Below are 576716 nucleotides of genomic sequence, written 5' to 3'. Positions count from 1 at the left end.
TCAGGTCATATGGGAAACCCCTGGGACCACTTATTCCTCCAAAGCAGGCTATATGTTATAGAGATGGCATGTTTAGACTTGTTTTGAAGGAAATCTCAAGTTGAATAATAATATGGATATTTGGAGTCTGTAAACACTATAGATGCAGATATATGAATATGTATTACAAAATCTACCTGGGACGTGGTCATGAGTGTAGACACCTCCCAGCAACCAACCCCTAAACAGGATGACCAGATGATTGGTTACTGGTCGCTGTCAACACCCCCTTTCATTTGACAGAAAAGAGGAGATGCCAAGACAATGGGCAGTTCTCCTTTTACCATCCAAGAAGAAACATCTGCCAAGTCGAGAACCGAGTACCTAGCTCATCGATCGAACTCTGATCAACCCTCGGACATTAATTGCAAGTATTCTTTCTTCCCAATTCTACCTTATTGCTTTGTGGCTGTATATTGTCTTTATCTTTTGAAACATCTTTTTTCTGTAAATATTTTATTTGCATCAACTTTGACCTTTTCATAATAAACCCTTATGTTGAAAAGTGTTAACCTTGTCTCTAAAGCTCTTAATGCAAGCTATAAACGAACCTGCCTCTTGAAGGGCGCTACTGTTGTAGAGTAAGACTCTGAGCAGACCTGTCTGTGGTGGCAGTGTGTGTGGCAGATGCTTATTCTAAAATTATAATTGGTATTGCTAAAATTACGAGTCTCCCCCGGCTCGGTCTTTTAAACGGGGGTGGTGGCAGTTAAAGGGTTAATTGTGTAATTAGCCCAGTGACAATCACTCTCGTTGCTCGCACCTAGATCGTGATCCTGCAAGCTGGAAAATCTTTGTGCTGGGCGCAGCTGAGAGTGGCATTGTTACGTAAGTGACAGCGTGGTGTAAGGTTGGCCGGTCCTTTGTCGCAAGTTAGCGAGGAGGGCGGGGATCTGACACCCGCGTTCGTCACAGGGGGACCTTCCTCCCAAAAGCCTGGTCCTGACTAGACAGTAGGTCTAGTTGGTAGTGCCTTGTAAAAGGTGGCAAAGCTTGACTATCTGCTTCGGGGTGGCAGCAGCCTTTTCCACCGAGAGCGCTCTTGGAGTGTGCCTTAATATCCCCAGGAGGTTCTTTATCTAGTATTCTATACCCCTCTGTAATAGCCAACTTAATCCATTTAGCTAAAGTGACTTTAGAGGCCTTTTGACCCTTACGATTACTGGACAACAGGACAAAAAATGAATCCGCTCTCCTTAACACTTTGGTTGCTTCTAAATACCCTAGAATACACCATCTCACATTCAGCAAGTGGAATTGCCTCGCTGTCGTTTGAGGCATTTTGACAGAACGTAGGTAGAACAACGTCCTGGGATTTATGACATTTAGATGCCACTTTTGGCAGGAACTAAGGATCCGTCCTTAGGATGACCATCATCCAAGATCTGGAGGAAAGGCTTTCTGAAGGAAAGAGCTTGCATTTTACTCACCCTACGGGCTGTAGTGATCGCAACTAGGAGCACTGTCTTAAGCGTGATCAGTCTTAAGAGGCCTCCGAGATTTGAACGACACCCCCAGAAAGGCCCCGAGGACTACCGATAGGTCCCAGGTTGGGAGTTTGTGACCTGGACTGGTCTGTCTTGCAACTGCTTTACAGAACCTTGCGATAAGCAGATCTTCCTGTAAGCATTTTTCTAGGTAGAAATTCAAGGCAGCGACCTGTACTTTAATTGTACTTAGCGAGAACCCTCGATCTAACCCTTCTTGAAGAAACTCTAGGATGCTAGTTGTGTTCTTGCTTTCCTACCCTCTACTATCTAACCAGGCATTAAATTTTTTCCAGATTTTGCCATAGATGATATCTCTGGTGACTGGTTTTCGACTCTAAAGCAAAGTTCGTATAACCCTCTGACAGCCTGAGGAGCATGGGACTTTCTTCCTCAGCCACACTGCTAGCTTTAGTGTGTTGGTTTGTGGATGCAGTAGAGGTGCCTGCGTAAGAAGGTCCTGCCTGAGGGGTAGCCTCAGAGGGGGCTATTCTGCTAACTTTAGAAGTGTTGTAAACCACGGTCTCTTAGGCCAGAATGGTGCTACCAAGATTAAACGTGTCCCCTCTACTAGAAATTTTGCTAAAACCCTCGGAATGAGGTGGAGGGGTGGAAATGCGTAAGCCAGGCTGAAGATCCAGGGGTTCTGCAGAGCGTCCACCGCCAGGGGTTGATCTCCTGGGCATTGCGGGGAAAAAAAAAAAAAAAAAAACCCTTGAACTTTTGCATTTTTCCTGGTCGCGAACAGATCCACTTCTGGTTTCCCTCAGTAAGCCATTATGTAGTCGAATGATTCTGGATGCAGAGACCACTCTTGATTCAAAACTTGTTGTCGACTCAAGAAGTGTGCAGCATCGTACTGCTCTCTCTCATCAGATGTACTGCAGAGATGGATTTGAGGTTGTTTTCTGCCCACTGAAAGGTGTGGTCTGGAACTGAGGCAGCCATGGAGGGGTGAGTGGGGGGGGGGGGGGGGGGGGGGGGGGAGCGTCACTGCGGAGAGGCTGAGTGTGGGCGGACCTGGGTGGGGATTGTTTGCCGCCCCCCCGCGAAAAAGGTTTAGTACCAGCCATGACAAGGTCTTACTATGTTTTTGTTTTACTTTTTACATTTTTTTTAGTTAAATCTCTTTGGTGAGATAGAGGCATAAAACAGACCCCCATATCATTTTTTTTGAGACAGAGAAAGGGACTTAAGATAGTCCCTTTCACTGTAGCACTTTACTTGAATGAATAAGGAATCTGTATAGAGATTTCAAATACGTTCATAAAATGACAGTCTGATACATAGTAACACTCACAGTTACTGTATATCAGCTGTCAGTGTAAATTGTGAAAATAATGGGGAGGTAAAAAAAAAATATTGAAGGGGGGCAGGAGGCGGAGCCTAGCGGAGCAGACATGCATTGTTAGAGCTCCACACCGCTGAGGAGAGAAGAGAAGGACAAAGCGGAGCCTGCAGGCTCAAAAAGGTATCCATTTGAACCTTTTTGCCCCTGGGAACAAACTGTGAAAGTTTGGGCAGGAAATATGGTACTGGGAGGAAACCGTGGCAGAAATAAAAATCACCTCACAAAGAGCTCACAGGCACTCACTGCAGCTGAAGCAGCTCCAGTCACCTCACAAGATACAGCATCAGGGCGCTCTCACAGACAGAAAATGTCACAGCAAGACTCTCCATTTGAGTCAGATACAGAACAAATCCTCTCACAAACTTCTCCACAAGCCTCCTCAGTATCCCCAGTAATATTATTACAATTTGAAAAGATGCTTCATAAGGCTTTAAAACAAACCTCAGACCAAATAACAAAAAGCCTAACCAAAGAAATAAGAGAGCTGGGAAACCGCACCGCAGCCTTAGAAATAAAAATGGATGAAATTGAAATTACAACCCAAGAAAATATAACAGAATTGGAACAATTAAAAAAAGAGAATTTAATACTTCAAACTAAGCTCGAAGATTACGAAAATAGAGCCAGACGTTCAAACTTGCGCATAAGGGGAATACCTGAAACTGTGACAGACCTGCAATCTACTATTACTGCTCTATTACAAGAACTAAAGCCAGATATCCCTATTGAACGTTTAGAACTGGACAGAGTACACAGAGCCCTCACAGCCAAAAAGAAAGATGGACCCCCACGTGATATAATCACAAAATTTCATTATTACAGAACGAAAGAACAAATACTAATTGCTGCAAGAGAAAAAAAAGGAACTTAATTTTCAAGGACACAATTATCAAATTTTTGCTGACCTATCCCAACTTACTATTACTAAAAGACGATCCATGAAACCCCAACTAATGGAAGTGCAACGCCACAACATTATGTATCAATGGGGCTTCCCCTTTTCAGTCAGATTTAACTACTAAGGTACAATTTACAGAAGCAGATCAGCAGATGAACTACAACAAACCCTTTTAAAATTAAATCTGACAGAACCCACAAGCAGCAACACTCCCACACGCAGAAGAATGGCATCATCTTCACCTTCAGGCAGCACCCAGAAAATTTCAGAACAAAATGGGAATCATCATTCTCACAAAAGAGGCCGTTATGCCACATCATCCATGGACCAAGAAGATTCAATGGACTGACATCCTAATTCCTAATATCTCTTCATTTATTATACTAAGAGATGGTTCTCTATAAGAACCTGTATTTATAACTGAATGTGACTGCATTCTGATAGTCACACACTGTGTGGGATCATGTTACATTCCAGTTATATTTCCTATTACTTCTAAATCATATAGCCTTAGAATATATAAGTGAAATAAGGAAATTCTTGTTCAGTTATAGATTATCAGGTAATAACAATAGATTTATTACTTTTTAGGACACATATGTTCAATAATCCAGAAGTAATGGAAGCTTTTTCTTTCTTTTCTTAAAACAAATATATTATTACCTAACTAGTTCCTAGAATTATGTTTATTCTAATCTGAAGCAATACAACCTCAATTTTATGAGTTAACATATCTAAACAGTTACATATGAATAAAATATGTAATTGTTTACTCTAAAAGGGTTAAAATCCCAAAATAATTCAAACTATCTTCATCAATACCAAAGTTATTAACAGTACCTTTCTAACTGAATTATTTAGCCTAGGGCAAGACTAACCATATACAACCACCCTGGAATAAATAATTTCAACAAAAACTATATTCTGCACTCCAATTAATGAAACATCATTTTGATGTCTTTTGACATAGCACTTCTCTCCTGTAAGCGGAAGATCCGTGTACCCCCATTAGCCCTCCTCATTCTCCCAACCATATTATGTGGGAGTGTGACGAAGGCACTTATTCCCCTGAGAGAGATATTTATTCTCTTTCACGGGTAAATTGTGATTACTTGCAAAAAATAATTTATACAATGTATCATCTAATCTCATATGTTTTTTGTTTACTCTTTACTCCAGAATTCACTGGTTTCTTTTCTATCTATTCATCTCTTCAGTCCACACAGGTTGATCTGCGCAGTCAGCTCTGCATAACAAAAAGTAAGTCAAAACTATTTGATCTATTGCCATGGCACCACTGAATATACTTTCCCTGAATGTTCAGAGAATAAATGTCCCTCAAAAAAGGACCAAAGCCTTCCGTACTTTCCATAACAAGAAGGCTCACATAGTATGCCTCCAAGAAACACACTTCACCAAAGATTCTACTCCAAAATATATTTCTCCTTTTTATCAACAAATTTACACGGCTTCTGCCTGTAAAAAGCAAAGGGGAACTCTAACTGCATTTCACCGATCCACACCATTCACCTTATCAGAAATTAAAGACCCAGAAGGTAGATACCTGATACTCATGGGTTATATAATGGATACAGCAATCACGGTGATTTCCTACTACGCTCCTAACAAACAACCTACACCATTCCTCTCACATATATTACAAGTGATTAATACACACAAAATAGGAACAGTGATAATGTGTGGGGATTCGAACCAGGTCCTCCTCCCATTTCTAGATAAATCACCTTTTACACCATCCAAAATAACCTCTAGATTACCTTTTTCTCAACTTCTTTCCAAATACAATCTGGTAGATTCGTGGAGAGAAAGTAACCCAATGAAAAAGAAATTCACTTATTTCTCGCACCCTCATCAAACCTTCACCAGAATAGATCATATTTTTCTAACAATAGGAATGATACCAGAAATTATTGCATCAGATATAATTCCGATTCCGTGGTCTGACCATAATGCAGTATACACTACTATAGCCTCAGCCATACCAAAAGCGCATGACCCAACGTGGTACTTACCGGACATAATGCTCAAACACCCACTACATCAGATGGCCATTGAACAAGCTTTAAAAGGAATACATATCAATTAATAATACAACAGACATCTCCCCAATAACACTGTGGGAAGCTCATAAGCCTGTCTTGCGTGGTACAATACAAAGACAAATGGCACTATTTAAAACGGGTAGTACTAAGTATAAAATTGATGCGCTTTAAATAAATAGTGCACAATATGCTGCTACGACTAAGCTAAAATCCAGGAATAAAAAATGCATACATGTGAATAAAATAGATAAATAATTATGGTGCTAATACATGTGTTAAAATAGCCAAAATAAATCTTCAAATTGGTGATGTGACGGTGAATATAAATAAACTAGAAAAGGTACAATTTCTGGGGAAATTGTGAAAGTGTTCTTGCCTCTACAACTGGAGTGGGCGGAGTAACTGGGTGGGGTGGAGTGGCTTGAGTAACTGTGAAAAGTGTTAAAAAGCTTAATATTGTAAAAAGTATAAATAGTAGTAAAAAAGTTCCATCATTCGCTGAAAGAGCTGAACATTTTTTTCAAAAGTAATTTTTTTTTTCAAAAATGAATTTTTTTTAATCAAAAATGATTTTTTTTTCTTCAAAAATGATTTTTTTTTTCAAAAGTAATTTTTTTTTTCAAAAGTAATTTTTTTTTTCAAAGGTAATTTTTTTTTTTCAAAAATATTTTTTTTTTCGAAATTATTTTTTTTAAAGTAATTTTTTTTTCAAAAATATTTTTTTTTTCAAATATATTTTTTTTTCAAAAATAATTTTTTTTTTAAAAGTAATTTTTTTTTCCAAAAATATTAATTTTTTTTTTTCAAAAATATTTTTTTTTTTTTCAAAAATGATTTTTTTTTTTTTTCAAAAATGATTTTTTTTTTTTTTCAAAAATGATTTTTTTACTTTTTTCAAAAATATTTTTTTTTTTACATGGGGCGGTCATAATGTTTTGGCTGATCATGGGGTTGTCAGCTTTTGTCACCTCCCACTCTAGTTTTGAACATTTAGCCATTCATTCCTATGGGACCAATTTCGCCGCAAAAACGTCATTTCGTGGACCATTCGGCGAAACATTCCACAAAGTAATAACACACCAATCGGGAACAATCCGCTCATTTCGGTATATTACTTGTCTCTGTAGTGTAAAAACTGTGGGAGGAGTCTACAAGCATTATCAAGTCTAGCAGATGAAGTCACATGCATTTGGGGTGTCTCAGCATCTTGTGTTTACAACCACTGTTTCCTAGCAACGCTCATGCCCTGTTTATGCTTCCCAAATACTGCTTCATCAAAACTGCCCCATCAGAATTACCCCATCAAAACTGCCCCATCATATTCCTCTATTATAAATCAGTGCATGGTGTGTCTGTCCCCTCCCCCGGGCTCTGTAATCAGCTGAGATGCTCCAGCCACCTCCCCCCTGTGTATAACAGAAGCTTTGGTAACCATGGCAACAAAACAAACACTAACAGTACACTCTGATTAATGGCTAAAATTTCCTGAAATGACCTCTAAACAAATGGCCGTATTTTAAAAACTATACATCCTACAGCGAAGATCTTTATATTGTGAGAATCACAAGACCCAGACCTAGATTTTGATGTATAGTATGTCTCTGAAATATTAAAAATGAAGGCACAGTCGCAGTTTAGAAATTGCCCTTCAAATTTGGAGGGGGCTAGAGTGTAGTTTCAATGAATGTCAATGGACGGCGTGAGTTGCAAACAAATGGTCATATTGTGAAAACTATCAGGACTATGGCTTAGCCGTGGACATGTTTAGTGGCAGCAGGGATAGCTGAACGTTTTGATATAAGATTTGTGTAGGTGGGCTTGAAAATGAGGGAGTGGCGGCAGTTTAGAAATCATGTTCTGATTTTCCAGCTTTTGTCATCTCCCACTCTAGTTTCCCCATTCATTCCTATGGGACCAATTTAGCCGCAAAAACGACGATATTTTGTGAACCATTCGGCGAAACGTTCCACAAAGTAATAGCACACCATTCGGGAACAATCCGCACGTTTCGGTATATTACTTGTCTATGTAGTGTAAAAACTGTGGAGGAGTTAGGGTGGTAAATTTGGCTATAATAATAAGAATAATATATATGTGAGATAACAGTAAGTGGTCTTGCTATGCAAGAACACTTAATAATGACACTCAGATTACAATGTCCAGATAGAGATAAATAGTGGGGGAAAGTAAAAATAATTAAACAGTTCCTTCCCTTAATCCAGATTGATTGACTCACTGGGTTAGATCGTTTGTATCAGGATATTTAGTTTTTCTCGGATCCCACTTTAGCCATAATACTGCTGATGATTCGGCTCTCAGGATAAAGGTTTTATGCAAAGCAAGCAAAGAAAAAATAGATCATTGTGCAGTGAACTTACTAGATAGTGCACAAGCAAAACAGGGACAAGAGATACACTCAAACACTCCCGGTCTATTAGAAGCATTCAACTATGCAGATTGCAGTCAGCCGCTGTGGACGAAGTTTCCCATAGAGAAACAGCTGCTGTTAACCTTCAGGTGTATTGCAGCACTGAACGTCCTAAGCTCCTCCCACACGTTACATCACTGACACGTGACTTTTTCAAGGATCCTTGAATTCCTGGATTTTAGCTTAGTCGTAGCAGCATATTGTGCACTATTTATTTAAAGCGCATCAATTTTATACTTAGTACTATTTGTTTGGTTATCTGATCACCCTATATTGATAGTGCTATAATAAAATCAGTAAATTAAAGCTGCTAACTATATTGGTTTATATATATTTTTTAGCACAATTTATTTATATCACACATATCTATCCACATCAGCGCTTGGTTTTTATTCATTTTTTTTAGCACTATTTAACCGCTTGACATCCGGAGGACGTCATAGGACGTCCTCGACTTTCGGGGCTTATATCTGAATGATGTCTGAGGCTACAGAGATCATTCAGATACCGGCATTTTCAGCCGGCGATTCCGTACACCATAAGAACGATCATAGCGGCTGTTCTACCGACTCACCTCAGCGATCGGTGAGTCGGATAGCGGATCCGCCGGCGCCGGATGTTCACCATAGAGATTTCCGGCGGACCAGATGGTCGCCGGAGTCTCTATGATCGTTCGGAGGCCGGGCGCGATGTTATGACGTCACGCCCGGCCTCTGCATTAAAAAAAACGGCGCCGCTTCAGCTGTGAAGCGGCGATCGTTTTATTTTTTTTTTTTTTATTTTAGGCTTCCCAGCCTAGAGGTGAGATGTGGGGTCTTATTGACCCCATATCTCACTGTAAAGAGGACTGATCGTGTCATAATCCTATTACAAGGGATGTTTACATTCCTTGTAATAGGAATAAAAGTGATCAAAAAAAAAAAAATTTTTAAAGTGTAAAAATAAAAATTTTTAAGTAAAATTAACAATAAAAAAAAAAAAAAAAAAAATTTTAAAGCGCCCCTGTCCCCGTGAGCTCGCACGCAGAAGCGAACGCATACGTAAGTCCCGCCCACATATGAAAACGGTGTTCAAACCACACATGTGAGGTATCGCCGCGAACGTTAGAGCGAGAGCAATAATTTTGGCCCTAGACCTCCTCTGTAACTCAAAACATGTAACCAGTAAAAAATGTTAAAGCGTCGCCTATGGGGATTTTTAAGTACCAAAGTTTGGCGCCATTCCACGAGCGTGTGCAATTTTGAAGCGTGACATGTTAGGTATCTATTTACTCGGCGTAACTTCATCTTTCACACAATGCAAAAAAATTTGGCTAACTTTGCTGTTTTGATTTTTTTTAAAGCATGAAACTGTTTTTTTTTTTTAAAAAAACGCGTTTGAAAAATTGCTGCGCAAATACCGTGCAAGATAAAAAGTTGCAATGACTGCCATTGTATTCTCTAGGGTCTCTGCTAAAAAAACATATATAATGTTTGGGGGTTCTATCTAATTTTATAGCAAAGAAATGATGATTTTTGACATGTATGAGCAAAGTGTCAGAAATGGCCTGGATGTGAAGTGGTTAAACGGGAACGCAAAAATCTAGCAAAAAAACTAGAACTCAATTTTAATGCAGCCTACATATCATTTCAAGATAATCCATCTCAGAGTACAAAATCTCATCTGGAAAAATCTAGATTGGAATACGATCTATTTCTCACTGAGTCAGTTGATAAATCCCTCAAACGCTCCAAACACAATTTCTACATGAATACAAACAAACCAGGTACATATTTGGCTCGGGCATTAAATTCAACTAACAAATCTTTCAAACCAATACGTTTGAAATTATCAAAAAATGTTTACACTTGTAATCCAGTTAAAATAGTCCATAAAATTTCACTCACATCTCGCAACTTTATACAAGACAAACAATGGATTTAATCCTACAGAGGCTGAATCCTTCTTCTCAAAAATAACCTTACCTGAGTTATCTCAGAATCAAAAAAGCAGTTTGGATGAGCCTATAACTATAGATGAAGTTGCTAACGCCATAAAAGACCTAAAACTTAATAAAAGACCAGGCCCAGACGGCTACTCGGCTTTATACTATAAAACATTCTCAGAAATACTCTCTCCCATTCTCACTGAAACTTTTAACAAACTTCTAGTTGGACATTCTTTTCGGCAAGAAACACTAATGGCAATTGTTTGTATGATCCCAAAACCCCTTTCTGATGATACTTCCTGTGTGAATTATCGGCCTATCTCTGTTAAACCTCGATATTAAATTATTAGCAAAAATAATAGCAAAACGCCTCAATAGCATTATAGGAAAATTAATACATAGAGATCAAGTAGGCTTCATGCCAAATAGACAGGCAGGCGATAATATACGCAGGGCAGTGTTATTGGCACATATTGCTAAAAAACTGAAAATCCCTTTATGTTTTCTATCTCTCGATATTAAGAGGGCATTTGACACAGTATCCTGGCAATATATGCAATATTCATTACAAAAATGGGGTTTTGGACCCCACTTTTTAACATGGATCAAAGCATTATATAATAAAACCAAAGCCTATATAAAATATGCTGGATACAAATCTGAAGCCTTTAATATCGAAAGAGGTACCCGACAGGGTTGCCCATTATCTCCCTTATTATTTGCGCTTATACTCGAACCCATGGCCCAATACATCAGAACAAACCAAACTATAACTGGCATTGAAGTAGGAGGTATTACACACAAATTATGTATATTTGCAGATGATATATTACTTTTTCTATCATCACCACATGTCTCTGGTCCTAACTTAATACCAGCTCTTGATGGATTTGCAGCCCTATCCGGCCTTATGATTAATCCTAAGAAATGCCTAGTGCTTAATATTTCACTCACAAACATGGAATTGATCCCGGCTAGGGCTGCACTCCCATTCACATGGGCAGAAAAATCAATCCCATATCTTGGAATTCATTTAACAGCATCTCATTCTGACTTATTCTCAACCAATTATCCTCCTGTATTAAGACAGATCACAAATCTAATAAAACAATGGTCGCAACTTCCTTTATCCTGGATAGGGAAGATTAATGCAATCAAAATGACTATTCTACCCAAATTGCTTTATCTATTCAGAGTCCTCCCTATTCCAATTCCTTCCTATTTTTTGAGAATAGTACAAAAAAGAGCAACTTCGTTTATATGGGGCTCTTCTAAACCACGTATACCTATACACACACTACATCTTCCCAAAAATAAAGGAGGCCTGGGATACCCCAATTTTACTAACTACTACAGAGCAGCACATTTGGCCAGTCTGTCCAAATACCATGCAAAACAGGAAATCCCATTATGGGTATTTATAGAGGCTTCAGAAAATGACCCTCTATTAATATCAAATTTATTATGGCTTGATCCTAAAGACCGCTTTAAAATTCATAATCCCATAACTAAACACTTCTTATCTCTCTGGGATAAACTAAAAACCAAATATCAGTTACAATCTCCACACAATCCTCTCCTTTCTTTTATCAGAAATCCGGCCTTTTATCCGGCATGGATCTACCCAAATTCTTTTAAAGCTTGGACAACATCAGGCATTCAGACACTAAATGACTTCATAGCATCTAAATCATTCCTTTCATTCCCATCGCTTAGAGAAAAATATGATCTACCAAACTCTGAGATATTTAGATATCTCCAAATCAAAAATTTCTATACACCATTCCTAAAGGGGGATACACCATTATCCCAATTATCCATTTTTGAATCAATCTGTACAAAAGATCCATTTGCTAAAGGTACAATTTCATCACTTTATAATCAATTATATGGAGTAGTAAATCTTAATAGACCCTCTTACGTTCAGAAGTGGGAGGAGGACCTGGGACGAACTTTAGAAGACACGGACTGGTCTAACATATGGCTCACATCTAAGTCATCTTCACCCAACATCTTAGCACTGGAGACAAATTATAAAGTCCTAACTCACTGGTACCTTGTACCCGCTAGAGTGGCAAAATATTCACCTAATACCTCAGCTCTTTGTTTTCGAGGATGCCCAGAAATAGGCACTTATTTACACATATGGTGGACGTGCCCAGTAATCCAAACCTTCTGGAAGGAAGTCTTCGTGATTGCATCTAAAATATTTAAAAAAATAATACAACCAGATCCATATTTAACTTTACTTAATCTAAAACCGGAATGGTTAACACTCTCTCAATTCAAACTTATGATCCAACTAATAACGGCTGCAAAACAAACAGTGGCCAAGGCATGGAAATCTCCTACATTGGTACTAGCAGAAACAATTCACAGAATGAATAATACAATGTCCCATGCTAAGATGGTAGCCATCGATCAAAATCAAATTCCAAAATTTGAAAAACTTTGGCATCCTTGGATAAAACAACAGTTCCTGTCAAACTTCAATGACTCTGTCCTGTTGCCATGGTGTTGTGGAAAATGTTATATTAATGTGTTGTCATAAATCTCCCAGTGTGTCTGATCAACCACAGCCCGTTCTAAAGAGCTGACTGGAGCAGTCCGACGCTGGCTGTGACCTGTTAGGTAGTGGAAAACTTCCTGGTGTTTGGAGAGAAGTGTTTGCGGAGAAAGGACATGTCCGCCAGCAAAGGGCCCCTGTGCAATGCACAGAACGATCGTCTGGTGGGAATGCGTTCACTCTGCAAAGACATTATCGGTTTAGAGGTGTTTTGCTCTTGTCACCCCTGGTATGCCTGATCAACATGTTTGGGGTGCCATGACGTATACCTGCAGATAATCTCCCATGCACAAGGAACTTTAGTCATCGTCATTTAGTATATTGTATCATGTCCTGTAGTCATTGTTCATTGGTTGTTTTGTATTCTGTTGTTAAATCCTTATATGGTCACTTACATCCTGTGAGGCTGAGGTCACACCCTGTGAAGGAAACGATTGGCTGTTGGGGCCAGGGCTTCCTGTTTGTGATTGCTTTTGTGGTCTTTTGAATAAAGGAGGCAGACAGAGCTGTAAAGGCCAGTCTTGCTGAGATGAGAATGTAAGAACCATGTGTTTTGTCTTGTTGGATGGCTGGGGCACACACCAGAGGATGGATACGATCAAAAGGTGAGATGCATTGCATTTATTTCATTAGACGAAATTGCTATTATGTTTAGAAACAGGAGATTTGGCTGTGTGCTTTGCGTATAACCAAATTTCGCTAACAATGGTAACAGATTAAATGACTTACAGAGACACCCATTCTAAGGCTTCAAAGAGAACTAAAAAGAATAATAAACTGACGAGCGGGACAACCTTGTGGACCATACCTCTACCTTTCAACCCTTTTTCTTCTTTCTCTTTCCTTTTCTCCACCTTACGATTAGAGCTCATTATCAGAATTTATTTGACCTATATACACTCTACTTGTAAACAATATGTATAGTAGGTATAAATCATTTAAATACCTACAAAAGTAACTAAGGAAATGATATATATCTTTAATTTAGGTTTACGTGAACCCAATGTTTAATATTTGAAATTTCATGATATTTACCTATATAAACCCTACTGTAAAACAATGAGCTTACTTTATAGATCCTTGTAAACTTACTTTATGTATCTTTATAACATTGTATACTCAATAAACTTCTTTTGACAAGGAAAAAAATATTGAGGTATGATGTCCTATTTCAATTTTTTTTCACCAATTTTTACCTCCATTATTTTCACAATTTTTCAATTCAGTAGTGCACATCATCATTTCCATACACTTTTTCTAGTCACCATCCTGACAGGCCATGCTGGACGTTTTTGTTTGCCTGATTTTGCTCTGCTGGCCCATAATTGGATCCTTTACCCACAGCTCCCAGGTGAGACATCTCCGATGCCCGCCGGTGCGACTTTGGCACGCAGCACCCTGCATCTGAGTGTATGGATCCCTCAGTTTGATTCCCACAACTCAATCTATTTGACATATTTCCATGCTCTTTACTATGTTATTTCTTGTTACTATTTTACATTGTCTATGCATCAACCCCTGAAGAGTTAGGCTGAACTCACGAAACATGTTGGATCACCATAGATGCTATGGCACACCTACTATGGATTATTTTACGATTGTAACGATGTAATGGATACGTACATTTGGGCCAACTGTTTGGCATTTTGACATTTTTCCCAGTCTTATTGCTGGCATATTCAATAAATCTATGCTATGTTTTTATTACTGACTATGTGGCACTTCATCTAAAGTCCCAATGGGCAAAACTATTAATCTGCTATAAATTTATGGTCATTGAAGGGACCATGAGCTTATAGAAGAGGGGGAAATGAGGTCCGTACACCGTATGAACTTGGCCACATGCAGGCACTTTTGCACCTGGCAGTGAAAGGGCTAAAGTGCCTCCGATTAACCCCAAATAAAGTTCAGCTGTTCCAGTAAGTCTTTCCTGACATTTTCTTAGTCCCATCCTACAGCAAAAGCCATGGTCCGCAGAGAGCTTTCAAAGCATCAGACAGATCTCATTGTTAAAAGGTATCAGTCAGGAGAAGGGTACAAAAGAATTTCCTAGGCATTAGCTATACCATGGAACACAGTGAAGACTGTAATCAAGTGGAGAAAATATGGCACAACAGTGACATTAGCAAGAACTGGACGTTCCTCCAAAATTGATTAAGAGACGAGAAGAAAACTGGTCAGGGAGGCTGCCAAGAGGCCTACAGAAACATTAACCACTTTAAGACCAGCCGCCATCATACTGCAGCAGGTTGGCTCTACTGGGCGAATCGCCGTAGGTGTACATCAACCACTTTAAGAACGATAGGGGGGCGCGTGACGCCGGAGCCGATGCGCGTGGCCGGTGGATGCGATCACTCCACAGAGAGCCAGAACGGGGATCTGTCAACGTAAACAGACAGATTCCCGTACTGACAGGGGAGGAGAGACAGATCTGCTGTTCCTAGTGATTAGGAACAGTGAACTCTCCTATAGTCAGTCCCATCCCCCCAAAGTTAGAAACACCTCCCAGGGTACACATTTAAGCCCTTGATCGCCCCCTAGTGTTAACCCCTTCCCTGCCAATGACATTTACACGGTAATCAGTGCATTTTAGCACTGATCGCTGTATAACTGTCAATGATTTCAAAAAGGTTTCATCTGTCCGCCACAATGTTGCAGTCCCGCTAAAAACCGCAGATCGCCGCCATTACTAGTAAAAGAAAAAATAATAATGCCATAAATCTATCCCCCATTTTGCAGACGCTATAACTTTTGTGCAAATCAATACAAGCTTATTGTGATTTTTTTTTACCAAAAATATGTAGAAGAATACATATTGGCCTAAACTGATGAAGAAATTTGCTCTTTAAAAAAAAATTTGGGGATATTATTGCGAAAAGTAAAAAACACTGTCGCTCTTTATGTTTATGGCGCAAAAAATAAAAACCGCAGGAGATGATCAAATACCACCAAAAGTAAGCTCTATTTGTGGGTAAAAAAAAAGACAAAATTTTGTTTGAGTACAACGTCGCACGATCGCGCAATTGTCAGTTAAAGCGACGCAGTGCCGTATCACAAAAAATGGCTTAGTCATTAACCACTTCAGCCCCAGAAGATTTTACCCCCTTCCTGACCAGAGCACTTTTTGCGATTCGGCACTGCGTCACTTTAACTGACAATTGCACAGCCGTGCGACAATGTACCCAAACAAAATTAGGGTCCTTTTTTCCCCACAAATAGAGCTTTCTTTTGGTGGTATTTGATCACCTCTGCGGTTTTTATTTTTTGTGCTATAAAAATAAAAAAAAGACAATTTTGAAAAAAAGCGCAGCATTTGCCAGAGGTGGTCGGCTTTAGTTCGCGGGCGATGAGAGGTCCATTGTTGGCCACCCCCTCCCGATCGTTCCCAGCGAATGAAAATCCTTCCTCTCCCTCTGTCATCCCTCCTCGAGCCGGTCTTTTCGTTCCGGCGCCGAGGAGAGAAGACATCAAGTAAGTGCACCAACACTACACGTTCAGTAGAACACACTAAGCACACTTTTCACCCCCCTTCACCCCCCTGTACCCCCTGTCACACTGACACCAATAGCAGTTTTTTTTTTTTTTGCATTGGTGTCACAGTTTGTGACAGTTATAAGTGTTAGGGCAGTTAGGTTAGCCCCCTTTAGGTCTGGGGTACCCCCCTTTAGGTCTAGGGTACCCCCCTAACCCCCCCTAATAAAGGTTAACCCCTTGATCACCCCCCCCCCTCGTCGCCAGTGTCGCTAAGCGATTGTTTTTCTGAACGCTGTATTAGTGACACAGGTGACGCTAGTTAGGGAGGTAAGTATATAAGTTCGCTGTCAGTGTTTTATAGCGACAGGGACCCCCATATACTACCTACTAAAGGTTTTAACCCCATGATTGCCCCCTAGTTAACCCTTTCACCAGCGATCACCGTATAAGTGTTACGGGTGACGCTGGTTAGTTCGTTTGTTTTTTTAATAGTTTATTATAGTTTATTATAGTTTTAGGGCACCCGCCGTTTATTACCTCATAAAGGTTTAACCCCCTAATTGCCCGGCGGTGATATAAGTTACGTTTTTAGGGTCAGATAAGGTCTGCGTCGCCCCAGGCAGCGTCAGGTTAGCGCCAGTACCGCTAACACCCACGCACGCAGCATACACCTCCCTTAGTGCTATAGTATCAGATTGGAACGATATCTGATCCAATCAGATCTATACTAGCATCCCCAGCAGTTTAGGGTTCCCAAAAACTCAGTGTTAGCGGGATCAGCCCAGATACCTGCTAGCACCTGCGTTTTGCTCCTCGGCCCAGCCCACCCAAGTGCAGTATCGATCGATAACTGTCACTTACAAAACACTAAGCACACATAACTGCAGCATTCGCAGAGTCAAGCCTGATCCCTGCGATCGCTAACAGTTTTTTGGTAGCGTTTTGAAACAGTCGCTAACAGTCAGGAGCTTTTTTGCCTGGGAGTCTCACTAGTGTACCCCTAAATTTAGAGCCCAAAATGGCAAATCGAAGGTACACTAGTGAAGAGGCCTACACGTTTCTGAGCATGACAGATAGTGAAGAGGAAGTCACTCATCTGTCAGATTCAGGCTCAGAATACGATCCTGTAGAGGACAGCGGCTCCATGACAGATAGCTCTGACGACAGAGTTGTGGTCCCTGCTAAGGTCAGGCGTACCAGACCCCGAACTTCTTCTGTCCTTGAAGTGCAAGAACCGCAGGGCTCTCGTATGGAGCAGAGAAGTACTAGTGCCGCTATTCCTTCTGGTGAACTGGCAAGCACCAGCAACCTAGTACACCCTGGTCGTACATCCAGCACTGCAGTAACACTTGGTGACGTGGCGAGTCCCATAAGTGCAGTTCAAGCTGGCGAGGTGGCAAGCACAAGTAGTGTCCCGCTGCCACCAAGAAGACGAACACAGGCCCGTCGTGCCCATAGTGCCCTTCCTGCTGCATTTGCCAATCCGAATTGGGTACCCACCACTTCTGCAGCACCCGTACTTCCCCCATTCACTGGCCAACCCGGCATTCAGGTGGAAACAGTTGACTTTACGCCACTGGATTTTTATTCGCTGTTTTTCACCAAAGATCTCTTTAGATCTATTGTGGACCAAAGCAATTTGTACGCTGGTCAACACATCTCCACTATTCCCCAGTCCTCCCTTGCCAGAGATTGGAAACCAATTGCGGTTTCCGAATTTAAGCTCTTTCTGGGCCTTTCCCTCAACATGGGCATAAATAAAAAGAGTGAGTTGCGGTCATATTGGTCCACTGACCCAATTTACTATATGCCCGTGTTCTCTGCCTCCATGGCCAGGGCACGATACGAGCAGATTTTGCGGTTCATGCACTTCAACGACAATGAACTCTCTCGTCCTCGTGGAGACCCTGGATACGATCGGCTCTACAAAATTCGGCCCCTCGTAAACCACTTCAACCAACGTTTTGCAGACTTGTTTACTTCCCATCAAGTTGTCTGCGTTGAGGAGTCCCTGATTAAATTTTCTGGCCGCTTGTCATTCAAACAGTACCTTCCCAGCAAGCGTGCCAGATACGGGGTCAAGATGTATAAGCTCTGTGACAGGGCCACAGGTTATACATGTAGTTTTATGGTTTACGAGGGCAAAGATAGTCACGTAGAGCCGACAAACTGCCCTGACTACATAGGAAGCGCTGGCAAGATAGTGTGGGACTTGGTGTCACCCTTATTCGGAAAGGGGTACCACTTGTACGTGGACAATTATTACACGAGCGTGCCACTTTTTAGCCACCTTTTTGATCATCAGATTGGAGCATGTGGCACCGTGCGACCTAATCGCCAGGTCTTTCCCCAGCGGCTTGTAGATTCCCATCTTAGGCTGGGAGAGAGAGCCTGCTTGAAGTGTAATAACTTGCTCGCTATGAAGTGGAGGGACAATAAGAATGTTTTCATTCTTACCTCCCTTCATGCAGACACGACGGTCCAAATTCCTACAGCGACTGGTGTTGTGGAGAAACCCTTCTGTGTCCACGAATATAACCTTAATATGGGAAGGGTGGACCTCAACGACCAGTTGTTGGCGCCGTACCTAGTTGCCCGTAAGGCCAGGCGCTGGTACAAAAAAGTGTCTGTTTATTTCAATTGGCTTTGCTGAATGCTTATGTGCTATACAGAGCTTCAGGACGGACTGGATCCTTCCTTAAATTCCAGGAAGAGATCGTCAGAGCCCTTCTGTTTCCAGACGGTGCTCCACCTCACCATCCCCAACCAAATGCAGTAAGCCGGCTGCATGAGAGGCATTTTCAATATGTCCTCCCGAGTACCCCTACCCAACGAGCCCCCCAAAAAAGATGTAGTGTCTGCAGCAAGCGCGGATTTAGGCGTGACACCCGGTATTATTATCCCTTCTGTCCTGACAATCCTGGTCTTTGCATTGGTGAATATTTTGAACGCTACCATACACTAGTTGAGTATTAGCGTAGGGTACAGCACTGCACAGACTAGGGCACACTTTCACAGGGTCTCCCAAGATGTCATCGCATTTTGAGAGACCCAACCCTGGTACCAGTTAAAAAAGTTAAAGTTACAAAAAAAAAAAAGTGTAACAAAAAAAAAAAGTAGAAAAAAAAAAAAAATATACAAAATAAAAAAAACAAAAATAGTTGTTGTTTTATTGTTCTCTCTCTATTGTTCTGCATTCTATACTGCAATGTTTTATTGTTATGTTTTTATCATGTTTGCTTTATAGGTATGCAATTTTTTTATACTTTGTTTTTTTATTGTTAACCACTTTTTTGTTTTCAGGTACGCCATTCAGCTGCAGAGCGGATTTATCTTGACAGCAACAGCGTTTGCTCCCACGATACATAAAGCTGTGACTCCAGCGCTGTCGGAGGTGATTTCACCACCAGTTACATACTTCAGCATATATGCCGAAGCGTGGGGGCAGCAGTGGGTGGAGGAGCGATGTGCTCCTGCCTTTTGCGGGAGGATGCCCCCATGCTTCGGCATATATATATATATACGGTGCATGTGCCCATCATTAGAAGTGGGTGGATGAAGGGAGGTATTCTAATGGTGGGCATACCCACCGATCAATATCTATTTTTCGTTCAGCCCACAGGCTGCATGAAAAAAAAAAAGTTTACAATATATGCCCAACAAGGACCAGCAACGTACTGGTATGTTGCTGGACTTTGAGTGGTTATACCAGAATGATGCCTGCAGGTTTAGGTATCATCTTGGTATCATTCTTTTCAGCCAGCGGTTGGCTTTCATGTAAAAGCAATCCTAGCGGCTAATTAGCCTCTAGACTGCTTTTACAAGCAGTGGGAGGGAATGCCCCCCCCCTCCCCCACCATCTTCCATGTTTTTCTCCGGCTCTCCTGTCCCAACAGGGAACCTGAGAATGCAGCCGGTGATTCGGCCAGCTGACCATAGAGCTGATCAGAGACAAGAATGGCTCCAAACATCTCTATGGCCTAAGAAACCGGAAGCTACGAGCATTTCATGACTTAGATTTTGCCGGATGTAAACAGCGCCATTGGGAAATTGAAAAAGCATTTTATCACACCGATCTTGGTGTGGTCAGATGCTTTGAGGGCAGAGGAGAGATCTAATTTTTTAAAAAAAAAAAAAAAAAAAAGAAGGAGTACCTGTCACTACCTATTGCTATCGTAGGGGATATTTATATTCCCTGAGACAATAAAAATGATTAAAAAAAAATAAAAAATGAAAGGAACAGTTTAAAAATAAGATAAAAAAAAAAAAAAAAAAAAAAAAAAAGCACCCCTGTCCCCCCCCCGCTCTCGCGCAAAGGCGAACGCAAGCATTGATCTGGTGTCAAACCTAAACAGCAATTGCACCATGCATGTGAGGTATCACCGCGAAGGTCAGATCGAGGGCAGTAATTTTAGCAGTAGACCTCCTCTGTAAATCTAAAGTGGTAACCTGTAAAGGCTTTTAAAAATGTATTTATTTTGTTGCCACTGCATGTTTGTGCGCAATTTTAAAGCATGTCATGTTTGGTATCCATGTACTCGGCCTAAGATCATCTTTTTTATTTCATCAAACATTTGGGCAATATAGTGATTTAGTGCTTTGAAATTTAAAAAGTGTGTTTTTTTTCCCCAAAAAATGCGTTTGAAAAATCGCTGCGCAAATACTGTGAAAAAAAAAAAAAAATGAAACACCCACCATTTTAATCTGTAGGGCATTTGCTTTAAAAAAATATATAATGTTTGGGGGTTCAAAGTAATTTTCTTGCAAAAAAAATAATTTTTTCATGTAAACAAAAAGTGTCAGAAAGGGCTTTGTCTCCAAGTGGTTAGAAGAGTGGGTGATGTGTGGCATAAGCTTCTAAATGTTGTGCATAAAATTCCAGGACAGTTCAAACCCCCCCCCCCCCCAAATGACCCCATTTTGGAAAGTAGACACCCCAAGCTATATGCTGAGAGGCATGCTGAGTCCATGGAATATTTTATATTGTTGTCACTATGTCATATATAAGTTGTCACTAAATGATATATTGCTCAAACATGCCATGGAAATATGTGAAATTACACCCCAAAATAAATTCTGTTGCTCCTCCTGAGTACGGGGATACCACATGTGTGAGATTTTTTGGGAGCCTAGACGCGTACGGGACCCCGAAAACCAATCACCGCCTTCAGGCTTTCTAAGGGCGTAAATTTTTTATTTCACTCTTCACTGCCTATCACAGTTTCGGAGGCCATGGAATGCCCAGATGGCACAAACAACCCCCCCCCCCAAATGACCCCACTTTGGAAAATAGACACCCAAAGCTATTTGCTGAGAGGTATAGTGAGTATTTTGCAGACCTCACTTTTTGTCACAAACTTTTGAAAATTGAAAAAAGAAAAATAAATAAATACATTTTTCTTGTCTTTCTTCATTTTCAAAAACAAATGAGAGCTGCAAAATACTCACCATGCCTCTCAGCAAATAGCTTGGGGTGTCTACTTTCCAAAATGGGGTCATTTGGGGGGGTTTTGTGCCACCTGGGCATTCCTTGGCCTCCGAAACTGATAGGCAGTGAAGAGTGAAATAAAAAATTTACACCCTTAGAAAGCCTGAACGCGGTGATTGGTTTTCGGGGCCCCGCACGCGGCTAGGCTCCCAAAAAGTCCCACACATGTGGTATCCCCATACTCAGGAGAAGCAGCTAAATGTATTTTGGGGTGCAATTCCACATATGCCCATGGCCTGTGTGAGCAATATATCATTTAGTGACAACTTTGTGCAAAAAAAAAAAAAAAAAAAAGTGTTACATTCCCGCAACTTGTGTGAAAATATAAAATATTCCATGGACTCACCATGCCTCTCAGCAAATAGCTTGGGGTGTCTACTTTCCAAAATGGGGTCATTTGGGGGGGTTTGTGCCATCTGGGCATTTTATGGCCTTCAAAACTGTGATAGTTAGTGAGGAGTGAAATCAAAAACCCTAGTTAGACTTACCGGTAACGGTATTTCTACGAGTCTTTCAGGACAGCACCTGGAGAGAGCGCAGCTCCACCCACTTTCCCAGGAAACACTGCAGTCAGTTTCTTTAAAGACCGGACACTTCCACCATGGCCCTCAGTTGTTCATAGAGTACCTCCAGCCATGCTGAAATTAGATAAGCAGAACACAGCAATAACACATCTTACAACCTCAAAACTTAGGGCGGGTCATCGGCGCTGTCCTGAAAGACTCGTAGAAATACCGTTACCGGTAAGTCTAACTAGGGTTTTCTCCCTTCGACTTTCAGGACAGCACCTGGAGATGATAAAAGAGTACTTACTCTAGGGTGGGACCACCGCCTGCAGGACCTTCCTGCCAAACGACTGCTCCGCTGCTGATAGCAAGTCCAACCTGTAGTGGCGGGTGAAGGTGGAGAAACTTGTCCACGTGGCCGCTTTACAGATCCGACCCGGGGAAGCCCCTGCCCTCTCTGCCCAGGACGTTGCTACTGCCCTTGTTGAATGGGCTACTACCCCCTTAGGGGGCTCTGCTCCTGAAGCTTTATAAGCTTCGCTGATGGCCATTCTGAGCCATCTACCTATGGTGCTTTTGGATGCTCTATACCCCTTCCGTGGACCAGAGAAGAGAACAAAGAGCGAATCTGATCTTCTAAAATCCTTCGTTATCTCTATATAGTGTAATAAACACCTTCTCACGTCCAGGGAATGGAAAGACCTCTCCTTAGCACTGGACGGGTTAGGACAAAAGGCAGGGAGAATTATCTCTTGTTCCCTATGAAATGCTGATGCCACCTTTGGCAAGAAACCCGGGTCAGTTTTTAGCACTACCCGGTCTGGAAAAATATAACAAAAGGGTTCTCTTATGGAAAGAGCTTGTAACTCGCTTACTCTCCTAGCTGAAGTTACTGCTACTAACAGGACTATTTTTAACGACCATAGCCTGATTGATGCTTCCTCTGGAGGTTCAAAAGGCCCTTTGATTAGACCCCGCAGAACCACAGACAGGTCCCATCTAGGAAAAAACTTAAAAGGTATTGGCCTAGCTCTGGCCAATGCCTTGAAAAACCTAACAATAAGCGGCTCCCTTGATAATTGCCTCTCAAGGAAAACCGATAATGCAGCTACCTGCACTTTTAGGGTGCTAGCTGCCAACCCCATCTCCATTCCCTCATGGAGAAACTCTAGCACTGGAGCAATTTCCTGTGGCGAAAGTATCCTAGTCGCACACCAGCTATTAAATCGCTTCCACGTTTTGAAGTAGATGGCCCTGGTAACCTCCTTACGACTATTCAGCAGGGTAGAGACCAGTTTATCTGAAAGGCCCTTATTTTTTAACATCTGCTCCTCAGTAACCAACCTGTCAACCTGAGATGCTGGGTATTTGGGTGATGAAGGGGGCCCTGCGTTAGGAGGTCCTTCCGAAGCGGAAGCTCCCAATAAGGTTCCACCGCCATCCCCTGTATTGTTGCGAACCAAGCCCGTTTGGGCCAGAAAGGAGCCACCAGAATCATAGTCGTGTTCTCTTTCTGTAGCTTTCTTAAGACCAAAGGGATCATCTGAAAGGGGGGAAAGGCGTAGCACAACTGGAATTTCCATGGCTGCGCTAATGCATCCAATCCCTCTGCCTGATCCTGCCTGTTCAGTGAGAAGAAGGCCTCTACTTTTGCATTCTTTTGGGATGCGAAAAGATCTATTTGGGGCATTCCCCATCTTTCTGTTAGTTGTTGGAAAGTCTCTACATTCAGACTCCATTCTGCTTCCAGTATTCTTTCTCTGCTCAGAAAGTCTGCTAGAAGGTTTAAATCTCCCTTCAGATGTATCGCTGTTATGGAGTTTAGCCTGCTTTCTGCCCAGGCTAGAATCTGGAGTGCCAAGGATAGCAGAGCCCTGCTCCTTGTTCCTCCCTGCCTTGATATATAAGCCACCGCTGTGGCATTGTCCGATAGGACCTGAACATGATGGCCCCGGACTGTTCTTTCGAAGGCCCATAGACCCAAGAGAATAGCCCTCAGCTCTCTCCAATTGGAGGACTTTCTGGCTTCCCAGTCTGTCCAACTCCCCTGAGCCATCTGCTCGTCCAGGTGGGCGCCCCAACCCCAGGAACTTGCGTCTGTTGTTAATCTTTTCTGCAAAGGAAAACTCCAGAGCAGACCCCTGTTCAGGTTTGAGTGATTTCTCCACCACCAAAGCTTCCTCTGAACCCGCGCAGGTATCCTTATTAATTTTTCTAGGGACTCTCCATAGGACCAACTCGTTAAAATTGTCTGCTGGAGCTCCCTTGCATGTAGACGTGCCCACTGCACCGCTGGAATAGTCGCAGTGAGTAGCCCTAAGACCGACATAGCTGCTCTTATGGAGATTGGCATATTTGTCTGCGTCTTCTTCACTGCCCCCTGAAGCTTCTCCCTCTTCCCTTCGGGGAGAAAAATTTTCTCCTGGATGGAATCTATCATGTAGCCCAAGAATAGTATGGTCTGAGATGGAATCAAGTTTGATTTCTCCTCGTTGATTATCCATCCTAGACCCACCAGGTGTCTCATTGTCTTTTCCAGATCTCTCACTAACAGGTCCCTTGTTTTGGCAAAAATTAGTAGATCGTCTAGATAGGGCAGGACTGATACCCCCTCTACTCTGAGTGGGGCCAAGGCCTCCGCCAGGATTTTTGTAAAAATCCTCGGAGAGGATGACAGCCCGAAAGGGAGAGCTCTGAACTGGAGATGAAGGGTAGATTCCCCCAGTTTTATCGCAAACCTTAGGTGTTTCTGAGATGTTGATGCTACTGGTACATGTAAGTATGCATCTCTCAGGTCTATGGAAGCCATAAAACATCCCGGGGTCAGGAGATTCTTCACTGAGAATATTGTGTCCATCCTGAACTTCTTGTACCTGATAGTCTTGTTTAGAATCTTCAGGTTCAGGATGAGCCTGAATTTTCCCGACGGTTTCTTCACAAGAAATATGTGTGAATAGCACCCCTGTTCTAATTCCCCAGGGGGCACATTCACTATCACCTTTTGTAGCATCAAGTCCTTCAGGATAGCTGTCATTGCTAGTGACTTTTCTGAGTCCCGGGGAGCCTGGGTTATGTAAAAACGCACAGAAGGAGGTTGAGAAAATTCCAGCCTGTAACCCTCCAAGATGGTCTTGAGAATAAACTTTGCTGCTTGTTATAGTCTTCCACTGTAAAAAGAAGGTCTGTAACCTTGCTCCCACAGTTGGGTGACCGTCACTGGGTTTTTGGGCTTGTGGTTGGGGGGCGAAAAAGTACTCCTGACTTACCCCTCCCTCTTTGAGACTTCCAAGGCCTTTTGTAGCCTGCCTCTTTGGTATCTGGGGTTTTCCGAAAAGCACGAAAATTTTTGTTGCCTTGCGGAAGTACCTTCTTCTTTATAGGGAAAGCCTTCTTTTTGTCAGCTGTTCTGTCAAGAATAGCTTCCAGCCCAGGACCAAACATTAGATCACCTTCAAAGGGTAAACCGCATAATTTTGTCTTTGAAGCAGTATCCCCTGTCCATGTCTTGACCCATAACGCCCTGCGAGCTGAGTTTATCAGAGTTGTGGATCTGGCTGACATCCTGATTGACTCCGCTGAGGCATCTGCTATATACCCTACCGCCTTTGATAACACCGGGAGCGTATCTAGCAGATCCTTACGAGGCGTCCCTGCCTCAATGTGGATTTTCAGCTGCTCCAGCCAGTGTTCCAGATTTCTGGCTACCACCGTTGAGGCCATGGCAGGCTTCAAATTTGCTAAAGAAGAATCCCATGCCTTCCTTAATAGGGAGTCTGCCTTTTTGTCCATGGTATCTTTAAGGATACCCATGTCCTCAAAGGCCAGGTCAGTATTCCTAGATACCTGGGAAAAAGCTGCGTCCAGTCTTGGCTTTTTATGCGAGCATCCTCATCAAACGGAAACCTTCGCTTGAGGGATTTAGAAAAGAAGGGGGCTCTCTCTGGATCCTTCCACTCCCTCTTAATGGTCTCTGATAGGAATTTATGTACAGGAAAAACCCTGTGTTTTTCCTCCCCGAGGCCTTGGAACATCTTATCGTGTAGGGATAGCTGAGCCTTATCCTCTGTGATGTTAAGGGTAGTATGAATTGTTCTTAGTAGATCATCTACCTCCTCAAGGGATAACTTGTACCTAGAAGAAGGAGAAGAAGCTTCATTTACTTCTTCTGCTTCCTCATCCGAATTTAGTAAAATGTTACTTTCCTCCTCCTCTGAGTCGCTGCCCCCTCTGGATGCTGAAACAGAGGATTGAGAATGTGGCACCACACTGCTATGCGCCGTTGGACGCCTATCTAGGTAGGACCTGAAGGACTCAAAGGTGTCTGCCAGTTCCTTCCTGAAAGAGCTTAGCAATTCGCTTTGCTGAGCTGCAGGACTAGCAGGAGCTGTCTCCTCCTTAACTATGTCCGTAATGCAAGATTTGCATAATATTTTGGGCCAGGAATCCCTCAGTAACCCCTTACAAGAGGGACACTTCCTTTTAACAATAGGGGAGACATGCTTGGTCTTTTCTTTAGCCTTCTGCAATATCCCAAGGGAAAAAAGACAATTGCTGAACCATATTTCACAAACAGCTTACATGCTGTATAAAAAGGAACACAGAAAAAAACACCACCAAGGAAGTTAACCCTTTAACACCTATGATCTGTTCCACAGCCGGTGAATCACCCCACAGATCCACCTTAAAACATAATTAATCACTTATCCCTCCTTTAGTACTCAGGACCAAGTGATCTGCAGGCTCCCCCTTTTTTTTTTTTTTTTTTTTTTTTTTTAGGGAAGGGATAATATATAAACATTATAAATGCCCATAGAGTAAAGACAGAGACCAGTATCCCTGCTTACCTGAGCCTGGCTGATTGTTGTGGCTCCTGCTCCTGCCACCGCCGTCTGATCGTCCTCCATTATTGACAGGACACACAGCGGCGTTTGTGCTCTTTTATTTGATTTTCCCGGGCCGCTCACCGCTGTGAGGGCCGGAAATGAAATCAGCCGTGGAGACCGCCCCCCCCTCCTGCGTTCCAGCGGCCGGAACCGGAAGCCGCGTCGCTCGAGGCCCCGCCCCTGGTCGGAAATGACGCGCTTGCCATCCGAACCCGGAAGGCGTGCGGCCCGTGGAACAGACGCTGCTCTACTCCACAGCCCTGCCACCGGTCTGTAGGAGCGGGACCCTCGCAGCCTGGCTCTCGCCGAGCATGAAGAGGCACCGGAGAATCCCCCACACGTCAGGGAGGATGCTGGGCTGTCTTAGGAAAAGAAGAAAAACGATCCGGTATGCCCAAACTTTCACCACCTGGAGAAAGCGCAGCACACCCCTGGTTCCCTGCAGCGCTTCCACCATGGCGGAGGAAACACTACAACTGAGGGCCATGGTGGAAGTGTCCGGTCTTTAAAGAAACTGACTGCAGTGTTTCCTGGGAAAGTGGGTGGAGCTGCGCTCTCTCCAGGTGCTGTCCTGAAAGACGAAGGGAGAAAATTACGCCCTTAGAAATCCTGAAGGCGGTGATTGGTTTTCGGGGCCCCATACGTGGCTAGGCTCCCAAAAAGTTTTTTTTGTCATTATTCAATCACTTGGGACAAAAAAAAAATATTCAATGGGCTCAACATGCCTCTCAGCAATTTCCTTGGGGTGTCTACTTTCCAAAATGGGGTCATTTGGGGGGGTTTTGTACTGCCCTGCCATTTTAGCACCTCAAGAAATGACATAGGCAGTCATAAACTAAAAGCTGTGTAAATTCCAGAAAATGTACCCTAGTTTGTAGACGCTATAACTTTTGCGCAAACGAATAAATATTGACTTTTTTTTTTACCAAAGACATGTGGCCGAATACATTTTGACCTAAATGTATGACTAAAATTGAGTTTATTGGATTTTTTTTTATAACAAAAAGTAGAAAATATCATTTTTTTTCAAAATTTTCGGTCTTTTTCCGTTTATAGCGCAAAAAATAAAAATGGCAGAGGTGATCAAATACCATCAAAAGAAAGCTCTATTTGTGGGAAGAAAAGGACGCAAATTTCGTACAGCATTGCATGACCATGCAATTAGCAGTTAAAGCGACGCAGTGCCAAATTGTAAAAAGTGCTCTGGTCAGGAAGGGGGTAAATCCTTCCGGGGCTGAAGTGGTTAAAAAAAAAAAAATTTTTTTTCTTCCTCAGCTTAGGCCGATATGTATTATTCTACATATTAGATAAAAAAAAAAAAAAAATACCAATAAGCGTATATCGATTGGTTTGCGCAAAAGTTATAGCGTCTACAAAATAGAGGATAGTTTTACGGCATTTTTATTTATTTATTTATTTTTTTTATTAGTAATGGCAGAGATCTGCGATTTTTATCGTGACTGCGACATTATGGCGGACACTTGACACTATTTTGGGACCATTGTCATTTATACAGCGATCAGTGCTATAAAAATGCACTGATTACTATGTAAATGACACTGGAGGGAAGGGGTTAAACACTAGGGGGCGATCAAGGGGTTAAGTGTGTCCTAGGGAGTGATTCTAACTGTGGGGGGGGGGGGGCTACCACTGACATGACAGCGATCACTGCTCCCGATGACAGGGAGCAGTAGATCCCTGTCATGTCACTAGGCAGAACGGAAAAATGCCTTGTTTACATTAGGTATCTCCCCCGTTCTGCGGCTCCATGACACGATCACAGGCCACCGGCGGACATAGAGTCCGCGGGACCCGCGGGCATGGTCACGCTGTACGCGGTGCACGCCCGCCCGCTAGCCTCGCCAATTAAAGGGGACGTACAGGTACGCCTATTTGCCCACCGCTGCCATTGTGCCGACCTATATCGGCGTGCAGCGGTCGGCAAGTGGTCAAGGAGGCAAATCCCATAGATCCTTAAGTGGTTAAAGGAGCTGCAGGAATATTTGGCAAGTACTGGCTTTGTGGTACATGTGACAACTATCACCCATATTCCTGGGCTATGAGGTATAGTGGAAAGACCGAAGCCTTTTCTTATGAAGAAAAAACATCCAAGCTAGGCAAAATTTTGCAAAAAAGCACATATGAAGTCTCCCAAAAGCATGTGGGAAAATGTGTTATGGTCTGAAACCAAAGTTGAACTTTCTGGCAATAATTCCAAAAGATATGTTTGGCACAAAAAACACTGCACATCACCAAAATAACACCATACCCAAAGTGAAGCATGGTGGTGGCAGCATCATGCTTTGGGGCTGTTTTTCTTCAGTTGGAACAGGGGCCTTAGTCAAGGTAGAGGGAATTATGAATAATTCCAAATACCAGACAGTATTGGCACAAAACCTTCAGGCTTCTGCTAGAAAGCTGAACATGAAGAGGAACTTCATCTTTCAGCATGACAACGACCCAAAGCATACATCAAAATCAACAAAGGAATGGCATCACCAGAAGATTAATGTTTTGGAATGGCCCAGCCAGAGCCCAGACCTGAATCCAATAGAAAATCTGTGGGGTGATCTGAAGAAGGCTGTGCACAAGAGATGCCCTAGCAATCTGACAGATGTGGAGTGTTTTTGCAAAGAAGAATGGGCACACTGCCAAGTCAAGATGTGCCATGCTGACAGACTCATACCCAAAAAGACGGAGTGCAGTAATAAAATCAAAAAGGTGCTTCAACAAAGTATTGGTTTAACCACTTACCCACCGGCCCATAGCCGAATGACGGCTACAGGGCGGTTCGATAACTCTGGGAGGGCGTACTATGACATCCTCCCAGAATGGCACGCACCCGAGAACATCCGTGACGCATTAGGGTTCACGGTAAATGGCCGCCGATAGTGGCCGTTTACCACGTGATCGCTCTGTCAAATGAGGGAGCAATCAATTGTAAACAAACCGGTGTCACGTCCGGTTCCTCTCTCTCCCCTCCTCGTACCTATTGGTACAGTGCGAGGGGAGAGATCGGTGGCAGCAGTGCTGTGGGCTGGATGTGTAGTACCCACAGCGCTGATATGAGCCCATTCCAGCCATCCATACCCAACCAGCCATGCTCAGCATACTCACCCATCCATACCCAGCATACACATCCATCCTCATCCATACCCAGCATACTCATCCATCCATACCCATCCATACTCAGCACACTCATCCATCCATGCTCAGCCATCCACACTCAGCATAGTCATCCATCCATCCCCATCCATCATTAGCCATACCCATCCATACTCAGCCTCAACTATTATAGCGCAAAAAATAAACAAACCCAGCGGTGATTAAATACCATCAAAAGAAAGCTCTATTTGTGTGAAAAAAAAGGACAAAAAAATTCATATAGGTACAGTGTTGCATGACTGAGTACTTGTCATTCAAAATGTGAGAACACTGAAAGCTGAAAATTGGTCTGGTTAGGAAGGGGGTTTAAGTACCCAGTGGGTAAGTGTGCGCACACATATGCAACCATATTATTTTATTTTTACTTCCACCTAAAAAAGATTTCAGTTTGTTGTTCAACTCAGTTGTACAGTTTATAGATCACATAAAAAAAAAAAAAAAAAGTGGAAAAAGTTCTGAAATTATTTATCCAACACTTTCGTTTCTTTCAGTATGGTTCCTCTATCCACTCCCTTTGTTTTCCCTTTTCATGCAGTGTTTCTATGGGCTCACCTATGATTCTCATTTCACACACAGGATTGCCTCCGGTCTCGTGGATGCCTGTAGGGCGCCCCTGCCTAGATGTCCGCCGCGGCTCCGGGTTGGGGGCACTTTCAGATGGTATTTGTTGCCGGACACTACATCACCTCTATATGAATTACAAGTTAAAGGGGTTGTAAAGGTAAAAATTTTTTCACCTTAATGCATTCTATGCATTAAGGTGAAAAAACTTTTGACAGTACCGCCGCCCCCAGGCCCCCCGTTTTACTTACCTGACGCCTCGAATCTTCGCTCCTTGTCCTCGTCAGCTTCATTGCAGCTCAGCCTGGTTGCTGATTGGCTGCAGTGGATGGATTGAAAGCAGCGCAGCCATTGGCTCGCGCTGCTGTCAATCACATCCGATGACGCGGCGCGCCGGGGGGCGGGGCCGAGTGATACAGCGAGCGGCTATAGCCGCCGGCTGTATCACGGGAGCGCGCCCGCAAGCACTCACCACCGTGCGAGGGAGCTCGCATGAAGGTGGTAAATGCTTGCGGGGAGGAGCTGAAACAGCCGCCGAGGGACCCCAGAAGACCAGGTTCGGGGCCACTCTGTGCAGAACGAGCTGCACAGTGAAGGTAAGTATAACATGTTTGTTATTTTTAAAAAAAAAAAAAAAAAAATAACTTTACAACCCCTTTAATATCCTTATTTATAGATCCATCATGTTGCTTGCTCCTGACGAGTGGCGCTCCAGCCACAAAACGCGTAGAGCTGCCTGTTCAATTTTCATCTATACTTACCTACATTTTAAAGTCCATCGTTAATAACCATTCCAGGATCAATGAGGCTTTAGGCTCTGCAAGTTTTATCAATTTTTACGATTCCATTACAAAATTGCTTTTGGTGAACTTTCAATTTATTGCCTGTCATATCGTTTGATATTCAAGTATTATATTACCATCTTCTCAAACTATGTGTTTCTAATTGATATTATTAACTGTATTATATGACATGCATTTAACCAATAAATTTCAACAATGTTCATCTATTTAGTCTTTCGCTAACCACGCGCTTCACTCAAAGTCCTACTCCCTGCTCTGCCCTTTTTTGATCAACCACAGGGATTAAAATATATGACTTTACCGGGTCATCATTTCAAGTCCCAAGGGATGGAATACATGGCCTTACCATGTGTTCATTTAAAGTCCCTTAATATTTCCATTTGTAAACTAAACTCTTTTGGGACCAGTGACATTTATACAGCGATCAGTGCTATAAAAATGCACCGATTACTGTATAAATGACACTGGCAGGGAAGGGGTTAACACCAGGGGTGATCAAAGGGTTAAATGTGTCCTAGGGAGGTGTTTTCTCACTGTAGGGGGAGTTGACTGACTGTGAATACAGAGAGATCGCTGTTCCAATCACTAGGAACAGACGATCACACTGTACTTCCCTGACAGATGGGGATCTGCTTTGTTTACATTGGCAGATCCCCATTCTGCCTCTCTGTGGAGCTATGGCAGGCAGACATGGTGGCCGACAGCCACGCGCATCGGCGTAGGTGTGCTTGCTGTATATTACACAAAACGCCATACCGGTACGGTGATTCACGCAACAGGGCCGCCCTGCCACAGTACATTTTCGGCGGATGGTCGTTAAGTGGTTAATACAGAAAACTGAAACTGGGTATTTGACCTACTAAATGCTCTGGCAAGTTTGTCAACATTTTCGGTAGCGAAGGGGCCAAGTACCCCCTTGTTGGGTTCGCAGCAAGTTCTAACCTGAGCCCCATTGAAGTCCATGGGAGCCGAACAAGACAAATCAAAAATGCCATAAAATGGGTATGGAGCTTCGGGTACTGCACTAGGGGGCATTAAAAAAATAAAAATAAAAAACATTTTTGCATTAATACAATCGTTTTTTCAGGAGCAGGGATTTTAATGACGCTAAGTGCAACAATAAAAATGAAAATCTCCTTTAAATATAGTGCCTGTGGGGTGCCCTTAGTCTGTCTGTAAAGTGGCGCATCTGTAGCATGCATAGAACATGCTGCAGCAAAAAAGACATTTCTAAAATAAAAAAATAAAAAAACCTGAGTCAAATCACATTTAAATTGACTCGCGGTTGCAATTGCAGGCACCCGGCTATTAAAAAAAAAAAAAAAAAAAAAAAGTGTGGGGTCCGGCCTTGCAATGCTGTACAGTACGCAGGGCGTTCAGCCCAACACTAATTTTCTAATGGCCAAAAAAATTGGATTTTTGGTTTACCTGTGAAATCTACATCACAGGACACAGAGGAATTAATAGTCATCGCTACATGAGTTGTGCTGCCACCTGCAGGGCAGAGATGACAGTTGCTCTTAAAAATCTATGATTTAAAATTGAGTTGATTTAAATCAAGTCTTTTTACTAGCGATTTAAATCAAATCCACCCTGGCTGAGCCTGTGAAAAAGGGAGAAGTAAAAAACCTGTGAGCCAACCACAGCCCCTCCATGGGAGTACCTTCACCATACACCCATGCCCTGACACCAGCCAGAGCTCTCCTTGGATACGCAAAGCTAGCCGGGATCCAAAATAGTATTTGTAGGGAGGGAGAACCCTGAGCATGTGTGCGCTCATCTCCCCTGGTGGCAAAATTTAGCTCTGTTCACATAGGGGAAGTGAGAGCGAGTACCTGCCAGAAATATGTACCCACTTCGAAAAAAAAAAAGGGCAAAAGTAATGGAGGGTTGGGGGGGGGGGGGGGTTGTGGCAGAAGTGGAACTTAACTATTTATGTGAAGTTGCACTTTAACCAACTCAATACTGGGCACTTTCACCCCCTTTCTGTCCAGACCAACTTTCAGCATTCCGTGCTGTTACACTTTGGATGACAACTGCTCAGTCATGCAACACTGTGCCCATATGAAATTTTTATTAGAGGCGCACTGAATGGAAATTGTGGTACCAACATTTTTATATATATTCATATTCAACTTTATTATTTTCATGAATTTAGGTGAATATTAATTTATTGTCTGCCATTATCTGCACCTTTAGCACAAGAAAAGCTCAAGAAAAATGCAGCCCTCTAAATTCTATATATGTCTTTACACTATGTATGTACGTCTTTACACTGGTCCACGCTGGTTGCACTTCCATTGTGTTGCTAAAAATCCTGCTTGCTGCATTTTTGGTCAGAGAAAAAAAAAAAAAAAAAAAAAAAAAACACAACACACACCTCACCTTCGAGTTGAAATGCATTGAAAACGCAGCAAGAACGCACCCGTGTTGTTCTTGATGCAGTTTTTAAAGATGGCCAGTGCTGCAAAACAAAACCTTGTATGCTAAATACTTCCTGCAAACCCGCCCATCAGTTGGCCGACTAAGGATGAGCTCCAGCATGTTCGCACACTGCACGTGCAGAGCCCGCCAGGAAGTCGGCAATGCGCTGCGCTAATCTCAGGCAGTGAGACATTTCCCGATCTCTGCAGCCGCACATCAGGAAAATGTCTCACTGCCTGTGATTAGTGCAGCGCTGTGCCGACTTCCTGACGGGCTCTGCACGTGGAGTGTGCGAACACGCCGGAGCTCATCCTTAGTAACTCGCCCCGCAATAGCATACAAAGTTTTGTTTTGCAGCACTAGCCATCTTTAAAAATTTCGCTCCCAACTGCCCATCATTTATAAATCCGCCCTTCACCGACATGAACTCGCCACGGGAGCGCGGGGCACAATCTGACAGAAAAATTTCTTCTGTCGGCTATTGTGCGCAGGCGCCGTCTCAACAGCTGATCACAAACTCAGCTGTTGTGCTTTTGTCGTTCGTCCCGAGCACTTCTCAACAGAACACCGGCTCTCTTCATGCTGTGACAGCACATCCACGTGTACCTGCCTCCAGGTGTACCTTATGGTTGCCACCTCATCCCTTTAAACCCGAACACATTAATTACACAGGTTGTGTGGATGATTAAGGTGGTAATTAAACTCACTTGGTGCCTTATCTGCATTTAAAGTGGAGTTCCACCCACTTTTACAACTCTTCAGCATCCCTCACTAAACTGTGCACTGTAAACAAATTGGATATTTTTTTATTTTTTTTCTCAGCACCTACTGTATATCTGCTGTATTCATTTTTCACTGCCTCCTCCCAGCCCATCGCATCATTTCCTGTTTGCAATGCCTTCTGGGAAGGGGCGGCAACTTCCTCTGAAACTGCCGTTGCTATGGAAACCTGACCTGAAACCTATTACACTGCTTGTGCTGCACTGAGCATGTGCGAGATCTGCAAGGATGAGATCCAGGAAGAAATACAGTCTGGCTTCAAATGCCCACGGCCTGCTGTAAGTTTATAAAATAACAAACTACTGCTATAAACTAAGAAAACAGACCTTAGTTTACAGACTAACTTTACTAGAATACATTAAGCTTGTGCATTATAGGGGTATTTTTATTTAAAAAGTATAATTTCGGCCGGAACACCACTTTAATTAGCCTCAGAACCTGTGTAATTCAAAGTTGTTCAGGTTAAAAGGGTTAAGGTGGCAACTCTTGTGTACCCGCCTCCATGTGTACCCCCCTCCATGTGTACCTTCCCACCAAACTATCACTGTATGCATCTACCAAGTAGAGAACACCTAAGTGTACCCCTCTCTCCATGCGTATCCCCCCCTGAACTATCACTGTATGCATTTATCAAATAGAGAAGACCTAAGTGTACCCACCTCCATGTGTACCCCCCCTCTCCATGTGTACCTCCCCACCAATCACTGTATGCATTTACCAAGTAGAGAACACCTAAGTGTACCCCCCTCTCCATGCATATCCCCCCTTCTATATGCGTACCCCCCCCTGAACTATCACTGTATGCATTTACCAAGTAGAGAACACCTAAGTGTACCCCCCTCTCCATGCGTATCCCCCCTTCTATATGCGTACCCCCCCCTGAACTATCACTGTATGCATTTATCAAATAGAGAAGACCTAAGTGTACCCGCCTCCATGTGTACCCCCCTCTCCATGTGTACCCCCCCCTGAACTATCACTGTATGCATTTATCAAATAGAGAAGACCTAAGTGTACCCGCCTCCATGTGTACCCCCCTCTCCATGCGTATCCCCCCCTCTCCATGCGTATCCCCCCCCCACTGAACTATCACTGTATGCATTTATCAAATAGAGAAGACCTAAGTGTACCCCCCCTCTCCATGTGTACCCCCCCCCCCCCAATGATCACTGTATGCATTTATTAAATAGAGAAGACGTAAGTGTACCCACCCCTCCATGTGTACCTCCCCACCAAACTATCACTGTATTCATTTACCAAGTACAGAACACCTAAGTGTACCCCCCTGCATGTGTACCCCCTTCTCCATGCGTACCCCCCCCTGAACTATCACTGTATGCATTTATCAAATAGAGAAGACCTAAGTGTACCCGCCTCCATGTGTACCCCCCTCTCCATGCGTACCCCCCCCGAACTATCACTGTATGCATTTATCAAATAGAGAAGACCTAAGTGTACCCCCCCTCTCCATGTGTACCCCCCCCCCAATGATCACTGTATGCATTTATTAAATAAAGAAGACGTAAGTGTACCCACCCCTCCATGTGTACCTCCCCACCAAACTATCACTGTATTCATTTACCAAGTACAGAACACCTAAGTGTACCCCCCTGCATGTGTACCCCCCTCTCCATGCGTACCCCCCCCTCAACTATCACTGTATGCATTTATCAAATAGAGAAGACCTAAGTGTACCCACCTCCATGTGTACCCCCCCTCTCCATGTGTACCCCCCCCACGGAACTATCACTGTATGCATTTATCAAATAGAGAAGACCTAAGTGTACCCGCCTCCATGTGTACCCCCCTCTCCATGCGTATCCCCCCCCCACTGAACTATCACTGTATGCATTTATCAAATAGAGAAGACCTAAGTGTACCCGCCTCCACGTGTACCCCCCTCTCCATGCGTATCCCCCCCCCCACTGAACTATCACTGTATGCATTTATCAAATAGAGAAGACCTAAGTGTACCCCCCCCAATGATCACTGTATGCATTTATCAAATAGAGAAGACGGAAGTGTACCCACCCCTCCATGTGTACCTCCCCAAACTATCACTGTATTCATTTACCAAGTACAGAACACCTAAGTGTACCCCCCTGCATGTGTACCCCCCTCTCCATGCGTACCCCCCCCCCCCCTCAACTATCACTGTATGCATTTATCAAATAGAGAAGACCTAAGTGTACCCACCTCCATGTGTACCCCCCTCTCCATGCGTATCCCCCCCCCCACTGAACTATCACTGTATGCATTTATCAAATAGAGAAGACCTAAGTGTACCCCCCCTCTCCATGTGTACCCCCCCCACTGATCACTGTATGCATTTATCAAATAGAGAAGACGTAAGTGTACCCACCTCCATGTGTACCTCCCCACCAAACTATCACTGTATTAATTTACCAAGTACAGAACACCTAAGTGTACCCCCCTGCATGTGTACCCCCCTCTCCATGCGTACCCCCCCTCAACTATCACTGTATGCATTTATCAAATAGAGAAGACCTAAGTGTACCCACCTCCATGTGTACCCCCCCTCTCCATGTGTACCCCCCCACGGAACTATCACTGTATGCATTTATCAAATAGAGAAGACCTAAGTGTACCCGCCTCCACGTGTACCCCCCTCTCCATGCGTATCCCCCCCTCTCCATGCGTATCCCCCCCCCACTGAACTATCACTGTATGCATTTATCAAATAGAGAAGACAGAAGTGTACCCACCCCTCCATGTGTACCTCCCCACCAAACTATCACTGTATTCATTTACCAAGTACAGAACACCTAAGTGTACCCCCCTGCATGTGTACCCCCCTCTCCATGCGTATCCCCCCCTGAACTATCACTGTATGCATTTATCAAATAGAGAAGACCTAAGTGTACCCCCCCCAATGATCACTGTATGCATTTATCAAATAGAGAAGACGGAAGTGTACCCACCCCTCCATGTGTACCTCCCCAAACTATCACTGTATTCATTTACCAAGTACAGAACACCTAAGTGTACCCCCCTGCATGTGTACCCCCCTCTCCATGCGTACCCCCCCCCCCTCAACTATCACTGTATGCATTTATCAAATAGAGAAGACCTAAGTGTACCCACCTCCATGTGTACCCCCCTCTCCATGCGTATCCCCCCCCCCACTGAACTATCACTGTATGCATTTATCAAATAGAGAAGACCTAAGTGTACCCCCCTCTCCATGTGTACCCCCCCCACTGATCACTGTATGCATTTATCAAATAGAGAAGACGTAAGTGTACCCACCTCCATGTGTACCTCCCCACCAAACTATCACTGTATTAATTTACCAAGTACAGAACACCTAAGTGTACCCCCCTGCATGTGTACCCCCCTCTCCATGCGTACCCCCCCTCAACTATCACTGTATGCATTTATCAAATAGAGAAGACCTAAGTGTACCCACCTCCATGTGTACCCCCCCTCTCCATGTGTACCCCCCCACGGAACTATCACTGTATGCATTTATCAAATAGAGAAGACCTAAGTGTACCCGCCTCCACGTGTACCCCCCTCTCCATGCGTATCCCCCCCTCTCCATGCGTATCCCCCCCCCACTGAACTATCACTGTATGCATTTATCAAATAGAGAAGACAGAAGTGTACCCACCCCTCCATGTGTACCTCCCCACCAAACTATCACTGTATTCATTTACCAAGTACAGAACACCTAAGTGTACCCCCCTGCATGTGTACCCCCCTCTCCATGCGTATCCCCCCCTGAACTATCACTGTATGCATTTATCAAATAGAGAAGACCTAAGTGTACCCCCCCCAATGATCACTGTATGCATTTATCAAATAGAGAAGACGGAAGTGTACCCACCCCTCCATGTGTACCTCCCCAAACTATCACTGTATTCATTTACCAAGTACAGAACACCTAAGTGTACCCCCCTGCATGTGTACCCCCCTCTCCATGCGTACCCCCCCTCAACTATCACTGTATGCATTTATCAAATAGAGAAGACCTAAGTGTACCCACCTCCATGTGTACCCCCCCTCTCCATGTGTACCCCCCCACGGAACTATCACTGTATGCATTTATCAAATAGAGAAGACCTAAGTGTACCCGCCTCCACGTGTACCCCCCTCTCCATGCGTATCCCCCCCTCTCCATGCGTATCCCCCCCCCACTGAACTATCACTGTATGCATTTATCAAATAGAGAAGACAGAAGTGTACCCACCCCTCCATGTGTACCTCCCCACCAAACTATCACTGTATTCATTTACCAAGTACAGAACACCTAAGTGTACCCCCCTGCATGTGTACCCCCCTCTCCATGCGTATCCCCCCCTGAACTATCACTGTATGCATTTATCAAATAGAGAAGACCTAAGTGTACCCCCCTCCATGTGTACCCCCCCACCGAACTATCACTGTATGCATTTACCAAGTAGAGAACACCCCAGCCACGTGCCAAAATTAGTTCTGACAAAGAACAGGCTCTCACTATACACAGTCTTCTATGCGGTCTTGCGTTTCACTAAATATACCTCTTTCCGCTCTCTATGATCCCCAATATACCAGTCATCGTCACTGTCGCTGCTCTCTCCACCCCCAGGAACCGCATGGATCAGACCAGCCGCCATCTTCTCAACTCCTCTCAGTCTGTAAAGTCCTCACAACTCCCGTCTCTAACATGTGACACGCCAGGAAGCCGCGCTGACGTCACGGCCTCAGAGGAGCCTGGTCACCTGAAAGAAGGTTGCTCTGCTGGAATTTGCCGTTAGGGGGTGCTGTGCGCTCCCCTTTTACGCGGGTGAAACACACAACAGTCTCCATCAAGAGCCAAGGAACGCAATCAGGCTTCTAGAAGCGTCTGCGATTGTAGTTGTGATCATAAAAGTGTAAAACAAGAGTGTTTTTCAAAGGCTTTGGTTATCTATCATATTATGACTGTTAAAAAAATTGGAAAAAAGTAATGCATGCATCAACAATGATAAAATAAAAAATGTGTATTTATTAACCACTTGCCCCCCGGAAGATTTACCCAACCCCCCTTCCCCCCCATGACCAGGCCATTTTTTGCGATACGGTACTGCGTTACATAAACTGACAATTGCACAGTCATGCAAAGCTGTGTCCACATACATTTATGTCATTTTTTCCCCCACAAATAGAGCTTTCTTTTGGTGGTATTTGATCACCTCTGTGTTTTTTTTATTTTTTGTGCTATAAACAAAAAACAGACAATTTTGAAAGAAAAATTTATATATATTTTACTTTCTGCTATAAAACATATCCAATAAAATATGTAAAATAATAAAATGTCTTCATTAATTTTGGCCAATATGTATTCTGCTAAATGTTTTTGGTAAAACAAATCCCAATAAGCTTATATTGATTGGTTTACACGGACGTTATAGCGTCTACAAACTATGGGATAGATTTATGGAATTTTTTTTTATATACTAGTAATGGTGGTAATCAGCGACTTATAGCGGGACTGCGACATTGCAGCAGACAATTGGAAACTAACTGACACTTTTGACACTTTGCGGGAACCAGTGTCGCTGTTCTAATGACACTGACTGGGAAGGGGTTAAACATCTAGGGTGATCAAAGGGTTAGCTGTGTGCCTAGCCACTGTTTTGGTGTACACTGTGTGCTGCTTTCATTAGGGAAAGAGATGGATTTTATTTCCTGTGATTATTGAGTGCGTTACCCCCCCCCCCCCCACGTAGGCAGAAGCACAGAATCGCTTATATATACGTGATCCTGCACAGAAGGGCCATCATACTGTTGCAGTAAATCTGCTATAAGGCAGTCCTAACTGGTTAAATCCCAACAAAAATTTATCGGACAAATGATCATCTTTTTTTTTTTTTTTTTTTTGCATGCTAGTCTCTTATCGAAAATAAAGAGTTTACTAAAGTTGCGAAAGTTCTCGTACGACAGAATAAAAATTTGGAGGTTATGTAACGTGTTGTGGTGTATTTGTATTGTATTTTCGAACGACAACTGTACTGATTAAACGAAAATCGTACCATCGGGTATCGTACGAGAACATTTTTTGTGCTTGTCTCATCAGATAATTTTGCATGAACTGTCATTATTGGCTGATGATCTCGAAAGCTGTGTATTATAGATCAGACTATTGTACGATCGATTTGAAAGCGGTACAATTTTCTGATCATGTGTACTGGCCACAACCCATCCTACGCTGTTCTATTCACCTTACCCAGTGAAGCCAGTCATATTCAAGTGCCCATCCAGGTCCCTCCCCAGTACGGATGAGCAAACGTTTCGGCCCAAGCATAAGTTCCATAAACACTTTGGTTGTTCGGATGTTCTGCTAACACCGAACAATATGCGGTGTTCAGGGCAACTCCCCATGTTGAGGGCATGTGGCCTGGTTCGGTTCAGGAGGGGGGAGCGCTCTCTTGTCCCCCCCTCTTTTCCTGCGGCCTGCCAGGTTATTTGCTCAGATAAGGGTCTGGTGGTGTCCGAGTGGCGGCGGGGCCACCCGTTTACGTAACCCCCTCTGACGCCCCAGAAAAGTCATGGGGAAGTCCCCGTGTGTTAGAGGGGGCAGGGTCACCCAGGTACGTCACCGTGTGGCCCCGCCCTCAGTTATATAAGAACTGTCACCTGCGAGGACGCGTCAGACGGTGGGTGCCTCCCATGGAGGCGGATTGGTGGCGGCCTGCGGGTTTTTGTTTTGTTTTTTTCGGTCCGTTGGCGGATCGAGAGAGAAAAATGAATGGATTTCATGGGACATTTTTATTTTTTTATTTTTTAATAAAGGACTTGTCCCAAAGTGTGTCTTGTGTTTTTTTTTTTTAACATTTTTACACTTTTTTTGTGAAATTGTAGGGGTACAATGTACCTGTTACCATTTCAAACAGGGGGGGCCGTGATCTGGGGGTCCCCTTGTTAAAGGGGGCTTCCAGATTCCGATAAACCCCCCACCCACAGACCCCCACAACCACCAGGCAAGGGTTGTGGGGATGAGGCCCTTGTCGCCATCAACATGGGGACAAGGTGCTTTGGGGGGCTACCCCAAAGCACCCTCCCCATGTTGAGGGCATGTGGCCTGGTACGTTCGGGGGGGCGCTCTCTCATCACTCCCTCTTTTCCTGTGGCCTGCCAGGTTGGGTGCTCAGATAAGGGTCTGGTATGGATTTTTGGGGGGACCCCCACGCCATCTTTTTTTAATTTTGGCGCGGGGTTCCCCTTAAAATCCATACCAGACCTGAAGGGTCTGGTATGGATTTTGAGGGGGACCCCTACGCCATTTTTTAAAAATAAATTGGTGCATGGTTTCCCTTAATATCCATACCAGACCTGAATGGCCTGGTATGGAATTTGGGGGGACCCCCACGCGATTTTTTTTTTTAATTTTGGTTTGGGTTCCCCTTAATATTCATACCAGACCCAAAGGGAATGGTAATGGACTGGGGGGATCCCATGCCGTTTTTTTCAATGACTTGATCTGTATTGCTGGGACCCGACAATTCATTATAGCCGCGAGTACTTTTAAATGACTTTTTTTCCTTTAGAAATGTCATTTTGTGCAGGGACTGTTCTAAACACGGAAAAATACAAGCATACTATAGACATCCGCCAGGTACGAAATTGAAAGGAATATTTCACTTTTATTGTTTCACTTTAAGCATTATTAAAATCACTGCTCCCAAAAAAAACAGCCGTTTTTAAAACTTTTTTTTTGCATTGATACATGTCCCCTGGGGCAGGACCCGGGTCTCCAAATGCTTTTTATGACAATAACTTGCATATTAACCCTCAAAATTAGCATTTTGAGTTTTCACGTTCGTGTCCATAGACTTTAACGGTGTTCGAACAAATTTTTTGCCTGTTCGCATGTTCTGCTGACAACCGAACCGTGGGGTGTTCCGGTCATCCCTACTCCCCAGCACAGTTAGGGGAGGGGGGGGTGTTCATTTTATTTCAGAATTGAGCTTTTGCATTTAGGATTGCAGGGCATTGTACACACTGCATACTCTTTACAGTTGCAATGCACTGCATGCCTGAATGCAAAAATTTAATAAATGCACATTTATTTTTTACATCGTTGCTGTATTTATTACATTTTTTCCAAAGGTGAACTTTCCCTTAGGCCCCTTTCACACTTATACGACTTCAAAGTCGCGCGATTTCGCGGCCACGATTTTACCGCGATTTGCCGCAATTTGAGAGCAGTACTACTTTGTACGACTTTGCCACATTTTTGGCATTAACAAATGAAAACATACAGTGGTTGGTATGAATCATAAGGGGGAACTCCACGCCAAGTTTTAAATAAAAAAAACTGGCGTGGGTTCCCCACCAGGGGCATTCCAGGCCCTTAGGTCTGGTATGGATTGTAAGGGGAGCCCCCTACGCCGAAAAATCGGAGTGGGGTCTCCCCAAAATCCATACCAGACCCTTATCCGAGCACGCAGCCCGGCCGGTCAGGAATGGGGGTGGGGACGAGCAAGCGCCCCCCCCCCCCCGGACCGTACCAGGCCGCATGCCCTCAACATGGGGGGTGGGTGCTTTGGGGCATGGGGGGGCGCCCTGCGGCCCCCCCACCCCAAAGCACCTTGTCCCCATGTTGATGAGGACAAGGGCCTCTTCCCGACAACCCTGGCCGTTGGTTGTCGGGGTCTGCGGGCGGGGGGCTTATCGGAATCCGGGAGCCCCCTTTAATAAGGGGGCCCCCAGATCCCGGCCCCCCACCCTATGTGAATGAGTATGGGGTACATGGTACCCCTACCCATTCACCTAGGCAAAAAAGTGTCAATAAAAAACAGTACACAGATTTTTAAAGTAATTTACTAGGCAGCTCTGGGGTCTTCTTCCGACTTCGGGGGTCCTCTTCCGACTTCGGGGGTCCTCTTCCGACTTCGGGGGTCTCTCCGGCGTCTTCTCCCCGTGTCCTGATCTTCTGCCGGCTCCTCCGCTATCTTCTGCAGCTCAATTGCTAGCGGTGGCCCGGACTTCTTTTCTTCCACAGATGTTGACACGACGCTCTCTCCAGCTGCAATGGTCTCTGAACGCTCCGCAATGGACTTATATAGGCCACCCCCTTATGCCTTCACAGTCCCTGGGCATGCTAATAAATTACTTTAAAAGGAGGGGGGGGGCGCTCGCTCGTCCCCACCCCCATTCCTGACCGGCCGGGCTGCGTGCTCGGATAAGGGTCTGGTATGGATTTTGGGGAGACCCCACGCCGATTTTTTGGCGTAGGGGGTTCCCCTTACAATCCATACTAGACCTAAGGGCCTGGTATGCCCCTGGGGGGGAACCCAGGCCAGTTTTTTTATTTAAAACTTGGCATGGAGTTCCCCCTTATGATTCATATTAACCACTGTATGTTTTCATTTGTTAATGCCAAAAATGTGGCAAAGTCGTACAAAGTAGTACTGCTCCCAAATCGCAGTAAAATCGCGGCCGCAAAATCGCGGTGAAATCGCGGTAAAATCGCGCGAGTTTGAAGTCGTATAAGTGTGAAAGGGGCCTAAAGCTGACCTCCAGCCTTATTGTCACTTTAATGGGCCAAGCTGGCCCAGACAAACTTTTTTCTACAATAACGAATGTGCTCACTGGGCGCACTGTACAAACTGTATGTATAGAATAAAAAGTGCAGCACTAGTGTCATGTGTTAATAATCAAAATGTAAACACCATAATGTGTCAGCAATAAAGTGCATAAAGTGCTAATGAAAACACATAATACCAGAAAACAGGTATGTAAAAAATAGCTCAATAGTATAATAAATACGCATGTGTAGGTGCTTGAAATGCAAATTAGAAATGTGCTAATACAATGCTGATAGTCTCAATGATGAATAACAAAAAGTCCACCAACATTCATGTTGGAATAGACCTCAACCCACTGGACAAATGTGAGTGAGAAGTACAGTCTGTGCAATGACGGTGGTGATGAACAACCATCTGTAGAACGAAGGAAGAGAAGAAACACCGGGGACTGTGTATAGCACCCTGGAGTTTAGGCAGGGAGCTCCTCACAAGTTTACTTGCCAGGAGTAGTTATCCTGGTTGATTGATAGAGATCTATTGATTTCTCCCTAAGTTTGGCATTGTTGCACTTTTCTCTTCTACCACAAGGTGGCCGGGTACTTGGTGGTACTAGATATAAGAAAGGCAACCCAAGGTCAGGTTATGGGTATGTGGGGTATCTCAGCCAATGGGCAGGGGTTTTCTTTAATCCCTTGGTCTTCTGGGAGAACCTATATAGTCGGGTGGAGTCAGGTGATCTATGTTCTCTGCCACCTGGACGGCTGTCTGGGTGGACGTGTGTCGTATTGCCCGGGCTGCTAGGCCAGAGATGGGGCCTATCCTGGGCACATCTGGCTGCTAGGCTGTCTGAGGGCCTATCCAGAAGCAAGAGAGCAGTGCAGAGTTGGGACTGCGGCATGCAGTGCAACCAAAATTGACGGTTCTGCTGGCCGGAGAACCTATCCTGGTCGGAGATAGAGGGGAAGCTGTTGCCAGTAAGGGACTATCTGCCTTATTACCAGGGACTACAGTGAGTAACTGAAGCAAGTACCGGAACAGTATTCTCACCAGAAGGGGACGGTGAAGAATCGGGAAACTTCAGTGGGAATAAAGCCAGGGACCCAGCCAGTTGAGGTGATGCTTGCAGAGCAGCCTTTTGTGTCAAGCTAGGGACCAAGCAGCCAACGTGGGTGAAGCTTGAGAGGTATCTAGAGTGCCAAGCTAGGGACCCAGCAGAGAAGTGGAGGTGATGCTTGAGAAAGATACTGTACCACCATGAAGATTGGAAGAGCTTAAGGGATTCAGTGGCAGTGAATTAGAGGGTCTAGTGAGAGACCGGGAGCTCAGTGTTTGGAAGAACTACAAGGAGAGGTTGTAGTGAAGCTGAAAGAACTGTTATGCTTTGTGTTAGGAACTGTTAAAGACTGTTGCCATAGAAAACAGCATTCCTGCAGGTGCAGATGTGGCTTCTTGCTGGAGGCCTTTCCCTGCACAGCTGTCCTCCTATTGAAGTCTCGGAGTCTGCTAATTGAGTTTACAACTATCTAAGGGTGTCCTGGCCCTAACCCTCTTTCCCCCAAAAATACAAAAAATGCTGTTAAGAGAAATAAAACCTCTTTTACATCAAAGAAGTGTCTGGCGCCCAATGACTTTCACCATCTTTGCACCCACTATGCCTCACAACCCACTACATACAGAAGGATGTCAGCCATCTCTGGCCCTGGGGGTTCTCATTAGACCGATAGAGGCCTAGGACCTTGCTACATGTGCATCCACCACCCGGGGGAAGGATAGGTACTCTTACCGGAAATCGTGGACCCACACATCAGCAGCAGTCGGTCAAACAAGCTTAGTAATGGATACAGGACTTCAGACCTCGATCACCGGAGCAGCAATTGATGTCCACGGAACTCACGTCCAATAGATGGTTGATAGATGGAATCATAAAAAAGAAGAAAACTTCCACATAGTATAGATCAAAAAACGTATGGATCTATTTAAAAGGAAAGTACTGACCTCATGATGATGTGTACAGATAAAAATCACTGTGATTATCAAGGGATACCCAAAAACAGGTGCAATGTGTAGAGCTGGCTGACAATAAGCCGACGTGTTTGGCCCTACAGGACTTCACTGCTCATACCCCAGTTGAAGTTCTGTAGGATGAAACACACATTTGTGCAGTGGGTTTAGGTCTATTCCAACATGAATGTTGGTGGACTTTTTGTTATTCATCATTGAGATTATCAGCCTTGTATTAGCACATTTCTCATTTGCATATTAAGCACCTACATATGAATATTTATTATACTATTAAGCTACTTTTTACATACCTGTTTTCTTGTATTATGTGTTTTCACACTTTATTACCGGTATGCGTTTTAGCACTTTATGCACTTTATTGATGATACATTATAGTGTTTACATTTTGATTATTAACACATGACACTAGCGCTGCACTTTTTATTCTATATCTTACACAATTTGTCACATTGTAGTGCTAGCAGATCTTTGATTTGGTAGTGCAGTAATTCACACATTTCTGTTCATAAACTGTATGTAACTGCAGCTTTATTTTTCACAAAAACACAGAACTCTGTGTATCTTGAACACGATCTGGCTGTTTCTTCTCCCTGCAAAGTAGGGAGAAAAACAGACAGATAGTAAAGTAAAAGCAGCACACATTACACATTGTTAGGCACATAGTTAACTCTTTGATTGTCCCTAGATGTTAACCCCTTCTTAGCCAGTGTCCTTAGTACAGTGACAGTGTACAGTATTACATACCTCCCAACCGTCCCAGATTCGCTGGGACTGTCCCGGGATTTGATACAAGTCCCGGCGAATGAAGGGTTTATCCCAGAGTGGAGCCCAGTGCTGGAACATGTGGCTTGCCTGTGAGCATGAACTAGCGCACAAGCATAGCTGTGTAAATATTACAGGTAGCCGGCTGTGAGAGATGCCCTACTGACTCCCTGTCCTCTCTCCTGCTGACATCTGTACCCTGCCCTACTGACCCCCTGTCCTCCGTCCTGCTGACCCCTGTACAATGCCCTATTGACCCCCTGTCTTCCATCCTGCTGACTCCTTTGCACTGCCCTACTGACCCCCTATCCTCTGTCCTGCTGATCGTCCAGCCAGCATGTTATCCTGCTGGACATTATATGACGCCCAGTCAGGATGACAGAACCACTTCCCGGCTGTCATTCTGCATACGGCAGGCAGGAAGTGGTTAAATGTCATTTGCATACAGTGTTGCATGACAGCGCAATTGCCAGTTAAAGTAGCGAAGTGCTGAATAGTAAAAAATGGCCTGGTTATAAAGAGGGTAAAACCTCAACTGGTTAAAGTGGAAGTTCAGCCAAAACCCAACGCTAAACCTACTCTCAGCCACATTCTAAACCTAATCTATCTAGCCCTGTAAAGAAAAAATCGCTATACTTATCTTTCTGAAGCTGCTCTGGTCCGGTCTCCCGCGTTGGCTGCTGTGTACAATAACAACAATGGCTGTGAAATGCCTGGAGAGTGACGTCACCCATAGTGTTATGGGACTTCCATTGTTGGCTGCCTCTCCTGCACACTCCCACACACTGAAGCTGCCACTGACAGCTCAGCATGGGACTGGACCGGAGCGGCTGCATAATAGATAAGTATAGCAATCTCTTCTTTACATTGCTAGATAGAATAGGTTTAAAATGTGGGTTTAACGTTAGATAGGGTTTGAGCAGTCGGATGTAAACGGACCGCCTGCCCTTTTACACCAGACTGCCATCCGATCCAATAGATGGAAGGGGAATGAACACCTATCCATCTGTTTTTAGCAGATTGGATTGAATGTCAGTGGGTGTAAATGGACAGAAGTCAGTTTACACCCACCACTCCATAGAGGTGAATACTGACAGGCGGACCTGATCGTTCCATTCATGTGAAAGGGGCCTAATATATCATGAGTAGTAAATACAGTAATTTTTAGCAGGGATTCCCTGAGACCAGAAAGTCATTTAACCACTTCAAGACCGCCCACCGCATATATACTGCGGCAGGGCAGCTCTATTGTGCGAAACAACGTACCCGTACGTTGTTTCGCGCACTAGCTATTGTGGGTGTGCGCACTCCATGGAGGGGGAGCAAATTCACGGGTCCGGCGGACTCAATGTCTGCCAGCCACCCGTGATCACCCCACAGAGAGGCAGAACGGGGTAAACAAGGCAGATCTCCGTTCTGACAGGGAAGTATACAGAGATCTTCTGTTCCTAGTAATCAGGAATAGTGATCTCTGTGCTCTTCATGTTAATCCATCCCCCATGCATTTAGAAAACACTTGCAGGGAACACACATAACCCTTTGATCGCCCCTGATGTTAACCCCTTCCCTGCTGGTGTCATTTATAACGTGATCAGTACATTTTTTTAGCACTGATCACTGTGTTGGTGTCACTGGTCCCCAAAAAGTGTCACTTAGGGTCAGATTTGTCCACCACAATGTCGCAGTCCCGCTAAAAATCACTGATCGCCACCATTACTAGTAAAAACAATAAAAAAAAATTAAAAGTCTATAAATTTATCCCATGGTCTGTAGACGCTATAACTTTTGCGCAAACCAAGCAATATACGCTTATTGGGATTTTTTTTTACCAAAAATATGTAGAAGAATACATATTGGCCTAAATTGATGAAGAAATTTTTTTTTACAATTTTGTTTGGATATGTATTATAACAGAAAGTAAAAAACATTGTTTTTTTTATTTTCAAAATTGTCTTTTTTTGTTTATAGCGCAAAAAATAAAAACTGCAGAGGTGATCAAATACCACTAAAAGAAAACTCTATCTGTAGGAAAAAAGTACATAAATTTTGTTTATGAAAAATATATAAATATAGCGCTCGCAAACACAAAAAATGAATGTGAAAAAATTATAAATGATAAAACAAAACAAAGTTCAAAGCAAGTGACTTAGGCTCGGTTCACACTAGGATGACTTGTCAGGCGACCTAGGTCGCCTGACAAGTAGCGTCCCGTTCAGTACAATGGAACCGTTCTAATCGGAGCGACGCAAGTAGCTCTGACTTAGAAAAAGGTTCCTGTACGACTTTGGGGGCGACTTGGGGCGACTTGCATAGACTTCTATACAGAAGTCGTTTTGCAATTCGCCCGGGCAGTCGTGTGCAGGTTGCCTCGGTGAGGCGACCTGCAAGTCGTGCCGCCTCTGGTGTGAACCGAGGCTAAAGGTGCTCCAATCCAAAGTGAAGGGAAGAAAGGTACTTCAGAAAATTCAGGTGCACAACACCCCCTCATGTATCCCCACTCACCAAATCGACACGACCCCCAGCTTTTCAGTCTGGTGGGTCACTTAAGGCTTGGTATGGATGTTTTTGAGATGGTAAATAGGAAGTCAGGTCATCAGATCCAGGATTCCGTGGTGAAGAGTTTCAGCCAGACAAATAACGTACCCAGAAGTAAAAAAATGGAACTAATAGTGAAGTATCATCAAAGAAGGTTTATTTAAACAAAAGATGGGTACTTACAAAAAATAAGATCAAAACAAGCATAGAGCATGGAGCTGTTCCTGTGAAACCACCGTTCCTAGCGTGTATTCCAAACGTGCGTTCCAAACGACCAGATGTGACGTCAGTGATACCGGAAATAGTGCAACGCTTCGCCCTCCCACAGGGCATCATCAAGGGTCCTGTTTACTCATTGTACTGTATCAAGGAAGGAGCAGCATTGTCACCCTAAACTGCTCTCCTGATTTGGACTACAAATACCTCATCTTCTGCTCATCTCCATTACATATGGGAGAGGAGGTTTGTTGCTCACAGAAGATAGTTTGGAAGGCTTGCAGGCAGGTGCAGGTTTTCCAGTAGGTGGAACTGTGCCATTTTTACAGATTGAGTGGAGTCCCTTAATAGACTTGTTTAGTTTAAGCTGTCTGATTGGGTGCTGCAATTCTGCTGACCTTTGGCAGCCATTTGGTGTGACATTCTATAAATGGTACCCACATCATCTGGCCATGCTTGGAGAGAGTGGTAGGTCAGGGACTGACACCCCTGCTTGGTAGGGAAAGTAAATAACACAGGGAAAGGTTCCTGCTGAGTAGGACTAGAACAAGGACAACACCTGCCTTTAGAAAACATTCTGATATCCAGATAATGAAAGTAGAGCTCTTCCTAGCAGCACTGTTTTGCCATCCCTGCCTGAATCATCAAGAACTGTGTGTGTGTCTCTCCCTCCTTGATTGGGTACATTAGGCCCTACCTGCAATCTGTTAACATTGTTTAGATTGACGTATCAGGTCAGTTTATAGGTACAAAGATACTGACATGTATTAGGTCTTATTTGAACACAAGAAAACAAAAGCAGACACTATACCTCAAGACTGGTAACCTGCAATATATTACTTTTTGTTCTTGGGTTTAAGTAACTTTTAAATAATTCCATGGTACATAGGATCAGCCATTTGGCAATTCACCCCAGAACTTTTGACTGCGTTTTAAATTATATCTGCGACTACATGCTCTTGTAATAACCTTTATTTATGTTTGCTTTATCTATATCTTGAAGTTACATTTTATATAGGATTATATTTTTTCTCAAAATTACAGATTTATGCTTTGGCCTAAAAAGCTTATGAATTCATACTTGAAGCATACTTGAAACAGTACTGATGTGCAAATTTTACACATGTTTTAGATTAATCTAATGTGTGTCAGATGACCAAAAAAAAAAAGTTTCTTAACTAAACAGGAGATAGGAATATGCGTAGGTTTCACTGATGTCCTGTCCACACCTAATAAATACATGTGTAGATCAGCTGAGTATTCCAAATGACCATATGATGAAAACATGCACAGTTTCTGTTTTATCCTTGCTATGATCTTCCCCTAATAGAAAAGGGCTCATCGCTGATGACAATAGTTTGATGTACTGTATATTGTCCATACATTGTATAGTATATTGTAACCACTGTAGAAAATAAGTTACTAGCATGGTGTTAAACACAATTTAAAAAATATTACAATAAAATCTTTTGAAATACAAAAAAAGATTGATTCAAGGAATGTAAAACTAATATTGCTTTTGTGTTAACTTAATGGGGCATATTTATAAAGCAGTGAATATGATACACCAATCCTTCATTGCAGGTGAATCTTCCTGGCACATGAGTTATATTGAACTATTGCATTAGGGTATGCACCCCAAAGCTCAAACACACATGCCTTTCTCTGCAGTCTCAGCTGCACTGGACAGTAAATGAATGGAAAGCACTCTGTGCTGAGCGGCTTATTGTTGCACACCTATGGTTAGAGTGTTTGATTCCCCTGCAGTGAATGTTTGGTAAATGAGTTAAGCTGTTTCTTGATATAGAGCGGTCCTTTACCCAGCAGGGTACCGACGTGCTTACAAACCCATACACAGGCCAATTTATAGACAGGATCTGATTAACCTACCAGCATGTCTTTGGAGTGTGGGAGGAAACCAGAGTACCCGGAGGAAACCCACACAGGCACAGGGAGAACATGCGACCCTATTTGAACCAGCGATCCTATTGCTGCTAGGTGAGAGTGCTAACCACTACAGCACTGTGCTGCCCACATTCCACATTTTACATTTACTGCTTTATAAATATACCCATATTTCTTAGGGAATGTCCAGTGTATAATTTTTCAATATATATTAATTCAAATATATAGTAACTAATTATATAAAGAGTGCACTAATAAGTCCTTAAGTCCCAACTCCAGGAATCCACTCTTGCAGTGCTCCCTGCTTCCCCTCCCCTTCACTACAAGGATTAAATACTTGGTATGTCTAGGGGTGCGACAATAAGGAGTAAACACTTCCCTTATTCTGCCCTCCAGCAGGCTTCCTTCAGTATTGTGACCGATCATTGCATTCACCTCTGTAAGTTGTGACCAGCTGGGGTCCATTCAAACGCACAACACAGGGTTAATAGACCTCCACCCACAAACTGGATCTTCAGGGAGAGGAGAAGAGAGTGTGAGCTGTCTGCAACAGGGGTGTAATGTAAATAACTGTTCCTGTACTGTAACCCCTAGCCACAATCAGTAAGTACCCCCTTGGCCTCAGAACCTCTCATTGCCCCTTTAGTAGAAATTACGTCTTGTAGGCAGTTTGTATAAGTGAACTCAAAAGGAATTTAAGCCTTTCAGTGCAGGGCGACCCCACTGAAGGGTGGACTTTTCCAAATACCTGGAGTTGGGCTTTAACCATTTGACCTCTGAAAGATTTACCCCCTTCATGACAAGGCCATTTTTTGCAATGCGGCATTGCGTTTACTTTATCTGACAATGGTGTGGTCATGCAACGCTGTACCCAAATAAAAGTTATGTCATTTTTTTCCCACAAAGTTATACTGCAAAATTCCTTAATGTGCAAGATGTTTTAGGTTTCCTTGCATGAACTGCCCATTTCCAAACCCTGCACAATATGGGATTCGATTCAAGATTTGACTAGGCTCTCCATGACTTGATTTCAAATCTTTTTCTGTTGTGTTTTTCTGGTCACTGTTGTGTTAACAGATCCATTTCTTGTTCTTCAACTTTTGGACAAGTTGCCTCACATTCCAATCAATCATAGTTTGATATAGGGCAGAATTCATAGTTGACTTTATGACTGGAATGTGCCCATGTTCCTAAAGTAGCAAAGCAATCCAAAACCATAGTATTTCCATCAACAAGCTTCACAACTGATATGAGGTTCTTCTCTTCAAATGCTCTCTTGGGTTTAAGCCAAATACATCTACTGTTACTCTGGCCAAAATACTTTATCTTTAATTCATAAGCCCACAACATCCTCCTCCCAAGTCCATCTCTATCTTTGGTTCAACACTCCATAGCACATTGTTCCAGAAAGCCTGGTGTTTGATTTTTATATTCAATGGCAAATTGTAGTTTGCTCTAAAGTTCTTTTTGAACAGCAAAGGCTTTTCCTGGCACACTTCCCATACTGGTTACATTGCTGCTTTCTCTTTCTGATTGAAGATGCATGCACTTTAACATCAGCTGTTGCAGGGTTTACCTGCAGATCTGAAGACATTTGGGGGTTTTAGAAGACTTCTTTAAGCATTGAACTGTCAGCTCTAATCTTAACTGGGAGAGAGTAGAACAGTTGATGAGGGGGCAGGGTGGATATTGGTCATGGCTAGAAGGAAGGTGGGCAGATTGAAAGCTGACTGTGGCAAGTAGAGGAGGATGCATAGATGATTGTATTTGTGGCTAAGAAGAGAGACAAAGTTAGAGGTGATCCTGATGGGTTGGGGTAGTAGCTATTTGTGTGGGAGAGAGGCAAAGGAGGGGGGGGGACTAATTGTATCAGGAATGCAGATGGGGAGAGGCATATGAAGGTGAAAGCAAGGGAGTGAGTAAAACAAAAAGTTGATGTTAATGGGGGGGGGGGGGGGGGGGAGTGATCGCTGATGGTACCCAGAGGGAGTAAGTGGGAGCTGATTAAAGCTGGGGGAAGCACAGTGGGAGGTGATGATTAGGGATGGGCAAACGGTTCGGCCCAAGCACCATCGCTCCCCCGAACTGACCACAATGCATTGCAAGCCCTGATTGGCTGAAGCAGTGAAAGCTTCAGCCAATCAGGACACAGAGCACTGTCAGAGACATGATTGGACGCTGTCATCATGACTTTATCCAATCATGGCTCATTCCCGCCCCATGATTGGATAAAAGTATTCTTTCAATGGCAGCCATTTTCAGTGTGATTTCGGCATGGAGAGAGATAGAACAGGGCTCTGTTCAGTGCTATTAGTTAGTTAGTGTGCTATATAAGGATGAGCCGAACACCCCCCGGTTCAGTTTGCAGCAGAACACGAGAACAGGCAAAAAATTCTTCGAACACGCGAACACTGTTAACAGCTATGGGACACGAACATGAAAAATCGAAAGTGCTAATTTTAAGGGTTAATATGCTTCGTATTGTCATAAAAACTGTTTGGGGACCTGGGTCCTGAGGGGACATGTATCAATGCAAAAAAAGTTTTAAAAACGGCCATTTTTCGGGAGCAGTGATTTTAACAATGCTTAAAGTAAAACAATAAAAGTGAAATATTCCTTTAAATTTCGTACCTGGGGGGTGTCTATAGTATGCCTGTAAAGTGTCACATTTTTCCCGTGTTTAGAACAGTCCCTGCACAAAATGAAATTTCTTAAGGAAAAAAAGTCATTTAAAACTACTCGTGGCTGTAATGAATTGTTGGGTCTCGGCAATACAGATAAAATTCATTGAAAAAAACAGCATGGGGGTCCCCCCAAAAATCCATACCAGGCCCTTTGAGTCTGGTATGAATATTAAGGGGAACCCCGAACCAAAATTAAAAAAAAAATTGCGTGGGGGTCCCCCCAAATTCCATACCAGGCCCTTCAGGTCTGGTATGGATATTAAGGGGAACCCTGTGCCAATTTAAAAAAAAAAATGGCATGGGGTCCCCCTCAAAATCCATACCAAACCTGAAATTTTAAGGGGAATCCTGTGCCAAAATTAAAAGAAAATGGCGTGGGGGTCCCCCCAAAAATCCATACCAGACCCTTATCTGAGCACGCAACCTGGCGGGCAGCAGGAAAAGAGGGGGGGATGAGAGAGTGGTCCCCCCTCCTAAACCATACCAGGCCACATGCCCTCAACATGGGGAGGGTGCTTTGGGGTAGCCCCCCAAAGCACCCTGTCTCCATGTTGATGGGGACAAGGGCCTCTTCCCCACAACCCTTGCCCAGTGGTTGTGGGGGTCTGCGGGTGGGAGGCTTATCGGAATCTGGAAGCCCCCTTTAACAAGGGGACCCCCAGATCCCACCTCCCTGTTTGAAATGGTAACTTTTTTTTAAAAGGTATAAAATTGGGTATATTGGATTGTACGATATTTTTTATTTTACTTATTTATTGTTTTTAAGGTTGAACTGGATGGACTTGTGTCTTTTTTCAACCTGACTAACTATGTAACTTTGACTGTTCTAAACACGGGAAAAATGCTGCACTTTACAGGCATACTATAGACACCCCCCAGGTACGAAATTTAAAGGAATATTTCACTTTTATTGTTTCACTTTAAGCATTATTAAAATCACTGCTCCCGAAAAATGTCAGTTTTTAAAACTTTTTTTTGCATTGATACATGTCCCCTGGGTCAGGACCCAGGTCCCCAAACACTTTTTTTTTAAATTAATTATTTATAACAGGGACAAGGCCCACATGAGCCGACATGGTACACAGTAGTACAAAAGGCAATATATTATTACATTAACAAATCAAGGTATATAATAACATTTCCAACTGGACAACATTTCTGACAACAGAACAAGTCACGGTAGGCACAGGCATAGTATCTTATCTTTGAGGCGTCTCATGTGTCCCTGGTGGTTGCCTAGATGCCTCTACTTTAATAAGTGTGTGGTGTTAACAGAAAAACCTCTTTCATAAGTGAGAGTGTTGATGTGCCAGTTTAGGTAATGGCTTTTAGGTGTCGGGGTCCATGCGCCCTATCCCTGCATTGTCTTTTCCTTTTTATCAAAGAAAAAAAAAACACATGTGGGGATAGAGAGAGCTAGAAAGGATAGTATGATGAAAACTAAAGGGATAGAAAAGAAGAAATGGTCAGGAGTGGAGAGGGAGGAGGGGGGGCAGTCCTAAGATGCGTACATGGTATTCTGTGTTAGTATTGACTGAGAGTGAGAGGAGGCATGCTGGGGGTGCACCTTCATATAGCCGTGGTGGGATCTCTCAGTGCTTGACCCTCAGCCGAGAATATGAAGGTGTTCCACATCTGCCTTCACAAATTTTAGTGAATGTTTCTTGCCTATTTTGCGCTGTGAGGATAAGATCCTCCATGTGTTTTATTTCCTCCACTTTTGTAATCCATGAGGCTATTGTCGGTGGGAGTGTGGCTTTCCAGTGGATTGGGATACAGGCTTTCACTGCATCTAACAGGTGTCTAATTACCGATTTTTTTGTATATTTTCTCCGGGATGTTAGACGCGTGCAGGAGAAAGAATGCCATCTGGTCATCTGGTATACTGTGTTCTGTGAATTTCTGAGTAACTTCTCGCCATACTCGCCAAAAGTGGTTCAGGCTTGGGCATGACCAGTAAATGTGCACCAATGTTCCCTTGTCTGCCCGGCACCGCCAACAAAGATCAGACGTTGCCGGGAAGAACTTGTGGAGTAGTGCTGGGGTCTTGTACCATCTCGATAGGAGCTTTTAATTTGTCTCCTGGGTTTTAGCGCAGATGGAGGATTTGTGAGTAAATCTAAGGATGCGCTGCCTTTAGTCGTATTGAAGTGGTAATTTAGCTCCAGTTCCCATTTAGTTAATCCCGGGGGGCGGAAAGCCTGCCCGCGATGTATTTAGGAGATTGTAGGCTAGAAATAGCGTATGCGTTATGGTTCCTGAGGTGTTGTAGAGTTCCTCTAGTGTTGTGAGGGGTTGATCGTTGGTGACGGGGGGTTTCAGGGAGTGAAGGAAGTGTCCTAGTTGACGGGACCTCAAGAAGTCCAGGCGAAATGGACCCGCAGGATCAGAGAGTCCTGCGATTGTGTGCCAGCATCCTCCAGTACTAAAATGGGAGGCCTGGTGTAGGCCCATGTCGTTCAGACCCCGAAAGATCGCATCCCATATACCCGGTGTAAAACCGGGGTTCCCCAGTATGGGGTATAAAGGTGAGTTGGGGAAGATATGGATGCCTGAGAGATGAGTCGGGCCCAGACTCGTGTTGTATTTCCAATCAGTGGGTGGCATTTTGTTTCTATTGGTAGGGTCTTGTAACACCAGGGGGCCCTGTTGAGGGGGACTGTGCTTTGGCTTTGCTCCATTTGTGTCCAGAGCTTAGTTTCTTGGTGTCGGCACCAGTCCATCAATCTCCCCAAATGTACTGCCTGGTGATAAGCGCGAATGTCCGACACCGCAAGACCACCATGATGTTTGGGTGGGATTAGGAGTTTATGTGAGAGTCGGGGTCTCTTTTTGGCCCATATGAATTCTGTAAACATGGATTGTATCTGTTTAAAGTAGGATGTAGGGATATAAATAGGTAGCGCTTGCATGAGGTAGAGGAATTTTGGGAGGATCGTCATTTTCAGAATGTTACATCGTCCTATCCAGGAATGTAGGTCCGTGTTCCATCGGTTTAGTAGTGTTTTGATTGTTTTCAGTACGGGTGGAAAGTTAAGATCATAAAGCCACGAGAATGTATGTGGGATATGTGTGCCCAAATACCTTAAGGCGGTTGTCGTCCACTTCAATTTAAAGCTGGATTGTAGGTGTGTGAGCTGTGGTTGCGTTATCCCCACACCCATCGCTTCCGATTTGGCAGAATTGATTTTTAGATTGGAAAGTGCCCCATGCGTTGCGAATTCCCGAAGCAGGTTTGGGAGGGAGACAGAGGGAGTAGTGAGCGAGAACATAAGGTCATCCGCATACACGGACACCTTATGTTGGGTGTGGTTTAGTGTTATGCCTGAAATGTTAGGGTTCAGTCGCACGTGGCACAAGAATGGTTCTAGGGACAGGGCAAAGAGTAGGGGAGATAGCGGCCACCCCTGTCGCGTTCCATTAGTGATTGGGAAAGATTCCGAGATCACCCCATTAGCTCTTACTCTAGCCACTGAGATCCATCTCAACATGTTGCAGCCCAGACCCACGTGTCGTAAAGTAGGGACCATGAAGACCCAGTTGACCCGATCAAACGCTTTTTCAGCGTCAGTGCCTATAAAGACGCTGGGTGTTTTGGTGTGGGTGGCCGAGTAGAGCAAGTTCAGGACTTTGGTGTTGTCTCTTGCTTCCCTTGTGGGAATAAAGCCCACTTGGTCCAAATGTATCAGGTGGGGTAGATGGGATTGTAGTCTGGTGGTTATAATTTTGGTAAATAGTTTCAAGTCCGTATTAAGCAGGGATATAGGTCGGTAGCTCCCACAACAGGTCAGGTCTTTACCGTCTTTAGGGATGACGGATATCTGGGCCTGCACTGTGGCGGCATATAGTGTTCCTCCCTCAGAAAGGCCGTTAAGTAATTTAGTTAGGTGGTCGCCTAGTGCTGGAAGTAGTGTCTTGTAGTATTGAATCGTGAGGCTGTCCGGTCCGGGGGCTTTTCCTGGTTTGGTACTTCCTATTGCAAGCTGTATCTCAGGTAATGTGATGGGGTCTTCTAACAGTTCACGTGTCTCAGTAGCTAAGGTGGACATGCAGGACGAGGTTATGTAGTCTGTCATACGGTCTAAGTGTGGGGGTGTCGTGGTTAAGTTGTAGAGTGTCTCATAAAAGGATTTGAATTCCTGTGTTATCTGCTGGGGTAGAGCTACTTTTTGACCCGTCTGGGAATGTATGTATGGTATGTAGGACGCCAGTTTCTGGGAGTGTAATGATTGTGCCAAAAGTCTACCACATTTATTAACCGATTCGTAAACCTTTTTGCATGAGATTTGGAGTGCTGCCTTAGCTTTAAAGTTGAGTAGGTCTGTGACCTGCGTGCGTATTGTGTTGAGCTCGTTTCTTAGTGGACCGGTCGGAGTTTGTTTGTGTCTAATTTCTAGTGTCTGCAGCTTACCAAGGAGTAGGGTTAGTTGGGCAGTCCTTTGTTTTTTAAGTCTTGTGCCGTGTTTTATGAGTACCCCACGTATTACCGCCTTGTGGGCCTCCCATACTAGGCCCGTGTTGCTGTCGGTGTCACTGTTAGTTTGGAAGTAGTTGGTTATTTCTTTTGTCACGTCAACCAGTACCTCGGGGTCCTGTAGAAGGCTCTCATTGAGTCTCCACGGTTTTCTTTGACCTCTATGGAAGTCAGTCAGGGCATATTTCAGTGTGACCGGAGCATGGTCTGACCATGTGATGGACCCCAGAGAAGCATCTTTGACAGACTGGAGTTGGTTGTGGGGGATTAAAAAGTAGTCTATCTGCAAGTCCGAATTGTGGGGGCATGAATAGAAAGAGTAGTCTCGCTCGCCGGGGTGAAAAAGACGCCAGGCGTCGATTAGCTGTGACGCATGGAGGGCCGTGTGTATGGCCTTACATGTGCCTTGAGTGGTGGAAGAGCTTCCCCTGGAGGTATCCTCTGCCGGGAGCAGGGGGATGTTGAGGTCACCGCCAGCTATAAGCTGACCCTCAGAAAACTTCCGGAGGATAGTTAAATGTTTTTTAATGAAAGTGTCCTGTTGGCTGTTTGGGGCATAGAAGTTTGCGATGGCCACCCTTACTTCCCCGAACAGGCCTTTGAGAAATAGAAATCTACCCATCGGGTCCGTTAACACTTCAACTAAAGACCACGGTAGGTTCGCCGAGATCAAAATAGAGACTCCTCTAGATTTAGTTTCCGAATAGGTAGAATGGTATACTGTCGGGTAGAAGCTATTTTTGAGGATTGGGAACTTGTTTTCCCGGAAGTGTGTCTCTTATAGTAAGACAATGTCCGCACGTAAGCATCTCATATCATTGAGCAGCATCCGCCTCTTTTCAGGGACATTGAGTCCCTTCACGTTTAGTGTAACAATGGTAATCTCATCCATGTTCGAGGGGGGGAGGAGCAGGACGTAGGGGAGACAACAGGGAGAGAAGGGAAAGAGTTTTAGAGTCAGTGAAGGAGAGGAGAGAGAAGAGATCAAGAAAGGAGAGTAGACCCCTGAAGTGTGACCAATCCTGCAGGGGTGTAAGATGCGTCCGCTGAGGGGGTGTGTCCGCATCGGGCATTAACCAGCTTAGCTGGGTATCTAAGGTGTCAGCAAAATAATTGCTACTACGCTCCCCAGTGTCACCTGGGTTCACTAAATATGATGAGAATGTTGAAGGATCATTACGATCTAGAAAACAAAAAACTTGATGCCGAAATACAGAGTATACAAAATAAACTCCATCCATTCCGGGAGACGGACATTTTCGTCTCATTGGAAGAGGAAATAAAAACATATGTGGACGAATATAATAAATCACTTACACAAAACAAAGATAAAAAATTTGCAAAAGACTCAGTAGCTTTCAAAATGGGAAGGGCTTACAAATGGAACACACTAAACAAAGGAAACTTCAATCGATTCAGGCAAACCAATGATGGGAACGCCTCTGACACCTCAACATCTTCATCTGTTCGCTCTCAAACCAATTACATACATCGGGGCTTTCAGCCCCATACTCTTAATATGGGACCAATCGCCCCTGCCCCCCCACAAGAACATTTATAGATGAATCATATCCAGGCATCCAAAAGGAAAACACCCCCTATGTCTGATGGGGAGGGCATTGCCTCTACCCCCTCAGACATGTGAGGTAGACCACACTATAGTGGGGCAGCTTCAGGAGCCACCCCCAAGCAACCTAGACATCAAATTTTCGGGCACCGGCCTCCAAAGAAAAAGTCCCCATGACTCCCAAGCCACCACCTCATGCAGCACAAAGCCATCTAGATCAATTCATCACTCGCCCCACATAACATGATCCAATACATTTGATGTAATTAATCTTACCTCACAAACCTTTACTGACACGGAATTGGAAATTCTAGGTCTTAGGCTTAATTTTTGTCCTACGCGGGACGTTAATCATTTTGAGGTTGTGAAAGATATTAACTTGTTTGCCAGGAAGTTACATTTCAAAACTTTTTGGCATAACCAGACCAAAAAAATTGAAACAAACCCTGAGACTAAATGGTCCCGCATGGATTATATAATGTTGAAAATCTTAACACAATTAGAAAGGGAGGGCGGTGTTTGTGACGATCCCGCAATTATGCACTGCATGTTAACTGATACAGAGGACTGTGCACCCCCAGGGTTCACACCACCCGCATATAAAAGTAAATCACTTAAGTTTCCGACCTTTTCCAATCCTAACCTCAAACTTTTCTTGGATAGTATTACTCAAGATATTGAAAAAATGAATACCATTCCAACAAAATCCAACTTAACGCACACTCAAAGAGCAGCTTTAAATCAAATTAAAAAAAGAGAGGACATAGTAATTAAACCATCTGACAAGGGGGGCAATGTGGTCATTCAAACCACATAGGGTTACATGGCCATGTGTTACAAGATCCTGGAGAACTCCTCTTGGTATCGTCGGGTTTCTCCATCCAGAATCCAGGACTACCAAAGGGAGTTCTTCAGGATCATAGATGGAGCCTTTTCAAAAAATCTCATTTCCAAAAATACACGAGATTTCTTAAAAGTTCAACATCCCATAACTCCCACTTTTTATGCGTAACCCAAAACTTACCTCCAGGCAGGCCCATCATTTCAGGAATAGGATGCCTTACCCATCAAGCCAGCTCCCTAATAGATGATTACCAAGGCCCCCATGTAGAAAGCTTACCCACGTATCTAAAAGACACTATTCATGTCCTAACGGCCCTGGAAGGCTTATTTGTACCTGCTGACACCATTCTTGTATCCATCGATGTAGAGGCCCTCTACTCCAGCATTCCTCACGACAAAGGTATTGCAGTTATTTCAACCTTTCTAAATGAAAGAGACCTTGATACCATCCCCTACAATGCATTCATATAATAGAAATGCTGCACTTCATTTTGACCCATAATGCCTTCACATTTGACGGCTCCCACTACCTCCAGGTACAAGGTGTGGCGATGGGAACTAAATGTGTCCCATCCTACGCCAACCTGTACCTGGGGGGGTGGGAGCATGAGGTTTTCTCCTCGGATGCTTCCTTGATATACCTGCGCCCCACCTTAGTGTGGCGGAAGGTGAGGCGGCACAACCCCAAGGAGGCCGACATCAAGAAAGAGTAGAGAGCAGCCACCCTATTCCACCACATTCTTCTCCTGGCCCACTCCCTAAAGCTCAGCTGTCTGGGCCTTTTTCAGCACATCTGCAGCAGATCGCCCTGTTGCTATCTGCAAACTGTGTATCAGGCACATCAAACGTGGCAAAAACACCAACCATATGCATATCATTGCAATTTTTTACAGCAAGACCAATTCCTCTATAGGGTTACGGTGGGAAGGCGCCCCCGACACCCAAAGAGTAATTTTTCTGCACCTGTTTAACAGGTGCATATCATTGCAATTTTTTACAGCAAGGCCAATTTTTGCTTTCATCAAGAGTACCTCTATAGGGTTACGGTGGGAAGGCGCCACCGACACCCAAAGACCAATTTTTACGCACCCATTACTTCTATACAAAGTCAAAGTTACACCAGAATGTATCCAAAAAATCTCTAATCTTGTTCCCAGTGAACTACATTGTGGCCTCATCATACACACTGGCTCCCGAGCTGTTGCTGATCAAAATAAAGGCAGCTTGCAGGGAAAATTTAATTTTTTGGGGTTTTATAAATGCAATTATTGCTGCAGCAGATTCTAGACATGGTACAGATCTGACACTTTACAGGTAGATTAAGGGGACCCCCCAGGCACTATATTGGAAGGAATTTTTCTTTTTTAGGCTTTCACTTCAAAAATAAAAAAAATCACTGCTCATTTAAAAATTACATTTTCGCAAACTTTTTTTTTATTTATACATGTCCCCCAGGGCAGGACCCGGACCCCTATAACGGATGTATGCTCAATTACTTGCATATAAGCCTTCAAAATGGGCACTTTTGCAATTTTTGACGTTCGGGTCCCATTGACTTTAATGGGGTTCATATTCGGGTCCGAACTTTCGCAGTGTTCCGAAGTTCTGGTGCGAACCAAACAGGGGTCCGTTCAGCCCACCCCTGGTAATGATAACCATCAGAAGTAAAGTGGGAGCTGTCTGTAGTCGGGGGGGGGGGGGGGGAGTATAGTGAGAACAGATAGTTGTAGTTGGAGAAGATACACTTGCAATGACAGAAAATAGCTCTGCCAATGCAGTCCTCAGGCTACCTAGTTTCAATGCTTTTGAATCAAAAATCATGCTGTAAATGAGTGTCAGAATTCCTCATCTCTGTATTGTTCTAGAACAGCAACTCCAAAAGTATTAGTCTAAAAATCTTCATGAGAGAAGGAGGAATAACATTCTCAAAAGGAGAGGTTCACAATGACAGACTACATAATTCTGTTGGGACAGAACCTGTCATCGCTTCCTTCCAGAGTAGGAACATCAGTTTATACAGTGCCTCTTAATATGAACTTACAGTGCACAGGTTAAAAGAAACCTAGTCTAAGGGAAAGACGAAATCCGATGTTACAGATCTGCATTACAAAATACAAAGTGCTGGCCTTTGTTGGCTGTCTCTGCAATACTTTCTGAGTCTGTGCCCACTAACAATTATGCAGTCTATGAAGTCAGAACTCAGGACCTTAGATCAGTAAGGCAGCAAGGCAACTGGCACTTTCAGAAGTCAGCAATGGCAACCAATCCAATTTCTCTATATATACACATGAAAAATGGTTAACCCAAGCCATGTAATAGGTAAGAGTCCTATGCCACCTAGGATACACAAACAGGTAGATTGTCACTTAATGGATACTGTAAAATCAGTATTGTATTGGAGCAAATATAAAAGCAACAAAGGAATGCTAGAGGTTTTGGACTAAGATAGTTAAGTCTAGCTTGAGAAAGGACTGTTTTAGTTTCAAAACATGTAGCATTACTGTTTTTTGCTTGCTTGCTTATATACTTGCTGTTAAGAAAATACTGACACTGTCCATAAAGATTGCCAATCAACCCATTTGTGTATTTTCACTTCTCTCTTTACAGTCTCCCTTTAATGTTGATATTTCTTCTATTTGCAATTAATTCAGCTTTATTGATAATTCCTTTTCTACTTTGTCAAGCTTGATTATTTCTTTAGATAGTCAACCCAATGCAATGAATATTAGTAAGATAAATATAAAATGATTTGCGTGCATATAAAGAGAGTTAATTGTGCTAAAAGCATGTTGAAAGGGTGTGTTAAAAGCAATATGCTATGTTCTGGCACACGTGTGCTAGTAAGGTTGTGTATGGAAAAACAGTGTCCTTTTAAAAAGTGTTTTTCCATGTGGGATTATAGTTTTGGCTTGTATACACAATATAGTTGTACATTAAGGTGTGTTCTAACAGTAATAATGATGGTGGTCTGAGATTAGCATAAGCAATTTGTTGCTGTCATTTTCCATGATCTAAATCTGTGAGGTTTTAATACATCTGTATTTGTTATAACAATATTGCTTGTAGCTTGTCTAAGGGAAATGAATAATAAGCATCACAAAACAATCTAGCTGTGCCATTATTTTTATTAAATACATTTTTTTTGTTCTTGCCTGCGCATACTATCTTGTTTACTGCTTTAGTGTGACTTAATGTACTGATGTACTGTACATACCTGTACATATAAGAGTTTGATAACCTTTTGAGTTTTTTTCTTTTTTTGGTAAACTTCCTAAGGCCCTTTTCACATGGGCGTTCAGTTTGCTTCATCTGTTTAGTCACGTTTTCTTTGTTAGCAAATCAGATGAAAAACAGATCCGGAATATTGTGTACATCCGTGTTTACATATGTTTTATAAAATTTCAAAATTTTTGAATGATTAGAATTTAAGTTGAAAATTGATTAACAAATCCGAATTATATTTGAAAAATAGCTGGTTGCTAAGGAGCGGGTCAGCAAGCTACATCCTTAACAACCTGAATATAAACAAAACAATTGCTGGCAATTAAAAATTCTAAACAAAACAGCCATACCAGGCCATTCAGGTGTGGTATGGATTTTAAGGGGAACCCCATGCCAAAACATTTTTAAAAATGGTGCGGGGTCCCCCCAAAATCCATACCAGACCCTTAGTATGCAAGCAGCTTGGCAGGCCAAGAAAGGGGACGGGACAAGTGAGTGCCCCCCCTTCCTGAACCATACCAGGCTACATGCCCTCAACATGGGGGCTGCTTTGTCCCCATGTTGATAAGGACAAGGACCTCTTCCCCATAACCCTGGCCCAGTGACTGTGGGGGTGCAGGGGGTGACTTCCATTTAGGTCCACTTCTGTTTTTTCATGGAAAAAAAATAGGACTTTCTTCCGTTTCAAAAAACAGATGTTAACAAAGGCGAATGTCAGTGGATTATCATCCATTAACATCCACTTGCCCATAAAAATACATTGATATCCATTTTTCATCCGTCAATAGACAGAGGAAAATAGCGGACATATGAAAGGCCCGTGTGAAAGGGGCAAAAAATGTAAAATATCATGAAATGTATCAAGAATGGTTTATATTAAAAAATATGTCATCTATAAATGTTATGCAGTATTATTTCCTTGTAATATTTTTTTTCTCAGTATAAGTTAAATTACAGCAGTCAGGGGTAACAATGAATCTGAATTTGTTGCCCCCACATACAAAAGAGGTTATTATATGTCTGGAGCAGTTACAAAGTTGCAGTACCTGGGGCTCCATTGGTGGCAGGTTGCTACTTGGTTACATAGCAGCTCCAATGTTACAGTCTTTGGAATTGCCCAACTGGTTACAGCTGACAGATAGGCCAGACGCTACCGAAGGAGAGAAACAGCAAAAACTGAGAACAGACCAATGGAGTCTGATTTGTCAAGCATAACTAAAACAGTGATGCTGAGCACTGGAAATGGAGCAAAAAAGGCTAAATACAGCTGGAATATCACTGGGCTTAACTGGAGCAGCAATATGACCAGGCATAACTATAACAACAAGGTTCAATAAAGAAACATGGCTAGATGTAACAGTAAGAACAAGGCTAGTTGCTGACGTGACTTTGCAAGGAGCAGCTGAACAAAGGAATCAAAAGACTGGGAATGGTATCAGGGATCGGCAAGATAGCAAAACCATTTAGCTCAGCCACAGACATATTACCCAGTCTAAGCAGTATTAAATTCAATCCAAAAATGTAATATATGGCAGGTTACCAATTCTTTAGATGTGATAGCCTCATTGGTTTTCTGCTTTAGACTTTTTCGCATCTGGTTTCACCTAGTAATCTGGTCAGTAACATGCCTCCTGTATTAGAGTGCCACCACTCCGCATGAAGGAGCACAGCAGCATCTGGAGGGATGAAGCCATGTGCATTGGTGGCGTAACGCGTAGAAGTTAAGCCTAGTGGCAGAAGTTTTTACTGGATTACCTTGGATGCTGGACTTTATTACTGTATGTGCTTGTTTTTTACCTAATAAATGTGAGTGCATTTTATGAAGTGGCTTCTGTGTGGTGTGTTGAGCCTAATAACCCAGGTACTGCACTACTGGAAGCTGTTTTTGTTTGTTGGCTATGACCTATGTGTGAGCTGTGTGGAGCCATCATGTTTCAACCAAGAGATAGTCAGCAGCACAGAGGACACTTGCATTAAATGTGAGTACCGTCCCCTTGTGCTCATTTAAAAAAAATAAATAACTTAAAGCGGAGTTCCACCCAAAAGTGGAACTTCCACTCAATTGTTTCCTCCCCCCTCCAGTGACACAATTCACACCTTTTGGGGGGAGAGGGGGGACAGGATACCTGTCTTTGACAGGTATCCTGTTCCCACTTCCGGGAGCCACAGCCACGGATATTGTTGTCACCGCTCGGCTGACTGCTCGGCTCCCTCCCCCTCCCCTGTTACCGGGCCAGTAGGAGAGAGGAGTGGAGCATGGCGCATGCGCAGAAGGGTTCCTGGTGTGAAGCCGTAAGGCTACACTGCCGGGTTCCCTTACCCGCAATGGTGGCGGCATGCACCCGACAGCTGATGGAAACATCAGCTGCGGTGCCGACAGCGCTGGTCTCCAGGACAGTTAAGTGTCTTATTATTAAAAGCCAGCAGCTGCAGTATGTGTAGCTGCTGGCTTTTAATTTTTGCAGCAGTGGGCGGACCTCTGCTTTAACTTAGGCTTTAAGATGGTGCCAAAAAACTCATGTAATTAGAAACATCAGGGTTTATGAATCCACTTTACTTTTTGGCTTTTGATCCTTTGGTCTTTGTCAAGATCTAGGCCTATTATGGCGATATCATTTTCCTTCTCCTTCCTTTATTTTTTTTTGTAATTCAGAATACTTCTTTATTGAAAAAACTCCATAAAACATTAATAAAAACATACTAAGCATCTTACTGTATATCTTCCATACAATTGTAAAAAAGTAAGGGTACAGCATTTGCAATCAGATGAAGAAATATTGCATGACATCTGGAAGTTCAATAAACAGCATGAGGATCTCACCTGTATAGGTTTGCTATTGTGTAGCAGAAAATCATAGTCAGAAGACTACAGATTAAGCATTGATGGAGTCTGGACCTTATTTCAAATTGTGAAGAAAGAGAGGGCAGTGTGAAGGCTGTTTCTGAGGGGAGTAACCTATAATTTCAGAAGGGGAAGAGTGAGGCTTAGAGGTGAAGGAGTCTGTGAGCAAAAGGGTCTAATGAGCACAGACTGGGGATGTCAAAGCATTTACCCCACATCTTTTCAAATGTAGTTTTGGAGACCCAGTATGCAATAATATACCATTTACAGTAAGTCTTGTGGTCTTGCTTATATTTTGCAGTGGTGGTCAACTGGAAAATTATAGAGGGCCTCACGTGCGGCCCCCAACACTTATTTATTTTTATTTTTATTTATTTATTTCAGGTACTTATATAGCGCTGTCAATTTTACGCAGCGCTTTACATATATATATATTATACATTCACATCAGTCCCTATACCCTCAAGGAGCTTACAATCTAAGGTCCCTAACTCACATTCATACCTATACTAGGGCCAATTTAGACAGGATCCAATTAACCTACCAGCATGTCTTTGGAGTGTGGGAGGAAACCGGAGTACCCGGAGGAAACCCACGCAGACACAGGGAGAACATGCAAACTCCAGGCAGGTAGTGTCGTGGTCGGGATTCAAACCAGCAACCCTTCTTACTGCTAGGCGAGAGTGCTACCCACTGCACCACTGTGCCGCCCACACTTCCAATAGCAGCACATTTTCACACCTCAACGTCCAAAAATGTCAGTCCTGGTGCATTTTTTTGAGTATCACAATGCACACTGAAGAAGTTGAAGTGTAATACCCCAAGCATTAGTGTCAGTACTATGAACATTAACACACATTGGCGGTCAGTGGCAGTGAAGGTTAACCCATATCCATTTTCTGTATTGGTGGTCAGTGGAAGTGCAATGTAACCCCACCCACCCTGCATTGATGGTCAGAAAACCGCTCACATTACTGGTCATGGCAGTGAAAGTGTTAACCCCCTCTCCCCCTCCTGCACTGTTGGTTATGGCAGTGAGCGTGTTAATTTTCGGAAGGGGGGCAGCAGATAACCAACTCAGTAGAGTTATCTTCCTTGCTTGGAACAGGGCTCCCGATTCTGTAAACTCATCTGTGGGCAATCTGTAAGGGCTAGGATACAGACTTTTGGGACTAATAGAATGGTCAATTGGAATACAGAATCTAATACTGTAGTCACAGATTGCTAATATTTATTCAACGCCAAAGCATATAAATATGTTCTCCATTATCTCCCTTACATCTGCTACAGGGGTGTTCATCAAGTTTACCCACAGAAAATTGCTTTAGGCTGGGGTCACACTGCAGCACGCTCTGGCTCGCCATTCACCGTTTCAGGTCCGATTTGAGCCCACATTTTGGGCTGAATTCGGACCTGAAACAGACCAAAAGATGCACAAGACTCCTGTGCAATTCGTACCGGAGATGTGTGAACTCTCTCCATAGAGAGCTGGTCGCAATCTCCTGCTATGTGAATTGGATGCAGGGAAACCCACATCCAATTCACAATAGTGTGAACAGAGCCTTAAAGGTGTATAGTGAGTTTTTAGTAGGTTTTTATTCGAGGCAACTTCTAAATCACAGTTAGCAAGCTTTGGATAGCCACTTCTAGAATACCTTCCCACAGTTATTCTTCAATGTGTCCAACATCTTTCTTTATCCACAACTTTGCATTGGCAAACTTTTATGTATTCTAAAAGTAACATCCTGTAGTAGTTTGATATAAAACTTGTTTGGCGTCAGTGGTATAGTGCTTTACATTGTTGATAGGAGTAGGTGTAGATATCATCCATCTTCATTAATTTGGGCTTGCTTATTTTAGTTAATTATAATAGAATTGCATATGCTGTGGTAGGTTACATTATTGTTGTAGCACTGAAAAGAGCTTAAAGGAACCATTTTCAGATATTTGATTTGATGTGAGCCCATGGGCTTGCCATCTTCCTACATATTGTAATGAGTTCTGGGTATGTAGGGTTAGTCCAAATGAGCGAGTATTGGGTAAATCATGCTAATTTATCAGCAGTTTGGTTTGCCCCAGATTTAATGCATGAGCACATACATGGGAAATATTTGATTAGGCCTACTGAATCTCTCTGGGCTTCAAGTCCAGAACTGTGGTCCGGTGAATTTGCATAAATTAAAAGAACAGAAACAGTAGAGTCTACCTCACTGGTGTCTGTTAGGGTAGTATACACAAGACCCCACACCAGGTGGTATAGGGCATACATAGGTTATTGGCTGGGTATGGTCTCCATCCAGAAGAAGCAATACAGATAAGGGTCCATTCAGACCAGGTGCACTGGCATGTGTTAATAAACATATGTCAGCGTATATAAATTGTAAAAGCAATGTACTTTAATAGGAGCAGTTCACACAGTGGTGTGCTGCCCTATGCTGAAAAAAAAAAAAGTAGAGCAAGCACTTTTTTAGCACAATATGATGCAATGCATGGAAGCATACAGCAGCACACATAAACACAAGAGTGAAAGCAGTTTTCTTTGCAAATAAAGCTTAGAAAAGTTAAAAAAGACAGTGTTGCAGCTCATTTTAATATGCGATGCAGCATACAAATGCATTTCAATGCAGGTACGTTTCTGTGCATGCAAAATTAAGGTGTGAATGGGCACTGACCACTAATCAGAATGCCAAAATAAATGCCAAATTCTCTAATTACTTACATCACTTCTGATAGAAAGGGTGTGGTATCATCCAAAAGGTGATATAAATATAGTTGGGTGCTTAGCTTTCCCACAAGGAGGCAACCACAGAGACACTGTGCTGCAGCTGCCCTATATGCTCACTCAGTAGTCAGTACTCCAGAACTCATGTTGACAATGCTGTTTTGCCTCTATCCACTAGAGGGGGCCAGTGGGACATGAAGGCCTAGAAAGACTTCGATGCAGATCGTGTTGGCCTATGGGAGCTGTAGTTCACTGAAAGGACTCTGTTGTGGAAGCGAATAAGATGACAGACTACAATTCCCAGGGGAGGCCTGTAAGGGGAGGAGGTGAAGAACCGTTTTTCCCAGGCTGAGGAAAAGGACTTCCACTTTTCTGCGGGGGGGGGGGGGGACCAGAGTGACACACATCTTCATTGTTGTGTGTAGCTAACAGAGGCGCCTTATCCTTCAGCTGCAAACCAGCTAGAGGCCAAAGTCACATAGAGGAGATTCGTTTTGAGGGCAAAGCCTAAGCGCTACATGAATATTATCATATCGGAAAACAATTATATTTGCATTGTCTCTAAATATGGCAGCCAGTGGCTCTATGGCTAGGGCAAATAACAGTAGTGAAATGGAATGCTCTTTTGGGGTGCCCGTACCTACAGTAAAGGTTGTTGACAACCAACTCACCTCACAGATGACAGCTACAGGAGAATGGAGAGGGATTCAAACTTCTGTCAGGTTTTTATTGCTGCCTCTGCCCCTGTTAGAGAGATTCACCCTCTCTCTATGTATCCTGCTTACTGTTACTGAAAGTGAGTTTAGAAGAAAATTCCACATTTTGTGCTGACTAGAGATGTAACATTTCCGGAAATTTTGAAGCCATGAGTAAAAAAATGTTTTCCCTGTTTTTATCTGTAAACAACTGAAATTATCAGAAATTTTTTTAATAAATTCAGTTTTACAAACTAAAATTTTGTTACACTGGGAACATGAAATGCAGTGTATATAAAAATGTTATGCTTGAAATAAAAGTACAGCTTATTCAGTAAATAAACTGAACTTGCGTCTTAAAATGTATTTTTGTATTATAAAAAGGACTGTACAGTACACACTATATTACCAAAAGTATTGTGATGCCTTCCTTTACACGCACATGAGCTTTAATGGCATCTCAGTCTTATGCCCCGTACACACAGTCGGATTTTCCGATGGAAAATGTCCGATCGGAGTGTGTTGTCGGAAATTCCGACCGTGTGTGGGCTCCATCGGACATTTTCCATCGGATTTTCCGACACACAAAGTTGGAGAGCAGGAGATAAAATTTTCTGACAACAAAATCCGTTGTCGGAAATTCCTATCGTGTGTACACAAATCCATCGCACAAAGTGCCACGCATGCTCAGAATAAATAAAGAGATGAAAGCTATTGGCCACTGCCCCGTTTATAGTCCCGACGTACATGTTTTACGTCACCGCGTTTAAAACGATCGGATTTTCCGACAACTTTGTGTGACCGTGTGTATGCAAGACAAGTTTGAGCCAACATCCGTCGGAAAAAATCCTAGGATTTTGTTGTCGGAATGTCCGATCAATGTCCGACCGTGTGTACGGGGCATTAGTCTGTGGGGTTCAATATTGAGTTGGCCCGCCCTCTGTAGCTATAACAGCTTCAACTCTTCTGGGAAGGTGGTCCACAAGGTTGCTGTAAGTCCTTTAGGCTCCTTTCACACTGAGGCGCTTTGCAGGCGCTAAAGTGCTAAAAATAGCACCTGCAAAGCGCCCCAAAAGAGCTGCTCAATGCACTCCAGTGTGAAAGCCCCGAGGGCTTTCACACTGGATTGGTGCGCTTTCAGGGCAGTCATAAAAGTCCTGCAAGCCGCATCTTTGGAGCGCATTAGGAGCGGTGTATTTACCGCTCCTAAAGCGCCATTTCCCATTGAAAATAATGGGGCGGCGCTGCAAACCCTGTATACAAAAAAGGCTGCACTGCCACTAGTGAGTGAGTGAGTGCAAAAGTAAATCACTTAGATAACTGCAGCTAGTGCACCCATATGTAATGAATAAACAGTGAAGAAAAAATTGAAATTAAAATTAAGATATTGAAAAAAATTCCAACATGAATCCCATAAAATAAACATAAAAAACTGAGCATGAGATGTCAGATTCAAAACTGGATGGAGTAAGTAAAGTCCATAAAAAAAGTTCCTTGATGGAAAAGTCTTTCAAAAGAGGAATACACCAGTCATCCAAACGATGTGAGACATGCAATAATGTCACCCTGAGGAGCGTGATGACAGGAAAGTTCCTCCACCTCAAAACCAACTGCCCCTTACCAGATCGAGTGATCTCTTGTTAGGGAGATCGTGTAAGCATGTGGCTGTGTCCCCCAGCCACAGGGTCTCTGCTGAGAACGAATCTCAAAGGGTCACCTCTCAGGGGGTCCTCTAGAAGGTGCATGAACGCTCAGTCCCCATGGATATCTGGTCTGTGTATCAGCAAGGCTGATAAATAAAAAAAAAAGAAAAAGAAGAAAATCTATAAATGAAGTGTGTATTTTTGTGAGTGTTGCAACACTTCCTTACTTGAAGATGCTGCTGGTGAAGAAATACTTTGTGAGGATCCAGAAGCAGCAGAAAGAGTGTTTCCAGAATGATGCCCCGTACACACGGTCGGAAAATGTCCGATCGGAGCGTGTTGTCGGAAATTCCGACCGTGTGTGGGCTCCATCGGACATTTTCCATCGGATTTTCCGACACACAAAGTTGGAGAGCAGGAGATAAAATTTTCCGACAACAAAATCCGTTGTCGGAAATTCCTATCGTGTGTACACAAATCCGACGGACAAAGTGCCACGCATGCTCAGAATAAATAAAGAGATGAAAGCTATTGGCCACTGCCCCGTTTATAGTCCCGACGTACGTGTTTTACGTCACCGCGTATAGAACGATGGGATTTTCCGACAACTTTGTGTGACCGTGTGTATGCAAGACAAGTTTGAGCCAACATCCGTCGGAAAAAATCCTAGGATTTTGTTGTCGGAATGTCCGAACAAAGTCCGACCGTGTGTACGGGGCATTAGATCTCTGGAGAGAAAAGCTACTTGCACTTTCATTATGATCCTCATCATTTTATTTCATAAAGTATTTTTTTTAATGTTTTTAGGGCACCTCTGTCATGCAAGGATGTGTTTTGTCATCCTTGTAGCATTTAGGAAAAAATATTTCTTCTTGCAATATTTGCAAATTGCAGCTTTGTTCTCAGCAGAAATTGCAACGTGGAAATGTTTCAATATGCTAGAAATTGGTCTCACCATTTTACTGAGAGGAGGAAAAGAAAAAACTACCATATATACTTGAGTATAAGTTGAGATTTTCAGCCCTTTTTTAGGCTTAAAAGTGCCCCCCTCGACTTATACTCGAGTCACCGCCGTCTGCCTACATGATCAGCGTGTCATGCAGACAGACGGCGGCCAGCGTGTGATAATACCATTCGGCGGCCATTCCACTGTTCAAAAGCCGTGCCTCCTCCACGTCTGCGATAGGCAGAACACTCCATTTCCCAGCAGTCAGTGTACAGCCTATCACGGACACTGTCTCATCCTCGTCCGTGGTATGAGGATGAGAGAATGTCCGTGATAGGCTGACTGCTGACTGCTGGGAAATGGAGTGTTCTGCCTATCACAGAGGAGGCGCGGCTTTTGAACAGTGGGATGGTCACCGAATGGTATTATCATACGCTGATTGGTGGATGCAGAGCGGCACACGGAGGATGCAGATCACCACACAGAGGCGTGCACAGGACACAGGTAGGCTGCACAGAACACAGGGACACATGCACAGGACACAGGGACACATGCACAGGACACAGGTAGGCTGCACAGGACACAGGGACACATGCACAGGACACAGGGACACATGCACAGGACACAGGTAGGCTTCACAGGACACAGGGACACATGCGCAGGACACAGGTAGGCTGCACAGGACACAGGGACACATGCACAGGACACAGGGACACATGCACAGGACACAGGGACACATGCACAGGACACAGGGACACATGCACAGGACACAGATAGGCTGCACAGGACACAGGAAGGCATGCAGCTGCAGATGGGCATTGTTGACCCTCTTTTCCACTTACAGTAGCTGCTGCATTTCTCACACTTGGCTTATACTCGGCTCAATAAGTTTTTCTTGTTTTTTTTGTGGTAAATTAGGGACCTCGGCTTATATTGGAGTATATACGGTATTTACTGACTAGCCTATAGGTAAACATTATGCTGTGATGGTGGAGAACATGAATAGAAATCATTTAAAGGTTAAAAATAATAAACTCATTTCTCAGACAAATTTACCCTTTGACTTGTCAATTAAGGCCTGAGAGGACAGAATCTATCATCTACTTTATCCCAACAATCACCTAACTGCAACTGTAGGAGGTACAAGATGGACCCCACAAGCAAACTAAAGTGAAGCCTTTCCCCTTCAGTGCTCCCTAGTGGCCGAAAAGCATATTTCTCTTGTTTGAAAACTGAGAAGTAGTTTTATGTGAATTGTATTCCAGAATTCACTTGTCTTTAGCTGACAGAACTTGCAATAATTTAAGACTGTACATAAAGTGTCAGAAATCTTTCATTTTTTTTTAATTTTTCAAGAAAAAAAGGTTTTGAAAAAAATGGGAAAAAAGTATTTTTTCCTAATTTTTCATTTTTTTTCCACTTCCCATCTTCCCATCCCTTCACTTCTCATCTGTAGAGCTGACACCAGCACAGGAATAGAGGGAAAATCTTCCAACGGGGACACAAGTTCTGGTGACCCAGGATTCCCTCACTTTGGAGGGATGGGAAGTGAAGGGATATATCCTCAGTGGGACACAGATGGCAAAACAAAAAACTGACAGCTATAACACTCCCTTACTCTATTCAAAATGAAAAAAAATAAGTTTTGCTTTTAGTTCTACTTTAGTTCATGCAATTATTGTTGCCCAAAAGCCAACATTTTCAAGCATGGCCAAGAAGTATTGCCCATCCCCAAATCACCTTGTCTCCTTGATTGTTGATGGGGACAAGGGTCTCTTCCCCACAACCCTGGGCTGTGGTCGTGGCGGGCTGTGGGTGGGGGGGGGGGTGGGGGGTAAAAAGTGAATAAAGAAAGCACACAAGCTTTTGACAATTCCTTTATTAAAAAATAAAAACAATGTCCCCGATGTGGATCCACCTTATGCCGCACTGCTGAACTCGAAAAAGAAAAAAAAAACCTCCAGCCTCGTCGAATGGTCCCTGAGGACTGCCTGCCCCTCCACCTGACATTTCTTCAATAGCTAAGGGGCAGAGTCACCCAATGATGTCAGTGTGTGACCCCGCCCCTTGTGACGTCACCGACTGGGGCATGCTGGATTGATGACGTCACTAGGGGGCAGGGTCACCAGATGCAATGTACGATGTACCCCATACTCATTCAAATAGGGGGGCCGGGATCTGGGGGCCCCCTTGTTAAAGGGGGCTTCCAGATTCCAATAAGCCTCCTGCCTGAAGACCCCTACAACCACCGCCCAGGGTTGTCGTGAAGAGGCCCTTGTCCCCATCAACATGGGGACAAGGTGCTTTGGGGCGTGGTGGCAGAACCAATTTTTTTTCATTGATTCACTTAAAGTGGGAACCCTACTCTGCAGGCAGGGGGCATAATGGAATCTTGAAGCCCCCTTAACATTCCCCGCTTCTTAACAATCAGCTTATATTGCGCCCCTAGATCCCGGCCCCCCCTATGTGAATGAGTATAGGGTACATTGCACCCCTACTCATTCACCAAAAAAAGTTTCAAAAATAAAGAAACGTAAACAGTAGACGGTTTTTGACAAGCTCTTTATTAAAAAAATTAATAAATAAACAATGTCCCCCTATGTAGATCCATCGTCAATCACGACGGCCAGACCCGAAAGAAAAAAAAACACCTGCGATGAAGGCTGACCACCTAATGGCTACTCTGCCGGGTGACGGCTCTTAAATAGATAGGGACGGGGGCCACTTGGTGATGTCACTTGGAGACCCCACCCCCTTGTGACTTCATCGGCCCAGCATTCCCCGGGCTGTGATGTCACAATGGGACGGGGTGATCCGCTGGCGTCATCAGGTTACTAGCTACTTAAAAAATGTCAGACAAAGTAGCGACGGCAAACCCCCAAACCCCCCCAAAAAACTCTGGCCTCGTCGAACGCTCCCCATGGACTGCCGGTCCATGGGGAGCGTTCGACGAGGCCAGAGTTTCTTTTTCCCTTTTTTTTTCCTTCAGGGGACATTGTTTTTTGTTTTTTAATTGTCAAAAACTTGTGTACATCAACATGGGGACAAGTTGATTTGGGGTGGGGGGGGGGGACATGTGGAGTTCACTCGCCTCCCACTTTCCTGGCCTGCTGGGATGTATGCTCGGATAAGGGTCTGGTATGGATTTTGGGGGGACTCCACGTCGTCTTTTAAAAAAATTTTGGCTTAGTGAAAAGCTCACATTGGATATTCAGAAGTTTGAACAAGATATAATGTCAGTTAAAAGAGAAAAATATTTACAGGACATTACAGTGGTGTGGTATGTGACAGACATAGTTGGGGTGGAAGACACAAGCAAGTTAATAGCAAAAAATAGATCAGGAAGTGGAAGACGAGTAAACTTTTGTTCACCCGAGCAATCAGACGATCAGCTTAACACCACTACAGAATCCGGTTCTACTGGTACCTCCAGACCTTCTGCAAGCTTCTTCTATACAGATAATAGAAGTACAACTACAAAAAAACAAAATAACCAAAAAAGAAATAATACAAGAAAAAACATACAAATCAAGAAACACAGAAGATAACGATGAAGTAGATCAAGAAGACCGAACGCCCAAACGTTATCCACCGAGGGAGAGAAACAGAGAGGATCGATTCCAGATGATGTTATCAACATCTCAGGCGTTGAACTTACATTACAAGAGCTGGCTCTTCTGTTCAAGAGTCTTTCTTTTTCATCTACCAGACATTTCAATTTCTTTAACACAATATTGCATATGAATAAATTTGTCAGAAATATTCTCCTCAGAAAGCATTTTGGGGAGGACGTGCTTGACGATAAAGAAGAACAGACAGTAGAGGAGAATCAGCCCTCTATTATGTGTCATTGTGATGGAGGAGGAGCTAACTACCCTGGCGAAACAGGAGAATGGGCAACACCTGCCCCATAAAAATAATTTAACATCTGGGGAAATGCAGGCTATTAGTTTGCATGTTGTCCCTGTGCCTGTGTGAGTTTCCTCTGGGTACTCCGGTTTCCTCCTACCCTCCAAAGACATGCTGGCAGGTTAATTGACTCCTGTCTAAAAAATTGGCCCTATTATTGTATGTAAGAATGTGAGTTAGGGACCTTAGACTGTAAGCTCATTGATGGCAGGGACTGATGTAAATGTACAATATATGTGTAAAGCCTGCATCACACCCTGCCAGTTGCAGCTGCCTAATATAGAGCCAAGGGAAGCGTCCACAAGCTCCTTCTCCCCCTCGGTTCTGACGTGTCACATAACACACAGGAGGAAGAACCTGGGAAAGGGGAGCTCTCCCAAGGTCTGTAAAGTGGGGGGGGGGGATTTACTTTGGGGGCGGACTGACCCGGGGGGAGGGGAATAACTGCTAAGATTGGTGTTGGGTGTAATAGGCTTAGTGCTGAGTGAGAGGATTTGTGCTGGGGAGGTCGAATTTTTGCTGGGAAGTAGGATTTGAGTGGGAGAGGATTTGTGCTAGAAAGTTACTCCTGACCCCTGCACTGTGCACATTACACTAACCTGACCCAAGCATTTGTGCATTATGTACTCCTGACCCCTGCATTCTGTTTGTTAGGTATTCCTGACCCCTGCACTGTATGTGTTATGTATTCCTAAACCTGGCACTGACCAGAACACTGTGTGTTAAGCTGGCCATACACTGATCGAACTTTAGCTATTTCAGCAGGGATGGGCTGAATGTTGATTGGTGTGTGGCTGTCCTTGTCAGACAGAAGTCAATCAATTGATCAACTTCTTTTGAAGGGACATTTGGAAAATTTAAATTGATGTCTAATGCCGCTGTCATGTAGGGGGGAGTTTTCTCTATCCAGCTCATTTGTGTGGATGGAAAAATCTGTTCTTTTTTTAGCCAGGGTGCTGAACAAAATAATGAACTAAGCATGTATGGCCAGTTTAACAGACTCCCGGACTATATACACTATACTTTATTTTCTTAACAGTTGCTGGTTGCTAAGCAGTCCCTGACTATTTTCATGAAGTTCTTCCTTAATTGCTTCCCGTCTGGCCATAAGAGTGGATGTATCCATACGTCCTCCCCCACTGCCCACTCATGCACCCTCTCTAGAGTGTACAGCAGCGGGATCGGTGACCCAATCACCGTTCATTGTACCAGGCCGCTGTGCATGGCCCTGTTACCATGTGACCGCTGTGACCAATAACAGCGAGCACATGAACAATAGTAAACAATTATGTCATTGTTTACTACTGTGTGAGCTCTGTGATTGGTTACAGCAATCACATGGTACCAGGGCCAAACACAACTGCCATGTACCATTAGATAGCTGTGACCAATCACAGCATCACACTAGTTTTTACGTACCGTGTGGTAAAGTCTGACTTTGTAGAAGGAGACCTCTCTTACAGCCCTGGCTCAGGAGCCACTGGAGTGGGAACAGTAGACTCGAGAGCGCAGTGAGGTAGGAGTGCCTGTTTGTGGTGTAGGCACGGATGGATGATGAGCCACCAGACTGGTCCAGATGCTGATGCCAGCGGAAGCAGGTGCAGGTCAGCAACCTGAAAGCTGGCAGGTACAGACTGGAGCAGACTGAGACAAGCCGGGTCAAACACAGGCAATCAAATAAAACTGATCAGTAGGCTGGAGCAGAGTGAGAGAAGCCGGGTCAATTTTTCTATCAGATAGGTAGGGCTGAGGCTGAAGCAGAGTCAGATGAACAGGCAGAGGTCGGCAACAGGGTGTCAGCAAGGAAGTCCTTATAGCAGGGTCAAGGCGAGGCATGGTCAGCGTTGGAGAAATCGGGTAAGTCAAACAGAGCCGGGTCAATGCAGGTGGTCAGAAGGCAGGTACAGGTTTACAGGAATCATTAGCTGCAGATCAAACAGCACTGCACTTGTGCAGCTGCTGTCCTTTTAAAGGCCCATTGGCGCCAAACAACATCTAATGCGCACGCACACGCATCCGGCGGGTGCCCCCACGCACACACGCACACAGACGCTTCTGGCACGCGCCATGCACCTCCGTCTTGTCACAGCAGATCCCACACACTAGTACACAAGGTTTCATGAATGAAACATTTTCACAGGCTTTTACCAATTGCTTATTAGAGTGATGATCACTCTAATAAGCAATTACAGTGTAAAACAAAAAAACGGTCACCCCCCCATAGTAGTACAGTGTTACTATGGTAACACTGCACTGAAAAATATATATGTATATTTATTGTACTAAAAAGCTATCATTTTTTTTTTTACATACTCTCACTAGTCATATTGTCCCCAATCGTCGCCACACCAGTTACAGTGTCCCTAATCGCCACACCAGTTACAGTGTACCTGTCCACCACCACCCCAGTCCCAGTGTCCATGATCACCGCCACACAAGTTACAGTGTCCCTGATCACTGCCACACCAGTCCCAGTGTCCCTGATCACCACCACACCAGTCATATTGTCCCCTAATCACTGCCACATCATTTAGTGTTATTGATCACTGACACTCGAGTTACAGTGTCCCTGATCATTATTAGATATATAGAATATAGTGATAGAAATGTCTTATTAATTGACAACTTGTCAGAAACCATGAATCAGACTGAGATAGAAGTACAGTAAAATCACACTTGTTTATTAATAATAAAAAAAGGTAAACAGAGAAAATGTAGTCAAAACATAGCCAGAGTTCAGGAACCGGAACGAGGAACCGGACAAGCCAAAACGTCAGGGAGCCAGAGATGAGCGTAGTAGAACCGCAAGCGGGATCTGGAGCTAGAAGGAATGTCAGCCAAGCAAGTCTTTAACAGGAACACAGGAGAGCATCTCTAGAGATGTGACCAAGGCAAAGGCAGAGATCATCTGGACTGGATGGCTTAAGTAGGCAGGACTGATGAGCAGGATATCATCAACAGGTGAGCCACTGTGGAAAGATAGGAGCTGGCAATTAGCTGACAGCTGAGCAGCCAGCTTTGAGAAGGAAGGGCTGAGCCCAGCCCTGACACAACTTTTGTGTAATAAACACATTTTCATTCACATTGCATTTTTCAAAAACTTGTGGTAAAATAATTACATTTTCAAAAGACCCACTATGCCAGGGGTTTTCCACTTAAGGGCCAGATTCAATGTATGTGAATGCTTGGAGGACCACATTCACCTGCTAATAAATGAAGATAATATCCTAACATAGTATTACACAATCCTAACATAGTATTAATAACAGTACAGGTTTACCTCACTTTACTAATACAAAGCTTTACATTACACAGCCCCCTGAACATTACACAGCCCCGCACCTCTCGTTCCCTTTACATTACACAGCCCCCTCACCTCTGGCCTCCTTTACATTACACAGCCCCCGCACCTCTAGCCCCCTTTACATTACACAGCTCCCAGCTCTGGACCCCTGCACATTACACAGCCCCCCCAGAGCTCTGGACCCCTGCATGTTACACAGCCCCCCCCCAGCTCTGGACCCCTGCATGTTACACAGCCCCCCAGCTCTGGACCCCTGCATGTTACACAGCCCCCCCAGCTCTGGACCCCTGCATGTTACACAGCTCCCAGCTCTGGACCCTTGCATGTTACACAGACCCCCCAGCTCTGAACCCCTGCATGTTACACAGCTCCCAGCTCTGGACCCCTGCATGTTACACAGCCCCCCCAGCTCTGGACCCCTGCATGTTACACAGCCCCAGCTACCTTACTTATGCAGAGGGGGAGGCACAGCAGCGCTGAACAGAGAACAGGAACTGCTGGAGTTAATTTTCATATTAACAAGCTAATAATTGGTTCCTAGGACCACCTAGCAACCAATTACCTGCTGATTGACTTAGAAAGTTAACTCTGGCAGTTCCATCCCGGTCCTCTATTCAGTGCTGCTCCTCTGACACTCTCTCTCTCCCCTGCTGTATAGGAGACGGTGTTTTCTGTCTCCTGCTTCACTCCACTGTGAGCAGCGGAGACAATCCGGCGGTCGCTTCTGGGTGTCACCCGGGTACTGGTACGGTCCGCACCTATCTGAGCTCCTCCATGCCTCTTATCAGTTTGGTTGCTTTTCTCTGCACTTTCTCCAGTTCCCCGATATCCTTTCTGTCAACTGGTGCCCAAAACTTAACTGCATAGTCCAGATGAGGTCTTATGTTTTGTTGTTGTCGTTGTTGTCTTGTTTTCAGAGTTTTAATGGTAGATATGTAAACACCATCACAAAGTGAAGAAAGAGGCTTTGCTACAGTTGTTTCTTTTTTTATAAATTGTATGATTTTGTATCACTTTTAACTCCTGGGACACTGTTGAGTCTTTTGGGGATTTATGTACACATTTATTATTGCTATTAATTTAGAAAATATTTAATTTAGAAAATATATCATTTTAACCACATGCGCAGGTCAGTGTACTGGGATGACTGCACTCACACACCCAAGAGGGAGTAAAGTCAACCCATTCCAGCAAATTAAAACAGCCAAAGACCGGCACCTGGAAGAACACAGGGGAAGGAGACAGCGAGGGACCTCATGGGCGTTGGAACTAAGGTAAAGCCCTGGACATGCAGGTCCGAAAGCCGACATCATCGGCCGGTTCAATAAAAACTGACCAACATTTGGGCCGTGTGTATGGCTTCTGTCGGACGAGCATGCTGGAAAACCAGCAGCTGACCAGCTCCCGATCACCACTCTCAGCCAATGGCACTGATCAGAGTGTTCCGCGGGGGGGCGGGGCATCCCTCTGTCAAAACACAACAGCTTAGCAGGGGAGATCGCAATACTGACTGGAGCTGACAGGTTTTTTTTCGTGCACCCACTGGGTTGACTGGGAAAAAAATAATAGTGTGTACCAGGCTTTAGTAAGTGTGCCTTTAGTTCCTCTTTAAATGGTTTGCCTCAACCCTATAACTGCCACTTTTGCTGGAAAGCTGGTCTGTTAATAGTGGCTGACAACAGACTTACTGGTAGGGTCGCAGGGTGGAAATAAAGGAAAGCCTAAAAAAATAAAAAATAAATGCACCCACCATATCTAAGAATTGGTAAGCTGCAATATACAGCATTTTTGTTTTGGGTTTAATGCTGCTTAAATTTAATTTGCTTTTAATATAAATATGAATCTCCAGATATGGGAATACTCAAAATAATTGGAGGGGGTTGTTGCTCATAGCAACTAGAAAGATTACAACTATAATTTTTGCTAGATCCAGTTGAAAATCTGGGAGAAACTGATTTCATTGTTCACACTTGTTTTTCAGTTCACCTGCTGATATGAAAAAAGTGTATTTGAAATTATTTAATAAATATTCACAATTGGCTGGGATTGTTTTTCCATGCAAGTTATTCCTTCGGTGAAGTATTTAATGATTGTATCTTCGAAAATGTGTTTTTTGTTTTTTTTCTTTCTACGTAGCTTGTGACGTGTTTTCAAGCATATCAGAAGACATATTTTCCCACTTTTTTAATTTTGTTTTTGCTATGAAACTTATTTCCAGCTGCTAGATGTGTAAAAACAGTGCTTTGATAGCTAATATATTTGCAGTATGAGCCAAAATGTATTCAACCAGTTATAAGTCACCGATAAACTTTAGTAGCATTTAAGTAAAGTAAGATAGAAAGCTACCAGTAATACATTTATATAAAAAAAAAAAGATTGCATATTTTCAGTTCTTACATGGTGTAAGTTATTAATGCAATGTTTACCTGAGGTGTGTCCATGTTGCAAGGAAGAATAAACTGCAGTACAACACACTGTAAAATCAGACAGATACTTACCTTAGAGGCAGGCTCTGTTGCAGTTACATCTCTAACACATCTGGAAGTGTTGGATGCCTAGAGGCCTAGTCTCCCCTTTTTGCGCTGTAGTTCCATCTGGCCCCTGTGTCACTAAGCTGTCCACTAGTGATGTGGGGGCAGGCAGATGGAACCATAATGGAAGGTGGGGGGATTTGCAGCATGGTGGGTGTAGAATTCCAGGCTAAACCTACTGCAACTAGTCTTAAAAATGCTCCCTCCCTATCCTAAAACCTATGCTAACTAACCTGTGTAAAAAAAGATGTATATACTTACCTATTTTCATCCCACTCTGGTTCGGTCACGTGATCCCCTGTGCCAGCCAGTCGCAGCTGCAGGGGAGAGGAGAGAGCACTCAGACAACAGCTGGAATGCCTGGGAGTGGAGAAATCACCCATAGGCTCCCATGGTCCATCCATTGTTGGCATTCCCTCCTTTCCCTTGTAGGTGCAGCTGACACAGGGAGGCCAGATCACGTGACTGGACCGGAGCAGGCTGAAAATAAGTAAGTATATACACCTTACTTTTTAGGAGGGGGGAGGAATAATTTTTAGTATTAGTTATGTTTAGCCTGGAATTCCACTTTAAAGTGGTTGTAACCCCTTACATACAGTTGTGCTCATAAGTTTACATACCCTGGCAGAATTTTTATGATTTCTTAGCCATTTTTCAGAGAATATGAATGATAACACAAAAACTTTTCCTTCACTCATGGTTAGTATTTGGTTGAAGCCATTTATTATCAATCAACTGTGTTTACTCTTTTTAAATCATAATAGCAACAGAAACTACCCAAATGACCCTGATCAAAAGTTTACATACCCCAGTTCTTAATACCGTGTATTGCCCCCTTTAACATCAATGACAGCTTGAAATCTTTTGTAGTATTTGTGGATGAGACTCTTTATCTTCTCAGATGGTAAAGCTGCCCATTCCTCTTGGCAAAAAGCCTCCAGTTCCTGTAAATTCTTGGGCTGTCTTGCATGAACTGCACGTTTGAGATCTCCCCAGAGTGGCTAAATGATATTGAGGTCAGGAAACTGAGGTGGCCACTCCAGAACCTTTATTTTATTCTGCTGTAGCCAATGACAGGTCGACTTGGCCTTGTGTTTTGGATCATTATCATGTTGAAATGTCCAAGTACATCCCATGCGCAAATTTCCTGTGCCTTGGTAGCTCACACATCCCCAAAACATCAGCGATCCACCTCCGTGTTTCACAGTAGGAATGGTGTACCTTTCATCATAGGCCTTGTTGACTCCTCTCCAAATGTAGCATTTATGGTTGTGGCCAAAAAGCTCAATTTTGGTCTCATCACTCCAAATGAATTTGTGCCAGAAGGCTTGAGGCTTGCCTCTGTGCTGTTTGGCATATTGTAAGTGGGATACTTTGTGGCATTTGTGTAGTAATGGCTTTCTTCTGGCGACTCAACCATGCAGCCCATGTTTCTTCAAGTGTCTCCTTATTGTGCATCTTAAAACAGCCACACCACATGTTTTCAGAGAGTACTGTATTTCACCTTAAGTTATTTGTGGGGTTTTTTTTGCATCCCGAAAAATTTTCCTGGCAGTTGTGGCTGAGTTGTGCTGATTGGCATACTCAATTCCTTAGATATCTTTTTATATCCCTTTCCTGTTTTATACAGTTCAACTACCCTTTCCCGCAGATCCTTTGACAATTCTTTTGCTTTCCCCATGACTCAGAATCCAGAAACATCAGTGCGGTACTGGATGAAAGATGCAAGGGACTGTCAAGAGTCCAGAAACTCAATGACCTTTTATACACACACACTGATTATAAGCAAACAGATCACAGGTGAGGATAGTTACCTTTAATAGCCATTCAAACCCCTTTATGTCAACCTATGTGCATGTTATCAGGCGAAAATCACCAGGGTATGTAAACTTTTAATCAGGGTAATTTGGGTAGTTTCTGTTGCCATTATGATTTAAAAAGAGTAAACACAGTTGATTGATAATAAATGACTTCAGACAAACACTAACCATGAGTGAAAATTTTTTTTGTGTTATCATTCATGTTCTCTGAAAAATGGCCAAGAAATCATAAATTCTGCCAGGGTATGTAAACTTATGAGCAAGCACGACTGTATAACCATTGAAGTGACAAATCCTCCTATATACAGTTGCAATAAAAAGTATGTGAACCCTTTTGGAATGATATGGATTTCTGCACAAACTGGTCATAAAATGTGATCTGATCTAAGTCACAACAATAGACAATCACAGTCTGCTTAAACTAATAACACACAAATAATTAAATGTTACCATGTTTTTATTGAACACACTTGTAAACATTCACAGTGCAAGTGGAAAAATTATGTGAACCCTTGAATTTAATAACTGGTTGAACCTCCTTTGGCAGCAATAACTTCAACCAAACGTTCCCTGTAATTGCAGATCAGACATGCACAATGGTTAGGAGTAAATCTTGACCATTCCTCTTTACAGAACTGTTTCAGTTCAGAAATATTCTTGGGATGTCTGGTGTGAATCGCTTTCTTGAGGTCATGCCACAGCAATCGAGTTGAGGTCAGGGCTATGACTGGGCCACTCCAGAAGGCGTATTTTCTTCTGTGTAAGCCATTCTGTTGTTGGTTTACTTCAACGCTTTCGGTCGTTGTCCTGTTGCAACACCCATCTTCTGTTGAGCTTCACCTGGTGGACAGGTGGCCTTAAGTTCTCCTGCAAAATGTCTTGATAAACTTGGGAATTAATTTTTCCTTCAATGATAGCAATCCGTCCAGGCCCTGATGCAGCAAAGCAGCCCCAAACCATGATGCCCCCACCACCATACTTCACAGTTGGGTGAGGTTTTGATGTTGGTGTGCTGTGCCTCTTTTTCTCCACACAGTGTTGTGTGTTTCTTCCAAACAACTCAACTTTGGTTTCATCTGTCCACAGAATATTTTGCTAGTACTGCTGTGGAACATCCAGGTGCTCTTGTGCAAACTGTAAACGTGCAGCAATGTTTTTTTTTGGACAGCAGTGGCTTCCTCTGTGGTATCCTCCCATTAATCCATTCTTGTTTAGTGTTTTACGTATTGTAGATTCGCTAACAGGGATGTTAGCATATACCAGAGACTTTTGTAAGTCTTTAGCTGACACTCTAGGATTCTTCTTCACCTCATTGAGCAGTCTGCGCTGTGCTCTTGCAGTCATCTTTACAGGACGCCCACTCCTAGGGAGAGTAGCAGCAGTGCTGAACTTTCTCCATTTATAGGCAATTTGTCTTACCATGGACTGATGAACAGCAAGGCTTTTGGAGATACTTTTATAACCCTTTCCAGCTTTATGCAAGTCAACAATTCTTAATCGTAGGTTTTCTGAGAGCTCTTTTGTGTGAGGCATCATTCATATTAGGCAATGTTTCAAGCAAAGCAAACCCAGAACAGGTGTGTGTTTTTTATAGGGCAAGGCAGCTGTAACCAACACCTCCAATCTCATCTCATTGATTGGACTCCAGTTGGCTGACACCTCACTCCAATTAGCTCTTGGAGATCTCATTAGTCTAGGGGTTCACATACTTTTCCCACCTGCACTGTGAATGTTTACATGGTGTGTTCAATAAAAAAATGGTAACATTTAATTCTTTGTGTGTTATTAGTTTAAGCAGACTGTGATTGTCTATTGTTGTGACTTAGATGAAGATCAGATCACATTTTATGACCAATTTGTGCAGAAATCCATATCATTCCAAAAGGGTTCACATACTTTCTATTGCAACTGTAAGTTGTACCTGTTTATTTGCAGCCCCCTCTTCTCTAAAGCCTTTGAAAACACACAGTTTACACAGCCTCTCTCAGCTATAGAAAGCAGGGGGTGGGGATCTGATGTCATGCACACTGCAGAGCTAGAGCATAAAATTGTAGTGTAATCTGAGAGTTAAGTGGAGGGAATGGATACCCCCCCTCTTTACATACTGCCATAGAAAAAGCATACAAAGCTGAGGCTATGAGTCACCTGATGTGTGCAGGAGGGGCGTGGGCCATCTCCCCCAAGGCTGTTTTTTTCAACTTGGAGCTTTTTCGGTGACTCGTGCAGATAGCAGAGGGATCAGAGACCAGAAAGGAACCAGATTCAGTGGTCTGGATTCAGGCTAGTAACCCTCTAGTAGTGGGATGTGCTTTGTTGATTTTTCTTGTCTGAGGTTTAGAACCATTTTAACCACTTCAGCCCCGGAGGATTTTACCCCCTTCCTGACCAGAGCACTTTTTTGTGATTTGGCACTGTGTTGATTTAACTGACAATTGCGCAGTCATGCGGCGTTGTACCAAAACTAAATTGACATCCTTTTTTTACCACAAATAGAGCTTTCTTTTGGTGGTATTTGATCGCCTCTGCAGTTTTTATTTTTTGCGCTATAAACAAAAAAAGAGCAACAATTTTGAAAAAAACGCAATATTTTTTACTTTTTGCCATAATAAATATCCCCCAAAAATATATAAAAAAAATTTTTTTTTTCCTCAGTTTAGGCCGACATGTATTCTTCTACATATTTTTGGTAAAAAAAAATCGCAATAAGCGTATATTGATTGGTTTGCACAAAATTTATAGTGTCTACAAAATAGGGGATAGTTTTAAGCATTTTTATTTTTTATTTTTTTTATTAGTAATGGCGGCGATCTGTGATTTTTTTTTTTCGGGACTGCAACATTATGGCTGACACATCGGACATTTTTGACACTATTTTGGGACCACTGTCATTTATACAACAATCGATGCTATAAAAATGCATTGATTACTGTGCAAATGACACTGGTAGTGAATGGGTTAACCACTACGGGGGAGTGAAGGGGTTAAGTGTATCCTAGGGAGAGAGAGCTGTGATCACTGTCCTGTTACTAGGCAGAATGAGGAAATGCTTTGCTTACAAAGGCATCTCCCCGTTCTTCCTCTCTGTGACACGATCGCGGGCACCCGGCGGACATCGAGTCCGCGGGACCCGTGGTCACAAAGAGAGCGGCACACGCCCGCGACACCGCTTCTTAAAGGGAACGTACCTGTATGCCCTTTTGCCTACCAGCGCCATTCTGCCGACGTACATCGGCGTGCGCTGTTCGGAAAGTGGTTTGTAGTGTACATAGATTTGCAAAACAATGGGATAAAGGAATATTAATGAACTTTGTTTTATCTCATGGTTACCGTGAAATTGTGTGAATGCATCAATGCACTGCCTGTTATCTCAGCTTACAGAGCTTGGATTTATTGAATAAGTTTACCAAAAATGTAAATATTGCAGAACATACAACCTCATGCTACATAACTAAGCTCCATTTCCTGCTGAATAAACTAAATTATTAATGTATCTTAAATAGAAAACTATCTTTTTTTTTAACAAGAAAAATGTTTATTCAAATCTTTACATTACAAGCGATTAACATTCACAATCAGTATTATTTACATTACAGTGTGGATTACTACAGAAAACAGTTTGTTGATATCCAAAGGAGAGAGGAGAGCGAGACCCCGACATTACAGTGGGTGTGATAGTGGTTCAATAGGTATGCATTTCAACATGTTACAGAAGGAGGTCCTGGGGGGAGGAGGGGTATGGTAGGGAGCGGGGGGGGGGGGGTGCGTAGGGACCTCACATGAATGGATAGGCCACATATTGTACATGAGTATTAGCAGGCAAGAAAACAAACCAACAATTTATTATTGCGGTACAACTTCAACTTCAAGGCCCAGATCATCATCTACTATCTCCGAGCCCCAGGTATCTATCCATCCTGACCATATTTTATCGAATTTGCTGGGGCAGTTCCTATTAATATAGGTAATTCTATACAGTGGCAGAACAGAATTTAGAACAGAGTGCCAGGAGGACATTGTGGGAGGTGCAGCATCTTTCCAGTGGAGAAATATCTCCTTACGCGCATAGGAGGTGGCATAGCTTAAGAACAACCTAGTGTGTCTGCCCCGAACATTGGTATCAAAGATATTGAGCAGCATCAACTTTGGGTCAGATCCCAGGGTCAGAGAGGTTATCCGGTTAAGACCATCCAGAATCCCCGACCAATAAGCATCAAGGCGTGGGCAGGACCTGACCATGTGGAAGAGGGATGCAGCCTGCAGGTCACATCTGGGACAGGGTACCAGAGTCCCAGGATTCATAAGTGCCAGTCTTCTTGGGGTGAAGTAGACCCTGTGGAGGAACTTGTCCTGCATAAAGCGGTCTCTGGCTGAGCCTGAGATCATATTGGTTACAAAGGTGAATGAATGAATGAATGAATGATTTATAAAGCGCTGCAAATGCGAACTGAATCGCCTCAAGGCGCTGGATGCATTCTCTGATGTCAGCTTCTCAGAAAAGGAAGGTCTTTAGTTTTTTTCTGAAGGCCTGGTGGTTTTCTTCCATGCGGATGTTGGTAGGAAGAGCGTTCCATAGTCGAGGTCCTTGGACTGCGAATCTTCGTTCTCCCTTTGATTTGTAGCGATATTTGGGAATGGTAAGGAGGTTTTGGTTAGCTGATCGAAGACTGCAATTCGGTGTGTAGTGTTTTATTTTCTCGCGGAGATATGGTGGGGCGTTTCCTTGTACGCATTTGTGGGTGAGGCAGAGGGTCTTGAATGTGATCCGTTTCTTCACGGTTAGCCAGTGTAGGCTCTTTAGGGAGGGGGAGATGGATTCCCAGGGTTTTTTTCCTGTTAACAGTCTTGCCGCCGTGTTTTGGATGAGTTGTAAGCACGCAAGCTGATATTGGGGTAGTCCTACGTAGAGCGAATTTGCGTAGTCGAGTCGGGAATTGATTATTGTTCCCACAACTGCCGCTTTGTCCTCTTCTGGGATGAAGGGGATGAGTCTACGTAGTTGGCGGAGGAGATGGTGGGATCCGCTCACCACTGATCCTATTTGCGCATCCATTGTCATTCCTGAGTCAAAAATGACTCAGAGACTCTTGGCTTTGGTGCTTGGGGAGATGGTCTGTCCAAGGATGGTGGGAGGTGTCCATGTAGTCTTTATTTTGGAATTTTTGTTAGCTTGTAGGAGAAGAAGTTCTGTTTTTGATCCGTTGAGTTTGAGGGAGCTAGTGGTCATCCAGTCGTCTATTAAGGAGAGGCATTTCTGTAATTGCTGATGAAGGTCTTTTTGTCCGTTGATACGAAGGTAGAGTTGGGTGTCGTCAGCGTATGAATGGAAGCAAAGATCGGTTTTCCTGATGATATTGAGAAGTGGGCGGATGTATATGTTGAATAGTACTGGTGACAAGGGTGATCCTTGAGGGACTCCGCAGGAGACTGCCCGGGTTTCCGAGGTGAATGTTCCTAGTTTTACTGTCTGGGAGCGATTCTCTAAGAAGGATGTAAACCATTTTAGAGCAGAACTTGTAGCTCCTGCTACTTCAGCGAGGCGGACAAGTAAAGTATTGTGGTTCACTGTGTCGAATGCTGCGCTGAGGTCTAACAGTACCAGGAGACTCTGTTCTCCGTCGTCTGCTGCTTCAAGGGCGTCGTCCCATATTTTGAGAAGTGCTGTTTCTGTGCCATGGCCTGGGCGGAAGCCTGATTGCAGAGGGTCCAGGAGGAGGTGTGTGTCCAGGTGGCGTTGTAGCTGTTGTACTACCGCTTTCTCCATAATCTTGGAGATGGCGTTGAGGCTAGTTATTGGTCTGCGGCAGTTAGGGTCCTTAGGGTCGAGATTGGCTTTCTTTAGCAGAGGTTTGACGATGCCTTGCTTGAGGGAGGTTGGCACAGTCCCTTCTTTTAATGATTGATTTATGAGCTGTGTTAGGATAGGGGCCAAGATGTCGGAACATTCTTTAAGCAGTTTAGTGGGGATGATGTCGTTCGGTGATGTGCTGTCTCGAAGGCTTCTGATGATGTTTTTGGTTGTGTCTATGGTGATTGGGGACAAAGGTGGATATACAGGCGCCCCAGTCCTCCTCAGTCAGGTCAGGAATGTCTACCCTCCATTTGTCTAAGATTTTTTCAAATTTTTTGGTGGGAGTTATGGATAGTCAGAAGTATAGGGAGGATAAGGGTTTGTCTATTGTCTTGGCAATAAGTAATCCCTCTACAGAGTCTGAATCTAGGGTGACAGAAGGTGGGAACTGCTTCCGATATGCATGGCAAAGTTAATAGCATAGGAACAGCATCCACCCCAGGCAACAGATACGCCTCCCTGAGGTCGGGGAACGAATGTAATTTACCGCCGGAGACAATATGTTTGAGGTTCACTATCCCTTTCCCTGCCTAGACCTGTGGGTCGGGAACTTTGCTCATATGCAGGAGATTTGGGTTACCACATAGGGGAATGTGGGGGAAAAACGTCTCGGGGGGGGGGGGGGCTAAAGCGAGTCCTAGCCCTGTGCCACACCAAAATTGTTGTGTGCATCAGGTCTGTAATACCGGGATGAGGTCTCGGACACCTGAGGAGCAGGTTACTGATGGAAGAGTATGACCCCATTATGGCCGCTTCCAGGGTTACCGCTGGGTTATCTTTGGGTTGAGAAGAACACCACCTGACTGTTACCAGGACCGCCGCCCAGAAGTAAGCCTGGAAGTCGGGGAGGGAGACACCGCCCTGAGTGATAGGGAGCTGCAGAGTGGAGATGGCCAAACGTGGGGGCCTTCCATTCCATACAAAGGAGGATCTAATACTGTACCTTTTAGTTTGGCAAATAATTAGGCTGGGGGTATTAGGGAGTAGTTACGGAAGAAGTAGAGGAATTTAGGCAGGTATACCATCTTAACAAGGTTCACTCTACCCACTGGCGAAAGAGGGAGTGACCTCCAGGCAACGCATTTCTGTAAAAAGGTCTTAAGCAGCAGCATGACGTTTTGCTCGAAGTATGAGGACAAAGGAGTTTTAATCATCACCCCCAGATATTTAAACTCGGATGTCCAGTTCAAGGAGGTACACGTTGGTGGGTGTTGGCCCGACGCGTGCAGCGCGAAGACGAGTGACTTCCCCCAGTTGACCCTGATGCCCGAGAATGAGCTGAACACATCAATGATGTGAAGGGCTAGTGGGAGGGAAGAAATGTCTTTCAGAAATAGAAGGGTATCGTCTGCGTATAAGGATATTTTGTCCATGACCGCCCTCACCCAAATTCCCTCAACCGAGGGGGCGGATCTAATACCGGCCGCCAGAGGTTCCATGGGTAGTGCAAATAGGCTGGGGGAGATCGGGCAATCCTGTCTAGTACCCCTGGTCAGGGGAAAGGAGATGACAGTGAGTTATTAGTGTGTATACGGGCCGTGGGGTTGTGACAGATCAATTGAACCCATCTAATGAACCGAGGACCAAATCCAAACTTACGCAAGACAGCCCAGAGGTAGCGTCACTCCACTGAGGCCTTCCCGGCATCTAGGGAGGCCACTACCTCAGGACTGTCCCGTCTGCCCAGGAGAGATGTGTGAGGAGGCATCAGATGTTGATATCAGTTCCCCTACCTGGCATAAATCTGGATTGATCTGCATGCACCAGCACGGTGATTACTGTGTTCAGTCATCCAGCTAAGACCTTAGCCAACAGTTTGGCATCCACATTTAGGAGAGATATTGGCCGGTACGAAGAACACTGCTCCGGGGTTTTACCAGGCTTGAGAAGGACCACAATGATTGCCTCAGCCATGGTTGGGGGGAGACACTCCTCCTCCATGGCTGTTTGTAGCATGAGCCTGAAGGTGGGGAGCAACTCCTCCCCACATGTTTAAAAAGTTCAGCAAAGATGCCATCCGGACCCGGCGTTTTACCATTTTGCCACTGCCCGTTGAAGCTCCTCCAGCGTAATAGGGCCATCTAGTGCATCTCTGAAGGTAGATGTCAAGCAAGGCAGCTCTATCTCCTCCAGGTATGCTGTTAGCTCCTCATCTGTGGTTACCATTCCGGAGCTGTACAGCTCTTGATAGAACGATGCAAATCGGGCATTAATGGAAGTAGGGTCAGTTAGCAGCGACCCATCAGAGTCACATATAGCGGATATAGTCATAGGTGAGGAGCTCTCCGTAGCCAGGCACGCCAGCATACTACCAGTTTTTCCCCATGTTCAAATATGCGTAGGGATTGATGTAGAAACTTGGTTTTAGTGGCAGATGTTCGGAGCAGAAGGACATCCCTCAGTGCTGCCTGAAAATCAGATTATACCCTGGAAGCCCTTGATGCGGAATATTCCACCTCAAGTGGAGCTACCCTTTCTTCGGCCTTCAGTATGTCCTCCCTCAGATCTCTGCGGATCCTACGGATATGAGACTGCAGGCTGCCTCTGCAGAAGGCTTTGAATGCATCCCAGGATGTGGTCAAAGATACAGAGTGGTCACGGTCCTGCCAGTAGTGAAACGCCTCAGATCTATATGGCTCAGAGACCCTTGAGTCTGACAACCAAAACCTGGACATTGGCCACAAACTGTCCCCCCATGTGGTGGACACGCTCAACTTTAAGGCAAGAGGAGCATGGTCCGATATGCCGCGGGGCAGAATGGAGATGTCCCGAACCCTAGAAAGGACAGACCCCCCCAGCATAGGCAGGGTCTATGCGCGAGAAGGTTTTATGTGCAGTGGAGTGGCATGTGTAGGCTCGTTGATGGGGATAGCGCCATCTCCACATGTCAGTCAAGTTAAAGGCTTCTCCAGGCGAGCAGCTCCGAGGGTGAGCCCGCCCCGGCAGATAGTCTGTCCATCCCAGGGTCCAGGACCATGTTGAAATCTCCAAGAATCACCACATTATCTGTAGCGTATGCAGCTTGGAGATCAATTGGTTGAGTAATCTCATGGAGGGCGGGGGGGGGGGTAGATACAGTCCCACCACCACCAACTCTAATCTGTCCACCATAGCATGCAAAATAACATACCGGCCATCCGGGTCCAGCTCCAGCGCCATCAGTCTAAATGTGAGGGATTTGTGAATTAGGATGCTGACTCCTCGGGAGTAATTGGTATATGTGAAATGGTAGTGGTGTCTCTTAAGACTCAAGAGTTTACTGCTTACTAAGTGAGTCTCTTGTAGAATACAAATCTGGGGATGGTATGTATTGAGAAAATGGAAGACCAGTGACCTTCACAGAGGAATTCAGGCCCCTGGTGTTCCACGATACTATGTTGCAGCCATAGGCATCTGGTATTGTGAATTTAAGCTGGAGCATCCACACTGGGCCCAGGAGCAGACCCCAGACCTCCTCACATGACAGGGTATGCAACCCCAGGTATCCCGGGTTATAGATGAATACATCACTTGTAAAAATACAATAATAGAAAAAATTGTAACAAAACAGTCCCAACCAAACATGCCACCCCGCCAGCCCCAGCCCCAACCTTGGGGAGGTTTAGGGTCTCAACTCAAAACAGAGGCAAACACGCCTTCAAGGGGGAACGTGTGTCCACAGTCCAGCGATCAGATGGTGCACATTTAGTCCTCTGTTTGGGACCGGATCAAATATGTGCAGTCTCCCAGCAGTCGCTAGGGGTACAAACTTGAACAGTATCATTGCATGGGCTGCCAAACTTGATAGCCTTGGCCATGGGGGGGAAGGGAAGGGAGGAGGATGAAAAGGTATTTAGTTTGACCTCCAAACAGGGTTCCCAACTAGGCCATAGAGATGTTAGAAAATAACATCTCCCATCCCCTGGGAGCCATGGGATCAGTTGTGTGCTGGCGTGCGGGATCTTTTAGGCTCAATGAACAGATCGAGGGTCAGTGCACAAAAAGGCAGGTTAATAAGGCAGTGATTCTCCATCTTCTACCCGCAGTCTGGCCGGGAATAGCAGGATATATTTAATATGCTTGGAGCGGCGTCTGGCTCTCACCGCATCGTAGGATTTCCGTTGCCTCTGAGTTTCCAGCGCATAATCTGGAAAGATCAGGAGTTTGGCATTTTCAAAACGCAATTCGCCTTGTGATCTCGCTTCCTTCATCACCAGGTCACATAAGTGGAGCAGCTTAACCACTTGACGACCGCCTCACGCTGATGTACGTCAGCAGAATGGCATGGGCAGGCAAAATCACGTACCTGGTACGTGATTGCCTTCCCGCGGGCGGGGGGGTCCAATCGGACCCCCCCCCGGTGCCTGAGGCGGTCGCGTTGGTCTGGCAGCAATCAGAGATGAGGGGGAGGCCATCCGATCGTGGCCCCCCCTCGCGATCGCTCCCAGCCAATGAGAATCCTCCCCTGCCTGTGTGTAGTACACACAGGCAGAGGATGTGATGTCATCTCTCCTCGGCTCGGCAGTTTCCGTTCCGGCGCCGAGGAGAGAAGACTGTAATGTAAGTGCACAAACACACACAGTAGAACATGCCAGGCACACTTTACACCCCCGATCCCCCCCCGATCGCCCCCCGATCACCCCCCAATCACACACCCCCCCCCCCGTCACACTGACACCAAGCAGTTTTTTTTTTTCTGATTACTGCATGGTGTCAGTTTGTGACAGTTACTGTGTTAGGGCAGTTAGTATTAGCCCCCTTTAGGTCTAGGGTACCCCCCTAACACCCCCTAATAAAGTTTTAACCCCTTGATCACCCCCTATCGCCAGTGTCACTAAGCAATCATTTTTCTGATCGCTGTATTAGTGTCGCTGGTGACGCTATTTAGGGACGTAAATATTTAGGTTCGCCATCAGCGTTTTATAGCGACAGGGACCCCCATATACTACCTAATAAATGTTTTAACCCCTTGATTGCCCCCTAGTTAACCCTTTCACCACTGATCACCGTATAACCGTTACGGGTGACGCTGGTTAGTTTGTTTATTTTTTATAGTGTCAGAGCACCCGCCGTTTATTACCGAATAAAGGTTTAGCCCCCTGATCGCCCGGCGGTGATATGCGTCGCCCCAGGCAGCGTCAGATTAGCGCCAGTACCGCTAACACCCACGCACGCAGCATACGCCTCCCTTAGTGGTATAGTATCTGAACGCATCAATATCTGATCCGATCAGATCTATACTAGCGTCCCCAGCAGTTTAGGGTTCCCAAAAACGCAGTGTTAGCGGGATCAGCCCAGATACCTGCTAGCACCTGCGTTTTGCCCCTCCGCCCAGCCCAGCCCAGCCAAGTGCAGTATCAATCGATCACTGTCACTTACAAAACACTAAACACATAACTGCAGCGTTCGCAGAGTCAGGCCTGATCCCTGCGATCGCTAACAGTTTTTTTGGTAGCATTTTGGTGAACTGGCAAGCGCCAGCGGCCTAGTACACCCCGGTCGTAGTCAAACCAGCACTGCAGTAACACTTGGTGACGTGGCGAGTCCCATAAGTGCAGTTCAAGCTGGTGAGGTGGCAAGCACAAGTAGTGTCCCGCTGCCACCAAGAAGAAGACAAACACAGGCCCGTCATGCCCATAGTGCCCTTCCTGCTGCATTCGCAAATCCTAATTGGGAACCCACCACTTCTGCAGCACCCGTACTTCCCCCATTCACATCCCCAACCAAATGCAGTCGGCTGCATGAGAGGCATTTTCTTTATGTCCTCCCGAGTACCCCTACCCAACGAACCCCCCCCCAAAAAGATGTTGTGTCTGCAGTAAGCGCAGATATAGGCGTGACACCCGCTATTATTCTCCCTCCTGTCCTGACAATCCTGGTCTTTGCATTGGTGAATGTTTTGAACGCTACCATACACTAGTTGAGTATTAGCGTAGGGTACAGCATTGCACAGACTAGGCACACTTTCACAGGGTCTCCCAAGATGCTATCGCATTTTGAGAGACCCCGAGCCTGGAACCGGTTACCGTTATAAAAGTTACAGTTACAAATACAGTGTAAAAAAAAAAAAAAAAAAAAACACAAAAAAAAAATATAAAATAAAAAAAAATAGTTGTCGTTTTATTGTTCTCTCTCTCTCTCTCTCTCTCTCTCTCTATTCTCTCTCTATTGTTCTGCTCTTTTTTACTGTATTCTATTCTGCAATGTTTTATCATGTTTGCTTTTCAGGTATGCAATTTTTTATACTTTACTGTTTACTGTGTTTTATTGTTAACCATTTTTTTGTCTTCAGGTACGCCATTCACGACTTTGAGTGGTTATACCAGAATGATGCCTGCAGGTTTAGGCATCATCTTGGTATCATTCTTTTCAGCCAGCGGTCGGCTTTCATGTAAAAGCAATCCTAGCGGCTAATTAGCCTCTAGACTGCTTTTACTCTGCCAGACTGCAGACTAGCCTCTAGACTGCTTTACGTGTTTTTCTCTGGCTCTCCTGTCTCAACAGGGAACCTGAGAATGCAGCCAGTGATTCAGCCAGCTGACCATAGAGCTGATCAGAGACCAGAGTGGCTCCAAACATCTCTATGGCCTAAGAAACCGGAAGCTACGAGCATTTTATGACTTAGATTTCGCTGGATGTAAACAGCGCCATTGGGAAATTGGGAAAGCATTTTATCACACTGATCTTGGTGTGGTCAGATGCTTTGAGGGCAGAGGAGAGATCTAGGGTCTAATAGACCCCAATTTTTTCAAAAAAGAGTACCTGTCACTACCTATTGCTATCATAGGGGATATTTACATTCCCTGAGATAACAATAAAAATGATTTTTTTTTAAAAATGAAAGGAACAGTTTAAAAATAAGATAAAAAAGCAAAAAAATAATCAAGAAAAAAAAAAAAAAAAAGCACCCCTGTCCCCCCCTGCTCTCGCGCTAAGGCGAATGCAAGCGTCGGTCTGGCGTCAAATGTAAACAGCAATTGCACCATGCATGTGAGGTATCACCGCGAAGGTCAGATCGAGGGCAGTAAGTTTAGCAGTAGACCTCCTCTGTAAATCTAAAGTGGTAACCTGTAAAGGCTTTTAAAGGCTTTTAAAAATGTATTTATTTTGTTGCCACTGCACGTTTGTGCGCAATTTTAAAGCATGTCATGTTCGGTATCCATGTACTCGGCCTAAGATCATCTTTTTTATTTCATCAAACATTTGGGCAATATAGTGTGTTTTAGTGCATTAAAATTTAAAAAAGTGTGTTTTTTCCCCAAAAAATGCATTTGAAAAATCGCTGCGCAAATACTGTGTGAAAAAAAAAAAATGAAACACCCACCATTTTAATCTGTAGGGCATTTGCTTTAAAAAAATATATAATGTTTGGGGGTTCAAAGTAATTTTCTTGCAAAAAAAAAATTTTTTTTCATGTAAACAAAAAGTGTCAGAAGGGGCTTTGTCTTCAAGTGGTTAGAAGAGTGGGTGATGTGTGACATAAGCTTCTAAATGCTGTGCATAAAATGCCAGGACAGTTCAACCCCCCCCCAAATGACCCCATTTTGGAAAGTAGACACCCCAAGCTATTTGCTGAGAGGCATGTCGAGTCCATGGAATATTTTATATTGTGACACAAGTTGTGGGAAAGAGACAATTTTTTTTTTTTTTTGCACAAAGTTGTCACTAAATGATATATTGCTCAAACATGCCATGGGAATATGTGAAATTACACCCCAAAATGCATTCTGTTGCTTCTCCTGAGTACGGGGATACCACATGTGTGAGACTTTTTGGGAACCTAGCCGCATACGGGACCCCAAAAACCAAGCACTGCCTTTAGGCTTTCTAAGTGCGTAAATTTTTAATTTCACTCCTCACTGCCTATCACAGTTTCGGAGGCCATGGAATGCCCAGGTGGCACAAACCCCCCCCCCCAAATGACCCCATTTTGGAAAGTAGACACTCCAAGCTATTTGCTGAGAGGTATAGTGAGTATTTTGCAGACCCCACTTTTTGTCACAAAGTTTTGAAAATTGAAAAAAGAAAAAAAAAAATTTTTTTCTTGCCTTTCTTCATTTTCAAAAACAAATGAGAGCTGCAAAATACTCACCATGCCTCTCAGCAAATAGCTTGGGGTGTCTACTTTCCAAAATGGGGTCATTTGGGGGGGTTTTGTGCCATCTGGGCAGAAAAGGAAAAGACACTGGAGAGAAGGAAAGGAATTGCTGCTCACCCCTTAGGTATTGAAACAAAAAAGGGAGAGAAGGTTTTCCCCACAACGGGGTTTTTAGGCAGCACAGTAATGGATGTAGTCAGTATTGTATGAAAAAATATAACAATTTTATTAGAAGCTATACCATAAAAGTTAAAAACGATGAGCTCCAGTGGGGAGTACTTAAAAACTAAATGGCTGAACATACATTGGCAGACATATATTCATAACAAAATTCCTATCATGAACATAAGACCTGACGCGTTTCAACCCTTAATAGTTGGGGTCTTCTTCGGAGGTTCGGTCTGCTAGAGAGAACATATAAATAGCATTGGTATATCCATACATAACTTTCATTATATAACAGTAACTACATTCATGATGTAATGCACCAATACAGTATAGTTACCAAATAGTGTATGTCCAACAGGAGAAAGAAACTTCCCACATGGAGATCCCTTAAAAAAAATATGCTGTGTTTCTCTCCCAACCCAAGGGAGAGCTCCGGATGCCTCCACCGCCACCTCAACCCAGACCGGGGTAGTGAGAGGCAAAGTGACTTGCGAGAGGCCACACACTTGGGCACCGCCCACCAAAGCAAACAACCGGCCGACGAGCGCAACAACCACCTAGGATGAGAAATTGATGAGACAGACTAAGTATACACCCAAGAAATAATAATCAGATTTTTTGTGGACAGAAGCAACCACCAAGGGACCAGAGTCACCCATCTGTAGTATCTATAGTACATGTGGTTCAGGCCAAACCAAAAGGAGTTTCCAACCATATTTATATGGTATGTCTTTGGAGGCTAATAGGATAAATAGTATATAACTATGAAAATATTGGCAAAATACTCTTTTTAAATGAAAAAAGGTGGGGTAGTGAAGGGTGTGGGAAAAAAAGGAAAAGATGTGAAAATGGTAGGAGCATGAAATCATCATGCAAAGAAAAAGTGAAGTATATAGGGAGGGTGTGTGCAGTGAAGTGTGAGCAAGGAGGTGATGGGGGGGGGTGGGGTGGGGGGGGGAGAAACAATTAGTGATGAGGTGCACACATATTTATTACCTCAATAAGGGCTAGCCATTGTATGTAACTGCATCAAAGTGCCCCATGAAGACTAGACTGACACCTGTTTGCCAACCCGGGATTGGTCACAGGTCATGTGGGACTCAGAAGGTTAGTATCCAAACCTAAGTCCACTAGTCTAGAAACAAAACAAAAGGAAAGAATGTTTTTGTATCTATGGAAAAGTACAAGCACACTATGATCATGAGTAGTCAGACAATAAAAAAAAAAAAAAATCAATAGCAGATAACAGGGTCAACAGGCCCTGATTGCATGGGGTAAAACAATGATGCAGAAGCATAAGGCTGGAAGGGTGTACTTACTGGGTAGTGACCACAGATAGTGGCAAGGAGTGATAGCAGACAACGGAAGGTGTGTATGATCCTCCAGGTAGGGAAGGGATTGTGAGTCTATTGCCAATAACATTTATATATCCTTGATTGATTAGGGGTGTGCATAGCCTGTCCCACCCCATCCCAGGTGTGTCCAGTCAGCCAGCAGCTGCGTGGGGGGCAGCATGGCCGCCATTCAGGCAGCCGTGTGTGGCCTCCCCGGCGTCCAGGAAGAGCGTCAGCCCCGAAGTCTCGTCATTCTCGTCGAAATCTCGCGATACTCATGACGTCACGTCGCACGCGCGGGGCCCCGCGCATGCGCAGTGGCGAAGAGTATCCGAGAATGTTCAGGGACGCCGCCGGCAAGGAGGAATGGATCCCCAGTGCGGCGCTCGGTGGCCACCCGAGCGCCAAACGGGGAATGAAGGGGGGGGGGAGGAGCCGTCTAATCGTGTCGGCCCATTTCCCCCCCCCCTCCTTGCCGGGAAGGCACATCACCAATCACCCCCGCACTAGGAGCGATGGCGGAGAGAGCACCAGCGCCCCCCCTGGCTGGAGGGAAACAGACACACATTCAATATACAGAGAACATTGTATTTTAAACTTATCATTGTTGGATTCATATTGCTGTTAATACATTGCATACAAATAAGAAGAGCGTCAGTAAAAAAGGAGAAATTCAATCATATGCAATTGGTAACCTCATAGCATCAAATTGAAAGGTAGAAAATCAATAAGTCAAAAGAACAAAACAATATGAAATAAAAATAAAGTATACAAAAAATATATAGAATATATCAAAAAATCAAATCAAAAATATAATAACACCAGAGGCAAAAGAGAGGAGGGGGGGGGGGTGGAGGGGGGAGGGGGGGGGGAGGGAGGGAAGAAGAAAAGGGAAGGAGGGCAAGACTGGATCCTAGCAATGAGATACTGATTATTGGACTGCTTTAGGTCATATTCCACTCTCAAACAGTCCAGAGAAAGGGAATATACCTATTGTGTTTTACCGGAGACAAAGCCCTTTAGGAATGGAGCAAAAGAGATAGCATCGTTTAGTCCTGGGAAAGAGGTGGAATTTAGTTTAAATATCCACCTCTGTTCATGCTGCAATAGGATTTTGTTCCAGTCGCCGCCTCGCGTCGGTATATGAACTCGATCGAGTGCGGCGAAAGATACTTTAGGCATTCTGTAATTGTGGGTTTCCATCACATGTCGCCCAAGTGGCAAGTACGGATTACTGATTTGCATGTGATAGATATGTTTGGATATGCGTCGATGGAACTCTTGTTTGGTCTTACCGACGTAGTGTGCCCCACATTCGCAAGACATGAGGTACACTACGCCCCGCGTTTGACAGTTGGTGAAGTGTGATGGTTTAAAAATTGTTCCATTTGGAACATCTGGGCATTCCATGGCCTCCGAAACTGTGATAGGCAGTGAAGAGTGAAATCAAAAATGTACACCCCTAGAAATCCTGAAGGCGGTGATTGGTTTTCGGGGCCCCGTACGCGGCTAGGCTCCCAAAAAGTCCCACAAATGTGGTATCCCCATACTCAGGAGAAGCAGCTAAACGTATTTTGGGGTGCAATTCCACATATGCCCATGGCCTGTGTGAGCAATATATCATTTAGTGACAACTTTGTGCAAAAAAAAAAAAAAATTGTCACTTTCCCGCAACTTGTGTCAAAATATAAAATATTCCATGGACTCAACATGCCTCAAAGCAAATAGCTTGGGGTGTCTACTTTCCAAAATGGGGTCATTTGGGGGGGGGTTTGTGCCATCTGGGCATTTTATGGCCTTCAAAACTGTGATAGGTAGTGAGGAGTAAAATCAAAAATTTACGCCCTTAGAAATCCTGAAGGCGGTGATTGGTTTTCGAGGCCCTGTACGCGGCTAGGCTCCCAAAAAGTCCCACACATGTGGTATCCCCATACTCAGGAGAAGCATCTGAATATATTTTGGGGTGCAATTCCACATAGGCCCATGGCCTGTGTGAGCAATATATCATTTAGTGACAACTTTTTGTAATTTTTTTTTTGTCATTATTCAATCACATGGGACAAAAAAAATTAATATTCAATGGGCTCAACATGCCTCTCAGCAATTTCCTTGGGGTGTCTACTTTCCAAAATGGGGTCATTTGGGGGGGTTTGGTACCGCCCTGCCATTTTAGCACCTCAAGAAATGACATAGGCAGTCATAAACTAAAAGCTGTGTAAATTCCAGAAAATGTACCCTAGTTTGTAGACGCTATAACTTTTGCGCAAACCAATAAATATACGCTTATTGACATTTTTTTTACTAAAGACATGTGGCCGAATACATTTTGGCCTAAATGTATGACTAAAATTGAATTTATTGGATTTTTTTTATAACAAAAAGTAGAAAATATAATTTTTTTTCCAAATTTTCGGTCTTTTTCCATTTATAGCGCAAAAAATAAAAACGGCAGAGGTGATCAAATACCATCAAAAGAAAGCTCTATTTGTGGGAAGAAAAGGACGCAAATTTCGTTTGGGTACAGCATTGCATGACCGCGCAATTAGCAGTTAAAGCGACGCAGTGCCAAATTGGAAAAAGTCCTCTGGTCCTTATGCAGCATAATGGTCCGGGGCTGAAGTGGTTAAAGATGAAAGTGTGGGGCGGTGCTCCCTGGGGCCCTCTGGTGGAGGGTATGCAGTGGGCCCTCTCCACAGTAAAAATTGGAGAAAAACGTGCTGAGGGGAGCAGTTGTAGTAAGTGTTCAGCAAAGGTAGTGGGGTCTGCACCCTCAGCCCCTTCAGGAAGGCCCAAGATGCGCAAATTATTCCTTCCATTGCGATTTTCTGCATCTTCAGCCCGGGCCTCCAGTGCCTTAACTTTAGTCTTTAGGGTATGCAGGTTAGCCCCATGGTCACGTACCGTGTCTTCGGTCTGGGAGACCCTCTGTTCCACCTCAGTCATTTGGCCACGGAAGGTATCAAAGTCCTTTCTGATGAATTCCACATTGGCCTGTATATGATCCACCTTGTCAGTCAAGGTAGTTATGCATGACCGCTTTAAAATCGGTCGCCGTAGAAGGCAGACATTCGGGGTCCTCGGCCTGGTTCTCCATTCGGGCAGGAGTTTTAGGCGAGGCTGCAGCCTTGCCTGCAATGTCAGGCGCTGCGGCCTTTTTTCGGGATTTTGCCTGGGATTTTCGCCTGTGCATGCCCCGGAGAGGCTACTGAGGCTGGGGGAACACAGGAGCGCCGTTTGGTGTGGGTCTGCACCCGATAATTGTAGGATTCAGCGCCGGTCCTTGGGAGCTCAGACACTACACGTCTGCTCCCAGCACCATTCTGGACACACCCCCCAAAAAACTATCTTTAGATAGATTTTTACTCCAAAAGCATTTTATTAAAATAAATTGGATGAAAATCCCAAAAATCTGATTTAAATAAAAAAAATCAGATTTTTTTTTTGATTTTTTTAAAAAAATAATTGATTTTTATCCACCCTGGGTTATTCACAAATAGTGTGTTTTTGTGCTTTTTCGAAACTAATGCACAAAATAGACAAAAATGAATGGTAGAAAAAAATTGATAATGGATGAGTTTGTTATTAAAAATGAATGAGTGTTCCTAAGAGCTATGAGGCAAAAACACAAATAAAAAATCATTAGCAATCTTTATCATATAGTCAGGCTCAGGCCAAATACACATGCCACTAGCATTCTCACCCTCAGAGGAAGTCGGAAGGGCAAAATGTCAGGGTGTGACTATGCGGCGACAGGAATTAACATCAGAGCGCTGGCCGTAAGTGACTTTAAGCCCGATCCTGGTAGTGTGGTGAGATGCGGCTAGTGGCATGTGTATGCGGCCAGAGACTATATAATAAAGATTGCTAATGATTTTTAACTTATTTGTGAGTACCATTTTAAGGGGTTTGTTGTATAATAACGTTTTTTACAACTGGATTATGCTATGAGGATCGTTTGCTCTTTTAAGTTTGAGTTCCAATCCAATAAAGACTGTCCGAGTGAGGAGCGCGAACGAGAGGCTATATCTACACTGTGGTTGGATTAACAGGTGTTTTGTGCCGATCTGTCAAAGGAGAGACAATAATATGTGGGGAGTGCGGTGACGAGATATCTGGTTTATGGACTTGTTTGGAGCACATGATTATCACTGGAGGTGGTGGTGTAGTGTCTAAATGTTATATGAAGTGCTAGAGCGCTGCTAGAGTGTTAGTTTGATAGCGAGGTTCTCTGAAACTTTGACCTGCCCTTGCTCAGCCCCACTTACCACAGCTCCCAAGGCTGGGGCCTTTATGGACAGAAGCACCTCTTGGCCTGAGTTTGGGAAAGGTTATGCACTTTAAACCGATTAAACCTTACTTTATTGCAGTGTTTTTTAACTCAAGTACCCAGTTAATGTTGACAGGATTTCCTTCACCATGAATAGGTCTTGCTTGGTAAATACAACAGTTGTTTCTCTAAACAATACCTGTTGGGAGTACTAGAGGGCAGGAGTTTAGACAGTAAACACTGCTGATATGTTTTACAGAAGAAGGATGTCAGGAATATGTAGATGCTCTTGTTCATTTTGGGTTGATAAGCTGGCACGGAGCCCAGAAATGATCAGAGCTGCAACAGTGAATTGGGGGGTCTCCCCTGGCTATGCAGTGTAGGAGAAGATTGTGTGGCTCACAAGACCGGATAAACAGAATTACAAATATTTTCTTGGATAATTTGGCTTAGAAATTAAAGCAGATCTAACCCTAATTTTATTATATATAATTAGCTAAAGTACTGTTTATCATAAACTATAGCCATATCCTTTTTCTTATAAAATACTGTCCATGGAGTGATTATTTGCATGCAGTCTTTCTGTGTCCAAGGGTGTTCATCTGTCCCTAACGGCAGATAATTGATCCAAGTGTGATTACATGCGGTCATAGGCTGCCTGTCAACATGTCAAGTAAATTGTACAGGCTTTCCAGTGGCAACTGAATGCATACACCTGTGGTTCCAGTTTTACAAACTCTGAAAGCTGTTAGTGAAAAATGATAACCTTCAGATTTTTTGTCTAAATTACTTATTTACAGTTTTGCATACCTTAGATTCGCACTGTTTCACAAAAAGGCACAATTAAAAATGTACAAATATTTCTGATTTATTAACTCAATACAGTTTTAGCTTTTATATTTAGCAGTAATTACATTTTCTAAGTTTTGCTGTATTTGTGTCTGTTAATAATGAATTTAGTGTACTTTTAGTGAAAATATTGTTTTGATAAACATTTGCACAAGTATCATTGAGCCTAAAAAATCCTTATCCCTGCACTCTATATATGTCAACAGTTGCTGGTTTTAATTAAGTTCTTCTTTAAGGTAGGCTCAGTCAGGTGATATTTTTTTATGTGCAGTAAAGCATATGTAAATAAAAGTTTTTGATTTTCAAAAATGATCTTAGAAGGAGCAGCCTAGAGACATGCTGTACTACACCCAAAAGCTGTCTGACTCCAATGGCCCTCCTGTCCCTGATGCCCTGGCTTTAGGTACTTCTCCTGAGCCTGTTAACCAGGAGGACACCAGCATACTGGATGACACTGTGCCCCTTGAGTCACCGTCTGATCCTTTCCCTGACCTGTTTGACATGCCTACAGAAGATAGTCCTCAGCCCACGCTCAGTGAAATATTACATGCAGTTTACAAATGTACAGATTTGGTGGACGACCTTAATGAGCACTTTGGGGGGCTAAAGGAAGCTGTGTCCCTCCTTCGCCAAGACCTTCAAAAGATCAGGGAGAGGACTACCACTATGGGCTGGGTCAGCACCCTGGAGGACCAGATGCCCCCTTTGGCCAGGGATGTAAGAATGGCCAGGGATGTAAGAATGGCTGCACAACAAGTAATCCAATCCAATAACAAAATAGATGACATGGAAAATCGCCTAAGGCGTAACAACATCTGAATAGTGGGGGTCCTCGAAAAAGGTGGAGGGCCAGGACCCCACCACATTCGTTGAGGGTTGGTTACAGGAGGTGTTTGGCAAGGAGGCCTTACTCCCTTGTATGTAGTGGAACGGCCCACAGGACACCTCCTCTGCCTCTCTCGCAAGGCAATTATCCTAGATCAATGCTTGCTAGGCTTCTGAACTACAAGGATCGAGAAATTGTGCTGCAACTAGCCAGGGAGAAAGGCACCATACAACACAATGGCACTAAAGTATCCTTCTTTCCTGACTTTTCCGTGGAGGTGCAGCACAGAAGATCAAAATTTGCTGATGTTAAAAAACTACTCCATGGGCTCCAGCTAACATATGCTATGCTATTCCTGGCCAAATTAAGGGTCATGGGGAGAGGCCAATCTCATTTCTTTGAAAATGCATCTGATGCGGCCCTATGGCTAGACGAGAACGAACAGGATCTACGTGCCTGTTGATTTTCTACTGCCTTCTGACATGATTCGACTGGCTAATGTTTAAGTGCCCTGTGTGCATACGACATCCTTCTGGAAACCAAGTTCCACGATCAATTAGAGGGATCAACCCTGACAAGTTGACCGAGGTCGGGTTCTTTGAATCTCCCTATATGGGAATGTTTATTCTAGTTAGTTTTGCTGCGTGGTTACGCAAAACTGTTAAACTCCGGATAAGTGTACTATTCCAGTGTTCTTCTCTACCACATGGCATACCCTGCTTGCTACAGTTTCCTTTTGGTGCATATGGATGCTGCTACATCTTTTGTTTTATACCCCTCTGAGACTTGTTCTTTTTACCATGTGCTCTCTTGCCATGATACCTTCAACTTTTTATTATGTCTTCTACACCTTTAATCTCCTGGAATGTTTGAGGAGTTAATGATCCGTTGAAACGAACTATGAATTCCTCATATCTGTGCAAGTTCCACCCTGCCATCATAGGCCTTCAGGAGACCCACCTCACAAGGGATGCTGTGACTTGCCTGCAATATCCCTGGGTTGGTAAGGCGTATCACTCCACTCACTCTGCCTACTCTCGCGGGGTGTGTTTTGATGCATAAGGCTCTAGCTTATCAAGAATTGTGGACTCATCTGGTCGATTTGTCTTTTTATACTGCAAACTGTTCAGTTTAACCATGTTTTTAGCATATGTATATATTCTTCACCCATTCTCACGGCTACTAAACCTGATGTACCCGTCTTAATTATAGGTGACTTTAACTGTTATCTAGATCCTGGGTTTGATAGGAACCCCCATGTGTCCCCCCCAGCAGGAGGCAGAAGCTGAGGTGGGCTGGACGGATGTATGGCGTCTCCGTAATCCAGACATGAAACAATTTTCATGTTTCTCCAAAACTCATGGTTCCCTATAGCGTATAGATCTCTGTGTGCGTACTCCACACATAGTCAGCTATGCCTCCAAAGTGGTATATTTTCCCCGGGGGGGGTATCTAATCACTCCCCACTAGCTTTATGGATGATTGCCCAGCCTCCCCCCTGCCACCTCCCTACCTAAATCTCCCTGGAAACTTAACGCCTTTTGGCTTCAGTTATTCACCTCCCAGGAACGTATCGGAACGTATCTTCACTCAAATTGATAGTTTTTTTCATTCCCATCACCAGTATGACAATACCTTGCAAAAGAGGGAGACCTTTAAGGTTTACCTTAGAGGTATTTTCAAAGCGGAAATGTTTGTTACTGATCCATCTGACTCTGCGAGGGAGGCATGGATGTTGGCCCAGGACTCCCTGGACCGCCTGCGATCCTCCACTGGAAAGCATAAATGCTTCTTTACAAAATTGGCATTCTTTGAGTAGGGGGAAAAGTCAGGCCGTCTACTAACCAAAATTGCTAGATCCCAGCAGCAATCTCCCATTGTAGGGGCTATTTGCTCCTCTAGCGGACATGTGGTCAACAATACAGAGCAAATTATCTCTGAGCTGGCATCCTTTGAATCTCATCCTTCTATATATATATTTTGAATATATCCCTACCATCTCTGTCTTGTATAGATAGGCATAATTTAGAAGCCCCGCTAACCTTGGAGGAAATGCAGATGACGGCCTGTTCTTTCCCTACCTGTAAAGCTCCTGGGGATGATGGCATCCCAATAGAGGTGTATACTCAATATGGTGAGATGATTTTACCTAGCCTGTTGGAAGTATTTAATGCCTCATTTGCAGCAGGTCATCTCCCTGCCTCAATGTCTAAAGCTAATGTGGTCTTGTTACTTAAACCTGGAAAGGACCAGGCATGATCCTGGCATTTGCAGACCAATTTCCCTTCTTCAGAGTGATGTTAAGATCCTGGCTAAGGTTCTGGTGCTCTGGGTCAATAGGGTAATTACCTCCACTTTTCATTCTGATCAAGCCGGCTTCATGCCAAAAAAATCCACAGCCACTGATCTTATGCCGCGGACACACGAGCGGACTTTTTGACCAGACTGGTCCGACGGACAGTTTGACCGTGTGTGGGCTTCATCGGACCTGCAGCTGACTTTTTCGGTCCAAAATCAGACAGACATTAGATTTGGAACATGTTTTAAATCTTTACGTCGGAACTCCACCGGACCCAGTTCCTATTGAAAAGTCCGCTCGTCTTTATGCTAGTCCGACGGACGAAAACCGACGCTAGGGCAGCTATTGGCTACTGGCTATCAACTTCCTTATTTTAGTCCAGTCGTACGTCATCACGTACGAATCCGTCGGACTTTGGTGTGATCGTGTGTAGCCAAGTCTGTTCGTTGGGAAAGTCTGTTAGAAGTCCACCAAAAATCCGTTGGATAGTCCGTCGGACCAGTCCGGTCGAAAAGTCCGCTTGTGTGTATGCGGCATTAGACTGCTTTTTCTCACTATGCAGATACTGGCAGATAATGGGGGGTCAAAGGGCTCTTTTACCCCTTGACCCTAATAAGGTGTTTGACATTGTTAGCTGGCGGTATCTGTGATATTGTCCCAATTTGGATTTGGTGCCCGATTCATAGCCTGGGTTAGATTGTTGTATGGTTCTCCTCGGGCGCCATAAGGATGTCTGGTAGGATGTCACACGCTTTTGGAATGGGCAGGGGAACTAGGCAGGGCTGTCCCCTGTCTCCTCTGCTCTTTGCTATCGCAATTGAGCCTTTAGCAGCCCTGCTACGTGAGTGTCCACAGATAAATGGTTTTAAATATGGTGATCTACATGAAAGTATTATGTTATACGCTGATGACATGTTGCTTTTCCTGGGAGACACCTCTGCTTCCCTATCTAGAGTCATGTCCATAATTTCAGATTTTGGGCATTACTCTGGCATCACTAAAACTGGACTAAGTCTGCATTGATGGTGCAGGATGAGGAGCCTGGGTTAACACTGCCTGCATCATGTCCTATTCCAGTGGTCTCTTCTTTTCAATACTTGGGCATTCAGATTTCTCCCAGGCTCACCGACTACTGCCAACTCAATGTTTACCCACTTCAGGGATAAGATTTATATCTTCAGGGATAAGATTTATATCTGGAATAAGCTTAAAATGTCACTAGCGAGGAAAACTAATCTAATTAAAATAATTCTGATGCCACAATTGTTATATTTTCTTCATAATTCTCCCGTGGTGATTCCTTTAAAAATATTCAGAGTGGTAAACTCCCTTTTCCGATTACTGCTGTGGAGCATTGGCCCTCCCAGGGTTAAGCTGGAACAATTGTAATATCCTAAATATGGAGGAGGCTTGGCAATACCCAACCCCTGGCTATACTACATAGCTGCTTAATTACAGCATTTTGTTGGCTCTATGTCCCCTAGTCCAGATGGTTTGTCTACCTGCCTCATGCATATTGGCACTAGAGGGGACTCCGTTCCAGAGGGATTGGAGGCTCAGCTGTTTCAGAAATCTAACAAACAGATGCCCACCCTTTGCACTTGATCAAAAAAATATGGAACAAGGGCAGGCAACTGCAACAGGTGATGGGATTTACTGCATATAGCCCAATATGGGGTAATCTAGCATATGTAGAGCTTGCTAAGTTATAACAGGGGCCTCGGTGGTGCGCCTTTGGGGTGACTCACTTGTCCCATGTATTTCCCATGTACCATGCTTTACCCCTATTTGCAGTTACAACATACAGTCCGAGCACAAGGTGACACAGGGGAGTGTATTCAATCACCTACTCCTATTTTCCATCTGCTCCACTCTACTACGGAGACTATGTGAATTATCTCCCAGTGCTACCATATGCTACTGCTGGAATATTTGAAAGCTTATCCCACCACAGTGATGGGAAAAGGGAAAAGGACCTGGGGTCCTTGACAGGGGATCAGTGAGAGGAAGCTATCCAATCTATCCCTACTTGCTCTTTAAATGTTTCTCAAAAAGTGTCTCAGCTCTATATTCTACTTAGAGTAAATTACACCCCTGTAAAGCTCCATAGGATGGGCAGGTTGGCAGATCCATTGTGTGGTAAGTGCAGGCAGGTTCCTGGGGATCTTATCCATCGCCTCTGGCGTTGCCTGAAGCGCCATCATTATTGGAGTGGGGTTCTTTTGACACTCAATCTAGTTTTTCAGACAACTGTACCTCTAGACCTGATCTGCTGTGTTCTAGGCATCCTTGAGGGGGTAATTCTGGAGGAGATGGTTAGAATTGCTTTTTCCCATGCCTTATTCCAGGCCAGAAAGGTTATTCTTTTGGGATGGAAATCGTCCATGCCAACCACTGTTGCCTCAGGGATAACCCATAACGGAAATACTCTCATTATGCAGCGCTACATTTATCAGCATAGGGGGGGCTCGGGCAAGTTTGAGAGGCTTTAGGCCCCTTGGCGCAACACGCCCGGATTAAGCCCTAGGGAATTTGTAATGACGAGAATTCTACAATGCCCTACATAATAATTTTCATCCAGTATTATGCCGTCTGTAATATGTGTGTGGGAATGAACATCAGTATCTTGGCCCTTTAGGAAATGGATATGTTTTGATGTACTAAAATGTTTTATGCGGCAAGCATACCTCTCTACTTTTTTAAAATGTATGTACACTGGAAGTTGTTTTGCTTTCAATAAAACCTTTTCTGATTTAAAAAAAAAAAAAAAAAGATCTTATGTCCCATGGTTGCAGGAAGGAAAATTTCCCTGTCCATGGCCAGCTTTAGAAATATCTTATCAACTGAAAAATGAAAAAATAATCTTCATTTTATTTCCTGCATTTTTCAAAAACGTGTGCCAAAAAATGCCATTTTCGAAAGATTAATTATGCCGTTCAGAAAATAACTTGGAGCGTTTGTTTTTGAAAATGGGGTCATTTTGTGGATGTTTCCACTGTCCTAGTGTTCCAGGGCCTCCAAAAATGTGATAGGTAGTCAGGAAATTATATGTGTATATGTGTAATTTGTGCACAATTTATGCTCCTTGAAAGCTCAAAGGTGCTCCTTGGATTTTAGGCCCCTCTATGCATCTAGGTTGTGAAAAAGTCCCAGACATGTGATATTCCCATACTTGGGAGGCATAGTAGAATGTGTTTTGTGGTGTGTTTATAAGTATGTATATGCTGTGTGTGAGACATAACTTGTTAGAATCATAACTTTGTGAAAAAAAAACACATTTTATTTCAATTCTTAATTTTTCAAAAAATTGTGACAAAACAATAAAAAAACCCAGTGGTGATTAAATATGACCAAACAGAAGCACTATCTCAAAAAATGATAAAAATTGAATATGGGTACAGTGTTGCATGACTGAGTAATCTTTTTTCGAAGTGTGACAGCAGTGAAAGCTAAAAATTGACCTGGGCAGGAAAAGGGGGAAAGTGCCCGATACTGAAGTGGTTAATAGTATTTATCGGCGTATAACACGCACCCCAATTTAAGAGGGATGTTTCAGGAAAAAAAAGGTTTTTTTTTAAATAAACCACTTTGAAGCAAAATAATGGTCAGTGAGCATCAATGCAGCCTGATCTGTGCCCATCTGCAGCTTCAGTGCAGCCTGATCTGTGCCCATCTGCAGCTTCAGTGCAGACTGATCTGTGCCCATCTGCAGCCTGATCTGTGCCCATCTGCAGCTTCAGTGCAGCCTGATCTGTGCCCATCTGCAGCCTGATCTGTGCCCATCTGCAGCCTTGCTCCTCACTGCAGCCTAATCAGTGCCCATCTGCAGCCTTGCTCCTCACTGCAGTCAAATCAGTGCCCATCTGCAGCCTTATCAGTGCCCATCTGCAGCCTTGCTCCTCACTGCAGCCTGATCAGTGCCCATCTGCAGCCTAATCAGTGCCCATCTGCAGCCTAATCAGTGCCCATCTGCAGCATTGCTCCTCACTGCAGTCTGATCAGTGCCCATCTGCAGCCTTGCTCCTCACTGCAGCCTGATTAGTGCCCATCTGCAGCATTGCTCCTCACTGCAGCCTGATCAGTGCCCATCTGCAGCCTTGCCGAAATAGACAGAGCCGGATCTCCTGTGTACTCGGCTCGGCGTCACGCCCAGTCCTGCCCCTTGGCCCGGATCCTATGATGGACATAACGCCAGTCCAATGCCGGGACCTCAATGCTAGGAGCCATCCAGGGGGCGGGACTGAGCATGACTGCGAGCCGAGCCGAGTACACAGGAGATCCAGCTCTGTCTATTTCGGTGGCGCTCGTCTCCTCCTTCCCCACGGTGGCAGCCTAAATCAGCGTATAACACGCACACATGATTTCCCCCCATTTTAAGGGGAAAAAAGTGTGTGTTATACGCCAATAAATACAGTAATTTCTGTTCGTTTATAATAGGAGTTTTTTCGTCATATTTCAGGTTGTAAGTAAAAATGCACTCTGTCAGAACATTTTCCTGGTTTTTACAGTAAAAAATAGTTGTGGGGGATCGGCGACCCTGTCGGGAAGGTGCCAAGCACAAGCTAAAAAGGCTGCACAGGTAATTCAATTGGTTGTAAAGGTAAAAGGTTTTTTGTATTCTCTGCATTAGGGTTAAAAAAAAAAAACTTTTAATAGTAGCTCCCCTGCAAGCCCTCTAAATATTTACCTAATTCTGATCTCAATTCCATGCTGTGCATGTCTGCAGCAGCTCTTCTCCCCTCTCCTCGATCTCATGGGCTTGGCAGACATTGGCTCCTGTTGCTGTCAGTCAAAACCTGTGTGCAGAGAGCAGGGGGTGGGGCCAAGCTGGGCAGTGTGTCTGAATAGATGCAAACAGCCAACTCTGCATCCAGAATGCACAAGTGCCCCATATGAATTGGCACAGAGCAGGGAAGTATAACATGCTTATTATTTTCATTTAAAAAATGAAAGCTTTACAATTACTTTAACCCCACAACCGTGGGCATCTTTACTTTATTATGCCAACAGGCACTACCTAAAGCCACTGAAAGCTACAGAAAACCAAAGTTTTGTTTCTCTCTGGCAGAAGGGTCCAAGTTATGATCTTGCACACAGGCCCATTGCTTTCCTAAAATGCCCTTGCTAAACGGTGTGACATTGTGACAACACAGTAACTAAAAGTTAGGAGACAGTAATGGCTTAAACAAGGACCCACATGGCTGGACCACTAGGTATTCTTTAAATCAAAGCAGCAGATTTAAAAAAACAAGACCCCAGCGTAACTCCACTTAGAACTGTTATGCTGTGTACACACGACCGGTTTTGCCGTCGGAATAAACTCTGAAGATTTTTCCGACAGAATTCCATTCAAGCGGTCTTGCCTACACACGGTCAACCCAAAGTCCGACCGTCCAGAACGCGGTGACGTACAGCAGGTACGACGGGACTAGAAAAAGGAAGTTCAATAGCCAATAGCTTTCGTCTCGTACTTGCTTCAGAGCAAGCGTCGTTTTTGGTCTGTCGGAACAGCATACAGACGAGCGGTTTTCCCGATAGAAATTGGTTCCGTTGGAAATATTTAGAACATGTTCTATTTCTAGGTCTGTCAGAATTTCGAAAAAAAAGGCCGATGAGGCATACACACGATCGGAATAGACGATGAAAAGCTTCCGTCTGACTTTTTCTGTCGGACATTCCGCTCATGTGTATGCGGCTTTACCCAATCTGAAAATTTTCCAATAAAAAAACACACAACAGGAAATGAGGGGATATTCTTCCAACGTAAGGGAAATTCCCTCTCAGACAGCTGTCATTGTCTGTTGGCAAATTTTGGATCTACCCTCAATTTTATTCTCACTGACACTGGTGATCAAGACAACTGAAATGAAAGGAAAGAATTTCACTGACACAGACAGCAATAAGAACCTGAAAGTGGTTTTAACTCCTCACCACTGTATCCAAATCTTAAAAAGCCTTTCTTTGAGTTATACGTAGTTTAAAATATATATATATATATTATTTTGGGTTACATAGTTACAAAGGTGGTAAGGTTGAATAAAGACACTGGTCCATGTGTTTATGTCGCTATTACTTTCCATAACCCTGTACATTGTGTTTGCTGAGAATACACATCTAAAAATGTTTGTAATTTACCTACACTCTCTGCTGACACCAGCAACTGTAAAAGGGAGTTCCACATCTTTACCGCTCTTATGCCCTGTACACACGGTCGGACATTGATCGGACATTCCGACAACAAAATCCATGGATTTTTTCCGACGGATGTTGGCCCAAACTTGTCTTGCATACACGCGGTCACACAAAGTTGTCAGAAAATCGTACGTACGTCGGGACTATAAACGGGGCAGTAGCCAATAGCTTTAATTTCTTAATTTGTTCTGAGCATGCGTGGCACTTTGTGCGTCGGATTTGTGTACACACGATCGGATTTTGTTGTCGTAAAATTTTATAGCAAGCTCTCAAACTTCGTGTGTCGGAAATTCCTATGGAAAATGTGTGATGGAGCCTACACACGGTCGGAAATTCCGACAACAAGGTCCTGTCACACATTTTCCATCGGAAAATCGTATCGTGTGCACAGGGCATAACAGTAAAGAACCTCTTATGCACTTTGGGATTGAACCACTTCTCATCCAACTTCAGTACATTTTGTGCTGCATGTCTTCTTTAGAGACCTTAGATGAAATAGTTTTCTCCCAATTATGCAGTCCCCATTTAACCACTTGCCGACTGCTCTATAGCAGATATACTCCTACAGGCCGGCCGCTGTGCGCAGGATCACGTATATATATATGTGATCCTGCACGTCCAGGTGGCAGGCGTGTGTATAATCACAGCAGGAGCCAATCAGCGGGTACCAAGGACTCGAAATCCGCCGGCACCCGCTGATCATTCAGTACAGAGACGGAACGCAAGTCTGCCTATGTCGGTACCAATCACTCATTGTGTCCAATCATAACTAATGCATAGTAAGCTGTGTTTACTATGCTTGAGTTTGTAAATGAACAGGAAGCCACTCAGCACAGAGCACTTCCCATTAATTTACTGTCCAGTGCAGCTAAGGCTGCAGAGGAAGGGACTCTCTGTCCTAATCCCCTTTCTTTGTCCCAAATGTGAGACACCAGGGGTTTGTTTAGACCCCTGATATTTCACCAAAACCCCCTAACAGAACCGTTAAAAAATGTTAAATAAAAAATAAAATTCCCCCCAAAATATGTAAATGTGCAAAAAAATATAATTCTAAAAAATAATTTAAGAAAAATTAAGGGCTCGTTTACATGTTCTTTGCTCTCTGAAAAGCAGTCAGCATTTGGATCGCTCTTCAGAGAACATTTGACAGACAGTCAGGAAGCATTTGCTTGTGGTTGCAGCACTTGCAGAGCAGGGCTATTTACTTGAATGGGTGTTGCTCAACAAGGTTATTGTTTCTGCCATGGCTACAAAGTATAGAATAGCAGCTGTGGCATTTTAGCCCAAAATATAATTTGATATTTCGGAGGGGGGGGCTTTTGCTGTCAGGTTGGCTGTACTGTGATTTGTAACAGCAGACCTGTGCATAATAATATTATATTACAATCCTGTCTGAGAATCAGCAAAATAGCATTTTAGGTCTTTTTCATTTCATTTTTTTTTTTCTATATGTACCAGATTCAACCTCTAATGTATATATCCCTTCTGTCTGTTATTCTCAGAGTGGGGCAGATATTTTGTTCCCTAACCATATAGCTGGATATTTATATTTACCACTGCATATAGATATTTAGGAATACATTTTTTTAAAACCTTACATATTAAAGGATAAGTTCCCCTTTTTGGAACGTTACATGTTCCACCCATATTTAGGGTAGAACACGTAACATGTTCCAGTAGCTCCCCCCACCCTCCCAATGTCATGTCAGGGAGCGGTGATCTTCTCCCGGTGCCCTCTGTCACTATTTGAAAATAGCGCTCCTGTGAGGGGCTCCGCCCACACAGCTGTGTCATTCAGTCATAGTTTCCTGTGAATGACTTGAACCAAAGTCCGACCGTCCAGAATGCTGTGACATACAACATGTACAACGGGACTAGAAAAAGGAAGTTCAATAGCCAGTAGCCAATAGCTTCCGTCTCATACTTGCTTCAGAGCATGCGTCGTTTTTGGTCCGTCGGAACAGCATACAGACGATCGGTTTTCCTGATAGGAATTGGTTCCGTCGGAAATATTTAGAACATGTTCTATTTCTAGGTCAGTCAGAATTTTCGAATAAAAAAGGCCGATGAGGCATACACACGATCGGAATAGACGATGAAAAGCTTCCGTCTGGCTTTTTCTGGCGGACATTCCGCTCGTGTGTATGCGGCATATCTCTGCTTGTGCCAAAATTGTGGCGCATAACTGAAGCTATGTTGGTGTATATTTTAGAACTGTTTAAAAATAAGAAGATTGGTACAAGTGCTTCATTATTTTGGTGCACATATCAGACATTTATAGAAACTGTTGAAAAACACTTTAACGTTATTTGGTGTGGCTGGTGCAATACCACATCAAACTTGTTTTAAGCCATTATAAATTTGGGTCATGGAAAATGCACCAATATTTACACCACAAAACTGTTTTATTTCTTTTTTGTTAATTCCCTGTACTCTATATTAATTTAATGCTGTTATTAAATATTGTAAGGAAATGATTCTTGCATTTAAAGTATATTAACATGAAAATAATACCAAATGTTATATATAAAATATTTTTATCCATTGACATAACTGCTAATGTATATATCTGTAATAGGTGGAAGATATAGCACCAGTGAAGTACACCAGGTGGCAGTATTGAAAGAGAGTCTTGGAAGAAATTAAACTTCACTGAAAGAAAATCTCGTCAGTAAAGTACGAGAGCTGCCATTCAATTCACACACCCCTTTGAAAGTTTTCTAGCAGTTGTTTTGACCCCGTGACCTCAATCGTTTCTAAGTTATCGACCCAGAACAAATATGCAGATCAGAAATTCTGACTTTGTCAGCTTCATGCTTGTTCCGTGGCAGTGACTAAGGGCCTGTTTACACCACCTTTTTGTACATAGGATGAATTGTGTTTATTAATTATATATCATGTGGATGTGCATTGGATAGACTGGATATCTATGCAAACAGGGGTACAGGGGTCTTAGAGATGTTAGATGTCTTAGATGTTTTTAGAGGACTACATTCGCATGGGGATACCTCTTTTATTTTGGAGATTAGGGCTATAGGGATTGATATGGTAGGCTATTTGCCATTCTTTCTCCCACTTGTGTCACCTTTTGCCCTTTTCAAGACCTGTTGTGAACTGTCCCCTACTCTATGGTCTCTTCGTGGAGCAATGCTCTGGGCATTGAGGGGTACTTGAGGGATGAATGGCTGCTTTACAGGTCTGTTCCCCCTTAAGATATCCACTATAGCGGTTCACATATGCGTGACCTGTTAAAGCGCATGACATCATTGTGTTATGCTATAAAGCTTGCTCGGAGCCAACAGGAGGACACTTAAGAGTGAGGGTGCACTTCCACTGTGTTTTCTTGGGGTTCCAGAGGGGCAGTTTTTCAGCAGTTTGCAGTATAAAATTCAGAGTATAATTCTATATTGGATCACATAAGTATATTGACAAATAGGAGTTATAATGTCATACAGTATATATTTGGATATTGCAGAAATCTTGTGGGGAATCCTTGTGAATCCTGTTATGTGTTTGATCTTTTTTTTGAGCCCCTTTGAGAGTCTTAAATTGAAGGACTATATACAAGAGATGGTTTTTAATTATTAATGAGTATTGTGACCGTTTTAATTGCATCATACAGATTACTTTCATGTGGTAGATATTCTATCTTACTACATTATTTGTTATACCATGAGTGAGCCATTTTTTCAACTTGGTCCATGTAGTTCTCCACTCATGCTCTCGTGCATCCCTGTCCCCCTTGTTAGACTGTTTTTTTACTTTTTGGATTTTGAGTGTATATGTATGACATGTAAGTTATTTCTCTCTCTTTTTTTTTTTTTTCACAATAAAGTTTATTGTGTGAATATAGACGGTTACAGAATAAATTATATTTTGCAGATGTAACATATGAGGTTATAAGTAACTTTTGAACATTAAAAAAAACAACATAGATATACATAACGTAAGCTAAGCATCAGACATGAGATATTGTTCATATTCAATCTTTTCATTTCTAACGTGCAATCTTAGAGGCAAGATTATTAGTAGCATACGGTTAGTTAATCTGTTAGTCTATTAATCTTTGGCATAATCTCTTAGATTGTAAGCTCTAAGGAGCAGGGCCCTCTGATTCCTACTGTATCAAAGTGTATTGTATTTGTACTGTCTACCCTCAAGTTGTAAAGCGCTACGCAAACTGTTGGCGCTATATAAATCCTGTATAATATAATAATAATAATAATCTAAGTGATATGGGTGTAAACCTAAAATAAATCAGTTAAATTTGGGATGTTAAAATATTTTGAAAAAAAGGGAAGAAAGTATCATAAAGAAAGTTGTAAAATTGATTTATTGTAAATATTTTTTTCTATTCATTAACGGAGCCTTTAATTATATATGTCTGTTGGGCTGAATTAATCATTTGTTTCAGGTTTCAGATAAGGTGAAGATGTACCATGGTCTCCGTAGTTTGTGGAGTTGTGTTGTAGCTTCTTTTTTAACGGTGGCTGTTTCTTCCATTTCGTATATGGAATTTACCTCTAGTAACCAATCTTTTATTGAGGGTGTGGTTCTAGTTTTCCAATGTAGGAGGTATTAGTATTTTTGCTGCGTTTAGTAGGTGTCTTGACAGGGACTTTTTGTATTTTCTGTATGAAAGGTCATTAATATGTAATAAGCAGCATGCTGAGTTAAGGTTAAGTTGGGTGTCAGTGATATGGACTATCCATTTCCTAATTTTTGTCCAATAGTCTTGGATTGAAGGGCAGGACCACCAAATATGAAGAAAGGTACCTCTGTTCTTGTTGCATCTCCAGCAAACATCTGACTCTTGAGGGGACCAATTTTTCATTTTTTTACTGGAGTGATGTTCCATTGGACATGTAAGTTTATACTTATGTGTTCTGTTATTGAAAGACTACTGTATATGCAATATAATGTATATTATATTGTAATAAAATATATATTCTCATTAGGACTTGCAACTCCGTATCTCCTAATATAGAGGATCTGTTCTGCAAAATGTGTGTAGAGTTGTAATATCGCATTCTTGAAATTGTAAATTGTAATATAACTATTTGTGTCACTGGATTCTTCATAATAAAATATTTTTATAGTTGTTAATCTGATCAGTGGGATACTAGGAGTTTATTGTATTGCGCTACACCTTTGAAGTAGTGAAGTAGTTCATGTTTTATGATGTAATATCTAGATTTAAATTTTTTTTTTACAGTTATTGGCGATTGGCACCGTAAAATTCCCTACATGTTATGTGTTTTACGAGCCTTGTTTATATAGACCATTACATCAGGGCTGCTTGATCCAGAGACACAAGAGCGGTTCTCCTTTTTTTGTCTGTGTTCTCATTATTTAATGGTTGGTAAAAGTAAAGGATATCGTACTGTCGTTATGCAGTTTTAGGCTGAGCAATCTACGGCAGATTATTTTTAGGACTTCTATTGTTTATGTAGCTCAAGCAATGTTTCAAACCATGCATTCTTTTATTTACCAATCAATATTTCTTTTTACTAGATCGATACAAAAGAATGGTAAGGCAATGGGGGTTATTTATGAAAGGCAAATCCACTTTGCACTGCAAGTGCACTTGGAAGTGCAGTCGCTTTAAATCTAAGGGGTAGATCTGAAATGAGTGGAAGCTCTGCTGATTTTATCATCCAATCATGTGCAAGCTAAAATGCTGTTTTTTATTTTCCTTGCATGTCCTCCTCGGATCTGCAGCAACTTTACTTCCAAGTGCACTTGCAGTGCAAAGTGGAGTTTCCTTTAGTAAATAACCCCCAATATCCATTAATCCAGCGATCTATTTAATGAAAATTAACGAACAGGCCAAACTAGTAGGTAAATACATAGAAAAATACACAAATGCCAGTTTTGGTGTATAAACAGTTATGTACAGTATGGCAATAAAATTATATGATTATTTCAGATATCTGTTTTTATTCTGTTTGACTTTCAAAGGCATTCTATATCCTTTTATTTGCAAGCCTTTTCCACTCTCTTCGTTATTGTTGCTCCACAGTATCCTGCTCCTTAGGTCTTGCAAGACTATGGGGTTTATTTACTAAAGGCAACTCCACTTTGCACTACAGGTGCACTGCAAATGCACTTGGAAGTGCAGTCGCTGTAGATCTGAGGGGGGCATGCGAGAAAAAGAAAAAACAGCGTTTTTGCTTGCTCACGATTGGATGATAAAATCAGCAGAGCTTCCCCTCATTTTAGATGTTTTGTCTTGACTGATTACACACATGATACTATATATATATATATATATATATATATATATATATATATATATATATATATATATATATATATATTAGCTCACAAAAGTGAGTACACCCCTCACATTTTTGTAAATATTTTATTATATCTTTTTATGTGACAACACTGAAGAAATGACACTTTGCTACAATGTAAAGTAGTTAGTGTACAGCTTGTATAACAGTGTAAATTTGCTGTCCCCTCAAAATAACTCAACACACAGCCATTAATGTCTAGACCGCTGGCATCTAAAGTGATAAGTGAGTACACCCCTAAGTGAAAATTTCCAAATTGGGCCCAATTAGCCATTATCCATCCCCGTTGTCATGTGACTTGTTAGTGTTACAAGGTCTCAGATGTGAATGGAGAGCAGGTGTGTTAAATTTAGTGTTATTGCTCTCACTCTCTCATACCGGTCACTGGAAGTTCAACATGATACCTCATGGCAAAGAACTCTCTCAGGATCTGAAATAAAGAATTGTTGCGCTAAATAAAAATGGCCTAGGATATAAGAAGATTGGCAAGACACTGAAACTGAGCTGCAACACGGTGGCCAAGACCATACAGCGGTTTAAGGGGCCAGGTTCCACTCAGAACAGCCCTCCCCATGGTTGACCAAAGAAGTAGAGTGCACGTGCTCAGCGTCATATCTAGAGGTTGTCTTTGGGAAATAGACGTATGAGTGCTGCCAGTATTTCTGCAGAGATTGAAGGGGTGGGGGGTCAGCCTCTCAGTGCTCAGACCATACGCCGCACACTGCATCAAATTGGTCTGCATGGCTGTCATCCCAGAAGGAAGCCTCTTCTAATATGATGCACAAGAAAGCCAGCAAACAGTTTGCATTAGACAAGCAGACCACAGGACATGGATTACTGTAACCATGTTCTGTGGTCTGATGAGACCAAGATAAACTTATTTGGTTCAGATGGTCTCAAGCGTGTGTGGCGGCAACCAGGTGAGGAGTACAAAGACAAGTGTGTCTTGCCTACAGTCAAGCATGGTGGTGGGAGTGTCATGGTCTGGAGTTGCATGAGTGCTGCTGGTACTGGAGAGCTACAGTTCATTGAGGGAACCATGAATGTCAACATGTACTGTGACATACTGAAGCAGAGCATGATCCCCTCCCTTCGGAGACTGGGCCGCAGGGCAGTATTCCAAAATAATAATGACCCCAAACACACCTCCAAGACGACCACTGTCTTGCTAAAGAAGCTGAGGGAAAAGGTAATGGACTGGCCAAGCATGTCTCCAGACCTAAACCCTAATGCGCATCTCTGGGGCATCCTCAAACCAAGGGTAGAGGAGTGCAAGGTCTCTAACATCCACCAGCTCAGTGATGTCGTCATGAAGGAGTGGAAGAGGACTCCAATGGCAACATGTGAAGCTCTGGTGAACTCCATGCCCAAGAGGGTTAAGGCAGTGCTGGAAAAAAATGGTGGCTACACAAAATATTGACACTTTGGGTCCAATTTGGACATTTTCACTTAGGGGTGTACTCACTTTTGTTGCCAGGGGTTTAGACATTAATGGCTGTGTGTTGAGTTATTTTGAGGGGACAGCAAATTTACACTGTTATACATGCTGAACACTCACTACTTTACATTGTAGCTAAGTATAATTTCTTCAGTGTTGTCACATGAAAAGATATAATAAAATATTTACAAAAATGTGAGGAATGTACTCACTTTTGTGAGATACTGTGTATATATATATATATATATATATATATATATATATATATATATATAATGTGAAAATTGATTTAATTATTGATCTATGATGTGCACTGAAGGATTTATTATCAGCACTGATGTATTTATTGGATTATGTATAGATATAAGGATTGATTTTATTATTTTTGGCTCTGCTATTTATTTACTGGGATTGGCATATATTGATTCCTTTGCTAGCTGCCATACCTCCCCACTGAGTGCAGACTTTTTGTGTTTGGATTTGTTTCGTACCTGAGAGGAGACTGAAATTACAAGGTCGGCCTCTCTTGTATCTCCAGCCCAGGCCCCACTGGAAGTGAAACAGGGGGCGCTGAGGGACCGGAGGAACACGAGTGCCTGCAGATATAGATCCAGGGATTTGCAGCAGGAGATGTGGTTCCAAGGGAACAGGAGAACCATCAGGTCTGGAACAGTAGATGTGCACTGTAGTCCAGCCGAGGTTAAAGTGATTGTAAAGTCTCAGTTTTTTTTCTATTAAAATAACAAACATGTCATACTTACCTCCTCTGCGTAATGGTTTTGCACAGCGCAGCCCCGATCCTCCTCTTCGATGGGTCCCTGGCTGGAGCCCCTGGTCCCTCCCTCCTGTCAAGTGCCGAGCCGAGCTGCAGCTTCCTGTATCCATTCAGACATGGAGCTTCAGTTTAACCCCACCCCCTCTCTCTCCTGATTGTCTAACTAAATTTGATTGACAGCAGCAGGAGCAAATGGCACCGCTGCTGTGTCTCAGCCAATCAGGAGAGAGAGTCCCGGAAGGCCGAGGCACTCGTGGACATCGCTGGATAGGGAGGGGGCTCAGGTAAGTATTAGGGGAGCTGGGAGGGGGCTGCTGCATACAGAAGGCTTGTTATCTTAATGTATAGAATGCATTAAATCTTGTGACTTTACAACCACAAAGAAGCACTCCACTTGCGCTGGAGAGCTGGACATGTGGCTGGTCAGAGCTCTCAGCAGACTTGCAGCAGGAACACTCAGCAGGGTGCAGAATTGCAACAGCAGACAGCCAGGCAGACACTCAAATGCGTCTGGAAGCCAGTATCAGAGTGAGAAGCGTGGTCACAGGATTAGCCAGGGTCATCAACAGGTGGGCAGCGAGGTACCAAATCAAGAGCAGAGCTGAAGTCAGGAACAAGCCGGGTCAGGAACAAGTGACAAGACAAAGCAGGATCTGGGATCAGGTCAGGAGTAAGCCGGGTCAGCAACAAAGGGAACACACTGGAAGGACAGAGGGAACAGCTGAAGACCAGTCAGCACTTAAGCACAGGCAAGAGCATTCTTAAATAGTTCATCTGGTGCCAACATGCACTGTGTGCGCGCCTGTGCGTGCCATTCTGCTGAGATTTATGCATGCATGTCCATTTCTATTAACCAGACATCTCACAGGAGTTCCCTGACAGGTTTATATTTTTTATTAGTGTTAGATACAGTGGGGAACAATTGTACAACTGTCAGGTTTTCCCTGCAATCTGTGGCTCCATTAGATAGCTTTTCTCTTGCTTCCTGTCCTGCTGACAAACTTTTACCAGTCAGGTGAGGGGAACTCTAGTTCAGCCCTTGCTGCTAACGTCCATTGCTGGTAGAGTCGTTTCCAGGTGAATCCCAAATGGGTGACTCAACAGGGAGGCCACGTGCCCCCATGGGACTACGTGGTGCAGCAGTCCCTCTTCTTCATTCCCATATCGGCCCCCTCTCAAATTGCGTCCTCCCCTTGTATTTATGGGCCCACAAACATGGACAGGACCCTGAAAACCTGAGAGGAGAATAACCTTAATCCCTCCCTAACCTAGGGCAGCCTGCACACTCATTACAGGTCGTATACATCGGTACAATTTGATGGAAAAGCCCAGATTAAAAACAGACTTAACAGTATTCACGTATACCCTGTAAGCAGTTGACGTCACTTGAAGGCTTATCAGGTATTTGTGGGACTTTGCATGGGGACTAAGAGAGACCTGTAAGTGCAGATGCACTTATAATTAAGTGCCGCAGCACACTATTTATTTTATTATTAGGTCATGTTCTACATTGGTTGAAAATCTTGGTTTCATAAACACTTGTGCAAATATTGCACAACATAAATTTGCTGACATTTTTGTTTTATTCAAATGGACCTCTGTTTTCAGAAAATCTATAGTTTTGGGGGGGCTCTAAAAAAATTCTTGCCAATATTGCGCTTTTTAACATGTTTGTGAAAATGGAAAACATTTGTCAGTGAAAGAGTAATATTACACACATACTGTAATTTCCTACTAACCAGGGTATTCCAAAAAAGAAACTGGTCTGAAAAGCATACTTTCATAGGGTAAACCTTATATGAGATGTTAATGTTCATAAACGTATAAGGGTACAGTCCCCCTATACTTCTCAATACAATTGTGCATTTACAGCATCCTGCTTTTCAAAATGTGTCATAATACTTTAAATGGTATTTGTAACCAAAAAGAGAAAAAAAATAGCTAGTTGTAGTAAATGTTCAACAAAGGTTTTAAGGCCATAAATAAAAATCAAACTATAAAGCTGTGTCTATGTTTTCCATCTAAACACCAAATCTAGTACCACCATAAGGAATGCAACCACACACCGTGTGTATCTGGCATCTTCAATAAAACTTTATTGTTCCAGATGGTCAAAACAAGACCCCACCTTGGCGTCATCATATTTATAAGAACAATAGGGAGATAAGTACAGCGCTGCGCTAAAATCAAAAGAAACACTAAAATAGCAGCTAACACACCTATAGACTCAAGGTAGGGGATAACAGCAAAAATAAAAGTGTAGCGCTGTATATTATACAGACATATTAATCAAAAAAATCCATAAGTGCATACAGACAGTAAGTAGAACCTTATCACACCTTGTATGACCAAAAATGTGGGGTGCATAGTAAAGTAACACTGTGTTAATCAGCAAAACAGTTAGGGTGAAACATTAAATAATAAATCTTAATTGGCAATTATAAGCAATAACTTAAATGTGAAAAACCGTAAAGGTTCGGCAAATCAGCCACCTAATTTATACAAAGAAAAAAAGTCCACAATATAATTTTGTAGAAAAATTGTGAAAGAAAAAAACCACCACCAAAAGTCTATGGGGTTTGCACGCTGAAGATGGTGGAAATATAACTCCCAGGTTCACACGTAGATAAAATTCATCAAATCTGGCAGGTAGGTAGACAATGAAGGAATCACAGGTGAACAGAGGGTCTAGATTGGTGTCAGGGCCATCACCAGAAACATCAAGAGGCTTACCAGAACTTAATGACTTGAAAAGAAATACGTCTTACAAGTCAAAAAGGCTTATTGACCAACCGGTCTGGATAGTAAATCTTGTCAGGTATCCTCAGCATACAGTAGGAAGGGGGGTATCAGCACAGCTTCCACATCCATATACAATCCGACATAGGCCAAACGGATATTCATATGCCATGCGAGGAGTAAAAAAACTCACATAGCGTGATAACGTTTAAACACTGGTTTATTAAAATAAATTAAAATTAAACTCACATATCAGAAGATCAAAGACAGCTCAAACATCATATAGCGGTAATCGTGAGGGGTCCACATGTTTCAGCTAAGGAGCCGTCATCTGGGGTCCTTAGCTGATTAATATGTCTGTATGATATATAGCGCTACACTTTTATTTTTGCTGTCATCATATTTATATACATTTTTTTTTCAGATTACCTACATTTTCTAGAAATACATAAAAATACCTGTTGCTCCTACCAGAAACCCAATGTCCGTGCATTCAGTGACCTGTGCACTGAACTGAAATCTCAGAAAATGCTATCAGACTTCAGAGCTCTCTTTTTTTTATACTACAAAACACAACATCCTATTTTATGGAGAGGGGTAGGTGTTTGAAGACCCAAATTAGGAGATATCAAGGTCACAAAACTGCTGCTCCATAGATAAAGTACAATGAGTAGGCGTTGTCACCCTAGGATAGAAAAGGTGTTGCTGTCAGGATCAGCAAGTAAAACAACGGAAACGCATCAACTGTGAGGATGGGGCAAAGCATTGCTCTGACCTTCTGGAACAATAGAGTTTTTTTGAAGATACAGGGTACATGGACAGTGGCTGCATTCCTTATGGTAGTGTTACATTCTGGGAGCAGAAAGGAGCTCCAATGTTAAGCCTGCACCGTTTGTATAAGACATGATCCAGTTGAGACCTGGGAACAATATTATTTTCTCAACTACAGAGAACCAAATCTAGTGCCTATAGTCAAAAATTGGTTTGAATACTTGAAACCAAGATTGCTATCTGTGTATCCTAGGAGAAGGACCATGGCTATGAACACATCAACATTTTTCTTTGGTACCTTGTCATTTACAGTTATATCCCTGTATAACATATTTTTGATAAAATATAAGGACTGTATTTAAACCACAGGCAAATAAACTCTCTTGGAAGATGATCATACCCAGCTGTTCTACCCCTATCACATCTTGATTGCAGCAACATAGTGGCATAGTGACAGTGATCGTTTTTAAGACTTAGCTTTTTGTACTGATATAACAGTATTTATAGGCTTTGGGGAAATATTTCGGTCCTGTTTTCTATACCAAAGCCTGACATTTTGAACTCCAATGACCTAGTCTTGCCTTAGGCACTGCTTTCTTTTGTGAAACAGCAAGATAGTTTATATAATAACTTGACCCTGTCACTTTTTGACCCATTAGTTATGTTTGTAATATCAATATCATTAGCCCAACTCAAATTGGCGTTTTTCCTGTTTTAAGCATGTATACGGTCCATCTAAAACTGTTGTTTATTGCTTTTTTTGTCTAATATGCATTTTATAACAACAGTCACAGCAGTGGATGCTAGCTCTGTCCTATTTCTGTAATGTTCTGTGCTTTCATAAACTGACATTTATCCCATGATCCAAGTTACTTTATAAGCCACAAATACAAATAAATGGTTTACTGCACTTAAAACATCATTATTGCACTACATGGCTTTTTTAAATATGGTCCCAATAAATTTATATTGGCTTACTTGGTATGATGCGATGTAAGAAAAAAAATCATTATTCCAACTATAAGGCGTTGTTCAGATATGGTGAAGATCCTAATGGCTTATAACAGATCTCCATGTAGATAATTGTCTTTAGCACCACCAGCCAGGTAATGTAGGGGAGCATGGCTTTTGGCCTGTTAATTTTTTTTTTTTTATTGCTCTTGTTTCCACTGAATAATGTAATGTATGCCGGTGAAATGAGCATGTATATTAATGTCACAAGCTGTAAAGAAAAAACTGTTGAACTGTTTCCACCTGTTACTTCCACCAATGTTATTGGCTAACTTAAAGTGATATTAAAGCTTGTTTTTTAAATAGCAAACATGTCATATTCACCTACTCTGTGCAGTGGTTTTGCACAGAGCAGCCCGGCTCCTCCTCTTCTTGGGTCCCCCACTGGTAGACCTGGCTTCTCCTTCTGTGGGGGCACCCACGCAGGCTTGCTCCCGTGCTGCTGCTCTGAGTGCCTATTCACACACAGAGCCGCGGCTGGGCCCCGTCCCCTCTCTCTCCTCATTGGCTGGCTTGCTGTGATTGACAGCAGCAGGAGCCAATGGCTCAGACTGCTGCCTCGGCTAATGAGGAGTGAGAGTCCCCAGAGCCAAGGCTCTCATGCAGATCACTGGACTGCGATGGGGCTCAGGTAAGTACTAGGGGGGCTGGGGGCTGCTGCACAGAGAAGGTTTTTTACCTTCATGTATAGAATGCATGAAGGTAAAAAACCTTGAGCCTTTAGAACCACTTTAAAACATATTTGAAACCAAAATTTTGTTATATGTGTAGCAGCCTCTAGTGTGCTACTAGTGTAGGTAAAACATAGTCTGGCTCAGGGCTAAGTCTGAGTCATGAAATTGGGTCAGGGTTTACTTGAGTATGGCTGGATGACTCATGCAGGCAGGTCTCTGGCGCCTCCCCTTGGTTCTGAAAAGTTGGAGAACATTCTGGAAGCTGGAGGGCAGCGGCTAGGAGGTTGATCTGCATACTCAGGGGAGCTTTGCAATCCCCAGGCAGTGGGCCTGGAAGAGGGTTAAGCCAGCCCTTAAGTATGGATGAGTCATGCTGACAAGAATAGTTGGGTGGAAGATGGAGATGGAGTGCTGAGGGAACTGTTGGTGGCCCTTGAGGCAAACCCCCTAGTCTGGGTTTTTCCTCAGGCTGGAGCTCAGGTTGTACTCTGAGGATACTGCCAATGGAAGCAGCTTGGAAGGACTCTTCCTTGAAAAGCAGCGGGAGCAAGATGGACAGTGTGAGTACTAAAGCTTTCTTAACCTTGCTTTGGGAGATCTTGGGAGCAGTCGGGTAGACTGGTGAAGAGTCAGTCGGGTAAACCGGTGAAGAAGCAGCCAGGTGTGCTGGCATTTCCTGCAGTTGGTAGAGCTGGGGCCAGTGTCTATAAGGGAGTTGGAGGTACTCCAGGATGCAGTTTGCAACACTTTGTGCTACTTCCTAAAGAGACTGAGAGTTCCTAGTCCTTAAGTGGCTCTGGCATCTTTTCACTTAAAGACTGTCAGGCAGTCGGGAGTGGAACCAATCAGAGTTGTGCAGAGAGAAGAAAAGGAATCAATCAGAGTTGTATATAGGAAGGAAGTTATCCCTGATTTTTCTCATTGTTATCAGGTTGGGCATCCCATAATTCCTATTCTCCATCCAAATTATTACCCCTAATAAAACATAAAAACAAAGCTCAAAGACTGCTCCTTGTGTCTGGATGAAAGCTGAAAATGCTTCCTGCCTGACTGTGTAGGAGTGAGAATAGGTAATAGTAAAAGTGTCACTAAACCCACATCATAAAAACTATTAATAAATGCCGTATGAGGCTCGATTCACACCTATGCATGTTGCTTTTGAGCGTTTTTGGAGGTTTTTTTTTCATGCTTGCCACGTTTTTGAGCCGCGTTTTTGCCGCGTTTTTGCGGCGTTTTTGCCGCGTTTTTGCCGCGATTTGCGTTTTGCGTTTTTTTTTTTTTTTTTTTTTTTCATTTTTTTTTACAGTCTTAAAAAAAAATTACAAAAAAAAAAAAATAAAAAAACGGCAAAAACGCACCAAAAACGCACCAAAAACGCATCAAAAACGCTGCAAAAACGCTGCACTTGCGTTTTTGATGCTTGTCCATTGAAAACCATTACATGCAAAACGCTGCTTTTTGCATGAAAAAAAGTCCCCGACCCTTTCCAAAAACGCAGAGATACAAAAAAGCATTGATGTGAACATGTTCCATAGGAACCCATGTTAAAAAATTCCCGTGCATTTCTGCAAAATGCAAAATGCATCAAAAAACGCGCTAGTGTGAATGGGGCCTTAGGCTCCATTCACACCTATGCATGTTGCTTTTGAGCGTTTTTGGAGGTTTTTTTTTCATGCTTGCCACGTTTTTGAGCCGCGTTTTTGCGGCGTTTTTGCGGCGTTTTTGCCGCGATTTGCGTTTTGCGTTTTTTTTTTTTTTTTTTTCATTTTTTTTTACAGTCTTACAAAAAAATTACAAAAAAAAAAAAAAAAAAAAAAACGGCAAAAACGCACCAAAAACGCACCAAAAACGCATCAAAAACGCTGCAAAAACGCTGCACTTGCGTTTTTGATGCTTGTCCATTGAAAACCATTACATGCAAAACGCTGCTTTTTGCATGAAAAAAAGTCCCCGACCCTTTCCAAAAACGCAGAGATACAAAAAAGCATTGATGTGAACATGTTCCATAGGAACCCATGTTAAAAAATTCCCGTGCATTTCTGCAAAATGCAAAATGTATCAAAAAACGCGCTAGTGTGAATGGGGCCTTACATGCTGTTCATACTCACATTCACTATGGGATTTGTTTTCTGTATTCTGCAATAAAACCTGATTGATCCTGCTGTCTCTATCCCCAACTTCTGTTCATGTCCCCAATACAGTTAGGAACTTGCAGAGCAGTGCTGGCAGCTCTACACATGCTCAATTTTCAGAGTGTTTCTATGCTAAGCATTTCCTCCCTATCACATCTGAGCAGCCCATGTGACTATAGAGTCACACAAGTGGGCGTATACAGTGGTAAATGACAGCCCACTCCCTCCCTCCCCCTTCAAGCCCACTAACCGGCTTAACACAATGTCAGTGGGATATTACATCTTGATTGATGAAGGCTTTACCTCCCTGTTATTCTAAGTCACAGGCTGGAGGGGCGTGACACAAAATAATAAATATTTTTCACATATATATGTATATTTGTATGATGCCTTCAAATAGTTTATTGATATTATTTTATTTATTTTTACTCGGTATCCCAAAGGCTGTTTTTTTTTTTTGTTTTTTGTTTTTTTATGAACATGTGACCAGCAGCAGAGGAGCTATTTCTGCCACTGTTTCCCTACAGACAGGCTGGGAAAGAAATGGGTCATTTAACAGTTGTAAATCAATTGGGAAAAAGGTACTTAGATGTTTTTTTTTAAATTCAAATAATTACAGTGCCATCATCCATATACAGAAATAGAAGGGACAATGTCAATTAAACATTGTGTGATTAGTATCACTTTAAAAGATACATGCTTCCTAAAATAAAGTGCACTTATCCTTTATCCCTATTTGTCTTGAACTAAATGATCCCACCACTCACCCTCCACAGATGTATACATATCACGATCTGATGCTCACTGTTGCCAGGGATTATTGGCATCCAGTGCTACAAGGCCTCTTTCTCCTGGCCACTCCTCCACAGTACAGTACCATAGACTTCTATAGGGCTTGTCTCCCCTGGTCTCCTTGCCAGGAGATGGAGGTAGATGAGCCTCATAGAATCTGTGGGGGTGAGGGTTGGTTAGATTAGGTCAGGGCAAAGGGGCATAAAGAATAAGTGCACTTTGTTTAGAAGTGCACTTATTCTTTAAAATCATTGTCAGTTTTTTTCCTATATGTGCCCTAATACATAAATGCCTAGTCTACCTCCTAAACCAAAGTAATGGCTGCTGAGCCTGACAATGCTTATTGATTAATAATTAGGCATGGGATGGGGGTGTTGACTTGCTTTCCATCTACTTTTCAAAGGGTGCTAGGTTTTGTGTTGTAACTTTTATGTTGTCAACGCACATACTCAGCCGCACAGAGAATGCAGCGTTGTTCCCCTACCATCTGCTGCTGTTCGTGTGCAACCACCATCTTGGTCCTCTTCAGCCGGCTACTTCTTCGGGGTGTAGGCAGCCAGCGCCAAAGATCCACTAGACCCGAACTCTGACCCACCTCCTGGATCGCCCCCCCCCCCCCCCCCCCCCCCCATAGAGACTTTGTGTGCCAGCCTCCTAGGCTTCAGGACCATGTACACATCATTCTCATCTGGGCTGGAATGGGGGCGAGGTGTGGGGCTACAAATTTACAAAAACAATAGAAAGAAAAGAAAATTCCTGTTATTCTGCTTTTGGAAGTTGAGCTCTGCTTTAATTCTTCAGCCAGACGCTATGGTTTATGGAACAAAACTACCCTGTTACTCTGGAATAGAATGGAAACCCCTCAGGGTTACCCAAAGTTTCCAATTCAAGAACAAACTGGCTTTGTAATAGTTTTTTTTTTAATTAGCAAGCCATTTTATGATTTTATCTTATGATTATATTAGATGTAATTGTCTCTTATCTAGGAGTAAAGGTTAGGATGGGATGCCTGAAAGCCTTTCTTCCTTACAGTGGAAGGCACAACGTGTTACAGATTTGGTCACACTTGCTGATGCTGGCTGCCCCAAACTTTCAGTAGCTGGAGTGACTGCTGTAGTGGCATCTTCTATGTTAGCTGATTGATACCTGAGTGGGTATGCTTCGACAGTGGCAGTGGCTCATGCAGGGGCCAACTGACAGTGTAGAAGTTCTGAGACAATTATTATAAATCTTAAAATGCACACTCACACTGTGATCTGCTAGAGTAGACTAGAAGTTCTAACTGTTTATTATTGAAGTGCTACTCTCGTAGGAGCCACTGGAATACTGTCCATGTCTTCCCCAGCCAGACACATAGCAAACTCACACATTTCTCCAATGACCGGTCTAGGGGTGTAGTTTTGGTTGTTTTTATTTTTGGAGAACTTGGATATGGTTGACGAATTGAGTGGGATACTCCAAAACAAGAACTATAAGGACTTTAGATTTGAGGTGGTAGTAGTTAACTGCAAAGTTCTTTTTTAGAGCCACAAGAGCAGAGTCCCTTTTTCAGAAGATTAGATGGACTAAGCTCTTCAGAACACCAGCTGGTGTTCCCTTTAAACTGACCCACAGCTGGCTCTTTAGCACAAGATGGGTGGCAGCAGCCCAAAAGATTTTACGATCTCCCAGAACCATCTGTACTCACACAAGGCCAAGGATAGCTGGTTGCCTCCTTCCAACTTCCAAGCGACATCTTTTTCCAGTGATACCAGACCAGAAATCCAGCAGACCTGGGACCTGGGACCATCATCCAGGCCCTTAGGTCACCCACCTGAGGCCTCATAGACTGCAGGCGCATGACAGCATTGCCCTGGAGGGCAGCAAGCCCTCCAGGCTGGACTAGACCTCTCCAGGAAAAGTCCCAGAGCCCAGTGTGCTCACAGAATATATATAGGTATATAGTTACCCAGCATTAATATTCATACAACCATCTGCATAACGCCACACCTCTGACCCAGAAACTTCTCAAGCTCTCTGGAAGCAGATGGAACTATCAGGCTGGCAGCAGCTGAGAACACTGAGCAAACCTAACTATTCAAATGCAGCAACACTGAATACAGTGAGCAGCTAAATTTATCTATCAAAAACACAGCTCCACCAAACACAAAATCTATCTATCTAACCCTAGCACCTATCTAAGAGGGTGCTACATTATGATTGTAATTAACACCATAGATGTGCAACATAAAACATTTCCATGTCTGAAATCCACATTTTTTACTAAAGTGTATGTACAGTCAAAACATTTTTTAGTTTTTGATTGACCAGAGAAGGGTTAAATCGGAACTCCAGGAATCGCAGTAAAAAAAAAACAAAAAAACACTGCAGTTCTGCCCGCATCCTCCATCCCTTCCCCTGACAGTACGGGGATTAAATGCTCCTTAAAGCAGTATTAAAGGGATTGTAAACCCTCATGGTTTTTCACCTTAATGCATTCTATGTTGTACTGCAAATCTAGCAGTCAGAGGGTTAAGACAAACTATTTACCACTGACAGGGTACTTACAATGGTCAGCTTTTATTTAAATAAAACCTTTATACTATACTATACTTGCTCTCTATGGCGATTTGTGATCACACACTGATGTCACCAAGTACAATATAGGATTATTATCCCTGCAATGAACATGAGGATGGTGAAGTCTCGCCCACAACCCCAAGCATCGCGGACAAGAGCTGTAAGTATTACACCTTATTCCTCTACCTTAGCCACTTCAGCCTCAGGAGAATTTACCCCCTTCCCGACCAGGCCATTTTTTGCGATACGTCACTGCGTCGCTTTAACTGACAATTGCGCAGTCGTGCGACACTGTACCCAAACAAAATTTACGTCCTTTTTTTCCCACAAATAGAGCTTTCTTTTGGTGGTATTTGATCACCTCTGTGGTTTTTGTTTTTTGCGCTATAAACAAAAGAAGAGCAACAATTTTGAAAAAAAAACACAATATCTTTTACTTTTTGCTATAATAAATATCCCAAATTTAAAAAAAATAAGAATACATTTTCCTCAGTTTAGGCCGATATGTATTCTTCTACATATTTTTGGGAAAAAAATGGCAATAAGCGTATATAGATTGGTTTGCGCAAAAGTTATAGCGTCTACAAAATAGGGGATAGATTTGTGGCATTTTTATTATTTTTTTTTTTATTAGTAATGGCGGCACTTAGCGATTTGTATCGGGACTGCGATATTGTGGCGAGCAAATCGGACACTCTTGACACATTTTTGGGACCAGTGACATTTCTACAGTGCAATAAAAATGCACTGATTACTGTATAAATGTCACTGGCAGAGAAGGAGTTAATGCTAGGGGGTGATCAAGGGTTTAACTGTGTTCCCTAGGTGTGGGGGGGATGGGACAGACTAGGGGAGGAGACTGAACGGTGTTCCTACTTAGTAGAAACACACAGTCTGTCTCCTCTACCCTGACAGATCTGGGATTTATGTGTTTACACACAAAGATCCCAGTTCTTTCTCTGTCAAGAGCGATCGCGGGTGCCTGGCGGGCACTCGCATCGACTTCGGGGACACTCTGCGTGCCTCCTACAGCGTCTTTAAGAGCCAACGTACAGCTATGACGGCTCGCCCACGGAAGCCATCCTGCCGCAGTATAACTGCGGTGGCTAGTCGGGAACTGGTTAAAGTGGATGTGAACCCTATTCATGAAATTTGAGCTGGGCACGTATATCTGCAGTGTTTTGTTATCTCTCTTCAAAGCACTAAGTCAAGTGGCCTTTTCCTGCTTTGTTCTTCTGTTATCAGCATGATAACTTCTGACAAGTTCTCCATCAACTGTAATAAAACCAGGCTAAATTTTGTGTCAGGGAAGGTGTTATAAATAGATTAGCAGAGAGCTGGTCTATTCACAGCACAGCTCTGCATTGTTTCTTCCTTTTTCTGCATATGTGGAGAAGGGGTGTGTGCCTTTCCTCCAATCAGCTGTCTCACAGTGTGTGGCAAGAATCCCCTCCCACAGGTGAATCAGGAAGAGAAAATCTCCTAACACAATGTGCACTTTCTAAACAGTATATAAAGCTGAAGACAGCAGACATACATGTAAAACTTATGTAGAGAGATTTGTTTCATCTCTGTGTATCATCTGAGGCTATTCACTTCACTGGGTATATGAGAGGGTTTACATCCACTTTAAAGCGGGGTTCCACCCAAATTTTGAACATTATCTCTATGCATTCTCTTCCTTGCCTAGATTCTGACATACTGTGTAAAAAAATTTAAATTGCCCTAATTACCTTTTTTTTTCGAATCTTATTAGCACTTCCTGGTTTTCCTCCCATGGGAGTAGGCGTGTTTCTAGCCTCTCCCAGACCTCCCACAGTCCCCTGGGAGCTAGTCTCAGGCTTCCCAGCATGCATTGTGCAACAGCGTCATCACAACATCTCGGTGAATGCTGGGAGCACAGCATTCACCGCATCCAGGAAATACATGCTTGTGGGCTTCAAATGCCCACAATGAAGATGGAAACCGCCTTCAGTGAATTTTATAAGTTATTCTTTACAACGATATCGGACACAGGCGGACTTATTACACAGAACATGTGAGTAGATAATCATGAGAAGAAAAGTTTGTGAATGAACTCCAAAAAAAAAAAAAATGATAGATAGGTGGACCCCCGCTTTAAGGATACATTCACAGCTAAGTGTCACATTTTCAAGCGTTTTTGAGCATTTTTTTCAGCTAAAAGTTGTGGAGTGTTGAAAAAAGGGCATAGAGCTGCTGTTTGAGAAAACGCAGAAAATGCACAAAATTACCGTTTAAAATAAAAAGCTTGAAAAAAGATCATGTCGTGCTTTTCAGGCATTTCCATTGAAGTCTATGGGGACAAAAATGCTCAATTTTGGCTGAAAAGAAGCTCATGTACTTTTTGAGCCACAATGCATTTTGCTACAAGTGACAGGTCGCTCAGATGTGAACAAGGGCTACTGAAAACAATATGAGCATTTTTAAGTGTGAACACCTGAGCGATTTTCTGCTTGGAGCTTGGAGCTCTAAAACGCTCATAAAGCCAAATCCCATTCATTTCAATGGCCCCTGTACACCTGTCACTCAGAAAAGTACCTGAGTTTCTTTTTGGCACATTACACGCATCAATAGAAATGCCTGAAAATGTGTGACTTGAGCATTTTAGGAGCTTTTTTTGGCAGGGAGGGGGGGAGCGGTTACCTGTTCCTGACAGGTACTCATACTCATTTCCAGGAGACCTTGCCGTAGAGAGGTCCCCTGGAATTTCGGGCCCCCTCCTCGTTTCCCTGCCGCCGGGCCATTTACAGAACGCAGTGTGCTTTGCAGGGAGCCGGCTGTGAAGCCACAAGGCTTCACTGCCAGTTTCCCCTAGAAGGAATGGCAGCATCAGCACCCGACAACCGACTGAAAAATTGTCTAGGGTGCTGACATCGCGGGATCCCTGGACAGGTAAGTGTCCTAATATTAACAGTCAGCAGCTATAGTTTTTGTAGCTGCTGATTTTAATTTTTTTCGTGGGGGGGGGGGGGGGGGTGGGGGGGTGGAGCTCCACTTTTAACTCAAAACCAGTAATTAGATAGGGGGCTGAATTCTTTTCTTTTTTTTAGGCTTTTTTCTTCTTTTTTCACCTGGTGATCTAGCCAGTAGTAACACACCTCCTGTATTAGAGAGCCCCCACTCTGGATGAAGGAGCACAGGGGGTACCTTTGCACAGCAGCATTGTCATTCTGGGGGGAGTGGAGTGTTATGCCCTGTACACACGAGTGGACTTTTTCGACCGGACTGGTCCGACGGACCGAATCCGGCGGAATATCCGACCATGTGTGGGCTTCATCGGACCTGCAGCGGACTTTTTCGGTCGAAAATCTGACGGACTTTAGATTTGGAACATGTTTCAAATTTGTCCGACGGACTCGAGTCCGGTTGAAAAATCTGCTCGTCTGTATGCTAGTCCGATGGACGAAAACCGACGCTAGGGCAGCTATTGGCTACTGGCTATCAACTTCCTTATTTCAGTCCGGTCGTACGTCATCACGTACGAATCCGTCAGACTTTGGTGTGATCGTGTGTAGGCAAGTCCGTTCGTTAGGTTAGAAAGTCCGTCAGAAGTCCGTCAAAAGTCCGTCAAAAATCCGTTGGAAAGACTGTCGGATCTTTGTTGCTGAAAAGTCCGCCCGTGTGTACAGGGCATTAGATGTACTAGCTGCTACCAGATTTAGATACCCTAACAAACTGAAGCCAGACTTCAGTTAACTTTATAAGCAGTTACAGAAAACAGTTTTTTTCCTTTTGGGATAAGGCTGGGTTCACATATGTGCGGCCGTGGTTTCGTGCCTGGGGTCTGGTGCGTGTCTGTTTACCGGTTCAGGTGTGATTCAGGTCCGAATTTTTGCCTGTATTCACACCTGAATCAGTCCCAAAGATTGCAATCGGCTCCGCGGCCGAGAGTCGGTCACACTAGCCTGTCATGCGAATTGGATGCGGCAAAACCGGGATCCAGTTCGCATATATGTGAACCCAGCCTAAAGGTTTTATATTAATAAATTAAAGCTGACCATTGTAAGCACCCCTGTCAGTGGCAAATGGTTTGTCTCATCCCTCTAACTGCTACATCTGCAGGAGAGCTTGATCTGTTAAAAAAACAACAGACTAAGTGCCAGTTTGCACTGCTGCGATGCGGGAACCCTGCAAATCCACTTCGGGTTTCCACATCGCATGTCTCCTGGGGGCAGTTCACACTGCTGCAATGCAGGAACCCTGCAAATCCACTTCGGGTTTCCACATCGCATGTCTCCCGGGGGGGGGGGGTGTCAGGTTACACTGCTCTATGCGAACTGCTGGGAGTGTCAGTTATAAGTTATTGACACCCCCAAATCAGTTTGCATATCGCAGTGCGATTTGAAAATTCAGACAGGAATCAGATCTGTGTGAACCGGCACTTGCTGACAGGATCACCAGAAACACATCTCATCCAAGCTGGGTCAACAGACATCAACTACAATCAACCTAAGCATGCCCTGGGTCAGCACTTGCCCATTGTCAGCACTTGCCCATGGTCAGCACTTGCCCTGGGTAAGCACTTGCCCATGGTCAGCACTTTCCTGGGTCAGCACTTGCCCACGGTCAGCACTTGCCCTGGGTCAGCACTTGTCCTCGGTCAGCACTTGCCCTGGGTCAGTACTTGCCCATGGTCAGCACTTGCCCTGGGTCAGCACTTGTCCTGGGTCAGCACTTACCCATGGTCAGCACTTGCCCTGGGTCAGCACTTGCCCATGGTCAGCATTTGCCCTGGGTCAGCACTTGCCCATGATCAGCACTTGCCCTGGGTAAGTACTTGCCCATGGTCAGCACTTGTCCTGGGTCAGCACTTGCCCTGGGTCAGCACTTGTCCTGGGTCAGCAGTTGCCCATGGTCACCACTTGCCCTGGGTCAGCACTTGCCCATGGTCAGCACTTGCCCTGGGTAAGCACTTGTCCTGGGTCAGCACTTGCCCTGGGTCAGCACTTGCCCTGGGTCAGCACTTGTCCTGGGTCAGTACTTGCCCTGGGTCAGCACTTGCCCTGGGTCAGCACTTGCCCATGGTCGGCACTTGCCCTGAGTCAGCACTTGCCCATGGTCAGAACTTGCCCATGGTCGGCACTTGCCCTGGGTCAGCACTTGCCCATGGTCGGCACTTGCCCTGGGTCAGCACTTGCCCATAGTCAGCACTTGCCCATGGTCAGCACTTGCCTTGGGTCAGCACTTGCCCATGGTCAGCACTTGCCCATGGTCAGTACTTGCCCTGGGTCAGCACTTGCCCATGGTCAGCACTTGTCCTGGGTCAGCACTTGCCCTGGGTCAGCACTTGTCCTGGGTCAGCACTTGCCCATGGTCAGCACTTGCCCTGGGTCAGCACTTGCCCATAGTCAGCACTTGCCCATGGTCAGCACTTGCCTTGGGTCAGCACTTGCCCATGGTCAGCACTTGCCCTGGATCAGCACTTGCCCTGGGTTAGCACTTGCTTCCCTTCCTATTGAATATGAAATACAGAGCTATCCTGACCTAATCAGGTGTGGTTCCCCTCAATAACCTGATCTTCTCAGTCATTCCAATCACCATAAGGTCCATCAACTTCCCCTGACCCAAAATACAATAGGCATGGGTAATGAAATGTGATTATAACTGTTTGCAACACACCCCTGATGTGTTACCTAAACAGAGGGAGAGGGAGTGGAGGAGAAAAAAAAAAGTAGGAGAAAAGGAGGAAGATATGAAAGACTGGGCTGTCTGCCTCTGCTTACCTCTTGTCAAACCTGGGCAGAGTCAAGGAGGCTGTGACATCAGCAGGCAGGGAGAATAAGGTGGGAGAGCAGAGACAAGAGTGGACAGAGCCTGTGCCTGCTGCATCCATAGCACAGGGTCACCATGCAGAGGTCCCCATTAGAGAAAGCCAACATCTTCTCCAAGCTCTTCTTCAGGTAGGTGACTTTCAATGTGTGTCTGGTCAGTGCTGCATTCCGATACATAGAGGCAGGGCAGATCAGAACCCACAGCAAAGCAGCCAGCCTGCAATCAGCAATATAAACTTTATTCTGTGGATTATGAGCAGGGGACAAAAGGTATTTGGCAGGAAACTTTTCTTCCTGTGCAGAGAAATGAGCTCCTTATGCTGCACCTGTAACCTGAATAATAATCCACCTGGAATAGATTACTTCTACACATAGAACCTTCTCCTGATCTGTACACTACAGCTCTCTAACAGCCTTTATTTTAAGACTCGATGATCTGTGTACAGGACTGTGCTTTATAGATTGCTATTGTCGGCTGTCTGTGCAGGAGTGCTGCGATCTTCTCACCTGTCAAATCCAATGAGCAGGCACAGATTTCATGTTCTACATTAAGATAGGATATTAATAATGATGAAAGAATCAGAAGGTGATCGTAGGGTCAGGTGCTGGAGTAACACAGCATACACTATACAATCTGATTGTACCATCTCTGTCCCATTTCTTAGCCCACTCCTTTTCTTAGCTCACCCTTTTTCAACCAGGGTGCCCAGGCACCCTGGGATGCCTTGAGGTTTCTTCAGGGGTGCCTTGCAGGGTTGCCAACCGCCAGTAAATTTACTGACAGTTTGTAAAAATCAGTGATTTTTGTTACAACTGCCAGTAAATATCAGGGGCTGATATTTTCATGCAGTGTTGACTTTTTAAGTGTAAATCAAGCAAATTACTTTGGTATAGTATTGTCAGTGTTTCCATATCATGTTTATACTGTTCAGATATTCACTGTGTTAGTTTTCAATAGGAGTTCTATAATTTCTCAGGTTGCCAGTAAAAAATGTGCTCCTCCAGTAAATTTTCCATGTTTTGTCAGTAAAATATGCTGCGGGACGTTGGCAACCCTGGTGCCTTGGCAAAATGCCAAAAAAAAAAAAATACCCACAGATGTATACAAGCCAGCAGGTGGATGAAGCTTGCCTCCTATAGTTACATAAAGCCACAGATTTTCATTGTACACCATTACGACCTTCTAGCCACTGGCATCCTAACAACCAATGATCCGCCCTTGCCCCTCTCTGTCAGCACTGGGGTTACATTAGCTGAGTGATAGAGAAAAACTGAGGGAGAAGAAAAACATTGGAATACTAGACAGTACCAGTGTGTAAAAGTGTATTGGATTTGGAGGAATAAATCACCTCTAACATTAGGTGTCCTACGTGTGCAGATGTTGATGTATTATGTAAAACTAATAAAATCGTTTTTTACATTTTAGAATGGGGTGCCCTAAGACCATTCAGAATTTTAGAGGGTGCCCTGAGATTGTCCATAATTTTGAAGGCTGCATTGAGATTGTCCATAATTTTGAAGGGTACCTTGAGATTGTCCATAATTTCGAAGGGTGCCTTGAGATTGTCCATAATTTTGAAGGGTACCTTGAGATTGTCCATAATTTTGAAGGGTGCTTTGAGATTGTCCATAATTTTAGAGGGTGCCTTGAGATTGTCCATAATTTTGAAGGGTACCTTGAGATTGTCCATAATTTTGAAGGGTACCTTGAGATTGTCCATAATTTTGAAGGGTTGAAGGGTACCTTGAGATTGTCCATAATTTTGAAGGGTTGAAGGGTACCTTGAGATTGTCCATAATTTTAGAGGGTACCTTGAGATTGTCCATAATTTTGAAGGGTACCTTGAGATTGTCCATAATTTTGAAGGGTGCCTTGAGATTGTCCATAATTTTAGAGGATGACGTGAGATTGTCCATAATTTTGAAGGGTGCCTTGACTGAAAAAAGGTTGAGAAACACTGCCTTATGTCACCAACCATCCAGTTTAAATTACCATTGCTATGTTAGCGCGTTGTGTTTTTTTTTTTTTTTTAGAGATTGCCTTATGTTGGATTCATTTAAAAGCCTGGTTGAGGGGGTGGCAAAAATGCATTGTTGAGCTGCGTTTTTTCTGCCCACCAACTGCCCCCCCCCCCCCCCTCCTCATTTAACTGCAGTAGGCAGCAGACAATAGTATTTATATGCAGCGGTCAGATTACCTGACATGTACCAATCGGCGGGTGGCAAGCCCTCTGAACGCTACACACCTAAGCAAATGGTTGCGGCATGCTCGTGGCGTGTTTCGACAAAATGGTGAGGAGACATCACCTTGCATCCTTACTGCCTACCAGTAGCTTCTGTAGTGTGATCCGAATGTGGATCGGACTTCAGAGGAAAAGGAGATTTAGACACACATCTAAATCTACCCTTAAAGTGCCTCTAAACTCTGGTTTAAATAGAAAAAATTGTATTCAAATATGTATCCTTAAGGCTCCATTCACACTTGTATGACTCCAAAGTTGTGTTGACTCTGGAGTGCAACTTTGGTGAAACTTTGGATGGATGCAGCTTTGATACGACTTTGGCTTTGACCAGTTATAATGGACAACTGTTGCATCGTATAACATTCAGGTATGACTTTCATGCAACTTTTAACATTGAAGTCTATGGCCTTGAGGGATGCATGAAAATCAGACCAGTAGTACATGAACTACTTTGAAGTTGCTGCAACTTTAAGTCGCATGTATATGAATGGTTATTATTGGAAAACATGGGGAACAACTTATCATGCAACTTTTATGTCCAAAGTTGCACAAGTGTGAATGGAGCCTAAAGCTGAACTCTGGGCAATTTTTTTTTCTGTGCAGTGCAGGCAGTTAACTGCTTGTTTTATTCTAAGGGAGAGGACAGCAGAGATATACCTACCTGATCCACTATTCCTCCCTGCTCAAGCCCAATCCAGCACCCCTGCGCTCCAGTGATGTTGAAAATGGACTGCTCCTGACGTCAGCATGCTCATGCCGCGTACACACGAGCAGACTTTTTGACCAGACTGGTCCGACGGTCTATCCGGCGGACTTTCGGCGGACTTCCGACAGACTTTCCAAACAAACGGACTTGCCTACACACGATCACACCAAAGTCCGATGGATTCGTACGTAATGACGTACGACCATACTAAAATAAGGAAGTTGATAGCCAGTAGCCAATAGCTGCCCTAGCATCGTTTTTCATCCGTCGGACTAGCATACAGACGAGGGGACTTTTCGACCGGACTCGAGTCAGTTGGAAAGATATCAAACATGTTCCAAATCTAAAATCCGTCAAATTTTGGACTGAAAAAGTCCGCTGCAAGTCCGATGAAGCCCACACACGGTCGAATTGTCCGCCGGACTCGGTCCGTTGGACCAGTCCGGTCGAAAAGTCCGCTCGTGTGTACGCGGCATTAGTGTGCGCACCATAGACGGGAACAGTCCACCGCTGGACTGTGGGGGAGCACGGTTTTACAGAGCATCAGCAGATCAGGTGAGTACAAACGTTGTGCTCCCCCCTAGAAAAAACAAGCAATTGACCCATGCAGTGCAGGCACAGCCCGACTGCATAGGTAAAACAAACTTTGCCCAGAGGTGGGCTTTTAGTTTGAAAACCTTCTATTGCTCTTAGCATTCTCCAAATCTCCAAGTTCCTTATATTTTGCTGCTATAACCTGACTTCTTATTAGAGGGTGGCTACATCCATTCTCAATGATCCCCGAATATAGGAATGTGGCCACCTTGCCTTCTCCTGAGATGGCCTAGGGAATATAAACTATGGGATTTGTAGTGTGCATAGAGCAGCCCACATAAATGCAACTAACGTGCACTGCTCAGTCCAAAGAAACGGAAATGAGGGGGAAAAGGAGAGAATCTGGAGTATACTATTATGCCCCGTACACACGGTCGGATTTTCTAATGGAAAATGTGTGATAGGACCTTGTTGTCGGAAATTCCGACCGTGTGTAGGCTCCATCACACATTTTCCATCGGAATTTCCGACACACAGAGTTTGAGGCCTTGCTATAAAATTTTCCGACAACAAAATCCGTTGACGGAAATTCCGATCGTGTGTATACAAATCCGACGCACAAAGTGCCACGCATGCTCAGAATAAATTAAGAGACGAAAGCTATTGGCTACTGCCCCGTTTATAGTCCCGACGTACGTGTTTTACGTCACCACGTTCAGAACGATCGGATTTTCCGACAACTTTGTGTGACCGTGTGTATGCAAGACAAGTTTGAGCCAACATCCGTCGGAAAAAATCCATGGATTTTGTTGTCGGAATGTCCGATCAATGTCCGACCGTGTGTACAGGGCATTATGGTGGGCATACACACTTTGATAAATGAACACTTTTTTTCTGATTGGACTTGAATAATAAGAATATTCGATCTATAGTCAACAACCCATTCCATCAATATGCCACACACAGGGAAAAGGATTTGGATTAATACCTTTTAAGTTATTGATTGCATCTTTATGTTCACCACGTGATCTGATAATTTGACTGATGGGAATAGGACTGAAATGATGAGCACAGCATCAGTTTAATTCAATCTGATCTACATTAAATCGATCAAAAGTGAAATTATGCCTATGCGACAGTTTGCTGATTTGATTGTTTTGTTCGAATCACACCTCAGTCGTATGATAAAATTGAAGTATGTATGGTCGCATAACTTTGTGCAAGCATTTATGTTCAAGCTTTAGAGGTTTGTTTCCTTGGCTGGGCAAGGGTATGAGAGCAGTTCTAAAGGAAAGAAGTATTTCAGGTGCAAAAATGGGCATGTTGTGCATTTACAGGTCCCCCCCATATTAAAGTCCATGGGGCTAAAAATGTCTGATTGCGTCTAAAGCCCAGCCGGCCATAGTTGGACTCATTCTTCTTCCTGCAACCACGGGTTCTCCTGGCGGGGGGGGGGGGGGGGGGGGGGAGCCGCCCCCACCGGGAGAACACAATAGTTATTGCTAGCGGCTATAACAGCCACAAGCAATAATCGCATGTCAAATCTGACAGGCTCATTGTACCAAAGTTGATCAATCAATCAGCTTGGGGACATTCAGCCTGCCCATATATGCTTTGAATCTCGGCCAGTTCCGTCTATGACCGGCTTTAGTCTAGATGCTCAGGCGTGAATAGGGGGCCAAAGGAGATTGTACAATCAGATTATATAGTGTATAACCAGCCTACAAACAGCATGGTTGGGAATAGCTTTCACCATGCTACAGGGCATTTATGTAGGTGTGTGTGTCATAACAAAGAGACGCTTTTTGATTTCGCTATCCTTGAAGTTTATTATCACAACACAGTTGTACTTATCAATATCATGCTATTGTTTCTTCTGCCCGGAATCTGGTGCAATAACTCCAACTTGTTGTTACTAATTAATTTTCAAAATGTCATATTAGGGCTTTACATCATAGCAAGAGGAAGCGATCATTTCCTGCTTTTTATTGGTCATTTCATTCCCCTGCACTTGTCCAGAAGTCTATGAAGCTGCCAAATCAGCTTTGACAGGTTCATGTATGTAATATTATACCACTACATCTGGGGGTAGTAGAGAATTGATTCATTCACTAAAACTGTAGATTTTCACTTAGCTCAGTGAAACTCTATTCACTTGCATATGGAAAGCCTAGCCCTAACGCTTTAATATTTTCTCTATTTTGGTCTGTTATATATAACATTGAAAATATTTTGTTATCTCTGCCTATAAGTGCAAAACTATACCTGTTGACTCAATCAGAAATTTTGTAAACCAATAGCTTTCTATGCTTTCTGCCTTTGACTCTAAGGCTACTTTCACACTGGGGCGGTGCTGTCGCTGCATTTTGGGCGGTACCAGGGAGCTTTTAACACCCAAAAAGGGGTTAAAAAGGGGTTAAAAGCACCCGTAATGCCCACAAAGATGCTGATTGCTGCATTCATAGGTGTGGGCTGCCTATTGCATTAGGGTGTGCACTCCAAATCTCAAACACACATGCCTTTCTCTGTAGCCCCAGTTGCGCGGGACAGTGAATGAATGGGAAGTGCTCTGTGCTGAGTGGTTACTTGTGCATTCACAAATGGAAGCATAGTAAACACAGTTTACTATGCTTCAGTTATGAAAGGACATAGGAGCAAGTGTGTTCATTTAGAAAAGGAAGGGGCCGGTAAATTACATATTGACTAGCCCCTTCCCCTGCTCTCCATCTTGAAACATCCCCCACAGCAGCCAGGGGGAGAGGAAAGGAGGGAAAACCAGCAGGACTGCAGAGCAAGGAGGCCAACATGAGGGGGGGGTGGGAGTCCAGGCAGTAGGGGAATCGGCACCGCACATAGTGATTAGGGTGTGCCCAGGTACACCTGGCACACCCCCCTGTGCATGTCTATGGCTGCATGCACACAGCTACAGCCACATAAACAAGGCGCTCATTCACGCTGTACTACAGGCCACAATACCTGTGTGAATGAGCCCTTATGAGTTACATTATTCCCAGCTAAATATCTGGACAACAGAACCCCCCCCCCCCCCCCCCCATGTTTTAGAGAAGAGACGAGGGGAAGGATTCTAACATACAAGGGTAACAACGCAACTCCTCCATAGATACAGTATGGTGAGAGTTGTCACCCTAGGATAGGAAGTGTGTTACTGGCAGGTTTACCAGAGGAAAAAAAACCTGAAAAAATAAAGAAAAAAATTTAGTCACCATATCTAAGGACTGATAAACTGCAGCTGATTACATTTTTGTTCTTGGGTTTAGATATACTTTAAGTTAGCCTTTTCTGACATATAATTTGACACTATTTTTCCCCTTTTACAAATTATTCGCTTTTGTTAGTTTTTTATTTTTTATTTGTCATAAGAAACTATCGGTGATTATGTTATATGGTGATTTCCCTTTTTATTAGTTTTACTATTTCACAGTGGAGATTTTTCTCATAGCAAGCAATCAAATCTAAATAAATAAACTGAAAATGGTTTAGTTGTATAGGCAACAGGTTTACTTTGCTTCATTTCACTTGATTTCTTTTTGTTCCTCTTTTTTGTTGCTTGTTGCTATTGTAGTATCTCCATTGCACCAATAACTTTTTATTATCTGTCAAACATAAAGATAGCTGACTGTTGCAGATACTACTACTTTAAAAGAACACATACTAAAATGCAGGATGACTAAAGTGGAAAAACTGCTCAATCTACCTTCAGCAGATCATATATTAAGGATACATTTATTTACACATAGGTGATCAAAGGTGGCAGTCAGCGAGAATCAGTAGATTCTTCCCTGCGATTCTAAATGCTGTCTGCACAATGTGTGCGACCAGAAGCAGCTGTCTGCCGTGACTATCAGTTGTACTCTGTACAAACCAATGGCTGGTGCTGATGCTGTTCGCATGTAATGGCTGAGCGGTTAAATTTGACTAGAGCCTCCTACCGTGCTTTCAGGGTTGGTGTTTCCGCTGAGTTTCTGACCACACATAAACTGGCTGCAGCTAATATGTTTATATGCGACCATAAACACATCAAAATATGTGCCCCTGCCCACCTGTGTAAGTGTAGCTTTAAAGCTCACCAAATAATTTGCTCATTGTACATTCAGGACCTAAACTATCCAGTCAATCTGGATCCATTCAGACAGACTCTTGCACTACATAGTTGTTGGTAGATCTAAAGGATATTGTACATTCAAATTGTAATGTGAGTGATGAAGTTTAGAGCAATAACAGATATCAGTGGTCCGCTTTTTACTGCTTACTAGTCCGTTTACTGATATCCCTATATGTTTCAGCGGGATATATATATATTAAATGTACGCCAATGGGTTGAGTCAAACGTCTTTTGATGCTGGAAATGTCAAGGTACTTATAAATAAGCAGATATCTCATTAAGAGCATTAAGGTGAGACATCTACCCAGCTTCAAACCCACAAGGACCTACCACAGTGTTTCTTGTAAAACTGACTGATAAAAAAATGGAGCAGATGCATGGTCCACCTTTATGAAGAATGGTTTAAATGACTGCTCATGGCATAAAGATTAGTATTTGTGAATGGTAATGAGACCATCCAGTGGTCATCAGCCCATAACCAAGGAAGCCCTACATGGCCTAAGCTACAGTATGTCCAGTTTTAACAGGTGATGTTTAGATTATGCAGGTGACCCATACAGTGCCTTGCAAAAGTATTCACCCCCTTGGCATTTTTCGTGTTTTGTTGCCTCACAACCTGGAATTAACATGGATTATTTGAGGATTTGCATCATTTAATTTACAGAACATGCCCACAACTTTGAAGATGTTTTTTTTTTATTGTGAAGTAAACAACAAATAGGACAAAATAACAGAAAAAGTAAATGTGCATAACTATTCACCCCCTAAAGTCAATACTTTGTAGAGCCACCTTTTGCGGCTATCACAGCTCCAAGTCACTTTGGATAAGTCTCTATGAGCTTGCCACATCTTACCACTGGGATTTTTGCCCATTCCTTCCTTCAAGTTGGATGGTTTACACTTGTGAACAGCAATCTTTAAGTCTGACCACAGATTTTTTAATGGATTGAGGTCTGGGCTTTGACTAGGCCATTTCAACACATTTACATATTTCCCCTTAAACCACTCAAGTGTTGCTTTAGCAGTGTGTTTGGGGTCATTGTCCTGCTGGAAGGTGAACCTCCATCCTAGCCTCAAATCACACACAGAGTGGTAGAGGTTTTGCTCAAGAATATCCCTGTATTTAGCACCATCCATCGTTCCCTCAACTTAGACCAGTTTCCCAGTCCCGACTGCTGAAAAACATCCCCACAGCATGATGCTGCCACCACCATGTTTCACTGTGGGGATGATGTTCTTTGGGTGATGTGATGTGTTGGGTTTGCACCAGACATAGCATTTTCTTTGATGGCCAAAAAGTTAAATTTTAGTCTCATTAGTCCAGAGCACCTTCCTCCATATATTTTGGAAATCTCCCACATGCCTTTTCGCAAACTCAAAACGTGCCATTTTGTTTTTTGCTGAAAGTAATGGCTTTCTTCTGACCACTCTGCCATAAAGCCCAACGCTATTAAGCGTATGGCTTATTGTCGTCCTATGTACAGATACTCCAGTCTCTGCTGTGGAACTCTGCAGCTCCTCCAGGGTTACCTTACGTCTCTGTGCTGCCTCTCTGATTAATGCCCTCCTTGCCCGGTCCATGAGTTTTGGTGTGCGGTCGTCTCTTGGGAGGTTTGCTGTTGTGCCATGTTCTTTCCATTTGGTTATGATAGATTTGATGGTGCTCCTAGGGATCATTAAAGATTTGGATATTTTTTTTATAACCTAATCCTGCCTTGTACTTCTCAACAACATTGTCCCTTACTTGTTTGGGGAGTTCCTTGGTCTTCATGGCAGTGTTTGGTTAGTGGTGCCTCTTGCTTAGATGTTGCAGCCTCTGGGGCCTTTCAAAAAGGTGTGTATATGTAATGACAGATCATGTGACACTTAGATTGCACACAGGTGGACATCATTTCACTAATTATGTGACTTCTGAAGGTAATTGGTTGCACCAGAGCTTTTTATGGGCTTCATAACAAAGGGGGTGAACATACACACATGCCAATTATCATTTTTTTATTTCTGAAAAATAGTTTTATGTATATATTTTTCTAATTTTATTTCACCAACTTAGACTATTGTAGTCTGATCCATCACATATAATTCAGATTAAAAAAACATTGAAATAAAGGTTGTAATGTAAAAAAAATGATAAAAAGCCAAGGAGGTGAATACATTTGCAAGGCACTATATAGCCTACAGCAGTGTTTCTCAACTTTTTTTCAGCTAAGACACCCTTTACAATTATACACAACACTGAGGCACCCTATTTTAAAATGTAAAAAATGAAATCAAAAGTTTTACATGCAGTGATGTGGACACACGAAGGACACCCAACATTGGAGGTGATTTATTTTTACAAAGCAAATATAATACCTTTTCACACTGGTACTGACTAGTATTCCAGCGTTTCTCTTCACCCTCAGTTTTCCTCTCTCATTCAGTTAATGTGACCCCAGTGCGGACAAAGAGGGGCAAACAAGGATGTCCTCAGGTGCCCAATATCTTCCTTATTATCCTACGACATCATTGGTTGTTAGCGTGCCATCAGATGGCCCGCATGGATTGTAAAACCTGTGGCTTTGAGTAACAAAAAAAAAGGCAGGCTTGATCCACCTGCTGGCTGACAATTTGACAATTTTAGGTCAATTTGAGGCAATTTTTTGGCTTTTTGTCAATGCTCCCCTAGAGAACTCAGAAGGCACCCTGGTTGAAAAAGGCTGGTCCCCAGATTAGACAGCCATATTAGCATGGGGGTGTACTCACTCCTTGTTAGGTAGGATTTGAAAATGGGTTCCAGACAACAGATATCAGTTCAAATTTTTCGCTTAACCTGTCACACAGAGTTTAAAAGGTATTCATGTAAAACTATTAGTAGTTAGCTGATGTGCCACTGTCCATAGTTTGGCTGAAGACATTATAGAACAGCCATACATGCCAGCATTGTCGACACTCCCTCCTCTCCCCTGCAGCTGCTGCTGGCTGACACCAGGGAGCCAGATCACATGACCAGACTGGTGCGGGATGAAAATAGGTAAGTAAGTAAGTATAGACAGTTCTTTTTAAAACAGGCTAGGTGGTATAGGTGTTGGGAGGGAGCATTTTAAGACTAGTTAGGCTTTAGCTGGAATTCTACTTTAACAGATAAAGGCATTATATGGGTGTGTTGTGGGGGGGGGGGGTAAAAAAATGCCTGCAATAACAATACTTCTTTCAGAATTTGCACTAAATAATGTAACCCTGGATTTATTGGGTCAGATTTACTAAGTGCGAAGTGTAGTGAGTTAGCTTGTGTTCACATAAATAACCCTGTCATGGGCAAGAGGAACTCTATTATTTTTAACGTTCTTCACAAAAAAAAAAAAAAAATTATGCTTGCGTTCACTTCTCACCTTGGTTTAAATAGGCACCATAAGTACTTGCAAAGAACTGAATAAGACATTATTAAAAGACATGCTTCATATGAATCAATACAGCATGTGTTAGCATTACCATATTTGGGGTTTGTTGGCACGCGTGTTAACAGCTAATGTGTTCAGAAGAAATACACTGCATGTCATCAAAAGGAATCACTGCTCAGTAGTGAAACATAGTTGTAGGAGTAGTGTGGTTGGTGCCCAAAACATAGATAACAGTCATTATGGGAACACCGAATTCTGAATTGTATCAATAAAGGAATGTCCAACTATCTATTTACAAACTGACTTGGAATATAGAAAAGAACAGGCTGTTTCTGAGATGCAAAAAAAGTGGTATTTGCTATGGTCCAGCAAAGCAGGAAAAAAAAAAAAAAGGAAGAAGATAGATGAGAATATGTGACAGCAAATTATAATTTCATTTTAGTAGTTAGAAAACTTTAGGTTTTGTAACAAGCTTAGAGTATCAGGGACCTGACTCATATGTTAATAACCACGAGGTTGAATTACTTGCGATTGGGCCATATAGTTCACATTAGTGATTTCACAACTATTTATAGCAGAAATGTTTCTAGTCATTGTTCTAAACAATGTACAGATGACTGTTGTGTAATAAAATTCACTGGGATATAATTGTACATTGCTATGGCTTACTTTCATCACAAAAAGTCTTTAAAAAGCAAAACATGTTAATACAGAATTATGTCAGCACCATGTACTATAATCAGAGCTGCACCAGTAAAAGGTCCATATAGGTCACTATCTAAAACAGGGGTCTCCAAACTTTCTAAATAAAGGGCCAGTTTACTGTTCTTCAAACATTAGGGGGCCGGACTGTGGCCAGCGGAAGTAGAAAATGTTATGGTGTTAGTGGAAGTAAACAGTGTCCCTATAGTGCTATGGGAGAAATAGTGCCCCATCATTAGAGTCAGTGGGAGGAATAGTGCCCCATCATTGGTGTCAGTTGGATGGATAGTGCCCCATCATTAGTGTCAGTGGGAGGAATAGTGCCCCATCATTAGTGTCAGTGGGAGGAATAGTGCCCCATCATTAGTGTCAGTGGTAGGAATAGTGCCCCATCATTAGTGTTAGTGGGAGAAATAGTGCCCTATCATTGGTGTCAGTGGGAGGAATAGTGCCCTATCATTGGTGTCAGTGGGAGGAATAGTGCCCTATCATTGGTGTCAGTGGGGGGAAATAGTGTCTTATCATTGGTGTCAGTGGGAGGAATAGTGCCCTATCATTGGTGTCAGTGGGAGGAATAGTGCCCTATCATTGGTGTCAGTGGGGGGAAATAGTGTCTTATCATTGGTGTCAGTGGGAGGAATAGTGCCCCATCATTGGTGTCATCGGGAGGAATAGTGCCCCATCATTAGTGTCAGTGGGAGGAATAGTGCCCTATCATTGGTGTCAGTTTTATTGTTTTGGTCATCATTGGGTAGATTTCTCAAATTTCTTGTTCTGTAACCACAATCACCAAGACAATAACCGAGGGAAGATCTTAAAAGGGACACGGACAGCAATAAAAACCTGACAGAGGTTCTCTCCACTGTAAAAAAAAACGTGTTTTGGCTGGGATGTTACTGAATGGATGAAATGAATTAAAACATTAAACATGAAGATAGAGACTCTGACACCTGTCCAGTTGTATAATGCTGGAAATTGTAGGTGCAATAAACCCTGAAGAAATGTTTTTAGAGTAAGAAGAATGGCGTGAGCATGTGGCATCACATAGTGTAAATAAGCCCTAAAGAAAAAAGTGGGAGGAATAGTGATAGCATTGGGTCAGATTTTTAAAGCAGTGTTAAATCCTAAAACAAAAATGTAATATATTGCAGCTTATTGGCTATTAAATATGGTTGCTGCATTCATTTTTTTTTTAGCTTTTTTTTCACCTGGTAATCCAGCCAGTAAATTTGCTATTTTTCAACTTGCTTTAACAGACCAAGCTCTCTCACGTTTTTGATGCATTTTTCACACGTTTTTTGATGCATTTTGCATTTTTTGTGCTTTTTTTTTTGGCCAATTTGATGTTGGATGGATTCAAAAATGAAAATTGCGGCAAAATCGTGGCAAAAACACACTACATGCTATTCTGCTGCTTCTCCATTGAAGTCTTTTGAACCAAAACCACACCGTTTTGCTAAAAGAGTCCCTGACCCTTTCCAAAAACGCAGCAGTTGAAAAAAGCATAGATGTGAACATGTCCCATAGGAGACGTTAAATGGACTGTAGCACGTTTCTGCAAAAAGCATTAAAAAATGCATAGGTGTGACCCGAGCCTAAATCTGCTAGTCTGGAGCCACCCTCCTTTGGGTTTCATACTGCTTTAAATTTTAAACTTATGTTTCATCACTTTTACAGGAGGTATGTTTTTTAATCTGCTGAGTTCCTAGACTATAAAAATACCTTTATTCATATCACCTTCTCTTAATCATAGAAATTAGTATAAGTATTGTTGAATGACTGCATTCAATTAATGCCCTTAAAGTCACTACAGTTAGCCTCGGTTCACACTGGGACGACTTGTCAGGCGACCTAGTCGCCTGACAAGTAGCATCCCGTTCTCTGCAATGGAACCGTTCTAATCGGAGCGACGCAATTCGCTCCAACTTAGAAAAAGGTTCCTGTACGACTTTGGGGGCAACTTGCATTGACTTCTATACAGAAGTCATTTTGCAAGTCGCCGCTGAGTCGTGTCCTGGGTCGCCTGAGGCAGTCGCGCTGTAAGGCTTACTGAGGATGATTTCACACAGTCATGTGCAAATTGCAACAACGTGACAAGAACAAACTGCCACATGAAGGAAACACATAAAGCGAACACTTCTTGTGGACTTGCTACACAAGTTCTAAAATGGAGCTGGCATTAAAAAAATCATATTGAACCAGGTCAAAGGTCGCACTGTTGGCTAAAGTAACTAAAATGTAATAAACAGACCTGTATTGTGTATTATGTTGAAATTGTACCCTGATGCACTTGTCAGTTTGATCTCAGCATTTGGTTACTGGCCAAAAGCTTTGCACATCCTAAATTCCTACCAGGTAGGAAGTCACATGGGATCATGTTCTGATGACTACTTCGATGTGATTTTGACATGGTTTGCAGTGAAATTATGTAGTACTACTTTGGTTGCATTTTAGATGTGGTTTGTTATATTATATTGGCATGAGGTGGAGTCACCGGGTGTCGTCATCCAGAGGCCCACCCCTTATGACGTCACCACCCCATCATGCCCCAGTCGGTGACATCATAGAGGTGGGGCCTCCGGATGACATCACATGGTGACCCCACCCCATGCCAATATAAGTAGTGGCACACCGCGCACCCAGCATTAGAGCGGGAGAGAACAACTTCGGAAGAAGAACAGAGGGAGAAGACCCGGCAAAAGAGCGAGAAGTCATGGCAGAGGCAGAAGGCAGCGGACATAGGCAGAAGAACAGCCAGGGTTGTCGGGAAGAGGCCCTTGTCCTCATCAACATGGGGACAAGGTGCTTTGGGGTGGGGGGCGCAAGGCCGCCCCTGCCCAAAGCACCCCCCCATGTTGTTACTGTTCAGGAGGGGGGGGCACTTGCTTTTCCCCACCTCCTTTCCTGACCTGCGTGCTCGGATTATCGTCTGGTATGGATTTTTGGGGGGCCCCGACGCTGGTTCCCCTTAAAATCCATACCAGACCAAAGGGCCTTGGAGGGGGGACCCATGCTGTTTTTTTTTTTAATTTTGGCTTGGAGTTCCCCCTAAAGATTCATACCAGACACAATGTACCTGCATTGTCGGGATCAAACTCGGATCCCCATTCATTGAAGTCGGACGGATGTCGGACTTCAAATCACAGGGCAAAGTTGGATCCACAGTTGTACGACTGTCGTGTCGTACCAGTGTAGACCCGGCCGCACACACGAGCCAAATGTCAGCCAGTTTCTATTGAACCAGCCGATGCAGCCCGACATTTGGCCTGTGTGTACCGGGCTTTGCTCATTACATACATAGACTATGCTTCCTGCTTTGCAGTACTACACAGTAGTTGTGCTATTACTGTTCCTTTCCATTATGTAAATCCTCTGATTGATTAATTGAAAACAATGCATTCTCTCAGTGACTGATAGCTCAGCAGTTGTCAAGCATTTAGGCTGAGTCATTTTAGTAGGTAATCAGCCATGCCTTTAATCACTGATCTACAAATCTATACATGTAATACAATGAAGAATCATGAACGATCAGGCATGTAGAAATGTGAAAGTATATTTTAGGTCTATATATGTAACAATGGCTGTAGGCTAAACTAGTGGTTCAGCCAGCCTATCAGGTGTAAACAAAGATCAAATACTGCAGTATGATTAGGGCCATGGCAAAGAAAAGATACACATATAAGAGGAGAATGCTACATACCTTTTTGTAGACTAAATATGCTGAAAAGTTCCTTCAGTGTTGAGACAAAATGACTATATTATGTTCATGAATATTTTAGCTATATAATGAATATACTGTATGTAGACTGATTATTGAATAATCAAAATAATAGCTGTGGTCACACATTAACTCCATGATCTCTGGAGGCAATCATAATACTGTGGGCTCCATTAACAAAAGCAGATTGTATTTTTGCTTTATGTGAATGTGAATTGACATTTTCAGGATTGCATGCATTATTTGGGAAAACACCTAAATACCGCATGCAATCTTGAAAATGTCAATTCACATTCACATAAAGCAAAAATGTGTGGTAAATACCACATAAAACAGGAGTTAAAGAATTTTACAAAAGGAAAAAAAACAACAAAATGCATGCGGTAAATAAGTAGCAGTCCCGCCATGCGTTGTTTAAGGAACTGTCAGCCGCCGGTCTCCCTAATAACCAGTAAACAACATGGTTGTTAAGGAGTGGGCGGACGCCGTGTCCTTAACAACCAATGAGTCATCAACTGTAAAAAGAAAAATAATTTTTTTTGTAAACAAAAAATTGCTGGCAATAAAAAATTTATGAAAAAAACAGCGTGGGGTCCCCCCCAATCCATACCAGGCCCTTATCCTAGCATGTAGCCTGGCAGATCAGGAAAGGGGGGGACAAGCACGCACCCCCCCCCAAACCATAACCGGCTACATGCCCTCAACGCAGGGGGGTGCTTTGGGGCAGTTTTTAAAGTCCTTTATTAAAAAACAAAAATGTAAAAAAAGTCCCCCAGTGTAGATCCATCGTCAACTACTGCTGACCTGCAAAAAATAAACAAAATTCTGCACCTGACTAAGGCTCCTGCCATCTGACAGCTCTGCTGCCTCCTGCCGCTAAATTAACTGAGGGGCGGTGCCACTCGGTGACCTCACTGGAGGGCCCTCCCCCCTTGTGACATCACCAACCGGGGGCATGCTAGGTCAGTATTTAGAGTTAGGAAGGTGGCGGAGATGGGTTTTTTTTGGGTGGTGCGGTAGTTGCATCTGTTCCAGCACCCGCAGCCACACGCATAGATGTGAACTTAGCCTTAAAAAGAAAATCAATGCAGACACCAAATCTAATGATTGGTAAGCTGCAATATATTTTTAGTTTTGGGTTTAATACCGCTTAAATGAATGAGATGAAGCTCTGCTGAAATCTATTATCTAATAATGTGCAAGAAAAAAATCTTATATTCCTTGCACATGTTTGAGTATTCTTTGCAAAGTGAAACCTCACCACATTTACTAGACCCTAGGGCAAATTCTCGTGCAAAGCGGAAAGCCTATTTGCCTTTAGTAAATCACATTAAATACCTTTAATATCTCTCCAAGCTTTCCCTCTCATATAGTGCATGTCTCCATATTTCCATAGTTACATTTTTTTCTGATTGCTAGAATTCAATTAGATCTTGTGTTTGTTTGCTTAACCCCTAGGCACCGACAGTATGCAAATATGCAGCCTCTTGGCGGGTGGGCTTTTTGCGCTGAGTGGCCAAATATTTGTGTACCAATTAGCCAACACAGCTGTGCCGAGACAGCGAGCCCTACACGCTCCCGGGACAGTTTCTAGCAGCTAACAGAAAGCTTCTTGCCATTGGGAGCTTTCCGATCATGTGATTGCCGTGACAGCCAATCACAGCGTTCACATGATCATAAACCCAACCTCCCAGCATCTGAAACCTCTTAAAGGGCCAGGAGGCACACCAAAAATGCGCTACAAATATTTCCCTTTAATTCCTATGGAACTCTTTGCAGCAGCGCACTGCGGGTGTGGTGCGTTTTGAAAAGTCCTACATGATGCATCTTTGGTGCCCTGTTTCAAAAGCGCACCATAAAACGCACCTCCCATTGAAATCAATGGGAAACACTTAAAAAACGCAGGTGCAAGGTGGGAGTCAGGCAACCAGAAAATTCACCAAAAATGCATTTTAAAAAAGCATACAAAATGTGATATGCATTTTTTCAAAATGCACACCACGTTTTTAGGCGCACCAGTGAGAAAGATCCCCTACCTGTTTGGGTCTTTTTTGAGTTAACATGTAGGTTTCTCACATATAGTACTTCTGTAGTATTTGTGAAGGGATTCGCTTACTTTGGCAAAACAAGCACACAACCTGACAACAATATGAGGCTGTAGTTGTCATTGTTTAGTCCTAGTGAAAATTGGCTTCTATTGAGTGTTCGTGTTTCAGAAAATGCAATTATGCAGAAACGTGCTTGACATTACAGCAGCCAGCTGGCAGGTATCTATATTTATTTATATCAGCTGATCTCTTCTTTTAGCAAAGGAGTCTCTGAATGTTTGTATTGTCCTGGAGAGATTGCCAGCACAATCACACTGCATTCTTTTATGGCTCTGGAGGTGTTAGGCTGGGCTCACATATGTCCGGCTGCGGTTTGCAATTCGGAGTGCGGTGCGGTTTTGTTTTTACTTGAATTCACACCTAAACCGGACCCAAAATCGCACAGCACCCTTTTTAGATACAGAATGCGGCTGCTCCGGACATGTGTATCCCGGATCCATTGAAAGCCGGTCAAATTCTCATGATATGTGAATCGGATGCAGTTAAATACGCATCCGATTTGCATATATGTGAACCAAGTCTTCAAGAGTCTTGGAGCATAAGTTTGCATAAGTGCAAGAGTTTAAAATACAAACGTTTGGCAGTTATTTTCATATTAACATGGGGGAAGGGGGAAATCTACTCTCAAAACAGTTACATTCAAGGCATCCCGTGAATAATAACTGTCACAGTTGCTTGTGCTCTCAGCAGAGCTGTCAAGCCATCAAATGGCTGGGATCATAGCTGATCACATGTGCAGCACCAAGGCAACTACAGATCAAACAGAAGCTAAGGCCTGGTTCACACCTATGCATTTTTAAGTGCGTTTTCAGTTTTGCAGAAACACACTACAGACCGTTTAACATGGTTTCCTATGGGTCACGTTCACATCTATGCATTTTATGGAAAGGGCCCGGGACTTTTTTCTGGTTTTTGGTTCCTTACACTTCAAGTGATCAAAAACGTGTATTGAAAAACACAAAATGCACCTGGAGTTTTCAAACTGCAACCTGCATGGGTGTGAACCAGGCCTAAGATGGCGGCCTCCTTGGGTGTGAGGCTCGATTCACATCTATGCTTTTGAGATTTTCTACAGTGCCATGATTTATCATGATTTTGCCACGATTTTGCCGCGATTTGCGTTTTGTTTTTTTTTAAAGCTTTTTTATTTTTTCAAAATTTTGTTGTTGGGAAGATTTGAAAATGCAAATCGCAAATCGTGGTAAAAACGCACTACATGCTTTTCTGCAGCTTCTCTATTGAAATCTATTGAACCAAAAAAAGCAAAAAAGCACCGTTTTGCTTTTTAAAAAGTCCCTGACCCTTTCCAAATACGCAGAGGCCCAAAAATGCATTGATGTGATCATGTTCCATAGGAACCCATGTTAAAAAAATTTCAGCATTTCTGCAAAAAGCATGAAAAAATGCATTGGTGGGAAGGATAGTTCCACTTTAACAAAGCGGGCAAAATCAGATGCGTGTGAAAAGCGGGAATATTTCGAACATTTATAATCATGTTTAAAGCTAATGCCGCGTACACGCGGTCGGACTTTTCGACCGGACTTGTCCGACGGAAGCCGACGGACCAAATCCGGCGGACAATCCGATCGTGTGTGGGCTTCACCGGACCTTCAGCGGACTTTTCCAGTCGCAAATCTGACGGACTTTAGATTTGGAACATGCTTCAAATCTTTACGTCGTAACTCCGCCGGACCCAGAAATCCGCTCGTCTGTATGCTAGTCTGACAGACAAAAACTGATGCTAGGGCAGCTATTGGCTACTGGCTATCAACTTCCTTATTTTAGTCCGGTGCACGTCATACGAATCCCTTGGACTTTGGTGTGATCGTGTGTAGGCAAGTCCGGTCATTAGAAAGTCTGTTGAAAGTCCGCCAAAAGTCCCTTGAAAGTCTGTCGGACGGGCTGTCGGACTTTTGTAACTGAAAAGTCCGACCGTGTGTACGCGGCATTAGAGCATGAAAACTTTCATTTATATATATATATATATATATTAATGGCCACAAAGAATTTAAATCCACATTGTACCCCTACTCATTCACCCAAGAAAGTGTCAAAAATAAATGAAAAAAAGTACACAGGTTTTTGACAAAGTCCTTTAAAATGAAGAATCTCCCCCATCGTAGCTCCAATAAGTCTTCTCCCTCCGGTTCTTCTCTCTCTGGTGGTGTCTTCTCCCTCCGGTTCTTCTCTCTCTGGTGATGTCTTCTTCCTCTGGTTCTTCTCCCTCCAGTTCTTCTCCCTCTTCTCCCTCCGCTGTCTTCTTCTTTATTTATTTTTGACACTTTTTTGAGTGAATGAGCAGGGGTACAATGTACCCCATACTCATTCACATAGGGTGGGGTGCCCAGATCCAGGTGCTTTCAAATTCCGATAAGCCCCCTGCCCACAGACCCCCACAACCACCTCCCACAGTTGTTGGGAAGAGGCCCTTGTCCCCATCCCCATCACACTGTGCAGAGTCTGTGTTAGAGTCCCGCTGTCCTCTATGGGGAGATCGGATGAAAACGGACCGACTGTCTGTTTTCATCCGATTCCATCGGATCTAATCCCCCAGACAGAGGGAAAATAGGGTCACCGTCCATCTGGTTTTTGCGGAGAGGATTGGATTGAATAGCAGCGGGTGTCAGCGGACTTGTCACCGCTGACATCCCCCACTTCATAGGGTTCAATGGAGGGTCCAATGAGTTCTGCCGGACCTGATCAGAAAGCCCATGTAAAAGGGTCCTTACACTCAGGCCAGAGGAGCCCAATTGGACATGGAAGACATTTCTAAACTAGAGAAATCTAAAAAAAATGTGAGTTAGGGAGCTGATATTTACTTTTCAATGTGTTGAATGGTAGGGGCGCTCCATTTCCCGCTACTGAACCTACCGTCTTGATCCAAAACTTTGTCCAAAGAATGGGGTCAGGGTAAGAGTAAAAATTGCACACCTGGGGATTTTTCCACAGTGGCATATGTGGAGACACCACTTCGTCATTTTTAATTTCAGCCCTCCTGGTCACTTCTCATGCCCTAACAACAGACCACATAGACACTGTGAGGGGATAAGGAGCCCTGCATTCACGAAACACCAGGTGAGATAATGCCTCATAGGACCCCACAACTGTCGCTTCCAGTGATATGGCTTCATCATCCTCCAGTTGCATCAGCCACCTGTGTACAAAGAGCAACTGTTCTGCTAAAAATGGCGTGAGAAATTGGGTACCGCTAACCCCCCTACCTTCCAAGGTTGTCGCAGTACTTATATTCTGATACAAGGGGCACCCCTGCGCCACAGGAAATCAGACACCAATCTGTCTATAGTCTAAAATACAGTTAGGGAATCCAGATGGGCAAGTTTCTAATGTATAGAAAAACAGAGAGAAATTTCATTTTCAACAAATTCATTTTCCCAATCAGGGAAAGAGGAACATTCAGCCATGCTTGAATGAAATTAGCACTACCTTGACTTTTGAAAGTCCACAATCAGACACTATAGAAACAGATTTTGGCTTTTTTTTTAACTTGACCCATAATCTAAATTCGTGACAGATTCAGGCTGCTTTTCGGATCATCCTACTGGATCCAATAATTAAAATAATGAAATATTTTTCTACAACAAGTAAAACATGTGTGAGAGCACGCTGAGCAGCAAGCTGAGCCCTAGGAAGAAAGGTCAGAGAACAACGCTGAAGAGCCGTCATGTCTTTAGTGGATATCATGAAATTAGCACTTTTTGTGAATCCTACTTGGGTAATATAAACAGATAACAGATCAACAGATCACAGTAAATAAACATAAAATCAATGGGTAGTAAAGAAAGAAAATCATTGCTTTATTTGTTTAACTATCAAAGCTTTTCTCTTTAGCTTTTGTGTAAACATCAGACAATCAGACAGATGTCATTTCTGTGGATAGTAGAAACAGCTATACAAGATGAGCCATCAGAAAACAGCAATTTCATGACCGGATTTACCAGATTTGATTTTTTTTCTTAAACTAAAGAATAACTTTTAAAACTACTCCACAACCTGAAAATGATGTTCCATCCGATCTTTGTAAAATGATTACTTGGGACTGGTTTTCTGAGGTTTTTGAAAATATTTGATTGCTAAGGAGCTGTACTACTTCCAGGGCTGCTGTTAGAAATCATGGGGCCCCATACAGCCTTCCTGATGGGGCACCCCCAAGGCCACCTCCACCCCTCCCCTCCGAGGTGCAACTTACTTTATCCGCCTACGCCCTGAAAATGAAAAAAAAAAGTCCCTCTTCTGCTCCCACTTGCTGGGCCCCTCTGTTGACACGATGGGGCCCTGGGAAATGTAATTTTAAGTCCTGGTAAGCAAGTAAGAGCGGGGGTGTGGTCTAGTATTATCAATTAATTCATTTAGACAGAAATGAACAATAAAGCTGCCCTGGGCCCCCCTATTTACTGGATGAGGCCTGGGCCCAGTACAACAGGAACAGTTATGCTGCCTTATTAACGGCCCTGACTACTTCTATAGTAGGAATTCAATATCCAACCAAACTTGCAGCATGTCCACAATCCCTGACCATTATTTCATTTTGTATGTCTGCAGTATCTGGTAGTCCTATTTAGCCTTACATTTAAAGAACATTATGGGGTTGATGTACAGTTGGACCAGATTTTGCACTCTCCAGTTTAAGTAAATCGACCCCTATGTGTCCCCCTGTTGTTTGTAAGTTGATAATAACTACACTACATTGACAGCTTTGGCCCATGTTTCTGTGATACCTTTGTAGCCGAGTGATTACATCTGACTGACAATTTTATCTACGGTCATCTAAGCAGTTTTCTTAATTGCTGTAGTTTAAAGCAAGATATAGCCAGATTTGTAGTGTGAACCTGTTGACAAAATACATTTCAGGATTTTATCTGTTGTTTTACGTTTTGCTCTCCTAAAGATCTCTGAGCCCAGGTTCACACTTGTGCGAACACAGACACACTGCGGTGCCAATCACATGCGTGGTCTGTGCAATGGGAGTTCAGCCATCCAGTTGTATGGCTGAACTCGCATTGGATTCGCAGGAAAATAATGCAGGGACTTTTATCTCCCCGCACTGGAATCGGACCTCATGGGTGTTCTCACCCATGCAATCTGATTCGTGTGCAAGTTCACAGTTCGCACTGCGATTTGTGAACCGATCTGGGGGTGTCAATAACATTGTATTGACACCCGCAGCGGTTCGCAGAAGGCAGTGTGAACTTCCTGCGGGAGAGATGAGATTCGGGAACCGGCGCTGTAATCGCATTGGTTCCTGCATCGCATATGTGTGAACCTAGGCTGAAAAGAAATCTTGTCAGGGATACATCTGCAGTTCTGCTTTTGCTATCCTTTCTTTAATAATAGTAATTGCCTGGCTGCCTATGGCTTTAAGACCGTCTGAGTCTCTAACCTGAAACAAACATAAACATTTGAAAATAAAGAAGGCTTTATCTGCATATTTGGTGCATGTCAGTACCTTAGAAAGTATTCATGACAGCCATGCAACTAGAATTTTCACAAAGAGAAATTAGCATAGCGCTGGCAGATTTTCATCTACCGCTTACAGGTAAATTTAGTGGGTTATCTGTTTTATACATAGTTAGATTTAGCCTCTGTTCCAGTTTGGTTGTGTTGCATGTAGTTTCACACTGTGCCTGTGGGTGTCGTTGTCGCCATGGGTCGGTGTTGGAAAGGGAACGCGCTGAAGCGTATAGGTGCTCTTCTGTCCCGGAGATAACTCGGTGGAGGTGGTTCTCCGAGTTGCATTCTGGGAGAGGGTATTTATGGGACAGACGCCATGTTTTAGGGTTCGTTTCGTTCCACCTGCTGGCCCTCCTGGCCGACAGGTATGTGTTAGGAGTACTACCGCGTAGTCCTCCGACCGGGAGGCCCACGTTGCTGCAGCGTGTGGGTGGGCCCAGAAGCCTGTCTGGAGCCTACCACAGCGGTGAGGGAATGGTCCTGGGCTGTCTGTCCTACGGGAAGAAGTTGGACAACTGAGAAGATCCCAGGGGAGGACCCGTCATGGAAGGATCATGCAGAGTGCTGGTCTGGAGAGGGGCCTGGTGACTCAGTTGGAGGATGCATCCTAAAGTTAACCTACCGCATAGTACTGCCGAGTCGGCTTAAAGGTTCTAGTGCTGTGTTTGCTATCCATCGTAAACCATTACATCCTGTGGCAGAGGATCGTCTGGGTTTCTATTCCATTCAAGTCTGTGGCAGAGATTTTGTTCATGCTGCGTGCCGGTTGCTAGGTTAGTGAGAGAAACCTATCCGGGCGGGCAAAGATTCAACTCTAAAAGGAGAGTACATTCATCTACAAGATTCCAATTCATAATACTACATCAAGAAAAGGTATTTGAACTTCCCTGCAACTCTTCTCCTACCTCTTTCCTGCTACTTCCTTCAGTTACCCTTTATTAAAGCATTGGAAAAGATACTCAAGTGTTTGGTGTCCACACTGTCTGGTATTAAACTCAACGGGACCCTAGACCCGGTTCTGGTGAAATTGAGGTAACAAAGGTGACACTAACAGCCCGCTTTAAACCAGCAGCTCCACCGTGAGTTAGTGCTACATTAGCAATTTTAGTCTCTATGTTTTTAGTATGGATTTATTTTCAGAATCACCCCAACATAAGTTATTCCAGTTCTAAACTCTTCTATGGCTGCTTACTAAAATTAAGTTAAGACTTCAAAAGATATAATTATTTCCACTTTTTCTTAAAGTGATTGTAAAGGTAATTTTTTTTTTTTTTTAAATAACAAACATATCATACTTACTTCCACTGTGCAGCTCGTTTTGCACAGAGTGGCCCCGAACCTGCTCTTCTGGGGTCCCCCGGTGGCTCTTGCGGCTCCTCCCCACATCTGATAACCCACTCGGAGAAGCGCTTCCCTGAGGGGGCAACCTTGCGGGCGCGCTCCTGAGTCCAGCATTTGGTGTCAATAGAGGACTCGGCCCCACCCCCCGGCACTCGCGCCATTGGATTTGATTGACAGCACAGGGAGCCAATGGCTGTGCTGCTATTAATCTATCCAATCAGTAGCCAAGAACTCCAGGCAGAGAGACAGCGTGTCCCCGTGGGTCAAGTTCAAGGGTTCAGGTAAGTAAAACGGGGGGTGGGGGGGGTGTGGCTTTATGGGCCGGTCACTGCCAGGTGTTTTTTCACCTTAATGCATAGGATGCATTAAGGTGAAAACACACAAAGGTTTACAACCCCTCTAAGTCCTTCAGTATTTGGCATAAAAGTGATGTCTTGTGGTAGGCCTTCCAAAGTAGATACTGGAGTTGATTTTCTAAAGGCAAACAGACTGTGCAAGAGCAGTTGCTCCAGAGCTTACTAAATGAAGGGAAGCTCTGCAATCTCCAATCATATGCAAGCTAAAAATGCAGTTTTTATTTCCCTTGCATGTGATTGGGTATTCTTTGTAAAGTGAAGCTCTACCTTATATACCAAGCTCTGAAGCAACTGCACTTGCGAAGAGCACAGTCTATTTGCCTTTAGTAAATCCACCCCACTGTGTAGAAATAGTATTCATGAATTAAAACCGGATCACTGTTTGCTGTTCCTGGGTTCAGTAAATAGTTTAGGTTGGCAGATCTGTGCAGGGAGATATCAATCTTTAGCTAGAAAGATTTCCTACATTTGAGTTAAAGAGAAACAAAATTCTTAAAGCTAAAGGGCAGACAGAGGGCAAAAGACTAGCCACCAACATTGTCTGTGATCTTCCTGTAGCTGTAGCTTAATTGATGTCCACTGCACTGTGTTTCTGTACGGAGGTGGCCATTTTGGTAGAGAGAGGTTTTTGATTCAGAGCCTCCAGAACGAAGAACGGTGAGCAGGTACTGGTGACTTCACTAAATTTCATTCCAAATCTAATTAGACTAGCAGTAAGAATCAGCAGGGCCTTAGATCTCATACTGGATTATACATTCCGAGGTTGTAGTAGAGAGTGATAGGTGTCCCGGGATCCACACATCAAGTCAAAGCTTGCTGTGTGATAGTGAATGGCAGCTGGCTGTCTGTGTGTGGTCTGCCACATTCTGGTACAAACAGGGCCATGGATAAATCCTTGACGAGGCTCTGTAGCTTACGCATGCATTTGCAAATGTGTGCAGACTAAACCCCTGTTTTTAACGCATACTGTTAGACAGGTTATTTGGTTTTCTGCGGGCTGGTGGCAAGTTAAGCTTGGTTTTTTCCATGGATTTATCCATGGCCCTGTTTGTACCTGTTGTTAACCTTCTAATGCTTTGTACTGCGATAACCAGCTATAGATGTGAGCAAGTGGCGTTTTTTGAATCACTGCCACATTCTGGGCCACCTATTGAGCACCTGTCTAATTTGCAAAGCAACAGCGGGATGCCGGGCACTGAAACACTTTCTTTGTTTCAGCATCCGACACTGAAATAGACAGTACTGTAAGGCAGAGTGATCTCTGCCCGACAGTACAACAATTGTAGTCCCACCCATGTTGGGGAAAGAGGGAACGGCACATCAGATTTCACTGCCACTGCACAAGTTCCCACAAATGTGGGGAGTGAATTTGACTGCCAGGGCACTAATGACCACCAATGTGCATGGGGGTGGAGGGGTTAAATTTCACTGTCACTGAATACACTTACCACCAATGGAGAAGGGGGGGTCTAATTTCACTACCACTGGTCATCAATGTTGAGAGGGAGAGGGTTGGGCTAAATTTCAGCGTCACTGACCTTCACTGTCACTAACTGTACTGACCACCAATGCAGGGTGAGGGGTTAAATTTAATTGCCGTTGCACTAAACCCCAATGATTGTGGGGAGGAGGAGGTTAAAAACACTGCCACTGGCCACCAAAGTAGTAGATGGGTTAAAAAGCACTGCAACTGAGCACCAGAGCAGAAAGGGGGTTAACAGCATTGCTACTGACTCCAATACTGGGGTTTTTGTGGTCACTGACATCAATTTTGGGGGTTATTATTGTGGTCTCTGACATCAATACTGGTGTTATTATTGTGTGTATTGAGACCAGTGCTGGGACCTTTTTTTGGGCCATTGACATCAAAAATGATTCCAACTTTCTCTTATGTGTGCACTGCATCGTGGTATGTTGAAAAAAATCCACCAAAGCCAGAATTTTCAGGTGGTGAGTTGCATTAAAGCCCATTAATTTTGAACATGCCGCCTTACTCTATTGAAATGCACCTCAGTGCATTAAAGTGTGTTGCTGTTGTGCACCCCTCTGGAGGCTGCACTTAAAGAGGAACTGCAGTCTGCTCACATAATTAGTAATAAAAACATCTTTGCCATGCTGAAGCTTCCCTCCAACCACTTTGCATATTATTTTATATATACTGTGATTCTGTACTTGCCAAATATGCTGTAGAAATCTCTCTCCAATGAGTCTGGCTGCAACCATTTTAACTGTGGGCAGCTGAAGCTGCTGCCTATTCACTTCCTGGATATACACAGACACACAGAGGCACACCTCCAGCCCTGCAGCTTTCATTGGACCTCTTATGACTCATCCCCCCTCTCTTCCTGGCAAACTCTCATGAGAGTGAGAGAGAGCTGTGCATGATGTCATAAGCCTAGGCTTTTTACCAGACAAACAGGAAGTGGACTGTATAAGGTATTTACTGGCAGAAAAATAATGTTTTACTATTCAAAGTTAAAACAACAAGTGCAGAAGATTTAATAGATGGAAAGTTGAAAAAAATGACTGAAGTTCCGCTTTAAGACCCTTTAATATTTTCATGTTGACCAACACAGGTTTTAGAGGATATTTGTTTTTCAGCCCCAATAACAAAGTCACTCCAAATTTCTTTTACTCAAGTATGTGTGACTGAATGTTTCTGTATATGGATTTAATTCTCTCTTATATGACAATGCACTAAACCTGGCCCTACATGAATTGAAATTCAGACAGGTTCAACAGGGATCGTCGGAATTTCGATCCATGTATGGGCACTGTGGCTGTGCAGAAGTCAATCTACTGATCGACTTCTGTACTACCACCCTGTCGGATTTTCCCTAGTCAATCAGCGCTGTAAGCTATAGCCTGCAATGCTGATCAGTGTAATCTGATGTCGAGGAAGGCTCCCCACTGTCAGAATACAATGACGCCGCTGGTTGAACAGAAAATACTGACTCGTCTATGGGCTGCCTAAACATCATTAGGTTTCCTGATGTGTGGTCAAGGAAAGGCACAGTGATGAAATCCTACTTTCCTAGCAATAAACCTGGGATACTTTTCTTCGTATGGCAAACTGGAACTCCAGTTAGAACAAACAGATTTCTGGCAGACCCTGCTTGGAGGATATTGCCTTAGCCTGTGTTTATGACTAGGATTTGCTTGCACAAATGATTTGATATAATTTCAGAGAGATGTTAAGAGGGGATTAAACACAATTGTCTGAATGTCATCAAGTGGCTGAAACTTGATGCAAAAATTTTCATTGACACTTTAATCCAATCAAACAACCTTGACAATAGTCTCATTTCAAAAGCGAGGTATTATGACTGGAGGTAGGTATTTCAAATGATAACATTTCATTATTTCAACTATTTTAAGTTACTACACTGTGAAGAAGTTATGTATTATGATATTTGAACTGGAATCAGAATAGGGCTTTTACATTTAGGACCCATTCACACTTATGCATAGTGGCAATGTGCAGTAACGTGAGTGACCGTAATGCATGTCAACACACCAGCGTGATGCACGGTGCGGTGTGGTGCTATTCATGTGAATGACACCCAACAGATTGTACAGAAGAGCCCAATGCACAACACACCACACTGCATACACCATGTAGGTTTGTTTATAGGTTGTAATGAATAGTGAATGAGCTGCATTAACCCAATGCATGCCATAAAATGCATTAACCAATGTGCATTAACGCATTGCAACGGAACACTTTAGTGTGAATGGGCCAATAAAAAATCCAATTCCAACTGACAGTTGTAGTTAAAAAAAAAAGCTATTTTAACCACTTTTTTCTATTGTAGAAACATCCAAATGGTCAATAAAACTATTTCAAACAGTTTTGGATCAACTCAAGGTTTCAACAGAAGCCATTGATTCTTGGTTTCACTGATCTGTTTGCTTGTTCTTGTGTGGAAAATATTGTGGCCCAGTGGCTAAGTGGTTAACATTTCTACCTTGTAGCGCTAGGGTCATCAGTTTGAATCCAAACCACCGCACTACCTGCCTTAAGGTTTGTATGTTCTCCCTGTGCCTTTGTGGGTTTTCTGCAGGTATCCGGTTTCCTCCCACATTCCAAAGACATGATAGTAGGCTGATTGGCTCCTGTCTAAATTGGCCTTAGTATGTATATGTTGGAATGTGAGTTAGGTACCTTAGATCAGTGGTTCTCAACGTCAGTCCTCAAGTACCCCCAACGGGCCAGGTCTTCCTTTACTTTGCACAGCTGCTTTAAATCAATATCAATGACATGGTATTGATAAGAGCTATTTTATCTAAGGGAAGTTCCCAAAACATGGCGCGTTGGGGGTACTTGAGGACTGAGGTTGAGAACCACTGCCTTAGATTGTAAGCTCCTTGAGGGCGGGGACTGATGGGAATATACAATATATATATATATATATATATATATGTAAAGCACTGTGTAAATTGATGGCGCTGTATAAGAACCTATAATAAACAAATACTGAAAATGGTTCAAATTGCCCCAAACGTTGATAAGTACATGGTGATAATAAGGGGTTTACGTTGCTTTTTAAAAGTGTAACCTATTAGGTTTGGTTCAAATGTATACCTGTTGTAGAATCATCAATGATTATTCCTGTTGTCTGTGTATTAATACCTGATGTGTGCTTTGTTTTTGCTTTAGTTGGACCAAGCCAATTTTAAAGAAAGGATATAGGCAGCGATTGGAACTGTCAGATATTTATCAAATTTCCACTGCAGATTCTGCTGATAATCTGTCAGAAAGACTTGAAAGGTAAAGGTGTCTGTATTTTCTTTGTGCCTTTTATAATATTATACCAACCTTTGCATATGTATGCCACTAATCTCTAAGGTATAAGCTTGTGTAGCTAAATATCAACAGATTATAATAGATGTGTATAGGGGAAAATAATCTTTGACTTCATCAGATAATATAGGCCAGTTACTATTGTTTTCTGCCATGATAAGCCATTGCTCAATGTATATCTGTGGGCGCTTTTTCTTGCTTTGGTAACTCTAAACATACATATTTACTGTATGCAACAGCCTGGGGGGAATAATCTCAGGGTGGTTGGAATATCCAGTACTCCAACAAGAGATGTAGTGACAAAAATAAGATACTACATAGCACCTGTATGTTCATTGTACATGTTTCTCACATATTTAATTTAGTTTTTTTCCCTATAAATACACTTTAAGAATAGTTGTCCTTTAAGCTTCATTTACAAGACAGAGGAAAGGATCTCACTATGGATAATAGCATGTGTCACTTTCCGAGGATACAAATATCCATATTTAACTAAAAAAAGAAAAAAATATCCTTTAGTAATTTTGTATGCCAATGTGAGTGTTGTTCAAACCTATATCCAATTTGACTGTTGTTCAAACCTATACCCAATGTGAGTGTTGTTCCAACTGATATCAGAATGAATTTTATATTTACTTATAAGATAAAAAAGTCTAATCGCTTTAGGCAACTTAACAACATTCTTCTATTCTTTTTTTTCTATCACACTACAAGAAATATTAACAATAGGAATGTAAGAAACGTTCTGGTGTCACTTTTTTTCTGCATTGATAGATAACATGTTATTCCACCAACAAGTCATTTTTGTCTCCATTGTTACCAGTTAGAATAGTCTGCCTTTGTTTTCGTCTAGCAAGGGACTGGAAGAACTCCAAAAGCTTTATTTGCCTATTATTTCTGCATTGGTCTTAAGAAGGCTGGCATTTTTTTTTTTAAACATACAATGTGACCTTTACATGAATTAACTCCCTGCCATGGGATATACGGTCAGGTTTCTAAATCTGCCAAATATGTGAATGAACTGGTGGTGGAAATACATTTTAGCACCATGAAGAATGGATCCCACAGGGATACTAAAACTCGGGTTTTATTAGCATCCTTACGTGCACTATCTGAGTTTCCCTGGAAATACCTGGGAATGAAGCAATATGCTCCTAGTGTAGATGCAGCTGTTGATGGATAACTGTCTTGCTTTTGTGTTTTCTTTCAGAGAATGGGACAGGGAGCTGGCAACGTCAAAGACCAACCCCAAATTACTAAATGCACTGAAGCGATGCTTTTTCTGGAAGTTTCTTTTTTACGGCATCCTATTATATCTTGGGGTAAATTAAATGTTTTGTTACCTACTGCATTTTTTATATACAGACTATAAGTGCGTTCGTGTGTGTATATATATATATATATATATATATATATATATATTTTTTTTTTCAAGGGGAACTAAAAACGATATGCATACATGAAAATGTTTCTAAGAGCGGCCATAAAAAGGTTTGCGATGATCCAGTATAGGTATAACCGGTTACACCTGTGCACCCCAAATACTTGGCAAACTCCCCTCCCAACTCCAGAAATAACTCAACACAAGTCCAAAAAAAAATGTGTAAGAGGGCAACATGATTGTGCCAAATAGCTTCATAGCAGTCTTTGCTCTGGGGACCTGCTTGTCTGTGCCCCACACTAAATGTTTGCTATATATTCCCATTCACACACCATTCCTATAAATCATTTTAAAGAATATTTCCTTCCTTTCTAGTTGTTTATTTGGAGCAGGTTGTGCACAGGATTCTATAGACACCCTGTATTCTTCAGAGTAGCGTGTAATGTGCAATTAGGGGACAGATGTAGGGACCGTATTTTTAATTGCATTAACATACAATGCACCACCCAGGCCTTGGGATCTTTAATCCTTTTGTGGGGCAAACAGTGTTTGTAACTGATATGAGATCTACTAGCACAGTACACCCAGAGTTAACTATGATAAACATTACTTCCCCAGCCCCCTCCATTACATTACAGAGAAGGGGAAAGCTAAGTAGGGTTTTTAAGCAAGTAAAAGGAAAGAAAAAAGAGAATCAGCAATGATTAAATATTTTTGTGAATGGTAATATGTAACAAATACACTTTAAATTAGTATCAAACCTAAAAGCACGCCTCTGTTATACTGCAGCTTACCAATTCTTAGAGGTGATGGCTGCACTCATTCTCATTTTCAACTTTCTTTCTTTTATTTTCACCTAATGATCTGGCCTGTAAGTCTTTTGTTTTCCAACAGAAAAAGCTGTCTTGCAATTGTAGCAGTTAGAGGCAAACCATTTACCACTAACAGGAGTGCTACAATGGTCAGCTTTGATCTATTTATGTAAAACCATTATCCAAAAAGGAACAAAACAGTTTGCTGTAACTGCTTATAAAGTATTAGCTGGAGTTTGGCTTCAATTTGTTAGTGTATCTAATTCTGCTAGTATACCCAACACTCCCCTCCACCCAGACTGGTGTCTCTGTTGCTCCTTCATCCAGAGTGGAGGCACTCTAAAGCAGGCACCAGACACATTTCTATACATGTATGGGCACTGTGGTTGTACAGAAGTCTACCTACTGATCGATTTCTGTACAACCGCCCTGTCGGATTTGCCCTGCTCGATCAGTGATGCAGGCTGTAGCCGGCAATGCTGATCAGTGTATTCTGATGACAGGGAAGTCTCCTCGCTGTCACAATGCAATAACTCAGCAGGGAGGATTCCCTCATCCACATTTTGTGTGTGGATGGGGGAATTGAGTCCGATTTTTCTCATTTCACCCCCTGGTTCAAAAAACAATACAAAAAATACACTGACTCATCTATGGGCTGCCTATCGCAGGGGGTGTGCTACTGGCCAGATCACCAGGTGGAAACCTTATGCCAGCACAGTATGTCTGTGCCAACTGTAGAGAACATTACACGAAAGTCGGAATATTTTTTGCAGGTTTTATATTTTGTAAAACTGAGAGTATTTTAAAAGTTTTAAAACATTTCCAATATTAATAAAACTTCACCACATGCAATACAGTTATTCATTTTATTTTTTTTTTTAATCTTAACTTTTTAATTAACTTTATAATTACTGAGTATTAAAAATGTTTTTTTTTGGTTTTTTTAATGACCCTCCAGCACTGTATTAAGACAGAGCTAAGCGTTCTCCAAATTGTATAGTAATTATTCAAACTGAGTTTATAATCACATTGTAACATTAATCTAGACACTTGAAAACTCAGAAAGATGAAAATGTGTTACTTTATCCAATAAGAGAACTGTTACATTTCCAAGCATTCATTTATGGTAATAAATTACCCTCAAAAGTGGAGGAATTAAAGAGTGTTAGTATTGTTTATAGCAAAGATTTGGATTCTTCATTTTATAGTCTAATCTGCTTTTTTTTTTGAGTAATTGTGTTGCTTTTTGATTTGTTGCTGTGGGCACTACAGCCTCTTTCCCAATGGCAGCTCTAGAACTTATCACCACTTTCTGAAAACAACTGCACCTCTTCTTCCTTCATAACTGACCCAACAACATAGTGCTCCCCGCCAAATCTTAATAATATTTTTATAAGCTTTTCAATGCTCACAGCCAGTGCCAAGCTGGTTAGTGATCCTCTTGTCATTTTTTTCAGCTCTTCCAAGGCTGCTGTTTACAGAGAGAAATGCGTCCATTTTGTGGTGTAAATATTGTCGCATTTCCCCTGTGCCTGATTAACAATGTTATAATACAAGTTTTATGTGATGTTGCACCATCTGTCAAATCACATTAAAAGTGTTATGCAGCAGTTTCTATAACTGTCCAAACACATGTGCCAAAATAATGGAGCACTTGCACAAATTACCTAAGAATTGTGCCAAAATTTTGCCAAATGTGCACTGGAATCTGGTGCACCATTATGACCCACTTTAACAAATTAGCTCGTGCCACATTTATTCATTTGTCGCTAATTAGGCAGGCATAGAAAAAATGGTGCATTTTTTGGCCTGCACCAGTCTTCGATAATCCTTCCTATTGTACCCTGGGGCACCTACCTAAGTTATGCCACTTACTGCACAGACCAATTAGAGGCAGCATTGATCAGGTACATGACCTTGAGAGGAAACTGTAGTTAACACTAAATCAGAGGGGACAAAAATGTTCTCGGGTGCACCTTGGGGTTCTGTTTTTTTTTTTATTTTTAGGTTGTCTGTGACTCTTTTAGAAAGATTTATTTTTATTTCCTGCCCATCCTGAAACCAAGACAAGAAACGATGGGAACAAGTGTCAGCAAACAGAAAGACACAGGCTGCAATAAAAAAAGGGTTTCTAAGGCTGACCAACCAAGGTGGTTGGAGGAATTCTCTCCCCGCCAGGACATTGTATTCTGACAGTGCACCAGCCTTTGTCGGAATACAGTGATCACTGGCTGCCGCTGATTGTTATAAAAGCTTCTGACTGACTTCTGTTAACTGATTGGAATTTAGCCAATACTGTACCTCCCTGGCCAAAAATCTTTTGTCTCTGTCCCCAATGTACAGACTTCCCATCATCTCCTGTTCCTCTGCCACCAAGACAGGAAATTAGGAAAATCTCCTTAGTGGGGACCTCAGTAAAAATCTAGCAGCATATCTAAATCTTCCCCACTCTTTCTGAAGCTTAAAAGCTATGCTGCAAAAATATGTACACCCCATTGTGTTACTGGGTTGCGTGTTAGATTCATACAATCCCAAAGGTTAGGTTCCTTCAGATGCATTCACCTTGTATTTAATATGCATTTGAGATACCTCCAAACTACTTTTGACCTTCTTTTGAGATGATGTGAGCTGCTTTTTGCATTGACTTGTATTGGGGAGAAAAACAGCTCTGACATAAACAAATGCCCATCTACACAGACCTCATAATTAATAATTAATTGACAGACATTACTGACAAACACTGGAAGAATGTATCAAGAAAGACAAATGATGTAACACCTTTCTTGTTGCCCTATAAATATCATAATGTTTGATGATTTCATCTTATATGTGCGGAGAGGGTCATATTTATGACTCCAGTGCTCTGATTCCCTCCATGCAGATAGTACAGTATGTTCACACTTATGTCTTTTGCTGGAGGCTGGTCACATGACACTGCATTGGAAGTGAGTGAGCGAGTTTCTAGCTGGACACCATCCAGCTCATCTTTGTAGCTAACAAGAGCTCTTGTAAATAAACTCAATAAAGAAAGCTGGGCAGTAACAATTATGACAGCCAACACTCTACCTGAGCTTTATTTGATCTGACCTTCACCTGTGTGGGCTGGTCCATTTTTTCTTTCAGTTCTTAATCATGTAGAATAGGGTTTGGAACCACGCCAGGTTTTTATTGCTGCCTGTGTCCCCATTGGTGAGATTAACCACTTCAGCCCCGGAAGATTTGGCTGCTGAATGACCGTGCCATTTTTGCGATTCAGCACTGCGTCGCTTTAACTGACAATTGCGCAGTCGTGCGACTTTGTACCCAAACAAACTTGACGTCTTTTTTTTGCCCACAAATAGAGCTTTCTTTTGGTGGTATTTGATCGCTTCTACGGTTTTTATTTTTTGTACTATAAACAAAAAAAGAGCGACAATTTTGAAAAAAAAAAAAAACGCAATATTTTGTACTTTTTGCTATAATAAATATCCCAATTTGTTTAAAAAAAAGCAAATTTATTCTCAGTTTAGGCCGATATGTATTCTTCTATATATTTTTGGTAAAAAAATCGCAATAAGCGTTTATTAATTGGTTTGCGCAAAAGTTATAGCATCTACAAAATAGGGGATAGATTAATAGCATTTTTATTATTATTATATTTTTTACTAGTGATAGCGGCGATCTGCGATTTTTATTGGGAATGCGACATTATGGCGGACACTTCGGACACCTTTGACACATTTTTGTGACCATTGGCATTTATACAGCAATCAGTGCTATAAAAATGCACTGATTACTGTAAAAATGTCACTGGCAGGGAAGGTGTTAACACTAGGGGGCGATCAAGGGGTTATCTGTGTTCCCTGTGTGTGTTTCTAACTGTAGGGGGAGGGGACTGACGTAGAGGAAATGACAGATTGTGGTTCCTAGCTATTAGGAACTCACGATCTGTCACTCCTCACAGAACAGAACAGGGATTTGTGTGTTTACACACATACGTCCCTGTTCTGCCACTCATGCCCGCGATCGCTCATGGTTGGCGGTCATCGCGACCGTCGGCCACGAGCATCGGCACCCTCGCAGTGCAGCTATCCTGCGATGTATAGCTACGACGGCTTGCGGGATCGTGCTGACCTGTCGCAGTATAATGATGACGGCTGGTCGGCAAGCGGTTAAAGTGATTCTAAAGGCTGAAGGATTTTTTTTACCTTAAAGGGTAACTCCACTTTCGTGGGGGAAAAACAATAGCAAATAAAGAAAAAATAATATAGCGTGAACAATTGCGATACAAATTATATTGTAATTGAATAATGTAGGGGTGGCTAGGTGGTACCATAGGATGCAGCACCTCATCCCCAAAATAATCAGATAGCTATTTGGGTATGTGGACGGGGGATTATAACGGTGCTCAGGTCAAGGGGTATGTAAAAGAAAAGCACGAGAAAGGACAATTTGTAAAAGACAAAAGTTACAAAGTTTATTAACGGTAATACAAAAATCGAAAATTACACTTAGAACAATAAACACATTAAAATCAATACGTATACTGTATATGACCCATAGTATGATGGAGCCGGCCAGATGGAAATGGCCGACAGAGAGGGGGCTCAATTTCCTACATGTTTCGCCAAGACATTGGCTTCTTCAGGGAACAAGAGCTCAAGAAGTGGATATATAAAGGGGGTTCTGTATATGAAAATATAGAAGACATCATGTAATCAACAATTATTTATCAATACAGTACATCGTATACATTCAAAAAAGTCAATATTGTGGCTGGATAGACATGCAACCCAAGGAACCCACCGATCCTGGCAATGCAAACGTACCTGCGGCGTCAGTGCCAAGGTTTGCATTGCCAGGATCGGTGGGTTCCTTGGGTTGCATGTCTATCCAGCCACAATATTGACTTTTTTGAATGTATACGATGTACTGTATTGATAAATAATTGTTGATTACATGATGTCTTCTATATTTTCATATACAGAACCCCCTTTATATATCCACTTCTTGAGCTCTTGTTCCCTGAAGAAGCCAATGTCTTGGCGAAACATGTAGGAAATTGAGCCCCCTCTCTGTCGGCCATTTCCATCTGGCCGGCTCCATCATACTATGGGTCATATACAGTATACGTATTGATTTTAATGTGTTTATTGTTCTAAGTGTAATTTTCGATTTTTGTATTACCATTGATAAACTTTGTAACTTTTGTCTTTTACAAATTCTCCTTTCTCGTGCTTTTCTTTTACATACCCCTTGACCTGAGCACCGTTATAATCCCCCGTCCACATACCCAAATAGCTATTGTAATTGAATGTTACTAAAAATTACCTTTCCTTTTCAATCTGTAGGCACTGTAATTTTTTGTAAATGCAATATGGTTACCTGGAAGTGTTCTATACACAGAATGTGTACTCACCACTCCCCAGAAACATCATTTCCTGCTTGTTGTGATTGGCTCACTCATTTTCCCAGAAGTCTGCCTAAGATACAAGTCAGATTTCAGACATCCCCTGCAACAAAAATTTCATTTTTGGTGAGATATTTCCAATAGAAACATGTCTAAAAGGGATGCAGGCCCAGCAGCTTTCCTCATTAGTGCTCGTTAGCTGTCACACCTGACTGATAATTATGAAACCACTCCCATTAGACTCACTTAGCACAGAGGCACAGACAGACATACATGGATTTCTCCAGAATAACAAAATGTAGGAATCTGCAACAAAGGTTGTTATAATCCTTAAAATGTACATAGATCACCCAGGGGGGATGTTTTTTTTTTTCAACAAAAGTGGAGTTACTCTTTAATGCATTCTCTGCGTTATGTTAAAAAATACTTAAAGCGGGGGTCCACCTATCTATCTTTTTTTTTTTTTTTTAGTTCATTCACAAACTTTTCTTCTCAGCATTACATACTCACATATTGTGTGTAATATGTCCGCATCTAGGCAAGGAAGAGAATACATACAGATATTGTTCAAAATTTGGGTGGAACCCCGCTTTAAAACCATACCTTTCTGAGCCTGAACTTGATCCAGCAATGTGCAGGTGAGCAGCTGCTCTCTCGGATGGGGCTGGCAATAGACACACAATAGACACACAGATCTGACCCGGGAGCAGCCTGCACAAATGCCTCCATAGCAAGCACTCGGTGGAGGGGAGGAGCCAGGAGCGCTGGCGGGGAACCTGAGAAGAGGAGGATTGGGGCTGCACAGTGCAAAAGCACTGCACACAGGAGGTAAGTATAACATGTTAGTTACTTTTTAAAAATTTTAAATGTTGGCTTTACAATCACATTAACTCTCTAAAAGTCAAGGAAAATCCAAAATTTTGCCACCAGAGCAGGAATATAGGGGAAATATTTCAATGAGAACATTTGTGATTACAACTGACTGAAGCTGGGTACACACTATAAGAATATTGGAAGGAAAAATTCCGTACAAGGAACGATTATCTGATCATTAGTATAGTGCTTTCGACAGCCGATTCCGACTGTTTGGGTGAAAAAAATAACGAAGGTTCAAACTGGGAAATTTTTAATCGTACGTGAACACAACGTCCAGTTTTTGCTCAATGTGTACAGTAATTGTACGGAAATAATCGGAGTGATCAGAAGCAAAGAACTACCCGGAAGAAGGTGGCAACAAACATAGAAATCATGTACAAGAAAGAACATTTGCCTTTGTCATTTGAGAATTTTTGTACAAGTTAATACCATTGTTAGTTACATCATGATATGCACTTTCGTGAAAATATCAGACAATCGTTCATACGATTTTCTCATAGTGTGTACCCCACGTAAAGTAGAACTATAGGCGAAACTTTTTTTTCATTCTGAAAAACATAAGGGTGGGTTACAACCCCTGTCAGTTTATTTTTTGCCATCTGTGTCCCATTGGGGAGATATATCTTCACTTCCTGTCCCATAGCCAAAACAGGAAGTGATAGGAAATCCCTACAATTTAAAGGAATCCCTTGGGAACCCCGAGGTCACCAGAGCTTTTATACCCATTAGAAGATTTTCCCTCTATCACTTTTCTGGGAACCACCCAAAATCTGTGGTTTTCTTTTACTTTCAATTATAATGGTAAATAGGACAAATAGAGAGGGTAATACTCCCTAATGGGGGACACAGGCAGCAATAAGAACTGACAGGTGTGGCGTCGCACTGATTGGAACAGTGCCATTGTCTCCAATAGGCTGTGACTTGTCATGCGATTTGATCTCTTTGCGGCGTCGCACTGATTGGAACAGTGCCATTGTCTCCAATAGGCTGTGACTTGTCATGCGATTTGATCTCTCAAATCGCATGACAAATTGCTCCAATGTGAACCTAGGCTTAGTTCTACTTTTAGCCTTGGCTCACATTGGTGCGATTTGACATGCGATTTGACATGTCAAATCGGCGGCAATTGCCGGCAATTGCACCGTCCTAATCGGTGCGACGTCGCACTTGCTGCGCTGCACCGATTTCAAAAAGTCGTTTCTGTACTCCTTTTTGCGATTTCGGGGTGCGATTTCCATTGACATCTGTGCAGAAACCTGCACAGATGTCTGAAATCGCAGCCGAAATCAGAATTGACATGTGTGAGTGAAATCTGAACTCGCACGGCTTCATTCCCGCAGCTCATTGTGAACCTGGGCTAAGAGAGGGTTTCTCTTAGTTTTGAGATATTTGCTTTTTATATTGTGTTTATAAAAAGTCAAGGGAAATCCTACCAATCATGTTTGCATTAAGATATACTTTACATTGGTTTGTAAATTCCCTTCGTATGTGAATTGAGTTGTTCAGATTATCTTGTACTGCTCTTAGCAATGGAGCACTGGCTAAAGGTTTAATACCCCGAGTACACAATATGCTGGTTAAAGAGTCCCTGTCACCTCGAAACAGAAATGAAAAAAATACTCTGTGATAAAGAAGTCTCTTAGGCACTTTCACACTAAAGCCGCGTACACACGAGCGGACTTTTCGACTGGACTGGTCCGATGGACCGAATCCGCCGGACAATTCAACCTTGTGTGGGCTTCATTGGACCTGCAGCCGACTTTTTCGATCGAAAATCTGACGGACTTTAGATTTGGAACATGCTTCAAATCTTTCCGACGGACTCGAGTCCGGTCGAAAAATCTGCTCGTCTGTATGCTAGTCCGACGGACAAAAACCAACGCTAGGGCAGCTATTGGCTACTGGCTATCAACTTCCTTATTGTAGTCCGGTCGTATGTCATCACGTACGAATCCGTTGGACTTTGGTGTGATCGTGTGTAGGCAAATCCGGTCGTTAGAAAGTCTGTCGCAAGTCCGTCATAACTCCGACGAAAGTCCATCGGAAAGACCGTCGGACCTTTGTTGTAAAAAAGTCCGACCGTGTGTACGCGGCATAAGGCAATGGGGGCTGTAGCGGTAAAGCGCCACTAGTTTTAGCCGCGCTTTACTGCTGTTTAAGCTGCATTTTGTCGCTGATAGCGGTGCGCTTTTAACCCCCCAAAGGGGTTAAAAAGGGGTTAAAAGGTTTGACGCTGCCAAAACGATTTGAAGGCGCTTAGGCAGCGCTGCCCATTGATTTAGAAGGGTAGGGCGTTTTGGGAGCGGTGCATACACCGCTCCCGCACCGCCCCAAAGATGTTTCTTGCACAACTTTTTTTCTCGTCCTGCAAGCGCACCGCTCCAGTGTGAAAGCACTGGGGCTTTCACACTGGAGCTGCTGGTGAGGCAGTTTTCAGGCGCTATTTTTAGCGCTAAAGCGCCTGAAAAATGCCTGAAAAATGCCTCAGTGTGAAAGTAGCTTAAATATTTATCTGACCCGTTGGCCAAGCTGCCATTCTCCTTTGTATTCCAGACATTATTGCCTGAAGTATGTCCTGCACCTCACACTTTCTGGAGCACCAGATGCCTGGTCCTCCTTGGCACTCGGTTTCCTCCCACTGACATCTAAGTCACTAAAACATACAGCAATGACATGGGGCCAGTGGAAGGATCCACAATGTGCAGTAGGTAACCTTGCATCCAACCCACCTGGAAGGGTGAATTTTAAGAAAATGTCAGGTCTCTGAAATGCAAATGAGAACAGTGATGCAGGCAGCGGTATAGGTAGGTATTAAAGTTTTTTTTTTCCCAGGAATGTTTTTTTTTTGGGGGGGGGGGGGGTGTTTGCTTTAAAGGAAATGGTGCTGAGAGAAATAAATGTGTAGCCTGCTATTGCTGACTGACTAAAAATACTTATAAAAATAAATGCCCATAAACCCAAACAGACTCTTGTGCAATACGAGCCACTATGAGTGTTTTATTTTATGTTGCTTCTTCTGCCAGAGGTTCTGGCATTTTTTTCAGCCGCCTAGTCTGTGTGGACCCTTAGGCCTTGAGCTGAAAAATGCCGCCTCCAAACGCCCTTCCACGTTAGCCGATTTGTCCATGCACACACATAAGCGTTTACAGACGTTTAGAGGCAGAAAAAAAACTCAGCAAGAGAGAAGTGCTTTTTCAGAAAAAACGCCAAAACGTGCCTAAACACGTGTAGACACATCTAAATGCACCTAAGCGCTAGGCGTATTTATCGCTTGAGCAATTTTTAATTTCAGTGGTGAGAAGAAATGAATATTCTGGCCAATGAAATAAAACACATGCCCAAGCGCTTGACACACCTAAACGCACATAAATCCACCTAAACACGTTTGCAATAACGCAGCTTGGGCGCACATTTGAAAATGCTTTTCTCCTGCTAGGAGAAAAGTGTTTACAAAAGCCAAAATGTGCATGAAGCCTTAATGGTGGCAAAAAGCAGAGTTTAGCGTAAACCTTCATCCATATCTGAAAGGTGTATTTTGGTGTAGTGACACCTCAAAAGGTGCATAAGAATAATAACTTGATATTATCAAGTTTATGCAGTTCAAACTTGTTATTGTTACCTAGACCTAGACAGAGAAACTCTGTTAGGTAAATAGGGTGGAGTAAGTGAGCTGGCCTGTTATTAAAAAGGAACTTCACAGCCAGAGAAAGTGAGAGGGATAATCATTTATCTGACAGAGTAACTGTTCTGTGGCAAAACTTAGATGGCTGTATTTGCTCTAAAGTTGCTTAAAGTTATAATTTGGGAAGTGATTAAGTATCATTGAAAGGTTGTTATGAAAAAGCACCAGATTTTTTTTTTTTTTTTGCTGAAATTAGTTTACTTTCTTCCAAAAAAGTTGTTACCTGTCTAGGTGTGGTAAAGAAATCCCGTACTGATATCTACTTTTGTTGAGAAAAAACATTCCCCTTTGGGTGATCTATGTACCCTGCAGGTATTTTAAGAAACGTTGTTGCAGACTCCAGGGACATGAGGTGAGGTCAGTGGCTGGTGAGGCACTGGCTAGTATCAGAGCAAGGTACACACAGGTTACATGCGCCGTGATCATTAGAGTGAGAGCAATAATTCTAGCAGTAGACCTCCTCTGTAACTGTAAACATGTAACCTGTCAAAAATTTTAAAACGTCATCTATGGAGATTTTTAAGTACTGAAGTTTGCCGCCATTCCACGAGTGTGCGCAATTTTAAAGCGTGACATGTTAGGTATCTATTTACACGGTGTAACATTATCTTTAACATATGCAAATACCGTGTAACATAAAAAGTTGCAACGACCACCATTTTATTCTCTAGGGTGTCTGCTAAAAATATATATGTGTAGTACCCTGCTCCTGAAGAGCAGACACTATTCTTTTGAAATTTAAATTGGTTGAAGCTACAGTTAGGCTTAACTTATTATTGCCTAAATTTAATGGTTTCTGTACCAGTTTGGCTGGACTGTGCAAATTTTCATCCAACCTTGGATGGTGCTGTCATCATTGGTGGATGTGGGAAATACAGTCTGGTCGAACATATTGACTACTCTTTGCTCAGAAGCTATTCGGTGGGAGTGGTTCACTCGCCGGACATTCTGGGTAGGGGTATTTAAGGGACAGACGCCATCTTTGGGGTTTTTTCGGTTCGCTCTTCCTCATGGCCCTCCTAGCCTGGGAGACTACGGTTCCTTAAAGTTCTGCCTTGAGGTTGGCAGACCTAAGGCCTAGCTACTAAAGGAAGGATCAGAGTCTTAGTGGCCTATTGGTCCAAATGATGGTCTTTTTGCTGTCTGGCCTGCGGGAAGAAGCAAGAGATTGCAGTGACCAGGGGAGGACTCTTCGGGAGAGGACCGAGCATAAGGCTGGTATCTTGAGAAGAGCCTGAGAACTCAGTCGGAGACGCATCTTGGATCAAACACAGCAGTCAGTTCGTTCAAGACTGTAAGGTCTGTGGCAGAGACCGTGTAGATCACCACAATTAGTTCACTCAAGATTGTAAGGTCTGTGGCAGGGACCATGTTCGAGCATCGCATTGGCTGCTAGGTCGGTGAGAGTAGGCCTTTCCGGTGGTTGCTGAATGCAGCTGTGGGAATGTTATTCGCTGGATGTCGAAATTACCTCAAACCGCAAGTTCCAAGGTACCTGAATCCCTTTTCACCCTCTTCCCTACTATTGCGTATGTCGTTGCTTAATAAAACTTGGAAAAAAGTGTTGGAGCCAGTGTTTCAATTGAGCGAGTGATAAGTACCCCTAGGATGGACACTGTGAAGATGATAACGGTAAGCCTGAAAGAAAATTATTAGCAGTTGCTTCGGGGTTAAAATGTAAAGATAAAGCTCCGCTACATATATATCTATATATAGATATATAGATATATATCTATATATATAGATATATATCTATATATAATGTTTGGGGGTTCTGAGTAATTTTCTAGCAAAAAATTATGATTTGTAGGGGAGAAGTGTCAGAATTGGCCTGGGTGGCAAGGGGTTAATTACCATAAGTAAGTAATATACAAATAATTATTATATATTGTTTTTAAGGTAATTTACTATATTTTCAAAAACTGTACTCAAGCAGGTGGCATAATGGACAAATTACTGAAGTTTGAAGTTATAACTTCCAACCAGTAATTTCACAGTAAATGGATAAATAATAAATTATTATGTTATAACATATAGCATATAAATATATGATTTAGCTTGATTAAAACAGTACCTTTTCAACAGCAGCAGATTCTCATTCTCCCTCTTTTTGGGGATCTGGTCACCGCTGAAATGTGTTTTCTGCAGGAAAGCAACTTGGGTTTTACACTTTCTCAAATCAGCCAAGAGCTGAGAGCGCTTCTCAGGGGCACTTAGGCCTTTCACATTGAGGGTGGTAACCTTGAGGAGGCCACTGTGTGAGATAGAATCCCCTTCGATTATTGCTTGACTGAGAAGGAGGGAGCAGGGAGAGGGAAGGAGAGAACAAAGAGAAGGGGAGAGGGAGGACAGGGATGAACAGATGGAGAAGTAGAAGAGGTCAGTCTACAATATATTGAAATAAGGACCTTGGAAGAGCCCAAAAAAAGGCCCTTGCAGGGGTCCGCCCTATCTGGGGGTTGTTGAGGCGCTATGAGCAGCCTAAAACAAGCAGCAAAGAACAAAAACACAATAACACGCATGGAGGTGCACAGAGTAGTAGCAATGAGAAACATGTCATATCTAATAACAAATAACAGAATTACCAATATTATAGTAGAAATCACATACCTTTCTATACCAAGGGAGGCGCATATATCTGTCAGGCTGCAGAACAGTTTTAATGGAAAGTGGCAAGAGAGAAACCGGTATAGCTCCTGCACCCAACCCAGAGCACCATGGTAGAGGGACATAGTGCACACCTGAAATCACCAAGAGAAGAATACACATAAAATTGAAGCAAAAGGTCTCAGGTCATATAGAGTCCCAATGAAGGGTAAGTCTGACAAACAGGCCCCAGGTCCCACAGTTAAGTGCTGGGTACTGATTTATAGGTAGGAAGAGGAGGCTAAGGCGCTTCATATGCCGGATGCTGGGATGCGTGGTCAGCCGAATTTACAAACGATTAACTCAAGGGTTGCTTCTCTCGGCCCCAGTTTATCGCTTTGGCCTATGCGCATCCGGGTCGGGCAGGGTAGGTGAATCTGTGTACCTCCTCTTGGAGACATGTTGCTTATCAATACCTAGTTAAAACCACCCAAGTACAGCACCCGTACCCACAACAATACAGCTGCTCACCGTCCCTTCTAACACATCTTGCCTTTTTATGTGGTCTTTTAAATCCTCTTTCAGAGTAACCAATGAAACTCTTTCAGATGAACCCCTCTTTTCAATTATGCCCCTGAAGAAGGACTGAAAAAATATTAAGTACCCCGAAATGCGTCGGGCTCGAAAAGAGTTTCTCTGTATACCATATCATTGCTTACTGTTTTATGTAAACTATGCTAACTATGTAATATGTTTTTGCTACTTAGGATATCCACAATGTTTTTAGCATATGTATTTCTTTATTAAATAAAAATATTCTTTTACACTTTATATTAGTTTGTACTTTCCTACATATTCTACTTATGTGCAAGTGCCGGGAAAATCCATTTAGGGGAACCTCCTTTTTCTACTATTGCATAGGGGTAAAGGTGAAATACAAAGTACACTAATCCATAGCTTCTAAACAGATTTGTACACAATCAATAAACTGAATCGCTAGTGCAACTGGTTTTTGCAAAGCAGTATATACTGGTATTTCATATTTTAAGATATTTGTATATTTCTTCTAGGAAGTCACTAAAGCTGTTCAACCTCTTCTTCTTGGAAGAATCATAGCTTCTTACGATCAAAATAATACTGCAGAGAGGTCCATTGCTTATTACCTGGCAATCGGCTTGTCCTTACTCTTTGCAGTCAGAATGCTCCTTGTACATCCCGCCATATTTGGTCTTCATCATATAGGGATGCAGATGAGGATAGCAATGTTCAGCTTAATTTACAAAAAGGTAAGAATGGAGTATATTTTACTTTATGTCTGTTTTCTTTCTGACTTTCATCATGTGGACTAAAATAGTTTCTGACATTTCTATTGCCAACAGACCTTAAAATTGTCGAGCAAAGTTCTGGATAAAATAAGCACAGGTCAGCTAGTAAGTCTGCTCTCAAACAACCTGAATAAATTTGATGAGGTAAGAGTTTAACTAATGTAATGGAGCTTGAGAAGTAAAATTGCAGTTTCTTTCACACATACTTTATACCAGTGGTCTCCAAACTGCGGCCTGGGGTCAGATGTGGCCCTTTGCTTGACTTTATCTGCCCTTGTAAAAGTGCCCTTGGGGCACTATTACACCTACCGACACCATCAATGGGGTACTATTATTCCTATTGATATTAATAATGGGGCACTATTCCTTGCATTAGAACCAAAGATGGAGCACTGATGCTGGGGCATTTTTTACTCCCATTGGCCATAGACCGGCCCCCCTGAAATCTAAAGAACAGAAAACTGGCTCTTTGTTTAGAAAGTTTGGAGACCACTGCTTTATACCATTAACCTCTGTTCCACCATCTTTGTATGCATAATGTCATAGAATGATCTATGATCAGACATCCCAAGTCTCCCACATTTCGGCTGCGGCTCCCTGACACCCGCAAGTAATATGCGATATCCAGGTTGCAGGGCTGATCCAGGGAGAGTCACTCTGCAGAGCCAGTGCTGACACTTCCCCTCCTGCCCCCTGCTGCTCGCACAGCCAGACAGGAGAGGAGAGAGAGCTGCTTCTAGTCCTCCTCCTCCCGTCCTCTCCTCCTGTGTCTGCCCCACCCACACTCCCTGACAGTGTGCTCTGCCTACCAGAAGGGGATGTGAGGGCGGGAACTATGAAGCCCTGATCCATCCATCCATGCAGACCCTCCCACCTCCCAGTGAGTACTCTGATGTAAGGGGCATCCTTCCTTCCGTCCTCCTGCTCCCCCTTGTACTATGCCCACTTACCCTCCCCCTGTACTGTGTCCACTTACCCTCCCTCTGTACTGTGCCCATATACCCTCCCCCTATGTTGTGCCCCCCTGCTCCCTGTACTGGGCCCACTTACCCTCCCCCTGTGCTGTGCCCTCCTGCTCCCTGTATTGTGCCCACTTACCCTCCCCCTGTGCTGTGCCCACTTATCCTCCCCTGTGCTGTACCCTCCTGCCCCCTGTACTGTGCCTATTTACCCTCCCCCTGTGCTGTGCCCACTTACCATCCCCCTGTGCTGTGACCTCCTGCTCCCCTTGTACTGTAACCCCCTGCCCCCTGTACTGTGCCCACTTACCTGCCTCCTGTGCTGTGCCCTCCTGCTCCCCTTGTACTGTACCCCCCTGCCCCCTGTACTGTGCCCACTTACCCTCCCCCTGTGCTGTGCCATCCTGCTCCCTGTATTGTGCCCACTTACCCTCCCCCTGTGCTGTGCCCACTTACCCTCCCCTGTGCTGTACCCTCCTGCCCCCTGTACTGTGCCTACTTACCCTCCCCCTGTGCTGTGCCCACTTACCATCCCCCTGTGCTGTGCCCTCCTGCTCCCCTTGTACTGTATCCCCCTGCCCCCTGTACTGTGCCCACTAATGCCGCGTACACACGGTCGGACTTTTCGTCTACAAAAGTCCAACGGACGCTGACGGACTAAAGCTGGCTGGTAATCCGATCGTGTGTGGGCTTCTCCGGACTTTCAACTGACTTTTTTAGCCTCAAATCCGACGGACTTTAGATTTGAAACATGCTTCAAATCTTTACGTCGTAAGTACGACGGACCCCGAAATCCGCTCGTCTGTGTGCTAGTCCGACGGACAAAAACCCATGCTAGGGCAGCTATTGGCTACTGGCTATGAACTTCCTTATTTTAGTCCGGTGTACGTCATCACGTACGAATCCGTCGGACTTTTGTGTGGTCGTGTGTAGGCAAGTCCGTTCGTAAGAAAGTCTGCCGCAAGTCCGCCGAAGGTACGTCGGAAGTATGTCGGACAGGCTGTCGGACTTTTGTAGACGAAAAGTCCGACCGTGTGTACGCGGCATTACTCTCCCTCTGTGCTGTGCCCTCCTGCATCATACACTGACACAGACCTATCTGATACAGATTGGGATAGGGGGGGCAGAGGAGGGACTACGAATAGAGACAGGGCTAGGGGTCTCTCTCTCATCTCACTCTCTCTCTGTCAGTCCCCCCTCTCTCTCTGTTAGCCCCCCCCTCTCTCATCTCCCCTGTCTCTCTCAGCCCCCCTCTGTCCACCACCCTCTCTCTGAGCCCCCCATCTCTGTTAGTCGCCCCCTCTCTCAGCCCCACTTCTCTTTCTCTCTCACCCCCCCCCCCCCACTCCTGTTTAAAGCAGAAACACTGCACATACTTAATCCTACCACCATGACCACTTCAAATCACTGAGGAGGTCATGGTGGTTAGAGTGTTCCTTTAATATCGCTCAGAAGAAGTAAATCTCTGTATAATGATTCCATTTAATTTGATCATCCTCTGGTTGTGTTAAATTTAGTTTTTGCAGGTTGGGATGTCTGTATGAGACTGTATGAGAGCGAAAGCTGTGGTAAAGCCTTCCGTGTTTTTGAATTCATACTTAGTAACATCTTACTGATAAAACTGCTCAATGATCTTATGTTTTCTTGGCATTCACATTCAAGGTTAAATCAAGCTGGATGTGTTGTCATGCATTTGTGCCTTCACATAAAAGAATACATTTTTTTTCAGTAGGGCCCATTCACACTAATAGGTTTTATTGAGGTGTGCTGGTGAAAAGTCCCGTACACAATATTCATGTTATGTTAGGCTTAATTTTCTGATTAAAGTCAATTATAAGGTAACCTTCACAATTTAAATGATCAGAACTGCAATGAAAACAAGCTTTCCCTCACTGTGGTCTGTGAACGTCTGTGAAATTACTTTGTATTTGCTATCATACCTTTTTTCAAATACTATAACCATAGTGCCAAGATCATCGGTGTAAATAAAAGATATTTCCTGTTGCTCATTTGTCTTTCACCTGATTAGTGCTGTTATTATAAAAATGTGTAATGAGAGTAATCACTTCACTTTTCCCTATATGTTTTGAATTCTACTGGCAAACATCTACACGTGATTTGTCTGTCTGCAGTGACTGTATATGATCACTTGTCTGTAAAAGTGAAAAAAACATAGGTCACTTGTCTGTAAAAGTGAAAAAAAACATAGGTTTTTCTGATCCCAATTGAATAATTTGCTTTACTAATGCATTGTTTATTTTATTATAATACAATGCAAAGGTGTCACATTTTTAGGAAAAGCAAAGAACCCCATTATTATTATACATGATTTGTGTAGCAGGAGAGAAACTGTACAGTTACAAATCAATTCAAGACAAGAGGGTTGGGAGTGCTTGCATACAAAAGTTACGAATTACAAGGAAGGGGCAGGTGATACAAAAAGTTAATACATGTGCTGAAATGAGATGACGTATAAATGTGATTTTTTTTTAGGTTGAGCCAGTAAATGGCAGTGAAAAGGGGGGGGGGGGGGGTTCAGGACAAGTCTGATCATTGGAGGACAGCAGGCTGGATTCCCAACACAGCTAGAGAACTGACCATGGTGTGTTCTGCTGCTTAGTGTGGTCTGTTTTTAATAGGAAAGCAAGGGGACTAGCAGGAATGCTAGGGATTAACACAACCGGAAGCAATACAAAGTGAACAGGAACAGGCACGTATTAGGAATATGAAATGTTGGGGTAACAAATGCTTTAAGGATGCATCCACATTATTTGTTTATCCTGGGGAAACCATGGGCAATCGTTTAAAATATTTCTATTGCAATGAAAGCCTCTTTACATGACAGGTCCTCCACGGGAGTCTGTGGCTGTTGCAGGTACCCAAAAGATTAAAATACCAAACTTGTCAATAGGTCCTTTGGGCTTTTTTGTAATTAGGACCTTAACCAACATACGTAATTAAAGCATATGTCAACACAATGAAGCTGATTTACTATTAGATTCATTCCCCAGTCTTTGTTCACCTTAGTTACCTTCTGTTATATTGTTTGAGTTCCCTGAACCTAGTTGGGTATAAAAAGTTAGCACAGGCTACAGGGGAAATCTTCTATTTAGAAAGAAATCACAAATAAACTTAATGTGGGCCATAGGCTGTAGATGTTGGTTACGGTTAAGGATTCTGCTTGTTTAATCTGACAGGTGTATGTGTTTAACTTTCAACACAACCCCCAAAAAAGATTTATTCTATCAAGATCTGTCAGATGGCAATTTCAACTGGGATCTTAACTTACCCATATGAAACGAAAAGGGACAGAACGAATTTCAGAAGCGCGCAACAAGTCCCAGCTTCACAACGTCCACTATATTAGGTTAACCCCTTTAACATGTAAGAACCTTTTAAATAATATAAGGGTCCCAGTAAACCCCTGCTAATAACTTTTATATCTATAGCTAATGGAAAAATGTAATTGGAGATAGCTTATAGATCAAATAATACAGTATACAATTTAAAATAATAATACCCAGAAAATAAATGCAGACAGTGAAAACTGTGCTCCCTAATATTGGTGGTCAGTTGAAATGAGACCTCTTACATTGCTGGTTAGTGATAGAAGGACCTTACTACACTGGTGGTCAGAGGGAAGAATGCTTCTTGCATTAGTGGTCAGTAAGAAGATTACCACCAATAGCTGAAAAGATCATTGGTATCAGTGTTAGCTTACCCAAGGTGCAGAAATTGCTTGTTGCTCAAGGAACCCCTAGCAACCTCATGGAACCTTGGTTGAGAAAGGCTGATCTAATAACATCTATGGCAATCTCCATAGCTCCTCTGTTTAAGCTTTGTTGAAATATAGAAGTACGCATAGACACTAAGACCCCTTTCACACTGACAGCGCCCTCCGTTAGCGCCAAAGCGCCGCTCGTTTTAGCGGCGCTTTAGCGCTGTTTTAGTGGCGCTTTTGCTGTGCTTTTCAGCCGCTGGCGGGGTGGTTTTAACCCAAAAAAAGGGTTAAAAACTCCCATTTTGCGGTGCTTTCAAAGCACTTTTAAGGCACTTTGGAAGCGCTGCCCATTCATTGCAATAGGCAGGGCATTTTGGGAGCGCTAAATACAGCGCTCCCAACCCGCCCCAAAGATGCTACTTGCAGGACTTTTGGTAAGGTCCTGCAAGCGCACCGCCCGAGTGTAAAAAGTCGCACTGCAGTGAATGGGAGGTGGTTTTCTGGCACTTAGCAGAGGCTATTTCTAGCGCTAAAGCGCCTGAAAACCGCCCCAGTGTGAAAGGGGTCTTAGGTTCGGGTATTTATTGAATAAACATCCACCCAAACTGGCTAACTTGTATATTTTGGAATAGAGAAGTTATCTGTTGCAGTTATTCACACCAAACACAAGATCCAAATAAGATGATGCAATTTTCTTTCTTGTAACTACTGACTGTGTTGATGGGGGAATCTCTCCTGTTGAGCTATTGTGTTTTCCCAGTGGGGCACATGGAGGCATCAGTGCCGGGAGACCACAGTGATTATTGCGAGAGGCTATAGCTGTTGGCAGTAATTGCATGTAAATATCTGACATACTGTTTGTACCCAAATTGGTAAATAGACTTGGGTACAATCAGCCTGCCCATGGATAGTTTGAATCACAGATGGTCCCGGCTGAACCAGCTTAAAGAACTAACTTGTCAACTATCTGAATTACAAGGTAAACAAAGTAAATATACAATATATGGTTACATTAACAAAGGAACTGAAGTGCAGTTAAACTTTACCTATATTTGCTTTGCTTATCATTAGTAACAAGAGGGCATCATTCAGTCAGCAGATTAAACCCTTACGTCATTGCTCTCCTTGAGCTATTACGTGTTCTTTTGTGGTTGATTGACATACTGTATAGGTAAATGTAAGCTGAAGTGCCATAAAAATGCAAAATGCAGAATATTATTAACGTAGCCTGTACTAAGAGTTGACGATTGGTGAACTGTGTGGCTGACTTTGATGATGAGTGGGGCATGATATCTGTGTATCATATTTTATGGTTCACACTATTGCTAGCAATTACATTTCTGCTGTTGTTCACAGCCGTTCTACATGTGTTAATCAGGCTCTGGGTGATTTATGAAGTCTCCAGAGTCAGTTACATTGTTTGTTATGTAGAGAATTGTGGAAATAGTTTGTTCTGCCTTTTTACTCCATGATATGATACGCATGCTGTCTGGGAGAAATTAACCCTGGAACCAACAGGATGTTGTGTCTGCCAGCCTCTTACTTCAAAGCCTTTACAAGATGTTTAAGGGTGAACTGTAACATCTTTATGTCAAAACAAATTAACTACATGGAGGGGGTAGCAAATATGACAGATACTTGTGGATGATAGTCTTAGAGAGTGGAAATAGGCTGAAGGCCATATTCAGCTTGATTATGTCAGGAAGTCCGGAAAAAGCTGTGATAGCGGAGATTAGGCTTAATGTACACGAAGTGTTTTACAATCTCTCCTGAATGATTTAACTTGACAGTCAGTAACCAAGGTTTAAAAAATTCAGTTTTGCCGCATTTAGATGCGTTTAGCCGCGTTTGCGCTTAGAAGCGGTTTTCTTTTTCAAATAGTCAAAAATTTTAAACAAAAACATGGCTAAACGTGAGTTACCGTGTTTACACACGTTTACAAGATGCTACAGGCGTTTGGGGTTTCAAATGCCTCTGAACATCCGCCTTGAACGCTTTTTTTGCTTTCCAAAAAATGCTTCTAAACTCAACTGCCTAGAAACGATTATAAATGATCCTGTGTACATATACTGATAAGATAACATAGAGGGGAGTTCAGGGGCAGCTGAAAAAAATGCCCAACTGCTCCTAAATATCCATTTACCAGCAACAATGTACATGAGGCCTAATGCGCCTAGCATGGCAGAGCTTAAAGGAAACCTGTACTGAAAAAAATACCCAGGGTTCAATTATTGAACCTTTCTTTTGAAAATGCTTATTTTCTGGTTGTCAGGCTGCTCCAAAGGCTTGTTTGTAGATCTGACTTCACGCACCGTATGCATGTTCCAGCAGTTTTAAAAGTGTTATTAGATTGTTACTATGATGGCTAAGCAGCAGTTGTATCTCATCCTTTTTATACCCTGAACCTTATAATTTAGAAATATATGGAGAAAACACCATGGGATGAGTAGACATATAGTCGGCCATAGGTGACTAGGTCTGTTGAAACTATGAAAGTATAAGAAAGGCCCAGATTTTCAAGATAAGAAATACTCTGCTCAGCTGCTAATTTAAAAATGACTTACAATGTGGAGCACGGGTCTTTGCAACAGTTATGAGCATGTGTAATCTTTGGAAGGTTTCAAAATGGTATCTCTGGATGCAAATCTCTGCAACTGATGAGCCCTGTTTCTATTATCTACAGCAACAGTCTCCAATCTGCAGCCAGATGCGGCCCTTTTCTTGCCTTTATCTGGTCCTTGGGGCACTTCTGCCACGAATCACTATTCCTCCCACTGAGGCCATCAATGGGGCACCATTCCTTCCACTAAAACCAATGATGGGGCACTAGTCCTCCCACTGACATGGAAGATGGGGCACTATTCCTCCCACTGACACTGACGATGTGGCACTATCCCTTGCACTGAAACCGACGATGGAGCACTATTACTCCCACTAACACCATTGATGGGGTACTATTCCTCCCACTATTACCAATGATGGAGCACTATACCTCCCACTAAGACCAATGATAGGGTACCATTCCTCCCACTAATACCACTGATGGGGTACTATTCATGCCACTAATACCAATGATGGGGTACTATTCATCCCACTAATACCAATGATGGAGCAATATTCCTCCCACTAATACCAATGATGGGACACTATTCCTCCCACTAATACCAATGATGGAGCACTATTGCTCCCACTAACACCAATGATGGGGTACTATTCCTCCCACTAATACCAGTGATGGGGCACTATCCCTCTCACTAATACCAATGATGCAGCACTGTTCCTCCCACTAATACCAATGATGGGGCACTGTTCCTCCCACTAATACCAATGATGGAGCACTATTCCTTCCACTAATACCAATGATGGGGCACTAATCCTCCCACTAATACCACTGATGGGGTACTATTCATCCCACTAATACCAATGATGGGGTACTATTAATCCCACTAATACCAATGATAGGGTACCATTCCTCCCACTAATACCAATGATGGGGCAATAATCCTCCCACTAACACCAATGATGGGGTACTATTCCACCCACTAATACCAATGATGGAGCACTATTCCTCCCACTAATACCAGTGCTGGGGCACTATTCCTCCCACTAATACCAATGACGCAGCACTATTCCTCCCACTAATACCAATGATGGGGCACTATTCCTCCCACTAATACCAATTACGGGGCACTATTCCTGCTCCCACTGACCATCAGGCTAGAGACATTGTTTACTCCCAATGATGCTGGGGCATCTTCTACTCCCACTCTTTGGCCCACTGAAGGACAGTAAACTGGCCCTTTGTTTATAAAGTTTGGAGATCCTTGATCTACAGCAATAAACATTGACCTAATCAGGAAAACAGGTTCCTGCAGATGTGGCAGAGCACAGATAGGTATGGAAGATATCATAGCCAGTCATAACTGAAATGACTCCTACATGGCTATAGGTACTTGTAATTCTAGGCTGGTTTCATAAACTCATATCGCTTATAGCTTTGTGAATATCAGTTTCTACTTTTGCACTGAAATTTGTTACCATTCCAAAAAGCATACCTAAAATGTAAAATGTAAGGCCTCATAGCCAACTGTGAGAATTTTTGCGCAATTTCAGAGTAAGTCTGTCCCAATAGAAATACTAAGCACATGAGCTTCCTCTCATTAACATACAATGCAGAAGGCATGCTTCCAAATATTGAATTTTTTGTTAGGACAGACCGTGTTCAGTTTACAATTAATAATGATATCTTTCAGCACAGAACAGGCATGGTTAATTAATTCAAACACAGCTCTCCAATTTCCTCATAAACAAAAAGAACTAAGTAGGATTTTTCAGTGCTAGAGTTATCAGAAAAAAAAGTGTCTAAAATGGTAAGCAGCATATTTTTTACATTTTTTTTTAAGTTATGCTATGTGAATGAAAATATGTGGATTTGCAGCCCTATCCGGCCTTATGATTAATCCTAAGAAATGCCTAGTGCTTAATATTTCACTCACAAACATGGAATTGATCCCGGCTAGGGCTGCACTCCCATTCACATGGGCAGAAAAATCAATCCCATGTCTTGGAATTCATTTAACAGCATCTCATTCTGACTTATTCTCAACCAATTATCCTCCTGTATTAAGACAGATCACAAATCTAATAAAACAATGGTCGCAACTTCCTTTATCCTGGATAGGGAAGATTAATGCAATCAAAATGACTATTCTACCCAAATTGCTTTATCTATTCAGAGTCCTCCCTATTCCAATTCCTTCCTATTTTTTGAGAATAGTACAAAAAAGAGCAACTTCGTTTATATGGGGCTCTTCTACACCACGTATACCTATACACACACTACATCTTCCCAAAAATAAAGGAGGCCTGGGATACCCTAATTTTACTAACTACTACAGAGCAGCACATTTGGCCAGTCTGTCCAAATACCATGCAAAACAGGAAATCCCATTATGGGTATTTATAGAGGCTTCAGAAAATGACCCTCTATTAATATCAAATTTATTATGGCTTGATCCTAAAGACCGCTTTAAAATTCATAATCCCATAACTAAACACTTCTTATCTCTCTGGGATAAACTAAAAACCAAATATCAGTTACAATCTCCACACAATCCTCTCCTTTCTTTTATCAGAAATCCGGCCTTTTATCCGGCATGGATCTACCCAAATTCTTTTAAAGCTTGGACAACATCAGGCATTCAGACACTAAATGACTTCATAGCATCTAAATCATTCCTTTCATTCCCATCGCTTAGAGAAAAATATGATCTACCAAACTCTGAGATATTTAGATATCTCCAAATCAAAAATTTCTATACACCATTCCTAAAGGGGGATACACCATTATCCCAATTATCCATTTTTGAATCAATCTGTACAAAAGATCCATTTGCTAAAGGTACAATTTCATCACTTTATAATCAATTATATGGAGTAGCAAATCTTAATAGACCCTCTTACGTTCAGAGGTGGGAAGAGGACCTGGGACGAACTTTAGAAGACACGGACTGGTCTAACATATGGCTCACATCTAAGTCATCTTCACCCAACATCTTAGCACTGGAGACAAATTATAAAGTCCTAACTCGCTGGTACCTTGTACCTGCTAGAGTGGCAAAATATTCACCTAATACCTCAACTCTTTGTTTTCGAGGATGCCCAGAAATAGGCACATATTTACACATATGGTGGACGTGCCCAGTAATCCAAACCTTCTGGAAGGAAGTCTTCGTGATTGCATCTAAAATATTTAAAAAAATAATACAACCAGATCCATATTTAACTTAATCTACTTAATCTAAAACCGGAATGGTTAACACTCTCTCAATTCAAACTTATGATCCAACTAATAACGGCTGCAAAACAAACAGTGGCCAAGGCATGGAAATCTCCTACATTGGTACTAGCAGAAACAATTCACAGAATGAATAATACAATGTCCCATGCTAAGATGGTAGCCATCGATCAAAATCAAATTCCAAAATTTGAAAAACTTTGGCATCCTTGGATAAAACAACAGTTCCTGTCAAACTTCAATGACTCTGTCCTGTTGCCATGGTAACAGATTAAATGACTTACAGAGACACCCATTCTAAGGCTTCAAAGAGAACTAAAAAGAATAATAAACTGACGAGCGGGACAACCTTGTGGACCATACCTCTACCTTTCAACCCTTTTTCTTCTTTCTCTTTCCTTTTCTCCACCTTACGATTAAAGCTCATTATCAGAATTTATTTGACCTATATACACTCTACTTGTAAACAATATGTATAGTAGGTATAAATCATTTAAATACCTACAAAAGTAACTAAGGAAATGATATATATCTTTAATTTAGGTTTACGTGAACCCAATGTTTAATATTTGAAATTTCATGATATTTACCTATATAAACCCTACTGTAAAACAATGAGCTTACTTTATAGATCCTTGTAAACTTACTTTATGTATCTTTATAACATTGTATACTCAATAAACTTCTTTTGACAAGGGAAAATATGTAACAAATATAAAGTAGATGTTATCCCAATTTGGTGGCAAAAATGGAAATAGGCTGTGTTAAAGCGGTATTAAACCCATAAACAAAAATGTAATATATTGCAGCTTACCAATCATTAGATGTGGTGGCTACATTTGTTTTCTTTTTTTAGTTTTTTTTCCTTCTGTTTTTACCTGGTAAACAGGCCAGTAACACATCTCCTGTATTAGAATGCCTCCGCTCTGGATGAAGGAGCAACAGAGACATCTTCGGATAGCAGTATTCTCAGTCTGGGGAGAGGGGAATGTTAGATATACTAGCTGATTTAGATACACTAACAAATTGAACCTAAATGCCAGCTAACACTTTAGTTACAGCAACCATTTTTTTTACAAATTTAAGTCTAGGTTCACACTATAGCAATGTCAGACATCGCATGTGATTTGCACCCGCACTGCTCTGCCGATCACATGCGATGTCTGTGCAATAGAACCCCATCACTGGTATTAGTGGGAGGAATAGTGCTCAATCATTGGTGTTAGTGGGAGCAATAGTGCTCCATCATTGGTATTAGTGGGAGGAATACAGTTGTATGGCTGAACTTGCATCAGATACACATAAAAAAGGTGCAGGGCTTTTTTTTCTCTCGCTCTGGAATCGGATCGCATGGGTGTTCTCATTAACTTTGCATTGACACCCGCAGCGGCTCGCAGAGGGCAGTGTGAACTGCCTACGGGAGAGATGCGGGAACCGGTGCTGAAATCACGCTGGTTCCCGCATGGCAAGAGTGTGAACCTAGGCTTAATGAAAGCTGCCCACCTGCAGGACAGCTTGTTCTGTTGAAAACCAATATACTTACTGGCTAGATCAGTTGTTCTAAACCTCAGTCCTCAAGTAACAGGCCATGTTTTGGGAATTTCTCTTAGATAAATATCTGTCCAAAATACCAAGCCATTGACTCTGATTTAAAGCACCTGTGCAAGATAAAGGAAAACCTGCAAATATGGCCTGCTGGGGGTACTTGAGGACAGGGTTGAGAACCACTAGACTAGATCATCAGGTAAAAATAAAAGAAAGAAAGCCTAAAACAGTTAATGCAGCCAACATATCTAAGAATTGGTAAGCTGCATATGCTAATAAATGTTTGCTTTTAGACTACATTCACACTTGAGCTGAGCGTTTTCATGTGCTATTTCAAGCTTTTTTTTCCCAAGTGTTTGTGAGTGTTTTTTTTAGCAGATTTGCATTTTTTCAGGCGTTTTTCATGTGGGCGTTTTTTCTGTAGCCAGTAGAAAGCTGTGCAAAGTGTGGAATGCTGCTAGAAAAGGGGAGGGGAGCTGCTGTTTGAGTTGAAAATGCCTGAAAAACGCTTGAAAAAAATGCAAATTTAAAATTTTCTATTGACACCCACAGCAACTAGCTGCATGTTTCATGCGATGCCGGAACCGGCACTGGAATCATGCTGGTTCCCGCACCGTGCTGGTGTGAACTCCCACTAATACCGCTTTAATGGGTTTACTTCCTCTTTGTTTCCCTGCAAAGGTAAAGCATAATGGGCTACTATGCATCGCATAGTAGCCCATTATGTGTCACTTACCTGACACAGGAGCCTGCGATGTCACCGCTGTCCCCATCTGCTACGGAGCGTCCATCTTCTTTCCGGGTATCGAGGCTCCGGCGTTGTGATTGGCCGGAGCCGCGATGACGTAATTCCCGCGCACGCACATGGGAGCCGCCACTAACGGCATATCACCGTTAGCAGCAGCATGTTCAGTGCGCCTGCGTGCCTCTGTCTAAGGCGCATGCGCCGTAAACATTGGTGCCTGTCTTTTTGCAAATATCTCCTAAACCGCGTAGGTTTAGGAGATATTTCTTGGTCAATGTGGTCTGTAAGGGTTTACAACCACTTTGAAGACTGTTAACAGTTTTATTATATTATATGGTCTATTTTTGCAGTCCTCTGCATTGCAATTCTTATCAAAAACTAACAACACAAGTTTACACTTCCTTTTCTACACTCTTTGTTTTGTCCTGTGTCAGTTGCTGATAAAACTGTGTGCAGTGAATGGAGTTATCTAAATTAAAAAGCAAAAGGCAAACTGATCCAGGATTTGTGAGTTCACTCTGCTTTCTGGAGTTGTTTGGTCTTAGACTATTGTAAGGCATTTATTGCAAAATAAAGAAAAACATATGAGATAATTTTACAGCCCTTGTTGTATAAGTTTCTGCATTCTGTTTCATTCTGAATGTATCAGCTGTGCACAATGAAATCATTGAGTCCAGGCCTCTCATGTTGCAGCAGGAAACTTTTCCTGTTCCTTGTATTGTCCTCACAATGTACAGTTTTGGCCTACCTGCGAATTTAGCGAACACCTATGGGTGGAGCATTGGGAGATTGGTTATGTATTCAGCATGTTCCACTAATAAGCAAATTCATAAATAAACTGTTTAGGAAAATAGCAGACTATATTAAAAATAGAGAGCTATGGGATTTATTTTCTAAATTTGAGAGTGCAAAATCAGGTTTAGCTCCCTGATTTCGAGGGACTGTCCCTGATTTGGAACAAAGTCCCGTTGTCCCTCTTTACTACTCACTTGTCCCTCATTTTGGTATGATCTATATAGTTGTATATAAAAAGTACTTTGTATCTTTCAAAAAGTGTTTCCCTAGTACTAAACCTTTAATCCTATGTTTAAATTGCTGTATTTGTAAATTTTAAAATAAAAAAATAGTAATGTTAAAAAAAAGCACTTGTGGGTTTAACTAATCACTTTCTTTTGTATAATTTTCCTTTAAGGGGGCGTGGCAGGGTGTGTGTCCTAGGCCTACATACTTTTGCTAATAGGTGTCCCTCGTTCCCATCTCAAAATGGCAAACCAATCAGCTTCCAGGTTTTATTGCCAAAGCTTAAAGGGGTTGTAAACCCTCGAGGTTTTCCACCTTAATGCGTTCTATGCATTAAGGTGAAAAACCTCCTGTGATGCAGAAGCCCCACAGAGCACCCCTTTTACCTACCTGAACCCGGTCTTTTCAGCGATGGGTACGAGCACACCAGCTCCAACCGGTGTCTCGGGTCCTGCTTGGATAGATTGATGGCGGAGCAGCCATTGGCTCCCGCTGCTGTCAATTAAATACAATGATGCGGGAGGTGGGGAACAGGGTTGAGTCCTGCTGTCTGTGTCAATGGACGCAGCAGCAGGACATGGAAGCGCGCCTGAACGAGTGCCCTGAGGGAGGACGTCTCTCCAACAGGGCACTCGAGAAGAGGAGGAGCCAGGAGTGCCGCTGAGGGACCCCAGAAGAGGAGGATGCCAAACTAACTACACAGAGGAGGTAAGTATGACATGGTTGTTTAAAAAACAATCCTTTAATTGAACAAGCTGAGGTTAGAAGCTGAAGTGAGTCTTATTTTGCACTCTCCAGCTTTAGTAAATAAACCCCACAAAGTGCATAGGGGTTGATTGACTAAAGGCAAATAGTCTGTTCGCTTAGTGAATGTGGTGAAAACTCACTTTGCAAAGAATACCCAATCAAATGCAAGGAAAATTTAAAAATATATATATTTTTGCTTGCACATAATTTAATCATGGAAGTCAGCTGAGCTTTCCCTAATCCACTAAGCTAAGGGAAAATTTGCTTGCAAAGTAAAAATTCCCTTGACAAGTGAACAGGATGTTTCCTTTGCTAAATCAACCCCATGGTATCAGTTTTATTATGTAAGGGTCTCTGTACAGGGATCAAATATTGTCCCACAACACCACATTTTTATCAGTATCATTCAAAAATCTCCCACAGGACTCCCTTTCACTACCAGTTTCAAAGGTTATGATCTTTTTTTTTGTCAAAAAATCCTGTTTATCTCTGCTGATTGTAGCAGATGAGATGACTAGAGGCCTCGAACTCCTGAATACTACATCAAAGGCAGAAATGGGAAGGCCCTCAATAGACACTGAAGAGTGGATGTACATGATGTGGGGTGAAAGGAAACTCATCAATATCTCTGATCGCTCAATTATGCCAAACAACATAATTGCCTCATGTATGGCCGCTTTAAGAGCCACCTGTTCCTCGTCAGCTGTAAACCAAACTGCACATAGGATGTGGAATTTAGATAGACGTTACTGTAGTCTTAGTACAATTAGCAGCCACATTTCAGTTTGTTGTGAAATATAGATCTTATGTTGATACTGTTTTCACAGTATGAAGTGAAAAAAATTGTACGCAAACTCATGCATGTACCAATAGGAGTTTAGTGCAATGAATACCGAGTCACAGTAACATAAGGTCATTTATTGCAAAATAAGCATTTTCAAGTATCTGCCCTGGGTAATATTTTATTAAATAATGTGGGCAAACTACTCATGAAACCCCACCTATAATTGCCCTGTTGTTTTTTTAGCACTGACCTTCAATCTTCAATTACAATTAATATCTAAATAATATTGATATGCGTATTGCAGTTCATATATGTTTTATGAGTTTATGTTACAGTTATGCTGTTTTTCTTTGTAGGGGCTGGCCCTGGCACATTTTGTATGGATTGCTCCACTTCAAGTAATACTTCTTGTTGGACTAATCTGGGACTTACTGCAGGCTTCTGTATTTTGTGGTTTGGGTTTTCTTGTCGTGATTGCGTTGTTTCAAGCATGGCTAGGTCGAAGGATGATGAAGTACAGGTACAATATTCACTCTTCTTTAGTAATATTACAGCACTGTGTGAAGCTGTTCTTAAAAGGGCCAAGCTCATAGGAAAATATGTACATCTCTCTGTGCTCTTTTTTTCCACTTTCATGCTACATAGGGCCTCGTTGACCACGGTATGCTTTTAAATGAAAGAAGCTTATTGAGTGAAATTATCATATATGATAATAAAATTTGATCCATAGGAGGTAAGAGTTACCAATGTATTAATACCTGGAAATGTTTCTTTAAAGGGTAACTCCACTTTCATGGGGAAAAAAAAATAGCAAATAAAAAAAAATAATATAGAGTATACAATTGCGACACAAGTCATATTGTAATTGAATGTTGCTAAAAATTACTTTTCCTTTTCAATCTGCAGCTCTATGATTTTCTGTAAACTGCAATGCAATATGGGTACTTGGAGGTGTTCTGTACACAGAATGTGTACAGAACGCACCCCAGATACATAATTTCCTGCTTGTGTGATAGGCTTACTAGTTTTCCCAGAAGTCTGCCCTAGATACAAGTCAGATTTAGCCCCCATTCACATCGGCACATTGACAGGTCAAATCGCAGCTTATGACGGCAATTGCAGCGTCCCAATCAGTGCTACGCCAACTTTGCTGCGCCGTACCGATTTTCAAAAGTAGTTCCTGCACTACTTTTGGTGACTTTTGGGGCGACTGAAATAGACATCTGTGCATGAACCTGCACAGATGTCTTTCAAGTCGCCCCTGAAGTCGGACTGAAATGCGGCTTTGAAATTGTGCAAGTTCAGATGAAGTCGCACAATTTCAAACCCGTGTTCAGTGTGAACAAGGGCTTAGAAAGGGATGCTGACCCTGCAGTTTTCTTATTAGAGCCCTAATTCTGCAGCAGCTGATTAAGAATTATGACCCCCCCCCCACTAGACTCACTGAGCACAGGGTCACAGAAGAACAAACAGTGATTTCTTCAGAATAACAAAAGGTAGAGGCAGTTAAACGGTTGTTAAAATCCCTGCAATGTACATAGATCACCCAGAGGGGAATGTTATTTCTCAACAAAAAGTGGAGTTACACTTTAATTACATTTTTAGGTCAAAAAACATATTTTGCTATGTAAAAAAACTAAAGTAGATTTAGAATAGAATAGCTAGTATGACATGGTGCAGTTAGCTCAAGCTATCTTAGAGGAAGATTGCTGAACTTCAGTTTTTGTCTGTGTTTGCAAAAAAAATTTGTGTCTTGTCCCCCAAAAATATCAACCTGCGACACCAACATAAGCTTTGGCTTTCCTTTAGCAAGGGTGCAGGAAGAATGTGGCCCCTCATCTTGCTGATAGCAATCCAAATGTTATTTAGCATTGGAGTGATACTTGAGAGGAACATCCCTCCCAAGTCACCTATACCCAATGCTTCCCATCCAAGGGTTGGTAGGTTGCATATAAACTCTGCATGCTAGCCCCCTCACTTGTATACTAGGTCTACCTACCCTATATTCCCTGTATCATCAGATAAATGGACTTTGGGGGAAGGTAGACTGTAAAATGGCCCTTACCCCCTATGCTGAATTGAATGTAAGCTTGCTCATTTTTAAAGTAAAACATTGTGAAAAAATTAACCCTCTAAGTACCGATCCAGTAAAATCACAGGATCAGCACTATGGACAGCTCATAATATTGTGCTTCTGACTATTAAATGTTAGCTGTTGTTTTTTTAATGGATTGAATGTAAAATCGTCTCACAGTATTACATTTTTGTGTAAATTGGTATGGAGACAAATTGCACGAGAAGCGAATTGTGGAAAAATTGTGTGCTCCCTTGATGTGCACAAAATGTATAAAACACAACGCTAATACCAGCTACATTTTGAGGTGACATGTTTTCTTCTAATATGTTCAGATATTTGCTAGGCCCGTTACTTATACGGCTAAAAAATATATTGGAAGACCATTGATCTTTTTAAAAATCATTTATATCCTCCAAGTCAAAACTTTACAACAAAGGGAAACTACTATAAGCTTTTGGCACAATTTTTTGTTATCATGTAATGTTTACCTTTAAAGTAGTATTAAATATCATTTACTGTAATTTTTATATGTAGATCCTCACTTTAACTGATCTCTGTATTTCATTGTATTTTCATTTTGAATTTTGTATTTCTGTCTGCTGAGAAAAGATCTCACATGTGGGGTGATTTACTAAAGGCAAATAGGCTGTTCACTTTGCAAGGGAATTTTCCCTTAGCTCAGTGAATGTGGTGAAGCTCTGCTGACTTTTCATCATCAAAAAAAATATATGTTTATTTTCCTTGGGTATTCTTTGCAAAGCGAACAGCCTAATGGAAAATTCCTTTGCAAAGTGAACAGCCTATTTACCTTTACTAAACCAACCCCAAAGAGAGCATTATTTTCAGTCTGTCTCACCAGATGTGTGGTGATTTTTCAGAAGAGTCATTAAAAAATCAGTATCAAAATTATTAGAAGTGAATGAAAAGCAAGCTTGTGATGTGGTTATGGTGGCTTTTCGTCATTTTAGGCAATTATATGATGTTACTATTGTAATGTGACCAGTAGCAGATGCCGTGTGCTCTAAATGATTATTACCATCAATGGCATTTCTTCAAACCAATAATGTGCAGAAATGCAGAATGTATACAAGCAATACACACAGATTATGAACATTAAACTGCTTACTTTCACAAGTCCAGTATACTGAAAAAAATAAATAAAATAAAAACAGTAGCTTCTTCTAAATGACATAAGCATACCTCCCAACTTTTGAACTTCAGAATGAGGGAAACTTAAAGCGGGGTTCCACTCAAATTTTTAACTTAATCTTACCCCCTTCAGTTAATTGCATAGATGTTCAAATGCCGCACGAAAATGTTTTTTATCGCTGTAATTACCTTGATATTGTACTTTATCGTGGCACTTCCTGTCTCTCCTCCCATGGGAGTAGGCGTGTTTATTGCCTTTCCACGGCGCCACACTGTCTCCTGGGAGCTTAGTGTCAGGCTTCCCAAGATTCAGTGCGGAAACAATGATCATGTGTGTGAACAAGCTGTGAATGAACAGCATTCACCGCATCTAGGAAATCAATGCTTGTGGGCTTCACATGCCCACAAGCAAGATGGAAACAGCCAGCATCACATTTTTTAAGTTATTCTTCAGTACGAAAACAGACAGAGGCAAAATATTATACCCAAACTGTGAGTATTATTTTGGGGTTAGCAAAGTGTCTCAATGATCTAAAAAAAAAAAAAAAATGGTCAATAATTCACAGTTGTATTATTGCCGGCAATGTTTTTACATTCAGCTGTTAGCAGGGAATCTCTGACAGCTGATGACTCATCTGTTGTTAAGGATGTGGCGGCCGGCTTCCCAGGCCCACTCCTTAACAACCAGCTATTTCTCCTCCCGCCTCCTCCTCTCTGTATACTAGCGTGGGCAGTCCCCGCTGGGCAAGTCCCTGAAGCCCGCTCGGGGACTCAGGCTTGATTTGCCAGGACTCCGTGACTCACATCAAATCCCAGGACGGTCCCAAGGAAATCCAGGACCATTCGGAGGTATGGACTTAAGGCCGTTAATGTGTGTTGCTCTGTCTTAGTTTGTTTTTCTAAATATCTGTTATACAATTACGTATTTTTATTTCCTGCAGAGACCAGAGGGCAGGCAAGATCAATGAGAGGCTTGTGATGACGTCTGAAGTTATTGACAACATACAATCAGTAAAAGCCTATTGCTGGGAAGAGGCTATGGAGAAAATAATTGAAGGCTTTAGACAGTAAGCTTGATTATATTATATACATTTTATATACATCAGGGCTTTTTTTTCAGCGGGAACGCGGGGGGAACGCAGTTCCGGCACCTCCAGCACTAAATGTATGTAATAGCATGGGGTGTGGGGTGTGCTGGAGGGTCTATTTATATTGGCTGCTGGGGGATCTATTTTTACTGGTGGGGATCTGATTTTGTGTGAGGGTCCTTTTGTTGCTGATGGGGAATCTATTGTTGCTGGGGGGGGGGTCTTATGTTGCTGGAAGGGATCTACTGTTGAGGGAGAGGTCTATTTTTACTGTCTGCTGGAGGATCCATTGATGCTGGCTACTGGGAGATCTGTTGTTGCTGCTGGGGGGGGGGGCGTCTAATGTTGCTTGGGTGGATATTTTGTTACTGGGTGTGATATTTTGTTGTGGGTGGTTCACTGTTGCTGCAGATAATCTATTGTTGTTGGGGTGGAGTCCATTGTTGCTGGGGGGGTCTATTGTTGAGTGGGGATCTATTGCTGGGATTCTATTGTCTATTGTTGCTGGCTGCAGGGGATCTATTTTGCTGCTTTTCTTTTTATCATTAACATGTTCCATACAAATGATTTAGCACCACAAAATGATACATGGTTCTGTATTCTCCAAAAGGGGCAGTACTGGTGGGTGGGTAGGGGGTGGAATCAAGGGATGGTGGTCAGAGGTGGGTAGGGGCAGAGACAAGGGGTGACTCAGACGTGGGGAGTTCCTGCATCTATTCTCCGAGAAAAAAAGCCCTGATATACATACAGTATAGTGTACCTTCATAAATGCTCAAAACATGAGCAAATGGTGCATTTTTTTGCATATTATTTTAATAGTTCACAGCTTACTCTGTGAAGACTTTGTTAGTGTAATGTTTGCCAGTAGTTTTGGTAGTCCCTGCCTGACCACTAACATTTTTTATGGAAAGAACACAACCTTTTTATGAGTAATGATTAGAAATCATAAAACATTTAAGCCAGTTGTATGTATACCAAAAAAAATTTTTTTTCTATACTCAGACAAGTGCATGGATGTCTTCATATCTCTTTAATCAGGCGTGCTTCCCAAGTTAAAAAAATGAAAACGTTAGCATTCAGAGTTATTTGTTTCTTTGGTTGTCTTTGTCTGCTATCGCAGGTTTGATTGGTAGATCAGATGCCAAACATGGGCTATAGTAAAAAAATAATGATGTGATAAATTAGAACATTGCTCATTTGGGAAGATTAAGACATGTGAGATTTGTATATGTAACAACGAATAACTCTTCTAAGTGTGAGAAATCAGAAGCAAAACTTTACCACATATGTACTGCAATCATCCACTGTCCAAATCTGGGAAGAGAGGGAGATTTTGTAAAGATGGGCAGATCATTGACTGCGGTTTCTTGTGGTTGGGTATGTACATTAAATGGTAGTTGTGTATGCAAGAACAGTTTTTTTTTTTAAACAATATATGTACAGACACTTGAGCTCTGGCTCAGCTCTAGGTAACCTTCTATTCATTTTAGGGTCTTTTCAGAGATTGTACGCTTCCAAAAAATATTCTATATGGCTGATCAACTTTCTCAATGCACAATTTTCCAGGGATGTCTACTCTAATCTAAAGGAGACCATCTTTACCCAGTACCTCTGTAGCTGGGAATGTTCATCTTATGTTCATGGCAAACATAATATAGCCATAGACATAAAGTTAACTAAACGATAACTTTTTTTGTTTCTGATAGGCTGGAGAGGAATTAGAACACCTGACAGTTTTTATTGCTGTCTGTGTCCCCATTAGGGGTTCACTCTCTCTGTTTGTCCTATTTACCATGATCACCAAGAGTGAAAATTAAAGAAAATCCTACATTTTGGATTGTCACCAGAAAAGGAATAGGAGGAAATCTTTAAAATGATGACACTAGTTCTGGTGGCCCTGGTGACAACTATGGATTTCCTCACTGTGGAAGGATTTCCTCCAATTTCCTGTTTTGGCTATGGGACAGGAAGTGAAGCGAAATCTCCCCAAAGGGACACTATTGGCAAACAAAACATTGACCCTCCCTTACTCTATTTAAAATGAAACTTTAAAGGAAAGTAAAGTGTTTATTGAGGGGCAGGGAATTTGAGTTTTGATTGCAGTGTTTTCCTCAAAAGCACTCAGCAGCTTCCCCTGAAAATTGTAAACAATTGCTCCCTGAAAAAGACTGTGAATACTGCTCCGAACACCTCTGCCTTCCATGCTGCACCCAATGCCTTTTACATTCAACACTTCCAGGGATGTCAGATGCCTGCATACCCTCCATGCACTGTGGTTCCTTCCTCTGACCCAGAACATAACAGTGTCAATAAGGCTGGTGAAGCCTAAATATGTAATAACCACATACACCAATCAGCCAAAACATGACCACCCACCATAACCTGTCGAGGTATGGACTTTATTAAGAATGCTGTGGTATCTGGCACCAACTATATATTATTATATATTGCCAACCTATTTATGGGGTATGGTATGGGGTTTCCAAAAAAAAAAAAGGATACTTACCTAGGTGGACGCAGCATTGGATCTGTCCCTCGCCACCTCTGCACTGATAACTGAGTGATTAAAGACCGCTGATCGCTCAGTTCTCCCCTCTGCTCAGAGCAGAGAGTGGTGACTGTCACATCTCTCTGCTCTGCTCCTCCAGCGCTCCCTGGAGCTCTGGGCTGGGGAGGGGAGGGCTGGCTCAGTCTCCCAGCAGTGCAGCTGAGAGGCTGAGCAAGCTGTCGGTCCAGGCATCTGATCTTTCCTCAGCCTGCACTACTGACAGAGGGATTTTGCCTGCTGTTGGCTGAAAACGGGTCACAGGAGTGCACTTCACTTGCTTAATATATCCCACCCACTTTCAGATGTCAATGTGACAAAATTATCTATGTTATTCACTTTACTTTTCAGTGATCATAATGTTATGGCTGATTAGTGTATGTTTTTCCCAATGTACACATGTAAATGTAACATTTCAGTGGCATTATGAAGAGGCAGAGTCATTCTACTAGTGTCAGTGGCTAGCAGCAGCGGCCAGTCCATAAGGGGTGCATCTCCATTCATCGCCTACTAATCTCTATGCTGGGCGCTGGACTCATAAGATTCTATGAGGTTTTTTTTTTTCAAGCACATGATTAGAACCTAAGGCTCTAATTGGCTTCACCCACTTGTGACAATAGCAAATCAATAAACAATCAGGACAGGAGACAGATCATAAGACCAGATTAGCTGGGAGGAGAAGCTGTTTAACTATAGTGGATGCATGCATTACCTGTTTACATATAAATTTTACCTATACATACAACATCTGTGCATTTTAAAGATGTTTTGTATCCATACTGTAGGTGCCATTTGCTGAATCTGCTGGGTTATGGTTCACAACTAGATCCTTGTGTAAAATTTTTTGCATTTAATGTTTGAAAAAGTCAAGAACAGTATAAGTGTGACACACTGTTTTATGAATAGTTTTTGTAATGTGCAAACGTTACCTATAAGGACCTTGGGACATACAATGCAGTAAAAGATAAGCAATAACAATGAATACAATGACTGTAAATAACAAGGAAAAGAGGAACAATGTTGTCTATAAGACATAAATGAGTTAGAAGCAATAGACATGGGACAGCAAATAACAGAAATGCATGCATGATTTACGGTACAACTGGGCTTAACATTGTGACTATACTTTTATACCATATACAAACGCAGTTGTGTTACGCTACCGATAGACATAAGATGACTGTTTCCTGATCTTGGTGACGAATGTTACATAGTTACATTGCTACATAGTTAATCTGGTTGAAAAAAAAAGACACAAGTCCATTCAGTTCAACCAAGAGAAAAAACAACACGCACAGATAGAAAACCTCTATATACACTATCCAATGCCCACAGCTGATCCAGAGAAAAGCATAAAAAAACAATAAAGCATGATTTAGTTTGCTCCAGCAGGGGGAAAAATATCCTTCCTGATCTCCCAAGAGGCAATCAGATGTTCCCTGGATCAACGTTACCTATAAATATTAGTATCCAGTTATATTATGTGGATTTATGAAATAATCCAGACCTTGTTGTGCTTACTATTATGGTTACTGCCATGTTATGGCAGTAGTTTCTAGTAAACGCCCATCTATTATTGTTCTTAGAAGAATATTCAATTGTTTGGTTTGAGTTTCTTTGTTTATCTGATAGCTGTAGTTATCCTTGAGATAATGCTGATGCAAGGGGTATTTGCAAAAGTTCCTCAAGTGAATAGACATAAATGCTTAGATAGTCTGAGGCTGGGTTCACACTGCGATATACAGACCAATCTGGGGGTGTCATTAACTTTGTATTGACACTCCCAGTGGTTCGCATAAGGCAGTGCAACCGCAGTGGATTCACAGGTTTTCCCGCATCGCACTGTGAACCAAGCCTCATAGTTTATTTGGCTCCTGCTTGCGAACTCAAATGTTTGTCTTTAGATCAAGCTGCCATACCCAATATCCAATGTCCGTGGGCACCCTACATTTTCCTTTACATAATAATGTATATGGGTAGTTGTCATTCTGCAGTTTCTTCAATGGTTTTGTTAAAGTGTTACTAAACTAAAAAAAAAAAAAAAATTCTATTAAAATAACAAACATGTTATACTTACCTGCTCTGTGCAGCGGTATTGCACAGAGTAGCCCCAATCCTTCTCTTCTGGGGTAATGGCGGCGATCTTGGCTCCTCTTCTTCTTCTGCGGGACTACCATAGCCAGCCGCTGGCTATGGGGAGAGGTAGTCCCCGTGCTCTTGAGCTTTGTGTCTACGGAGCCGCGCTCCATAGACTTACACAGCAGGACTTAGACCTGCCCCCACTTCCTCTGATTGACAGCAGCTGCTGCTGGAATGCAGTGTAAAGAGGAAGTAAGGGGAGAAAAGATGCAGTCGTGCACAGCACTGATCTCTTCTCCCCTCTCTTCCCCTTTACACAGGGGAAGGGGGGAACAGGGACACTGAAATTTTTTTTTACCTTAATGCAATCAATGCATTAAGGTAAAAAAAAAACATTTATAGGATTAGTAATACTCCATACCTCCCAGCATTTTGAAATGGGAATGAGGAACACCTACTAGCAAATGTATGTAGGCATAAGACACACCCCCTTAAAGGAGAATTAACCAAAAAAAGGTTAATTAAATCCACAAGGGTTTTTTTCTACCACTACTATTCCTTTATACTGGCCTTTAAAATTTACAAATGCAACAATGTAGAAATTGGATGAAAGGTACTAGGAAAACACTTTTTGAAAGATAAAAAGTGCATTTCATATACAACTATATAGATCAGACCAAAATGAGGGACACATGAGGAGGAAAAAGGGACAGAGAGACATAGCTCTAAATTAGGGACAGTCCCACGAAATCAGGGACAGTTGGGAGCTTTGGTACTCATAGGACATAGTAACAATTGACACATTGGGTGATTAACTAAAACTGGTGCACACAGAATCTGGTGCAGCTGTGTACAATACCCAATGAGGGTCTATGAGCACCAGTTTTAGTAAATCTCCCCCACTATAAGCCATAACCCTGTTCTTTGTCTTAGGGTTACAGTTTGCCATGGCTATACATTTATATTGTGGATGCTGTACTTGATGGAGTGTTAACTTTACATTACTTCCTTTTTATTAAGAAAAGACCAATGCACTGTGTGTGCAGCAAAGCACCCCTCTGGGACTTTGGAAGCAAAAAAAAGGGGCGCTTTGCTGCACACAGAGTACATTGGTCTTTTCTAGTTTAGGGATGTTGGCAGAAACATTTTATATTCCACTGAGCTCAGCAATATTCTTTGTAGTTTTTAATAATAATGTGAAAATTTTTTATAAAAATCAAATAACAAAACATAATAAGGGAATTAGACTGGTTTAACGTGTCAGTCTCAGAGATCTTCCAACATGATGTAAAATTGCTGTCACCAATCAGTAAAATTAATTATTATTTTACTTTGCTAAAACAATGGTACGATTAGACATATCTGCATGGCTTAGAACAGGGGTCTCCAAACTTTCTAAACAAAGGGCCGGTTTACTGTCCTTCAGACTTCAGGAGGGCCAGATTGTGGCCAGCAGGAGTGGAAATTTCTCTCGCATCAGTAGAAGTAAACATCACCACATTTGGTATTAGGTTAGGGGAATTAGTGCCCCATTGTTGATATCATAAGGAGGAATAGTGCCCTATTATTAGTGTCAGTGAAATGATGCTCCATTGTTGGTGTTAGATGGCAGAATAGGGTCTCGTATCAGTGGGAGAATTAGTGCCACAAGGGCCGGATAAGGACAGGCAAAGGGCCGCATCTGGCCCCCGGGCCGCAGTTCAGAGACCCCTGGCTTAGAAGGTAACAACTGAAGCCTGTAGTATGCATTGTAGTAGCATGCTGGAAATGTATGGTGCAAGTAAAAGTCCAAATAAACCTTTCCTTGGTTTGGCTGTTATGCATATCCTCTGGCTTTAATACTTGAGTCAGTGACCTGGAACAAGTATCTGCGTGCCCGTTCTGACTTAGTATCTCAGATTATTAAAGACAGAGTGTTGGCCTGAGAGTAATGCAGCTGGCATATACAGAAGAAGAAGTCAGTGATAGTAGCCTCTTATGTTTCTCTCAGGAAAGGTCTCCTTTAAGATAACATATGAGCAGAATGATACAGCTTGTCTATTGACTCAGACAAGTGAAATTTACACATACTGTAAGATGTATAGCTGTTGTGTAAAATGAGCATGATTAACACTTTAGAAATGTCAGACATGAAAAATATGCAGCCTACTAGTTATGAATAATGACATATAATGACAGTGAATTTGATAGATTATAATAAAACAATGTATGTAACTAATGTGATGATGTGACATATGATGATGCAATTCAGGACTAACTGCTGTCCTTGTTTTCACATAGGACTGAACTGAAGCTTACCCGGAAAGCAGCCTATGTGCGATACTTCAACAGTTCAGCTTTCTTCTTCTCAGGCTTCTTTGTGGTCTTCCTTTCTATCCTTCCGCATCTGCTTCAAGCTGGGATTACCCTCCGAAAAATCTTTACCACCATTTCATTCACCATAGTGCTGAGGATGACTGTTACACGCCAGTTCCCCTGGGCTGTGCAGACCTGGTATGACTCCCTGGGAGTCATCAATAAAATACAGGTATTTATGTAAATTCCCACCCATGATATGATAATGTGAGGTGCTCTAAAATGATGAACTCATAATGAGAGCATAGGTGGAAGCTGCCCATTTCCATAATGTTTCAAGGGTATGTACATCCAAAGTTTACCCAGTTTCCAATGGATCCTGGCAGACTCAAAATCTCGCCAAACATATGGCAGCTTCAATCACTTTTGTTTGATCAAAACTCAAATACATGATCAATAGTGGTTGCTCAAAAAACAAACAGCCTACAGTCCACACATCAGATCAGTCACCCGATTTCAACCAATTAAACTAAAATATAAATTCAATTCAGTTAGTTCAGGTTATAGAAAAATTAATCAAAACCAGGAAAAAAATCAACAGTTTTGCGGAAATCAATTGGATTTTTCCATCGGGTTTGGTTAGGGCAATTTTGATCCCATCTCCATATATGATCGCTTCGAATTTCGATTCCAGCTTGGTTGAAATACCTGGAAAGTTACATGTATGGCCAACCGAAAACTTTTACGAAAAACCTATTTGGGTTGATTCACTAAAGGCAAATAGACTGTGCACTTTGCAAGTGCAATTGCACTCTTTTCCCCCAGAGCTTAGTCCAATCAGGTGCAAGGAAAATAAAAAAAACATTTTTGCTTGCACATGATTGACTCATGGAAATCAGCAAAGCTTCATTACATTCACTAAACTCTGGAAAACTAAGTGCAACTCCACAAAGTATGGAAGTCAATAAATGGTGCGCTGTTCCTTTAAGAATAGCATAAAATGAATAATGAATAATGTGAGTTAACCAGACTTAAACCTTCTAATCAGATTGTGATAGTATTCAGAATGCAATACTAAATTCTTATCAATCAAAAATATAAAACATACATTCTATATAAAGTGGCTCTAAATCTTAAAGTGATTTTTTGTTAAAAAAAAAAACCAAACATGTTATACTTACCTGCTCTGTTGCAGTGGATTTGCACAAAGCCATCCCCAACTCCTCTTCTTGGGTCCCTCTTCTTTGCTCCTGGCCCCTCCCTCCTGTTGAGTGCTCCCACAGCAAGCAGCTTGCTATGGGGGCACCCGAGCCGAGCCACAGTTCTGTGTGTCCATTCAGACACGGAGCCGCTGCCCGGCCCCACCCCCTTTCTCTCCTCATTGGCTGACTGACTTTGATTGACAGCAGAGGGAGCCAATGGCGCCACGCTGCTGTCTCAGCCAATGAGAAGGGGAGTACCGGGCAGCCGAGACACTCCTACAACATCGCTGGATCTAGATGGGGCTCAGGTAAGTATTAGAGGGGCTGCTGAACACAGAAATCTTTTTATGCTAATGCATAGAATGCATTAAGATAAAAAAACCTTCTGCCTTTACAAACACTTTAAAGTGTTTGCTAACCCCCCCCCCCCCCCAAAAAAAATAGATTTCCTGGTACCCTAAAGCAGATTAAACAGCACAGTGCTTGTGCTCTGTAATCTGCCCCCTCTAAACTATAAACCCCCCCTGAACCTGGAACTTCCTGTATCCCCTCTCTGCGCTGACCACGAAAATCAGGGCTCCGCCCTGACCACCGTGGTCTGATTATGTCCCTCCGTCATACGCTGCTGTCCCCTCTGCTCTCCTCTATCCCCCCTCACCCCCTCCTTCCTGCATGTCATGTGACTGGCCTGAAGACAGCTCTAAATAGGTATTTAAATAGGTTTTCTAAAAGTCTAATGCAGTATGCTCTGCCAGGCTCTAATAGAGAGTCTGGCAGTGTTTGTGTTATGAGTTAACAAACCCTTTAAGGTTTTTCACCTTAATGCATTCTATGCATTTACATTAAGGTAAATAATCCTTCTGTGCTGCAGAATCCCCCCCAGTCCCCCCCCCCCTCTTTTTCTTACCTGAGCCCCATCCGATTCTGCGATGTGCACAAGACCAGTGGATATCGTCACTGTCGTCCATTGGGTGAATTGATAGCCATTGGATCCCGCTGCTGTTAATCAAAGGCTGTGACAAGGGAGTGGGGGGCCGGGCCGAGCCACCCACTCTGCATCAATAGACGAAGACAGGGTGGCCCAGGAACGAGCACACAAGGGTGCCCCCATGGAAAGTGGGTTTCCATGGGGACACTCGCCGAAGGGAAAGGGCCTGGAGTGGGGGGACGCAGGGTACGCGTGTGGGGGTAAGCGATTTTTTGCTGGCAATTTGTCAGGGCAATGGCCGTTGTTATGGTGTCATGATGATTTAAGCGCATTATTTCTATCATTACATTGTAATATAAAATTAAATAGTTCAACTCACCATAATGCAGAATCAGTGGGAGCCTTGAGCATGTCGTTTGCCACCGTCGCTTGTCACTTGCCACGTCACCTGCCACTAGATGAGGATATCACTTGCCACTATGCCTGCCACCAGATGGAGATGTCACTTGGCACTATGCCTGCCACCAGATGGGGATGTCACTTGCCACACTGCCTGCCACCAGATGGGGATGTCACTTGCCATGCTGCCTGCCACCAGATGGGGATGTCACTTGCCACGCTGCCTGCCACCAGATGGAGATGTCACTTGCCACACTGCCTGCTACCAGATGAGAATGTCACTTGCCACGCTGTCTGCTACCAGATGGGGATGTCACTTGCCACGCTGCCTGCTACCAGATGGGGATGTGATTTGCCACGCTGCCTGCCACCAGATGGAGATGTCACTTGTCACACTACCTGCTATCAGATGAGGATGTCACTTGCCACACTGCCTGCTACTAGATGAGGATGTCACTTGCCATACTGCCTTCCACCAGATGAGGATATCACTTGCCACACTGCCTGCCACCAGATGGAGATGTCACTTGTCACACTGCCTGCTATCAGATGAGGATGTCACTTGCCACGCTGCCTGCTACCAGATTAGGATGTGATTTGCCATGCTGCCTGCCACCAGATGGAGATGTCACTTGTCACACTGCCTGCAATCAGATGAGAATGTCACTTGCCACACTGCCTGCTACTAGATGAGGATGTCACTTGCCACGATGCCTGCCACCAGATGAGAATGTCACTTGCCACACTGCCTGCTATCAGATAAGGATGTCACTTGCCACACTGCCTGCCACCAGATGGGGATGTCACTTGCCACACTGCCTGCCACCAGATGGGGATGTCACTTGCCACACTGCCTGCCACCAGATGGGGATGTCACTTGCCACACTGCTTGCCACCAAATGGGGATGTCTCTTGCCACCAGATGGGGATGTCACTTGCCACACTGCCTGCTAGCAGAATGGGGATTGCCACAGTTACCTGGCTGCCACCCAAAAAATAGCAGTTTGTCATTAATTAATTTACATGTAAAATCAAGCTCCCCCCTCCCCCAGCATTGCAGAGTACTTGCAGTTACCACGCTGTCAGCCCCTCCTCAGCGTGGGTAAACTAACTACAGGTGAAACACAGGCACATGCGAGTGAGAGATGAGAGTGAGGGCAGGCAGTGAGAGATGACGTCATTCTCTCTCTTCTGGGCCGCGGCTGCACCTCTGGGTAGAGCAGCCTTCGCGGCCCTGTAAGTAAGGGTGGAATGGCAATGAGAGATGATGTAATCTCTCTGCTCGGCCACCGCGCCTCTGACATTACTTGTCTCCTCCGTGGCCCGGCAGCAGAGGCACCACAGCCCGGTGTTGGGCTCGCAGCCCACGGGTTGGAGACCTCTGCTTTAAGAAATCCGTGTCTGCTTACCCCATCGTCTCCATTATTAATTTGTTAGGTTTAGCTATTCAAATCTGTCCATATCTGAATCAGGGCTCAAAGTATGTAAACCCTCACATCGTAAAACAACCCATTACATTTAAATTAGAAATGAAAAGCACAACATTTGTGTATACTGTACATATAAAAAACATTATAAATAATTTTTGCCCTTTTTTTGTGGTCATATACCCTCTGTTATTAGTTTCATATGAGCTAGGGGAGGAGAAGGAGAAGTACATCAGTCTTCCCAGTGAATGGCTGTGCAGGGGGAGCATGTTAGCACAAGTCTGAACGTTGGATTAGCTCCCACATTGTGATTTCACGTCTGTGTGGTCAGTTTTTAATAGGAAAGCAAGGGGACTGGCATGAACACCAGGGATTTCACACAAAGGAAGCAATACAAAGAGAACAGGATACTTGGCACATATCAGGAATATGAATTGTTGGGTTTACATATGCTTCAAAGTGAACCTATGAAGACAAAGATATGGGAACTGTCATTGCTGACTTAACTGTAATGTTGCAGGGTTCAGAGCCTGGGTACATGTTCCTGGGCCATTATTCTGGGTCATTACCTTAAGCCCGCCATAGATGGATCGAATCTCGGCTGGTTCATCATGGACCTGCCAAGATTACAGTAATCTATGGACAGGCTGGTGTTACTGAAGTCGATCCATAGATCGACTTCAGAACAACCAACCTGTTGGATTTTTTTCATGCGATCACTGCAGATGTACAGATGTAGCCAGCCTAAAATAAATAATGTTATCAGAGTTTATTAGTATTTAAAAATGTATGCTCTGTAATTATATACTGTATACATGGAGGTAAAATTATATATACATGAAGGTAGCCAAATATGCTCAGTGCATAGTATCATTTTCTCCGACTTAGTAGTGTTACACAGTGTTTGTATTTGATTTTTTTTCACTCTTAGTGCAGGTCTCTAAGCTTCATTTACTAAGGCCAGCCATACACGGTTCGAATCTCGGCTGGTTCAGCAGGAACAGGCTGAGATTCGAACCATTAATGAGCAGGCTGAATGTGCTGAATGTGTTGATTGATTGATCAACTTGGGTACAACCAACCTGCCGTATTCTCTTGCAATTATCACTGTCTTCTCCCAGCCGGGACGACTTCCCCTTTAGGAGAAGACAATTGCTGATATCCCTGTCAGCACTGTCTGTGTCGATGGGGGGAATCATGCGAACCACGGGTTGCAGGAAAGAAATTTGCCTGCCTAATTGCCCATACACACGATCCGAAAATCAGACAAAAAATACCACTTTCAAGACGATCATACATTAAACGGATCGTTAGTACAGAGCTTTCGAGAGCCGATCATGACAGTTTATCTGATATTATTCGATCGGACAAGCACGAAAATTTTTCTTATACGATACTAGATCGTACAATTTTCGTTTAGTCGGTACAGTTGTCGTCCAAAAATACAATACACCACAACACATGACATCACTTCCGATTTTTCTTTTTCTGTCGTACGAGATTTTACGTGACTTTAGTAGCCTATTCAATTTCTACTTGCGACTAGTAAGCGAAAAAAAGTCGGACGATCTGTCGTCCGAATTTCGGATTGTGTGTACGGGGCATTCGGGTGAAGTGAGCTTAAGTGCCTTGTGTTCACTTTCAACATCCAGCTATTTGGAGAAGAAGCTTATTTGTTTTCCTGCACATAATTAGATGATTGTGGTGAACAGAGGTTCACTTCACTCCACTTTAGTAAATGAAGCCCCACGCAATGTCACCTCTCCTACCAACTTATTACACCTTTATTAACACAGTTCCTGTAAATAAAAACAGTTTATGTGGCTTAAATTATACTTTAGCTGTTGTTTAGTAAGCTTTTGTTAGGATAAGATTGGAAGTTTTCTAGAAAAGGTAGCCTCTAGAGGAAGAATCCATAATGCTATACAGTAAATAATGTAGATACTGCAAGCTTGTAAATGTGGGATAACACTTTAAAAATTACATCAGGTGAATGTTACAATGATGACTCAAAGAAATTGATTACTAAAGGCAAATAGACTGTGCACTCTGGAAGTGCAGTTGCTCCGGAGCTTAATAAATGAGCAAAAGCTCTGCTGACTTCCATCATCCAATCATGTGCAAGCACAAATGCAATTTTTTTTCCTTGCATGTGATTGGGTATTATTTGTAAAGTGAAGCTTCATATTATTCACTAAGTTGGAGCAACTGCACTTGCAAAGTGCACAGTCTGTTTGCCTTTAGTAAAAAAAAAAATCACAAAATATGTCCTATCTAAAATATACAACATACAGTAAACTATATTGTCGAAATTATTGGAACACCTGCCTATACACACACATGAACTTTAATAGCATCCCGGTCTTAGTCCATAGGGTTCAATATTGAGTTGGTCCACTCTTTGCAGCTATAACAGCTTCAACACTTCTGGGAAGGCTCTCCACAAGGTTTAGGAGTGTGTCTATGGGAATGTTTGACCATTTTTCTAGAAGCGCATTTGTCAGGTCAAGCTCTGATGTTGGACGAGAAGGCCTGGCTCACAGTCTCCACACTATTTCATCCCAAAGGTGTTCTATCGGTTGAGGTCAGGACTCTGTGCAGGCCAGTCAATTTCCTCCACCCCAGATTCGCTCATCCATATCTTTATGGACCTTGCTTTGTGCGCTGTTGTATCGGTTGAGTCCTGACCTCGACCCGATAGAACAGCTTTGGGATGAATAGGAGTGGAGACTGTGAGCCAGGCCTTCTCGTCCAACATCTGTGCCTGACCTCACAAATGCGCTTCTGGTCAAACATTCTCGTAGACACATTCCTAAACCTTGTGGACAGTCTTCCGAGAAGAGTTGAAGCTGCTCTAGCTGCAAAGGATGGGCCAACTCAATGTTGAATCCTACAGGCTAAGACTGGGATGCCATTAAAGTTCATGTGCGTGTAAAGCGGGCGTCCCAATACTTTTGACAATACAGTGTACTTTCCATTTATGGAATAATATGTCCTAGCTAAAATGCAATATGGGAAAATATGTGCTAGCTAAAATGCAATATACTTTCCATTTCTGCCGGTTAAAAGTTAATTCCAGACACAATTTTAGGGGGTATTGGGGAAATTTTGTTTTTTCTGTTAGTTTTTTTCTTTTTATCTCTAACCCTATTGGGAGACATTTCCTCTCACTTAATGTCCCTGAGACACTCACAAAAGAAATGTCAGAAGATCTAGCTTCGCCCCATGCTACTTAAACTTGTTTTAGATGTCGTTTACATTGCCAAATTAGCTGTGGTGTAGCAAGAGCTTGTGGAAAACTGAGGCCAGGAGCCCAAATGTGTGAAGACAAAACACGTCTGTGAAGCCTGTACAAAGCAATAGCAAGCTGAAACCTGCTGCAGCTGATCATAGCTATCTGCCTGTGGTTTGAGACAGATCAAAGCTCCTGGAATTAAGTAGCTTCCATCCAAGGATGATCATCTGTCCCTAACATTCAATTGCTTCCAAACACTGGCAGACAGTTGGGGCTGATGTCAGCCTGTAACCGTTTTCGACAGGCTTCTTGGCTGCAGCTGTCCACACACACCTGGGCACCTAGGTACGGTTTTCCACTTTGGTCCTATTAAAGAGGCCTTAGTCTGCCTACTTGTTGAAAAGATTTCCCATCATTTCTTGTAATAAACAGAACTACCCAAAACTACCCAGTCTTTAACCCTCTTCGTTCAGCCAACACAAAATAAAAAGTTTTGGCTAGGGTTGGACGTTAAACTAGCCTACAAATTTCTGTCCCTGGAACCTCTACCATTTCCAGTGGCAGTGAATCTCGGCTTTAAAAAGTATTATGGTACTGTGGAGCACATAAGCTGTTTCGTGGTCAGTATTATGGATACCATACTGGAGGTGATTGTTTTTTTCCTCTGCAGCCCAGCTAAAAGTCATTTTCTGCTTTATATTGCCATATAAAATTAGACATCTGCTGCCATTCTTGATTATCACATCTTTTGCTGTTAAGATTGTATTAAATGTTGTTTTTTTGCATCTAATACATTTTGAAATTGTTCACAGGATTTCTTGCAAAAAGATGAATTCAAGTCACTTGAGTACAACCTGACAACCACAGAAGTGGCAGTGGAGAATGTTACAGCTGTGTGGGATGAGGTCAGCATACACTGGAACTGTAATTGGTCCCTACTTTAAATATAAAAACCAAGACTGAATAAAAAGAACTTTGTTTAGATATACCGATGATATAATGGCATAATGATCATTGCAAGGGGGACTTACACAGCGTGCTTAGGCTGGACTTTGAATTTTGTGCATTCTTGGACTGCGCTTATTGTTGCTTTTTTGTGCATCAATAATCTAGATAGGTGTTTCACTAATGGCGCGTACACACGAGCGGACTGTCCGACAGAAAAAGTCAGACGGAAGCTTTTCATCGTATATATACCGATCGTGTGTGTGCCTCATCAGACTTTTTTTTTTTTCGAAAAATCTGGTGGACCTAGAAATGGAACATGTTCTAAATCTTTCCGACAGACCCAATTCGTATCGGGAAAACCGATCGTCTGTATGCTGGTCTGATAGACCAAAAAAAAACGCATGCTCTGAAGCAAGTACGAGACGGAAGCTATTGGCTACTGGCTATTGAACTTCCTTTTTCTAGTCCCGTCCTAAGCGTTGTACGCCACCTTGTTTTGGACGGTTGGACTTTGGTCGGACTTTGGGTTGACCGTGTGTAGGCAAGACCGCTTGAATGGAATTCCGTCGGAGAAACCTTCGGAGTTTATTCCGACAGCTAAACCGGTCGTGTGTACGCGGCATTATGCCCCGTACACACGGTCGGATTTTCCGATGTAAAATGTCCGATCGGAGCGTGTTGTCGGAAATTCCGACCGTGTGTGGGCTCCATCGGACATTTTCCATCGGATTTTCCAACACACAAAGTTTGAGAGCAGGCTATAAAATTTTCCGACAACAAAATCCGTTGTCAGAAATTCCGATCGTGTGTACAAAGTGACAAAGTGCCACGCATGCTCAGAATAAATAAAGAGATGAAAGCTATGGGCCACTGCCCCGTTTATAGTCCCGACGTCTTTGTGTGACCGTGTGTATGCAAGACAAGTTTGAGCCAACATCCGTCGGAAAAAATCCTAGGATTTTGTTGTCGGAATGTCCGAACAAAGTCCGACCGTGTGTACGGGGCATTAGAAGCACTTCCCACATTCTTTCCAGGAATGCAAAATTAGATGCATAGACAATGAATTTTAAGACTTAAATAAAAGTGACCATGCTCAAGATGAGATTGTGGCAGGAAACAAACTTTTTTTTGCTCAACTGCCTGAAAATCTTATGATATGGAGCATGAATAATGGTAGCAATGACCTAGTGAGGCTGCCATCAATTCTTTAAAGTATAACTAAAGGCATAGTTGCCAACATTGTAAAAAAAAAATGTGGGACACTTTTGTGGCTGTAGGTGGAGCCGTACAATAATTAGGGGGCGGGGCATTCATTTGTAGGCGTGGCTTAGGAAAAATATACAAGTGTGGTGCGCGAAGCGCGGCGCAGCGAAAAATGGGCGTGGTTTACGCGACATAGTGGGCGTGGCTTAAATTGGCGTGTCTCAAGAGGGTGTAGTTAGAGTCTGAGATGAATGAGGGATGGAGAGGGAAAAGGGGGGAAAGGGGGAGAGGGGAATGACGGGACAGCAGCCCCAGATCCTACACAATAAAAATATGTGTATTCTAGAAAGTTTAACAATCAGCAGATAAAGATACTCCAAACACCTGGTGTTAGCATTTCAATCATCCCGGCACCATGGTTGTTATGGTGTCAGGATGATTGAAGTGCATTATTTCTATTATTACATTGTGATATAAAATGAAATCATTCAACTCACCATAATGCAGAATCAGTGGGATCCCTGAGCATGTCACTAGCCACGTCGCCTGCCACCAGCCGTCCGTCCTTGCATCAGTTGTCTCAGCAGAGTCCATCCTTGCATCAGGTGCCCCCAGCGGAGCCCCCCTTACATCAGATGTCCCCAGCGGAGCCCCCCCTTACACCAGGAGTCCCCAGCGGAGCCCCTCCTCACACCAGGAGTCCCCAGTGGAGCCCCCCTTCACATCAGGTGCCCCAGCGGAGCCCCCTTACATGAGATGTCCCCAGCGGAGCCCCCCTCACACCAGGAGTCCCCAGCGGAGCCCCCCTCACACCAGGAGTCCCCGGCGGAGCCCCCCTCACACCAGGAGTCCCCGGCGGAGCCCCCCTCACATCAGGTGTCCCCGGCAGAGCCCCCCTCACATCAGGTGTCCCCGGCAGAGCCCCCCTCACATCAGGAGTCCCCAGCGGAGCCCCCCTCACATCAGGTGTCCCCGGCAGAGCCCCCCTCACATCAGGTGTCCCCGGCGGAGCCCCCCCTCACATTAGGTGTCCCCAGTGGAGCCCCCCCTCACATCAGGTGTCCCCGGCGGAGCCCCCTCACATCAGGTGTCCCCAGTGGAGCCCCCCTCACATCAGGTGTCCCCAGTGGAGCCCCCCTTACATCAGGTGTCCCCAGTGGAGCCCCCCTTACATCAGATTCCCACAGCGGTGCTCCCCCCTACCTCAGAGGTGCCCTAGTGTGTCCGCCGGCCGCATGGCTAGAACCCCCGCCCCTTTCCATAACAGACTGGCAGCGGGGTGGGGGGTAGGCAGGGCGAGGCGGAGTGGGGAGGAGGGTGGGCGGCGACGGAGGAGCTCCGTCTAGCCCCCCCAGCCTTCTTCCTGAACTTCTTTAAGATGGCGGCTGGTGGAGACAACGCGGACCTCTAGCGGCGGCGGCGAAAATCAAGAACCGGATTTCTCGGGACATTTCCCGGGACACCACAAATTCGGGAATGGAGTGTAAGTCCCGGGAATGTCCCGGGAAATCCGGGACAGTTGGCAACTATGCTAAAGGTAAAACGTTTTCTTCATTTTGGATAGAGTAAGGTAGGATTATAACCCATGTCATCTGTGTTCCATTTGGGATATTTACCTTCACTTTCTGTCCCATAGACAAAACTGGAGGTGAGAGGAAATCCCTGCAAAGTGAGGGAATCCTGATGTGCTAACAGGGACACCAAAAAAAAAATGTTCCCATTGGAAGAGTTCCCCTCTATTATTAATTCGATGTAAAGTAAACATTTGGGATTTTCTTTTACTTTTTTCAATGATTCAATTTCAATGATAATGGTAAAGAGGACAAATAGAAAGGGGGAATCTCCCTAATGGGGGCGCAGATAGCAATAAAACCTGACAGGTGTTCTAATCCCTCTCTATTCTGTCCAAAACTAAAAAAAAAAGTTTTGCCTTTAGTTACACCTTAAGGGATTAGGTATGTTTGAAAAAAAAAAAAGTTTTTATTTGTTTCTAGTAATAAAACAGAAATGAATATAGATATGCAAAGGGAGATTACCTGATTGCCACAAACACATAGATGAAGCACCTGAAGATGGTATTATCCAAGAGGGAAGATTATTTTATATATTGCAAACTTAAATTAGCAACAGAAGTGCTAATTTAGGTTGATTGTTATTATTATTAATATTTTGTATTATTAATAAATTATAATACGTAAATAATACGTAAATACTGTAAATAATATTATACAGGATTTATATAGTGCCAACAGTTTACGCAGAGCTTTACAATTTAAAGGGAGACAGTACAGTTACAAACAAGTTCAATACAGATGTATTAGTAGGGTCCTGCTCATAGACCTTACAATCTAAAGGGGGGGGGGGGGGGGGCAGAGGTGGTACAAAAAGTAATAACTGTGGGGAGGGTGTAACGGAGGTAACCGAAGTACAGTTTTTAGGTGGAGGTAGGGGTAGGCTTCCCTGAATAAGTGAGTTTTTTAAGCTATTAGATATTGGTGCCAATAATTTCAGATTCTGCTTTAATGATTTATTGAATATTCCATTTACCGGAGCACAAAGCACCAAAGCATACAGCATATGAGGCTCAAATCATAAAGAAAATACACCGTTATAAGAACACTTATTTTTAAAAAGTGACAGTTAAATTTCAGTGAAGCCCAGTGAAATCAAAATTACAGTTAAATGGCTAAAATAAAACTTCTTATACATGTTAAAGGTTTGTAAATTGAGCCTTTGGACTGCTTGATAAAGCAAAAATGTCTCACAATGATGTCCCACACTTTATCCTGGCTTTCTGTTCTGCTGTCAAGTTTATTTTGAAGATATCTACTCCACTTTTACATGTGTTTCTCCAATTTTTTACTTTCATTTAAATGAATCCCATTTTGTATTATTTATATGTATTTGTTTTGTGCCCATACAGGGCTTTGGAGAAGTTTTTGGGAAAGCAATGCTTGCAAATGGAGGCAGTCCTTCTAAAGATGACCCAAATCTGATCTTTAATAACTTCACATTGCATGTTACACCAGTACTTTCTGACATCAATTTTAGCCTAGGAAAGGGAGAGTTACTAGCAGTTGCTGGGTCTACCGGATCTGGAAAGGTAAGCTGTGGCTCACATATTTTTAGTTATGTGGATGTATTACATACATCTATAAAACATTTTAAATATTTTGGATATTTATTTTAACTGTAATTGTTGTCAGAAAAGAATAGAAAGAAAGTGGTAATTAAGTAAGCAAATGCTTCTATTGAATTCCCAGGCTTGACCTGAATTTCCATTGAATTTCCAATCATTATGTTTCTTCTGGTATTGTTTTTGCATTGTTTTACTTTGTGAATATAAACATGATTTTCATTTGGTAAAGTTGCTGTAATGGCAATATTATATAGCCCCGTTAGAGGTCTGGGCCAGGAACTTTTACCACTGCATTTAATGATAGCATTTACAAAGGCTTACATTCCTTTCAGCTTTGATGAAGCAATATGTATTCCTTTTTCTCGATCACTTGGCAATTATAGTAGTGTGAATAAATCTAGTCACCCTGGCAACAACAAATGTAAACTTTACAAAAGGTCATCATACTACAAGCTAAAATACGCAGCAGAGTTAATAAGAAAACATACATTTACAGAACTGAGCTGAATTACACTATACAGACCCGTGTTCCAATAACATGTTAACCAAAACACTTGCAATTAGGTTAATTTCTGTTAAAAGAATGTACATTTTAAAATCTTTTTTATTGTTCTAAATAGGTATTAGTGCAGTTATTTTTTTCCTGTGTTGTTTGTTTTACTTATCTTGTAATGATAGACTTCAGCTAGCTTTTCCCTGTGTGCCAAAGGGGCAAGACAGCTTCCTTTCCTGAGTCTCTAAGCATCCAATGCATGCCTTCTCACCCCCAATGTGTTGCCTCACAAATGTGGGAATGCTAATATGATGAAATGTATAATCCTTATACTGCAAGTATGTCTGTAAATGTTCTGCCTGATTATGTCTTTCACATCTAATGATTGTGTAGCTTTCATCGGCACGAGCACTAGACTCAGAGACCCAGGGATTGTTGGATATATAGTTTATTCACAGGAAGTATGATGTCTCACACTACAGGAAAAGGTTATGCATAAAGCTGTGCAGTGCCATGGTGTATGTTTCATGTTTCTACACAAACTGCTGACACATGAATGTGAAGATTAAGGGTACTTTCACAATGGGGCGGGGGTCTGTTAGCGGTAAAGTGTGGCTAGATTTAGTGGCGCTTTACCGTTGTATAAGTGGCGCTTTACCGTTGTATAAGCGGCGCTTTTCGTCCGCTAGCGGGACGCTTTTAAGCCCCGCTAGTGGCCAAAGAAAGGGTTAAAAGCACCCATGTTGCGGTGCTGCCGAAGCGCTTTGCAGGAGCTTCGGCAGCGCTGCCCAATCATTTCAATGGGCAGGGCATTTTGGGAGCGGTGTATACAGTATGAAAGCACTCGGGATTTCACACTGGGGAGGCATGAGAGGCGCTTTGCAGTCATTTTACAGGCGCTATTTTTAGCTCTAAAACGCCTGAAAAGCTCCTCAGTGTGAAAGGGGTCTTACTCTACTACAGGCTGTGCGTATAGGACAACAAATGCCATCTATCAATGCACAAGTTATGTAGGTGTAAAAACACAAGGTGCAGTTAGGAATGGTTACCATGCTTTTACATTACAGTCACTGGTGCTGAGTGCCTATTGGCAAATATAGCCATGATATCATTGCATTTGTGGAAATAAAAAAGTCATAGAAAAAGTCAGTTGAATGACCTTTTCTACTAGTAATGTTAAAAAGGTTGGGATTTGAATCTAATGTAAATGTGTATATATATATTTATTTACTGCATGCAGTTCCCAGGTGCTAAAATATGGAACTAATGGCCTGTGTTGACAGGATTTTGTTTTCTTCAAGTGGGCTTTGTAGTTCCATATAAGTCAATGGGAATGCAGTTCAAATGCAGGTCAGAAGGAGCTCAACTGCAGGACAAATGCACCTGTCAGTGACTTCTGTATGACCTTATGAAGTATATGAGCAATCCTTCTGCGAAGTGTGACTTTAAATATTTTGTGGTGCACATCTCTGGTAACATCACCAATAAAGTCAGCATACTGAAGAAGGCCTACCAATGGCTTTACTTTTTGGGGAGATTGTAGTTTGCTGCCCTTGGTAATTCAACCCACCTCATGTTTTAGAGGTGTGCGGTGGAAAACATCTGTACAGGTTTTTCCCATCACGCTCATTGATTGGTTGCCCTCCCTTTCATAATGCAACATTAGTAATATAACCACCAAGACTGAGGAACAGCTTTTTTCCTGATGCTGTGAGATTGACAAATTCTGCATCATCCTGAATTATGGCTGCAATTATTAGTATTATTTCTTTTTTGGCCATTACTTTAATTTGAGATTGATAATACTGCACTTTATGGTTGATAATAATGCATTTTACCCATAGTTGCTGCTTACATTGAACAAATGGGTATTAATTAATTTTTTTATTCAACGTTTATCTTCACACTTTTATCGTTATACTTTTTGTGACATAATTATGTATTTATTTATTTGTTTGCTTTTCTAGATTTTATCATAGTTCATTGGGAAATAAGTATTTTTTTCCATTCTTTTCATGTATACCATGTTTTCAGAATGACAATAAAAATATTGATATCCTTTTTAGATTGGAACCTTTTAGAAGATTTACTCTGAGGTGGGAACATAGCAATACAATAGGAACATGATCATATGCTTTTTTTTGGGGCCCTCTATGAATAGATTTCTGGTAATATTATGTAAGTTTAGGTGCTTTGTGCACTGCAGGTTAATTGGCTGGAATTTTTCATTATTTCTGTATATAGGGAAACCTATCCTGGAGTATCCAAAGACCCAAGAGTTATTCTTGTTTGTTTGCTGCCTAAGAAAAACTTTAAAATGGTATCCCTTTCCCCTCAAAAAAAGGCATCTTGGTGGCATCTCGATTTACAGTAAGAAATTAGCATTACAAAAATTCCTCAAATTTCTAAGCAACTGCTGAAAGTGTTCAAAAAGTTGAAAATAAATAATGGGTACAATTATTGCATAGCATACTAACTCAACAACAAACACTGGAAAACAGTGAATGTTAACTGCTTTGTGCCCATACCCTGTATAATACACCACTTAAAGTTTATATACACTGTAACAATTCACTTATTTGCTCCCTTATGATCTGGTAAATATGCATACCATTGGAAGTGTTTTGTTATATCTGTTTAGTACAAAGAATACCTTTTGATCTTAACAGAAATTCAAAGCTGTTCTATGTCCAGTGCTTTCTGTGTTGTTTTAAGGAGAGTAATTACCCTCCCAGTCTTTTTCTTGGATCCGCACAATGATTAGCCTTTATGTTGTAGCGATGAAAATGGACAGAGTCCATCGAGTGCTGATCCACAGAACATCATTGTAAAGCTCCACTATTAAAAAAAAAAAAACCTAAAGAGCACCTACTAAAAGCATAGCTCATAAGTCTTTATAAGTCTTCTGAAATGAGCTTTCAAAGGACATACCTTTAAATTCTTTACAGATCTTGCTCAAGTCACTATCATTAAAAGGCAAATTCTGTGGCAATATTTCAAATTGATGGGAATATGCTAGTGATGGGGATACTCCTTTAATATAACTTTTAAAGTAACCTTTACTTACCACATTCCTGAGAAGGTCCACTTCTGCTTTAAGAAGCTAGGCCCACAGCTGCCTTCGAACCTTATCCCTAGCCAGTCACCCAAAGCACACACAGGGTCAAATAATCTCATTGCTCAGCAAAGACCCCACAGAAGTGGCCATCTCAACACTTTCAAACTCTGCAGTGCTTTGGCTCACAAGCCTTTCACCTTGTCTTCATTGGCTGCTGATGAGTAGTGTATTTTTCGGTGACTTCATCCATCACCTGATGCCACATACACCTTCTGTTGCCTTGTTTCACAGTTAGCCACAATAGCAGCATTATACTAAGTTTATTTTGTTTGTCCCTAGTTGTACTTTATTTAGACTCTTTCCTTTCCCTTTCTCTGATCTTAAGCAACACAGGACCCCATTGTGTTATTTGCAGTGACATTTCTATGTTTTGAACTCTGTCCTCTACAGTCCATGATGCTCTCCAAACATCCTAGTTGCAAAGGCAAGCAATTGGCTCCTGCAGCTGTCAGTCGGGACCTGGCATGAGGCATGGCTTGCTGGGTGCAGTGTGTGTGTGTCCATGGACACACACAGCCCTGCCCTGAAGTGGGCATGCACAGGTCTCTCTTTTAGTAGCAGCTACCTAAACGAGACACCTTCAAACAGAAGAGGGGGTGACAGCAGCTGTGAGACTGGACAGCTGATTCAAAGAAGCAGACTATACACTGGAGAGTGCAAAATCTGGTGCAGCTCTGCATAGAAACCAATCAGCTTCCAGGTTTTTGTCAAAGCTTAAATTAAACAAGCTGAAGTTAGAAGCTGGTTGGCTACCAAGATGAGATGCACCAGATTTTGCGCTCTCCAGTTTTAGTAAATCAACCCCAATATGTAAAAATGGACTTCATGATTTAATAAAAAAAAAAAATAGGCTTTAGTATTACTTGGTCACTAACATATTTTTGCAGCTTTTGAAAGGTAACTTTACCACATCAAGCCCAAGCCCTCCTTTATATCTCGTATCGAACACCAGCTGCACAATGGAGCTTGCTCTCCCTCAAGTAGTGAGAGTCCTGGTGACATTATTCTATTATAGCTGTTGATTCTTTGATCCAGCAGCACACCTGTGCCTTTTCATCTTCTGTGCTTGAAATATGGTATATTGTATTGAAGAATGTATATGATGCCTGGTTTGGTGGGGACTCACACCTGACCTCCATCTCTCCTATAAACAGCCAGGGCGATTTCAGCCATGTACTGCTGCACCAATATCTTTAAATGGAATGCCTGTATACCACAGCTAAATTCCATCTCTCCACAACACTGTTCTCAGTCGCATGGCCTAGCTTGGTACAGTGAGGATGTCATACATGGTGCCTCGTTATGCCTTACAGTGCACTGTTATATTGCTGCCTTTTTAGGCACTTTAGGTCTCTATTTGAGCAATGCCTGCCATATTTAATTGAATATTCTTATGTGATCACCATGTTTATGCAACTATACAATTGTAATCCAGCACACAGTATTGCAACATTCTGCTGAGACTGCGTAGGAGAGGTACCCACACCTATCTAATTTACTGTTTCTCCATGATGATCATTTACCAATAGGCCACCTAAGTCAATCATTTTCACTATGGCTTAGACAGGCCATACATTAATGATTTAATGTACAACCAGCCTGCCCATGCATGGATTGAAATTCGGCCGGTTCAGCAGGGACCTGTTGAATCTCGATCCCTGTATGGCTGCCTTTAGCCCTCAGATTTACAGCCACAACATTTATAAATATTGCATAAGTAATTATTTTTAGAGATAACAGCTATCTTCCCATCTCCTCACCCCTGCCCTTACCTCCCACCCTCCACCTTCCTTATTCTTATTCAGATCGCCAAGTAAAAATAAAAGAAACAAAGACTAAAAAAAAAAATGAATGCAGCCATCATATGTAAGAACTGGTAAGCTGCAATGTAATAAATGTTTGCTTTTGGGCTTAATCTTTGCTCAACAAACATAGCAAAAATCTAACTCCACAGGTCTAGACAAAGGATACTCCAAAAGCAACACATCTTACACTATGCTTGCAAACAATCTTCAATGCACAGATCAGCAATTCACACCTATCTCCCTTCAAACCAAACATGGGATTCTGACCAACAACCCGGTAACATCTTAAAATAATTTCAAAATCTTCTATCTGTTCTTTATGCAGTGAAGACTCCATTTTCACACACAAAACCTGAAACCTTATTTTTCAATATATCCTTTTCACCTATACCAACACAAAATCTAATTATGTTAGTTAAAGATATTGACTGGATAGATGTAAACATAGCAAATAAGTCCATGCGGTTGGGCATGTAGCCTGGGCCTGACGAATACATCCAACACAAAGGTACACCGCTCTGAACAGAGAAAACCAGATACTGGAGTGGATAACCAGGTGCTCTGGCTCAGGATGTCCCTCCCACATCCGAAATCCAAACATACATACACACTGAAGAGCCGACACTCTTGGAAGTTCAGTCTTGCATCTTTATTTCATATGACCATGTTAAAAGAACACGCAGACGCGTTTCGGCACAAGGCTTGTTCACAGCACATTCTAAAGTGAAACACTCAACATACATATATACAGACAAGGAAACAGTAAAATTCACTCCCTCCAATTAGGTGATGTCCTCAATTAGAGTGAATGAGCAACATCATTGCATGTGTATACTCCCTAGGAGTTGCGAAACATAATGTCTATAATGTAAGGGTGTCTCAATGCGAGCTAAGTTCTCCCCCTTGCTGGCCAATTTATAAATGGGATGGTGGGAGGATAAGTATCTTTTCTCACAGTCCAATCCATTCACAAGTCACATCAAGTGGTATGGTCGTTATATCGATGACCTGCTCCTTGTATGGGAAGGCACCTATGATGATGTTGCTTCCTTTGTCATATATGTGAATTCTAATCCCTTGAATTTGGAATTCAGCTGTGATTTTCAACATGAAAGTATTGCTGTGAACAAGGCTTTTTCCAAAACGTGTCTGCGTGTTCTTTTAACATGGTCATATGAAATAAAGATACAAGACTGAACTTCTAAGAGTGCCGGCTCTTCAGTGTGTATGTATGTTTCAATTTCGGATGTGGGAGGGACGTCCTGAGCCAGAGCACCTAGACTAGGTGTGCTGCTATCCACTCCAGTATCCGATTTTCTCTGTTCAGAGCGGTGTACCTTTGTGTTGGATGTATTGTACTTCCCTCTACACACCACGCTCCATCTAAACCAGGGATCTTCAAACTACGGCCCTCCAGCTGTTGCAGAACTACACATCCCATGAGGCATTGTAAAACTCTGACATTCACAGACATGACTAGGCATGATGGGAATTGTAGTTCCTGAACAACTGGAGGGCCATAGTTTGAAGACCCATGGTCTAAACCGACAGATTAGAGGACTTTCTCATATACCGCACTTACCCTCAGTATATTTTCACTTACAGTCCATTGGACTTTGACCATGCTATGTGTGCGATCGCACACGTTACAGGATTTGCAATATGGATTGTCGCACTAAGATATCCCAGGTATATACCAAGGACCCAAACCCCATATCAGAAGAATCTACCTGTACTTCCTTTTTTGATCGACTAAAGGCAGAGCTAATTAAGGAAACCAAGACATGGTGGGATGCGGAGGGTCAAATGGAATGGCATTTTGTCTAAATGCTCTTTGGATTTGATGTGACATCATTTCCCAGGAAGAGAAACTACCTAGCTCTATTAATGAGGAAATTGAATGTATCTGCTCAATACGGGCATTGTATATAATTCCATGGTATGATTTACCTTCAATGACTCAGGGATACACTTTTCTAGTGATAACCTTAGTGATAACCTTACTAAGACAGAGAAGGCTGCAATTAAAACTTTAAAATCCCGCAATAATGTAATCATCAGACAAGCTGATAAGGGATGGTCTTTGTTATTTTAACCGCTTGCTGCCCGTGTAACGTCAAATGACGTTGCAGAATTTTAGCTGTAATATCTGAATAATGCCTGCAGCTAAAGGCATCATTCAGATATCGTCTTTTAGAGCCGACGATTCCCTTCACCATAAAAATGATCATAGTAGCTGTTCAGCCGCATGATCTTTCTTACAGTCAGCGAGAGGGAACACCCCCCTCCCGCCAGAACCGGAGAAGGAACCGATCGGCCCCAGATACTGACCATAGAGATTTCCGGCAGGCCAGATGGTCCCCGGAGTCTCTATGATTGTTCAGAGGCCGGGCGCAATGTTATGACGTCACGCCCAGCCTCTGCATTTGAAAAAATGCAGTCACCTTGGCTGGAAAGCTTCGATCTTTTTTTTTTTTTTTTTTTTAATTCAGACTTCCTAGCTTAGAGGTGAGATCTGGGGACTGATTGACCCCAGATCTCACTGTAAAGAGGACCTGTCAAGCACTATTCCTATTACAAGGGTTTTTTTACTAGAGATGAGCCAAACACCCCCCCCCCCCCCCTCCCCGGTTCGGTTTGCACCAGAACATGCAAACAGACAAAAAATTTGTGTGAGCATGCCAACACCGATAAAGTCTATGGGACACGAATGTGAAAAATCAAAAGTGTTAATTTTAAAGGCTTATATGCAAGTTATTGCCATGAAAAGTGTTTTGGGACACGGGTACTGCCACAGGGGACATGTATCAATGCAAAAAAAGTTTTTAAAATAAACTTTTTTTTCAGGAGCAGTGATTTTATTAATGCTTAAAATGAAACAATAAAAATGAAATATTCTTTTAAATATTGTGCCTGGGGGTCCCCTTAGTCTGCCTGTAAATTAACGCATCTGTCTGATGTGTTTTACTGTGCCGCAGCAAAATTACATTTCTAAAGGAAAAAATGTACTCAAAATTGCTCGTGGCTGTAATGTATTGCCGGAATCCCGGCAATATAGATATAAAATTGAGGAAAAAATCAGCGTGGGTCCCCCCCCAGTCCATACCAGGCCCTTTGGGTCTGGTATTAATTTTAAGGGGAACTCTCCTTACTGTAGATTTTTTTTTAAAACATAATTTTTTCACTTTTAATAATGTTTGCCACACTAATCACTTAAATAAAAGCGGTCTGACAAAATGAAGCGTGTTAAAAAATCTCAAAAAGCAACACATCATGCCGCGATCTAAAAACATTCAAGGCAGGGGCAAATACTTTTTCAAAGCACTGTAACTGTGCTGTCCTCCTGTAAAGTGCTGCACAAATTAGTGGCGCTATATAAATCCTGTATAATAATAATATTAGTACTCCATCTTACACACTTCTTCAATTTACTAAAACACAACAACCCTCTTGACAACAATATTTCTGCTACCTAAACACAATACAGTCCCACATACATGGTCCAGTTTCAGACCCATAAATCTACTTCATGTCAGCATCAAAATTTTGCCTAAGGTGTTCATAACTAGCTTGAACTTCTTCCAAAGGCAGATCATTCATAAGAACCAGGTGGGATTCATACCCCTAGACAGGCAGGGAACAACTTATAACATGTGATCCAACCTATCCACCTCATCATATTCATGTTTTCAAAACTATGCTACTGTCCTTAGTAGTATTTAAAGCATTTGGTGCACTTTCTTATTTTTGTGTTATGTAAGTGGTTTACAAAGATTTCCTCAAATGGATCTTGACTCTCGCCTGTAAAGTCAAGGGATATAGCAGATTTTCCTCTAAAGTTTTTCCAATCCACAGAGGTACTAGACAGATATCCCCTTTCACCAATATTCCTAATAATCATCGAATGAAAATGATGGGCATTCACCACTAAACTTTATATATTGCAGATTACATCTTACGCCATCTTTTTCAACCCCTTATTACTCTACCAAACTTGTTTTTGATCTTTTCTGTATTTGGAGAACTAGCTGGCTTATGTGTGAATGAGTCTAAATCCTTTTAAATCTACCCCCTTCTCGATGTACAAATCAACAATGCATATATTTATTGAACAAGAAAATCAAAATGTATCCCCAAGGTCTAGGCTCACCAAACCATATCTCATGCAAACATAAGTTCAATAGAGGGCTAGAGGTATCTAACTTACATAAGGAAATTACCTGGCAGCACAGATAGCTCCCTTAGAAAGTCTTCACTCATGTACAAAGATCATGCACCCCACTTTAATCCATTCCATAAAACAGTGGGTCATTACAGGGGTAGACAGACAACACTCAGGGCCCCCCGACCAAATAAAGCAAGGGCCCCCTGTCAGGCCCCACCCATGATCCACCCCTAACCCCACTCATGGCCCGACCCTGACCTCGCCCCTACATTTTGCACAAAGTACAACTTCTGCCTTTTTTTTTTTATGGGACCTGGAGGGGGGTCTCTCTCTAACAGTGTCCATTAGAGAGTCTCTGTTAGAGAGAGAGACCCCCCTCCAGGACCTATTAGAGACCACAAAGGAGTATAATGGGACCTGGCATAGGCGTGCGCACAGGGTGTGCCAGGTGTGCCTGGGCACACCCTAATCACCCTGTGTGGTGCAGATTCCCCCTGTTAAAACCCCTGATATTTCACCAAAGCCCCCTAACGGGGGTCCTAAAAAATTTGGAAAGAAAAATGTCAAAAATAATATAATACAAACAAACTATAGACACCATTCACTGCCCTACTGACACCAGCCACTACTCTACTGATATTGTCAGTGTGTATATATACAAATGCACACACAAATGTGTTTTGAGCCTTGAGGTGCACACCCTAATGCAATAGGCTGTGCACACCTATGGGACCTGGAGGGGGGGGCCTCTTTCTAACAGAGTGTACAGTGAACACCTTCATTCACTCTGGTATTCACAGGACCCCCTCCTTATGCCATGACTCTCACCCCTGCCCCAACCTCTCACAAAGTAGAAATAACATTGGCACTGTGTAGAGCACCTCTTACCTTAACTATGGGTACTGTAGCTGTGGCTGGTTCCCGCATCCTCTGTGGCTAGCTGGTTCCCATGTCCTCTGTGGTTGGCTGGCTCCTGAGTCCTCTGTGGCTGGCTGGCTCCCTGGTGTGGGTGGGTCACCGTGGGTGGCTAGCTGGCTGGCACCCTGGCCCTGCTGTGGGTGGGTGGTTGGCACCCTGGCCTTGCTGTGGGTGGGTCACCGTGGTTGGTGGGGTGACATGCACCCTGGCCCTGCTGTGGGTGGGTCACCGTGGGTGGTTTGCTGGCACCCTGGCCCTGCTGTGGGTGGGTGGCTGGCTGGCGCCCTGGCTGGTGTGTCCTCTCCTCCTGCGCCATTTTGGGCACTGTTTGCCAAGGTGAGGGAGGTACTTGGAGGGAAGTGGTGACCTTTGCCCTATCCGGGGCAGTAAATCTAGAAGGTTTGTAGCAGGCCCTGTGTGCGTGGAGACACGTGGCGCAACACATAATGATGTTGCCTGCATGTGCGGGTCCTCTCTGTGCCCATTTGAGAGTCTATGTTAGAAAAAGCCCTCATCAGTACCCATCAATGCAGCCTCTCCAGTGCCTCTCAATGCAGCCTCACCAGTGGCAATCAGCGCAGACTCACCAGTGCCAATCAGTGCAGCCTCACCAGTGCCAATCAGTGTCACCTCACCAGTGCCAGAAAATAATGTGTTGCTTACAGAACGCCGCTTCTCTATGTACACCATTTCGTGCAATAGCCAGCGAAGGCGCTTGCGCTGATTGGCCAGGGGGGAGCCAATCAGCGGGTCTGGCGGAAGCGATGTCCGCCGGCCACCTGCGATCGCTCCCCACAGAGATAGAACAGCGGTCTGCAGATGTAAACAAGGCAGAACGCCGTTCTGTCGGAGATGAACAGAGTGATCTTGTTTTTCTGCTAACCAGGAACACGGATCACTCTGTTCATCTAGTGAATCCATCCCCCACACAGTTAGCAAGCACCCCCTAGGGACACAGTTAACCCTTTGATCACCCCTGATGTTAACCCCTTCACAGCCAGTGTCATTAGTACAGTGACAGTACATATTTTTACCACTGATCACTTTATTAGTGTCCCTGGTCCCCAAAAAGTGTCAAAAATGTCAGTTAGGTGGTGTCTGATCTGTCCACTGCAATGTTTATTTAAAATTTATTAAAATTTTAAAAAATGCCATAAATCTTTCCCATAGTTTGTAGACGCTATAAATTTTGCACAAACCAATCAATATACACTTATTGGGATTTTTCTTTTACCAAAAATATGTAGTAGAATACAGATCCGCCTAAGTGATGAAGACATTTTTTTAATAGCAAAAAATATTGCTTTTTATTCAAAATTGTCGCTCTTTTTCTGTTATATCTCAAAAAATAAAAAACGCAGAGGTGATCAAATACCACCAAAAGAAAGTTTTATATGTGGGAAAAAAAAGGACATCCATTTTACTCGGGTTACAATGTCGCACGACCGTGCAATTGTCAGTCAGTTAAAGCAACGCAGCGCAGTATCGCAAAAAATAGCCTAAGGGGGGTAAAAGGTTCCGGAGCTGAAGGGGTTAGGATTGAACAAGTCAAGACTAAAGGGGCTTTTTTTTTTCATACATAATGGCACACGTGTATTTTGCTTTTTGACTTGACACATGAATTCATTCTTTTTTTTTTTACTCACTTTTAGTCAATTAATTTGGTCCTCTGGTGGGGGGAGGGGCTCCCATGCAGGAGCAATGGAGTCCAGTTGGTTGGGTCCAGTAATTTCACTATCAGTGTCCGCAGCCTTCTTCTTCTTGTATCCACGCCGCTCTGCAGACTGCAAGGTGGACAAGATGGAGGGAGGAGGTGGGTGGGGCCAACTCTCATCTGGGGCAGAGTCCTGCAGTCAGTGTGAGTGACTGTATGGACAAGATGGAGGAGGTGCTGCCGGTGGGAGGGCCAATACACTCATGGACGGCGCAGAGGAGGAAGATTGCTGGCCTCTGCCACACAGTGCCAGACTGCAGCAACAACTGCCTATCAGCTTGGGAAAGACAGATACACTTAGGCAGGCTCCTCCGATCCAGGCAGCTCCTGTCACGGTCACGTTGGCTCTGAGTCTGAGACTCTGAGTCCGATGTGACTGACTCAATGACATCATCCTTTACTAGACGCTAGGCGGCCCAGGCGCTAGCAACGAGTGCAGGGTTGCCAAGCCAGCGGCGCAGCTCCACCCACCTCCAGGCTCCTCCTGGTCCGTTCTACGTAATTACACACTAGAGTCTCTCTCTCTGCGCCGCTGATCGGCTGATGAGACAGAGAGAGAAACTCGTGCAGAGCAGCGCTGCAGCCAAGTGAGGACCAGTGTGACAACAATGTCAGTGTCATATTTTCCCCTGGATCCGCCCTGCATGCAGCCTGATCAGTGTATGGGGGATAGCCGCCCGGATCACACAGTGCGGGTAACTCCCAATGTGACACCTGGCGACCGATGTCATCGGATGTCCCGCCTCCTTTGTTAGACGTCACGAGTCCTGGCATTGGACCAGTGAGACATCTATTAAAGGAGGCGGGACATTGGATGACAGCGGTAAGCGGGAGAGCCTGTGAGCCTTCGTGCTCACCAGCCATAAGGGTCCAGCAGGTGGCGCTAAAGGGCCCTCTTTAGCGGCCGGGCCCTCGGCCCATGTCCGAATGGACCGACTGGTCAGTCCTCCCCTGGGTCATTGTAATATTCTCAAACAAACTTAATTACACTTATCTCCCCTTAATTGGTATACTGGACTAGCCCTGTTTTTGTATGCATGTGAGGAACCTGCCACCTTCAAATATTGGGCCTTTAAAAACATCAAATACACTTACCAAAAGTTCAATATCCAGGAGTTTAGAACATTTGGGAACCTAAAAAATTCCTGAAAGATCCCTACCTCAGTGTTTTTTCATTACGCCCAGATCAGACACTCCCTCAATTCTTTCCACTTCAATACTGGGCACTTTCGCACCTTCCTGCCCAGGCCAATTTTCAGCTTTCAGTGCTGTCACTTTTTGAATGACAATTGCGCGGTCATGCTACACTGTACCCAAACTACATTTTTATCATTTTGTTCCCACAAATAGAGATTTCTTTTGGTGGTATTTGATCACCTCTGCGGTTTTTATTTTTTGCTAAACGAATAAAAAAAAGACCAAAAATTTAAAAAAAAAAAGTTTTTCTGTGTTTTTGTTATAAAATTTTCTAAATAAGTATGTTTTCTCCTTCAGTGATGGGCACTGATACGCTGCACTGATAGGCACTGATAAGACGGCACCAATGAGATGGCACCGATGAGGTGGCACTAATGGGCACTGACAATGAACACTGATAGGCGGCACTGATGGGCACTGATAGGCAGCACTGATAGGTGTCACTGATATGTGGCACTGAAGGGGATTGTTGGCGGCACTGATGGGCACTCATAGGTGACACTGGTGGGCACTGATGGGCACTGATAGGCAAAACTGATGGGCACTGAAAGGCTGCACTGATGGGTACTTATGGGTGGCACTGATAGATGGCAATACTGGGCACTGATGGGCACTGATGGCTGGCACTGGCACTGCATTTCACTGATAGGCATCACTGGCGCTGGCAGGCATTTTTCAATGGCACTGATTGGCAGCTGCCTGGGCACTGATTTTCATTTCCCTGGTAGGGTGGCATACCTGGTGGTCCAGTGTGGTGGCCATCCCTGGTGGTCCTGGCAGCATCCTGGTGGTCCTGAGCCGGCATCCGAGCGGGGGCTGCGCGGATAAACAATCAGCACAGACCCCCCCCTGTCAGGAGAGCAGCCAATTGGCTCTCCCGCCAAAAGCTCCTCCGACAATATGGCTCTAGAGTACTCCTATAAGGTCCTAATACCCTGGTACTTAACCCCAGACAAAACTACACCCCTACTGCTTCCCCAAATTGCTTTAGGGGCTGTACCTTTCCTGGATCCATGTTCCACATTTGGACCAAATGCCCAAAAGAACAACGGGAACCCATGGGGCACTCATAAAAACTGTTTTTTTATGAAGCATGAAGCAAAACACCTTCATATTATATACCTTTATATATATTATATTATATTATATTATATTATATTATACAAATAGCAAAATAATGGAAACAGCTCACCCTCAATTAAATTAGCGCCAGAGCCACGAACCAAGAAGAAACGCCAAGGGGAAATGTCAGCTCCCTTGGCGTTGACCGGGATGTGATGTGGGGACCTCATTCTAAGGTAAGTATTTCATAATGAGAAAAATGACTTCCTTTCTTTCCCCACAAATAGAGCTTTCTTTTGGTGGTATTTGATCATCTCTGCAGTTTTTATTTTTTGCACTATAAACAAAAAAGAGCGACAATTTTGAAAAAGCACAAAATTTTCTACTTTTTGCTATTGCATTTTTGGGACCATTGACAATTATGCAGCGATCAGTGCTATAAAAATGCACTGATTACTGTGTAAATGTCACTGGCAGGGAAGGGGTTAACACTAGGGGGTGATCAAGGGGTTAACTGTGTCTGTGTTCCCTAGTGTGTGTTCTAACTGTAGGGGGATGGGAGTGACTGGAGGAAATGACAGATCTTTGTTCCTAGCTAGTAGGAACTCACGATCTGTTTCTCCTCTTCTCACAAAACAGGGATTTGTGTTTACATACACACTTCCCTGTTCTGGCTCTCGTGCCCGCGATCGCGCATGGCCGTCGGTCATCACGACCGCCGGCCACATGCATGGGCACCACCGCAGTGTAGCGCGCGTGCCTGCTATCCAGCTTAAAGGGACTGATGTACAGCTACAACGGTGCCGACCTGCCACAGTATAATGACGGCGGCTGGTTGGCAAGTGGTTAAGGGATGAGTTCACCTTTTTTTTTTTTCTAAATTCCAACCCCCCTATGTACCAATTTAGCACTAATGTACTTATTTTGCCAAAATAAAACAGCTTTACATTTATTCTACACACGCTTACCTCACTCTCTTCATAGCTGTTTAAAAACACGTATCCATTACTTCTGCCTTACTTCCTGGACAGACTTTAAGAAGATGTAAGAAGCTGATTACCCAACATGCACAGCTGCACCAGATTATGCACTCTACAGTCTCTCTACAGACTTTAGATCCCATTCAGAGCTTTCCAGTGGAAGACAATGTATTAAAGTGCATTGCGTTGATCGGCCCATTCACTTGAATGGACTGCCAATGCACCAAATTGAAAAAACCCCAAAAAGTGTTCCTGTGCTGAAGTGTAATAAAGAAACACAAGAGCTGCAACTATACGTCACATGTATATCGAAAGTGTTATAAACATATACATATACACAAAGAATAGCATGCCTCTTATAATAAACTCATCAGTGCTAGGTTAAACCAAGGCTAACAGACACCCTTCTTAACAAGAAATCTACAGCTGTTCTAAATTCCTTGGGATCTGGTTGCCTTGGAATGACCACTTATCTAAACCAAGACCTTTTGGGCTTTTAGAATGGCCCAGCACATCATGTCCTGAATAACCCCCCCCCCCCCCCCTTTCCCCTATCTCCCATCTCCCTCTTCCCTCTTTTCTTCAGATATCTCTGTCCTTTGTTTTTTTCAAACATCTCCCTCAGCTACTTCTCTCTCTTCTGTCGACAATGCTGGCGCGCCTATTGTACTAGATGATATTTGCTTGACTCATCTGTGCTGTTTAAATAGTACTGGGGTCACTCAGGAGCACAATCGCCTACTACCTATTTTATAACAACATACTAAACCTAGCTACAAGAAGGATTGACCTTTCAGGTGCTTCGCCAGAGGGCTTCTATAGCTTATTATGCAAAAATAAAACAAAGTGAATTCATGATATCACACTTAACTATTTAAAAATGATAACTCATATGCATTGTCTATTATTATAAAAAATGACTATATATGTATGGAGTAAAACACCTTATTTTGTACTACCTGTAATGTTATGGGCAACTTCAACTTGACAAATATTTTTGATTGGGGAGGGAAATTGTGAAAGTTCTAAAGAATCAAATATTTTCCACGGGCCTGTATGTTAATTTCAAAATCAATGTTGTTATCCCAGACCTACCTTATATAAAAGGAAATTGTTTTATTAACATCAGTTAAAGGCACTTTACATAGAACATGGGGCCCCTATGTATTTATTATATGTAATGTGATTTTAACTTATATTAATAAAATAATTGCTTATATTTAAGCTATAAAAAAAGTAATAATTATTTGTGTGTTGATAGACCTGAGATAACTAAACAATGTTTAGGAATACAGTATATGGGCTTGACCTGAGTGGCTGCGTCATGTTCTGTTTTCTGCAGTACCCTAATCAATTTATTTTTAGGTAATTTTGTACAGATTGTGTAAAAAGCCCTATACTCCTTAGGTTCAATGTTATGTCAACAGAGGACAGTTCTTTTGGCAAAGGGGAAAGAAATTTCACATGAACACTCAAATTAATTTGTAGATAGATGCAAAATGCTGTGACGCGTTATGACGCCCTCAAATTGCGCTAATTGTTTTCACTGAGATGATTTATGTTTTACACTTGCGTTGAAGTCCTTGGCTTCCTGATGACCTCAAACGGAAACCAGAGATAAGACTGGTACTAAACCGAAATATGTAACATCTTTCCCTGCATTTCTGAACTCTGCTTTGATCATGCTTACTAGCTACTAATTAACTAAGGAGTTACAGCAGCTGTCAAACTTGGAGCTGCGGTCAATCTTCTGATTACCTGTTCACGGGACATTTGAGAATATTTTACAAGGTTGATATCAGAGGTTGTTAATCAAATTACAAGTCATTAACAGCTGACAAGGGCAGGACTGAGATTTTCTCACACCGTATTGCCCAAGTCTGGCATTATCCAGTCTATTTACATAGTATATGGTGGCAGTAATTTATACACTTTATTTAAGAATTGTAAGTGCAAATAATAATACAATTTCTATTGATTTTTTATATTATGTCTATTGTTATTTAAGTGTTACAAAAGGCTGTAGTTCTTACCTTGTTGAACACTAACTAAATAACTGATTTTAAAGCAACATGTTAACATCACGTACTAGCTTCAAATATTGCATTTCAAAATGCTGTATAGGAGAAACAGGAAAGGAGTTGAGAAAAGTATTCCATCTAAAAGCATCAAATAGGTTTCATGAAAATGAAGTAAATGCAGCAATTTAAAGCGGTTGTATACCCCTTTTTGACATTTTTACCTACAGGTAAGCTTATAACAATGCTTACCTGTAGGTAAAATGAATATCTCCTAAACCTACATGGTTTAGAAGATATTCACCCTGCATGCAGCCACTGACCTCAGCAGCGCATGCGCAGTGAAGGTTCAGCGAAGGTCCGGACCGTGCTGGAACTGAGGACTCCCATGCGCATACACGAGAGTGACGTCATCGTGGCTCTGGCCACTCACAGCGCCAGAGCCATGAACCCAGAAGAAACGCAGAGGGGAAAATGTCAGCTCCCTCAGCGTTGACCGGGATGCGATATGGGCACCTCATTCTAAGGTAAATATTTCATAATGAGCTAGCATGCTGTGCATACTAGCTCATTATGCCTTTGCCTTACAAGTTTTTTTTTGTTAGTTTTTGGTAGGCATAACATTACATTTTTATTTAAATGCATATGTGCTAAGTAACTTACCTGTATTTATTACCTCTTACAGAGATTACAGCATGTTCCCTTAAAGCAGGGGTCTCAAACTGACGGCCCTCCAGCTGTTGCAAAATTACAAGTCCCATGAGGCATTGCAAGGCTGACAGTTACAAGCATGACTCCCAAAGGCAGAAGCATGATGGGACTTGTAGTTCTGCAACAGCTGGAGGGCCGCCAGTTTGAGACCCCTGCCTTAAAGGATGAGTTCACCTTTTTCTTTTTTTCTTTTTCTAAATTCCAGCCCCCCTATGTACCAATATAGCACTAATGTACTTATTTTGCAAAAATAAAACAGCTTTCCATTTATTCTGATTGGCCAACATGCACAGCTGATCCAGATTATGCACTCTACAGTCTCTCTACAGACTTTAGATCCCATTCAGAGCTTTCCAGTGGAAGGCAATGTATTAAAGTGGATTGTGTTTAAAAAAAAACCCAAAAAAGTGTTCCTGTGCTGAAGTGTAACAAAGAAACACAAGAGCTGCAACTATACGTCACCTGACTATATCGAAAGTGTTATAAACATATACATATACACAAAGAATAGTGTGCCTCTTATAATAAACTCAACGTGAATATCAGTGCTATATGTGTACACATTAGCCAAACAACCATTGAAAAAATTCAGAAATGTGATTGGTTCAAAAATACAAATACGATATAAAATCTTATGAAAATGGAGCTAGTTCTTCTCACAGGAATTTCACCAAGTAATGAGCCATGTGAGGAAGCTGGAAAGTGTAATATACACGTGTGCCCACCACCACCAACAGCAAGCCTCTTACCAGATGGACATGATCCCCAATTACAAAGAACAACAATGCATAGGAAGCCTCAAAACCTCTCCCGGAGTCTCCAGATCAGGTAAGTATGATCAACAGGGTCCCAATATGAAAGGATCACTTAGTAATCGCCACAGCTCCGAAGTAGACTCAGAGAGCCATCATACAGAGAAAAGGACTCACATAGTGACAATACCGCTAGTACATATTAATTAGTAAAACCACAGCAGGTACTCACATTGCTCAGGGTGTTAAAAAGCAATCAAATAATGGATGGCCTCGCCGACAGCTGGAATTGGCAGGCATGATGACATCACAGGTTTCTGGCCCCGCTCAACGCGCTTCACGTCACAGCGTGATGTTAGGGGAACAGGATTAATAAAGATGCACCACAATGGAAAAGCAAATGGAGCTGTATTTTTTTTTATTGTTCCAAACTTGGAACACCACAACACATGGTAGTGAGTCAAATTAAATTGTGGTGAACTGCACATGTATTTCATTAGTGCGGCCATTCAAAATGAAGAGTACCATAATGCGTGAGCACATGGTGCACTACTGTGTGAGGTGGTTTGAGGCCAGCTTTATGCATTTTAATGTGGTTATGCAGGTTTTATCGCACAGGTGTTGGTGCCTCACACTGACTGGTGTGCACTCATAGAGCTTAGTCCCGCTGCTGCCTTTCACCCTTTGCCTTGCCAGTATAAAAACCCATCCTAGTCTCACACAGATGTTGGCCTAAGGTAAATCAAGTAATAATGGCTTTTGCAATGGATTCATCAGTTTTAATTGTTTTTAATAATTGGGGATATGTAGGGATTATGGCAGCTAGCCATGATAATAATGACTATTTTATTATTACTTTACTGCTTAGGTCTCATGTACACTGCTGCTGGTAAACGGACGTTCAGAGGCAGTTGGATGCTTTTTTTCAACTGCCTCTGAACTCATCCAATGTTCTCTTATGTGTACATGTACACAGGTTAGTTTAATGTCATTTTTAGGCAGGTGTGTTTAGAGGCTTTTCTTTGAAGGCAAAAAAATGAGTTCAGACGCCGAAGTTTCCAACCTTTCAGACGCTAAATGCCGCTAAATGCGGCACCGGCGTTTAGCCTTGTTTCGTTTATAGGCGTTTTCCATCTTTGGCTATTTTGAAAAAAAAATTAAAAAACTTTTTTTAAACGCTTCTAAACGCAAATGTAGCAAAACGCGGCATGTAAACGCAGCAATACAAACGTTTTAAACGTGGGTTTTTATCTGTCAAGTTAAATAATTCAGGAGAGGTTGTAAAAACGTCCCGTGTACATTAAGCCAAATGCCGCATACAGACGATCTAAATTTCCAACAACCAAACTGTGGATTTAGTTCCGACGGATGTTGGCTGAAACTTGTCTTGCATACACAGGGTCGCACAAATGTTTTCGGAAATTCCGATCGGCAGGAACGCGCTGACGTACAACGCGTACGACGGGACTAGAAAAAAGAAAGTTCAATAGCCAGTGCGGTTCTTCTGCTTAATTCCGAGCATGCGTGGAATTTTGTGCGTCGGAATTGTGTACACGTCATCAGAATTTCCGACAACGGATTTTGTTGATGGAAAATTTGAGATTCAGCTCTCAAATTTTTGTTGTCGGACATTCCGACAGAAAATGTCCGATAGAGCCTACACACAGTCGGAATTTCCGGCAACAAGCTCACATGAAACATTTGTTGTTGGAAATTCTGATCGTGTGTACGCGGCATTAGAGTAAGGCCTCCAAACTTTTGTAATACTTGTCCAATTATTGTTTACATTCGCAAGCAGAAATTGCATTGCTTTGGTGTTGCTTTAAATAGTGACTGAAGACTGGCCTATGTACATTGCTGATTAAGGTTACACTGACACAGGCAGGTAATAGCTGGCTATGTGAACAGTCTGTCAGGCTGTCAGCCTATTATTGGTTTGAATAGGCTGAGTGGCCACAACTATTCACACAAGCCTGTCATTCCAAATGCAGGAATCCACAGATTCCCATCTCTTGAAAACACAGGGTGTGCTAATTGCTCATGTAAATGAAGCCTAAAGCTCACTTGTTCTAGTGGTGCTGTGGTTCCCTTGTCCCTCTTGTTTGCTCTGATATAGATCTTTTTCTAATTAAAGAGAAATATCTGGGCTTCTTTTACTGATCATGTCTTCTGAATATGCTAGTTACTTTCACAAGGGTTCATTGATTTACCTATTTCTGAGCCGCTGACTTCCTGCAGATCAGGAGGTGGGACTTTACTGTGACTTCACTTGCTGCATGCTTGTTCCAGGTTGGTAACCTAATGAATTAAGGCCTGTAGATCATTTTGAAAGGCAGGCAACTAACATTTTTGAATGTCGGTAGTGGCAGCCTACATGTTCAATGGTTTTACATATAGGGTGACACTTTCACCATCTACCTAAAACAGAATTGATATGATGTTTAACTTGCACCTGGTTTTTGGATTATGGATACATGTTTCATTACTAGAACTTATTGTTCAATATGGCATTTTATTAATTCAAAACCTGCCAACACACATGCCAACAAATCATAATTAGGCTCAAATAATGTAGCATTTGTTGCAAAGTTCAAAGAACATGCTGTAATATTAAAAATAATTTTGCAACATGCCAGACCAAAAAAATGATTTCTCAGCTACTTATTATGTATACTTCTACACTCTGAATATTTGTGTACTTATAAATGCTATATTTTATCATAAATTGAACTTGTTTGATCTGCAGCTCCAGCGCTGATCACAGGAAGTCGGCTGCCTTGATTCTATAAACATTATACTGTGTTCTCAATAAATATCTTATCTTACTTCTATTAAGATATACGCTTGGTACAAAGCCAGCCTAATACTGGCATTTTAGCTACTGTAGCAATTATTTCCCAAGAAATTCCAAGTGGATTTTAGGTGACACGCAATATTCAATTTTACAAGAAATTATGACATATTTTGTACAATTAATTAAATATAAACTGAACGTGGTACAGGGGCGTTTTCTGAACACAGTGGGCCTGTACGCAAATTGGGTCCCCTTCCTCAAGAAAAGAGCAACTGAAGCTTCACACTGGGCTTTGTGGTGCTGGGCTGTAGGCACGTACCCACTGGATGCTGTGTAGTGTCCAGCTTGCATGTACCCTCATCTGGTTACCCTGAACTTTAAGTATTTGTGTCCAGAGTCTGATCAGAGGCAACGATTGGATGTACAGTTGTGCTCATAAGTTTACATACCCTGGCAGAATTTATGATTTCTTGGCCATTTTCAGAGAATATGAATGATAACACAAAAGCATTTCTTTCACTCATGGTTAGTGTTTGGCTGAAGCCATTTATTATCAATCAACTGTGTTTACTCTTTTTAAATCATAATGGCAACAGAAACTACCCGAATGACCCTGATCAAAGTTTATATACCCTGGTGCTTTTGGCCTGATAACATGCACACAAGTTGACACAAAGGGGTTTTAATGGCTATTAAAGGTAACCATCCTCACCTGTGATCTGTTTGCTTGTAATCAGTGTGTGTGTACAAAAGGTCAATGAGTTTCTGGACTCCTGACAGACCCTTGCATCTTTCACTCAGTGCTGCACTGACGTTTCTGGATTCTGAGTCATGGGGAAAGCAAAATAATTGTCAAAGGATCTGCGGGAAAAAGAAGGCGAACTGTATAAAACAGGAAAGGGATATAAAAAGATATCCAAGGAATTGAGAATGTCAATCAGCAGTGTTCGAACTCTAATCAAGAAGTGGAAAATTAGGGGTTCTGTTGAAACCAAACCACGGTCAGGTAGACCAACTAAAATTTCAGCCACAACTGCCAGGAAAATTGTTTGGGATGCAAAGAAAAACCCCACAAATAACTTCAGGTGAAATACAGGACTCTCTGAAAACATGTGGTGTGGCTGTTTCAAGATGCACAATAAGGAGGCACTTGAAGAAAGATGGGCTGCATGGTCGAGTCACCAAAAGAAAGCCATTACTATGCAAATTCCACAAAGTATCCTGCTTACAATACGCCAAACAGCACAGAAAAATAATGATATGGGTGACATTGTCATAGTTTATATGGATGCCATTGTTATAGGAGGTGATTGTTAAATGTCAGCGGTTAAAAAGAATGTGTGACTGGGGATATATTCCACTTTAACTGCATACTAGCAATGTGCAATAATTTATAAACAAAAAAGAGGGGATAGATATAGGTGAAGTAAGCCAGCTTCTCTTGTAAAGTTTATTCTTCCTGCATGCAGGCGGTGGTGTAAATACCAGGTCCTGTTGTGAGAGCTAGGCTTCCACTGGGTGCCCAAGGCTGACCCAGGTCTTCTACAGTCCTGGCAATACCCTTGGCTGGCTGGAGAGGCACTGATCTCATGTTCTCGCCAACATGAACAGTTACAGTTGTGCTCATAAGTTTACATACCCTGGCAGAATTTATGGTTGCGGCTATCTTGAGTAAGGGCAGAGAATTCATGTGGCATTTACTTCCTGGAATCCACCTGCCCTTAGCTGAGGCATGCAGGTAGGAGAGTGTGCTTAGCTGAGAAAACCCCCCTTCCCCTTCTGAAGACTCTTGAGATGTATGACATAATTTTCCTAGGCCTGGAAACCAGGAAATAACTAAAGAAATGTAAAAAAAAAGGTTAAAACAAGTAATTATGATATACTTTCCTATCTATTTACTAATGTTGGCAGCATAACGATTAAACATAGTCAATGCTGATTGAGAGAGTGGGAATCTGCTTTAATGAAAGGAGAAAGTCTGAAACATTTACTATTAAAGCTGAAGTCCAGGCAGATATAAAAGACACATATTAAAGCAGCTACGTCAAGTAATTATTATTATTATTATAATATATTTTTTTTAATGCAACTAATGTAATTACCAGAATTTGATGCCATAAGTGGCATGAAACCCTGAAACCCTTGAAACCCTGTACACAGCACCACATAGAGAATAAAGGGCAGGATTGGGCACCAGTTAGGTGTATCGTATGCATATGTGCTAACAGGGAACATAATGGTAGCTGGAGAGAGTAGAATGAAAAGAGAGGTGACCTCCTCAGTCTGTGGCTGCTCTTTCACTGTCCAGTTAATCGAATGAGGGGTGTAGACAGGACACCACTGTATTCCTTCTACAGTCTATAAACACAGAAAGTAGTGTCATCTACCTGACTGTGTTGTTTATCAGAGCTGTGTAAATCTCAAAACTTGATGGCCAAAAATACAAATCCTTAGGCAGTCAAACATCTCCCTTGTGTACGTATTTCATTTGTGTATATAGCTGTTTGCAAGTAATTCAGCTATAACCCGCCCATAGACTTTGAGTGATGAGTCCATGGATACTAGCAGACATTAGTATTGTTCCTCCCAAGATTTTGTCTATGTTAGTATATCTGGTAGCTCTCCTCTATCCCTTCTCTTATGGCATTAAGTTTAACATGCATGCTCAAGAAATGTAATTCTTCTACTCAAATTACTTACATTTTTTTTAAATGTTCTGGTACCCTGTTCTAATCATAATCTACTTAACATGGCTCATATCAGCCACTTTCCCTTTGTCCAGAGTACTAACACAGGTACAGTGACAGAAATAAGGCAAATGTATTCAAACAGGCATGACAAACCGCACGTCAACAGAGTTACACAAGGACATATGGCAGAAGTCATACTGTTTTGACACCTGCAGACTTAAATGATAGATGTCTTTGGAAAAATGTAATGCAAAAGTGCAACTAAGTACTTTTTAAAATAATGAAACATATCTTACCGTTGGATCTGTCTTTAGTTTGGGTGGAACTGTATTACTTTAACTCCTTCCAAGTTTGTTGTGTAAGCCTGCCAGGTTTAGCCATTTTACGTAGAAATTCCATTAAGATACATGGAGCAGAGGAGCTTCTATGGATGAAATGTTTTACAATACTTCATTTATGTACAGTATGTGTGTCGAAGGAGCCCTGTACAGTGGGAAATGCAAGCTTGGAAGATGTTTCACTTGTATGCATAAAAACCAAAATTACCAATGCTTAACCACTTCAATACTGGGCACTTATACACCTTCCTGCCCAGACCAATTTTCATGCTACACTGTACCCAAACTAAATTTTTATCATTTTGTTCCCACAAATAGAGCTTTCTTTTGGTGGTATTTGATCACCTATGGGATTTTTATTCTCTGCTAAACAAATAAAAAAATACCAAAAATTTTGAAAAAAATTTTTTTTTTGTTTCAGTTACAAAACTTTGGAAATAAGTACGTTTTCTCCTTCACTGATGGGCACTGATGGGGCTGCACTGACGGGCACTGATGAGGCGGCACTGATGGGCACCGATGAGGTGGCACCAATGAAGTGGCACTGATGAGGTGGCATTGATGGGCACTGATGATGGGCACTAATATGCGGCACTAATGGGGCACTGATAGGCAGCACTATGGGCACTGATAGGCGGCACTGATATGCAGCATGGATGGGCACTGATAGGTGGCACGGATGGGCACTGATAGGCGGCACGGATGGTCACGGATAGGCGGCATGGATGGGCACTGATAGGTGGCACAGATGGGCACTGATAGGCGGCACAGATGGGCACTAATAGGTGGCACGGAGGGGCACTGATAGGTGGCACTGATGTACTGTTATGTATGGTATTGATGGATGCCAATCAGTGCCAAACAATAATCCTGCCAATCAGTGATGCCCATTGTGGGCACTGATAGGCATCCATTGTGGGCAGTGATTGGCATCCATTGTGGGCATTGATTGGCATCCCTGGTGGTCTAGGGTGGCATACCTTGTGGTGACATCCCTGGTGGTCCTAGTGGCGTCCCTGGTGGTCCAGTGTGGGCATCCTTGGGGGGCTGCGCTGATAATCGATAAGCACAGCCCCCCCGTCAGAGGAGCAGCCAATCGGCTCTCCTCTACTCGCATCTGATAGAGGCGAGTGAGGAAGAGCCAATCACTGGCTCTTCCTGTTTGCATCATTATCAGCCGTGATTGGACACGGCTGATTATGTGGTAAAGAGTCTCTGTCAGAGACTCTTTACCTAGATCGGAGTTGCGGTGCGTCAGACTGACGCACCGCAGCAACGTTCGCCGCGATGCGCGCCCCTGCGGGCGCGCCCCTGCGGGTGCGCAGCGGCTTGATATCTTGAAGACGTCATATGACGTCCGGTCAGGTTATTGAAACCACTTTGCCGCCATCATTTTGCTATATGGCGTGTGGCAAGTGGTTAAAGGGTACCTCCACTTTCATGAGAAAAAAATAGCAAATAAAAAAAAAAATAATAATAATATAACATATGCAATCGATACATTGATACAAGCCATATTGTAATTTAATACTATTAAAACTACCTTTCCTTTTTCAATCTGCAGCACTGTAATTTTCTGTAAAATTCAAAGCAATATGGCAACCTGGAGGCATTCCATATACAGTTGCTGTACAGAACTGCTTCCAGAAATTGTATTTCCTGCTTGTGTGATTGGCTCACTGATTTTCCCAGAAGACTGCTCTAAGATACAATTTGGGTTTTAGAATCCACTGCAAACAAAAATGTAATTTTGGGTTAGATCTTCCTAAAAGTGTTAATCACTTCTAAAGGGATGCAGACACTGCAATTTTCCTCATTAAAACCCTGCAAGTGCATCAGCTGCTTGACAATGAATGTCACCCCCATTTACATACATTTTGCACGTTGACATAACCAAACAGCTATTTCATCAGAGCAACACAAGGTAGGAATCTGCAACAGAGTTTGTTTAAATCCTTGCAATGTTCATAGATCACCCAGAGGGGATGTATTTTTTCAACAAAAGAGGAGTTACTTTTTCAACTCTTTCAGCTATTTAAAGTATATGGTAGAATTTGTGCAGACTGTGCCCTAAGTACTTAATCTAAATTTGCTATTGCAGACTTCTCTTCTAATGATGATCATGGGGGAGCTGGTACCTTCCTCAGGGAAAATAAAACACAGTGGACGAATATCATTTTCTCCCCAAGTATCCTGGATAATGCCTGGGACCATCAAGGAAAACATAGTGTTTGGAGTCTCCTATGACCAGTACAGATACCTCAGTGTCATCAAGGCTTGCCAACTGGAGGAGGTCAGTGGTTTCGTTGTCACAGTGCGTTGTATAGTTGTTTTGCCCTTATAAGTAAACTGAATGCTAATAAAAGTGTTTTGGACAGAAGTATCATACAACACCTACTATGTTAGTGAGACAGTCCTGATTCCTGGACCACTAGCTGAGCAAACAATTTTAGTTATGCTGAGATATGCACCTACCGTAGACCACTGCAGAATGTAGGAAATGTAAATCTATTGAATGGAATCAACAAACGCTTAAGACTCATATTTGGTTATTGGGCCATAAATATAATACAATTACATTTTGTTTTGTTGGCTAAAAGAGCCTGGTATTGAAAGAAGCCTATACTGATATAAATACAGAAGCTTCTGTTGCTGACCTCTTTCTGAGTCTGATTATTTTAATTGTTGGGAAATAAAGTCAGATAAAAACAGCCATCATGTTCTGGGAAACAACACCACTCCCTCTTCATAAGTGCTTAACACAGGGTAAAACTTGGATGATGCTGCCATAACATCATAAGCATTCACGAACATACAGTATATGCTATGGCAAGCTGTCAGATAATAAACCTTTAATATGAATATATAATGCTTTTTATTAAATACAAAACTGAAACTCCAGTCACAACTCTTGTAAGTGAGAAAGGGTTGGACTCTAAAATGTTTATTGTGATCTCTGATTTTACCTATGACTGGTGCTGTCTGGAAAGGAGTTAAGGGGAAATCTTTTCAAGAGACACGTAGGCAGTGATATAAACACCTTATTTGGTCAGCAGAATATGGTTGGCCATACAACAGTAAGATTTCATTTAAAGTGGTAGTAAACCGCAGTTGAAGAAAAAAAAATCCTCTGCAAGGCAATGTCATAATGTGCTAGTATGCATCACATACTAGCACATTATGAGAATCAACCAAATTTGTTTAAAAACCCTTAAAATACCAGCTTTACACAGTTTTCATTTGTGCCACTAACATGAACATTACAATATGCACACTTTTTTCCCCAAATGAAAACGTTCCATCGTACTTCTTTAAATTTTCTCGTCACTGCAGTTGAAAACAAATGTCAATTTGACCCCACTAACCATTAGAAAGTGAACATTTTCAAAAACAATTCTACTGGTGTATGGCCAGCCTAGAGAAGGATTAGACCTTATGTCTGGTTTTATTGGTGTCTGTATTCCCACTCAGATTTCCCCTCACATCCTGTCCCAATGACTGCATCCTCCAGGACAGGGTGTGAGGTAAAATATATTCTAAACCTAAGGTAACCAGAGTCTCAAAATGAAATCTGGGGACACCCTACTGACCATGCCCACTTTTATCCCCACCCCATTTTAGTAAATACTGTTAATGTTGGGACAGGCAGTAGAGAGGGGACAGTTGATGGTTAGGATAGGAAATACAGAGGGACAGTTGATAGTGGAAAACAGACAGCAGAGAGGAGGGGGCAGTATACACAGGCTTAATCATCCACCAAAGTCTCAGTTGACACATATAATTACCCCCCCCCCCTCCTCACTGTGCCCCCTCTACTGACCTTGTCCTTGAGCTCAGGGCAGAAGTAGCAGTTCTGTAGCAGTTCTGGAGTCTATTCTCAGGCTTTGGGGCTACTCTCTCTCTCTTGTCCTAGTTCATGTGGTTCCAGGGTGCAGGGCCAAAATCCGTGCGGCCAGTCACATTTCAGCTTTCTCTCCCAGGCCATACAGTCCCCATGGTGTGGAGGAGAGGGAGAGATTTCCAATGGCTTAGCAACTATACCTGGGCCAAGCAGCCACTGAACTTTAGGGGGGGTGCCAGCCAGAATATCGAGGATATGTGCTACATCCAGGGACACATCCTTAGACACTTTAAAAGTAGAGACAGCCTCCTTAAACCAGGCACTGTCCCCTGAAATTGGGCACATCTGATCATCCTACTATTACCTAGACGTTTGTGTATTTTTTACTGAAAATGACATCTAGCAGATCGTCATACATAGTTTTACATTTCATGAAGATTTACCAGCAACAAGTACTGTTGTTCAGTGTGTTTTGGGGCGTTTTTATTTTGGAAATGGCACAGGAGGAACCTGGCACATTAACAACATTCTTTGATTAGAAATGGCTATGGTGAGATAAAATGTGTGAAAATTCAAGTTCAAATTCAAGTTCTGGCTGTTTTAATATAATGATAGCTATGATCATGTTGTTTTCTTTGCATTACGATAAGGAAATCCTCTCTTATAAGCAAATATTTGAACTGCTGACACACCAGTCTGTGTGTAAGTGTGTGAAACTTGAGTGCCTATAAAAACCACAGATACCAACGGTCCAGTTTCCACACCATTCTTAGGTTTCACAGATTTATCCCTGGCTTGCCTAACTACAAAGTGTCAACATTTTCTAGTTACTAGCAAAATGCTATGACCCTTATTTATTAAAAATGGCGGAAAGGGAATGATGTGTTGTCTGGAAAAACCAAACAGAAAAGTGGAGTAAAAACCTGTTATGCCGCGTACACACGAGCGGACTTTCCGGCATACTTGGTCCGGCGTACCGGAGTCCATCGGACAATTCGATCGTGTGTGGGCTCCAGCGGGGCTTCACCTTCGACTTCACCGTGTGTGGGCTTCACCTTCGACTCTTCCGTGGAGCCTTCCCTGTATGCTGCCCTGCAGCGTTCCCTCCACGCTTTTCTGAAGCCTTCCTTGGAGGCTGTGCCTCTGGTGGTGTACTTGGGGGAGGAGGAGTAGCAGGAGGAGTGGCTTCATCTGCTATATAGGTTTTTTGAGTAAGTTCCCCTCTCAAAGCCCTTCTGATATGCTTGAAAAATAAGACCCTCACAGAGGAGGCGTTGCCCCTTTTCTTGTTCCAGCAACCTGGTGGCCATATATGTTCCATAGGCCTCTTCAGCATTGGGTGGTGTGCTCATGATTTGGCTAGCTTCTCGAATGAGGGCTAGCGATTCCTCCTCTGTTCGGGTCATCTTCCTGGGCCTTTTCGTGGTAATGCGGAGGGGAGGCACCTGACATTCCGTGAGGCTTCTACTGGGCCCAGCCACGGCCTCCTCTCTCCCACTGGGCAAGGCCTCCTCCTCTATACCTCTGGGCACGGCCTCCTCCTGGCTGAGCTCATCCTGGGTAAAAAAAAGGGACATACCGGTAGTTGTAATTTTGGGTTACACAATCACACACAATTTTCAGTTCATGACTTGCAAATATAAATCTAAACAAATAGTAAAGGCTATCTTTTTGACCCCACCATTATTGTAGCTGCTCACCAATATTTGAAGTATATTTTTGGCCACTACTGTCTAGTGATATGTCTACATATTAATAATTGTGATGAAGTCATTTTTGGTGAAGCACTTCAACATTTTTTACGTTTACATCATTAATATTTACACAATCCCAAATTCACAAAAAAAGTATACCTGGCTGAAGCTGGGCGTATCCATTTCATCAAGGATGAAAGGGCCCAGTTCTTCCTGGGACTCCTCAGCTGTTGTGGAGGGAAGGGTGGAGGTGGAGGGAAGGCTGGAGGGAAGGGTCAAAAGTGATTGCCTTGCTTCTGTCTGGTCATCCAGAAATTGCAGTTTTTGGTAGTACCACAGCTTGGGGACATAAACCTGGTCTGCTGCTGCTCCTGATCTGCGGGACTCCTGGATCTTATTGTGTTCCCGCCTGTACATATTGCGCAAGATACCAATTTTACTGTCCACAAACTTAAGGTCTGCCTGGGGGACTCGAGTCTTCACAAATTCCAAAAGTGTGCCCAGTGTTGCCTTCCTTACATCTCTATTAAAATATAATGGGTGCTTGACCTCCCACAGGTTTCTTTTTTCTTGATACAGATCAATGAAAGGTGCCAAAAATTCAGCATCCTTAAAGGGATTCATTTTTGCTGAAAGACGACACAAGATAAAAACTGTAATGTCAGTCCAAACTCCCAGTATTATTTTTTGCTGAATCTAGGGTACACATATACACACACACACACCAAACACATTCACCAAACACACACCCACGTTTAACCTTACCTTCGTTTCTGACGCTCGCTACTTTCGCTCGGACATACGTAGGCCAGCGTAATAGCTTTATATACACTGCGCATGTGCCATGCTACGCCTGCGTCGCCCGCCCCTGACGTTCTTTAGTACAATTTGTCCCCGCCCCTTCACTCTTCGTTGCGCAGTGGGAGTATACAGAGAAAGATGGCAGAGAGATTATCTGCAAGTAGCGCGGAGGAAAGCCCGGAGCCAAAACCATCCAGATCCAGGAGGAGATATAACGCCACCAACATGGCCTTTGAAGAGATGGTGGAGATGGTGTCCATATTGAGAAGGGAGGACTATGATGGCAAAAAAGGACTGTACACACGACCCAATATGCGGAAGGACAAAATAATGGCCTCAGTTGTCACCGCTCTTGACAAAAAATTTGGCATTAAACGGGCTAAAGAACAATTGAGGAATTGGTGGACTGACCTCAAAACTAGGGAGCCTGAACAATATTGGCGAATAAAGAAGCTGCTTAAAAAAAGTAAGTACTTGTTGTGTGTTCCTATTGAGATACTTAACTTGCATGCTGATCTATATGCTTTTCGTTTATACAGCAACATTCGTAAAGACTGTTCTTTTGAAAATACATATGATACTAAGAAAATGACGTTTGTTTTTCGCCAAATACGATGGTACAGGGTTGGACATACATTTAGGTCTTGATAATTTGTCGTATTCAAAAAATGTGGTGATGTTGTGTAGATGTGTTTGAAACTATAATGCTTTTCAAAAATGATTCAGTGTAATGTAAGGACAGGACACAGCAGCTGTTTCCACATCTAGTGTACTATGTGACACCAGATAACATTTTTGAGGCTAATACACATAGGGGATAATTGAGGTGTCTGCATCTGTGAAACTTGCATGAAAATGTGTATTGTTTTGCATTTTTTGTCAGAGTGAATTTTAATCCTGTCTTCAAAATTTTTTGCGAAACAAAATGACAATTGTCCCCAACTTCTAACCAATGTTTCATATTCCTTTTTCATGACTGAAATATCACTGTGTTTTAACTATACCTTTTGTTTAATTCTCATAGGGGAGAAAAGACTCAGACAACAGTCCGAGGATCCCAGGACCCCCCCAAGTCACCAGCCTCAGGCAGCAATTAGCCCAAGCCCCAGCCCAAGACCACGCCCACCCGACGAGCTGGAGGAAGGAGAGGTGGAGAAAGTGTGCAATATTTCCACTCCACCAAGTGAGTGACTGACACCCCAGCTTAAGTTAATCTATTTAGGCGTGCATATTTTTATACATTTTTTTATCCACACATTTTAGGTGATGTTCTGGTTGTGGAAGGCCAAGCAGCGGAGCCATTTAGCACAGACAGTGCACAAAGATTGATTGGGCAGATAATGGTGTGAAATGGCCAAATTGACAGCATGAGAAATCGGCTGGATACCATGCAACAGGAAATGAAGAACATGATTGATGTTTTGGTCAGAATCTAATAACTTTTTGCCTAAAAACATCAATCATGCTCTTCATTTCATTGACAAGTTTAATTTTTTAAAAATGTTTGACATTGTTAAATACTAATCTAAAAATTTAGCAGATGCACACGGTGTGTCATCATGTGCTATCTTCCATCAGGGGATACCAATGCACTTGTTTTGTGTTTGCAACCCCTTCATCAGAATAATGTTAGTTTGTCAGAGGAACAAAGGGATTGTACACACAAAACACGTCCATTGCTCCCCCATGATGGGAGATAGCACATGTTGACTTGAACCTTTTTTACTCCCAAATTGTGAGCATCTGCTAATTTTTTGTTTTACATGGGTGACATCACCAGCACCGTTATTAACATGTTGAACTTTGTAAGATCCTGTTATTTTTTGTTCTTATGTTTTTAAAAACCCTGTTGTCAAGCCTAATTTTGTAAACAAGGAATATGTTTAACAAATATGCCTAAACTACAAAGAAAAAAATAAATATATATATATATTTTTACTAAAAAAAAAAAAAAAAAAAAAAAAAAACATAAACACGTTCAAACAAAATGCACCTTTCAAAGTGCACACAGTAAAATGTTTTTACTACTACAATGTGTGTGCCTTATTATTTATCAATAACAGATTGTTATTTTTTGTGTGGTTACAGTGACAAAGGACCTTATTAACTAAAGGGAAATGCACTTGCCACTACAAGTGCACTAGGAGACAGACAAAACTAAATGCAAACAAGAATCAAAACAAGAGATTTTTGCCAAAATTTTTAATTTTTTTAAAATAAAAGATTAAAGCTCTTGTTGCATTGCAATGGCCCCCCGACCATTCAAATAATTGACATATCTGTCACGCACTTGATGGGCGGTTTGGGGGGCCAAGCCAATACGGCCACTATCCAGACCTGTGAGTGGATCTTCACCACTAAGTCCGGCCTCAGGCCCAACTGACGTAAGATATGTTGATGAGTGACGTCTCAAAAAATTATGCAGAATGCAGCAAGCCATGATGACATAATTGATCTTGTATTCTGCAAGATTTATTGCGGAGAGGAACAAACGGAACCGGCTGGCCAGAATCCAAAAGGCATTCTCAACAACTCTTCTTGCTCTGGCCGATGGTAATTAAATACCCTCTTCTCAGGGGTGAGGACCCTTTGGGGGCCTCATCAAGTGCTCACCGAAAGCAAACGCTTCATCAGCGATGAAAACTGAGGGGAGTCCATCCACATTCTGGTCATCAGGTGGCAATCCCAGGCCACCAGTCTGGAGACGCTGGCACAGCTCGGTCTGTGCAAAGACTCCTCCGTCCGAAATCCGGCCGTTCTTCCCCACGTCCACGAACAAGTCCAATTGTGCCGAGACCACCGCCATCAAAACTACACTATGAAACCCCTTATAGTCATAGTAATAAGACCCCGAATGGGGTGGTGGCACAATGCGGACATGCTTCCCATCAATCGCCCCGACGCAGTTGGGAAACTCCCAACGGTCAGCGAACTGGGATGCCACAGTCTGCCATTCCTGCGTGTTCGAAGGAAACTGTGGAGTCAAACAAGAAAAAAAAATATAAGTACTTTTAAACATAACTTTGATATCAGATTACACAAAAACATTCTTGAACAACAGCAGTCGTGTTATGTGTTATTTTTATAAAAAATTAGAAAAACATAAGGCCCACTTATAAGATTACTCACCCCCTCTGATGGACCATTGATCAATTTGTATGTGGGGGGAGGGGTTCTAATTTGGGCCAAGAACACACCTGACAGTTGCAAACATTTGAGGGGGTGGGGGAGGGGTTCTAATTTGGGCCAAAAACACACCTGACAGTTGCAAGCATTTGAGGGGGTGTGGGAGGGGTTCTAATTTGGGCAAAAAACACACCTGACAGTTGCAAACATTTGAGGGGGTGGGGGAGGGGTTGTAATTTGGGCCAAAAACACACCTGACAGTTGCAAACATTTGAGGGGGTGGGGGAGGGGTTCTAATTTGGGCCAAAAACACACCTGACAGTTGCAAACATTTGAGGAGGTGGGGGAGGGGTTCTAATTTGGGTCAAAAACACACCTGACAGTTGCAAACATTTGAGGGGGTGGGGGAGGGGTTCTAATTTGGGCAAAAAACACACCTGACAGTTGCAAACATTTGAGGGGGTGGGGTTCTAATTTGGGCCAAAAACACACCTGACAGTTGCAAACATTTGAGGAGGTGGGGGAGGGGTTCTAATTTGGGTCAAAAACACACCTGACAGTTGCAAACATTTGAGGGGGTGGGGGAGGGGTTCTAATTTGGGCAAAAAACACACCTGACAGTTGCAAACATTTGAGGGGGTGGGGGAGGGGTTCTAATTTGGGCCAAAAACACACCTGACAGTTGCAAACATTTGAGGGGGTGGGGGAGGGGTCCTAATTTGGGCAAAAACACACCTGACAGTTGCAAACATTTGAGGGGGTGGGGAAGGGGTTCTAATTTGGGCCAAAAACACACCTGACAGTTGCAAACATTTGAGGGGGTGGGGGAGGGTAAAACAGTACAATGGAGCTCACAATGTACATTGTTCAGGGGACTATAGGCTAGAGGTATAAATGGACCCAGGATTGCATGGTGGGGAGGTTATTGAAGGTAAATATGCATGTAGGCCAAATGATTAATATAAAAAAACAGGCATGCATGAAGATAAAGGGGACATTCACAGCATATTCCAAGCATGGTAATTAGGTAACGAGGACATTTAGACAATACATTAGCAAACATTAAATACATATCATGTAATGTTAAATGATAAAACTTACCTTCATATAGTCCTTCTGCAGGACCTGAATAATAGCAGAACAGGTCTCTGGGATTATGATCCCCAGAGCCTGGGGGGAGATGCCTGTCGAGAACTTCCTGAAGACTTCTCCCATTCGCCAAGTAACGTAAAGTGGCAACTAGCCTCTGCTCCGCAGTGATGGCTTGCCTCATGCAGGTATCCTGCCTGCAGATATAAGGGGTCAGCATAGCCAGCAGACGTTCAAAAACGGGGTCCGTCATCCTGAGATAATTCCTGAAATCCTCAGGATTATTCTCGCGGATCTCACAGAGCAAAGGCATGTGCGAGAATTGGTCACGCTGGCGCAACCAATTCTTCGTCCATGAACTCCTCCTTGCCCTGTTCATGGACTGTGTGACAGACCTAGCCAGGAAAGAGACTTTTGGAGGGGACTGTATGCTAGCCTCTTGCCGATCGATCTGGGGCCCTTGCATTTGGGGGAATGGCGCTCTTTGTGAGCTGTATGTCTGGGGACCCTGGATTTGCCATATTGGAATAGTGGCTGATTCATAATGCTGGGACAGATACTGTTAGGAGATGCTGATGTAAATTCCAACACCTGTCTGTCTATTGTCTGCTAAAATGTGTATTGTAAATAAGTCTACTATGGGATCTAAGTGTCATTAGATCCCCATTGTTATTTGTGTTAATTAACTCTGCTATTGTGTGAAGAAGAGTCTATGTTGATTGTGATAATGTTGATTGGATTTTCTGAACTACAAGACGGCCAGTCTGGCCTAACGGTCATGTCTGAATCATCTAGGCTGTCTAAAGGGATTAGTTAATTAGCTCATGTTAATTAGGTTAATTAGGTTACAGCTGTATTGTTAGAGTAATATGAGCAGGAGGTCTGCACCTCCCCTTTGAGTGTATAAAAGCCTGTATTTTGTCAATAAAGATAGATTCCTGTTTGAACTTACATACAGCCTGCCTGGTGTTTGTTCTGAGCTATCACAACTGGGTTAGAACGGCACATAGCTGAAGTTCTAATCCCTGAGCATTGGATGACCGAACCATCAGACGTTGCAATCTGATCCAATAGCTGCAGAGGAGTGTCGGGAGAGTGGAACTGAGCGAGTAAGGGGCTCGTTACATTGGTGACAGCAGTGGGATTTGCTCTCCAGTTACTGGGACACTCCAAACCAGCCTGCAGGAGAGCCACGCTGAAAGACTTACTTGAGAGCCGTGGAGGGAATGGTGGGATCGTGCTTCCTTGCCGTGAACACATCCAAACTATCACCTGGATCCAAGGTAGCAGGATAGCAGGAGAGGAGAAATACCAGCCACCATGGATGAGGAATTCAGAAGGAGGTTTGCGAGAGAAGGAGATACAGCACAGAGGACCAGTATCAGAGCAGGTCTTGCTAGGATAGTTTGATTCTATCCGCTGTGAACTCTGGAAGGAAGCGCTAGCCCATGAGCAGAGACACCAGGGAAAAGTTCTCCCCTCCATCCATGTGAGGTACTGGTCGCAGTATGAAGTGCGAATGCTGTTTTTGGGGGAACAGCCGTACCAGAAGTGGACAGCCGAGTTAAGCAGGCTGATCCGGTTGGACGAGAGCTATAGAGCCCTCCAGTGGTATGTAGCCCAAGTGTGCCCATGGACAGCGGATGACAGCCCCACGGAAGGCTTTGACTACGATGGCCTGGGATTGTTATACTGGAGGCTGTTCAGGGACCCTGACTTTGGAAGTGATCGGGAGTGGCGTTTGGAGGAAATAATGGAGCACAGAGAGCGGAGACTGAATGTCTCAGAAGTGCACTGGGCACTGGAAGATTTGGAGTTTCTGGCCGTTCAGGAATGGGAGTTGGAGATCGCCTACAAACAGCTGTTGGACTCTGCTCAGCAGCAGGGTGGTGCTCCCTTTGCCTGGGACTATCATGAAATACCAGTTGACAACTCTGAAATCCTGGCTGAAGAGTTGACAATGTGGCAGAGTAACGGTGTGCTTTGCCAACCTGCACCCGCAGCTATGGAGGGGGAGGTCTTATGGTGGATGCAGCAAGTGCTGACTGACCTTGATGAACCTGTTTCTGCATTGGATGATCTTGGATGGAGGAATGTGCCTGTCCAGCGGAATGCCAGAGAATCGGCAGTGGAAAATCTGAAGATTGCCGTTCCCAAACCTGAAGTGCTGACAACAGGGCAGAGCTCTGCTAACCTCTGCCCAGCACTGATAGCATCTTCTGGGTTCCATGGAGAGGAGATGGTGAACCTTTATCCCCAGACACCAGTTGCAGAGACAGGGGATTTGATATACTTTTCTGCTGAGGAAAAACAACCTGGTGAGCCTCCAGCAGAAGAAGAGCTGTTATTAGGGCCAAACTTCACTGTGCTCTGCCCAGCACTGATAGCATCTTCTGGGTTCCAGGGACAGGAGATGGTGAACCTTTATCCCCAGACACCAGTTGCAGAGACAGGGGATTTGATAGACTTTTCTGCTGATGAAGAACAACCTGGTGAGCCTCCAGCAGAAGAGGAGCTGTTATTAGGGCCAAACTTCACTATGCTCTGCCCAGCACCAACAGAAGTATCTGTGAAGTTACAAGGAACTTCCCCAGCTGAACCGTTGGCAACCGGACAGAGGGTCCAAGATCTCTGCCCTACACCTGCGGCGGTTCCAGAGGCTCAGGGTGAGAAGGAGGTGGTCCCTTCCCAGCAGCAGATCAGGATACAGGGGGAGAAGGGAGAGGAGGTGTTCGTCGTCCCTCCCCAACAGTTAGCCAGAGCAGATGGTGTGGGGTTTCCAGCAGAAGGGCTGGCAACAGGGCCGAGTACTGCTGGACTCTGCCCTCAACTAACAGAGGATGGATGTCCTGTGAAGGTGGATGGGACTTCAGTCTCCACCTGTATTCCCCAGGGATGCTGGGCAGTAGGCCCAGATGCACAACAGCATGACGGAGTGAGCCCAGACACCCTGTCTTCTCTCCAGCGGCAGAAAGGACTCCAGGGAGAAGGGCCAGTCCAGGCCTCTCCCCAGTGGCGGATATATTCTCTGAGAGAGGCAGAGGTTGGCTGGGTGAGTAATACTTTGTTTGGAACAATTTGTTTGGGGTACTGTGTGGGTACAGGCATTAGAGGACTGGAACTACTGACTAACTTCGGAGTCAACCCGTCTGGGGTCTCCTCCTGTGTTAGTCTCCTGCCGAAAGGGGAGAAATGTGACAGACCTAGCCGGGAAAGAGACTTTTGGAGAGGACAGTATGCTAGCCTCTTGCCGATCGATCGGGGGCCCTTGCATTTGGGGGAATGGTGCTCTTTGTGAGCTGTATGTCTGGGGACCCTGGATTTGCCATATTGGAATAGTGGCTGATTCATAATGCTGGGACAGATACTGTTAGGAGATGCTGATGTAAATTCCAACACCTGTCTGTCTATTGTCTGCTAAAATGTGTATTGTAAATAAGTCTACTATGGGATCTAAGAGTCATTAGATTCCCATTGTTATTTGTGTTAATTAACTCTGCTATTGTGTGAAGAAGAGTCTATGTTGATTGTGATAATGTTGATTGGATTTTCTGAACTCCAAGACGGCCAGTCTGGCCTAACGGTCATGTCTGAGTCATCTAGGCTGTCTAAAGGGATTAGTTAATTAGCTCATGTTAATTAGGTTAATTAGGTTACAGCTGTATTGTTAGAGTAATATGAGCAGGAGATCTGCACCTCCCCTTTGAGTGTATAAAAGCCTGTATTTTGTCAATAAAGATAGATTCCTGTTTGAACTTACATACAGCCTGCCTGGTGTTTGTTCTGAGCTATCACAACTGGGTTAGAACGGCACATAGCTGAAGTTCTAATCCCTGAGCATTGGATGACCGAACCATCAGACGTTGCAATCTGATCCAATAGCTGCAGAGGAGTGTCGGGAGAGTGGAACTGAGCGAGTAAGGGGCTCGTTACAGACTGGACTCGGGTCAAAGTATTAACCCCAACACCAAGTCCCCACGCAAACAAACTTAGAACAAACTCAATGAAGAACAGCAAGGCCTATGAAGAGCGACCTGAAGATCAGGAACAAGCGGACCAGAATGGCCTGATAGGCACGTTTGTAAGTCCGGCGCACCTACGCTACAAAGTCCGTCGGAAAGATCGCCGGACCAAGTATAGCGGAAAGTCCGCTCATGTGTACGCGGCATTAGATTCAAGATGACATTTTCAAGGGCAGATCTGAACCTGATTGGTAGTTGTGATGAAACATAGAGATGGACCAAACACCCCCCTCTATGGTTTGTGGCATTACCCCTGAACAGATGAAAAGTTCTAACCTGAACGGCAAACCCCATTAAAGTCTATGGGAGCCAAACAGTAAAAATCTAAAGTGCACATTTTGAAAGCTTATATGCAAGTATTTGACCATAAAAGGGGTATGGGGATCTGGGTACTGCCCTGGGGGACATGTATCAATGCAATTTTTTTTTTTAAAAACAAAAGTTTTTTCAGGAACAGTGATTTTAATGATGCTTTCAAGGAGTTGAAAAGGCAGAAGGTTTTTTATCTTAAGGCATTCTGTGCTTTAAGATAAAAAGCCTTCAGTGTGTAGCAGCCCCCCTCAGCCCCCCTAATACTTACCTGAGCCCCATCTCTGTCCAGCAATGTCCACGAGTCCTCTGGGACTCTCCTCTTATTGGCTAAGACACAACAGCAGCGCCATTGGCTCCTGCGGATATCAAACAAAGTCAGTTAGCCAGTCAGGAGAGAGAGGGGCGGGGCCAAACGGCAACTCTATGTCCGAATGGACACACGGAGCTGCAGCTCGACTCGGTTGCCCCCATAGCAAGCTGTTTGCTGTGGGGGGACCGACAGGAGGGGGGAGCCAGGAGCAGCAAGAAGGGACCCTAGAAGAGGGGGATCCAGGCTGCTTTGTACAAAACCAACTACACAGACCAGGTAATGATAAGTATAACATGTTTGTTATTTCTTATTTTCTTTTTAAAACAAGACTTAACAATAACTTTAAGTGCAGCAATAAAAATGAAAAAATTCCTTTAAATATAGTGCCTGGGGGTCCCCTTAGTCTGCTTGTAAGTGGCGCATCTATAGCTTATATAGAACATGCTGCAGCAAAAATGCAATTTCTAAAGAAAAGTAAAATGTGTCAAATCCCATTTAAATTGACTTGCAGTTGCAATTGCAAAAAAACGGCGTAGGGCCCCACAAACAATTTTTTTTTTTAAAGCATGGGCCCCCCATAACCATACCAGACCCTTTTCCGGGCATGCAGCCTGGCAGGTCAGGAAAGGAGGGGGTGAGCGAGCACCCCCCTCCTGAACCATACAAGGCCACATGCCCTCAATATGGGGGGGTGGATGCTCTGGGGCAGGAGGGGCTCAACCCAAAGCACCTTGTCCCCAGTGTTGATGGGGATAAGGCCTCATCCCCTCAACTGTGGCTGGTAGTTGTGGGGGTCTGCAGGCGGGAGGCTTATCAGAATCTGTAAGCCCCCTTTAACAAGGGGGCGCCCAGATCCCGCCCCCCATGTGAATTAATATGGGGTACACAGTACCCCTACCCATTTACCAGAAAAGCATCAAAAATTAATAAAAACACACACAGTTTTTGACAATTCCTTTATTAAAAATCAAGGGGGTCCTCAGATCCCAGGCACCCTCCCATGTGAATTAGTATGGGGTACCCATTCACCAAAAAAGTTTTTGATAATTTCTTTATTAAAAAGTTAAAAATAAAAAAACAGTGTCCCTGATATAAATCCATCGTCAATAACGCTGCACGCTGCATCGGTAAAATAAAAAAACAAAAATGCTCCCTGTGTCTATGAAGGCTGGCCTCCTACTGTAGGCTCTGCCGTTTGACAGTTCTTATATAGGTAAGCGGTGGGGCCACCTGGCTACGTCACCTGTTGGTACCGCCCCTTCTGACGTACCGGACTGGTGCATGTAGGGCTGGCAACATCACAAGGGGGCAGTGCCACCAGGTGATGTTGCCAAGTGGCTCCGCCCCTTACCTATATAGGAACTGTCAAACTGTGGAGCCTGCAGTAGGCGGCTAGCCTTCATAGACGGTAGGAGCGTTTTTGTGTTTTTTATTATTCAGGTGCGACGGGCGGCGTGATTAATGATGGATTTACATCGGGGGGTACTTTTTTTATTACTTATTTTTTACTAAAGGAATTTTTTCCAAAACCGTGTGTATGTACCCCATACTCATTCACATAGGGGGGCCGGGATCTTGTTAAATGGGGCTTTCTGGTTCCGATAAAGCCATCCGCCTGCAGACCCCCATAACCCATGGCCATGGTTGTGGGGATGAGGCCCATGTTCCCATCAACATGGGAACAAGGTGCTTTAGGGTGGGGGGGGCAGAGCTTCCCCTGCCCCAAATGTTGAGGGCATATGGCCTAGTAGGGTTCAAGGGGGGGGGGGGCACTCGCTCATCCCCCCCTTTCCGGACCTGCCAAGCTGCATGCCCGGATAAAGGTGGGGAACCCATTGACAGCTGATGACTCATCGGTTGTGAAGGACGCTGTGGGCAGCTTCCCGGCCCTGCTCCCTAACAACCAGCTTATATTGCACCCCGATTGGGCAAAGCTTTGCCCAATCTGGGCGCAAAATGCACTGTGTAGCACGCAGTGCATTGCAGGGTATTCGGCGATGAACAACCTGCAAATTCGAGTGTTGGACGAACAGGCCGAACAGCCAGTGTGCGGGACAAACTCATACTCGGGCCGAACCATTCGCCCAACACTAGTGAAACAACAACAGTTTGTAGTGCTGACACATGTAATAGTGAGCAGCTTGAGTACTATTGTATTTCATTGACATAATGTGAATTCATTGACAATTAATATTTGGCATCTGGATTGAGTATGTTTCATTTTATATATTGACAGCTACACAGCTTTCATTTTACTCATATCTATATTTTGTATTCAGCTGTGTTTATAATCCTATTATTTCATATATTTCTTCTGAGCACTGTTTTTATCCAAGCCAGCTATATACAATGACCTCACTGCACTTTCAGAAGTCAAACCCTTTCTATAAAATAAGTAAATACAAATAAAAACAGTTATTCATGAAATATAAGTTGCATGTGCTATCAACAGTCAGGTATGTACGGTACAAAAAAAAATCAGAGGCTGTGTGTGGCTAATCTTTTTCTTTTTTTTATGCCATCCCTATATAAAAGTGGGGCAGACACTCCATGGTTCCTACTGATTGCTAATTTTAAGGGAGGGGTGCAGACACACAATAGTGTAAGTGCAAGGACCAATGAGAAACACACACGTTAAGATAGTTATGATAAAACACAGAAGTTGTCTTTACTGCAATATTTCTGTGGAAAAGGGTAACAGAAGGTAACAGTATATATTCAAGTAATCCAACTGGAGAGCAACAACTGAGATTAAGAGCAGTATAGCTCAATATTATATTCAGGCTACTTTCAGGGGATTCCAAATCTGAGAATAACCCCAAGAGCAGAGGCAAACACTTCAACAATGGCAACTCTATGTCAGATTGGTTACCTCTACATAAATTGGCTCTATGAGTCCAGGCAGGAGGAGAGTAGAGGAATGACCCTCTCTAATGTCAGACCTCTCTCTTCTGTCTCCTGACACCAAAGGGCTCAACTACAAACACTATACCCAGATCAACATTTAATGGATTAGCCCCCAAGGTAAACTACCCCGCCCTGAACATGTGTGTGCATGCCTGTATGGCACCAGTAACTTCAGTCCCTTGGATGAAGGATGAGGCCTTGGATCTTTGGCTAGCCTTCTTAGTTTGTGCACTTAAACTCCTGCTTGACAAAGTGTATCTGTGGTATGTTGACAGTATCCAAATAACAAGGCAGACACTGTGACTGCTTATCAGGCCATTAACGAGACTCAGATTCTGTTAAGTGTAGGAAAAAGAGAGGCAACTCTGTTTATATGCAGTCTCCTTGTTTTCTGCAGATGGGCAAGTGCCTTCTCACCAATCCTGCGGTCAAGGCCCAACGAACGTCCTGAAACAGGCATTCTCTTCTGGTGACCCGACTGGTCACTTCACAATGGAACACTTCACACCGTCGGTGCAAGTGCGCCTGAGTATGCATCTGGAATCCCCCCCTCTCTCAGACTGGATGTCCCGACCGTCTGTGGATACCTGAAACAAGGCAGTGGACTGACCTGGGAGGCAGCACCTCTCCCCTGGGTCCAGTCTCTTCTCCTGCCTCGTGATAACTGAAATCCTCTCAGACAACAAGATGGAGTCCTTAGTTCCTTTGCTCCAGAGCAGGCTGTCTCTTGTAGCTCCTGCCTCATACAAGGCTATGGGGCCGTTTTAGATGAGAACTGGATCCCAGGATGAGAACTGTCCCAGGATCCTTTGCAGCTGCTGCTAAAATCCTTCTCATCGGTTCTTGTAATTAGTTCCTCCCTGATTAGCTCCCACTCCTCTTGCCAATAGGAACACAGGGGAGGGAGCAGAAAGTGAGTGAATGCCTGTGCAAGACAGTGAGGAGTAAAAAAAAGAGGGGGGGGGAGAAAGGAGAAGGCTCTCTTTCCCTCACAGGAGAGACTCAGCCAGTTTTGCAAGGCTGTGGGATAAGCAGGTCACCCACTACATTATAAAGTTTGGTATAGTCAGTTGTTTTGTGTTATAAACCATTTCTGTTTGGTAGAGATTATCTGCAGATATATTTATGGGATTATCTACGTCTGTATTTAGAAAAAACTCACCACACAACCATAACTATATATATAAATATATATGTATATCTATCTATCTATCTATCTATCTATCTATCTATCTATCTATCTATCTATCTATCTATCTACAGTCAGGTCCATAAATATTGGGACATCAACACAGTTCTAATCTTTTTGGCTCTATACACCACCACAATGCATTTGAAATGAAACTAACAAGATGTGCTCTAACTGCAGACTTTCAGCTTTAATTTGCAGTTATTTACATCCAAATCAGGTGAACGGTGTAGGAATTACAACAGTTTGTATATGAGACTCCCACTTTTTAAGGGACCAAAAGTAATGGGACAATTGGCTGCTCAGCTGTTCCATGGCCAGATGTGTGTTATTCCCTTATTATCCCATTTACAAGGAGCAGATAAAAGGTCCAGAGTTAATTTCAAGTGTGCTATTTGCATTTGGAATCTGTTGCTGTCAACTCTCAATATGAAATCCAAAGAGCTGTCACTATCAGTGAAGCAAGCCATCATTAGGCTGAAAAAAAAACAAAACAAACCCATCAGAGAGATAGCAAAAACATTAGGTGTGGCCAAATCAACTGTTTGGAACATCCTTAAAAAGAAAGAACGCATCGGTGAGCTCAGCAACACCAAAAGACCCAGAAGACCACGGAAAACAACTGTGGTGGATGACCAAAGAGTTCTTTCCCTGGTGAAGAAAACACCTTTCACAACAGTTGGCCAGATCAAGAACACTCTCCAGGAGGTAGGTGTATGTGTGTTAAAGTCAACAATCAAGAGAAGACTTCACCAGAGTGAATACAGAGGGTTTTCACAAGATGTAAACCATTGGTGAGCCTCAAAAACAGGAAGGCCAAATTAGAGTTTGCCAAACAACATCTAAAAAAGCCTTCACAGTTCTGGAACAGCATCCTATGGACAGATGAGACCAAGATCAACTTGTACCAGAGTGATGGGAAGAGAAGAGTATGGAGAAGGAAAGGAACTGCTCATGATCCAAAGCATACCACCTCACCAGTGAAGCATGGTGGTGGTAGTGTCATGGCGTGGGCATGTATGGCTGCCAATGGAACTGGTTCTCTTGTATTTATTGATTATGTGACTTCTGACAAAAGCAGCAGGATGAATTCTGAAGTGTTTCAGGCAATTTATCTGCTCATATTTAGCAAAATGCTTCAGAACTCATTGGACGGCGCTTCACAGTGCAGATGACCCGAAGCATACTGCGAAAGCAACCAAAGAGTTTTTATTTTTATATATATACACTGAGCAAAATTATAAACGCAACACTTTTGTGTTTGCCCCTATTTATCATGAGCTGAACTTAAAGATCTACGACTTTTTCTATGTACACAAAAGGCCTAATTCTCTCAAATATTGTTAACAAATCTGTCTAAATCTGTGTTAGTGAGCACTTCCCCTTTGCCGAGATAATCCATCCACCTCACAGTTGTGGCATATCCAGATGCTGATTAGACAGCATGATTATTGCACAGGTGTGCCTTAGGCTGGCCACAATAAAAGGTCACTCTAAAATGTGCAGTTTTATCACACAGCCACAGATGTCGCAAATTTTGAGGGAGTGTTTCAGAGAAATTGGCAGTACATCCAACCGGCCTCACAACCGCAGACCACATGTATCCACACCAGCCTAGGACCTCCACATCCAGCATATTCACCTCCAAGATCGTCTAAGGCCAGCCACCTGGACAGCTGCTGCAACAATCAGTTTGCATAACCAAAGAATTTCTGCACAAACTGTCAGAAACCATCTCAGGGAAGCTCATCTGCATACTTGTCCTCCTCATCTGGGTCTCGAACTGACCCCTGTTCGTCGTCGTAACCAGTTTGAGTGGGCAACTGCTCACATTTGATGAGGTCTGGCACTTTGGAGAGGTGTTCTCTTCACGGATTAATCCCGGTTTTCACTGTACAGGGCAGATGGCAGACAGCGTGTATGGTGTTGTGTAGGTGAGTGGTTTGCTAATGTCAACATCGAGTGGCCCATGGTGGCGGTGGGGTTATGGTATGGGCAGGAGTATGCTATGAACAACAAACACAGGTGCATTTTATTGATGGCATTTTGAATGCACAGAGATACTGTGACGAGATCCTGAGGCCCATTGTTGTGCCATTCATCTGCGACCATCACCTCATGTTGCAGCATTATAATGCATGGCGCCATGTTGCAAGGATCTGTACACAATTCCTGGAAGCTGAAAACATCCCAGCTCTTGTATGGCCAGCATACTCACCGGACATGTCACCCATTGAGCATGTTTGGGATGCTCTGGATCAGCGTATACAACAGTGTGTTCCAGTTCCTGCCAATATCCAGCAACTTTGCACAGCCATTGAAGAGGAATGGACCAACATTCCACAGGCCACAGGCAACAACCCTTATCAATACTACGTGAAGGATGTGCTGCACTGCATGAGGCAAATGGTGGTCAAACCAGATACTGACTGGTTTTTCAGAACCCCCAGACCCCCCCCCCCCCAATACAGTAAAACTGCACATTTTAGAGTGGCCTTGTATTGCACACCTGTGCAATAATCATGCTGTCTAATCAGCATCTGGATATGCCACACCTGTAGGGTGGATGGATTATCTCGGCAAAAGAGAAGTGCTCACTAACACAGATTTAGAGATTTGTGAACAATATTTCGGAGAAATAGGCCTTTTGTGTACATAGAAACATTTGTAGATCTTTAAGTTCAGCTCATGATAAATAGGGGCAAACACAAAAGTTTATAATTTTTCTCTGTGTATATATATATATATATATATATATATATATATATATATATATATATACAAACACACACACATATATATCTGTTAGTTATTTAATTAAACTGTTATTTGTAAGCCAGCTTGTGTCTTGGGTTTGTTAACCATTCAATTTACGATTCCTTTCATGTAAGCTTTTATATGCTTTTATGAGGACTGAGTTCTTATTATTAGGATACTCTGTGATTCAAACAGTGCCATCTTGTTTTATGCTGTGTTTTGCAATAAGCTTAGTAGTTTGTATTGTATGTAGTAATGATACAGTTGTGTTATTATAATAACACCGTCACTGTGGCATAACAAACACAAATGCTGGAAAATTACAGTAAACTTAAAAAATATAAGGCAACTTTGTATTTATATGCTGCCAAATCCCTCTAGGGTGTGTCTACATGGGCATCTTAATTTTGACATGGAATAGACCAGCCTAACATGCCCTATACTTAGTTAAGATGTATTTTCTGTTCACTTTTTAACACCCGTCTTTGGACCTGCAAAGACCGTTGAACAGAAAGACAGTTCTTTAGTGATTTAATATGGAGCACCTAAACTTTTCTTTGGGTTGTATATGTGGACAAAACACCTTATTTCCAGGTTCTGTAAGCCTACCCTTGTGTTGACTGAAATGATCGAGAAGCTGTTTTGCTGTATAGATAGTGTTCTCTGTTAGGCTTGAAATGCTCCAACAAACAATGCAGCAGAAGGTTTCTAATTAAGAGTCCTATAATATATGACCAAACAGCCTTTCTGCAGACAGCATTACCTATGTGGGCTGTAAATTATGCAAATCTTTAATGGGGTGCTAAACCTTTCTTTCAGATATTGAGTTAAAAAAAATACAGCATGCTCCCCTAAAATACCCAACATGGATAACATGTTTCAAAAACAGACAGATAGAAGTGTAGGTACCTTGTAAAGCTTGCTATTAAAGTGTATGTTACCCAACATTTCATATTTCTGATATGTAGCTGCTGTAACATGCACTTGTATGAAAAAGTATCCTCTTCTCTGTGCATTGCTTCCTTTATGTGAAATCCTGGTGACCCTGCCAGTCCCCCGCTTTCCTATTTCAAGCTGACCACACCATGACATGGAAGCATATCCATTTCAGTGTGGTCAGTTTTGTTTCTTTGCATTCTGCTTGGAAGAAGAGCCTCCCTGTACTCAATTGGTCAGACTTGTGCTGACACACCTCCTGCCAGCTCATCACTGGGAAGATCAGTGTACTGCTGTTTCTGTGCCTCCTGCTGATACACCCCGCAGCACAGCTCTTTACTGGGAAGGTCAGTGTACTGCTGTTTCTTTGCCTCCTGATGGCACCCTAACCAAATTTTTATAGTGTATTTCTGCCTCTGCATTTTACACTGGACTGTGTCTTGGCTCTGTTCAAGCTGCTACTGTCGTGCCATACCCCCTATTATCACAAGGAGTCTCCATCCCAAGCTCATTATACAGCTGAGAACAGAGGTCACTTATAAAAAAGAATAGACTTACCATAAGACTTACAACATGAAATGGACCTGAAGTGTGCCCTGGTCTGATGGACAGTATACCAAAATAAGGGGGCATACCCAAGATTAGAAATTAATATTTTGTGAAGAGAAATGAATTTGAAAAATTCCCTGAAAAGAGGATGGGAGGGTGGGTATCGCGCACAGGAAACCAGCAAAGACCACAGGCGAGCGGGCTGGTTAAATACCCCCCGGGCTCCTCCCATAAATTCAGGCCACCATACTGGCCTTCTTACTTATGGTTGAAGCCCTATGGCCGATATGGATATGAACAACATAGATTTACCATAAGACTTACAACATGAAATGGACCTGAAGTGTGCCCTGGTCTGATGGACGGTATACCAAAATAAGGGGGCAAAAACATTCAGGTAGGGGTGTAGTTTTTATTCGTTTTAGCTTTATTCATTGAGCAAGTATGGTGAATGCTTGTGCCATTTCCACCTGGGGCTTGGGGATGTACCGGGCGAAGCAGGCAGACTTCCACCTGCCTAGTCTCTTAATGACGTGATCTGGGACCCCATGCTGGGATGCTGCCGAGGCTGGTCCAATACAGAAAGAGTGAACTGACTGGGGTTGAGGTGTAGGTTGCGTAGAAGAATACTCACATGTTTGACAAACTGGCAGGCACTCAAGGGTTTGATCGGAAAAGGTAGTAGGGGACTAGAGTTTGACTGTTCTGGTAGGAGTGACAGTAGGCGGTCGAGTATGGTTATTGGACACTAGACGTTGTTTTATAGAGATGGATGTCTACCCCGGAGCCTGATTGCTGGGTTTTAGACACTGCAAGGTGGAGGATGTAATGGTCTTGGTAGCGAGCCAGATGATGTCTACGCAGAACTTGGCTTGCGGGGTTGCTGCAGGTGAACTCGCTAGGCCGCAAGTAAATGGCTACTTGTATGACCAGGCTGGGGAGAAGGCCAAATGGCAAACTAGCAAGGATAGTAGACATATCCTGGAAGATGGCACTTGTTATAGGCAGACGTTTGGCATTGATCATGGGTTGTCATTTTTGGATGCCGCGTAGGATGGCTCGGATCGCATGGGATGCAAATAAAGATGGTTTTACGGGATCTCGTAAGGCCAGAAAGTGCTGGATGCCGGCTAAGTATAGTCAGATAGTGTTATGGGATGGAGCCAACTGGTTATGGCAATATGAGATAAAAGTCAGTATGTGCTTGGTATCTGTTGTTGTTTCCGTGGAGCAGGATGCTAGGAATTTGCTGAACACGTTCCAAGCTGTGTGGTAGGCTTTGAGCGTGTTGTGAGACAGAGACTGATGAGCAGGGTCGCTCCGTGCAGATGCTGTTCTAGTCCAGAGTCAGCTGAGACCAAGGAGGGATAAGGGCTGGTATTGGGTCGGCTCCGGGTTTCTGCTGGAAAAAGGAAGTGTAATTAAAGCGGGACAATGCATCTGCTGCGAGGTTGCACTTGCCCGGAATGAACGTACAGTGGACATTAAACTGGGGCTGTAGAGATAATTGTACCTGCCTGCGTAGGAAGGACATAATTGAGAGCGACTTGAACCTGCCTTTATTAATAATATCGGCCGTGGATTCGATGCTACTGGATTCGAATTGGAGAGCGGTACATGACAGTGAAATGAGTGAAATGATTTGCCATGACAGGGGCACGAAACGGTCTGACTGTGACTGACAACGAATCGAACTCTGGAGCATGTACTGAAATGAGGCCGAAAAATAACTGGGGCATGCCAGTACGAATCAGTGCATCTTGGATGCAATTGGATTAAAATCGGAGCGTGGTACGTGACATTGAAATGAGTGAAATGATTTGCCATGACAGGGGCACGAATTGGTGTGCCGCGACTGCGACTGACAACGAACCGGACTCTGGAGCATGTACTGAAATAAGGCCAAAAAAATAACTTTAAAATAACAGTCGTCTTTGGAAAATAGACGTATGAGTGCTGCCAGCATTGCTGCAGAGGTTGAAGGTGTGGGGGGGTCAGCCTGTCAGTGCTCAGACCATACACCGCACACTATATCAGATTGGTCTGCATGGCTGTCGTCCCAGAAGGAAGCCTCTTCTAAAGATGATGCACAGGAAAGCCCGCAAAAAATTTACTGAAGACAAGCAGACTAAGGACATGGATTACTGGAACCATGTCCTGTGGTCTGATGAGACCAAATAAACTTATTTGGTTCCAATGGTGTCAAGCGTGTGTGGCGGCAAACAGATGAGTAACACAAAGACAAGTGTATCTTGCCTACAGTGAGTGGTGGTGGGAGTGTCATGGTCTGGGGCTGCATGAGTGCTGCCGGCACTGGGGAGCTACAGTTTATTGAGGGAACCATGAATACCAACATGTAATGTAACATACTAAAGCAGAGCATGACCCCCTCCCTTCAGAGACTGGTCCACAGGTCAGTATTCCAACATGATAACGACCCCAAACACACCTCCAAGAAGACCACTGCCTTGCTAAAGAAGATGAGGGTAAAGGTGGTGGACTGGCCAAGCATGTCTCCAGACCTAAACCCTATTGAGCATCTGTGGGGCATCCTCAAATGAAAGATGGAGGAGCGCAAGGTCTCTTAAGATGCACCAGCTTCATGAAGTCGTCATGAAGGAGTGGAAGAGGACTCCAGTGGCAACCTGTGAATCTCTGGTGAACTCCATGCCCAAGAGACTTAAAGCAGTGCTGGAAAATAATGGTGGCTACACAAAATATTGACACTTTGGCCCAATTTGGACATCTTTACTTAGGGGTGTACTCACTTTTGTATATAAACGAAAGAAAAATTGCGCATTGAAGAATGGGTGAGCGGCCAACACTGCACTAGACACAAAGTGAATCACCAAATATAAAAAATAATAGTGTAGCGCTCAAAAGTGGTAAAATAAATAAAATGAAACAAACCACTGTGACAATTGATATAGAGATAATGACATAGCATATCAGTCCATCTTGATTAAATATACCACGACGGTGTGAATAAACATCGACACAAGTGTAAAGTCTAAAATGATAAATCTTGAAAAAAGTGCTTGATCATGAAGTGCAGTCAAGGAAAGTGAGGTTGGCACGCTTATCAGATGGGGTGGACACATGTACCTTACAGCACATGGGTCAAACAGGCATAGTGAGGACTTGGCCTCAATGTAGTAATCTGTGAATGAAGCAGTAGGTGGAAGGTAGACCTCAAGGATGGATGGTGGAAGATCATACTTCAGACGAACGAACTCCAAAACATGCAGCAAATGTTAAATCATTCCATTGACATTGAACATGAAAAACAAATGGATCCACGTAGCATAATAATGTAAGGTCTTTTTATTTTAAAAAGAGGGGTTCACACTTACAGAATTGCAGATAAAAACAAGTATGTTCTTTGGAAGGTAAAAAGCGATTGCCACGAACGTCACCCAACGTGTTTTGTTCTAACGGACATCATCTGGGGTGTGAGGGCCATGTGCAATCGCTATGGTATATATAGAAGGAGGACTCATCAGTGAAGGCATGGTTACAAAATTGGTCACAGGGGACACCTGGAACTACTTCCGTGGTAGACCAAGATGGTGCCGGCGTGCGTTCCACACCTCGCTCACAAGGTCTTCCGTAATTGGAGAGAGGGGCGGAAGTGACGTGATGCGCTCCACATCTCCCAAGCCAACACATCGGGAATTGGAAGTGACGCAAAGTGCTCCTTGTCTTGCTCTCATAATCACCTGTCACTGGATTAGAGGCGGAAAACACAGCAGATGCGTTCCACCTTACTGATCAAACCCATCTCACCTCGTTAGTCCATTGCCGAAAGAGGAAGGCGGGTACACGTGATGATAACCACCCACCTTACAGCGGAACCACGGGCAACTAAAAGAGGGGAGGGGCGGGTGGAACACATTAAAGGTTCCATTGCGTGATCACCAGAGAATTTGTCTCCATAAGCTAGAAATGGAACACAGATATTAAATTCTATTAAAACACATTACTAAAGGAACAAGTTACTAAAAATTATGATAAATATGCTCTCTGAATAAGCATCCTCAGGGACACATGCTAAAAAGCAATCGGAACACCCTAGATTGAACAAAATATATTAAGTAAAAATTGTAAATAAATAATACATAAACCCCCTGATTGACAGAGAGTAAGTGAGACATAATATGTGCTCTCTGAATTAGGACATTCAGGTACACATGCTAAAAAGCAATACAAACTCCCTAAAATAAACAAATACATTGCCTAAAGATAGATGATATTGGATGGACCCCCTAAGTAACTGAGGGTAAATAGGGCGTGATATAAAACCCGTAACAGCAATGGGTCATTACCAGAAGCTACAAAACATATGTAAACATGGATGATGAAACATAGATAAAAGTAAAATGAAAATAGCATAAAAATAACAAAAATTGATAAAATATTGGGGGGACATCAAGCTTTATTAATAAATGCATTGATGTCCCATTTCACATTCATACCATATGGAAAATGGTTTGAGTTCATGATGATTTGAGTTCATATATCCAATACGTTTCGAGTTCAGATACACGCCATTTAGCTGAACCTCCCCGCCAAGGAGAGATAAACCAGTCTATTGCAAAAAACTGAGAGCCAGTTCAGTCTTTCTGATGGAAACAAGCATAGTGTTTGACCACACTGTGTTTCTTTTTTTCCCAACCTTATATTGGAAATATGTTCACTAACCCTAGTTGAGAAACTACCTGTGGTCCTTCCCACATAGTGTTTCCCACAAGGGCAAGTGATTAGATACACAGCGTGGGTTGTAGAATTTAATAAAGTAGGATCTATGTGTAACATTTGATGTGAAAGAAACTGTTTTCTTTCTCCCAAGTATGTTGTGGAGACAGATATTGCATTTTTTACATGAGAAATAACCCTTCAAATCATGAAAGAACATGGATCGAGAAGGGGGATTGATAATGTTGGGAGCAATCTGCATTTGAAATGATGGAACCCCTCTATAAATTACGCCCGCCTTGTCTGAAAACAACGGCCCAATGATATGGGCATTCTTCAGTACCTTCCAGTGTTTACTGAGGATATGTTTAATTTATCAATGTTGAATAGAGAAGGATGTGAAGAGTAACCATTTAAAATCCTTTAATTGCTTATTAGTTCTAGACTGAGGATTGTTCTGAAAAAGTTCCCTTCTGTCCAATTCTCGTACCCTATGTATTTCTTGGTCAAGGTCAGATTGAAGATAACCCTTTTCAAGAAATTTATCTCTAACTAGGGATGCCTGTATCTCAAAATTTTGGATGTTGGTACAGTTACATCTCAGCCTTAAAAACTGGCTACGTGGGACAGAACATAGCCAGCTCCGATGGTGGCAGCTGACAACGGGAATGTACGAAATCCTATCAGTTGGTTTGAAGTAGGTGCTTGTACTCAATTGGTTGTCCATAACTTTGATAACCAGATCCAGAAAATGAATTTCTGTAAGACTCGCTTCAAATGATAACACAATGCCTCTACTATTATTGTTAAGAGTGGCCATATATAATTCAAGTGAATCCAAACTGCCATTCCAAAGGAGGAGGATGTCGTCTATATAGTGTGCCCAGAAAACTATTTTGGATCTCTTATGGGCATAGATGGCATCCTCCTCCCATTTGGCCATAAATAGCTTGGCCAGACTGGGGCAAATTTAGCCCCCATAGAAACCCCTTTCTTTTGGAGGTAGAATTGACCATTGAACCAAAAATAGTTATGGCTTGTGGCAAAGGACAACAATTCAATGATGAACAGTTTCTGATTATAAGGAAGAGATGAATCTTGCAATAGATAATATTGAACTGCTTCAAATCCGAGTTGGTGTGAGAAGTATAAAGGTACGCCGTCAACCGTGACTAGTAAGCAACCCGCAGGGAACTTAATGTTGGACAACAGTTGATGGTGTCTTTAGTGTCCTTCAAATAAGAAGGTACTTGTTTAACTAAAGGCTGTAAATAAAAATCAATATATCTGCCTATTCTTGAGGTGACTGAATCTATCCTGCTGATGATAGAAGGTCCAGGGGGTTTAGCGGCGTGCTTGTGTATCTTTGAGAGATAGTAAATGGTAGGTATACAAGAAGCCAATGGAACTAAAAAAGCATACATTTTTTATTTAAAATAGAGTCAGAAAGGCCTCACTTGGCAATAATACCCAAATCTTTTTTGAAACGATTAGTGGGATCACAGTGTAGTGGACTATATGTTTTGCAATCACTTAAGATGTTTAACATCTCATTTTCATAATCACATTTGTCCAGAATGACGATGGGACCGCCCTTGTCTGCTGGACGTACCACCAAATCTTTTCTCTCACATAATTGTTTCAACCCAGCTTTAACCGATGGGTTGTTGTGGGATCTTTTGATCACCAGTGCGTCTAGGTCACCAAGGACCAAGTCCTTGAAGACATTGATAGACTGGAACAGGAGGGTTGAATAAAGAAGGATTGCATAACCCTGAATGAATAGGTCCTGAATTAGTCAAACCGTGATGGATGGCTACTGGGTTAGCAAGTAGAAATCTTTGAACATTCAACTTGTGTACATATTTATGGATGTCAATGAAAGTATGGAATTTGTATTTTAAACCTTTATCCAAAGCAGTGGTCTCTTCCTCAGTAAGTACAACTTTGCTGAGGTTGAGAATTCCTGAACCTGCTAGGTTCTTTTTCCTTTTGATTCTACACCCGTCTCTGGTACCTCACCTTGTTCCGGACCTCTTTTTCGGGTCTGATTTGGCCCTTCCCTGTGAAAACCACAGTGATCCATTGAATTAGGGTTATCTAGATTGTAATTGTAAGGCGAGTGGTCATAACGATCTTGATCTCTTTTGCTATACTGGTAAGAACCTGGATAGTGATTCACCTCTCTCAGAGGAGAGGAATGGTTATGAGTAGGGACTGGGTAGCGTTCTTGATAATAAGATTGTTTGGGTCACCTATCAAATCCTCGGACTAGGACTAGAATGTGAACCCTCTTCCAAGCACGTCTTGGGCCCCTCCAATTTTGACTATAATTACTTGGACTTCTAGAAAAGTGGGCCGTCTACCTTTTGGGGGTGGTACATCACGTTGTTGTGGTCTTGCCACTCTTTGCGGTTGGGAAACCTTTATAACCGGGTGTGACGAAAATGTAAGTGTAGGATAGTTTTGCCCTAACAAGATGTGGTGTGATCTGTAGAAGTGGTGTAATTGTAGATGTAGTTTAATTCTGGGTTATTAAAAATATAGTATTCTATGTCAGTCATGCACATATGTTCTTTCATTAGCATTTGAAAAGGACAGAGCCAGTTTTTTAGGATCGAAGTGACACCTAGATGCCAATAAAAGTTCCCATTAGAGACAACATAGATTGCCACCTTCCTGAGGCTCAAAGAAAACTGCTAGTCATCTTGGCTACACGGATCTGCAGGGGGCATTTGCAAGTTCCCAGCCAGTCTGCAAGCTTTGATCAATATCAAGAGATCTAAGGAACCTATTTTATCTCTCATAAAAGCTAAAATATAAACGGCAGAGAGATGAAAATAATTCCTTTTGATCATACACGTGATGGGTTACGTGTACATGTAACTCTGTATGTTTAGCAGGTGTGGAATCCTAGCGAACCACACAAAACCGTTATATGGCGCCTGATTGCAGCAGGTAGGCAGTGATTGGTACTGTTGCGATCGGACTGATGCACTGGTATCGGAAATCCTATCCATGACCAAGCAATCAGCGCCATTCTGGGCCAATTTGACTCTGGTCATTTCAGAACACAAAACATTTGTGGGCTGAGACAGGAACCCCCCCCCCCAGGGTTGATTGGCCAAGGGCTAAAGTCGAGCCCACATCCATATTTCAATAAATTGGGTAGCCTGAGATATGGACATTGTTCTTCCATGAAGCCAGTTCGAAACTGGGGAGTTCCCACATGTTCCAGTATGCTTCTACTAATGGATAGACTTCGGTAAAGTTTATTTCTGTTTTTATCTCTTTTTATTTTCATAGCAAATTGCCAATTGTTTGTCTTTCTGCATTTTTTGTATCTTTTTTGGTAAATCCTTTTTCTTTGTATATCTTATATGCACTGCCCACTTTCGGGATATTAAATGATAAAATGAATAAGTGACTTCTGTGTACTAAGCTAGGACTCATATCTCTGGAGAGGTTGTTGTATTTTAGTGCCTAAGTACTCGGTCTGAGTTATGTGCCAATCAGTATGCAATTGCACTGCGTGTTGGCAGATTGCATGCAGATTGTAAGCTAACAGATCTTCCAGACAGAGATCTGTGTGTGTGGTGGCTCAGCAGACCAGTCTGTGGACAAACTGTTGGGTGGTGGCAGGCTATCATTTATTGTGTGTCTGGTGTGTGGGTGTGGGGACAGTGGGGAGAGTGATTAACACCAGGGTTCAAGCTTGCAGGATAGCTGGAGGAATCCTAGAAGTGTGTAGTAATTGCTAGACTGTTCCTCAACCCTTAGAGTGCACCAGATTGTATGTAAGATTTGTATCTGCCTGTGTGTGGTCAGCTAGCTGGATTGGAGTGGAGTCTCCTTCTAGTGGTGGCCAAAGGTAGTGCAGGCTGTGAAAGTACCACAGCCAGTCTTACATGCTCAGTATAAGTTCCCCCTTATTCCCTTAGTTCCTTATATACCCCGGTCACGGAACGCACAACACGGTTAGCTAGTCGCCGTGGGGTGTGGAATTCGTGACACCGGGGTTCTAGTTTGAACTCGAGTTTCATTGGGGGGGTGGAGCACCAATAATATTAGTTTCCATAACCTCCAGCTCCTCTGGATTTTGCCAGCTGAAAACTAGCCCTGATTTGTAATCCCCCACGTCCCTAATATACTTTTTCTTTATCTTTTGTTCATGCTCTCCTTTCTCCAGGTAAATTTTTCACTCCTGAAGAGAGCGAAGTATATTCAGGGGATTTTTTAAATGGCATTAATTTGTCTTTCAACAATTTAATCTCAACATCCAATGACCGTAAATTATCCATTTTTCTGTCTACTAAAAAGCTCAGAAATTAAGTGCCGGCTTTGTTGAAATAATTAAACCATGGGTATAAGTGTAAATCTCCTTTCTGGGGGTGGACATCCCAGCGAAGGCTTCTAGGGACCATCTGTTCAGAGATGTATTGTTCTAGGTAGGCTATGTCCCAATTGGTATGTAACTCAGATACCAATAAGTTTTTTAAACGTAAGAACATACCCCCTATTTCTGTATTCTCAGTCTCTGTCAGAACAAAAAACCCCTCAGCCAAAAAGGCTTTGGCAGATCTGTAATCAAATACAATAATGTCCTAAATTAATTTATGAAATAGCTCCAATGCAGCAATAATAAATAATAAAAAAATACCTGTGTACTTTAAAATAAAGCTATTAGGGCTCACAGCCACCCGAGCCTTTTCAGTGTAATTGCAGCTGTCTTTCCTTCACCTGGGTAGCCTAGGTACAGTTTACAGCCTGTCGTTGACTTCAATGGTTGTGCACCACTATACTTTTGTATGCTATACTATACTTGTACTACTATACTATACTTGTGTATATAGTGGTGCTATTGTAAGCATAAACACAGCGCATGGGCATATGCAAAAAATTTTAAATGTAAAATTTTTTGCATATGCCCATACACTGTACTCCTGTTTACCGTAGCACTGCCATAAATATGAGTACAGTGGTGCAGAGCCATTCAAGTCAATAACAAGCTGTACGCTGCACCTGGGCTGCCCAGGTGAAGGAAATAAGGATGTAATTATGCTGAACAGGCTCAGCTGGCCCATGTACAAGGACCTTTGAAGTGTATGTCTGGGCAAAAAAAAAAAAATCAGTACATCTCAGAAATACATACATATTTTACCATGTTTTATCTTATTAAAAATGCTAGTACAGAAAAAAATGCCTGTTGATCAGCCAGAAATCCAGTAGGCTCCTAACTTCCTGCTTGGAAAAACAAGACCAGTTCCTTTTTTATACTGCTGTCAGCCCTACCTCCTGTACTAAGAACTCCCCCTATCCCTCACTACTCTGTTCTGCTACAAGTACATACATTGATTTCTTTCTCAGTAAAACAATGCTACAGCCTTGCATCCCAAGAGCCCACCCACACACCGGGATTGATTTACTAAATGCAAATAGGCTGTTCACTTTGTAAGGGAGTTTTCCCTTAGCTTACTGAATGTGGTGAAAATTCACTTTGCAAAAAAAAAAAAAAAAAACAATCCTGTGCAAAGAAAATAATTATTTTGCTTGCCCATAATTGGATGATTGAAGTCAAAAGAGGTTCAACTCATTCACTTAGCTAAGTAAAATTTCCCCAGCAAAGTGAAAATTCTCTTTCAAAATAAAAATCTCCTTGCAAAAGTGAAAGGCCTATTTGTATTTAGTAAATCAACTACACTGTGTGCAGGGAAAGGGCCCTTGCTTGATGTAGTTCTAGGGCTGTGCTGATATTATTAGGAACTGAGTATAGTTTTTAGTAGTTTCCCTTTCCAAACTGTGGCCCATAGCCCAAAAGAGGCTGCTTGCCCTTATCTGTCGCTTGGGCGCTATTCCTTTCACAGACACCAACAATGGAGCACTGTTTTTCCCACTAATACCAATAAAAACTTAAAAAAAATCTTCTTCATTAGTATGGAAAAAGAAACGGTCTGGGTTATGATATATATTGTTTAAACATAAATGTAAAGAATTCATACTATTGCCTTTAATTCATCTACACTGATCACAAGATAGGATGCAGCCTTTGCTTGGTCACCATTAATGAGATAGGTGTAATAAGAGTTAACATAGGGTGATATATATGTTTACTTCTAGCTTCAGATTTTTTATGAGGCCATTAAAGGAGCAATGAAGCCTGCATAAAAGTACAAGCTCTACAGTTCTACGGTTGTTTCCAGCAACATTATGCTGTGGTTTAAGAACGTAACAATTGGTTCCCAACTATGTCCCATTCGAAGATATTCCAATGTAAAGAATGATAGCAGCAGAGATAATGAACAGTTTATTTACTATTGTAACATGTCCTGGAAATAAGTGTGTTTCCTAGTAAAGATCCTATAAATATTGGCATTTCCAGACATATTATGTGTTATTTGCATTTCCAGGACTGTCAGCTTGGACATGTATTTATTATCAGTATGGTCCAATAACCCATATATGGCTGTATTCTACTTATTGCAGTTGAGGATTTACAAATGAACAGGGTAGATGTTTACATTAGAGAGAGCCCTGAACCAAAGTATCATTACGGCTGTCACAAATATCAGTGACAAACATGGCAGCATTTCCAGGTGAAGTATAAGGCAGAGACGTATAGGAAACTTTTCTTGCATTGGGATTTTAGTTAACAGGACAGGAAGGCACATACAGCAATACTACTATAGTCAGAATCCCGTCCCTTTCCTTGTGTTGCTAAAAATGTGACTTGGTTTTGGCTATGCCCCCACTGAAGAGATTTTCCATCACATCCTGTCGTGACATGAAATGAAATTAAATCTCTCCATTAGAAACCCAGAAGGCAAGAAAAAAAAAGACAGAGGTTCTAAGCCTTCATTGCTATATTCAAAACAACAAAGACATTTTGGCTGGAGTTGGGCTGTAAAGCAGAATAAACTCACCTCACCTCACCTCAATCCCTCAGTGACAATAAACATCTTTTCCATGTCTTTTTAAGGGTGCAGGATCTTCAGTATCTTCAGCTATCTTGATTGGCCAGAATGACGGTAACTCTCACACATGTGCATGGGAGTTCATTCATTCCAGCACCAAAGTATGCTAAGAATCTACACCCAACTGTGCAAGCACAGCTCAGTGTACATTCTAATGAAGTTTGCGAACAGGTAGGTAGGTTTATTCTACTTCAGAAGTGACATGTCTGCTTGCATTTTGTTTTAATGTTTCGGCTTTAAGACTTGTAAAATGGCCACAGTGACTTCAGAAATTTGTCCATTATAAAATGTGACCTTATATGGGTGCTTAGATATAAAACGTGTGCTAAAAGTAAAAATGGTTATTACTCCCAGCAGCAGTCAGAATGCATATTTCATTTTCTAGCCATGACAGGACAGGCAACAAGTCACTTCTTCTCAGCTCAATTTCTGTCTATAAGCCTCAAAATTACTCAGTGTCAGTGGGGCCTATTAAAGTATACAGTATGTTTAAAATAGAAATTAAAGGCAAAACATTGGTGTATGTACATATATATATATATATATATATATATATATATATATATATATATATATATACTGTGTGTTTATACAGTATCAAACAAAAGTGAGTACATCCCTCACATTTTTGTAAATATTTTATTATATCTTTTTATGTGACAACACTGAAGAAATTACACTTTGCTACAATGTAAAGTAGTGAGTATACAGCTTGTATAACAGTGTAAATTTTCTGTCCCGTCAAAATAACTCAATACACAGTCATTAATGTCTAAACCCCTGGCCGCAAAAGTGAGTACACCCCTAAGTGAAAATGTCCAAATTGGGCCCAATTAGCCATTTTCCCTCCCCGGTGTCATGTGACTCGTTAGTGTTACAAGGTCTCATGTGTGAATGGGGAGCATGTGTGTTAAATTTGGTGTTATCGCTCTCACTCTCCCATACTGGTCACTGGAAGCTCAACATGGCACCTCATGGCAAAGAACTCTCTGAGGATCTGAAAAAAGAATTGTTGCCCTACATAAAGATGGCCTAGGCTATAAGAAGATTGCCAGGACCCTAAAACTGAGCTGCAACACAGTGGCCAAGACCATACAGCAGTTTAACAGGACAGGTTCCACTCAGAACATACATCACCATGGTTAACCAAAGAAGTTGAGTGCATGTGTTCAGCGTCATATCCAGAGGTTGTCTTTGGGAAATAGACTAGAATGGAGAGCTACAGTTCATTGAGGGAACAATGAATGACAACCCTGTACTGTGACATACTGAAGCAGAGCATGATCCCCTCCCTTCAGAGACTGGGCCACAGGGCAGTATTTTACCCCAAACACACCTCCAAGAAGACCACTGCCATGCTAAAGAAACTGAGGGTAAAGGTGATGGACTGGCCAAGCATGTCTCCAGACCTAAACCCTATTGAGCATCTCTGGGACATCCTCAAACGGAAGGTGGAGGAGCGCAAGGTCTCTAACATACACCAGCTCCGTGAGGTCGTCATGGAGGAGTGAAAGAGGACTCCAGTGGCAACCTGTGAAGCTCTGGTGAACTCCATGCCCAAGAGAGTTAAGGCAGTGCTGGAAAATAATGGTGGCCACACAAAATATTGACACTTTGGGCCCAATTTGGACATTTTAACTTATGGGTGTACTCACTTTTGTTGCCGAGAGATACTGTATACATACATTAAATTAACTTTAATGGCATCCCAGTCTTAGTCTGTAGGGTTCAATATTGAGTTGGCCCATCCTTTGCAGCTATAACAACTTCAACTGTCCACAAGGTTTAGGAGTGTGTCTATGGGAATGTTTAACTATTCTTCCAGAAGTGCATTTGTGAGGTCAGGCACTGATGTGGACGAGAAGGCCTGGCTCTCAGTCTCTGCTCTAATTCATCCCAAAGGTGTTCTATCGGGTCAAGGTCAGCACTCTGTGCAGGCCAGTCAAGTTCCTCCACCCCAAACTCGCTCATCCATGTCTTTATGGATCTTGCTTTGTGCACTGGTGCGCAGTCATGTTGGAACAGGAAGGGGCCGTCCTCAAACTGTTCCCACAAGGTTGGGAGCTTGAAATTGTCCAAAATGTCTTGGTATGCGTACGCCTTAAGAGTTCCCTTCACTGGAACTAAGGGGCCAAGCACAACTCCTGAAAAACAACCCCACACTATAATCCCCCTCCACCAAATGATTTGGACCAGTGCACAAAGCAAGGTCAATAAAGACATAGATGGGTGATTTTGGGGTGGAGGAACTTGACTGGTCTGCACCTGACCTTAACCCGATAGAACACCTTTGCGATGAATTAGAGTGGAGACTGCGAGCCAGGTCTTCTCATCCACATCAGTGCCTGACCTCACAAATTCTGGAAGAATGGTCAAATATTTCCATAGACACACTCTCAAACCTTGTGGACAGCCTTTCCAGAAGAGTTGAAGCTGTTATAGCTGCAATGGGTGGGCCAACTCAATATTAAACTCTATGGACTAAGACTGGAATGCCATTAAAATTCATGAGCGTGTAAAGGCAGGCGCCTCAATACTTTTGACAATATAGTGTGTGTATATATATATATATATATATATATATATATATATATATATATATACAGTATACATATGTTAAATAACTTTTTTCGTTTTTTTAAATAAGTGATCACATAATCTCTGTTCTTAGCTGAATAAGGGACTTAGAGAGCTGGGGAAAGAGAAACAGCAGGGCACTAATCTTCCCAGTGATTAGCTGTGCGGAGGGGTTTTCAGCACATGTCTGATCACTGGGGGACAGGCAGGCTGTTCTCCTAGCGCAGGCAGAAAATTGACCGTGCTGAGATAGATGTGCCCTCATGCCTAGCGTGGTCGGTTTGCAATAGGAAAGCAGGGGTCTGGCAGGATCATCAGGTATTTCACACAAAGGAAGCAGTACAAAGAGAACAGGATACTTTTTAACACAAGTACATGGTACAACAGGTACCTATCAGAAACATAAAAAGTTGGGGTAATATATTCTCTATGTAGACCAGTGGTTTTCATTATCAACCCATGAAGTATAGGGGGCCTCAAACACCATAGGTCCGCCACATAATAATCTGTATATGTACTGCTAGAAAATACTTCAGACTTATTGGAAGAAATGATGGTCATAGACTGTGGACATGCTACATGTTTGTTTGGAGACTGGAGACATGCTGCAGAAGACAGCGAGAGACTTGGACATATTACATAAGCCTTGCAGAAATCATAGCTTTTTTCACTTAAAAAATGCTCTCATTCCAAGGGGTCTGAGGGCCACCTAAAAAGTTCTGCATGTGGCCCTGGGGCCACAGGTTGGCCACTAGAGATGTAGACAGAGGATGATTATGCAGGAACTATCATACTCTTGCTACATACCTCACATATCTATTTAGATTTATTTGCGTAGAGTGACTTTGTATGCACAAAGCACTATGTGACCAATAACCTCATATTACAGAGTATTTAGTCAGCATAATTATCTTTGTAGTAAAGTTATCTTTATAGGCAGGTAGATATTCTAGATATTCTGGTACAAGGAAATAGAAAATACATAGGCAATGTGTACTCAACTCAAATAAAACCACAATTTATTAAACATCCGTTCGTCTACCCATAAAACACAGTTTGTAAATTCTGAGTGCTATCAGAATCAGTGTTTGATAGTCCTGCAAAGGATTATTTTTATTGTCATTTAACACTGCCAGCTACTCCTTCCCCTAATGTAGTTGCCTCACATCATTTTATTTAGTATTGCCAAATCCCGGGCCATTGTTTGTCCTGACGTCTCCTTTACAGGAATGTTCCTCAGAACTTTGCATATAATTGTAATGGTGCGCTATTAAAATTCCATTATTGCTTAAGTATTACAGTCTGTCTGTTCAGTCTGTCTGTTCACCAATCATTCCAACCTGTAACCTGGTAGTTTGGCTACCAGCTGTATATCCTCAGATCAATCAGATTGCGTTCTTTCTAACACTTCTAACCTTATACTCTGAGAAAATCAATACATATAAATCTTTGGCAACCACACAACTATCAATTTAGTTTAACATAGTGGCTTTACCCTTTATTCATACTGTGTTTTTAGTGCGTTACCATGGATTATCATTTACTATGGATCTAGGTCACTTCTGTGCGTTTTGAGCAGGTGCATTTTTTTAGAAAGGGTCAGGGACTTTATTTTCCTGCAGCATTTTGCATGTAATATACTTCAATGGACCCGCACCAAAAATGCAGGTGTTGCCTTTTTGATGCATTTTGCTTTTTTTTTTTGACTAATAGGAAAGTATGACCGTTGACTTTGATGCGACTTTACACTCTCTGGCTTTCAAGTATATCAAAATATCATCAGAATTGCATCAAAGTAGTGCAAGAACCTTTATATGTCCAAAGTCACATGTTAGGGTTAGGATAAGGGCTAGGGAAAGTTACCTGCGATACAAATTAAGGACTGTTTAACTGCGACAGCAGTTCTGAGCTCTGCAAGTGGGTGAGACTGATATTTCTTTCTGTTGTTTTTGCTGCTGTGAAGCTGTGTAAGTTTTACCACCTCAATACAGGGCACTTAAACACCAGTCATTTTCTTCATAAATTTGGGCCAAAATTTATACTGCTACATATCTTTGGTAAAAATAATCCACATTAGTGGATATTATTTAGTCTGTGTGAAAGTTATAGAGTCTACAAGTTAGGGTGCAAATCACTGAAAATTGATCACATCTGATCACACCTTTTGTACTGAAGACCTCATTTCTTGAGACACTAACAATCAAGGAAAGTACAAATACCCCCCACATGACCCCTTTTTGGAAAGTAGACAGTCCAAGGTATTTAGTAAGAGGCATGGTGAGTTTTTTGAAGCTGTATTTTTTTTTTGTACACAAACTTATCGTATTGACAGGTTATTTCTTGAACACAGCATATGCATACTTGCAACTACACCCAAAAATACATTCTGCTACTCCTGAGTATAGCGATACCACATGTGTGAGATTTTTACACAGCCTGTCCACATACAGAGGCCCAACATCCCAGTAGCACCTCCAGGCATTCTAGGATCAAAATTACACATATAATTTCATGACGACCTATCTCACTTTTGAAGGCCTTGGAGCACAAGGACAATGGAAACGCCCACAAAAAAAACCCATTTTTGAAAGCAAACACCCCAACGTATAATCTATGAGGCTTAATGAGTCTTTTGAACGGTTCATTTTTTCCAGAATTTTTCGGAAAACGTGGGAAAAAAATGAAAAAGCATTTTTTTGTTACACAAAGTTGTCCATTTATAAGATATTTCCAACACATAGCATATACATAGCAAAAATGACACCCAAAAATACATTCTGCTGCTCCTTCTGAGTATGGCGATACCACATGTGTGAGACTTTTACACAGCCTTGCCACATACAGAGGCCCAACATCAAAGTAGCACCTCCAGGCATTGTAGGATCAAAATTACACGTATAATTTCATGACGACCTATCTCACTTTTGAAGGCCTTGGAGCACCAGGACAATAAAAACGCCCACAAAATGACCCCATTTTGGAAAGCAAACACCCCAACGTATAATCTATGAAGCATAGTGAGTCTTTTGAACGATTAATTTTTTCCAGAAGTTTTCAGAAAACGTGGGAAAAAAATGACACAAAGTTGTGCATTTATAAGATATTTCCAACACATAGCATGTACATAGCAAAAATGACACCCAAAAATACATTCTGCTACTCCTCCTGAGTATAAAGATACCACATGTGTGACACTTTTACACAGCCTGGCCATATACAGAGGCCCAACATCCAAATAGCACCTCCAGGCATTCTAGGAGCATAAATTACACATATAATTTCCTGACTACCGATCACATTTTTAAAGGCCCTTCATATTTCTAACACATAACATGTACATACCAAATAACAAAAGATTACCTGTGGTTTTAGTAGTGTAGTGGTCCACAGAGGAGAGCATCGGTCCAGGCAGCAGGCAGGGATGTGGTCAGCGACAGCAAAAGCAATCGTCCAGGCAGCAGGCAGGAATACTGTCCATAGTTAGTACAGGCAGAAATACTGTCAGCACAGCCAAAGCATTGGTCCAGGTAGCAGGCAGAGATGTCCAGGCAGAAATACTGTCCATAGTCAGTAGAGGCAGCAGGCAGAGATACGGTCAACACAGCCAAAGTATTGGTCCGGGCAGCAGAAAGAAACACCGTCCATAATGTCCTGGGTCATTACAGGCAGCAAAAAGGTCAGCACAGCATAAGTATTGGTCCAGGCAGCAGGAAGGACCATCAGACTTAGGGCCAGGGGGACAGGGGTAGAGGCTTCTCCCACCCAATTCTCTTTGAAGCCTCCGGGCAACCAGACCCTGTTCTGGAAATCAAAAAATCAGAAAATCAAAAACTGATTTTCTCTACTCAGAACGCTATTCTGAAGCCCCTCACATATGTGAGACCCCTGTGTACTGAAGAAGAAGGGCAAAAGATCAGTCCAAGTGGCAGACAAAAACATGGCCAAGGTCAGTGCACATGGAAGTCAGAAACGTGGTTAAAACAGCAGGCAAAGGCATCGTCGGTAAACGGACTGAGGTTGGTGCACGTGGAAGTCAGAAACGTGGTTAAAACAGCAGGCAAAGGCATCGTCGGTAAACAGGCTGAGGTTGGTGCACGTGGAAGTCAGAAACTTGGTTAAAACGGCAGGCAAAGACATTGTCGGAAAACAGGCTAGGGTCAGTTCACATGGAAGGTAGAAACATGGTAGCAGGCAAATGATCCACACAGGTAATTGAAATGGGGAAATGGCAGTCTGTTAGGGGAACTACAGTGGGGACAGAAAGTATTCAGACCCCCTTATATTTTTCACTCTTTGTTATATTGCAGCCATTTGCTAAAATCATTTAAGTTCATTTTTTTTCCTCATTAATGTACACACAGCACCCCATATTGACAGAAAAACACAGAATTGTTGACATTTTTGCAGATTTATTAAAAAAGAAAAACTGAAATATCACATGGTCCTAAGTATTCAGACCCTTTGCTGTGACACTCATATATTTAACTTAGGTGCTGTCCATTTCTTCGGATCATCCTTGAGATGGTTCTACACCTTCACTAGAGTCCAGCTGTGTTTGATTACACTGATTGGACTTGATTAGGAAAGCCACACACCTGTCTATATAAGACCTTACAGCTCACAGTGCATGTCAGAACAAATGAGAATCATGAGGTCAAAGGAACTGCCTGAAGAGCTCAGAGACAAAATTGTGGCAAGGCATAGATCTGGCCAAGGTTACAAAAAATTTCTGCTGCACTTAAGGTTCCTAAGAGCACAGTGGCCTCCATAATCCTTAAATGGAAGACGTTTGGGACGACCAGAACCCTTCCTAGAGCTGGCCATCCGGCCAAACTGAGCTATCGGAGGAGAGGAGTCTTGGTGAGAGAGGTAAAGAAGAACCCAAAGATCACTGTGGCTGAGCTCCAGAGATGCAGTTGGGAGATGGGAGAAAGTCAACCATCACTGCAGCCCTCCACCAGTTGGGGCTTTATGGCAGAGTGGCTCGACAGAAGTGCAAGACACATAAAAGCCAGCATGGAGTGTGCTAAAAAAACACCCGAAGGACTCCAAGATGGTGAGAAATAAGATTCTCTGGTCTGATGATACCAAGATAGAACTTTTTGGCCTTAATTCTAAGCGGTATGTGTGGAGAAAACCAGGCACTGCTCATCACCTGTCCAATACAGTCCAAACAGTGAAGCATGGTGGTGGCAGCATCATGCTGTTTGGGTGTTTTTCAGCTGCAGGGACAGGACAACTGGTTGCAATTGAGGGAAAGATGAACGCGGCCAAGTACAGGGATATCCTGGACGAAAACCTTCTCCAGAGTGCTCAGGACCTCAGACTGGGCTTAAGGTTTACCTTCCAACAAGACAATGACCCTAAGCACACAGTAAAATAACGAAGGAGTGGCTTCACAACAACTCTGTGACTTTCTTGAATGGACCAACCAGAGACTTAAACCCAATTGAGTAACTCTGGAGAGACCTAAAAATGGCTGTCCACCAACGTTTACTATCCAACCTGACAGAACTGGAGAGGATCTGCAAGGAGGAATGGCAGAGGATCCCCAAATCCAGGTGTGAAAAACTTGTTGCATCTTTCCCAAAAAGACTCATGGATGTATTAGATCAAAAGGATGCTTCTACTAAATACTGAGCAAAGGGTCTGAATACTTAGGACCATGTGATATTTCAGTTTTTCTTTTTTAATAAAATAAATGTCAACAATTCTGTGTTTTTCTGTCAATATGGGGTGCTGTGTGTACATTAATGAGGAAAAAAAATAAACTTAAATGATTTTAGTAAATGGCTGCAATATAACAAAGAGTGAAACGTTTAATGGGTCTGAATACTTTCTGTCCCCACTGTAATATCTGATAGATATGTGATACTTTCTGAAGCAATCACCAATACACAGGCCACGTTGGGAGGGACATTGGGGACAATAATAACTTGTATCTTTTCTAACTCCTCCACTTGCGCATACACGACATCTCTTTTGGCGTCTTCGTCCAGATTCTGCGGGGGGGAATGTTGTGGGGAAAATGTTGCTCATGAAGTCGACTCACACTATCAGAGCGAAAGCGGGTCCTTGCTGGTAAATCAGGGCAGTGACAATGTTTTCAAAATAATTTGAGGTAGGTGATGGGTTGGTTTTTGGGTGATTTTTGATAGCAGACAAATGAATTGAACATGGCCATGAGAAAAAGATGAAATGCAACTTTCTTATACCTATAATGAGACTTGCGGGTTGACAAATATGGTTGCAGCATCTGATCATTTAAATCCACCCCCCCCCCACCCCATATACAGATTGTAGTCATGGACACATTCAGGCTTTACTATGGGGCCACGTCTTCTCTGAACCTCCACCAAGGTGTCATTGTGGATGGTAGTCATCATGTGAACATCCTTCTTGTCCCGCCACTTCATGGTCAACACCTTCTCATTCTTCATGAATATGGCTTCCCCCTTTTGTAGCCGTTTTGACAGTAAACTCTGTGGGAAGCCCTTTCTATTTTTTCAGAAGGTATCGCAGGCCAGGGTTTGTTCACAATACAAGTAAAGGAAAAGGGGAAAGCTGCTGTAGTAATTATCTACATATAATTGGTATCCTTTTTTGAACAGGGGGTATGCAAGGTCCCACACAATTTTACCACTGGTTCCTATATATGTGGGGCACTCACAGGGCTGAAGCTGGGAGTCTTTGGCCTCATAAATACAAAATGTGTACACGTATCCAGTGGCTCGATCACACAATTTATTCAATTTCAACCCGTACCTGTCTCTCTTACTTGGGATATACTGCTTAAACTGCAGCCAGCCAGTAAAGTGGATAAGGAATTTGTCTACACAAATATTTTGGTCAGAGATAAACACTTCAGAAAATAGTTTGGTAAAAGAATTTATTAGGGGGACGAAGCTTATATAACTTGTCGTGGTTGGGATGATCTTGGGGAGGGCACTGCGAATTGTCATTGAAATGTAGGAAACGCATAATCATATCGTACCGTGTCCTGGACATGACAGCAGAATATATGGGCATGTCGTGGATGGGGTGGGTGGACCAGTAGGCATGCAGTTTGTTTTTCTTTGTAAGCCCCATATTAAAAGTAAGGCCCAAAAACTATTTGAATTTGTCTAGTGTGAGACGTCGCCAATTAATCATAGGGGCGTAGGTTGAATTGGGGTTGGCAGCAATAAATTGCTCTGCATAGAGATTTGTTTGGTCCACCATGTACTGCAAACAAATCTTCGGGGAAAAACAAATAGAAATAGTCCAATTGTGAAAAATTTGAAGTGTTGGGCTGCACACCTGGCTGTGCAGTGAAAGGGGGGATTGTAGCGCATCTTGAGTTGGCAGGCAACCATAAGGGGAACGTAGGACTGGACCCGGATACTTTGGGCTGGATGTGCAATTCCAGTACTTGTACTGGGCTCCTCTTCCTGGGGTCTGGCGCTGCTGGTGGTAGGCAGATCTTCTGATCTTGGTCCTGATCTCCTTACTCTGTTACGAGGGGCGGTTTCCTCCGCTGACTCGGACTCCAATCCACTACCCTCCACTGGCTCGTATTCCGAACCAAAATCGGATGATGGGAGCTCCCCGCTGCTCTCATCATCCGACGGTAAGAATGCTATATGCCTCATCAGCTGTATAAACTCTTGGAGACAGGATGGCGGTACTTTTGGCGGGCCTGTGTGACAGAACTGGTGGTGCTACTGACACCTCACTGATGGCGGGCCTGTGTGACGTTATCGACAGATTACTAATGGCCTGTGTGATGGTACTTATGGCGGGACTGTGCGGGGTGGTAGTGATGGCGGTACTAATGGCGGGCCTGTGTGACAGATGGGCTGTGACAGATGGGCTGTGACAAATAGGCTGTCAGATCCAGATGGTACCTATGGCGGTACCGATGGCAGTACTGATGGCAGGACTGATAGCGGTACCATTAGTGGTACTGATGGCAGCCTGTGTGACAGATGGGCTGTCAGATCCAGATGGTACCGATGGTGGTACCAATGGCGGTACTGATGGCGGTACCGATGGCAGCTTCTGTGACAGATGGTCTGTGACAGATGGTCTGTGACAGATGGGCCGTGAAAGATGGGCCGTGACAGATGGGCCGTGACAGATGGGCCATGACAGATGGGCTATCAGATCCAGATGGTACCGATGGCGGTACCGATGGCAGTACTGATGGCGGTACTGATGGAGGTGCTCATGGTGGCCTGTGTGACAGATGGGCTGTGACAGATCCAGGTGGGCTGTGACAGGTTCTCTTTATTGGGGGGGGGGCGTGTTGTGCAGACAGTAAATGTAGTAAAATGTTTCACTCACAGATCTCAGATCTCTCCTTCTCTCTCCTCACATGATCGGAATGGACGAGGGACACGCGCCATCTCCGATTGGCACACTGCGTGCCCCCCATGACATGCCTTAAGCGCGCATCCGATTTGTTTTGACATGCGACTGGCTGTGATTGGAAACCCTGACCAGGGATGTGCTGTGTCAGAGGGACAAGCGTCATCCCCGAGCGCCGTGGTGCGTGCCCCCATTCACGCAATAGCAGTGCATCCTGGCTGACATCATATGACGTCCGGTAAGGATATTCAAACCACTTTGCCGTCGTCATTTTGAAATAGGGCGGGCGGCAAGTGGTTAATAAACCTCCTTTTGATTGAAAAGCCTATGTCCTGCAATCTAGCTGGTTCCCCAAACTTTACACTGTATATTTGAGGGCACCAGGCGATCTCTAGAGATACCCCACTGACTGCCCAGTCTCAAGGGCAGAAGCAATTATCCAAAATCGACTTTCCCAGTTACACTCTATTGCTTTCCTAAAAAAAGGCTCTATACAAGGGTGCGCAAAAACACTCATGTTAGACTGAAAAATTGATTTTTAGTTCAGTTTCGGAACAACCCCTAAATAAAACAAACCTTTCTTTTTGCACCACTGACCACAGTGTACATTCACTCCCATATCTGAGTTATGGGATTTTGCTGACTGCCTGGCTTCATGCATGCAATGTACGAACCTGAGGTACAGTAGGAGGTCTAGCAATTTAGTTCTCACATTATTCAATGTACTATATAAATTCTTATCAGTAAACTTTTTCAAAGTCTTATATGGTCACATTAGTCATTTGATGTGAGTGTTAATGAGTGTCATTTTTATTTGTTGAAAATGTGCTCATGTGTTTACTCAGGCATGGTAGGATCATGAATCAAATCAGATGTCACCGTGGGGACTTGTTTTCTGACAAAAAGACAGGAACTTTGCCCATAACCCCCGTGAGGGAGAAGGGCAAGATGACCTTTATGTTCCACAGAACAATAGTCAAAGGCCTGGGTATTTTAAACCATGAAGTGCGTGGCATCTGGCACTTTCCTGTGTTGTGAAACCAAGCTCATAGGAGACATGCTGTAATGTTCACCTGCTTAGCTAACAAAGCATCATACCCAGCTTCTATTGTTTTACATGTCAGGTTTATCTTGGTTTGTACAGGGGAAATCATTTATAAAAAGTTTCTCTCTTTAAGTGTATGTGCAAGCAAAATAATAAAAATGCAGTATACAGTATATCTTCAATACATGCCCATTTCTCTTTATTTAATTATTTAAAAGCCCTGCAAGCATAGAAATATACATTTCTTTTAGTGGAGTAGGGATGGGTCCGATTTTTCATCATCTCAGGTTTAGGTGACAGTAGTCCCTAGGACAGAAAGCTTGGGCATATCTCTCTTAAACTAAGGATATGCTTTAACTATTATGCATAATGATATTACACTTAAAGTGTTACTAAACCCACAACAGTAAAATCAGTCTGTATTTGCAATAAAGCATGCTTGTTATACTCACTGTGGAACCTAAGGGGTTAATCCTCTGCATTATATAAAATGCTGTTTGATCCTGTATTTTCTGATCCTCCTCTTCTTCCACTGTTCCCAACCCATCTCCTGATAGAACAGAGGCTAGGGGACAAGCTGCACATGCTCAGTTAGGTGTATATTGCTAAAGAGTATTTTTTTTCTTGGGAGAGTGCATGTGATCAGCACAGATCCAATCAGCACTGTCCAAACAGAGGGTCAGGGATCCTGCAGCCTCATAGGACAATCAGGGGATAGTGAAAACTCCTCCTACAAGCTTTAACCGTACACTGATTCCATTACCAAGACTGCTCTAACCATTGATGTATTGATGTAGCGCTGTGCCCGGCTGCAGTTCTTCTCCTCTCTTTCTCTTCTCACAGGATGTTCGTGCAGCAGTTTGAGCCATTGGCTCCTGCTGCTGTCAGTCAAATCCTGTGAGAAGAGGGGGGGGGGGCTTGGGTGAGCCGCATTGTGTATGTTGGCTTGGGATCAAGCACATCTGCCCTCATAGCAAGTGCCTTGCTATGGCGGCAAGCAGAAAAGAGGAGGAGCAGACAGCGCTGGCAAGGGACCTCAGAAGATGAGGTTCAGGGCCAATCTGTGCAATACTATTGCAAGTAAGTATACCATAGAGCAAGTAAGTATAACATGTTTATTATTTTAGTAAAAATAAATGTTGCAATTAGAACCGCTTTATGTCTAGGGGTGCATAATACAGGCTCTATCACTTTCGTTAAACCCTACGCTGTCCAGCTCCAATATTCTCGTCGTCTGCTTGAAGTTATGAATCATAGGTGGAGCCTTGGCATCATCACATATAATAAAGGGACATTAACCTTGAATGGTATGTTGAGAGGGCTGAAGAGAGGCCGGAAGGTGGACACAACTTACAGAGCAGGCTGCGAGTGACCAGTCACAGTGCTCGAGGGATCCCACTGAAGCCAAGAGTAAAGTAAGCTTTTCTTCCCTTCTGTGCACACCTGGACATATTGAGGACATATTGAGAACATATGGGGGGGGGGGGGGGGGGTGCTGCAAGGGTGAACTTTCTAATTTTGGTTGACGGAGTCAGGCCGAAAATTGTCACCTGAACAGTGCCTGCATGCAGTCAGCTGCAAGCACTGTTCCGGTGTTCTGACAGCTGGCGTTAGCTATACAGTAGTCCGACAGGGGCATTTTGTCCATCTATTTGTGTGGATGTACACATGTATTAACCACTTGCCCACTGGGCACCTAAACCCCCTTCCTAACCAGACCAATTTTCAGCTTTAGTGCTCTCACATTTTGAATGACAATTACTCAGTCATGCAACACTGTACCCATATAAATGTTTTGTCCTTTTATCACATGAATAGAGCTTTCTTTTGGTGGTATTTAATCACCACTGGGTTTTTTATTTTTTGCGCTATAAATGAAAAACAGACTGACAATTTTGTAAAAAAAATTCATTTTTCTTCATTTTTGGCCAAAATTTATATTGCTACATATCTTTGGTAAAAATAACCTAAATAAGTGTAATTATTTGGTCTTTGTGAAAGTTATAGAGTCTACAAGCTATGGTGCCAATCATTTAAATTGATCGCACCTGATGTACCAATGGCCTATCTCAATCCCTGAGACACTAACAAGCCAGGAAAGTACAAATACCCCCCAAATGAACTCTTTTTGGAAAGTAGACATTCCAATGTATTTAGTAAGAGGCATGGTGAGTTTTTTGAAGTTGTAATTTTTTCCCACAATTCTTTGCAAAATTAAGATTTTTTTATATTTTATCACAAAATTGTCATATTTACACGTTATTTCTCAAACACATCATCACATGCATACTTGCAACTACACCCCGAAATACATTCTGCTACTTCTGAGTATGGTGATACTACATGTGTGAGACTTTTACACAGCCTGGCCACATACAGAGGCCCAACATGCAAGGAGCACCATCAGGTGTTCTAGGGACATAATTTACAAATTTCATGTCTTGACTTATGCCCTGTACATACAGTCGGATTTTCCGATGGAAAAAGTGCGATCGGATTGTGTTGTCAGAAATTCCGATCGTGTGTGGGCTCCATCAGACTTTTTCCGTCGGAATTTCCGACACGCAACAAAGTTTGAGAGCGGGATATAACATTTTCCGACAACAAAATCTGATTGTTTAAATGCCGATCGTGTGTACACAAATCCGATGCACAAAGTGCCACGCATGCTCAGAATAAATTAAGAGACAAAAGCTATTGGCTACTGCCCCGTTTATAGTCCCAGTGTGCGTGTTTTACCGTGTTCAGAACGATTGGATTTTCCGACAACTTTGTGTTACCATGTGTATGCAAGACCAGGGATGAGCTTCAAGTTCGAGTCAAACTCATGTTCGACTCGAACATCGGCTGTTCGCCAGTTCGCCAAACAGCGAACAATTTGGGGTATTCACGGCAAATTCGAAAGCCACGGAACACCCTTTAAAAGTCTATGGGAGAAATCAATCAATATTTAAATGCTTGTTCTTTCCGTCTTCTTTCTTCTATCTTCTCTCTTCCGTGATGTCAGAGGGGGCGGGATCACCCATTATGTAACGGGTGACCCCGCCCCCTCTGACACCACGGAGAAAGCCACAGGGAAGTCCCCGTCAAGTCCCTGTGCGTCAGAGGGGGGCAGGGTCACCGGGTGGCCCCTCCCTCCGTTATTTAAGAACTGTCAGAAGACGAGAAGCGTCACACAGCAGGAGCCTCCCATCATGGATGCAGAGCGGCCGGAGAACGAAAAAGGGAAGAAGAAGCCACAGAGGAAGATGCCGGACAAGAACACCGGAGCAAGAAGCAGAGGATCGGAGGAAGAACCAGAGGAAGATGAAGATGCAGGAAGAAACTGAAGGAAGATAGAAGAAAGAAGATAGAAGAAGATGGAAAGAAGAAGCATTTAAATAAAGGAATTGTCAAAAACTGTCTCTTGGTATATTTAACATTTTTGACACTTTTTTTGTGAAATGGTAGGGGTACTTTTGTACCCCCTTACCATTTCACACAGGGGGGGCGGGATCTGGGGGTCCCCTTATTAAAGGGGGCTTCCAGATTCCGATAAGCCCCCCGCCCGCAGACCACCACAACCACTGGGCAAGGGTCAGGATCTTGTTCAGAGAGCAGAAGAGGGACCTGAGAAGAGGAGAATCTGGGCTGCTTTGTGCAAAACCACTGCACAGAGCAGGTAAGTATGACATATTTGTTAATTTTAGAAAAAAAAAAAACTAGACTTTACAATCACTTTAAGCTTTGACATAAATCATGGAAGTTGATTGGTTTCTATGCAGAGCTGCACCAGATTTTTCACTCTCCAGTTTTAGTAAACTAACCCCAAAGTGTATGTTTTCACCATTGCTGCATGTTTGTTCATTTTACAGGACATTGAAAAGTTTACAGAGAAAGACAATACTATTCTAGGGGAAGGAGGGATCACCCTGAGCGGAGGACAGCGGGCACGAATCTCTCTAGCAAGGTACAACTTTTTTATTTCAAGAGTCTCCCACAGCATATCTAATAACATCATTACCTTGCTGTACTCCTTGAATAAATGTCACATTGTAAATCCAGTTTAGGTATTAAATGACTTCCTGCAGTGTTGATAATCCCCCTGCGTACATAATTTCTAATATCAGACAGCAGTCATTTAAAAAGGTTGTTTTGATGTTATAGTGCATGCTTGTAATACAGAATTGTTTTAGAGAATAGAATTAAACAAAAAATTGTTGTTTTAGAAGGATTTGATTTAAAGAAATGGCCCGTGAAACAGCAGAACATTTAGGACAGGTTTATAAGTCGGATAACAGGATTAACTTTTAGCCTTTACAGTTATGTGGAACTGTCACATAAACAAGGAGGAAAAAGTACACACACATAGTTCTCATATACCAGGGAAAAATTAGCAGTAGACATCAGAGTGTGTTTATTTCATGATGGTAAAATTAGCAGTAGTAATCAGAGGGCTGTCTTTTTATCATGAACATGAATGACTAAATAGAGGGTGCATTGCTATGGACATGAGAGGTAGCTTAAAAATATGCTCATATCCTACTATGCTCCTGTGCCCAGATCATGCACATCAAAGTACTTAAAAATTCTTAACAAGCAGCAAAAACACTTTAAACCATTTATGACTGCTAGATACATATATGCGGTGACAGGATGGGTGAGCTTATTGCCCAGCTGTGGCATATATGTGTCATTGTGTAGTACCGGGGAGCACTCCATCAGTGCCCGCAGAACAGTGACAGAGCTACAACCTAATGATGATCAGGAGCTGGTAGAATGAGCTCTTGATAATGTGTGTCCAGCGATCACAGTGCAGAAAGATTGTGAGCCCCTCCTTCTGGCCTCGGGCATTATAGTCCATTTGAAGCACCTGCTCAGGCCAACGTAAAGGGGTTAAAACATATCCTTATTCATCTCTGTATCACAACACAGGCGTGGCAGATCTTGGCAGGCTGCCAGCCCTCTAATGTAAACAGTGATCAGGTGTTTGTAAGGTGTTGGAAACCACTAAGGCCCAAGTCACACTGATGCGACATGCGCTCCGACTTTGAGAGCACATTTCGCATGACATGTAAACATCAATGTTTCCCAATGAAAGCCATCTTATTTGATTTCAGCCCATAGAATTAAATGGAATTCACATCCAAGTCGGATCCTCATCTTAATTGATGTGATTTGGATCCGACATTACAGAAAGATTACACAGGCATTCCCTGAAGTTGCTTCTAAATCGTGTGGAAGCTGCGTCAAATTCGCATCGAAGTCGCTCCAAAGTCGCCTGGCAAGGTCACGTGATTTTCATGTCAGAGCAGTGGGAACCCTGCCTAAATGACTAAGGCAAGTCATACGCAGTTCGAATCAACTTGGTACATTCACCCTGCCCATACACGGTTCAAATCTTGACTGGTTCCTGCTGAACTGGCCGAGATTCGAACCATGTATGGGCATGTATGAATGTACCAAGTTGATCGATCCATCAACTTGATTAATGACGGGTTTTAACTGCGATTATCGCTAGCGGCTGCTATAGTCACTAGCAATAATCACTGTCTTCTCGCAGCGGGAACTGTTTCCCTTGCCCCCGCGTCGGGAGAAGGCAATGGCCTGGCACAGGGGATTCCTGCATCAACACTGTCTGTGTTGATGGGAGAATCGAACGAATTTCAATCCGTGGTTGCAGGAAAGAAATTTGCTCCATGTATGGTCAGCCTAAAAGTTTTGTTGTGCTCTTTAAGGATCTTTGAGAATAATTAACTTCACATATAAAGCAGCTAGAGAGGTCATGGATGGTTTTTAAAGCTCTTGTAATGCCGTTAGAAACATGTAAATAGTTTAATGTCCATGGTAGGCCAAATGTGCACTTTATGGGAAATCTGATTATTATTTCCCCCAAGATGGGTCAGCCAGGCTTGTTTGTGTGGGTTTTTTGATGGTCTTATATATAGAGATTGTTGCCAAAGCTGATCAGCTCAGACAATAGTCATCTTATGGTTAGGTGACCTTGTAACCTCCCTTACATGCAGCCATGATTCTAACCAATAAAACATTTCAGGTGAGTGTAAAATCTTAAGGGAGCGGTGTCCCACGTGGTGTGGTGAAGGGATGAAGATTCTGAGGAATTAATTATAATTTCAATCTTTTTCAACACTTCCCGATGCACTGTTGGTTATTTTGTTACAGCTAATTACTCTACAGAGACTTTTTTATACTTTTTTATTCTTGTTTATAATGAGGGCATTGTGCTGGTTTTATATATTATGTGTTTAAAATGAATATCTTTCTGGGATTGATACAAGAGTTTAACACGTCTAATGCCTATATCTCCTTAGGGTGTGTAGACGTATTTTTTACTTAATGATTCACTTAATAGCAGCAACTGAAGGGTCTGTGACCTGTTTTTTTTTAACAGATTTAGGAGCGCTGATGGAAAGTGGATGTTTGCTGTTTAGTTATTATTTACTTTTACTGTTTTGAATAAAACATTCATAACTGCAGGAAAGTGGACAATTTTGTGGTTTGAAGGTAGAGAAAATACAGAACATTTTATTGATTGAAAAGGGAAGGGGGTACATGACATTTCTCAATGGCAGTAGCAGGTTTACATCATATCATTACCACAGAAGATTTTCTCTTCCACTGTAAAGGCCTGGCAGTAGGACTTAAGAATATTTTTCACAAGTGTATACTGTCAAGTGTTAGAAATCATTTTTAAAACATTTGAAGTTGATGTGAAATGGAATGAATAACAGGTTTTAAGGGATTGGCGTAGCTCATGGGAAGAAGGAGAGGACCATAACATTCATTACCAAAACTGTGTAATATAAGGACCAACCTAAGCAATTAATTCAGTTAGAATGAAATCTGGCAGGCCCTTGCACTACGTGGTTGATGGTAGATCTAAAGGAGATGATAAAATCTATAGTGTATGGTCAGCCTTGAAATAGGGAACTAATAAAGGGGGCCAAAAAGGAAGGTGGGAAGGGGGGGGGGGGGTAGCAATAAATATGAGAAAAAAATGAGAAAAGGGAAGGTAAATGATTGAATAAATATAAAAATTAAATCTATAGGAAGAGAAAGAGAAGAAAAAAGGAAGGGGAGAGTAAGATATGAAACTGAACTTTTGACAGTCAAAATGATAAGGGCAGTAAGAACAAAGTGATGGAAAAGTGTACTAAAGCTTGCACTTGCCATTCCACAAAGGTCAGGAATTCTGTAAAGTTTCTGACATTAGGCGCTTTATATATTATTTTAATGAAAATTATATGGCATGTTGCCCACAGATGTCCCTGGTATACCCCTGTTTTATGTTAGTGCAAATAGGGTACAGTCCTGGTAATTGTTCTACCTATCAATTTCTATTTCTGATTTATTTAGAGCTGTGTACAAAGATGCTGACCTCTACCTACTGGATTCTCCATTTAGTTACCTTGATTTGTTTACAGAGAAAGAGATATTTGAAAGGTATGTAACCAAATCATTCACTGCTATTTGTATACATAAACTCATATACTAAAATGAACCAAAACAGAGCACCATTATTGCAGAGAAATAAAAAGGCAAAATATTTTTGAACACTTAGGTTCATCTGCTCTATTGTTTTTTGCTAATCCCTTAGGGACAGACAGTCACCGAAGTGCAAGAAGTGTCAATGTACTACGAGAGCGCTCATCGGCGCCCTCGCAGTTCATTGAGAACTACAAGCTATCTGCCATGGTCGCAGATAGGACGAATAATTCATTAATTCACAGATCACTGTGAATAAATAACATGGCTGTGCGGGTGGAGTCCCCACCCTGTTTTTAAATTGTGACAGCAGGTGTTGTGAGAGGATGCCCCTGCCCACTGTCACAATGGCGGATCAGTGGGATGAAGCGGGGCTACTGCATTAGTAACATGTTACACCCTAAATACATGTATGTAAATATTCTAAGCATCTTAAATCTATAATCTGTGAAACAGAATAATCTAAACTTATTTAATGTGTATTAGATCATCAGTCTTTTTATGGCTTATTCACACTATATGCAGTGACAGACGTTTACAGCATTGTAAAACATTTGTCACCACAGGGACACACAGGAGACAATTGTGTGTCCCATTCACACTTCAACCGAGCCCAGCGCAGCGTGCAGCGGTAAAATGTAAACATGCTGTATTTTATCACAGCAAACTGTGCCAAATCGCACTGCAATGTAAGGCAGTGCAGAGCATAGCATTGCAGTGAATGAAGTGTATGTTTTGTAAGTTTATACAAAAAAAAAAAAAACAACAAAAGAAAAAAGATATATATATATATATATATATATATATATATATATATATATATATATATATATATATCATTTATATCATATATATCATTTTCCTTTTGACATGCATATTTTCTCTAAGATATGATTTCTTATATGATGATTACTGTATAGTTTTTTTTTTCCTAGTTGTATTTGCAAGCTAATGGCCAACAAGACCAGGATTCTAGTTACCTCAAAACTGGAACAGCTGAAAAAAGCTGACAAAGTACTCATTCTGCATGAAGGTACCTCTTATTTTTATGGAACATTTGCAGAGCTTCAAGAGCAACGTCCAGACTTCAGCTCCCAGCTTATGGGATTTGATGCCTTTGATAACTTCAGTGCAGAACGAAGAAATTCCATATTAACAGAGACATTGAGACGACTCTCCATTGACAGTGAACCCATAGTTGCTAGAAATGAAGCCCGAAATAAGTCCTTTAAACAGGCAGCAGAAATTATTGAGAAGAGGAAAAATTCCATAATAAATTCTCGGAAGTCAAGTAGAAAGTTTTCAATCATGCAGAAAGCTCAGCCACAAATGGGAGGGATTCAAGAAGAGGCCCCTGCAGAACCAGAAGAAAGAAGACTTTCCTTAGTTCCCGATTCAGAACAAGGGGAAGCCATCCTACCACGGAGTAACATTCTTAATGCGGGCCCAACTTTTCACGGTCGAAGGAGGCAGTCTGTGTTGAACCTAATGACTGGTACATCAGTTTCACAAAGTCAAATTGCTTTTGCAAGAGGGAGTGCTTCCATTAGAAAAATGTCAATGGCTCCCCAATCTGTAATAACACGAGAATTAGATATTTACAGCAGACGTGCCTCTCAAGAGAGTATCATGGAAATCAGTGAAGAAATTAATGAAGAAGATTTAAAGGTATAAATATGATTTGCGGATTTCTTAAGTTGTCAAGTTGTCTTATTTTAAAATATTTTTTTACTATGTCCTTGCCGGAGATGCCATGCTGGAAAAGTCTGATCAAAATACACTTAAGGAAAACATTTCCACAATTAAGCTGATCAGGTTTATCATGTTATTTATTAAGACATAGCAATAATCTGCCAAATACCAACCTGGCTGATTAGTTCTTTAATATCAAAAACCATGAAAGTATTGTCTGGGCCCCAGAGTATCAAATTACCTTTTGTACAATGTAAACATGCCCCCATAAAGAGATGGCTTCCAAGCCTGTACATTAAATTGTAGGAATAAAAAAAGGAAATTAATTGTGCACCCAGTCTTTTTTACATATAAACCTCCAGTAAATCTAAAAGCAAAACTTTTTCTTTCCGTTTTGGACAGATAGGAGGGATTGGAACACCTGTCAGTTTTTATTGCTGTCTGTGCCCCTTTTTGGGAGATTCGCCCTCTCTATTTGTCCAGTTTATCATTATCACTGAAAGTAAAAGAAAATCCCTAACACAAACAAAACTTAACAAAAAACAAATTTAACAAAAATCTCCTCAATGGGACACAGATGGCAAAAAAACCCTGCACATGCTCTATCCAAAATAATTTAGCTCTATTTTATTTAAACCCCCATAAAATGATGTGGATTGACACCGACAGATCACACCTTCAGCATACTACTCATAATCTTAAAGCAGGCCACAGGCAACACATTTTCCTAGGTGCCTGGTTTTGATCAGATAATACGTATAATGGATAATACATCATGGAAAAAATAGGTAACATATCAAGATCTAAATACATTTGCAGACTAACATCCTTCTTCAACAATAAGTCAGCTTTTGCTGCACTGATTCTTCTTAGGTCCTCTCTCCTCCCCCCAGCATTTTTTAATATAACAGACCTAAAATGCAACCTGGTGATCTTCACTGTGTAACCTGTACTGTATTCCCAGCACATGAGTGGACTGAGCTCTATTTACTTTAGTGGGAAAGACAATCATACGCCTGTCAAGCTATGGCTTTCCATTAAACTGTACGGAGATTGGGGCATGCATACGTTGGGGGGATGTGGAGCAGGAGTAATGCCACGTACACATGATCGTGATTTTGGTCGGAAAAAGATATGATGGCTTTTCCGATGGGATTCCTCTCAAGCTTGCCTTGCATACACACGGTCACACAAAAGTTCGCTTAACTTTCAACCGTCAAGAACGTACAACACTACGACGAGCCGAGAAAATGAAGTTCAATCCTTCCGAGCATGTGTCGAATTGTTTCCGAGCATGCGTAGGAATTTTGCGCGCCGGAATTGCTACAGACGATCGCGTTTTTGGATAGGAACTTTTTCCGACTGAAAAATTGAGAACATGCTCTCTATCTTTTGCTGGCTGGAATTCGGCCAGCAAAAGTCCGATGGAGCATACACACGGTCGCATTTTCCGACCAAAAGCTCTCATCGGTCTTTTGCCGGCCGAATTTCCGATCGTGTGTACGCAGCATAAGAAGACTATGAAAATTTATTGCAGATGGATGATTGCACAGCCATGAAAGCCATTGAACTGCATTTTTGTATGTTATATTACAAAATGCTGGGGAATGGAGCCCTAATAAATATATATACTCATTTGTAAATGGTAAATTAAACTGATATTATTATGTATAAGAGGTTATTATACAGAAAGATCATTTATTAAAATTCAATTTATAACATAGTATATTTTAGATATGATGCCTCAAAGTAAACAAAAGTCAGTGCCCAGTCTACCATTCTCTAAGGAATATGATCAGTTGGGTTGGAAAACCATGTCTGTTCATCGTTGTTCTCCTGCAGATAAGCTGGTAGTAGATCAAACATCTCTCAGGTACTTCTTCCTGGCTCCTTCTCTTTCTACAAGCTTGGGCAGCAGGAGTGAACATGAAAATAAAATTTAAAAAAATTAATTATCCTATGCCTTGCTAGGCTGAGATTTGTGGAAATACTTTTATTTTGCTGTTGCAAGACAAAAAGATAAAATCAACACCACAAATTTGGTTTAACAATTCAGTCTATATTTAATATTGTAGATGAGCAGGCCTCCTTTGTGAACCCCCCAAAAAAATTGTCAAACCGCAGACTACTTAATATATATAACTACTTAATATAGAACCCTCAATCTTTTCATGAACTTACATTTAGTTAGAATTACATGCATGCAGCTAACAGTGCCATGTTTCCTGCTTTTTAAAGGAGTGTTTCCTGGATGACACGGACAGCGCATCACCAACTACCACCTGGAGCACTTATTTCAGATATGTCACCACTCACAAGAGCTTAATCATTGTTCTTGTTCTTGTCCTGGTTATTTTCTTGGCAGAGGTATTCATTTGAAAATATATAAACTACCACTAGGCATTTTATTTTAACTTGTATGGTTTATTTAAGGAGTTCCCCTGTTGTGCTAAAAATGGCTGAGCAGCTCACAGCAGCTTCTAAGTGCCCCCAGGAATTGAACTGCCTTTTAATAAATGGCATGCAGCTGATCAGCATTCCATGGCACACAAGCAAAAGGCTTTCCTGTTTCCTTCATGGAAGTGGTACTCACTAGCTGAGATAAACCAGGGGTAGGAATATACCACTGTGACATTTTGCTGTCATCTGCTCTATGCAAAATATTTTTGATAGTTCTCTCCCAATACAAAAAATGTCCATAGTTTTTTTATAAAAGAGTAGCAGCCATTAACTGGTGGGAAAACTACTTCCTTTGGTGTAACAGTGAACCAAACAAAATTGTATCATGTGTGATCATGCATAAATAAAATGTATGTAAACTATAGCAATACACTTTCCATTTTTTCTCTTTTTTGGTCTGTTAAATAGAGCATTGAAAGCATTTTGTTGTTTCTGTTTGATAGTTGCTAAAAGTTTTTGTGAACTGCTGTTTTATCTCAATTAGTGTTAACAGCCCTGCCCAGTTCACTTCTGTAAACTACAGAACACCTTCTCTCTATGTACTGTAGTGGGGGTGAGGAGAGGGGGAGGTGTTCTGCAGACCTAACATACTTTCTTTCTTAGGGTGACAATGCTGTGGGCTTGATTTACTAAAACAGGAAAGTGCAAAATTTGGTGCATCTCTGCATAGAAACCAATCAGTTTCCAGGTTTTTTGTCAAAGCTTAAAAGAGAAGTATGGGTACTTACCTAGGTGGATGCAGCATCAGAACTCTACACCAAGAACTGAGCCACGAAACATCACCGATGGCTTGGATCTCACTCCTTCCCGAGCGGAGAGCTGCTGACTGTCAGTCAGCATCTCTCCTGCTCTGTTCCTCCATGCTCACTGAAGCGCTGAGCTGTGGAGGGGCAGGGAGCAGCCGTCTCAGCATCTCAGCGGCTCGCTGAGACTGCCGTCAGTCAAGGCAACTGGCGGATCCAGACTTCTGAAGTCGGGATGACGTGGTGCCTCGAGTGACTGCAGTGACGTCAACGGAGAGCGGACTTCAGACCGCTCTCTGCTAAAAACGGGTCACAGGAGTGCAAAACAAATTGTGACCCATAGGAGAAGACCAGCCTAAAAAGCTCGGGCTGGACTTCTCCTTTAATTGAACAAGCTGAAGTTAGAAGCTGATTGGCTACCATGCACAGCTACACCAGATTTTGCACTCTCCAGCCCGTACACACAATCCTAAAATCTGATGAAAAAAACAATAGAAATACACTACAACACATGACATCACTTCCGATTTTTTATTCTGACGTATGAGAATTTTCGTAACTTTAGTAACCTCTCCATTCTCGATATGTGAATAGCATGCAAAAAAAACGGACGATCTGTCGTCCGATTTTTGGGTCGCGTGTATGGGCCATTATTTTTTAAATCAACTCCTGTGTCTTCATAAATACAATACAGTAACTAAACAGTGTCACCCTAGGACCAGAATACTGGCAGAACAACCAGGTGAAAATAAAGAAAAAAAAATGAATGCAGCCACCTCATCTAAAGGCTGGTAAGCTGCAATAAATTACATTTTTTTTTCTTGGCCTTAGATACTCTAAACCATGGGACTGTGTTGTACCATAGGTAGCCATTTGCTCATACGTTAACAAGTGATTGCTACTCTTTTGCAATTATTGCAGGTGATTTAAGAAATGTGTTTGAACTCCCAAATTGCACCCAGGTACTTTAGGCATACAGTTCTACACAGAATATTTCATTGTTTCAAATATCCCGTATTCTTTAAAGTTTAACTCATCCATCTCTCAGATAAAACAATAGCATGACTGGGGTGGATGCAGCCATCTTTGAACTTTTACAATAGTGGGAAAAGCAAATACTGGCTAAATACAATCTTGGTATGCTTTGTGCATTTCTTCCAGATTTGTGTAGTAGTCCAATGTAAAACTTTGCCTCTGTATGGGAGCTTCCTGTATTAAGACCAATCAGTGCTGCTCTTTCTCCTTGTGCAGTGTGCCTGGTCTTGTATCTGTCACCCTGTACTTTACTGCAGGCAGTCAATAATGGATGGACCTGCTGGGCTCTTACCAAATCTATGCAGTCCACACAGGCTTTATGCAGCACAGTGATAATGTCATCACTACTTTTATGTGATAATAATGGATTTTCACAGGAGTTGGGTACACACAAAGTGGACTTATATTCTTTGTGGCTATTGAGAACAATATTTAAATGAAAGTTCTTGTGTCCAGGGTTCAGCTTTAATGAGACATAGGAATAAATGTAAAGGAAACACCGGCCTCTCTTCCTCTAATACATATTGCAAAGCACAGGCTCAGTTGCACGCTGGCTACACTAGCTGCATGAACTCCTTAGCTCCCCTGTCACTCTGTTAGGTAACTGAGAAGAAGGGAAGTGAGTGCATAGGGGCAAGGGGGCAGGCATATCATTTTATTTTCTTCACTCCCAGTGGCAGAATAGAGTGGTATGAAATTGAAGTGAAGGTTCTTTATTAAATTCCGTATGGTACTGATTGTGTCTCTGTGGACATATTTTTGGTTGTGTCTGTATGATACTGATTATACACAATCTTGATAGGCATTACTGACTAATGGCACTATCTGCTATAACCAAAAGACCCCCAAAAGTGAACACCCTTTTTAATATAAAGTAGCAAATACCGGTAACTCAAACCAAAAATGTTAAAGCTGAACTCCAGTTATAATCTTTATTGCATTCTTACCTTGGTCTAGCTTGGACCAATGTGGGTATACATATCTCCTATCTGAGGGGCCGCTGGGGAAGCTGACAACTACTGTTGTAATTGGTGCTACTGCAGTGATAGCCATGAATTTCCAGGTTCTGTGCCGACCAGCTTCCCCTGTGCACACTGACCACAGGGGATACCATTCACTGAACGTTCTGCGGAGAGGAGGGGCAGTGACATCACAATCTCCATCTTGTTCAATCAGAGAACCCTGAAAAAAACACAAGATGAATGGTGGCAAAACGAAAGCCTAGTACATACGAGTCGAATGTCAGGCGGCATTGGCCGGTTCAATAGAAACCAGCCAACATTCGGCCTGTGTAATACGGCCAACATTTGGCCTGTGTATTCCGTTTGGTCAGCTTCTGTTGAAGGGGCATGACAGAAAATGGTCTGCTGACCAGCTCCCGTTCAGAACTCTCAAGGCATAATAACACAGCAGGGTGAGATCGCTGTACTAATGTCTGATAACTAGTACAGCAGCTCCTCTAGAGCTGTCAGTTTTTTCCAGTTACCCCTGCTGGGTTGAACAGAAAAACAAACTAGTAGTGTGTACTAGGCTTAAGAGAGTGACTCCCTGTGGTGAGTGTGCAGAGGGGAAGCCACACAGGACCTGAAAGATCATTGTTATTGCTAAAGTAGCACTATCTACTACGGTGAATGTCAGCTTCTCCAGTAGCTCCTCAGGTATAAGCTGCTGGCGCAATGTAAGAATGCAATAAAGATCATAACTGGAGTTTAGCTTTAAAAACACTGAGGAATTCCATTATAAAGTAATAAAGATAATAAGAGTAAATCATACATGGGCAGGTAGAACCCTTTCAAGGTAATTCGAATTCCCTCAAAAGAGTAGCAAGTCCAGATATGATTAATGTTTTAACAATAACTTAGTAAGTACACATACTAATTTTTTGTATACACTATCTCAAAAGGTATTTTCGTAATCAAAAATTCTGTACTGATTGTGTCTCTATGGACATGTTCCTGGTTGTTCCAATGCTAAATCCTCAGTATTTGTGTTATATCTTTATGTTTATGTCAATGCATTTGCTCTGTGTGTGTGTAGGGGAAAGGGGCACAAGAAAGCTGGCCTAAGATAGTTTTGTAGATGCTTCTAGGTAGATTGATCTCAGTGTAGCGTTGCTCGCTATAATTGGTATTCTTCTCCCAAGATAATGCCAGCACCAATGAAGTCTGCATTTGCCATACACTCACGCTCATACATACACAGCTGGTGCAGTTGTGAATGTCTGTGCAGCTGCTGTTCTATGGAATGACTGTTTGGCATTAGTGTCTTCCATATACCATCTTGAGTTTTTTTTGCCATTTTTGGTGTTAAACCTACACATTCTACAGGAGGGAAAATTAAAATATGCTGTCTTTCCTTTTAGGTAGCTGCTTCACTGGTTGGTCTAATGCTTATCAAGGAGTAAGTATGTTGTTATGAAGATGAAGTTCTGAATGCCACTAGAGTCTGAAGGTAGATGTTTTTTGTGTATTTAGAGTCATAACGACGGCATGAGTCCAGGCCCAAAATGAGAAAGTATCTTAACTGGAAGGTTTTACTTTGTGTATGGCGCTTCAAATAATTTTATTACGTAACCCATGGACAGAAGACCTATGCTAATATTTTTATGTTTTGTATAAAGTGATGTTTTATTCATGTGTATATCTCTCCTGTGTTTTTTTTATACAGAAGTAATTTACAAAACAATTCAACCACTAATCGGAATGACTCAAATGCACCAGTCATCGTGACCTCTACCAGTTCTTACTATGTATTTTATATCTATGTTGGCGTGGCTGACTCCCTTTTAGCTATGGGAATCTTTCGTGGGTTGCCTCTTGTGCATAGTCTCATATCTGTCTCTAAGGTCTTACACCAGAAAATGCTTCATGCGGTCCTTCACGCTCCAATGTCTACATTCAATACAATGAGAGCTGGTATGTTTCTAGGTTGCCAAAGCATGGGTGAAAAACCTGCTATATAATAGGCACTGCTTATGACTCTATGGTTCTTTCTTTTTTCTTTTCCTCTCTTGGCATGCAATCTGTCCTATGACCTATTGGAATTGCGCTTTATCCTTTATTTGTTGTTGAGAAGCCTTGTAACCATCCAGGTATTTATTGTTTCCTATATTGTGCACTATTCATTATGTTGTCCAGTGAATTATTGCATGTATTACCAGGACAATTAATCAGTTAATTTGGCTTACAGTGACTGTCACAAGTGAGGCAATATTATAGTGTTACAGCGGGCAATTTAAAATATTAGGCAATTACAGTATATATTCAAAATCAGTTACATTTACATATTTTTTAACAACTTCCTTAGAATAGTAAGCTACCTCTATTTTATGGGCTTAGTCCTACTAAATGGAAATATATTGGTAGTGTTTATGACATAGACAGAAAATGATAAGCTGCTGAGAATATGTCCAGGTCTCCCACAGTAGTACACAGTCCACCAGTCATACTCACAATCTCATGCACATCGACAATATTGGCTGCATCTAGGGGATATCTTTTTAGAATTTAATGCTGAAGAACTTGAATCAATTGTCCTCCAATTGATTCAAGTTCTTCAGCATTAAATTAAAAAAAGATATCCCCTAGATGCAGCCATTATTGTCGATGTGCATGAGATTGTGAGTATGACTGGTGGACTGTGTACTACTGTGGGAGACCTGGACATATTCTCAGCAGCTTATCATTTTCTATCTATGTCATAAACACTACCAAGATATTTCCATTTAGTAGGACCAAGCCCATAAATTAGAGGTAGCTTACTTAGTAGAAAATGCTTACAGAGGCAGGCATACACTACAGTCTCAAATCAGGTCTTACTCAAAATATCCCAGGAGCTCTCTGCCACCTAGCATCCACAGGTAGCTCCTCAGTGAGGGAGACAAAATATCCTTTTTCGGACCAGAACTTTAGGACAGTGCCCTGCAGCAAAAATCCATAAGCAAACTTCTCCCAGCCCCCAGCTCAGCTCCTGCTGGGGCTCAGATTGAAATTTCTTGTCTCAGTAGCTATCTCCCACGTGCAGCAGCCCCAGAGGAACTGGAACCCACCCTGGAGAGGATAGAACACTTTGGAAAGGCCTCCCCATCCACCTTCTGGATGTCTTCTTTCAGGGATTGGCTGGGGCATGATAAATATTTATACTGGTCATTTGACTCTCCCTGTCCTGTATTCTGGAAGCTTCTCCCAGAGGCAGGTGGGAGAAATCAAACACCCAGCTAGGAAACACTGACCAGACAAAAGTAATCGATCACTGCTGCACTGACTGCAGTGAGGCCAAAAACTAGATTTAGCCTAGCAGCCTAACTAAAAAAGGGAGCTACACAGGTAATAGAAAGGGAATTGTTTAATCACACATTATACTCATAATTTTTTTAACAAGTCACTTTTCATTTATGAAACTTAAGTTTTGGGGGTTTATGTGGCTTGATTGTTTTGCACCTCTTGTAAGGCTACCATACGGTAACATTTTTTGCTCTTATCACAGCTCTCTTTGAATTGCAATGTAGCTTTTAGTTACAGAGCTTTGTGTTATATTGCAGGGCGAATCTTAAACAGATTTTCAAAAGATACTGCTATACTTGATGATCTTCTTCCACTGACTGTTTTTGACTTCATACAGGTGAGCCTATTCCTAAAAAATTTGGTTTAGCAGATTTTGGAAAAATAGAAAATTGTAGTTATGGATGAACTTTTCATGTCTTTTTTAAAATTAGGCTATGTCTTCCCATAGCTAATGATTGCTTCAGCAAAAATCAGTGGGACAGTCTGCCAAACTTGTGAATCATCTCCCAGAGATAGACTTACTGTTATGATGATGATGATTATTATTGGTATTACCATAAAGTAAAGGTCTGGCTTTGTTAGGGAAAAACAATCCTCTCCAGGTCAAATGTATACATTGGAAAAGTTTTGGCAAATTTCTTTGCACATTTTTACTTGCTTCTGTTTTGTAAATGATGCAGGTCATATGCCCTTTTTGACTCTGACTGCTAAGTGAGAGAATGCTTTTGTGCCAGTTAGTCTCAAGGTTGTACTAAAAAAAGCTGCAGCCTTAGTACTCTGTTGCTGTTGCTTAGACTAAAGATAGTGTGCCAATGTCGAAACTTCTGTTGTAGGAGATAAGTGCAATTTAACCTCAAGCTCTGTGCTGACTTCTGTGAAAACAGTGAGCCAATCACAGATAGCATGTTTGGGAAGTCCTGTACACATAACACTGTTGCGTTGGTTGCTGCATATTGAAATTGATTATTACAAGACAATAAAGTTTGGACAGAGTATACATCTCAGTTTCACAGATCAGGGTATATAGCTCAGCCTCACAGATTAGGGTATATAGCTCAGCATTACAGATCAGGGTATATAGCTCAGCATTACAGATCAGGGTACATAGCTCAGCATTACAGATCAGGGTATACAGCTCAGCCTCACAGATCAGGGTATATAGCTCAGCATTAAAGATCAGGGTATACAGCTCAGCCTCACAGATCAGGATATATAGCTCAGCCTCACATATCAGGGTATACAGCTCAGCATTACAGATCAGGGTATATAGCTCAGCCTCACAGATCAGGGTATATAGCTCAGCCTCACAGATCAGGGTATATAGCTCAGCATTACATATCAGGGTATATAGCTCAGCATTACAGATCAGGGCATACAGCTCAGCCTCACAGATCGGGGTATATAGCTCAGCCTCACAGATCAGGGTATATAGCTTAGCATTACAGATAGGATATGCAGCTCAGCATTACAGATCAAGGTATACAGCTCAACCTCACAGATCAGGGTATATAGCAAAGTATTACAGATCAGGGTATATAGCTCAGCCTCACAGATCATGGTATATAGCTCAGCCTCACAGATAATGGTATATAGCTCAGCATTACAGATCAGGGTATATAGCTCAGCATTACAGATCAGCGTATATAGCTCAGCCTCACAGATCAGGGTACACAGCTCAGCCTCACAGATAAGGGTATATAGCTCAGCATTACAGATCATGGTATACAGCTCAGCATTACAAATTAGAGTATACAGCTCAGCCTCACAGATCAGGGTATATAACTCAGCCTCACAGATCAGAGTATATAACTCAGCATTACAGATCAGGGTATATAGCTCAGCATTACAGATCAGGGTATATAGCTCAGCATTGCATATCAGGGTATATAGCTCAATCTTACAGATCAGGGTATACAGCTCAGCCTCACAGATCATGGTATACAGCTCAGCCTCAGATCAGGGTGTATATAACTCAGCATTACAGATTAGGATATACAGCTCAGCATTACAGATCAAGGTATACAGCTCTGCCTCACAGATCAGGGTATATAGCTCAGCCTCACAGATAATGGTATATAGCTCAGCATTACAGATCAGGTTATATAGCTCAGCATTACAGATCAGGGTATATAGCTCAGCCTCACAGATCAGGGTATACAGCTCATCCTCACAGATAAGGGTATATAGCTCAGCATTACAGATCAGGGTATACAGCTCAGCATTACAGATCAGGGTATAAAGCTCAGCCTCACAGATCAGGGTATATAGCTCAGCCTCACAGATCAGGGTATATAGCTCAGCATTACAGATCAGAGTATATAGCTCAGCCTCACAGATCAGGGTATACAGCTCAGCATTACAGATCAGGGTATATAGCTCAGCCTCACAGATCAGGGTATACAGCTCAGCATTACAGATCAGGGTATATAGCTCAGCCTCACAGATCAGGGTATATAGCTCAGCATTACAGATCAGGGTATATAGCTCAGCCTCACAGATCAGGGTATATAGCTCAGCCTCACAGATCAGGGTATACAGCTCAGCATTACAGATAAGGGTATATATCCACAGTCAGCCCTGGGCATGCACAAATCTGGGAATCTATCTACAGTCAGCTCTGGCCATCTACAGTCAGCACAAGGCATCCACAGTCAGCTGGCATGCTCCTTGGTGGGGGATGAATTGTACTTTAACTTGGCACTTGCCTGCTGCCAGGGTCCCTTTCATAGCCTGGTTGGTGAATCCAAGCAGCTTCCTTCTGCTAATCCCCTGGTATGGCTTATCTTGCTGAAAGATCTATGTTCAGTGCAGTGGCGGCTGACAACCCCCTCCCGCCTGCAGCGCGTGACTGACCACTCCCCCCCGCCCAGCCCGCAGCGTGCGACCGAGAAAGCCCCACTGCCCATCGGTTAGCCAGCAGTAAGGCACCCACCCGATCTAGGGCTGGGGCTGTGGTCTCCTCTCCTCCTCTCCTTGGGTGCGGGCAGCGGCTCCAGTCTCAGCTCCTCTAGCGTCTCCTCTCTGTTCTCCAAAGCACTAGGCATACAATAGGATTGCCTGACGCTTTGGTTAATTGGGAAACAGGTCTCACGGCCTGCCTCCTGATTGGCAGGGAGGAACGTTAGTGTGAAAATAGCGAACATTCATTCTAACCATTCTTGAACTATTTTTGCAGTGTGGCAGGATGCAATTATCGTGCTGAAACAGCCACTGGCATCTGGAAATACTGTTTCCATGAAGGGGTGTACTTGGTCACAAGCAATATTTAGGTAGGTGGTACATGTCAAGTACTATCCACATGAATGGCAGGGCCCAAGGTTTTCCAGCAGAACATTACCCAAAGCATCACACTGCCTCCGCCGGCTGGCCTTCTTCCCATACTGCATTCTGGTGCCATATGATGTAAAAAAAAATTTGATTCTTCAGACCAGGTCACCTTCTTCAATTGCTCTGTGGTTCAGTTCTGATGCTCATGTGCCCATTGTAGATGCTTTTGGCTGTGGACATGGGTCAACTTGAGCACAGTGACCAGTCTGTGGCTACTCAGCAGCCCCATAAACTGGCATTGCAGTTTATGCAATGCCAATTTTTTTCTGCTTTCAACACATCAACTTTAGGGACAACATGTTTACTTGTTGCCTAATATATCCCACCTGCTTTCAGATGCCATTGTAACTAGATAATCAATGTTATTCACTTAACCTGCCAGTGTTCATAAAGTTATGGCTGATCGTTGTATGTCTATACAGTATGTATGTCCCAATTTGCATCTCATGTAACTTTCTTTGTGTTTCTAGTTGGTCCTTATTGTGATTGGGGCAATAACAGTGGTTTCTTTACTGGAACCTTATATCTTCTTGGCTACCATACCTGTGATCATTGCATTTGTCATACTTAGATCCTATTTTCTTCACACCTCCCAGCAACTGAAACAGTTAGAATCTGAAGGTAAGGGCAATATAGATACATTATCTGAAATGCAAATATTACCTTCCCACTGTCATAATATTATCTAGTCCTTTGGAGCATTCATTTTTACTTCCATAGATTTATTATACATATTGATTTAGTTTGATCACGGAATGTGAGGAGGAGGACAGTTTAATGCTGATGTCAACACCAAAGGATTCTCTGAGCAATTGTTCAGAGAGGTTCACACCCAAAATTCTTCTGCGTTCACAGGCTTCACATATCAGGTGTAAACTGTGCCAGCTCTGACTATTCAAGTTGTGTAGAGGCCTGTAATCTATTGCTGTTGTGCATTATAAACATCATAGGCAGTCTTTGGAAGCAGTCACTGAAATGTAACACAAATTATGTACCTAACACATAAATGTGCCCTGTATTATTACCCTCTGTTAATGGGTGTTAGCCTGCATTTAAGAAGTGACATCCCCTGTATCTGAAACAGTTTGGTTATGAATCAAGCTGAGAGATCATTGACTTCTGTCCTCATCAAAATTGACAGCACATACTGGTTGAAATGTGTTTACAAATCGAATGTGTTCGTGCAGTGTCTGGGAAGCACTGAATGTATACAATCAGTGTGTGTTCTGGTGGCTCTGATAGGGCTGGCCATACATGCATCTTTTTTTTTGTTTAATCAGTCTAAAAAAAACTGAACGGATTCCCCAATCCACACAAGCGAGGTGGATGTAGGAATCCTCCCCATTGTGTTATTATATTCTACCAGCGGGGACTCCTCTGCTGTCTGTAGGCAGGTGCAGTCTACTTTCTCCACTGCAGGTAGTGCTCTTCCACAGTGGCACTGCAGTTGGAGAGGAAGTATGGAGGAACATGGCTTCATGCTGGCGCCCCATGTGACTCTAGTGGCCATCTTAGGTCAGGTAGAGCCTTTTAAAGGCCCTGGCTACCAGGTTTAGCATGCATTTTGCAAGCTGGTAGAGTAGGGACAGGTAATCCACCTGGAAGGGACAGAACTAATGACGGGAAAATGTTCCTGACGAGAAGGGAAAGCGTAGGGCTTGTGACTTCTCTTATCATCTGCCTGCTTGGGCACAAGATGGCCAGGCTGCATTCTACCCCTTGCTACAGGTGCTGTCAGTTCAGCTGAATCCTGCTAGCTCTACACACTGTTGGAACTGTGAGTGTTCCCGACTGGGCTGCCTTTCCATCGGGTTATTTGTGAACTGTCTCTGCATTATTTCAATACAAATTCTTACATTGAAGATGAATAAGAAAAACGATTGCACAGGTAGAAACATAAATGCTGCTGGCAACAACACAATAGCACAAATTGCACAGAATAAAAATCAAATGTTGCCGCGCTGAACAATCAAAACGAAATATAATGAAAAAAAAAACTATATGGTGAAACAATTCATGCTGTTCTCCGTGGTGAAGAAAACGGTAATCCAAAATCTGAAACTCTTGTGATGTATATCTAATGTGAGTGAATAAGGCAAATGAATATATCAATCACCCAGGTGCACCTCCACCAGAAATAATATAAATTGCCTCCTTATCAGGAACTTTTGACTCCAAATTATAAGAATCAAAAGGCGCTGTTAATAAGCTCAAGACAGAAAGGTCCAATCTTTCTCACCTGTTATGGTAGTGGGGCTAATGTCATGGCTAGAGAATCGCTCCATCACAATGATCATGGGGAATAGATAAAGAATGCCCACATGGTGTAAAACTGTAAATCCATTTATTCAAATATTGTGGTAATAAACACTCACAGTGTTGCAGATATCATCCAGCATATACAGTGCCTTGGAAAAGTATTCATACCCCTTGAAATTTTTCATTGTCATGTTACAACCAAAAACGTATGTAATTTACTGGGATTTTATGTGACAGACCAACACAAAGTAGCACATAATAGTGACGTGGAAGGAAAATGATAAATGGTTTTCAAAATTATTTTACTGCATTTGTATGCAGTCCCTCTGAGTCAACACTTTGTAGAACATCCTTTCGCAGCAATTACAGCTGCAAGTCTTCTTGGGTATGTCTCTACCAGCTTTGCACATCTAGATTTGCCCATTCTTCATTGCAAAATAGCTCAAGCTCTGTCAGATTGAGACCATCTGTAAACAGCAATTTTGAGGTCTTGCCACAGATTCTCGATTGGATTTAGGTCTGGACTTTGACTGGGCCATTCTAACACATGAATATGCTTTGATCTAAACCATTCCATTGTAGCTCTGGCTGTATGTTTAGGGTTGTTGTCCTGCTGGAAGGTGAGTTCCCATCAACTCTGACCAGCTTCCCTGTCCCTGCTGAAGATAAGCATCACCACAACATGATGCTGCCACCATTATGTTTCACGGTGGGGATGATGTGTTCAGAGTGATGTGCAGTGTTAGTTTTCCACCACACAACATTTTATTTTTAGGCCAAAAAGTAAAATTTTTGTCTCATCAGACCAGAGCACCTTCTTCCACATGTTTGCTGTGTCCCCCACATGGCTTCTTGCAAACTGTAAACGGGACTTCTTATGGCTTTCTTTTAACAATGGCATTCTTCTTGCCACTCCGCCATAAAGGCCAGATTTGTGGAGTGCACGACTTATACAGTAGTTGTCCCACCTGAGCTGTGGATCTCTGCTACTCCTCCAGAGTTACCATGGGCCTTCTTGGCTGTTTCTCTGATTAGTGCTCTCCTTGCCCAGCCTGTCATTTTAGGTGAATGACCAGTTTATGCAGTTGTGCCATACTCTTTCCATTTTTGGATGATGGATTGCACAGTGCTCTGTGAGATGTTCAGAGCTTGGGATATTTTTTTATAACATAACTAACCCTGCTTTAAACTTCTCCACAACTTTATCTCTGACCTGTCCAGTGTGTTCCTTGGCCTTCATGATGCTGTTTGTTCACTAAGGTTCTCTAACAAACCTCTGAGGGCTTCACAGCTGACTTCTGAAGGCAAATGGTTCCACTAGATTTTAGTTGGGGGTATCAGAGTAAAGGGGACTGAATACAAATGCACGCCACACTTTTCAGATATTTATTTGTAAATTTTATTTGTAAAGGAAAATATTCGTTTTCCTTCCACTTCACGTTTATGTGCCACTTCGTGTTGATCTATCACATAAAATCCCAATAAAATACATTAACCTTTTTAGTTGTAACATGAGAAAATGTGGAAAATTTCAAGGGGTGTGAATACTTTTTCAAGGCACTGTAAACAAGGATAAACAGTTCCCAGGAACCGATCCACATGCCATGTAACCTCATTATGCATGGTGACGTCACAGACATGGACTCCCCCATGGACAGAGTCCATGTCTGTGACGTCACCACGCACACAGAAGTTACAGCGCATGTGGATTGGTTCCTGGGAACTTTTTACCCTTGTTTATATGCTGGATCATATCTGCAATACTGTGAGTTATTAGTACTACTATATTTGAATAAATGGATTTAAAGTTTTACGCTATGTGGGCATTCTTTATTCATTCCCCATGGTAATTGTGATGGAGCCTTTTGACTCATATTTTGGAGTCTAAATTTTCCGGTAAGGAGGAAAGTTATATGATTTCTGGTGGAAGTGCCCTTGGGTGATTGGTAGATTCATTTGCCTTGTTTACTCACATTGGATATACAGTATCTCACAAAAGTGAGTACACCCCTCACATTTTTGTAAATATTTTATTATATCTTTTCATTTGACAACACTGAATAAATGACACTTTGCTACAATGTAAAGTAGTGAGTGTACAACTTGTATAACAGTGTAAATTTGCTGTCCCCTCAAAATAACTCAACACACAGTCATTAATGTCTAAACCGCTGGCAACAAAAGTGAGTACACCCCTAAGTGAAAATGTCCGAATTGGGCCTAAAGTGTCAATATTTTGTGTCGCCACCATTATTTTCCAGCACTGCCTTAACCCTCTTGGGCATGGAGTTCACCAGAGTTGCACAGGTTGCCACTGGAGTCCTCTTCCACTCCTCCATGACGACATCACGGAGCTGGTGGATGTTGGAGACCTTGCGCTCCTCCACCTTCCATTTGAGGATGTCCCACAGATGCTGAATAGGGTTTAGGTCTGGAGACATGCTTGGCCAGTCCATCACCTTTACCCTCAGCTTCTTTAGTAAGGAAGTGGTTGTCTTGGAGGTGTGTTTGGGGTCGTTATCATGTTGGAATATTGCCTTGCGGCCCAGTCCCTGAGGGGAGGGGATCATGCTCTGCTTCAGTATGTCACAGTACATGTTGGCATTCATGGTTCCCTCAATGAACTGTAGCTCCCCAGTGCCAGCAGCACTTATGCAGCCCTGGCCACTACACTCCCACCACCATGCTTGACTGTAGGCAAGACACACTTGTCTTTGTACTTCTCACCTGGTTGCCGCCACACACGCTTGACAATGTCTGAACCAAATAAGTTTATCTTAGTCTCATCAGACCACAGGACATGGTTCTAGTAATCCAGGTGCTTAGTCTGCTTGTCTTTAGCAAACTGTTTGGGGGCTTTCTTGTGTATCATCTTTGGAAGAGGCTTCCTTCTGGGATGGCGGCATGCAGACCAATTTGATGCAGTGTGCTGCATATGGTCTGAACACTGACAGGCTGACCCCCCACCCCATCAACCTTTGCACCAATGCTGGCAGCACTCATACGTCTATTTCCCAAAGACAACCTCTGGATATGACGCAGAGCATGTGCACTCAACTTCTTTGGTCGACCATGGCAAGGCTTGTTCTGAGTGGAACCTGTCCTGTTAAACCGCTGTATGGTCTTGGATACTGTGCTGCAGCTCAGTTTCAGGGTCTTGGCAATCTTCTTATAGCCTAGGCCATCTTTATGTAGAGCAGCAATTCTTTTTTTCAGATCCTCAGAGAGTTCTTTGCCATGAGGTGCCATGTTGAACCTCCAGTGACCAGTATGAGAGCTTGAGAGCGATACCACTAAATTTATCTCACCTGCTCCCCATTCACACCTGAGACGATGTAACACTAGCGAGCAGGGCCGCCATCAGGGAGGTACAGGCAGTGCTCCTGTAAGGGGCCCCAGTGTCCCAAGGGGCCCAGCCGGCCAGACCCGCTCCTCCTTCATCAACACATGAAATGAAACTGTCATGCTCTGGCCGGGCCCGCTTCTCCTTCAGCAACACATGAAATTAAACTGTCATAAGCCAGCCGGGTCCTCTCCTCCTTCAGCAACACATGAAATTAAACTGTCATGCGCCGGCCAGGCCCACTCATCCTTCAGCAACACATGAAATGAAACTGTCATGTGCCGGCCGGGCCCACGTGGCGCCCACTATAGAGAAGGAGAGAGAAGCCTCACTATAGAGAAGGAGAAGGGAGCTTAGTAGTCTGAGCCAACGCTACCTTTCACTAGCAGCAACCCCGCCCCCCTTCCACCAGTAAAGCAGGCTCTTTTCCTCAGCTCAGTCTGCCCAGTGAATACAAGCAGCGCTGTGACAAGGGAGAGAGGCGAGCTGCGGGCTGTCAGTGTATGTCTTCTGCTCGCCCCCTCCTTTCTGTCAGCAGTGGAGAAGAGAGAGCAGCTCTCAACCTGGTTCGCCGCTTAGCTTGTTGCCTGGGGTGTTCCCTCCCCATTGGCCACAGCGGAGCTAATCAGAAGAGACTAGGGTCTAGGGGAGCATCATGGGACATGTAGTCCCAGAAGATTGACTGCACCATTGTTGTGCACAGGCAGCAGATTTCAGCCCCCAGCATGCACTCTGCTGGCGAAGAGAGAGAGTCTGGAACTCAGGAAGAGGGAGTGATTGCTACAGGACACAGGAAAAAGAGAGGACTGTGCTGGGGGAAGCCAGAGAGGGAGCCACGCTGTACCATTGCCATCAGAGAGGGAGCCACACTGTGCTCATACAATCAAAGAGGGAGCCACGCTGTACCATTGCCATCAGAGAGGGAGCCACACTGTGCCTGTGCCATCAGAGAAGGAGCCACGCTGTACCATTGTCATCAGAGAGGGAGCCACGCTGTACCATTGCCATCAGAGAAGGAGCCACGCTGTACCATTGCCATCAGAGAAGGAGCCACGCTGTACCATTGCCATCAGAGTGGGAGCCACGCTGTACCATTGCCATCAGAGAAAGACTGAGCCACTGCCATGGTACAGACATGCTACACTACTGACCAGAGTCAGCCTGGGCAACTCAGAGTGAGCAAACGTCCAGCCGGAGGGATCACTGCTGCAGTTTTGCTGGGTCTGGTAAGGGGGTCTGTTCCTGGGGACTGAGCCATTAGCAATGGCCTAACCTGCAATCCTCTAGGCCTTATTGACCAACATAACATGTGCCATTGAGCTCCAATGCAGGACTGGCAGGCCGAAAATATGGGGGAGGGGTGACACCATGTTTTGCCGCACCAGGTGACATCAACCCTAGTGACGCCACTGCCCCCTGTGCTTAATATTTGGACTTTATTTAATATCCTTCTCCTTGAATGGGACACCTGAGGCTGCCAAGCTGGCATGATGGAGTTGCATTGTGAAAATGGATGAGGATGACTCTGGGTGGAAATGAGAGTTACATTGTGGAGAGCCTCTTCACTATGTAACTCTCATCCCCACCCAGAGTCATCCTCATCCATTTTCACAATGCAACTCCATCATCTTCATCCCCACCCAGCACCACCCATCCCTCTCTCCACAATGTATCCCCATCCACGCCCAGCATCACCCATCCCTCTCCAGGATGTTGGCCGTGGATGGGGATAAAGGTATTGTGCTTTAGTCAGTCAAGATTTGTTATATTGATTGATTCATGTAGCACACCACACCGAAGGACTCAGTGGGATGGCCAGTGGGCAGAATCGTTGGGATGGCCGGTGGGCGGGCCCTGGGGAATGTAGGTGTTCATGCCCCCGGGGGCCCAGGCCTAAAGCTGTGTAAGGGGCCCCAAAATTTCTGATGGCTGCCCGGCTAGCGAGTCACATGACACCAGGGAGGGAAAATGGCTAATTGGGCCTAATTTGGACATTTTCACTTAGGGGTGTACTCACTTTTGTGGCCAGTGGTTTAGACATTAATGGCTGTGTGTTGAGTTATTTTGAGGGGCCAGCAAATTTACACTGTTATGCAAGCTGTACACTCACTACTTTACATTGTAGCAAAGTGTCATTTCTTCAGTGTTGTCACATGAAAAGATATAATAAAATATTTACAAAAATGTGAGGGCACTTTTGTGAGATACTGTACATCACGAGAGTTTCCTATTTTGGATTATCATTTTCTTCACCATGAACAGGATGAACTGTTTCACCCTATAGACTTTTTTTTCATTATATTTCATTTTGAATGTTCAAAAACCTTAAAGAGGAGTTCCACCCAGGGGGCCGGTTAAAAAACAAAAAAATTAAAAGTCAGCAGCTACAAATACTGCAGCTGCTGATTTTTTATTGGACACTTACCTGTCCCTGGGTCCAGCGATGCGGGGGATCGAAGCCCCGCTCGTCTCCCCCTCCGTTCAGCGGCGCCGGCATTGCAACTGTGGGCGCCGGGCTGTGGCTTCACAGCCTGGCACCCACTGCGCATGCGCGAGCGGCGCCGCGCGCCGTGATTGGCCTCTCAGTCACCTGGGACCTGTAATGGGTCCCAGATGATTGACAGGAGGGAGGGAACAGAGCGGAGCCCTTCCTGTGCCGAGGGGGAAGTGATGTCACCAGCCCAGGCAGTGGAAGGGGCAGACTACGAGGGACCCCCTAGCAACAGGCATTTAGAGGTGAGTAAAAAAAAAAAAAAAATATCCAAATGTTTTTTTGGGTTTTTTTTTAGGATTTTTTATGTATTTTTGGTTTTTTGGGTGGAACCCCACTTTAAGTTCTTTCATTGCACTGGGACTGAGTGTATTATTGCTGCCGCATCACGCCATCCCACCTACATGTCAGAATACACTGATCAGCACTGCAGGCAGCAATGTTCAAAGGAAATGTTTCCAACAAGGCAGTTCAAGAGAAATCAATCATTAGATCGATTTCTCTGGAACTGGAATGGTCATAGATAGATTTACAATCCGACCGGTCTCTGCTGAACCAGCCAAATTTTGATCCCTCTATGGCTAGGTTAAGGGTTGAAGTCAATGATGTTGCATTCTACTTCAAATGTTTAAAAAACAGCAGTCACCACTCTCCAATGTAAGCAAAAAATGTATTTATGAAAACACATCTTCACCATGCTCATACATTTCACCCTATGGCAGGACTTAATTGTAGGGATAATGGATCACAAGTCGGGGACTGAATATTTAGACACCAATCAATTTCAAATTTCTTTACACTTTTACTAAAACTAGCATGGTTAAGCAAATAAATGTTTGTGTTGATCATTTAATCGCATTGCAAATTTTTCTGGGCTGGAAAAAAATCTCCCAAAAGGAAATGGAATTCCCCTCCTAGGCTCCATTCACACTAGCGCGTTTTTTGATGCATTTTGCATTTTGCAGAAATGCACGGGAATTTTTTAACATGGGTTCCTATGGAACATGTTCACATCAATGCCTTTTTGTTTCTCTGCATTTTTGGAAAGGGTCAGGGACTTTTTTCATGCAAAATGCAGCGTTTTGCATGTAATGGAATTCAATGGACAAGCATCAAAAACGCAAGTGCACTGTTTTTACAGCGTTTTTGATGCGTTTTTACAGCGTTTTTGCCATTTTTTTTTTAAATGTAAAAAAAAAAAAAAAAAAAACGCAAAACGCCGCAAAAACGCCGCAAAAACGCTGTAAAAACGCTGCTCAAAAACGTGGCAAGCATGACAAAAAAAACTCCAAAGACGCTCAAAAGCAACATGCATAGGTGTGAATCGAGCCTTAGACAGTTGTCATCCAAGCAGGTGTCCCCATTGAAAGTCTTCCGCCTCCCCCCCTTCACTGGCAACAACTCTGAAAGTTTGGATTTCCCATCACTTTCTGTCCCTCTGACCATGCTCATTAAGGCTCCATTCACACTAGCGCGTTTTTTGATGCATTTTGCATTTTGCAGAAATGCACGGGAATTTTTTAACATGGGTTCCTATGGAACATGTTCACATCAATGCCTTTTTGTTTCTCTGCATTTTTGGAAAGGGTCAGGGACTTTTTTTCATGCAAAATGCAGCGTTTTGCATGTAATAGAATTCAATGGACAAGCATCAAAAACGCAAGTGCACCGTTTTTGCAGCGTTTTTGATGCGTTTTTGATGCGTTTTTGCCGTTTTTTTTTTTTTTTATTTTTATTTTTTTTTTAGACTGTAAAAAAAAAACTGTAAAAAAAAAAAAAAAAACGCAAAACGCAAATCGCGGCAAAAACGCTGCAAAAACGCCGCAAAAACGCTGCTCAAAAACGTGGCAAGCATGAAAATAAAACCTCCAAAAACGCTCAAAAGCAACATGCATAGGTGTGAATCGAGCCTCAGGCTGGATTCCCACCTATGCATTTTTAGAGCCCTTGCACACTGGGGCGGGGGGCGGCGTCGGCGGTAAAACGCAGCTATTATTAGCGGCGTTTTACCGTCGGTATGCGGCCGCTAGCGGGGCGGTTTTACCCCCCGCTAGCGGCCGAGAAAGGGTTAAATACCACCGCAAAGCGCCTCTGCAGAGGCGCATTGCCAGCGGTATAGCCGCGCCGTCCCATTGATTTCAATGGGCAGGAGCGGTAAAGGAGCGGTATACACACCGCTCCTTCACCGCTCCGAAGATGCTGCTGGCAGGACTTTTTTTACCGTCCTGCCAGCGCATCGCTCCAGTGTGCAAGCCCTCGGGGCTTGCACACTGGGATGACAGCAGCGGCACTTTCGGGGCGGTTTGCAGGCGCTATTATTAGCGCAATAGCGCCTGCAAACCGCCCCAGTGTGCAAGGGCTCTAAGTGCTTTTTGCATTTTGCAGATTTGCACTGCAGTCCATTTAACATGGTTTCCTATGGAACACGTTCTGTAGTGCAAATCTGCAAAATGCAAAAAGCGCTAAAACTGCATAAGTGTGAATCCAGCCTTAGGCTGGATTCACACCTATGCATGTTGCTTTTGGGCGTTTTTGGAGGTTTTTTTTTCATGCTTGCCACGTTTTTGAGCAGCGTTTTTGCGACGTTTTTGCCGCGTTTTTGCCACGATTTGCGTTTTGCGTTTTTTTTGTTTTTTTTTTTTTTACAGTTTTTTTTACAGTCTAAAAAAAAAAAAAATAAAAAAAAAAAAAAAAAAAAAACGGCAAAAACGCATCAAAAACGCTGCAAAAACGCTGCAAAAACGGTGCACATGCGTTTTTGATGCTTGTCCATTGAATTGTATTACATGCAAAACGCTGCATTTTGCATGAAAAAAAGTCCCTGACCCTTTCCAAAAATGCAGAGATACAAAAAGGCATTGATGTGAACATGTTCCATAGGAACCCATGTTAAAAAATTCCCATGCATTTCTGCAAAATGCAAAATGCATCAAAAAACGCGCTAGTGTGAATGGAGCCTAAGAGTGGGTACACAAAGCAATAAAATCATGATCGGTGTTTTAACCTTTTAATAGTATACACAAACCAAAAAAAAAAAGTATTGCACTGATCCGCAATTTGATTTATTTTCCTGTGCAAATAGAATGTATATAATTGCAATCTTTATTTTATTATCTGGAAAGTTGGTTATTGCATTTTTGTAGCTACATAAAATATATTTCACTTCAATGGCAGTCTTAAAATGCCAGACTTAGTTCATTAAATTATATTGATTGTTATTTGCCATAATAACCTATATTTTTAGCAATGAGAAATTAAAATAACACCCACCAAGCGATATATAACAATTGGTAAAAAAAAAAAAAAACATATTTCATAGCGTTGTGAATTCAGCCTGTTGTACAGTAATGTAAGTTATATTTTAAAATTAACATTTAATGTCTGTCAATTTACTTTTTATGACTGCTGGGAGAGTTTGCCAGCATATATACAGATATATTTCTTATCTTTTTACAGCTCGTAGTCCAATTTTTGCTCACCTGATAACAAGTTTAAAGGGTTTGTGGACACTTAGAGCCTTTGGCAGGCAGCCCTATTTTGAAACCCTGTTTCACAAAGCACTGAATTTACACACTGCAAACTGGTTCCTCTACTTGTCTACACTGCGATGGTTCCAGATGACTATTGAGATGATCTTTGTCATCTTCTTCTGTGCTGTAGCGTTTATCTCCATTGCAACTTCAGGTACACATCATTTATCAGTTGATACTGTATACTGTTTTACACTATGATTTTATACTTAACATGCTGCTGATATCTCCCATAAACCATCTATTAATATTCACAAATAAATATATAACAGTTTCTATACCTGTGCGATGGCTTACTACCTGTGACATGTTCCACTAAATTAACGAACAACAGGGATTAATATTTATAGATGGGAGTATGATGAGTCAGGTATAGTCTTACTAAGTTCCATACTCAGGCCTAACACTCCACAGTACAATGTGGACCTCTTTCTTCTCATTATTGTCATTGTTCTTTTTTGGAAGAGTTCTTATAGACTTTTTGGGTAAGCATGCTGAATTGCTGGACCACTGCACCTCAGTGAAGGAGGAAAGTAAAATTACCACACCTGCCTCACCATACCCCAGTGCATACATAATTTTCATGGAATTCTCTTTTATCTATTGTATGCAGCTTAGCATAAAATACTGTTTTGCATAATCATTTCAAGTATAGTGGAGGAGAGAATACTGGCACATAAATTATTGTAAAGAAATGTGTGCTGAATACAAGCAGTATCCAGTCACTTTCTAGCTATAAGGTACTATTTCCGGTGTTTGCACATGAAATGAAGAATCGAATTGGTCCACAAGAACACTTTCTTTCACTTTTTTTTGCTTTCAAACATATACTGTATATTGATTAGTGTCAGAAAATGCATGGGTCTTCTAAGTACTACAGTATGTTCATGACAGTATAACTTATGTAGTGCTACCCCTGGAGCTGCTTGGTAGATTGGGTTCTCTGTTCTTTCACCTCAACTCTGAGAAAAACTTTGGCCCTTCTGACACACCAGGTTAAGCAAATAGATACTGCAATACGGTTGAGAGCACAAATATAAAGTCCCTGCACACAACTTTGGTTCAGTTTCAGGAAGCAAACCCCAGATTGGCTAATAATAAAGATATGAGTTACAGTATATTGTAACAAATTACAGGAAATAGCAATATATACTGTACATATAGGAACAAGAAGAGTGTGAGTCAATTCTCTAGACAAAGAAGTTACTAGATTGTAGCAATTTAGGTTAACTACTTCAGCCCCGGAAGGATTTACCCCCTTAATGACCAGGCCATTTTTTGCAATAATGATCAGGCCATTTTTTGCGATTCCGATTGTCGTTTTAACTGACAATCGAGTGTGCAACATTGTACCCAAACAAAATTGATGTCCTTTTTTCCCCACAAATAGAGCTTTCTTTTGGTGGTATTTGATCACCTCTGTGGTTTTTACTTTTTGCACTATAAACAAAAAAAGAGTTACAATTATGAAAAAAACAAATAATATTTTTTATTACTTTCTGCTATAATACATATCCCCAAAAATATCTAAAAAAACTAAATTATTCATCAGTTTAGGCCAAAATGTATTCTGCTACATATTGTTTGGTAAAAAAAAAAAAAAATCTCAATAAGTGTATATTGATTGGTTTGCACAAAAGTTATAGCGTCTATAAAATAGGGGAAAGATTTAGGGACTTTTTATTTTATTTTTTATTGTTTTTACTAGTAATGGCAGGGATCAGTGAATTTTAGCGCGACTGCGACATTGGGGCGGTCAAATCTGACCCTAAGTTACACTTTTTGGTGACCAGTGACACCAATACAGTGATCAGTGCTATAAAAATGCACTGATAACTGTATAAATGGCACTGTCAGGGAAAGGGTTAACACTAGGGGTGATCAAAGGGTTAAGTGTTCCCTAAGGAGGTGCTTTCTAACTGGCAGTAGAGAGAGATCACTATTACTGATCATTGGGAACAGCTGATCTCTCTCTCCTCCCCTGTCAGAACAGGGATCCCCATTCTGCCTCTCTTTATCGCAATCGTGGGTGGCCCACAGCATCACATGCATGGACCGACGTACAGGTATGTCGGTTTGCGCAGCCGAGCCACCTTGCCGCAGTATATATGTGGAAGGCAGCCAGCAAGTGGTTAAAGACCTACAGTATATGGTTATATTAATCTATACCTGAGAAAATGTAGCTTAGCATTAAACAATGGCACAGATAACATTACCACTGATTATATGATTATAGTCAGTACTGTGATAACGCTCCTGCAACCAGTATTTTATACTGTTATAGTGCATTCTATATGAATGACCATGCTAAGACCCAGACCTTACTGCAGAGGTACTCCTGCATATTGACACTACATGAAGCCCTTGCAAAGAAGCTATCTGAGAAGACAGTCATTTGCTCTAACTCTTCAGCCAGCAAATGTTGGGGCCCAGTCTTTACGGTGGTGCACATAAGCACAGACCCAGTAAAATCTGAAAGCAGTGGTAAAGCCTGCTAGTCAAATGTCCAGTTCCTATGTGTTCAGTCTCTGCTAGCAGCAACAAGTTAATGGCAGTAGTGCCCTCACACCAGTCCCAGCGATGCAGCCACTTTCGTCCCATAGTCCAGGTATTGCTCTGCTTCTGTATCCACACAGCACGGCTCTGGTCCCAGAGTGATCAGCTCCCACTTAGCACTTCACCCAGGCAACTTTGATCCTCTGCACACAGGATACCAGCTCTCACTCCCTCTTGGCTCAAGCCTCATGTTTGTAGCAAGAAATGTGCACATGTAGCATCCCCTTGCATCGCTAGAGTAGAATGTTTTTGTTTTAGTGTAGGTAAATTTTCAGGCTTGGCTGCCAGCCAAGCCTGTGTGATTTTCTGGGTCGGGCGAGTGACTCAGACAGACTGGATGACTCTGCAGTAGTTTCCAGAAAGCATTTAACTCCTGTCTGCTTGCTGGAAACTTGGAGAAGTTTCAGAAGCAGTTAGGAAGAGTCTGGGAGGAACTAGCTGGAGTATTCTGAAGGCACTGACCAATTCCCAACAGAAGAGTTGGCGGGGGCAGGCCCCCTCAAATACTCAGGGTCAGCCCAGCGGGGGCAGAGTAGAGTTTGGGTGGAAGATGGAGATGGAGTGTTAGGCTGTTGGAGGCCTTTGAGAGTAGCTCCCCAGTCTGGGGGAGGGGGGGTGTGAACTCAGGCCTGGGCTCGGGTACAGAAGGGACCCTTCTCATGACACAGAAAGGTTTCCTGACCAGGAGGCACGAGAGCAAGGAGAGGGCAGCTGGAGGATACTGCCGGGCAAATCTCCAGGGAGAAAGACAGCCACGTGGGCAGGTGAGTGTTGCAGTCAGAGGACTGAGAGGCATGCTTGAAGGGACTGGGTGCAAGCAGTCTGGGATGGATGCAGAGTCAGTCTGGGAGAACTGTGGAGAAGTAGCCAGGAGGGCTAGTGAAAGGGGCAGCTGGAGTTTGTTGGGCTGGCAGTGCCTGAAGAGGTGGTACTGGGATCAGTAGCCACAGGAGAGGACAGCTAGCACCAAAGACCTCTATTTTTGCTACACCAAAGTGGCCCCCGGTACCTGCCTGCAAACGTAATTTGCTATGGTATGAATATGCTCTTGTCAGACCATCCTTAAAGTGCTAGCTGGTCCTGGGAGTTGTAATTCTACAAGCAAGTCTGTGCTGGAGGTAGAAGAAGAGCTGTGTGTGTGTATATACCAGATTTATATAGTTTATGTCCCTGAAGAGTTTCCGCTAATCAAGTGGGCATCCAATAATAACCCTTCCCCATCCAAGTTCAATTCCTCTAAATAAAAAAAAACAAAACAAAGCTGCAAGGACTGCTTCTTGTCTCAGGATTGACTGGAAAATGTGTGTGCCTGGCTGTGCAGGGTGGGAGATAACCAACATTCACCAGTGGCTCCTGCAGGGGTAGCGCTACACACACAAACAGCAGTGTGTCCTCTCCAATCACCTTGCAGCAAGAGGAAGTCGACTGGTCTTCAGTCCTGCTTCTTCTTCCCCTTATACCTAGTTTTCCTTGGGAATTGTAGTTCAATAGTCCATAGGCTCCCACAACATGACTCCTCTACTGGACTTCACCCTCCCACAGTCCAATGCAGCCAGCATTCAAGCTTCTTAAGCTCCTTGCTGAGTGAAAGTGCAATGATGTTAACCCATTCAGGATGATGATCCTAAGGGAGCAGAAAGCAACTAAAGTACTGTGCAGTACTGTGTCCTAAAATAATCTATTCATAGTGGTTTCCAAACAGAAACCCCATATTGGTATAAAAGTATTATCCAGGTAAAGCTGTTAAACCATGCATGGCTAATAGATACAGCAAACTGAAAACATACCTAACTGACTCAAGCGCAACAAAGTCACATAGAAACCAATGAGGTGAATGCTACGGAAGATAGATATATTTCTCAAAAGGTTTCTTAATAATTATAATATGCCACATAGGATAAAAATACAGCACACATAAAAGTGTTATATGTTATGGATAAGCATTTCTTAATCCTGATCACAAGTTTGTAAAATATGCTTTTGTATACATCATTGTCTGCAAGAGGTCTTAAATGAATCCCTTATTGAGAGAAATACATATGCTGCCATTACTGACTTTATAAACTGATAGACTGAAAGTTTGGCTTACTTTGACTTCAGTACTACTGATATGGAACAAGTCTCCAGCCAATCAAGTCAGAGCGAAGTTAGTTAAAACTGGTTGCTATCGACAATAAAAACAGTCTTACCTTGGGATTATGCATATTTATATTCAGAATCTCAACTTCCATAATTTTTTCAGGTGCTGGTCGAGAGAAAGTTGGAATTGTACTGACTCTGGCGATGAATATTATGAGTACTCTGCAGTGGGCAGTAAACTCAAGTATTGATGTGGACAGTTTGGTAAGTCAGTTGTTCTCCAAATTTCTTTGACTCAAAACATTGTGTCTCGTATCCTCTCTCATCCAAAAAAGCTTCTGAATCCCACAAATTTAGCTTTTTTTTAGCCTGTCTTGTGTGTTGTATCACTGTAAAATTTTACATAGAACAGCTGTCTGTTTTTATCAGTGATTTTATCACAAATAACACTCTTCAATGCCATCATGAAAATCTCATGCAGAATGGCAATGTATATATATATATATATATATATATATATATATATATATATATATATATACAGTATATATTCATCCAAAGCCTAGGTTTAATTCTCAGGGAATACATATGGAATGCAGTTTATTTGCTCCAATTAAAATAATTTTCTTTGTTGTAGATGCGCTCTGTCAGCAGAATCTTTAAATTTATTGATATTCCAAATGAAGATACGAACAAGAATGGTAAAGATAAGGATGATAAACTTTCAGAGGTCCTCATTATTGAGAATGAATATGCAAACAAAGATCCAAACTGGCCATCTGGTGGTCAGATGTCTGTTAAAGATCTCTCTGCAAAGTATGTGGATGGAGGCCATGCTGTTTTAGAGAATGTATCATTCTCAGCCAGTCCTGGGCAAAGGGTAAGATCCATGCTTCTAAAGCTTTGCTGTTCAGTTTGTCAGTCCAATGTGGTTTGCTCTTGCTAGCATTAAATCTGCCTGACTTTCATTTTTTGTTGGTTTATACCAGTGGTCTCCAAACTGCGACCTGGGGGCCGGATGTGGCCCTTTTGCTTGACTTTGTCTAGCCATTGGGGCCATATTCCTCCCACTGACACCAACAATGGAGCATAATTCCTACCTCTGACACCAAAAATGGGGCACTATTTCTCTTCCTGATATAAAAAATGAGGCACTGTTTACTCCCACTGAAGTCAGGACAATTTCTACACCCACTGGCCATAGTCCGACCCCCTGAAAGTCTGAAGGACAGCAAACTGGCCTTTTGTTTAGAAAGTTTGGAGATCCCTGGTTTAAACCTTCTGCTTTTGTTTTACTGTTATTGCAACTCCAGGCAAACAGGTGCATACAAATGTGGTATTACCTGGCAAAGCACTTGTACTTCTGTTCCGCCACTTCTGAGATTAAAGGCCCATACACACGATCTGACTTTTTGACAACAAACATGCAAATTAGCTGTTTTAAGGCAACATCCGTGTGTGCGCTCCATCGGACAAACTTTTTCGGATTTCATCAGACAAATGTTGGCTGTGCGAACAGACAAACTTGGCGGCAACAAAAGTCCTACGTCGGCAAGTCCGATCGTGTGTACACAAAACCATCGGACTTTAGTACAAAGTACAAACACGCATGCTCAGAACCAATGCAAAAGATCAGGCAACATTACAGAAGTTGACCAAAGGGTGGCGTTGGAGAATTGAACGTCCTCTTTTGAAGTGTCGTCAGTACGTTGAAACGTCACTACGTTCGTGTTTGTTGCCTAAAAAGTCCTGCGGTGTGTATGCATACCAAGTTTACGGCCAACACCCTTTGGACAGAAATCCACGGAAAAGTTTGTTTAAAGTCTGATCATGTGTACGAGGCTTTACAAAGCCTTCCACATAGCACAGTACTGTCTAAAGGCCCATACACACGATCAGACTTTTTGACAACAAACATGCAAATGAGCTGTTTTGGAGCAACATCTGACAACCAACGGCCAGGGTTGTCGGGAAGAGGCCCTTGTCCTCATCAACATGGGAACAAGGTGCTTTGGGGTGGGGGGGGCCAGGGCGCCCCCCTCCCCCAAGGCACCCACCTCCCCATGTTGAGGGCATGCGGCCTGGTACGGCTCAGTAAGGGGGGGGGGGCGCTTGCTCGGCCCCACCCCCTTTCCTGATCGGCCGGGCTGCGTGCTCGGATAGGGGTCTGGTATGGATTTGGTGGGGACCCCCATGCCATTTTTTTCGGCGTAGGGGTTCCCCCTAAAATCCATACCAGACCTAAGGGCCTGGTATGCCCCTGGAGGGGAACCCATGGCGGTTTTTTATTTAAAATTTGGCGTGGAGTTCCCGCTCAAGATTCATACCAAACACAGTGCCTGGCATTGGCACCAGTGTGGTTCACAAGGTGTCAATCTCGCCAATAAAAGTGGCGAGATTGACACAATATCAGATGACAATACAGAAGTTGACCAAAGGGTGGTGGTAAAGAGCTGAAAAACCACGTGATTTGGTGAAAGTTGGCTGGAAAAGTCCTGTCCTCTGTATGCAAGACAAACTTCTAGCCAACGCCCTTTGTACAAAAATCCAAGGGAAAGTTTGTACAAAGTCCTATCGTGTGTATGGGGCTTAACAGGGCAGGAGACCTAAACTTTCTCCTGTGACTGGAAAGTGAAATAAGAAGGCCTTTTTTAGCACATGAAAAATTCAGCATGACTTTTTACCCACTTGGGCTGCTTTTCCCTCTCCCTGTTTTCGTTTCTGATGTACAGGGATTGCAGTAGGCAAATACCAAGTGAACCTCAGCTACTTACACTGCCTACCCTAAAATAGTTTTATGATGTATTAATGAATACAGAGCTACATTAATGTCATGAATCTGTAGTAATACTTTCATGCCCTGTCTGTCTGCTTACCTCTGGTCTGTGTATCAGCCTTAGGGCCTGCACTCTCACACCTGCATGGTTAAGTAATCTTCCCTCAGCATGGCTCCACCCTAGCCTCTACAGGATACACTATTTAACACCGTGCTGTCCAAGCCTGCCTTGCTGATCAATGTTGTGTGTTTGGCTTCCTGTCTGCATCTTGCCGTGTGCTCTACGTCTGATCCTGTTTACTGAGCTTGGCTTGTTCTTAACTGTCTCTGTCTGCTTCGTATCCCGACCTTTGGCGTGTTCTTTGACTATCCCTGCAACCTTGTTGCCCTGACCTTTTGGCTTATCTCCTGACTATCCCTTATTGTCCTGGTCTGCTGTTTCCTCTCTATCCTCCAGTAGCCTACCGTGAGCGTAAGCTGGGATACCCTGGGAGCCAATTGCAGCGAAGTCCTTCCCCACCATTAGGGGGTTCTGGTGAACGCCTGCTGGCTCTTAGATTCCACGCCCTGGGGAATCTCATGCTCTAGCTCCCAGTGTGATCCTTGTTGGTGCTCCAGAGGACCTGCTTTCCTGAACCACCCAGAGCTCCATCCGCAGTAGTCAGCTGTAGGTTCCACTACCTTAGCGGTGCACTCCTGACCCCAACGGGGTGCATCTGTCACCTGGCTTCAGGTGACCTGACAGTTTGATCAGCCATGGACCCGGCTGATGTGCCACTACCTGCCGATGATCAGCTGCAGGGCATAGTCCGCAGACTCAAGACCCAGGAAACTAATCAGACCCATTTGATGTGATTCCTTCAGGATTTGTCATCCCGCTTTGAACAGCTTCAGGCCTCCTTAGGACCCCCGGTTCAACAACCTCAACCACTGTCTGCTGCTGCACCTATTCCGGTCACAGCTGCAGCCACAAATTCTTTGCATCTACCTTTTTCCGTCCCGTTACTCTGGGGCTTCCAAGGCCCTCAGGGGGTTCCTTTGCCAGTGTACCATTCATTTTGAACTCCAGCCCCAAAACTTCCTGTCCGATCGGGCAAAGGTAGCCTATATTATATCCCTCCTGTGCGGCGAGGCGTTAGCCTGGGCTGCCCCTCTGTGGGAACAGAATGGTCCAGTGGTTTCTAGCCTGTCTAACTTCTTGAAACTTTTTCGGAATATCTTCGAGGAAGTGGGTTGTGTCTCTTCAGTGGCCAGCGCCCTTTTTACGTCTCCGTCAAGAGTCCGCTTCTGTGGGACAGTACGCTCTTCATTTTCCTACTTTGACTGCTGAGCTGGAATAATGAGGCCTTAGTTGCAACCTTTTTACATGGCCTCACTGACAGAGTGAAGGATGAATTAGCGGGAAGAACCATCCCTGTTGATCTGGACGTCATCTCCTTGTGTAACCAGATCGATATTCGCTTTCAGGAGAGAACCTTGGAAAAAAGACGCCAGTACTCCCCGTTCCTTAGGTAGCCTGAGCTCCCCTCTCTTCGACCCGAGGAGCACCTCCTGCCAGCTGAGAAACCTATGCACCTGGGCCAGACCAGGCTATCTCCCGAGGAACGTGCTAGGCTCTCTTCATCTAGAAAAACGCTTGGGTCTAATACATCTGGAAGGTGGAGTATTGGACCAAGAAATATCAGCTTCATCTTCTCGTCTTCTTTTTTCTGTGTTCCTTCATGTTGGCGCTTCCCCTCATTCGGTCTCGGCATATCTGGATTCCGGAGCTGCTGACAATTTCATGGACTGCGGAACTGCATCTTCCATGAGACTTACCCTTTTGCCCCTCACTACTCCATTGGTGGTCTCGGCAATTGATGGCACTGTTCTTCCTGGGGGCCCTATCCGCTTTTAGACCCTTCCTGTTAAGATGTCGGTAGGGACACTCCACCAGGAATGGATATGCTTCCTTATCTTACCTAAGGCCTCAACTCCTATCGTTTTGGGGCTTCCTTAGTTATGGCTCCATTCTCCACACGTTGACTGGACTGCTGGGCAGATCCTGGCTTGGGGTTCCTCCTGTTCCTCGTCCTGCCTACTCAGGGTTTCCAAAAAAGAGAAACTTCCTGTTGCCACCATCTCAGTATCGTCTGCTCTTCCCGCTGCCTGTAGCGATTTCTGGAATGTGTCCTGCAATAGTCAGGCTGATGCACTTTCTAGGTCATTTGAAACTTTGGATGAGGTGCCCACCTGCGAATCTGAGCCGAACCTTTGCCTGTCCCTAAACTCCCTTGGCGCACAGTCAGGCTAACTTGTCCACAAGTTTCACAGTCGCTACGCCTTGCGAAGTGATTCAGGTAGTTGCTACACCTGGCGGTGCGATTCAGTCAGTCGCTACACCTGGCGATGCGATTCAGTCGGCGTCTGCACCAGTTATGCCAGTCCAGCCCATGACCTTCTATAACCTGGCCTCACCCTGCTACTACTACATCCATTCAAACCTGTCTAAGAGGTTCAATCCATCCTTTGGTTAGAAGTCCTCATTCGGCCAGGTGGGGCGTTAAACCTTTTTTTCTGGGCTCTCTGCATTCTGCTTGTGTTTTAGCAATCCGGCTTGACTCCTGTGACATGTCACCTGCTAACCAACCTGACCTCACAGATCCACTGACATCTGCCCAGTCTGATGGTCCTGTGCTGGATGTCCAGGTCATCTTTAAGGCTCTGGGGGTCCCTCCTCAGGCTCCTTCTGGCCTTCTCATGCCCTTGCCCATTCCTAAGAAGCCTTTAGTCCTCTATAAGTCCTCTCGTCCTCTCCCTACCTCAGTTCCGGTCTCTGAGGATAATCTAAAGTACGAGGTTAGTCAAGTTCTGGATTCCCAGCTCTGTAAAGGCATTCTTCAGTACCTCGTGCATTGGAAAGGGTTTAGTCCTGAGGAGAGGTCTTGGATCACTGCATCTGAAATCTGTGCGCCTTATCTTCTGAGGAAGTTCCATTTGAAATTCGCCTCCAAGCCTGGTCCCAAGCGGGGGAGGGAGAGGCCTCATAAGAGGGGGGTACTGTCATGAATCTGTAGTAATACTTTCATGCCTTGTCTGTCTGCTTACCTCTGGTCTGTGTATCAGCCTTAGGGCCTGCACTCTCACACCTGCATGGTTAAGTAATCCTCCCTCAGCATGGCTCCACCCTAGCCTCTACAGGATACACTATTTAACACCATGCTGTCCAAGCCTGCTTTGCTGATAAATATTGTGTGTTTGGCTTCCTGTCTATGTCTTTCCGTGTGCTCTATGTCTGATCCTGTTTACAGAGCTTGACTGTCTCTGCTTCATATCCTGACCTTTGGCATGTTTTTCGACTATCCCTGCCTGCTTGTTGCCCTGACCTTTTGGCTTATCTCCTGACTATCCCTTGTTGTCCCGGCCTGCTGCTACCTCTCTATCCTCCAGTAGCCTACTGTGAGTGTGAGCTGGGAGACCCTGGGGGCCAGTTGCAGCGAAGTCCATCCCCACCATCAGGGGCTCTGGTGAACAACTGCTGGCTCTTAGATTCCGCGCCCTGGGGAATCTCATGCTTTAGCTCCCAATGTGATCCTTGTTGGTGCTCCAGAGGACATGATTTCCTGAACCACCCAAAGCTCCACCCGCAGCAGTCAGCTGTAGGGTCCACTACCTTAGCGGTGCACTCCTGACCCCATTGGGGTGCATCTGTCACCTGGCTTCAGGTGACCTGATAATTAATTATATGTGTCTGTAATAAGATAAAGGGGCTCATGCACATGCATAGTCTGAGACACAAATATGCTCTAGTGTAAAATTCCTGGCAGTTTCCCAAGCCTAGGGAGCCCCAGGTGGCAGGTACAGCTGGCCATAGAAGCAAATGTCTCGGTCGTACTTGGGTAAATGCCAATTCTTTCTTTTATCGGTATTTACATGTAAATGCATGTATGACATTATTTCAAATGCAAAGGTTCTGTTTTTAAAAGGAATAGGTGATATGTGCATGTAAGAGAGGCAGCTGCTCTAGGTAGGTCTACTTAATCCAACACCCCACACACCTCCAGCGTGTTGACACCAGTTCACACACCTGTGCAGTGCTCAGAAGAATGTTCGGATGGCCACACTGAAACACTAAAATCCACTTTATTAATCCCAAATAAATCAGCATTAAAACACCATACAAAACCACAGTAGGGGGAAAAAGGTTAATGCGTTTCGCGCTAACCTCAGCATAGTTAAGCCCTGAGGTTAGTGCAAAACACGTGAACCCTTTACTCCCGGCTGTGGTTTTTTTTGTGGTTTTTCTAGGCTGTTTTATTCAGGATTAATAAAGTGGAGTTTAATGTTTCAGTGCGGCCATCCAGACTTTCTTCGAATCACCATACTCGCATGTGCATTTGCATTTGTTCGCGTACAGCCATTCACTTATGCGGCTGGCTGTATGTTCTTCCTGCAACTCCTGAATGCAGAAAATAGCTAGTATTTTTCCGCTGGAGCATATATGTGCCTCAAAATGTCTGTGTACATGAGTCCTAGGAGTATCACTGTGCCATATAGCTTGCTGTATTTGTTGATACTTCATGGTTCAGCAAACAACCAAAATCCGTACTGTATTAGTCTATACTTAGTCTAGTATTAGTAAGTTGGGTTGGTTCTGCACTCTAACGCTAATGCAGCGTACACACGAGCGGACTTTTCAACTGGACCGACGGACCAAGTCCAGCGGGCAATTCGACCATGTGTGGGCTTCATCGGACCTGCAGTGGACTTTTTCGGTCGAACATCTGATGGACTTTAGATTTGGAACATGTTTCAAATCTTTCCGACGGACTCGTCTCGTCTGTATGCTAGTCCGACGGACAAAAACCGGCGCTAGGGCAGCTATTGGCTACTGGCTATCAACTTCCTTATTTTAGTCCGGTCGTACGTCATCACGTACGAATCCGTCGGACTTTGGTGTGATCGTGTGTAGGCAAGTCCGTTTGTTCGGAAAGTCCGTCAGAAGTCCGCCGAAAGTCTGTCGGATAGACCGTCGGTTTAGTCCGGTCGAAAAGACCACTCGTGTATACGCGGCATTATAGTTTTGTTTCTTGCACTGCATACTGCGTAAGGTCAGTTTGATCATATTTATCTTTCTCTGAAGTAAAATGCCACTTAAAATACATACATTACATTCATATCTTTAATATCTGACATTCTAGGTTGGTTTGTTAGGAAGAACTGGTTCAGGAAAGAGCACATTGTTGTCTGCACTCTTGAGGCTGCTATCAACCGAAGGAGATATTCAGATTGATGGGGTATCTTGGAGTAAAATACCACTGCAAAAGTGGAGGAAAGCATTTGGGGTTATTCCACAGGTAGGTCACTCTAACATTTCTTTGTTGCTAGTATGTTATACCTTTAGGCTTTGGTTCTTATTCAGTAAAACTTTTTCTTATACTCCAATGTCAATAACTGTTATAGTCAATTTATTGCAGACCCCAATACATCAATTACATTAAGTCCAGTGGCCCTGTATGCACTGCAGCACTTGAGTTTTGAAAAATCAGGTTGGTAGCTGGCCCACAGTTTTCATAAGATTAGCATAAAAGCACCCGAATGATGTAAGCTTTTCAGCTACTTATATCCCCATAGGAGCCAATAGGAATGCAAAAGCAGTTTCTAAAAGGTTGGGCAAGGTCAAATGCAGATCTGAAAAGGTTCAAATGCATTTGTCATTGAACTCAGAATAGGCTGATCACATGACTGCCATGCTGATCCTCTGGTTCAAGCTTGACAGTAGGGATGGGCGAACGGTTCGGCCCGAGCATAAGTTTGAGCCGAACTTTGGTTGTTCGGATGTTTGGCGAACAAGGAACATTATGCGGTGTTCGCGGCAAATTCGAAAAGCTGCGTTAAAGTCTATGGGACACGAACATGAAACACAAACATGAAAAACCAAAAGTGCTAATTTTAAAGGCTTTTATGCAAGTTATTGTCATAAAAAGTGTTTGGGGACCTGGGTCCTGCCCCAGGGGACATGTATCAATGCAAAAAAAAGTTTTAAAAACGGCTGTTTTTTCAGGAGCAGTGATTTTAATAATGCTTAAAGTGAAACAATAAAAATGAAAAATTCCTTTAAATATTGTGCCTGGGGGGTGTCTACAGTATGCCTGTAAAGTGGCACAGTTTTACCGCGTTTAGAACAGTACCACAGCAAAATTACATTTCTAAAGGAAAAAAAGTCATTCAAAACTGATCGCGGCTGTAATGAATTGTCGGGTCTCAACAATATAGATAAAACTCATTGAAAAAACAGCATGGGTTCCCCCCAGTCCATTACCAGGCCCTTTGGGTCTGGCATGAATATTAAGGGGAGCCCCGAACCAAAAAAAAAATTGCATATGTGTCCCCCCCAATCTATACTGGACCCTTCAGTTCTGGTATGGATTTTAAAATAAAAAAGGTGTAGGGGTCTCCCCCCAAATCCATACCAGACCCTTATCCGAGCACACAACCTGACAGGCCACAGGAAAAGAGGGAGGGACGAGAGAGCGCCCCCCTCCTCCTGAACCGTACCAGGCCACGTGCCCTCAACATGGGGGGATGCTTTGGAGTCACCCCCAAAGCACCTTGTCCCCATGTTGATGGGGTCAAGGGCCTCATCCCCACAGCCCTTGCCCGGTGGTTGTGGGGGTCTGCTCACGCCTCCCGAAGAGCCGAAAAGGACGAGCCATAGGCTCTAATAGGTGTCAAAAAAGGTAAACAGCGAGCGCCATTCTTGGCGCTCGCAGTTCACCCAGCTGTGTTAGAAAAGTGAATGAATATTCGCTTTCCTAACACTGAACCGCCTCTCTGCGGTTAACAGACCCAGGTGCTCGGGTAACAGCCCCAGGTGCTCGGGTCTGTTACCCGTCACCTGATTGGCTGAAACGACAGGCGCTGTGATTGGATGCCTATCAGGCGTCCAATCATAGCAGAGGACGGAAAGAGAGGACAGGAGAAGACATTGAGGAGCATGGAGGACACCGCTCGCCGCCGTCACCCGCTACCCCACCGAGACAGGGTAAGTACTGGGCAGACGACGGGCAGGCGGGAGGGCACAGTGGGAGCATTTGATGTGCACAGTGGGAGCATTTGATGTGCACAGTGGGAGCATTAGATATGGCACAGTGGGAGCATTTGATATGGCACAGTGGCTGCGTTTGATGGGGCACAGTGGGGGCATTTCATATGGCACAGTGGCAGCATTTGATGGCACAGTGGGAGCATTTGATGGGGCACAGTGGGAGCATTTGATATGGCACAGTGGCTGCATTTGATGGCACAGTGACTGCGTTTGGTGGCATAGTGGCGGCAATTGATGGGCACAGTGGCTGCATTTGATGGCGGCAATTGATGGGCACAGTGGTTGCGTTTGATGGCACAGTGGCGGCAATTGATGGGCACAGTGGCTGCGTTTGATGGTACAGTGGCTGTGTTTGATGGCACAGTGAGGCTGCAATTGATGTTTTTTTTCAGAATGTTTCAGTTTGTTTGCACCCCCCAAAAAATTTTGAGCACTAGCCGCCACTGTTCTACAGTCAAGTTACTATACTGGAATATATATATAAGAATTGGGAGCTCCACAATGCAGTCGTGAGGAAGCACATTAGTTAGTGGAGACCAGATACAGAATGTATGTACTGTATGTAGCAGTAGGAAGATCACAAAAGAATGTATGTGACAAACCCACCCAGGACAGGGGCTTTTGGAGGGGACTGAAGGGTAGCCTTTTACCTACTGACTATGGACCCTGGCATCTGAGGGAGCTACGAGCATTCAGGAAGATGTCCTGTTATATAATGCAAGATGACATGTTATTACCACATTTAACAGTCAAGGAGTCCATGATGGTCTCTGCCAACTTGAAACTCAGTGAGAAAATGGATGTAAAAAGAAAGCTGGTTAATGAGATTTGGACAGCCCTGGGTGTTCTTGAGTACTGGTTTTGGACTGTCTGAGGGGTGGACTCCCTGATTAATCAAGGCTTGTTCAGGTGCTAGCTGTTGATTAGCTTACTGTTTATGTTTATGTTAGCTGTTCATTAGATGTACTGTTAGAGGTACTAATGATTTTCCTGTTTACATTTTCCATTGTTTAGAATAATGGGATCAAGCTCTGATTTTGTGTGGTATATATTCTATGTGAATTGACAATAAAGTCAGTTCCAGTTTGCACCTAAGCTAGTGTTCCTGGGTGCAATTCTTAGCAATAATATGTGGTTCCTAGTTCCAGAGTGGAGGAAGCTGTATCTTGGTGGAGGCAGTCCATCACAGTATGCATCCATTTTTTGTTTTTCATTCAGTTTTTGTGTTTAGTGTATACCTTAATTTCTGCTGTTTTCAACAGGCTCATTAGGGAGTGGATTGGAACCTCCCTGTACCTCAGGAAGGTCATATAACCTCTCAGCCCATGTTCCTTTACCACCTCTTGGTGCACCAGTGAGAGACTAGAGCCCATCAGACATATTAGTGTTTTGAGGGGCTCTCATTTTTTTTCTCATGAAGCCCCTTTCCACTCCTGAAGGGCATATGGGGGTGGTATTGGCATAACAAAAGCCCTGCATATTCATAGCCCTTTAATCATGGCAGTATCAGACCATGTACTGGACTGTATTAACTACTAGTGATTTTAAACCTGGCAGACCTGTTGCAGAGGATAGACTGATGCATCACATGGAATAAATTGTAAGCGATTTGGTCATCTCTGTTGTGAGTGAAATGGATTTTTAATTACTTACTCATCTCTATGAAGGAAGTATGAGATGCTTTATGTACATCAACATCTGTTATATATGAGACCAATAAACAAAGGATAAACAGCCATATAGGTGTAAACGTACACAACGGATATAGAACTACAGATGTTCAGTGAAAAACTTCAACTCAGATTACTTCTTTCTGTTTGGTTGTTTTTAGGCTCCTTTCAGTTACATGCTGTGATTGTATAATGTGTAGCACCAGTAATTTAATTCATTTCAGAGTTACATGCTTTAGTAACTACTGCAGAGATGTAAAAATATTGTTTTATATTTGTCATGGGCAAAATGGGGGCTGTTGGTCATACCTGTAATAATGTGAATGTTGCTGTCACCACTGCTGTCCAAGGTAAACTTTTATTGGCATGGCCAGTGCTGTATAGACACAGACCATAACATCCATACAGTAATGACACTGAATGACATATAGAAACAATTGCTCATCCTCTGGGCTTGTGCTATAACTAGTGATGATCAAATCAGAAAAATCAGAAGTTTGCAAGATGTTTTACTGGGCAATAGAATGTCTTCTTTTTGTATTATTAAGAAATAAACATTTACTGCCTGTAAGATATTTTGATAAGGGTGGAACATATTTCACTTGTACACTTGCTGCATGTGCTACCCAAAGTTCCTTACCTGACCTTAAATGCAATCCACTTTTCCCTGAAAATACTGAATCACATGGTACCTTTGACTTGGTCTACGCCTAAGACTCATGAACGCAAACTGTATCTGTACTAACTGAGGTGTACAAAATATTGTGTCCCTTTAAGGTAGTAGATCTGGCCCTTCCTTGATATATTATTTTTAACAAATATACATTTTTATACATGCATGTTAACTTTTATGGTCTTTTAACCTCTATAAACTAACATTTTTTAAGTATCGATATACGAATGTAAAACAGCAATTTTTTGAATTGTGTGTAAACGCTAACAATGAACATCTCTTATATACCATTAAACCTAAAAGAGTGTTGCGCTTAGTGTGGAAATGTGTGTTCAGAGCTGCCCCTACTACGTGTAGCACTACCCCCCATAGGAGTCGCTAATTTCCCGGGTCCCCACTTCTGCACAGCCAGTCACATAGCATTTTCTTCATACATTCCAACGCAGAAAACAGTTCTTGGCTTGTTTCTGATGTTTTATTAGGGGTTGATAACTTTGATGGGGTAGGAAATTATGGCATGCCCAACTTGAAAAATGTCCAGAACTGTGAACAAGGGGACAACTTCCTCCGTTTTTACAAAAAGTTCTCTTCTTTCTTCCTTCTGCACAAATTGGGTTTCCAGTGCACAGCACCTGCTGCTCACTCCTGTGGGAACTAGCAGAATGTTACTAGCTCAGCAAAGGCCCATTATAGGCAGAAAATTTCAGTCCCTTGACATAGTATTGCAATGTGAGTGAACAGCATGACATTCCTCCTCCTGCTTTCCTGTGGCCACAGATCCTAGCTCCACTTGCTTGCAGAAAATGCTAGGCCTTCTGGCTGCCACCAGCCACACCTGTCTGATCTTCCTTCCAGTCCTCCTGACTGACTTTCTGCCCCAGTCCTGCCCGACTGGCTCACACACATGAAGACCTCCCAGGGCAAGGTTAGATGAAGACTTGGCACTACACAGTCTTCAACAGAGGCCTGCTACAGTCTTTCCCCTTGTCTGTCCCTGCTGATCTACTCACTGTCTCTCCTTGCTCCTTCTTGTTGCCTCTCTGACATGAATTATTGCATTTCCTCCTGTGTTAGGATCCTTCCAGGCCAACTTTCCTGAGCACCCGGTCTGAGGTAGAACCCCCCCTGGTAAGGGGTCCCTCAAAGGCTACTGACAGCCTCTCTTCAGCATTGCTTCTCCATCTTCCACTGACTCCCCTACTGAAATTGCCCATGTCTATTTATGGGGTTGTCTCGTTCTCCTGCCTGCCCACTTCTGGGGATTGGCTGAGGCCTCATAAATAATCATGGCAGCTGCTCCTAACCCCAGCCCTCTAGTTCTAGACGGTTCTCCAACCTTCCAGACACCAGGGGGAGGCACCAGAGAGCTGCCAGGATAAGTCATTCAGCCCTGGCCTCTAGTAACCCTGACCCAATTCAGTGACTCAGGTTATTCCTGGCCAGAAATATGTTTTACCTACTCTCAACTCTAGTAGCACACACTAGAGGGTGCTACACCCACATCTGAATACTAGATAATAGATTATGCATATACCCAAAATAAGTGTTCATCTACACATACAAACAAACACATAACAACAAGAATGTATAAATAAAAATGAATCAAACACCATGACTGAAAGTGCAAACAATAGTGTCCAGTAATTCAGTAGTTAACACATATTAACACATAACACATTTTCCAAATGAAAAGTTCATAAATCAAGCAACCAAGGTAAAGAAATCTTTAACCTTCCACCAGTGATGCACCTTAGAATGAATAGATAACCACCTTGTGCCCCCCATCGCAGAAAGTTAGGAGCCTCTTCTCAGATGGTCATAAAGGCTCCATTTACACCTGGGCATTTGCGATTGTAGGCGATTCCGCCCAGCAATCCTAAAACGCTGTGCAAAAATTACAAATCGCACAACGTTTGTGCAGGTGCCATTCATTTTCAGTGGCACCTAAACAGGGGTTTGACCTTGCCACATTTCTGTAACGATTGACACACTATAAATCACGATGCGAGTTGAGCGAAGGCGATTTATCGCGCGAGAATAACGGCAGAATTGTGGCAAAATTGCACCCGCGTTTAGGTGCCATTAAAAATGAATGCCAACTGAACAAGCGTTGTGTGATTTGTCATTTTTGCACAGCGTTTTGGGATCGTGAGCAGAATCGCATTGATTCTGCCCATAAATGCCCAGGTGTGAATGAAGCCCCAATGACCATTTATTATAAAAAGGCAGGTACTTACAAAAGTATGTTAAATCAGCACAGCAGAGAGAACGTCACGCCTCCACCACTTGGCGGACTTGATGACGTCATTAGTCAAGCTCTTCCCAATGCATTTTGCCATGTCAGCATTGTCAGGGGAGCAGGAGCACATGTACCATTGAAAGTGTTTGTTATATATTGTTTGCTTAGGGATTTGTTGGCATCCCCCTGCAAAAATAAAGAAAAAACAAATACACCTACACTATAGTACACAATTCAGTTGTTTAGTACAGGTATGTTTTTTTAAGGTGTGTTGAGAGTTCCTTCAGTTGAATGGGCTGCCCTAATGCAATACAATTCAACATATGAAACCATATTACATAACTCTCACAAAGGTTTAATGGGGCCATAAATAGTAATCTACACCATCTAATTGGTGACGTAATTATTATTATAATACAGGATTTATATAGCACCAACACTTTATGCAGTGCTTTACAACATGGGGGCAGACAGTACAGATACAATTCAATACAGGAGGAATCAGAGGGTCCTGCTCATTAGAGCTTACAATCTAAAAGCATACTTTTTTGATATTACAAGCTACATTAATTGATGGTGGTTTTCTATTATTCACAATATTTTTATACTAGGAAACTGTTATTTTTAAGCACACATTATCTAAAATTACAACATTTATTCATGAGCACAGTCCTAGGCTTTGTCCAGATATCCAATGAACTTGCACCTACAGTAGGTTACACTTATGAGAAAAAAATTCCAACATGCTTTTAAATGACTAAACGGAATGCTACAGTGTTTTTGTCTTTGCGTAAAGATTTTAGTGTAAATAAAACAAGGTCGATTCATCTGCCTACACAACAGGAAAACGTATATTATGGAATAGATTTTCCTAAATAAACAGCATGTTGTTTGTTAGCATCGAAAAGGACTGGTGCAAGATTTAGCTGCAAATAATTTGTATCCATGAGTTCATTATGCAGTTCTTTAAATATTAACAAACTATAACTAACTGTCTGATTAATATATCAGTGAGGCAATAGGACTCATTAATAGAACTAAGAATGTTTCATTTTTCTTCTGCAGACTAGAGAATAAAGTAGCAGTCAAGTTTTTCCTTAGCTGCAGTTTCAAAAAATAAATAAATAATGTTATTTGAAAGGAAGCTATATACTTTTTTTTTCATAATACATACATCATTTTTATTATTGTATTTGGTTTTATTATCGTTTTTACTATATACTTGTTTTCTTCCTTAAAAGCCACCCCCCCCCCCCCCCAATTTTTTTTTAAAGACAAAGCTATACTTTTGTATATCTGGAATATAGTCTAGAAGTCCTTAAACTTTTCAAACAATTGGTCAGTTTACTGCTGTTCAGATTGTTAATGGGCTTGTGCCCAGTAGGTGTAAAAAGTGGACAGTGAGAGTAAGAAATGCCCACCATGCATCAGCGGTTATAGTTGGAGTAGACAAATACCTCTGTGTTGGTGGATAGTAGGAAAACAATTGCCCCTGTGTTGATGGTCAGTACAAGCAAAAAATACCTCTGACTTGGTGGTCAGTGGAAAGCCCATCATTGCCTGGGTGTCTGTACTAAGGAGGGGGTTTGTACTGGAGTCTATACTGATAAGCGGCTGGGAGGGAGGTCTGTACTGAGGGGTTGGGCTGGGATGAGTGGGGTGGCTGTTATGGAGGGATCTGTACTGAGGTGGTGGGCTTGAAGTTGGGGACTATGTTCAGGGTTTTAGGACTGTGGGGAAAATCTGTATTGGGTGGGGAATGTGGGATGTTGTGGGAGATCTGTACTGTGCCAAACGTGTTTGGGGAGGGGATTTGTACTGAGAGAAGGGGGTAATGTTTGGTTGTACTCTGTACACTGTGTACATAGCCCTTGGGTTATGTACTTCTGACCCCTGCACTCTCTGCATTGCATACTACTGGCCCCTGCCCTGTGTGTCATACAGTCCTGACCCCTGCATTCTGTGTGAGAACCACACCTGATAAGTTGGACAGAAATACAGAATCCCTTTGCAGGTAAAACAGCTATTTTATATTAATATTTTTACACCGGTCTATTTAGCAGTTTTCCTAGAGTTTAGCTTTAAACATAACCTTTCTTGATCCTAGATGGGTAAATACTCTCAGCCTTGTACTTAAGACTGGTTTGCTCGGTTTATATTCTTTTATGTTGTGTTGCACAAAACAGAATAGCCCTTTCATTAGATTACTTTAAACATCATTAAGAGCAAACACTATTATACAAACTCTCCTGTTCTCTCTTAATCTGCAACCACTATTCTGGAACTTATTCAGCAGCTGAAGATAATGCAAGATGTTGTTTGGATACTTAAGTCAGAAACTTAGCAATATATAAAATATTTCCTTAGTCATATTGTCTCTCATTCTGAAGTAGATGAACCTGTAGATTTCGTCTACATCACCTGATGCCAGGGCTGGACTGGGATAAAAATTTGGCCCTGGACTTCATCCAGACCAGACCACTTTAATTGTGCAAACAAGCACAAAAACAGTATATAAACTATATGCAATTGTGCAAAAAAACATAAAAAAAAAAGTAGCAGAACATAAGGAGTCCTCACTAACCTCTTTTATTATTTCACTTATTCTCCTCTGTATTTTTCTCGTTTTTCTCACATCACTGCGTGAAGTTGAGGGCGAACCAAGAAAACCATTACTTTGACAGGCTTTCACTGAAACCGGCCCACTGAGCCATCGGCCCACCGGGAAACTCCCTGTAGTCCCAATGGCCAGTACATGCCTGCCTGATGCCCTGCCTAGCTACACATACTCCTCTTTCCTTTGCTACAAAAAAAAAAAAAACAGTTTTCGGAGATACTGCGTCGTTTCAGATGCTGTCACTGATTGGGTATTAAACCAGCTGCTTGAATAAAATAGCTGAAAATGCAGATTCTCTATCCATGCTATTTAGCCTGTGAGTTTGCATGGCTAGCCTTAAAGTGTTACTAAACCCACAACAGTAAAATAAGTCTGTATATATAGTAAAGCATGCTTGTTATACTCACTGTGGAACCTAAGGGGTTAATCCCCTGCATTGTGTGTAAAGGCTGTTTGATCCTGTCTCTCTGATCCTCCTCTTCTTCCACTGACTACAATTAATCTCCTGATAGAGCAGAGCATTAGGGAATGGGCTGTACATACTCAGTTTGGTGTGTATTGCTAGAGAGGTTTTTTTTTTTTTTTTGGGAGATTGCATGTGATCAGCACAGGGCCAATCAGCACTGTCCAGACAGAGGGTCAGGGGTCCCGTATCCTCATAGGACAATCATGGGAGAATGAAAACTGCTCTTACAAGTTTTAAGCAGACACTGAATCAAGTCACAAGACTTTTCTAATTGCTGATGAGAAAAGGTATTTAGCAGTTTATATTCACTAAAACTATTGCATTTTCATGTTCTGTGTACTGTGGGAGACTAGGTGTAGTGAAATCATGGTCCTGGGTTTAGCAACATGTTAAAGCAGAATTCAGCCCGCCCCTTTAAAAATAAAAAATCAGCAGCTACACATACTGTAGCTGCTGACTTTTAATATTAGGATACTTACCTGTCCTGGAGTCCAGCAATGTCGGCACCACAGCTGATGTTTCCATCAGCTAGTCAGGTGCTGCAGTCACCAATGTGGGTAAGGGAACCCGGCAGTGTAGCTTTTCGGCTTCACGGCCAGGTCCCTACTGCGCATGTGCGAAATAGGGTTGCCACCTTTTCTTCAAACCAAACCCGAACACTTTAGCCACGCACTGCAAAATTTTCTTTTTAAAGGGGTACTCTGATGTAAGGGTGTTTCTGCTCACCAAACCTTCCACTTACATTAGAGTTCCCAGCATTCCCCCTTAAATTAGGGTTCCCAAGGCCCTCCTTACACCAGAGTCCACAGGGCACCCCTTACATCTGAGTCCCCTTTACCTTAGTGTACTTACTTGTTTGGAGAGAGAAGGAAGGGAGGAGGGAGAGTTCAGTCACAGACATTGGATGGTGAGCTCACTCACCCAAGGATGAAGGCTCAGGCATCGACACCTTTCTTTCATGATGTATCTGCCGGTTGCTGAGCTTTAAACTTCCAGCCCACACATCCCTTTGCTGAGGCCCAGAATGCTGGGGATTGGATTGTGGGTGGGCAGACAGAGGGGTAGAGGTGGGAGGAGGAGGAGCAGATCAAGCCCTTTCTCCTCTCCTGTCTGTGTAAGGGGATGGGGTTTATGTGCACACCTATACACTTGGTGGTTGTGGTACTTGGTTAATTGGGGAGCCACAGTCCATTCTGAATATTGTGTCCGGAATTCAGGTGGTCTGAAACCCAGACACATAATTCAAAACCCGGACTGTCTGGGTGAATCCTGGACAGGTAGCAACCATAGCGTGAAACGCACTGTGCTCCCTCACTGGCCCGGCAGAAGGGGAGGGAGGAGGAGGGTTGGCCGAGCTGCTGACGTAATTCGCCCCGGCCCGGTCTCCTGGAAGTGGGGATAGGTTACCTGTAATAAACAGGTATCCGCTCCCCCCCCGGAATGCTGCCAAATGTGGCACCGGAGGGGGGGGGGATCAGATAAGTGGAAGTTCCACTTTTGGGTGGAACTCGGCTATAAGCTTGGAAAGCAGATCATCTGTATGCTCTTATCATGTAGATAAGATATATATGTATATATTATATAATATGAACTGTGTTGTTGTTTCATACCATATATTACTAATATTAGCTTTATAAAAATGTCCTTAGTTGACTGCATGTCTCTGTGCAAGTATCATGCTGTGAAATAACTCTCAGGTCAGATTAAATCCATTCTCAGCAGTGATTCTTGCCTTATTTGTTTTAGAACCAGTTTCATTTATTCCAACAAAGTATGAAATCTCTGTTTTCACCTTCCCCTTGATCAGAGTGTTTTCAATTATGAATCATTAACATGAACGTGTAGCACAATTTTCTTTATGGTTGAATGTAAATGTATATACTGTATGTCATTTCTCATGTTGGAAGAACAGTGATGATGTCTCACCTTGAAAAATGTAATCTATTTGGAAAATGGTGAGATCATTTCTTTCATATGATTTCAAGATGCACTTTAAAAGTTTCCTATGATCAGCCTAGTTTTGGGGAGTGAAATTGAAATGCTGCTGGGTTCAATTAAGAAATCCTCACAGGATTTGATTGACAACAGCAGGAGCCAATGGCTTCCTCTGCTGCCTGTGAGAGAGAGGGAGAGAGAGTAGCACTGGATCAAGATAGGACCCAGGTAAGTATCTGGGGGGGAGCTGATAATGGAAGGTTTTTTAGTTTATGTGGAGAATGCAATAAGGTAAAAAAAAACCTCATGCTTTTAGAACGACTTTAATGAGCAATAGATTTTTTTTCCAGCCTTGAGTTTATCTTTAGACTTCATTCACACAGATTGTTTTTTCCTCCCCTAGATTCGTTTGCTCCATGGGGGGGGGGACACACCTAAAGCCGTGTCTTGCATGTGTGTTTATGCGCATTCACACACTTGGCATTATTGCATTTTATGGGCTAGAATAATAATTTATTCTGGCCAATAGAATGTATTAATGCGAAGGTCCAGATAAAAGTGTGTGTAAGGGTGCTCTGAGAAACAGGACCAATCAAATATCAGTCAATGTAGAAATGGAAAGGAGTCTTCATACACTTAAGGCAGCACTTGAAGAGGAAAGCAGACTCTAGAAATGAAATAAACAGAAAAAAAGGCGCCTCTAAGTGCAGAAGTAAGAACTTTATATATCCCAAAGGGTTAAAAACACTTACAAAAGGGTAGAAGGAAAGATCGATTAATGCGAAGGTGCAGCTCTTCTGAATGCAGAAGTGATGTTTTTTTTTCTGCCTCTAAAAAATGCCTGTAAACCCCAATGTGTGAATGGACACATAGGCTAACATAGAGGCATGTTTAAAGGCCTGTAAAAGCGGCCTTTTGGATGTCTTGTGTGCAAAAAGCCTTGAAGTAGAATTCCATTTAAAGCCTTATGCTGCGTACACACGGTCGGATCAGGTGAAATGTTTATGATGTGAGCTTGTTGTTGGAAAGTCAGACCGTGTGTATGCTCCATCAAACATTTGCTGTCGGAATTTCTGCCAACAAATAGTTGATAGCAGGTTCTCCAATTTTCCGCCAACAAAACTTGTTGTTGGAAAGTCTAATCACGTGTACACAAGTCCGTCACACAAAAGTTCACGCATGCTCGGTATCAAGCAGAAGGAGCCGCACTGGCTATTGAACTTCCTTTTTCTCAGGTGGTCGTACGTCTTGTACATCACCGCGTTCTCACGTTCGGAATTTTTGGCCAACATTTGTGTGACCGTGTGTGTGCAAGACAAGTTTGAGCCAGCATCCTTCGAACAAAAATCCACGGTTTTGTTGTCGGAAAGTCCGATCGTGTGTACGCGGCATAACTCTATCCACCTTTAGGAAATCCCTGAAAAACATCTTCATTAGAGAAACCTGTCCCGCTTCCACCTAACAAATAACATTTTAATTTCTCCATCAGCTCATTCTCACATAGTTATTAGCTTTTGCATCACTTGGCCCTCCCTTTTAGATTGGAAGCTCTAATGATCAGGGCCCCCTGATTCCTCTTGTATTGAATTGTATTGTGATTGTACTGTCTGCCCTTCCTTTGTAAAACACTGCACAAACAGTTGGCACTATATAAATCCTGTATAATAATAATAGTAATAATAATAGCTAGTCTAAAAAATGCTCCTTCCCCCTCTCCCCCTCTTAAATTCTATACTAACTAACCTGTTTAAAAAAATATGTGTATACTTACCTACTTTGAGCGCGCTCTGCCCTGGTCATGGGATCCCCTGTGTCAGCCAGTGACAGCTGCAGGGGAATGGAGAGAGCGCCTGAAAGCAGACGGATGGCTTCATCCATAGGATCTCATGGTGCAGCCATTGTCGGTGCTCCCTCTCCACTGCAACCACTGCTGGCTGACACAAGGGGAGCCAAATCACATGACCAGATCATAGCGTGCTGAAAATAAGTAAGTATTTTTTTTTTACACAGTATAGGTGTTAGGAGGGCACAAATTACATTTTTAAGACTAGTTAGGCTTTAGCTGGAATTCTACTTTAAAATAGGATAACTCCAATAAAGAACTGGAGCATGAATTAATGTACACCAGAGGTTATTCTCTATACATAAATATGTTTATTCTAGTAAAATAATTTAGCTAAAGCTGAGATCATGTGAAGTTGCTCTTCTGTAAGTGGCTGAAAGCTGGATATGTCTATCATGATAAATATTAATCTGAAAGACTCCTATTTAAGAAAAGAGTTATGCAAGACACACCATTAATTTATAAATGGATGCCATTTATAACTGGGCACTTAACAATTACTTCCTTTCAAGCCGAGGAGGAAACCGGTCCGGTTTATTGTATGAAATGTTGGCTCAAACTTACACAAGCTGTATAAGGAAGTAAAGTGTTTTGTTTTATCCACTCTCCTGTATACCTGTTCATATGTTTGATAGAGTTTTGTAAAAAAAAAGGATTGCTGGAAATTCATTGTGTTTATGTTTGTTCCCACACAGAAAGTGTTCATCTTCTCAGGGACAATCAGAAAAAATCTGGACCCTTATGGAAACTACAACGATGAAGAAATATGGAAAGTCTCTGATGAGGTACGCCTGAAACTTGCAGGAGAGCTGTGTGTGACAAATCTCCATTTGTGGATTGCAAAATTACCAATAGGGACAAGGGGCTGTATTGTAAGCATCCAAATAAAGTAACAGACAAATAACAAAGCACGTTTGCTAAATGTGACCTCTACAACTGATGATTTAGGGCCAGATCACAAGTCTGCACTGAAAAACCATTCTATAATAGCTTTTGCACTAACTCCTTATAGCAGTTGTTACCCTAAAAAAAAAAAGGATACCGTCCCTTTAACAGTGCTTGCCCCTTTCTATCATCTGAAATACCTGGCTGATCCTGCCTGGTGCTGCCCCCCCCCCCTGTAAACTGACCACGTTTATCATGGCTCCTGATACTGTGGTCAGTTTATATGCCTCTGTCATCCCGCTGTCTCTCCTCTCTCCCCTCTCCCCCTCCTCCTTGTCTGCTAAAATAACTTTATTATTTTTCAGACAATCCCCTGTGTTTGGTAAAGTCATCTGCCCAGTGTATGTTCTTTATAAAAAATATGCCACTTTTCTACCTTATTTTAGGGCGCCGCTCTGCGTTCGCGTGACCGCTCGCTGCTCTCCTTCTCTCCTCCCCTTTTCCTGGCTGACCTCAGCAGGGGATTCTCAACCCCTCCCACTGTAGTTGTCAGATCAGGTGAGGAGAGCGGTGGGCGGTCACGTGTGCGGCGCTCTGAAATAAGGTATAAAGTGTCATTTTTTTAATAAAGCACATAAACTGGGAAACATAACTTTATCGAATACAGAGGATTGTATGAAGATAACAAAGTGGCTTTACAACCACTTTAACATCAACCCTCACACTGTCCCCTGTAACCCTTACATTAACTCTCATACTAATGCCGTGTACACACGATCGGCCCGCAAAAGACCGTTGAGAGTTTTTCGTCGGAAAATGCGACCGTGTGTATGCTCCATTGGAATTTTGCTGGCCAAATTCCAGCCAGCAAAAGATTGAGAGCATGTTCTTAATTTTTCCGTCAGGAAAAGTTCCTATCCGCAAATGCGATCGTCTGTGACAATTCCGACGCGCAAAATTCCTACGCATGCTTGGAAACAGTTCGACGTATGCTCGGAAGCATTGAACTTCATTTTCTCGGCTCGTCGTAGTGTTGCACGTCACCGCATTCTTGAAGGTCATAAGTTCAGCGAACTTTTGCATGACCGTGTGTATGCAAGGCAAACTTGAGCAGAATCCCGTCGGAAAAGCCGTCATATCTTTTTCCGACGAAAAGTCCGATCGTGTGTACGCGGCATAACTGCACTACACTAATGCCCCGTACACACGGTCGGACTTTTCGACGAAAAATGTTCGATGGGAGCTTGTTGTCCGACCGTGTGTAGGCTCCATCGGACATTTTCCATCGGAATTTCCGTCATAGAAAATTTGAGATCTGGATCTCAAATTTTCCGACAACAATATCCGTTGTCGTAAATTCTGATCGTGTGTACACAATTCCTATGCACAAAGTTCCATGCATGCTCAGAATCAAGCAGAAGAGCCACATTGGCTATTGAACTTCATTTTTCTCAGCTCGTCGTACCTGTTGTACGTCACCACATTCTTGACGTTCGGAATTTCTGACAAGATTTGTGTGACCGTGTGTATGCAAGACAAGTTTGAGCCAACATCCGTCAGGAAAAAATCCATGGATTTTGTTGTCGGAATGTCTGATTGTGTGTACAGGACATAACACTAACTTGCCCTGTAACCCCCAACCTTACCTTTCATCTAACCTTAACACTATCCCTCACACTAACGCGGCCCTCCAACCCTGACACGCACCTTTCCTATAATTGTTACACTTAGGCTGCTTTCACACTGCAGCCGCCAGAGCATTAGCGGTAAACCGCCGCTCATTTTAGCGACGCTTTACCAATGTTATAGCGGTGCTTTGGTGCCGCTATTTGGACGGTAGTGGGTTGCTTTTAACCCCCAAGAAGGGGTAAAAAAAAGTGTTAAAAGCGCCCATGTTGTGGCACTTCCGAAGCGGTTTTTAGCCACTTCAGAAGCGCTGCCCATTCATTCCAATGGGCAGGGGTGGTCTGGGAGCGGTGTATACACTGCTTGCAGGACTTTTTCTAATGTCCTGCAAGCACACCACCCCAGTGTGAAAGCACTCAGGCTTTCACATTGGAGTGGCAGGGGAGGCAGTTTTCAGGCACTCTACAAGGCGTTATTTCTAGTGTTAAAATGCCTGAAAACTGCCCCAGTTTGAAAGGGGTCTAAGCCTACGTCACAAAAGCAATCCTGTTGTTGGTGACAGTTTCACGGCAACAGGATTGATAACTGACCACTAGGGATTAGCCGAACACCCCCTGATTCGGTTCGCACCAGAACCTGTGAACGGACCAAAAATTTGCACAAACGTTAGAACCCAATTGAAGTCTATGGGACTCGAACGTTCAAAATCAAAAGTGCTAATTTTAAAGGCTAATTTGCATGGTATTGTCCTAAAAAGGGTTTGGGGACCCGGGTCCTGCCCCAGGGGACATGTATCAATGCAAAAAAAAGTTTTAAAAACGGCCGTTTTTTCCGGAGCAGTGATTTTAATCATGCTTAAAGTGAAAAAAAACAAAGTGAAATATTCCTTTAAATATCGTACCTGGGGGGTGTCTATAGTATGCCTGTAAAGTGGCGCGTGTTTCCCGTGCTTAGAACAGTCCCTGCACAAAATGACATTTTTAAAGTAATAAAAGTCATTTAAAACTGCTTACGGTTTTAATGTAATGTCCGGTCCCGGTAATATGGATGAAAATCAGTGAGACAAATGGCATGGGTACCCCCACCCCCAGTCCATTACCAGGCCCTTTGGGTCTTGTATGGATATTAAGGGGAACCCCGCACCCAAATTAAAAAAAGGAAAGGCGTGGGACCAGGGCCGATCCTAGGGTCACCGGCGCCTGGGTGCAGAAATATTTCTGGCGCCCCCACATGGGCGTGGTCATCTTACCAACTCCTCCCCTTTACAAATGTTTCTATGGCAACGACTCAAACACAGAGATGCTCCCCTAAGACGTCTTTGTTACCCTAGGATCCTCCCATGATCTTTTAACAATAAAAAAAATACAGGAAGAGCGTACACTAATGAGACCTGGAGGGGAGTCTCTCTGATGCACACAGAGAGGGCTTCTGTTAGAGAGTCTGTTAGAAAGAACCCCCAGACATAGTACAGGAGATGGACAGAGACTGCAATCATGGTACAGGAGACGTTCAGAGACTGCAGACATAATACAGGAGATGATCAGAGACTGCAGACATACTACAGGAGATGGTCAGAGACTGCAGACATAGTACAGGAGATGATCAGAGACTGCAGACATAATACAAGAGATGATCAGAGACTGCAGACATAGTACAGGAGATGGTCAGAGACTGCAGACATAGTACAGGAGATGGTCAGAGACTGCAGACATGATACAGGAGATGGTCAGAGACTGTAGTTATGATACAAGAGACAGTCAGAGACTGCAATCATAGAACAGGAGATGGTCAGAGACTGCAATCATAGAACAGGAGATGGTCAGAGACTGCAGACATAGTGCAGGAGATGGTCAGAGACTGCAGACATAGTACAGGAGATGCCCAGAGACTTCAGACATAGTACAGGAGATGCCCAGAGACTGCAGACATAGTACAGGAGATGCCCAGAGACTGCAGACATAGTACAGGAGATGCCCAGAGACTGCAGACATAGTACAGGAGATGGTCAGAGACTGCAGACATAGTACAGGAGATGGTCAGAGACTGCAGACATAGTACAGGAGATGGTCAGAGACTGCAGACATAGTACAGGAGATGGTCAGAGACTGCAGACATAGTACAGGAGATGGTCAGAGACTGCAGACATAGTACAGGAGGTGGTCAGAGATTGCAGACATAATACAGGAGATGGTCAGAGACTGCAGACATAATACAGGAGATGGTCAGAGACTGCAGACATAATACAGGAGATGGTCAGAGACTTCAGACATAGTACAGGAGATGCCCAGAGACTGCAGACATAGTACAGGAGATGCCCAGAGACTGCAGACATAGTACAGGAGATGCCCAGAGACTGCAGACATAGTACAGGAGATGCCCAGAGACTGCAGACATAGTACAGGAGATGGTCAGAGACTGCAGACATAGTACAGGAGATGGTCAGAGACTGCAGACATAGTACAGGAGATGGTCAGAGACTGCAGACATAGTACAGGAGATGGTCAGAGGCTGCAGACATAGTACAGGAGATGGTCAGAGGCTGCAGACATAATACAGGAGATGGTCAGAGACTGCAGACATAGTACAGGAGATGGTCAGAGACTGCAGACATAATACAGGAGATGATCAGAGACTGCAGACATAGTACAGGAGATGGTTAGAGACTGCAGACATAATACAGGAGATGGTCAGAGACTGCAGACATGATACAGGAGATGATCAGAGACTGCAGACATGTTACAAGAGATGGTCAGAGACTGCAGTTCCTATGGACATTAGTACATAATGGCCTACCGGCCCTCTCACCTGACCCAGCGATACAGCAACGGTTCCTCAGATCAGGAGTCAGCTCACTCTGAATTGCCCATGGTGACTCCGCTGGGTATCACCCCGATCTGTATTCCTGCAATGACTCCATTCCTTTCTCTGCCAGGGATGGTGCTAGGCTGTGTGGCTTTCCCTCTGGTGGCACAGGGCAGCAGGGTTCTCTCTCTGATGGTGTTCCCTCAGCACTGTCCTCTCCCTCTGGAGTCCTGGGTGTACTTCCCTGAAAGCTTTCCCGGCTCCTGGCTCTCTCTCTCTTTCCCATTCAGCTGAGCATGCTGTGTAAGCTGCAGTTTCCGTGTTACAGTGGGGCTGCCAGTCCTCGGGACTATATGTCCCACAATCCTCTTCTCTGCTCCTTTTTCTATTCTGTTTACTCCCTGGTTGATATGAAGGCGGGGGAAGAAACATAGTGGGCAGCTGTGCTGGCCAGCACCGCTCACTAGTACAGCAGCACGCAGGAGGAGAGGGAGGGGGGAAAGGAGAGGGAGGGGGAAAAGGAGAGGGGGAAAAGGAGAGGGGGGAAAGGAGAGCCCGCAGCTGCATTGGCTTTACTAGGGTTGGGGTCACCCCCCTTCCACCAACTATAGTTGCCCCTCAGTGCAGACCTCCCTCCACTACATATAGACCCCCCTCCGGCAGTGCAGAACCCGCACTAAGAATAAACCCCTCCCTCAGTACAGACCTTACTCAGTACAGATCCCCCCCAGGTAACCCCCCTCCATTAGTACAGACCCCCCCAGGACAGATCTCCCTCTCCATTAGTACAGACCCTCACAGGACAAACCACCCCTCCATTAGTACAGACCCCCCAGGACAGACCCCTGCATTAGTACAGACCCCCCCTCCATTAGTACAGACCCCCCAGGACAGACCCCCTCTCCATTAGTACAGACCCCCCCATCCATTAGTACAGACCCCCGCTCCATTAGTACAGACCCCCCCTCCATTAGTACAGACCCCCCTCCATTAGTACAGACCCCCCAGGACAGACCCCCTCTCCATTAGTACAGACCCCCTCTCCATTAGTACAGACCCCCCCTCAGGACAAACCTCCCCCCTCCATTAGTACAGACCTCCCGACAAACCACCCCCCATTAGTACAGACCCCCCCCAGGACAAACTACCCCCTTCCATTAGTACAACCCCCCACACACAAACCACCCCCTCCATTAGTACAGACCCCCCATAAACCACCCCCCCATTAGTACAGACCCCCCCTCAGGACAAACCTCCCCGCTCCATTAGTACAGACCTCCCGACAAACCACTCCCCCATTAGTACAGACCCCCCTCAGGACAAACCACCCCCCCTCCATTAGTACAGATCCCCCCACCAACCACCCCCCCTCCATTAGTACAGACCCCCCTCAGGACAAACCTCCCCCCTCCATTAGTACAGACCTCCCGACAAACCACCCCCCATTAGTACAGACCCCCCCTCAGGACAAACTACCCCCTTCCATTAGTACAACCCCCCCACACAAACCACCCCCTCCATTAGTACAGACCCCCCATAAACCACCCCCCATTAGTACAGACCCCCCTCAGGACAAACCTCCCCGCTCCATTAGTACAGACCTCCCGACAAACCACCCCCCCATTAGTACAGACCCCCCTCAGGACAAACCACCCCCCCTCCATTAGTACAGATCCCCCCACCAACCACCCCCCCTCCATTAGTACAGAGTAGACCCCCCCAAAAACCACCCCCCTCCATTAGTACAGACTCCCCCTCCATAAGTACAGACCCCCCCTCAGGACAAACCCCCCTCCATTAGTACAGACCCCCGATAAACTAACCCCCCCATTAGTACAGACCCCCTTCAGGACAAACTACCCCCCCTCCATTAGTACAGACTCCCCCCCCACAAACCCCCCTCCTCTATTGGTACAGACTACCCCCACAAACCCCCCCTCCTCTATTAGTACAGACCCCCCCACAACCCCCCCTTCTCTATTAGTAGTACTAATAGAGGAGGGGGGGTTTGTGGGGGGGGGTCTGTACCAATAGAGGAGGGGGGGTTTGGGGGGGGAGTCTGTACTAATTTAGTACAGACCCCCCCACAACCCCCCCCTCCTCTATTAGTACAGACTCTCTGAGTCCCCCCACAGACCCCCCCAGGACAAACCCCACCCGGGCGTGCAGCCGCGCCACCCGGGTGGAGAAGATCGTGACTGAGAGGAGAAAAATAAATGACAGACAGGCACTGTACGTCGCGCCGCGCGGCACGGACCGCCCCGCCCCCCAACTACCTCACTGCGCAGGTCTCTCTCCGAACAGAGAGAGCCTCTCCGATCTCCTCTGACAGGAGGATGGAGCTTAAGCAGGAAACACAGCGCCGGCGGAGAGAGCGGCCTGTGGACACCAAGAAGAGCAGGAGGAGGGAGGGGAGCACTCTGGCGCTTGAGCGCCCCCACCTCTGTGGCGCCTGGGTGAACTGCACCCCGTGCACCCGCCTAGGATCAGCCCTGCGTGGGACCCCAGGCCCTCTGAACAGCAGTATACAGGCGGTGCAAACAAGACAGGGACTATAGGTTTGTTGTTAAGTAGAATCTGTTTGTAATTTTGAACTGGTACATTTTTAAAGTATAGCTCCAGCCAAAAAATCTATTTTTAAGCTTTTTGGAAAACATAGGGAACGGTTATCACCCCTGTGACATTTGTTTTGCTGTCTGTGCACCTCTTCAGAAGATTTTACCTCACTTTCTGTCCCAATGACAAATGTTTTTTGACAATTTGGGGTTTTTAATGAAACAAGGATTGGTGATAAAGCATCAATGGAAAGGAGACACGTTTTTCCCATATTAACTCTAATGCCCCGTACACACGGTCGGATTTTCCAACGGAAAATGTGTGATAGGACCTTGTTGTCGGAAATTCCGACCGTGTGTAGGTTCCATCACACATTTTCCATCGGATTTTCCGACACAAAAAGTTTGAGAGCAGGATATAAAATTTTCCAACAACAAAATCCGTTGTCGGAAATTCCGATCGTGTGTACACAAATCCGACGGACAGAGTGCCACGCATGCTCAGAATAAATAAAGAGATGAAAGCTATTGGCCACTGCCCCGTTTATAGTCCCGACGTACGTGTTTTACGTCACCGCGTTTAGAACGATCGGATTTTCCGACAACTTTGTGTGACCGTGTGTATGCAAGACAAGTTTGAGCCAACATCCGTCGGAAAAAATCCTAGGATTTTGATGTCGGAATGTCCGAACAAAGTCTGACCGTGTGTACGGGGCATTACAGAAGAGAATTTCCCTTCCTAGGGGTAGATTTCCTCTCACTTCTTGTTGCCTCCTTCCGTTTGCAAGTAGGAGTCATTTGTAAGTTGGATGTTTGAAAGTAGGGGCCTGCCCTATATAGAAATTGAGGCCTTAGGTGTTGGTGTTGCCACAACACTGTAAGCCCTCGCAGTTACTCTTGGTGGGAGCAGGAACGGGCCCTGCTGTGAAATATTAGATCAGGAATTGTAATTACATGCACCTGTTGAACAGGGGCAGAAAAATTGGGCCTTTGGTGGTGGTGGTGCTGGTGCCACAACACTGTAAGTCCTCACAGTTACTCTTGGTGGGTGCAGAAACGGCCCTGCTGTGAAATATTAGATCAAGAATTGTAATTCCATGTTCCTGTTGAACAGGGGCAGAAAAATTGGGCCTTAGGCACTGGTGCCACAAGACTGCAACCCCTCACAGATACTCTAGTTGGAGCGCAGGAATGAGCCCTCCTGTAAAATATTGCATCAAAAATTGTAATTACACGCCCCTGTTAAACAGGGGCTGAAAAATTGGGCCTTAGGCACTGATGCTCGTGCCACAACACTGCAAGCCCTCACAGATACTCTAGTTGGAGCGCAGGAACGAGCCCTGCTGCAAAGTATTGCATCAAAAATTGTAATTACACGCCCCTGTTAAACAGGGGCTGAAAAATTGGGCCTTAGGCACTGGTGCCACAACACTGCAACCCCTCACAGATACTCTAGTTGGAGCGCAGGAACAAGCCCTGCTGCAAAGTATTGCATCAAAAATTGTAATTACATGCCCCTGTTAAACAGGAGCTTAAAAATTGGGCCTTAGGCACTGGTGCTGGTGCCACAACACTGCAGCCCCTCACAAATACTCTAGTTGAGTGCAGCAACGAACCCTCCTTGCAAAATATTGCATCAAAAATTGTAATTACATGCCCCTGTTAAACAGGGGCTGAAAAATTGGGCCTTAGCCACTGGCGGCGGCGCCCAGAACCAAAAATATCCTTACAAGCTATCAGCATGATCATTGAGGAGGAAGAGGATAGTTACTCAGCATAACAGGATAGTCACTTAGCATCAGCATAGGCAGTCTTGAAGGGATCTGACATTTCAAAAAAAATTATTCGGTTACATCAGCATCAGGTGCTTGGTAGCTGGTGGTGATCCAAGACTGATTCATTTTTATGAAGGTCAGTCGATCGACCGAGTCGGTGGACAGGCGCACCCTGTGATCGGTTACAAAACCTCCAGCAGCACTGAATGTGCATTCCGAAAAAACGCTGGATGCAGGACAGGCCAGTAGCTCAATTGCATATTGTGCAAGTTCTAGCCAGTGATCCATCCTGAAGACCCAGTAACCCAGAGGATTTTTGGTGGGAAAGGTGTCCAAGTCAGATCTTGCCCCTAGGTATTCCTGCACCATCTAAAACAGACGCTGGCGATGGTTGCTGGAACCGATCATACCTTGGTGCTGCGGACTAAAAAATTGTCTGAACGCATCGGTCAGACGGCCACCTTCTCCACCGCTCCTTCTTTGACTGACCGAAGCCTCAGCAACACATTGTCCAGGAACAGGCGTTTGTAACCTCCCAGTCTCTGGGAACGCGTTGCACAGACCTTTCTGCAAGGCCTCCCGAAGATGTTTCATCCTCTGCTCCCTCTGTGATGGCAAGATAAGGTCCGCAACCTTACCCTTGTAACGTGGATCAAGGAGGGTTGCAAGCCAGTATTGATCCCTCTCCTTGATACCATGAATACGAGGATTCTTCCGCAGGCTTTGCAGGATCAGGGAGGCCATGCAGCATAGGTTTGCTGAGGCATTCGGTCCAGAGTCCTCTGGGTCACTAAGGACGACATGATCCGCAGCCACCTCATCCTAGCCACGTACAAGTCCATGGGTTTCTTGGGACTGTAAATGATCCCTTAAAGACTGCTGCTGATGCTGAGTGCCAGGCTCCACCTCCATGCTGACACAATCCTCCTCTTCCTCCTCCTCCTCCTCCTCCTCCTCGTCCTCTTCTTGTGTGATCGGCGGGCACGCAGGAACATTGTCTGGATAAAGGGGGCCTTGAGAGCTAAGGAAGTCCTCCTCTTCCTGCCTCTGTTCTGCCTCAAGTGCCCTGTCCATTATTACCACGCAGCGTGTGCTCCAACAGGTGGACAAGGGGGACAGTGTCACTGATGCATGCACTGTCATTGCTCACCATCCTCGTGGCCTCCTCAAATGGTGACAGGACAGTGCATGCATCCCTGATCATGGCCAACTGGCATGGGGAAAAAAAAACAAGCTCCCCTGTCCTGGTGCCATAGTCGCATAGGTACTCATTGATGGCCCTCTGCTGCGTGTGCAGCTGCTGCAGCATGGCCAACGTTGAGTTCCACCTGGTGGGCATGTCACAGATTAGGCGATTCTTGGACAGGTTAAATTCCTTTTGGAGGTCAGCCAGCTAAGCACTGGCATTATATGACCTGCGGAAATGCACACAGACTTTCCTGGCCTGCCTCAGGACATCCTGTAAGCCCGGGTACCTGCCCAAGAACCGCTGCACCACCAAGTTAAGGTTGTGAGCCAAACAGGGCACATGGGTCAGTTGTCCCTGTCGGAGGGGGGAGAGGAGGTTGGTGCCATTGTCGCAAACCACCATACCTGCCTTAAGCTGGCGTGGCGTCAACCACCTCTGAACCTGCCCCTGCAGAGCTGACAGAATCTCTGCCCCAGTGTGGCTCCTGTCCCCCAAGCACACCAGCTGAAGCACCGCATGGCGTCTTTTGGCCTGCGAGCTTGCGTAGCCCAGAAAGAGGCCATGGAGGAAGAAGAGGAGGGTAGTATTTTGGAGGCATGGTGGCAGAACAACCTCCAACACTACTGCACGCTGTCCTGCATCCTTCCCAGCTGCCAGAAGAGTCACCCAGTGCGCGGTGAAAGATAGGTAACGTCCTTGTCCATGCCTGCTGGACCATGAGTCAGCGGTAATATGCACCTTACCGCTGACCGCCCTGTTCAGCGAGGCCAAGACATTGCCTTCCACATGCCGGTAGAGAGGCAGAATCGCCTTCCGTGAGAAAAAGTGGCATTTGGGAACCTGCCACTGAGGAAGCGCACATTCCACAATCTCACGGAAGGGGGCAGTGTCTACCAACTGAAAAGGCAGCAGTTGAAGTGCTAGCAATTTAGCCAAGCTAGCATTCAACCGCTGGGCATGTGGATGGCTGGGAGCGAACTTCTTTCAGCGGTGCAGCAGCTGGGGCAGGGAAATTTGAATGGTACAATTTGACGTCGGTGTACCGATAGCAGATTGCCCCCAAGTACTTGGCTGTGACACACCTAATTCTACACCTTCATTCCTCTCAGTGCAGGTCTCAGAGAGGACTGAAGGTATAGTGGGGTTGGAGATCCCGGCTGATGAGGAGCAAGGAGAGGTCCTCTTTGTTCTTTGGTGTGGGTCTTTTAGGTACGCTTGCCAACGAATTGCATGGCAGGTCAATATATGTCTGGTCAAGCATGTGGTGCCCAAGCGGGAGATGTTTTGGCCACGAGAGATACGCTTGAGACATATGTTGCAAACATGTGTTCGATTTGAACACGAAGCTCATCCCTACTGACCACTTACTTGTAATAGAGTCACTCTCTGGCTAACCAGACCAGGGAGATGAGACTCAGTAGCATTTTGGCCCAGCAAGGGAGTGATTGCATTAAGGTAAGTGGAAGCTTTATCTTCCACTGATGGTGTTAACAGTAACCCTACCATTGCCAGGCTTCCCTGTAACCCTCACATGCAGCTTCCCTCTAACCCTAAGGTCTCATGCACACTGGACATTATAAAAAACGCCAGTACCATTAGCTGTAGAAAGCTGTAACTGTAGAATGAGTTTTGCAGCGTTTTTGCAGTAGCTTTTTGTTATTTTTTAGCTTTTTTTAGCAAAACTATACTCCCACAAAAGCTTATGGCTCAAAAACGCTGATAAGCGCCAAATAGCCAAGTTTTTTTAGCTTTTTCAGTGTTTTTCAGCTTTTATCAGAGTTTTATCACAGCTGAAAAAATTATTCTTAAAACCCACTAGTTCTGGAGTTTTTTTTCCAGCCAGAAAGCGTCCCTGCCAAAAAACACTAATAACAGCCTATGTGTGCATGGACACATATGATAACATGCATGGAAAGTTTGCTGGCTGCAGGAAAAAACGCCTGAAGCCAAAAACAGCAGCTGTAAAAACGTTCAGTGTGCATGAGGCCTTACACTAATCCTCACACTAAACTAAACTTTCATGTAACCCTAAAGCCTCGTACACATGCTTTGATTTTCGGACGACAGAACATCTGATTTTTGTGGCATGCTAGTCTCATGTCGAAAGTGAAGAGGTTACTAACAATACGAGAATTTTCATTTGGCAGAATACAACTTTAGAAGTGACATAACATAGTCTTGCTCTTAGGATTTTTTTCGTACGAAAACCATACTAATGAAACACAAATCAAACGTTGAGGTCACATCCGACAAAAATTTTATAGTCTGCACATCCTGGTTTTGTCTGACGAAAAAGTTAAATCGGCTGTCGAAAGCACCGTACTAACGGTAAGATTTGTGGATGATCGGTCGTCGTAACACAATCGACGTTCGAAAATCAAAGCGTGTGTACGGGCCTTAAGCTTCACAAACATTAAGCACCCCTGTAACCCTAACACTAACCCTCCCTTTAATCCGCCATGTAACTCTAACATCAATTGCCTTCCTGTAAACTTATACGATCAAACAATCGTACGAATAATGCCGCTTTCAAATCGATCTATGATAATCTGATCGAGCTTTCGAGTGCCGATCACAACAATTCGTGCAAAGCTACTTGATGGAACAAGTACGAAAAATTTTCTCATGCGATACCGGATCGTACGATTTTCGTTTAATCAGCACAGTTGTTGTTCGAAAATTCAATACAAATACACTATAAAACATTACATCGCTTCCAAATTTTTATTCTGTCATACGAGAATTTTCGTAACTTTAGTAAACTCAGTCATTTGTCCGATAATCTCATTGTGTGTACCAGGCATTAGGGGACTATTCATAAAAATACATAACCATTTGTCCAGGGAATCTGCATGTACATTTGTTCTGTGTGAATTGGGTAACCAATGGTTACATCTATTTACTATTTCCCTCTAGCGTTCTTTTAAACGGTTACATTCTATCTCTTGTTACAAAGACATATGTATTTCCTATGCTCCTCAGCTCCCTCTAGTGGTCATAATGTAGTATTCTACTACTGTCTAAAATAAAACAGCATTCGTCAAAAGGCTTAAAGTGTTTGTAAAGACAGAAGTTTTTTCAACTTTACTGCATTCTATGAAGTAAGGTAAAAAAAGCTTTTGCATGCAGCTCCCCCCACCCAAATCCATATCTGAGCCAGATCTCAATCCAGCAATGTGCAGGAGAGCCTAGGCTCTCTCAGTACACCCCCCCGCGCGCGCCGCGCATTGCCTCTGATACAGCAGCGGATTAAATTGACTATGGCTGCTGTCAATCACAGCCAGCGATGAGGGAAGACGCACAGGGCTTGGGAGCGAGAATGCACGAATGCCCTTGCTATGGGGGCACTCGGCAGGGTGGGAAGCCAGGAGCGCTGGCGGGGTGGACCCCATGCACAGAGCATGGCTGCTCTGTGCAAAGCCATTGCACAGAACAGGTATGTATAACTTGCTTGTTATTTAAAAAAAAAAAAAAAAATGAGCCTTTACAATCATTATAAAGGGCATTTGTTTTGGCTATTTGCATGGAACAAATATACATGCAGATTTGCTGGACAGATTGCTATGCAAATATTTTAGAAATAGACCTATGGATTACCCCAGACACAAATATGTTTCAATTTAGCAATTTCCTATTTACACAGAAAAGAGTTTTAGTGCAAGAATATTCAAATCTTACTTTAGAAAGTATTATTTTATCAAAAGAGTAGTTGATGCTTGGAACAGACTTCTAGCAGAGGTAGTGAGTCAGTCAACAGTAAGTGAATAATTCTTGGGACAAATATAGATCTATATTTAAACGAAAATGCTTAAAAAAAGAAATAAAAGAACAAAAAAAAAAAAAAGTTTGGAAAGGGGCGGACGCGATGAACCACTTGTTCTTTTTCTGCTGTCAATCTTCTGTTTCTGTGTGCTAAGGAGTATAACTATGCACAGTGAAATTATTTTCCATACAATGCTGCCACCTTGTGCCTAGACAGGGTTGTATTGTGGTCGGATAAACATTTTGGTAGAAAGGAACACCTATAAGCATAACAGTTGTTCAGTGACATGAGAGCAAGGCTGGGAAGCTAGGTGACCTACATGGGTGGTTGCAGGACCAGTGGCTAAGAGGGACATGGCCATAGACCTTTTTTCCCCTTGCATGTGATTAGATATTTTTTGCAAATAGTTTATTTTATTTCCCTTGCATGTAATTAGGTATTCTTTGCAAATAGTTTCTTTTATTTTCCTTGCACGTGATTAGGTATTCTTTGCAAAGTGAAACTGTACTATATTCACTAAGCTCTGGGGAATATTCCTTGCAAAGTGCAATTTGCCTTGCAAAGTGAACAGTCTATTCGCATTTAGTAAGTCAAGCTCTATGTTTCCCCCCTTTAAATTTAGAAAGATTGAATGAAAAAAGGATTTCACTAGCAGAGACATGGTCCTAATCTTGTGTTCTGTATACCAGTCTAGACCAGGTAGAACAATGTCAAGTTTTTATGAATGTGTTTGGAATTTTTCCACAGGTTGGTTTGAAGTCGATCATTGAGCAGTTTCCAGGTCAGTTGGATTTTGTCCTTCTCGATGGTGGATGCGTTCTTAGTCATGGCCACAAGCAGCTCGTATGTCTGGCCAGATCAGTTCTTAGCAAAGCGAAAATTCTCCTGCTGGATGAACCCAGTGCTCACCTGGATCCCATGTATGTTTCCAAATACAATACAATTTCTTTGCTCACTTTTTGGATTATGTAATTGCTGGTTAATTCATGATTTGTTTAATTTGTCATTTCAGAACGTTTCAGATCATTAGGAAAACTCTGAAGCATTCATTTGCAAACTGTACTGTCATCCTATCTGAGCATAGGCTGGAAGCCATGCTGGAATGTCAGTTCTTCCTGGTAGGTTGTGTCAGAAAGACAAATTTTTTCAGAAAGGATGGTTTTTAACAAGGATTTATTTCCCAGCATGCTCTAGGATCCTGGTGTCCAAATATTTTGTGGCAAATATTGGATAGAACATCTTTTTCTGACAATGCTGTTCAATCTGGAGCCTTTCGTCCACAAAGACTGTTCTAGATAGCCTAATGGGCTCTGTTAGAAAAATGAAAGCCGCCATTGCTGACTTGCTTTTGAAGGTACTCATGCATTTTAGGTGTCCTAACACCAGAAATACATGCGCCAGAGGCGTAACTACAACCTTCAGGGCCCCGGTGCAAGAAACCAATGAAGGGCCCCCCTGACCTCTGGTCCCGGGCCTGGGGCCCTTTTCTCTCATCCTGCCATCTTGGGGCCCCCCCAAGGTGGTAGAACAGCAGGGTCCAGTTGCAAGTGCAACCTTTGTGATCCTGGTGGTTCCACCTGTATTTAAACACTGCCATAAATGTTATAGATTTTACCGGCATGTAAGACCTGCACTCTCAGCATCTGAAAGGCTTTTAAACAAGATGTTACTGGCAGGCTCAGTGAGCGGACCATGAGCAGATCACCCATGAAAGGAGAACCAACATACCCGTTGCTGACCCCAGGAATATGAGCTGCAGTGGTGCAGCAGGAGAGCTCTGACAACAAGTGGCTCACACTGGGGACACTGATGGAGGTTGAAAGGTCAGACTGGCAGCATTGGGCTAGCAGCAGTGGGGATTGGTGGGGCAAGTCAGGAGGTAGTTATCACTACCAAAAGAGCCGATGTAAGAATTTTTGTCTACACAGGCAAAGGTGCATTTTGATTTTTGATGCTATTCCACTCCACCATCCACCTGCCACCCCTCTCCCCTCCACAATGCACCCCCCCACCCCTACTATCCACAGCCGCACTGGGACCTGCTTCACATTATGCCCGTGTTTGTGATGGGGTGCAACGTGAAGGGCATCTCTTCAAATCCCCCCGGAACAACTCCATCACCACCCAATTCCCCTCTTAACAAAAAGCCTCTCCCCACCTCTAGCACAGATCCTCTCCTCCAGGTCCTCCCTTCCAGCACAACCTCCCCCCCTCATCCTGGGTCAAATCCCCCCCCCCCCGGCCTCCCCAGCATGCATCCTCTTCCCCCAATGTCAGCACAAGTACTCTCCTCAGTTCTGTCACAAATCCTACTACCCAAATCCCCCTTCCCAGTACAACCCCCCTCCAAACACAAATCCTTTCCCCTTCTAATACAAATCCATACTTCCCAACTGTCCTGGTTTTGGTGGGACCTTCCTGAGATACAAATTAAATCCTGTGTATCCAGACTAAGGGTCTGTTTTTACCAGAATGCTGTGAGGGAAACCTGCGTTTTGTGTGCGTTTCACACACTGCATTCAAAATGCACTGCCATAGCGATCTGTAGTCGGTGTCAACTTAACCTCTTCACGCTGTTCCTCCTGGCGGTCACGTGATCCGAGCTTTCAGTTAGACGCCAGTAACTGGGAAGGGGGCGCTCAGGGTGTGCACTCTCGGCACATCACCTCTGATCGCAATTCATGCAAATATGCAGCCTCTCTGCGCCAAGGCCCAGGCGCCAAGAGGCCGCATATTTTTGTGCGGCTGGTGCCAAGGGGTTAAAGACTGGCCAAATGAAGGTCGCAAAAGCAGTGTTTGCCTGCACCAGAATGTATGATCAGAAGTACCATGCGATCCAGTTGCTGTGCATTTTGTAAAGTAGCGCATGCACAGCTCTTGGTGCAGACTGACACAGTTTCAGCATATTTAAATGAAAGGGCTGAAACCTCACAGCATCTGGAAGGCATGTGAATTACGAAGGAACACACAGCGTGTTCCTGTGTGATTCATGGTGTGAACCGTCCCTGAGTCCTGGAACTCAATGCTGAAAAAAAGTTCAAGCACTTGGCTCCAATAACTTGCCTGACGGGGGGGGGGGCCTGAATCTCTAGCAAGGTGCCCAGGATCCCAGACACTGCGATTGTCCCCTCAATAGCAGCCAGTTTGTCTTTGAAGAAGGAAGGAAGGGGGCAAGTTGTCAAAGAAGAGTAGTTGCAGTGATTTTGAGGGGGGGGGGGGTAAGTGGATGCTGTATGTGCTGGGGGCACTTTGGGAGGGAAGAGAAATTGTGCTAGAAGGGGGTTGACTAAAAAAATCTGACCCCCCCCACCACAACTTTTCTCCCCTCCCAAAGTGCCCCCTAGCACATACAGCAGCCTCTTATCCCCCACCCCCTCAAATCACTGCAAATATTCTTCTTTGACAACCTGCCCGTTGTCTGAGTCCCCTTCCCTGTGTCTCCTTCCCCTGCAAGAGCCGAGCATTCGGATTCAGTACAAACCTCAGATCAGCATGTCCCCTCCTGTTGATGCTGTGTCCATTCTCCTTCCCCTCCTTCTCCTGTCTGTGACATCAGAGCCGAGAAAGAGGGGGAGGGGGCTTCAGTCTGTGTGTTAGTGTGAGGCAGGAGGTGGGGAGGAAGGGGGGAAGGGAGGGAGAGATTGCTGTACAGAGTAATCGCAGTGTGTAGAAACAGAAACACCCTGCACAAGCTGCGAGACAGTCACTGGAGCCAAGTGCCGGAGGTGAGAGAACCAGCAATGCTACATCAGGCTCCAGACCGGAAGTCTTTCGTGCGATCTTGGTGCCCCCTTACAGTGGCGGAATACCAGGGCCCAGTCGCACCCTGGTAGTTCCGCCACTGACATGTGCATGTTCTAGGTCAGTGACTTACCAAGTGGTGAAAAAAGGATAATGATGATCCCGGGAAGCATTTGTCTTCTAGAGCAACCAAGCAAGAAAGCAAGCCATTGTCAATAGATCGTAGTCAGATACAGTATGCAGGCATGATCTTACAGCCTAAAATATATTTATTTTCCTTTCTTACTGTTAAATTAGTATGTATTCTCTTGTGTTGGCCAAAGCAGGGATATACTGACATTGATTGAAGATTATCCTGTCTACATATAACTTAAAGTGTATGTCAGGCCAAAACTTAATATTTTTTTTGGATAGAGGGGTAATGATTAGAACCCCTATTAGATTTTTTACTGATATCCAGGCCTCCAATAGAAAAATTTCCCTTAACTTTCTATCTTGCTGACAACATTTTACCAGTCAGGAAAACTCTCCAGAGAAAACAAAAACACCATCCAGCGCTCAAGCCCAGGACTTCCCCAAACAACAGGACTGTGATAGGCCATGGTTTCAGCGATGCAGCCCTCCTCCGACTGAGCGATCCTTCAAAACACTGCAAAAATGTACACTAGAGGTAGAGCTCTGAGGAAGGGGGTCTGTCCCCCGAAATGCGTAAGCCTTTCCACCACGTGGCCGTAGGGTCACCTGCCTCACCAGTTGGAGCATTGTATATGATAAGCCTGATTTTATTGCTACTTTTGTGAGTATAACTTAGTTATGTGATTTTAATGGTTATTTATAGTAATGCACTAGGCGTTTGTGCCCTCCTGTGTACATTATTGCAGTGTTTGGAAAAACTCTCCAGAAAGTTTTGGAGAAAGAAGATAGCTGGAGAAAAGCATAGTGTGTCATGCTCATGGAGGGCTAAATGTAAATGACTTACCATAAATGTAGACCTTGAAAGTGCTCGGCAGTGAATAAGCACAGTACTAATGCACTGAAAAGTGCCATATGTAGAATTCAGTGATTAATGATATAATCCAGGAATTGCTCACCTGGTCCGTGGACATATTCCCAAGGAAGCCATCAGGGACAGTGTCACACCTGAGGCTGTGCCACAGCCCTGGACCTGTAAAGTGTTCTGCAGCTAACAAACCAGTACACTGGGTGTCTGTGGAGCACCACAAGCAGTGCAAGGGTCACATTACAACCAAGCCCCACAATATTTGGTCTGAGTACAGGCAGGATTAGCTTCTCTGAAAAGGATGGTTTTTAGGGATCGTCTAAAAGCAAACAGAGTAAGAGATAATCAGACAGATTGGGGTAGGGAGTTCCATAGGATGGGAGAGGCTCTAGAAAAGTCCTGGAGGCGAGCATGGGAGGTGGTAACGAGGGAGCTAGAGAGCAGGAGGTCTTGGGAGGAATGAAGAGAACGGTTAGGTTGGTATTTTTAGACTAGGTTAGTGATGTAGCTGGGTGCTGAATTGTGGATGGCTTTTTAAGTTGTTGTTAGTATTTTGAATTTAATTCGTTGGAGCCAATGGAGGGATTGACAGAGAGGGGGTAGCAGACACTGAGCGGTTGGTTAGACTTTGGTCCGGCCGGCACCTGGAGTATGCTGTCCAGTTCTGGGCACCAGGCCTTTAGGAAGGATGTGCTTGAACTGGAGAGAGTCCAGAGAAGGGCAACAAAACTAATAAAGGGACTGGAGCACTGAACTGGAGAGGAGACGCTTGAGAGGGGATACGATTTCAACGTACAAATACTGTACTGGTGACCCCACAATAGGAATAAAACTTTTCCACGAAAGGGAATTTAATAAGACACGCGGCCATTCATTAAAATTAGAATAAAAGAGGTTTAACCTTAAACTGCGTAGAGGGTTCTTTACTGTAAGAGCGGCCAGGATGTGGAATTCTCTTCCACAAGCGTTGTTTTTAGCGGTGAGCATCAATAATTTCAAAAAACTATTAAGCACCTGAACGATCACAACATACAGGGATATGCAATGTAATACTGACATAAAATCACACACATAGATTGGACTTGTGTTTTTTCAACCTCGCCTACTATGTAACTACTATGTGACTATGTAACTATGTAAGGTGGATGAGCCTGGCAGCAGCATTCATGATGGACTGAAGGGGGGATATCCTATGTGAAAGTAAGCCAATAAGGAGGCAGTTGCAGTAGTCGAGGCATGAGATGACCAGGGAGTGAACCAAGAGCTTTGTGATGTCATTGGTAAGAAAGGGACGTATTTTGGAGATGTTGTGAAGGTTGAGGTGGCAACAGTGATTGGGTGTGGGGCCTAAGGATAGATCAGCAGAGTCCAGGATTACTCCTAGAACCTTGGCATGAAGGGACGGGTTGATAGTTGTGCCATGGATCATGACAGAGAGATCAGGGATATCAAATATCAGAGAGATCAGATATGAGCAAAAAAGAGAAAAAAAATGTACAGCAGTCTTAACCCTGCTCTAAAGATAATGATAAAAAAGACAGCACACTGGCTCCTAGTACAACACAGTTTATTGGATAAAAATGGAAATTGACAAAGTAACACTAAACACTCACATTGTGTTGGTATAAATAAGCGCGTCTGTATAAGGCTCTCCTGAGTTCAGGCTGGATCTAAGGCAAGCTAGCAGTCTCTGTCTCTGCCAGCAGCCACCGACAAGCTGAACGAGAGCCGCCCGCTCACAGCGAGGATCCTGGAGAGGCAGGAAGAATCCACATGCCTCTCCAGGATCCTCGCTCTGAGTGGGCTTTATCTTTATAGCTATCAGTTTTCCCGCTGGTTGATGGAGCAGCACGGCAAACAAACATCCACCATATTGGTTTAACCCCCTCCTTTGTTATATCAAGACACTGCTTGTCTTTTCATCATTGAGTATATATATATTCTCTAACATATACATTTTTCCATTTACAACAATCTCATGATTCTCATGATTTCATGATTCATCTTGTCATTTTTATAAATGCTCTTATTGACTCTTAGGACTTTAGCGCTTTGGTGTTTTATTTTTTCTTTAATTAACCCTTCTCTACCCTATTCAAAACTAAAGTTCCCCTTTTAAAGTTAAACTATAGGCACATTTCTTTTTATTTAGACAGAGAAAGTGAGGGTTATAACCCCTTTTGGTTATTTTTCTGCCTTCTGTGCCCAAGGGAAGATTTACCTTCACATCCTGTCCCATAACCAAAACAGGAAGTGAGAGAAAATCCCTGCAATTTAGGGGGATCCAGATCACCAGAACTAGTTTCCCCATTGGAAGATCCATTAATTTTCTGCGGACAACCCAAAATTTGGGATTTTCTTTTACTTTCACTTTGAATAATGATTAAAAACAGAACAAATAGAGAGGGGGGATCTCCTTAATGGGGGCACAGACAGCAATAAAAACTGACAAGTGTTTTCATCCCTCTCCACTCTGTCCAAAACTAAAGAAAAAGTTTTACCTTTAATGCAAAACACCCATTGTTCTTTGCATGATTTGCCAATATTCGTGACCGTGTAGCTTTAGCTATTTTGTACTTGACATTTTTGATTTTCTGTCTAGGTAATAGAAGAGAATACCGTTCGACAGTATGACTCTATTCAGAAACTGATGAATGAAAAGAGCTTCTTCAAGCAGGCCATTAGTCAATCTGACCGCTTGAAACTGTTTCCACTGCACCGTAGAAACTCCAGCAAGAGGAAGTCCCGCCCCAAAATCACTGCCTTACAGGAGGAGACAGAGGAGGAAGTCCAAGAAACAAAACTATGATCATCACCAGCTTACCTGTGGACCCATTCAAAACTGTGTTTCTTTTTTTCGTTTTCCCCATATGAATCCATGTGCCAACCAGAAACCAACATGACTGGCTGAAAAGTAACGCAATAGTAGTAGTAACTCAGGCTAATATTATAATAACCAAACTTATAATGCCTCCCAATGGCTTACTACAGAGACAATGTAATGTCTCTATATTAAGAATGGCAATTTTCAGTCATAATGTAGGGTACTGGGCTTTCTTTGACTGCCTCAAATTGTATTGTATACACGTCTGCATTTGTTTCCAGAGTCTCTTCAGGACCTCGTTAATTTACAACGTATAATTTATAATTTCATCCAGGAACACTGGGAAAAATGCTTTTTCAATGGGTGAAGTTAGGTCCAGGTTTGAAAATCAGTTTAGGCAGAAGGACAAGATAAGACAACAGAGTAGATCAGCAAAGTAGTCCAAAGCACTGCAGGACACACAACTTCCTATTTACACTCTAGTTAAATGAACCTCTAAATTTACAATAAGCTGAATTCAGAAAGCTAACACAGCAGGATAAGGATCTTATATTTAAAAATGTGACAGTTATTTTCAGCTTAGTTCAATGCGATGTGAAAATTACAGTCAGGTGGCTAAAAGTAAAGATCCTTGTGTTAAAGCTTTGTGAATTCAGCCTATTATATGTTATACTATTTAACTGCCATTTTAACTAATCAATTTATAAGTAGTTTTGAAAATGGCATATTGCATTGTAAATAAAACCCTCTCACATTTACACAGCTATGGTACTTTGTGCACATTAACAAGGGTCAACAGTAAACATGGCAATAATTAGTGCCGTCATGGTACAAATATCATTGCATATTTAGATTAGGAAAAAATATTTTTTATTACTCCATATACATAGCTTGACAGTATTCATTGCATTAACTGGGTAGAGTCAACTGGAAGTTAGGTTAGTTTATTATTATGCTGATATGATGTTTTTTTAAATAAGGGAAAAATAGAATGTTATGGTCAGGAATAAAAATGAAATGACTGAATCTTCCTCATTGATTTATATGAAATGACCATAAGGAATCACTGCAGTAGACTTCATTATCATTAGACTTGGTTACTGTTTTGCCAGTTCCCATGTTATAAACAATCATAACTAACAGGTCTTTCTAAGCAGAAGCACATATACTGGCCTAAATAATTAGAGAGTGCTAATTCTAAAACTGTACCGGATCACAAAAAAAAAAGTTGAGCTGGCAATGTATTCTAAAGCAGTCTAATGGGAGCTTACTTACAATTTGTCTCCCAGACCAGTGTGCAAGAAAACAATGACTTGATTCCTTATGCATTATTACTAATACCCCAGCACTTCCAGTGGAAGCAGCGTGATGCTTTAAAGGTACATAGAGCATCCCAAATCCGTTAGTGACCTTTGCAGGCAAAGAGGTTACTGAGCATAGGTATTCTATAAGTGAGAATCCTCAAAGTGTATGTCCAGCCAAAACTTTTTTCTTATGTAGAGCAGGGAAGGATTAGAACCCCTGTCACATTTTTGCTGTTATCCAGGCTCAGAGAGTTACCTTCACTTCTTGTCCTGCTGATAACGTTACCTTTTTTTCCTGCCACAGCAGTTTTTTCATTTTTTGCACACATGTTATTATGCACCTTTTTGGCCTGAAAATTTGTTAACCCCTCCCTAAAAGCATATGTTTTCATAAAGCAGAAACCCTGGATAAAAAAATGTTAGTGGTTACAATTTTTTATGCCACGTGATATTAGTGAAGGGGTTTATTAAGCTAAAATTTTGCGTAAAAATACACTAGTTGATTGTAGGGCACACAAACCCCATTGCCTAATTTTTTGGGTAAAACCTTAAAAATTGTGCATGCCCATGAAGCAGCGAGAATTATGGTGCCACAGTTTCTCCTTAGGCAGTGCTTTAAAGGCATTTACAGATCATCAGTTTAGATTTTTTTTTTTCTCAGTTTAGAGTTTCACCACATACACTCTGGCATGTGTGGCAAAATGTAACATGTAGCTTAATGGACAGTCGCCGCCCAAAAAAATGCATTTATGTATGTGTGGGTGTACATAGGGGGCAGGGAATGCTCAAAATAGTTTTGGGGGGGGGGGGGGTAGGTGCTTACCTTTATTTTTTATACTTTTTTCTTACTTAACTTTGTTGCCATCACATAGGGGACCAATATCCCCCTATATGATAGCTTATATATAGTAATAGATTCTGTTTAATGAGACATCAATGGTCTATTAGATGTCTCCCGTGGCACTTGACTAAAGCTAATGGAGCACAGATAGGCCACAGTAGCCAGGAAAAATGACACCAAAGCCTAGAAGTGACAAAATCCCTCTTTCTTCCAGGTTCTTACTACTACTTGCTAGAGGAGATCAGTGAATGGATGCTCAATGGTCTCCCTCCCTCACCAGCTATGTGGGTTCCAGGCCAAAAGATAGGACAGCAGAGTCTGGGAAACATTGTGGGGGGGGGGGGGGGGGGGGGGCGTTTGAGGTGTCTGTGGAAACGATCAGACAGTTTTACATCTGCCAGATCACATCTATCTGAAAGTTGACAGTTGGCTTGCAATGTTTACGGGTATGCTACAGCAGCCAGTATATAACATTTGTTGGCGGAAGCAAAAGGGTGCTGAGCAGCTTCCTGTTCATTCACAACCTGAAACATAGTAAACACAGTTTATTATGCTTCAGTTATGTGTGAACACAGTGAGTGATAAGTACCGATCAAACAACAAACAGGGAGTAACACCAGGTGATGGTAATACCTTCCTTAATGATCAGGTGCAGGTTCAGTCTATGATCTGGGTAACTGATGCAGGAGACAAAACAATTGACCGCACTCCAAGGATAAGGAAAATTGCTTTATTGGTATAAAAACATCCAAAATGAAAAACCATTGAGGTTACAGCATCATGATAGCACAGAGGAGAGCATGGTTGGCGCGTTTCACTAATTTCTTCGCTTAGTCATCTTGACTAAGCGAAGAAATTCATGAAACCTGTCAACCATGCTCCCCTCTGTGCTGCCATGATGCTGTAACCTCGATGGTTTTTCATGTTGGATGTTTTTATACCAATAAAGCAATTTTCCTTATCGTTGGAGTGTGGTCAATCGTTTTGTCTCCTGCATCAGTACCGATCACTCATTGTGTTCATTCAGAAAAGAAAGGGGCCAGTAAATGGCATTTTTTCTGACCTCTTTCCTGCCCTCTCTTCATCCTGATACAGGGGATGAGGCACATAGGGGAGGAGGGGGGTGGATGGGAATCAAGGGGAATCCGTGTCACACATAGGGATTATGCTGGCACACCCTGTGCGCACACCTATGCTTTTAGTCTGGTGAAACTATTGCCAGCAGAACAGGAATATATAATTGGTGAAGTTAAATCTCTCTATTAGAGCCCCAAATAGTAGTAAAAACCCAGCAGGCGTTCAAATCCCTTCCCACTGTATTGAAAAATAGAAAAAAAGATTGACATTGACCTTAAATGCTATAACTTATAGGTACCAACAAAATTCATCATGTACTTATACTTTGGTTAGTAGCACTTAGGAATAAGCACTTTGTATTAATGACGGCTGTATTGTAGCCTGTTACTGCCAGTCTATACCAGTTAAAAAGAGCTAACAACTGACACAGTGATAGTGGTCATTTTATGGGTAAGTGCCAGTTCACACAGGGGTGGCTTCAAAGTCATCCGACTCTGAAGCCGCCCCGTACAGTGTGACTTCAGTGTGGCTTGCAAAACAACTTCTGTATAGAAGTCAATGCAAGCCGCTCCGAAGTCGCCCCAAAGTAGTACAGGAACCTTTTTCGAAGTTGGAGCAACTTAAGTCTCTCCTATTAGAATGGTTCCATTGCAATGCATTGAGCGCAACTTGTCAGGCGGCTAAGTCACCTGACAGGTCGCCCCTGTGTGAACCGGCCCTAAAACATCTAGAACGCAGCTTACAGAATCACTCAAGAGACATCATTAAGACTTTGGTGGGCGGCCAATGTCTAATGTTGATTCTAAATATATTAGGATACCTATTTTAATATATTATCGAAAACTACTGTTTTGTGTACAGTAAGTTTAGAAGACATAGTTCCTGCTTTGGTATTATGTGACATTTGTTTTTGTTTTCTTTGTTTTTTTTTCTAACAAATTTTTAGTAGCAATACAGATATTTTTGATAGACTGAAGTGAAGTCTAATCCTCAGGTAATGTCCATTACAGTCATGGTGTTACACTAACAATGTCTTTGGTTCTACATTAAACAGTGTGATCCATTGTGTAAACATATGCTGGAATGTCAACTATAGAATAATAATTCAAATTAGACACATTTTTAATTTCACTTGCACTTTGTATATGCAAACGTTTGATAAATCTTTTTTCTTTTTTTTTTAAAAGTACAATTGTGTTGAATATATGGACATTGTTTTCTCAATATTTCATCAATATAGTATTTATTTCAATATTTTAATAATATTTTTTAATATATTGATGTATTTAAAATGATTAAATTGTGCACTAAGCAGAAGTGAAAATATTTTTATGAAGCAGATATAGTGTATATAATAGATTCGCAGTATACAATTTCACAATGAAATCAGAAATCTGAAAAATCTTCAAAACAAAGTCTTGTTTTTGATTGAAGGATCTTAAGCAGAATCTAGTTTGCAAGGGGTAACCATCTTAGAGCCAGTACTTCCCCTGTAAAGTTGTTTGTACTGTAGGTTAGCTGTATGTTAGACTTAGGGGGTTTCAAATTTTATTTAGTTTAAATCAGGTAAATACATTTCAGGTGCATGAAAAATATGTTACAAGTCATTGTTTCCTTTAGGCTCCTTTCACACTTGAGCATACTGATTTACTAGCATTTTTCGGGCATTTTTTAAAGCGTTTTTGCAGCTTTTTACAAGCATTTTTTAAGAGTTTTATAAGTGTAATACAAGTGTTTTACAGCTTCAAGCTTTTTTGTTTAGCCAATAGAAAGCACTAGGGGGAAGAGAGGGAGAAGATGGAGAGCTGATGTTTGAGCAGAAAACGCTTGTAAAACATTCATAAAACGCTCAAGTCAGGCATTTCTATTGAAGTCTATGGGGCCAAAAATGCTTGTCATCTGCCAAAAAGAAGCTCATGTACTTTTTTGAGCAACAGGCATTTTGTTTCTGGCGACAGAATGCTCAGATGTGAACAGAAGCCATTGAAATTAATGTGATTTGGCTTTTTAAGCGTTTTAAAGCTACAGTAGAAGCTTCAAGAAGAAAATCGCTCATGTGTAAACAGGGCCTTAGAAAGCAGCCACATCCTGAGTAGAAAAGCCTGCTCTATGCCAGTGTGCTGCAGAGTGGAACGATTGCTCTCTGTGTGGATGTAGTGGTCTCTCTGAACATGTCTGACATACCCCTTTCCAGAGCCCTCCAATCATCGGGGAGTGTAAGTTATGCTGATTGCAGAGCTATAGGTCTGACTTAGTAGGGAGTGTGTCAGACTTCTGCAGAGAGACCACTGTTTCCCCACAGAGAGGCTTTTCTACTCAGTCTGCGGCTGCTTTAGAATGAAAACAAACTACAAGACATTGAACATCCTTTGTTTTGATGCACCTGAACCAGGTTAAAATTGAAGGTTCTTTTGGGCTTTATGATGTTGCTCAACCTGATTTTTTTAAAGCAAAACTCCAAGCAAATATAAAACCCTACCCATTTACTACAGCTAAGAATAAAAAAAATGCAAAAAACTTAAAGTGTCTGTTAAGTCTAATATTATATTCACTGCCAGTCACTGTCCGCCCCCCTTTCGCTACTATTAACAAATAGTAAAGAGGTATTTAGAATGCTCATTTTACAAAGGACTTGCATAGTGTGTTATGCCAGCCTCTAATAGAGGGGCTGGCAGTGACAATTGTAGGGTTTTTTATTGTTAATAGTAGCGGCAGGGGGGCAGAGACAGAGATAGCGCTGACAGGCAGGAAGGAGGGGGTGAGGGGGAGAGAGGAGAGCAGAGAGGACAGCTACGTATGACGGAGGGACGTACTCTGACCACGTTGGTCAGGGCTGAGCAGCCCTGGTTATCGTGGTCAGTCTAGAGAGGGCATACAGTTAGTGGCAGGATCAGGGAGTTTTTTTTATAGTTTAGAGGGGGGCAGATTACACAGCACAAGCAGTGTGCAGTGTAATCTGCTTTAAGAGACCATAATCAGATATTTTTTTTGGGGGGGGGGGGATTAACAAACACTTTAAATACAGATGGGGTAAACAGCTGAAATGTATAAGAGTAACGTCCCATAATGCCCTCCACAGCAGAATGTTGGATGTTTAAAATCATGAGCCAGTTTGACTTTCTTGCATTGTACAATGCTATCAGTCTAACAAGGAGTTTAGGGAGCTTACAGTAATGGAAAAGGCAGAGAGGGGCCACATTGGTAGGATGATTACCTTTTTTGCTTAATAGGCTGGTTGGAGGATGGAAGGTGATATTGGAAGCTGAAGTTCTGCAACAGTGAATGATGTTACCATTATAAATATGTAGTGTGACAGAAGTGTGTGAATCTCAAGGTTAACTAAGCAGAATTATTTTATATAGATGGATAATAATATCTTGACAGCATATTTAGCATTCAGCTGGAGTTTAGCTTTTTGAATCAGCATTTGGGCATATTTATAGTCTTCCTTCACCCAAGAGACATGCTCTTACAATGCCGTCCTCCATGTCAACAGAACTGTGTTGCTGCACACTTCTGTGCACCTTAAATAATGAAGATAACTTCATTAATATGGAGCAGTGTGCATGTTATCAACCCCTTATGTAAGCAACCTTTAAGCTAAGATTACATGAAAGCATTTCATACCCGTGGCCCGTCTAATGAGAGGGTCTACCAAAAAAAACTACCTGCCTGACAGGATGGGAGCATTTTCCATTCATGTCCATACTTAAGATGATGTTGCAAACAATAGCTCAGGAATTTTCACATTGAAAATATCAGTAATAACAAAAAAAAAAAAAATACACATTGGATTGAAAGAGCCATTGTGTGACCTTGCCTTTTATGACCCCTTCTTTTATTTCTGTATAAATATAAATCAGGGGCATTTTAATGATATTCTGAGCACTACACTGCAACTACTGCCAAATCAGCACCGTTGAATGTAGCAGAATCTTTGATGATGTTTAAAGTGTTTTTTTTTATACTGCCTTCCTTTGTTTGCATTCTAGATTATACTCAGTATTTGTAGCCATTTCAATTAATAAAAATGAATTTCTGAACAACTCTTTTGTGTTTTTTTTTTTTTTTTCTTTTTTCGTTTTTTTTTTACTACTATTCAAGAAAATTATTCTGCATAGTATTTTCTTTGTAATTCAAAGGATACCAAATAATACATTGAGTAAAGTTGATAAAAAAGGTTTGTTGAGTTCAGCCCTTTTAAATCGACCATTGCTCCAAAACCCCAGTGTGGAAACTGTGAGGGGGAAAAATAATTCTAGAATCGGTGGTCAAATTATTAAGTCCAATTATAATAAATACTGTAATTATAGCTGAAGATCCCATTTCTGCTAAGGCAGACATCTACTACATATATATCCATTTCATCACTCGTACCTGTGTACCCTTTATGGACCAGAACATTTTTATATTTCCATTATGGGCTTGTTTATTTGGTGTTCACTTTGCGATCTCTTAACTACTAGCTGTCTGGGACAATTTAGAAATTTTGCCCATACATTTTAAAATCAGCATTTTTTTGCTGAAAAAAATTACTTAGAACCCCCAAGCATTATACATTTTCTGAAAGCAGAGTCCCTGCAGAATAAAATTGTGGCTATTGCAATTTTTATTAATGTAAAACCCAAATTTTGATAACATATAAGATAAAGTGGCGTTGAGTAAATAGATATCAAACTTGTCAAGATTTAAGATTACGCACGCCCACGAAATGGCAACATGGTATCTAAAACTGTCCATAGGCAATGCTTTAAAAGCCTTTACAGGTTATCTGTTTAGAGTTAAAGTGTAAGTCCACCTTTACAGAAAAATCTGCAAGGTGAACTTACACAGGACGCCCTCCTCACCCCCCCCCCCCCAGTCCCGCTGACCTGCAGTGCGGCGATCTCCTATTCTGAGCCCTGTTATAGCTGCCTCACCACTCCAGGACTTAGAAATCCCAGGAGCTTAATCTCTTAAACGTACCCCTTCAGGAGGTACTTTTAGTAGCATTCTAATTGGTCAGCGCCATCACATGGGTGGCGCCGACCAGTCAGAACCCACGTAGCCTTCCTCTCAGCTGGGAAGAAGAAGAGAGAAAGCTGAGGGGATTTCTAATCTAAGCCTTGGAGCCATGAGGCGGCTATACCGGGGCTCAGAATGGGAGATTGTCGGGCTGCAGGTCAGCGGGACTGGGGGGGGTGAGGAGGGGGTCCTGTGTAAGTTCACCTTACAGATTTTTCTGTAAAGGTGAACTTACCCTTTAAGTCCCAGTTCACACACATTCGATGTGGGAACCAGCGCAATTCCAGTTCCCGCATCACATGTCACTTGCAGGTAGTTCACACTGCCCTCTGCGAACCGCTGCGGGTGTCAATAGAATGTTAATGACACCCCCAGAGTGGTTCGCAGATCGCAGAGCGAACTGTAAAATGGTGCAGGAATCGTATCGCATAGGTGTGAACACCCATGCGATCCAATTCCAGTGCGGAACAAAAAAAGGAACCTGCACCATTTTGATACGAATGCAGTGCAATTTTAGCCATACAGTTTGTATGGCTGAATTCGCATTGCACAAACATCGCATGTGATCTGCACAACAACGCGATGGGAATTATATGCAATGCTTGTGATTGCACAAGTGTGAACTCAGCCTAATTGTGAATTATGGCCCTCAAATTATTGTTCTCAATCTGACGTTCATGCGGCTATCTCACATGTGTGGTAAATTCACTGTTTATAATATGCATGCAAATTTGTATTTACATTTGTTTTTAATTTTTTTTTTTATTAACTTTACTGCTATCACAAGGGGGCGAACAAGCCTCCTTGTAATAGCTTTGGGCAGGCAGTATGTTCTCTTTATGGAGACATGAGAGATCTATTAGACCCCGATGTCTCCCCTTCTCTTCAAAGCATCTAAACAAACAGATTGTGTGGAAGTGACTAAATCTTCATTACTTCCAGCCTAATTAATCACAGAGATGATGGGGTGTGGACTTTCCTCCTTCTCCATCTCCATATCCACTGTGGGAAGCTGACTGGATCACTTTTACTTAACAGCCAATTGCCAGCTAAAAAAAAAAACGATACTAGGATCATGGCTGCAACTGCAGCCATGATCCTGGTATTAACCACTTGTCATCAGTATGTTATATACAGTACCTCACAAATGTGAGTATACCTCTGACATTTTTGTAAATATTTTACTATATCTTTTCATGTGACAATACTGAAGAAATGACACTTTGCTACAATGTAAAGTAGTGAGTGTACAGCTTGTATAACAGTGTAAATTTGCTGTCCCTTTAAAATAACTCAACACACAGCCATTAATGTCTAAACCGCTGGCAACAAAAGTGAGTACACCCCTATGTGAAAATGTCCAAATTGGGCTCAGTTAGCCATTTTCCCTCCCAGGTGTCATGTGACTCGTTTGTGTTACAATGTCCCGGGTGTGAATAGGGAGCAGGTGTGTTCAATTTGGTGTTATCGCTCTCGACTCTCTCATACTGGTCACTGGAAGTTCAACATGGCATCTCATGGCAAAGAACGCTCTGAGGATCCGAAAAAAAGAATTGTTGCTCTATATAAAGATGGCCTAGGCTATAAGAAGATTGCCAGGACCCTGAAACTGGGCTGCAGCACGGTGGCCAAGACCATACAGCCGTTTAACAGGACAGGTTCCACTCAGAACAGGCCTCATCATGGTCAACCAAAGAAGTTGAGTGCACGATTTCAAAATCATATTCAGAGGTTGTCTTTGGGAAATAGACGTATGAGTGCTGCCAGCATTGTGCAGGGAAATGCAAAAACACTGCGCTCTAGTGGAAAAAACAAATTATATAGATAACAGCTGCTGCATACATTGTGACAAACAATAAATAACCAATCAAAGAAGAAATGCAGCGCAAGGATAGGTGAAATGTTTGGTATGGCCAAACCTTATAAATAAATAGTGCACATATTAATGAAACAAAAATTCACAAATCAAAAAACAAAATAAATGGCAAATGTGTGATAAGTCCACATAAAACCGGGAAATTAATCCAAAATAAATATTAAAAAGCCTCCAAAAAAAAAATGTGTGTGGATGATGTGCATCCACAGATGGTGAAGCAAAGTCAATGGTGAACACTGTAGATCCGTGACTCAGAACCAACATCAAGGTGTAGGACATCAAGGAATAACACATCAAACAGTAGAGAAGAATGGGTACTCTTACCGACTGGCGTGGACTCCCCTGTCTTATGACATGGAGTCAATAAAACATTGAGCCCCACTAAGGCTGGAAACGAGCTCCGGAAGGCTGAAACCTCTGCCGCACTCCTCGACTTCCTGGAAATAGTGAAGGGATATCCAGAGGGCCAGGAACGACCAGATAGGTGTCATCCGGTGAACGTCAAGTTGTCATCCAGAGGGAGCAGGAAAGCAAGCTGGATCCAAATCTCCTGATAGGAGTGGTTGGTGGAATGCAGTCTTTCTCATCAGGGTAGTATGCAAAGAGAAAATAAAAACTTCCGCATGGTGCAGATAAACCAGGGATTTTTATTGCTAAAAAACACCGTAACAAAAAATAAAAAGTGATCACTATAAAAACAAAGGCAGCGTAAGGAAGGGGAAGTCGCACGACGCGTTTCGACCAAGAGGGTCTTCAACAGGGGCATGAGCTACCCCCTCCACGCTGCTGATATTTATAAATAATGTATCTATAAGGGTGACAACCTAAACCAATCACAATGAAGCTATGATGTAGGTAAACTGGAACTAAATAACATTGGCTTCTGAACCAATCAAACTAGGGGATAGAAGACATGCAGGTGTGTGCTCCAATGGCGCGGTCTCACAGTGACACTGGCGCCCGGAAGTGAAACAACCACGTGTCAAACAATAATACGCCGACCGGCGGGAAAAAACCACCCGGTGTCTCTTCCTGGTCACGGGGTGTGAGGGAGGTGACATCACGGCTGACGCATCCAGCTCGTGAGACGCCAGGAAGTGCGTTGAGAGGAAGGGAGCCGTCAGAGGGGCCGGATCTCTCCCATCCGTCTGGCGCATCCTCCTGGTCACGTGATATGAGAGAGGCGACGTCACGACTGACGCATCCCGCTCATGAGGCACCGGGAAGTGCGCTGAGAGGGAGGGAACAGTCAGAGGCGCTGGATCTCTCAATTACAAGTCCCGGTCATATGATTGGGTCAAGTGTTGTCACGTGGCTACAGAGATTATAGATCTTCTATATACTGCATAACATTACCTAAGTCTGACACTAGGTGTCAACATGGGAACTAAACCAATGTTCTTCCGGTAACAAAGGCAAATAAACAGTAAATATATATTAAATTGCAAAGAAAATATGTGACATAGTTGTTCAAGTATTCTATCACATGGAAGTGTTAACCTCAGGGAAACATATACTGGATACAATCCAAAACAGAATACTAAAAATTAGCTCAATGAAGCAAAAGGAAAAATAATAGAAATATGTAAAAAAATATATAAATTAATACAACCAAAATAATACAATAGGGTAAAAGCCTAGTGGAAACATGTAAAAGAAGGCCTATAAGGGCGTATTTGAAGGGAATCAAGAGTGAAAAATCATATGTTACTGATAAATAATTATTATGATGTATTGATGAAAGAGTTGAGGTCTCACTCAACGTTCATCCCGAACGGAAAGTAGGACCTCAGCTCATAGATCCAGTAAGTTTTGAGGCGTGATACGCCTCGAAGTCGGGATTCACCCCTCCAATGTGGGATGAATCTGTCTATAACCTGAAAGAGTGTACCTGAGGGATCTTTATTGTGGTGTTGTAAGTAGTGCCTCGGTACAGTGTGTTTACTTTTTCCGCCTTTGATACCGGTAATGTGTTCATTAACACGGACGGAAAAAGCCCTGATGGTACGGCCAACATACTGTTTATGGCAAGGACATGTTATTAGGTAAACAATATATTGGGAAGCACACGTGGCAAACTCTTTCATGTGGTATACTCGAGATGTTACTGTCGAAGTAAAGGTTAACATCTTTTGTCGGCCTGCACTGTTGTGATGGCACACATTGCACTTACGACATGGATAGAAACCCTTGCAATCTTGAAAGAAAGATATCTTTTTGGGTGGATCGATCACATTCGGGGCTATTTGCCCTTGAATGGAACGTGCACCCCTAAAGATCACTGCGGCCCGTTCAGGAAGAGCAGGGCCCAACAGTCTATCGTTAAGGAGTATTTTCCAATGTTTCTTGAAAATATTTTTAACTTGTTTAGACTGTATGGAGTGGGTGGTGATAAAAGCCCACTTGAATTTAGAGTCAGAGGTGTTTTTGGGACGCTCCGTCAATACGGCCGTTCTGTCGACCGCCAAGGCTGCATTGATCTCTCTATCCAAAAGATCTGGTTGGTAACCTTTTTCAAGAAATCTATTCTTGAGTAACTGTGATTGGGCCAAAAAATCTGATGTTCTGCTACAGTTACGATGTAACCTGAGAAATTGACCACGTGGTATTGCTTTGAGCCATTGTTCTTGATGGCAACTCTCGACCGGAATGTACCCATTCCGGTCGGTGGGTTTAAAGTAAGTTTTGAATTCTAAGTGATCCTCCATGGCCAGAATCTCCAAGTCAAGAAAATGAACGCCAGAGGTACTAGCTTCATTCGTTGGAATTTAAGATGGTCATAAAATCATCTAGGGAGTTCCGATCTCCATCCCATACCATCCCATAGGAGGAGGATGTCGTCAATGTGCCTGGCCCAGAGAACTAACTCTGGCCTACGGTCAACATAGACGACATCCTCCTCCCATTGTGCCATAAAAAGATTGGCGAGGCTGGGCGCAAACTTAGCGCCCATAGCCATGCCTCTCTTGTGTAGAGAGAACTGGTCCTGGAACCAGAAGTAGTTGTGCCGAGTGGACAACTTCAACAGTTGCATAATAAAATTGCGCTGTAAGAGGGGAAGTTGGGAGTCCCTAGATAGAAAACTCTCAACAGCGTCAAAGCCTAGATCATGAGGTATGCACGTATATAGTGCTGCCACGTCGGCTGTGGCAATAAACATCCCCTTTCTGAAAGGGACAGATTCCAAAAGTTTAATAGTGTCCCTCGTATCCTTTAAATAGGAGGGGGTGGAACGAACCAATGATTGTAAATAGTGGTCCACGTATTTTCCAATACGGGCTGTAACCGAGTCAATTACCCTGGCCCTATCCAGCATTTGGGTTTTCAGAGACCCATAGAAGGACATTCAAGAAATTCGGAAGGAAAAGAGGGACCAGAGGGGGGTGGAGGGTCCAAGGCCAAAAGAAAAAGGACCTAGGGAGTGCAGGCATATTTAACCTGAGCTCCAGTACACTGACCAAGGCAGAACAAACTGTTCTTGATAAGGGGCTCAAGTTTGTCCCCCCCAGACCCCTTAATACTTTTACCACTTTCATTGATGTCCTCAAATATACGCGAAAACTCAGTGTCCAGAGACACTTTTTGGCACAACCTTCCTTACCCCCCAGGATGGAGAATACTAATCTCACGACTCCAGCTACTATATCTGAATCTAGAACTATTGTACATTCGGGATTAAGCAATCCTTCTTTGTTTAACCCCCCCGGTCCTTTGGCTCCTTCAGTACAGGTGTTTAAAAACCTAGTGCTGGAGGACCTTGAGAAATTGTCCCTTGCCAAGAAAAGGGTCTATATTAAATCTAAGGTCAAAAAGGGACTGGAAATGTTATGTGAAAGGAAAAATCTTATAATCCGCCCCGCCGATAAGAGGGGCGGTATTGTAGTTTTAGATAAAGCAAATTATCTGAAAGAAATGAGCAGACTATTAAGCGATACTGATACTTACAGCACCATTCCTACTGACCCCACTACTGCTTATAAAAAAGAGTTACTACATCTTGTTAACGAGGGATTTTCCTTGGGGGTTTTAAACAAGAAAGAAAAAAGTTTTTTGGTTCCCCTTGCTCCCCGTATACCTACAATTTATTATCTTCCCAAGGTCCACAAAGACCCAGTCAATCCCCCCGGCCGACCCATAGTCAGCGGGATTGACTCGGTTACAGCCCGTATTGGAAAATACGTGGACCACTATTTACAACCATTGGTTCGTTCCACCCCCTCCTATTTAAAGGATACGAGGGACACTCAGATTTTTTGGCCCAATCACAGTTACTCAAGAATAGATTTCTTGAAAAAGGTTACCAACCAGATCTTTTGGATAGAGAGATCAATGCAGCCTTGGCGGTCGACAGAACGGCCGTATTGACGGAGCGTCCCAAAAACACCTCTGACTCTAAATTCAAGTGGGCTTTTATCACCACCCACTCCATACGGTCTAAACAAGTTAAAAATATTTTCAAGAAACATTGGAAAATATTCCTTAACGATAGACTGTTGGGCCCTGCTCTTCCTGAACGGGCCGCAGTGATCTTTAGGGGTGCACGTTCCATTCAAGGGCAAATAGCCCCGAATGTGATCGATCCACCCAAAAAGATATCTTTCTTTCAAGATTGCAAGGGTTTCTATCCATGTCGTAAGTGCAATGTGTGCCATCACAACAGTGCAGGCCGACAAAAGATGTTAACCTTTACTTCGACAGTAACATCTCGAGTATACCACATGAAAGAGTTTGCCACGTGTGCTTCCCAATATAATGTTTACCTAATAACATGTCCTTGCCATAAACAGTATGTTGGCCGTACCATCAGGGCTTTTTCCGTCCGTGTTAATGAACACATTACCGGTATCAAAGGCGGAAAAAGTAAACACACTGTACCGAGGCACTACTTACAACACCACAATAAAGATCCCTCAGGTACACTCTTTCAGGTTATAGACAGATTCATCCCACATTGGAGGGGTGAATCCCGACTTCGAGGCGTATCACGCCTCAAAACTTACTGGATCTATGAGCTGAGGTCCTACTTTCCGCTCGGGATGAACATTGAGTGAGACCTCAACTCTTTCATCAATACATCATAATAATTATTTATCAGTAACATATGATTTTTCACTCTTGATTCCCTTCAAATACGCCCTTATAGGCCTTCTTTTACATGTTTCCACTAGGCTTTTACTCTATTGTATTATTTTGGTTGTATTAATTTATATATTTTTTTACATATTTCTGTTATTTTTCCTTTTGCTTCATTGAGCTAATTTTTAGTATTCTGTTTTGGATTGTATCCAGTATATGTTTCCCTGAGGTTAACACTTCCATGTGATAGAATACTTGAACAACTATGTCACATATTTTCTTTGCAATTTAATATATATTTACTGTTTATTTGCCTTTGTTACCGGAAGAACATTGGTTTAGTTCCCATGTTGACACCTAGTGTCAGACTTAGGTAATGTTATGCAGTATATAGAAGATCTATAATCTCTGTAGCCACGTGACAACACTTGACCCGATCATATGACCGGGATTTGTAATTGAGAGATCCGGTGCCTCTGACTGTTCCCTCCCTCTCAGCGCACTTCCCGGTGCCTCATGAGCGGGATGCGTCAGTCGTGACGTCGCCTCTCTCATATCACGTGACCAGGAGGATGCGCCGGACGGATGGGAGAGATCCGGCCCCTCTGACGGCTCCCTTCCTCTCAACGCACTTCCTGGCGTCTCACGAGCTGGATGCGTCAGCTGTGACATCACCTCCCTCACACCACGTGACCAGGAAGAGACGCCGGGCGGGTTTTTCCCGCCGGTCGGCGTATTATTGTTTGACACATGGTTGTTTCACTTCCGGGCGCCAGTGTCTTCTATCCCCTAGTTTGATTGGTTCAAAAACCAATGTTATTTAGTTCCAGTTTACCTACATCATAGCTTCATTGTGATTGGTTTAGGTTGTCACCCTTATAGATAAATTATTTATAAATATCAGCAGCGTGGAGGGGGTAGCTCATGCCCCTGTTGAAGACTCTTGGTCAGAACGCGTCGGGCGACTTCCCCTTCCTTACGCTGCCTTTGTTTTTATAGTGATCACTTTTTATTTTTTGTTACGGTGTTTTTTAGCAATAAAAATCCCTGGTTTATCTGCACCATGCGGAAGTTTTTATTTTCTCTTTGCATACTACCCTGATGAGAAAGACTGCATTCCACCAACCACTCCTATCAGGAGATTTGGATCCAGCTTGCTTTCCTGCTCCCTCTGGATGACAACTTGACGTTCACCGGATGACACCTATCTGGTCGTTCCTGGCCCTCTGGATATCCCTTCACTATTTCCAGGAAGTCGAGGAGTGTGGCAGAGGTTCCAGCCTTCCGGAGCTCGTTTACAGCCTTAGTGGGGCTCAATGTTTTATTGACTCCATGTCATAAGACAGGGGAGTCCACGCCAGTCGGTAAGAGTACCCATTCTTCTCTACTGTTTGATGTTTTATTCCTTGATGTCCTACACCTTGATGTTGGTTCTGAGTCACGGATCTACAGTGTTCACCACTGACTTTGCTTCACCATCTGTGGATGCACATCATCCACACACTTTTTTTTTTGGAGGCTTTTTAATATTTATTTTGGATTAATTTCCCGGTTTTATGTGGACTTATCACACATTTGCCATTTATTTTGTATTTTGATTTGTGAATTTTTGTTTCATTAATATGTGCACTATTTATTTATAAGGTTTGGCCATACCAAACATTTCACCTATCCTAGCACTGCATTTCTTCTTTGACTGCCAGCATTGTTGCAGAGGTTGAAGGGGTTGGGGGTCAGCTTGTCAGTGCTCAGACCATACACTACACACTGCATCAAATTGGTCTGCATTGCTGTCATCCCAGAAGGAAGCCTCTTCTAAAGGTGAAGCACAAGTAAGCCTGCAAACAGGTTGCTGAAGACTGGATTACTGGAACCATGTCCTGTGGTCTGATGAGACCAGGATAAACTTATTTGGTTTAGATGGTGTCAAGCGTGTGTAGCAGCAACCAGGTGAGGTGTACAAAGACAAGTGTGTCTTGCCTACAGTCAAGCATGGTGGTGGGAGTGTCATGGTCAGGGGCTGCATGAGTGCTGCCGGCACTTGTGAGCTACAGTTCATTGAGGGAATAATGAATGCCAACATGTACTGTGACAGTGCAGTATTCCAACATGATAACGACCCCAAACACACCTCCAAGTCGACCACTACCTTGCTAAAGAAGCTGAGGGTAAAGGTGATGGACTAGCCAAGCATGTTTCCAGACCTAAACCCTATTGAGGATCTGTGGGGCATCCTAAAACGGAAGGTGGAAGAGCGCAAGGTCTCTAACATCCACCAGCTCCGTGATGTCTTCATGGAGGAGTGGAAGAGGACTCCAGTGGCAACCTGCGAAGCTCTGGTGAACTCCATGGCCAAGAGGGTTAAGGCAGTGATGGAAAATAATGGAGGCCACACAAAATATTGACACTTTGAGCCCAATTTGGACATTTTCACTTAGGGGTGTACTCACTTTTGTTGCAAGCGTTTAGACATTAATAGCTGTGTGTTGAGTTATTTTGAGGGGACAGCAAATTTACACTGTTATACAAGCTGTACACTCACTACTTTACATTGTAGCAAAGTGTAATTTCCTCAGTGTTGTGACATGAAAAGATATAATAAAATATTTACAAAAATGTGAAGGGTGTACTCACTTTTGTGAGATACTGTATGTACAGACAGCCAGTGGTTGAGATAAAGTAATAAATACAGTAAAGCCTTGGTTTGAAAGTAACTTGGTTTGAGAGCGTTTTGCAAGACAAGCAACATTTTTAAATAAATTTTGACTTGATATACAAGCGATGTCTTGATATACAAGTAGCGTCATGTCACAACTTAATATAAAAGAGAAGAGAGGCGCCTCTAAGTGTAGCAATATGGTTACATTTAATGAAGGTACAACATTTAGCAAATCACATGATTGATAATTAAAACAAGCACATCTAAGTATGCAGGTATCCGGGGTAAAGCTGTCCACACCTCCGCACCGCCAATCAACGTCATCCCTTCCACGCTGCGCTCCACAAATGGTTCAAGCCTTGCTTTTAAATCGCTTTACTGCAGGGTAGTCTTTCTGGTCACGATTGCAGACTGACATCGGTGAGAGCCGGCGGTGTGGAGGATGGTCTATGTGGCTGCATACTTAGATGTGCCTGTTTTAATCACCAACCATGTGAGTTGCTAAATGTTGTACCTTCAATAAATGTAACCATATTGCTACACCTAGAGGCGCCTCTCTTCTCTTTTATACTCTGTAACTCCTGCTGGATTTTGCTTCTAATCTCCTTGTGGAGGCTGCCATTTGTGGATGGACATTTTATGGCTACACAACCTATCACTTTGCTATAATCTTTTTATATGGACTATAAACTACAGGATTTATGAATAAATGGTTGTGGAACGAATCCTCTGAGTTTCCATTATTTCTTATGGGAAAATTTGTTTTGATATACAAGTGCTTTGAATTACAAGCATGTTTCCGGAACGAATTATGCTCGCAATCCAAGGTTTTACTGTAAATTGTTTTGCAAAAAATATTTTCTTTGGAATCTCTAAACATAAAGAATGCATGCATTTTTTCTGTTTTGATCAGTAGTTTTACTGAATGTAAAAAGAATACAATTCATTTTATAATTTGTCCTGTTTAAAATGACACGAAAATTATGTTTTTGGTACAAAGTATGGCAAAGAAATTTGCCAATTAAATGAAGGTTTTATCCAATTTTCCACATTTTCTTGTTATGCATCACTTAAAAAAGTAACAAACACAACCAAAGAAAAAAAATAATGGTGAAAAAAAAAATTTAAAAAATCGTTATAAATAGGGAGGAAGGAGTTAATTCGAGTTAAGCAAGGTCACAAATTTGATCTACTATGAATTGAATAGTAAATACAATGAAACAATACTTTGATTCATTGCATGTACTTAATGACACATGCAGACTATGTCATGCAGGCTGCGTATATCATTTTACACTGGAGCAGATGCATTTTGACAGCCACTCCTGCTGTGTAGTACAAAACAATTACCTACTATCATGTTGACAGCTGTAATTGCCTATAATAGCAGCAGGGGGGGGAGGGAACGGTGACAGGACAAAGGAGCTGGACATTAGAGTTTAAATTTTGAAGATGTATGTCTAATAATCTAAATCCCAAAGTGGTTAGAGTGGCATTGACATCAAAACTTTATTCTTGGTTTTGGACATTATCACTAAAGAGGAGGTCTGCCCACCCCTGCAAAAATTTAAAGCCAGCAGCTACACATACTGCAGCTGCTGACTTTTAATAATAGCACACGTACCTGTCCTGTTGTCCAGCGATGTCGGCACCGCAGCTGTCGGTGCTGCTGCTGCCATTGCTGGTAAGTGTAGCTTTACAGCTTCACGCCGGGTCCCTACTGCGCATGCACCAGTCACCGCTGTGCTCTCCTACTGGCCCGGCGGCAGGGTAAGGAGGAGGGAGCCGAGCTGTGACATAATGCGCCGCGGCCCGGACTCCCGGAAGTGGGGACAGGATACCTGTCAAAGACAGGTGTCCGCTCCCCTCCAGGAGGTGACAAATGTGGCACCGGAGGGGGGGAGGAGACAAACGAGCAGAAGTTCCACTTTTGGGTGGAACTCCGCTTTGAGCAATATATACAGTGGGTATAGAAAAGAATCACCCACTAATCACATTTTGTTGCTTTACAGCCTGAAATGAGGAGAGACGCAGTTGTTGTTTTATTCAGCTGTATTTACTCAGTGCAACTTATAACATCCAACTGAAAGATATAACACCAACATATAAAAAAAAAAACTGAAAAAAAACCCCAGAATCGCTGACTTGGAAAAAGGATCTCCCCTCCTAAAAGTGACTTGTAAACTCAATCAGGTGTAGCTAATCACCTTCTTAATGGCACACAATGCCATTTAACTTTCCACTGTGATCAGGTGTGGTCATTTTGATTAGCTCAGCATGAAAAGAGCTTTCCTGGAGTATTGCTGAAGCAAACAATCAACTATGTGAAGCAAGGCACAGTCAAAAGATATCCGGGATAAAGTTTTGGACAGGCACAAGTCAGGAGATGGATACAAAAAAATGTCAAAGGCTTTATCAATGCCTAGAAGCACAGTGAAGTCTATTCTTAAGAAATGGAAGGTATTTGGTACAACACAGACCCTCCCTGGATCAGGACATCGCTTCAAGCTGGATGAAAGAGCCAGTAGGTAACTGGTCAGACAGGCTACCAAGAGGTCTACAGCAACTCTGAAGCAGTTACAGGAGTTTATGACAAAGAGTAGTCATTGTGTGCATATGACTACAATATCACATTTTCTCCACAAATGTGGCTTATATGGAAGGGCTGCTAGAAAAAAGCCACTCCTCAAGAAATGCCACATGCAGTCACGAATGAGCTTTGCCAAAACGCACCTTGACGATTCTGAGGCTACATGGAAAAAGGTGTTATAGTCAAATGAGACTAAAATTGAATTATTTGGCCTCAACACCAAACTATATGTCTGGCCGAAATCCAATACAGCTCACCATCCAAATAACATCATTCCTACAGAAAAGCATGGAGGTAGTAATATCCTGTTATGGGGTGTTTCTCTGCAGCAGAGACGGGAGCACTTGTCAGGATAGAAGAAAAATGGATGGAGAAAAATACCATCAAATTCTTGAGGAAAATCTGCTGCCCTCTACCAGAAAGTTGTCAATGGGAAGAAGGTTTACCTTCCAACATGACAACGGCCCAAAGCACACAGCAAAAATGACCACACAGTGGTTGAAGGAGAAAAGGGTGAATGTCCTTGCATGGCCTAGTCAGAACCCAGACTTAAACCAATTGAAAATCTGTGGATGACTTGAAGACTGCACTCCACAAACGGTCACCATCAAATTTAACTGAATTTGAGCAGTTCTGCAAAGAAGAGTGGGCAAATATTGCAAAGTCTAGATGTGCAAAGTTAGCAGAGACATATCCCAACAGACTACAGGCCACAGCCTGTAAAAAAAAAAAAAATGCAAAAGGTGGCTCAACAAAATACTGACATAAGGGGGTGATCCTTTTTCCAACACAGTGATTCTGTTTTTGAATTTTTGAGTTTTTTTCTGATCTGTTGGTGTTATATCTTTCACTTGGATGTTATAAGTTGCACTGAGTACATACAGCTGGATAAAACAAAAACTGTGTCTGTCTTCATTTCATGTTGCAAACCAACAAAATGTGATTATTTTCTATACCCACTGTATATAACAACAAAACCTTGCATAGCAACAAAGGTTAGGACATACAGTATGTCATGGATATGGTTATCCATGTACCCTATAGGGAAATTTTATTTTCTTCCTTTTCCTGTTACCAGGACAAATGTAATCCTTCCTTGATTCTAAGATGTAATGTTCTCCATGAATCTGAAGGCTTCAGGAAGATTATTACAGGTAGCTGGTTGGTAATCTGAACTCTTTATTTCCACCACCTCAAGGAATATTAGAGGAATGATTTATCTTTCTTTCTTTTTTTTTTTTTTTTTTTTTACAAAAGTGTGAGTGCAGGCTAGATTTTACTTAGGTGATATTAATTTGAACTTTTAATAAAAAATTTTCAGAGGTTATACATTTTTTAATTATTCTCCTGAAATACAGTAGTACAGTTAGTTGGAAAGCAATAAAGTTTAATTTAAGAACAAAGTTGTACACTGGGGTTGATTTACTAAAACTGGAGAGTGCAAAATCTGGTGCAGCTCTGCAAAGAAACCAATTAGCTTTCATTGTTTTATTGTCAAAGCTTAAAGTGGTTCTAAAGCCTCAGACCAGGTTCACACTAATTCGCAATAGCAGGAGATTGTGACCGGCTCACTATGGAGTCGGTTCACATAGTCAGGTCCATAAATATTGGGACATCTACACAGTTGTAATCTTTTTGGCTCTATACACCACCACATTGGATTTGAAATGAAACGAACAAGATGTGCTTTAACTGCAGACTTTCAGCTTTAATTTGAAGGTATTTACATCCAAATCCAATGAAAGTTGTAGGAATTACAACAGTTTGTATATGTGCCTCCCACTTTTTAAGGGACAATTGGCTGCTCAGCTGTTCCATGGCCAGGTGTGTGTTATTCCCTCATTTTCCCATTTACAAGGAGCAGATAAAAGGTCCAGAGTTAATTTCAAGTGTGCTATTTGCATTTGGAATCTGTTGCTGTCAACTCTCAATATTAGTTTCAAAGAGCTATCACTATCAGTGAAGCAAGCCATCATTAGGCTGAAAAAACAAAACAAACCCATCAGAGAGATAGCAAAAACATTAGGTGTGGCCAAATCAACTGTTTGGAACATCCTTAAAAAGAAAGAACGCTATATGCCGATGACGTTCTCCTTACACTCACGCAACCCCACATCTCCTTGCCGAACCTACATGTAGAACTGGACAGATACAGTGACCTATCGGGATATAAGATAAACAACTCTAAAACAGAGGCTCTCCCTATTAATATGCCTCCTCAAACGCAAGCGGGCCCTCTCACAAGCATTTAATTACTCCTGGAAAACTTTCTCCCTAAAATACCTTGGAGTCCATCTCACATCCACATATGATTCCCTATATAAAGCTAACTTCCCCCACATGTATACCACTATCAGAGCCTCACTGGCTAAATGGAAACCCCTGAAATTGTTCCTTTTTGGACGTTTAGCTACCCTTAAAATGATGATCCTACCCCAACTGTTATACCTATTTGAGACACTTCCGATATCTATACCAGCCACACACCTAAAGAGACTGCAGGGCGACATGATTAATTTTTTCTGGAACTACAAGAGACACCGGATTGCTAAATCGGTTCTCTACGCCCCCCGCAACCAAGGAGGCCTAGCGTTTCCTAATATAGCCAAATATTACTTGGCAGCTCAACTATGCCCTGTAGCCTCTTGGTGTACCCTGCACGCTTACAACCGCTGGACACAAATCGAAAAGCTATGGTTAGCCCCTATACATCCGAACTCACTATTGTGGAGTTCTGATGTGGCTTCCGAAAACATGCAGTTGCTGGGACCAATGTCCCTCTTACGCCAGCTGTGGAAGCGTGCAAAATCGGCACATCCCCTTACCACCCCTTCATCACCGGTCACGTCCTTCTTATTTACCCCCAACATTCCGGACAGTCTGACCTCTCAGATGTCCCATTTTTGGATGGAAAAGAACCTATTCCGCTATGGCCAATTGATAGACCCCAGGACTCGTAACTTAAGGTCATTTCAAGATCTGCAAAGAGAATTTGACATTCCCAAACAGGCCTTTTTCAGCTACTTACAAATACGACACTATGCACAATCCTTAGTCCCTGATCTCCACTTCTCCCCGCTAACTGATTTCGAAAAGCCGTTACCGTCATGAATGTTCTTTTTGTTTTGGTAGCCACCCAGTCTCCAGATGCTTTAAAAGAACATCTAGCAATCAAGTCCTCAGGGATCATACAAAAAGCCTGCACGCCTGTGAGGCTAATCGAAATGCATCCATGGTTAATGTTGTACCCCGACAAGGAGAAAGCACAATTACTAATTGAAGGTTTTTCTACAGGTTTTAAACTCCCTATTTTCACAGGTCCAGGTTGTCAAGTATCAAAAATTTGAAATCAGTTTCCCTCAATAGTGAAATAGTTAGGAAAAAATTAATAAAAGAAATTTCAGCCAATAGGATTGCTGGCCCTTTTCTCTCTCCACCGTTTAATAATTTTAGAGTTTCCCCGTTGGGTTTAGTACCTAAAAAAGAGCCTAACTCTTATCGGCTCATTCATCATCTCTCTTTTCCTACAGGTCAATCCCTAAATGATGAAATTGACCCATTATCTACTGCAGTCAAATATGCCACATTTGATGATGCTATTCATATTATTAGAAAATTCGGTCGGGGTGCTTTATTAGCAAAAGCAGACATCCAATCAGCCTTTAGATTATTGCCCATTGCTCCAGAATCTTACAATTCCCTTGGTTTCTGTTTTGAAGGCTATTTCTTTTATGATAAATGCCTTCCAATGGGCTGTTCATTGTCCTGTTTTAATTTCGAAGTTTTTGCTTCTTTTCTTCAGTGGGTGCTACAATTTGAATCGGGTCATACTGGGATAATTAATTATCTAGATGTCTTCCTGTTCATTGGTCTGCCAGATTCTTTAGTTTGCGATTTAATCCTCAGGTTATTTTTCCTTTTAGCTAAATATTTCGGTATCCCCCTAGCAATGGAAAAAACTACTTTTCCATCTCCAATTATTGAATTCTTAGGCATTAAAATTAATATGCAATTATTCCAGTTTGAGCTTCCTGCTCTCAAAATTTACAGGTTACAATCCTTTATTTCCTTCTTCCTGCGCAGAAAAAAGTTTTTATTAAAAGAGCTTCAATCATTTCTGGGTCTTCTGGCTTTTGCTACACGCATTATGCCTATGGGCAGAATATTTTCTAGAAGATTATCCTTGGCTATGTCAGGTCTAAAATCCCCATTTTCCCACTTTAGGTTGACCTGTGCTCTAAAAGATGATCTACTGGTATGGTCCCAATTTTTGCAGGATTTTAATGGCAGATCTTTTTTCCAGGAAGACTTTGTTTTCGCAGCAGATTTAGAGTTATTCACAGACGCTGCTGATTCTCAAGGTTTTGCTGCTATTTTTCGTTGGTGTTCTGGCGTATGGCCCCCACTTTGGATTGTTAGTAAGTTTACAAAAAACATAGTTTTGCTGGAACTCTTTCCGGTTCTAGTGGCTTTGGAAATTTGGGGCGATCAGCTCGCTAACAAAAGAATCATTATTAATACAGATAATAGAGGTGTATTATGCGCTTTAAACTGTCTTTCTTCAAAATCTTTACTGGTCATAAAACTTTTGCGTTATTTAGTTCTCTTATGTTTAAAATTAGACATTTGGATTAAGGCAAAACATATACCTGGCAATCTTAATGTCATCGCTGATGCCTTGTCTCGATTCCAGATGGCTCGCTTCAGACAGCTATTGCCTCATGCAGATCTGGTTGGGTACCGCTGCCCGAGTCATCTTTGGGATCTAATTTAAACCCAGTAATCCAGGTTATTAAGAATTCGATTGCTCAAAAAACATGGACCAATTATTTGGTTGCATGGGAAAGGTGGTTGAATTTCAATAAGGAATTGGGTTCTCCTGCTTTACCACCCTCTGAGAGTTTGATCTTAGCATTTCTTTGTTCTTTAATTCAATTGGATTTTTCCTTTAATCACATTAATAAAATATTAGCAGGAGTTTCTTTTTTCCTGAAGCTGAATAATTTCCCAGCCTGTAATGCCGCGTACACACGGTCGGACTTTTCGTCTACAAAAGTCCGACAGCCTGTCCGACAGACTTCCGACGTACCTTCGGCGGACTTGCGGCAGACTTTCTTACGAACGGACTTACACACACACGACCACACAAAAGTACGACAGCCTAGTACGCGGTGACGTACACCAAGTCCGACGAGACTATAAAACGGAAGTTCAATAGCCCGTACGACACCCTTTGGGCTCCTTCTGCTAATCTCGTGTTTATCTCGTGTTAGTAGAAGTTTGGTGAGAGACGATTCGCGCTTGTGAGACTCGTATTTTTCAGTTCGTTTTAACTGTTGTTCAGTCTGTGCTTGTGAGGTTTGTATCTGCTTTTCAGTGCGTTTGGTCAGTTGGCATTGAGAAATCTTTGTTTTATTGGCCGCTCGTTCCTGATTTTCAGGTCGTTCTTCACAGGCCTTGCTGTTCTTCAGTGCGTTCTGTTTAGTGCGTTCTGACCAGCCGACCGTTTTGAAGCCATGTTACCTGTACGTACTCGTCGTAGAGCTCGTGCATTGTATGTGCTTGGTGCTGTAGTTTATTCTTCAGCCCAAGACCAGTCCATGAACAGGGCGAGGAGGAGTTCATGGACCAAGAATTGGTTGCTTCAGCGTGACCAGTTCTGTCACATGCCTTTGCTCCGTGAGATCCGTGAGAATAATCCTGAGGATTTCAGGAACTTTCTCCGGATGACGGACCCCGTTTTTGACCGTTTGTTGGCTTTGCTGACCCCCTATATCAGCAGGCAGGATACCTGCATGAGGCAAGCCATCACTCCGGAGCAGAGGCTGGTCGCTACCTTGCGGTATTTGGCCACAGGGAGAAGCCTGCAGGACCTTAAGTTCTCGACAGGCATCTCCCCCCAGGCTCTGGGGATCATTATCCCAGAGACCTGTTCTGCCATCATACAGGTCCTGCAGAAGGACTATATTAAGGTAAGATATTTTTCTTTTATTAGCATCACATGTTCTTTTATGTAATCTTTGATAATATAATGTATTTCTTGCTTCAAACACTACTTACCATCATTGCAATATAGTGTGAATGTCCCCTTTTTATCCTCACACATGCTGGATTTTTTTCCTGTTATTTTTTGTCATGCATGTATATTTTCCTTCAATAACCTTCCCAGCATGAAGTGATGGGAACATATCCACCTAGTCTACTCATTTGGAATGTATTTTGTTTGAGTGTATTTAGTGTGCTGCTAATGAGCAATTATCTAGATTTCACAACCCCACCCCCCCCCCCACCTAAACTCACTCCAAATAGTTTGCTGCTAATGAGCAATTATCTTGATTTCACAACCCCACCCCCCCCCCCCCCCCACCTAAACTCACTCCAAATAGTGTGCTGCTAATGAGCAATTATCTAGATTTCACAACCCCACCCCCCCCCCCACCTAAACTCACTCCAAATAGTTTGCTGCTAATGAGCAATTATCTTGATTTCACAACCCCACCCCCCCCCCACCTAAACTCACTCCAAATAGTGTGCTGCTAATGAGCAATTATCTAGATTTCACAACCCCACCCCCCCCCCCACCTAAACTCACTCCAAATAGTTTGCTGCTAATGAGCAATTATCTTGATTTCACAACCCCACCCCCCCCCCCCCCACCTAAACTCACTCCAAATAGTGTGCTGCTAATGAGCAATTATCTAGATTTCACAACCCCACCCCCCCCCCACCTAAACTCACTCCAAATAGTTTGCCGCTAATGAGCAATTATCTTGATTTCACAACCCCACCCCCCCCCACCTAAACTCACTCCAAATAGTGTGCTGCTAATGAGCAATTATCTAGATTTCACAACCCCACCCCCCCCCCACCTAAACTCACTCCAAATAGTTTGCTGCTAATGAGCAATTATCTTGATTTCACAACCCCACCCCCCCCCCCACCTAAACTCACTCCAAATAGTGTGCTGCTAATGAGCAATTATCTAGATTTCACAACCCCACCCCCCCCCCCACCTAAACTCACTCCAAATAGTTTGCTGCTAATGAGCAATTATCTTGATTTCACAACCCCACCCCCCCCCCCCACCTAAACTCACTCCAAATAGTTTGCTGCTAATGAGCAATTATCTTGATTTCACAACCCCACCCCCCCCCCACCTAAACTCACTCCAAATAGTGTGCTGCTAATGAGCAATTATCTAGATTTCACAACCCCCCCACCCCCACCCTCGTTAAAATTTGCTGGAATGTTCTGTGGTGTTGATTTGTCTAAAGCAAATATATGTTGCACTTTGCAAAATGCATGTGCACTCTACAAGTGCATTTGTTCCAGTGCTTTAGTAAATGAGCAGAAGCTCTGCTGATTTCCATCATCAAATCATATGCAAGCCTCAAAGTGTTTTCATTAATTGCCCTTGCATGTGATTGTGTACTCCTTGCAACATGAATGCCTTTTTACATTACCTCATTTACTGTAAGCTGGTTAGCAACTGCACCTGCAGAGTGCGACAACTGCAGTCTTGTAGCCTTTTTAGTCCCTAAATTCCTGCGTGTCCTAAAAGTAATTTTTTTTAGGGATTTCACAACCCCCTAAAATGTAATCAATGTTCCATCAGAGGGGTTGAGCAATCTGATAAGTGTGCCTTTCCATATTAGTTATTCCAGAACAATTAAATTATTGAATGTTATACTGATGCTGGGGAATAATGTTTTTAATTGTCTAATTTTCTTGCAATGTTAGCTTCCAAATTAATTGATTTTGGTTTTCTTGTTTGATTTCCCAGTTTCCTTCAACGCCACAGGAATGGCAGACTGTGGCATCCCATTTTGCCAGCCGTTGGGACTTTCCCAATTGTGGAGGGGCTATAGATGGGAAACATGTCCACATTGTGCCACCACCCCATTCGGGGTCATATTATTTTAATTATAAGGGGTTCCACAGTATTGTTTTAATGGCGGTGGTGTCGGCACACTATGATTTTTTATATGTGGACGTGGGGAAGAATGGCCGGATGTCGGATGGAGGAGTATTTGCCCAGACGGAGTTCTGCCAGCGTCTCCAGAGTGGTGGCCTGGGATTGCCACCTGATGAGGATAACGTGGAAGGACTCCCCTTTGTCTTCATTGCCGATGAAGCCTTCGCTCTCAGCAAGCACCTCATGAGGCCATTCCCCCAAAGAACACTCACCCCGGAGAGGAGGGTTTTTAATTACCGGCTGGCCAGAGCTAGAAGAGTGGTTGAGAATGCGTTTGGAATTCTGGCCAGCCGGTTCCGCCTGTTTCAAACAGCCATTAATTTGGCGGAATACAAACTTAATTTTATCGTTTTATCGTGCTGCATTCTGCACAACTTTTTAAATAAGCATTCTACAAATTATATAGGCACAGTTGGGCCTGAGGCCGGACAAATAGAAGCCAACCTTACAGGCCTGGATACTGTCCGTACTGGCTTGGCCCCCCAAAGTGCCCGTCAAGTTAGACAGCAATATGTTAATTATTTTATGGGTAGGGGGGCCATTGCAATGGGCCAGGATATATAATTTTTGACAATAAAAAAATTATTGATGAAATCTTGCATTATATTTATTGCTTGCCTTTCTTTTGGGCTGTCTCCTAGGTTATGGTCGAGCAGTTGTAGTGCCAACTGTATTGTAATTTTAAATGTCTAAATAAGCTCCATTGCCACTGTAAACAACTTTTTTACAATTATAACTAAAATGATACTGAGCCTTGAAATAACAAACCACACATTTATTTAATTCCTATAAGGAGATGTTTTTATTAATGGTTGTTATGCATTCAGTTCTGCATTTAGTATAAAATGTTCCTTGACAAAAATAGAATGATATCTTAATAATGTAGCAAAATATAATTATATCTAAATATTTATACCTAATCCACAAAAAAATATTTTTGGCTTTTTGATTTTCACAAACAGGCTTTTTTTTTTGTTTTGGGAAAATCAAGTTTGGTTTTGTGTTTTTTTTTTTGTTTTTTAAAGCAATTTTTTGGTTTATGTTTTTTTTTTTTTAGCAAGTTATTTTTGTTTTTATTATTTTTTTTTAAGAAAGTTTGTATATATTTTTTTTTGGTTTTTTAAAATCAAGTGTTTTTTATTTTTTTTGGTTTTTTAAAATCAAGTTTTTTATTTTTTTTGGTTTTTTCAAATCAAGTTTTTTATTTTTTTTGGTTTTTTCAAATCAAGTTTTTTATTTTTTTTGGTTTTTTCAAATCAAGTTTTTTATTTTTTTTGGTTTTTTAAAATCAAGTTTTTTATTTTTTTTGGTTTTTTAAAATCAAGTTTTTTATTTTTTTTGGTTTTTTAAAATGAAGTTTTTTATTTTTTTTGGTTTTTTCAAATCAAGTTTTTTATTTTTTTTGGTTTTTTAAAATCAAGTTTTTTATTTTTTTTGGTTTTTTAAAATCAAGTTTTTTATTTTTTTGTTTTTTTAAAATCAAGTTTTTTATTTTTTTTGGTTTTTTCAAATCAAGTTTTTTATTTTTTTTGGTTTTTTAAAATCAAGTTTTTTATTTTTTTTGGTTTTTTCAAATCAAGTTTTTTATTTTTTTTTTTTTTTTGTGTTTTTTTGAAAATCAATTTTTATTTTTTTGTGGATTTTTGAGGTATTTCCGAGAAACAGCCCTCCTTTTTTACATTAGGTTAAACAGCCATTTATGTTCTGGCCAAAAAAAAAAAGAGAAGGCCCAGAATGGGGTCAGCAAAACAGGAAATGAAGGACATGATTGATGTTTTGGGGTTTAAAAAAGGGCATTTAGATTCGACCCAAAACATCAATCATGTCCTTCATTTCCTGCTGCATACGATCCAGCCGATTCCGCATTTGATCGATCTCCCCATTCCAGGCCATGATTTGAGCAATTAGCCGTTGGGCACTGTCTGTGGTGAAATAGTCAGTTGGACCTAAAGTGGAATGAAAAAAAAAATATGTTTAGAAATATGCACACATAAGTTTACCTTACCATAAAGCTGGTGTCTCAAACACTGACCTGGTGGGGTGCCCATGTCGCAAACTTCATGAACATCCTCGGGGGTGGCGCTGTTGCTTGACTCAAGCACAACCAGATCACCTAAAATAGAGTAGAAAAATTACATAAAATAAAAGGCAGCCATGCATAGATTACCGTAAGCTGGTGTGTCAGACACTCACCTGGTGGGGTGCCCATGTCGCCCACCTCTCCTTGCTCCACATCCTCAATGGGACTTGGGCTTATTTCCCAATCATTTTTTGCTTGGGGTGGACTGTCTTCTGGTTGTTGGCTGAGTGATTTTTCCCCTATGTGAAACAAAAAATTATTTATCTAATTAGCACACAGATATTTTAGTACATAGTAATTTTCCAACATTTGTAATGAAGTGGTTTGTGTAGAGTTCCTATTTTACCTCAATATTTAAAATTAGAAAGACATATCGGATAGATAGATATCAATATCTCAAAATATAGTTAATAATCTTTTGATCTCTCTCTATATCTGGAACAAAATCTCAAACTATCTAACTAAATGTAAAGCCAAAAAATTAAGATAACTTCAAATCTTCAAAAAGAATGTTTTACATTTCTATATCTATCTATCTACCTATCTCTATATTTCTCTCTCTCTCTATATATATTTCTCTCTCTCTCTCTCTCTCTCTCTCTCTCTCTCTCTCTCTCTCTCTCTAGTTATATATATATATATATATATATATATATATATATAGTTATATATATATATATATATATATATATATATATATATATAGTTATATATATATATATATATATATATATATATATATATAGTTATATATATATATAGTTATATATATATATATATATATATATATATATATAGTTATATATATATATATATAGTTATATATTTATGTATATATGTATATATATGTATATATATGTATGTGTATATATATATATGTATGTGTGTATATATATATATATGTGTATATATATATATATATATATATATATATATATATATATGTGTATATATATATATATGTGTATATATATGTATATGTATATATATATGTATATATATATATATATGTATATATATATATGTGTATATATATATGTATATATATATATATATATATATATATGTGTATATATATATATATATATATATATATATATATATATATATATATATATATATATATATGTATGTATATATATATATATATATGTGTGTGTGTGTATATGTATATATAGATATATATCTATATATACATGTATATATATGTGTATATGTATATATAGATATATATCTATAGATATGTAACGAGGTTTCTTAAAAGATCGTTTAAAACGATGAAAACAAAAATCGGATAGGAAGGAAAAGCACATGGAGCAATATACAAGGTAATAAACACAAGAGAAAAACACGACAAGTACTTACTTTTTTTAAGAACTTTCCGGATACGTCGGTATTGATCCGGCTCCCTGAGTTTCAGGTCAGACCATCTTTTTCGCAGTTGATCTTTGGAGCGCTGGACCCCAAAAGATGCCTGCAAAGTCTCCACGACCTTCGCCATGATTTTGGCCTTGCGCAAATTTGGCCGTGCGTACGGCCCATAATTGCCATCATAGTCGTTTTTGTGAAGAATGGCCACCATCTCCACCATCTCTTTAAAACTCATATTAGAGGCCTTAAATCTAGGCCTCATAGATTTCGCTGACGTTCCTGCCTCCGGGCTGTCTCCACTACCTGAGGTCGTCAACATTTCAGGTGTCTCCGCCATTCTTTAACTCCACTACGCGCCGTAACAAAAAATGGGCGGAGAACATGAGTTAAAATCGAACGTCAGGGGCGGGCGACGCAGGCGGAGTTTCACACATGCGTAGTGTATAAAGAGGGGCCTTGCGCACGTGTCGTACGTACGTTCTGTGCGTCGAATTAGGGGGCGGAGAACATGAGTTAATTTCGAACGTCAGGGGCGGGCGACGCAGGCGGAGTTTCACACATGCGTAGTGTATAAAGAGCCTTGCGCACGTGTCGTACGTACGTTCTGTGCGTCGAATTAGGGGGCGGAGAACATGAGTTAATTTCGAACGTCAGGGGCGGGCGACGCAGGCGGAGTTTCACACATGCGTAGTGTATAAAGAGCCTTGCGCACGTGTCGTACGTACGTTCTGTGGTAGGTGATAGTGGACCTGGACGTTACAAAACGAAGGTAATTTTAGATATTTTTTTTTTTTTGGTTTTTATGGTCATGACTTTGTAGCAAGCGGCCTATATGGCTTGATAGATTGATGAGGCCTACATAGGGAGAAGATGATGAGGGGTTAGCCGAAACCTATAATAAAAGTGTTTTTTGTCTTGTGACTTCATCTTTTCCAGATATAATGAATCCCCTATTTAAGGATCCAGAGTTCCTTACATCTTTTATTTCCAAATATCGAGAGATGAGGAATTTGTGGGAGGTGAAACACCCTCAGTATTATGCTAAGCATGTGAGGAAGTCAACGCTGGAGAGACTTCTGGCCTTTGTCCAGGCGACCATCCCGGAAGTAACAATGGAGACATTGCTCAAGAAAATTGGGGGCTTGAGGAACATGTATAAGAGGGAGCATAAGAAGATCCAGGAATCAAGGAGATCAGGAGCATCAGCAGATGATGTTTATGTACCCAGGCTGTGGTACTACAATCAACTCCGTTTTCTGGATGACCAGAATGAAGCCAGGCCATCACTTTCAACCCTTCCCTCCACCCTTCCCTCCACCCTTCCCTCCACCCCAGCAGAGGCTGATGAGGAGCAAGCTGGGTCTTCCATCCTGGATGAACCAGATATGACCATCTGGAGTCAGGTAAATTATTTTAACAAATATTTACTGTACTAATATTAATGATGTTAACTGGATGTTATAATTGTCTAAAATAATTTGGCACTCAAAATTGGGTATACATATCAATTGACAGTAGTGGCTAAATATGTTTGGCACCTGCTTGAAATAATTAGGGTGTCTGATTAGACTCTTTTATTAAAGAGAAGTATTCACATTGAATTTGCTATTCATGAGAAGCAAACTGTGTGTCATTGATGAACCCCAAAAAATATACTCAAACTATTGTCCTTTTTTTATACACAGGATGAGTCCATCCAGGAGGAATGTGGGGAAAGTGGCAGGCAGGAGGAGACCGGGCCCATGGACAGCCTGGAGGAGGCCGGATTCACCATCATCCTGGAGGAGGCTGGGCCCAGTGTCAGGCAGGAGGTGGCTGCTCCCAGTGAGGTGGCTGGGCCAAGTGAGGTGGCTGGGCCAAGTGAGGTGGCTGGGCCCAGTAGGAGCCTGACCGAATCCCAAGTGCCTCCCCTCCACCTTCCCAAAAAAAGGGCCAGGAAGGGGATGGTCACACAGGACGCATCCCTGCGCCTCATGCAAGAGGCCACCCGTTTTTTAAGGAGCCCCCCCGAAGCGGAAGAATCCTATGGCTGCTACTTAGCCAGCAGGCTTCTTCAGATGAATAGGGAGCAGCGCCTCATTTGTGAGCGCCTATTTGGGGAAACAATCCATAAGGGGCTGCAGGGCACGCTAACACAAAACACCCAACTACATGAGGCAGCCCCCCCTCCTCCTCCTCCTCCTCCTCCTCCTCCTCCTGCCACAACTGAAACACCAGAGCCACAGCCTCAAAAGAAGGCTACAGGGAAGGCTGCAGGGCAGCGTGGAGGAAAGGCTGCAGGGAAGAGAAGAAAATGATGACCTGGGTTCAGTCTGGTCTGACAGAAGACGCAGGCTGTTGTAGGACCACAGTCTGGGGACATCTAGATCATCTGCTGGTGCTGTTGATCTCTGGGATTCTTGGACCAGATTGTGCTCCCTCTTATATGGACTCCTCAAGATCCCAATTTTCTGGTACACCGACTTTTTCCAGCGTTGACTTCCTCTTTATTTTATTTTGACCATGAATAAATGGATATTTTTTGAGTTTAGCAAAATACTTTATGTGTTTTCTTTGAAATCATTGATTTTACACACAATGTTAAATTAACAAGGGACAACAATCTCATTGAGTTTGAAAAAAAACACACCAAAAATACATTACTAATGTTAATAATGTTCAAGTGGTAAGTCTTGAAAATCAAAAAAATTACGTAACCAAAAACGGTGCTTTGGGTTAACTTTATCTAAAAACTAAAAAATAAACACTATAAAAAAAAAAAATAATAATGGGTTCTTTGTGTTAACTTTACAAACCTAAAAAAAAAAAAAAAAAAAAAAAAAAAGGGGGAAAAAGTATTATTAGTATGGAAACATTGTTTTAAAAAGGCATACTATATCATTCATGAGATCAAAGAGAAAAAGAATCCAGAAATCAGTTTGGGAGAACTCTGATTATGAACAGCAAAACACCTTCGTTCTTTAGAGCCTTCGTAAAGAAGAAATAAAATGCGCTGCATTGAACGATCACAGATTTTGCAGCGTGATGAATGTGCTACCTACAATACGAACACTAGTTTTACTAGACCGAGTGCTTCCGTTTAGTTTTTGCTTATGAGCATGCGTCGTTTTTTTGTCCGTCGGACTAGCATACAGACGAGCGGACTTCGGGGTCCGTCGTACTTACGACGTAAAGATTTGAAGCATGCTTCAAATCTAAAGTCCGTCGGATTTGAGGCTAAAAAAGTCCGTTGAAAGTCCGGAGAAGCCCACACACGATCGGATTACCAGCCAGCTTTAGTCCGTCAGCGTCCGTTGGACTTTTGTAGACGAAAAGTCCGACCGTGTGTACGCGGCATAACAGTTTCTTTTCTGTTAAACAAGCTTTAAAAGGTTTACGGAAGGTTAAGTTGGCTCCAGATAAGCGAAGGCCAATTATTTTGGACATTTGCCAAAGCTGTGTTTGGATACTCCTTTTGTTTGTATCTCGGAATACGAAGCTATTTTATTTCATGCTGCATTCGTTTTGATGTTTTTTGCGGCCTTTCGTATATCCGAGATGTTGCCAAATAACAAACACAGTTTAGAAGGTTTGTTTTTATCAGAAGTATCCTTTTCAGACGATAAGGTCTTTGTTTTTATCAGAAAATCAAAAATGGATAGATCAGGCAAAGGCCAGTGGCTCAATCTATTCGCTTTTGGTGACTCCATCCTCTGTCCTTTATTAATTCTCAAAAAATGCCTTTCAGCCAGACCAGCTTCAGGTCAGCATTTTTTTTTTGTTCACATAGATTCATCTCCTATGACAAAATTCCAGTTTTCAGCAGTCTTAAAACGTTGTTTTACTCATTTGGGCCTATCCCTTTTCAAATTTTCTACTCATTCTTTCAGAATTGGAGCCGCTACAGAAGCTGCTAGATTGGGTTTGAGTGATGAAGTTATTATGAGATTAGGTAGATGGGCGTCTAGTAGATTTAACATTTACATCCGTCCTAACTTGCCTCTTTGATTATAGGTGATAAATCTTGCATTTGGATATTTGGCCATTCATACATTTACTGGGCTCATAAGAGAGCTGCTCAGCGTTGCTATGGTTCCAACTTATCCTTGCCTGCTGATAAGTTTGTTATACTTTGGAAAGGTATTCGTGGTCTACAATGAACTAATCTTTTCCTTCACATTTCTGAATTATTTCATTCTTGGCCTTATCCATCTATGATAATTTTACACGTTGGAGGTAACGATGTTGGTAGATTAAAAACTTTGGATTTAATGTTTTTAATGAAGCAAGATTTGCATCGCTTAAGATTAATGTTTCCAAATACGTGTGTTGTTTTCTCTGAAATGGTGTCTCGACTGCATTGGTTATATTCTAAAGACAGCAGACCATTGGAGAAGATAAAGTGGAGAATTAATCATTCAATTGAAAAATTTTTACCGTCACGTAGATTTGGAAGGTGGTTTTCCTGGTCTTTACAGACAAGATGGTGTACATCTTTCAGATGTTGGTCTTGACATTTTCAGTTTAGGTCTTCAAAATTGCATTGAACAGGCCGCGGTGCTGGGGTAGCCTGGTTTTGTTTTCAAAACCCGGCTGGTGGGGACTTGTTTTTTATGAATTTAATACCAATAAAGGTGCCGCGGCCAATTTTATTCCAACCTGTTGTAGTGTGATTATTTATTGTTATATAGTGCAACCTACAATTCAATGAGTTTATTCACGTCTCTTCAGCAATCAAGAGTTTTATTTATATTATTGTGCATGTGGACTTTTTGCATATATCTTTTAGGATCACGTTTTGTCACTTACTCACTGGAGTGTATTATGAAGCATATATTTGAAATTTAGCGCTCTATTATTTGTTGTTATTTAATTATTCATGTGGTGCCAGAACACATTTTAAATAGCTGCAGCTGTTTTTCATTAAAATAATTTGTCACATTATTTATAGTTTTTTGTTATACTCCTACCAGTGCTTTAGTAATATATTTTACCTTTCATCATAGGCCTTATTGACTCCTCTCCAAATGTAGTGTTTATGGTTGTGGCCAAAAAGCTCAATTTTGGTCTCATCACTCCAAATGACTTTGTGACAGAAGGTTTGAGGCTTGTCTCTGTGCTGGTTGGCGTATTGTAAGCAGGATACTTTGTGGAATTTGCATAGTAATGGCTTTCTTCTGGTGACTCGACCATGCAGCCCATCTTTCTTCAAGTGCCTCCTTATTGTGCATCTTAAAACAGCCACACCACATGTTTTCAGAGAGTCCTGTATTTGTGGGTTTTTCTTTGCAGCCTGAACAATTTTCCTGGCAGTTGTGGCTGAAATTTTAGTTGGTCTACCTGACCGCAGTTTGGTTTCAACAGAACCCCTCATTTTCCACTTCTTGATTAGAGTTTGAACACTGCTGATTGGCATTCTCAATTCCTTGGATATCTTTTTATATCCTTTTCCTGTTTTATACAGTTCGACTACCTTTTCCCGCAGATCCTTTGACAATTCTTTTGCTTTCCCCATGACTCAGAATCCAGAAACGTCAGTGCAGCACTGGATGAAAGATGCAAGGGTCTGTCAGGAGTCCAGAAACTCATTGAGCTTTTATACACATACACTAATTACAAGCAAACAAATCACAGGTGAGGATGATTAACATTAAGAGCCATTCAAACCCCTTTGTGTCAACTTGTGTGCATGTTATCAGGCCAAAATCACCAGGGTGTGTAAACTTTTGATCAGGGTCATTTGGGTAGTTTCTGTTGTGATTATGATTTAAAAAGAATAAACACAGTTGATTGACATTAAATGGCTTCAACCAAACACTAACCATGAGTGAAAGAAAAGTTTTTGTGTTATCGTTCATATTCTCTGAAAAATGGCCAAGAAATCATACATTCTGCCAGGGTATGTAAACTTATGAGCACAACTGTATATGAACTTAAAGCACTTTCAGTGTTGCAGGGACCTACTGCTTATGTCTCTTCATCACATTGATTATTATTATTACTACTAATTTTGTTCATTTTTTTAATATATTTTTTATTGAATTTTGCACATGATTATGCACTGATGATTTATGTTATGTTTGCTTAGTGCAGCACCCTAAACTTTTAAAGATGAGTATAACTTGTTTATTATGCACAGCTGATTCATCCACCTTAAGCTGGTAAACATGAACCACTCTCAGTTATAAGGAATGACTAGAAACATTAAAATCATTCTTTCTGGTAAAGTGGCGCTTAAGAGGGGATATGATTGTTACATTTTCTGAATAAATGCAAACTGTTCTCTGATTGGACGAGGTGGGGTGGTGAAGTCATGCAAAGCATTCTCTGAATGATTCTCTGTTCTTGTTTCCTTTTAGAATTTGTCCTGGGTTCCCCCCAACCTGTTACATAGTTACATAGTAGGTGAGGTTGAAAAAAGACACAAGTCCATCAAGTCCAGCCTATGTGTGTGATTATGTGTCATTATTACATTGTATATCCCTGTATGTTGCGGTCATTCAGTTGATTATCTAATAGTTTATTGAAGCTATCAATGCTCCCCGCTGAGACCACCCCCTGTGGAAGGGAATTCCACATCCTTGCCGCTCTTACAGTAAAGAACCCTCTACGTAGTTTAAGGTTGAACCTCTTTTCTTCTAATTGTAATGAGTGGCCACGAGTCTTATTAAACTCTCTTCTGCGAAAAAGTTTTATCCCTATTGTGGGGTCACCAGTACAGTATTTGTAAATTGAAATCATATCCCCTCTCAAGCGTCTCTTCTCCAGAGAGAATAAGTTCAGTGCTCGCAACCTTTCCTCATAACTAAGATCCTCCAGACCCTTTATTAGCTTTATTGCCCTTCTTTGTACTCGCTCCATTTCCAGTACATCCTTTCTGAGGACTGGTGCCCAGAACTGGACAGCATACTCCAGGTTCGGCCGGACCAGAGCCTTGTAGAGTGGGAGAATTATCGTTTTATCTCTTGCCTTGATCCCCCTTTTAATGCATGCCAATATTCTGTTTGCTTTGTTAGCAGCAGCTTGGCATTGCATGCCATTGCTGAGCCTATCATCTACTAGGACCCCCAGGTCCTTTTCCATCCTAGATTCCCCCAGAGGTTCTTCCCCCAGTGTATAGATTGCATTCATATTTTTGCCACCCAAATGCATTATTTTACATTTTTCTACATTGAACCTCATTTGCCATGTAGTCGCCCACCCCATTAATTCGTTCAGGTCTTTTTGCAAGGTTTCCACATCCTGCGGAGAAGTTATTGCCCTGCTTAGCTTAGTATCCTCTGCAAATACAGAGATTGAACTGTTTATCCCATCCTCCAGGTCGTTTATAAACAAATTAAATAGGATTGGTCCCAGTACAGAACCCTGGGGAACCCCACTACCCACCCCTGACCATTCTGAGTACTCCCCATTTATCACCACCCTCTGAACTCGCCCTTGTAGCCAGTTTCCAATCCATGTACTCACCCTATGGTCCATGCCAACAGACCATATTTTGTACAGTAAACGTTTATGGGGAACTGTGTCAAATGCTTTTGCAAAATCCAGATACACCACGTCTACGGGCCTTCCTTTATCTAGATGGCAACTCACCTCCTCATAGAAGGTTAATAGATTGGTTTGGCAAGAACGATTCTTCATGAATCCATGCTGATTACTGCTAATGATACCGTTCTCATTACTAAAATTTTGTATATAGTCCCTTATCACCCCCTAAACGAGTTTACATACTATTGATGTTAGGCTAACTGGTCTGTAATTCCCAGGGATGTATTTTGGGCCCTTTTTAAATATTGGTGCTACATTGGCTTTTCTTCAATCAGCTGGTACCATTCCAGTCAGTAGACTGTCTGTAAAAATTAGGAACAACGGTCTGGCAATCACTTGACTGAGTTCCCTAAGTACCCTCGGATGCAAGCCATCTGGTCCCGGTGATTTATTAATGTTAAGTTTCTCAAGTCTAATTTTAATTCTGTCCTCTGTTAACCATGGAGGTGCTTCCTGTGTTGTGTCATGAGGATAAACACTGCAGTTTTGGTTACTGAAGCCCCCCGATTCACTCGTGAAGACTGAGGAGAAGAATAAATTCAATACCTTCGCCATCTCCCCATCCTTTGTAACCAGATGTCCTTCCTCATTCTTTATGGGGCCAATATGGTCTGTCCTCCCTTTTTTACTGTTTACATACTTAAAGAATTTCTTGGGATTTTTTTTGCTCTCCTCCGCTATGTGTCTTTCATGTTCTATCTTAGCCGTCCTAATTGCACCCTTACATTTCTTGTTGCATTTTTTATAAAGTCTGAATGCTGAGGATGATCCCTCAACCTCGTATTTTTTGTATGCCTTCTCCTTTACTTTTATATGCATTTTTACATTGGAGTTAGGCCATCCAGGATTTTTGTTCGCTCTTTTAAATTTATTACCCAATGGGATACATTGGCTAATGCCCTTATTTAATATGCTCTTAAAGCAAACCCATCTCTCCTCCGTATTCTTTGTTCCTAATATTTTATCCCAATTTATGCCTTTTAGCAAGGTTTGTAGTTTAGGGAAGTTGGCTCTTTTGAAATTCAGTGTCTTTGTGTTCCCTTTATGTTTCCTATTTGTGTGATTTATACTGAAACTAATTGACCTGTGATCGCTGTTACCTAAATTGCCCCGTATTTCCACATCCGCGATCAGGTCTGTATTGTTGATAATCAGTAGATCCAGTAATGTTTTATTTCTAGTTGGTGCGTCTACCATCTGACCCATAAAATTGTCCTGCAAGACATTAAGGAACTGGCAAGCCTTAAATGAATGCGCGGTTCCCTCCGCCCAGTCTATGTCTGGATAATTAAAATCACCCATTATGATAACACTTCCCATCCTTGCTGCTAATCCAATTTGTGATAGGAGATCCGTCTCCACTTCCTCCCTCAGGTTAGGGGGCCTATAGCATACTCCCAGTATTATTTTCTCCTTAGCTTCATCCCTTTGGAGCGCTACCCATAAGGATTCCACCTCCTCTCTAGCTCCCTCAGTGATGTCATCTCTCACATTCGCTTGTACATTATTCTTGATATATAGGCATACCCCTCCCCCTTTTTTACCCTCTCTATCCTTGCGGTATAGGGTATACCCTTGAATGTTTGCCAGCCAATCATGAGAGCTGTTGAACCAGGTCTCTGAAATTCCCACAAAATCCAAATCCTCCTTGTACAACAGTATCTCTAGTTCACCCATCTTGTCCGCCATGCTCCTGGCATTGGTGAACATGCCACATAGTTTAGACCGGTCGCATATTGTCCTCGTATTGGGTGTTTCGAGATTGCAACTAGGACTTGCTACTATACTCACCTTGTGTTTTTGTGCTTTGGTTAACCTACCACTAATGCCCCCAATACTACCCTCTGGAATATCTTCCGCGCTGGCTATGTCTGTCTCGGGACCCTCCCCCCATCGCCTAGTTTAAAAACCCCTCTAACTTTTTGGCCATCTTCATTCCCAGCAGATCTGCACCCTCCTCATTTAGGTGCAGTCTGTCCCTTCTATAGTACCGGTTACCGACTGAGAAGTCAGCCCAGTCCTCCAGGAACCCAAACCCCTCCTTACTACACCAGCTCTTCAGCCACTTGTTTACTTCCCTAATATCCCTCTGCCTTTCTGGTGTGGCTCGATGTACCGGTAGTATTCCTGAGAATACTACCTTGGAGGTCCTTTTCCTCAATTTAGCTCCAAAGTCCCTAAAATCATTCTTTAGGACACTCCATCTGCCTCTGACTTTGTCATTGGTGCCAACGTGCACCATGACAGCCGGGTCTTCCCCAGCCCCTCCCAGTAATCTGTCCACAAGATCTGTGATGTCCCGAACCCGAGCGCCCGGTAAACAACATACTGTTCGGCGCTTCAGGTCTTGGTTACAGATTGCCCTCTCTGTCCTTCTAAGAATTAAGTCCCCTACCACCAGAATCTGTCTTTCCTTTCCCTTTGCTGCCCCCCCACTCTCACTGGAGGAGTTCTTCCCTCGGCAGCTAGGAGAGTCCCTCAGCTCCAGCAGTGCTGGTCCCTGACTGGTTTCACCAATGTCACTCAATGGAGCGTACTTATTGGGATGCTCCAGTCCTGGATCGGCCTCCCTGGCACTTCCCCCTCTACCCCTCCTGACTGTCACCCATCTACTCTTTGTTAGTGCCTGCACCTCTTTGTCTCCACCCGCCTCTGTGCTGGCCCCTGCCGGCACCTGCCGTGTACCTTCCTGGCTCTCCTTTAGTATGGAGGGACTTCTCAGTGCTGACAGTTGCTTCCCCAGATTCAGAACCTGGGCTTCCAGGGAAACAACGTGCTTACATTTTGCACAGTAGTATTCGCCCTCGATTGGATGATCAAGGAACGCATACATACAGCAAGATGTACAAAGAGTCGCCTCTCCACACCCGCCGGGCATCGTACCTATTAAATTTAGTGAGGATTTGGGGATTTTACCCTGTCCAAATTACCTAACCTGTTGAGAGTGGCAGCACAACCAATGCAGTGGTGTGAGTTGTGAATATTTTCCTCCTTCCTTTTCCAATGGCAAACTTTTAAGCGCAGGAGCATTTGTTTCTTTTTGCATCGATTTCTTCTTGTGGGGCTCCAGCTGCTGAGAGGTACAATTTCCTCCAACACATTCCAATTGGATTAGACATTGTGTGTCCACATTTGAAGCGAAGGTTATTTCTATAGAAGAAAGACAATTAAGGAGGACTTCCCTGGCTGAAGGGTTCACAAATAGTATAGACTCCTTTGAACAACAACCTGTTCTCAATACCACTGCACCATCCGATAAGGATCTTGATGTATACAGTCGTGAGAATGAGATGGTGTCATTATTTTATAAGCTTAAACATGCACTTGAAAAAGAGATGATCCAATGATGGGATATTTTGCTATTACAAAAGTATTTAGATGTACACAGAATACTTAGAGATCAATAAATTGTGTAACTTCTTAGAAGAGGATTTGAATGCTGAATGAATTGATGAGTTGAGAAAATGTAATGGGATTTGGCTGAGTCTCATTACCAAGCAGAGAGAAAGGAATCCCGAGCTGATTCACTCGACGTTTGCAAGATGAGCTCAGTTTTTTTACTGATATTGGGAATTTTAATGAGTGGGACAATAATGTTAATGAACAAATTATGTCATTTGAAGCAGATCTGATTAGGAAGAAGTCTAAAAAAATTGAAAGAGATAGGTTAGATTGTCTACAAGGAAGGGAGTTCAACTGGGAAAGCCAGTACAGAACCAACATCACCCAAACATACGCCACCCCAACATGAGAATCTGGAGGGGGTAGGGCTGCACGGGTATCCATCCCAGAAGGGGAACAACAGCTGTTAAAAGGCGGTAAACATTGACCAAGGGTTAACAATAATAAACCATCCAATGATTTACATCATCCTGCCAGGCCTATTAATAATGGTAACTATCCACATAATAGATCTATTCATAAGGCCAAAAAGCATGTATCTAAAACTCCAAAACAAGACGACAAATACCAGTATAATAATCCAAAATCAGGTAAAGGGAAAATACAGTCTTACGGAAATCATAATTCAGGCAGACCTGCTCCTCCGACGAGAAGAGCGGGTGGAGCTTCTTCTTGTCGGAGGACGAAGAACTTAAAATATTATTGGATTCAGCCTTAGGATATGGAGTACTTAATAAAGATAAATATTATTTCTTATATTAAAAATACCCAGCTACACCACACTTTACCAAATCCCCATAATCTATAAGGATGAAACAAATCCCCCTGGATGGCCCATTATAGCAGGTATGGAGAGCCTCATAAGCAATCTAGACTGTTATATTGATTATTTCCTACAGGACGTAGTCCAAAACCTCCCCTCTTACGTTAAGGACCCTGACCATGTTTGATATACTTTCCAATTATACATGGCAAAAACAGTATAGATGGCTCTCATTGGATGTAACATCCTTATATACTTCCATTAAACACGATTTTGGGTTAGCAGCCAAACAGCTTTGTTTATGTAAAGATCAATTGTTCCTCGCCAACAAGTCCAGTTCCTACATGACAGCATTGAATTTGCCTTAACCCATAACAATTTTTCATGTTTAGGCAAATACAGGGGACCACTCTGGGAGCCAAGTTCGCACCCAGTTATGCCAAACTTTTCATGGGCTATTGGGAACACTATAGCATCTGGTCGCATAAGGTGCGAATCTGGTCCTATATGCGAGGTACATTGATGATATTCTCATCATTTGGGATGGCACAGATGAGCAGCTAGAAGGGTTTCTTCAACATTGTCAGAACAATCATTATGGCATTCGTTTCACCCATGTTTTGGATAGTCATAGTCTTGTCTTTTTGGATTTGGAGTTGAGGTCAACGCATGGTGGCGCTATTCTTTTAAGCCCAGTGCAGGCAACACTTATTTACATGCCAATAGCAATCGCCATCCGCGCTGGATTAAGAATGTGCCTTTTGGGCAATTCTGTACGTTGAAACGCACATGCACACTCAAACAGGACTATATTGAACAGGGAACTATCCTTAAAAGGAAGTTAAAAAATAAAGGCTATTGTGATTCTCATATAGAAGAGGCATATACCAAATACTTGTCCCTATATGGGAATACAATCACCACCAAAAGAAACACCAACAGTATCACAGTAGATGATTCCCCATATAGAGAACCATACTCAAGATAAGCACCAGTTCCAACAACTTAATTTCTGCCCCAGATATAGTAAAAGGGCTGGCCCATGCAGCAAGTTCTACAAAAGAATTGGGATACCCTTAAAAAGGATCCAGTCCTTGGGAAACTGATTCCTGACAGGCCCAGCTTTATCTATAGGAAACTTTGAGATTTGAGGAGCCTAGTTGCCCCGAGCAGAATATCCAAACCCAAAAAATCATTTAATGGTAGACCCAATGCATAGTCATCCTTTTTTGACTTTTATAACTTTTTATAACTTTTATAACTTTTCCTGCCTCCCTAGTGGGACGGCCAGATATTACATTGTCTTACGTCACCGGAAGTGATGTTTGCAGTCCATAGGCCGTTTTTTTGGCACGTACAGGTCGATATTCTTCCGGGAATTCAGCTGGCTTGCGTTCCAACGGCCTGTTGTACTGATGGTAGCACTCACACACACCCCTTGGTTGCCCCAATTTTTCCATTTTGGGCTCCCATTGCAATCGATCACCACTGTGACCCCGTATACATCCCATAGCCATTGACATCTAGCTTAATCCGAGTTAGAGTGAGTATCCACATATTGATACATAACGGTTGGTGCCTTGAGACATTCATAGTAATAAGATATACATCTGTGATTTTATATTGGCCCTGTCTCAATTTAGATGATATGCTGTTATTTCTCTTTTTCCTAATATGTACGCATATCAGGTTTTTTATATATAAATGTCTATTTATGGGGATTGATTGGAAATGTATGCAGATGATATAGGGTCTCAATCAACCCATATGGGGAATGAACTGTTTGAGGGAGGGGCTTGGATCACATGAACTTATCCACTTGACCACTTGACCACAGCCACTTTAACCACTTAAGCCCTGGACCATTTGGCTGCCCAAAGACCAGAGCACTTTTTGCGATTCGGCACTGCGTCGCTTTAACTGACAATTTAACTGACAATTGCGCGGTCGTGCGACGTGGCTCCCAAACAAAATTGACGTCCTTTTTTCCACACAAATAGAGCTTTCTTTTGGTGGTATTTGATCACCTCTGCGGTTTTTATTATTATTTATTCATTCATTCATTTATTTATTATTATTTGTTTTATTTATTCTATAAACACAAAAATATCATCAATTTTGAAAAAAACGCATTATTTTTTACTTTTTGCTATAAAAAATATCCCCAAAAAATATATAAAAAAATTTTTTTTCCCCTCAGTTTAGGCCGATACGTATTCTTCTACATATTTTTGGTAAAAAAAATTGCAATAAGTATTTATTGATTAGTTTACGCAAAAGTTATAGCGTCTACAAAATAGGGGATAGTTGTATGGCATTTTTTTTATGGCATTTTTATTAATATTTTTTCTTTTTTTACTAGTAATGGTGGGATCAGCGATTTTTATCGTGACGGCGACATTATGGCGAACAGATTGGACACTTTTGGCACGATTTTGGGACCATTCACATTTATACAGCGATCAGTGCAATTAAAAATGCATTGATTACTGTGTAAATGTGACTGGCAGTGAAGGGGTTAACCACTAGGTGGTGCTGTAAGGGTTAAGTGTGTCCTAGGGAGTGATTCTAACTGTGGGGGGGAGGGGCTATGTGTGACACGACACTGATCACCGCTCCCGATTACAGGGAGCTGTGATCAGTATCCTGTCACTAGGCAAAATGGGGAAATGCTTGTTTACATCAGCATTTCCCCGTTCTTCCTCTCCGTGAGACGATCGTGGGTATCCCTGCAGGACCCACAATCACACTCAGAGGTCACGGCGCGTGCGCACCCGCAAACCGCTTCTTAAAGGGCAACGTACAGGTACGTTAATCTGCCTGTACGTGCCCTTCTGTCGACATATATCGGTGTGAGCCAGTCGGCAAACGGTTAAAAACCACCTAACTACAGTCCATATCCAGCTCCGAGGAAGAGGGGTCACCCTCGAAACGCGTCAGCTCACCTTGGACGTTTTTCATCCCACCTAAGTCTACTGGCCAGCAGATCCTTCTGGGTGAGGTCTATGATGGACTTTCTATTATCTGCTTGTTTTTATCACTTGTTTGTGAGTATATTATCCTAATTTTAAATAAATTCAGTACTGCAAAGGTAATGCGCAAGGCTGGTGGGCCCTCTGTCCTTGTTTCCTTTTAGAAAGCATTCTCTGAATGATGCCTGTGCTGGGTAGCCGATATCTTGTGTTCACAATGCAGAATGCCAGTTGCTCAGCACAGGACTTCAAAGCGTGGAAGTGGAGATCACTGCGGTAGCGATGTACACTTGTGATGTTATATGTAGTTACATTGAGCCAAGCTGGACCAATGTAACTATGTAAAAATAAGCCATACCTGGGTTCCTTCTTTAAGGCCCCTTTCACATAGGTGCCTCCGTAAAGTGGAATCCGCTTGCTCAACGGGGGATCTCTCCGCTGATCTCTGCTGAGCAGGTGGATGACAGGTCTGTGTCCACTCCTCTATGCAGAGTGGACACAGTCCTGCTCTCCTCTATGGGGCAATTGGATGGAAACAGACTGCCTGTCTGTTTCCATCTGATCCCATCTGCCAGACGGATGGGAAATATGACAATAATCTGTTTTTGGCAGACAGGATCGGATCGGGTGTCTGCAGATCCGCTGTTTCAAAGAAGAGACAGGAGGGTCCGATCAGGTCAGTTTCCAGGCAGACCTGATCGGATTGCCCGTGTTAAAGGGGCCTTAATCAGTTACAATTGCCACATCCACGAATGCATGGATTACCTGGAATATCATATCAGTCAGGAGTTAAACTTTAGCATAAAAAAGCACTAGGCACAAATAATTTAGCCATAGAGAGTTTATTATAAATTGAAAAGTGATTAAACATTTGCAAAGTCTACTATTTACTGTAGTAAACAAAAGGACTGTTAATTAATGATGTGACGAAATACTGTACATTGGATGTACAAGCCCTGAATCGTTAGTTACACCTCATGGCCTCTGTGCTGAAACATTTCTGGACAGCAGAATAGCTTTACATTTTATTTACATATATCTTTTTAAATACAAGAACAAGTCGATTTTCAAGAGTAGAAAGACCACTTAAGTGTTGTCAGACGGGAGATAACCTATTTATTGCATTAAGAACCCTCATCCTAAGAAAGAACTAAAGCAACAATGTAAATACAGCAAGCAACAAAAACAGCAAGGTCTGCGTTACAAAAGAAGTAAAACAAATATAAAGCGCTTAAAAAGAACAGTCAACACTTTGTCTATGGCTTGTATAAAAGAAAAAAGTGCATTGATAAGTGAGACTAATTATTGCAATGCCGCATTAGATTTGTGGGTGCAGGGGATGAATATTAGAAATACTTAAATGAGGATTTTCTGTGAGCAAACACTGTGCATTATACAAGACAGGATCCAGTCTGATCATCCTGTAAGTGGTCTGTGATAATACCTCTGTCATTAACACTTTACACTTTTGGCAAAACAATCTTTTTTGATCTTCTTTTATAAAATAATATTAATAACAATGAATAACTTTTAAAACCCCCAAGCTTTCAAATATTTAAATAGGGCATTTAAACAACTTACATCAACACGTTAAAAACAACTTATTTACATATAAAGTTTCTGTGGCCCCATTTATATGCTATAATACAGGTAAAACTGTCATTTTATATTTACATAACACTATTTTCTGTACAGGAAATATTTATCCCTTTTTTTTTTTACAGCTAGACAAGTCCCTGATACATTACATAAAAGTAATGTATTTCAGGCCACATGTGCGCATTAGAGGTTAAATATAACAGATATAGAAATTTCTATTTGTTAGCTTTATTATTGTGCAAGCTCCATAATTCCTCTTTAGAGTCTTTAGAAATAGCTATCTGCCTTGTATTACTGCTGCTTTTACGATGACTTTTCGGTATAGGAAGTAAAGATTTGACTTTCGAGGAACTCGGTTCTGGTTTTGGCTTCTGGTTGCTATACTGTGACATCTGGCTGCTGTGGAGAGGACAGGCCCCATTCTGTGAATACAAGAGTGCTGATTAGGTAGTTGATGGAGATCACAGAAAAAAATTGATATATGTACATTTTACATGTACATTGTGTATGTATTGTACAAATATAATTGATATTTTTACATTTTTACATGTACATGTATATTATATATATATATATATATATATATATATATATATATATATATATATATATATATATATATATATATATATATATATATATATATAAAATGTGTGTGTGTATGTAAACATTTTTTTTATTGCTTCAATAATTTAAATGGTAAAATTCTCCTCAGGGCGATCTGAAAAATTCAAAGCCATGATGTTGAGATGTGGAAATCAATCCTTAAAGTGATTGTAAAGCTTACATTTTTTATTAAAATAATTAACATTATACTTTTATACTTACCTGCTCTTTGCAATAGTATTGCACCAAACAGCCCCGAACCTCCTATTCTTGGGTCCCCCACACTTGGCTCCTCCTCTTCTCAGTCCACCACTGTAGGAAGCCGCTTCCTATGGAGGAGCAACTGCGGACTTGCTTCCAAGGCGGGCTGTGTGCGTCTATAGATACACAGAGCATGGTTCAGCCCCATCTGACTGACAGCAGCAGATGCTAATAGCTCCTGTTGCTCTCACTGAATCTTGTGAGGAGTGGAAGAGAGAGCAGTGACTTGGGCATAGCTCTGAATCTAGATAGGACTCAGGTAAGAATTTAGGAAGGTAATGGGGCAATATAACCAATGGGAATTTTTTTTTTTTTTTAAATGTCCTACCTATAGAATCACTTTAAAAATAAACAGAGACTGCAAGTACACTTGGAAGTGCAGTTGCTGTAGATCTGAGGGGAAGATCTGAAATGAGTGGAAGCTCTGCTGATTTATCATCTAATCATGTGCAAGCAAAAATGCTGTTTTTAATTTTCCTTGCATGTCCCCCTCAGATCTACAGCTACTGCACTTGTAGTGCACAGTGGATTCGCCTTTAGTAAATCAACCTCATTGTCTAAAAACCATTAATGAGGTATGTTGTTTTCAAATGCTACGTACAGTGCATCCAGAAAGTATTCACAGTGCTTCACTTTTTCCACATTTTGTTATGCTACAGCCTTATTCCAAAATGAATTAAATTCATTATTTTCCTCAAAATTCTACAAACAATACCCCATAATGACTATGTGAAAGAAGTTTGTTTGAAAACTTTGCAAAGTTATTAAAAAAAAAAAAGAATAAATCATATGTACATAAGTATTCACAGCCTTTGCTCAATACTTTGTTTAAGCACCTTTGGCACCAATTACAGCCTCGAGTCTTTTTGAGTACCATGCTACAAGCTTGGCACACGTATTCTTGGGCAGTTTCTCCCATTCTACTATGCAGGTCAAGCTCCATCGGGTTAGATGGCGAGAGTTGGTGCACAGCCATTTTCAGATCTCTCCAGATATGTTCAATCGTGTTCAAGTCTGGGCTCTGGCTGGGCCACTCAAGGAGATTCACAGGAGTTGTCCTGTAGCCACTCCTTTGCTGTGTCCTGTAGCCACTCCTTTGCTGTGTGCTTAGGGTTGTTGTCCTGTTGGAAAATGAACCTTCCCCCGTCTAAGGTCCAGAGCATTCTGGAGCAGGTTTTCATCAAGGATGTCTCTTTACATTGCTGCATTCATCTTTCCCTCGATCCTGAATAGTCTCCCAGTTCCTGCCACTGAAAAACATCCCCACAGCATGATGCTGCCACCACCATGCTTCACTATAGGGATGGTATTGGCCAGGTGAGTGGTGCCTGGTTTCCTCCGGAGTCCAGACATGACGCTTGTCATTCAGGCCAAAGAGTTCAATCTTTGTTTCATCAGACCAGAGAATTTTGTTTTCTCATGGTTTGAGAGTCCTTCAGGGGCCTTTTGGCAATTTCCAGGTGGGCTGTCATGTGCCTTTTACTGAGGAGTGGCTTCCGTCTGGCCACTCTACCATACAGGCCTGATTGGTGGAGTGCTGCAGAGATAGTTGTTCTTCTGGAAGGTTCTCCTCTCTCCACAGAGAAATGCTGGAGCTTTGTCAGAGGTGCCATCGTGGACTTGGTCACCTCCCTGACTAAGGCCCTTCTCCCCCGTTTTCTCAGTTTGCCTAGGCGGCCCGCTCTAGGAAGAGTTCTGGTGGTTCCAAAATTCTTCCATTTATGGATGATGGACGCCACTGTGTTCAAATTTTTCTACACCCTTCCCCAGATCTGTGCCTCGATACAATCATGTCTCGGAGGTCTACAGACGATTCCTCGGCCTTCATGACTTCATGAAACAGGATGGATCTGAGCTCACTTTTGAGTGTCATGGCAAAGGCTGTGAATACTTCTGTACATGTGATTTTTTTCGTTCCTTATTTTTTAATACATTTGCAAAGCTTTTAAACAAACTTTTTCACAGGGTCATTATGGGGTATTGTTTGTAAAATTTTGAGGAAAATAATTAATTTAATCCATTTTGGAATAAGGTTGTAACATAACAAAATGTGGAAAAAGTGAAGCGCTGTGAATACTTTACGAATGTACTGTAAATTTTGTCTATATTCTGCATTTAGACCTTTTTATACGTTGGGTGACAATACTTTGTGATTTTACCCAAAATCCTGCTCATGAAAGACTATGAAGGGCATTTCTGACATAGTCAGTTGATATTCTTGTGTTAAATGGCAGACTTCTGGAGGAATTCAGGAAAAACTGGTGATTGGTAGACATACTTCGGTTTTTCACATTAGGAATGTGTTTGCATTCAGACAGGAAGGGCCTGTGTCAACAAGTGTTTTTTATTTTTTTACATCAGAACTGCTTCTCTCCCCATACAAGTCAATGGGAATGCAAAATCAGCTTCAGCAGGTTGATACACCTTAGAAGGAGGTAAACCATAGGTCAAATGCACCTGCCAGTGATCTATGAATCATTTCAGAATCAATGCAAACTTATCTCAAATGCAAACCCAATGCACCTGAAAGCAACCTGCATTTGCCCACTGATACTAGCTCTAAGCGTGTCAATAATTGTGCTGCCCCAAGCAGTACATGGACAATGCAGCTGTATTTGTTTATATAGCTTATGCTGTTCATTAGTTGATTTTTTTTTTGTTTGTTTATGCTGCCACCTTGTAGTCATTGTTTTGGTTACATGTAATTTCTGTAATCCCTCCCCATTTTCTGTGATGTAATTTCCTCTTCCTCTTAGTGAATTTTCTATTCTTCCTACAAGGCAAACACTGAGGTTTGGAAAAGCATATTCATTTTGACCGCCTATATTCAGGCCAGGCATAGAGGTTTTAGAGAGAGATAAGTCGCTATTATAACAATTGGAGTCAGAATAATGATCAGAAGCAGTAAAAAATACTAAAAATAAAACATGATCCCTTTATTTGAATACAAGCAGAGCTGGCATACTATTTTCAAGACTTTGCAGCTGCACAAGGGCCCTCTGGAAGGGGGGGGGGGGGTATTTAGAACTATTTCTTTAATTTTAATTACACTTTTTAACACTAATAAATATTTGCCAACTGATGGAACAAAAATGGAGAATAAACTTCAAAAGAATGGCATTCATATTTTGCATTAAATCAGAACTATAAGGAAATTATTTTTATTTTTTATTTTGGAAAGAGTATGGGGGGTTATAATCGCTGTAAATTTTTTTGACATCTGTGTCCCCCTGGGGAGATTTACCTTCACTTCCTGTCCAATATCCAAAACAGGAAGTAAGAGGAAATCCCTGCAAATTAAGGGAATTCATTGGGGCTCTTCATGTCACATACCCTGTTTCCCCGAAAATAAGACCTAGCGTGATTGTTGGTGATGGCTGCAATATAAGCCCTACCCCCCAAATAAGCCCTAGTTAAAGTCCTTGTAGGTCTTATTTTCAGGGTAGGGCTTATTTTCAGGGAAACAGGGTAGAGCTTATATGGGGGGTAGGGCTTATATTGCAGCCATCACTGACAATCGGGGAAACAGGGTAGGAAGCTTATTCCTATATTACTGCTCTGGTGACAACTCAAACTTTGGGATTTTCTTTTACTTTCACTTTTTATGATAGCGTTAGGTTGGACAAATAGATAAGGTGAATCTCCCTAACAGAGCAGAGGTAGCAATAAATACCTGACAGGTGTTCTAATCCCTCTTCACTCTATCCAAAATGAAAAAAAAAAAAACTGCCCAGGGATGGTTTCCACAGTTGTCAGCAGAGATATCTATTAAAATACTCATTGGCAAAACCAGCAGTAATCTGCATCCTGTATTGGGGGCTCTTTAAGATTCAGGCTGAGTTTCCTTTCTAAATCTGGGCTTCTGCATTGTTTCATTTGATTTGTTTTTATACAGCCCTATTTTTGGTTTCTAAAAAAAAAAAAAAAGAAACAAAAAAAAAACATTTTTGTTGTAGGCCTCGGTTATGTTATACTTACTTTACGTGGCTTTTGAGAGTTCTGTTTTTTACTCTTTGCTGACTTCTGGTCATTCGGAGGGTTTTTAAAGATCACCAGGCAATTATCCAAGTCTGCAATCTAAGGAGAAGCAAACCACAATTTCATTAATATTGGACTGATACATTTGCACAGGATTTCAAAACTAGCAGGGAGTGCTTGAATTAGTCTATTAATCATTCTCCTTACATGAAACTTGAATGCTACCGCATCACAACCTGCAGAGATGCAGAAAAGCATGTAAATGCTCAGCGTTTGACATGAGAACAGTGGCGGCCCATCCATTAGGGGCGCCTGGGTGCCGCCCCCTCTATCCTCGCCCCCCCCTTATATGAATAATAGATAGATTCATGCATAGCATGAATCTATCCATGGCTGCCGCGGCCACCCCCGATTCAGGTGTCCAGCCCCTTTCAGGACGCCGGGAGCCTGAATTACAGCGGCGGGGGAGTGTTTTTGAAGCACCTGATTAGAGCCATAGGCTCTAATAGTCTTCAAAATAGGGTGGCTTGTGGCGCAGAGCATTGCGCCATGAGCCCACCCAAGTGTTACAACGGCGAATGAATATTCACCGTTGTAACACTGAACCGTGTGAGAGACCATGTATGAGACCCATTTTCTGATTGGCCGAGAATAGAAGACTCCCAATTGGCCGCTGAGAAGGAGGGGGAAATGGAAGCCGCCGCCGTCGTGGAGACCTGTGGAGAGCAGGGGAACGAAAGGCTGCTGCCGGGCATGAGAAGCTGCGATGGGGCACGTGCGACTGACTGGGGTGTCGGTGGCATACTGTTTGCCACCCCCAGCAAAAGAAATTCCACCGGCCTCCACTGCTTGAGAAGCTTGTTTTATATTAAAGTGGGAGTCCGGCGACCAATCTTTTTTTTTTTTTTTAGGTCATTGAGACACTTTGCTAATCCCAAAATAATACTCACAGTTTGGGTGTAATATTTCCACCTCTGTCTGTTTTCGTACTGAAGAATAACTTTAAAAATGTGATGCTGGCTGTTTCCATCTTGCTTGTGGGCATGTGAAGCCCACAAGCATTGATTTCCTGGATGTTGTTCATTCACAGCTTGTTCACAAGCATGATCATTGTTCCCGCACTGAATCTTGGGAAGCCTGACACTAAGCTCCCAGGAGACAGTGCGGCGCCGGGGAAAGGCAATAAACACACCTACTCCCATGGGAGGAGAGACAGGAAGTGCCACAATAAAGTACAATATAAAGGTAATTACAGCGATAAAAAAAAAATTTGTGCGGCATTTGAGCATCTATGCAATTAACTGAAGGGGGTAAGATTAGGTTAAAATTTTGAGTGGAACCCCGCTTTAAGACAGGATCAGGATTATCAAATTTACAGGAAAGTTGGGTATTTTCAGTCAATTTTGGTTTTAAATTATTATCGTGTTACCAGAAAATATTTTTCAATGACACATTTTTACATCCACTGTGCTATGTTTTCATGAGGGTATTAGGGAAAAAGTTTTTGTATTTTTTTTTTGTATAGCTAATATTTTAAATCAGGCAGCAAATGAGGCAACTGCTGAAATAGAAGGCCAAGGGGTTGATTTACTAAAGGCAAATAGACTGTGCACTTTGCAAGTTGCAGTACACAAGTGCAGTTGCTCCAGAACTTAGTAAATGAGGTAAAGCTTCACTTTGCAAAGAATATCCAATCCTGTGCAAGGAAAATTGAAAAAAAAAACAGCATTTTTTCATGCACATGATTGGATGATGGAAGTCAGCAAAGCTTGTGCTCATTTACTAATCTCTGAAGTATGCAACTGCCCTTTGCAAAGTGCACAGTCTATTTGCCTTTAGTAAATCAACCCCATAGACTTTTGGCTAGAGAGAAGAACACTGAAGCTCTATCACTGTGCAGCATTACCTCTCTTGCCTACTGTATGTAAACTAATGCCGGCCATACACGGTTCAAATTTCGAAAGAATTTTCTTTCGAAAATCGTATCAAAGAATTTTCGTACGAATTTCGCACCATTAGTGGGCTGCAGCAATGGCCGATTTTCGTGCGGCATTCAAATTTGAGGAATCGGATATGTTGGAAATTTTTAGAAAAACAAACGATTTTCTAATCAATGATGGGAGAATCGTGCGAGAAATGTAATAAAAAGAAAATTTATGGTGAGAAAAGAAGATTCCCAGCCACGAAAATTCTTTTCTGTAGCAACATGAGGTGAAGGCTTGGTCGGCCAAATTTTGAAAATCAATGGTAGCATCATCAGATGACAAAGAAATCGAACTTTCTGATTTTGAAAAGAAAATTTGTTCGAAATTCGACCCATGTATGGCCTACTTAAGTATATAAAGTAAATATCTTCTAAAAAACCTTCAGTGGACTTTCTAGTGCTCTTAATGATAAAGATCTAAAACATGTAGAAAACTGCTTTCCATGGTAGGGAAAAAAAAAATCTCTTTTCCGTGTACCAAGATTAAATTAAAAAATACAAATGGCAATAAAAATGAAGCAGTACAAATTCTCAGCAATGCCAGATCCTTTACCTTGGTAATGTCTGGTTCTGATTTGCTGGAACACATTGCTCGTAATTCTTTCACAAGGTCCATCTCATCATCTGAACCAGCCGACAGTCTCTGCTCCATGTGGAGAGTCTTTGGATGGACACATTCCAGAGATCTGTGTAAATCAGACAGTGTTTTGTTTGTCATTGTAAATAATTTGAAATATTTTTTTTCTTTTCTTGCTAAACAGGGGGGTCCCTTTTCTACTGTTGGACCAAGGGCCTGTTCACCCCACTGCATGTAGTATCCTGCATATTGGTGTTATATTCTGAATAGCTCCCAAATGAACTTTCCACTGCACTAGTGTTGCAGCACATGGCAATGCAGTAACATGCTCTGTAGTGTGCTGGATAAAATGCTGCATGCACGGTTTTTGGTCCTTTGTGGTGCGTCACAATGCACCAGGCTGATGTGAACTTACCCTAATGCCTTGAAAGTGAACCTGTCACTGAGCCCGGAACCAAAGGTCCATTAGTTCATAAATGAAAACACTACCCTGTTTCCCCGAAAATAAGACCTAGCGTGATTGTCGGTGATGGCTGCAATATAAGCCCTACCCCCCAAATAAGCCCTAGTTAAAGTCCTTGTAGGTCTTATTTTCAGGGTAGGGCTTATTTTCGGGGAAACAGGGTAGAGCTTATATGGGGGGTAGGGCTTATATTGCAGCCATCACTGACAATCACGCTAGGTCTTATTTTCGGGGAAACAGGGTAGCATGAAAGCCCCCAACTCATCCTAGAAGGTACAAAGCAAAATAGCTAGTTTTGTATCATTCGTGGTACAAAATCCTGATTTTTGATCATTTGTAAATGGCTATTTGTCCTCCTACTGGTGACTACATTGCTACATTGTACACAGAGTGCCCATTTCCAAGAATTCTCAAATCATTCAAACGGTCTCCACATGTTTTTTTTTTTTTTTTATATTATATGTTCAAGAACTGGTATTAAGTGACAGAATAACTAAAGGCAACCAACCAAAATCTAGTATTTCTATTCTTAAAACACACTTGTGAGCTGAAATCAAGCACCAGTTTGTTTTATCTTAGAGATATCTGATGATGCCATCTACGCAATTGAGCTCATATGTGCAGTCATCTCCTGCACCCAATACAATGAGGTTGATGTACTAATACTGGAGTGTGCAAAATCTAGTGCCGTTCTGCATAGAAACCAATTAGGTTCCAGTTGTTTTTGTCAAAGTTTAATTGAGCAAGCTGAAGTTAGAAGCTGATTGGCTATCATGCACAGCTGCACCAGATTTTGCACTCTTCAGTTTTAGTAAATCAGTCACAATGTGCTCTAGAGTTCTCTGCAGAATTTTTCATTTATATAAGCAGAGAAAATCCACGTGTTCAATGACAGGGAATGAATTAGATACAGTAGTATTCAGCTCACCAAGTTTAATAGGAAGATCTATACTTGAACTCAGGAATGGCTACTTGTCATGGGCTGCTCAGGTAAAGGAGCACTATTTGTATAGTTCTACATATTATTGGTATTGTTATTAAAATTATTAATTAATTAAATTATAATTATTAATTATTAAAATGCTGGATCTCTATGCCATCTACTGCAAGACATCAAATACTATGGGCATTGTAGTTCCAACACCTCACTCTATGCTAACGATATGCAAATACTGTATATGGAAAACTATACTTTGAAAAAACGTCAATAAATAATTTTGGAACTTGGATGATTAATATATAGAGTAATAATGGGAGATGAGTGCTCATTAGGGCCTGTGTCGATGTGCTTTGGGATTGTGACAATGGCATAAGTTTGACATCAATTTGAGATGCCTATAGACTTGTTTGGGAGTATTAAACCCATAAAAACCAACAAAAGCCCACCAAAACAGGCCCCTACAAACAGGAATGATGGTATTGTAGAATATGCAAGACTAAGTCAAATAAAAGGGCAAGGGTGACATATTAGGGTTGCTCTTGACAACAACAGAGCAGCTAGACACTGCTTGTGATAAACCACACAAAACTCACAAAAGAAACCTCAATTCTTTTCAGCCAGCAGGAAAGACAATAAACATACTTTTGCTTGGTTAGTGAAGAACTGCTTGCAGGCTTCAGGTCATTCTTTGAAATGCCACCTGTGATGGAAGTTAAATAAAACAACCTGTAACTGAAAGAAGTCTATATGCAAAAAACTTCTTTTCAACAAACTGTTTTAATTTCACCATAAATTCAATTGACAGAATTATTTGAATGTGACAGTCATCAAATGACAAATATTAGTGATTTTTGCATTTTTTGTTTAAAATTGACTTATGTATGAGGAAAATATGGGGACTGCCATTTCTTTTTTTTTAAAGGTAAGGGGACTGCCATTTCTGACCTTCATCTGAAAAGGCTAGCTGCCTGGTTTTAATGCTGACCCCACTGATCTTAATATGTATATTCTGAATCTCTTACCTGCAAGGAAAATTAATAAATGCACCCATACTGATAAAAGAAAACAAACAGGAAAGACAGCACTCTGGGCCCTGGGTGCAATCATTTGTATTGAGAAGATCCTCACCGGATTAAATGGATGACAAATGGTGGTGCTGGTCACAATGAAGTCTATGCAATGATTGCAAATGTACAAACGTTATTTCCACATAATTAAAATGTTGTTAAAAGCCAACGATACCAAAGCTGGGTGTTTTGGGCTATGATGGGACATCACTTCCAGGTTACAGTATGAGGGCTGAGGGGAGATAGCAAACAGCGGCCCGTATGTAACAAACTGCGGGTGGCCAGGCTCGGCGCACCGTAGCGCTGTGTTGACGTCATGACCAGCAGCCGGATGGAAGCAAGTAGGAGCCACGAGGAACCAGCATAAAGTGCAAGAGTGGTGGTTGCCATCATGACGCATTTTGTGTGTATGCGCTTTGTCAAGTCTTGACAAGGACACGGACTTGACAAAGCGCATGTGCATGAAACACACCATCATGGCAACCCCCACGCTTGCTCTCCATGCTGGTTCCTCATGGCCTTCCTGCTTGTGGCTGGCCATGAGGTCACCACAGCGCTCCAGCGTGCCGAGCCTAGCCACCTGCACGGTTTGTTACACATAGACTGCTGTTTGCCATCTCCTCAGTTCTAATACTGTAACCTGGAAGTGATGCCCCATCATACCCTGGAACTCCCAGCTTTTGTATCAATGACTTTTAATAAGCTTTTTTTATTTCCACATAATTAAAATGTTATCACTTCCGGGTTCCTATATCATAGAGGCAATCATTCCGGTCTTTGATCACCTCATTGATCAGTCAGCGGAAGCGGCGGTTGGTCAATTTGGGACTCCTGGTGGGAAGGGAGATCCCGGGATAAAGCTGCGATGGTGAAGGCAGGGGGGAGAACCTCCCCTCCCGCTGCTTGCAAAAGCAATCCTGTGGTTAGTTAGCTGCTAGGATTGCTTTTACAAGAGAGCTGACCGTCAGCTCTAAAAAACGGTACCGTGATGATGCCCGCATCGGTGTACAGGTATGTCACTGGTCAGCATTGGTCCTTTCATCTACATGAAGATGTTATGTGTATATCACAGACATTTTACTTTTCTAAGACTATTAGAAAGCCATATAATACAAATAAAGTATATTAGGTAATTTGATTAAACATTGCAATAATAAAGTCAGATCATGTGCTCACTTTGTTATAATTATAGAGTGCTGGATTACACTTGTTGGTCTAGTGTGTAGTGCACTTCTGACAATCTGAGCATATACATAAACTCTGTGTTATAATACAATATACAGTATCAGTATGTACAGAGTAGGTAGGCTTGCAGAATGTCTTACGTTGCTTTCCACATATACTTAAACACGTACCTAACCAAAACCTAGGTTGTTTTCAAATTGGTAATATGTTAGATTGATTTTGAATAACTGAATGCTAGGGCTTTGTTCATTTGTTATTAAATTGCATCACCCATGTGCCCCTTTTCTCTTAGTTATAGGTTGAAACTAGATTACCTTCTTGTCTCGCTTCATCTTGGCTCCATGAAGAGTTTAGATTGGATTTTTTGCGAGGACTTGTACTGACTTTCCTCCAAGCTCCATTCTCCCCCTTCTTCTTTCCTCCAGGCTTGTAAGTAGAACTCATGGATAAAGAAAAATGCCCTCCTTTAAAATCTGCTAAACATTGTTCTACATCTGAAATAAAAAATGTATACAACATTCGTTCAATGGATTGAAGCAAGACACCTTGTACAGCCAGCAAACTTTCCTATGAAAAAAATGCAACAGACTTGTTTCAGAAACAGCACTTACCATTTTTTGGAAGATGGCAGCCATGGAGTATAGCTTTATTGAGCAGTATACTGAGGGCTGCTCTTACAACTGCTTGCTGCCCTTGGCTTGGGGTATTAATAGGAGCAACATGGCCTAGAATGGAGGATCTCTTGACTGTAGCCAGGAAAAGAATTGCTTCTTCCACTTTTGGCACAATTACTGCATTCCACAATTTTGACATCCACCTTAAGAAAAAAAAAAAGATACCTGTATGCACACATGCACCAAACAATCTACAATTCAGTCAATATCACATATTGCTTCATGAGATCATATTCCTTTTTCACAAATTATTGTGCTACTTGTGCTTTTGCTTGTGGTGTTAACCCATATACTTGATGGGGAATTCCCCAGGAACAAAGCAGCATGTACACTGAGGGAAGAAAGGTACATGAAGGACCTTGAACAACGCAGGCTGCTTGGTTCGTAGTCCACAAAAGATATGTTATATTGATTGGATTGTATGTCCTCTTTAATTTAGGAATACTTACTTCACCATTATTTGTGCATTTCCAGACACTATTGGACAAGACATAAATGGCTGTGGTCCAAAAAGTGCCTCTGGTGTGCCCAAACGAGACAAGCAGGAGTTTAGTTGATGCCATACTGCACATATCCAATCTACACCTTGACAAACGGGGTCGCTGGATGGAGGCAGTTTACCTTTAAACTGAAAGGAAAGATTTTGTATGACTTCTAGGGTCTCCAGTACAAGTACTTGAAAGCAAGCAATAATTTTATCTGGACGAATACATGTTTTATGATGCCTATTTACTGTAAAAGTATGGTGGATAACAACACAACACTAGTGCTCTACATAGAAAATACATGTTCATGTTTATGCTCTTTACAGTAATATTATGCAATTATTACGTCAGACAACAAGGAATGTATAAAGTCAATGATTAGAACTATTGTTGTAGAGATCTGTTGTTTAATTTCCACTAGGTACACTGCATGTATGGCGTTTGTATGTGCTCAAAACAGTGCCCAAGTTAAGCAAAAATTGAAACATCTTGGTCACAGAAATTTGAGTGTTTCCATGCATGGCCACTGAAAAATTAATTTTATTAGAATAAAAAGCAATAAACTAAAAAATGTATTGATATAGTTTATCTTTACAGTCATCTTCCTATTGGAGGGACATACCTTATGTACAACTCTTCTTTTCAAAACTTTGTGGAGTAAACTATGCATGGGCTCTCCATCCCATCTAAGTTGGACCCATCGGAAATGCTGCTGTACCAATAATTCAGGTCCTTGAAGGCGAGGCCTTGCAACCGTTCCCATCAAAAAGCAATCTTCATGGAAGTAGTAGGCATCAGACAGTCCACTGGCTTTGTTAGAGGAAAAAAAATATAAAGCCACATTCACAATATATCACTTAACATTAGAGCTTTAGAATATGCTCTCTGGTCCCTTTTATGAATATATCTACCTCTGTGAATGCAGTAAGGATTTTCAGATCCACGGTTTTCTAACGGAGACATCAAATCCCCAAGCAATTCCAATAACGAGACATTCTCTAATTTTTCCAGAATGATGATGGTTTTCTTTTTGCAAGGAGGTGAATCAGTAACAGGAATTAAACAACCTAAAATGACAAGCAGGTTGTACATGAACAGGTTGGAACAAGTACTGTAACAACTGCATTCTTTTAACTGTCTGCAGTAACACATTTAGGTTAAAAACATCAAACTCTTCATTTCAATGTGCCAGTTAAATTTTTCCTAGACGTGCACAGAGAAGCCAAGGTTAACTGTTGGTTTAAGGCACAAAGTACTGTTCCTCAACTGAAAATCAATTTACCTGAATTAATAAAAATGTCCACTAGTTGCTCCTTAGATAATCCAGAATCGACTTCAACCTTCACCACATCACAGCAAAATTCAGTACCCTCTTCTTTGTTCTGGGGGGATAAAGCTCTTGTTAGTGTTGGAAATGTGACCACGCACTGCTATACAAAAACTATCTCTGTCGTATACCTTAATGTAGCATGACAGCTGATCCACAATATATTCTTGCAGGCTCCCTTCTGGACCTTGGAAGATCACATTGTGATATTGCTCGACCTGTTTGAAAATAAAATAAAAAACAATACAATGACCATCAGCTCCCATACTAAAGATTCACTACAGTGTACAAAGAAATTGGATGAAAGAATTAATCTGAGTATAAGAAAAATTGCAATTGTTAATTTTGAATACCAAAAATTTTGAAAATCAAATATGGTCTATAAGCTTCACCCTGCAAAATGCAAATTAACTGATTATTAGGTTCCAAAAATGGTTCTCAACGGAAATTAACAACAATGAATGCAGCAGGGGTCCAGTCCTATCCTGGATAACTTGCTAACAGAACTAAGTACTGGAACCACAGAGGTAAATAAAAAGCATGCATTTTTTTTAGATCAGCACCGGGGCTGCCCTCTTCCCATACTCCTGCAACAATAATCTCCCGCTGCTCCAGGGGTTAATACAGCTGCTGGACCTGTCATAGGCACTCATTAAGAGTGCTGACTATAACTGATTTTTCCACCCTCTTCCTTCAATCGCCTCCCTTTCATTCATAGTGCTCTTTTCATTGATGAATGATTCTATGAATAGAGAAGGAGATGAAAACAGTGGACATAATTGGCACTTTTCATGACTGCCTATGACAGAACCAGGGGCTGTATTAAACCCTGTAGCACCAGAAGATTCCTGCTACAAAGGTATGGGGGTTAGAGGAGTGAAGATTTGAGCCATCAGAACAAGGGACACTTCTCACTGAATGTAAGTACTGTTACTTGTGCTGATTAAAAAAAAAAAAAAAACTAAAATCAGGCCTTATTTTTTATGATGATAAAAACTAAAAAAGCATTTTTTTTCTGTGGAAGAAATCATAGTGAATGGAGGCAAACTTTCAGCAGTTTAGTGTGGTCCTACTAAAAAAAAACCTTAGGGTTGAATTAAATTGTACCCTCATCTGTGGTGTCATTGTATAAGTAATACAAGCAAGGATAATACAAAAAGAACAAATACAGAACACTCTTCTAAAGATGGGTACAAAAGAAAACAATTACATTAATAACAGGGTGCAGTAGGAGCAAAATAAATGCACACATGTATCCTAATATATGCTATAGAGTGCTAATACAAGATTTGCACTTAGTAACTAATTTACAATATATCAAAGATACTATAGGTTTAAAATTATATAGAAAATGTAAAAATTCTAAAAGAACATTTAGAGTCATTTAAATTTAATTTGCACACAAACAATCCAAAGCACAGAACCAATCTGACTACTGTTCTTAGCTTTTCCAAGCTGAAAAATAAGTAATTTTAATTGTAATTATCAAGTCTGCCTAAGTGCACCATTACTATCACATTAAGGAAAGTGAGGCAACCTATAACAATTACTGGATAGGAATGCAGAAATCAAGGTTTTCATTTAGACGATATATGGAGACAGTCCGAGACGTGAGCTGACAATTCTTTTTTTATATTTTTTATTGCACAAGTCCAGTAAACAATAGAGTGTAAGAGCTGAGTCAATCACAATTAAATTATCCCATGGGTGATAAAAGTTTTAGCAACTCGGCTTACTAAATGCGTGTGGATTGCACATAGTCAAGGTAGATGTTGGTACTAATCAGCAGTCATATGAATTACAGCTATGCATCTACTAAGAACCAATATAGTTATTTTAGGTGTTCGTTTTAGAAGCAGCAAAGCCCTTATGACCTTTGCTGAATGCTGTCTATCTATAGATCTTTTAAAATATACATCGGCATTATTTCTTCTTCCTCTAGACTTGGGTATCACGCTGATTCCAGCAAGCTGCTGACTGAATGTTGCAGTGTTTCGGTGTGTCAGACATGCTTTGATTTACAGGATACTGCAGCTGCCGCGCACATAGCATGCAGTGAAACCATGGGTGGTCAGGATCAAATAAGATAAAAATTTTAATATACTAGAGAATTAATTATATGTATAAATGCTATAGCTGAAATAGAAACAGAGTTTGGAAATAGCCTCACTTATCCATATTTTATTTTATTTGTTATTTTAAGTACAATTGTTCCTATTTGATTTTTGTCTTTGCAAAAGCAGATATAATATATGAACACCAGAGGGCAGTGTTTGCCTGCATTTTTTTTTCTTTCTGCCTTTAATATAAACACAGTACATTAAATATCCCTTGAAAGGCAATACCACCAAAAGGAAACCTGGCTTTTCCCCCAAAAATCTATATGAAATGATGTTACTGCCAAATTAAAAGGCCCATTGGTAAAATGTGAAAAAGGCAACAGAAGGTGCCAATATGATACCACTAAATAACCCCCATGTATGTTTGGAAAGAGAAAGTCTTGTCAACTGCTGTAGATCTTCTGTAGATACCCTCAGGATGTCCAGATATATGATCAAAAATTTAAAGTGGTTGTAAAGTCAGAATCATCAATAACTTGCATCCCATCGGCCTTATCAAGATATAAAGTACTGTGTGTCTGTTTTTCAAAAATTCTAATCCTAATATCTTCTCTCCCAGCCCCTCTGTGTTGTCATGTGTCCTCCTCCGCTCTCCTTCCCTGGTTTAAGGAGAGCAGTGGGAGGTGATGAGATTCCTCTCTGATGTCATCCAGCCAGCAGAGGGGGGTGGATGACCACACAATGGTGCGGTGGAAGAAGGTATTTAGGATTCAAATAAAAGAAAAATGGACATACTGTATTTGTATCTTGATAAAACAAAGGGGATGCGAGTCATTTGTAAATGTTACTGTGTCAAGCCACAGGGAATAGCAGCTAGAGGGTAGGGACGGGGAAGAGATCGGCTCTCACACACAGGCTTCAGAACTTACAGACAGGGAGGGAGGAGGAGAGGGAGATACTCAGAGCAGAGAGTGGGATGATGGAGGCACGTAAACTGACCACGATATCATGAATCAGCAGCTATGATTACCCTGGTCAGCACACATAGGGGGGGCACATGAACAGGCAGAATCAACCAGGTATTTTACAACATAGAAAGGGAAAAATTACACCGCAGAAGCACTATGCTATATAGATCATGCCTTAAAGGAACAGAAGCCATTTTTTTCCTTTTAGGGTTAGAATTTAGGGGTACAATTTTTCAATTAGGTTTATTTTAGGGGTACAATTTAATCTATATATTCAAGTTATGTAGCTAAAGGTTTGTTGGGCAAGGTATGTCTTTTTTCTGATGATACAAAGGTGTGTAATAGGGTTGATATTCCTGAAGGCATCTGGAACATGATTTGGCATTGCTGGAAAATTGGTCAAAGCAGTGGAGACTGCAGTTCAATGTTTCTAAATGTAAAATAATGCACCTAGGGAAATTCCCTTGAGAAAGTACAACATTGGGGTGCAATGTTAGCCAGCACTACAGAAGAGAAAGATTTGTGGGTACTTATTTCAGATGATTGCAAAATGACCAAATAGTGTCACCAGGCAGTGGGAAAAGCGAATAGAACTATAGGATGTATCACAAGAGGGATCACCAGCAGGAGGAAGGAGGTTTTGATTCCCCTATACAGATCTTTAGTGAGACCTCATTTAGAATACTGTGTCCAGTTCTGGAGACCCCACTTACAGAAAGATATTGATAAAATAGAATAAGTCCAGAAACGGGTAACAAAAATGGTGAAAGGTTTGGGGGATAAAACATATCGAGAGCGACTTCAGGAACTTAATAAGTAAATGCTAGGGACAAACATACACTAGATCGATAGCCAGACAATAGTTAACAGAAAAAAAAAAAAAAAAACAGAAAAAAAAAAAGGCAGACTTAATGGACTATCCCGACCCCTTACCACGTGATCAGCTGTCAGCCATTGACAGTTGATCATGTAATGTAAACAGAGCCGGTAATCGGCTATTTTTTCTCCTCGCGCTGATAGCGTGAGGAGAAAAAAAAAAGCCGATCACCGGTGGCCGTGAGAGGGACATTAGTCCCGATCACACAGAGCTGGCGCCAGCTCCTCAGTGCCCACCTGTGCCACCTGCCAGTGCCACCTACCAGTGCACCAGCGCCACCCATCAGTGCCCACAGTGCCACCCATCAGTGCCCACAGTGCCACCTATCAGTGTCCACAATCAGTGCCTCATCAACAGTGCCACCTATCATTACCATCAGTGCCACCTACCAGTGCCCATCAGTGCCACCTATCAGTGCCACCCATCAGTGCCATCTTATCAGTGGCCATCTGTGCAGCCTTATCTGTGCCCATCAATACCGCCTTATCTGTCCCCATCAGTGCTGCCTTAACTGTGCCTATCAGTGCCCACCAGTGCAGCCTATCAGTGCCCAGCAGTGCGGCCTATCAGTGCCCACTAGTTCCGCCTCATCAGCGCATATCAATGAAGGAGAAAAATTACCTGTTTGCTAAATTTTATAATAAACTATGAAACATGATTTTTTTTTTTTTTTTTTCAAAATTTTCCATCTTTTTTTGTTTGTTTAGCAAAAAATAAAAATCCCAGCTGTAATTAAATACCACCAAAAAAAAGCTCCATTTGTGTGAAAAAAAAAATGATAAAAATTAAATTTGGGTACAGTGTTGTATGACCGCGCAATTGTCATTCAAAGTGCGTCAGAGCCGAAAGCTGAAAGTTGGTCTGGGCAGGAGGGGGGTTTAAGTGCCCTGTAAGCAAGTGGTTGAAAAAAAAACACACTGCAAATGTTGCAATTTGTGTCCTCTGTAAACAGAATATGTTCACTCTGTAAAAACATAATATCTAGGTGTGGCCTGTGAAGTCTAGATACAGATGATCACAAGGTGCTGAGTCTTATCATTGGAAGGTACAGGCACCAGTCTACCTACCATGTCCATACCTGGAGCCTTGAGGCCTATTGCTTATGGCAGAATGATAGCACAGAAGTTATGAAGATTTGCCACATGATAAGAATTAAGCAGCCCCATAACCCTCAAGTTATTGCATGGTGGTCTCTTCTCTGTCAGGAGGTGACCACCTTGCTGTGACTAAGTTAATATAGCTTCTATCAATTCTCCCACATTTCTGAGCTCTCTGTTCCCGTAGCGTGGTTTTCACTGGGAGTGTATGTTGCTGCACTGCCTCCATTATGATGCAGGAGGTTAAAGGTAAGTTGTAGCGATTTTATAGTTGATATGTAGCTTTGAAGAGGTGAGCTCACAATCGGTGTCTTCGCCTTCTCTAGGCATTAAGTCTTCTTTTTCACGCCATCTTACCATCCACTATCTCTGTTTGCCTTCTTAGCATTGAGCATTGTTGCAGTTCACCAGCAGTGAGTTTGTAATGTACCCGTCTATATTGTTGTATGCAGTAAGTCCCGGGAACTGTAAGATCAATATAGCTGGAGGGAGGTACTTTATACTACAGGGAAATCAGATAGCGGGAGACAGCTTCTCTCACATGCGGCAAGTTCATGAGAAGCCAGGACCGGAAGTACCCTCCATCTGTGTTTACTGGTATGCATAATTTAGGACACAAATGCTATGAAGATTCTTCGGAGAAACCTATCACTTGACCGGCTGCAATCATTTTACTATCTGAAATAAGCATACAGCTGCTTCAGTGAGAATGTGCATACTTGTTCTGGGGCAGGAGGTTGGAAGGCATTAGGGAATTGACTAAGCATACTAGCCAAACAAAAGATATATCGTCAGAAAAAGCCTACAATTTTCTATTCGCACAGGTACTTTGTAAAGACATGACTCAGGTAACATTTTTTCTATTTTCTACACAGAATGCATAGTTATAAAGCTATAAGATTTATTTATATCTATATTGTACCCACACAGCTGTTTTGGGAAAAAGTACTCATTAGGCAACACATTGCTTCTGGGTGCTGATAAATAAATAGCTACCATCAAAATGTTAGCCCAGTTATAATTATCTAGCAGACTAATGTACAGGATGACAAGGGCTGGGAGGATGAGGAAAAAGATCTGTTATTAGACAGCAGATTAAGCTAAGGTTAGCTTTAAATTTCCCTTTTTCCTAATTGTCCACTATGTCTAATATAAGAACTGTGCTAGCTGTGTATAGCCTATTTTATTAATTGGGATTTGGGACATGTTATTTTATGCTTTATATCTACAATTGCACTATAGAGTAATCACTTTAGTTTCTTAGCCTATCCACTATTTTTGGGCCTGCAACTTTCAACTGCAATGCAGTTAAAAGTTACAATTAAATAAAGAAAAGGGCACGTGGCTGTTTTTGTGCATTGTGTTACATTGGCAGCACATTCAAAATAAGTGAACTGCCCTAATGTAATGCATGTTAACAGGGAAAATATGGCACATTATTGTGTATAGTAACATACTGCAGAGGTGTGAAGGGTCCTGAATATTTGTAATCTGCCCTACTGTATAAAATAAATCTTTTTTGTGACATATAGGCCATAATTTAAGAGCAGCTTTGTATGCATATATTTTGATTTCTGGTGTTTTTCATAGAAAAGATTAAGGCAAAAAAGGTAAATAAGAATTTAAAAACAATACTTTTAAAGTATTTGTGCCCCTAATATTTACCCCAAAACATAACTGAGCAATCTGCATCTGGATAGGAAACTCATTAGGTGAGATTTATTTTCAGTCCATGACAGCTGGCATTTCAAAAGTCAACCCCGCTGGGACCTGCCAGGGGTGCTGAAACTGTTTACCACTCTCAAATGGCCCTGAGACAAATAGCTGACAATCCTACACCATTATAACCTGGGATATGTGACTCAGGTGGTTAAAAAAATGCAGTAATAATGCAGAATGATGTAGCTACTAGCACTTTGCAAATGTTGGTCACTCAGCACAACACAAGTTTATTTTTCTTCACATATTTTTTGATTAGCAGATTTCACATCAGGTTTATGTCTCTTGCATGTATTGCATCTTATACTTAGCAAGCATGCAAGCTAATTCTTAAGATAAGTGCACAAGTCAATTTTTATAAAATTAAACGATGAGCTACTATTCCAGCACAATATTTCAAAATTGTTAACTGTAGTTAAAAAAAGTTATACTGATTTTCTAGGAATATGTAGTACCTAAAGCAATAAATTAGTAAATACACAAACATGATTTAAGGAAGGCATGAAAAAACTAATAATATATGAATACTGATTTGAAGGAAAGTTTGAAAAGACATACTGTACTAGTTACAATTTTCTCATGAGTCAGTAACCTACCAAGCGAAGGAAGTTTTGCAATGTCTGTAGTGGGATCATTGAGGCATAAGCCACACTTTTAAGACTTCCATCCTTTGGACCTGTAGAGTAAAAAAAAAATTCTGAAATTCTGTAAAAATTCTGCACAAAATAAAATGCAAACATCCATGATAACTCCCATCAAAATAAGTGTTTCTAATGCCGCGTACACACGAGCGTACTTTACGGCAGACTTTGTCCTGCGGACTTTTCGACGGACTTTACAACGGACTTTCCAAATGAACGGGCTTGCCTACACACGATCAACCAAAGTCTGACGGATTCGTACGTGATGACGTACGACCGGACTAAAACAAGGAAGTTCATAGCCAGTAGCCAATAGCTGCCCTAGCGTCGGTTTTTGTCCGTCGGACTAGCATACAGACGAGCGGACTTTTCGACCAGACTCGAGTCAGTCGGACAGATTTGAAACATGTTTCATTTCTAGGTCCGTCAAACTTTTGAATAAAAAAAAAGTCTGCTGGAGCCCACACGCGATCGAATTGTCCGACAGACTCAGGTTTGCCGGGCCAAGTATGCCGTAAAGTCCGGTCGTGTGTACGCGGCATTACAGTTTCTTTTACTCCTAATAATACAACTTAAAATTAGGTGATAACAAAACCAACACAGCAATGTATGTACACTGCTCACACACAGTAATGTATAAAACACGTTTTTGTAACATGGTTTATTTGTCCATCATAATTTACAAAAAGCACAATGACAAGTTACACAACATACAGTAAATAACATTGTTCATTTACTTTTACATTGGCCAGAGCAGTAAAAATCCAATAAAGCAGCACCAACAGGATCCTAAAGATGACAAATTATGTGTGTGTATGTATGGGATCCACAGAAGTAGAAAGAAGGGAAATTACCCGCAACAGGTAACTTCTGCCTAACTTTCACTGTCTTTCCAGCACCTAGTGACATTTATTTTTGAATTACCAAATGATTTCAGATTATCATGCTATCGGAAAAAATGTGTTGACTGCTGGATTATTGAAATATCTATTTAAAGTAATTGAGTAGTTGGAGTTGTTTCTTGATTGACGGATTACTGGAATCTAATGACTGTCAATCCCTGGAGTATCATATTTTACTTTATTTTTTAATATAATTTGTATTTAATAGGCAAGAAGGGTTAATGCACACATTACAGTAACACAATCAAATCTCACTCTACTGATGAATAAAGAGCCAATGTACATCAAACGTGTTTGAGAGTTATTTTTTTCTTTAATTTGGTCTTTTTGTGTCCAAGAGAACCAACATGGGATGGGTGGGGGTAACTGGGGAAGGGGGTCAGGGAAGAAAGGGGGACCCAGGAGACACTGGGCCTCAAAGTCTGTGCCCAGGGAGGGGGTGTGTAAACATGACAATCAAAATAACCATTGTATTACTGACAGGCAAGCACAGGGAAAGGGATTTTCCCTTCAAAGCAATTATTAAGTGAGGAAAATATTGTTGTGTGTGTATAGGTTTTAACCAGGAGATGGTGGGTGGGGGGCTGGGGGTTATAAGAAGGGTAAGATCGTTTCTTAGTTGTTGGATAGATGCCCAAAAGGGATTATTTTAGAGAACTCCCACCATGGAGAAACATGGCATGTTGTGCACGGTCCCACCAACAGGTGACAGGGATGGAGGATGAAATGCAAGCTAACTAAGTTGGGACCTGGTACCATCTAGTAAGCAATTTCGTAAGAATCTTGTATTCAGTAGGCAGGGGATGAGACATGTGTCAGGTGGATCATTTTAGTTTTCTGGGGGTGAAGCTGAAGCTCAATTCTGACTAATCCATGAAAAAGTATATCCCTTCATTCAGCTGCACATGTGGAACAATTTATTTGAAAAAATAAAGAAATTTATGAAAGGGTTTCTCCTGCAATAAGCAGTTCAATGGGAGTCAGGAAGTGGTTGGGTCTTCAGCACTGTGTAGATAAAATTGCTCAATTTCTCTTCATGTATCTAATGGGAACCTCCCATATTGGACCTGTAGGTGGTAAGGAAATTAACTGACCATTGCGGACAAGTTTACCATAATATGTATTCCTATCTCGGGCCAAAGATTGGAAGAAAAACAGGTGTTTTCTTTTCAGGGAAACTAGAGGAATCACCCTCATGGAACCAGTGGGGATATCAAGGGACACAGCAACTCTTAGTATTTAATCTGTCCCAATATTTCACGTGTGAAGTATCAGTGGGGATGTCTGGGAGGCATCTGACATGTTTTGGTGCATATGCCAGGTTGTGTTCTGCCATTGTTTCTTCCATGGGGACCCATCGTGTATGTTTAAGGCAGAGACTCCAGGTAAATATCCTGGTCAACTACTTTATATATTCTGTTATATTAAGGAGGCCTGGTCCTCTTTAGGTCTTGTCCTGGTTTTGTTTGATAATCTGGGTTGTTTCCCATGCCAAAAATGTAAGTGTGATCTCATCAATTTTTTTGTGACAGATTAATGGGCATCATCTTCAACAAGTAATATGATCATTTTGACAATATTAAATTTTCCCCACCATGTGAATGAGACTTTTTTCACGCTATCAAGATCTTATTTGATAATCCTTAGTAATAGACTGTTATTCTTTGAAAAGAGTAGGTTGCGGGAGTCAGTAAGCTGGATGCCCAGATGTTTCAGTGACTAACGATATTGACAGTCAAGTTCTGTAGGTGGCAGAATCTCCAATTTATTTAGGTAAATTTTAAAATTTGATAGGGCCTTAAATTGCTGCAACTCCAGCACTAAGGTGAAGTTCAGTGATATAGTACAAAATATAATGTGCATAGGTAGAATATTTATGTTCAGTAGAGCCTGTGTGAACCCCCTAAATGTCTAGTTCTACCCAAAAATGCTTCCATTGCTAGGGAAAATGGCTATTGTGGTAACAGACAGCCTTGCCTAGTTCTGTTAATTATTTAGAAGGGCTGGAAAGAGCACCAATAACTTTGACCCTAGCTAATGTACCAGTGTCCAACTCAACATTTTAGGGCTTGGACCTGGAGTATTAAGGGTTTCTTCCATGAACATCCAATCCACCCTATCAAGAATTATCTCAAGCTTCTATACCTAGTAAAAATGTAGTCTTGTCTGGGTGGATTAGGCCTTTCTGACTTCTAATGTGTAATGCTTATAGACCCAGTAAATAGGCTGAAATAGTAGGTGGTAGGAAATGGACAGCCATGTTATGTCAATCTGTAGAACTGATCTGAGGGAGACTCCCCATAGTGGGATGTCCACGGACCCATGGTTTAATAATGTAGAAAAGAGTTTTTGCACAGTTTGTCCAGCAGTGGGAGGAGGGCTCGTCAAATCATGAAGGTGCATCTGGAAAGGTCAGGTGAAGACTTAGTTGAGCACAGTCAACTAACCCTTTTGTGCATATTTTAGCTGTAATCACTTCTTTTTCTGTATATCTGTGGAGTTACAGTACCTTGAAAAAGTATTCATACCCCTTGAAATTTTCCACATTTTGTCATGTTATAACCAAAAACATAAATGTATTTTATTGGGATTTTATGTGATAGACCAACACAGAGTGGCACACATTTGTGAAGTGGAAGGAAAATGATAAATGGTTTTCAAACTTTTTTACAAATAAATATGTGAAAAGTGTGGCATGCATTTGTATTCACCCCCCTGAGTCAATACTTTGAAGAACCACCTTTTTCTGCAATTACAGCTGCAAGTCTTTTTGGGTATGTCTCTACCAGCTTGGCACATCTAGAGAGTGACATTTTTTGCCCATTCTTCTTTGAAAAATAGCTCAAGCTCTGTCAGATTGGATGGAGAGCTTCTGTGAACTGCAATTTTCAAGTCTTGCCACAGATTCTCAATTGGATTTAGGTCTGGACTTTGACTGGGCCATTCTAACACATGAATATGCTTTGAGCTAAACCATTCCATTGTAGCTCTGGCTGTATGTTTAGGGTTGTTGTCTTGCTGGAAGGTGAACCTCTGTTCCAGTCTCAAGTCTTTTGCAGACTCTAATGCGCTGTATACACAGGCAGACTTTTCGGCAACAAAGGTCCGACAGTCTTTCCGACGGATTTTCGAACATACGGACTTGCCTACATACGATCACGTGATGACGTATGACCGGACTAAAATAAGGAAGTTCATAGCCAGTAGCCAATAGTTGCCCTAGGGTTGGTTTTCGTCCGTCAGACTAGCATACAGACGAACTGATTTTTTGATAGGAACTGGGTCCGGTGGAGTTTCCGACGTAAAGATTTGAAATATGTTCCAAATCTAAAGTCCGTCAGATTTTTGACAGAAACAGTCCGCTGAAGGTCCGATGAAGCCCACACACGGTCGGATTGTCCACCGGATTCGGTCTGTCGGACCAGTCCGGTCGAAAAGTCCGCTCGTGTGTACAGGGCATTACATGTATTCTTCTAAGATTGCCCTATATTTGGCTCCATCCAACTTCCCATCAACTCTAACCAGCTTCTCTGTCCCTGCTGAAGAAAAGCACCCCCACAACATGATGCTGCCACCACCATGTTTCACGGTGGAGATGGTGTGTTCAGGGTGAGGTGCAGTGTTAGTTTTCTGCCACAAATACAGTTTTGCTTTTAGGCCAAAAAGTTCAACTTTGGTCTCATCTGACCAGACCACCTTCTTTCACATGTTTGCTATGTCCCCCACATGGCTTCTCGCAAACTGCAAATGGGACTTCTTATGGGTTTCTTTCAACAATAACTTTCTTCTTGCCACTCTTCCATAAAGGCCAGATTTGTGGAGTGCACGACTAATAGTTGTCCTATGAACAGATTCACCCACCTAAGCTGTGGCTTTCTGAAGCTCCTCCAGAGTTACCATGGGCCTCTTGGCTGCTTCTCTGATTAATGCTCTCCTTGCCCGGCCTGTCAGTTTAGGTGGACGGCCATGTCTTGGTAGGTTTGCAGTTGTGCCATACTCTTTCCATTTTTGGCTGATGGATTGAACAGTGCTCCGTGAGATCTTCAAAGCTTGGGATATTTTTTTATAACCTAACCCTGCTTTAAACTTCTCCACAACTTTATCCCCGACCTGTCTGGTGTGTTCCTTGGCCTTCAAGATGTTGTTTGTTCACTAAGGTTCTCTAACAAACCTCTGACGGCTTCACAGAACAGCTGATTTTATACGCACACAGGTGGACTGTATTTACTAATTAGGTGACTTCTGAAGGCAATTGGTTTCACTAAATTTTAGTTAGGGGTATCAGAGTAAAGGGGGCTTAATACAAATGCACTTTTCAGGTATTTACTTGTAAAAAAATTTTAAAACCATTCATCATTTTCCTTCAACTTCAGAATTATGTGCCACTTTGTGTTGGTCTATCACATAAAATCCCAATAAAATATATTTACGTTTTTGGTTGTAACATGACAAAATGTGGAAAATTTCAAGCGGTATGAATACTTTTTTCAAGGCACTGTAGCAAATCACATCTTTCAATTTATCCTGATCTTATGTCAGTGGGCATAGCGCTCAGTGCGGTCTGTCTATTTTAATACAACTGGTCTAGTCTGTCCTCAAAATTTGGTTAAAGATTGCTTATAATGTGGAGATCAGGTCAAGAGGTTTTTTGGCTTCTGGGAGACCTATATTTATGATATTAGCGTGTCTACTTCTGTTTTCATAGTCATCCAATTCTAACAGTAGGGTTTCTATTTTAAGATCCTGTCTGTATGAATGCTCTTTTAGTAATCCTATTGAATGTCCACGTGCTTATTTTCAAGGGTTTCCATTCTGTGACCAAGTTGTGTGGTATCAGCTTTAAGGGAATCAAGTTCTTGTTTAAATGATGCTTTCGTCTTTTTAACCTCCCTGGCGGTATTCCCGAGTCTGGCTCGGGTTGGATTTTACATACCAAAAGCGGTATCCCCGAGCCAGACTCGGGCTTGCATCGCAGGATCCAGGAAGAGCATACTTACCTTGTCCCCTGGATCCTGCGATGTCTCCCCGCTGTGATCGGCGAGCCGCTGTGTCTCGCTCGATTCACAGTGCCGAGCTCCGTCCCTTGCGAGCGTTGCGACACACGGGGACGGAGTTCGGCGGTAAATTCAAAAGTGAAACACACAGTATAGATACAGCATACTGTAATCTTACAGATTACAGTACTGTATCAAATAACTACACATCCCCTTTGTCCCTAGTGGTCTGCCCAGTGTCCTGCATGCAGTTTTATATATATAAAACTGTTCTTTCTGCCAGGAAACTGGAGATTGTCCATAGCAACCAAAACTGTCTCTTTACATCAAAAGTGGTTTTAGAGCAGCTAGAAAAAAGCGATAATAAATTAGAATCACTTGCAGAATTGAGCGATAGTGATTTGTGGGGAGATCCGTCATCAAACACTAAAAGTAACGAAAGCTAAAATTCTGCAACTGAGCAAATTTCAGTGTTTTTGATTTGATTACATTATTATATAATTTTTATTATTATTATATTATTATTTGTTATAATTATTTATAGTTATTTATTATATTATAATTTTTTATTTCGTTTTTCAAACTTTATCATACCCGGGATGTCTACTAGACTCTTGTTTGGACAGATTTAAGTGAACTATTCCTAAGAATTACAGGCCTACAATATAAAACGCCAAATTTCTGTGCAAAATAATTGTACCGCTTTCAGCACCTAAAATCAGAAATAATCATACCGCCAGGGAGGTTAAAGAACTGTTTTAGGACATCAATTTTGGCAGTGGGCCTTAATATAAGCCCTTCTATTATTTTGTTATATTATTTAATAAACAATGTATTTCATTTTATAAAATATGTGTACATAATCTATATGGTTATAAACCAATTTCTTTTCATAAAGAAAAGTACAGTAATTTAACTGATATTATTCCTCCATTTCCTCCATAATAAATGTAACCTAAAATATTTGCTGCACACAATCTGTTCAGGCAAAGCACTTGAGGTTTATAAAAAATGAACTCATTGTGTTCTCACTAGCAGGCAGCCGAGAAGATAACTTATTTAGGGATGGAAATCTATTACAGTACACAAAACTGTTTTAGCTTATGTCTGCACCAGATCACATAGGATATACATTGAATTACGCTGTGAAATATAAGTAGCCAAAGTATGGGATTTTTATGTGCAGGGCAGGTCAAACTCACACCTGAACTGTGTGAACATCTTAACATCCTATCAATATGTTATTATCCCAGGTTTATGTACTCTGTCATATAATGCCCTTGATTATTTAAATCATTTCTTGAATAAAGACAGTCAGAATCTACTTTAAATACCAATAAAAGATCAAGTAGCCACCTCACAAACCTTGATTGCTCCAGTACAACCCTAATATTGGGGGATCAAATCTTCTAATAAAAGAACAAAGAAAAAAAAAACACCCCTTACATTAACCCTAAAGCTCTCTTTAATCTTATTTCTGCTACTTTTAGCTGTGACTGCCCACACTGCAGCCAAATGCTTATGTTACTGAACAGGAGGTCTCCATAGCCTCTGCTCTATGGATTAACCTAATCGGGTTTACATGCATATCCAATCAGCCACCAGACTCAATTCAAGTAGAAAATACATCTATCTGCTGTTTGCTCCAGTGCTGTTTGTAAACTTTTCAATTATGTACAAGTTTTCATTTCCCATGGGAAAGTCTGTTCCTTGAAAGAAGTATATAGCTGTGCATATAAGATCAAGCAATAACGCTGACACCTGCATCCCTTCTAGGCACAGTTCCCCTGACTCAGCACTGCCACAAGTGAACCAGCTGCTTAGAACTGAACGGCATTGAACAGATATTTTCCTCTTTTGCATAAATCTTTCCATGAAATCTTTTCCCCTGAACGGAAGGTTTTATCATTTATTCTCAAACATGTTACTGCCATGGTATGCCATAATCTTTTGAATTAACCTTGTATTTGCCTTCTCCATACAAGTAATATGGTGTTTCAACTTCAAATTTTGTGTAAATCCCTACCTGCAGGTGATACCTGGTATATCGGCTCTGCTAGTTAGCCTTACATACTGTAACTGTTGCGTTTTAGTCTACAGAGACAAATTAAAAAGAAAAAAAGCAGAATAATGTGACCCCCTCATCACAGGGTCGCTTATAAAAATGCCAGATCTTTAAAAGAAGCCCATTTATACTCACCTTTATACAGTGAGTATTTGATCCCCTGCTGATTTTGTACATTTGCCCACTGACAAAGAAATTATCAGACTATCATTTTAATGGTAGGTTTTTTTTAACAGTGAGTGACAGAATAACAACAACAAAAAATCCAGAAAAACATATTTCAAAAAAGCTATAAATTGATTTGCATTTTAAAGAGTGAAAAAGTATTTGACCCCTTCGCAAAACATGATTTAGTACTTGGTGGCAAAACCCTTGTTGGCATCTCAGGAGGGATTTTGTTGCACACCTCTTTGCAGATCCTCTCCAAGTCATTAATGTTTTGAGCAGGGGCGTTGCTAGGTCTACAAAAGATCTGGGGCTAGAGCCCATAGCAGCGTAGTAAAGAAAGTCATGCACTTGGGTGGGCATACACATGTATACAATAATATACGTGCGTGTGTATATATATCCCCAGAGAGCCCCCCACTTACATCAGGGTCCCCAGAGAGTCCCCCCTTACATAAGGGTCCTCAGAGAGCCTAATATAGAAAAAAGAAAATGACTCCTGCGCACAAGTGGTCAACCAGATATATGGAAAAATGACTCAGAGAGCCTCCTCCTTACATCAGAGTCCTCAGAGAGCCTCCCCCTTTCATCAGGGTACCCAGAGGGCCCACCCTTACATTAGGGTCCCCAGAGAGCCTCCCCCTTAAATTTGGGTCCTTAGAGAGCCTCTGCCTTAAAATCAGGGTCCCCAGAGAGCCTCTCCCTTGCATCAGGGTCCCCAGAGAGCCCCCCACTTACATAAGGGTCCCCAGAGAGCCTCCCCCCCCTTTGGGGACCCCTGTACAGACTCGGGGCTATTGGCACCAGATTCGGGGCTATAGCCCCAAAAGCCACCCCCTAGCAACGCCCCTGGTTTTGAGGCTGACGTTTGGTAACTCAAACCTTCAGCTCCCTCTACATATTGTCTATGGGATTAAGGTCTGGAGACTGGCTAGGCCACTTCAGGACCCTCATGTGCTTCTTCTTGAGCCACTCCTTTGTTGCCTTGGCCATGTGTTTTGGGTTATTGTCATGCTGGAATACCCATCCATGACCCATTTTCAATGCCCTGGCTGAGGGAAGGAGGTTCTCTTCCAAGATTTGACGGTACATGGCCCCGTCCATCATCCCTTTGATGCAGTGAAGTTGGGGATGGTGTTCTTGGGGTCATAGGCAGCATTCCTCCTCCTCCAAACACGGCGAGTTGAGTTGATGACAAAGAGCTTGATTTTGGTCTCATCTGACCACAACACTTTCACCCAGTTCTCCTCTGAATCATTCAGATGTTCATTAGCAAACTTCAGACGGGCCTGTACATGTGTTTTCTTGAGCAGGGTGACTTTGCAGGCGCTGCAGGATTTCAGTCCTTCACAGTATAGTGTGTTACCAATTGTTTTCTTAGTGACTATGGTCCCAGCTGCCTTGAGATCATTGACAAGATTCTCCCTTGTAGTTTTGGGCCGATTCCTCACCGTTCTCATGATCACTGAAACTCCACGAGGTGACATCTTGCATGGAGCCCCAGACAGAGGGCGATTGACAGTTATTTGCATTTCTTCCATTTGCGAATAATCGCACCAACTGTTGTTACCTTCCCACCAAGCTGCTTGGCGATGGTCTTTTAGCCCATTTCAGCCTTGTGTAGGTCTACAATCTTGTCCCTGACATCCTTGGACAGTTCTTTGGTCTTGGCCATGGTGGAGAGATTGAAATCTGATTGATTGCTTCTGTGGACAGGTGTCTATTTATACAGGTAACAAGCTGAGATTAGGAGCACTCCCTTTAAGAGAGTGCTCCTAATCTCAGCTTGTTACCTGTATAGAAGACACCTGGAAGCCAGAAATCTTGTTGATTGATAGGGGATCAAATACTTATTTCAGTTATTAAAATGCAAATCAATGTATAACTTTTTTGAAATGCGTTTTTCTGGATATTTTTGTTGTTATTCTGTCTCTCACTGTTAAAATAAACCCATTAAAATTATAAACTGATCATTTCTTTGTCAGTGGGCAAATGTACAAAATCAGCAGGGGATACTTTTTCCCTTCACTGTATAATACCTGTTCCCTTTGGCTTTTGCATTGTTTCTGCGTGATAGCTTGTACATCAGTGGTTCTCAACTCCTGTCCTCGGGACCCACTAACAGGCCAGGTTTGCAAGATAACTGAAATACATCACAGGTGATATAATTTGCTGCTCAGTGATTGCAGTATTCCAGTCTGCATCGCCCCCAAGGTAATACTTAAAATCTGGCCTGTTAGTGGGTCCTGAGGCAGGAGTTGAACATCTTGTATGACTTATGAGGAACCACTGCATGTGGGGGAGGAACTAGAAAGAATAGGTATTCACACATCGGAAGTGTGGAACACCTGCAACACCTAGGAAGCATTTTATTGACAGACCAGATAGGGATGTGTAGATGGTGTCCCCTACAGGGCTGGCATTTTTTTTTATAAGAGAACCTGTGGTGAGAGGGTCATGATGTAGCTTATGAAAGAGTGCGGGTAGGGCATAATGGTGCACAGGTGTTCAGTGCATCCTTATGCAGGCAATCCCATTCATGTCAGGATGCAGCAGCTGCACACACATCCGTTTGGGTACGGGTCCTCGATTCCACACTGTATGTGTTTGGGGACCCGCACCCACATGCATGTCAAATTGGGAACTGTGGCTCTGTGCATCCACTGCATCCCAACTGATATGAATGGGACTGAATGAAAGGGAATGCATGCAAAACCTGTGCATTCCCATGCCTGTGTGGGCAAACATGGCGCTTGCACAGGTGTAAGCTTAAATATGCTTATGTGATTAAGGGCATACAGCCCCTGCATGCCCATAGAGTAACAGACAGCTCCAGCCACATGAAAAACCTGCTCATTCACACTGTATGGGCCAGAGAACCCATGTGAATGAGCCCTTCAATTTTTAAAGTTATGTTTTACAACCTTTTTTTATTGTTTCTTACAATTTTTTCAAATAATTTTTTACAATGTTTAAATTATTGTTTTAGAATTTTTACATTTATTTTTTCACAACGCTTTGTGGAGGAAGGCTGGCTATAACTGCCTCCTGCTGCACCGATCACCTGCTCCTGTCCATGAATTGATTCCCCTTGCTGCCAGGGCCAACATTCTGAACTGATGGGGCCCAGGCCCTGTACCGGAGGCCCAACTGTACCCCCTAACAGTGGCACTGTCATGGGGCCCTCATGCACCTGGGGCCCCTGGGCACTGCCCAGGGGTGCCCATACCTTAAGAAAGCCCTGCTTCCAGCTACTCTATTACATTACTATAATATCTCAATTCTACCTGAAACAAATAATGAACCACCCTTTTAAAAAGGTGCATTGTTTTAAAAACCAGGATAGTTGTTACTTAAACTTACCTGGCATGAAAACAGATAGCTGATCCACTTTGCTCATTTTCAGGAATTCCCATGGTGTCTGCAGAAAAATCTGTCCTACTGACCAGGATGTGTTCCCTATAAATAAAATGAAAAAGGGGCAAACTCAGCATTGTTATTTGCATCCTTCTACAATTTCTTTCTACAGTACTATCATAAAAGAAAGTGTACAAATAGATCACTAAATAGCTAATCCCCAAAGATGTTTTACAAATATCTACTTCCACATCAGTGCTAAAAATCTCAGGGTTAGCAACACAATCATAACAATGTGCCAATTTTTGTTTTTTTTTAAATGGGCATGTACTAGACCATGGGAAATCAGTTGTAAATACAATGTAACTATGAAGATTGAAATATTATTAACAAATAATCAAGTAGATTTATCAGTCTGATAGATCCTGCTTTGGCAATGACAAATTGCTGAGTTTTTTTGAAACTGTAGAATGTACACAACTTAAAGCCCATCTTTACAATAAAATGCACCTTCTATAGTATTGAAGAATGCGGGTCATCTGGTTCCTAAATTAAAAAGGGCAATATGTGGGTCATGCCACAGGTCTTACTATAATAAACACAGTTATGACATTCTTGGTAATCAGGGTATAGGTAACTAAAATGCAGCTCACCATCCCCTAAATATTTAATAAACTAAATCCATAGGACTTGTACTGTTTGTATACATAGAGAATACATTCTTGTTTGTAGGAAGAAAAAGATTTATCATACAGTATAAACCAAGACACAAGAATATAAATGAACAGGAACAAGTCTTGGACCTGAGAATCAGGGACAGTTGGTGGGCACATGTGCCATTAATTGGAACTGCATAATAAAAGTTCACGCACATGCTTCATGGTGAAACATGGCTGCCAAATCTTCTAACATAATGATGTGTAACAGTGTGGCACCAGTTTGTTGCAGTCTACTGTCACCAAGCTAGTTCTGTGATGAAAAAGATACATTTATATGCCACCTTCCTTCCATAGCACCCTACAATCATACAGACAATATCGGTCCTTTACAGTTATTGCTTCTCCACGGTGTATGATCACAGAATTCTGCGGATACAGGTCATGTTTTACAGGAGAAATATCACTACTTTTCAGGTACAAGTTATATCTTACAAAAGTAACACCAAGGGTGATATCACTACTGTCTCTGAATATTTTAGCAGAGTGACATCAATATTCTGCAGTTACAAATTACATTTACAGTAGTACTGATGCTGATCTGCAGACGCAAGTTCTATTTTTACTTGCGTGACATAAGTTATTTGATCAGCACTCTACAGATATGTTCTGTCTTACAGGAGTGAAGCATCTAGACATTACATATAAGTATGTTGCTACAGGATGACAGATATAAAAATACAAATATAAGATCAGTAAGAGGAAAATATTCATCTAACCAATGAGCCATGAATTAAATCCTCCTCTTATACAAGTATTCACAAAACCATATGCTGATAATCTGAACTGGACCAAGCTTGGCACTTCTTTTTTTTTTGGGGGGGGGGGGCAGGTACCTAGTTTTGATCCAAGCAGAAGTTGCCCCCCCACCCCCCCAGCTATGTGGGACATGTCACAGGTCCCAGAAAGTGCGAGACCATGCACAAAGCACAGCCTAGCTTGCTGGCTTCCCAAAGTAAAACATGCCTTCATCTGGACCCGAAGACAGCGGAAGAGCTGGCTTGGGTGAGGACAGAGCTGAATCCTTAGACAGGTGAGTGCCCTATTTTTAAAAGTCAGCAGCTACAAAATTAGTAGCTCCTGATTTTTAATTCAGACTTTTAATTTTTTATTTTCAGGGTGAAGAACCGCTTTAACCAGCTGGAGTTAATATGTAACATACTGAAATGTAATATGTAGCATTATATAATACTGAGTGGTTGCTGAATTCTGCATTTAATTGTCTACCTCTGAAATAGGCTTACAGGAAAAAGTAAAACACCCCCTCTGCCTATGCCTTATTCTTGTACCTTTGCTAATGAAAATACAATAATGAACCATAACCCCAGGATCCCCTAGCGCATAGCCGCATAATTACATTTATGGTAGTATACTTGCTGCAAAGATTTTGCTTCCCATATTGGACCTCCAACTTTATACACTTGGTGCACAGCTTGGCAAGACTGCATTTTTATAAACTGCTTGGCTCTTGTGCAAATTCTTACTACTTGCATGTTCAGCATTTAAAATGACATCAGTTGTGGAAGGAGCTAGCCTTAGCCAGGAAATGCTGTTTCACCTTGTTTATGCATAAAATAACAAGGCTTTTGTGCCAAACAATATATATCCATATGATGATGACACTAAACCTTAGCAGATCATATATCTTATATAGGGTATTGAATATACCTAGCCTGAATGACAAGTCAGTGATTGCACCAAGGCCAAGGTTGGATTCAGATGTGTTATTAAATGTCAAGTCTTCTTGGCTCTCCCATCCATCAGACATAATAGTGCTGAAGTGGTTCAGTACAGCCTGACTCACAGCTGCAGAGAAATCATCCCAGGTTGTATGTTTATGAATGCGAAGGTAGCAGATGTCTTCGCTTTCAAAATCACTTGCGCTGTGGCATAGCCGAACATTATCATCCAGAGAAATCCTTATGGGAATCCTGAGGGAATCTGGAAGAAAATTACATTTCTTGTAATTGAGATTCACACATTCCTTCCTAATGCTATTAATGAGGATAAGAGAAAAAAAGACTCTACATTGCTTACAGCATCCAATCAGATTCCAGCTTTTTTTCCTGACCTGTCCTTAGAATTATTACTGAAATCTGGTGACTACAGATGCACATTTCATACTTTGACATTTTATAACGGCCCTATGAACCTCTTGCCTATTCTGATGCTATAGTGAACTCTTCTGTCATTTATTTACTATACGGTATATGACCAGTCAGGGTTAAAATACTACTGTCTTCAACTGTCAAAAAAAATACAAATTAAATCGTTCTACATATAAATCACTTGCAGAAGGTAGGCTCAATCTTCTTAGTGAGACCCAGAACAGCTTTTTAGTAAGCTTAACATTTACATCTCAGAAGTGCAGGATTGGAATGTTTCTAGTAATGGTTGCATCTAGTTTCCATATCATATAAGTTCCCTTTGATCAAAGGTATAATCAAAAGCCTCCTGGCCTCAAGGGAGGGAGGAAGGAGAAATGCTCCCTTACTCTCAAGAGCACAAGTCATTGTTGGACCTTAACAGTGTTTTCCATGTACAGTGTCTTAAACATTTGTTGTGACCATACTCTGTAGAACATAGTAGAAAGACTACAATTTTGTTATTTACTACAAGGATGGGAGAATTTGCCTATGGAAAATGTGCACAATGGAGTATACTTTTCAATATGTTAAGCCAAAAATTGGAAAAACATTAACCACCACCCATAATCTATGTAAACCCTAACTACACCCATATTTAGAGAAAACATTCTTATCCTAGCTAATGACAGATCATTCAATGGTCTGAAATTCCTGTCAATTCCAAAAAAAATAAGATAGTAATAAATAAAAAAATAAATAATAATAGGTATATTGAAGGAGATTTGATGCATATTTTTTATAGCAAAAAAATATATATATAAATCGTTACAGTATGTTTAATATTCTATCTATTGCATTGACGCTAGTTTCTATACATTGTGAGGGTTACATTTACTAGTGTGGGCAAAATGCATAGGCATGAGAACATATTATTATCAATTATTTGATTCTATTCGCACCAATACATTGTGTTATAGTGTGATGAGTTAAAGTCCTGCTTGGAGTATTTTGGTTGCACTGACCTACATTTTGCCATTCGGTGTGACAAAAAAATGCATTGCACCTAAAAAAACATACAGTATATCAATGCAATGCAAGCAAAATCCTGAGACAATTAATTCACTGTTGCTTTTAGAAAGCATAACAAAAACTTACACTAGCCATGCATGCAAAGGTTTCTCTAGTTTGGCCCAAGATAAGCATGGATGAAGGAGCCAACCCTGCTGGGTTTTATATTCAATGGAACCAGTGGCTGCTGAATACCTAAACAGTGACTGCATCTGATTGGATGCAGTCTTTGTTCAGTTGACAATTTTCTTTTGACAAAAGTCGATTTGGAAAATATACTTTTGTCAAGTCAGGTGGCACCAACAGGGTCACCCACAGCTCAAATTTCGGCAGATTCCCAATGAAAATTGGAGCCATGTATGACCAGTTTTCGATCCTGAATGCCTTCTGAAATTTAGTGTGTCTCCATCTGAAGATAAAGTGATAATAATCTTTCCTTCAGACAGTAATAGGATTATGTGGTAAGACTTTCCGACTATGTGAGATCTATACAGCTTAAATGCCAAGCCACCAGATTGAGAGGACAAATAAAGAGTAAAGTTCACTCACTCAAATTCTCCAGGAGCTGTTTGCAGTCATCTGTAGCTACATCATGAACTGTCCTGTTACACTTGTCTTGCTTTTCTGGCTCCAACCCAGAGTGACTACATAGGATTTCTAAGCAATCCTGGAGAGATCAGATTAGTTAGAACAGAAGATTAAGGCCTAATCAGCATGTCCACACATAACAAATATATGCAAAGCCTGTAACTCCAACTGTTACATTTGAAATAAATATTGCTCGGGTCATCAATATCTCTATACCCCTTGTGGGAATTGTGACATTTTATGATGGAGATTCTATTTAGAAAAAGCATTTTGTTGGGGATAAAATAACAGTTACTGAGATAAAATATTGAAACAGGAGAAATACAGGTTTTTAGTAGTCCAAGTAAACTTTTTGATAATCTAGACAGTTAAAATGGAGCATAACAATCCAAAGATCCAGAAATACAGGTAGTTTAATTAGTACAAATCAACATGATTCTAGTAAAAGCTGAGCTTTGCCCCAGCCCGTTCTGTCACTTGAGCCTCCCTATAAGCCTCACGTATCAAAAGGTGTTTTAGTGATGAGTCCATTTTTTGGACCTTACAACGGGGATGCCAACCTATACACCTAGCTATGATGTTTTTCATTTTAATAGAAAATGTAAAGAAAATGTAATAAAAAAATACATTAAACAGTTTACAGGATTAAAATTTAGTGAAGTCAGATTGGAAAAGTGCCGGAGTAATTTTATTTGTTAATCTACAGTCACAGATTTTATTTTTATTTTTTTAATTAGTTTTGGGAGTGTTAGAGGGATGCAAAATATTAGACAAAGTAAAAATGACCTTGTGATTTAACATTCTGCTGCTCTTCACTTTGGAAGAAAAAGAATAACGATGCTTTGAAGCATAAAAAACAGAATGAAATTCAGCAAAACAGTTGGGGAATTATGTTTTAGGACTGTGCAAATGTAGCAGCACTAACTAGCTGCTCTAGGATACTGCTGTTGGCCGGAAAGCAAAACCCCTCTGTTATTCATACACTTGCAAGCCCAAGTAATAAATAAAGTATCTTAAGACTGGATTCACACCTATGCATTTCTCTCTGATGCCTTTTCCTTTGAAATCAATGGAGCACCCAAAGCAATTACTACAGCTTCCAACTACCATTTTCTTAATTTATGAAAAATCTCTCCCACCCGTGAAACATCTGATATTACGTGTCATGTTCATTCTCATGACTTTTTTTTATATATTTAAAGGCAGTTATTACCAGTGATGCCAGAGCCCCTGTTAACAAATGATGTAAAGGATACAGCCTGCATTTAAAGCTCAATAAACATTATATGGTCAAAGTTTCTTGTGGTGGATTGTTTCCTTAAAATACAGGGTGACCACACACAGACAGAATAAACAAGGCAGATTCCCGCATCAACTGCAACATTCAGGTCATACAAGGGAGCTGGGATGTATTAAAATGTATCTAAAATCAAAAACAAAAATGTACTATATTGCATCTTATCAGTCCTTAGATGTGATGATTGTAGTGTTTCTTTTTTCAGGTTTTGTTTCTTTGTTTTCACCAGATCCTGCTTGTAAGGCCAGGTTCACACCAGTGAACTGCGGTTAGGGCACAGTGCAATTCTATGTGCGTTTTACACAAGCTTTTAGGTGCAATCCCATTGACTTCAATTAGACTGTAAGTTTTCATGATATTGCATCACAAAGTTCTGCATGCTGCATCTTTGATGGTCTTTAAGAAAACACATGGTCCAATAGAACTCAACGGGGTGGCATCTAAATGCCATTTGTGTATCTGTGAAAGAGCAATGTTGAGCGTTGTCATTCATTCTGCTCTCCTGGTTTGGACTTAAAACGCCTCTCCCTACACTTGTTTGCATAAGAAACGATAGAGGTATTCTGCAGTCCGAAGAAGAAAAATGGGAAGGCTAATAACATTGTTTGAGATTTCAGCTTAGTGCACAGCAGTTACAGGACAATACATTTCTTTCATGATCAGCAGGTATTTTTCTGTGCAAAAAATGTAGTTGGCATGAAAAAAAAACAAAAAAAAAAAAACAACTAATGTAGCAACTACCTCTAAGAACTGATATGCTGTAATATATTGTATTCTTGTTTTTGGGTTTAGATATTTTTAGGCTAGAAACATATTATATCCTGTTCATTAGATTAATCATGGCAAAGACGGCAATGAGCCCCGGAGATCCAGTGAGATCCCTAACTGCCCATTGTATCATTAGTTTCATGACGCCTGCACATGGCCATGCAAGCATGGCATTCAATCAGAAATCACTTAAAATGTAGGGCTTCTCTATGGAGATAAAGAGCACTTCCAACCATCAGATCATATGCAGTCAGGTTATGACTGCAAATGGAAATAATAAGATAAGAGGACTGCTGCTGCTACACTTCAAGTTGGAGAGAAAAATGTAGTGGGTCCTCCCAAAGCAGTTTTGCAGAGCATGGAGCCTCAGATGTTTCACAACCCATCATTATCTCAAGAAATTACCAACTTTACCCCTTGCTAGGGCAAAACACCTGTATCTAAATATACATCTTGAGGGAAAACATAAATGTCTAATCTACCATGAATAACAATAGATGAGTGACAGTATAGAAAGAGTAAACAGCAGCAACAAACAATGAAAAGCTTCCATTCTAATACTTTCAAAACCGTTTTTAGATTATTGGTACTCTGCTTGCCATCTTTTACATGCAAATACAAATGAAAGATACACAAACATTTCATATGGGCTATTATTGCTGAGGACAGCCCATCTGCATTTAACAGAAGCATGAAAAGCCTTTAAGAATGGATCACTGCACTTTGGAGGTATTAGCCATTACCACAGATGAGACTTATCTTAACTTCCCTACTGAGAGAAAACTATAGAGATGTCATCAGTGAGAACAAAGGAAACTGAACCCTGGATACCAGCACACAGGAAGTCATTATTATAGTAATTACGTGTGAAGCAAGTACTTGTTTTTGTTAACTTGCTCATACATTAACTCTGCTGCTTTCTGATCAGGCATAAGACGACAATAGAAATCCACCCAACTACCATCTTAAACAATTTACAAATAATTTTTCCTGCCATTTAGCAGACCTTTAGGGCATGCACTATACATATGTGCAATGATCACTTATGATTCAAATGTTGGGAAGATTTACCCTGACAGAACTGTGATCAATCAGAGAACCGGGTGCAGCAGCATCAACACCTGTCAGGCACAGCTAGCAGTGGTCCTCTGAGATTGCAGAAAAGTGATGGCTTCACTAATTATTCATGTATATTGAGTCCTTTAAACATTAAATTACTAGGGGTCATAGATGCCTAGATAACCTGGCATTATTCACTGGATACACTGTAGTTTCCTTACCTACAGTAATTTTATACTGAACTGTTTTTAAGGAAATTATTTTCAACACGGTTTAATAAAGTCTCTCATTTTTTTGTTTTATTGTCCATTGACAAATTGACAAGAAAAAAACGCTTTACTTTAGCAGCTCTATTGTTTCTTTTTAAACAAATGTTTGTAATGCCTGCTGGTAAAGAATATCATGTAACCAGGATGACATTACAGTGTTCACTTGGTCAGGGTCTGTGCTGATTGATGCTAGGAAATGTTAAGATATGGATTAGGGAGCTAATGTAGAAGAGGTATCACCAAAAGTTAGAAAGAGTCTTCAATCCGCCAGGGGGGCCCAGAGCATATAGCGCTTGATCCCATTCAGGCCTATGCAGTGGTTGTTGAGCTGGCATGGTTGACAGTGAGCCCCCTTAACCCATCACTGTCTGACCACGCTGCCAACAAGGAGACTAATCTATAATGAGGCCTGATAGACAGGCACACAGGAAATGAGGGCACCAGCTACTATGCCATTTTCTCTCCTTAGAATAACTGGCAACTAGTAGGTGGATCTGGCCTCAGTCTTTCCCCTGGAGTACAGGGAAAAAAGGTAGAGCAGAACTGACAAAAAGCTGTAAGATTAGATGGCAAAGTTGCAGAATGAGGGAGAGGTGGTTTCAGTGCTGCGCTGTAGGCCCCCATAGGAACACCCATAAATTGGGCTTCAGCCAAGGGTGGAGCTACAGACACAGAGTGCTCTTGTGTCTTTTGTGGTGACCTTAAAGTTAACAGTCTACTGTGTTTAAACTATGTACCATTTATGTATTGAAACAAGGTAGTCAAATCACCTCATCTGTAATCATCCCTCAGGCACATATCTATGCATACACACATAAAGCAAGCTGACTTAATGCTTATTATTTAAACAAAGGCAACATAAAATGAGCAATCCTTATCAGAATCTGTAAATGTAACATCTTCCAAATAGTTCCTGTTATCATACACTCCTGTTAATACAGAAGATCTTTAAAAACTACCTTGAATCCTCTTGATGCAGCTATATGAGCGGCCGTCCATCCCTCACTGTCTGTACTATTGAGAAGAGTTGCAGAAATAACAGGTCTGAGGTTACAGCTGTCATTGTTCTTTAGATCAATCTCCTCACTGGTATCAAAGTGACTTGCATAATACATAAGGAGTTTCAGACAGTCGCTGTTTCCAGAATCTGCAGCAGCATGAACTGGTGTCCAGCCATTCTTTTAAAACATAAAGCACTTAATATATCACATAGGACAACTTCAAATTAGCAGACATTAATAGCAGCAATGAGGAACTGGTACTACTTAGTTGTGCGCATAAAATTGAATCTCTATTTCATCAAACAAACTTTTACATGCAATTTGAATGTATTTCAGTTCTCTCAGTCTGAATATTATTGGTCCACACATTACAGAACAAAGGGAATGACGTCATGTGCGAATTAGAGTTCATCCATTTGCAAACTTTATGTCTATCCCACTAGCTACTGTATGTCATATTCCCAACATACCCACATTCATCCTTTTAGTTCCAAATATTTATAAAATTTATTAGAACTCTATTGGTATCAAAAGTACTTTCCTCTAAGGGGCAAAGAATGTACATGAAACACATACATTTATTTTGTTAAAAAAAAACGATTTCTGTGAGCTTAGTGCACCAGGACCCATACCATGGGGGCACGTCTTCAAGCAGCCCTAGAATCACAAGAAAATGCTGTAGAGAATGGCAATACATGGTGATATTCTCTTCAGCATTTAGGACCAGCCCACCATCAGTACTCTTAGTTAAAACCTCTAAACAGCATTTCTTTCACTAGGGTAGTGTGCATGTGTCAACAAGGTTTCCCACATACACATGGTGAGGAGCTCCAAGGTTTATGACTGATATATAGAAAACCTTTTGGTTTTCTCAGAATTTTAATAAATCCTTCTCTGGGTCCTGAAACACAGAGGTTTTATAGAACTTTGGGTGGGAATCCATTCCTAAGTCATTGTTTTACCTGGTAGCCAGATCTCTTTAATAACAAAAAATAACTCAACTGCAAATTGGAGAGCAATAAGTGGTTAAAAAAAATCTGTGGGGCAGCCAGCTAGGAGACAGCATAAATCCCCCATAAGAAGCACAAACCAAACACTATAAGCAATTCCTGCAACGCTCACACACAAATTATTTGTGCAAAAATAAATTTAAAAGAAAGAAATTACATATAAAACTCTATATTGCCAGCTGTGAGTTGCTTCTGAGCTGTATTGTTTAAATTTTGACTAATGAGAGGCACAATAGAAGCAAGAATTAGTGCTCCTCTTCCTTGCCTTGCTCCTACTGTACCTGTCATTAGGCACACACATGCTTGCACTGCATTAGCAACATTGAAGCAACAGACCTCTTTAATAGTTTCAGCAGTCCACAGGCCTTTATATATATATATACGAGCTGACCTCCTCAGGGCTTTTTCTCTCTTCCTCAATCTGCTGTGAGAGCCTGCTGTACAGTGAAAAGGCCAACTGCTGATAGCACCCTAAAAAAGGTTACAAATAATGCCTGTTTGTTTTGAGGAACCCATCCTGTCAGAACCGACCTGACTTCAGCTTGTGCCTTGGATGAGCAGATGTATTGTTTGTTTAAGCTGTGGACCTGCTGTACAAAGTCCTACTGAATTGAAAGTGTGTTTGCTTCCTTGTTGAAGAAAAAAGCAGGACAAACCTGCTTGCATTGTTCCTGGGTATCCCTGTCATGTGCATGGCTTACCACTGCCAGTCTGTCCCTTTACAAAAGGTATGTATAACATATTAATTTACTCTCATAATTCCAGTTGGAGTCACCCAGACTTGTATTATAGCCCATATGTGTAACAATCCCTTGAGGTGCTTATAGATGATCTTCTTGAACTGTTTCCTGAAACAAAGTTCACTTCTTCAGAGGAGCTAACAAATGAGGATATTTATCTCATTTAGGTTTGGTGAGAGTTCCCTCTCCCAGGCAACACTCTACTACTGGTGGCACAGTGGTGTAGTGGATAGCACTTTCACCTAGCAGTAAGAAGGGTTGCTGGTTCAAATCCCAACCATGACACTAGCTGCCTGGAGTTTGCATGTTCTCCCTGTGCCTGCGTGGGTTTCCTCCGGGTACTCCAGTTTCCTCCCACACTCCAAAGGCATGCTGGTAGGTTAATAGGATCCTGTCTAAAATTGTCCCTAATATGTATGAATGTGAGTTAGGGACCTTAGATTGTAAGCTCCTTGAGGGTAGAGACTGATGTGAATGTACAATGTATATGTAAAGCGCTGCATAAATTGACGGTGCTATATAAGTAACTTAAATAAATAAATACTATGTTACACAAAGTGGCTATCCCCCCAAAAAGACATGCTCATGGACATTAGGTCTCCTCAGGGATGCCCTCTCAAAGCATGCTGGATGGGAGATTGCACCATACTCCAGTTAGAATCACTGTCTGGTTTTTATGGCTCCCCCTGCTGTTAAGTCCCTGTTAAGGAGATCCTCTTGTTCTGACACCAGGAATGACAGTCAGGGTAAATCCAATATTTTACAATGGTACCAGAATAGAAATATGGAAGACATATTTTAAAGAGAAAACCTGCACCCATGGTGTAACAAATAATTTTACGCTGCCTTTAAGAGATAGCAGCTAAAACAGAAAATTGGATAAATGGCAATACAAAGGAAAACAAATAGTGTAGTGCTTTTAAAAAACGTGACTTAACATATGTATCAAACAGAGGGTGATAAACCCAAATGATCACCACTAAAAATTAAAAAAAACATATGCAACTATAGTGAACACTATAACAGATGCTAAATGTAAAAAAAAATCCAAGTGAAAATATTCAGAAGGTGGTTCAAAGTCTCAAGTGGAATCAACATGTGGTTCAAAACTTCATGTGAATATCCCAACTGTGAACCAGGATATATAACTAAAGTGAGAAGTACCACCACCGAAAACTGGGAGGCTTACCGGAGCGTTTGAACCTACAAGAGCATATGTTCTGTGAGTCAAACGGGCTTGTGTTGTGTAAACAACCAATAGGAATGGACACCGGAACCCTCAGATGGCTGGAACGGGAACACCCGGCTATCCTCGAGGTGGAAGATATCTATATATATCTAGGTGTGTCTCATAAGAGACGGTGATCAGATGTCTCTCTCCTGGAGAAGGCTGCCTATGCTGGGGGAGGGCTGGGCACCCATGACAACTGTCTAAGAGGGGACACCCCTAACATTGGAAAGATATCATCTGATTCCTGTCTGCAGGACAGGAAGTGAAGCAATGGGACACCAATGACAAAAAGTTTTGGCTTTAAACCTTTGTGATTTTCTTTGCAATGCAGGCAGATCATGGATGGTGAGAGGGGCTGACAGGGTGCTGTACATAGCTTTCTGAAAACATCACGGAGCTCTACCTCAGTACCTCTCTCAAAATCCATTAGTTATGTTGCAAGCAATGGAATGGCTTTTGGAGGAATTATGTAAATATCAAAATGCTTTCCTGTGTGGATGTTCGTCTGGAAAATGGGGTGTCCGTAAATTTGCATGCAGACCCTTGGTAACATCCACATGTGATGCTGAACCTCTATGATTAAAATCCTATGGATGAAAGTGGCAGCCAGTGGCAGCCTGGAAGGGGAGGAAACAGCTTGATGATGCTGGATGTCCTCTAGCCCGGAAAAGAGGCAGGCTCTATCTTGAATTATAATTGAAGTAGAAGAGAGAAGCCTGCACAACTCAGCAGCTTGAAAAAGATACACTGGTCCTTTATCTAATTCCCAATTGTTTACATTTATCAACATAATGATCAGAATAAGGCAAATATAAAATCATAAATAACTAAAGCCTTTCACTACTGTAAAACAAGACTAAAGTTGATGACACACTGGTAGAATTTCTTTGAAATGTTTTGTTTCAGGAATGTGCATTGTATTTTCCTATCATTAGTGGGCACAATTCCAATGTTCATTTTTGACTGCAGTGCTGTGCAAATTCAAGGAAGCAGAATGGAAATTTTTTCTCAGATTGACTATTTTTAAAAAATGTATGTGGTTTTGTTTAGGAAAGTCCATTTACTCCAAATGTATATGTTAAAGTGACACTAAACTTTGGTTACAAAAATATATACAGTATAATATATTCAAGTATTTACTCTTACATCAGAAAAGTACCTTGCTCTCAGCCTCCTCCAAGTCTCCAAATATTTTTTTTTGCTGCTGCTTTGGTCCAACTTCCTGTTAGAGGGTGGCTACATTTGCTCTCCATGATCCCACTATAAGTAGGAGCATAGCAACCCTCACTTTTTCACTCCCGAGATGGGCTAGGGACTGTGGGATGTGTAGTGTGCACAGAGCAGTGCACATAGCTGCAACTAACATATACTGTTCGTTTCGAACAAACTGAAGTGAGGGGATAAAAGGAGAGGCTCTAGAGCTTGCGGAGGACACGAGGACTTTACAAAGGAGGCAGAGAAACACAGTAAGAAACAATTTCATGAAAAGCAGATTACAGGGCCATTGAGTAGTGGATGTATATGGATTATTTTAGAAAAATAAGGATATCATTTACAGTGCCTTGCAAAAAAATTCACCCCCTTGGCTTTTTACCTATTTTGATACATTACAGCCTTTAGTTCAATGTTTTTTTAATCTGAATTATATGTGATGGATCAGAACACAATAGTCTAAGTAGTAAAGTAAGATTAGAAAAAATATATACATAAAACTATTTTTCAGAAATAAAAAAACTGATAATTTGCATGTGCTTATGTATGAAGCCCATAAAAAGCTCTGGTGCAACCAATTTCCTTCAGAAGTCACATAATTAGTGAAATGATGTCCACCTGTGTGCAATCTAAGTGTCACATGATCTGTCATTACATATACACACCTTTTTGAAAGGCCCCAGAGGCTGCAATACCTATGCAAGAGGCACCACTAACCAAACACTGCCATGAAGACCAAGGAACTCTCCAAACAAGTAAGGGACAATGTTGTTGAGAAGTACAAGTCAGGGTTAGGTTATAAAAAAAAATCCAATTCTTTGATGATCCCTAGGAGCACCATCAAATCTATCATAACCAAATGGAAAGAGCATGGGACAACAGCAAACCTGCCAAGAGACGGCCGCACACCAAAACTCACGTACCGGGCAAGGGGGGCATTAATCAGAGAGGCAGCACAGAGACCTAAGGTAACCCTGGAGGAGCTGCAGAGTTCCACAGCAGAGACTGGAGTATCTGTACATAGGATGACAATAAGCCACACGCTCCATAGAGTTGGGCTTTATGGCAGAGTGGCCAGAAGAAAGCCATTACTTTCAGCAAAAAACAAAATGGCATGTTTTAAGTTTGCGAAAAGGTAAGTGGGAGACTCCCAAAATGTATGGAGGAAAGTGCTCTGGTCTGATGAGACTAAAATTTAACTTTTTGGCCATCAAAGAAAACGCTATATCTGGCGAAAATTCAACACATCACATCACCCAAAGAACACCATCCCCACAGTGAAACGTGGTGGCAGCATCATGCTGTGGGGTTGTTTTTCAGCAGTCAGGACTGGGAAATTGGTCAGAGTTGAGGGAAAGATGGATGGTGCTAAATACAGGGATATTCTTGAGCAAAACCTGTACCACTCTGTGTGTGATTTGAGTTTAGTATGGAGGTTCACCTTCCAGCAGGACAATGACCCCAAACACACTGTTAAAGTAACACTTGAGTGGTTTAAGGGGAAACATGTAAATATGTTGGAATGGTCTAGTCAAAGCCCAGACTTCAATCCAATAGAAAATCTGTGGTCAGACGTAAAGATTGCTGATCACAAGTACAAACCATCCAACTTGAAGGAGCTGGAGCAGTTTTGCAAGGAGGAATAGGCAAAAATCCCAGTGGTAAGATGTGGCAAGCCCATAGAGACTTATCCAAAGTGACTTGGAGCTGTGATAGCCGCAAAAGGTGGCTCTACAAAGTATTGACTTTAGGGGGGTGAATAGTTAGGCACGTTGACTTTTTCTGTTATTTTGTCCTATTTGTTGTTTGCTTCACAATAAAAAATAAAAAATCTTCAAAGTTGGGGGCATGTTCTGTTAATTAAATGATGCAAATCCTCAAACAATCCATATTCATTCCAGGTTGTGAGGCAACAAAACATGAAAAATGCCAAGGGGGGTGAATACTTTTACAAGGCACTGTAGTGTCACAACATTCATCAAATCATCTGTTTGTACAAATATTTGTTGGAAAATCTGCTAGTTTATGGTCAGCTTTAGCCCTGGAATGTCAACAATATGCCCTCTTTGTACCTTTATTATGCAGACCTATAAGCACAACAAAAACTTTTGCAGTAGGGAGACATTTTTCATTTGTAATTAGCTTAAGGTATACTCACATTGGCTGCAGTACTTCGATCAGCTCCAGAGTCCAGCAAGAGTTTAACTAATTCAAAATGTCCATTTGTGCAAGCCAGGTATAAAGGGGATTTTCCTCCATCAGCATAATTTATGTCAGCATTGTAAGCAAGCAACATTTCTGCACATCTGAGGGCAATAAAGTTAACATTAAACATTTGTATGGTCCACATCCAGTACATGGATAACAGAATGCCGATACAGCTTGTCATTTGTAGTAGTATAGCGTGAAATTCCTTAAAAGGGTTTAAAAAGTAAGCCTATCTGACTGATTTTCACATTACCTCAAATGTAGAAAACCCCAATGTTATATCTAAGATTTAGAAAAATACTCCACCTAACAAGGATTATTGGCATATGAAATTCTATGCATTGTGTCATTTTCTTGTTCCAGTTTTCTGACCTGGATTGGCATGTTTAAATTGCATGTAAGGGCATAAAATATTCATAACAAACAAGGAAATGTGCACGTATTGGGAAGATGTACTGAACATTTTTGTTTTATTATTTTACTTTCAGTAATGTGTTACAAATTAAGGGGGTCTGCCTGGTATGTTTCCGCAAACAATATTATCAGCCTTTCTCAACGCAACAGTTCAAAGAATTTTAAAGGTACAGTAACCCATGGGAGATTATACACTATATTACCAAAAGTACTGGGACCCCTGCTTTTACACGCACATAAACTTTAATGGCATCCCAGTCTTAGTCCGTAAGGTTCATTATTGAGTTGGCCCACCCTTTGCAGCTATAAAAGCTTCAACTCTTTTGGGAAGTCTGCCCACAAGGTTTAGGAGTATGTCTATGTGAATGTTTGACCATTCTTTCAGAAGCGCATTTGTGAGATCAGTCACTGATGTGGACAAGAAGGCCAAGAGATCAGTCTCCACTATAATTCATCCCAAAAGTGTTCTATTGGGTTAAGGCCAGTCAAGTTCCTACACACCAAGCTCGCTCATCCATGTCTTTATGGACCTTGCTTTGTGCACTGGTGAGCAGTCATGTTGGAACAGGAAGGGGCCAAACTGTTCCACAAAGTTGGGAGTATGAAACATTCCAAAATGTTTTGGTATGCTGATGCCTTAAGAGTTCCTTTCACTGGAACTAAGGGGCCAAGCTCAACCCCTGAAAAACAACCCCACACCATAATCTCCCCTCCACCAAATGATTTGGATCAATGCACAAAGCAAGGTCTATAAAGGCATGGTGTACAGAACTCCTCCCAAAATATGATTTTCCTGCTTGTGTAATTGGCTCACTTTTCCATTTATGCAATAGAAATTTAATTTTGGTAAGATACCCCCTAATGGTTCATTCGTTATAAAAGGATGGAAACACTGCATATTTTCAGCAGAACATCAGCTAATTATACTAAACCAGTCCCTCCCATTCAGAACCAGTATCCAAAGGACGTGGTCAAACAAACAGTGATTTCTTCAGAGCGAAAATGGGTAGGAATCTGCTACAAAGATAAAATCCGTGCAGTGTACATTGATTATTGAGAGGGGATTGTTTTTTCTATCAACAGAAGTTAAGTGACCATTTAAAGCACATGATTTCAGCTAAAGAAGGAGTTCATTTTTGAGTTGCTGATTGGTTGGGTGTGTCTGAAAGATAGTTGCCTAAGTCTCTTGTCAGGGACCACATGAACAATGATTTGGTACTTATTTATATTTATTTTCTATATAGTTATAGTATAGTATAGTTAACGTAATTTAGTTTAGTTATAGTAGAAAATAAATGAGTTAGTCCATCCATAAACAGTTTTCCTGTTTTTCTGCAATCTTATCACTAGATAGTCAGATCCGTTATATTATCCCTCTGGTTTTCTATACACATTTATAGCGATGCATATGTAGGAGCTGTCACCAACATCAGCAGTTAGTGGAATCTGACTTCTACTGTACCTGTCTAGACAAATAAAGTGTTAAGAGGCTGTCCCAAATTTCTGCATAACCTAATATCCAGCCCTGTCTTCAACTCTTGTCAGTAATTGAAAAAAAAATCAGCAATACGTGTTGTAAAATAAGTCTGAATATTAGGTCTCTTACTTTGCACGTCCCTGAGCAGCTGCTGCACATAAGGCTGTAAAGCCATTTGAAACAGTAGCATCTACGCGAACTCCTGACATCAGCAGCAATTTTACACAGTCTGCATGGGAACAAAAATAGAGGGTGAGAAAATGGTAGAATAAAACTCGCAAAGAAATGTGTTATGTAGTTATATAAAAGTTTGTAGTCAACACCATTACATACTTTACAACTTTTACCTTAATTAAAGTGGAACTAAACCCAACAATATAATGGTTTCAGTTACATGTTACATGCCATGAATGAGAACTGCCACAGTTGCTCGTGCTCTCAACTGAACTGTCAAACTGTTGGAATACAGAATTGTATTTTGTGCAGCAATTACTGTACATCAGTATTCAGTAGAGATATATTCTTCAACCAGTAGATAGCAGTGTTTATAAGTTTGTAGCTACATCTATGGTATACTATGTCTTTTCCCTAAATAATGTTCCTGTTTCCTGTCTGCAGTTAAGTAGCAAAGCCCATGTGGACTATGCACTGTCTGTTCTTTAGGGCTATATACAGAATTTCTAACAGGTTATGGGCCCAGGCATAGCCCAGAAAAAGGCTGAGAACCCAGTTATAGCCAGTTACAGCAAATAAGTGCAAGATAAAGCAACAGAAATAAGACTGCAGCAGAGAAAATAAAATGGCCAGTAACACAGCTGCAGCAAAGCTTTTATTTGCAAATCTGATAAACCAGAACTACCAGTCTTGGAAATTCAATTTGAAAATGCTGCTGTTAGAAGAAGGTATGTGGAAATGTATAAATTAAATCAGGCCAGAACACTTTCAGACGAGTGGATAGAAAAAGACCAAAAAGCTTAGAGCACAATCTCTCGTAGCATAGAATATGATCAAATCATACATATATGTAAGTGTGAAACTGCTAAAGAAATGGAAGGATTACTAAAGGTGCATGAAAGAGCAAATCTCAGCAATTAAAACTATATTTGATTAGAAAGCTATACCAAACCAAGCTGACAAAAGGCCAGAATATGCAGGATTACACAAGGCACACCCTAGAAATGCTTGAACGCCTCAGAGGTATAGGAGAAGAAATAAAAGATTTTCATGCCGCAACACTATTACTAAGTGTTTTACCAGAAAGTTATGAAATGCTTTTCGCAGCACTTAATTCATGTCCAGATGATGAACTGACATTGGAACATGTTAAGGGCAAGCTTGTGGATGAATATAAGTGTAAAACAGAAAGCATTAATAGTGATGGCTCTTCTGTCGCAAAGTCTGCTTTAAAGATGAAAATAGGAATAAAAACAGAGACATGCAACAAGAAACATGAGAATGTTTTGTGTGCAAGAAACACAATCATTTAAAAGCAGATTGCAGAATCTGGAAAGCTAGAATGCAAAAACTAACTTAACTACAAAAGGCCAAAAGTGTGAAGGAAGAAAGTGATTTTGCTTCAGATACTGAATATGCTTTTTTAATACAAAAGTTGCACCTCATCTTTGCAGGCATGGTGTGTTGATTCAGGAGCTACAAGTCACATGATAAATGACAGAAATGTCTTTATTCACCTAGGCCAGAGTAATACAGAAACAAATCACAGCAGCCAATGGGTAAATAATTAAATCAGAAGGAATAGGAAACTGTTTTCTTTACTGCTCTATTTCACAAGTGTCATTAGAAAGATACCTGTGAAAAATGTCCTCTATGTCCCTGCTCTTGAAACTATTTTTTTTGCCAGAGCAGAAGCTCACAAAACAAGGAAATGTAGTGACCTTCTTAGATGACAGTTGTGCCATCTCAAAAGGGGATACCTTACTTGCAAAGGCTAAAATTACAGATGAACTGTATCAGTTGAACTGCAATTAGGTAGTTATTACTGCCAAGGAGGAATAACATTCAAACAGCATTCACACATGGCACATACAACTTGGGCACAGAAGTCCTGACATAATAAAGAAATTAACTGAGAATGACTATGCAAGTAGAATAAAAGTTAGCCCATGTGATCATAAAATGAAATGCACCAGCTGTATAAAAGGAAAAATGGCAAGAAAAGCTTTACCAAAACAGCAGAGCTAAGAAACCTTAACTTAGACTTAATTCATTCAGATCTTTGTGGTCCAATGTGTAAAATTTACTCCAAGAAAGAAGAGGTATTTTCTCACTTTTATAAATGATTACTCCAGGTATACTACACTATATCTGCTACACAACAAATGTGAAGTACCAGAGAATTTTGAACAGCATTTGGCTCAAGTAAGCAACAAAGTATATTGCACACAGATAATTAAATTGAATATACATGTGATACTCAGAAAGCATGGCATAATATTTAAACTATTGTACCATACAACCTAAAACAAAATGAGGTTGCAGAAAGAGTGAACCGTACTCTATGTGAGAGTGGAAGAACCACGCTGTCTGATGCAGATATGCCACCAACATACTGGGGGGGGGAGGCAATTATGACTAGATGCTATCTCCAAAATTGACTGCCAGGAAAATTAACTGAGAAAACGCCATATGAACTATGGAATGGAAAAGCCCCAAATTTGAACCATCTAAAACATTTTGGAAGCAAAGCCTATGTGCATATCCCAAAAGAAAAGTGTACAAAAGGGGATGCTTGTGCAAAGGAAGGTGTACTTTAGGGGTACAATGAATTCAAGACACAAACAAGGTAGCCATCAGTAGAAGTATAATTGTCGATGAAACTTCAGTGTGTTCAACATGAACTATCACAAATGCTTCAAACTGAGGGAAATTCCACATGAAAGTCACATGAAGATAAGCAACAAAGTGGTAACAGAAATAGAAAGTAAGGCAAACAATCCAAATGCTGTAAAAAAAGAAACCAGGCTACAAGAAGCTTCAATCAGGAAATCCACCAGAAGCATTAAAGGCATCCCAGTCAAATGTCTGTCTTATATTGCTCGCGTAGATTTAAAACTAGAGCCAAACAAAAATGGATCAAATGCTTTGACAAAACCACTTACAAGAAACAGATTTATAGAACTGATATCTGAAATGGGACTAATATAAAGAGTAGTTGTTGAGTGGGGTTGTTGGAATGCAGAATTGTATTTTGTGCAACAACTACTGTGCATCAGTATTCAGTAGATATATATTCTTCAACCAGTAGATGGCAGTGTTTATAAGTTTGTAGTTGCCTCTATGGTATACTCTATGACTTTTCCCTAAATAAAGTTCCTGTTTTCTGCAGTTAAGCAGCAAAGCCCCTGTGGACTGTGCACTGTATGTCCTGTAGGGCTTTATACAGAATTTCTAACACAAACCATCAAATGGCTGGGGTCATAGCTGATCACACGTGCAACACAATGACAACTGTAGATCAGAGGATATGATGGCAGCTTCCTTGGCTGTAAAAGATAGGAGGGTTTAGTTCCGCTTTAAGATAAGTTTATAACAGAAAGATACAGTAGAAGGAAAAACATTTAGAAACCACTTTACACTAGATTCATTAAAGTGTATTTGCACCCAAATTGGGATAACACCTACTTTGTATTTGATACATGTGCCCACTGACATAGCATAACTTAAAAAAAAGCTTACCTTTCTAGATGTCTTTTTCTGCAGGTTTCAGCAATGTAAAATCCTTCAGGCTCTCTTTGTTTTTGAGGGGTTGGGGAAATGTGTTTATATGTAATAATTAACCCTGTCTGTACTGTGCTGTCAGATCTCATAAGTTGTAAACTAGATTTGAACACTACCAGGGGAATTCAAAAAGGGTGTCGTAGACACCCTTTAAAATTACTTTGGGGTGCAACACTGAAAGTGTCACAGACAGGTACATGAATGTGTCCATGTCTGCACTGGGGAAGGAGCGTCACTCCTGCCCTCCCCGGCCAATGTGCCGATCACACTGACAAGTGCATGGCCAAGGAGTTTTATACGGGGCATGAGCTGAGCCTCATAGAGAACGGAGAGACTAGTTCTCCATCAGGTCAGCTTCATGTTTTATCATAGCTGCAATTCATTCCAATAGTGGCTTTCAAATCTACCCACTGCCATTTACTGTCAATTAAAAGTAAAGTTCCCTATCAGATGCCCAGTGATGAGTCGTTTCTCAAATATGGACATTGCCCATATTTGGGTAATGATATCAGCTGTATCCCCAGCCCTTTTGCCTACATTTAGCTTTCAGCCAGGCAATCTCTCAGCCAACAGCTAAATGAGGCAGGAGAAACAGCGCTGTGCAGGAAGCTGTCACATACATGACAGCTTCCCAGCACAGAAACAGCCCACTCTGAGTACTGACACACCTCTGTACACCAGCTCAGAGCTGGTCTTACTTACCGCCAGTTTTCTAATCTGAGAACTGACAGTAATATTTTAGGAATTTGTCACTACCATAATGACAGTTTCTTAAAGTAGTGGTACTAAGACCTGCCTGAATTTGCTATGCTACCGACACTGGAGCAAATGCTTGCCTAAATTTGGCGCAGGTAGTTCTTAAGGAAACTATAACCAGAAAACTGCCATTAAGGCTGTATTGAATCCCCCTGTACCTGTCCTAACTAAGGGTTACCTACAACAAAATAAATATCAGCACAAGGGACATTACACACCTTCGATGAGATATGCTCTATGTGCTGCTGTGTCCTCCTTTTGCTGGATTTGCTCTCATCAAGAGTGGCTTACTATGCGCACCTTTTCCGCCCAGTTTATCCATTCATAGAAGCCATTACTTCAACTTCTATGAATGAAACATGATCCATGAATGGGAGGGGCAGACCTTTCACTCATTCGCCCAGCCTTCATTCATAGATGACACAGAAGGGAAGGGTCTCTGTCCTGTACTATACTCCAGGATAAGGTATTTACAGGTAAGCCAAAATTCCTATTATCTTAATCCTACAGTACAGGTCATAAGACTTGTATTCTTAGACCATGGGATGTTCCCAAGCAATAAACTAAGAGGTGGGCAACAACATAGCAAACAGTACTGCCAACAGGCACAAAAGAAAATAGGGGTTAAAAAATTCAAACAAAAAATACTCAGGTGACACCTTGAAGTACCTTGCTGCCAAAGCTTGCATCAGCCAAGGCCTGACATTCACGAGATAGAGTCACTAGCCCCCCACCCACTAGCTAGCTGCAACCTTTTAAGGAATTTAAGTGGCTGTCTGAGCACCATCTCTATTAAACCTATTTTGAAACAAGCCAGAACTGCCTCTGGCTAGCTGCTTATACGGTTCATTGACTATAAGCAGTGGTCTTATTGTGTGCATATATTGTATGCCTGACTGTTTATTGTTGTGCCTTGTGCAAAGCATCTTAATAGGATTGTCTACTACAGAAATATTTTTCACTGTGTTTGGCAAAATTGACGACTGAAGCCTTATGCGGCTGCCCCAGAAATCTACAGTGCTTCTCCTCAATATATGGATGCCATGGACTCATCAGTGAAATCACTAAGGCTAATATTAAATTAAAGAACAACAGGAGCAATGAGGGGAAGAGATCATCAGCGAGACTTAACAGTGATCTTCTGATTGCTGTATGGCAGTCTGCTAAACCTTTGTCCACCCCTTCCAATAGTATATACAGGTGGGACGAAAGCACCTATTTCATCACCATACAATCACTAAGAAAATAGTTGCTCCTTTTCAACCTGGCACACAAGGTATTCACATTGGTATCTTCATAGCAAGAAGGGGCTCCTTGCTATCCATCCCAACTTCAATAGCTGCATACTTGACCCAGAAGGGTGCTTCCAGACAGTATAAAACTCAAGCACAACATAAAAGATATGTTTAGAAAGAAGAAAAAAAATTGTACATTTTAGGCAATAAAGCGGAATAAGCAGAACTAGTGAAAGCTAGCACGACAGAAACTGAAATAAAATACAAACATTAATAGTTGACATCTTACCTGAATGTCCATTGGCAGCAGCAGAATACAAGGCAGTATAGCCATCTTTACATAAGTTATTTATATCCAGTCCTTCTTCATTAAGCAGCATTGACAATAAAGTGACATTTCCCTGGGCAGCAGCTTGGTGAAGAAGGGTGGACCTGTCTCCCAGGGGAACAGGTCCACCGCTTGTTAGTAAAGAAGTTAGGGAGGGAGACCAGCCTGTGAGTCAAAGTAATATATGATAAGGGAGATAAAAATCCATAAGTAACACTGAAAAAATGTAAATCATAAATTCCTAATAATTAACAGGGTCTGGAATTATTCATAAAATGTATTCCTAGTACTGTCATTTAATACTGACATTTTAACAGTGTAATTTTCAGGGAAAACCTATTAAAGATTAAGGGATGCATAAAGATTAAACATGCATTTGATGTTTTTATACTGTTTTAAATGATTAAGTAATATACTGTGTGTATAGCACTAATTATTTGTATTATGCATATTAGTTAGGTGACTAAATTGTAACGTGAATAAACTTAAACTTGATTACACTTTGGGCTAAATTTACTTAAGGAATTTAGAGCATATGCACTAAGGGTAATGCCCCAGCAACACAAACACAAAGTGAACATTACTAGTTTGGATCTAAAGCTGAACTCCAGGAAGACAGATAAATACTTTAGATATCTGTTATTAATAGGTTTTACCTGCCTAGGAATTTGTATTTTTACCCTAGTATAGTGCTAGTGCTAGTATACAGATGGGCTAGGCTAGTATATGGATGAGCTAGGGTAGTATAAGGATGGGCTAGGTGGATAAATGGATGGGCTAGTGTATTATATGGATAGGCTGAGTGTATTGGGGGTCCTGCTGGTCGGGGGTGTTGGTCCTAGCAGAACAGTGAAGGTGTACAGAGAAGCAGAGTGGACGTACGGCTAGGGGGGTCTTCCAATGAGTGGGGATGTGGAGCGAACAGAGAGCAGGGAGCTCCTTCTGCAGAGCAGGACTGTCTGTGAGTGGCAGTCGGGCAGTCCGGGACAGACATAGAGTGGACTGCTACTTCTAAGTGGCAGAGGAAGAGCCAGGTCTGGCCGGTCAGGCATTGTGCTGGGGCTCAGGATCCGTAGCCAATATCGGTGCTGGAATTATTAGTCAGGTCACGTGCACTTACTAGCCCGCTGCATCGGTCCAGATACCCCGCTGTACCCGATTTTCCAGTGATGATGGGGATGGAGCCTGCCGGAGCCTTGTGGTGCAGGTAAGGATGGAGCAAAGGGGCCCAGGGGGCCTTAGGGGGCTGAGGAGGAGCGTGAAGAGCAGCCCCCCAGTTCCAGCTTAAAAACTGAACTACCAGGCTTCCGTGACTAAGAACGAGCCAGCAGGACTCATGTGATCTCTGTGAGAGCCACCAATCAGGACCTGAGGGAGGCAGGCCTGTTGGAGAACTTCATGGAGGCTTTCTTTGACAGCCGCTTCTTCTGATGGCGTCCCTGGTGGGGAACATCATCAGACTAGTGGCCATGGCTGTGCCCTAGGCGGCAGTTCACCCTAGGCGGCTGCCTAGTTTGCCTAGTGGTAACACCGGCCCTGTACACGAGCACCGCAGAATTAGCTCCTTGTGCTGTTTTTCCCCCTCCTATTCTGGGCTCTGCTGTACAGGGACCGATGCCATGTAAAATGAATGTATTTACAACAGTTTAATGTTTTATCTATATCTATATCAATCTATCTATCTATTTACAGAGCTGCATGAATATGTGCCTTTTATATTTGTTTGACGTTCAGCTTTAACTCAAGGCCATTGAATGTTATTGTGTGCATTGTCTGGATTGCCCCTTAAAGGTTTCATAGAAATACTATTATTTGAGGTGGCTGAGTATGACCGCCATGCAGTGAAGACAACTAATATCAAGGGCACAGGAGATAAACTGTGTCATGCAGTAAACTACATACAAACGCACACATTTTTGGTTGTTCAGAGCTGGGGATACTGATTTTCAACTGGACAATGTCAGCCACACTTTGCACACTGCATGGCAGATACTGAGCAAATAAACTACAAAACCAGAAGGTGGTTAATTGATTGTACTACTGAATGCAATTTGTTTTAATCAGTTAGTAAATTTAGCCCATTCAGTTATTTTTAGCAACCGCCTTAGGAGAATAATTGTGGATTCTGGAAATTTTAGTGAACAAGCTGCCAAACAATTTGTGAACTCTAAAAGTGCCAAAAGACTGCAAGAGAAAAAATGTATGATTCAGTAACCATGAGAGGAAATAATGTGAGCTTGGTGAATTAGTTACTAAGGTTTTACATGCAGATTATACAAATTGCTAAATTGCACTTAAAGTGAACCGGTCAGGATGGTTTAAAGCTGATCTCCTATGTCTTAGTGAAGGGTAAATAGTTTGTTTGGACCAAGCTGGTCCAAACAAACTATTACCTTCATTGCTATATGTGCCCACTGTATATACTGAATTTAGCCTCAGCTAAACACAGCGTACAGCTCTATGTACCAGGAACTTCCTGTCCTGCTCCCAAAAACAAAATTGAGCTGGACTAAACACTGCTCAGCCATTCACAGAGAGATCTGTATTCTGCGGATAAATACAAAGCTTCCTCTGAACGGCTGAGTTTGAGATAGTGAGGTCATCTGCCCACCACTCTGTCAAGCCAAGCTGGTCCAAACCAACAAGTTTACCTTGATTAAAACATGGAGATCAGTTCACTACTCGACTTCAGATAAAAAACGAGGTAGACTTTCCTTGTAACTGAATCAGGATACTTCACCAATACCTCCGCCTTCCCTCTCACCTATGTCTCTTATTGTTCACTAGGACCTCATCCCGTCAGAAAGATTGTATTACCTTTTTGCCTGTGGTTAGCATTGTGTCCCCCCAATCATGTAACTCTTCTTTCCTTTCTCTCTTCTAATACTCCTTTACATATCTCCTTTCCTTTACTCTCCAATTCTTATTGATGATAATATGTTCAATCTATGTATGTTGTGGCTTATTGTAACCTAAGGCCTCTGAAGGGCCCTACTTATTGTCTCGATTTTGTATGTTTCCGAGGAAGGTTATGCCTCACTTTCATCCCCCCTTTCCCCCTTTTTTTTATTCTGTACACACAACTATTTTCCTACATGCTGCAATTAATAATTAAAACAAATATATTCAACCTAAAACACGGAGATCAGCTTTAAGCACTAATTCCAGAGCAGGCCATGACATCCTGTGTGATGCTTTAGGCATGCGTTCTGCCACAGAGTTGGCACCACTTCCTGCCCAATGATAGCCTTCAGAGATATAGGGCAAAATCTGTTTTGATAGAAAACATCCTTTATGGCAGTTTCCCTTGAACATATATCTAAGGCCACAAATATTTTTTAGCACTTTGGATAGAAAAGGGATAGTTAAAACTCCCATTACTTTTTTGTCATTTGTGTCCCATTGTGGAGATTTCATGTCCTGTAGACACAAAAGCAAGGGAGAGTAATGCCCCGTACACACGATCAGATTTTCCGACAACAAATGTTGGATGTGAGCTTGTTGGCTGAAAGTCCGACCGTGTGTATGCTCCATCGAACATTTGTTGGCGGACTTTCCGCCAACAAATGTTGGCTAGCAGGTTCTCAAATTTTCCACCAACAAGACGTTGTTGTCGGAATTTCCGATCGTGTGTACACAAGTCCGATGCACAAAAGTTCATGCATGTTCGGAATCAAGCAGAAGGAGCCGCACTGGCTATTGAACTTACTTTTTCTCGGCTCGTCCTACGTCTTCTGCGTCACCACGTTCCCATGTTCGGAATTGTTGGCCAAAATTTGTGTGACCGTGTGTATGCAAGACAAGTTTGACCCAACATCCTTTGAACAAAAATCCACGGTTTTGTTGTTGGAAAGTCCGATTGTGTGTACGGGGCATAAAACTCTCCATTGTGAGGGAAACCCATCAGCTGCCATCAGCACAAGCGTCTCCACTGTTAGATTTCCCCTCTTTTGCTTTTAGACATGTGCAGAACGAAAAAATTTGTTTTGTTTCATTTCGTTATTTACATAAATTTATTTAGTAAAATTCATTCCATTCGTTTCCGGGTTTCGCTTTGTTTATTTGTTTTCGAATCGATTTGAAACGTTTTCGAATAGTTTTGGAATTTGAAAAGTTTTCAAATTCAAATATTTTTCCAATTTCCAAAAAGAATAAAATAGAATAGAAAATAAAGGAATAGAATTTTTTTTTCTATTCTATTTATATCTCTTTGGAAATTGGAAAACTATTCGAATTCGAAATCTTTCATATTTGAATTTGAAAACTATTCGAATTTGAATTTCGTCCAAATTCCAATTTCATTATTTCGGATTTGTTTAAAATCAGAACTATTCTAATTCTAATAACGAAAATTTGTCCGAATTTTAATTCAGAATGAAACAAACCGCACATGTCTAATTGCTCTTAGATTTTCCATCACATCCAGTCCCAGTGTCAAGAACCATCAGGATCAGGACAAATAGAGGGATTGGCTCTCTCTAGCAGAGACACAAATCACAATACAAACATTGCAGGGATTCTACCCTTTCCTTTCTCTATTCAAATAAATAAAAAAAAAAAAAATATATATATATATATATATATATATATATATATATATATATATATATATACATATATATATATATATATATATATATATATGTATATACACATATATATATATATATATATATATATATATATATATATATATATATAAAGTTTAGCCTTTAGATAAGATGAAATTACTATCTTTAAAATGACTTTATCTTTGTAAAACAAAAGGTAATTAGAATTCATTACAATGTGCATTATTCCATACCATAAAGCAGCTTCTATATCTGATTGCTGATTGCTCACAAATAAAATAAAACAATGCATAATCAAATCAAATGTAACATATTTAAAAAAAACAATTAGCCAAAAAAGCACAGCTAAAAAGCTTACCAGTAAAGAAAGTGTGTCCGCGTTACACGAGTATAATTTATCATACAAGACAGTTGTGAATTATTAGAAGCAAAAGAAAGATTTTTAAATACAAAAAAAACTATCGGTGAAGCATTTGCATAAGCCGGAAAAGCATGCAGCAATGGAAAATGGAACGGGGCAGAAGAACAGCTTCTGGCATCAGCTTCAGAATGTGGAGATGGTTAATTTGAGAGCCAAAATCAATACCTCAATCTTTTGACCCTACTTCCAAGCCAAATCACAGTCAGAAGATAAATTATTGCATTTTAAAGGAGGCAAAGACAGTGGTTTTACAATTTGAAGAAAATAATTGCAGTTTAATATGAAAAAATGTCATGGGGTATGAAAATCTATGAGCTTAAATTAACCAATAACTGAAATGCATCATGCTTGAAATAAAAAACGAAAAATGGATCATCTGTAAAGCAAAATATAGTCAAATGACTGAATGTCTGTTTTTGGAGCTGCTGCAATTCAACTGAAATAAAAATTAATGAGTAGAAAAAAAATGTGTAAACTGCTTGCAAATTTTATTAATCCAAACAACCACTAAACCTAAAATACAACTTTTTTTTTAAAGTGGCAACATTTAAGCTCTGACACATGTACACATGAACGCGAACATACGTTCTATATTTGTACAACAGGTTTATCTGAAGTGTATCTAAACCCAAAAACAAATATACAGTAAGTTCCTGTAATAAAAAAAAAAAAATCTTGCCAGAAACATGGTATCTTTGCCACTTCCTGTGAGCTTACAAGAAAGCACAAAGAACCTTATCTTTATTATGTGAACAACCAGTCCCATCAATCCATCATGTAATGGAGATGAACAAAGGCAGACATTTTTGATGTCCAGCCTGTGTGACCACCATGGCTGTGCTCATAGATACAATGGAGAAATAGGGCACAAACGTGAGGGGACAGAACCAGAAGTTTTTAGTTTTTTTTTACAGGACTATCATGTGAAAATAAAGGGGAAAAAATACCTAGAAAAAAAAATATATAATGTAGCCAGCTCACCATAGACTGTTAAGCTGCAATATATTACACTTTTGTTTTTGGGCTTAGGTACTCTTTAACTGCTTCCCGAACGCCTCAAGCATATATACTGCGGCAGAAGGGCACGTAAAGGCAGATTAACGTACCTGTACGTTGCCCTTTAAGAGGCGGCTTGCGGGTGCGCCTGCCGAGAGCTCCGTGACCGTGATCACTGGTCCTGCGGACTTGATGTAAACAAGCATCTCCCCGTTCTGCCTAATGACACTGTCACTGATCATAGCTCCCTGTAATCGGGAGCGGTGATCAGTGACGTATCACACACAGCCCCTCCCCCCCACAGTTAGAATCACTCCCTAGGACACACTTAACCCCTACAGCACCACCTAGTGGTTAACCCCACTGCCAGTCACATTTACACAGTAATCAGTGCATTTTTAATCGCACTGATCGCTGTATAAATGTGAATGGTCCCAAAATCACGCCAAAATTGTCCAACGTGTCCGCCATAATGTCGCAGTCACAATTAAAAATAACTGATCGCCATCATTACTAGTAAAAAAAAAAATTATCAATAAAACTGTCATAAAACTATCCCCTATTTTGTAGACACTATAACTTTTGCATAAACCAATCAATAAACGCTTATTGCATTTTTTTTTACCAAAAATATGTAGAAGAATACGTATCAGCCTAAACTGAGGAAAAAAAAAATGTATATATTTTTTGGGGATATTTATTATAGCAAAAAGTAAAAAATAATGCGTTTTTTTTCAAAATTGTCCCTATTTTTTTGTTTATAGAGCAAAAATAAAAACCGCAGAGGTGATCAAATACCACCAAAAGAAAGCTCTATTTGTGGGAAAAAAGGACGTCAATTTTGTTTGGGAGCCACGTCGCACGACTGCGCAATTGTCAGTTAAAGCAACGCAGTGCCGAAACGCAAAAAGTGCTCTGGTCTTTGGGCAGCCAAATGGTCCAGGGCTTAAGTGGTTAAATCAGTGCAATAATCAACTCAAACTAAAATTTGATTGGCTCATACTTCATGTAATTGCTCTCTACAAATCTGAGTGGTTGCAATTGAATACTCACTAACATTCTCCTTTGAACATTGCAAAGAAGTTTGGGAGCTCTAATTTCTGACCCTACTTTTGAATAATCTAGTTACCTGGCTGTCACCTGCTTTAATACTAGAATATGAAGTAAGAATCACAAGCCAATGAAGTGGCAAGTCAGAACTCCTGATCTGCATGCTTGTTTTGGGGAAATGACTCTGAAGTACTGAAGCTTTTAGATCAGTCTGACAGCATAATCAACTAGCATTATCATATTATCAGAAAGTACTGAAGCTATTGGATCTGTCTGACAGATGATCAGCTAGCATTATCATAAGCAAAGATCAGCAATAACAACCTACATACTTCTTTCGGTATTGGATTGATTTAAAGCGGAAGTAAACCCATCAATTTAACAGTTTCAAAAAGCAGTTACATTCCTGGCACATGCCGGAAATGTAACTGTCACATTGGTTGTGCTCTCAACCAAACTGTCAAACCTTCCAAAGGCTGGTGTCTTAACTGATCACACATACAGCATCATGGCAGTTGGAGATTAAACAGAGGCCAAGATAGTGGCTTCCTTGGCTGAAAACTATAAGAGGGTTTACTTAGACTTTAAGCAAAGGTCTATATTTCCATTTTCTACACAGATGTACACAAAGTCCAGTCCTCTGTTACCACAATTTCTCATACCAAGTTAGGGCTTAGATAGTATATGATATTCCAGTTATATGCAACATGAAATCATGCTGAGGGGAAAACAAGGTTCAAACATCAGAGCAAAGCAAAGAGTAGGGCTTTATTTGGCCATAAACACCTTGATGCAAAGTAAATGTCTGTCTCACAACCTCACAAACAAATTAGGTACCCTTCTTCCTTGTGTAACTAAGATTATTTTATCTCAAGCTTGACAAGGGACAACATGCAGATGTCAAAAGGGAAGGTCTGGGTAGCTTTAGATTCTCCATGATCATCTAAAACATTCTTTAAAAATCAACAAGAGCTTTGCTTTTTCATGGTAAGCTTTGTTCATCCTTTTGCATAAACAGCAATGAACATATTTGCCTGTTAGCTTCTAAAAATATCTCCCTAGCTCCTGCATGGTTTTGTCTTTCCCTATAGCCAGCCATGAGACCATGTATGTTATCGGAGACCAAGTGAAATGTGCTTCAGTATGTTAATATATACCAACATTCACACATCACATATCACCATCTTCAGTGTGGCTAAGTACATGCTATAGTTAGATATGAAGAGATTGTTTATTGAAGCATCTAAATGGACTGTTTAGCCCTAGTTACTAACTGGAATGAGCACTTCCAGCAATAAGTATATTAAAAATGTAAAATGTAAAGAAGCTGCATCAGTTTTCACCCTTGCCCCTCTGAATACATCCACTGGGAAGGCAATGCTATGTAATGCCAGGCCTTTTTACAATAGCACGTGAAGAAAATTTATACTTTGGAGCGTAATAAATGTAGGGAATTTTAGATACATTTGCACACAATTGCTGGGATTTGGAAGTCTTTTACCTTACACATTCGGAGAAATTACAAAACTGTCCTGGTGGTGGCAACAGGGGGCATATGTAAATTAAATTTTTATGCTTAATATTTAACATCTCTATGTGCAAAACATCCAAAGTAAGAAGAATATACACAGAGATTACATAGACACACAGGGCAAGTATGACAGATTCTTCCATAGTAAGCAATAATAAGACTAATAATTTTCCCTCATTGAGTGGCTGATATCAAGAGTATTGGGCACAGTGGCGGTAACATTCAAAACTTCAAAAATTGGCAAACATTACAGAGATGTGAATTTAAATTAAAACAAATGGGAAATCCACACTTGCAATGAATAGGGCTCAATTTATAGCAATAAGCAATGAGTAAAAAGAGCAAATTTGAAGCAGATGATTAAGGAACTAATCATTTTCTAGTTTCTAATCATGCCCTTAGGCTAAAAGGCAGAAACAATATTTTTCTAGTGTCCAAAAAGGTGACTATTGACCACAATTCATCTACCATTTAGGAGAGAAAACCCTTGTGATCAGTTTCTGAGTCATTTACATACTGTAAAAATGTGTATATATAAAATAATACTAGTATATAAATAATCATAACATTACACTCCCAAGCCATTTTAGGAGTTTACTCGGTCTAATCACAATCTTTTTTCGTAAGTACCTATTCAACATTACTGTAAAAATTATCTGAAATAAATGTTTCTATAACTTGACTTAATATTTTGGATTCTTGCCATTTCCATTGTCCTATTGGAGTGTTTTATTTACAAATTTATAGATTCTCTATTTTCTGTAAAGTGAAGAAGGGATATCATAATGTTCCTAGTCAGAGATATTGTATGATTTTTAATCAGTATTGGAATCCTAAAAGACTTCTAAAAGAATTCTAAAAAAGTCAGAAGCAGATAAAGCAAAACCACTGTGCTGCAATACTAAAGAGGAAGCATATCCTAAATATTGAAAGAGAAAATATGGTATATACAAACCAGTACAACTATGAACAGAAACACACACTGTATACACACACGCATACATACACAAACATATTAAAATCCAATAAGGCTATTTGTATTTTGGGTTTAGTGGTTCTGTAAAGCACTTAAGCTTAGATCATGTAAAAATCCTAGTAGTCAGAAATTTAAGCAGCGCGATAACACATACTCCTAAGCAAACAAAAAATAAATACTAGGAACTATGACAAAAGGCTCCAGAGAGTCGCAGATCAAGCCGGTTTTGGCATCATTACATAATGAAAGTGGTTGCAGTTACTGACCTAACTTCTATCAAGGCAAACGCTTGTGAATTTTTATGTGAAGCTTGGCCTCCTAATTGGCAGAATGTTCTGCTTTTTTCAAAACTGCATGAACAAGTGCAGAGCACAGTAAGCCAAGACTGTTTGATGGAAAATGGCAAATCTAGGAATAAGAAGAAAAGGCAGCTTTAGTCCAAACACAAATCTTAAATGTAGCTTAGAAATTATTCAGCAGCTCATTCACACTTTAACCGAGTCTGCTATTACATATCAGTGGGATAAAGCATACAACTGAATGAAACCATCTTAAGTTGGACACTTGAGGGCACACCACACCTTGTCATCTGAGCTGCCCCAGCTCAGGGGCTACTAAATGTAGCCATCTTTATTACGCTAACTTAGTTGGGATTCTGCAGCATCCCCTAAAATCCACACTTCTACTATGCTTGGTGTTTATTCAGTTGTAAAATAACTGGATAAAACCAGACAGATGGTAGGCTAAAAACCATATTTTTCATCATGTCTGATAACCACGTGCAGCTTAATATTATGGCCCCCTCTAGCTTTCTTTTAAAGTGCCTTGCCTACAAGCTTAATGTTTGTGACCTCACAGCCCCCAGTGCCAAAAGTAAACAGTATTATGGCATTATGTTGATCTAAAAGAACAATTTATTTTGCTGTTTGCTTATGCAGAAATTAAATGTGTTAGTCGGTGGATGAATGCACTAGTTGCCTATCACATGCCTTACCTTCACGGACTTGCCCTATCTGGCTTTCCACCAGTTTGTGATTTTATGACTGACAACAAATGTTCTCAGTTTTCATATTTAGGATGTATACATTCAGGGCTTGATATGTATTTTTAGCCACCTAAATGCTTACTTTTCCAGTTCGTATTTTAAAATTATATAGGAATTAGGAGGCCACAGTGCGATAAGTATCTGCAGGGCATGTGCTCACTGGTGATCTGTCAAAAAGCTAGCTGGATCTGCTTAGTGTTTAACAGAGGGTAACATGCTTGAGTTGCCCATAGTGCTGCAACTCTTCTTCAATATTTATTAAAAAAAACATTATAGTAGAGGGTGCAGAGATAAATATCCATGATTGTTGAGAACCTTGTATGGGCTTCAATAATTCCTAAGTCACTGACCTGGAAAAAGTATACAAATCTTAAAATGAGTGTAAAGTCAGAAGCCCTGATCTGCACAGTTCGGGGCCAATGACTAATATACAAAAATATTTCAGATAAAGAACAAGTATCAAATAGCAAGGCAACTAGCATTTTCAAAGAGAGAGAGAAAGCAGAGCAAGACTGTTCCCAGCAATGGCAAATTCCATGTTTTTCATGGCAGGCTTACTAAAAAGGATCCAGAATACCACAGCCATACATTAAATCTATTTTGAAAGAAACATGGAGACATTTTTTGGAAAATGGTGGCTGCCTTACATGTTGACCGACTATTCTTTTTATACTAACTATCTTGATCTGCAAACATGTTCCAGTTCAGAAACTCAAAGTATTGAAGCAAGAGTGTCAGCACCACAACTGGCCAAAATAAAACAGAGGGGGGTCAGAAGATTTATTTTAAAATTCAATCCATTGCCAATACTAGTACCATTCTGAGAACAATAACAGTTTGGACAACTTATTTGTTTAGAGCACTCTGGCACAATGTCTTTATCTATACATACAGTAACTTTATCTTAATGATTCTACCTAAATATATTAATAGGGAACCACACAAAGAAAACCTTACTGACCCTTCTCCCTCACCACGGATCATCTTGTCCCATTGCAGTTACAAACATTTCTGTGAATGTAATTATGCATTTTTAGCTTCTTGCATTTCAGTGCAAAATATTGGGGAAAAAATGTCATATCTTCCTAGCCTTTAATGACTACAAAGTGATATGCCAAGCATTAACCTTGTGACACATTACCCATGAACTTTAGACTTGCTTTACTCTCAAATTAGGGCAAAGAGCAGTTATGTGCATTAACTTACAGAAAAAGAATGGACACGTTTATGAAGAATTCAGCAGTCAGTTTGTATAATCCATGACCCAGTACACGAGAACAGAAAGATGCATCAGGTAAAAATGTTTGAGGGGGCACACTGGCTACTTAGCTCAAGCTGGCTCAAGCTATTTCCATTGCAACCAAACATAATTTACCACTTTAGAACAGTGAGAACAATGACAATTTGTTTTTTGTATTTTTCACTAAATGTAACTGCCCTTTGGTTTTAAATAATGTGGGACTCAACATTTGTCATATAAAACCACATTAACACTAAAGATATTGATAAACTAAGTTTAACATATCTTTTCTAACTCTATGAGTGAAAGAGAAAAAATGTAGCATATGCAGCGACAATGCCAGTCTGCTCTATAATATATATATTTTTTTAATTTTAAAGAAATGTTAATGTTTATAGGATCCTTTTTCAAATGCACATAACATTTGAAAGATAAATGCAGCCTCTTAATGTCAGATTTCCTTGCATGTTGCACCAAATGCCATGTTAAGACAGATTCTCATACCCCATGTATGAAAGGAGAATATAATGAGCTATGGAAAGACTGTTTTGAGGAATGACAGTTAAGGCAGAAGTCATAAAAAGGGTAACATTTGGCAGAGAAAACATAAGCACCGATATATATCCCATTACCTGATGCTGTTACCAGGAGGCTGTCTGAATCACATGGTCTACAGGATGAGGCACTAACAGGGTGTATGGAGGAGGTACAGGCAATGGTTGTGGGAATGACAGGGGAACTTTCTGAACATGCAGGTTCTTTCCATCCAGGGGACTGGGAAGGCCAAGCACCCACCTGTGATGTGCCTATGGCTGGTATGACACAGCCTGCAGATGCCACAGGTATATCTATAGATGGTTTTGGTGGCAGCTGAGGCGAAGAAGACTTAGACACAGTTTCCTCATTTAATACCCTGAACCCATGTGCTGAAGTGGAAGGAGCAGATGTTATGGGCTTATGTTCAATTTTCCCCCCAATGTTTGGTGGTGTTTTTAAAGGAGGATGTGGTGCAGGTGGAGTCTGTGAAAGTCCAGGCTTTTTTGGAGGTATAGGTGGGGGGTTTCCTCTATCAACTCTTGAAACCGAAGTGGATTTTAATGCTAAAGATGAATGACCACCACGTCCAGCTACGGGTGGATATGTGCCTGTTTCAATTGGGTGGGAAAACCCAGGTCTTATTTGTGCACCAGTCTGAGGACTTGTAAACCTAGAAAGAACTTGAGTCACAGTATTTCTAGCCATTTGTTTTGCAACCATATTCTCACGACTGCTGGGAGACATATCTCTTGTTTGAGGATTCTGAGTTGTGTTTCCATTTTGGTCATGCTCATTGGCATTTGCCTGAAACTTAAACTTTGCAGCCTGGATGCGAGGACTAACACCTGAATTTAAAGTAGTATTTGAACAAGGTGAATGTAAGCTCTGCATAGACTTAGACAAGTAACTTGGTGAAGCTGGGGAGGTACAAAATGGAATGTTTGGGTATAAAGAGGAACTGCTTGTTATTTCTGAAGTGCAGCCGTTCTCTTCTGTCCTGCTATAATTCGTAGGAAAACCATCATTATGAGCGGTCTGTCTATCTACCACTGACTTTGCAAATGCAGAATTTGTGCAAACATTTAACTTTGTGCCACCTCCTATGACATGGTTGACTATGGATGGTTTGGCTGGTATAGTCAAAGGAGGCTTCTTGTTATTTTCAGAGTCACTATCTACTCCTAATGTATTTGCCTGGCAAGAAACTGATCGTGATCCAGAACTTCCAGGTAAAGGATGCTTATCTTTGCTCTTCCGCAGAAGTGGTATATTTGCTTTACTTTCTTCTTCTCTTGACAACTTCAGTTGTTCAATAATTTTCTTCATTCTGTCAATCTCATCCTGTAGTTCTTTGGTGTGTGCTTCTTCCCGAGAGAGCTTGGCACGGAGATGCTCTCTTTCAGTGTCAAATTCTGAAAGTTGTTTTTCAATTTGAGCCTCCATCTGTGCTTCTATTTGTGAACGGATCTGTTTTTCAGCAGCCAGTGCTTCTTCTAGTTCAGCACCCTTCTTTTTTTCCAACTCTAACTTTGAAATTGCATCTTCAAGCCTTTGAGCTTCTTCTACTATTTTACTAGACAAAAGTTTACATTCTTTCACTAGAATCAGGACCACGTGTTTATTTTTGGTACGTTCTTCTTCGAGACGAGCCAACAGTTTCTTGTGCTCTTGTTCCAGGTTCTGCAGTTGATTTTTCTCTGCCTCAAGCTGGAAGCAGAAAAAAAAAAGAAAGTTAAAATGTAATATCCTACATTCAAAATTCCTCTTGACATAAATGTCAACCGAGAATGGGGGATTTTTCTTAACTACCTTTACATTGTGGTTATGCTGGAAACCATTGGCTTGACACAGTTGAGACCCCATCTGCTAAAAAAAAGGTATAGTGTGTGGAATGTACTTTGTTTTCCCATTAGCATTCTTAACATCTTCAGCCATTTGACCCAAAATACATCAACTTGATCCTAGGGTGGCTTGACAACCAGCGAATTGCCTTAAAAGGTACCCTCTAGCCTGGCCACATGTCATGCACATTAGTGTTAGTCTACTGAATGTGTTTGCCAATAGCTAAAGACCAAAACCAAGGCTAAAACAGAAATAACCTTAAAACTCTCTTGTAGAGATTAAGGGTTATTTTCCAAAAAAAGCAACATCATACAGTATCTCACAAAAGTGAGTACACCCCTCAAATTTTAGTAAATATTTTATTATATCTTTTCATGTGACAACACTGAAGAAATGACACTTTGCTACAATGTAAAGTAGTGAGTGTACAGTTTGTGTAAATTTTCTGTCCCCTCAAAATAACTCAACACACAGCCAATAATGTCTAAACTGATGGCAACAAAAGTGAGTACACCCCTAAGTGAAAATGTCCACATTGGGCCCAATTAGCCAATTTCCCTCCCCGATGTCATGTGAATCGTTAGTGTTACAAGGTCTCAGGTGTGAATGGGGAGCAGGTGTGTTAAATTTGGTGCTATCGCTCTCACTCTCTCATACTGGTCACTGGAAGTTCAACATGGCACCTTATGGCAAAGAACTCTCTGAGGATCTGAAAAAAAGAATCATTGCTCTACATAAAGATGACCTAGGCTATAAAAAGATTGCCAAGATCCTGAAACGAAGCTACAGCATGGTGGTCAAGACCAGCGGTTTAACAGGACAGGTTCCACTCAGAACAGGCCTCGCCATGGTCAACCAAAGAAGTTGAGTGCATGTGCTCAGCGTCATATCCAGAGGCTGTCTTTAGGAAATAGACATATGAGTGCTGCCATTATTGCTGCAGAGGTTGAAGGGTTGGGGGGTCAGCCTGTCAGTGCTTAGACCATACGCCGCACACTGCATCAAAATTGGCCTGGATGGCTGTTGTCCCAGAAGGAAGCCTCTTCTAAAGATGATGCACAAGAAAGCCCACAAATTGTTTGCTGAAGACAAGCTGACTAAGGACATGGATTACTGGAACCATGTCCTGAGGCCTGATGAGACCAAGATAAACTTATTTGGTTCAGATGGTGTCAAGATGCGGCAACCAGGTGAGGAGTACAAAGACAAGTGTGTCTTGCCTGCAGTCAAGCATGGTGGTGGCAGTGTCATGGTCTGGGGCTGCATGAGTGCTGCCAGCACTGGGGAGCTACAGTTTATTGAGAGAACCATGAATGCCAACATGTACTGTGACATACTGAAGCAGAGCATGATCCCCTGCCTTTGGAGACTGGGCCGCAGGGCAGTATTCCAACATGATAACATCCCCATGCACACCTCCAAGATGACCACTGCCTTGGTAAAGAAGCTGAGGCTAAAGGTGATGGACTGGCCAAGCATGTCTCCAAACATAAACCCTATTGAGCATCTGTGGGGCATCCTCAAATGGTAGGTGGAGGAGCGCAAGGTCTCTAACATCCACCAGCTCCGTGATGTCGTCATGGAGGAATGGAAGAGGACTCCAGTGGCAACCTGTGAAGCTCTGGTGAACTCCATGCCCAAGAGGGTTAAGGCAGTGCTGGAAAATAATGGTGGCCACACAAAATATTTGCACTTTGGGCCCAATTTGGACATTTTCACTTAGGGGTGTACTCACTTTTGTTGCCAGCAGTTTAGACAGTAATGGCTCTGTGTTGAGTTATTTTGAGGGGACAGCAAATTGACACTGTTATACAAGCTGTACAGTCACTACTTTACATTTTAGCAAAGTGTCATTACTTCAGTGTTGTCAAATGAAAAGATAAAATAAACTATTTACAAAAATGGGAGGGGTGTACTCACTTTTGTGAGCTACTGTATGTACATTTAAAATCTGTCACTTGGATTTCTTCTTGCATATACTGCTATACAAAATTTCAAATAGAATGCACCCTACCTTTACATATATTCTGACACATACACAGATGAGTTAGCATTACATAATCTTTCTAAACAGATGAATTTGTCTTATCACTCGTAAAAGGTTACAAGAAATTTGTCCTTGATGAGGTTAACTTGTCTACTGTAGGTTTTTCTTGGCAAACTCAAAGTAAACAATAATCAAAGAACACCAAGTTTTGAATGACCAGCTATGGATCCAATTACGTTGACCTACGAAGTAGCAAAAGCTAAATCTGACAGAGCTATTGTTAGTCTTGCTCTTGCAGCAAAAAAGAATAAGCTTGTCAAAATCTCATATGCCATTAGTCTTCTTTTCCCACTTAACACAGAACACAGAAACAGATCTCTGTCATGAAACAATTTACTTGCTTTGGGGATTGCCAAGTATTTCCTGGAGAGTAAAACAATGTCAACAAGTTACAATAATAAATGTTGCTTTAAAATAATTATTAAAATGTAATGTAATAGCAGACTATTATTGCGTATGTTTAGGCAAAAAAAAAAAAATGTTTGTAGTACATCTCTGCGTTATATGTCTATTTGTCTCTTTAAAAAAACAGCAAATGCAGAAAAATAAATGTTGGTCCTGCCAGAAGTCCAATGAACTACTTACTTCCTGATTGAGCCAATTACTCTGTGACACTAGGCAAGGCTGATAACACTATTTGGGATTTCATTGCCGAAGTTTATTGTGGAACTCTAAGCATTATTTGGAACTGAGTTACCAAGAAGCATAAAAGCAATGCAATATCAGAAACAAAATATAAAGAAAAATATTTTTGTGGTGTTCTTGTATGTCTAACAAACGTATATATGTTGATGAATTAAAAAAAAAAAAAAGCAGAACCAGAGTGTGCCATATCATAGCAAAGCAGGTGTGAAGATGCATGGCGTCATCCATATCTTTCTTTTCACTATCTATCTAGGTCACTGGCATAAAAAAGCACATGCATATAACATTTCCTGACAACTTGTTCTAGTTCAGTGACTCACCAAATAGAGAACTGCAATACACAAAACAGTTATATATATATATATATAGTTTTATTTTTTAATTAAATGGGTTTCTGAGATATAAAGACAACATCACTCGTACATAGAATGTAGATCTACTTTAAAGTGTTTGAAAAGGCAAAACTTATTTTTTGTTTTGGATGGGAGTAATGAAAGTTTAGAACTCCCGTTTTGTTTTTTGTTTTTTTGCTGTATCCCTTAAAGAAAGTGACGGAAAATCCAACATGTTTGAATTGTCACTGAAACAGGAGGAGGCAGGAAATCTTCCAATGGAGAAACTGGTTCTGATGTTCACTAACAGGGTATATATATCCTAGAAAATAGGCTTACACTTTAAAACATAAGTAAGCTAAGGAAAGGATACTTGCAGTGGTCCCTGATGTGTCTAAGTGCTCCTTGCATCCAAATATGGTGGTAATGGCAAAAGTATTAAGAAGATAAGAATGATGCCAGCTTTTTGTACTGAGAGTACAGAGTTGTATAACAGCCTATTTAACATAACTATTTATCCCTTCCACTGTTGCTGAAGTTTAGCAAAATGACAGACAACATTAAACTGAAGCTTTGTGAGCAAAACAAGTTGCATTTTTGTCAAAATTACTTTGTAATTGATCTTATTAATTATTGAAATGTATATATTGAAGATATTTCCATGCAGCAAGTTCAAAAAGATGCAAAATATACGATGTTAGACTACAAGTTGGCAAATGATCAATATCCATCTTGCGCTAGTCTCTTCAGTAAACTGAATTCCGACTGGTTACTGTTTTTTACAGAAATTTGCACTATTCGTTGAACAAACCCCAATTGTAAGTAGTGTTGTATCTACAATTAACTTGGAGGGTTAAATATATTGCAAATTAAGTAACTGCCAACATAAGGTAAAATCAGCAGCAGGCGAGCAAATTTACCCTCTAGTTTTAGCCCCATTAACATTTTATTTAGAATATTGAGCAAATAAGAAATCCTTTAAAAAGTACACATTAATGCTGCGTACACACAGCCGGACTTACCAACGGGCTAGACTCCGTCGGCATTTCCGACGGAAAGATTTAGAACATGTTCTATATCTGAGTCCGTCGGAAATGCCGACAAAAAAAGTCCGATGAGGCATACACACGGTCGGAATGTCCAACCGAAAGCTCCCATCTGACTTTTTCTGTCGGGAAGTCTGGCCGTGTATACGCGGCATAAGTCTATTTTTACCGTAGGATATGCACATACACCCTGGGTTGACTGATTAGGAGTTGGGCTCCCCCGTCAGCCTCACATTTGGACATGTGATGTGTACTGTGATGGGAGCCTCACTAACCAATTATAGGGCTCAGCAGATAGGAGGGGTGGGGTCAGGTTCCTCACCAATACATACAGAAAACTTTGCATAATAAAAGGATGTCAGGCAATTCCAGGCATTCAGCATGGTTACACTGAAAAAACACTGATGTCTGGGCACCCAATGGTGCCTGCAATAAGCCGAGACCGTTGGTTCAAGCAAAGTATTTTACAATTCACATTTGCTTTAACTGCTTGTGGACCAGCCGCCGCAGTTTTACTGCGGCAGGTTGGCTCCGCTGTGCGAAATCACGTTATTGTACGTGATCTCACGAGCCTTGCATTGCAGGTGCGCACGCGCCTGCCGCGGGCTCCGTGAGTCCGACCGCAGGTCCCGCGGATTCGATGTCCACGGAGATACCCACGATCGTCTCACGGAGAGGAAGAACGGGGAAATGCTAATGTAAACAAGCATTTCCCCGTTCTTCGTAGTGACACTGATCACCGTTCCCTGTAATCGGGAGTGGTGATCAGTGTCGTGTCACACACAGCCGCTCCCCCCCACCCACAGTTAGAATCACTCCCTAGGACACACTAACCCCTGCAGCGCCCCCTCCTGGTTAACCCCTTCACTGCCAGTCACAGTTACACAGTAATCAGTGCATTTTAAATCGCACTGATCACTGTATAAATGTGAATGGTCCCAAAATAGCGCCAAAAGTGTCCGATGTGTCTGCCATAATGTCGCAGTCACGATAAAAATCGCTGATCGCCGCCATTACTAATAAAAAAAAAATATTTATCAAAATGCCATAAAATTATCCCCTATTTTGTAGACGCTATAACTTTTGCGCAAACTAATCAATAAATGCTTATTGCGATTTTTTTAACCAAAAATATGTAGAAGAATACGTATCAGTAAACTGAGGGAAAAAATGTTTTTTTATATATTTTTTGGGGATATTTATTATAGCAAAAAGTAAAAAATAATGCGTTTTTTCAAAATTGTCACTCTTTTTTTGTTTATAGCACAAAAAATAAAAACCGTAGAGGTGATCAAATACCACCAAAAGAAAGCTCTATTTGTGGGGAAAAAAGGACGTCAATATTGTTTGGGAGCCACGTCGCACGACAGCGCAATTGTCAGTTAAAACGATGCAGTGCCGAATTGCAAAAAGTGCTCTGGTCTTTGGCCAGCCAAATGCTCCGTGGCTGAAGTGGTTAAACAATAATTCATTAACATTAAACATCTTCACTTGCCTTTCTTTGTCTTCTCTCAGCAGCAGCAAGTTGAGCAGACATCCTTTCCTGCATCTTCCTGCAGTGTGCCATGACAGCTTCCAAGATAGTGAGGGGATTGCTACAAATAGGCCTCTTTTCTTTATCAACAGCACCTGCTTCAAAATCTCGCTGAAGAGCAAGGAATGGATCTCCAAGATTAAATCTTCCATATCGTTCTTGAACAAAAACTTCCTTTCTTCGTGCCTTAAAAATAGAAGACAAAAAATGATCAATACAGCATCTTCTCCGTTTATGTTCTATCATTCTCCAATTCCTAATGCATACATGCAACTGTAAGTATGGAGAATCCATTCTGGATTTGGGAATAGCATTAAACCTCAGCAGAAACTTCTTTAACAAAATAAACCCTTTGCTAAATAAATGTAGTTCCTGATTGGGATATCCTTAAAAGCGGAGCCAAGGATGTATATGAGGAATATGAACAAGTACAGTAATACCCATGAACACACCTGTTTTATATTTTTTATGAGGAATGGTTGGGTAGCATCAATATCAAGCATGCTCATCCAACTGATATCCAGCATGTATGGACATCTTAAAATGTATGTAAAGACAATGTTGTACTTTTAGGAAGGAAAAACCTTTTGGTTGGACATAAATTTTAATTCTTACTTAACACTAATATGCCGGGCTAACATGCTATAAAAGTATTTGTCCCTGCAACCTTTCTGGTCAGCATACATGCACTTTCTATTGATGTCAATTGAATAGGTTCTTAAAATTTTGAGAAATGCAACCAAAAGCATTCTATATGTGTAGTACAGGCCCTTATTTCCTGTAACCATAGTAAAGTAAATTTGTAGAGAGACAAAATTGGAGGTCTGCCATTGCATCCCTTTCTGATATATAGATGCTTGGCTGCTAAGCTAAACCCTCTGGCTTCAATACTTTGAGTTACGGTACTTACCATAACCAAGTATACAGATCAGGAAAGTCAAGATCAGCATATGTGTTCCAGGCCAGAAACTTAAAATATTGACTCAGGAATGTCAGCAGCCAGACAGACAGCATTTACAAAATTGTTAGCATGGCAGCCTCTATGATCTACTCATGACAGGTGTACTTTAAATAATAGCTACCAGGCCCAGACTGGCCATAGGGCACACGCATCATCCCTTACTGCCTGTCATGCTAGTCCAGGGCTCTCCAAAATTTCTAAACAAAGGGCCAATTTACTGTCCTTCGGACTTTAGGCAGGCCTGACTAGGGACAGTGGGAGTAGAAAATACCCTGGCTTCCAGTGGGAGCAAACAATGCCCTATCTTTGGTGTAAGTGGGAGGAATAGTGCCTCATTGTTGATGTCAGTGGAAGGAATAGTGCCCAGTTGGTGGTGTCGATGGAAAGAATTCTGCCCTAGCGTTGGTATAAGTGGGAGGAATTGTGCCCTTTCATTGGTGTCAGTGGGAGAAATAGTGCCCCATTGTTGGTGTTAGTGGGAAGAATAGTGGCCCATTGTTGGTATCAATGAAAGGAATTATGCCCCATCGTTGGTGTCAATGGAAGGATTTGTGCCTCATTGTTGGTGTCAATGGAAGGAATAGTGCTTCATCGTAGGTGGAAGTGGGAGGAATAGTGCCCCATTGTTGGTGTCAGTGGGAGGAATAGTGGCCCATTGCTGGTATTAATGAAAGGAATTATGCCCAATTGTTGGCATCAATGGAAGGAATTGTGCCCCATTATTGGTGTCAGTGGGAGGAATTGCACCCTTTTGATGGTATTAGTGGGAAGAATAGTGCCTCGTTGTTGGTGTCAGCGACAGGAATTATGCCCAATTGTTGGTGTCAGTGGATGGAATAGTGCCGCAAGGGCAAGATAAAGATAAGCAAAGGGCCGCATCCAGTCCCCGGCCACAGTTTGGAGGCCGCTATGCTAGTCAAACAGAGCCCTATGAGAGAAGTTGAGCAGGAGCCTAGAAAGACGAACATCTCCAGCCCTGGCATTGAGCTGCGATGTATAAACAGCCTGAGAGCTGTATATGGAGGTAATGGCAGTGGACCTTAATCGATCACAGAAGAGTAAATGAGAGAAGGTATAGAGGGATGATCAGGAGAACGACCATAGAGAGATAGAGTAGGCATTGATAGAAAAGAATGATAGTGACCAGAGAGGTAAATGGCAGTGGATAGAAGGGAAGGAGAATGATTCAGAGAGGAGAGTGCCAATAATAAAGGTAAAGAAGAATGTTCAGGGTGTAAAGCATGCATTTATAGAGCAGCAGGATCTATATATACAGTATCTCACAAAAGTGAGTACACCCCTCACATTTTTGTAAATATTTTATTATATCTTTTCAGGTGACAACACTGAAGAAATAACACTTTGCTACAATGTAAAGTAGTGAGTGTACAGTTTGTATAACAGTGTAAATTTGCTGTCGCCTCAAAATACCTCAACACACAGCCATTAGTGTCCAAACCGCTAGCAACAAAAGTGAGTACACCCCTAATTGAAAATATCCAAATTGGGTCCAATTAGCCATTTTCCCTCCCCGGTGTCATGTAACTCATTAGTGTTACAAGTTCTCAGGTGTGAATGGGGAGCAGGTGTGTTAAATTTGGTGTTATTGCTCTCACTATCTCATACTGGTCACTGGAAGTTCAATGTGGCACCTCATGGCAAAGAACTCTCTGAGGATCTGAAGAAAATACTGTTGCTCTACACAAAGATGGCCTAGGGTATAAGAAGATTGCCAAGACCCTGAAACTGAGCTGCAGCACGGTGGCCAAGACCATACAGCGGTTTAACAGGACAGGTTCCACTCAGAACAGGCCTCACCATGGTCGACCAAAGAAGTTGAGTACATGCACTCAGCGTCATATCCAGAGGATGTCTTTGGGAAATAGACGTATGAGTTCTGCAAACACTGCTGCAGAGGTTGAAGGGGTGGGGGGGTCAGCCTATCAGTGCTCAGACCACACACTGCATCAAATTCGTCTGCATGGCTGTCGTCCCAGAAGGAAGCCTCTTCTAAAGATGATGCACAAGAAAGCCCTCAAACGGTTTGCTGAAGACAAGCAGACTAAGGACATGAATTACTGGAACCATGAACTGTGATCTGATCAGACCAAGATAAACTTATTTGGTTCAGATGGTGTCAAGCGTGTGTGGCGGAAAATAGGTAAGGAGTACAAAGACAAGTGTGTCTTGCCTACAGTCAAGCATGGTGTTGAGAGTGTCATGGTCTGGGGCTGCATGAGTGCTGCTGGCACTGGGGAGCTGCAGTTCATTGAGGGAATCATGAATGCCAACATGTACTGTAACATACTGAAGCAAAGCATGATCCCCTACCTTCAGAGACTGGGCCGCAGGGCAATATTCCAACATGATAACGACCCCAAACACACCTCCAAGTCGACCACTGCATTGCTAAAAGAGCTGAGGGTAAAGGTGATGGACTGGCCAAGGACGTCTACAGACCTAAACCCTATTGAGCATCTGTGGGCCATCCTCAAATGGAAGGTGGAGGAGTGCAAGGTCTCTAACATCCACCAGCTCCGTGATGTCGTCATGGAGGAGTGGAAGAGGACTCCAGTGGCAACATGTGAAGCTATGGTGAACTCCATGCCCAAGAGGGTTAAGGTAGTGCTGGAAAATAATGGTGGCCACACAAAATATTGACACTTTTGGCCCAATTTGGACATTTTCACTTAAGGGTGTACTCACTTTTGTTCCAATGGCTCAAACATTAACGGCTGTGTGTTGAGTTATTTTGAGGGGACAGCAAATTTACACTGTTATACAAGCTGTACACTCAATACTTTACATTGTAGCAAAGTGTCATTTATTCAGTGTTGTCACATGAAAAGATATAATAAAATATTTACAAAAATGTGAGGGGTGTACTCACTTTTGGGAGATACTGTATATGTAGCCAGGATATACAGTATGTCCTTTGTAGCATGATCCTCAAGTTAATTTAGCTGCACAGCACTGAGAAACATGTTGTGGCTTTATAAATAAATTATACTAGTGCCTAATATTACAGTGGCAGAAGTTATGGGGCACATCCATTTATGTTGGACAGGCAGCAAACTATTTTATCTTATACGGTTTATAACATTAATCTGAAGCATTACTACCAGCATGAATCACTGACTGTACCACCAAAAGAAAGAAAAATGTATTACAAGTAAGAACAGAATTCAAAATGCATTATTGTAAAGGCATGTTCCATTTATTGCAAAAAATGCAGACCTTGACCGCACATGGTTTCAGAAATAAGGGGTTTACATTACATAATAAACTTTTCATTGTGAAGGCCAGGTTGTATTCAATTCAAGAACAAGCAAAACAGGAAACTATTGTACATATGTATTTATGACACAGAATATGAGCACACCATCTGTCAACATTCTCAGATTCTAGTCACTGAATTACCCAAATGATGTGTTAATTACTAAAGAAATAATAATTCTGTAAATATGCCTGCAGTTTTAAAAGAAATACATTCTTATAGTTTAATAGATGTTTATAGACATCTGATTATAATGTACTTTTCCATATAAAAGGACCACATTGACAGGTGTAGACATTTAATGTTATTTTTTTGGGAAATGCCCAAAGACAATTTGTTTTTATCATATTTGATGAAAAGACAGCCGATGAATTGTGAATCTGAGCATTCAGGATCACTTAGATATATACATTCTTAAAAATGCTAATTGCTATGCATGTGCTGGCAAACATATAAACTGTGTTCCTTACAGGATTTTTATCAACCATATGTTTTACAAATGTGGAGTTGCAGAGTTACCATGCGGTGCTACAAAACAAACGTTTAACATTATCAATTCTGTTTTACATTTGCATTGATTAATGATGTAAAAAAAATACAAAAAAAACATGAACAATTCCTAAGCCAAATCTTCTTCGGCTTGAAAAACAAGAGTCTTTGTGTGTCTAAAGATGCCGGGAAGAAAGCATTTTTAGAAGCAGAGGTCAGCAATGGTAGCCTTCACATTTCATTTATAAAAGGATAGTCTGTGTCTTTAAATCTGTACTGGAACATTCATTAAAACGCAAAGAAAAATACAAGTATAAACGTACAGTATATATATATATGGAGGACTGACAATATACATTGTCTCCTCTTCAGGTTCCAACTAACAGCCTACCATATTTGGATCTGTACAGTTTCTGCATTCTCCACTGTAAACATCCAAGCCAAGCTTGCAGAAAGCCAAACTGTGAGTACAGAAAAAGTCAAAGACATACTTCTCTTTATGACCTGTTTGTGTGACTTAACATAACACATATGATTTCTTCAATAAGAAGTAGAATATTAATTGAAAATCTCAGACCTCTGGCAAGCAGCTAAATACGCATCTTAAATTCATATATGGGAAATGTTTAAAGTGTGTGTTACCACTAAAATTATTATAGCATATATGTGTCTAATAAGGTATGTCTTTGTCACTAACAGAAGAAACTCTTTTTCACTTTCAAAAGGTTTTTATTAGAAGGTTTTTAAAAAAAACTGTCACAGAACAAACAGTTAATTGAATGACAATGGTGAATACAGGATCACGTCCATGCAGATGAAAATAACAGACTCACAAGAAATAATGTGTCCAGGATGTAGTGTTTGCATGTGCTAAGGATCTGTGTTGAGAGATGTTAACACAGATTGTCTCATCCAGTTTAAAAAAGGAAGGTTATTTTTTCTCTAATTGTCAAGGGTTGGACATTTTTGCATCTTGGGTGGTATTTAGCTTTTTTGCTTAATGCCAGGAGTGGTGTGAATTTGGGACAAGAAAAAAAAAAGGCGAGTGGGGGTAGGTGAGGGAGACGGACGTGGTCCATCTCAAAAAATCCTGTGCAACAAAAAGAGAGAGAGAGGACAGAATGAAGTAAAGGCTCAACAGGATAGAGAGAGGAAATTAGCAGAAAAGAAGTGTGAAAAGAGAGGAGGAAATTGAGGCACATAGGAAAGGGAAGGGGACATCAGGGCTCTCCATGTGAACTCCTCCAAGGTCTGCCACCTATAGGGAGGCATAGCTTGCCATTGGTAATAAAGGGTGGGGTAATTTATCCATGGGGTCCATACTTCAAGATTTTTTTATGTATGTTTAGGAGAATGCTAGTAAGTTTCTCATTGATAAAAAATGTGCCTATATGTTGCCAGATTTACATGAAATGTGTGAACCTTTTCTTTCAAGCTCTTGCAACAATTTGTTGGGCAGCCAGTAGTAAGTGGCTAATCTGAATTTGGTCTTAGTAAGAGCAGGAGGTTGAAGATGGAGAAGTGAAAACCAAAGGTCTCTTGGGAAGAAGCCATTAAATAGGTCTGTAAAAGCTTAAGTACTTTGGTACAGAATCTACTGAGTATAGGAATGGTCCAGTAGGTGTGCATTACATTTCCTATCACACTGCAGACTCAAAAGCATGTATTGGTAAGTGAAGCGTGGAGGTGTTCTAGTCAAGATGGGACCATATACCACCTGGACGGTTATAAATGCTGATTCAACCTTGGATATGTTATGGATAATAAGGTGACCATGGACCAAATTTGTTGCCAGTCCTTCTTGGTTTTAGTACACTGAAGGTGTTTCTATTTGGAAACATAGGCATGGTCCAAATGTTTGGTTGGGCAGTTAAGCTGGGAATAAATAATAGAGACCAACTTAGGAGAGAGAGGTGTATAGCAGCAGATGTGTTTGCAGATCGATATTTGGATAGTGAGGTCCCTACTAACAAAGAACAGAGGTAAGCCAAAGTTTGGTTTGCATATGGCAAAAGATTTTTGAGGATGAGGCTTAAAATTGCGCCTTAATTTCTGCCCCACTGTAAATGGTGTGATTAGTGATAAAGGTATATACAGTGCCTTGCAAAAGTATTTACCCCCCTTGGCTTTTTACCTACTTTGTTACATTACAGCCTTTAGTTCAATGTTTTTTTAATCTGAATTATATGTGATGGATCAGAACACAATAGTGTAAGTTGGTGAAGTAAAATTAGAAAAATATATACATAAAACTATTTTTCAGAAATAAAAAACTGATAATTGGCATGTGCGTATGTATTCACCCCCTTTGTTATGAAGTCCATAAAAAGCTCTGGTGCAACCAATTACCTTCAGAAGTCACATAATTAGTGAAATGATGTCCACCTGTGTGCAATCTAAGTATCACATGATCTGTCATTACATATACACACCTTTTTGAAAGGCCCCAGAGGCTGCAACACCTAAGCAAGAGGCACCACTAACCAAACACTGCCATGAAGACCAAGGAACTCTCCAAACAAGTAAGGGACAATGTTGTTGAGAAGTACAAGTCAGGGTTAGGTTATAAAAAAATATCCAAATCTTTGATGATCCCTAGGAGCACCATCAAATCTATCATAACCAAATGGAAAGAACATGGCACAACAGCAAACCTGCTAAGAAACGGCCTACACCAAAACTTACGGACCAGGCAAGGAGGGCATTAATCAGAGAGGCAGCACAGAGACCTAAGGTAACCCTGGAGGAGCTGCAGAGTTCCACAGCACAGACTGGAGTATCTGTACATAGGACAACAATAAGCCGCACGCTCCATAGTGTTGGGCTTTATGGCAGAATGGCCAGAAGAAAGCCATTACTTTCAGCAAAAAAACAAAATGGCACGTTTTGAGTTTGCAAAAAGGCATGTGGGAGACTCCAAAAATGTATGGAAGAAGGTGCTCTGGTCTGATGAGACTTAAATTTAACTTTTTGGCCATCAAAGAAAACGCTATGTCTGGCGCAAACCCAACACATCACATCACCCACAGAACACCATCTCCACAGTGAAACATGGTGGTGGCAGCATCATGCTGTGGGGATGTTTTTCAGCAGTCGGGACTGGGAAACTGTTCAGAATTGAGGGAAAGATGGATGATGCTAAATACAGGGATATTCTTGAGCAAAACCTGTACCACTCTGTGTGTGATTTGAGGCTAGAACGGAGCAGGACAGCAGGACAATGACACCATACACACTGCTAAAGCAACACTTAAGAGGTTTAAAGTAAAACATGTAAATGTGTTGGAATAGCCTAGTCAAAGCCCAGACCTCAATCCAATAGAAATTCTGTGGTCAGATTTAAAGATTGCTGTTCACAAGCGCCAACTATCCAACTTGAAGGAGCTGGAGCAGTTTTGCAAGGAGGAATGGGCAAAAATCCCAATTGTAAGCTGTGGTAAGCTCATAGAGACTTATCCAAAGCGACTTGGAGCTGTGATAGCCGCAAATAGTGGCTCTACAAAGTATTGACTTTAAGGGGGTGAATATATATGCACATTGACTTTTTCTGTTATTTTGTCCTATTTGTTGTTTGCTTCACAATAATAAAAAAAACATCTTCAAAGTTACATAGTAGGTGAGGTTGAAAAAAGACACGCGTCCATCAAGTCCAACCTATGTGTGTGATTATGTGTCAGTATTACCTTACATATCCCTGTATGTTGCGGTCATTGAGGTGATTATCTAATAGTTTCTTGAAGCTATCAATGCTCCCCGCTGAGACCACCGCCTGTGGAAGGGAATTCCACATCCTTACCGCTCTTACAGTAAAGAACCCTCTACGTAGTTTAAGGTTAAACCTCTTTTCTTCTAATTGTAATGAGTGGCCCCGAGTCTTATTAAACTCTCTTCTGCGAAAAAGTTTTATCCCTATTGTGGGGTCACCAGTACAGTATTTGTAAATTGAAATCATATCCCCTCTCAAGCGTCTCTTCTCCAGAGAGCATAAGTTCAACGCTCGCAACCTTTCCTCATAACTAAGATCCTCCAGACCCTTTATTAGCTTTGTTGCCCTTCTTTGTACTCGCTCCATTTCCAGTACATCCTTCCTGAGGACTGGTGCCCAGAACTGGACAGCATACTCCAGGTGCGGCCGGACCAGAGTCTTGTAGAGCGGGAGAATTATCGTTTTATCTCTGGAGTTGATCCCCCTTTTAATACATTCTGTTTAATACATTCAATATTCTGTTTGCCTTATTAGCAGCAGCTTGGCATTGCATGCCATTGCTGAGCCTATCATCTACTAGGACCCCCAGGTCCTTTTCCATCCTAGATTCCCCCAGAGGTTCTCCCCCCAGTGTATAGATTGCATTCATATTTTTGCCACCCAAATGCATTATTTTACATTTTTCTACATTGAACCTCATTTGCCATGTAGTCGCCCACCCCATTAATTTGTTCAGGTCTTTTTGCAAGGTTTCCACATCCTGCGGAGAAGTTATTGCCCTGCTTAGCTTAGTATCCTCTGCAAATACAGAGATTGAACTGTTTATCCCATCCTCCAGATCGTTTATAAACAAATTAAATAGGATTGGTCCCAGCACAGAACCCTGGGGAACCCCACTACCCACCCCTGACCATTCTGAGTACTCCCCATTTATCACCACCCTCTGAACACGCCCTTGTAGCCAGTTTTCAATCCAGGTACTCACCCTATGGTCCATGCCAACGGACCCTATTTTGTACAGTAAACGTTTATGGGGAACTGTGTCAAATGCTTTTGCAAAATCCAGATACACCACGTCTACGGGCCTTCCTTTATCTAGATGGCAACTCACCTCCTCATAGAAGGTTAATAGATTGGTTTGGCAAGAACGATTCTTCATGAATCCATGCTGATTACTGCTAATGATATCGTTCTTATTACTAAAATCTTGTATATAGTCCCTTATCATCCCCTCCAAGATTTTACATACTATTGATGTTAGGCTAACTGGTCTGTAATTCCCAGGGATGTATTTTGGGCCCTTTTTAAATATTGGTGCTACATTGGCTTTTCTCCAATCAGCTGGTACCATTCCAGTCAATAGACTGTCTGTAAAAATTAGGAACAACGGTCTGGCAATCACCTGACTGAGTTATCTAAGTGCCCTCGGATGCAAGCCATCTGGTCCCGGTGATTTATTAATGTTAAGTTTCTCAAGTCTAATTTTAATTCCGTCCTCTGTTAACCATGGAGGTGCTTCCTGTGTTGTGTCATGAGGATAAACACTGCAGTTTTGGTTACTGAAGCCCCCCGATTCACTCGTGAAGACTGAGGAGAAGAATAAATTCAATACCTTTGCCATCTCCCCATCCTTTGTAACCAGATGTCCTTCCTCATTCTTTATGGGGCCAATATGGTCTGTCCTCCCTTTTTTACTGTTTACATACTTAAAGAATTTCTTGGGATTTTTTTTGCTCTCCTCCGCTATGTGTCTTTCATGTTCTATCTTAGCCGTCATAATTGCACCCTTACATTTCTTATTGCATTCTTTATAAAGTCTGAATGCTGAGGATGATCCCTCAACCTTGTATTTTTTTAAGGCCTTCTCCTTTGCTTTTATATGCATTTTTACATTGGAGTTAAGCCATCCAGGATTTTTGTTCGCTCTTTTAAATTTATTACCCAATGGGATACATTGGCTAATGCCCTTATTTAATATGCTCTTAAAGCAAACCCATCTCTCCTCCGTATTCTTTGTTCCTAATATTTTATCCCAATTTATGCCTTTTAGCAAGGTTTGTAGTTTAGGGAAGTTGGCTCTTTTGAAATTCAGTGTCTTTGTATTCCCTTTATGTTTCCTATTTGTGTGATTTATACTGAAACTAATTGACCTGTGATCGCTGTTACCTAAATTGCCCCGTATTTCCACATCTGTGATCAGGTCTGTATTGTTGGTAATCAGTAGATCCAGTAATGTTTTATTTCTAGTTGGTGCGTCTACCATCTGACCCATAAAATTGTCCTGCAAGACATTAAGGAACTGGCAAGCCTTAAATGAATGCGCGGTTCCCTCCGCCCAGTCTATGTCTGGATAATTAAAATCCCCCATTATGATAACACTTCCCATCCTTGCTGCTAATCCAATTTGTGATAGGAGATCCGTCTCCACTTCCTCCTTCAGGTTAGGGGGCCTATAGCATACTCCCAGTATTATTTTCCCCTTAGCTTCATCCCTTTGGAGCTCTACCCATAAGGATTCCACCTCCTCTCTAGCTCCCTCAGTGATGTCATCTCTCACATTCGCTTGTACATTATTCTTGATATATAGGCATACCCCTCCCCCTTTTTTACCCTTTCTATCCTTGCGGTATAGGGTATACCCTTGAATGTTTGCCAGCCAATCATGAGAGCTGTTGAACCAGGTCTCTGAAATTCCCACAAAATCCAAATCCTCCTTGTACAACAGTATCTCTAGTTCACCCATCTTGTCTGCCATGCTCCTGGCATTGGTGAACATGCCACATAGTTTAGACCGGTCGCATATTGTCCTCGTATTGGGCGTTTCAAAATTGCAACTAGGACTTGCTACTATACTCACCTTGTGTTTTTGTGCTTTGGTTAACCTACCACTAATGCCCCCAACACTACCCTCTGGAATATCATCCGCGCTGGCTATCACTGTCTCTGGACCCTCCCCCCCATCGCCTAGTTTAAAAACCCCTCTAACTTTTTTGGCCATCTTCATTCCCAGCAGATCTGCACCCTCCTCATTTAGGTGCAGTCCGTCCCTTCTATAGTACCGGTTACCGACTGAGAAGTCGGCCCAGTCCTCCAGGAACCCAAACCCCTCCTTACTACACCAGCTCTTCAGCCACTTGTTTACTTCCCTAATCTCCCTCTGCCTTTCTGGTGTGGCTCGATGTACCGGTAGTATTCCTGAGAATACTACCTTGGAGGTCCTTTTCCTCAATTTAGCACCTAAGTCCCTAAAATCGTTCTTTAGGACACTCCATCTGCCTCTGACTTTGTCATTGGTGCCAACGTGCACCATGACAGCCGGGTCTTCCCCAGCCCCTCCCAGTAATCTGTCCACAAGATCCGTGATGTGCCGAACCCGAGCGCCCGGTAGACAACATACTGTTCGGCGCTTCAGGTCTTGGTTACAGATTGCCCTCTCTGTCCTTCCAAGAATTGAGTCCCCTACCACCAGAATCTGTCTTTCCTTTCCCTTTGCTGCCCCCCCACTCTCACTGGAGGAGTTCTTCCCCTGGCAGCTAGGAGAGTCTCTCATCTCCAGCAGTGCTGGTCCCTGACTGGTTTCACCAATGACACTCAATGGAGCGTACTTATTGGGATGCTCCAGTCCTGGATCGGCCTCTCTGGCACTTCCCCCTCTACCCCTCCTGACTGTCACCCATCTTCTCTTTGCTAGTGCCTGCACCTCTTTGTCTCCACCCGCCTCTGTGCTGGCCCCTGCCCGCACCTGCCGTGTACATTCCTGGCTCACCTTTAGTATGGAGGGACTTCTCAGTGCTGACAGTTGCTTCCCTAGATTCAGAACCTGGGCTTCCAGGGAAACAATGTGCTTACATTTTGCACAGCAGTATTCACCCTCGATCAGATGATCAAGGAACGCATACATGCAACATACAAGTTGTGGGCATGTTCTGTAAATTAAATGATGCAAATCCTCAAGCAATCCATGTTAATTCCAGGTTGTGAGGCAACAAAACACGAAAAATGCCAATGGGGGGTGAATACTTTTGCAAGGCACTGTATGTACTGCAACCAATGTAAGTTCCACCAGTGGAAGGCTCTGGGTGATTCCAGGCCAGGAGAGGATACCTGGTTACTCAAAAGTGGTAGCAAATACAGGTGTGGTGAAAGAAGTTGCCAAAGTATTTAGTAGTTTCCCAGATATTTAAAGTGTGCCGCATTAAGGGGCTCATGGGTAGGGACCTGGACTGGGGTGGGAGCCAAGTGTTTTGGGAAACAGCAGAAGGCTTCCAAGTCTATGCACTGAGCGACTTCTCCTGATGTGAATAAAGATACTAGCAGGGTAACCTGTGTGACTCTAAAATAATTAATGAAGTTGGGAACTGCAAATCCACCTTGGTGTGTGTGCATGGACATTGTGCATTTGGAAACTCTTGATCTCTTAGTAGACCATATTGCCTCTTGTAATTTAATGTATGCTTGGGTGTTAGCCTTTATTTAATTATTTTTTTAAACTGTGTCAGTTTTCAGCAGACATGATTTGTATATATTTTGGCATTTGGGCTGTTATTAATGTTGTACAATGATGGCATCCCGTCATACATATACATGCAGGCTAATGTGCACTTTGCCTCTGGTAACTTCTTGTTCTTTTTGTTATCTTATGTATTTGATTTTTTGATTGATTATGATAAGATGCAAGTGTGTATTTTCAATCACTCCCCCTTGGATAAGGTGTTGAGGGTATTTCATTGTGATATAAAGATTTGACAGACAGCTATGAGCAAAGCCCCACTGGCCAAAACGAGTTAGTGTTACCATCATGCTTGGATTTTAGCCGTGTTGAAATAAAATATTGATTACCCAACCCCACAGATGCAAGAAGGTTGTAAATATGGCTGCAAATGATTAGCCAATCACAGCCTGCCTTATGCAGCTGCAGCCAGTAGGGGCATGGACAGAAGAAGACATACACAGAAGGGGAATGTAATTCCCTCCTGTATGAAGTCACTCAGTCCGGAGCACAGAATGAGCGCGCTCCTGGAGCACAACATACACAGCAGGGAAAGTACTTTTCCACTGTGCTGGACGATACTAACAGCCCGTCCCCTTCCAACACTGATACACCCTCCCACACACACACACACAATCTGAGAATACACATGGAGAGAGTTTTGGGTAGAGTATGTTTACATATACTTTAACTAACAAAAGATATTCTATTTATTCTTTGCAGCCAGTTTTATCTGCAGCAACATAGCATAGTTAAAGCGGAACTATACTCCAGGCAACAACCAACTCCAGGCTGCTGTTAAATTCACCCATGCAGTGTGGTCCTCCTGTACTGCACAAGTTAAATGTTTGTTTGGCTAGGATGGAAACAATAAGTACACAACCTTGCCTTACTCCTTGCTCCCCAACAGGTTCCTTGAAGACACTATACATTGCTGTCTGGCCTAAGCTCTTTGACGTCATCATGCACAGTGCAGGACTTGTAGCCCTGCATTTTGTAGAAGCATAGCACTGTCTAAGTGTCAGACATTGGGGGAGAGGGTTCGATGTCTTGGAATTTGTACTTGTTCCATTAACACCCTAGCTAAACAAGCATTAACCCCTGCAGTATTGTAGGAATCCTACTATATGGGTACATTTAAAAGCAGCCCAGAGTTGAACTTTTAAGTGTATGTAAAGCCAAAACTTCTACTAACTTTTCATCTCTGAATAGAGTTGGGAGAGATTAACATCGGTCAGTTTTTGTTTGGTCCCTTTGGGGAGATTTCCCTTCATTTCTTTCTCAAGAGATGTAACAGCAAGTGAAAGGAAATGTTTACAAAACGTGGGACGTTCCCCCTCTTCGACAGCTGGCACTGTAACAAGTGCCCCATTCAAAAGATTTTCCTTTACTTCCTGTTTATGTGACAAATTAAAAATGTTGGATTTGCCATCACTTTCTGACAATGGTCTCCAGGTTCAATAGTGAGGGTAAATCTTCCCAGCAAGGACACAGATAGCAATGAAAACCTGAAAGAGGTCCCAATTTTTACCCATTCTATTCAAAACTAACTAAACATGTTTTAGCTTGGCAAAGTTAACTTTAAGTGATAAACTGCAGATAACAGGGACCACATGACAGTCAAGGTGGACCAATTTTACAGATTTCAGTGCTTGGAAAAACGTAACTTTCAAAGTTTGGAAATTACCTAATTTACATGTTAAAGAATATGTAAACCCAACCTGTCATATTCCTGATATGTGCCTGCTGTATCCTGTTCTCTTTGTATTGCTTGCTTTGTGTGAAATCCCTGGTGTTCCTGCCAGTCCCTCTTCTTTCCTATTAAAAACTGACTACACTAGGCATGTGAGAACAGCACGGTCAGTATTCTGGCTGTGCTGGGTACTCAGCCTGTTCTCCTCCAATGATCAGACTGGTCCTACCCCCCCCCCCCACACACACACACACACACACACACACACACACAGTCATTCACTAGGAAGACCAGTGTGCTTCAGTTTATCAAGAGGGAATGTGATCACTTATAAGGGGGGGGGGGGGGTGTTTACAGTATAATGTTTTTTTACATTCTTACACGCTCTAGACTTGATATTTTATTCGTACTTGAGAACCTCAGATTTAACAGTCATAGTAGCCAGATATATACAATCCAAAATGTGTATGTCTTTCAGGGATCAAAAATAAATATGTATATTTAGTTTAAAGTTCACCATAAGAAGCAGCAGAACCCTTCTGCACCTGTAGCAGTACCTATGCTTTCATCTAGCCTCTCAGGTATCCAATGGAAGTTTGACATTATCAGAAGCACACCTCATCCAGTCATTATTGTGATTACATCGATGATTAGGAACTAGGTCTAGAAATAGGAAGTTTTGCCCACTTTTTTTGGTAGACCAAAACCTCATCTATTCTCATTTATCACTCCAGCTGTCAAGGACAATAGCATCAGGGCAGTAGAATACTGAAGTCTTAGTGGGATGCCTTCAAAATCATCCCACTAAGACATTAGGTTCTACAGATCTGAAGGGGCTCATTCTTTTTAATGGAGCAATAAACCCAAAAACATTTCTGTTTTTTAGGTCATTGCTCTTCGGTACACTACATGTCTTGCTCAACAACTACTTGTTGTTATCAGGACCCAGGCCCATACCAATCATTGTTGGAAAACCCTGACCTGTTTCTTCACATAATAATCAGTTCTTTACTGTGTGTATTTTATAGATCTTTCCTATTCCTAAGGGTAGATAACCACCTGGAGGCTGTTGAAGGAGGCGTGTTTAGGCTTCCAAAACGCATCCCAATTGGCTCACACAGCGGTTGGACTGACAGCTCCTTTCATCACTACTCCTAGCTGGACACATCATCGACAACCGATTTCTGGATATACCATCACGGCCACACAGGGCAGCTTGACGCCGGTCTCCCTGCATGGACTCCAGACTCATCTTGCTCCCCGCCACAGCCGGCTTTCTTCTTCACCAAGGACTACCACACAGTTCCCAGCTCATTACAATCCATTGCAGACTGTCATCCCCTCCCCCCCCCCCCCACTCGCCTGTGAGTTCCATTTGTTTTATATGGTATTTTACTTGTGCTACACTATGCCGGCTTGACGCTTTCTTTCCTTCCTATTTTACAGATTGTGGATTTCCAGCCCACAAATGAAAGCAGCCCTGCCAGCACCACAGTGTCAGACATTTTCTACCAATTGCCTTTTTTATTCCTACACCTCCGGGAATAAGTACCTTTCAATACTTCTTTTTTAACCCAGTATATGACATTTTATCAATGTAGGATGGGCACAGTGTCAGTGTGTAGTGTTTTTTGGTCTTGGTCAAGTTTCTTTTACCTGTTGAGCTTCCTGCAGCTGCTGTAAAACCAAGGGATCTTTATAGGCAATATTGTTAACAGCTAAGTTTCATAGGGGAACATTTGCAGGCCTTAAGCAAAATGTCTGGCATATTATACAACATCAAATTTTATGGAGTCAACTTAAGCTCTTGTATGTATTAATAACTTCAATTGCTTACCACTTACTTAAGATGAAACATAAGCCTAAATGCCATCAAATTAACGATGTCAGCTAGTAAAGTGGCCTCACTTTGTTAACAGTAATTATGTGTTAAGAAAGTGATTTACTGGGCTTAGAAATATAAATTGTGAAGTTTATTCTGATTTAAAAAACAAAAGCTAAACCTCAAGTCAGAAAAATGTACCTTTGGATCATAACCTGTCTGTGATCTCCCCACTGCGGCCACTATTTTACCATTTTACCGATATGAATGGGCAGTTGCTAATAGTATACAAACTATTTTGTCTGTAAAGGAGTCCCTAGGTAGGACATTCTCTTTACTTGAAGTTCGTGGTTAGATCAGGAGTCTTGTGTCTTTGGATAAGCAATTCATCCCCAAACTTCAAAGCAGAGGTACTAAAGACTGTCAAGTTGGTTTTCTTAGAAGTTCAGCTCACCCTGCTGCTCCCTTCCATAGTACCTGCTTTGTGTTTACAATAGAAATTAGAAGGCTGCCAAGTCACTGCTAGGAGGGGGAGCAGGGGTAGCTGAGATTGTTTATATACCGGTTTCAGTAGGTCTGCGGTGAATGGCCATAGCCACAGGAAAGTCAGCCATAGACAGATTGAAAATTTGTCCAGTTCAGCAGGCACCGGACGAATTTCGATTGATCTATGGGCAGGCTGGTTGTACTGAAGTCGATCCATCAATCAACATCAGTAGAACCAGCCTGTCAGGTGTTTTTTGCACAATCACTCCTGGCAGCTATTGCTGCCAGTAATGATCATTGTATTCTGCCGGTGGGGAAGGCTCCCACCAGCAGAACACAATAGCTACCAGGGTTGAAGGAAAGAAAATTGCTTAATGGTATGGACTGCCTTCGTCTTTAAAGAATATCTTGGATCTCGGTGAACTGCAGCAGGTCTTTGCTGGCTACAATGCTGGTGGAGCACATGCACAAAACTGTACCAGGGTTAGGCAGCATAGGACCACAAAAAGACTGATGAGCAAAGGTGGGAATCACTAGCTTGCAGTATCAGAATGAGATATTCACAGAAAATCAGCTAACAGCAATCAATGAATTGTATTCAGCAGTTGCTCAAACCTTGCCAATATGAAATGATAATATTATATAATAATACAATATTGCTCAAAAACAAATGCACTAGGCAGAAAGGTCGGGTTCCCTATAAGTACATCTACTTTTTAACTAACACTAACCTTATATTCTAGGGTCTAGTGCTGTTGACATAAAACAGTTATAATAGAAGACATAGAGATTAAAAGATCCAATATATATCCCATATATAGATTATATAGAGGCATTACTGAACATGTGTGAGATTTGGTGTTGGTGGTGCATGATGGGTAGACAGCTGCACAGAAATCCAGGAAATGAACACGAGAGGGCCTCAGATGCCCACAACTAAAATGGAACCTGCCTGCTTCCGAGATCAGTAAGTAACTAACTATTTTTAAAGAAAGTAAAAGCGCAAGAAATATGACATGTTGGAAATGTTCATTTACAGGTTGAGACAGTTACAGAGAAGTCTTTTCGAAAAAAAAATGGGGGGGACTGGAACTCCGCTTTAATTAAGTTGGTTTTAAACCTCACACATGAAATATGAACAGAGAATATGCCTCTATAGTGCAGACTTGTCTCAATTATCAGCACTAAGTTTCATTTCTGCCTGCTGCTTCGTTCATCTGCTATCAGCATGGATCACTTCTGACAAGTTTTCCTGACAACAAGAGAAAAATGGTGACAGGGGAGGGACCTCCAGCTGATTGAAAGCATCGGCTCTGTTCCTGTGTGCTGTGTGAAGGGGGTGTGTCTCTTCCCTCCAATCAGCTCTAAGAGCTCTTCTCGCCGAGCTCTGTGGTGTGTCAATTCAGGTCTCCACCCACCTTTTTTTCCCGACAGCTCATACAAGCTTTATCAATTCTGGACTCTGAACAGATGTACTGAAGAGAACAGAAGACTGCAGATAAATAGATACAACTTAAGAGGATTTGATTAATCTCTGTGTATCACCTGAGGCCAGTCACTACACTGGGTATATGTATAGGTTTAAAACCACTTTAAGTCATTTTTGAGCTGCATTTTCCTGAACCTTTGGGCCATGTTGAGAAGAAAGAGCCCCCTTTTATAAAAAAAAAAGGAAGAAAAAAAATGGGTTCAAAGAACAATAGTGACAACAAACACAGCGATCCATTAGTAGTTACATTTTTTGAATTTGCTTTTAGTACCAAGCCTAAATGTCATATGGCTGCAATGCTAAAAGGACACAAGTTGGATCTCTTTTTGTTAGATTCTCTTAAGCCTTAAAAGAGGAGAAGATGTACTGTACATTATATAGAATGACACAATTCAGGTGAATAGGGCTTTCTGCTTCTGCCTATGTGGTTTTACAGTAGCAGACCTCCTAGGCATGGAGGCACAAATGGTAAGCTTGTTAGAGGATTAAGTCATTTAGCAAAGTATGCAAGGTTATTATAGTCTCAGACATGAAGTATTAATATGTTAGGTTTCAGTACTTCAGGCCAAACCTGACTTCTGCTCAGGGCCCACAATGGTAGATATTTAATGCACATCTTAGATGCCATCAAACAATCTGCAATTATTTCATAGCTGTGCCCTATATATATCCAATTAGAGAGCACAATGGACACAGTTAGCACTCAACCCCCCGGCCCGCTAATAACCTGTAAACACACCATGCATTATGGATTACTATAAATTATTCCTCAAGGTATTTATTAGGATTAACAATAGGGACACCTGTTACCATTTCATTTATATAATACAATAATAAACACACCCTTTCTCAGCTCAGTATTTATGAAAGAAATACTTAATTTCTATGAAGAAATAATTCAGCAACACAGTTCATTTAAAATCAGCTTACTGGGGGCTAATTATTATACAGAAATAAATTTATGCTTCTCTTTATTTATATCAAATATCCAATTAGGTTCAGGGGAGTATATGTTTTTATTGGGCTTGATTGGGTATTTGAAGTGAACTGAACATATTCCATTAATAAATAAGACCATTTGACTATAATGACAAGATATTAAAAGTGATTCTACTTTTAACAACAAAATACATATCATCCAATTCTAACCAGCCTGGGTCTCCCAGGTGAACAATCACGTGTAATTTGCATATCTAGATGTACTTCTGGTCAGATTAACCAGCAATGCTAAACACACCAATGAAATGCTGCCTAATAAGAACACACCAGCTCTGAAATTGTCAAACTTGCCCCCTATGCCCGCTTCACACAGGCACTGAATTTAAAAACAAAATGCTAACTAGGTACTGTAAAGCAGTGAAAATTGTGGAATGTAAAGGTGTTCCACCTTTACAATCAAATATTCAAACTAACAAGCTTAAAGTGGAATTTCAGCTTCATCCTTTAGGCCTGGTTCACACCTATGTATTTTTTAGCTCGTTTTCCTTTTTGCAGAAACACACTACAGTCCATTTAACATGGTTTTCTATGGGTAAAGTTCACATATGTGCATTTTATGGAAAGGGCCAGGGACTTTATTCTGGTTTTTGATTCCATAGACATCAATGGATTAAAAACCTGTATTAAAAAACGCAAAATGCACCTGGAATATGCAAACTGCAACCTGCATAGGTGTGAACCCTCCTAACATCTATTCCAACTAACCAATGTAAGAAAGATGTATATACTAACCTATTTTCAGCCCGCTCCAGTCCGAACACGTGATCATACTACCCAGGGTCAGCCAGCGGCGCTGGGGAGAGGAGGGAGCGCCGGAAACGTGTGGGCCAATGAAGTCCCTGCTCCAAGCACAAACAGCCGATGTTGGAGCACTCTCTCCTCTCCCCTACTTTCTTACACAGTTCGTTCAAATAGGTGTTAGGAGGGGGGAGGGAACAGTTTTAATGCTAGTTAGGATGAAACTGGAATTCACCATTCAGTTCATTCCACTTTAAGCTGTGTATCCAAGCACGTCCAAGTGTTTTACCTACTTGCATATAGTCTTCACTGCGCCAATTTCATCTTGATCCGTAAATACAACCATTGCATTTGTTGACCAATAGGAAAATGTAAAGGGCAGACAATGGATGGCAAGAAGCATGACCAAGAAATGAATGTCACAATTTGTACCCTGGGATCTCTATAATCTGGCATGTAACAAAAGTGATCTGAGTGGTATAGGATCCCAACCGCCCTTGCTAAACCTTTCCTACAACAAAAGCCATCTGTGTTGGAGATTGAAGGTTCACAAGGGGGAACATTTACACATATTTTAGGACTGTCTATAAAAAGGTCCCTTTTGGCAGCAGGTGCTTCGAATAATCCAACAATTTACAGATATATCCCTTTTTGTGGGCCTGACCACAGTCTAAAACTACATTCTATTGGGAACAATATAAAATGTTTGATAAATACTTACAATACTGAGTAACTCTCTATTACACTCCACAACTCTGTATTAGGAGATGCCGCCGCAGAAGCCCTCACTGGCCCTCTATTTTTTCCTCTCTTTCTTGCCCTTCCCACCTTACACCCCCTTCCTTCTACACCAATTAAACCACTAAAAACTTGGCATCAGACTCACTAACGTGACTGGTGTTTTGAGGGGTAAAAAAATGACACTCTTTGTACCATTATGTAGCAAATGTCATTCTATGTTTATACAATTGGTTATGTGTAATAAAATTAACTGTTTTATGCAGAGAATCTTGTCATTGTGTCAATTCCTGATGTAAACCTTTAAAAAAAAAAAAAAAAAGTGATCTGAGGATGCGAAACCCACAGGTTTCCTCTAAACAGCATTCCTCATAAGGCCAAAAATGGTTTATCTTTAGTATTTTAGTATAGGGAATTCCAGTGAATTTCAGTAAGGCTGATGCAGCACTGTAAAATTATACAGTGCAATCATGTAAAAATAGGACAAAAAAACAAAAATTTACATAAAACACCTCTTTAATAACTTAATATGTTATACTGCTGTTATTCTAGCATTGTCTCTAAACAATGTAATCAGACATCTGTCAATCCTACAGCTCATCCTGAAAAAGAGAATTGAGAAGCTACACCATAGTGCAATCATTTTGTATATTATTATTGTATAAAGTTCCTGTAAAATAAATACAACACAAGCAACGACTGTGAGGTACAGGAATGTGACAATTCTCCCTTCACTAGTCAAGCAAAATGAACATTTAATCAAAATTAAAATAAAATATACTCTGAATAGGATATTCTAAGTGGACACCATGTTAATTGTTATTGGTGTGCGCACCCAGAGCGATCACAATACTTATAATCCTGGCTTCACAAGGCAGTAGGGATCATAGGCTAAGGCTACAGGGGCCACCAGAGTAGCGCTGTGCCTTGTGATAGCTGTAATGACCAATCAGAGAACTCACAAAGGTAATCAGTAATACTGTTTATATTTAAAAGCCCTCCTTTTCCTCTCTAAATGGAGGAATGGGATGAAGGAACAATAGTGCAGTCTATCAAAAAGAGAGGAGAGAGAGGCTGCTGCTCACCAATGTTGGGGGTATTGTTATTGGGGGATTTTGAGTGCCAATGATGAGGGTGGGGGTGGAAAGTTTTAAAATGTCACCAATGATTATAGGATTGTTTTGGAGGGGTTAAACTGTCACTTACCACTAATTGATGGTGTAGAATTCTTTTGGAAGGGGACAGGTTAAAGTGCTGCTGAAGACCAAAATGGGATTAAAGTTTAAGTGTGCATATAAAGGCTAGGGTGTCACATGTAATATGGTGCCAAGTCACTCCTCACCCCAAACTGAGCCCCCTCTGACAGCAGGTGAATAGCTCCACCCACACAGCAGTGTTTCTTCCTCCACAGTTTCATCCTCTGCTGAACTTTCTTCCACTATTAATGAAATCTAGGATTGAAAAGGACCTTGGGGTCCTAGTAGATGATAGGCTCAGCAATGGCATGCAATGCCAAGCTGCTGCTAACAAAGCAAAAAAAATATTGGCATGCATTAAAAAGGGATCAACTCCAGAGATAAAACGATAATTCTCCTGCTCTACAAGACTGGTCCGGCTGCACCTAGAGTATGCTGTCCAGTTCTGGGCACCAGTCCTCAGGAAGGATGTACTGGAAATGGGGCGAGTAAAAGAAGGGCAACAAAGCTAATAAAGGGTCTGGAGGATATTAGTTATGAGGAAAGGTTGCAAGCACTGAACGTATTCTCTTTGGAGAAAAGACGCTTGAGAGGGGATATGATTTCAATAGACAAATACCGTACTGGTGACCCCACAATAGGGATAAAACTTTTTCGCAGAAGGGAATTTAACAAGACTCGTGGCCACTCATTAAAATTAGAAGAAAAGAGGTTTAACCTTAAACTACGTAGAGGGTTCTTTACTATAAGAGCGGCAAGGATGTGGAATTCCCTTCCACAGGCGGTGGTCTCAGCAGGGGGCATTGATAGTTTCAAGAAACTATTAGATAAGCACATGAATGACCACAACATACAGGAATATACAATGTAATACTGACATATAATCACTCACATAGGTTGGACCTGATGGACTTGTGTCTTTTTTCAACCTCACCAACTATGAAAGGCTTCCCTTTTAGTTGGCTACGTTTAAAGGCTAAGCGAACCTCAATACCAGCATGTTTCTTTATTTAAAAAATATTGTACCAAAAAAGTAAAAGGTCCTGGCATTTTTATGTCATATGTTTTATTCCAGAAAGTAGGGGACGTTTTTCTTCAAAATATTTGGTGTTTTTTTTTCTTTATATAATAAAAATACTCAATAGTTATTAAATACCACCAAAAAAACTCTGTCTCAAAAAATGATATGATGATTTATTTGGGCAGTGTTACATGACTATCACATGAAACTACCACACTGAAAAGAAAACTCAAATATGGGCTGGAAAGGAAGGGGTGTAACATACTGGTATTGAGGTGGTTAAAGGATAGACTTATCTTTTTCAAGGAAATTTCATTACTTAGCCACTTAGAAAAATGTATACACATTTTAAAAAGTATTTATATGCTTATATATAGAGGTAATCATCTTATTCCCATTTAGAAATATGTTTACTGTAGTAGAGTCTAATTTTCTGGCTGAGCCAATACAACTAATTTATTCTGTTTGCAGAAGGGAGGAGAAATGTTGTTTCTAAAACTCCATCCTGGATATTGCTACTGAGGCCTCCAAATTTACCAGATATTAATCCAATTTGGGGGGTAGTCTGGAAAAACAAGTTAGATCCATGGAGGCCTCACCTTACAACTTACAGAATTTAAAGGATCTGTTACTGACTACTTTGTGCCTAATATCACAGCATACCTTCAGAGGCCTGGTGCCATCAATGCCCTGACAGGTTAGGGCTGTTTTGGCAAAAAAGGAGGACCTACTCAATATTAGACGTAAGCTCATAAAGTTATATACATATATATGTATACATACAGTATATATTCAAGTATTTCTGTTTTTTTCTCCCAAGTTTTATACCGTTTCTAAATGAAATGATTTCAATATCAAAGACGTTATTGTATCTTTATATAAAACAAGTATGCCACAAAATGCTAATGAAAACAGCTTCTAAATAAGTCATAATACTGTTAGTCAGACAGTATCCAAAACAGAAGTTCCGTTTTCTCTGTCTGGCATGACAAGCATTGGCTCCAGTTCCCATCAGGGGCATTTTTATGTGTAAAGCTTTAAAACTGCCCATTTGATCTTGTCATTATCCTTTAGAACATGTCTGTGGCTTTAGATGATCTTAAAATAGTGACAACTAAGTTGTAAAGCTAGATATGCTTCGGTAGGCACAGCATGCAATTCTTCTGTTCTCTAGAGGCTGCTCTCATCAGGAAGAGTGTCTTAACTGCTACAGACGTGATTGAAATGGTTGAGATGGTGAGGATGATAAGGTTTCCAATACAAGATTAAAATCTCAGATTTATTCTCAGTTGTGTATTAGTAAAGGCAATAAGAACAAGAACATGGTTCCCTGCTCAAGGACAAACTTATAAGAGATCAAATAGTATCCAACCACCACGCTAGTAGAACCCTGAGGATAAAGCTGTCTCTAAAGAGAGCCTTAATGATACACATAACCTGTTTCATGCTGGGCACAAATCTAACATACCAACATTTTCCAATTTTTCCAATGTTCATAATTGCCTGTAACAAAGTACTAGCCATAGAGGATACCGAAAGTAAAGAAGAACTTTAGACCATGTGCTGTTACAGAATAAAGAAAAAGAATTATAATTTAAACATAAATGCATAGTATGAAGTCTTTTTAAACCTTGGCTCTTGGTGGTAAAATAAAATCATGTTACTCTATGACATAGAAGAGTTAAGATATAAAACCGTCACAAATCTTACCAACTCCAACTGTGTATGTGATGAAAACTGAATAATTGGCGGTTCCCTTCTGTGAAAATTGCATATCAAAACGATCTGTAGATCAAGGCACATTGACTGCTAAACTGTATTCATATCTCAAGTTTGTCTGAGCTTTGCCCCACCAGTTTTGCCTCCTAAGTTGTCCTATTGGTCCTCTATCAAGGCAGGTGGCATCAATGATAGATAAGAAAGCCGGAAGGTGGGAGGGAAAGTGGTCAAGCTCAGCTTTGACAGGAAATTTAAGATTTGTCTATCATTTCAGCAACCTATATCTCTGGATATATTGATTATTTTAACATACGACTTCACATAAGGTAAACTGAGTTTGAGCTTTTTTACATTTATGCTCAGTATGAATAGCTAAGATTTGTGATACATTCACTTTAATAAAAACTGCAATGCAAATGTTCTTTTTTCTGCCACTTAGCTTTTACATTAAAGTGACAGTTGTATGATTGTCTAATGAAAGCGGTATTTCAGTTTTGGATGTTTGGCTGCATAACTGACTAGTTTCTCTAAATCTCTGAGAGACTCTAGTAGCATTTTGGATTTCCTGGCTCTTTCAATGTAGCTGTTATGAATTTAAGGTTACATTTGCATCTTTACATTCTGTAGCTTGACGTTCAAAGCTCCAAAACACTCAACAACCAAAATATCATGCTTTTGAACTGTGCCTGTTCAAAAATGAGCATGCAGGTGCCTGTAGCTCAGTACCTGAAGCTCAAAAAGGTACCTGAGCTACTTCTGAAGCAGAATGGGGCATTTTTGGTCCCATGACCATGGCCTAAAAACTCCTGCCTGTAAATGAGCATTTTTCAAGTCTAAACAAGCAGGAGAGAGAAGGAAAAGCACCTCAAAGTGCAGACAGTTTACAGGTTTATTAGGTGCAATAAAATACAAAGGGAAACTCACATGGAGTGAAGTATGACAAGCTCATTGGGAAGGGGAGTCCGGGATGTCAGCGCTGGATGTCCACGATGTGGACCACCTGCGTGGAGGAGGCCAGGCGGAAGTCCTCAGGTGAAAAGCCAAGCAGAGTGCATAAAGCTGGATCGTGGCGTGGACCGTGGCACATGCGGATGACGTCCTCTGAGGGGGGGTTGCAATGCATTTTCTAAGTCTGCGCGATGCCAGTCCATCAGGCTGGAGAGTGGAGTAAGGGGAGCTGTATATATGGAGAGGGACTGGTGCTAGCAGGGTCCTAGTGCCTGCCATGTATGGTGGAGGCACCTGGGCTAGCAGGGTCCTAGTGCCTGCTATGTATGGTGGAATATAGAACCAGATACTACATTATTGGGGCAGCAATTAAAATAAGGATTACAGTAGGACAATGATTGAACCTTATACCTAAACAAGCGGTTATAACATATTGTAAATGGGCAACAATTACTAAAATCATATCAATTGATAAAAGTTAAAAGATAGGACGGGCATAAAAGGATTCTGAGATAAATGTTTAGATAAAATATGCATACATGTAGAGTAAATATAAAAAACATGACCTTCAAAGGGCTGGGCCCATGCAGGACCCTGTAACAAGAAAAATAAAAATAAGAAAAAAAAAAGGAGAATGTCACATCATGGTGAAAAACAAATAAAAGTAATGCCATTTTCATGGTATATTGTGGCATGGTGTGAAAAGGCAGGAAACCACATCAAGACTGAGGAGAAGTGACATTTATGTCTATGGGGAATAATACCATATGGTTTATGATGGGAAATAATGCATCATCTGAGAGCATGAGACGGTGTAAGATGTGATAAAAAATGGAATAATGATCAATATATAACTGTGGTGCCCCAGGGACCAAAGGCAACGGGGGGGAGGGGAGATTACGAGAAGGTGGCAAATTTTGGCTCCTCATTGAGCCCCCCCAGGCGAGAGGGTGTCAAGGCTTAAATATGATAAATATGAAAGTGATCTGCCTCTGGGAGATTTCTGGAGACACCCTCAATGACCCATACAGTTAGACCAGAGGTGGAGTTTTGATGGTGCTCCAGAAAGTGTCGGGGAACGATATGTTCATCATTCCCTTTCTCGATGAACTGGCAGTGTTTCCTGAACCTCTTATGGAGTGGTCTAATAGTCCAGCCTACATGTAACATACTGCAAGGGCACCTAAGGCAATAGACACTATAGTCAGATGAACAGCAGTAGAACTAATTAATAGGAAACATTTTACCCTTAGCTGTAAATTCCTTTTGTTTGTGTAACATAGGGGAATGTTTTTCATAAAGGCTTTTTGCACTGGTACATACCCTTTATAGCAAAGAAGGTGGGTATACTAGTTGACCGAGAAGAAGCAAGAGGCCTAAGTTTACTGGGGACAATTTTGTTTTTTAAGTTGGGAGCCCTTCTGTACGTCACCTTGGGTTTGATTTGGATGAGGGGCTGTAGGAACGGATCTTGTTGCAGGATGTGACAATGTTTGGCTAGGATGTGTTCCATTTGTCGATGTTTACCATGATATCTGGTGATAAACCTGGGCCGATGTCCCTCTTCTGTGCTGTACCTGGTCGGAGGGGGATGGCCCTATAGAGTAGGAAGGCTTGTTCTAGCAGAGGTTGTGGGTAACCTTTTTCCAAACATTTGTGGGTTAATTGGACACTTTGGGTGATGTAATCTTCATCTCTAGTGCAGTTGTGCCTGATGCAGCATAACTGTCTTTTAAGGATGTTGTTGATCCACTGTGGTAGATGGCAATTTTGGTAGTGTAGAAAGGAATTACCTGCTGTCAGTTTGGAATAGTTTTTGGCATAAATGGTATGGTTTTTGTGATATAGCTCTAGGTCTAGCAAGGTTAGACTCTGGATTTTGTACCAAGGTAAATGAGAGACAAAAGTTGTTGTTGTTACAGTAGACGAAGAAGTCATTTATCAGGGAGCTAGGGCCAGCCCAAATGATGATTATGTCATCTATGTACCGGCCATAAAAAATGAGAGGGCTAGAAAGGGGTTGTTGTTCCAAATGTGAGTAGACTCCCAGTGGCCCATAGTAAGGTTGGCGTATGATGGTGCGAAGTTAGCACCCATTGCAGTGCCTTGAATTTGGAGGTAATAGTCATCATTGAATGTAAAATAATTATCAGTTAAACAGCAGCAGATGGCTTCTATAATGAAGTGTGTATGTCAGGGGTTGAGCAATGGATCAGCGAAGAGAAAATGTTGAAGGGCAGATAGGCCTTGGTGAAGGGGAATGGATGTATAAAGAGAATCCAAGCATATCTTCCCAGGGGTATGGAGCCAATAGTTCCAGAAGATGTAGGCCATCGTGAATAAATGGTAGATTTTGAGCAAGTGGTTGTAGAAACTGGTCTACGTACTGGCAGAAGCCGTTGGTATTGCTGTTCATTTCAGCCATGGGGCGCCTCGGGGGAGGGGGGGTTTGTCCAATTTCTTGTGGAGTTTAGGGAGGTGGTATAAATAAGGGGTCTGGTAAAAGTCTTTCCGAAGGAAGACGGGCCTCTGTTTTTTTCTATGATTTTTTTTTTGTAGAGCTCTGGTGACCAAAGAGTCAGCCTCTTTCCTAAATTCTGGCAAGGGATCTTTATACAGTTTGGTATAGGTGGAAGAATCTGATAATAATCATAAGGTTTTGGTGATATAGTCTGATCTAAGTCTACGTTGTTAAGTCTAAACAACCATCTCTTCCTACTAGTAACCAGCTATCTACTGGCTAAAACAAAAAATCTTAAAGCTGACCTCCAACTTTCTATTCTGAATGGAATGATCAGTCCCAACAAACCTCTGTATCATGTTGCTCTGTTGTTTGCAGATCCTCTGATATTGTAGGTTTACTTGAGGCTTTGTACCATGTGACACGCTGTATAAACTAAGGTAGACAGAATGCATTCAATGCTCGCCAAGTCACACCTACAGGAAGAGTCTAAACCCCCCAAGTCCCTCCTAACAGATTACAGCATTATTCAAAAAGAAACACCTTCATACACAGCTTGTTTTTATAGCTAGCTGTGCTGCTGCTGGGCAGGATTGAATGAATCACAATTAAAAGTCAATACTGCCCAGTTAAATATGCAGACCACAGTGAAAACACCTTCATGATAACCTCCCATAGCCCTTCTTCTGTAGACTTGCAGTAAGCCATTATTCTTTGGCATGCTGCAAGACAGGAATGACACATTTACACCTGCTTTGCAGACTAAAGAGTGATCTGTATTCGGACCCACCCACATCAACTCCCAGAACTGCTACAAGTGACTCTCATAACCTGCCCTGAAACTACAGAGGCTCAAAGCATGATGGGACATGTAGTATCAGGACCGGAAAAAGAAGGAAACAGGAAGTCAGAGAACTTTAAAATTCAATCAGGAGAAGGAGTGACATCACAGACACACAAACTTGCTTTTTATAGCTATTTAAGGTAAGATACAGATAAAATGACAGTGAGGTTGTGATTCGTTTAAATGCACAATGCTTCTGTTGTTTTGGGGAGGAAAAGCTGGAGTTCTGCTTTAAGTCTAAATATGCCTGAAAAGAATCTCCTGTAAATGCTCATGTGTGAATGAAGCCTAAAATTGGTGGAGCTCATCTCCACTATATTGGCCATAATGTAAAATACAGACCCAGCAATGTGACAAAGATCCCTAAATAATGGAAAGCCTAGTGGAAATCCTAGTGAAAATGAAAGAACATTAATGCTTTGCGAAATGTCGCAATGTGACAAAGATCCCCAAGTAATGGAAAAAGCTAGTGGAAATCTTTGTGAAAATTAAAGAACATTCATGCATTTCAAATGGCATACCCAGAAGCTTAAAACAGAGATAAGACATGTATATACCATTTTCAAATATAAAAATGTGCAGAACTCTGCACCAGCCTGCAGCAAATACAAAAATTATAAAAGTACCAGGTTACAAAATGCCTTCAATGAGCTCATTTAAAGAAGTGGCATTATTAAAAAACAAGTATACAGATGGAAAGTACAACTTACCCTCAAGGCTTCTATCACAAGATCCCTTGCTTCTAGCTCTCCTTCTAATATACTTAAAAGAAAACGCAATTCTGGCTTGCTCAAGTTTTCCACATTAAAGTCTTTCGTCTGCAATATAAAAAGAAAAGATATATAAACAATTGATTAGTTGTTTTAGAAGAGTATATACATGTATATTGATTATGTGCTACATAGCAGGTTGTGATGTTGCAGCATTTACAAATGAAAGGAATTAAAAATAATGCATTAAAGGCAGAATCAACTTCAAATGGCCTTTTTAGTTCTGATTGGATACAATTAAATTGATCTTACGGGAAATTTAGCTGCAATTGTTCCACCATCATGGCTTCAAACTGGGCTCTCTTTAGGTGGGCACATTATCTCTGTGAACTTTTTTTTTCTCTTTTTTTAACACAGCATCTTCGTGAACATTGCTTGTGAGTTTTCAACAGAGAATTAAATAGTTAAAAGCTGTGTCAGATTTGTGGTCATTTTGGTGTCCTTTTATGAAAGTGCGGTAAAATACCGCTTTTCAGTTCTCAGGCATTCTCAGAGGAGATCGCTCTCCTCTGAGTGCCTGTTTATGAAAGTGTGTAGATCGCTTCTCATGTTGAGTTGAGGAGCGATCTACAAACGCCGGGAACTCCTGAGAATGGCTCCTCTCACTATAATCTCGCGTGATATAGCGGGATTACAGTATGAGGAACCATAAAATACAAAGTGTAATGCCGCGTACACACGGTCGGACTTTCCGGCATACTTGGTCCGGCGGACCAGAGTGTGCCGGACAATCCGCCCGTGTGTGGGCGGCGGCGGACTTTTCCGGCGGACTTCTTCCCAAAAGCCCGCCGGACCTAGATTTTAAACATGTTTGAAATCTTTCCGTCGGACTCAGTTTCGGGCGGAAAGTCCGCTCGTGTGTGTGCTGGTCCGACGGAAAGCCCGCTCGTGTGTAGGCTGGTCCGACGGACCAAATACGACACGAGGGGATGGTATTGCATCTCGCGCTCGCTGCAATAGGAAAAACAAATCTTCCTATTGCGGCGAGCGCGGGGCATACCAGGCCCTTAGGTCTGGTATGGATTATAAAGGGGAACCCCGCTACGCCGAAAAAACGGCGTGGGGTCCCCCTAAAATCCATACCAGACCCCGATCCGAGCACGCAGCCTGGCCGGTCAGGAAAGGGGGTGGGGACGAGCGAGCGCCCCCCCCCCTCCTGAACCGTACCAGGCCGCATGCCCTCAACATGGGGGGTGGGTGCTTTGGGGGAGGGGGGCGCCCTGCGCCCCCCCCCCAAAGCACCTTGTCCCCATGTTGATGAGGACAAGGGCCTCTTCCCGACAACCCTGGCCGTTGGTTGTCGGGGTCTGCGGGCGGGGGCTTATCGGAATCTGGGAGCCCCCTTTAATAAGGGGGCCCCCAGATCCCGGCCCCCCACCCTATGTAAATGAGTATGGGGTACATGGTACCCCTACCCATTTACCTAGGAAAAAAGTGTAAGTAATAAAACACACTACACAGGTTTTTAAAATATTTTATTAAACAGCTCCGGGGGGGGATCTTCCTCCGGCTTCGGGGGTCTTCTTCCGGCTTCGGGGGTCCCTCCGCTTCATCTTCTCCCGGCGTCCGGTTGGTTCTTCTCCGCTCTCCGGCCTCTTCTCCCGGTGTCGCAGGTCTTCGGCCGGCCCCTCCGCTCTCTTCATGTAGCTCTATTGCGAGCGGAGGTCCGGACTTCTGGGCTTCTTGGCTTCTTGGCTTCTCTTCTCTTCTCTTCCCCCAGATGTTGACACGACGCTCTCTCCGGCTGGACTGGTCTCTGAGGGCTGCGTTGTGACTTATATAGGCGGAGACCCCGCCCCCATATGATGTCACAGTCCCTGGGCATGCTGGGACTGTGACGTTTTAGGGGGCGTGGTCGACCACGCCCCCTAAAACGTCACAGTCCCAGCATGCCCAAGGACTGTGACATCATATGGGGGCGGGGTCTCCGCCTATATAAGTCACAACGCAGCCCTCAGAGACCAGTCCAGCCGGAGAGAGCGTCGTGTCAACATCTGGGGGAAGAGAAGAGAAGAGAAGCCAAGAAGCCAAGAAGCCCAGAAGTCCGGACCTCCGCTCGCAATAGAGCTACATGAAGAGAGCGGAGGGGCCGGCCGAAGACCTGCGACACCGGGAGAAGAGGCCGGAGAGCGGAGAAGAACCAACCGGACGCCGGGAGAAGATGAAGCGGAGGGACCCCCGAAGCCGGAAGAAGACCCCCGAAGCCGGAGGAAGATCCCCCCCCGGAGCTGTTTAATAAAATATTTTAAAAACCTGTGTAGTGTGTTTTATTACTTACACTTTTTTCCTAGGTAAATGGGTAGGGGTACCATGTACCCCATACTCATTTACATAGGGTGGGGGGCCGGGATCTGGGGGCCCCCTTATTAAAGGGGGCTCCCAGATTCCGATAAGCCCCCGCCCGCAGACCCCGACAACCAACGGCCAGGGTTGTCGGGAAGAGGCCCTTGTCCTCATCAACATGGGGACAAGGTGCTTTGGGGGGGGGGGCGCAGGGCGCCCCCCTCCCCCAAAGCACCCACCCCCCATGTTGAGGGCATGCGGCCTGGTACGGTTCAGGAGGGGGGGGGCGCTCGCTCGTCCCCACCCCCTTTCCTGACCGGCCAGGCTGCGTGCTCGGATCGGGGTCTGGTATGGATTTTAGGGGGACCCCACGCCGTTTTTTCGGCGTAGCGGGGTTCCCCTTTATAATCCATACCAGACCTAAGGGCCTGGTATGCCCCGCGACGGGGCTAGCAAGGTGTCAATCTCGCCGATAAAAGCGGCAAGATTGACATCCTTCTCTAGTCCCGTCGCACCTGAGTCACGTTCAAAATGAACGGACTTGTCCGTGTGTGGGCAAGTCCGTTCATTCTGAAAGTCCGCCGGAACTCCGGCGAAAGTCCGTCGGAAAGACGGGCGGACTTAGCCCGCCGGAAAATCCCGGCGTGTGTGGGCAAGTCCGTTCGTTTTAAAGTCCGGCGCACCTGGCGGACAAAGTCCGTCGGAAAGTGTGCCGGACCAAGTAGGATAGAAAGTCCGCTCGTGTGTACGCGGCATAACACAAATCAGCACACATTATTCCCCAACATATTAATAAAATAATAAAGTTAAATTCCCCCTACACAATATACATTAACCTAATTATTAAAAAAACATTATTTTTATCAATATTTAAAGATCATACATGTCCCTATTTAAATGTGAATGGTGTATAGTAAATGAATGTAATGCACATATGTAATGCAGCTATACACCATTCATATAAATGCAAAATACATTTATAATCATTAAAAAAATAATTTTAATAAAGTATACAAGTATAAATATTTATTAATAAATTAAAATAAAATACATTTCATAATTGATAAACATAAAAATTGATAAACTGGTGCAATGCGAGAACACTGCGAATCCACTGCGGGTTCCCGCATCGCACCGACTCGCATGTCAGTTCACACTGCCATATGTGAATCGCTGGGGAGTGTCAATACATTGTTAAGGACACCCCCAGTTCAGCTTGCATATCGCACTGCGAACTGACAGTCCGGACATGCGATCCGATTCTGGTCCGAACAGAAAAAAGGGTCCTGTGCGTGTTTGCACCGAATGCGGTGCGATATCAGCCATACTACCTGTACAGCTGATATCGCAACGCACAGACATCGCATGTAATGTGAATGGCAGTGTGCTGCGAATTACATGCGATGCCTGTGCGATGTCCGGCATCGCACAAGTGTGAACTGGGCCTAAAAGTTAACAACACCCCCAAATCAGTTCGCATATCGCAGTGCGATCTGCAAACTCGGACAGTAATCGAATCGCATGGGTGTGAACACACATGCAATCCAATTCTGCTGTGGACCAAAAAAAGGGTCCTGTAAGAGTTTGGTCCGAGTGCAATGCAAATTTAGCAATACTATCTGTATGGCTGAAATCGCATTGCACAGAGATCGGATGTGATTTTGCACTGCAGTGCGGTGCGAATCACATCCGATCTCGGACACCGTAGCAGTGGGAACTGGCCCTAAATCATATTGCATTTGCACCAAAATGGTACAGGACCCTTTATTTGGTCCGCACTGGAATCGGATCGCATGGGTGTGAACACCCATGCGATCCGATTCCTGCACCATTACATAGTTCGCACTGCGATCTGTGAAATGATCTGGGGGTGTCATTAACTTTACATTGACACCCGCAGTGGTGCGCAGATGTCAATGTAGGTGCGATGTGAAAACCCACTTAGGAATCACGCTGGTTCACGCATCGCACAAGTGTGAACTATATATCTATATATATATAGCTATATATCTATCTATATCTATATATATCTATATCTATACATATATATATATATATATATATATATATATATATATATATATATATATATATATACACACACACTATAAATTCCTATCCTGCTGGTTTTGGGGTGTGTACTTTCTCCAGAATATCAGCCAGTTTCAGGCTTCTCACTCTGATTCTCCACTTCTGAAATGGTGAATCAGAAAGTGAGAATTCTGTCACAGATCGCCAGTGAGGTGCTGAGATCACACCTTCATAAACTGGCCGTTTCTGTGAAGTCAGTTACAAATTCTCACTGTGCTGAGATAATCAGCGGAGAACATGTTCTCCACTGATTATCTCAGTTTCATAAACTGGTAATGAGCTGAGATCAGCGGTGAGACTCGGGATCGCTGCTGATCTCAATTTCATAAAAGGACACCTTTATGGCCCCATGAGAGGTGGTACCCCCTGATTTATTGTCCCAGTGACTATGCTGTCACAGTGGCAGAAAGGGAGGGGATAGTTTCAAAAGTTTTGGCTACAGAAGGGCACCATTAGGGGGGACTCAAGAGAGGAATTGTGATGCCACCCACCAAGAACCATAGCAGGGCAGCAGAAATGTAAATTAGATTGGGAAATCTGAGAAGAAATCTTGCTTGAGATATGAAAGCTGGTCAGTGATTCAACCAAAGAAAATTTAACTAAAGCGAAATTAAAATCCCTTTTTTCATTCTGAATAGAACAAGGAAGGGTTTAAATGCTTTCAGTGTTCCCAGATGAACATATTTCAATTTTATAGCAGTGTCCCTTTGGAGGGATTAATTTTTACCTCTTTTTCTCTAAGACACTTCTTATGCCCTGTACACACGGTCGGACATTGATCAGACACTCCGACAACAAAATTCATGGATTTTTTCTGACGGATGTTGGCTCAAACTTGTCTTGCATACACACGGTCACACAAAGTTGTTGGAAAATCCGATAGTTCTGAACGCGGTGACGTAAAACATATAAACGGGGCAGTAGCCAATAGCTTTCATCTCTTAATTTATTCTGAGCATGCGTGGCACTTTGTGAGTCAGATTTGTGTACACATGATTGGAATTTCCGACAACGGATTTTGTTGTCGGAAAATTTTATAGCAAGCTCTCAAACTTTGTGTGTCGGAAATTCCTATTGAAAATGTGTGATGGAGCCCACACACGGTCGGTATTTCTGACAACAAGGTCCTATATCACACATTTTCCATCAGAAAATTCTGTCGTGTGTACAGGGCATTAGAGAGGAAGTGGGAGAAATCTCTCCAATGGGAACAGCAATAAAAACCTGAAAAGATGTTCCAACCCTCCCTCACTCTATTGAAAGCAAAAAAAAAAAAATAGCTTGGGATGAGCTTTAAACTATAATGATTTTGGTCTATTTTGAGTCTTATATGAGATTCTGTTACAACAGCAATATAGCAGGATGGTCCACAATAAACACTGTTTCAGTAATCTTTTAGGCCATTTCACTAGGATCTATTATATTGAAATCCAGAACCAGCACCCTTTATGCCCCTACGGAACCCAAAGGGAATTCTAGCATTGTCAAAAAGTGACTGTTAGGGTTCCAGACTAGTCACACAATGACATTTGAATTCCCTTAAAATATGCAGCTATTATTGAATTGGAGGACAAAAGCTCCAGAATGACTTTTGGATATATATATATATATACATATATAGTTAGTAAGGTTGAATAAAGACACCAGTCCATCCAGTTCAACCTGAGTGAGTGTGGGTGCGTATCTACAATCATCCCTATTTATTTAAGGTACCCATATAGCGCTGTCAATTCACACAGCACTCCACACATACATTGTACACCCACATTGGTCCCTACCCTCAAGGAGCCCACAATCCAAGGTCCCCAACTCACATTCATATACTAGGGCCAATTTTTTTGAACAGAAGCCAATTAACCTACCAGCATGTCTTTGGAGTGTGGGAGGAAACCGGAGTACCCGGAGGAAACCCACGCAGGCACAGGGAGAACATGCAAACTCCAGGCAGGTAGTGTCGTGGTTGGGATTTGAACCAGCAACCCTTTTTACTGCTAGGCGAGAGTGCTACCCACTACACCACTGTGCTGCATATATATATACCGGTATATATATCTATCTATATATATATATATCTATCTCTATCTATCTATCTATCTATCTATCTATCTATCTATCTATCTATCTATCTATCTATCTATCTATTATATATATATATATAAAATATATATATATATATATATATATATATATATATATATATTATGACTTGTGTGGAATAACTAGAAACTACATGTAAAAACAAATTACAACTACTATATCTCACATGCTGGAAAATCTGTACCACCAAACATCAAAACAGCAATCTAAAAAAGGGGTGGGAAATTTTACCTTCAATGTTTACATTATCTCTGTTCTATAAATCAGCTTTCCTTTTCTTTCACTAGAATATAATGTACATGTTTTACAGCAAAAGCCAGTTAAAAACAGACTGCACCAAACCTACCATGATCTTACTCTAGTTGGATGTGCCTGGCACTGTTGCTGGCTTACCCCAAGTGCAACCCATATGATGCCCAATATTTAACAGATTCCAATCTAAAAAGAGCTGTACCCTCACTCCCAAGAAGCTAACTGTCAGAATTCTCCAATTCTGTAAAGGCATTTCTCAGACGTAATTAAATAATCAGTAAAGACATGTTTACTTGATGCCACCATTCCTAGTTTAGAGGCAGAATGTGTAGACCACTGCTAACTTGGCTGCTCTGTTAATGCAGGGCTGACTGAAGTTTGGCAGCTTACAAGGATTCACATCAGTCTGCACTTAGACCCACTAGGTGTTTTGAGAAATGCCAGAACTGCCAAATCGCTAAAATGGCCCTTATGCTATTTCACCTATTGTACATATATACTCCATTAATGCAGAGCATTAACTCTGCTTTGCCTGAGAAACTATGGGGTCCATTTATAATTTTTTCACACAAGATTCACACAACTTTCACCCAGGTTTCATACCTTTTCCCAACAGAATGCAATTAGAAAACTGTCTGAATCCTGGGTGAAAGGTGTGTAAAAACATTTATCAACAGGCCCGTATATGTTTATATAGCAATATGTCATATCCTGCAAAGGATAATAACACAAAGGAGAGATGAAGCCTTGTTTCTCTCACACTAACAAGCTATAATTGAATAAAATGGCAACATTTTCTAAACTATGTTATCCATAGCAATCATTTTCCAAATTATGCTATCCATATCGATGTATTATTTCAGAAAATCCATTAGCTATTACTAAAAGGCTACATATAAAAGCTAATTGCACGTCAAAGACTCGCGGATAGGGGGCTTGAAACAACAGATCTGCAAACAGTGCATACATAAATGGCATGACTTTTTGTAAATGTTATTCCTAAAATAGGAAACTACAGAGTTTCTACTACTCCTGAAGGGAAAAAAAAACATTCAGATCGCTGAGACTGACTGAGTTTCGGGATTGAATATGACTAGTAACATGGTTATGTTGGGGATAGTTATGTCAATGACCAGTGCCATGAATGTCAGGAAAGTATAACAGTTACAAACCTGATTTTAGGTATAACAGACTATAACAGCATATATTGTAAAAAAACAAACAGTGAAGATACATATGACAAATTTGTTGACAGAATCAGATATAGGAAGATAAAGCGATGTCTAAATCTCTATTTTTCCTATAAGGTCAAGCTTAGTTAGCTTTACACCACCCCAAAGCTTCCCTATTGGTTCTTCATTGTGATGGTAGGCTAGATTCAGGAGATAGGAGTGGACAAACTTTTCTATTATGTAAAAGATTCCCATGTAATTTATCTGCCTACATCTATGGAATTATAGATTATTTTGATACAGAGTTTTGTTTAAAGGTAACAAGCAAGTAATGAGTTTAACCACTTCAGCCCCGGAAGGATTTACACACTTCCTGACCAGGCCATTTTTTGCGATATGGCACTGCATCAGTTTAACTGACAATTGCGTGGTCGTGTGATGTTGTACCCAAACAAAATTGATGTCCTTTTTTCCCCACAAATAGAGCTTTCTTTTGGTGGTATTTGATCCCCTCTGTGGTTTTTATTTTTTGCGCTATAAACAAAAAAAGACAGACAATTTTGAAAAAAAAAAAACACAACATTTTTTACTTTCTGCTATAAAACATTTAAAAAAAAATAAATGTAAAAAAACGAATGTATTCATCAATTTAGGCTGATATGTATTCTGCTACATATTTTTGGTAAACAAAATCCCAATAAGCGTATATTGATTGGTTTGCGCAAAAGTTATCATGTGTACAAAATAGGGGATAGATTTATGGCATTTTTATTATTTTTTTTTTTTTTTTACTAGTAATGACGGCGATCAGTGATTTTTAGCGGGACTGCGACTTTGCGGCAGACAGATCGGACACCTAACTGGTATTTTTTGACACTTTTTTAGGAACCAGTGACATTATTACAGTAATCAGTGCTAAAATAATTCACCGTTATTGAACTAATGACACTGGTAGGGAAGGGGTTAACATCAGGAACGATTAAGGGGTTAAATGTTTTCCCTGCAGGTGTTTTCTAACTGTATGGGGGACTGTGTGACTGGGGAAACAGACAGATTCATCTTCCTGCTTAGCAGAAAGACAGGATCTGTGTGATCTCCCTTATCAGAATGGAGATCTGCCTTGTTTACACAGGCAGATCCCCGTTCTGTCACTGCGGGGGAACGATCACGGGTGGCCGGCAGACATTGAGTCCGCCGGACCCACTGATTGGCTCCCCCGCTGACCAATGGTGCCGCATGCCCACAAAAGCGAGTTCCTGAGCTGATGTACACCTACGGCAATTTGCGGGATCGTGCCACCTTGCCACAGTATAATGATGGCGGCTGGTCGGCAAGCAGTTAAATTGTACAGGTATATGAATGTTTTACTTTGAAGTGGAGTTTCATACAAATTTTCCTTTTAGATTGGGGCCTCTGTTCGCTCTTCAAATCTTGCCCTAGATATGTTGCCCTAAATGAGTGAAAATGTCCCCCAGTTTAAGGAAAGATCCTACCCTCACCACCAAAACAGGTGTCCCCTTCCAGACCTCCTGCTCTGGTGGCAACCTGATAAGTTTTGGACCCTCTTTTACCTTCAGTCGCAGGGACAACAGTCATATAGCGAGACAGCAATAAAAAATTGACAGAGGCACAATATCCCCAAAAAAATTTCGGCTGAAGTTCCACATTGAGCCCAAATGAGTTCCAGCGTTTAAACTATGTTACAAAACAGACTGTATGCATCTATAATTCTATGTCAAAGATATTCTGAAGGAATAAAATTACATGTTATAATTTTAAAAAATGTTCTTCTAGTGATAGTCATTTCTCTCTTTTATATAAAACAACTCTGTGAATTTCTGAAAGCTATATTTACGTAACATGCTGAAATACCCCATTACTAAATATCAATAGGAATATGCTTGTGAGAAAATACAGTGGGAGCAGTGTTGTCCAACTGGCTGACTGGGGGCTTCTAGCCGTGGCTTCTGTCCATTCATTGTTAGTTCAAATTGATTTATCAGCAGCAACTTTCTTTCCTTACGTCACCCGCTAGTTTTTACAGGCATGCAGTAAAGAGAAAGAATTAAGTGAAGCGAATGTTACATTTGCTTTTATCTAATGCAAGCGCCTTCCCTATGGGGCATCAAGGCTGCTGATAGCTTATTAAAAAGCATTAGAAGTCCAAAGATCAGCATCACTGCTGTCAAAATCTGTATATTTTAGTATACTTATTTATGCAAAATTTAAACAGTATAATTCAGCCAAGGTTGCACGTAAAACTTTTGATTGACTAGGTTTTTCATTACTGATTAGGGAGAAACAAAGGATGATCAAGCAGAATAGTTAAAACACAAGGAGTTGAGGCATCTGAAAATAACGACCAACTGCTTGTAGTAAACCTATTAGTAGCAACCTTTTATTATTATACAGGATTTATATAGCACCAACAGTTTACGCATCGCTTTATAACATAAGGGCCGACAGTACAATTACAATAAAAATGAATACAGTAGGAATCAGAGGGCCCTGCTCGTTAGAGCTACTTTTATGGTGGGGTTCTCAGGTAAGAAGCAGACCTCTCACAGGTTAGGAGAGTAAATGCATTTGCTGATATTCCTAGCATATATGAATGATCTGTTAGAAGCAGCTATGTCATGACTCATTGGCGACCCACTTCCAATGCCGAGGTAGGCACAAAAGAAAAACTTCCTTACTTATTTTTGGCATATACAATATATGTAGTTTTGTGTCCATTCTACAGTACATACCTATACCTCTAAAGCAGAGGTCTCCGAACTCTGGCCTTCCAGTTGTTCAGGAACTACAATTCTTTTCATGCCTAGTCATGTCTGTGAATGTCAGAGTTTTATAATGCCTCATGGGACTTGTAGTTCCACAACAGCTAGAGAGCTGGTGTTTGGAGATCCCTGCTCTAAAGCAACCCTAAAGTTCAAAGCAGACTTTAAGGCCGGACTGCCCCTATGCTGCCACTTGAATAAATAGCTTTGACCTGAAACAGTCTTTTCCTGGATCCAACAGTCCTCCAATTCCTTACTATATCTATTGCGGCTTAGAGACTGGATCTGTGAAAGATGGGAGACACTGACTGGGTGTTTGAGCAACCAATCCATGAAAATGTTTATCATAGTTCCAGCTCCTTGGTAACTAAATTAGGCCGGAGGTAGGAGAGTAACTGGTGTGTGTGTGTGTGTGTGTGTGTGGGGGGGGGGGTGGTCTTGTGGGACCTGCAGGGGGCTTCACCAGGTCTCAGATATTTGGACACTTGTTATAGGTTTTACAGCCATTAGGTAGGTCTGCTTTAGGTAAGCCTTTAGAGAAACAAATACAGAAGTTGACATTTCTAGTTGCCTGGCATTCATGAAGAAATAACTGATTTGCTACTTTCTGAGTCAATGACCCAAGAACATTGACTAGATTCAAGAGATTTGACTTAAAAGTCATCTAACTTGCTCTGGATGGGCAACTCAGAAATAACTGAAATTACAGGATTAGTATGAAAATCAGGCAACTAGCCTTTTCAGAAGGAGGTCAACCTAAAAATTTCTCATATGACAGGTTCTCCATCAGCATAGTTGCCAACTGTCCCGGATTTCCCGGGACATTCCCGGGACTTGGACTCCATTCCCGAATTTGTGGTGTCCCGGGAAATGTCCCGAGAAATCCAGTTCTCGGTTTTCAAAGCCACTGCCGCCACCGCTAGAGGTCCGCGGCCAGCGGAGACATTGTCTCCGCCGGCCGCCATTTTATTGAAGTTCAGGAAGACGGCTGGGGGGGGCTAGACGGAGCTCCTGTGTCGCCGCCCACCCTCCGCCTCGCCCCGCCTACCCCCCCACCGCTGTGGGACTCCTGATGTGAGGGGGGGCTCCACTGGGGACACACACTGATGCAAGGGGGCTCCACTGGGGACACCTGATGTGAGGGGGTCCACTAAGGACACCTGATGTGAGGGGGGCTCCACTGGGGACACCTCATGTGAGGGGGGGCTCCACTGGGGACACCTAATGTGAGGGGGAGCTCCACTGGGGACACCTAATGTGAGGGGGGGCTCCACTGGGGACACCTAATGTGAGGGGGGCTCCACCGGGGACACCTGATATGGGGGGGAGCTCTGCCGGGACACCTGATGTGAGGGGGGCTCCACCGGGGACACCTGATGTGAGGGGGGGTCCGCCGGGGACTCCTGATGTGAGGGGGGCTCCACTGGGGACACCTGATGTGAGGGGGGTCCACTGGGGACACCTGATGTGAGGGGGGGCTCCACTGGGGACACTTGATGTGAGGGGGGCTCCACTGGGAACACCTGATGTGAGGGGGAGCTCCGCCGGGGACTCCTGATGTGAGGGGGGGCTCCACCGGGGACACCTGATGTGAGGGGGGGCTCCGCCGGGGGACTCCTGATGTGAGGGGGAGCTCCACTGGGGACACCTGATGTGAGGGGGGCTCCACTGGGGACACCTAATGTGAGGGGGCTCCACTGGGGACACCTAATGTGAGGGGGGCTCCACTGGGGAACCTGATGTGAGGGGGGCTCCACTGGGGACACCTGATGTGAGGGGGAGCTCCGCCGGGGGACACACGTGATGTGAGGGGGGGCTCCACTGGGGACACCTGATGTGAGGAGGGGCTCCACCGGGGACTCCTGATGTGAGGGGGGCTCCACTGGGGACACCTAATGTGAGGGGGGGCTCCACTGGGGACACCTAATGTGAGGGGGGGCTCCACTGGGGACACCTAATGTGAGGGGGGGCTCTGCCGGGGACACCTGATGTGAGGGGGGCTCCGCTGGGGACACCTGATGTGAGGGGGAGCTCCGCCGGGGACTCCTGATGTGAGTGGGGGCTCCGCCAGGGACTCCTGGTGTGAGGGGGGGCTCCACCGGGGACTCCTGGTGTGAGGAGGGGCTCCGCCGGGGACTCCTGGTGTGAGGGGGGCTCCGCTGGGGACACCTTGTGTGAGGTGGGGCTCCGCTGGGGACATCTGATGTAAGGGGGGGCTCCGCTGGGGGCACCTGATGCAAGGACGGACTCTGCTGGGACATCTGACGCAAGGACGGACGGCTGGTGGCAGGTAACGTGGCTAGTGACACGCTCAGGGATCCCACTGATTCTGCATTATGGTGAGTTGAATGATTTCATTTTATATTACAATGTAATAATAAAAATAATGCACTTCAATCATCCTGACACCATACCAACCATTTCCCTCTCCCCCTCTCTCCCTCTCCATCCCTCATTCATCTCAGACTCTAACCACACCCTCTTGAGCCACGCCCATTTAAGCCACACCCAATATGTTGCGAAAACCACGCCCATTTTCACTGCACTTGTAGATTTTTCCTAAGCCACGCCTACAAACGAATGCCCGGCCCCCTAATTATTATACGGCTCAGCCTACAGCCACAAAAATGTCCCACATTTTTTTTTACAATGTTGGCAACTATGCATCAGCTAATCTATACAAGAATACTAACCAGCTCAGCTTTTTGGACATACTATGTACATCCAAAGAGAGAACTGTTAATCACATGCTGTTGGCTGCAGTAGCAGCCATCAGCTTGTGATCCATTTGTTCAGCAGGCTATAGGCTTGAAAGTGAAAGTGATGCAGTGGCTCCCTAGCCACGATCACTTGTTACACAGCAGGCAACGGGGGCTGGCAGGTTCCCGATCTCTCCCACACTTACCGGGAGCCGGGACCACAATCACCAGCTTCTGCAGGGAGACATGTCAAAGTTAGGCATGTCCATGCCTCGCTTTCACATGCAAACAATGAAATTGGAAGTGATGACGATTTCAGCACTTCCAGTTTCAGCACCACAATTTCCTGGCCGGTACGGCCAGTGGACACTTCTGACCAAGCAGATCAGTGCCTGGTTAGATGCTGCGAAGGGTTGGGGAGACATTGGGGTCTATTAAACCCCTAATGTCTCAAAAAAGAGTGCATGTCATCTGTCCAATGCTATCACACAGGAGTTATTAACCCACTGTGATATCAATCAAGTAAAAATAAATAAATACATAAAAGAAGAAATGTAAAGAAAAAAAATTACAATACAGTGTATTTAAAAAAAAAGGTTGCTGTAACCCATGTTGCCCCGCACACATGTGCAAACATATACACATGCCCAGGGTGTGCACGAATAAGTAAATTGCAGTCGTACCACACTTGTGACACATTGCCGTGAACATCAGAGTAAAAACAATAATTCTAGCATGAGAGCTTCTGTTTAATTCTAAACTGATGAGTTGTAAAAGGTTTTAACACATTACCTATGGAGATTTTTGTGCACACAATTTTAAGACTGCATGTTTGCTATCTATTTACTCTGCAAAACCTTATCTTTTATATTTTACCAAAAACTGGGTAGTATATTGTGTTTAATAAATATCATAGTTAATAAACAGTTGCGGAAATATCATGTGACATAAAAAATTTGTAACTATCTTTTATTCTACCAGATTTCTGGTTCCAGAAAATATATAATGTTCTGGGCAGTCTAAATAATTTTATTGCCAAAAATTAAGATTTTTACACGTGTGCTAAAAATTAAAAAATTAGCTCTAAAGCCGACCTGGCAAAATATTATGACAAATCTTACCCTGTGCCATAGTAATCGTTGCCTTTTTTCACATACCTGCTTTATTTATAAGTTTCAACATTGGAGCCATAAATGATAATCTTAGTCAGTAAAGAAACAATCAAACAGTCCCCGAATTAGTTTAGCTAAGCCCTGCCCGTACCAATTACATGCGAGTCTAGAAAGCCAAAAATGCACAGTTAGAGGGATCTCTGATGCCTTCTTTCTCAGTCCCGGACTTGAGACATGCTCTCTACATTGTAGTTAAAGAGGAAGTAAACACTGCCTCCTTTTTTTTTTTGTTGACCTGCAAAGTAAAGCACAATGTGCTAGTATGCATTGCATACTAGCACATTATGTGAAACTTACCTGCAAATGAAGCCCTCGTCGTCCCCGCTGGAGGCCGCATCCATCTTCATCTCATCTTCCTTCTGGGTCTGTGGCCTTCCTTCTGGGTTCATGGGAGCCCACCGGTCACAGCACAGGGTTCTTTAGAAATGGCACTGGTGCCGGTCCTTCAAAGCACATGCGCCAATGATGTCATACATGTATACAGTAAATATCTCCTAAACGGTGCAAGTACCTATAGGTGCATACAATCGAGGGAAGTTTACTTCCGCTTTAAACTCATGCAAGGTTTTCCTGTTTCTAGCAGTTTGTGATTTCCAGTAACTTGATGAGTACGCTGCAGCAAAAAAATGAAAACATTGGGGTAATTAATAGTCTGATACGTGTACTCCTGTACTGGTGGTTTTATACCTCTTTTTTTTTCACACAGAGCTTAGAAAATTAAAATGTAAAAGCTGACTGACTGCGCTCCAGTTGAGACAGTTTATCTCAGACACTTTTTAATAATTCACTCCAACTGAATCAAAGAGGTATATGATACAGATGCCTTCCATGTTCTCACCAAGCCAATGTTTACACTGACCTAGGTAGCAGCATGGTACAAAAGGAGACATATAGGTTGTATTTACAAAAGTAGCTTAGTGTTGCTTGATATATTAAAAAGAGCTAGAATGTTTTAAAAGGTACAGTTATCTATGAAATGATATGTAAAAGTTAGTTTAAAAAAAAAACAAATATGTCATACTTACCTCCACTGTGCAGTTGGTTTTGCACAGAGTGGCCCCGATCCTCCTCTTCTGGGGTCCCTCAGCGATGCTCCTCTTCTTGAGTACCCCGTTGGAAAGCAGCTCTCTCTCGGGGCACTCGTTCAGGTGCGCTCCCGTGTCCTACTGCTGCGTCCATTGACACCGACAGCAGAACTCGGGTCATTGGATTTGATTGACAGCAGCGGGAGCCAATGGCTGTGCTGCTATCAATCTATCCAATCAGGACCCGAGACCCCGGCTGGAGCTGGTGTGCTCATCCCTGTTGCTGGAAAGGCCAGGTTCAGGTAAGTAAAAGGGGAGCACTGGGGGGGGGGCTGCTGCATCACAGGAGGTTTTTCACCTTAATGCATATAATGCATTAAGGCGAAAAACCTTGAGGGTTTACAACCCCTTTAAGGGCTGGTTCACACCAAAACACAGTGTGGCAAAAGTGTGTTCCATGCACGTTTTCTGCAGGTGCCAATGAATAGTTAATGGCACCCCAAACACATCTCGCAAACACAACGCATTTGCAGGCACCAAATCGCATTGTACCATGCGGTTTGGTACAGTGTGTTCTGAAAATGTAGTGCTTGAACTACTGCTTCCGTGTCCCAGTGTGCTTTGCAGCCCATTCAAATGAATAGGCTGCAAGAACTCACAGGAAATGCACAATCTGCTGTGAATGGTCCTTTAATCCTTATTCTTCAGAAATATTTTATTATCTTGACAAGCTCAATTTTCCAATTTGGAGTGACTTGAATCACTCTCTTGACAAACACATTGAATGTGATCTATAAATGGGCTCCAGTGGGAATGTGTGCTATTCCTTAATTCCTCCCATATGTATTACTTGTAGACATGCCAGGGTTCAATCAGGGATTTTTTCTTTTGTTATGCATTTGCCTTTCTTGTCTCAGGTTAACCACTTAAGGACTAGCCTCGTTTTGGATTTTAGGTGTTTACATATTTAAAACAGGTTTTTTTGCTAGAAAATTACTTAAAACCCTCAAACATTATATATTGTTTTTTTTCTAACACCCTAGAGCAGTGATGGCAAACCTTGGCACTCCAGATGTTTTGGAACTACATTTCCCATAATGCTCAGCTACACTGCAGAGTGCATGAGTATCATGGGAAATGTAGTTCCAAAACATCTGGGGTGCCAAGGTTCGCCATCACTGCCCTAGAGAATAAAATGGCAGTCAATGCAATACTTTTTTTTGCACTGTATTTGTGCAGCGGTCTTATAAGCGCACTTTTTTTTGAAAAAATTCACTTTTTTGAATAAAAAAATAAGACAACAGTAAAGTTAGCCCAATTTTTTTTATATTGTGAAATATAATGTTATGCCAAGTAAATTGATACCCAACAAGTCACGCTTCAAAATTGCGCCCGCTCGTGGAATGGCGTCAAGCTTTTACCCTTAAAAATCTCCATAGGCGACATTTAAAAAATTCTACAGGTTGCATGTTTTCCGTTACAGAGGAGGTCTAGGGCTAGAACTGTTGCTCTTGCTCTACCGGTCGCAGCAACACCAGAATTGTCGTTTGAAAAAATGACAAAAAAAAAAATGTCTTTAAGACAAATGGGCAGAGCTGATGTTATGACGTGGCTTCCGCCCTCCTATGGTATGGAGACGGGTGGGGGCCATCTTAGCCTCACTCGTCTCCATACCCAGAAAGTGACAGGTCCCGATCGCTTCCGCCGCTACCGACGGCTCCGGTAAGCGGCGGAGGGCGTGGGAGAGCGGCGGGAGGGGGGTGGCATCTCTCCCGCCGCCAATAACGGTGATCTCGTGGTGAATCCGCCGCAGAGACCACCATTATCGGAAACACGACCAGCTCCTGTAAAGATGGATATGTCGGTCGTGGCAGCAGCTGCTGCCGTTACGGAGATATCCACCTTCAAAGTGCCGACGTATATGTACAGGAGCCGGTCGGTAAGTGGTTATACATGGAATAATAAACAATGAGTGTACACAGGGTTGGATTCTTACCAGAAAATCAGCTCATAACTCACTTGTATATAAAAATATTTAAAAATTGTGACGTTTAAATTGATTAGAAGTTGGCACTATGGGCAGTCCCCGAGTTACAAACATCTGACTTACAAATGACTCCTACTTACAAACGGAGGGAGACAACAGGAAGTGAGAGGAAATCTACCCCTAGGAAGGGAAATTCACTACTGTTATGCCCTGTACACACGGTCGGATTTTCCGACGGAAAATGTGTGATAGGACCTTGTTGTCGGAAATTCCGACCGTGTGTAGGTTCCATCACGCATTTTCCATCAGATTTTCCGACACACATAGTTTGAGAGCAGGATATAAAATTTTCCGACAACAAAATCCGTTGTCGGAAATTCCGATCGTGTGTACACAAATCCGACGGACAAAGTGCCACACATGCTCAGAATAAATAAAGAGTCGAAAGCTATTGGCCACTGCCCCGTTTATAGTCCCGACGTACGTGTTTTACGTCACCGCGTTCAGAACGATCGGATTTTCCGACAACTTTGCGTGACCGTGTGTATGCAAGACAAGTTTGAGCCAACATCCGTCGGAAAAAATCCTAGGATTTTGTTGTCGGAATGTCCGAACAAAGTCCGACCGTGTGTACAGGGCATAAGAGTCATCATGGGAAAAAGGTGCTTTATCAACAATCTTCAAAATCCAATTGCCATTGGGACAGAAAGTGAGGTGAAATCTTCTGAACAGGGGCACAGACAGCAAAATAAACATTACAGGGATATTAACCCTTCCCTATGCTATCCAAAAAAAGGTAAATATTATTTTTTTGGCTGGAGTTACACTTAAAAAATGTACCTGTTCCAACTTACATACAAATTCAACATAAGAGCAAACCTACAGAATCTTGTTTGTAACCCGGGGACGGCCTGTATTTGAAACACAGTGTGATTCAAGCTTGAATTTGTATATTGTAGAAGACACTTACAGGCAGGTATCAAAAAGTGACTTTTTTACCCATATATTGTTTCAGTTGCTAATGATAAATCTTCCCACTCATGAATTTCCAAAAAGGGAAAACTTTCACTATGCATAAGCAAGGTACATAGTGCTCATGGTCTATATTTTAAAATGGTTGTTTTACATTTTTCATCAAAATTTCAACCCAACACTAACATATGGGCATACTAATTTTAACAGATTATTGTGGCTTTCAATTTTGAGTTAAAAAAAAGGAAATGTGGGCAGCACATTTCCCTAACTTTAACAATGAACTTCTCTTATTGAAAGTGTTTTGTTTGATAAGTTAAAAGCAATATCTGTTGATCTTTCTGAAAATTGTGTGAGCTGCTAACTTTCCTGTCCTATGTCTGTGTATCAATTACATTTTTCTGTGAGGACTACAAAACTATGCCCACTTTGTGTTATAGACAATAGGAAAGGGAAAGGGTTCAGTAGTCCTATCTTGCTTCTGTTGTCTCGATACAGAAGTAAGTGCTGTCATACTAGGACCTTGTAGTTTGTTTCTGGCAAAATCACCAGGTAAAAATAAGAGAAAATAAGCTAGAAAAAGAAAACAAATGCATCCACCAGATATTGGGATTGGTAAGCTGCAATATAATAGGATTTCTGACTTACCAGTATATGTTTTATTAAGTACAGTATGGGACACAGAATCTTTAGGCTACTTTCACACTGAGGCGCTTTACAGGTGCTACAGCGCTAAAAATAGCGCCTGCAAAGCGCCTGTAAAGAGCCTCTCCTGTCTCTCCAGTGAGAAAGCCCAAGTGCGCTTGCAGGACGGTAAAAAAGTCCTGCAAGCAGCATCTTTGCAGCGCTGTAGGAGCGGCGTATACACCGCTCCTAAAGCGCCCCTGCCCATTAAAATCAATAGGGCAGCGCCGCCAAACCCTTTAACACTTTTTCGGGAGCTTCGCAGGTGGTTTTAACCCTTTTTCGGCCCCTAGCGGGGGTTAAAACCGCCCCGCTAGTGCCTCAATAGCGCCACTAAAACAATAGTAAAGCGGCACTAAAAATAGTGCTGCTTTACCGCCGACGCCCACCCGCCCCAGTGTGAAAGTAGCCTTACACATTACCATGGGTTATATGCAGCTACCTTCAGAAGGTTGGACACAAGCAAAAAAACAGCTGCTGGGACATCTCCTTTATAACTCCTTCCACTCCCAGCTAGCCTCCATTTTGTAGCAAGCAGTAGGGAAATTATAAGAAGAGTGGGGGGGGGGTACCTGTATCCTGTACTGTACTCAATACCTACTAAGAAGAAGACTCTCACTGCACAGACCACGCTAAGACAGAGGAGAGAAGTTTACTTGGGATGTTTTGGAGTAAGACATCAAGGAAGAATGATGTTCTGGTTGAGGTGAAAGGAAGAGAAGGCCTTAGGAAGAAGGAAGCCTAGGCCTTAAAGCGTTTGTTAACCCCCCAAAAAATGGATCCTGCTCCTTTAAAAATGTTATATGACACAGTGCTTGTCCTGTGTCATTTGGCCCCCTGTAACACCTAAAAACCATGACTGATCCTGCCAGTTTCTCCCCACCCCTCTGTAAACCGACCACGGTGTATCATGGCTGCTGAGACCAGGCACAGTGGTCAGTTTACGTGCCTTGGTCATCAGCAGCCTGCTATCTGTCTCCTCTCTGCTCCTGTGCCCTCCTTCCCCCTCCCCACTCTGCCTGTGTGTGAGCCACCCCTCCCCCCTCTACTGCTCTTATAACACTAACCTGTATACACCATCAGCACTGCCTCCTATTGCAGTGCCCCCCTCTGTGAATGATTTATAAAAATAAATGCTGTAAATACCTCATTTAAGAGCCAAGATTGCGATTACACGACCAGCCAGCTCTCTCCTCCTCCCCTCCAGACTGACATCAGCAGAGGAATCTCAGCCCCGCCCACTGCATCTCTCAGAGGAGAAAAGGAGAAAGCTGGCCAGTCATGTGATTGCAATCTCAGTAGTGAAATTAGGTATTTGCAGCATTTATTTTTATAAATCACACACAGAGGGGGATACTACAATAGGAGGCAGTGCTGATGTTGTATACAGGTTAGAGTGGCTTAACAACCACTTTAAGACAACCTTGTCCTAGTGCAACACTTTTAAGGGCTCTGTACAAGATAAGGCTACTGACTTAAAGACTCTCTGCATAGAGAAGGTGACAATAAGAAAGGACACCTTGAGAATGGAGTTGGACAAAGAAATATGCCTAATAGGTTCAAATGGCGGCCTCTGAAAGGCTGACAGAACCAAATAAGATACCATGGAGACAAAAAGGAGCATACAGAGGGCAAAATGAGACACACTATGCAAAGGCCTTAACAATGGTCCCTGAAACAAAATGCTTGGGGCTGACATTTCCACATGAGACATTTGCAAAAAAGTGATATCCCAGTTCCAAGCCACCACCACTAGAGAGGTGGTCACTGGCAATCATACAGCCCAAAAGGTTAAATAGGTGCTTGGTACCCTGGGCAAGATGTTTAAGGGCATCTTTTCCTTTACTTACCACTAAAGATTGCAGAAGGGGTCATATCATATCCTATCTTCACCCTCCATGATGGGCATATCCCCACAGGGGTCTTCAGGGACAGGGCTCTGCCCCTGGCAGACCATGGTCCAGAATCTATAATGCACCCTGTGTCTTATTCTATCAAGGGGAGCACCAAAAGCAGAATACAGTACATTCTAGCAACTTTACAGGCCAGCCCCACTTTTTCATTCAGGCAGGGTCTAGGTATGGTCCCTTCAAGGCACAGTCAGGGAGTCTACCAATCCAGAAGCTATAGAAAGAGCCGTAGTGGCTATAGCAAAGCCAGGGAACTTGATAGAAAAATCATCAGAGAGAGAGAGAGAGATCCTGTAGAGAAGAGGTAAGCTTCTCTTAGTAGAGAGAAGAGGCCTATCATCTAAGGACACTAGCAAAAAACAGGCCTTCTGGCAATGGAGAAGGTTGTATAGGACATCTCCTGGCAGCTTTCTTTTTCCCATTGTCCAATCCTCTGAATGTAGTTCCATATAACCCAGGGTAATGACTAAAGATGCTTCAAGAAGAATGGAAAACTCTAAATCAAGTGGTTGCTTAACAAATTCCACTCCAACAAAGGGACCTGCAGACAACACCCGTGAGCTCATTTCTTTTGTGCTTTAGTGACGAAGACAATGCTAATTAAACCATGAAAACATACGGCCAAAAAATCTAACTGGTTGTCAGATCCACTTTCTCTGACAGAAAACTATGCCAAACTCTACTGACAAACATGGTTTTATAGACCTAGTGCATTTAGTTGCAGGAGTCTTGCAACTAAATGCACTATGTTGCATAGCCTAAGTAACTGTCTTCCCCTTGCATGTGTAGGCTTGTTTATACACATACATGCAGGAGACACCAAGGCTACAGGGCTAGTGTGCTCTTTGAGTTGTTCTTGACAGAACTTCAGATATTCCTGCCTTGTGCTAGTATCCCAGAGCTTCTACATTCTGCTATCTGTCATTAATCCAGCTTGTTATTTGACCTTAGCTTCTATTCACCCTCTGGCTTGTTATAAGATTGCTAACTTTGTGAACTCTAGCTTGAACTTTGCTTTCATCTTGTGATCTGACACTTGGCTACTCTGCCTAACCATAGCCAACGTATGTCTGACACTTGACCCTCTGCAGCCTGATGCCCAATATACTGTACTGTATGAACTTCCATCTGTAGTTCTTTTGAATTTGTCAGTGTTTCTGTTTGTTCCTTTGATCCTGCTAGTTGTAATTTGGAAGAACCCATGCATTCAATGATATCCCTAACATATGGCGTTCTGGTGAGCACTTGGAGCTCCTTAGGTACTGTGCCCTGGGGGAATCTACATCATTGCTGGTAAATAAGATATATGATATTATGATAAAATATCAGTAACAAGTGTAACTGATCCCAGCGCTCCAAGGAATAAGGAGTAACGCTCTATAGCAGCTATTATAAAAGTACAAAATATAAACAGAAATAAGCATAGATAGAAAATAAGATATATGATCTATTCAATGGGCTGGTTGCATGCACACTGGCAGAGATTGTTTGATTACATCACAGGAAGGTAGTCAACTCATATTGTATGCAATATAAAAACATAAGGCGACCTGGGTTTTAAATAATTTTTTTCTTTATAAAATCATACCATACAGCTGATATTAAGCTATGCAATTACCTAAGCATTTTACTTCCAAAAATCAAAAAGTCTACTTAAAAAAATAAAAACTAAAGAGATCACAAACACTTTAAGATGTGTACAAAAAGGGCATGCATGTATCACTCCACCATTAACAGGGAAACACGGAGTTGAACAGAAATCAACAAGCATTGTTCTAATGAAATGTGTCCCTGAACAAATATTAGATTTGTACTATAATATCACTAGTTGTCCACTGTATTTTCTTCCATAATCATTCCTTTCTGTATGTTCAATCTCAAACAAAAATCAACGGCTGAACGGAAATATTGAATTACACGTAAACATTGAACTAATGGAAAATAGACACTGCAGTGCCATTTATTCACAGATGTCACCTTATCAATTTGTACAACATGTTGCATAGCAACACCTTAGTATTCCAGAAGCAAGACAAGCAGTCCATTGCTATACCAAATCAGCAAGTCTTACACCTATTCAGTATGGAGAGACTAGAAATAATGCACAATAAATCGTAAGCTAACCTCTACTTTCCCAGCTTGAAATTGCACACCTTATATATCCATTACATTTTCTGTCTTGCAGTGGGGAAAGGCCGTCCTGTAAAGGTCATCATAGATTTGATCTCTGTGATACTCCTACATTGGTCTGGTAGCCTCATAGGGGAAATTCATTATGCAGGCAAGTGAGTGGGTGGATTCTCTATACAGCAGCCAACAAACACATCTACACTGCAATGCAAAAGCCTGCTTGACTTATTTGCCATGCCAGTTCAATATGAAAACAAGAACAACTGGTTATTAGCGTGCCAAAGACAAATATTATTCTAAAATCCATTTAAGAAACACAGCAAAGGGCTAGCCGTTAATTAAGAGTACGTCCACACACCATGTTAAAATGCATTTAGAACATGATCAAATAATGTTTCCAAATACTTTATATACACAGAGCATTTATATTGTGTTTGAATCTAAAGCACCATTATACAGTGCAACCTCAGATTGTGAGTAATGATTGCGATGCGTTTTTTCTTTAAATCCTGACTCGCTTTGTGAGACAACGCTCGCAAAGCGAGTCAGCATTTAAAGAAAAAACGCATTGCGGGGGCACAGGTGATGCTCGGAGACGACTCGGAGACACTCGGAAACACTCTGTTCCCGAGTGTCCCAGAGCGTCTCCGGCGCCCCCGCACCTCTGGCCACATGAGGTGCTGCATAGACAAGCAGTGGCTGTGGAACGGATATTCTGAGTTCCATTACTTCCTATAGGGAAACTCACTTTGATATACGGGTGCTTTGGATTACAAGCATTCTTCTGGAATGAATTATGCTCGTAATCCAAGGTATTACTGTATACTTCAAAAAGGCAATGTGTACATGAACTTTGATAGACACACAACAATTAGACTTTCCTTCATTTGCTCTGTTAAGATTAGCAACATGTACCAGTAACTATATAGACCAGGGGTCTCCAAATGTTTCAAACAAAGGGACAGTTTACTGTTATTCAGACTTTAGGGGGGCCGGTGGGGATAGTAAATTTCCCGGGCCCAGCATCAGCATGGCCTCAGGCTTGGTGGTCAGTGAGAGGAGGAGCAGTGCCCTATCAATGGTGTCAGTGGAAGAAACAGTGCCCCACTGTTGGTGTCAGTGGAAAGAATAATTCCCTCTGACTGATATTAGTGGGAGGAATAATGCCCCATCACTAATGTCACTGGCAGGATTTATGCCCTATTGTTGGTGTCAGTGGGAGGAATAGTACCATATCATTGGGAGAAATCGTGTCCCAAGGGCTAGATAAAGGCTAGGAAAGGGCTGCATCTGGCACTTCGGCCGCAGTTTGGAGACCACTGCTATAGAGTATGGGCCTGAATGGGATAGAACATTCTAACAATTAGTGGTATGCTTTGTAGATCTAACAGATTATGACTTAGGAGAATTCAACTGGGGTGTGGCCAATCTAAGTAGACCAATAGACCCCTAGATAACTGCTGGCCAGATTGCATGACGATGCCCCTGAATCACCAGCTTTTGGGGGAAATGGTTAATTGGATAAAATGTGTTAAAATTCAAGGAAGGAGGCCAAAGCTTCATAGTTACAAATTTAGGTTGAAAAAAGCCACATGTCCATTCGATTCCAAGTCTCTTCTCTCACCAACAGAAACTAGCCACATATCTGTTTATCGCATCTAAGCGCACAATAGCAAGGGCCTGGAAATAGCCGGCTGTATCATTTTCGGAGGTGAAGAACACCTTGACGACCCTCATGGTCCATGAAAAAATGTCCAGTATCCTCCACGACTCCCATGCCAAATTTCTTAAAGTATGGGCCCCATGGTGGTCCTATGCATTCCCTACTTTGCACCTGACCAGTCTAGGTCTCTCAAACTAACTTGACCCCTTCCCAGCTTAGGGGACTTTTCTTTTCCTTTTCCCACTTCCTCTTTGCCTCTCCTCTTATCCTTTCTATTTCTTGCCCATCACTCTGTATATGTTCTTTTTTTGTTTGTCCCATGCTTATTTTGGTTTTATTCTCCCCATTATTGCGGACAGCTCCGCTCCCCTTGCCCACCTCAGCCTCTGGGTCTGCAGGCTCAGGCATTCAGCATTGACACCGGGCCCGGCCTGAGGGTCGTTGTTAGTCTATAATTTATATCTTATAGCACGTTTTACTTTGTATTTTTGTGTAAACTTCATGCTTATATCCCCTTCGTCTGAATTTTTTTATCTGGTTTCCCTTTTTTATGTCAATAAAAACATTGGACCAGAAAAAAGCCACATGTCCATCAAATTTAACCAAAAGACAAATATATTAAAAAGGCGGAAAACACATTGTTTCTATAGAACTCTAAACCCACAGGTGACCTGGAGGAAAACAAAAAAACCCATTAAAAAGCATGGTCCAATTTGCTTTAATTTGCTTTTCTGGACAAGCAGCAAAAGCAAGCCTCATTAACCTCAGTAGCTATAGGTATTTGAGAGTTTAAAGCAGTTGCAGCATGCCCCTTGTTTCCTCTGTGCGTCCCAGCACCCGGCACTGACACAGTCTTTACACTAAGTGGAGTTATCAGTAAGTGCTGTTGTACAATTCTGCCCTCAATGTGCAGACTAAAAAGAGCGACACTGTAGCGTGTGATCAGTGAAGTTGGGTTACATTTGACTACCACACTACACTGACTCCAGAGGAGGTTAAACTTCACTGGCACACTGCACTAACCACCAGAGAGGGGTTTAATGTCACTGCCTCCTTCTTTGAAGAAAACTAAAGTGATAATCTCTTTAGTTGTCTTCAGAGAATGAAGAATGAGCATCAATGGCCAATTTGTTGTAGCTCATGTCCTGAAAATACAAGGTAAACCAGGAAATAGGAATGTAAACATTGGGAGTATTTTGACCAGGCTTCATGTGTGAAAGAAAAGGCCTACAAGTATGGCATTTGTATCAAACAATACTTTACAAACAGCATGCTCTATTTTAAACTACTGGGGCCCCTTGTCTGCATAAGCCAGTTTATGTAAAATTTAAATGTAGCCTTTCAAATAAAACTTTAATCTCACATATTTACTATGGAAAGCAAAATCTTGGCAGCCTGCCAGGGCCCGTTCATACCAGAACACGGTGCAGGAAATCCGCGTTCCATGCACACTTTCTGTACCGTGTTCAAAATGCTCTGAGTGTGTGATCTGCATGCACTACTTTTAGACCCCTTTCGCACTGGGGCCGCCCAAGCATTAGCGGTAAAGCGCCGCTCGTTTTAGTGGCGTTTTACCGCTGTTTAAAGAAGAAGGGGTTAAAAGTGCCCATGTTGCGGCGCTTCCGAAACGCTTTTCAGGTGCTTTGGAAGCCCTGGCCATTCATTTCAATGAGCAGGGCATTTAGGGAGCGCTGCATACAGCGCTTCCTAACGACCCCAAAGATGCTGCTTGCAGGACTTTTTCTAACGTGTAGCAAGTGCACCGCCTCAGTGTGAAAAGTCACACTGAAATGAATGGGAGGCGGTTTTCAGGCACCATTTCTAGCGCTAAAACGCCTGAAAACCACCTTGTGAAAGGGGTATAAGTGCTATCCAGTGCAATTTCAAAATCACATTGCACTGAATCGCACAGGAAGATGGAGCGCCTTAAAGCTAAAGATATTGTTAATAATATCTAAATCGTTTCATATCCACAGTTGGGGCATAGGTGCACTTTAGGTACCAGCGGGGAAGAACTTCTAGAATGTAGAACTTCTACCATTTTTATTGCTGTGACCCCATTGGGGAAATTTCCACCCACATTCTGCCCCATTGACACCAGGACAAGAAAAAAGTGTAACAGGCATCACCAGGACAGGAAGACACAGACAGGAATACAAAACCTAAGATCTTTGAGGGACTGCCCCTCTCTTTGTATTTGTAATTTGTTTAAAACTATGCAGAATGCAACAGGAGGTGTTAGAAATATAAGGAAAACCCTTGCTCTAGCATATCTGGGACTCAAATATGGGTGGGAAGAATGATAGACTGGTGATGATGTGCTAAGTGCAGCAACCTAGGTTAAAACGGTATTAAACCCAAAACCAAAAATGTAATATATTGCATCTTACTGATCATTAGTGATGGGTGCATTTGTTTTCTTTTTTTTAGGCTTTTTTCCCTTAGTTTTAACCCAGTGATCTGGCCAGTAACACACCTCCTGTATTAGAGTGCCCCCATTCTGGATGGAGGAGCAACAGAGACACCTTTGAACAGCAGTGTTGTCAGTCTAGGGGGAAGGGAGTGTGCATCCAATTCTGCTAGTACATCTAATAAATTGAAGCCAAACTCCGGCCAATGTTTTTTAAACTGTTACAGCAACAGTTTTTACATAAATAAATATAAGCTGATCATTGTAAGCACCCTTGTCAGTGGTAAGTGGTTTGTTTCAACCTTCCACTGCTACATCTGCAGAACAGCTTGTCCTGTTGGAAAAAACAACAGACTTACTGACAGGATAAAAGAAAGAAAGCCTTAAAAAGAAAACAAATGCAGACAGTAATAATTGGTAAGCTGCAATATGATAATGTTGCGAACTGCGTGCGAACAGTGTGTATATTAAATGAGTTGTAAAGGCAGAAGGTTTTTTATCTTAATGCATTCTATGCATTAAGATAAAAGGCCTTTTATGTGTAGCAGCCCCCCATCACCCTCTAATTACTTACCTGAGCCCCATTTCTCTCCAGCGATGTCCACGAATGTCTAAGCCGTCCAGGACTCTCCTCCTGATTGGCTGAGACACAGCAGTGGCGCCATTGGCTCCCGCGGCTGTCAATCAAAGTCAGTCAGCCAATCAGGGGGGAGAGGGGGCGGGGCTCCGTATCTGAATGGACACACAGAGCTCTGACTCGACTCCAGTGCCCCATAGAAAGCTGCTGACTGTGGGGGCACTCGATAGGAGGGAGGGGCCGGGAGCAGCAAAGAGGGACCTGAGAAGAGGAGGAGCCAGGCTGCTCTGTGCAAAACCAACTGCACAGAGGGGGTAAGTATAACATGTTTGTTATTTTAAAAAAAAGAAAAAACTAGACTTTACACAAACTTTAACATTGCTCCTTGTTTGTATTGCTCTGTTGTAGATGTATGTTCATTTAAAAAAGAAACAATTTATTTTTTGCATAGAAATTGAATAAATCTGTTGTAAAGCAGCACCCAAAACTCAGACTGGGAGTGGGAGGAGCAATCATTTGAGCCAATCACAGTTCTTCTCTTTAGCATAGCCATTTTTACTGGACAGGAGAGTATACACGGGCAACCTCACTAATTGGCTGCTGCTCCTTTCCTGCTCAATCACAGGCCGGGGCTGGTTTGGAATCATGTTGCATTGCCCAATTGCAATGTTGTCTGCAGAGTGGCCTGGAACCTGAGTGGGATAACTGGTGCATGTGCCTGGATTCCTGGCTGAGAAAATTCTTTGGAAAGAAAGACAGCTCGTATGTTTATAACTTTGTAGCATTTTTCTGCAGTTCAGCCTTTATGAATACAAAATGTAATGATAACATCTTTTTTGTTAATAATCAACGCGTTGAGTCAGAGATAAAACCTCACAAAACAAGCCAAATCAGTTGATGAATCAGAAGCACAAAATGAATTGATCAGCGTTGCACTGAATTAATATTGCATAGCCTTTCATTTGATTCTCCTGCACGTAGCTTTTAAAGATGGCCAAAAAATAAATTGATCTGGTCAGCTAAGTTAGGAAATGACAGGAAAAGGATCAATGCACATTTACTGTAATTAGAGCAGCCCGTGAAAACGCAATATGGATCCCTGTTTTTCAGACGTTCTTTGTTACAGAAAAGTATGAATAATTCTACACAATGAAATTGATGAATCTCATAACTATAAGGTATAAATAAAATAAATGTGATATGCAGTGCAGTATATAGAATTACTGTACATCCCTCTTTGAGCCTACATACAAAAAGCCTATTCAATATTCCTAAGCAAGTTCACCCAATTATATTTTGAAATTCAGCTCTGAATCCAACAATGATCTATAAGGAACGATTTCATTCAGTCTATATTGCAATGTGTTGATCACATACAGTAGCTGTTAAAGGTTTTCTTAATTACGCCAACATACGTGTTTCTGTATTTAGAAAATTATGACTGTCAAGCAGTGAAAGCCATTGTAAAAAATGGGTAGATCCAGACATATAGGGGTTGATTAACCAAAGGCTAATAGGCTGTTCGCTATGCAAGGGAAGTTGAACTTTACAAGGGAATTTTCTCAAGAGATTAGTGAACTTCCATTATCCAAACTTGTGCAGGCAATAATAATGTTTTTTTTTTTTTCCTTGCACACGATTGGGTGTTTTTTTGCAAAGTATAGTTTCCCCGCATTCACCAAGCTCTGGGACAAATTCCCTTGCAAAGTGCAACTTTCCCTGCAAAGCAGTCTATCTGACATTAGCAAATCAACCCTATGGCCTGTTGAAGTTATAAACAAATACTGACCAATCCTTGAATTTGTTTGACTCTTTCCCCCTTCATTCCTACTTGTCCATTACAGTGGTGGATGGAATCACTGGCCAATAAAGAGGCAGTCACGGTGGGTCCAAGCTTGGATTTTGCAGGAAAATATTACTTTTACTACATTCATCTCTGGATCTATTGGAGGCTGGGTTCACACTGATGCGAATTGGATGCGCGTTTCTCCACATCCAATTCGCAAAATCCAATTCGCAAGACAGGAGAGTGTGACAGGCTCTCAATGGAGCCAGTTCACACATCTCTGGGGCGGCCACGGTCCGAATTGCAGAAGGGTCCTGTTGCATCTTCTGGTCCATTCCAGGTGTGAATTCAGCCAAAAATTCAGACCTGATTCTCACCTGAAACGGTGAACAGACAAGCACCGGACCCCCTGTGAGCCGTGGTTGCAACTAGGTGTGAACCCAGAGGGACATGCAGTTTACTGAGGCTAAACAGCCTATTTATTATTTGTATGCTGCGTGTAATTGCCCAGGGACACCAATCACTAATAGTATATCCCTTCAAACCCATAGAGGGAACTTATTTTCAATCTCAATGGAGCTGAATTCCTAAAGGAGTAAAAGACTATACACATCGTAAAATTAATTTTCACCGAGCCAGTCATGTGTACATGGTTTCATATAACCCATTTACATGCCGTAATTAGGAAATCAAAATGAACATAGCTTCACTTTATTTACAAAGTTTAGTGAATGTTAACTCTGCAAAGTGGTCAATTTCTTCTTGAGGCCTCATGCACACAGAGCTTAAAAAAATGCTTTTGCATGCATTTGGCTTTTTTTTTTTAGCCTGTTAAAGCACCTCTATGTTAACCTATGTGTCCATGCACACATAAGCGTTTACACACTGAAAAAAAATACATCAAAAGCGTGTTCAAGAGAGAAGCTGAAGAGCAGAAAAAACGCTGAAAGCACCTAAAAGCACGTAAATGCAGCTAAACGTGCCTAGATGTGTTTAAGCACATTTGAGCGGTAATGCATTTCAATGGTCAGTTTAAATTTATATTCTGGCCAGTGAAATCCATTAATGCTCAAATGCATCACGCGCCTAAACGTGTGTGCAATACATGGCTTCAGGCTTGTTTTTTAAGCAGCTTTTCACCTGGCGTTCAGAGGAGCAAAGCAAGCGCTCTGTGTGTATGAGGCCTGAGTATCTCAGCCAAAGAGAGGTAACAAATATAAAGTATTTGTATGTGTGAACCAAACCCACAAAACCCTAGGGACAGACTATGGAAAACTACCAGAAAATATTGCAGGAATATTTTAAAACAGATCCTTTAAAATCTGTTAGTCTAAAGCAGCCTTTTTCAACTAGGGTGCCTCGGCACCCCGAGGTGCCTTCTAGTTCTTTGAAGGTTACCGTGGCAAATTCACCAAAAATTATCAACAAGCTGTTGGGTGTAACAAGCCACAGGTTTTCCCTGCCCATTAGCTGACCTAAGGAGAAAGGTAACCCTGGAGAAAAGGAACCCTGGAGTCAGTACCAGTGTGCAAAGGCATATTTACTTTGTAAAAATCACCTCAAATATTGGGTGTCCTATGTGTGTGGATGTTGCTGCTTTATATAAAACTATTAATTTAGTTGTTTTACAATTTAGAAGGGGGAGCCTCGATGTGCATAACTTTTAAACTTTAACGTTTGCCTTAAAGCGTTTGTTAACACAGAAAAGAAAAAAAAATGGATCCTGCTCCTTTAAAGCATGTTATATGACACAGTGCTTGTCCTGTGTCATTTGGCCCCCTGTAACACCTAAAAAACTTGACTGATCCTGCCAGTTTCTCCCCACCCCCCTGTAAACTGACCACGGTGTATCACAGCTGCTGAGACCAGACACCGTGGTCAGTTTACATGCCTCTGTAATCAGCAGCCTGCTATCTGCTCTCCTCTCTGCTCCTGTGTCCTCCTCCCCTCTCCCCTCTCTGTCTGTGTGTGAGCTGCCCCTCCTGCTGCTCTCATAACACCAACCTTTATACACCATCAGCACTGCCTCCTATTGCAGTGTCCCCCTCTGTGAATGATTTATAAATATAAATGCTGTAAATAAATAATAAGTAAATCAGCAGAGGAATCTTAGCCCCGCCCACTGCATCTCTCAGAGGAGATAGGAGAAAGCTGGCCAGTCATGTGACTACAATCTCTGCAGTTAAATGAGGTATTTGCAGCATTTTTTTTTTTTTTTTATAAATCACATACAGAGGGGGATACTACAATAGGAGGCAGTGCTGATGGTGTATACAGGTTAGAGTGGCTTATCAACCACTTTAACCGGAAAAGGTTAAAGTGGTTGTAAACCCTCACATATACCCAGCAAAGGCACCAGCCTCAGGTGATACACAACGATGAAACAAATCCTCCTACATAAGTTGCACCTGTTAATCTGCAATCTTCTCTTCTCTACATCTTCAAAGTGCTGAATTTTTAAGCTTGTCTGAGAGTTCAGAAAAAAAAAGGGTTGGAGAGCAGAAGTTACACTCTGCAGCGTTCAGTGAGCTGATTGGAGGGAGGAGACACACTCCCTTCACAGAGCTCACAGGAAGAGCTCAACTGGAGGTCCCTCTCCTTTCACCTTTTTTCTCTTGGTGTCAGGAACAATTGCCAGAAGTGACTCATGCAGATAGCAGAGGAATGGGGCAGCAGACAGAAATTACACTTATTGCTCCTAATTGAGACAAGTACACACTATAGGATATGCTTTGTTCTTATTTCATTTCTGAGGTTTACAACCACTTTAAGAAACACCAGTCTAAAGTACTAATCAATGGAAACCTATGGCTCAGCAGTTCATTTTGGATCAACAGGTGTTTTTATGTTTGTGGCCTGTAATGGGCTCAAATATTTTAATGTGGTTAGCCTTGACTGTAGCGCTAAAAAAAGAAAGAAATATCAGAGGTAAACTGCACTCAAATTTAGAATAATTATATTTTATTGGTGAAATCCCATTAAAAGAAAACTGTCATCTCATCCTCATTACTCAACATATATATTTAAAATTGACAACTGCCATACATGTTCCTGGAAGATATATATTCATCTATGTAAACAGATATATAGACACTGCTAAATGTTACCAATAGCAACTAATAATGTCAATATAAAAAGTCCCACCTATACACATTTTATGTTCAGTCATCAGGATGGAACAGCGAGTTTCTGGAACAGAGTGTACATATAAACATATAATTGTGCCACTAGATGAAAATGGAACATTATCAGTTCGGACAAATACAGGCAGTCCCTGAGTTATAAACATACGACTTATAAACGGACTGACAACAGGAAGTGAGAGGAAATCTACCCATAGGAAGGGAAATTCACACCTCTAGAAGTTATCATGGGAAAAAGGTGTCTCCTCTGAAGCTTTATCACCAATCCTTGTTTCCATGACAACCCAAAATTTTCAAAATCCAATTCTCACAGGGACAGAAAGTGAGGTGAAATCTTCTGAACAGGGGGCACAGACAGCAAAACAAATGTTACAGGGGTGTTAACCCTTCCCTATGCTATCCAAAAAACATAAAAAATAATAGTTTTTGGGGAGTTGCACTTAAAAAATGTACCTGTTCCAACTTACATACAGATTGAAGAACAAACCTACAGAAGCGGAACATCTTAGAAATCCTAGATTATTAGATAAATGGAAAGAAAGGTATAGCACGTGGCATTTTTTCTGAATTTGAGTGTTGTTTACCTCTCATACATATATGTCTTATATAATTTTGTTTATTTCAGTGTACCACCCCACCCTTGATGTTGGGTGGTAATATGGGGGGGGGGGGGGGTAGGCAGTTAAACTGTAAGTTTACCTATTCAGAAAAAATATAAAAGGGAACTAACACTGTACATCCTCCCCACCACCTGGTTCCCACTGCACTTACATCCATGGTTGATAAACCGTCAGTTCTCAGGCAGGAAGTGCAGTGGTCCGGTCTTGCCTATCCCCTCTCTGCAGTGTTTCTTGGACAGATCAGAATGACTCTGATTGGTCATCGGTGCCACACAGCATCACTCTGATCCATCCCAAAAGCCTTGCAGAAAGAAAAAGGAGAAGAAAGGTTATTCCTGGATCACTGCACTGGCTGCGTGGTCACTGACAGCTCATTATGTGTGGAGGTAATGGGGCGAATGGTACAGTATTCAGTGTTAATAAACCTTTCCATTTCTTCTGTAAAGGTGAGCTAGTCCTTTAAATTTTAGTTAGTTTAGTATACATGGGCTTTCCCATTAAATCATGATGTTTAATTAGTAGCATGCAGCACTGTCCTGTAACTGACAACAGTACAGTGACTGGGATTTAGGGATTAGGGTCAGGGGCAGGTAGTAGGTTGCAAATCAGTCTACTGATAAGATCTACATGCAAACTCAAAAGTCATTATTTACAAGGTAACCACTTACTTTTCAGAACACCCTTTAAGGAAAGTTTAACCATTATGGGCAAAGTTGTGTAAAAATCTCTCAAATGTGTACTGGTAAACCTTAGAAGACCAACATTCTCTTCACAAGGGATCTGCACATATTAAAAGATTAGTCCAGTTTGCCCCTTTGGAGGAAACAGGCAGAAAAATTGATTATACTTAGAGCCCCCATTGTTTCCCTGACAATGTGCAAGGAATAACAGATTAATATATATGGTAAATATATAGCATTATCTTGGTTCCTTTCATGCATGGCCAGCTGTAGACATGATGATTGTCTCCTGATCCAGCTACTTTTGGCCAAATTAGAGAAAAATTGGTATGTCTGAGAGGAACTTGTTGTGGTGCCCCGAGCTACTGGAGGGAAAAGTAGATTTAATGACTGGATTTTCACTAGGTGATTCCCCTGAGGAAGAATAAGTGGGTATCTGGAATGTGCATAAACATGCATGTATCTGTCATTTAATATTATTGTTGGGAGCTGGCCAATGTCCACATCTCCCCTTGGATCTAAAGTCTATCCCCTAATATTCCCCTATTAGGTTTGGTTCTATGTGCTATGGACACACAGTATATAAAATAACTGACGACATTTATAATATGCCAACATTGTCAAAACTCTTCACACCCAGATATAGATAATTTGGAAAATCATGTTTCACCAGCATGTATATATATATATATATATATATATATATATATATACAGTTGTGCTCATAAGTTTACATACCCTGGCAGAACTTATGATTTCTTGGCCATTTTTCAGAGAATATGAATGATAACACAAAAACATTTATTTCACTCATGGTTAGTGTTTGGCTGGAACCATTTATTATCAATCAACTGTGTTTACTCTTTTTGAATCATAATGACAACAGAAACTACCCAAATGACCCTGATCAAAAGTTTACATACCCTGGAATGTTTGGTCTTGGTACAGACACAGAAGGTGGCACACACAGGTTATAATTGCAATTAAAGGTTAATTTTCCACACTTGTGGCTTTTTAAATCACAATTAGTGTCTGTGTATAAATAGTCAATGAGTTTGTTAGCTCTCACATGGATGCACTAAGCAGGATAAACACTGAGCCATGAGGAGGTAGAAAAGAACAGTCAAAAGACTTGCATAACAAGGTAATGGAACTTTACAAAGATGGAAAAGGATATAAAAATATATCCAAAGCCTTGAATATGCCAGTCAGTACTGTCCAATCACTTAATAAGAAGTGGAAAATTTGGGGATCTCTTGATACCAAGCCAAGGTAAGGTAGACCAAGAAAGATTTCAGCCACAACTGCCACAGAAACTGCTTAGGATACAAAGAAGAAAAACCCACAGGTAACATCAGGAGAAATACAGGCTGCTCTGGAAAAAGACGGTGTGGTTGTTTTTAACTACTTAAGCCCCGGACCATATGGCTGGCTAAAGACCAGAGCACTTTTTGCGATTCGGCACTGCGTCATTTTAACTGACAATTGCACGGTCATGCGACGTGGCTCACAAACAAAATTGACGTTCTTTTTTTCCCCACAAATAGAGCTTTCTTTTGGTGGTATTTGATCACCTTTGCGGTTTTTATTATTTGTGCTATAAACAAAAAAATTGCGACAATTTTGAAAAAAAACGCATTATTTTTTACTTTTTGCTATAATAAATATCCCCCAAAAATATATAAAAAAAACATTTTTTTTTCCTCAGTTTAGGCCGATACGTATTCTTCTACATAATATTGGTTTAAAAAAATTGCGCTAAGCACTTATTGATTGGTTTGCGCAAAAGTTATAGCGTTTACAAAATAGGGGATAATTTTTTGGCATTTTTATTAATTTTTTTTTTATTAGTAATGGCGGCGATCAGCGATTTTTATTGTGACTACGACATTATGGTAGACAGATTGCACACTTTTGGCGCAATTTTGGGACCATTCACATTTATACAGTGATCAGTGCAATTAAAAATGCATTGATTACTATGTAAATGTGACAGGCAGTGAAGGGGTTAACCACTAGGTGGCGCTGTAGAGGTTAAGTGTGTCCTAGGGAGTGATTCTAACTGTGGGGGGAGGGGCTGTGTGTGACACAACACTGATCACCGCTCCCGATTAATGAGCTGTTTGTAGAGATATAGCACTTACCACGATTATATAGTATATGGCTGTTTGGTACAGCTATAGTACTTTCAAATATTATTATTTTTTTACATCACTGGTTATCACTTATAAGTATTTTATTCACCATTATTTCATCTTTATGGTGTTTATAGCGCCACTATTTTATTTATTTAGAATATGTTTTCACATTATCTTTTTTAAGTTGGCAGCTACAGGTATCACAATTTAATCTATACCATAGCGCAGTGGTGGTTCGTCAAGTTTATTTTTGCGCGACACTTGATCACCGTTTTTTTATATGTAAACTTTTGATCAGGGTCATTTGGGTAGTTTCTGTTGTCATTATGATTTAAAAAAAGTAAACACAGTTGATTGTGTCAGAAACCACGAATCAGACCGAGACAGAAGTACAGTTAAATCACGCTTGTTTAATATTAAAAGTAAATAGAACAAACTTAGCCAAAACATAGCCAAAGTTCGGTAACTGGAATGGATAGTCAGACAAGCCAGAAAGTCAGGAAGCCAGGGAACAGCGTAGTGGAACAGCAAGCCGGATCTGGAGCCAGAAGGAATGTCAGCTAAGCAAGTCTTTAACAGGAACGCAGGAGATAGTCTCTGAGATGTTGACCAAGGCAAAGGCAGAGATCATCTGGGCTCGACGGCTTAAGTAGGCAGGACTGACGAGCAGGATATTATCAACAGGTGAGTCACTGTGGAGAGATAGGAGCTGGCAATTTGCCGACAGCTGAGCGGCCAGCTCAGAGAAAGAAGAGCTGAGCCCATCCCTGACAGATTGATAATAAATGGCTTCAGCCAAACACTAACCATGAGTGAAAGAAAAGTTTTTGTGTTATCATTTGTGTTATCATTCATATGCTCAGAACCGGTCAACCACCATAAGGATAACTGTGTTGCCCTGGAAGTTGGGTAATTCCACAATGAAATCCATAGACAGGTGGGTCCAGGGCCTCTCTCCATTGGGTAAGGGTTGTAGGAGGCCCACTGGAAGGTGTCGTAGAGTCTTACTCTGAGCACACACAGAACAGGATGAAGGCGGGTTACATCAGCTAAACTAGGCCACCAGAATTGTTAGGAAATTACCCAAAAGAGTTGATTCTTCCTAGGGTGGCCAGCAGCCTTGGGAGAATGGTAAGTCTGGAGGACTGCAGTACTGAGACTCTCTCTCTGTATATCTATCTATCTATCTATCTATCTATAGATAGATATATAATTTTTTTCATGTTTTTTTTTTTTTTATGTTTCAGGAGAAAATCTTATTTGTCATTGTACAACAGGGCATACAAGAATATTTCCAATATTTTCATATTTTAAAACGCTTGTTTAAATTTGAATTGTATATATGGAAAACCACAACAAATCCATCTATCTATCTAGTGACTGTGAGGGGGACAACAGATAGTGACAGAGTAAATACAGTAACAAAGAGGGTATACCGTGAACTTGTGGAAAATACAACATAGCATAGTGCAGAGAAAAGAATATATAGTAGAGTGTAGTACAAAGTATATAATGTACAGCATAGTATACAGCTTGGAGAAGTGTGAAGTATTTAACGTGCAGCACAGTGTACAGTAGTGTGAAATATATCATATACAGCATAGTGAACAGAGCGGAGCAGTGTGAAGTATAAAACATACATCATGGTGTGAAGAGGGGTACAGCATAGAATATATGGATTAGTGTGGAAAGTGGAGCAATGTGAAGTAGATCATTTACAGCACAATGTTAAGAGTGGCACAGTGTGCAGTACAAAATGCACATCACTGTGTGAAGTGAAGTACAGGAAAAATGTACAAATCAGTGTGGAAATGGAGTACAGTAGAGAATATATGGTTTAGTGTGGAGAGTTGAGCAGTGTGAAGTAGATGATGCACAGCACAATGTACAGAGTGGAGTTGTTTGTAGTATAGGGTGTACAGCACAGTGTGGAGAGGGGTAGGCAGCACAGAATGTACAGCACAGTGTGGAGAGGGGTAGGCAGCACAGAATGTACAGCACAGTGTGGAGAGGGTTAGGCAGCACAGAATGTACAGCACAGTGGGGAGAGGAGAAGGCAGTACAGAATGTACAGCACAGTGTGGAAAGGGGAATGGAAGGCAGCACAGAATGTGCAGCATAGTGTGGAGAGGGGTAGGCAGCACAGAATGTGCAGCACAGTGTGGAGAGGGGTAGGCAACACAGAATGTACAGCACAGTGTGGAGAGGGGTAGGCAGCACAGAATGTACAGCACAGTGTGGAGAGGGTTAGGCAACACAGAATGTACAGCACAGTGTGGAGAGGGTTAGGCAGCACAGAATGTGCAGCATAGTGTGGAGAGGGGTAGGCAACACAGAATGTACAGCACAGTGTGGAGAGGGTTAGGCAGCACAGAATGTACAGCACAGTGGGGAGAGGAGAAGGCAGTACAGAATGTACAGCACAGTGTGGAAAGGGGAATGGAAGGCAGCACAGAATGTGCAGCATAGTGTGGAGAGGGGTAGGCAGCACAGAATGTGCAGCACAGTGCGGAGAGGGGTAGGCAACACAGAATGTGCAGCACAGTGTGGAGAGGGGTAGGCATCACAGAATGTGCAGCACAGTGTGGAGAGGGGTAGGCATCACAGAATGTACAGCACAGTGTGGAGAGGGGTAGGCAGCACAGAATGTACAGCACAGTGTGGAGAAGGGAATAGAAGGCAGCACAGAATGTACAGCACAGTGTGGCGAAGGGGAATGGAAGGCAGTACAGAATGTACAGCACAGTGTGGAAAGGGGAATGGAAGGCAGCACAGAATGTACAGCACAGTGTGGAAAGGGGAATGGAAGGCATCACAGAATGTACAGCACAGTGTGGAGAGGGGTAGGTAGCACAGAATGTACAGCACAGTGGGGAGAGGAGAAGGCAGCACAGAATGTACAGCACAGTGTGGCGAAGGGGAATGGAAGGCAGTACAGAATGTACAGCACAGTGTGGAAAGGGGAATGGAAGGCAGCACAGAATGTACAACACAGTGTGGAGAGGGGAATGGACGGCAGCACAAAATGTACAGCGCAGTGTGGAGAAGGGAATGGAAGGCAGCACAGAATGTGCAGCACAGTGTGGAGAGGGGAATGGAAGGCAGCACAGAATGTACAGCATAGTGTGGAGAGGGGTAGGCATCACAGAATGTGCAGCACAGTGTGGAGAAGGGAATGGAAGGCAGCACAGAATGTACAGCACAGGGTGGAGAGGGGTAGGCAGCACAGAATGTGCAGCACAGTGTGGAGAGGGGTAGGTAGCACAGAATGTACAGCACAGTGGGGAGAGGAGAAGGCAGCACAGAATGTACAGCACAGTGTGGCGAAGGGGAATGGAAGGCAGTACAGAATGTACAGCACAGTGTGGAAAGGGGAATGGAAGGCAGCACAGAATGTACAACACAGTGTGGAGAGGGGAATTCTGTGTTGCCTACCCCTATCCACACTGTGCTGCACATTCTGTGCTGCCTACCCCTCTCCACACTGTTCTGTACACCCTATACTACAAACAACTCCACTCTGTACATTGTGCTGTGCATCATCTACTTCACACTGCTCAACTCTCCACAAAATGTACAGCACAGTGTGGAGAAGGGAATGGAAGGCAGCACAGAATGTGCAGCACAGTGTGGAGAGGGGAATGGAAGGCAGCACAGAATGTACAGCACAGTGTGGAGAGGGGAATGGAAGGCAGCACAGAATGTGCAGCATAGTGTAGAGAGGGGAATGGAAGGCAGCACAGAATGTGCAGCATAGTGTGGAGAGGGGTAGGCATCACAGAATATGCAGCACAGTGTGGAGAAGGGAATGGAAGGCAGCACAGAATGTACAGCACAGTGTGGAGAGGGGAATGGAAGGCAGCACAGAATGTACAGCACAGGGTGGAGAGGGGTAGGCAGTACAGAATGTGCAGCACAGTGTGGAGAAGGGAATGGAAGGCAGCACAGAATGTACAGCACAGTGTGGAGAGGGGTAGGCAGCACAGAGTGTACAGCACAGTGTGGAGAGGGGTAGGCAGCACAAAATGTACAGCACAGTGTGGAGAGGGGAAGGCAGCACAGAATGTACAGCACAGTGTGGTGAGGGGTAGGCAGCACAGAATGTATAGCACAGTGTGGGGAGGGGTAGGCAGCACAGAATGTACAGCACAGTGTGGAGAGGGGTAGGCAGCACAAAATGTACAGCACAGTGTGGAGAGGGGTAGGCAGCACAAAATGTACAGCACAGTGTGGAGAGGGGAAGGCAGCACAGAATGTACAGCACAGTGTGGAGAGGGGTAGGCAGCACAAAATGTACAGCACAGTGTGGAGAGGGGAAGGCAGCACAGAATGTACAGCACAGTGTGGAGAGGGGTAGGCTGCACAGAATGTACAGCACAGTGTGGAGAGGGGTAGGCAGCACAGAATGTACAGCACAGTGTGGGTAAGGGTAGGCAGCACAGAATGTACAGCACAGTGTGGGTAGGGGTAGGCAGCACAGAATGTACAGCACAGTGTGGGTAGGGGTAGGCAGCACAGAATGTACAGCACAGTGTGGAGAGGGGTAGGCAGCACAGAATGTACAGCACAGTGTGGGGAGGGGTAGGCAGCACAGAATGTACAGCACAGTGTGGGGAGGGGTAGGCAGCACAGAATGTACAGCACAGTGTGGGGAGGGGTAGGGAGCACAGAATGTACAGCACAGTGTGGGGAGGGGTAGGCAGCACAGAATGTACAGCACAGTGTGGAGAGGGGTAGGCAGCACAGAATGTACAGCACAGTGTGGGGAGGGGTAGGGAGCACAGAATGTACAGCACAGTGTGGGGAGGGGTAGGCAGCACAGAATGTACAGCACAGTGTGGGGAGGGGTAGGCAGCACAGAATGTACAGCACAGTGTGGGGAGGGGTAGGCAGCACAGAATGTACAGCACAGTGTGGAGAGGGGTAGGGAGCACAGAATGTACAGCACAGTGTGGAGAGGGGTAGGCAGCACAGAATGTACAGCACAGTGTGGAGAGGGGTAGGCAGCACAGAATGTACAGCACAGTGTGGAGAGGGGTAGGCTGCACAGAATGTACAGCACAGTGTGGAGAGGGGTAGGGAGCACAGAATGTACAGCACAGTGTGGAGAGGGGTAGGCAGCACAGAATGTACAGCACAGTGTGGAGAGGGGTAGGCAGCACAGAATGTACAGCACAGTGTGGAGAGGGGTAGGCTGCACAGAATGTACAGCACAGTGTGGAGAGGGGTAGGCAGCACAGAATGTACAGCACAGTGTGAAATGAAGTAGAGTGGCATATGCAGCAAACAAATTGTGTGGACTGTGGAAAGTTCAGGATGGAATGTGCAGGATAGTGTGGAGACAGGAAGACTATAACAAATGTGGGCTCACTTATTGAAAACAATGCTATCCTTTGTGTGGTTGATATCTTAACAGTTGTCAAGAGACAGTAATTGACCAATCTACAAATTTCTATAAGTAATCAAATAACGCCACGTACTCACGAGCTGAATTTCCGACAGAAAGAGTCTGATGGGAGCTTTTCATCGTATATTCCGACCGTGTGTATGCCCCATTGGACTTTTTCTGTTTGAAAATTCAGATGGACTTAGATAGATAACATGTTCTATATTTTTCTGACGGAACAAATTACTATCAGAAAAAACGCTCGTCTGTATGCTGTTCCGATGCACCAAAAACAACGCATGCTCTGAAGCAAGTACGAGAAGGAAGCTATTGGCTACTGGCTATTGAACTTCCGTTTTCTAGTCCCGTCGTACGTGTTGTACATCACCACGTTCTGGACGGTTGGAATTTGGTGTGACTGTGTATATACAAGACATCTTGAGCGGAATTCCGTCGGAACTCCGTCAGAAAAACCTTCAGAGTTTATTCTGACGGCAAAACCGGTCGTGTGTACAGGGCATGACAAAAATATGAAAGAGCAAGCTTGTAAAACATATTAAATAGTAGTTTCAAGTCAACTTTATATCTCAAATTGGGCACAACTATTTAGAAGAAGGAGGGGGGGGGGGTTAGATGACAAACAAAGAAGATTTTTTCCAATATAGAGTGAAAAGTCCTCTTTAAAAATGAAACCATAATACGAGAAATACTGAAACTGACACTGCAGATCTCAAAATACCCAAAACATATGCTTACTGAAAATAAACTCTACTTTCCCATTAATAGTACTGCAGATGCAAACAGATACATGTTAGCCAATGCCATAGTTACATTTTTAATGTCAACTGTTTAGTGCTTATACATCTTAGGCCTCATTCACAAGGGTGCAGCTAAAGTATAACTAAAAGGTAAAACTTTTATTTTAGTTTTGGATAGAATGAGAGGGATTACAACCCCTGTCAGTTTTTGTTCCTGCCTGTGCCCCCGTTAAGGAGATCCACCCTCTATTTGTCCTGTTTACCATTATCATTGAGAGTGAAAGTTGAAGAAAGTCCCAAATTTTGGGCTGTCCCCAGAAAAATAATAGAGGGGAAATTCTCCAATGGGGCCACTAGCTCTGATGACCTGGGGGTCCCCAACGAATTATTTTAATTTGCAGGGATTTCTTCTTACTTCCTGTTTGGCTATGGGACAGGAAGTGAAGGGAAATCTCCACAATCAGACGCATATGGCACAAAAAAAATCTGACAGGGGTTATAACCCTCCCGTGCTCTATCCAAAATGAAAGAAAAAGTTTTGCCTGTAGTTCTACTTTAAGCGTACACCCTTGTGAAGGCCTGCATAGGATGCGCAGGTTTTTCACGCATCCTCATGATGGCAGTCCCATTCATGTCCATTGGGATGCACTTGCTGCTACCAATTTCGCAGCCGTGCGGATGTAGCTGTATATCCCAGAATGCACAGTGTGAGCTCAAAAACACGCACCTGCACCCACACACATGTCAAAATGAGAGCAGCAGCTGTGTCTATGTAGCCGTTGAGTCCTACTGACATGAATGGGACATCATACAGGGAACACAGTTAACCCCTTGATCGCCCCCTAGTGTTAACCCCTTCCTTGCCAGTGACATTTATACAGTAATCAGTGCATTTTTATAACACTGATCGCTGTATAATTGTCACTGGATCCCAAAAAGGTGTCAAAAGTGTCTGATGTGTTCACCACAATATCGCAGTCCTGATAAAAATTGCTAATCGCCGCCATTACTAGTAAAAAATAAAATAATAATAAAAATGCCATAAATCTATCCCATAGTTTGTAGACACTATAACTTTTGCGCAAACCAATCAATATACGCTTTTTGCCAAAAATATGTAGAAGAATGCATATCGCACTAAACTTAGGAAATTTTTTTTATTTTTATTTAAATGTGGGATATTTATTATAGCAAAATGTAAAAGATATTGTGTTTTTTTCAAAATTGACGCTCTTTTTTTATTTATAGCACAAAAAATAAAAACCGCAGAGATGATCAAATACCACCAAAGGAAAGCTCTATTTGTGGGAAAAAAAGGATGTCAATTTTGTTTGGGTACAGCGTTGCACGACTGCGCAATTGTCAGTTAAATCGACGCAGTGCTGTATCGCAAAAAATGGCTTCTCCTCCCAGCTAACCTGGTCTTCTTTAGATCCGCCTCCTGTCCTGATTGGCCAGGAGGAGAAGCTGGAAACTGATAGCGAATATTGATTCGCTAGTATCAGAAGTGGGAGGGTTCGGGTCGTAGTGCTCTGCACTCCGAGCACAACATTGAAAAAACAGACAGACCTCATACAAAGGCATTTGTCCGGTGCCCCGCATGCAAACTAGGGGGGGCGGCACCCCTGGGCCCCTTATGGACCGGCCAACACTGGTTTACAAAAGCCCCAGTGTGCATGGGGCCTTACAATCTAGCTCAGATATTTCAAACCAGCATTCCATGAAACCCAAGGGTTGCTTCAGAGGTTGTTGGGGGTTCCTTCAGCTATGGTTGACTGACCTCTAACCTTCTGGTACCTGCAAAATTCCAGGTCCAACAGAGCCAGCAACATGACACCAATGATCATTTTTAGCTGTCTGTAAGGGTTGCATTCTTGCTACTGACCACCAATGCAAATGACATTCTTCGCGCTGACCCTGAATAATTAATTTTACCTGCGAATCCTCAAGACCTGACAATTATTGCAAGGGTATCTCTTGGGCAAAAATGTTGAGAAAGGCTGCTCTAGCAAGCCAGAAAAATGCCATTAATGGCCTATTTCCTTGGGAAAGTTAAAAACCCTCCCTTGCAGTGGGGGTGTCCTTGAACTGCAAGGGTTAAGTGTTCCCAGTCTATAAGACCAAGAAAAGCAGTTCTACCAAACTGGTCCTCCATACCCCTGGTGCTCTCCTCTTCTCCTCTATGCTCTGACAGTGGACTTTTCCTTGGTGTCCTCAAATTCCATTGCAGGGATATGGACCTTGTATTCTACTTTATGATGTCAGAGGGTATCTGACCACCAGCATAGAGGGGAGAAGAGGCTGCCAACACCGATCTAGCACCACAGAGGAGCCTGTGGGAGCAGAGAATTGGGTAACACCGCTTTCCCCAGTCCCTTAAACATAAGCAGTTAACCCTTGCAGTACAGGGGCAGTCCCACTGCAAGGGAGGATTTTACTTTTCCCTGGAGTTCAGCTTCAAAGAGAACCTGTCAAGAGAGAAACATTATGTTCCATCAATGTTGGTTGCCTAGCAGTTCTGCTCATCCTCTGGTTTCATCCGTATCATGCATGCAGGTCATGCCTTACTAAAAATGTTTCAGAAAGGGTGCTGGATAGGGTAGTGCAGGTATTTCTCTAATGACCGTACTCTCCTGGACTGCGGTAACTATAGATCCCCCTTCTCCATACACAGATATGATCAGAGAAGAAAATGGAGAGAACAAGGAGGGAGCCCCAGGGAAGGATCTCCTGTAGGAGAGGATCCCTAGGATGATCAGGAGATGAGAGATCTGCCTGTCAGTGTCCTGATCCAGTACAGATCAGTGTACAGTGAAGAGTCTTCCCCTCCTGCTGTCATCTGTCATTCCCTCTCCTCCCAGCACAATGTCACCATGCCATCCAGTATGATCAGATCCCATCCATCCATCCATCCATCCTCCCTGCCAGGGACACATCAGATGTCATCAGACCCATCTTACATGCTCTGGCTCTCCATGGACAGAGGACAAGCTCTGATCTCCGCTCTCTCCCTCCGTCGCCATCTTCGCTCTGGAGCAGACTGGGAGTGAATGCAGCCAGAGGAGAGGAGAGGGAGAGGAGAGGAGAGGGAGAGGAGAAGAGGACAGCCCCCACAACCAGCATAGCATTACCAACTGCCTGGCTGCTCCTCCCCCTACCTGCCACAGATTTAACCCTATCAGCCCCATCCAGAGGGACTGTCCAGGGGAATGCACCAGGCTGTTTAACCCTTCAGTGCCTGGGGGCTCTGCACTCCTCCCCAGATCCAGCACACAGCCAGCTGCTGCCATCACACTGCAATAGATGACAGTGCAGAGTGTCTGCACACAACAGGCTGCCCTCTGGGCACTAGATCAGTGTGAAGGATTTACAATCCAAGCTTTCTATGAGTGCCCTGTGCTAAAAATCCTAGCCACAGCTCAGTTATTCTAATGTCCAGCCTGATGTGGGGTAACTGGCATCATTTTAAAAATCAGATAAAAGGGGTAAAAGCATGTGATCATCGATTAGGAAAACCCTGTTTTTATCTTCCTGTACACAGACATGCAGATTTCTCCTGTAACCTCACAATCCTATCATTGCTGACTTGTGATCGCCTGGATTCCTGATACGTGTGATCGCTGCAGAGCAGACATCTGCATGGAGATATTCAGAAGAATCAAACACTTGGGGGATGTCTGATTGTATCAGCATTGAAACAATGTACACACTGCAGCAGCCTGCACTCCCTACACATGGAAACTGGCCATGGCTGGATGGCGGGTTGTTGACTTGCCGGATACATTATTAAGGGTATTAGTAAGAAAGGCCTTTCTCAGCTGTTTTATCTCAGAGGAATCCTCTAAAAGC

The 576716-nt window shown here is 42.3% G+C and overlaps 3 protein-coding genes across 3 annotated transcripts in view; 1 reads left to right on the top strand and 2 right to left on the bottom strand.

Annotated features, from left to right (window-relative positions):
• The window catches only part of ASZ1 (ankyrin repeat, SAM and basic leucine zipper domain containing 1), a 450104-nt gene extending 410561 nt beyond the window's left edge, over window positions 1–39543 (bottom strand). The window contains exon 1 of the mRNA XM_073619829.1: window positions 39367–39543. Coding sequence (XP_073475930.1) covers window positions 39367–39462 — 96 coding nt within the window. The 5' untranslated portion in view covers window positions 39463–39543. The remainder of the gene's footprint in view (window positions 1–39366) is intronic.
• Window positions 39544–139636: 100093 nt separating this feature from the next.
• CFTR (CF transmembrane conductance regulator) lies at window positions 139637–379576 on the top strand. Its single transcript, XM_073619828.1, has 27 exons — window positions 139637–139971; window positions 169183–169293; window positions 170537–170648; window positions 185123–185338; window positions 185432–185521; window positions 201052–201215; window positions 204863–204988; window positions 211914–212160; window positions 219932–220024; window positions 224194–224373; window positions 251266–251457; window positions 300189–300283; window positions 303691–303777; window positions 304755–305487; window positions 307750–307878; window positions 312112–312149; window positions 312417–312664; window positions 314290–314369; window positions 317830–317980; window positions 328909–329136; window positions 333781–333881; window positions 334255–334497; window positions 341574–341729; window positions 355619–355708; window positions 370266–370438; window positions 370531–370636; window positions 376862–379576. Exons 1-27 carry the CDS (start codon window positions 139919–139921, stop codon window positions 377066–377068), a joined length of 4449 nt encoding a protein of 1482 aa, XP_073475929.1. The 5' UTR covers window positions 139637–139918; the 3' UTR covers window positions 377069–379576.
• Window positions 379577–424423: 44847 nt separating this feature from the next.
• CTTNBP2 (cortactin binding protein 2) lies at window positions 424424–575978 on the bottom strand. Its single transcript, XM_073619827.1, has 23 exons — window positions 575828–575978; window positions 530393–530500; window positions 500568–500792; window positions 493256–494867; window positions 480755–480958; window positions 474866–474965; window positions 472796–472943; window positions 466403–466621; window positions 462012–462129; window positions 459976–460248; window positions 457598–457693; window positions 446064–446143; window positions 438878–438964; window positions 438702–438801; window positions 438331–438486; window positions 438042–438229; window positions 437384–437562; window positions 436872–437077; window positions 436575–436754; window positions 434651–434708; window positions 432582–432714; window positions 430045–430143; window positions 424424–425621 (listed from the first exon to the last, which is right to left on the bottom strand). Exons 1-23 carry the CDS (start codon window positions 575888–575890, stop codon window positions 425415–425417), a joined length of 4839 nt encoding a protein of 1612 aa, XP_073475928.1. The 5' UTR covers window positions 575891–575978; the 3' UTR covers window positions 424424–425414.
• Between the last annotated feature and the right edge of the window lie 738 nt (window positions 575979–576716).

The sequence above is a fragment of the Aquarana catesbeiana genome, linkage group LG03, assembly GCF_042186555.1.
Source record: "Aquarana catesbeiana isolate 2022-GZ linkage group LG03, ASM4218655v1, whole genome shotgun sequence".
NCBI classification, from domain to species: domain Eukaryota; kingdom Metazoa; phylum Chordata; class Amphibia; order Anura; family Ranidae; genus Aquarana; species Aquarana catesbeiana.
The sequence above is the reverse complement of the archived record's forward strand: the minus strand, read 5'-3'. Positions and strand labels throughout refer to the sequence as shown.

Excerpts from the sequence above, each read along its gene's own strand:
- CFTR (XM_073619828.1), top strand. The coding sequence starts at position 139,919 with ATGCAGAGGTCCCCATTAGAGAAAGCCAACATCTTCTCCAAGCTCTTC. Across the intron at positions 312,150-312,416 it reads GGTCTAATGCTTATCAAGGA|AAGTAATTTACAAAACAATT; the intron begins GTAAGTATGTTG and ends TTTTTTATACAG. Across the intron at positions 370,439-370,530 it reads AGTGCTCACCTGGATCCCAT|AACGTTTCAGATCATTAGGA; the intron begins GTATGTTTCCAA and ends TTGTCATTTCAG.
- CTTNBP2 (XM_073619827.1), bottom strand. The coding sequence starts at position 575,890 with ATGGCGACGGAGGGAGAGAGCGGAGATCAGAGCTTGTCCTCTGTCCAT. Across the intron at positions 466,622-472,795 it reads ATCGAAGTACTGCAGCCAAT|AATGGCTGGACACCAGTTCA; the intron begins GTGAGTATACCT and ends ATGTTTTAAAAG. Across the intron at positions 437,563-438,041 it reads AAAGAAGAGTTGTACATAAG|TTTAAAGGTAAACTGCCTCC; the intron begins GTATGTCCCTCC and ends CTTTCCTTTCAG.